Source organism: Pseudophryne corroboree, chromosome 1, assembly GCF_028390025.1.
Source record: "Pseudophryne corroboree isolate aPseCor3 chromosome 1, aPseCor3.hap2, whole genome shotgun sequence".
NCBI lineage: Eukaryota > Metazoa > Chordata > Amphibia > Anura > Myobatrachidae > Pseudophryne > Pseudophryne corroboree.
The window spans coordinates 470,787,585-471,364,300 of NC_086444.1; the positions used below are offsets into that span (position 1 = coordinate 470,787,585).

The 576,716-nt window shown below is 44.3% G+C and overlaps 1 protein-coding gene across 2 annotated transcripts; it reads left to right on the top strand.

Moving 5' to 3' along the window:
• The first annotated feature begins 7,818 nt into the window (after window positions 1-7,818).
• On the top strand, window positions 7,819-274,453 carry LOC134906045 (protein FAM240B-like). 2 transcript variants are annotated; one of them, XM_063914683.1, is made up of 4 exons: window positions 7,819-7,903; window positions 113,631-113,723; window positions 127,161-127,303; window positions 274,175-274,453. In XM_063914683.1, exons 3-4 carry the CDS (start codon window positions 127,164-127,166, stop codon window positions 274,257-274,259), a joined length of 225 nt encoding a protein of 74 aa, XP_063770753.1. In that variant the 5' UTR covers window positions 7,819-7,903; window positions 113,631-113,723; window positions 127,161-127,163; the 3' UTR covers window positions 274,260-274,453. The 2 variants fall into 2 exon arrangements, with proteins under 2 accessions (XP_063770753.1, XP_063770762.1); XM_063914692.1 differs by lacking the exon at window positions 7,819-7,903 and adding an exon at window positions 113,362-113,419.
• Window positions 274,454-576,716: the final 302,263 nt, after the last annotated feature.

The following is a 576,716-nucleotide window of genomic DNA, read 5'->3' on the forward strand; positions in this document are numbered from 1 at the left end:
ATATGATTTTTACTCTTAATACCAGGCACGGATACAGTTAATACACACATTATATTGTGGATAAAGAAGTTAAACTCTTTAGTATCTGTATTCCATATGTTTTTGTTTAACTATGCCTTTTCAAGAAAGCAAGAGGTCACACAAATGTGTATTGTTTGAGGGTTGTGGTTCCCCAGTTAGTGCATAGGGGTTGGTTTTAATGAACTTGCATGCAGGGTAAATGATTAGATTTGTTAGGCTCACCCCTTGGTTCATTATGGTAGTGTAATTGTTGGCTGCCCTATCTAAGAAGTAGAGATGAGTGGGTTCAGATCCCTGAGATCCGAACCTCCCTACCCGAGTCCGGATCCGAGTTAGGCTGGGGTTTTCCCGCCTGACTCGGAAACCAGAACGAGGCAAAACGTCATCATCCCGCTGTCGGATTCTCGTGGGGTTTGGATACCATATAAGGAAGGACCCGCGCATCACCGCAATTTTCACTCCAGTCTCGGAGAGTGTAGTGAGAGGACATGTCTCCGTCCTCAGTGTCTTTGTGGGTGGGGAAAGTGGGGTGGCGATTCCAGTGCGGTCTTGTGCTGCTCATCCAGTGTAGTGTCTCATGCTGCATCAGTCCAGTCACAGTGGTGGTGTCCTCTGCTGCTATATGTCCCCAGTGCTGCTGTATAAGTCCCTTGCAGTTTTGTTGCATCAGACCAGGGGTAGTGTCTTGTGCAGCATCAGTCCAGTGACCAGTCACAGTGGTGGTGTCCTCTGCTGCTATATGTCTCCAGTGCTGCTGTATAAGTTCCTTGCAGTTTTGCTGTGTTGTCTTGCATCAGACCAGGGGTAGTGTCTCTCTTGTGCAGCATCAGTCCAGTGACCAGTCACAGTGGTGGTGTCCTCTGCTGCTATATATCCAGTGATACTGGCGTATAATTCCAGTGGTACTGGTGTATAAGTCCAGGCCAGTGATACTGAGATATATATATATATATATACCCTGTTGCAAAGCAGATTACTGAGGCCATAACAACTATGCTGGTGTTAGACGTGCATCCGGTATCCGCCATTAGTGCAGTGGGACTGCAGTGCCAACCCTAGATGGGCCAGGTGTTTGTGCCGCACACTTGTGTTGCTTAGCTTAGTCATACAGCTACCTCATTGCCCTCTTTTACTTGTTGGCATGATGTGCTGTTTGGGTACTATTTTTTTTTTGTTTTTTTTAAGTGCCCTCCTGTCTGACACCGCAATGCCACTCCTAGATGGGCCAATTGTTTGTGTCGCTTAGCTTAGTCATACAGCTACCTCATTGCACCTCTTTTTCATCATTTACATCGTGTTGTTTGGGGCATGGTTTTTTAAAGTGCCATCCTGTCTAACACTGCTGTATAAGTCCAGGGGTACTGCTGTATTAGTCCAGGGGTACTGCCGTATAAGTCCACCAATTGCAGAATTTTTGAAAAATGACAGGGGCGTGCAGGAGATGCTGTCAGTGGACTGAAAAATTGTGGGCCCCTTTCCAGATCAGCCACTGCATGCCACTACTAGATGGGCCAGGTGGTTGTGTTGCTTAGCTTAGTCATACAGCAACCTTGGAGCACTTTTTTTTCTTCTTTGCATCATGTGCTGTTTGGGGCCTATTTTTTAAATCTGCCATCCTGTCTGACACTGCAGTGCCACTCCTAGATGGGCCAGGTGTTTGTGCCGCACACTAGTGTCGCTTAGCTTAGTCATACAGCAACCTCGGTGTAACCTTTTGGCATAAAAACGATATTGTGAGGTATTAAGAATACACTGGAAATTAGTGGAACTTAATGTTATTGAGGTTAATAATGCTGTAGGATCAAAATTACCCCCAAATTCTGTGATTTTAGCTGTTTTTATGTTTTTAAAAAAAAAAAAAATCATCCAAAACCAAAACATGAAAGGGTGGTTTTGGCAAAACCAACCCAAAACCAAAACACGAGCGGGGAATTAGGACCAAAACACGAAAAGTGCCCGCCGCACATCTAAGAAGTAGGGTTTGGGATGCTTGAGATATTTCCTAAATGGACACTGTAAATAAAAAAATAGTTTTATATTCACCACTAACTATATTGAAGATGGGTAAGGTGAGAATAAGGTGGGTATCCAATTACCCAATTTCCAGCATCCACAGCAGCGCCAGGCAACCAATACGGAAGGAGAGGGGGATGCTGCAGCGGCGCTTACTACCAATCAAATAGCGCTGCTGCGGCTCCCTGCTCCCCCTCCCTCCTCCTGCCCGGTGCTGCTCTCTCCTCTAGCGCGGCAGCGGCGCACGGCGCAGAGACTTCAGAGGCGGCATGTAATGAGTCAATTTGACTCATTACATGCCGCTGGCCGTGCGCCCCCAGGGCAACTGCGCTGTGTGCCAAGCCCCCTTGGCACACACGTAGTTACGGCCCTGGTGATGGGCAACGATGCACCTGCGAAGTGGGGATGTCACGCATGTGCATTCCAGACCTATTCGCACCGCAGCGACAAACAGCTGCGTGCGAATGGGTCGGAATGACCCCCTATGTGTGTTCACATGAAAAAAGGACATTTATGGTAGACTTACCATTGTGAAATCTTTCTGCAAGGTACACTGGGTTCCACAGGGAATACATCAGGGTGTAGAGATGGATCTTGATCCAGGCACCAACAGGTTAAAGCTTCAGCTGTCCCAGGATGCATTGAGGCCTCCTCTATAACCCCACCTTCAGGCACTAAGAGCTCAGTTTCGTTAACCAGTCCAACGCAGGAGCAGGTAAAAGAGAAGGCAGATGTTAGTCACATAGAACCACATTCTAACGACAGGAGAAGGGACCAGTGGCTAATGCCATACAAATCTATAGAAGCTAGGTGCGTCAGGGTGGGCGCCCTCTGGAACCCAGTGTACCTTGCAGAAAGAGATTTAACAATGGTAAGTCTACCATAAATCTCCTTTTCTGCAGCAGGGTACTCCTGTGTTCCACAGGGAATACATTGGGGATGTCCTAAAGCAGTTCCTCAAGGGAGGGGGCATGCCTTAGCGGCTATGAGAAGCAGGCGTCCAAAGGAAGCATCCTGGGAGGTGACGGTATCAAAGGCATAGAACCTAATGAACATGTTCACTGAGGACCACGTAGCTGGCTTGCACATTTATTCTGCAGACGCTCCACGGCAGGCTGCCCAAGAAAGTCCAACACCCTGGGGTTTATTTACTAAAGTTCCGATTTTTGTCCGATTTTTTTTTTTTCTAAATGGCAACACAGGAATTTACTAAGCACAAATCTCGGCAGTGTTTGGGCTATTCGTAATGGTTTTGACGGCAAAGTTCAGAAATACGAATGAATAGACCATCGGTCAAACGCGGCTGTTTGTTCATACAACACAGGAATTTACTATTCATTTGTATTTGGGTGTTAGTCTCTGAATGCTCAATTGCAGGTGTATTTTTTTGCGATTCATTAAAAAAAGCAGCAAAAAAATAGACCTGCTTTTTCCTGGCGAGTTTGGTTAATCATGTACGAATCGGTGAGATATGTGCATGGTTATCTGTGGGAAAGGGTCTGTTTAGTGTAAAAACATTTTTGCGTGGGGTCCCAACTCCTAAGCATAACCAGCCTCGGGCTCTTTGAGCAGGTCCTGGTTGTAAAAATACAGGGGAAAAAACTGACTGGGATTCCCCCATATTTAAACAACCAGCACTGGGCTCTGCGCCTGGGCCTGGTGCCAAAAATACGGGGGATAAAAAAAACGTAGGGGTCCCCCATATTTTTACCACCAGCACCGGGTTCCACTAGTCAGAGAGATAATGCCACAGCCGGGGGACACTTTTATATTGGTCCCTGTGGCCCTGGCAATAAATCCCCAACTAGTCACCCCTGGCCGGGGAACCCTGGAGGAGTGGGGACCCCTTAAATCAAGGGGTCCCCCCCCTCCAGCCACCCAAGGACCAGGGGTGAAACCCGAGGCTGTCCCATCCGTGGGCGGTGGATGGGAGGCTGATAGCCTTTTGTGTAAAAAAAGAATATATATTTTTTTTTAGCAGAACTACAAGTCCCAGCAAGCCTCCCCCGCAAGCTGATACTTGGAGAACCACAAGTACCAGCATGCGGGGTGAAAACGGGCCCACTGGTACCTGTAGTTCTACTACAAAAAATACCCAAATAAAAACAAAACACACACACACCGTGACAGTAAAACTTTAATGTACATACATGCACACTTACATACATACATACATACATACTTACCTATGTTGACCCCAAGCACTCGGTCCTCTTGTCCAGTAGAATCCAGGGGTACCTGTAAATAAAAATATACTTACAAAGAATCCGGTGTAGATCAGTCCTCTTCTTAAAAGTTATAATCCACGTACTTGGCAAAAAAAAAAAAAAACGCTCGCCCGACCCACGAACTGAAAGGGGATCCATGTTTACACATGGATCCCCTTTCCCCGAATGTCTGGACCCCCTGTGACTCCTGTCAAAGAGGGTCCATTCAGCCAATCAGGGAGCGCCACATCATGGCACTCTCCTGATTGGCTGTGCGCTCCTGCACTGTCAGTCAGGCGGAGCACTGTGGATACAATGTAGCGTAGCGCAGCTGCATTATATCCAATGGTGGAAACTTTGCGGTCTGCGGTAGACCACGAGGTTAAGTGGGGCCACCCACAAGAGTGACCCCACTTAACCTCGCGGTCTACCGCAGACCGCAAAGTTCCCACCATTGGATATAATGTAGCTGCGCTACAAGGAGGGATAGGGGACACCATGGGAGGTGCTGCAGAGAGTGAGAGGATACAGTGAGGATGCAGACACCAGGGAGACAATAGGAAGAGGATGCAGGGAGGGATAATGGACACTGGGGGAGAGGATGCTGGGAGGGACAGGAGACATTGGGGAGAGGTGACAGTGGGGGAGAGGATGCCGGGTGGGAGAGAAGGCATGAGGGAACAGACATCCTGGGGGGTGGGGGTGGGGGTGGGAATGAGGTGTGGGAGAAGAGACACCAGGAAAGTGATGTTGGGAGGGAGCTGAAACCGTAGTGAGAGGAGACACCATGGGACGGGATACAGAGAAGGAGAGGATACAGGAAGGAAGCAGACACCAGGGAGATAATGGGAAGAGGATGCAGAGACGGAAAATGGACAGTGGGGGAGAGGATGCTGGGAGGGACAGGTGACAGTGGGGGAGAGGATGCAGGGAGGGAGAGGAGACACTGAGGAAGAAGATGCAGGTAGTGAGCAAACACTGGGGGAAAGGAAGAGGAGTCCCAGGAGGTGAAGATCTAGGAATGGAGAGGAGACACTGGATGAGAGGATGCAGGGAGGAGAGGAAACAGTGGGTATAGAGGATGCAGAGAAGGAGATGAGACACCGGGGGAGAGGATGCGGGGAGGGAGAGAAGACACCGGTGGGGTTATCATTGTCATCTGCAGCCAGGGTATAAGCAGCATCAAGGAATACTTCCTCTGCATACGGGGGACAGATACCCACACTCAGCACTGGCTCACTGTGACGGAGCTCTGGAGATGCAAAGGAAGTACAATATCTCAAACTGTCTCTGCTTTTCGGAAGTGATAATTAAGTTAAAAGGAGACACGACGAACCTCTTACCACATACAGGGCCTAATTCAGCATTAGTTGTAGTTTTGCAAAAATTGCAAAACTACAACTCTATAGATTGTAATATGACGAGCAGGGCCTTCCTATCTCTGTCTGTCTGTTGTTCCCCAGTTTTGTTTTATTACTACTGTTCTAATTGTAAAGCACAACGGAATATGCTGCGCTATATAAGAAACTGTTAATAAATAATAAATAAATAACTCCTACCACTAGCCAGCCCATGCTGGATTACACACACCCACCATCACTAAAATGCGAGCACTTTGCTAAACAGCCGTTGTCCGGACCACACCCCCAACACCCAAAAAACACTGCAATGCCACCCTGTCCCTGCCCCCTACCGGCACTTAGACTGCAAGTCATCGTACATGCACCCAGCGCCAGTTAGCGAACTTCACAGATCCACGCCCACAGTTTGAGTATTTAGCCTTCAAATAACCAGATACTGTAGTAAATTCAGAAGTCTGGATCTGAAAACTGCATGTGACATGATGCGTGTTAGTTTGCAATCCACATACAAAACCACTGCTTAGTATATGATTGATGTATTGCATATAGAATAGCTTCAGACAGATCACAGTAACCCATTTTTTGTGCTATATGAATTCGGCAAATTAGAGCTTCAGGCTGTATTGTGATTTTCCATATTTTTTCCAGATCTTGTGTGTGAATACCAATTTCTGCTTCAATGAAATTGTACTTAAGATTCACTTTTAGATGTCTGCTTTGATCAATTTATCTTTTGTCTAGGTAGACCAAGAATCTGAGTATAAAATGGATACTTCAGCGATATACCCTCCAACACTGTGTCAAAAATAGGTACAAATTAGAAAATGGGGCGTAGCCATGGAGAAAGGGGGAGTGGCCCAGTGGCACTCCCATAGGAATCAATAGGATTGGGAGATGCCGAAACCCGGTACAAAATCCTTTGTGGTTGGTACAGACTATAAAAAAGGTACTGTACCTCCCAAAAAGGTACAGTTAGAGGGTATAACATTCACATATACTTCCGAACACCCACTATTGTGGAAAAATCCTTCCTGCATAGTTTTTGTACTTTGTGAGCAGGCTTTCGTCAGCCTTAATGACTGGTTGATCTGTGCTTATTTTTTATGTGACAGGTTCATCACCACTGTGATACAAACTTCCCATAGGTATCCAGTCTATGGCATACAGTATATTTCAGCTAAATTGAGTTGACATTGACATCACTTAGTTGACATCCGTTCCCCACACAAACAGTAAATGAACCTCACAGAGATCCAGTCAAGATCCTGGTGGTTGGGATCCCAGCAGTCGAAATCCTGATGCCGGGATCCTAACACTACTTGGAATGCCGACACCAGCATCCCAAATAGGATCACATGCCTTGCGCCAGAATCCTAACCATGGGTATCCGGATCGACCAAGTGCCAGGACCCTAGAGAGGTATACTGCACTGCCTGCTCTTTCACTGTTACAGGAACCGAGTGCTGCACTTAATGTTACACCCGGCTCCTGTCACTGAGGAGGAGGCGTCATTTTGGTGTCACTCCTCAGAAAACTTAGCACCTAAATAAAAGGTCGCAAAATGGCCATTTTTATACTGGCTTTCAGTCGCCAAAATATCTTTCTTCTGGAATAAAAGCAATAGCTTCGCATTGCCTGCAAGGATGATAATATGCATTAGAGTGTGATTGTGTGTATATATTATGCATTATAGTGTGAGAGTGTGTGTATATTATGTATGAGAGGCATAGGCGTGCGCACGGGGGGTGCCTGGTGCGCACAGGCACCCCCTAATGTCCGGCTCCCCCCACACGTTATGCCTGCAGCACAGTGACCACCGAGCGCTCCAGCTCATTCCTTTGACCCCCAGCTGCGCCCGCCGCCCGGTCAGGATGGACTGATATGATATATGTGTGGGTGTATTATTTACTTACTGGCCGGCGTCCGCACTGGTTGCACTTATGTTAATACATGTTCCCGGCTCCGCCTCACGATGTGACATGATGTCACGCCGTGTGTCCTCCCTCCTGGCCCGCCTGTGCTCAGTCTCTCCTGACCGCTCTCTGTCTCTCCTTGTGTGCCACCACAGAGTTCCTCTCAGGTGGACTCAGAGGACTAATTCAGCAGACGGAGACAATACAGCAGAGACTGAGACAGTAAGTCACCCACCGCTCAGTCAGCTCCGCCCACACCTACTGCCTAATACTTGATTGGTTAGGAAGGTGGATGTGGGGGGAGACGAATCAGGAAATGCTGCTAGCTAGTACATGGACGCTGCTTGTCACAGTCCTGGAACTAGAGTACACCAGCAGCAGCAGGCAGGTAACCGTGTATGGCGCTCTGTGTACGGTCAGCACCGTGTCAGCGGTTCCACTCCTGTAACGCTGGCAGAGCGAGCTCTGTACTGTATGTAGTGCATACACTGCCGCTGCGAGTGTGTCCGGCAGGGCTGATCTCCATAGGGAGCAGCTACTCGCAGCCTCGTTCTGTTCACTTCATATGTAGCTTCATATTCTCCTGTAGCTGCTGCTACTGTGACACTGAGGGCTGGGGTGGGTCACAGCATCCTGTGGAGCTGGTGCTGACGTGCAATAGCAGCACTCCATATTGCAGCAAAATCAGTAATGGCAACCAAACAATACAGAGTCATTTTTAGCTCTGGTACAGTAGTCATACAGAGATTACTGCCCCACATTGTGCATCACGATTCACTAGTACTATGCACATCACCCGCTGCATTATACTGCATATGTGTCTAGTACAGCGGGCAGTGATTGTACCTTCTGCTATAAAACATGATATGCGTTTAACATACCGACCTTCTGGATCCAGGCGGTCTCAATACCGACGCTGGAATCCCGATGGAGGTACAATGCCGCTGCCAGAAAACTGGCGATGTAGGTAATTCTCCCTATGTGGGTGTCCGCGACAGCCATAGAGGGAGAATAGAACCTGTGGCGAGCCACTGCGCCCGCATTGCGGTGATCGCAGCGAGCCTGCAAGGGACTACGTAGACTGCAGTGCTGCAGCTGGGGGGGTCAGCCATGGGGAATATACGGTACTGTATATATACAGTATATACATGAAGTCAACCCCCCCCCCAAAAAAAAAAAAAAAAGATCTGTAGGTGCACTCAGAAAATTTATTTAAAAAGAATAGAGAAGAATGGTTACATAAATATATTAGCTGAGCCAAGCATTCAGTAGTTTCCTGAGTGCACCTACAGACCTCATTCTTTTCTTATTTGTAAGTTACTGTATTTATATATAATGAGATTGGTAGCGCCACCTCTCTTTCAGTATTAGCATATAGAAATATAGCTGGGTTAGGGTGTGGCGTAACGTGAATTTCGGCTCATACTGTGTGGGGTAATGTGAATTTCGGCTCATACTGTGTGGGGTAATGTTAATTTGGCTCATACTGTGACTGGTCATTTTAAGTTTGGCTCATACTGTGTGGAGTAATTTTCATTTCAGCTCATACAGTGTGGGGTCACTTGAATTTCGTCTTATACTGTGTGCCGTAATGTGAATTTTGGCTCATACTGTGTGGCGTAATGTGAATTTCGGCTCATACTGTGTGGGGTAATGTGCATTTCGGCTCATACTGTGTGGGGTAACTGAAGTTTGGGTCATATTGTGTCGCGTAATGTGAATTTGGCTCATACTATGTGGGGTCATTTGAATTTTGGCTAATACTCAGTACCGGCCGGTGATCTCACCATTATGTTTCATTTTATTTCTCTGGAGTGTATGATATATACTTTATTATTAGGAACTAGAGAGAATTTAGATTAAGCCATGTGATTTTATTGAGAGAATGTAAACTAGTGGTAGACATGTCCCTGGGCGGTGCTAAACACACCCAAAAGGCGGTGCTAGAAATTCCCCTCCAGTAGTGCACCCCCTAATAAAATTAGCTGCGCACGCCTATGATGAGAGGGTGACAATGTGTGTGTATTATAGGCCTACCATACTATCCCTATTACATATGAGAGTGTGACAGTGTGTGGCCCTGATGAGGTTCAAACCAAGGCAAAAACATAATCCTGGTCAAACTTCACCACCATCCAAGATGTGTTGGAGCTGGGTACAAACCTCTGGCCATGCATAAAGGACAAACATACACACTTTGCAGTTTATTATATACTGTAGATGTAGCACTTATTCTTATGTTATCACTGCCCATTTCCTTAGATTGTAAGCTTGCGAGCAGGGCCCTTTTACCTCAGTATTCAATTAGTGTCAGATCCTCTCTGACGGAGAGGATCCGACACTCCAATATTCAATTTGCAGGCGTTTTCGACATGCTTAGCCTGTTTTTGACAATGCCTTTCCGACATATTTAAAGTCGAATCAGCATTGTCGAAAACAGGCCAAAAACCTGTCAAAAATGGCAGCAAATTCAACAAAATATGGGGATCTGCGGCTAATCCGCCGATCAACGTATTTTCTGACAAGTCGGAAAAACGGCAACGGACTTGAATAGGTCGAATCCATTTTTCCGACTTTTTCCTTTGTCTTTTATTACCCAGTCTTGTTTTATTTACAATTTTGTTCACAATTGTAACGCTCAACAGAATATGTTGGCACTACATAAATAACTGTTAATAAATATATATATTTATAAGGTAGAAGAAACAGTTGGCAGTTTACCCCAAGGCGGTAGTCCCTTTAATACGTAAGTATCATAGTTTCTTTTACATCTACGAATACCATGTTTCTCTGCATAGGGTACTATGATCAAAGCTTTTCTTTGATTAACATTTGATTTCTTTTTTTAAACCTTTTATTTCACGTACAAGTAATCCAAACCTGTGGTGACATATTTTTTTTCCTACTCATAATATTACCTCAGGCTATCCTATTTCCTTGCATTTCTGGCATATATTTTTCATGATGTTGATTTATAGTTTGAGTACTTTAAATATCTATCATGCTTGCAGTGAATTTCAAATAATTTCAGCTTACAGGTCATTACAAGATTGTTAGTTACATTTTTATCATTTCAAATGCTCAAGGGAGACATACAAGCTAACACATTATGAAATTAAACTTGAAGAGGCGAGCTGCTGTAATCTCATTAACCTAGTGTCATAGTTGTGTTTTTGTATTCATTTACAGATAAATCCCTTTAGAAATGTGTGATTGCATTTTCTGATTATTTTGCAATATAGTATTGAATGAATTTTAAAGGAACTCGGCAGACCCATATGAGAGCACACTGTTTCACTGCTCTTTATAATGTGGGAACAGAGCAAAGAGAAAGTAAGAAACAGATGCATGACAGTTACCCTTATGCAATTAAAACTCAATGTAATGCCCTTATTTATTAATGAGTGATAAATTTCACTGTGAGTGAGAAATTGCACCAGCCAATCCGCTCCTAAAGGTGCCCATACACCTAAAGATTTATCTTCCAATCTGGCTGGTTGGAAAGAAAATCTGGTAATGGATGGGAGCAAATGACATGGATGGGAGCAAATGACAGTTGACCATTTCAAATGGTCAACTGTCATTTGCTACCATACATTACTAGATTTTCGTTCCAACCAGCCAGATTGGAAGATAACTCTTTAGGTGAATGGGCACCTTAACTGTCATTTTTCAAACAGTCTGTAACATGGCAGTTAGGAGCTGATTGGCTGGTGCAATTTATCACTCATTGATAAGTACTGATCTCCTCTTTGCAGTTGTACGTAAATAATATGTTGGGACCATAGCCATGTGTGCCGAGCCCAAAGGCACACCCTAGCGCCAATCCCCATCCTCTGTGCTTGTCAGAAATATAATTGGTGCTGCCAACATTCTGATGAATTGACAGTGTTAATAAGTGCGACACTCAGTTCTCAGAAGTCATATCAGCACCCTCTCCTTCACTTGACGCACTAATTGTCCCAGAGACAAAAAGCTGGGAAAGAGCAGTGCAGTGAGTTGAACATGTATTATACAACACACACCATTGTGGGGTAGTTTTCTTTGGGAAATTATGGTAACTGTTATGATCCCTTCTTCCAGGATAAGATAGCTGCAGAAAATGCACAGTATAAATAGGAAAAGAGTTCCAGGTCATGGAGAGATTGGGGAACACAATGATATAGAGAAATAGATGACATAAAAATACTGATAGACACGAGCCATGAGTGGTGCTTGACATAGAGAGCTTTTAAAGTCTTGATGGCTGGGGTAGAGTCTGATTATCCCCGAAAACTTGCAATAACAACTCTCTGACTTTGCTTCCACTCTTGCCAAGTTTAACAAGAAATTTAATGTTCATTCAGTGCTTCAATTCAAGCTCCTACATTCTTGCAACCGCAAACCAAAATGCACACAGACAATAATAGATGTAACTCAGGAAGAGGCTGTCATAGATCAACAACAACACAGCTGTGAAATGCTGATATGCCAATGTCATCAAATCATAAGGAGGTTTTTGTCCAGTGCAGCACCGGCAAACACACGGTGGCAATTTTGCGAACTTGTTACACCTCGTATTTACTGACTGACATAGAGTAATTTAATTGAAAATTGTCAATCAAAGTGGTAATGTATTACCCAAGTGTCTCAGGATGGTGATAAGAGATTAAAGATATTGAAACAATGTATTCTTATAGAACTAGCTGAAGTATTGTTGTTGGCTATGATATGCTGGCATTCAGGATGCCGGATGTCATAATACCGTCCACGGCATCCCAATGGTTGCGATCTCGATAGGGAAAAGTTAAGCATACTTACCTTTCCCCAAATTCCCTCTAACCCTAAACCTGTCTAATTGCAGCTTAAACCTAACCCTGGTGTTGCCTAAACCTAACCCCCCCCCCCCCCCCACCACCACCACCTCCCAACAGCTTAAATCTAACCCTCTTTCCCCCACAGACTAACCCTCCCCGGGGTGCATAACCCTAATGCAGCTAACCTTTCCTGCATCAGGATTGTCTCTGTCTGTTCTAGCATTGGCATTTTGACTGTCGGGATCCTGATAACCAGGATCCTAACCGGATCCAGAAGTATTGTACCCGGCATTTAAGAACATGTTTAAATGTTTCTTAAATGTTCTTAAATTAAGTTGTAACTGTCAGCATTTTGAAAATAATTAGCTTGGCAGCTCTTCCAACACACCCATGAGGTGGCTGCCCAGTGTCTTTTTTTTTTGTTGGGGGTGTTGCCAGTAGCCCTAATTCCCAGTTTTCCTTTATGTTCAGTTTTATAATGACTTTTGCATTGCAAGATGTGTTTAAAGTTTTACTTCTGTTATCAATGTTGCTATTCTATGGCTGGGTGGTATTCATGTGACTGCCGGTCAGCTGACCGACAGTCACATGACCTCCTCCACGAGCCCGACGGCTCACTATCCCGATGGTCAGCATGCCGACCAACAGGGACTATTTCCACTCGTGGGTGTCCACGACACCCATAGAGTGGGAATAGAACCTGTGGTGAGCGCAGGTCGCCACCGAGCCCGCAGCGTGGCGAGCGCAGCGAGCCTGCAAGGGGCTTGCTGCACTCGCCCCTCCCCGCCGGGATCCCGGTGTCGGTATGCTGCCGGGATCCCGGCGTTGGTAAGCTGAATGGCGGTCAGGAGACCGCCGGTCACCAGTACTACACCCCTATGGCTTTTGGATATACAATATTTTTTGTCTTTCCACCAGGTGCCAAGACATATAAGTTTTTACCTGTGCCAATTCTGTAAGATGCAACATACAGCTGGCCATGAGAGAAGCAGGCACTTATTTATGCCAGCAACTTTTAATGATTGTCCTTGTGCCTAATTTATGGGCATGGCAAAAGCAAGCCAAATTGGGAATTGTAGTTACTTAAAGTCAAAAGGCATATCTGTTGGAATAATAGGAATGTGAGGTATAAACACATCTGCACCCTTGGCACAGCCAGCCAATAATGTTGCCTCAATGACATTGGTCATTAGTCTTTTGACACAATGCCTTGTGCCATTGCAGAGCATTGGAACATCAAGATCTCTTATCAGGATTAAAGGTGCTCCATCTTTCAGAAAAGGGTGATGTGGAGGCATTCCTGAATGTTCCAAAGAGTTCAGAAACTCCGTTGGATAATTTACAGCTTGGTCTTGCTTAAGAACTGTATCCATGGACTTGTAAAGTGAATAATTACATGGAAGCAGAGGTGTAACTAGGGTCTTTGGCACCAAAAGCAAAATGAAAAAAGGAGCCCCCCGTACACAAAAAAATCCCTGCCTGTGTGCCCGAAAAAGGGGTGTGGCCGACTGGTGAGGGGCATCAATTCACTGAGTAATGGTGAAAAAGAGACCAGGGACTGAGAGACGGAGAGAGACCAATGGCACAGAGAGAGGGAGTCATGGGGGGGGGGGGGGGCAGACAATGAAACCAGGGGCTGAGACAGGAAGACATGGGGGAGAGAGAGAGAGAAAGACGAGGAGCAGAGATAAAGAGACATGGGAGAGAGAGAGAGAAGGGGCAGATAAATAGGGAGTCATGGGAGAGAGAGAGACCAGGAACAGAGAGGCGGGGAGACATGGGAGAGAGTGAAAGGAGTAGAGAGAGAGGGAGAGATCAGGGGCAGAGAGAGAAATAGATCAGGGGCATAGAGAGAGGGAGACATGGGAGAGAGAGACAGAGATACCAGTGGCAGAGAGAGAGGGAGACATGGGAAAGATGGAGAGACCAGTTGCAGAGAGAGAGACAGTGACTAGTGGCAAAAACAGAGGGAGACGTGGGAGAGATAGACTAGGGGCAGAAGAGAGAGAGACAGAAAGAGACCAAGGGCAGAGAGAGGGAGGGAAACATGGGGGATGGGGGAGAGACAGAGAGACCAGTGGAAAATACAGAGGGAGACATGGGAGAGAGAAAGAGAGAGAGAGACCAGGGGCGGGGACAGAGAGGGAGACATGAGAGATAGATAGAAAGACCAGGGGCAGACAGAAAGGGAGACATGGGGGATAGAGACACAGGGCAAAGAGAGGGGGAGAAATGGGGGAGAGAGAGAGACTGGGAGAGAGACATGGAAGAGAGAGACCAGGGGCAGTGAGAGAGGGAGTCATGGTAGAGAGCGAAAGAATGACCAGAAGAAGGGATTTATTAGAGAGAGATCAGGGGCAGAGAGAAAAGGAGACATGGGGAAGAAAAAGAGTGCAACCAGTGGTAGAGAAAGAGGTAGACATGGGAGAGAGGGAGACATGGGAGAGCGAGAAACCGGGAATGGAGACAGAGAGGGAGACATGGGAGAGAGAGAAAGAGACAGAGAGAGGGAGAAATGGGGGTGAGAGAGAGAAAGAGAGGGAGACACGGGGGAGAGAGAGGGAGACATGGAGAAATAGAAATACCAGGGACAGAGACATGGGGGGATGGGAGAGAAAGAGAGAGACTGGAGGAGAGAGAGACAGCGAGAGGGCCAGGGCAGCTAGAGAGGGACTCTTGGGAGAGAGCAAGAGAAAGACCAGGGGCAGAGAGAAAGGGATTCATTAGAGAGATAGATCAGAGGCAGAGAGAAAGAGAGATGTGGAGGAGTGGAGAGAGAGAGAGACATGCACAGAGAGACCAGAGGCAGAGAGAGAGATGGAGATATGGAGACCAGTGGCAGAGAAAGAGGGTGACATGGAGAGTGAGAGATACAGAGAGAGACCAGGGGCAGAGAGAGGGAGACAGAGGTACAAAGAGAGACCAGGGGCAGAGAGAGAGAGGGGGAGACATGGCAAGATACAGAGAGAGACCAGTGGCAGAGGGAGAACGAGACATGGGAAAGAGAGGAAGACAGATAGAAAACAGAGGCAGATAGAGAGGAAGACATGGGAGAGAGACAGAGAGGAGAGAGAATAAACAGGGGTATAGAGAGAAGGAGTCATGGGAGAGAGAGAGACCAGGGGCAGAGAAAGGGGGAGACATGAGAGGTGGATAGAGCCCTGGGGCAAAGAGAGGGGGGATATAGGGGAGAGAAAGAAAGACCAGGGGCATAGAGAGAGAGCGACATGGAAGAGGAAGAGAGAGAGAGGGAGGCATTAGAGAGGCAAGGGCATAGAGAGGGAGACATGGGAGAGAGAGAGACCAGTGGCAGAGGGAGACATGGATGTGAGAGACAGAGAGATGAGGGGCAGAGGGAGAACGAAGACATGGGGGAGAGAGAAAGACAGCCCAGGAGCAGAGAGAGAGGGAGTAATGGGAGAGATAGAGAGAAAGACCAGGGGCAGAGAGGGCAACATGGGTGAGAGACCAGGGCCGAGAGAAAGGGTAGCATGGGAGAGAAAGATAAATAAAGAGACATGGGGCGAAGAGAGAAAGAGGCATGGGGGAGAGAGGGAGACATGGAAGAGAGACCAAGGGCAAAAAGAGAGGGAGACATGGGAAAGCGAGGAAGACAGATAGAGACCAGAGGCAGAGAGAGAGGAAGACATGGGAGAGAGACAGAGAGGAGAGAGAATGAACAGGGGTATAGAGAGAAGGAGTCATGGGAGAGAGAGAGACTAGGGGCATAGAAAGGGAGAGACATGAGAGGTGGATAGAGCCCTGGGGCAAAGAGAGGGGGGATATAGGGGAGAGAAAGAAAGACCAGGGGCATAGAGAGAGAGAGAGAGACATGGAAGAGGAAGAGAGAGAGGGAGGCATTAGAGAGGCAAGGGCATAGAGAGGGAGACATGGGAGAGAGAGAGACCAGTGGCAGAGGGATAGGGAGACATGGATGTGAGAGACAGAGAGACGAGGGGCAGAGGGAGAACGAAGACATGGGGGAGAGAGAAAGACAGCCCAGGAGCAGAGAGAGAGGGAGTAATGGGAGAGATAGAGAGAAAGACCAGGGGCAGAGAGGGCAACATGGGTGAGAGACCAGGGCCGAGAGAAAGGGTAGCATGGGAGAGAAAGATAAATAAAGAGACATGGGGCGAAGAGAGAAAGAGGCATGGGGGAGAGAGGGAGACATGGAAGAGAGACCAAGGGCAAAAAGAGAGGGAGACATGGGAAAGCGAGGAAGACAGATAGAGACCAGAGGCAGAGAGAGATGAAGACATGGGAGAGAGACAGAGAGAAGAGAGAATGAACAGGAGTAAAGAGAGAAGGAATCATGGGAGAGAGAGAGAGAGACCAGGGACAGAGAAAGCGGGAGACATGGGGGGGTGGATAGAGACCTGAGGCAGAGAGAGTGGGAGACATAGGGGAGAAAAAGATAGACCAGGGGCAGAGAGAGAGAGAGGCAGAAAGAGAGGGAGACATGAGAGAGAGAGAGAGAGAGAGAGAGAGAGACATGAGGGGCCAGCGGCAGAGAGAGGGAGACATGGGAGAGTGAGGGAGGCCATGGACAGAGAGAGGGAGACATGGGGGAAAGAGAGGGAGACATAGAAGAGAGACTGAGTGACCAGGGGCAGTGAGTGAGGGAGACATGGGGGAGAGAGAGGAGGACATTTTCATCTGTTCTACTTACCTGCTCCTGTGGTGGTCATGCCTAGTGCAGTGTCCCTGCCAGTCTCCAACTGGTCAGTAAATGGTGTGCTGTTGCAGGTGCCTCACCGCTTCCCCTCCGCACCCTTCGCCTCAAGCATCAGTCTGGACACACACTAGTCGTGATACTGGCATCAAGACTCGCTAGGGAATGGAAACGGTGTGGTTATACAATAGAGGAGACCAAGGGATGAGGGTGACAGGGAGAGGTAAATAGGGAGAGACCAAGGGTTATGGTTAGGCTAAGGGTGATGGAGAAGGTCACAAGAAGAGAGTGTGGTCCACAGCGAGAAAGTGGGTGACTGAGAAGGCAAGGGTGACATGGAGTTAGTGGGTGACTGGGGAGGCAGGCTGACACAAGGCCATGGGTGCACCACAAGGTCATGCCCCATTCCTGTGAGCCCCCCCCCCCCATTATAATATGGAAAATATTGGGAAGAAACATAGAATTTGACGGTAGATAAGAACCACTTGGCCCATCTAGTCTGCCCATTTACATGTACACACTTACACACTAGGGATTTTTATCGGGAGCCAATTAACCTACCAGTACATGTCTCGAGTGTGGGAGGAAACTGGAGTACCAGGAGGTAACCGACCCAAGCATGGGGCGAATATACAAACTCCACAAAGTTAGGAACATGGTGGGAATCAAACCCAGGACCTCAGTGCTATGAAGCAGTAATGCTACCCATCACACTATCATACTATGTCAGTGTATGCAAACTGTATGTGTCATTGTATATAGAGGGGTCATCATGTGTATGATGGTGTATGTATAGGTGTCAGTGTGTGTATGTCAGTGTATGTGCAAGTGTCAGCATGTGTATGTTGGCATAAGCATTTGTATGTCGGTGTATGTACAGGTGGTAGTGTGTGTATGTCAGTGTATGTATAGGTGTCAGCGTGTGTATGTACAGGTGTCAGCATGTATATGTCGGTATACGTACAAATGTCAGAGTGTGTATGTCGGTTTATGTTAAGGGGGCAGCGTATGTATGTCTTACTCTTTGCATGTATAGGTGTCAGTGTGTGTATGTCGTTGTATGTACAGGTCTCAGCGTATATATATTGGTGTATGTATATGTGACAGCACGTGTATGTCAGTGTATGTATAGGTGTCAGCTGGTGTATGTGATGCTTTGTTACATGTGTGTGTATGACATATTCAGTATAGTAAACACAGGGAGCCACAGAGATGCCTACAGTGCAGAGGACAGATAACTGCATCCTCTACATGATACATACATCACACGCAGTACATGATAGGGTGGTCTTCAGTATGCCGAATGTCGGGATCCCGGCGCACATTATACCGGCGCCGGAATCCCGACACCCGGCATACCGACAGCTATTCTCCCTCATGGGGGTCCACGACCCCCCTGGAGGGAGAATAAAATAGTGTGGCGTGCGTAGGGGCTCCTTAGCGCTCGCCACGCTGTCGGTATGCCAGCGGTCGGGCTCCCGTCGCCGGTATGCTGGTCACCGGGAGCCCGAGCGCCGGCATACCGTACTACACCCTACATCAGTGATTTTCAACCTTTTTCAACTCGCGGCACACCGACAAGACTTTAAAATTGCCAAGGCACACCATCAGTGCCCCACGGGGGAAAAAACATACAAAAAAACACACATATATTGGCCCCACAGTAATTAAACAAACAACTGGCCCCCACAGTAATACAAACACATTGACCTCCAGTACTTTCACCTCCAACTTAACCTGGTCAGTATTTACTCCTTATATACAGTTTCACTCACTGCCCCCCCATAGTAATTATAGTAATTCTACACACCCAATAGTAATGCCACACACCTGCCCCCCATAGTGATTCCACACGCCTGCCCCCATAGTGATTCCACACTCCTGCCCCCCCCCCATAGTTATTACATACACATGCCTCCATAGTAATTCCACATACCTGCCCCTACCAACTGTAATTACACTTCTTAATAATGGGTGTTCTTTTTTTGTATACCTGAAAATAATCTTTCCCTCTCAGGCTCTCAGTGAGGAGAAGTGAGCACTGAGACGTGATCAGGCAGCACGGAGCAGCAGTGGGCGGGTACTGCAGGCGGGAATGGGACGTGCGGTCCGTGACCTATGAGTCATCATAGGTCACTGGAGGGCTCTCGCAGAAGTACAGGGCTGCCCGAGCTGGTCACCGCTGGCGGCGCCAGCTGGGCAGGCATCCCTGGCTGATGGCGGCGGGTCTCTTTGGTGGGTGGCAGCGCATCTCTGGCTGGCGACGGCGGCACACCTGGCAGCTGCTTGCGGCACACTAGTGTGCCGCGGCACACAGGTTGAAAAACGCTGCCCTACATGATACATATATGACACACAGAGTATATGATACATATATGACACACACACACATACATGATACATACATGACACACTCACACACAATACATACATGACACACTCACACACAATACATACATGACACACACATATACGTGATACACACATACATGATACACACATGACACACACATGAGGCACAGACCTGGGCTGGTGATAGGGCTGCTGGCCCCCAGGGAGTGCCTCAGGAGTCCTCTCTAGATGTCCACCTCCAGCTTGAACAGCCTGAACCAGGCCTCCAAGAAGCGGAGCTCATTCCCCAGCAGCAGGTCTACCATGTCCCCTGGGGAAAGCACCACTGCAGCCTAGGAGCTCTGCTCACCATGTCTAGCAGCTTGTAGTACGGGCGGCTGCGGAGCTGTAGCAGCAAGAGGCAAGAGGCATGGGAGAGAATGCACCTTCCCTATCCTGCGCCGCACACACCACTTCAGCTGGGAGGCCAGCAGCACCGCAGGCCGCAAGTTCTCAGCAGCAGCCGCAGGGGCACCCTGGTCCACAGCAGCAAGTGGTGGCTATGGTCCACATCATGATCTCCGTGCCCAGGCAAGAGGGCGCCACTAAGTAAGATGCCCAGTAACTGTTTGGGGGCGGGATCCTTCAGCGGCTGGGCTTATAAATAAAAACACTTGGGTGGATACGCTCCCCTCCTCTGCACGGTCTTCCATGGCACCCAGGGCAAGCACCCTGCTCGCCCCACCCTAGTTACGCCACTGCATGGAAGACTGTCCTGGATTTGTCAGTTGATCTCATTACACATTATCATTTTAAGGGGCGAGAATTGCTCTCTCACACAGGGGATGACATGAGTACGTCATTATGTATGTGTGGCTTGCGTTGAGTGAATAATAACGCCAAAACAGGCAATTGGATCAACATTTGGATTGCACTTCCAGTGTGTAGAATTGAATAAACTACAAAAATACGAAAGCCCTCACTCGCTGACTGACTGACTCATCAATAATTCTCTTACTTCCCGATATGTTAAGATGATACAATGTAACATAGGTATTCTGCAGATGGGAAATAGGAAAACTATGTAATAGAATTTTAATAAGCCTCCCCTAAGGGGATGAAAAGGGGGTTGACATAATGACATCACCGATGCGTGGCTTGCATTGCCTGAACAATAACGCCCAAATGGACAAAAAGATCAAAATTTGGATTGCACCTCCAGTGTGTAGAATTTAATAAACGACAAAAATGGTTCTGTCACTTTTTACCGTATCTACTACGGGTGCTTCTCAGGTAACACCAAGAACCATGGATTAATATTTACTTATATTAAGACATCTCAAATTGACATCTCTATAGATTTACCATATTTTTGACACATTTATATTTATAACCATGAAAATCAGAAACTCCCGTGCGAAGAACGGGTAGAACAGCTAGTAAAAGTTAAAGCAGTTTTCCAATATTTAATGATTGCTACATCTGACAGGTTGGCACATCTGACATGTAGTATATTATTAGATGGGAAATCCTGCTGACGATAGCTGAGAACATGCAATCGTGGGTACACACTATGATATGTGGCCTGTATATCATTACGATCCATGGCAGGGTGATATATATTTGCCAATATGTCGTGTAATGTGTACCCAGCCTAAGGGTCGCTCCGCTGCCCTGTCAATATTTTTTAGATGACTGATGGCAATAACCAACTTGTGCCTTGATGACTGATGTTGGGAAACACTGGCCTATACCACCTACATCACAGGTTCTCAAACTCGGTCCTCAGGACCCCACACGGTGCATGTTTTGCAGGTCTCCTCACAGAATCACTAGTGACATAATTAGCTCCACCTGTGGACCTTTTAAAATGTGTCAGTGAGTAATTAATACACCTATGCACTTGCTGGGTTACCTGCAAAACATGCACCGTGTGGGGTCCTGAGGACCGAGTTTGAGAACCACTGATCTACATCATCTATAGCACAGGTTCTCAAACTCGGTCCTCAGGACCCCACACAGTGCATGTTTTGCAGGTCTCCTCACAGAATCACAAGTGAAACAATTAGCTCCACCTGTGGACCTTTTAAAATGGGTCAGTGAGTAATTAATACACCTGTGCACTTGCTGGGTTACCTGCAAAACATGCACTGTGTGGGGTCCTGAGGACCGAGTTTGAGAACCCCTGATCTATAGTGTTAATTACATAGGCGTGCGCACGGGGGGTGCCTGGTGCGCACAGGCACCCCCTAATGGCCGGCACCCCCCGCACGTCTCGCGCCTGTGATCCGTTGTGCTGCTGATGTGAAGCCGCCAGCGGCTCTGCAGTCGCACATCTGAGCAGAGCCGCCTGCGGTAGCGCCGGAGCGGGTGCACTGCGGGCTGCGGCGCGGGCACTGTAGTCAGCGTATGTATGATAGCCCCTAAGAAATATGGAGGCCGCTCCGGGAGGAGGGCTGCTGCGCATGCCCGGCTGCAGCAGCTCCTCCTCACATGGTCCTTTGCGGAGTCAGTGAGACTCCAGGCACTGCACCACCACTGAGCCCGGACCCTGCTACCCTCCACCACAAAATGCAGGGGCGGACCAGCGCATGATGACGGCTATTTTTGATAAAAGTAAGGCAGCTTACATGTATTCAAAAGTGTCTGTGTGTGTGTGTGTATATTATATATATACATATACACACTCAGTGTGTGTGTATATATATATATATATATATATATATATATATATTTATATTTATGTATAGATGCTAAGTGGATGGTGGCACTTACAGGACTTTAAAGCATGCTGTGTTCCTCTGCTGAGTTGTCAACATTTCAATTTATTCAATACATTTTCGTCAGGACAATAATTTTCATTATGAATAAATTGAAACGTTGACAACTCATACTTTAAAGTCCTGCAAGTGCCGCCATCCACTTAGCATCTATTGTTTCTACCAGAGGGCAGCAAGGCCAGGTGTGAATAGGGAGGCCAATCCCAAGATTGGGAGTGGGATCTGCGGGATCCCGGCCCAAAAACACCAGGGTTTGAATCCTGGGATTAGCGCTTCCAATCACGGGATTATACTGCGTATGCGCAGTTCCCTGCTCCACTTCCCCCAGCAGCTTCTTTTCCGAGTGTGTGTAACCCTTTTTTTTTTTTTATATATATGTGTATACTAGCCCATTAGGCGGTGCTAGACACGCCCAGTAGGTGGTGCTAGGCACGCCCAGTAGGCGGTGCTAGGCACGCCACTCCAGTCGTGCACCCCCTAATAAAATGTGCTGCGCACGCCTATGGTTAATTATTAATACTGTATTCCTTAGACTATCCAGTGTATAAAAAGACCAGCAAGTATGTATGTATAATATATATATATATATATATATATACATACAGTCTATCTATATATCTATCTATCTATCTATCTATCTATCTATCTATCTATCTATCTATCTATCTATCTATCTATCTATCTATCTATCTATCTATCTATCTATCTATCTATTCTATCTATCTATTCTATCTATCCAGGGTAGGTATTAGGTTATTCTACCGCTCCCCCTGACTTGCTCCAGTGTTTTCTGCACAGCATGAGATTGTTGTCTGCATTTGGAAACACCCCTCTGGAAAACTTGTGTTTGCTTCTGATATGAATTAGTCAACAAACACAATGGGGGGAATTCAAATGTTTGAAAAGTTAGTTGGGTGTCTGTTTTTTTTCTATCTAATAGACAGTAAAAAACAGACATCCAACCGACTTTTCAAACATTTGAATTCCCCCCAGTAAATGAAGCCACAATTTTCAAATGTTTAGATATGCACAACCTGAGGAAGCACTATGGGGGGAATTCAATTGCAGTTGATTACCCGTTTTCACTTTTCATGAAAAGTGATTATCACCCAATAGAATTTAACAAAATGTTTATTTTTAAGCCACCTCCTCAGCAGGTAGGCGAGCAGAGAATGCTGCCCGGCTGCTCTGATTATGAATTACACACAATCAGAGCAGTCAGGCATTCTGTACCTGCTTCCCAGCATGCCAGACAGTGATTGCTTATCAGCATAATGATTGGTGGATGGCTGGAGCTGACATGCAGGGCAGACCTGGGGTCAGTGTAAATGGGGTGAAGTTAACATGCGAAAATTCACCATAGGATTTAACACAATTTTATTTTCACCACCTCACAACAGCCGTAAGCCCGGCGCACAGGGGCTATTCCCAATTGTGGGTGTCCACGACACCCATAGAGTGAGAACAGAACCTGTGGCAAGCACAGCGAGCCCACAAGGGGACTTTTTGTGCTCGCCCCACTGCCGGCATACTGGCAGCCGGGATTCTGTTGTCGGAAAACTGACGGCTGGCATCCTGGCCACCGATAAATCATACAGATCCCCTCCTGAGCAGGTGAAAAGTTGGGGAAAATCCATATTGTAAGGTAAAAATGTCGAGACTTGGATCAGATCCACTGGGACACCCTCCATAATGATTAATTAGCCACTTACAGTTTTTACATTTTCTTATTTGGACAATAATGAAATGCTATTTTTGGGGTGAAAATGTGCAAAATGCAGGAAAATTGTTTAACTTGATGTGGGACATTTGATACAGTTAATTGATGTGGGACAGGTTTTTTGGGGTGCTGTATAAATGGGACAAGTGTTTTTAAGATTACAAGTGGGTGTTAAGGTGTTTTTTTTAAAGATTTCTTAAAGGTGTCTTAAAATTACACAAATAAATACTCACAGGCATTTGTATGTAACCCTAATTTAAGTAGAACATTTATTTTGCATAAAAGCACTTGCTTCTTATCTTTTTCTTCTTCTTCACTTGTTTAGAAAAATGCTTATGACAGCCATTTGACACTAACAGGCTTGTATACTGTTATTCAATGTTAGTTTGTCTTTTTTTGGGTACAGACAGATTTCCCCATTTTCACCTAGACTTAACACATGGAAAACCAGCAACAATTATCGGGTGAAACACTTAACACCCATTTTCTAATTGGATTGCACGATAAGTTAATACCCGATAACAGGCGATAAGTGAAATTATCGGGTGATAGGTCTGTTAAATTAATATTCGAAAACTTAACACTTTATTGCATCTAATTGAATTCCCACTTATATGTCAAAACATCCTGTATAGAGTACATGTGACTTGCAGTATGGCATTTGCAACTAATATGCAGTGGCCCTCATTCCGAGTTGTTCGCTTGCTAGCTGCTTTTAGCAGCATTGCACACGCAAAGCCGCCGCCTACTGGGAGTGAATCTTAGCTTAGCAGAATTGCGAACGAAAGATTAGCAGATTTTCGAATAGAAAATTCTTAGCAGTTTCTGAGTAGCTCCAGACTTACTCAGCCATTGCGATCAGTTCAGTCAGTTTCGTTCCTGGTTTGACGTCACAAACACACCCAGCGTTCGCCCAGACACTCCCCCGTTTCTTCAGACACTCCTGCATTTTTCCCAGAAACGCCAGCGTTTTTTCGCACACTCCCATAAAACGGTCAGTTTCCGCCCAGAAACACCCACTTCCTGTCAATCACACTCCGATCACCAGAACGATGAAAAATCCTCGTTATGCCATGAGTAAAATACCTAACTTTTGAGTAAAATAACTAAGCGCATGCGCTCTGCGAACCTTGCGCATGCGCAGTAAGCGACTAATCGCAATATAGCAAAACTCGGCAACGAGCGAACAACTCGGAATGAGGGCCAGTGTTCTTATTTTCACTAAAGATTTTCACTAATGATTCCTAGTGGGTGGAGGCAACACAAGCATCTGTATCTGTGATCAGAATCAATGCTCAAGTTTTAGTATACTAGAAAGCCAGTTATCAGCAATTTTTATGATCTGTATATATTGTTATATATTGTTCCTTCCAAGAGATGTCTCCATTCCTTTAGTGCCAGATAGTTAACAGTTTTCTATCTCCTGAATCATCTAGCTCTGTTAGAGATAACTTCTTAGAGGAGTAGGCACCAGGGTGTAATGATTGTTTATTACTTTGTCTTTGTGTGGTTATAGCCCAAGTAGGAGATTTAGAAGCATCAACCTCTACAACCACAAAAGTCTGAGTGGGATCTGAATGTGCCAGAACAGAAGCTGTTTGAAAATCCTTTTTAAGATAACTGAAATCTTCTAAAGCAAATGTGTTCCATTGGAAGGAAACCCCTTTATGAGTAAGAGTGGAAATTAGTCCAACAATCTTTGAAAATTTTAATGTATTTCTATCTAGTGGAAATTGTTGAAACCTAAGAAGTACTGTATTTTATTGCCTTCAAGTCTCTAGGCACCAGACAGTCTTTAAAAGATATTTACAAGGTGCATTTCAAAACAAAATGTATTCTTATGGGATTGAACCTTTATTATGTCAGTCCCAGCCCATCTCATCAAGCACTCCATATTGGCAATCTACAGAGTAAAATTGGGTGTTTCACATAGTCAAAACCGAAAGCAGTTTTGGGATATGTAAATTGCCACAGATCCAATGCAGTCTTAAAATTCAGCCTCCAAACCACAGTACAATAAAACCTGCAATTTTGATCTGAAAATGCATCCAAACTGTGGTTGTTTGCAACCCAAACTACTGTATTAATCTCAGTTTTGTAAATCTCTCCCTTAGGGATAAACTTCCATAGTGAAAGTTTTGCTGGTTGTTTGAATCTGACTGGATGCTCTGCGAATTGATGACAGATTCATGGCTATCAATTGCATTATTTCTGAAGGTTCCTTTCTACTTCTAAAATGAAGCACCATCGAACCTCAATAGGTTCAAAATGCCAAAACCATCCCAAACCCACCACAAAAATGTGGCCACCTGGTTGAGTTTTACTTTTCAGAAATATTTTAAAAGAATGTGTTCTGCCTTCTCCCCCCCCAAAAAATGTTTTTTTTATCGAGCACTGGGTCTATAATCCTAGGCTGGCAGTGGGAAAATCAGAGGGAAAGACCTTGGGGTCCCCCCAGAAATTACCACTACCAGCATTAGGCTTTACCATCCAGGGCTGGTGCCACTATAGTATAGGACCAGTAGCGGCTCTTGCCACGGGCAAGCAGGACTTTTGCCTAGGGCGCCACTGTCCCAAGGCCGCCGCCGCCGCTGCAAGAGCCGCTAATGTGTCCAGACAGGGATGGCGGCTGTGGTTAGGAAAAGGTCCTCTCCGCAAAGGGAAACTAGACATGCAGTGAGGTAGTGTTTAGTTTCCCTTCGTGGAGAGGACCTTTCCCTGCTACTGGAGCCTGCCGTGCGGTGCGCCTGACGTCATAGCGCACCGCACAGCAGTTTAGGACAGTCATAGACACTAGGGGTCATAATTGACCTCTAGTGTCTATGCGTGCCTATGGATCCGAGGAGCGGCGCCGGCGGCGTAAGATGGACGGCAGCAGTGGTCGGGAAACAGGAACGGGGCTGGTGAGTATTCTTGATTTTTTATTTTACTAGGGGCACAGCCACTGGTGGGCAGAGAGAGTAATGGTTGAAAAACTAATGGGGGCACAACAGCTACTGGGGGCAAAACTAATGAGGGCGCAGTACTGGGGGCACAGCTGCAGGGAGCCCAACAACTAATGGGGGCACAACTAATGAGGGTGTAGTACTGGGGGCAAAACTACTGGGGGCACAGCTGCAGGGGACACAACAGCTACTGGGGGCACAACTAATGGGGGCACAACTACTGAGGGCGCAGTACTGGGCGCACAGCTGCTACTGGAGTCACAACAGCTACTGGGGACACAACTACTAAGGGTGCAGTACTGGGGGCACAACAGCTATTGGGGCACAACAGCTACTCGGGGCAAAACTACAGGGAGCAAAATTGACCACGCCCCTTCCCTATCAAGCCACGCCCCTATTTTTGTCACGCGCCTGCAGCGCGCACTAACTCTATTTCACCAGTGGGGGGGTGGGTGCCAAAAGAAACTTTCGCCCTGGGAGCCACAAGGTCTAGAACCGACCCTGTATAGGACACACCCAGCATGGGATTCTCCCACCTTATTGCCACCATCCCAAGGCTGGTCAGCATGGGTCTGCATTCCCTAAGGGAATTTAAAAAAAAATGCAACCTCTCCCCTCCTAGGAAAAAAGAGCCCCGTACTGATAGTACTGAACTATAACTCTTCCTTTGGGTGCTAATATTAGAATTTCTATTTTAATTTACTGGCACATTACAGGTCCCAGCATGCCCTGTCATGTCCATTTTTATTGGCTGTCTGGGCATGCTAGCATTTGTAGAACCAGGACAGCACCATCAAATGGAAAAGTATGTAACTGAAAAAGGAAACCCCACAAGACCCTCATTTTACCATTTATTACTAAGACCCAATGGGAGGCCCTCTTCAGTACAAGTAGCATAGGCGCCCTGGATTGATAAAAAAAACCCTTCTTTTTCCATTTGTATTGTTTCCACAAATAGGAAACAATATACATTTTGAACCTTATCTGCTTTATTCTCTATTAAATCTAGTGATGTGCACCGGACATTTTTCGGGTTTTGTGTTTTGGTTTTGGATTCGTTTCCGCGGCCGTGTTTTGGATTCGGACGCGTTTTGGCAAAACCTCAGCGAAAATTTTTTGTCGGATTCGGGTGTGTTTTGGATTCGGGTGTTTTTTACAAAAAACCCTAAAAAACAGCTTAAATCATAGAATTTGGGGGTCATTTTGATCCCATAGTTTTATTAACCTCAATAACCATAATTTCCACTCATTTCCAGTCTATTCTGAACACCTCACACCTCACAATATTATTTTTAGTCCTAAAATTTGCACCGAGGTCGCTGGATGACTAAGCTAAGCGACACAAGTGGCCGAGACAAACACCTGGCCCATCTAGGAGTGGCACTGCAGTGTCAGGCAGGATGGCACTTCAAAAAAATAGTCCCCAAACAGCACATGATGCAAAGAAAAAAAGAGGCGCACCAAGGTTGCTGTGTGACTAAGCTAAGCGACACAAGTGGCCGACACAAACACCTGGCCCATCTAGGAGTGGCACTGCAGTGTCAGGCAGGATGGCACTTCAAAAAAATTGTCCCCAAACAGCACATGATGTAAAGAAAAAAAGAGGCGCACCAAGGTCGCTGTGTGACTAAGCTAAGCGACCCAAGTGGCCGACACAAACACCTGGCCCATCTAGGAGTGGCACTGCAGTGTCAGGCAGGATGGCACTTCAAAAAAATTGTCCCCAAACAGCACATGATGCAAAGAAAAATTAAAGAAAAAAGAGGTGCAAGATGGAATTGTCCTTGGGCCCTCCCACCCACCCTTATGTTGTATAAACAGGACATGCACACTTTAACGAACCCATCATTTCAGCGACAGGGTCTGCCACATGACTGTGACTGAAATGACTGGTTGGTTTGGGCCACCACCAAAAAAAGAAGCAATCAATCTCTCCTTGCACAAACTGGCTCTACAGAGGCAAGATGTCCACCTCATCATCATCCTCCGATTCCTCACCCCTTTCACTGTGTACATCCCCCTCCTCACAGATTATTAATTCGTCCCCACTGGAATCCACCATCTCAGGTCCCCGTGTACTTTCTGGAGGCAATTGCTGCTGGTGAATGTCTCCACGGAGGAATTGATTATAATTCATTTTAATGAACATCATCTTCTCCACATTTTCTGGAAGTAACCTCGTACGCCGATTGCTGACAAGGTGAGCGTCTGCACTAAACACTCTTTCGGAGTACACACTAGAGCAGGCTTTCCCAACCACGGTCCTCAAGGCACACCAACAGTGCAGGTTTTAGTGATATCCAGGCTTCAGCACAGGTGACTTAATTAGTAGCTTAGTTATTTTGATTTAACTGTCTGTGCTGCAGCCTGGATATCACTAAAACCTGCACTGTTGGTGTGCCTTGAGGACCGTGGTTGGGAATGACTGCACTAGAGGGAGGGCAACTTAGGTAGAATAAAGCCAGTTTGTGCAAGGGCCTTCAAAATTGCCTCTTTTTCCTGCCAGTATACGTACGGACTGTCTGACGTGCCTACTTGGATGCGGTCACTCATATAATCCTCCACCATTCTTTCAATGGTGAGAGAATCATATGAAGTGACAGTAGACGACATGTCAGTAATCGTTGGCAGGTCCTTCAGTCCGGACCAGATGTCAGCACTCGCTCCAGACTGCCCTGCATCACCGCCAGCGGGTGGGCTCGGAATTCTTAGCCTTTTCCTCGCACCCCCAGTTGCGGGAGAATGTGAAGGAGGAGATGTTGACGGGTCACGTTCCGCTTGACTTGACAATTTTCTCACCAGCAGGTCTTTGAACCTCTGCAGACTTGTGTCTGCCGGAAAGAGAGATACAACGTAGGTTTTAAATCTAGGATCGAGCATGGTGGCCAAAATGTAGTGCTCTGATTTCAACAGATTGACCACCCGTGAATCCTGGTTAAGCGAATTAAGGGCTCCATCCACAAGTCCCACATGCCTAGCGGAATCGCTCTGTTTTAGCTCCTCCTTCAATGTCTCCAGCTTCTTCTGCAAAAGCCTGATGAGGGGAATGACCTGACTCAGGCTGGCAGTGTCTGAACTGACTTCACGTGTGGCAAGTTCAAAGGGTTGCAGAACCTTGCACAACATTGAAATCATTCTCCACTGCGCTTGAGTCAGGTGCATTCCCCCTCCTTTGCCTATATCGTGGGCAGATGTATAGGCTTGAATGGCCTTTTGCTGCTCCTACATCCTCTGAAGCATATAGAGGGTTGAATTCCACCTCGTTACCACCTCTTGCTTCAGATGATGGCAGGGCAGGTTCAGGAATGTTTGGTGGTGCTCCAGTCTTCTGTACGCGGTGGCTGAATGCCGAAAGTGGCCCGCAATTCTTTGGGCCACCGACAGCATCTCTTGCACGCCTCTGTCGTTTTTTAAATAATTCTGCACCACCAAATTCAATGTATGTGCAAAACATGGGACGTGCTGGAATTTGCCCAGATGTAATGCACGCACAATATTGCTGGCGTTGTCCGATGTCACAAATCCCCAGGAGAGTCCAATTGGGGTAAGCCATTCTGCGATGATGTTCCTCAGTTTCCGTAAGAGGTTGTCAGCTGTGTGCCTCTTCTGGAAAGCGGTGATACAAAGCGTAGCCTGCCTAGGAACGAGATGGCGTTTGCGAGATGCTGCTACTGGTGCCGCCACTGCTGTTCTTGCTGCGGGAGGCAATACATCTACCCAGTGGGCTGTCACAGTCATATAGTCCTGAGTCTGCCCTGCTCCACTTGTCCACATGTCCATGGTTAAGTGGACATTGGGTACAACTGCATTTTTTAGGACACTGGTGAGTCTTTTTCTGAGGACTGTGTACATTTTCGGTATCGCCTGCCTAGAGAAATGGAACCTAGATGGTATTTGGTACCGGGGACACAGTACCTCAATTAAGTCTCTAGTTGCCTCTGAATTAACGGTGGATACCGGAACCACGTTTCTCACCACCCAGGCTGCCAAGGCCTGAGTTATCTGCTTTGCAGCAGGATGACTGCTGTGATATTTCATCTTCCTCGCAAAGGACTGTTGGATAGTCAATTGCTTACTGGAAGTAGTACAAGTGGTCTTCCGACTTCCCCTCTGGGATGACGATCGACTCCCAGCAGCTACAACAGCAGCGCCAGCAGCAGTAGGCGTTACACTCAAGGATGCATCGGAGGAATCCCAGGCAGGAGAGGACTCGTCAGACTTGCCAGTGACATGGCCTGCAGGACTATTGGCTTTCCTGGGTAAGGAGGAAATTGACACTGAGGGAGTTGTTGGTGTGGTTTGTATGAGCTTGGTTACAAGAGGAAGGGATTTAGTGGTCAGTGGACTGCTTCCGCTGTCACCCAAAGTTTTTGAACTTGTCACTGACTTATGATGAATGCGCTGCAGGTGACGTATAAGGGAGGATGTTCCGAGGTGGTAAACGTCCTTACCCCTACTTATTACAGCTTGACAAAGGCAACACACGGCTTGACACCTGTTGTCCGCATTTGTGTTGAAATAATTCCACACCGAAGAGCTGATTTTTTTTGTATTTTGACCAGGCATGTTAATGGCCATAATCGTCCCACGGACAACAGGTATCGCCCCGGGTGCCTGACTTAAACAAACCACCTCACCATCAGAATCCTCCTTGTCTATTTCCTCCCCAGTGCCAGCAACACCCATATCCTCATCCTGGTGTACTTCAACAGTGACATCTTCAATTTGACTATCAGGAACTGGACTGCAGGTGCTCCTTCCAGCACTTGCAGGGGGCGTGCAAATGGTGGAAGGCGCAAGCTCTTCCCGTCCAGTGTTGGGAAGGTCAGGCATCGCAACCGACACAATTGGACTCTCTTTGGGGATTTGTGATTTAGAAGAATGCACAGTTCTTTGCTGTGCTTTTGCCAGCTTAAGTCTTTTCATTTTTCTAGCGAGAGGATGAGTGCTTCAATCCTCATGTGAAGCTGAACCACTAGCCATGAACATAGGCCAGGGCCTCAGCCGTTCCTTGCCACTCCGTGTCGTAAATGGCATATTGGCAAGTTTACGCTTCTCCTCAGACGCTTTTAATTTAGATTTTTGGGTCATTTTACTGAACTTTTGTTTTTTGGATTTTACATACTCTCTACTATGACATTGGGCATCGGCCTTGGCAGACGACGTTGATGGCATTTCATCGTCTCGGCCATGACTAGTGGCAGCAGCTTCAGCACGAGGTGGAGAGTGGATCTTGATCTTTCCCTATTTTAACTTCCACATTTTTGTTCTCCATTTTTTAATGTGTGGAATTATATGCCAGTAACTATCAATAGCAATGGCCTACTACTATATATACTGCGCACAACTGAAATGCACCACAGGTATGGATGGATAGTATACTTGATGACACAGAGGTAGGTAGAGCAGTGGCCTTCCGTACCGTACTGCTATAAATACTGGTGGTCACTGTCAGCAATCTGCAAAACTAAAATGCACCACAGGTATAGAATGTAGATGGATAGTATACTTAATGACGACACAGAGGTAGGTACAGCAGTGGCCTTCCGTACTGCTATATATAGTATACTGGTGGTCACTGTGTCAGAAAACTGCAAAACTAAAATGCACCACAGGTATAGAATGTAGATGGATAGTATACTTAATGACGACACAGAGGTAGGTACAGCAGTGGCCTTCCGTACCGTACTGCTATGTATACTGGTGGTCACTGTGTCAGCAAACTGCACAACTGAAATGCACCACAGGTATAGAATCTAGATGGACAGTATACTTAATGACGACACAGAGGTAGGTACAGCAGTGGCCTACTGTACCGTAATGCTATATATTATATACTGGTGGTCACTGGTCAGCAAAACTCTGCACTGTACTCCTCCTATATAATATTATACTGGTGGTCCCCAGTCCCCACAATAAAGCAGCACACTGAGCACAGATATGGAGTGTTTTTCAGGCAGACAACGTATACTGGTGGTCACTGTCAGCAAAACTCTGCACTATACTCCTGCTATATAATACAGCTGCTCCCCAGTCCCCACAATTAAGCAGTGTGAGCACAGATATATGCAGCACACTGAGCACAGATATGGAGCGTTTTTTTCAGACAGAGAACGGATAACTGGTGGTCACTGATCAGCAAAACTCTGCACTCTACTCCTCCTATATTATACAGCTGCTCCCCAGCCCTCCCCACAATTAAGCAATAGTGCACAATCAAGTTCAACAATAACGGAGAGTACGCCAGCCACGTCCTCTCCCTAACATTTCCAATGCACGAGTGAAAATGGCGGCGACGCGTGGCTGCTTATATAGAATCCGACAGCGGGATGATGACGTTCGGGCGCGCTCAAGTTAACCGAGCCTTACGGGAGAATCCGAGTACGCCTCGGACCCGTGTAAAATGGGTGAAGTTCGGGGGGCTTCGGTTTCCGAGAAACCGAACCCGCTCATCACTAATTAAATCCTTTGTCTGTTGCATAATATACAGTAAAAATCTTTTTTTTTTTAAATGGGGCTTTACTGTATTTTTGAGAAGAAAAACAATGAGTTCCTTTAAGTGCGTAAATAGCAGCCTATGGAATGGTACCCAAACCAAAATAGGTAATCTGCTTTACCTTATAATACCACAAATTACAAAAGTTACTGTGTTACAGTGTTTTTAATATATTGCATTTATTAGTGACATAATATTAAAGAGAAAGTATGCCTTTTTTTGCATATGACACAAAAGTATGCCACATGGTAGACATACCAGGAAGGTTAAAAAAATTGATTGATGATCTAGGTAGACTAGAGGAATGGTCAAGAGCATGGCAATTACAGTTTAATGCCATAAAATGCAAAATCATGCACTTGGGTCTTCAAAATCCAAAGGCTAAATATATTATTAATGCCACTATACTGGAAACTACTGAGGAGGAAAGGGCTCTAGGAGTCTATATTTCGGGAGACTTAAAAGCAGGTAAGCAACGTCTATAGATTGGAAGCTTGCGAGCAGGGCTTTCCTAAAGGGGGGGTACACATGGAGAGATCCATGCTTAATTTCTAAGAAATCTGACTAGATTAGAAATGAAGCATGGATCTTTCCATCTGTATGCTCATAGCGATAGCAATGCACGCCCCCACGAGTCGCTATCGCCGGCTCTAGATTGTGACTGCACTCACTTCACCACTGTGAGAAGTGACCAGCCCACCCACCCCCTATGCTCAGCACACATCGCGCTGAGTGCTGAGCGGGGGGAGAGATGTCTGCTGAACGGTCTGTGATAGATCGCTCAGCACACATCTCTACGTGTGTACCCCCTTAACTCTATCTCTGTCTATTATTGTCACTGTTTTATCACTGTCTGTCTTATCACTGTTGTTTCCAACTGTAAAGCACAATGGAATATGCTGCGCTATATGAGAAATTGTAAATAAATGAGAGATAAATGGGCTCAGTTCCCAGAGAACCAACTCCCCCCCCCCCCCCCCCGGACTTCACGCTCTGAGCCCGGATCCGAGTCCGGCTCTAGACTTCCCGCCAGACCCGAAATCAGAACAAGGCAAAATGGCATCATCCCGCTGTCGTATTCACACGGGTTTTGGATTCCATATAAACAGTCACGTGTCACTGCCGTTTTCATTCCAGACTTGGAGAGTGAGGGAGACAGACATCTGTCTCTCTGTGGATGGTGGCGTCAGGTGGGATCAGTGTGTGCTCTGTAGGAGTGCTGTTCCTGTCAGTGTGGTCTACCTGTACTGTTATGGGTGCTGTCCTGGCTGTCACTGGTGTTTCATGTGCTGTTAGGGGTGCAGCAGCTGTACATGGGTGTTGCTGTCCTGGCTTTCACTGTGTTGTACAGGGGGCAGGGGCACTGTTCTCCTGTATGCTGTAAAAATACAGGGGTGTTGTTGTTAAAATAAAAGAACACTGGTTCTGTATGCTGTGATAATACAGGGGTGCTGTTATTAAAATAAAATCAGACTGGTCCTGTATGCTGTAAAAATGCAGGGGTGCTGTTGTTAAAATAAAAGTACGCTTGCCCTTTATGTTTTAAAAATTCAGGGGTGCTGTTGTTAAAATAAAAAGCACACTGGTCCTGTATACTGTGAAAATACAGGGTTGCTGGCCCTGTCCTGTATGCTGTAAAACTTAAGGGGTGCTGCTGTTGTTAAAATAAAAGCACACTACTCCTGTATGCTGTAAAAATTCAGAGGTGCTGTTGTTAAAATAAAAGCACACTGGTCCTGTGTCCACAGGACCAGTGTGCTTTTATTTTAACAACAGCACCCTGAATTATTCAGCACACAGGGCCAGTGTGCCTTCATTTTAACAACAGCAACCCTGAATTTTTATAACATACAGGACCAGTGTGCTTTTATTGTAACAACAGCACCCCTGAATTTTTATAGCATATAAGACCAGTGTGCTATTATTTTAACAACTGCACCCCTGCATTTTTATAGGATACAGGACCAGTGTGCTTCTATTTTAACAACAGCAACCCTGAATATTTACAGCATGCAGGGCCAGTGTGCTTTTATTTTAACAACAGCACCCCTGTATTTTTACAGCATACAGGACCAGTGTACTTTTATTTTAACAACTGCAACACTATATTCTTATAGCATACAGGACCAGTGTACTTTTATTTTAACTACAGCACCCCAGAATTTTTACAGCATACAGGGCCACTTGGCTTTTATTTTAACAACAGGAGCACCCCTTAATTTTTACAGCACAAAAGACAGGGCCAGCACCCCCGTATTCTTACAGCATACAGGACCAGTGTCCTTTTATTTTAACAAAAGCACTCCTGAATTTATACAGCATACATGACCAGTGTGCATTTATTTTAACAGCAGCACCCCTTACTTTTTACAGCATACACAGAACCAGTGTGCTTTTATTTTAACAACAGCACCCCTTAATATTTCAGCACACAGGGCCAGTGTGCTTTCATTTTAACAACAGCACCCCTGAATTTTTACAGCATACAGGACCAGTGTGCTTTTATTGTAACAACAGCACCCCTGAATTTTTATAGCATATAGGACCAGTGTGCTTTTATTTTAACAACTGCACCCCTGAATTTTTATAGGATACAGGACCAGTGTGCTTTTATTTTAACAACAGCAACCCTGTATATTTACAGCATGCAGGGCCAGTGTGCTTTTATTTTAACAACAGCACCCTGTATTTTTTTTACAGCATACAGGACCAGTGTACTTTTATTTTAACAACAGCAATCCTGTATTCTTACAGCATACAGGACCAGTGTACGTTTATTTTAACTACAGCACCCCAGAATTTTTACAGCATACAGGGCCACTGGGCTTTTATTTTAACAACAGGAGCACCCCTGAATTTTTACAGCACAAAAGACACGGCCAGCACCCCTGTATTCTTACAGCATACAGGCCTAGTGTCCTTTTATTTTAACAACAGCACTCCTGAATTTATACAGCATACATGACCAGTGTCCATTTATTTTAACAGCAGCACCCCTGAATTTTTACAGCATACAAGACAGGACCAGCACCCCTGTAAATTTTATTGTTAAAATAAAAGTACACTGGCCCTGTATGCTATAAAAATTCAGGGGTGCTGTTGTTAAAATGAAAGCACACTGGTCCTGTATACTGTGAAAATACAAGTGTGCTGGCCCTGTCTTGTATGATGTAAAAATTCAGAGGTGCTGCTGTTGTTAAAATAAAAGCACACTGGTCCTGTATACTTCAAGAATACAGGGGTGCTGGCCCTGTCTTTTGTGCTGTAAAAATTCCAGGGTGCTACTTTTGTTAAAATAAAAGCACACTGGCCCTGTACGCTGTAAAAATACAGGAGTGCAGTAGTTAAAATATAAGTACACTGGTCCTGTATGCTGTAAGAATACAGGGTTGCTGTAGTTAAAACAAAAGTACACTGGTCCTGTAAAAATACAGGGGTGCTGTTGTTAAAATAAAAGTACACTGGCCCTGTATGCTGTAAAAATACAGGGGTGCTGTTGGTAAAATAAAAGTACATGGGCCCTGTATACTGTAAAAATACAGGGTTGCTGTTGTTAAAATAAAAGCACACTGGTCATGTATGCTGTAAAAATACAGGGGTGCTGTTGTTAAAATGAAAGCACACTGGTCCTATATGCTGTAAAATTCAGGGGTGCTGCTGTTTAAATAAAAGCACACTGGTCCTGTATGCTGTGAAAATAGAGGGTTGCTGGCCCTGTCTTGTATGCTGTAAAAATTCAGGGGTGCTGCTGTTGTTAAAATAAAAGCACACTGCTCCTGTATACTGTAAGAGTTGCTGTTGTTAAAATAAAAGCACACTGCTCCTGTATACTGTAAGAATTGCTGTTGTTAAAATAAAAGCACACTGGTCCTGTATGCAGTAAAAAAAATCAGGGGTGCTGCTGTTGTTAAAATAAAAGGACACTGGTCCTGTATGCTGTAAAAATTAAGGGGTGCTGTTATTAAAATACAAGCACACTGGTCCTGTATGCTGTGAATTTACAGGGGTGCTGCTGTTAAAATAAAAGCACACTGGTCATATATGCTATATAAATTCAAGGATGCTGCTGTTAAAATAAAAGTAAACTGGTCCTGTATGCTGTAAGAATACGGGGGTGCTGGCCTTGTCATTTGTGCTGTAAAAATTCAAGGGTGCTCCTGTTGTTAAAATAAAATCACACTGGCCCTGTATACTGTAAAAATTCAGGGGTGCTGTAGTTAAAATAAAGTACACTGGTCCTGTATGCTGTAAGGTTACAGGGGTGCTGTTGTTAAAATAAAAGTACACTTGTCCTGTATGCTGTAAAAATACAGGGGTGCAGTTGTTAAAATAAAAGCACACCAGCCCTGTATGCTGTAAAAATACAGGGGTGCTGTTGTTAAAATAAAAGCACACTTGTCCTGTATGCTATAAAAATTAAAGGGTGCTGTTGTTACAATAAAATCACACTGGTCCTGTATCCTGTAAAAATTCAGGGGTGCTGGCCCTGTCTTGTATGCTGTAAAAATTCAGGGGTGCTGCTGTTTTTACAATAAAAGTACACTGGCCCTGTATGCTGTAAAAATTCAGGGGTGCTATTGTTAAAATAAAAGTACCCTGGTCCTGTATGCTGTAAGAATACAGGGGTGCTGTGAAAGTAAAGGGGCACGTGTGCTGTAATAATAAAGGGGTGCTGTCCTGTGAAATAGAGAACAAAATTTGGAGGAAAAAATAGTGGAAGATCAGGAACCACTTCCAGTTCCTAGTACTAGTGCTGAAACTGCTGCTTCCACCAGTCATGACATTGATGAAGCAATTCCATCAACGTCGTCTGCTAAGGCCGATGCCCAATGTCAAAGAGAGCATGTAAAATCCAAGAAACAAAAATTAATAATCAGGAAAAAAAGAAATTATCTGATGAGATACGTAGAACTGACAATATGCCATTCACGACACGAAGTGGCAAGGAAAGGCTAAGGCCTTGGCCTATGTTTACGACTGGTGGCTCAGCTTCTCATGAGAATGGAAGCCCTCCTCCCTCTCGAAAAATTTTAAAAATTAAGCTTGTTAAAGCACAGGAAAAAACAACTGGGCATTCAGAGAAATCACAAATCCCCAAGGAGAGTCCTGACCTTCCCAAGACTGTATGGAAAGAGGAGGCTCCTACAACCATTTGCACGCCTTCTGCAAGTGCTGGGAGGAGCACCACCAATCCAATTGCTAATAATTGTCTAGTTGCTGATAATGATTGAGGATGTCACTGTAGATGTACAACAGGATAAGGAAGATATTGGTGTAGCTGACGCGGAGGAGGAAGTTGACAATGAGGATTCTGATGGTGATGTGGTTTGAATAAGACACCAGAGGAGACAGTTGTTGTTCATGGGATGAGAAAGCCCATTGTCATGCCTGCGTAAAATATCAAAAAAGCCACCTCTTCGGTGTGGAATTTTTTCTACACAAACCCGGACAACAGGTGTCAAGCCATGTGTTGCCTTTGTCAATCCATAATAAATAGGGGTAAGGACATTAACCACCTAGGAACATCCTCCGTTATACATCACCTGCAGTGCATTCATCAGAAGTTATTGTCAAGTTCTGAAACTTTCGGTAAGAGCATAAGCAGTCCACTGATACCTAAATCCATTCGTCCTGTTGTACCCAAGTTCCTGCAAGCCACACCATCAACTCCCTCAACATCAACTTCCTATTCATTTTGGAACATAAGTAGTCCTGCGGGCCATGTCACTGGCATGACTGATGAGTCCTCTCCTAACCGGGATTCCTCCGGAGGATTCTTGAGTGGTAAGCCTACTGCCGCTGCTGTTGTTGCTGCTGGGAGTCGATTGTCATCCCAGAGAGGAATTCGGTAGACCACTTGTACTACTTTAACTAAGCAATTAGCTGTCCAACAGTCCTTTGCGAGGAAGATTAAATATGACAGCAGTCACCCTGTTGCAAAGCAGATTACTGAGGCCATAACAACTATGCTGGTGTTAGATGTGCATCCGGTATCCGCCATTAGTGCAGTGGAATTTAGACAGTTGATGGAGGTAATGTGTCCCCAGTACCAAATCCCATCTAGATTTAACTTCACTAGGCAAGCGATTTTCGGACTGTACAGGGACATTAAGAAAAGTGTCCTCAGTGTCTCAAAAATGTGGTTGTACCCAGTGTCCACTTAACCACGGACATGTGGACAAGTGGAGCAGGGCAAACTAAGGACTACATTACTGTGACAGCCCACTGGGTAGATGTATTGCCTCCCGCAGCAACAACAGCAGCAGCACCAGTAGCAGCATCTCACAAACACCAACTCATTTATAGGCAGGCTATGCTGTGTATCACCGGTTTCCATAAGAGGCACACCGCTAACAACCACTTACTGAAACTGAGGGACATTATCACACAATGGCTTACCCCACTTAGACTCTCCTGCGGATTTGTGATATCTGACAATGCCACCAATATTGGGGGTCATTCCGACCCGATCGCACACTGCACTTCTTCACAGCTGTGCAATTGGGTTGGAAAGGAGAGGAAAGCAGCCGCAGCGGCGGCCACAAGAAGATTGACAGGAGGAAGGCGTGTCGGAGCGGCTACTGACCGTTTTCCGTGAGTTGTCCAGCGAACACAGGCGTGTCCAGGCGTTTTGAGGACTGATGTCTGACATCAAATCTGGGTCCTGCATCGCTGGATCTGTTGCAAATGGTAAGTAGGTCTAGTGCTGGTTTTGTATTACGTGAAACTTTTTTAGCATAGCAGGGCTGCACAAGTGTTCACAGCCCTGCTATGCTAAAATACACTCCCCCATAGATGGCGTCAGGTTGATCGCACGAGCGGCAAAAAGTTTCTACATGCGATCAACTCGGAATGACCCCAATTGTGCGTGCATTACATCTGGGCAAATTCCAGCATGTCCCATGTTTTGCACATACAATTCATTTGGTTTTGCAGATTTTTTTGAAAAATGACAGGGGCGTGCAGGAGATGCTGTCGGTGGCCCGAATAATTGCGGGCCACTTTTGACATTCAGTGATTACATCTCGAAGACTGGAGCACCAGCAAACACTCCTGAACCTGCCCTGCCATCACCTGAAGCAAGAGGTGGTAATAACGAGGTGAAATTCAACATTCTATATGCTTCAGAGGATGGAGGAGCAGCAAAAGGCCATTCAAGCATATACATTCACGTACGAAATAAGCAAAGGAGCGGGAATGCACCTGATTCAAGTGCAGTGGAGAATGATTTCCGTGTTGTGCAAGGTTCTCCAACCCTTCGAACTTGCCACACGTGAAGTCAGTTCAGACACTGCAAGATTGAGTCAGGTCATTCTCCTCATCAGGCTTTTGCATAAGGGAGGAGCTAAGACAGAGCGATTTCGCTAAGTATGTGGGACTTGTGGATGGAGCCCTTCATTCGCTTTGCCAGGATTCAAGGGTGGCCAATCTGTTGAAATCAGAGCAATACATTTTGGCCACCGTGCTCGATCCTAGGTTTAAAGCCTACATTGTATCTCTCTTTCCAGCAGACACAGTTCTGCAGAGGTGCAAAGACCTGCTGGTGAGAAAATTGTCAACTCAAGTGGAACGTGAGCCATCAACAGCTCCTCCTTAATTTTCTCCTGCAACTGGGGCTGCGAGGAAAAGGATAAAATTTCCTAGCCCACCCGCTGGCGGTGATACAGGGCAGTCAGGAGCAAGTGTTGACATCTGGTCCAGACTGAAGGACCTGCCAACAATTACTGACATGTCTACTGTCACTGCATATGATGCTGTCACCATTGAAAGAATGGTGGACGATTATATGAGTGACAGCATCCAAGTAGGCATGTCAGACAGTTTGTATGTATACTGGCAGGAAAAAGAGGCAATTTGGATGCTCTTGCACAAACTGGCTTTATTTTACCTAAATTGCCTCCCCCCCCCTCCAGTGTGTATTCCGAAAGAGTGTTTAGGGCAGCCGGTAACGTTGTCAGCGGTCGGCGCAGGAGTTTACTTCCACAAAATGTGGAAAAGATAATGTTAATCAAAATGAATTATAAATTCCTCCAGGTAGACCTTTACCAGCAATTGCCTCCAGAAAGTACACAGGGACCTGTGATGGTGCATCCATCGATACTGGTGCAACTTTTGGCCTAAAAACAATATTGTGAGGTGTGAGGTAGTCAGAATAGACTGGAAATGAGTGGAAATGAATGATATTTAGGTTAATAATACTGTAGGATCAAAATTACCCCCAAATTCTGTAATTTTAGCAATTTTTATGGTTTTTTCTCTCCAAAAATCATCCAGATCCAAAACCAAAACCCGAAAGGGTGGTTTTGGCAAAACCAATCCAGATCTAAAACACGAGCGGAGATCCTGATCCAAAACCAAAACACAAAACCCGAAAAGTGTCTGCCACACATCTCTAAAATAAATAAATAAATAAATAAATAACAAAGCAATGTGGAAGACAAGTCAGTTGCTTGGTTGCATATGGAGAGGAATCAGCAGCAGAAAGAAATAAGTAATAATGCCACTGTGTAGGTCATTGGTGCGGCCTCATCTGGAATACTGTGCTCAATTCTGGAGCTCATATCTTCAGAAGGATATAAATACATTAGAGACTGTACAAAGAAGGGGATGTAAAATAGTGAATGGCCAACAGGATCTTAATATGTATAGTTTGGTGCAGAGAAGAGAAAGGGAGACATGATAGAAATATTAAATACATCAAGAGTTTTAATAAGGTCCAAGATTAAGACATTTTTCAAAGGAAGAGAAGGATTAGAACATGGACATGCACTGAAACTGAAGGGAGATAGGTTCATGGAAAACTCGAGGAAGAGGTGGTGGAGTCCAAGACAGTAGAGCAATTTAAACATACATGGAATAGACATAAGGATATCCTTACAAAGAAATAAGATCAAATAGGGTTTCAGGTAACAATATAGTTAAAAAGGGGTAGACTACTGTAGATGGGCCAAGTGGTTCTTATCTGCTGTCAATTCTACAGGTGCATACACACTTAGCAATATAGTAAACAATATCACTCATTTTCCCCCTCCTGAGCGATATAGTTTACTATATTGACCAGTGTATATGCAGCCAATGCCGAGCGATGTGCTGCCCTGCGATTCTTTAACGACCCTCTGTCTCAGCCAGGCATGCAGGTCAATTTGGACTCATCGTTCAAAGCTTCATGCTCCGTCCAGCCACGGCATGATATCACTGTGTAATATCGCTAGCAATATCACACAGTGGGGTAAATTTACTAAGATTCGTAATTTCCGAAAAAAGGTCAAAGTTCAATCACGAATGACATCGACAGTGTAAAACTGCAACTTTTTGAATTGATTACGATGGATTTACTAAGCTGTCGTATTCGGGTTTTTCTTTTCTTCCGATGTCGATGTCATTCGTGTTTTTTTACCTAATTTTACGGCAGTGATTAGCAAAACACTGCCGTTTTTTTTTACAATCAATCTCGGCCGGATCTGTGTGATCCGTGCTGGGGTTATTTTTTTTTTTTTTATTTAATTAAACAATGTAAAATAAAAAAAAAAAATGCGTGGGGTCCCCCCTCCTAAGCATAACCAGCCTCGGGCTCTTTGAGCCGATCCTGGTTGCAAAAATATGGGGAAAAAAATGACAGGGGTTCCCCCATATTTAAGCAACCAGCATCGGGCTCTGCGCCTGGTCCTGGTCCCAAAAATACGGGGGACAAAAAGAGTAGGGGTCCCCCGTATTTTTAAAACCAGCACCGGGCTCCACTAGCTGGACAGATAATGCCACAGCCGGGGGTCACTTTTATATAGTGCCCTGCGGCCGTGGCATCAAAAATCCAACTAGTCACCCCTGGCCGGGGTACCCTGGGGGAGTGGGGACCCCTTCAATCAAGGGGTCCCCCCCCCCAGCCACCCAAGGGCCAGGGGTGAAGCCCGAGACTGTCCCCCCCCATCCAATGGGCTGCGGATGGGAGGGCTGATAGCCTTTGTTGTAAAATAAAAGATATTGTTTTTAGTAGCAGTACTACAAGTCCCAGCAAGCCTCCCCCGCATACTGGTACTTGGAGAACCACAAGTACCAGCATGCGGCGGAAAAACGGGCCCGCTGGTACCTGTAGTACTACTACTAAAAAAATACCCAAAAAAAGACAAGACACACACACCGTGAAAGTAAAGATTTATTACATACATACACACATACATACATACTTACCTATGGCCCCACGCAGGTCGGTCCTCTTGTCCAGTAGAATCCAAGGGTACCTGTTGAATAAATTATACTCACGAGATCCAGGGGTCCAGGCTCCTCGGCAAATCCAGGGTTAATCCACGTACTTGTTAAAAATAAAAAAACGGTATCCCGACCACGAACTGAAAGGGGACCCATGTTTGCACATGGGTCACCTTCCCACGAATGCCAGAAACCCACTTTGACTTCTGTCTAAGTGGGTTTCTTCAGCCAATCAGGGAGTGCCACGTTGTAGCACTCTCCTGATCAGCTGTGTGCTCTTGTCCTCACTGACAGGCAGCACACGGCAGTGTTACAATGTAGCGCCTATGCGCTACATTGTAACCAATGCTGGGAACTTTCTGCTCAGCGGTGACGTCACTTTAGGTCAACCGCAGGGCAGAAAGTTCCCAGCATTGGTTACAATGTAGCGCATAGGCGCTACATTGTAACACTGCCGTGTGCTGCCTGTCAGTGAGGACAAGAGCACACAGCTGATCAGGAGAGTGCTACAACGTGGCACTCCCTGATTGGCTGAAGAAACCCACTTAGACAGAAGTCAAAGTGGGTTTCTGGCATTCGTGGGAAGGTGACCCATGTGCAAACATGGGTCCCCTTTCAGTTCGTGGTCGGGATACCGTTTTTTTCTTTTTAACAAGTACGTGGATTAACCCTGGATTTGCCGAGGAGCCTGGACCCCTGGATCTCGTGAGTATAATTTATTCAACAGGTACCCTTGGATTCTACTGGACAAGAGGACCGACCTGCGTGGGGCCATAGGTAAGTATGTATGTATGTGTGTATGTATGTAATAAATCTTTACTTTCACGGTGTGTGTGTCTTGTCTTTTTTTGGGTATTTTTTTAGTAGTAGTACTACAGGTACCAGCGGGCCCGTTTTTCCGCCGCATGCTGGTACTTGTGGTTCTCCAAGTACCAGCATGCGGGGGAGGCTTGCTGGGACTTGTAGTACTGCTACTAAAAACAATATCTTTTATTTTACAACAAAGGCTATCAGCCCTCCCATCCGCAGCCCATTGGATGGGGGGGGACAGCCTCGGGCTTCACTCCTGGCCCTTGGGTGGCTGGGGGGGGGGGACCCCTTGATTGAAGGGGTCCCCACTCCCCCAGGGTACCCCGGCCAGGGGTGACTAGTTGGATTTTTGATGCCACGGCCGCAGGGCACTATATAACAGTGACCCCCGGCTGTGGCATTATCTGTCCAGCTAGTGGAGCCCGGTGCTGGTTTTAAAAATACGGGGGACCCCTACTCTTTTTGTCCCCCGTATTTTTGGGACCAGGACCAGGCGCAGAGCCCGATGCTGGTTGCTTAAATATGGGGGAACCCCTGTCATTTTTTTTCCCATATTTCTGCAACCAGGATCGGCTCAAAGAGCCCGAGGCTGGTTATGCTTAGGAGGGGGGACCCCACGCAATTTTTTTAGCAAAAATAAGCACTTTCACACCCCTTCCCACTGATATACATGCACGGATCTCATGGATCCCTGCATGCATCTCAAATCACGGATAAAAAAAGCAGGTCTGTTTTTTTTTTAGGACTTTTTTACGAGTTGTAATTTTTCACGGCAGTGTTTTGTGTTTTTTTGCTTTGCACTTCTTAGTAAATGACCGAGATTCATACTTAAACAGCCGCGTTTTGACCGATGGTGTATTCATTCGTAATTTTTTACCTAAACTAGCAAAAAATTACGAATGCCCTCATCACTGCCGTGATTAGTGTTTAGTAAATGACCGAGATTTACCGAGATGACACTTTGATGAAAAAACGGCATCTCGGTCAAAATCGGGAGCTTAGTAAATATACCCCAGTGTGTATGCCCGCCGTGGGGCGTCCCGACCCGGATGGAGAAATACTAGGCGATGTCGATCACCTAGCACATCGCCTAGTGTGTACCCACCTTATGTATATATGTTTCTATTTTATCTACATGACGTCATCGCGCACAGCACAGCATTGTGCGACTGACACAGACGCTAGGGGTCATAATTGACCTCTAGTGTCTGTCTATGCCAGATCCGAGGAGAGGAGCGGCGCCGGCAGAGGTCTGCAGCGGTCGGGAGCTGGGATAGTAAGTATTAATTTTTTTTTCCTTTTACAGCGCCGCTACTCTACTGTACAGGGGGCGTAACTGACCACGCCCCCTGTATGAAGCCATGCCCATATTTCCCACCCGGGGCACCAAAAGGGCAAGAACCGGCCCTGACGACATCCATAGAGTGTGAATAGAACCTGTGGCGAGCCATCAAGCCCGCAGCGATCCCGCAGCAAGCCCGCAAAGGGGCTTTGTTGTACTCGCCCCCCCTTGCCGGGCATCTAATTTCCGGGGTCCCGCTGTCGGTATTATGACCGGCTGTCTCCTGACCGCCTGTCACACATACCCAACCCCTCTGATCTATGAAGACGAATGCTAGTAAAGCTATTGTTATTTGTAAAATTATAATATAAAATCAACACACAATTGTAAAGTGAAGCAAATGCTTAAACTGGCACTTCCTATGTATATTGTTTAAAGTGTAAAAGTCTGTGTTACATGTCTGTCACATATTGATAAAATCATAGCATCGTGTTTATAGCTTTTGACATTTAATGATATGGTATGCTAAACTTCCTCAGGACTATAGTTCTTTCATATTTATATTATAATGCCATCATCAACTGATATTTGAAATCAAATTTGTATAGAGAAATTGGTGTCACAGGGGAAGCTAATTAATTAGTGCTTCAATTATGACATTCCCTGAAATGCAAGGAAGCAATTGTACTGTATCTGTGCAGTTATAGAGTATATAGAGTTATACTGTAGTTTTCATGCAACTTGGCCTCATGTTGAGAGAAGCTGGGATGGCATTGCCTTGTAACTACTGAGAGCCTGCAAGCTGAGAGGAATACTTAATTAAGATGAATATCTTTAAACTTTACTGGAACAGTAATTAAAATAAATTCTCTTCTGTCAATGATACTTAATTAATTTTACCACAATAAAGCAGCAAACCAATTAAAATGATATTATACAGAAAGCATTGCTTACTTTGGAAATAATACATCTGAGAGTTCTAGGTCATTTGTTGTTGAGCGAAACAAGTCTTAAATATGCATTGTTGCAAGCATTATAAGCTGTTTACATTCAGTTTGCCAGAGGAGGTTGGCAGTCATATATTGAAATCATCTAGCAAAGTAATCACTGTGGTATCTTCCATTAATACAATTAAAGAGCTTGAGTCAACTACACACAAGGGAGGATGTTGTGGCCTGAACCAATATTCATAAGTATGCAATATATCCATTTAATAGGAACTCTCATGAATATAAGACATGCTTCAAGAATACTGCTCATTATGTGTCTCAGTGATGTCACTAGTTCTTTAGGAGCATATGTATCAATTTAAAGCTTGGAGTGATACAAAGTGGAGACAGATATTGTACAAACCAATCAGCTCCTAACTGTCAGCTTAAAGGCTGTGTTTGAAAAATGACACTTTAGGAGCTGATTGGTTGGTACTTTTTCTCTCTCCACTTTATCTCACTCCAATTTTTGATACATATGCCCCTTTGTGTTTTTATTGGCTGCATTATTTTGATTATTGGTTTAACCAATAAGATTGCTATATTAACTTTGGGAAGGAGACAGGTGCTTTATAAAAGGAAGAAGAGGCACTCTGCTGTGTAAGGGTCATTGTGGTCTAGGTACCATGGGGGTCTATTCATGAAGCAGTGAAGAGAGTGGAGAAGTGAGCCTGTGGAGAAGTTGCCCATGGCAACCAATCAGCTAGTCCGTACAATTGTATAGTATGCAAATTATAGATGTTACTTCAATGCTGATTGGTTGCCATGGGCAACTTCTCCACTGGCTCACTTCTCCACACTTTTCACTGCTTCATGAATAGACCCCTAAGCCTTGGATGGAGGTAAAGTGGATGGCGATAAAATACCAGCCAGTCAGCCCATGTCATTTTTCAAACAAAGCCTGTAACATGACAATTAGGAGCTGATTGACTGGTACTTTTTCTCTATCCACAAAACCTCCATTCAAGGCTTATTATGTTGAATGTTTATAGAAAATAAGCAATGTTTGCAAACAGGGAGATCTTTGATTGTTAATAACTGAAATATTTATTATGACCATGGTAAACAGGCATCATTTCATACTAGTGATCTTATCTCTTCAAAGTGGTACATTTCTGTAACTTTTTTTGTTAATTTTATAGTATTTGATTTACTGTTTGCAGTGTTTGCCGCAAATAGAAATGGAAGCAAGTGCAATGAATCAAACAACACAAAACTTCCAAATAATCTGACACCGCAGACAAAAAAAAAGAAAATTTCTTAGTCCAATGAAGAAAAAATAGGCAACTACTCTAAAGTGCTCACTGTGTCAGTTTTTATTTTGTACCACTCCAAAAGTAAAACGCTTACCCACTCATCGTGGATTAAAGTGAAAAACGATCTTTATAAGTACTCACTTTTCAGGATCATCAATAAAAAGTTTGAAGTAAAATATCTAACTTATTTTGCAGCTACGTAAAATGCAATAAAATTGCTCTCAGGTGTACTGTATAACGCAACTGACAGATTACATAAGGTGTTATAGTGTTATGTGCTTTAGTCTGCAAAGGAAAGACTACATAGAATGGGCCAATGCCCAACACTGGAGGCCATGACGGTGGCTAGTATAATAGGATGAGTATAATAAGGCTATGTTTATACACCTGTTATAAGATGTATCTCTTGCATCTGTTAGAAGATGAATTGTTGGAAACCAGGAAAAGATGTACCTAACTTGAGATGTTTATGGCTCTGCACATGGGTTAAGATATGACGGAAAAAAAAATTGCCCTTTTTTTCTCTTGGATTATCTGCCATCAGCCTCATAATGTGTAGTAGGTGGAGGTTTATTTGCATATCGCACAGGTGCCAAAGAAATAAATTGGCATATGCGCAAACCCCAGATTAGGTATAAGCACAGGAATGGAGTTTGGTAGTGTGTACGGGTTGAGTTGCCTATCAACAGAGCACACTGGGGGTGTTGTTGGCAAACCAAAAAAGTTAGCAATAGGGCAAAACCATGTGCACTGCAGGAAGGGCAGGTGTAACATGCGCAGAGAGATTAGATTTGAGTGGGGTGTGTTCAAAATGAAATCTAAATTGCAGTGTCAAAATAAAGGAGCCAGTATTTACACTGCACAGAAACAAAATAACCCACCCAAATCTAACTCTCTCTGCACATGTTGCATGTGCTTCCCATGCAGTGCAGCATGGTTTTGCCAAATTGCTAACTTTTTTGGTTTGCTAACAATTCTGAATAAGCCCCATTACCTGTAAAATGTGTATTTCTCGGTAGTAATGAAGTGAATGCATGGCACTGTTTGGTCTTGTGTCATGGAAGTGTCATGGGCATGTATGTTGGCTTTCTTGCTTCATTGTAGCTTGCAGACGCCTGCTTCAGAGGGATCTTTTGCACCCAGCGCACTGTGTAGGTACAAGTCCAGATACCAATTATAACTAGAGATGAGCGCAGGAGCGGTCCTTGGTGCGGGCAAGCAGTGCCTTTGCCCGGGGCGCTGCGGCCTGGGGGCGCGGCCGCAGTCACCCCGCAGACACCGCCGCCTGCCCGCACTCCGCTCCCTGCTCCACGGCTGCAGCAGACGCCGTGGGCTGTTTGGGCGTCCGCTGCAGCCGGCTCCAGGCACAAACACTAGAGGTCGTTATTGACCTCTAGTGTCTGTGCGGCGCTATGGGAGAGACGTCATTGACGTCTCTCCCATAGAGAGGAGCGGGCGGCCAGACTGACGGAGCAGCAGCAGCAGCAGCAGAAGAAGCAGGAGCGGGGCAGTGGTAAGTATTGTTTTTATTATTTTGTGTGTGTGTGTGTTTGTAAGCGGGGGGGCACAGCGACAGGTGGCAAATAAAGAGGGGGCACAACAACTGGGGGCAAATAAAGAGGAGGCACAAATACTGGGGGCACATAAAGAGGGGGCACAACTACAGGGGGCAAATAAAGAGGGGGCACAACAACTGGGGGCAAATAAAGAGGAGGCACAAATACTGGGGGAACATAAAGAGGGGGCACAACTACTGGGGGCAAAATAAAGAGGAGGCGCAAATAAAGAGAGGGCACAACAACTGGGGGCAAATAAAGAGGAGGCACAAATACTGGGGGCACATAAAGAGGGGGCACAACTACTGGGGGCAAAATAAAGAGGAGGCGCAAATAAAGAGGGGGCACAACTACTGGGGGCAAATAAAGAGGAGGCACAAATACTGGGAGCAAATAAAGAGGGGGCACAACTACTGGGGGCATATCTACAGGGGCAAATCAACTGGGGGGCACAGCTACTGTGAGCATAACTGGCCACGCCCCTCCCCTATGAAGCCACGCCCCCGCACACTAACTGTTTTGCCACGGGGGGTGGGGCGCCAGTGGTAACTCTCGCACTGGGCACCACAAGGGGTAGAACCGGCCCTGGATGAGCGGGTTGGGTTCCCTGAGACCCGAAACCCCCCAAACTTCATACTCCAAGCCTGGATCTGAGTCTGACTCGGGACTTCCCGCCAGACTCGGAAACCAGAATGAGGCAATACATCATCATCCTGCTGTCGGAATCTCACGGGTTTTGGATTCCATATAAACAGCCGTGCGTCGCTGCCAGACCTCTGTCTCTCTCTGGAGTGAGGGAGACAGACTTCTGTCTCTCTCTGTGGGTGGTGGCATCCAGTGGGGTTAATGTGTGTCTGTAGGGGCGCTGCTGCAGTCACTGTGGTGTACCTGTGCTGTATTAGGGGTGCTGTCCTGGCTATCCTGGCTGTCACTGGCTGTCACTGTTTCATGTGCTGCAGCTGTACATGGGTATTGCTGTCCTGGCTGTTACTGTGTTGTACAGGGTGCAGGGGCACTGTCCTCCTGTATGCTGGAAAATATAGGGGTGCTGCTGGCCCTGTATGTTGTAAAAATTCAGAGGTGCAGTTGTTAAAAATTAAAATCACACTGCTCCTGTATGCTGTAAAATATTGGGGTGCTGCTGGCCCTGTAAGTTGTAAAAATGCAGGGGTGCAGTTAAAAATTAAAAGCACACTGTTGTAAGCTGTAATATATAGGGGTGCTGCTGGCCCTGTATGTTGTAAAAATTCAGGGGTGCAGTTGTTAAAAATTAAAAGCACACTGCTCCTTTATGCTGTAAAATATAGGGGTGCTGCTGGCCCTGTATGTTGTAAAAATTCAGAGGTGCAGTTGTTAAAAATTAAACGCATACTGCTCCTGTATGCTTTAAAATATTGGGGTGCTGCTGCCCCTGTATGTTGTAAAAATTCAGGGGTGCTGGTAAAAATTAAAAGCACACTGCTGTATGCTGTACAATATAGGGGTATTGCTATTCAAATAACATTAGACTGGCCCTGTATGCTATAAAAATTCAGGGGTGCAGTTGTTAAAAATTAAAATCACACTGCTCCTGCAGCCTGTAAAATATTGGGGTGCTGCTGGCCCTGTATGTTGTAATAATTCAGGGGTGCAGTTAAAAATGAAAAACACACTGCTGTATGCTGTAAAATATTGGGGTGCTGCTGGCCCTGTATGTTGTAATAATTCAGGGGTGCAGTTAAAAATTAAAAGCACACTGCTGTATGCTGTAAAATATAGGGGTGCTGCTGGCCCTGTATGTTGTAAAAATTCAGAGGTGCAGTTGTTAAAAATTAAAAGCATACTGCTCCTGTATGCTGTAAAATATTGGGGTGCTGCTGGCCCTGTATGTTGTAAAAATTAAAAGCACACTGCTCTATGATGTACAATATAGGAGTGTTGCTATTCAAATAACATTACACTGGCCCTGTATGCTATAAAAATTCAGGGGTGCAGTTGTTAAAAATTAAAATCACACTGCTCCTCTATGCTGTAAAATATTGGGGTGCTGCTGGCCCTGTATGTTGTAATAATTCAGGGGTGCAGTTAAAAATTAAAAACACACTGCTGTATGCTGTAAAATATAGGGATGCTGCTGGCCCTGTATGATGTACAAATTTAGAGGTGCAATGTTAAAAATTAAAAGCACACTGCTGTATGCTGTAAAATATAGGGGTGCTGCTGGCTCTGAATGTTGTAAAAATTCAGGGGTGCAGTTAAAAATTAAAAGTACACTTCTGTATGCTGTAAAATAATTGGTGTTGCTATTCAAATAACATTACACTGACCCTGTATGCTATAAAAACTCAGGGGTGCAGTTGTTAAAAATTAAAAGCACACTGCTGTATGCTGTAAAATATAGAGATGTTGCTGTTCAAATAACATTACACTGGCCCTGTATGTTGTGAAAATTCAGGGGTGCAGTGAAAATCAATGTACAATGGCCCTGTCTTGTATGCTGTAATAATTCTGGGGTGCAGTGAAACTCAATGTACACTGGCCCTGTCTTGTATGCTGCAATAATTCTAGGGTGCAGTGAAAATCAATATACACTGACCCTGTCTTGTATGCTGTAATTATTCTAGGGTACAGAGAAAATCAATATACACTGGACCTGTCTTGTATGCTGTAATTATTCTAGGATGCGGTGAAAATCAATGTACACAAGCCCTGTCTTGTATGTTGTAAAATTACAGGGGTGTTGTGAAAATACAGGGGTGCTGACACTGTCTGCGGTTGCGATGTCTAGGTCTGACTTTTACAAAACTGTATGGGAAGAGGAGGCTCCTACCACCATTTGCATGCCAAGTGCTGGAAGGAGCACCGCCAGTCCGGTTGCTGATATTGAGATTTAGTATGTCACTGTAGAAGTACCCCAGGATGAGGAGGATATGGGTGAAGATGGCACTGTGGAGGAAGTTGACTATGAGGATTCTGATGGTGATGTGGTTTGTTTGAATAAGGCACCAGTGGAGACAGTTGTTGGCCATAGGATGAAAAAGCCCATTGTCATGCCTGGGCAAAATACAAAAAAAAAGCCACCTCTACAGTGTGGAATTATTTCTCCACATATCCGGACAACAGGTGTCAAGCCATCTGTTGCCTTTGTCAATCCAGAAAAAGTAGGAGTAAGGACATTAACCACCTAGGAACATCCTGCCTTAAATGTCACCTGCAGTGCATTCATCATAAGTCATTGTCAAGTTCAGAAACTTTAGGTAATAGCTTAAGCAGTCCACTGACACCTAAATGATGTGGTTTTGTTTGAAAATTATTTCTCTGTGAGGATGTAAACACTGAGGGAGGAGGTCTGAGGATGAGGACGACATGTGACGACATGTTGCCACTGTAGAGCCAGTTTGTGCAAGGAGAGAATAATTGCTTCTTTTTTGGTGGGTGTCCAAACAAACCAATCATTTCAGCCACAGTCGTGTCGCTGAAATGATTGGTTTGTTAAAGTGTACATGTCCTGTTTAAACAACATAAGAGCACATAATGCAAAGAAAAAAAAAAGAGGAGCAAGATGGAATTGTCCAAGGACAATTCCATCTTGCACCTCTTTTTTTCTTTGCATTATAAGCTCTTTGGGTCCTAGTTTCTAAAACTGCCATCCTGTCTGCCACTGCGGTGCCACTCCTAGATGGGCCAGGTGTTTGTGCCACATACTTGTGTCGCTTAGCTTAGTCATCTAACTACCTCGCTGCACATCTTTTTTTTGTCTTTTCATTATGTGCTCTTTGGGGCCTAGTTTTTAAAACTGCCATCCTGTCTGCCACTGCAGTGCCACTCCTAGATGGGCCAGGTGTTTGTGCCACCCACTTGTGTCGCTTAGCTTAGTCATCCATCTACCTCATTGCACCTCTTTTTTTTTGCATTATGTGCTCTTTGGGGCCTAGTTTTTAAAACTGCCATCCTGTCTGCCACTGCAGTGCCGCTCCTAGATGGGCCAGGTGTTTGTGCCACATACTTGTGTCGCTTAGCTTAGTCATCCAACTACCTCGTTGCACCTCTTTTTTTTTTTTTTCATTATGTGCTCTTTGGGGCCTAGTTTTTGAATACTGCCATCCTGTCTGCCACTGCAGTGCAACTCCTAGATGGGCCAGGTGTTTGTGCCGCCCACTTATGTCACTTAGCTTAGTCATCCAGCTACCTCATTGCACCTCTTTTTTTCCCTTTGCATTATGTGCTCTTTGGGGCCTAGTTTTTAAAACTGCCATCTTGTCTGCCACTCCTAGATGGGCCAGGTGTTTTTGCCGCCCACTTGTGTCACTTAGCTTAGTCATCCAGCTATCTCGTTACACCTCTTTTTGTCTTTGTATTATGTGCTCTTTGGTTTTTAAAACTGCCATCCTGTCTGACACTGCAGTTCCATTCCTAGATGGGCCAGGTGTTTGTGCTGGCTACTTGTGTTGCTTAGCTTAGTCATCCATCTACCTCGTTGCACCTCTTTTTCTTTCTTTGCATTATGTGTTCCTTGGGGCCTAGTTTTTAAAACTGCCATGCTGTCTGACACTGCAGTGCCACTACTAGATGGGTCAGGTGTTTGTGGCGCCCACTTGTGTTGCTTAGCTTAGTCATCCAGCTACCTCTTTGCAACCTTTTGGCCTAAAAACAATATTGTGAGGTGTGAGGTGTTCAGAATAGACTGAAAATTAGTGGAAATGAATGTTATTGAGATTAATAATACTGTAGGATCAAAATTACCCCCAAATTCTGTGATTTTAGCTGTTTTTGTTTTTTTTTCAAAAATCATCCAGATCCAAAACCAAAACCCGAAAGGGTGGTTTTGGCAAAACCAATCAAGATCCAAAACACGAACAAGGATCAAGATCCAATGCAAAAACACAAATCCTGTAAAGTGTCCGCCACACATCTCTAATTATAACCAATGATAACTGCTGCAGATATAAAAACAGTGGTTGGGTAGTCATCATCATCATATACATAAGAGCATATCTTGCTGTAGATGTCTAATTTTTAATCAATTATTTAAATTATGAGATGCATCTGTCTGATGATATATGTATTTAAAATATCAAAATATGCATGTGATGCTCTAACTGAACCCTTAAAATAGCAGCTTGCTCTAAATCTCAGTCCCCACCACTTATTATCATCCCCTATTTGTATGGCGCAACATGGGCTCTGCAGCGCCAAATTACAGAGTAAACAAATATGCAAAACATGAAGACAGTGATTTAAATTCAGTACAATATAGGACAAGTACAGGGTATATAAACATAGCTGCGTCAGTAAACAGCACTGAAATAAGTATCAGGTCGACAGAAAACCAGACATTTGGTGATATCGAAGGGAGTATTGAAAAGAAGATTAAGTAAGAGATGCAAAAGCACACCAGGTAAGAGGGCCCTGCTTGTGAAAGCATAATTCTAAAGGGGGTGACACAGATGGGGCAGAAAGTGAGCGTGGGCCACAGAGGGCATAGGATGAAAGACGGCTGGGTTTGGTGAAGAAGTGTCTTGAGAGCCTGTTTGAAGTTTTGTAGAGAGGTAGAGAGTGTGAGTGAGAGAGGTAGAGATTTCCAGAGAAAGGGAGCAGCATGTGCAAAATCTTGTGTCATGACTGTGGTTTTTGTGAACCCGGCGTGTATGTGAAGTCCGTGTGGGTAACTGGAAAACTATCTATATATATGGCTGGTCTGTAGGAATCAGGGAGATGGAAGTAGTAAGAAGCAATCCCTGGCCGAGGGTCAAACCAGGGCCTCGGCAGAGGGAGCCATATCCTGACCACTGGATCACCAGGGACTTGGTGTTGATAGCAGGATGGTGAATGTATTGGTGAGAACAAACTAGATACAGGTTGAGTATCCCTTATCCAAAATGCTTGGGACCAGAGGTATTTTGGATATCGGATTTTTCCGTATTTTGGAATAATTGCATACCATAATGAGATATAATGGTGATGGGACCTAAATCTTAGCACAGAATGCATTTATATTACATATACACCTTATACACACAGCCTGAAGGTCATTTTAGACAATATTTTTTTATAACTTTGTGCATTAAACAAAGTGTGTGTACATTCACACAATTCATTTAGGTTTCATATACACCTTATACACACAGCCTGAAGGTCATTTAATACAATATTTTTTATAACTTTGTGTATTAAACAAAGTTTGTGTACATTGAGCCATCAAAAAACAAAGGTTTCACTATCTCACTCTCACTCAAAAAAGCCCGTATTTCGGAATATTCCGTATTTCGGAATATTTGGATATGGGATACTCAACCTGTATACTGTCACAGGAGTAGGCATTTGTGTACTCAAAGTTACTATGAAATAGGTTCTCTGGAGTTGCGCAGAACTGGGAGGAGAGCTGAAGACTTTGAACTGGACTGGTAACCAGTGAGACTAAGAACCGGGCTGGTTACCAGTGAGACTGAGAACTGCACTGTGTACCGGTATAACTGGAACGCAACTGTAATCCGGGCTGGTACCGAATATAACTGGAAACACAACTGTATGTAGAACAATGACTGTGGCTGTTACTTTAGGACAAGGCTGAAGAAGAACTGAAGACTGTAGCTGTGACTTTAAGATGAGGCTGAAGAACTGTAGACTGTAGCTGTAACTTTAAGACGAGACTGAAGAAAACTGGATATAACTGGTACCACAACTGTAATCCAGACTGGGTAGCAAAAGAGCAGAGTTTTGCAGGAACTAAGGTAAAAGTGTTATCTCTGACGGAGCTCAGCTACTAAGCTCACACTGAGCTGTGTGACACAAGGAACTGGCACAAGTCTCTTTACTTATACTTCCTGGTCCTTGGTGATAGGTGAATGGAGTCAGGTGATTCAGAGAGTCTCAGGATGGCACAGGATTGGATAGCTCCAGGTCAGGTGATCAGACCCTGTCATGTCAGTACTCCTGGTTAGGCACTGATGTGGAGTGAGGCCTAGCAGGCCGAAAAAACACTGAAGCCTGAATTTCTAAAAATAAACAGAGGATGCTGACTTTTAGGCCTAAACTCCAGATTGCTGAACACAGTGAAGAATCAAAATGCTGCGCACAGCTGACAGATTGCTTAGAGGAATTCATACTCAGGTGGCTAATCAAGGTAAGCAAACACAGATTTGCAGTCTTCCTGCTGAGCTGAACAGATGCAAATTACAGGATATACTAAGGTAAGCCCCAGAATATTAGAAATACAGTCAGGATCATGACAGTACCCCCCTCTTCAAGGGTGGACCCCAGACACCTATCTTGAATCTTAGGGGAACTTGAAAAATTCATACAGAAGAACTTAAGACCTTCGTCGATGCCTCTTCTTCTTATGGGAACATCTGGATTTGACCAGGGAAAGAGGAAGTTCCTATAAAGGAAAAACTTCCACATTGGGAACTTGATTAACTGGAGAATCCTTGAAGTTGTTATGATTCCAGCACTCTGGTCTGAGGAGATCTTATTGCAAGGACCGGAGCACTGGAACGTAATGCTGGGAAAGGGAAATGGAAAGGGAATAGCCCCTGGCGCCCTATCTCCGTTGTCTCGCCCGTGCTGTCAGTACACTCTTGCGAGACTATGGTTGCTTGAGCCCATGGCAGCCGCGTTTGAAGTGCGGATTACGTCTGCCCAACTTCAATGCCCCCTCAGGTCTTAATGAGAGACAAAGAGTGTACCGAGACAGGGTGATAACAAGGGGCCCTCTTACTGAAACAACCAAAACCCAGGGGCTACTAACTAGCCTAAAACTAAATGTATGTGCGGTTTGCCGCCAAAGGAAAAGAACAACAAAGGAAATGCTGACCACACGCCCACACAATACTTTTGTGTACCGGCGGTGACAGCATAAGCAGAACCCTCTGCAAAACACCAGTGACAGAAATAATAATGGAATACAGCGGCCTAGGCCGACGGACGCGGCAGAGCCGCTACTCACGGAACCGGTACGAATACTGGCAAACGGACAGGAACTCCCAATGCTGCTGACACAGACTCTTAGAACTGGAGGACAGGCAGAATCCCAAACGAAAGACCGGTGGACACCAAGAAGCCAGAAACTTGACCAGGCATAGGCAAAGGCACTGGACCTCAGGACAGGAACGCCTCACGGCAGGACACGGGATCAGACATAGGAATCGACACAGGGACTGACACAGGAATCAACACAGGAAACTCAGGAACTAGCAGGAACCAAGCTCAGAACTCAAGCAGACCAGATACCCAGAAATATCACCAGCGTCTGTGAATTGCAGTCAGCCAGCATATAACAGAGAGGCCTAATTAATAATCTCATGCAGCTGCCCTGTTGCATGACTCCAAACTGACAAGATGCAATTAGCAGCGAGGTGAGGCTGAACACATGGGAACAAGCTGCAATTACACAGACTCACCAGCGGCAGCAGACAAGAGTATTCTAAAACAGAGCAACAGGAAATCCTGGCATGCAAGACAACTTTATAAACATAAAATAGGAATGAACCATTACCTGTGGTTCATAACAGTATCCCCTCCTTAAGGGTGAGCTCCGAGAACCCCATGACACCCACGGGGAACATGAACAGAAGTATAACATAAAATACATAACCAAAATGCAAAAATGGAAATGAGCCACAGCCGTGGCTCATAACAGAAGTAACATGAAGCAGAAAGTTCAGAATACTTGGTAGATACGCAGTTTGGAGATGACAAGGAAGTGCACTGGAGTTTTAAATTCTATGGCGGAGAACTTGAATTTTTTCTGGAGCATGATTTCTTAGTATAGTTGGATTCCGAGGGTTTAGGACTAATTTCTTTAATCACTGCATTAGTAAAAGTCTGTAAATCATGAAGCACAGGATCAATACTTTCAAAAAGTGTGTTAGCCCACTCCAAAGCTCTTCCACTGAATGCCAGGAACAAATATAGAGTAATGTTGGAAGCAGTTACTGTTCCTAAAGGATCTGACTCCATCAGAGTGAGAAATAGATCAACTAGAGCAACATATTGTAGTAAATCTTCATCAAAGCAAATAGGTGATAAAGCATCGGATGAAAACCTAGAGGCTGAAGATGATCGCACACTATTAAAAGCTGAAACTGAAAAAGACTGACCAGGTAGAACCTGGAGTATTGCTGAACCAGCTGGGACCCGAGAAATCCCTGGATGGAACCAGATTGAATACAGAGAAATTAGAATCAGTTGGGACTGAAGGAGGCAGATTCCGGCTAGAACCAGAGTAAGTAGAATCAGATGGTCCATCCTGGACCTGAACCATGCTGGATGCCAACAGGGTGGTGCTCTCTGAAGATGGCAAACAGGAGTTCATAACTGCATCTGTAGCACAAAGATTTCCATCTGGGAACTTGGCTCTGGATACTTCCCTTGGGGCTGAAACTCTGGTGACCACTCCTGAAGTTGACAAATCAGACACCTCTGTCAGGGTTGTTATTTCCAGCACCCCTCCTGGGGTTGACAGATCAGAAACTCCTATTTGAGAAGAAGACTCATATGCCCCTACTAGAGCTTGAACTTTGGATACCCCTCCTGGAGTCAGCAAAGCAAATGCCTCCTCATTGGCTGCAAAGTCTAGTCTTTTCTGGAGCTGAAAGTTCAGATAACCCACCTTGGGATGAGGACACAGATGCCCCTCCTTGGGTTGCAGAAACAGATGCCCTTCCTTGGGCTGCAGAAACAGACACCTCTCCTTGGGCTGCAGAGACAGACACCCCTCCGTGGGCTGCAGAGACAGACGCCCTTCCTTGGGCTACAGAGACAGATGCCTTTCCTTGGGCTGCAGAGACATATACCCCTCCTTGGGCTGCAGAGACAGATGCCACTCCTTGGGCTGCAGAAACAGATGCCCCTCCTTGAGCTGCAGTGACAGACCCTTCTCCTTGAGCTGCAGAGACAGACCCCTCTCCTTGAGCTGCAGAGACAGATGCCCCTCCTTGGGCTGCAGAGACAGATGTCCCTCCTTGGGCTGCAGAAACAGATGCCCCTCCTTGAGCTTCAGAGACAGATGCCCCTCCTTGAGCTGCAGAGACAGACCCCTCTCCTTGAGCTGCAGAGAAAGATGCCCCTCCGTGAGCTGCAGAGACAGATGCCCCTCCTTGGGCTGCAGAGACAGATGCCCCTCCTTGAGCAGCAGAGACAGACCCCTCTCCTTGAGCTGCAGAGAAAGATGCCCCTCTGTGAGCTGCAGAGACAGATGCCCCTCCTTGGGCTGCAGAGACAGATGCCCCTCCTTGGGCTGCAGAGGCAGATGCCCCTCCTTGAGCTGCAGAGACAGACGCTCCTCCTTGGGCTGCAGAGACAGACCTCTCTGTGACTTTAAATGGATTGAACATTCTTTTCTGGACACCCAACTTGGAATAGGGTCTTTTAATCACAGGACCCCAGTCATAAATTTGAGCCTCTTATTGAGGAGCCTTCTTGACACCCCTGTCAGCAGTAGCAGGATCAGCTACTAGAGATGACTTGTAGACATGAGCGCTATGATACTGAGATTTGTCACCATTTCCTGGCTTGCGAAGAATACAATCCTTAACAAAATGACAGGCATTTCCACAGTAAAGACAGAGGTGTAGTTCCCTACGCCGCTGATGTTCAGCTTCAAAGAGCTTGGGCCGTGGATAGTTCTGATGAATAACTTTTCCTTGCATAGAGGAAGAGACTTTAGTAACTGGATGGAACAAAACAGGATCAACAACGTTGGTGGTATTCCTGAGGAGTACAGGCATCACAGAAAGAATACTAGTCAAAAGTTCTTGTAACTGTATTAACATCTGGTAGAAAATCCCCAGTTGGTCAGGAGTCTGAGTACAGAGAGTCTGAGAATCTCTAGAGGAGTTCCACTGCAGACACTGCCAACTGATGCTGAGTCGACTCCAAACTCTCCAAGCGTCCTGCAATATTGCTTAGGAGGTCTTGCGTCAGACAAACACTTTCGTCTGGGTCCATGTGGCCATGTCACGGTCTTGCCTCAAAAGGAGAGCCAGGACTTACCAGTCTGGGCGCTCTGGCGGGGTCCCTCCAGTGGGGGTGTGGGCAGCTAGCGTTGGGCGAGGTGCACAGGCAGGCATGCTAAGGCCTGTGTGAGGAAGCAGTGTAGAGACAGGCATGCTGAGGCCTGTGTGAGGAAGCAGGAGAGAGGCAGGCTGGATGTAGTGTCATCAGTGCGTGCTCCTGTCGTCGCCATCTTGGATTCTGGCAAAGGTGTGTTTTGCCCTTCCTTCTCTCAGGAAGAGGATCTGGCTGCACCAACCAATGGGATCCATGCCACAGGTATAAATCTGGGAGACCAGGAAGCAGAATTTGCCAGTGGAACGTCCTCCACTGCCTAGGCTGTGGCAACAGTTCTCTGTGATCTGCAGCAGCATCCATGCAGCACTTGTCTGAAACCAGCTCCCAGCTTTCGGCTGCATCATATCCAGAGTCGGTCTTGCTAAATCCTATTGCAGCCTCGGTACCCGCCAGTACTCTGCAGCCTACCCTGTCTCTGAGCCTCAGTACACAGTTACCTAAAACCCCGGAGTCCTCTGTCAGCCTCGGATTACGGGAGCCAGGTTTTTCCCACCTCCAGCAGCCATATTGAACTTTCCATGTTGAATTGGGACAATGCTCTAATCTGGAACTACTGTTCATTGCTCCATTAATAATTAACATCCATGCGAAAGTCCTTCATTTGTCCTGCATGTTTTTTGCTCAAAGAACCTGGGACTCCAGAGTCTCCTGAGCTTAATCCGGATCCACAAATTTCCAAGAACGTGATAGTTTGCACTGGCCACATGGATTCGGAAAGTGATCAGGACTCGGGTCCAGAACTTCTGCACAGTATTACCAGATGATTGGAGGGCTTGATAGGCTTGCAGCAGCAACTAGCTCGGTGTCTGCTGGAGATGTCAGCTTGTCAAGATTCTATTCAAGCCTCCATGGTGAGTTTGGCTGCCAGCCGTTGAACGGAATCTTCTGTCCCACAAGCAGCACCAGCTCAAGCTGCTACTTCACCTTTGTCCCTATGATTGCCCACTCCAAACAAGTATGATAGGAATCCAAAATTATGTTGCAGATTCTTGAATCTGTGCGACATTCACTTTACTCTACAGCCGTCCCATTTCCCGATGTTATGATCCCAGCACTCTGGTCTGAGGAGATCTTATTGCAAGGACCGGAGCACTGGAATGTAATGCTGGGGAAGGGTGCGGGAATGGAAAATAGCCCCTTGCGCCCTAACTCCGTTGTCTCGCCCGTGCTGTCAGAAATCCCCTGCGAGACTATGGTTGCTTGAGCCCATGGCAGCCGCGTTTGAAGGGCGGATTATGTCTGCCCAACTCCGATGCCCCCTCAGGTCTTAATGGGAGACAAAGGGAAATCCGAGACAGGGTGATAACAAGGGGCCCTCTGACTAAACAACCAGGCCAGGGGCTACAAGCTAACTGTAAACTAGAATATGTGCGGAAAAACCGCCAGGGAAAAGGACAACCAAAATATCCACTTGTCCACCCTCCTACCCAGCACCGCCGAGTTCCGGAGAGGACTTGTGGAAGCGGAACCCTCCGCAAATGCTCCGAAACAGAATATAAAGATAAAGCGGCTGAGCCGCAACACACGGCAGAGCCGCAACTCACAACACCACTCGATATTCTCTGGTGATCGATGAGGACTACAGGGGACCAAACGACTTCTTGGGATGAGATGACAACTCCAAGATACAGGACTTCTGAGGACAGGAATGACCGGACACAGCAGGACTGGAACAGACGTTCAGCAAACCAAAACAGCATGCAGGAAGCTATTACCGGCGTCTGTGTGAAGCACTGAGAAGCATTTAACAAAGAGTCCTCCAATCAGATGCCCCCAGTCTAATTGCCCCAAATGCTGTGCAGCTGCCCTGCTGCACGCCCACAAGACCAGTGTGTATGTTGAAATCTGACCCTGCAACGGGGAACGCGGTCCGTCCATGGCGTCCCCGTTGCCAGGGTCCAGGCGGCTCAGCCGCTCGGCGTCCCTGTGTTGCTAGGGAGCCGGCGGCTACGTACGCACGGCGTCCCTAGTTGCTAACACCCGACGCAGAAGGCGAAAGTGGCGTATATCGTGTCTCTGTATACAGGTTGTGCCTTGGAATGGGTTTCCCCACTCTGGGAAAGAGAGGATGCTCTTCTAAATAATTACTCAGGGTTTTTTGCCACATTCAGGAAAATATTTGATGAGCCTGGTTGTTTATACTCTGCCTCGATAGAAATTATGCGTCTTCGACAGGGTAACAAGCCTTTAGGCCAATACATAATTCAGTTCCAGACCGTGGCTTTTGGGAGAGACAGGCTGAGAAGAATAGAGGAGATCGCTACTGACTCTGACCTCCACCTCAAACCCCCTTAGCTCCTCCCTCTATGGATCCATCGGAAGAACCCATGCAGATAAATCGGGCACGGCTTACACCTGAGGAACGCCAAAGGCGGTGACAGGATAATTTGTGTTTGTACTGCGGAGCACCAGTGCAAAGGGTGGCGACTTGTACTCAACGTCCAGGAAACTACCGCTCCTAAGCAGACCTGGAGACATCAGGTTGGGAGTGTTATATCAGTCTCCAAAAACAATTGAACCGACCCTGACATTTTTGTTAGAATTACCTCAGGGTTCTAAGACTGTTCTTTCTCTTTTAGATTCGGGGGCCGCAGGGAATTTAATCACAGCGGATTTGGCTCTGCAATTACAGCTTCTTTCCCGAACCATTTCACTGTCTGCAGTAGATGGGAGTTGTATTCCCAGTGGAATTGACACTCAGCGAACTTTCCCTCTTTCTGTTCGTATTGGAGCTCTTCATACAGAGCAATTAGAATTTGTTATACCTCAGGCATCACATCAAATAGTGCTAGGTTATCCTTGGTTGGTTCAGCTTAATCCACATGTGGACTGCAGTCCATGCAAATTTTGTCCTGGGGAAAGTCTTGTTTTTCTTCATGCTTGCAAAGTATCAAGCCTCTTAATAAAGTTTTTGTTTCTTCTTCCCTGCATGTACTGTCTCAATATGCTTCTTATTTGGACGTCTTGATGTTTTACCACCTCATAGGAGTTGGGATTGTCCTATCGACTTGCTCCCCGGGGAAAATCCACCTAGAGGCCGAACATATTTCTCTCACTTCCGGAAATTAAAGCTATGTCAGAGTATATCCAGGAAAACCTATCTAAAGGGTTCATTCAACCATCAACTTCACCAGCCAGAGCTGAGTTCTTTTTTGTACAAAAGAAAGATGGAGGATTGAGGCCCTGTATAGACTACAGGGGCCTAAATGATATTACAATTAAAAACCGCTTTCCGCTTCCTCTCATAACTGATCTATTCGACCGGGTTAAAGGAGCTTCAGTTTTCACCAAATTGGATCTAAGGGGAGCCTATCATTTGATTTGAATCCGAGCCAGGGATGAATGGAAGACCACATTCAACACTAGGGATGGTCACTTTGAGTATCTAGTCATGCCATTCGGTCTCAGTAATGCTCCTGCTGTATTTCAGAATTTTGTTAATGACATTTTTTCGAGACCTCCTGTATAATTCGTTGTCTATTTGGATGACATCCTGATCTTTTCGCCCAGTTTGGAGTCCCATTGGCAACATGTCCTAGAGGTGTTACGAAGGCTACGAGAGAATCATCTGTATTGCAAAATCGAGAAATGTGTTTTTGAACAAACATCAATGCAGTTTCTGGGGTATGTAATTTCTGGCTCCAGGCTAAAGATGGATCCTGAGAAAGTACAGGTTGTGCTAAATTGGTCCAGACCCACGTCACTTAAAGCAATACAATGGTTCTTACGCTTCTCCAACTGTTACTTAAGGGAAATTTATTAAGGGATTCTCCACCTTAGTCACTCCTATTACTGCTCTCACTAAGAAAGGAGCCAACCCAACTCAATGGTCACCTGAAGCAGAATCCGCCTTCCACTTGTTGAAGCAAGCTTTTCTTTTCACTCCAGTGTTAAAACAACCTGATATCAGAAAGCTATTTTTTCTTGAAGTAGATGCTTCCTCCGAAGCGGAAAGAGCCATTCTCTCTCAGAAACGTGAAAACCTCAGACTTCATCCCTGTGGTTATTTTTCTAAGAAATTTTTGTCCACTGAGAAAAACTATACTATTGGGGAACAAGAACTCTTGTCTGTCAAATTAGTGCTGCAGGATTGGTGCTATCTCCTGGAGGAAGGAAATCATCCCATCACAATCTACACTGATCATCGAAATTTGATTTTCTTAAGAATATTCAATGTCTCAGTCCTCGTTTAGCCCGATGGGCCATGTTCTTCACCCATTTTAATTGTATTCTTACTTTTCGACCATGCTCTCAAAACTAAAAGGCAGATGCTTTGTCTCGTTCACTTTCCTCTACAGAATCAGAAGACACTCTTTGAGTTAAACCAATCCTAAAACCTAAAGTATTTGCTTCCACTCATTTACAACCTCTTGTGGGCAAGTCTTTTGTATCTCCTCACCTTCGGAAAAAACTCATTGCCTGGGCACATGCTTCTTGGTTTGCCAGACATATCAGAATCCACAAAAAAGTAGAGTTCTTACAAAGATCTTACTGGTGGCCAATGTTAAAAACGGATGTCTCAGCTTTCATCTCTTCTTGTACCAAGTGCACTCAACATAAAGTTTCTCGGCAACATCCAGTAGGGTAAATAATGCCCCTTTTCATTCCACAATGACCATGGACCCATTTATCAATGGACTTTATAACTGACTTGCCACCTTCACAAGGCTTCACCACAATCTGGGTTATTGTTGATAGATTTTCCAAAATGGTTCACTTTGTTCCACTGAAAAAGTTACCCTCTACATCTGAGTTATCACAGCATTTTATTTTATTTTAGAAGCTTTCAGATTTCATGGACTTGCTTCAGAAATCATCTCTGATCAACGTGTTCAGTTCATAGCAAAGTTTTGGAGAGCTCTCTGTTCTGTATTAAGAGTTAAGTTACAGTTTTCCACAGCATGCCATCCACAAACCAATGGGTCTACAGAGTGAGTTAACCAAGACCTGGAGACGTTCTTACACATTCATCTGTCCTGCCCCGGTCGCCTCGGCCCGCCCTCCCCCAGCGGTCCGGGCATGCCTGCGTTGCCTGGACCGCAACCCCTAAACGGTGGCCAAACGCCACAGGCCTGCCCCCTCCCGCCCAGCTACCGCCTCTGCCTGTCAATCAGGCAGAGGCGATTGCAGGGCTAAGACAGCCATCGGCTGTCTGCCATACGCCGGAGCACTTCAGACCTGATCGCTGCTGTGCAAACACATGATCAGGTCTGAATTAGCCCCCTAGTGTTTTAAATTCTGCAATAAGCACATTTATTAAAAAGGATCAATTTTACAAAAGGGATCAGTAGGACTGTTCTGTTATCTGAAGGCTAAAAAGCAGACACCATGTATAATTGCAGAGTAGTCGCTTTGACTTCACTGATTTTGAAAAAAAAATATATATATATATATATATATATATCAGTGTGTTAACTCAAGTGCGAGTTCAAATGATAGAATAAACCCTTGTATCCCTATTTTGAAACATGGACAAGGTCAAGCAAAATTACTTGGGGAAAGTAAATTAAAAATGTGCAATTTTCTGAATAAATGGAGTTGCCTGAAACATCTCCAAAGTTATCACTGACTAATTGGATGTATTTACTTGACATCTTCCATTCAAGTCAAGGTCAGTTTTTACAACATAATAAGAGCTGTGACACTGACATCTAGTGGTAAAGATTCACAAATGCAACTTGTGATTTACACTAAACATGCATCAAGAACAATACTGTATATACAAATTCAGATGACATTAATGTACACTAGACACCTACACATACAATGAGAAGACAAGTAGGGCCTTATTTTGAGTTGGACGCAGTGCAGATATGGACACATGCGGCTGATGTTTTTACTACTGCGAATGCATCTGAGTCTCAGACCGGATGCGTACCGATTCTTTGCATGCAGTACAGATTTGGTTGCATAGTTTGAGAACTATAGTGGTAGTTCCTGAGAGGTAATAGAGGAGTGGAAAAACAGATGCTTGCTACTATTGCATCCTATGAGAGTATTGTAAGCATGTTGCAGATGCTACGTTGAAAGTGGCTGCACACAGAGACGTACATCTGCTCAAATAGGAGGCAATGCTCAAACTGCACCTGCCATAGAGCTAGTGCAGGTTTGGATGGAGCATCTAATGGTATACCCATGGGGAGTCTATACAGTAATGCAGCATCTATAGATGCAGCGTGGGCCTCCATCCTCATTCGGACACACGCTTTTACACAGGGGAAGGAATTTGACCGCCTAATTGGATGTATTTACTTGACATCTTCCATTCAAGTCAAGGTCAGTTTTTACAACATAATAAGAGCTGTGACACTGACATCTAGTGGTAAAGATTCACAAATGCAACTTGTGATTTACACTAAACATGCCTTAAGAACAATACTGTATATACAAATTCAGATGACATTAATGTACACTAGACACCTACACATACAATGAGAAGACAAGTAGGGCCTTATTTTGAGTTGGACGCAGTGCAGATATGGACACATGCGGCTGATGTTTTTACTACTGCGCATGCATCTGAGTCTCAGACCGGATGCGTACCGATTCTTTGCATGCAGTACAGATTTGGTTGCATAGTTTGAGAACTATAGTGGTAGTTCCTGAGAGGTAATAGAGGAGTGGAAAAACAGATGCTTGCTACTATTGCATCCTATGAGAGTATTGTAAGCATATTGCAGACGCTACGTTGAAAGTGGCTGCACACAGAGACGCACATCTGCTCAAATAGGAGGCAATGCTCAAACTGCACCTGCCATAGAGCTAGTGCAGGTTTGGATGGAGCATCTAATGGTATACCCATGGGGAGTCTATACAGTAATGCAGCATCTACAGATGCAGCGAGTGGGCCTCCATCCTCATTCGGACACACGCTTTTACACAGGGGAAGGAATTTGACCGTCATTAGCATAAAGACATAGGCCCCTAATATTCACAACATGCAGCCTTTCAATTTATTAGGAAGTAATTCACCCATGAATGCAGTTGATGACTTTACTCTATCGCATGCCTCTGTCATATCAATTGTTACTAGTCAGATGCTACATGCTCCAAAATATTGTCTCATTTTACAAAATCGCTGCCTCCTCAGTGCACTTTAGTACTAGTAAATATGCACAACTAAATATACTTTGTAATTAGCTCAAGTACATTACACCTATTAACACATTTCCTGTGGTTTTAAATCTGGTCTGGATTAAGTTTTGGAAAACTCATTATCAGAATCATACTCCATGGAGAAAGGCGCTTTCAACAAAGGCTTAAGACTATAGAAACATTTTTAAACTGAATATATACAATAGGTCCTCATTTAAAGTTGTACATAATGATTCGGCCAGGGACATATGGTAAATGCATCTGTTAATCTGTAATTTGAGTTACCTGTATTTTAGGGTATGTGTCTGGAATAAAAATGTGCAAGCAGGGCCATACTAAGGTATGGGCACACTGGGAGTCTGCCCAGGGCCTCATGATTCTAGGGACCTTTGAGCAGGGGCCGGCTGTGTCAGGGGCCATCTGTTCCCCAGGCTTCTTGATAGGCAAGTAGAGAATGCTGCCCGGCTGCCCTGATTATGAATTACACACAATCAGAGCAATCAGGCATTCTCAATCTCTACCTGCCTTCCAGTCTGCCAGACAGTGAATGTCTATCAGCATGCTGATTGGTGGATGGCTGGAGCTGACATGCAGGGCAGAACTGGGGTCAATGTACAGATGGAGCCTCCCTTATCTTTGCCGTTTCTCTGCCTAAATGAAGGTTTAGTCGTACCTAGGCGATAGAGTTTATGCACGGACAGGCACGACTAGATACTCAACATGCAATACACATCTCCATTACTGGGTGGCTAATGCTCAACTAATCCAGTACTTTAAAGCGAATAGTGGCGGAATTATCTACAAGCTCTGGCAAATGGTCAGTGATGACTGTAATGTACAGTACTGTATGCTGTACACGCAGACCAATGGTCAGACGGAGAGAGGCAATAAAAAAAAAGTTTATACAGATGCAAAAGAATGTGTTAAAACACTTGTTCATTGCCGTGTTACTGAATGTGAGCGTCCAAGCCCCATAGACAAAGCAATAGATTAAAATAGTGTATACAGATGCAACTGATGTGTTAAACTTGCAGGGTTAGCCAACCTTGGTCCTCGAGAGCTACCAACAGTTCACGTTTTCCAGGTCTCCTCACAGAATCACAAGTGAAGTAATTAGCTCCAACTGTGGAGCTTTTAAAATGTGTCAGTTAGTAATGACTACACCTGTGCACCTGCTAGGTGAGCTGGAAAACGTGAACTGTTGGTAGCTCTCAAGGACCAGGGTTGGCTACCACTGTTTTAAAGCAATAATGTAGTTCATTGACGTTAATGTATGTACAGTATACTGTATGTTTTGTACGCTATGAGCGTCCAAGTCCCGTAACGGCATAAACAAACACCAATGGGAAGGGATCACTGCTTACAGTACATTTACACATGAGCTTGTGTATCTTCCATGAAGGGTCGTGGGCAAGACATGAAGTCTTCTGCATCCCATGCTTAGAGTCCCGGTTCAATTCCCAAAGTGCGAGTGCATGTTTATTTTTCTGACAATTTGGTATTATTATTTTTTTATCTATTGTAATATACCTTCACATTCAATAGAAGTGTGCACACAGGTTTTACCTAAATTAGGGTAAATCTGCAGGAGCGTCTCATTCTGCTATCTAAAATACACAGTGGCAATGAGGTCCCGTAGACATATCAATAAATATAATTAGTGTATCCTGACATAATTAACTGTTCAAGCAACACAGTACTGTAGTTCATCGATGTTAGATAATCTGTGTTGTACTGTATGAGAAGGGATCACTGCTACCACTTACACAAGAGATTGTGGCCCTCATTCCGAGTTGTTCGCTCGCAAGCTGCTTTTAGCAGCATTGCACACGCTAAGCCGCCGCCTACTTGGAGTAAATCTTAGCTTAGCAGAATTGCGAACGAAAGATTCTCTAAATTGCGAATAGAAATTTCTTAGCAGTTTCTGAGTAGCTCGACACTTACTCTGCCACTGCGATCAGTTCAGTCAGTTTCGTTCCTGGTTTGACGTCACAAACACACCCAGCGTTCGCCCAGACACTCCCCCGTTTCTCCAGCCACTCCCGCGTTTTTCCCAGAAACAGGAGTGTTTTTTCACACACACCCATAAAACGGCCAGTTTCCGCCCAGAAACACCCACTTCCTGTCAATCACACTCCGATCACCAGAACGAAGAAAAAACCTCGTAATGCCGTGAGTAAAATACCAAACTTCTTAGCAAATTTACTTGACGCAGCCACAGTGCGAACATTGCGCATGCGCAGTTAGCGGAAAATCGCACCAATGCGAAGATAAATAACGAGCGAACAACTCGGAATGAGGGCCTGTGTCTCTATCAAAGCGACTGCAGTTCTCTATCTGAACTTAATTTACATACAGTTGTCAATTTATTGTAACCTGACCTCCCTCCCTGTCTGTGAAATGAACAGGCTCCCAGGGGAAGGGAAAGGGGGAACGTGGGAGGTTGCGGCTAAATACTGTGTTCAAAGCCAATACAGTATCTGTAGTGTCTTTGAACCACCCCCCTTCCCCTGGGAGCCTGCTCATTTCACAGACAGGGAGTACTGTATTATTCAAATCATGTTAGAGCAACAGCTATAGAACGTGTTACAAACTATGGTCCACTGACGTTAGGGTTACACTGTACTGTATTGTAGAGTATGAGCATCCAAATCCCATAGCCGTTATGGCATAATCAAAACCAACAGGAAGTTTAAATATGATTATGCGCACTGGAAAACAGCAGTTTCCATAACTACTGTAACTGTCTGCCATTGCACACAATACTATACAGTATAAACCAGTTCATTTGTATCGCTTCATCGTTCCATAGCTGAGGGCTTCCAAGAGGCAAGAGGTCATGGGCGGTAGCCATTTTGTCAACTTGCTATGTGATCGAGTCTGGTGTATCATAATGTGCATAGAGCTCACCTATTCCTATCTCCCCTGTGTATTTTAGCTAGGGTATTGAGACGCTCCTTCAGCATTGCCCTGTAACTTGCAAAATATATGCTGTCGCTCTCTCCATAGCTGAAGGCTTCCAAGAGGCAAGGGGTCACAGGTAGCAGCCATTTTGTCAACTTGCTATGTGATCGAGTCTGGTGTATCATAATGTGCATAGAGCTCACTTATCCCTATTGCTTCTGTGTAATATAACTAGGGCTGGCATGTCCAAACTGCGGCCCTCCAGCTGTTGTGAAACTACATAACCCAGCATGCTCTGACACAGTTTTGCTGTCAGAGGATGCTAAAACTGTGTCAGGGCATGCTGGGATGTGAAGTTTCTCAACAGCTGGAGGGCCGCAGTTTGGACATGCCTGAACTAGGGTATTGAGACGCTCCTTCAGCATTGCCCAGATTTTTGCAAAACAGGTGTCATCCCTCGCTCCATAGCTGAGGGCTTCCAAGAGGTGTAGGGTCATGAGTGGTAGCCATGTCAATTGAGTCTGTCCTGCTACAGTATTGTACAATATGTGTACCGTATGGTGCATAATGTAGAGCTCGCTTATCCTCATAGCTGCTGTGTATTTTAGATATGCTTCTGCAGCTTTGCTCTGCTTTATGTAAAACTTGTGTGCACACTTCTATTGAATGTGAAGGTATATTACAATAGATACAAAAATAAAAAATGAATAAAGTGTCAGGAAAAAAATAACATGCATTCACACTTTGGGAATCGAACCCGGGACTCTAAGCATGGGAAGCGGCACACTTCACCACTCGGACACGTCGCCGCATGACAAATACAGTACATTGGTTTTGATTATGCCATAATGGCTATTGGATTTGGACACTCACATATCCCTAACATCAATAGACCATACCTGTAACACGTTCATTTGTGTCTGTATACACTATATAATGCACATAATTGCACTGATACCGCTTCTCCCCCATAACGGTGGATCATATATTTCCCCCATTATTGGGCAATAGATCTAGTAAGTTACACTAGCACTCAAAAATGCAACACTTAACCACATCTAATTGAATTCCCTCCACAGAGTATCCAGAGGGTAAGATAAACCATGTAAATGGCAATTCTGAAACCAGAAAGATATATAATATGAGCATATGAAATCCTTAGCTGAGCTCAGAGGTTATCAAAGGATTCTTGGGAGTGCCTGACAACTGGTCATTGCATGCTAACAGACATTGGCTATGCTTCAAACACCCCAAATGGAGTCTCCCTAGGAGTTCCATCTTTACTGTCCAATCATTCCCCAGTACACTCTTGCTCTGACCATTTTATACCACTATTGAATTTGTTTTCTCAACACAAGATCAATGTGAGGAAAATCACCATTAATGCTTGGAAATAGTGTGATAACTACTGTCATAAGGCTGACAAAGGAACGAAGGACCGGTAGAACTAGCTCATCCCCTCCAGATGCCCATACTCTGCTATTTTGAGCATGTATGGCCTGGTACGAAGTAAATCCCCATTTATGTTTTCACTTCTCGAAATGAGCCTCACAGTTTGTGGCTCTTTCCATCTTTATGTGCATTATAGACTATACAAAACTTTCCTCCTGTGACATAATAGAAGTTTTTTAAATGTTTGGTGGTGCGGATGTTATCCTCACCCCATATGACTGATTAACATGATGGATAGAAATGGTTAATGCTGTAGCTGCAGTAGAAATATCCTTTTGACAATAATCATGTGGTTCCAATTTAATTATGTTATATTGCCACTCTAATATACTCACAATATAAACAGGAGCAGATTTCTTATCTAAATTCAATTTAATTTCTAAAATAATTGTGTCCAAAGCAAAACTCATAATTTTTTTAAACTTTTGAGCAGTCTTCGGTCATATTACATTTTTTCACACTTTTGTGCACAACATGCTTCTCCATAATATAAGATAAGATGCTCAGTCTTTCTTGTAAGCGCACTCATCTCATGCTACCTTGATTGCTTTAGCCTTCTGCTGCACTGCTTCACTGCTTGACATATTTCCCTTGCAATCTATATATAATAATGCAACAGTGACAATCATCTCTTAACTTCACCTTCCCTGAATCTCTCTACTGGCAGCTTGTCAAATCTTATTTATTTTTTATGGTTCTCTTTCCCTCTGTTAGGACAGTGGCATTCAATCTTAAATGTATTTCCTCACTTCATTGAACCTCAGATTATTTATGCCACAGGGGATGTGTAAACTCCAAATTTACCCTACTGGTACTTACAGAGTGTATAATCCAATGTATCCCAATAAACAAAGCTGGGACAAGCAGAGTTGATGGCATATTGTGTAATCCAATGAGACAGACACCGTTGGATCTAGGATGTGCACATGTTAAAATATGAGGGTGGTTCAATAAATAAGGTAACAAGACCTCTCATTGCATAAATGTATCTAATTCGTACATATACGTATAATCAGTAGTATGGCCTTTGTACAGATTATTTTTCTACATAGTCCCCATACTTATCTAAGCATTTTTGCTAACAGTACACCAAGGCATCTATCCCAGCATAGAAGAAATCATTGGCACCTGTAGCCAGGACATGGCGGCTTGCTGAACTTCTGTCAGGTTGCGAGCTGCCTTCCAACCAGGTGCTTCTTCAATGGTCCAAAGTGATGGAAATCACTCAGTGTCAGTTCAGACCTTCAGTGCGGCACAAATTGTCATCTGTGGAGAATGGGCTTGGCCGGCCAGATCGCTGCTTATCTGACATTGGTGCAGTTTGGTTGCTGGAGATAGCCCCCCAACCTGCGGTTGGACTCCGGGGTGGGGCACTGTGAGAGGGAATACTGTGGCACATGCTTATTTATGCTCTGGGGCACATAAAGCAGAACCTAGAGCAATTGAGGTAGTCAGCGTACCCACTTCAGGGTTGGTGTCTGGGGGTAACCGCCTTCCATTGTCTCCATTTATGCCCCTGATACTACACACTTCAATATTTGACCATGTTTCCGCCAGCTGATATTGGTACAGTATGACTGATATGAGGTGCTATCTAAAGGCTGTAAGGGGAAGCAGTGGTCTACCTGCTCTAGGCTGGGGGGAAATTAGAATGAAATAGAGAACATTACACACATGAGTGGTCTTGTTACTTTACTTATTGAACCACCTTAATATATAATCTATAAATTAAACTAAATCATTTATACTTAATTTAAAACACAATCCCATATGCAAACACATAACATGAGAAAGATAGTAAAGTAATAATAATAAAAACAAGCACCAAGGAAAAATTTACTAAATGTTATTTTTGGATTTTTGGTCACTTTTCTATCGGTTTTGTACACCAAAGACAAAACTGACAGCAAAACAACCAAGAACCCAACTTTAGAATACTTTAGAACAGTGGTTCTCAAACTTGGTCCTCAGAACTAGGGCAGTAGAGAGCCTGGCTGAGTCCAGGTACTTTTCAAGGGGCATGGTGTAATCACAGAAGGCGTGGCCATGCACCGTTGGAAGAAAATACAGAAAATAATAGTATTTAAGTATCTCTCTGACCCCACTGCAGCCTAGAGGAGAAGAGATGCAGCTGATTTTTCCAGGTAAGAGGAGGGGGGCCTGGGCCCCCCCATCAGACCTGGTCCAGGAAAATTAGTACGCTCTCCACCCACCCTCTCGGCTCAGAACCCCAAAAAGTTCACGTTTTCCAGGTCTTCTCACAGAATCACTTTAGAATCAAGTGAAATAATTAGCTCCACCTGTGAATCTTGTAAAATTTTTAATTGAGTAATGAACACATCTGTGCAACTGCTAGGTAACTCCGACCGAGTTTGAGAACCACTGCTTTAGAACATAAGAATGAATATCAGTATTTTCACAGACAAGTATAGGAAATGCAGATTTTCTAATGGTCGGTTTGTCAACCAATGAAAAACTCCACCCAAACAACACCTGTGGCAGGTGAGTTTGGACAGAGCCCTGCACAGATCACTATTATCTGTGCAGGCTTCATTATGTAAATAAATGCTAAAAAGTTGAAAATTAAAAAGCATGGGGTCCCCCCACCAAAACCAATAATTAGTCCTGGACCTCCCGTATTTTTCAATGATCACTGTGTAAACAAAAAAAAGAAAAATAATCATACTCACCTACCCAGGGACCAGTGGTCAGTGCCCCAGCGTGGGCTGCCAGTCATCAGGGCTCCCTGCTACTCCTGTGACCCCCGTTGCAGTAAAGTGATGTTGCAAAGCGGCAGCTCACTTTACATCACTAGAGGTCACAGCAGCAGGGAACCACGATGACCAGCAGCCCTCCAGGAGCACTGTTCACCGATCCCTGGGTTGGTGAGTATGATCAGCGGCTGATAATGCTGCAGAGTGGCATCGCAGGGAGAGCTTTCGTGCAAGTTCTGTCCCTTTATGTGATAATTGATACATCCATGCAATGTAGTCAATTATTGCAGTGCAGATTGGGTCGATTTTACCACATCCCATCTGCATCCTTTATCTCCAGAGAGCTAGTTAATTGAGTTATTACTTTCAGCTACTATCGCTATCGAAACATTTATGTTTATGGAACATAATATGTATATTTTTAACCAATAAAATTATTTATTACTTAACGAGAGCCTCATTGCTCATTGGGGCAGACTTTAATTATTTATTCATTCATTAATTTATTTTTATTTGTAATTTACTCAGCTCAGTGTTCTGTTTGTCTTTGTTGTTTTTACTATTTGGAAGATTTTGCACTTACAGTACTTCCATCAAACTAGCTGCTAGTAAATTAAGTCACTATTTTAAGTCACTATTTACCAAGCACCAAGGGTTATATGCTGTTTTGTATTATCCACTATCTTTTTCCAGTATAACTAGACAACTGCTTTTCCACTAGTTATTTGACTCTCCCTGACAACCAATGACTGATATTGGAATTGAGATATCAGCCCCAGCATTCCTTGGGAAGAATCTAGAAGAGGGGTAAAATTTCTGGAAATTATGTGTGCAGGTGTTGATATTGCAGTTATATTGGCACACACCAGCGAATAACTCAAACGATGAACAGCCCAGTTACTTAACCAGTAGAGTTGGTTTATTTATAGATAGCAGCTACAGCCGTACTCACTGTTACATGCACATTGTTGAGGGAACATAGCTTAAGTGGAGTTTCATACAGCTCACCAGCCAGTAAGTGTATACTGAAAATGGGTAGCAGTGCATGGATGCTAGAATACATTGTGAATTGCAGGTAATCACAGGTCTCTCTGGAGCTGAGTAGAAGAATTATGTCTACCACCATGTCACACTAAACAATCTCACATATGTCTCTATACAAGATGGCCCCAGCACATGCTTAGTAGAGATCTCAGTGACCATCTTGTGATAGGGCATGAAGCTTTCCTGGGGAAAAGGGAGAATGGAGTTTGCGCATTCGTGCATTCCTTGTTCAACAAAATGACCTTTAGGTCACTACATGTGTTGCACTAATCCCTGGAATGCAGGTTGGACAACTGTAGGGTGAAAAGGCAGTTTGAGCCCACATTGTATCACCTAACAAAAACAGGCGACACTGGAAAAGAGATGCCTCCTACCAGTAGTGTGTATTGACATCACAGTCCTATGCACCTCAGACACCCTTTTTCATCAAGAAGCATGCACATGGAACAAAGCCTGAGACCACAAATAAACCGACATCTGTTGAGTGACTTTTTTGTGTTAGAGTGGTGCTAAATCCTTTGAGAATGATACAGATGTTCACGGACTCCTCGCAACATTGCAAGCAACTGCTACTGGCATCATGTTATGGTATAAAGCCGTATTAAGTGACGCTATATTATTGGTTACATTTTTTGTCCACTTCCTGTATATGGCTGAATGATACCTAAAAATCAATATGGAAATACTAAGCATGTCTCACAAGCCCCCATTTTTATATCCACTTATATTGTACATCTAGCAAACTACCCCACTCTATCTGGCTTTTAAAGCCTACCAAAGCTCATCTATATTCCACATTAATAAACGCATGTATTTAGCGCATCTCATTATTTCTTTTCCCTTGAAAATCCTAGCTCCTCAATATACCTATCTTCTTCCTTCAATTCTTCAAAGCCATTCTCTAACAGCAATTATTTAGAGAGTTTTAAAACGATCTCCTAAATGTCATGTTTATGTTTTATTTTTACTTGAAAGTTGAATCCATCATCAAACTAAACATCCAACAAAGGTCTGAAATATAAATTTTCCATTTGATGTGTTTATTTTTAGAAGCATGTAAGGTAAAATACAATTTACAATTTCATCTTGTGTGAAGGGAACATTTACATGTTACAAGATACCTTTTCAATCTAGCTCAGTTTATATTTTGGGTTTAGTTGTCCTTTATTAAGGTTACAAAAAGTCCCTAGCGCTCATGTATAATTTCTATGCCAAAGACTATTTATTTCTGATAAGCATCTGTTAATTCCATTCATGTAACTCAGCTGTTGCCCGTTTTTTCCACAACAATACCAGTTCTTGGCTTGTTCTGTTCCCTGTTAAATGCTATTTATTCTTATCTATTGGGTCTTTGTTGAAGATTCATAATAGTGGATTAGGCTCTGGCCAGCTGTATGGACATACAGAAAAATACTAATGAAGATCTATGGGCTGGAATACAAATAAAAAGCGCAATTGGCAGAATATCCCCAGTGTCAAACTATTATGATGACACCTGACCTTCAGGCATATTTGGTGTGCGATGAAGTACTTCTCTGGCCCTATGTTTACTCTTATGAAGCACTTAACATATTGTGAACACTACCAACGAACATAATATTATTGTTCATTTATTTCTCCCTTGACATATACTGAAAAATTGTATGATCTTTTGGGATTTTATACCAGCAAGTGAGTCAACGAGTTTGTACCCAATGCATCCTCTGTGTATATCTGTTGCTAGGCAACATTGATAAGTCAAGCACACATTGTTCCCTTTCAAAGGAAATCATATAATACTCTGGTATCTGACGTCTCTTGAAGTTACAAATTTGTTAAATTAAGTTTATCATCATAAAAGGCTGCTTATTAAAACGCAAGACAAGTTGACTTTTAAGGTGCCAAGGAAAAACCTTGTTACACAAATGCATGAATAATTAAATTAATGTCCAATTAGATTGTACAGTTGTGTGTACAGCTTGAAAAGAAATGTTATAAAATTATGTATCAGTTGATAGTTCATGAAAAGTTCACCGAGCAGTTGCTAAATAGTAAAGAGCATTGGTAATGCTGTCTGTTTCATTTCCTTTAGTGGTTGGTTAATTAAACAATATTCCTGTAACTGTACTATTTACATAACTGTATTAATACATTTTAAATTATGTGAATGTTATTTATGCGAGAGAAATAAAAAATCCCTTAATGATGTGCCTGCAGCTTTGTATCCATCAGCTGTTCTTCTTTTCGCCATGAAAAGAGATTGGTCCTATCAGGTTGGATAGATTTGTGGACATAGGTATCATTTAGGAGAAAATCTATCTAAAGGGTGTAATTTACCCTGGACCAATATGTTGTCATGCACGGTAGGCAAACGCTATTTTCATTTCTTGTGCATGTACAGAAAATACTGAATGTCTTCGCATGAAACTCACACATAAACTGGGCAGCCTTATTTCACCCGGTAATTTATAACCGTATAATGTGTCCTCAGCCAATTGTAAATTTACTCTCCACCTTCCCCTCTCTTGTTGGATTGCCAAGGTACAAAATTACATCTTCTTGCTGGATTTGCTTCTGACTCTTAGAGTGGTATTCAATTCTTTTCAACCCCTTCCACACCCATTCGGTTTCTGCTGACGTGCATTGTATCATCATACCAGCTCGCTACCCTATACGCAGCTAAACCTGATTACTATGGGCAGAATATGCGCGATAATGCGGATCACTTTAGAAAGGAGATTGGGCGTGATATATAATTTAAATACCACCCTTATAGTTTAAAGTGGAGGATTGAAAGACTGACCTACTGATTATTCCATTTGAAGTGGTAGGAGGCATGCAATTTGACAGATTAAATTAAACTCTGCCCTATCCAATAACCTGCAATTAATTTACATTGTAGTTTATTAATCCCCTGCCCCATTATGGCCCATCTGAGCACTATTACTCATTACATTGTTTACATAGCACACAATACACTGGCATGTGCTTGTAACTGCGGGCATATTGTGTGACTATATGTATGTCCATAAGCAGGATAGCATACAAGTGAAAAGGACAGACTCTTTTTAGTACAATTCAATTTACAATTTCATTGTATTTATATTGGTGTTTGGGAACTGTAGGGGAAGTGGGTCACAGTCAGATAACATGGAAATGTATCATTCCGCACCAGTCCCAAGTGTTCAAACAATTCTATGAACCAGAATTATATCCATATAAAAGAATAATCCCTGATAGAAGTACCTGGTGGTGCACCCAGAGTCAGAAGGAGAGCTAAAGACAAATTGTTTACAGAAGACTCTTGTGTGGGTGCACTCTTGTATTCTATTCTATTAAGTAGAGTAAATTTTAAAACATAACGTTTATTATTAGAAGTTTAAGATTAGTCCATACTCCACTGATCCACCAGAAAAATTAGACAAGAACATTGACAAATACACAAGTTATATGTTACAAAAAATAGAAATATAGATAAAATGTTCTGGTTAGTCTATAACAATAGACTGCTAGGGAGATGTAGACACTATAGTTCTACAACTGTCCCCTACCAAACCAGCACAAGTAATGCTTGTTTTAATAGGACCTCATGAGATCATCATTAAGCGGACCATTTATAACAGGAGTACAAATCATAATAGTTCAAGAAATATGCATGTACATAATTAACATCTAAACTCTCAATATTACTTCGTAGTTTATAAGGGGCCTCTGTGAACTAGTTACAGTGCCGTTGAAAAGAAATATTGGAAGATTTATAGAGAAAAAAAAAGAAAAAATTGGTGATCCTGCTGTTGGTGTGTAGTCGAGATAGGTCAAAAATTATAACACCAGGTATTCTCTGAGGGTCCCCCCTTCAGGTACTTACCCGGACCACCACTGCTTCGCTTCCAAGATCGGACAAGATTGGGCTTTGTCGGTGTGGTATGGTAGTACTGTAAGTTATTAGATGCAAATTGATTCACTCACCAATAAGAGTGCACCTAATGTAGATATTAAGAGGGAGAGAAAGTTAGGGAACTGCTGTCTATGTTGGACACAGGGTTACCCCTATGAATCATGGTTGAGAGTCCCCCGAAAACAAATAGGAAGTCAGAAAGTGAAAAGAATTGATCTGTATTTTGTAAGTACAGATCAACTTTTAGATAGAAGAGTAGAATTGAGTAAAACCAGAAAAAATATGAATATCACTATTTGATACCTTTATCCATGTTCGTAAGCCACATTACATATATTGCTCTTTTATACACAATGGCCTGGATACCGGTCAACTAGGCAAAAGTATTTTTGTAGCAATCAGTCAAAATTCCATAACTGTAATGAGTACTGGAAAGAATGATGCACCATATTCACTGAACATATGACATCATACTGAAACAGATGATATTACAACTATTGGTTGAGAGAGTCCAGACAGACAACAATTATAGTGGGGCACTGTAATAATGCGCTATGTTCAGCAAAAAAAGACCACACTCCAAAACGTAATGTAGGCTTTGAAAATTTGCGGGAGAGACAATGTAAGTCCTTACACCATCGCTGATTTTAACAAAATCTACCAGATCGTACTCCAAAATATAATACAGACTTTGGAGATTCACTGGAAAGACAAGCCAATATCTATATCTGTGGCATCACAAAAGTGTAAATAATCTCAGAAAAGCTCAAACAAAAATGCACTATGGCCATGCTGAACAATACTTAGATCATATGCAATCAAATAAATAGTATTGAGAATGTGCAGCAGATAAACAACTCTTATGAGATCAATTCTGATATAGATGCCACTTCTCGATCTCAGAAGTGGCATCTATATTGGTGGGATCTATTAGGTACTCCTGGTGTCCTGGGTCCTCATTGGCACCTGGGTCCTCAGTGGAAAATGCGTTTAACCCATCCTGTGGGCTTGCTCACTTCCAAGTGCGGGCTTGCTCACTCCATTGGAAGTGAGCAAGCCCGCAGTATGGGTGAAATGCGTTTTCCACTGAGGATCCAGGTGCCAATGAGGACCCAGGACACCAGGAGTACCTAACAGATCCCACCAATCCACGGACTGACCCATGGACCTGGGCAGTAACCGGTATCTTTTACATTTAAACTGTCACCTACACCACTATCTATATTACCTATATGCTAATTCATATTCCGCACTGAGGACTGGGGATACCTAGGAGTACCTAATAGATCCCGAAAACTGATGAACTGACCCAGGGCTCTGGGCAGCAACTGGTATCTCCAGTGTATTTTACACAGAAATTATTACCCATTCATATTAGTAGATCTACACAATCCACACTAGTAGACAGACCTTTTCTTCAGCAATTTTGATTGGACTGACACCTAATTAGATGATAGCAGACACTAACCAAAACATTTAGAGTAAGGTGATTAATCTCAGGTCATTACCTGAGATCGAGAAGTGGCATCTATATTAGCATTGATCTCATAGGGATTTGTTTATCTGCTGCACATTCTTAATGCTATTTATTTGATTGCATATGATCTAAGCATTGTTCAGCATGGCCACAGTGCATTTTTGTTTGAACTTTTCTGAGATTATTTACACTTTTGTGATGCCACAGATATAGATATTGGCGTATCTTTCCAGTGAATCTCCAAAGTCTGTATTATATTTTGGTGCGATCTGGTAGATTTTGTTAAAATCAGAGATGGTGTAAGCACTTACCTTCTCTCTCCCGCAAATTTTCATAGCCTGCATTACGTTTTAGAGTGTGGTCTTTTTTTGCTGAACATAGCGCATTATTGCAGTGCCACACTATAATTGTTGTCTGTCTGGACTCTCTCAACCAATGGATATAGTATCATCTGTTTGAGTATGATGTCATATGTTCAGTGAATATGGTGCATCATTCTTTCCAGTACTCATTACAGTTATGGAATTTTTACTGATTGCTACAAACATACTTTTGCCTTGTTGACCGGTATCCAGGCCATTGTGTATAAAAGAGCAATATATGTAATGTGGCTTACGAACATGGATAAAGGTATCAACTAGTGATATTCATATTTTTTCTGGTTTTTCTCAATTCTACTCTTCTATCTAATCAGTAGATCTGTACTTACAAAATACAGATCAATTCTTTTCACTTTCTGACTTCCTATTTGTTTTCTGGGGACTCTCATCCATGATTCATAGGGGTAACCCTGTGTCTAACATAGACAGCAGTTTCCTAACTTTCTCTCCATCGTAATATCTACATTAGGTGCACTCTTATTGGTGAGTGAATCAATTTGCGTCTAATAACTTACTACCATACCATACCGACAAAGCCCAATCTTGTCCGATCTTGGAAGCGAAGCAGTGGTGGTCCGGGTCAATACCTGAAGGGGGGACCCTCAGAGAATACCTGGTGTTGTAATTTTTGATCTATCTCGACTACACACCAACAGCAGGATCACCAATTTTTTATTTTTTATTCTCTATAAATCTTCCAATATTTCTTTTCTACAGCACTGTAACTAGTTCACAGAGGCCCCTTATAAACTACGAAGTAATATTGAGAGTTTAGATGTTAATTATGCATATTTCTTGAACTATTATGATTTGTACTCCTGTTATAAATGGTCCGCTTAATGATGACCTCATGAGGTCCTATTAAAACAAGCATTACTTGTGCTGGTTTGGTAGGGGACAGTTGTAGAACTATAGTGTCTACATCTCCCTAGCAGTCTATTGTTATAGACTAACCAGAACATTTTATCTATATTTCTATTTTTTATAACATATAACGTGTGTATTTGTCAATGTTCTTGTCTAATTTTTCCAGTGGATCAGTGGAGTATGGACTAATATTAAACTTCTAACAATAAATGTTATGTTTTAAAATTTACTCTACTTAATAGAATAGAATACAAGAGTGCACCCACACAAGAGTCTTCTGCAAACAATTCAGATTGTAAGGTGTGGCACATCCATCAGCATTTATATGCTTAGGAATCAAGGCACGTGTAACCCCACACAGGATCGTATTGTCCACAGTTAAGATGTCACACCATCACTGAACTATGCCTACATGATAACGCCCCCTTGCAGTCAATTTAGAAAGACAGAGAGGCTTGTTCAGACAGGGAATGGTAGAAAGTCTTGGCATACAGAAAAGGGCAAAGAGGCTGGAGCAGACAGAGAGGTTTGTGCAAGCAGAGAAGGGCAGAGAGAGACTGGTACAGAAAGGAGAAAGAGAGAAGGAGACACAGACAAGACAAGGAGAGAGGCTGGCGTAATCAGGGAAAGAGCGGATACACGCATAGCACAGATACTGTAGAAAAAATGTAGAGATGTTAGTGCAGAGTTTAGCAGAGAGTCTGGGTCAGATAGGAGAAGGGCAAAGTGACTGGTGTACAGAGAGGGATTGTTGTAGACAGTGTAAGCGACAACAGAATCAGACAGAGAGTGATGGGAAAGGGAAGAGTAGAGAAACTGAAGCAGATAGAAGGAGAGAAACTGGTGGTGAAGCTTGCGGTGAAAGGGAGAAAAACTGTCACAGACAGTGGAAGAAGAAAGGCTAATGTAGATGTTGAAAGGATAGAAGCTGGTGCAGACAGGGACTAAGAGATAGTCTGGGGCAGATAAGGGAAAAATACAAAGGTTGGGACAGTGAGGTGAGCTTAAAAGGGGCACACAGACCTTTTTTTTATTAAGCTTTTGGACCAGATTTTACTACACTTTTTCAAATCCATTGTTGGAAGAATATACCCTTTCTTACTCAACATACCAAAACTCTTACCTATCTTATCATTATAATATCTGGCCTCATCAATTGAAACCTGTTCCCATATGGGATTCCTGCTCAACAAACTTTAGCCAATCTTAAATTCTGCAACAAGTCTTTATTTCTTGTCATTCCACATCTGCAGCACCACTTTGCAAATCCATTTACTGTCTTTCCATTTCCTAAAAATCCATCAGAAATTATGGATATTTCCTACATGAAGAACAACACAGAAACAGACAAAATCAGCTGCGCAAAGTATCAGCGAAAGGACAGTACAATTTTAGGAGAACCGATGTATGTATATAAATTGATTTATTAATGAAAAAGCATAAAATAGCAGTAAAAGATGACATAAAATTGTTGGATATAAAAAGGCACACCTTGACTAAGTTTATCCGTTTAAACAGACACCAAATTGTGTCGGTTCTCTATATGGAAGTCCACAAAAGGAAATAAAGTCCAGCTGTTTGTTGGAAAGCAATAGATGGTAATAGCCGTAATGTTATTACTGGAAGTGAATGATCAGTGCAGTAGACATCCCATAATAATAAATTGGGGGAGTGATCCAGTGTTATTTATTGTTCAATTACCTCTCCTTAGGTGGGCTGGTCCAAAGCCGAGCGTCCTCGGCGATGTGTCCTGCAATGCCCACTGTGCGAATGCCGCAGGGGAGAGGGAGCCGTGGATTCACTGTAAAGTGTATCTCTGTGGAGATGAAGGACGGCTTGCGGGGAGAACAAACCCGCTAATGCTTTCAAATCGGATACCTCGGCAGGTGTGCAGACAGGAGGCGTGGCCTAACTAGTTTCGTCACGTGACCCGTGACTTTCTCAAAGGAATATTCCTTTGAGAAAGTCACGGGTCACGTGACGAAACTAGTTAGGCCACGCCTCCTGTCTGCACACCTGCCGAGGTATCCGATTTGAAAGCATTAGCGGGTTTGTTCTCCCCGCAAGCCGTCCTTCATCTCCACAGAGATCCCAGAATAGCCGCGGATCTGAATTCTCGAGCCGCCCGTATCAACATACGGCTCCCCGTCAGCCGGATAAACCAGCACACGGCATACACTTTACAGTGAATCCACGGCTCCCTCTCCCCTGCGGCATTCGCACAGTGGGCATTGCAGGACACATCGCCGAGGACGCTCGGCTTTGGACCAGCCCACCTAAGGAGAGGTAATTGAACAATAAATAACACTGGATCACTCCCCCAATTTATTATTATGGGATGTCTACTGCACTGATCATTCACTTCCAGTAATAACATTACGGCTATTACCATCTATTGCTTTCCAACAAACAGCTGGACTTTATTTCCTTTTGTGGACTTCCATATAGAGAACCGACACAATTTGGTGTCTGTTTAAACGGATAAACTTAGTCAAGGTGTGCCTTTTTATATCCAACAATTTTATGTCATCTTTTACTGCTATTTTATGCTTTTTCATTAATAAATCAATTTATATACATACATCGGTTCTCCTAAAATTGTACTGTCCTTTCCCTGATACTTTGCGCAGCTGATTTTGTCTGTTTCTATATTCTCCAACCAAACACCCACATAGTGTTTTTCAGCCGCGCATGTATCAGGGTAATTTGATTATTAGCCTCCTGCAATTGAGGCGCTGTAGAAGCAGTCTTCTGTTTTTTCTCATGAAGAACAACACCCCTTTCTTTGGCACCTGGGTCTCACCTCACATCTAGTAAACACATTTAACTCATATATATATATATATATATATATAGGACTTCTCCCATGCCACTACCCACCTATTGAATTCCCTGCCACACCCAATAAGCGCCCCCCCCCCCCCCCCCCCCACACACACACACACACACAAACACTTTCCATAAATCTTAATCTCTCCTGAAAACCCATGTCTTTATTACAATTTACCCCCCCCTCCCCCCCATATGGATTCGGTATGTTTTACCGGCAGATGGGATGCCGGCTGTCAGTATACTGACAGCGGTATCCCGTTTGTCGGAATCTCCGGCAGCAAGGCAGCGAGTCCCCTCCTGGGCCCGCTGTGCTTGCCACGCTTTGAACACATGGCTCGCTTCGCTCGCCACAGGTTGTATTCCCAGTCGGTTGGTGGTGTTGACGAGCGGGAATAACCTGTGGATATTGGAATTACCCCAGCCATTTCAGCAGCTGTCGGGATTCCGACGCTGGTTTCCTGAACGCCAGGATCCTGACAGCTGGCATTTTTTAACTGCATACCCCCTATACTACCCACACTAATGCTCCCTCACTATTGTCCTAATCTCCACTTTGGGCCCCACTTATTCCTCATGTATCAGCTATGCTCTCATCCAATTAAAATGTAAAAGCTCTAATCAGCAGGGTCCTCTTTGCCCTTTCTTTTCATGTCTGCATTTATTCTGTCCACTTTGCATGTCCCATCTCCCCCTCTTCCCTCCGGCATATATGATTACTGTTGTGCTTTAAAAGACAATGATGATGATGATGATGATGATGATAATAATACTAATAAATTATATGCTGGTTACTAACAATCCCTAGTGGGCATAGCCAGAACTTTGTGGTCCCCACAGCAATATTTTGAAGGGACTCTTGTGCCAATGCTTGTAGAGTGACAATAATAGTGCCAGGTTCCAGATGATAGGCCGACTGCATATGATTGACATCAATTAGGTCAACAGATACAAAAGATCGACATGGTCAATAGGTCAACATGTAACATGTAACGTAAAAGGTCGACAGTGCTCAAGGTTGACAGTTACAAAAGGTTGACAGGTTCAAATCGTTAACATGACACATACTTCATTGTGAACACAAGTTTTGGGTTTTTTTTAAACTCTTTCATCATTTACCATCCACGTGGGTTATGACTGGTAATAGTAACCTGTGCTGAGTGCAGTGGTAAAAGAGCAAGGCACCTTGCCCGAAGTGGGGTACACTAATTGACGTCACTTGTGCAGGGTGTACGTCTCACCTTCCACACTCCCGCACTTATAGGGTATAAGAATTTGCCCACTAAAATATATGCAGCCATTTTTTTTTATTGAAAACCACAGGTATCTGGAGTATGCATAACCACACTAATTCAAAATTGGACACAAGGTCCACATTGTTTTTACGGGAAAAATCTCACACCTAATTGAATATGCCCCACAGTGTTCCCAGTTCATATTGTGCCACATTCCAGTGCCCTCCATCTCAAATGATGCTATATTGCAGTATCCCCAGTTCATATTATATAACATTATAATGCTCTCCAGTTCATATAATACCAAATAACAATGAGCAGGCCATATTATGCTACATTACAACGCCCAACTGTCCAGGTTAAGCAACATTACACTTGCCAGATTCAGGGACTGGAGCTCTAATACAGCCTTGGCATATTACTCTGCATGTGCACGTCAAGGGAGTCTGGTAACAGCTCACATAGGTGTGCGATAAGTCACGGGTGCCTGGCCTAGCAGCACGCCTCATCTCTCTCTATGCTGGGCAGACAAGTAGAGCATTGGAGGGTGAAGTTGCTTGACCAGCCACTATCTCAGTGTGTCGGCAGCCGAGCAAAGCGCTGGGAGGCTGAGCTGTGTGGCCAGACTCTCTGTGTGGCTGGACTGGCACATCAGGCCATTGACCCTTCTGGCATTTGCCAGAAGCGCTAGATGGGCAGTCTGGACCTGCCCAGAAAAGTTTATTTCACATTACAGTGCCCCCTTACCATTATAACATCCACTACACACACCTCTCACTGAAAATGGAATGTCACCCTGGGCAACAGGTAGGACCCAATGGCTTTGCAAGCAAATATGGGAAGTAGGTATGCAACTACAGTATATAACATACGTTCAGGGCCCTCTAAGCCTCTGGACACAATAGCAAAGGCACCCCCAGTATCCACTATAGCAATTCCCAAACTCCCTACCCTTAAATTTGCACATAGTTTCAGCATCATAATCTCAGATAATTCCACTATGGAATTGACATAAAAAGGTATAGGCATATTTATAATGGGTGTATTGTCTGCAGGGCACACGGGCCCCTGCATCCGGGGGGGGTCCACACCGCACACCCTGCACCCATGTTAATTCACTTACTTCTCCGGAGTCCTGCATCGGCGCTGCTACAACAGGAGAAATCACTTAGAAAATGGAGCGGCTGCTATTTTCCTGGTGATCCACTGAATTGTCTCTGAGAACATGGCAGGTGCCAAGTTTTTGGAGACACACTAGAGATTAGTCTCTGGGGATATGGTGGGAGCCATTATTCCAGAGACCTGCACATGTGCAGAGTCTATGGCGCTACAGAGAGAGAGGACCCACACAGAGTTGCACAAGGGCCCTCTCTTCTCTTAAAATTCTCATGTAAAAAGGATTACACAAGGGAATTCTATCTGATTTTGCAGTGGCGCACGCAGGGGGGGTTTCCGAGTACCCAGAAACCCCCCTCACTAAAAAAAAAAAATTTTTTTTTTTTTAGTTTTTTTTCTGCATGACTATTATTATGCCTGCTGTCTTCCTGGTGGTACTTATAAGTGCTTAATAAAGGTTTACTTTATTTTAATTATAGTACATATATATCCATGTGCATACATTATATACACATGTATATACATACATATTAACACACACACACATATGATATATATAAACATGGGTGTATATATATATATATATATATATATATATGTACTGTATATACGTATATGCATGTTCAATATGCTATGTATGTATATATATACATATATATATGTGTGTGTGTGTGTGTGTGTGTGTGTGTGTGTATATATATATACATATATATATATATATATATATATATAGAGGTGTATATACAGTATATATATGTGTGTGTGTAGATAAGTATATATATATATATATATGCATATATATATATATATACACACACACACTAGTTTTACGGACCCATCATATACTGGGTCACCTCAATCCCCACCCCCGTGCTTGGCTCCACCCAGTTCTGGAAACCCCCCCATGCAAATCCTGCGTTTGCCACTGTTTTGGCACATTCTCTCTCAGCCATCTGAAAATTTTTCAAAACTATGGGGCTGATTCTAAGTTAGGAGTAAAGTAAAACAAGCAAGTACAGTAACTTTGTACATTGGCAAAACTATGTTGATCTGCAGATAGTGCAGGTGTATTGTGTGAAGAGAGATTAAGATTTGAGAGGGGCGTGTCCAAACTCAGAGCGTAGTTGTAGTGCAAAAATAAAGCTGCCCAATATTTGTGAGCTACGTGCAAAAGCAGCCAGTGTTTATCCTGCATGCAATAAATAAATGTATTTGTTCCTCTTGCATTGCAGCATGAATACTTTTATTTAACTCTGCCCCCAACTCACAATCATCCCCCATATGTGCAACAAATGACAATGACATGTAGTTGATAAAATTGAATATTGGGAGAATCTGATGCTATTTTGGAATCCATTCAAGTCATTAATCTTGGGCCATAATCTTATATTAAGACTAAAACACTAAAGAATACAAAGAAAAATACACAAATCTATATAATAAAAAGATACTAGCATTATAGGTCCTCATAAATAGTGCCTATGTATCTAGCAATAGAAAGATTTTCTATAGTTGCTTATGCCACTTATCACAGCAATAGAAAATATTTTTTGGGGCCCAATTATGAAAAAAAACCCTCATTGGCCAGAAGTAACATCATACTGTACCACTTTGCCAGCCAGACCAGGTCCCATATGTGCATCTGTGAACAATCTTACATGGTAATAGATGCACATACACCGGAAGCTCAAACATCTGAAAATATATAAACTACTAGTAAATTGAAAAAAAAAAAAACATATTTATTTTCATAGGAAAGTCCTCAGAACTTTTTTGACTATTGGTTCAGCACACAAAATGGCTGCCTCCATTATATGTTTCCTACACCACTCCCAACATTATATAAAAACTAAATAAAACATTTGGCAATGGGGCAACTTGTTCTCTTCCACAACAATTGTCATGCAAACTACTGTAACACCTCCATTATTTTTTTTTACATAGTCCCACTTTTATAGACTTATTGACAGTGCATACATTTTAAATCCCCTCAGAAATCTGAATAAAAATACTCATGCTGACTGAGGTAAAGTTTTATGCTCCTGAGGAAGCTATATTGTACTTGTGCCAGTGAAACGCGTTGAGCTCATCCTACATCTATCTGGACTCCACTTTCTAAATAGACCTACAGAATTCCTGTCATCCCCTGGCAAAAATTGGACTTTTTCTCCCATCACTGGATAAATTGCATCTAACCGGTTTGGCCCACATCTGCAGCTTCAAATGGACTTGTCCTAATGCTGATGCCCATCAATTTGTGGATCCGGTAACTATTTACAAAATACAGTGAATGCATCTTGGGAGATTGTCCTAGCCCTAAGGACTTGACACTGGTAATATAGGAAAGTGGAAAATTGCACAATCAGTCTATCCAGATAAAACAAATTAATCTTCATTGCCATCTAGTGGTACTAGGAATTTATTCCCTTTTTTTAATTGTTTCCAATTTTATACATGAAGCAAACCATCTTTGTATCAATTTGTTAGCCAGCGCTGGTATACATTCTTTTATACTCTAGTTTATATTTGAGGATTTGACCTTCCTCATACCTGCTGCTGTTGGTTGCGCACTTGCATATCTTTCTATTTGGTAATACTATGCATCCATACCTGTGCTGCATTTTAGTTGTGCGCAGTATATAGTAGGAGGGGACAGTGCAGAATGTTGCTGTGACCACCAGTATATATATAGCAGTATGGTACAGTAGTCCACTGCTCTACCTCTGTGTCGTCAAGTATGCTATGCATCCATACCTGTGCTGCATTTTAGTTGTGCGCAGCATATAGTAGGAGGGGACAGTGCAGAATGTTGCTGTGACCACCAGTATATATATAGCAGTACGGTACAGTAGTCCACTGCTCTACCTCTGTGTTGTCAAGTATACTACAAAAGTTCAGTAAAATTACCCAAAAATCTAAATGAAAAGCATCTGATGAGAAGCATAAACTTGACAATATGCCATTTACGACACGGAGTGGCAAGGAACGGCTGAGGCCCTGGCCTATGTTCATGGCTAGTGGTTCAGATTCACATGAGGATGGAAGCACTCATCCTCTCGCTAGAAAACTGCAGTGCCACTCCTAGATGGGCCAGGTGTTTGTGTCGGCCACTTGTGTCGCTTAGCTTAGTCACACAGCTACCTCATTGCACCTCTTTTTTTCTTTGCATCATGTGCTGTTTCGGGACTATTTTTTAAATCTGCCATCCTGTCTGACACTGCAGTGCCACTCCTAGATGGGCCAGGTGTTTGTGTCGGCCACTTGGGTCGCTTAGCTTAGCCATCCAGCGACCTCAGTGCAAATTTTAGGACTAAAAATAATATTGTGAGGTGTGAGGTGTTCAGAATAGACTGGAAATGAGTGGAATTTATGGTTATTGAGGTTAATAATACTATGGGATCAAAATGACCCCCAAATTCTATGATTTAAGCTGTTTTTGAGGGTTTTTTGTAAAACAACACCCGAATCCAAAACACACCCGAATCCGACAAAAATTTTTCAGGGAGGTTTTGCCAAAACGTGTCCGAATCCAAAACACGGCCGCGGAACCGAATCCAAAACCAAAACACAAAACCCGAAAAATTTCCGGTGCACATCACTAGTTTTAGCCCATGCCTATTCAACAAAAACAAAAAACAACAATGAAAAGGCATGGACGAAATGGATTAAAAAATGGCCCACTATTGAATACACACAGGTCGAATTAGTGCTAATTTTCCGACTGTCGAAAAATTCGGCTCTAACTGAATATACCCCTATGCATATACCAACACTGTACGTGCATACTGCATACTGAATATGTATCAGTAGTTAGTAGTTTGACTAAGTGCCAATTTAGACTATGCGATTTCCCTTGAACTCCCCCGAGCCCAGAACCACCAATTTTGACTATATTTACTTGTGATTTTGACTATGTGTTATTTTGACTATATACAGTTTTAACTATACTATAAACTAGATTGTACACAATATAATCAAAATTGTCTTGCCTGCAAAGCCTATTTTTTCTTGCGATACCGACACCACGGCAGTGCACATCGGTATCGCAAGCTGTGTACACACGGTGCGATATGTGCTAACTTTTCTTACTATTTTGACTATATAGTCAAAATCATAAGCACACATCGCACTGTGTGTATGCACTTTTAAAATTGTTGCATTCTGTAGACTTGGGCCTCCTAATTTCTCAGGCAGTGGTTGCCAAACTGGGTGTCACAGGCCGCTTGCAGGGGTGCCATGGGTTGATGGTCTAGGCCTAAATCAAATTATTTATGGTGACAGTGGCTGCCAATAATAAAGTGTGGACAAACAGAAGCACAATCCTATCTACCGCATTACCTAAGGAAGACAGGTGAGCACAATTTACTTAATTTACTTAATTTAATATTTTTTTCTGAATTTATAATAAGAAACTTTGACTAGGAGTGTTATAAAAACAATGCTGTTACTCTAGGGCAGAGTGACAGGATTGCGTTTTTTCTGGTTATTAGTCCCAACAGATGATTTCACCATGGGGAAATAGGGCTTTCCAGATCACCAGTCAAGCTGACTGGTTAGTGGATGTGTCTAATTCTGTCTGTTTCACTGCTTCCTTGTAGCGGTCACTGGGTTATGTCACCTCCTGGGATCAACACGGAATGTCCTCTCAAACACATTGACTGTTGAAGACTGTTGACTTTAATAAAGCTCCCATAATAAGAGTGGACTGCGTTAGGGAGACTTGCTATGTTAATCCCTGGAGGCTACATATCCCAGTGACAGCTACAAGGAAGCAGTAACATGGACTAAATTGGATACAGCCAGTAACCGCTAATCAGTAGGCTTGCCCAGAGATCCAGAAAGCTATGTTTCCCCGTGGTGAAAATCAACTTGTAGGCAACTATAAAAAAAAAAAAAAAACAGACTGCGGTTGGGAGGTATGGGCTCTCCCATTACTGTAAACGGGTCCCAGGTCAGATGACCTGGGCTACCTGTTTACACTGCCCCTCAACACGGGTTCTACCTGCGTTCAACTCCCACTTAGTAATAATCACATCAATGTGCCTTAAATTTGGCACTGTACCTGGTCCTGCTAGTTGTCGGGGGTTGTTTCATGCTGCTGCTGCTGCTGCTACTAGCCAGGCCTGCACAATCCTCTGTGCCGTTTCCTTCCCCAAACCTCTGGGCTCCATCTAAATGTCCCTCCAAAAAGGGCCATCGCCTCCTCTAGTATCCATGAACACTGTCCTCTCTCAGGCAGTGGCCATTTTGGGAGGGACATTTTTACAGTATTCTATGCGGCCAGCCAGACAGCATAGAATACTGCACACAATAGCCGTGGGCCGGCACCTAGGGCGTAATTCAGAGTTGATCACAGCAGCAAATTTATTAGCAGTTGTGCAAAACCATGGGCCTAATTCAGAGTTGATCGCAGCAGTAAATTTGTGGCCAAAACCATGTGCACTACAGGGGGGGCAGATATAACATGTGCAGAGAGAGCTATATTTGGGTGGGGTGTGTTCAAACTGAAATCTAAATTGCAGTGTAAAAATAAAGCAGCCAGTATTTACCGTGCACAGAAACAATATTATATAACCCACCCAAATCTAACTCTGCAAATGTTATATCTGCGCCACTTGCAGTGCACATGATTTTGCCCAACTGCTGACAAATTTGCTCCTGCGATCAACTCTGAATTACCCCCCAAGTGCACTGCAGGTGTAGCAGATATAACATTTGCACAGAGAGTTAGATTTGGGTGGGTTATTTTGTTTCTGTGCAGGGTAAATACTGGCTGGTTAATTTTTTTGCACTGCAATTTAGATTTCAGTTCGAACACACCCCACCCAAATCTAACTCTCTCTGCACATGTTATATCTGCCCCCCCTGCAGTACACATGGTTTTGCCCAACTGCTAACAAATTTGCTGCTGCGATCAACTCTGAATTAGGCCCCTTGTGCGATTGCACGGTTGGCCCGGTCCTAAAAACAGCACTGGTCCCTGACATTAACTTTTTCAGCAAGTTTTATGTACAGTGCATACTTGGACATATTGGGCCTGATTCTGAGGTGGGAGTATAACAAAAAAGAGCAAGTACGTGCATCTGGACAAACCATGTTGCAACGCGAGGGGTGCAAATAGTGTACATTCATTTTGCATACAGGATAAATACAGTCTGCTTTTGCTGCATGCAGTCCACAAATACTGAGCAGCTTTATTTGTATACTAATTTTTTTAGATCTGAGTTAGTACCCCACCCCAGAGCTGGCCCTAACCAATATGATGCCCTAGGCAAAATTTTGGCTGGTGCCCCCTAGCCAGCACCATCACTCCTCACCCATAGCTATCCTCATTTTGGTGCTCCTACCACCTATATTTTAAATAGGAAGTGTACACATTCGGCGCACAGTCCAAAAAGGGGCGTGTTCTTGCTGGGAAGGTGCATGGCCAAACAACAGTACCCGTAATTGGAATTATGCCACACATTAATGCAACTTTATTTACATTTTATCATGCGATAGTGTCCCTTATTCACATTACATCACACAGTAGTACCACTTTACCTTATATACGTTACTTCTCACAGTAGTGCTCCTTATTAACATTACATCACACTGAATTGCTCCTTATTCACATTACACCACACCATATTGCTCTTTATTCACATTAGACCACACAGTAGAGCACCTTATACACATAATGCCACACATTAGTAATGCATTTATACACTTAATAACACACAGTAATGCCCTTAGACATATGACAAACATTACTAATGTCCTTACAAACATAATGCACCTTACACATTATGCCAAACTTTATTAATGCCCTTATACACATAATGTCCCTTACACATACTGTATGCCGCACATTATTAATGCCCTTATACACATGACACACACAGTGCCCCTTACAGATATGCCACACATTATTCATGCATTTATACATGACACACATAATGCCCCTTACACATATGCCGAACACTACTACACAATCAACCACCCGCACGCAGCACTAACATGGCCACTAACACTGTGATAACACTAACATTGCTTGGATACAGATGTGTCCTCATGCATCTTTCCTCAATACGCCATGCAGCAGGAGATGCCTGGCATGAGTCAGCTGGCAATTCTGCTAACGTCGGATGCCTTTCTTGACGAAAATGCATCTTATTTGCATTACTATGTAGTTAGGATGCACAAGCAGCTTCTGCTGATTAAAATGATATGCGGCATGCCTATATTCTGTGTGCGACTGTGGATATCTCTGCATACGAAATTCTACATTACAGAGATGTCCAGGAATACACTGTAACATAGCATTTCATATGCAGATACAGCTGCAGTCACACACAAAATATAGGCATGCCGCATATCATTTTAATCAGCAGAAGCTGCTTGTGCCCCTAGGCATATCAAATGCCCTAGGTATTTGCCTAGTTTGCCTATGCCTAAGGCCGGCTATGCCCCACCCCCCAATCTAAATCTCTCTGTAAACCCTACACCTGCCCTACCTACAGTGCAACTTGGTTTTGCCAATATGGGCAGTTTGCTCTTTTTTGCTTTACTCACACTTCAGAATATGGCCCACTGTCCTGATTTCTGCAGTCATTTGACAGCATGTACAGATTAAAATCAAGATCTGCATTGACATTGTAATACTATAACCTATAGTAGATTACCTACAGTTCTTTGTTGCCAATGCAGGAAGGCATGCTGGAGACTGAAGATGTGTGAGTCTCCTCTGATTCCATTTGTTTTGATGATACATAAAGTTGGGCCATTTGTTTAGATAATTAACAAATTAATTCACAAGCTTTTTAAATGGTTTATGCAAAACAGTGATTTATAAATTTAGAAACTTATTATGTCCATATGTTCTGTTCATTCCTTGTTTTCACTTTAATAGAACTTTTTCTGAACGCTATGCTTATATGCAAGCAGAATTTGTGAACCAGTATTTAAGAAATACTGTTACAGAGAAACTAAAACATAGCTGTAACATTTTACCGATCTATGCTAGACATGTCACTATACTGGCTGGGTAAACTAACTTTACAGGTATTCAGAAGCATATCCGTACACTGAGTTGACTAGCGCTGGGAACAGCAATTTTGTACATGTCAAGGAAACGCTATCAGATCAAGAAACAAAACAGATTACCAGATTTAAATGTTATGAATTTTATATGCATATCTACATACATACATACATAGCTCCTCAATAAATATATACCTACTGTGTCACGATCCGGGTATCTGGACGCCATTACTTGCCTTTTAGATGCCTTCTGAAGCTGGCTCAGCGTTCCAAGGCCGGATCTCATCTGTGTTACTGATGTCCACACTCTGCATATCCCTCCTGTCACTCTGAGACGCTGTCACAGCGGCGCCATGTTTGAATCTAGTGTGGCGTCTCCTGTCCTCCGCGGCCTCCGCCGCCGCTCCTGTGTTCCAGTATGCAGGTTGTCAGAGTGGTGCCCCATGCCTGCCGCGGCCTCCGCTGTCATCCATGTGTCTCAGTGTGCAGTTGTCAGTTTGGCGTCTCCTGTCCTCCGTGGCCGGCGCCGCCATTGCTGCTATGTTTCCACATGGTTTTCCAAACCAACTTTCCCTCCAGTACTAACATGGGCGCAGACATGTTTGTTCCAGTCACATGTTCAATCTCCACCAATCCGCTGCACTGTGAATCTGCATGACTGACCAGCCAATGCCTGCCCTGCAGCAGGTATAAGTATCCTGTGCCTGAACCAGGAAATGGTCAGTGCTTTGATTGTCAAACCTAGTTCCAGTCTCTCTCTCCTGTGGTTGTTTCTCCAGGTTCCAGCTCCTGTTTCCAGCATCCACTAAGAGATCCGCACCTGCCTTCCATCCTGCGGTGCAGCCTGACTCTGCAGTCCTCCGTGGCTATTCCAGCTTCCAGCTATTAACCCATCTGCTTCCAGCGGTCAGCTTCCAGCAGTATCCAGTTTCTTTAAAGTGCCGGTGTTGTTCCAGCGGATCCCTACTTACCAGCAGTATCCACTACCACCGGTAACCTCTTTTCAACTCTTCTGTTTCCACGCTCCCTAGTATCTTACAGTATCCACTCCGTGTCTTCATCACCAGACTGGTCCATCCAGCATCCACTCCGTGTCTTCATCACCTGACTGGTTCCATCCAGCATCCACTCCGTGTCTTCACCACCTGGCTGATTCCATTCAGCATCCACTCCATGTCTCTACCACCTGGCTGGTTCCATCCAGTATCTACAACAGTCTGTTCAAGTTACCAACTTCATCTAATACTACTACTGGCGTGTTCCTCGGCTATCTTCACTACTACAGCCAGGCCTGGTAAGGTTATTCCATCAAAGGACTTTAACATCTGTTCATCAACCTACCAGTGCTCTGTGATACCTTCTATGGTTATAGTGATCCAGGAACTGTATTATTTGGCACTGCTTATTATCAACTGTGAATACTGTTGTTTCAACACGGAGTTTGTTAATAAAGCTTTTATTGACTTTTAACCTGGTTGTCATGGTCACACCTTCGGGTAATCCTTCTACACTTACATGTCCAGGGGTCTGATTAAACCTCCCAAGTTTAATTTCATTTCAGCCCCTACAACTGAGGCTTCCTCCTGTCAGCCTAAACCCTCAGTTGTGACAGTAAGCACTGACCCTATGAATCCAGTCGGAGACCAGGATCAAGTGGCCAGGCCGATGCAAGAACTGGCAGCCAGACTCGAACATCAGGAGGCTGCACAAGGCCACATCATCTGCTGTCTCCAGGATCTCTCTACCCGACTGGATGGGATTCAAACGACCCTCTGTGGACCTGGCACGTCCGGTGCGTCCACCACAGTGACATCAGCTGTAACCCCACCCACCTTACCCATTTGTACTCCACGTCTTCATCTTCCAACGCCAGCAAAATTTGACGGATCTCCAAGATTCTGCAGGGGATTTCTCAACCAATGTGAAATCCATTTTGAGCTACAACCTGGCAATTACCCCAGTGACCGTACTAAAATTGCCTATATTATTTCCCTTCTCAGTGGCTCAGCCCTTGACTGGGCATCACCTTTATGGGAGAAGTCTGATACCCTGCTGTCTTCCTATACTGACTTTGTAGCTACATTCAGGCGCATCTTCGACGAGCCAGGCCGGGTAACCTCTGCTTCATCTGAGATTCTCCGTTTACGCCAGGGAACACGTACTGTGGGACAGTATGTTATACAGTTCAAAATCCTGGCATCCGAACTGGCATGGAGCGACGAAGCCCTGTATGCTGCATTCTGGCATGGCTAATCTGAACGCATCAAGGATGAATTAGCTACCAGAGACTTGCCTTCTAAGTTGGATGAGCTAATTTCACTATGCACAAAGGTTGATCTACGTTTCAGAGAAAGAGCAACTGAGCGAGGAAGATCATCTATTCCAAAATCTTCTGCTCCTCCTCCTCGTCAACCGTCTCCATCCAAAGATGAGCCCATGCAAATTGGTCGTTCCCGTCTATCTCCCGCTGAGCACCGAAGACGTCTCTCTGAGTCTCTCTGTCTCTACTGTGCAGCTCCGTCTCACGCTATCTATGCCTGTCCCAAACGTCCGGGAAACTCCAAATCCTAGCTCGGCAAGGAGAGGGCCGGCTAGGAGTAATGAACTCCTCTCCATCTCCTCATGATTGTAATCTCCCAGTCTCGCTTCAAATTGCTCAACGTTATAGGAACGTCATTGCCCTCCTTGATTCCGGAGCAGCTGGGAATTTCATAACCGAAGCTTATGTTAAACGGTGGTCCCTACCCACCGAGAGACTTCCTTCGTCTATTTCCTTGACTGCCGTGGATGGCAGTAAGATTTTTGACGCAGTTATTTCTTTAAGGACTCTACCAGTTCGTCTGAGAGTAGGAGTTCTTCATTCAGAATTTATTTCCTTTCTAGTGATTCCAAGAACCACACATCCAGTGGTTTTGGGCCTTCCATGGCTCCGTCTCCACAATCCATCGATTGACTTGACGACTACGCAGATACTAGCATGGGGTCCCTCCTGTGCTGAGACCTGTTTGTCCAAAGTGCTTCCTGTTTGTTCTTCCTCCCCCAGGTCATCTGATGTTCCACCTCCTCCATATCAAGACTACACAGATGTGTTCAGCAAAGCCTCCGCTGATATCCCTTCTCCTCATAGAGAATGGGACTGTCCAATTGATCTCATCCCAGGGAAGGTTCCACCTCGAGGCCGAACTTATCCATTGTCCCTTCCAGAGATGCATTCCATGGAGGAGTACATCAAGGAGAACCTGGCGAAGGGTTTTATTCGACCTTCCTCTTCTCCAGCTGGCGCAGGCTTCTTTTTCGTTAAGAAGAAAGACGGTGGCCTGCGGCCGTGCATCGACTACAGAGGTTTGAACGACATTACCGTTAAGAACCGTTATCCTTTACCCTTGATTACAGAGCTCTTCGATAGAGTTAGCGGAGCAACCATCTTTACAAAGTTGGATTTGAGGGGTGCCTACAATCTCATCCGGATCCGTGAGGGTGACGAGTGGAAGACCGCCTTTAACACCCGGGATGGACATTATGAGTACCTCGTCATGCCCTTCGGATTGAGCAACGCTCCAGCTGTTTTCCAGCATTTCGTGAATTAAATCTTCAGAGACATCCTGTACCGCCATGTCGTGGTTTATCTAGATGATATCCTTATCTTTGCCAATAATCTAGAGGAACATCGCTTCTGGGTAAAGGAGGTTCTGTCCCGTCTCCGTGTCAATCATCTCTATTGCAAATTAGAGAAATGTGTTTTTGAAGTCAAATCCATTCCGTTTCTAGGTTACATTGTGTCCGGTTCCGGACTAGAGATGGATCCTGAGAAACTACAAGCAATCCAGAATTGGCCGATACCCCTAACCCTCAAAGGGGTCCAGAGGTTCTTAGGGTTCGCCAATTACTACAGAAAGTTTATACGAGACTTTTCCACCATTGTGGCGCCTATCACTGCATTTACCAAGAAGGGTGCTAATCCGTCCAAGTGGTCTGAAGAAGCTACGCAAGCTTTTCATCTACTAAAGCAACGGTTCATCTCTGCACCAGTTCTGAAACAGCCTGACATCGACTCTCCTTTCATCCTTGAGGTGGATGCCTCCTCCGTTGGAGTAGGAGCGGTGTTATCCCAGAGGGCTAAAGATGGTCATCTACATCCTTGCAGTTTCTTCTCCCGGAAGTTCTCCCCAGCTGAGCGCAACTATGCCATTGGCGACCAGGAGTTGCAAGCCATCAAGCTCGCTCTAGAAGAGTGGAGATATCTGTTGGAGGGAGCTTCCCATTCAGTCACTATACTTACCGACCACAAGAATCTTTTATATCTGAAAAGCGCACAATGTCTAAACCCCCGTCAAGCCAGATGGGCACTTTTCTTTTCCAGGTTCGACTTTAAACTCCAGTTCTGTCCGGGATCTCAGAATCGCAAGGCCGATGCCCTTTCCCGCTCATGGGAGCAAGAAAATGAGTCAGAGTCTTCGGACAAGCATCCTATTATTAATCCGTTGGCATTCTCCACGGTAGGGATGGACTCTACGCATCCACCAGGGAAAAGTTTTGTAAAGCCGGTGTTAAGGAAGAAGCTCATGCACTTGGCCCATGCTTCCCGTTTTGCCGGACATACAGGCATCCAGAAAACCCTTGAGTTTATCTCTAGGTCCTATTGGTGGCCAACTCTGAAGAAGGACGTCATAAAGTTTATTGCCTCTTGCCCAAAGTGTGCCCAACACAAAGTCTCCCACCAGTCGCCTGCGGGGCAACTGGTTCCATTATCTGTTCCCCGTCGACCGTGGACCCATTTGTCGATGGACTTCGTTACAGACCTGCCTATGTGCAACAAGTTTAATACCATCTGGGTGGTAGTTGACCGGTTCACCAAGATGGCACATTTCATACCTCTCAACGGTCTTCCGTCAGCTTCCAAGCTGGCTCAAGTGTTTATTCAAGAGATCTTACGACTCCACGGCCTTCCTGAAGAGATCATCTCTGATCGTGGAGTACAATTTGTAGCAAAGTTTTGGCGAAGTTTATGTCAAGCCCTCCAAGTCAAGTTGAAGTTTTCTACAGCTTACCATCCTCAGACCAATGGTCAAACCGAGAGGGTGAATCAGGACTTGGAGGCCTTCCACCGCATTTATGTGTCTTCCTCTCAAGATGACTGGGTTCAACTCCTTCCTTGGGCCGAGTTCAGCCACAACAATCAATACCATTCCTCATCTTCTTCAACACCATTCTTCATCAACTATGGATTCCACCCTAAAGTTCCAGAATTCCAACCGCTTCCAGCAACTTCTGTTCCAGCAGTGGATGTCACCTTGCATCAGTTTTCTAACAACTGGAAGAGTGTGCGAGCGGCCCTGCTCAAAGCCTCGTTCAGGTACAAGAAGTTTGCTGATAGGAAGCGAAGAGCGGTTCCTGCTCTCAAAGTGGGTGATCGTGTGTGGTTGTCCACGAAGAATTTGAGGTTGAGAGTTCCCAGCATGAAGTTTGCACCTCGTTACATCGGTCCTTTCAAAATTGAACAAGTCATCAATCCTGTTGCCTACAAACTCCAGTTACCTCCCTTCCTGAAGATACCCAGGACATTCCATGTTTCCCTGTTGAAACCGCTTATCCTGAATCGGTTTCATTCTGCACTTCCTCCGGCTCCGAAAGTCCAAACTCAACGGGGAGTTGAGTATGAAGTTGCCAAGATTCTGGATTCACGTTTCCGTTATGGTCAATTGCAGTATCTTATTGACTGGAAGGGCTATGGTCCTGAAGAACGCTCTTGGATCAATGCGTCAGATGTCCATGCTCCTGCCTTGGTCCGGAATTTCCACTCTAAGTTTCCTCAAAAGCCGAAGAAGTGTCCTGGGGCCACTCCTAAAGGGGGGGTGCTGTCACGATCCGGGTTTCTGGACACCATTACTTGCCTTTTAGATGCCTTCTGAAGCTGGCTCAGCGTTCCAGGGCCGGATCTCATCTGTGTTACTGATGTCCACACTCTGCATATCCCTCCTGTCACTCTGAGACGCTGTCACAGCGGCGCCATGTTTGAATCTAGTGTGGCGTCTCCCGTCCTCCACGGCCTCCGCCGCCGCTCCTGTGTTCCATTATGCAGGTTGTCAGAGTGGTGCCCCATGCCTGCCGTGGCCTCCATTGTCATCCATGTGTCTCAGTGTGCAGTTGTCAGTTTGGCGTCTCCTGTCCTCCGCGGCCGGCGCCACCATTGCTGCTATATTTCCACATGGTTTTCCAAACCAACTTTCCCTCCAGTACTAACATGGGCGCAGCCATGTTTGTTCCAGTCACATGTTCAATCTCCACAAATCCGCTGCACTGTGAATCTGCATGACTGACCAGCCAATGCCTGCCCTGCAGCAGGTGTAAGTATCCTGTGCCTGAACCAGGAAATGGTCAGTGCTTTGATTGTCAAACCTAGTTCCAGTCTCTCTCTCCTGTGGTTGTTTCTCCAGGTTCCAGCTCCTGTCTCCAGCATCCACTAAGAGATCCGCACCTGCCTTCCATCCTGCGGTGCAGCCTGACTCTGCAGTCCTCCGTGGCTATTCCAGCTTCCAGCTATTAACCCATCTGCTTCCAGCGGTCAGCTTCCAGCAGTATCCAGTTTCTTTAAAGTGCCGGTGTTGTTCCAGCGGATCCCTACTTACCAGCAGTATCCACTACCACATGTAACCTCTTTTCAACTCTTCTGTTTCCACGCTCCCTAGCATCTTACAGTATCCACTCCATGTCTTCATCACCTGACTGGTTCCATCCAGCATCCACTCCGTGTCTTCATCACCTGACTGGTTCCATCCAGCATCCACTCCGTGTCTTCACCACCTGGCTGATTCCATTCAGCATCCACTCCGTGTCTCTACCACCTGGCTGGTTCCATCCAGTATCTACAACAGTCTGTTCAAGTTACCAACTTCATCTAATACTACTACTGGCGTGTTCCTCTGCTATCTTCACTACTACAGCCAGGCCTGGTAAGGTTATTCCATCAAAGGACTTTAACATCTGTTCATCAACCTACCAGTGTTCTGTGATACCTTCTATGGTTATAGTGATCCAGGAACTGTATTATTTGCCACTACTTATTATCAACTGTGAATACTGTTGTTTCAACACAGAGTTTGTTAATAAAGCTTTTATTGACTTTTAACCTGGTTGTCATGGTCACACCTTCGGGTAATCCTTCTACACTTACATGTCCAGAGGTCTGATTAAACCTCCCAAATTTAATTTCATTTCAGCCCCTACAACTGAGGCTTCCTCCTGTCAGCCTAAACCCTCAGTTGTGACATACTGTATGTGACATACAGTAAGTTTGAGTCTGAACCAATATACTGTATGAGTAAAGATTAGTGTACTGCCATAAGGGATGATGTGTTATGCTAGGTACATATTACATACTTCCCAGCCATTCCAATTTTTCACAGCACAGTCCCGCTTTTCTGGGACTGTCCCGTTGTCCCACCCATGGGCTGCTGTGTCCCATAGTGGTGGGAAATCTATCAATGCCAGCAGAGAGGGACTGGGGACATGACAGCAGCACCCAAAGCGCTGGGCATGCCCTCACAATGACGGAAACGGGGCAGGACTCACAGTTGGGCATTCCCACAAAGCCACACACCCTTTTGCAGAGGCCAGACTTCTTTTTGGGCACCCGGAAAAGGCGCACTGGAGTCCCAAGTCCAGTGCATTAAATGTTGGGAGGTATTATATTATGCAATAAATGGATCGATCATTCGATTTTCGACTGCTCAGTCCAATAGTCTCAGAGTGTGTACACAGCATCAAGAGACAATTATCATTTCAAAAGCAGTCGGATCAGATGATTGGATCTGACTTACCGTGCACCATTTACACAAAATGATGTGCAGATGTTGTGCACATTTTGTAGTGTGTGTAAACTTCTGTCCCACATTTCTGTTCATTGTTTGCTGCTGTGTTACTCGTTCAATCCCAAGATCTCAGAAATCAACAAAACTTAGTAAAACCAGCCTACTGTCCATACTGTTAGTATATGGTGCACTCTGTTCTTGTCTCCTTCTGTGTACTAGTCTATGGCTGCATCCCCTAGTGTCAGACCTCTAGTGCCAGGAGTCACTCGGAGGCGGAGTCATATGATGCAACTTCCTGTTCTGCCATCTCAGAGAGAGTGTGAGGAGACTGTGACACACAGAGACTGAGAGACCTGGTATACAAGTGTGCAGAGTTGAGACTGGGAGCAGATCTTAGCTACAGAGACTCACAGTGTTCCAGTGAATGCATCATCTTCTCTACAGTGGGAGTCAGACTGCATGGCTGTGCAGTCCACCATGCTTTATAACGACAGACATCTCCACTACCTAATGCTGTTATCTTGTGTGATATATGGGCTCCTGATTATAGATATCAGTGTTACATCTGAGTCACCTGTGTTCACGAAATAAACCTGCATTACTGTTTAAGTCAGCTAAGTGTGTGGACTGATGTCATTGCACCAGATAGCCCAGTACACTCTGACAACAGGTTATGGGCCCAGTCCCACACCCAAACCTGCGTGTACTTGAAGATTAACCTCCTGAGTGCTTTTGAATAATCACAGTGACACAGTTTAAAGTGACATTTTATACAAGTGCAGAAAGGATGTATAATACAGGACACAGCATGAACTCTGCTAAGCTGAAAGGTTCAGAGAACTATGCTACATGGAAGTTTGCCATAGAGATGCAGTTTAAGCGGGAAAAATTGTGGAAGGTTACTATAGACCCGGGAGCAGGTCCAAACCCAGATGATGTAGACAGAGCAATTGGGATGATAGGTTTAGCTGTGAAGCATGTCTATTCAATAGTCAGTGGGAAAGTGTCAGCTAAGGACATGTGAACAGCCCTGCAAAATGCATATCCAGATAAAAGTCTAATGAGAAGGATAAGTTTAAGACGCATGCTATATGGAACGAAACTGAGTGCCTGCAAGGACATGAAGGATTACATTGATAAGTTATTGTCAATAGCTCAGCAGTTGGCATCTGTGGGGGCACTGATGGATGAGGAAGAAGTCGCAATGGCTATGTTACAGACTCTAACGCCAGAATTTGATTTTTTTGGTGGTTGCGTTAGAGTCAAACGACACTAAACTGACAACAGAGATTGTAAGAGCCAAGTTGCTACAGTTCTAAGAACGTATTCCTGTCAAGACCATAGCTGAGGGTTCTGCCTTGATCACAAAGGACACAGAGTCCAGAAAGCACAAATTCAAGTGTTTTGCATGTCACAAGATAGGACATGCAGCTTCAGATTGCAGAATGAGAAATTACAGTGTTGCGCAGAAGCAGCGTGACAAGCCAAACGAGTCAGCATTGAATGTAGCAGACAGTCACAGGAAGGATTGCTGGTACATGTACTCGGGGGCCACTAGACATTTCAGTCGCAATAAGCATTGGTTCAATTCTTTAACACAGTGTGTTCCCACTACAGTTACAGGGATTGGAAAGAAGGTCCTTACTGCATTACAAGCTGGGACAATCACAGTACATTTAAGAATTGGAGGTGAGACCGTTGTTACAGATATCCAAGATGTGTTGTACGTGCCTGATTTAGGCAGTAATCTCATTGTTATCAGTGCCCTAGAGAAAAAAGGCTACAAAGTCCAATTTCAGAAGAGCAAGTGTATAGTGCAGAATAAAAGAGGGACTGTTACTGATTCAGCAACCCGGTGCAACCGAACACTACCGGACTTCACACTCCGAACCCAGATCAGAGTCAGGCTCGGGTTTTCCCGCCTGACTCGGAAACCAAAATGAGGCAAAACGTCACCATCCTGCTGTCGGATTCTCGCGGGGTTTGCATTCCATATAAGGAGCCGCACGTCACCGCCATTTTCACTCCGGCATTGGAGAGTGTACAGAGAGGATGTGTCTCCATTCTCTCAGTGTCCTCAGTGTCCGTGTCTTGTGCTGCATTTGTCCAGTCACAGTGGTTGTGTCCTCTGCTGCCATATGTCCAGTGTTGCTGTTGTCCTGCATCAGACCAGTGGTAGTGTCCTGTGCATCAGTCAGTCCAGTGACCAGTCACAGTGGTGTCCTCTGCTGCCATATGTCCAGTGGTCCTGTGCCACATATTATGTTATAAAACTCCAGAAAAATAATGGAGAACAAAAATTTGGAGGATAGAATAGGGAAAGAACAAGAACAACTTCCTCCTAGTGCTGAAGCTACTGCCACTAGTCATGACATAGACAATGAAATGCCATCAACGTTGTCTGCCAAGGCTGATGCCCAATGTGATAGTAGAGGGCATGTAAAATCCAAAAAGCCAAAGTTCAGTAAAAAGAACCAAAAAAAGAAATTTAAATCATCTGAGGAGAAACGTAAACTTGCCAATATGCCATTTACAACATGGAGTGGCAAGGAACGGCTAAGGCCCTGGCCTATGTACATGACTAGTGGTTCAGCTTCACATGACAATGGAAGCCCTCATCCTCCCGCTAGAAAAATGAAAAGTAGAACTGTGCGTTCTAATATGGTATCACAAATCACCAAGGAGAATCCAAGTGTGTCGGCGGTTGCAATGCCTGACCTTCCCAACACTGGATGGAAAGAGGTGGCTCCTTCCACCATTTGCACGCCCCCTGCAAGTGCTGGAAGGAGCACCCACAGTCCAGTTTCTGATATTCAAATTGAAGATGTCACTGTTGAAGTACACCAGGATGAGGATATGGGTGTTGCTGACACTGAAGAGGAAGTTGACGATGAGGATTCTGATGGTGATGTGGTTTGTTTAAATAAGGCACCGGGGGAGACACCTGTTGTCTCTGAGATGAAGGTAGCTAGCTGAAGTGAAACAGCAGGCTACTGGCTGGAGTGACACATAAGGTAGCTGGCTGGGCTGGAGTGACACATGGGGGAGCTGAAATATATTATGTGAATCTGGCTTTTTCAATATATTTGATGTGGATCTTTCTTTCTCAATTGTTTTATGTGGAAGTGGCTTTTTAAATGTATTTTATGTTGGATCTGGCTTTAAAAATGTATTATATGTGGATTTGGTTTTTGAAATGTATTTTATACCAGAGGCGTGGCCTAGCAGGCACAAGGCCACATCCCATTTTTGCATGTGCACCTGAGGCTTGATGTCGGCTCTTTGACGTGCCTAACAAAATTTTTGGCTCTTTGTTTCTGACTGGTTGGCCACACCTGCTCTATATGCTTCAGAGGATGGCGGAGCAGCAAAAGGCCATTCAAGCTATACATCCACCTAGAATATAGGCAAAGGAGGGGGAATGCACCTGACTCAAGCGCAGTGGAGAATGATTTCCATCTTGTGCAAGGTTTTCCAACCCTTTGAACTTGCCACACGTGAAGTCAGTTCAGACACTGCCAGATTGAGTCAGGCTATTCCCCTCATCAGGCTTTTGCAGAAGCAGCTGGAGAAATTAAAGGAGGAGCTAAGATGGAGTGATTTCGCTAAGTATGTGGGACTAGTGGATGGAGCCCTTCATTTGCTTTGCCAGGATTCAAGGGTGGTCAATCTGTTGAAATGAGAGCACTACATTTTGGCCACCGTGCTCGATCCTAGGCTTAAAGCCTATGTTGTATCTCTCTTTACAGCAGACACAAGTGTGCAGAGGTGCAAAGACCTGCTGGTGAGTAAATTGTCAACTGAATGTGACCCGTCAACAGCTCCTCCTTCAATTTCTCCAACCACTGGGGCTGCAAGGAAAAGGATAAGATTTCCTAGCCCACCCGCTGCTGGTGATGCAGGGAAGTCAGGAGCAAATGCTGACATCTGATCCGGACTGAAGGACCTACCAATGATTACTGACATGTCTACAAGCCCCCCCTCCAGTGTGTACTCCGAAAGAGTGTTTAGTGCAGCCGGTAACCTTGTCAGCGATCGGCGTAGGAGGTTACTTCCACTAAATGTGGAGAAGATGATGTTCATCAAAATTAATTATAAATTCCTCCAGGAAGACCTTGAACAGCAATTATCTCCGGAAAAGTACACAGGGACCTGTGATGGTGGATTCCAGTGGAGACAAATTAATACTCTGTGTGGAGGGGGATGTACACAATGAAAGAGGTGAGGAATTGGAGGATGAGGATGAGGTGGACATATTGCCTCTGTAGAGCCAGTTTGTGCAAGGAAATATTGATTGCTTCTTTTTTGGTGGGGGCCCAAACAAACCAGTCATTTCAGCCACAGTCGTGTGGCAGACCCTGTCGCTGAAATGATTGCTTTGTTAAAGTGCGCATGTCCCGTCTATACAACATAAGGGTGGGTGGGAGGGCCGGAGAACAATTCCATCTTGCACCTCTTTTTCTTCTTTGCATCATGTGCTGTTTGGGAACTATTTTTTTAAAGTGCCATCCTGTCTGACACTTCCGTATAAGTCCAGTGGTACTGCCATATAATTCCAGTGATACTGCTGTATATGTCCATTGGTACTGCCATATCATTCCAGTGATATTGCTGTATAATTCAAGTGGTGATTGTTTGTGTCGCTTGGCTTAGTCATACAGCTACCTCATTGCACCTCTTCTACATCTTTGCATGAGGTGGTGTTTTGGGCCTTTTTTTATATCTGCCCTCCTGTCTGCCACTGCAGTGCCATTCCTAGATGAGCCAATTGTTTGTGTCACTTGGCTAAGTCATACAGCTACCTCATTGCACCTCTTCTACATCTTTGCATGAGGTGCTGTTTTGGGCCTTTTTTATATCTGCCCTCCTGTTTGACACTGCAGTGCCACTCCTGGATTGGCCAGGTGTTTGTGCTGTCCACTTGTGTCGCTTAGCTTAATCATCCAGCAACCTCGGTGCAACCTTTTGGCCTAAAAACAATATTGTGAGGTGTTCAGAATACATTGGAAATGAGTGGAAACGAATGTTATTGAGGTTAATAATACCGTAGGATCAAAATTACCCCCAAATTCTGTTATTAGAGCCGTTTTTATGTTTTTTTTTTTAAATCATCCAGATCCAAAACCAAAACACGAAACGGTGGTTTTGGCAAAACCAAGCCAAAACCAAGACACGAAAGTGGAATAAGAACCAAAACACAAAACACGAAAAGTGCCAGCGGCACATCTGTAGTAAATACTGGCTGCTTTATTTTTACACTGCAATTTAGATTTCAGTTTGAACACACCCCACCCAAATCCTTTTGTTTTTGTTATACAGAAATAGCAATGTGCTAAGTGACTTATTGGTTCTCGGCAGACTATTGGAAATACAAAAGCCATATTACTCTTGTTCCCCTTCATCCGTTTCAACCAATTTACATAGCATGTTATACATCACATATGTGGTGCCCAAGTTTTATCTTGATCACCCATATGGCCAAAATAAAAATAATTTGTTTGCATTAGCTACTGCATGAGTGACCTATATTGTTACTTCACTGTAAATAGTCCACAAATATAGCAAAAACTATGGTGAATTTTTATACACACGCAACATTTTCACAAAATTTTTTAAATTTTTCTCAAAACAAATACCACACTCTAGACAATTGCCATTGCAGCTTATAAACCAAAACTATCTCCTGAAGCAAGGCTGTTTCTAGCCAATTTGGCTCCCAGTGCGAGCATTATAAAAATGCGCCCACCCCCTACAGACATTCAAAAATGCCCCCCATAGACATAAAAAACCCTATTTTGAACATGCGCTCCCGGCAAGGGGGACAATAGTAACAAATTGGGAATGCAGAAAAAACTGTATACTATTATGGGTTGAAATACCTCCCCATTAAGAGGTGGAATACCGCCCTATTATGGGTTGTAATGCAGAGTGTATTCAGCGTCTCACATCCCTGGATTCTTCTTCCCGTTGTGCAAGATCTGGAGATTAACCAAGATTGTACAACTCCCATGTGGCTACTCAAATGCCGTTCCGCTGTCTTCTCAGCCCAATCTGATGGCTGGGCTAGTAAATCTGGGTATACACTAGACGATGTGTGTACCCAGCAGATCTGGCAAGGGCATACACACTTGCTGATGCCGGCAGCGAGGTAAGGACAGTGGGGTCCATGCTGCATTAGACAGCATGGCCCTCTCTGGGGATGTCATCCGTCTGACCTACATGCAGGTCCAATGGAGGATATTGCTGATGAGCGTGCATCATCAGCAAAATAGTGAGTGCACACTGGACAATTTGAACAGTGTGTCGTTGCGATCCATCAGAATTGGGCACATTGTTCAAATTATCGTCTGATGTGTGTACCCGGTATAAGGTTGTAAAGCACAACAATCTGGTGCCACAAAAATCTGGTGAGCACAGAATCGCCAATGCCACCATAAAAACTGGCTAGTTTGCACCACTCACCAGCTTCCGTCTTCCGATTTTAGATCTGCATTTCAACTGAGTGTCACCTGATGTGCAGGAATTCAGCTGACACATATATATGCCCTATGACACGATGGTTTAATCAGAGAAGTCTTGTTTGTAATTGCTATGTTTTCACATACAGTATAAACCACAAAGATAGTGCCAATTGTTATAAACAAATAAATTCAACATGGAAAGGGACTCAGTTTGATTCCAGATGGCATTGTAAATATTTAAGCATTTTCCATCATTTTTTAAGATATATCAAAATCTTGTTGACTAGTAATTTGGATTAGAATGTGTAGACTTCAAATGTAAGTATTGTTTAAACTTGTACAGTTGGACAAATTTAAGTGGAAACATTCAGGTGCATACTGTATCTACTGTAGTTTTATTTTCAGTATTCTTGTTTCAGCAGAGACGACTATCTATAACTATGCTCTGTACATGGGTGATTAGGATTCTTATTTACAGAAGGTTTCTTAGCTCTGGTAGTTATATGGGAGGACAATGTCTTCAGGTGGTTACAGGTGAGTACCAATTTCATCTGATGACAGTTCTTGTCACTTGGGACTTAAATGGTCTACATATTGGTCTACCAGATGTTATGAAACTACTATCTCCAACATGTTCTGACAGCTGTCCATGATATAAATTACTCAACTGATTAATTATCTAAATAAAGTTTTCAGTAATATATTGCTAGAAAATAGAGCATTTGTTATGATTTGTATGGCCTATAGTTATTTTCTGGAAATGCAGGAAAAAGAGAGAGAGAGAGAGCAAAAGAGTGAGCTATACTGTGAGATAGAGACAGCGGAGAGAAACTGAGAGACCAATTACTAAATACAGCTTGTCTGGTTGCTAGAGTAAGAAATTAACAGACACAGTTTGATAAATTCACATCACCCACAGGACTTGTGAAATCAATACATAGGTTTAATGTGAGACCATTAAGCCCATGTATTGATTGCAAAAGTCCTGTGAGTCGTGTGTCCTTATATCAAAGTGAATATTGTAACACACTTGTTCCTGAGGTAATCCCAAGATCTAATAACTCTAGATAACTGTATGAGCATTAAAGTATCTTTGCATCAATTTACATGTAATGTTTGTGTGTCATGAATGCTGTATACTGTAATGTGTGCTGGAAGGTTTCTCTAATAATCATATTATTGTATATGGATTATTCTCTATATTCATGATGATAATGAGTAAAGGATAGTTTACCTGTGAAAATCTGAATGAACTGCAAGTAAAAATTTACTTGCAGCTCATTTAGAATATAAATAAACTCAGAACTGGTGTGTCGCTAATATATTTACATTCCATATTTGCCTACTCTCCCAAAACATCCAGGAAACTTCCAAATCTTGGGTGTCTCTCAGTTTCCCGGAAAAGTAGGCAAGACTCCCAGGGTACCCCTGTGGCTTGATGATGCAATTTGCGCCAATTCATGTCCTTGTGGCTCTACCTCTGCTCCAAAATGCTATCGGGAGGGGGGGGGGAACGACTGCATGGACTGGAGTCTTGGGCACAGACAGGGAAGGGAACCCGCCCATGGCTCAAACCACCAGTACTTGGAGAGCTGCACTAGGCTGCGCATCAACAGCAGTCTGATGTGCAGAGATAATGTCTTAAAAACAAGCCTTTCCTGCATATCGGACCTCTGTGATTTGTTCCCGCAGGTCCACAGCTCTGAATCTATACTTGACGTCACAATGTGTGATGGGGGTGGGCCCTGCCTATTTTGTCAGTCTAGAGCCACACAATGTCTAATGGCAGTACTGATGAGCTGAGCTGGATAAGAGCAGAATGTGGCTTAACTTGTATAGAAGTTTGAAAGGAGCTAAAATATGCTTCATTATTTACACAAAATTCCTCAAAAATGTTTTCTGTTGTAGGAGAGGATATGGAATGATGGATCCAATATATAATACCGGCAGACGGGATGTCAGCTGCCAGTATACCGGCAGCGGCAACTTGTCTGCCGGAATACCGGCAGCGAGGCAGCGAGTCCCTTCGCAAGGCTTGCTGTGCTCACCACGCATCGGGACAGGGACAGGTTCTATTCCTACTTGGTTGGTGGCATGTACCCACCAACTGAGGGGAATTACGAATGGGTGTTGGTATTCTGCCTGTTGGTAAAATGCCGGCATTTTTTCTGCATCCTGGAATGACTAATATGTTCATGTTCATCAGCCTAGCAATATAATTCAACATGGTACTCACATAAACAGATTGCATTTGTTTTCTAAACTACTTACAATTAAAAGGGGTTCCAACATGGACTAAAGACCCTATTCAGTATCAATTGTAAATTCTGCTAAATTCAGCAGAATTTACAATCCTTTGTCTCGCATGCTGGGATCTGCCCATCGCAGGGCAAGGCCGCCCAGCATGCTAACCGCCGCCCACCCTGCGATCACACACTAATTGTGATCGCACCACAATTTAGTGTGCAGTCACATAAAGTTGGGAAGCCTCCTGCCGGCGCAGCCTGTCTGCAATGGTGGGAGGGCCACCGCCATCTTTTTGATCGGAGCCCATGCCACGATCATGATCACACCCCCATTCAGATGCTGCCACCCCTGTTTCCCTGTTTCCACTCCCGCAACACTCTGTCTCCGACTTGGAAATTAAGCGATGCCGACCCTCCTGCCACATGAATGCCTCTGCCTGATTGACAGGCAGAGGCATTCGCATTTACTGCAGGTCAACCGCAGTAAATGTGGGCGCATGCACTACGGATGGCCATCGACCATTGATGATTCCTAATCATCAATGGTTCATGGCCGATGTCAAATGTTTTTGCCATTGATGGGAGAGAACCTGATGGTTTCCCTCCAGCGATGGCACAGCATAAACAAATATTTAAAAAAAATCAAGGTGCAAGGGCTCGGAGCATAGCACCACCCCCAACACCCATGAAGCCACACCCCTGGACTGTGACTGGCCCACGGGTCATTCCCAGAAATAACAGGGATGACCACCGATGGGTGAAACCATCGATGGTCTCCCATGGCATATTTGGTGACCACCAATGGCCACTCACAGTTTTGCGATCCAACCTTAATTAGGCCCTAAAACCATACTTAATACTAATACTAAATCTAATTGTCTTAATTATTTATATCTTGTGAGAAAATAATATTCATTCACAATCAAATAAATTAAATGTTTGCATATACAGAAAATTCTAGAATTTATCTGTTTGATTAATTAGATCATTATAATTACTTTGTAATCAAAGCAGCAAAACAACATTGTTTCGATGACTTGAAAATAGTCTGCTCTCTAAAATACAAAACTAATGACCCTGTCCATACAATGTAATTGCTATGGATAAAGAAAAACCCCTTTGCTTATATTTTGTTGGTTTTGTTAGTATTGGGCATAAAACTTCCTAGGCTTATTAAACATTCCAGATAACAACACTTCTGTTAATTAAATCATTGTCAATCTCACTCAAGCAAAAATATTTTGACACAGGTCATTAACATTACTGTTTCCTGTGGACAGGACTGTTTGTTGTGCGATAATGAAGAATGCGTCTCTAGATTAACAGTTCTAAAGAACAACATATTTTCTGATGTCACGTGAAATACAATAGCCAACTGTGTTCGGACAACATTCCAGGCTCACATTGCAAAATATATAATCCACAGTGCAAAATGGAGTCAAACGCCTATGCTATGTTTTTAAGAATACTTCTCGGCTTATACTAAGTGCTGGTAAATGTGTCTCATTAAAGCATACTAGTCCTGTGTTTACACAGTGCATGCATTATAAAAAAACAAAAAGTGTTTGCAAAAAGGTCCTCAGCCAGCTTTGAGCAGTGTTGGAGTAACCTTAACGACATGGAATAAAAAGATCATGCAGATATTTGTTATGTGATTCCAAGTCCTGCCATGATATCTTCAATTACTATATAACTTCCAACAGGTCCATGGGACTGAGCCTCCTACTAAGGCAGGACAGACAACTAGCAGGAACATTGGAGCAATTCTGGGGTTTTTCTAGGTTCTAATTTCTAAGGTAAGAGCATTCTATTCCATGCTTCAATTAATTATTGTATTCTTTTAAATTATACAAAATATTCAAAATATACTTTAGACAATTTATTTGAATATTTTTATAAATTTTTCATTTGTCTAGTTTGTTACCAGTAATTATAACTAATTTAGCAAACTAAATGTCAACTTTACATAATTTCATTTAATGGAAACTGATTTGAAATCATATTATTTTGAACTCAGTGTTGTTCATTCATTCTGCTGCATACAAATAATTTACTGTCCAGGTGCCTAAAAATCTCTGTAGCCTATTAAACCTGAATAACTTTGTGACCAATTTCTTCAAAAGCAATGCAATCCAAATCAATTATTACTGAGTTAGAAAAACACATTATTATATAGTTATATGTTTTTGTGAAATGCGTTCTTACACTATTTGCTTTATGTGAAGTGGTAGCATTTTGTGTTTTACATGGCACCCAAGTATCTGTAGCCATTCATATCGTTATTCAGGCTATAGGTCGACCATGAAAAGGTTGACAGTCATTCGGTCGACCACCAATGGTCGACATGGTCATTATGTCAACATATACAAGGTCAACAGTACTTCCTGTCAACCCTTTTCAAAGGTCGGCAGGTTCAAATAGTCGACAGACATATGGTAGACACATACAGTCAACAGCTTTTTTTTTAGCATATTATTGAACTGTTTCATACTTTACCATCCACATGGACTACGATTGGGAATAGTAACCCGAAGCATGGCGAGTGAAGCGGTACACTAATTTGGGCTCTACGTGCTTTGATGGTGAAAACAACACCAAAAAAAAAGTAAAAATGTTGTTTCAACCTTTTTTTGTGTTGACCTTTTGATCCTGTCGACCTTCAATACTGTCTACCTTTTGCCATGTTGACCTTTTCATTTGTCACTTTTGACACTGTCAACCATTATTGGTCGACCTAATTACTGTAGACCTTTTTCATGCAGATCTGATGCTCCACACCCATTCATATTAGTTAGGCCACATTTAAAACACATTTCTGCATAGCTACATAAAATGACAACATTCATAGTTTTATAGTCATTAATCGATTTATTTTCAAACATTTTCAAAAAGTTGTCTGAAGGTATACTAGCAATGTGTTTAAATGTGGTATTACACCTTTTGCTGCATATGTCTCTGTCTCTCATCTCTTATGCTCCTAGAATATTTTAGCAGTTATACAAAGACTTTTTGTGCTTTCACCGTCCTGCCTATGCTAGTTTGAAGATGAGCAGATTAGGAAATATGTGCATCTGATTTACTTCTCAGGACTGCTCTGTTTGAGTTGATGTTTTAATCAAAAATTATAATTAGCTTCAATGCTTAAAGCATATTTCTTTGAGCAAAATCAATTGCCAGTGAACTCGGTTTTGATTTTATGCATACAGAAAGTGAAAATTCATCAAAAATATTGAGTAGTTAGTATTGGATTACTGACTCAGTGCTAAACTATACTGTGACTTTGGGTGATAATGAAACTTTACACATTAGAAGGTATGATAATGTCCTGTCAGCTTTTCTCTGTTTAAAATGGATAATATCTTCTAGACAAAGATCATTATTTAATTGGTAATGATCACCTAACAACGTTTTTATTTACTAGACTTTTGTAACTCTTCCATTCCCCAATACTGTATACATAATACAATACAAATTGCACATGCAGGTATACTCGTATGTGTGCGTACAGATAGATACTGGTGGTTATACACTGCAGTACTATAAACCCTGTAAACTCATTCCTACTGTAGGTCACAGTTTCATCAAACCAAAGTTCCCAGCAAGCACAAGGGTTTCCTCATTCTCATGGTAACTTACGCTAACAATTTCTTCATTTATAGTGAAAAGTTTTCACTCAATAAAGTCTTGTTCCACATGTTTAAGGTATTAGAGCTATTAACCAAATGGTTAATGTACGAGATATTGCAGATTTCAACTGCAGTGTGTTATTTTACCACAAATAAAGTCCCCTTGTTCTGAATGGGGACAGCAGTGTTGAGTTATTTATCAAGCTCCGAAAAGCTTAGCTTTTCTGAGCTTGTCCCCCATAGATGACACCATCAGAGGATGGCATTAGCATTTATATATATATATATATATATATATATACACACAATTGATCTTTGTTTCCTACCCCAGGAGGCTGGCTTTTGTGTAAGCACTGACAAATGGCCATGCATGCGAACTAAAGGCAATAATTAGCTATTTTAATTACTTATAAATATGGTCCAAGCACTTAAAATGTGCACTACCATCTGTAGTCTGGATTGTACATTGTACTTTCAGCCAGTGTAGTGTAGATTTACATTGGTTTTCTATTTTCAAGAAACCAGCTTATCACAGTGTCCATTAAAGGACATCATTAAATGCCATACTCTAGTAGACCATCAGAGTCATATTAGTTTATGACTGGATTACATTAATACTTAACTTCATCTTTCATTATTGTCAATTGTCATTTTCACTTCCATTGACACCTAAAGGTGACACCTGACTTTTATTAGTTCACCTAGCTATGTTATCACTGATTAAGGTCATATTTATTTTTCATTCTATATAGCCCTGGGGAGCAGGGGGAGAAGGGGTCAAGTTGCAACTGAATGTCTGTTGGTAGGTCTTTAAATGTTGTTTCCTCTCACTTGTGTAGCAGAATCTAGATTCAATACTACAGTAGTTATTAAGTCCAGAAGGTTTGATAATGTCTTCTATGTAACAGATAATATGATGGCTGAGCAATCTGCAGCACTCCTGCATGACTCCAGTCACCCCAAGCATTAATAAAAAAGAATACAGCACAGAGCTGTTATTGAATGACATATGCCACAGAGTCTCTAAACTATGCTTACAGTCCAGCACTGTGGTATTTTCATAATTCCATAAACTCAATGCTTGTCAATCCCAATTATAGGTTAAAACTCTGTCTTTCAAATACAAAACAGAGACAGACAGCTCTGGCTATCAATTTTTCTACGTTGAAATAAAATTCATTAAAGGACTTGTTTATACAGTATATGGATGCAATAAACAAAAACCTGTCTATTCAACACATGGGAGAGCCTTTTAAAAAGTTTTTACTAGCACATATGGTAACTAATAAGGTGACTCAATGAATTCATGCTCACTATTCACAATGTGCCTTTAGATTTACAGTGTAGCTGTAGGTTTTTCAGTATAAAATTTTACAGTCAATTTACTTTAATCATGTCAGTGTTAGCTGTAATGAGTTGTACACCATCCTGCTGCTGAAATATTTATTGGCTGATGTGAGCATATGATCTGGGCCCGGTGTGTGCAGTGATGTATTTTCCCAATGAATGCACCAAGGACAACATCAGTTTGACTAATGATGAACTGTACACAGCTCTGCACTTGTTCCTGAGAGAAATCACAATGTCACAACCAGAGAAAAAACATATAGCTTTCTGTAACAATTGAAAAAGAAAAACGGAGAAAACCATTTAAAGAACTTCGGTAAGAGTCTTGTGATAAGTTTTCTAAGTTCTTTATATACTGTGTGCATCAAGTGAGTGGGAGACTTGTCAGATAAATTCAAGGGGAGAACAACTACAGGTCAGGATGTACGGGTTTACCCATAGTGCTACTGATTGGAGAATGAACGTCCTTACATGCCCAATATGGCAATACAGGGAATAACATGCTATATTGGGGTCACTTATTGTTGTTAATGTGCCATAATTATATTGCAGCCTTATATTATTATTTATCATCAATAACATTCTAAATCAGTGGTTCTCAAACTGTGTGCCTAGGTATCCTGGACCAATTCAAATTATTTATGGTCAATGTAAAAGTCAAAACCAGTGCTGGTGGCTGTGAATCATAAAATATGTGGACTAACAGAAGCAAATCTTGTCCCTCATCATACAATTGAACCTGAGGATAACATTCTAAACACAATTTACTTAATTTAATATTTTTTTAAAAAATTTTTTTAATAAGAAACGTTTGATCTGGGGGTGCCATGAAAAAATTCTGAAGCTCTAGGGCGCCATGATTCAAAAAAGCCTGGGATCCACTGTCCGACTCCTAAATCATATGTGATTTTTTTTTACTGTAGTATAAAATAAATGGTATATGTAAATTTAATATGTATATTTTGCAATATAACATTTACCCAATCAAATCCTTTAATAGATTTCTGTTTTCACAGACTTTACATACTGTAGTATTACACAGTATTACTCTCTAGTTATTGTCATTTCTATAGCTGCAGGCCTCTCAGCTCCTGTGCAAGTAAGGAACGCCATAATTTACCCACCTACCTTTAATAAGACCCATTAACATTTTATGCATTTAATATATATTTTAAAGCCTTATTTAGCTATATTTTCTATAGGAGAAATTAACATGTAGTATTATACACCACTAATGAAATACAGTGTGAACAGTCCCCAATAGTCAGAAATTAGGACAGATCAACATTTCCTATTGCAAAACCTATGGTAATGTAATATGTAAAAGGCAAAAACATTAAACATTTGGAACTATAATATTTTTCTATATTCAAATATGATATCTACTGAGGTATAGACACCTTTATCTAAAGAAACCTTTCAACACCCAATCAATAAAGAAATATAGAATGAGAATTCACAAAATGATGAGAAACTGTCTCAGAACAAATTAAACATCATAATGGCTCTTCATTCCTGATTCTTTTAGCATTACTCAGCAGGAGTGTGATTGCTGTCAGATACACTAGAAGAGAGAGATGTCACATTGCACAGTAATCAGGCTTGATGACCTACCAACATAATCATGTTAAGTTTTACTCATGCTGATCTGCCTATGGAAATCATTCTTCAAGTACAGGGAAGCTAAAAACTTAATAGTGCATCCTTCCTGTCTGTGAATAAAGCACTGATTATTTAAATATGGAAAGCTCTTATTTTGTATTATTTTTTTCAGTGCATAAGTGTCCTGACTAAATTTATTAGCATAAAGACCACTGAAAGTCCAAATTGCAATAGAGAAGGATTGTGCAAATTGAAGCAACTTTACAAGGCTGCATCTAATAGGGTGTATGGGGATAATTGGCCCTGTATTCACAAAAATTGTTCAATGCTCTTTGCAGACAGGCATTTTTCCTGAACCAAAAGAAGCAATTGTTAGACCTCTTCTTAAAAACCTAACTTAGACCTCGACTGAATGACCAACTACAGACCAGTATCATACCTTCCTTTTCTATGAAAGGTTGTTGAGACCTCAACAAATTTGTCCCATCGGATCCCTCCCAGCATGCCCCGCAGCCGACCTGTCACTCTGCACATGCCCAGAACGACTCCCTGGTCATAAACCTGGAAGTCCAGGGCCACCTGGAGATCACAAAGGACAGCTCTTATCGAAAGAGCTGTCCTTCTTAATAGTAACTGCATACCTAAGTGCATATGCAATTAGCATCGCTGCGATGGGCGGTGATGGGCAGCAATATCAATTAGTACATTATCTGGATTTAGTGAATTCCAGATCATTTCTGACTCAGTGTCCCTATTGTCAGGACTTGTGACTATGACATCTGCCTATGATATTGCATGCTCATATATTATTCACCAGGTTCTGGTTGATTCAAAAGAATAAAGATGTAAAAAAAAGAATCATTAAAGTAAAAAATTGAAAAAGTCCACATATTTGACATTCTCATGATTGTTAGAACATGACAGCCTTAAATTAATTTTAAAAAAGCATTCTGTTTATGGACGCCTTCATCCCGCTCCCTCAAAATCCCGACAGTCGGCATGCCCCGAGCCCGCAAGGCCCTCATTGCACTCGCCCCCTCCTTCTGCTGGCATTCTAATCCCCAGGATCCCGGCGTCGGTATGGTGACCAGAAGGACCCCAATCGCCGGTCACCCATTCTCAACCCCAACAGATTTGTACCTGGACAAACTATGGGGCTTTTTCAATTAGCTCACCACTCGCGAATCGGCGCGAGTAAATGTTGCCACACCTACGGTAGCTCCGGGCTTGCTGATTTTTGTTAGCAGCCCCAAACGTCGGTGATACTACGTCAGCACCCATGATTCCCCAAGGAGAGTATTGTAAAATATTGAGTAATCTCCTATATAAATGTCCTTGAGTGGAATGTGGCCATGGACATAATTTAGTAACTACATTAAAATACAGTAAAAAGGAACATAATCCACTAAACTGCAAAGCTCCCATATGCATCTGTCTTTATTATATAAATGCACTCTTCACAGCAATTACGTGACAATTATGTAACTTGTTGACATTAATATATTGAAATACAAGGGTGTTAATTAGACACTGGGCAAGTAAAATGGGCTATGATACTGTACTAGTACTGTAATCCCTGACGACAGCTGGACAAGTTCTAATCACATTAGTGTTTGAATGAATATTTACCTAAGAGACATATATATTGAGGAGTCATGTTTTAAAACTACAGACATCCTTGTAAAAGATCCCATTTAAAAGTGCTATCCATAACTAGCCATATGCAGAAATGACATTATGCTAAATATTAAATCGTCATATGTGTAACCTAATTCACAAATATTGCTCAGGATTGCTTTAGAAGAATACTGACACTCAGATGCAGTTGTCCTTTGCACATAGCCACCTTAATTTAGTTATTTCCCTCGAGTGTGCTACACATTACACAGCAGTGACATATCTTTATTCTGAACATCACCGACTAGTGTGTTGGCAGTGGGGTGCATATTGCTCTGACTGTCTCTTCTGTTCAGTGCTCCATGGGTTCCAAAATGTTTAAGTGCAGTCTATTTGTTTTTATTAACATTATAGTGAAGACTCATTTATTTAATTAGCTGAAGCTGCCTTAAGGTATAGTATCGGCAGTGGTGTGTGAAGGTAGCTGCTTTGGAGATTGGAAACAAAGATACTGCAATATTGCAAACATTATCGTATGCAAGTATAGCACAATCATACAGTAAACACAGCGGTGTCACTTGGGGGGTGTCACCTAGTGTGCCGTAATTATCTCAGCACCCCCATCATACATACCCCAGCACCCTGCACACATTCAGCCAGGAAGTCACACCCCTTGATCCATGAAATTTTCAGGGTGTGACCTGCAAGTCACGCCTCCAATCTTGTCTATGACTGCGGGAGCTGCTGGGCAACCACCAGCCTCTAACACTACACGGACACAATGTGAATGTACACATCATTCATCATAGCAGCTCGGTGACACTATCCGAGGTGACACCAAAGCAGCAGAGCAGCTTTGTTATTGTGGTGTCACCCCCTCAAATTGTGTCATCTGATGCGGCCCACACACCTCTAGGGATGCTACTGATTAAAAAAGTAAGATTTGATAACAGAAAAGAACTGTCCATCTAGATTTCCATTTTTTGTGTATTTCAGTTTTTTTCTTGGGGGGGTTAGGACAGGGCCACGATTACACAATTTACTGAGAGATGTGTCATCACTACCCCCATCCCACTAATTTCACCCCAAGGGAAGGGTGACCTGCTCTCCTAGGAGTCCATGGGGACACCCTAAAATTCAGGAGTCTCCTGAACATTCCTGAAGAGGGTACAAATATATTTACACTATATCCCATTTATACTCTTCAGTTAATTTGAATAAGTGCGGGGAGGCTATTACATTTCCTTATATTACATTTCATTCTCCCTCCAACTTCAAAGTATATCCAGACTCCCCTTTATCGAGATATTTTTTTAAAACTGCCTTTCAGAACCACAAACACTTTTGATATTTTTAAATATTTCTATCATATTACCTGTGTCCTTTGTCTGTTCTTATTCTGCTTGTCAAGTTTATCCTGATAAGTTATGTTATGCAGCTCATGCATCATTTTAGTAGCCATTCTCTAAAATTATTCTATTTTATCAATGTCTGCTTGGAGATAGGGCCTCCACAGTTTTACAGAGTATTCTTTCTATACAGCCAAGTATTCTAGAGGGTTTTCCCACTGCTTGTTCACTCTGCTTGCTTACTGTACATGTCAACTGCATCTATTGCTGTTGATGATGCTGACCACATTGTATGCTAAAAAATAGAATGTAAAAGTAGTGTACAAAACACATACAGTATGTTATTGTTAAAGCCTTGGATTTTGCCGCAAATTATGTAGTGCATTTTGATCATGTGGTTCCAAAGCACAAAGAGCTATTTATTCCATAATATAAAACATAAGTATCGCCAATTACATACGCATGCGCGTGAACAGCACTGCTCGAAGCTTCAATACAGAATGCATTCAAATAGTCCTTGTGGAATAAAGTCATTGGGTACAGGCAGGGATCTGTGTATACTCGGGTTGGGTTCATCTGATACTGACCCCGGCATCCCGACTGATCTCAATCCCGACAGGGACTACATACTAAATGAACACTAATCCTAACCCTACCCTTAACCCTCCCCTCTTACAGCCTAACCCTAACCCTCCCCTCTTGCAGCCTAATTCTAACCCTTCTCCCGCAGCCTAACCCTAACCATCCCCCTGCAGCCTAACCCTAACCCTTCTCCCGCAGCCTAACCCTAACCCTCCCCCTGTAGCCTAATTCTAACCCTTCTCCCGCAGCCTAACCCTAACCCTCCCTCCCCGCAGTCTAAACCTAACCCTTCTCCCGCAACCTAACCCTAACCTTCCCCCTGCAGCCTAACCCTAACCCTACCTGGCATACTTCCGTTTGGCATCCTGGAGGTCGGGATTCCAGTGCTGGCATTCCGTCAGGTGTCGGGATTCTGGTGCCAGCATCATGACCGCGGGGGTCGCGAGTGCCAGCTTGGTGACTACATCCCGTATACTCGATGTCAGATAGGTCAGGATCTTTTCTGTTGTCTGTATAGCTGGATAAAGCCTGCAGGTCCCACTGTAGAGTGTCTCATCATGGAAAGTGCTTTGTCTTGAAGCATCATGGAAGAATATTGAGTTTCATGGGTGCAGTGGATATTTGGTATTTACATAAAACAAAGCGTATTTTCTTATGCCAATTAAAACAAGTCTTCACATGAGCATATAGTTATGCAAACATATAAATAGGCAAAAACTACATTTTTAATGGAAAAACCTTGTATTGATCAAATTTAATAGCTGCATTATGCGACCACTTCTGCAAGACCACCAGAGTTTATCCTATCGAGATACAGACCAGAATAAGTCCAAACAGTACATAGTTTGCGTACTGTGGACCTCATTCAGCTTGGATCGCTATTGAGACAGACATTGCGATTTTCCCAATCCTGCTTCTGCTAATAACCACATGTGAAGAGCCGCCCAGAAAGTAAAAAGATGCCCACAGATGCAATTGCAAAATTGCTTATGCAATCTCAGAATTGTGATGCATATGCAGAAATCGAGAACCATCGACAATTGCGGTTTACCCAGGGCTATTCAGAATAATGGGAATGCAGTCGCACTGGTGCCATGTTTTTAGTCGCAATCCATTGCAATAGACGTTAGATACACACCCCGAAAACGGCCATGATCAGCCTGCATTTTTCCAACTACTCCCCACAAACAGTCACTACCTGTCTATTAAATTGCTATCGCATTTTACTAAATTGCGATGGCAATTTAGCCTTTGCACACGCGCAATGCATTTGCAGTACATGTGCAGTCTGCAGATTTGCGATTTTCCAATTATGTAACTGAAGCTGAATAAGGCTCTGTGTACACAAATCACTTTTATCCAGATAGTACATAGTGTGTACTAAAGTGTCGTTATTACTTTAAGTTGCATATCTCTTTTAAATGTAACATTGTTATCTATATATATAAATGTGAAAGCTCTCACTAACTCACTGACTAACTGACTGATCACTAATTTGTCTCTTACTTCCCGATATGTAAGGAAGCTGAAATTTAACATAGGTATTCTTCAGGTGTGAAATAGGAAAACTACGTAATTGAATTTTAATAAACCTCCCCTAAGGCTATGAACGGTGGTTGACATAATTACTTGGTTGCGTGAACGATAACGCCCAAACGGCCAATCAGAACAAAATTTGGATTGCACCTCCAGTGTGTAGAATTTAATAAACTATGGTTCTGTCACTTTTTACTGTATCTGCTACGGGTGCTCATCGGGTAACGCCAAGAACAATGGATTAACATTTACTTACATTGATACGTCTCAAGTTTACTGCTCTATAGATTTACCAAATTTTTTACACTCATTTATATTTACAACCGTGAAATCAGAAACTCCAGTGTGAAGAACGGGTAGAACAGCTAGTATACTATATTTCCAAGTCATAACCTCAACCATTATAGATTTTAATAAAACTTCCGACCTATATTAAACATGCAAATAAGTTGCAAATCCATGTGAATCTATTGCATGCACCAAATTGCACACAATCAAACTTAGTGATTTGTGACCTACATTAAGAAATGCCTTCATTCAATTTCTTTGACTCTGATACCATATTACGTAATTTTAATAACTAATCTAAGCATACCTCCCAACATCAAGAGACGGGGAAGCGGGGCTCTCCGCCGTGCTGCTGCCAGATGGGGAGTGGCTTCACGGGAGTGCCGCACTCGAGAGCCACGCCCCCATTTTCCATCACTGTGGGTGCATGGCAAGTGCTCTGTGAGCTGCTGGCCATGCCCCCAGGCCCCCTGTTCCTTGTGAATAGATGCTGCAGTGTCTATTCACTGCTGCTCAGCTAGGCAGTGTAGAGTGACAGGAGCCTCCCAACTGCCCCCACCCCCACCCCCACTCCCACCCGCGACACTGCAGCCCACAGGTGGGACAGCGGGACAGTCCCCCAATAAATGGGACTGTCCTGACAAAATCGGTACAGTTTGGAGGTATGGTATAAGGGTCCCATTATTAATAATTGCATATGTAATTAAGGGGTCTTTACTAAGCCTTGGATGGAGATAAAGTAGACGGAGATAAAGTACCAGCCAACCAGCTTCTTACTGTCATTTTGTCATAAAACTCATGGAGATTGCGGCTGCTGGCGGGAATGGAGGGATCACTGTGGATATCGTAGATAGCTGCTGTTGTCCCTCAGTAATATATTAGAGAGAGACTAAATATTTGCGGTTAACCCCTGAAAATGTTTTTTTTTTCTTTTTCTGGAGATTAAGCTGCAAATATCCAATGCTAAATGGGCCCCTAAGAGAGATCCAGTGGGGCATCACATAAGGGGGGGTCATGTTTGTTAAGTTGCAACAAACATGTCATCCCGGCTCTACCCACCCACTTCACTAGGTAAGTCACATTTGGCACTCTCCCAGACATAACAGGAGAGTATGCATGTAGCTATATGCTGGGGAGTACGTATTACAAGTTGCAGCCAGCTCTGCATTAGAATCATAAGCATCAGGCAAAATTCATACACATATTTACACTTACACAGTCAGGTACAAGTAAAGTTATTTAACATTTGCATTAATAGATTTTAATTAACTTAAAAACCTCCATAGCGCAGCCGATATAGGGTTTGATCAGAAGTGGATGCAATAATTGTTGTGATTGTGACACATTCCAGATTAGTGACTTCTATAATATACAAAATGCTTGTTTAAGTTTTCCCCTTGTGTATTAGCATGCACCTTACTGTGCAAGCCCTGAGGTGCTCACTTTCAATGCCGATGGACAGTGTAACTGATCAACACTTGCACAATCCTTTGACATATGCAGGCTGCCCTTCGGAAATTCCTCTAAACATAGACTCTGTGACTGGGGATCTGCTTTGGGTACACGCAGCCACACCCCTGGCACTCCCATAAAATGCCCATGAGATGGCCTTATTTTGCATTCACCTCAGGCCACCTCCCAGTCACTGCCCAGGAACACCTTGTTAGGTGCCGCGGTCCACGGCGCCGCTCGGTCTGTTTCCGAGCGATGCTCACGGCCGCCGCACCTCCTTCCCTGCCCGCCCGGCGCCTAGCAACACTGGTACGCCGTGCGCGCTGAGCCGCCGGGTCCCTAGCAATGCTAGGACGCCATGCGCGCTGAGCCGCCGGGTCCCTAGCAACGCTAGGACGCCGTGCGCGCTTAGCCGCCGGACCCTTAGCAACGGGGACGCCACTGACTTCCGCGTTCCCCGTTGCTTCCTGCTAATCATTACACCTGTTAACTCTGGTCGTGCAGCTGCACGACATTACTAATCAGGCTTCGCTGCAGCTATTGGAGGGTTCCCTGTTAAATTCTCCCTCACTACCTGGCACAGACGCCGGTGATAGCTTCCTGTATGCTGTTCCTGCCTGGTAACGTCTGTTCCTGGTTTAGCTGTATCTGGTCGATCCTGCTCCCTGTGCTCCCGTGTCCTGGAGTTCTGAAGCCGGTCCTGGGAATCCTTCCTGTCCAAAACGAACCTGTTGCAGTCATCCGTGGGATCTCGTTACTTGGGGTTCTCTCCCGGTTTGTGAGTAGCGGCTTCTGCCGCGAGTTGCAGCCTAGGCCGCTTAATTCTTGTATTACCTTTGTGTTGGTGGCTTTTGCGGAGGTTTCCGCTTTTCACTGTCCTCCCCAGAACTCGGCGGTGCCGTGTGGGGGAACGGACAGTGGTATCTTTTGTTGTTCTTTTCCTTTTGGCGGCGTGCCGCACATATATTTAGTTTCAGGGTAGTTAGTAGCCCCTAGCTTCTGTTTGTTTTAGTTAGAGGTCCCCTTGTTATTATCCTGTCTCGGTTCACGCTTTGTCTCACGCTAAGACCTGGGGGCATCGGAGTTGGGCAGACCTAATCCGCCCTTCAAACGCGGCTGCCGTGGGCCCAAGAAACCATAGTCACTCAGGCGTGAATTGACCACACGGGTAAGACAACGGAGGTAGGGTGCTAGGGGCTATTCTCGTACCACTCCTTAGTTCAGCGTTGCGTCCTGGTGCTCTGAACTCACCTCGCAACATCTCTCCAGTTCTGAGCATCAGGAACGTAACACACCTGGGCCCCTTCCTCTTTGGCAGCAAGCAGACTGTAGGTTTATGCTGTAGTCTACTGTTTATTTGCAGGTCTCCAGAAACATGGTGACACATCTGTTGCTTGATATGGCCATTTTCCAGGTGATTTATGTCTGCAGCATCGGTTGCCGCCGAGGAACTCTGAGGGACAAGTATAATATATATGGGTGCAGGGTGTGCAGTGTGGGCCCCCCTCGACCCATGGGCCTATGGGCCCCATGCATCTTGCACCCACTATAAATACGCCTTTGGTATGTAATGTATGAGGTAAACCAGGCGCATGTGCAACTGGTGCAGGTCTACACACTTCTTGCCATGGGCACACCTCAGCATATGTATTTAAAATAAGCTGTTTTTCTAAGTGTCTTTTTTGTTTCGGTTTATCATACATTACATCCAACTCAGTGACAGTCCTTATGTCTTTAAAGAAAGGTTAGTATATCAGCCATTTAAAAGAAAAAGGTAATTTACGATTGGTCTGAGTGTGTAGATTTTCACACTGACGTATTGATTTACCAACAGAACATGAACAACCAGTACATACGTGTAGAGATTTTTGCTCTGGAAACTTGTGAACTGAAAAATGCTTGGGAAGAGAGAATTCAAAAACAAAATGAAGAACGGCAAATTGAAGCAGCTAGGCAGCAAAGGAGCGCCCTGAAGCGGTAAGTAACCCCCTGCTCACACAGTGTGGCAATGTACTGTCTACACACAAGTGCTAAATATTACTTTTCAGCAGTAATGTATTAAAATAAGAGTAGCCAATAATCTTTGCAAGCTGCACCTGTGATACGTTGGCCTGCACTATATTGAAACATAGTACATGCAACCAGGGCCGTAACTAGGTGTGTGCGGAGGGGGCACCGCACATAGCGATGCAGGGTAGGGGGTGCTGTTGGCAGCACTTGTCAATTATCTGTTTTAATTACTTTCACTTGCAGATTCCCCTGTTTTTGAAGCCCAGCATCTCCTGACCATCCCTGTCTCCTATCCTGACCCCTTCTGTTGCTAATTCCTATACAACATTCATGAACTCAAACTGATATTTCTTTGTTATTCAGTCACACTGTCCTTTATTACATTTCAAGATGCTGACATACCTGGTATTCGAACCCATTGCTTGTGGCAGTACAGTCAGATAATCTATTCATTGAGATATCTGTGGGAAGGGGAATGATACCATGAGCTTCTCTGGGCTCAATCTTGTCATGCCCCTTCCCCACAAGGCATGCACCTTATGTTTCTAATTAAAAAAAATGGGGGGGAGGGGGCCAATTCTCCCTCTGGCACAGGGCACCAAAAAGTCTAGATACGGCTCTGCATGCAGCTGGACCTAGGATGTTGAAACCAATTGGGAATGCATTGGCTATACTATTATTATTATTATTATTATTATTATTATTATTATTATTATTACTAGAGCAAATCCATCGGATTCGACGGTTACAGTCGTTTTTTTTTAAAGAATAAAGTCATATCAAGCAACAAATGTAAACTTGCTCATGCACGTTTATCCCATAGACTTTATATGGGAACTTACCCACCCCGCGATGCCCAAACCATTGCCTCAATTTAATTGAAGACCTTTATTTTGATGCCTCAACGATATTTTTACATTTAGCCATTCTCTCAAAATAGGTCTCACAGTAAAAATCTTATAGAATTAATATATAGATTATTATTATTATTATTATTATTGTTATTATTATCATTATCACTACTACTATTTTAAATGAACAACAGGTGAAAAATCATTAATTGTAACAATGGCAACAGTTATTATGTCACATGTAGAGATCAAAGCAATCTACACTTACATTAGTTCTAGATGTATTCAATAAGTTGAAGTGCCATTTTTTGGCTTTCAATTAAATTGTTATAAATATACCTAAACCAAATTCCACTGGCATGTATCGACCCTTGCACATTCTATGTTTGTAATATAACATCTCTGTAAAGGACCTACTTATTAATATTAGCATTTACAGTAGGTGCACAATTTCATAAAGATTATAGCAACCATACAAACACTTGATTTTTATTTAATATTGTTTATTAGGAACATTAAATACAGGATATGCAGACACACAGTGACAGATGACATACTATATTACATATCAGTTGCAACAAAAACATAACTGCTAATACTTAGTGAATCATCCAGGATAACCAAAACAGCAGGTGGATAATATCTTTTCACAACTGCCTCAAAAAAAACCAGACAGATACTGCAATACTGTTTCTTTAGAGGATACTAAAGAACTTGCCCACACAAAAGCCTCTCCTTTGAACCTCATCAACATATTGGCTATCATCTCTTCTTGGGTAGTTAACTCAAAAGGCTGGTGAAAAAATGACTGAAGCTGTGAAATATTTCCATCAAAATATAAAGACTGATCCTTCCAGAGGCGGTCTTCAATCTATTGTACCTCAGGCAAGGCAAGCATCGGCTGGACCTCAGGGCAAGGCAGGCATCAGCTGGACCTCGGGCAAGGCAGACCCCTCTTGGACTTCCGGCATGGTAGAGCTCATTGAGCCCTCCAGCACGGCAGAGCTTGCTTGGATTCAGAGCCGGCCCTAGGCATAGGCAAACTAGGCAATTGCCTAGTGCATTTGGTATGCCTAGGGGCACCAGCAGCTTTTGCTGATTAAAATGATATGCAGCATGCCTATATTCTGTGTGTAGCATTTTGTATGCAGATACAGCTACAGTCGCACACAGAATATAGACATGCTGCATTTTAATTAGCAGAAGCTGCTTGTGCATCCTAACCACACAGTAATACAGATAAAATGCATTTTCATAAAAAAAGACGCCCAACATAAGCAGAGCTGCCAGCTGACTCACGCCAGGCATCTCCTGCTGCATGGCGTATTGAGGCAAGATGTATGAGGACACATCTGTATCCAAGCAGAGGCAGAGATCAAAGTGTTAGCGGCTGTGTGAATGCTGCGTGCGGGTTGGTTGGTTGTGCAGTAGTGTTTGGCATATGTGTAAGGGGCATTAAGTGTGTCATGTGTTTAAATGCATTAATAATGTGCAGCAAAGGTGTGTGGGGCACTATGTGTGTCATCATGTGTATAAGGGCATTAATAATGTGCGGTATATGTGTGTAAAGGGCACTATGTGTGTCATTATGTGCATAAGGGCATTAAAAATGTGCGCCATACAGTATGTGTAAGGGGAACTACGTGAGTCATTATGTGTAAAAGGGCATTAATAAAGGTTGGCATAATTTGCAAGGTGTATTATGTTTATAAGGACATCAATAATGTGTGTCATATGTGTAAGGGGCATTACTGTGTGGTATTATGTGTATAAATGCATTACTAATGTGTGGAATTATGTGTATAAGGTGCTCTACTGTGTGGCGTTATGTATAGAAAGGGCACTACTGTGTGGTCTAATGTGAATAAAGAGCAATATGGTATGGTGTAATGTGAATAAGGGTCAACTCAGTGTGATGTAATGTGAATAATGGGCACTACTGTGAGGAGTAACGTATATGAGGTAAAGTGATACTACTGTGCGATGTAATGTGAATAAGGGACACTATTGCATTATAAAATGTGATAAAGTTGCACTACTGTGTGGAGTAATTTGAATTGGTAGTACTATTGTGTGGCCATGCCTCATGCCAGCAAAAACACACCCCTTTTTGGGCTGTGCGCCAAATGTGCACACTGTTTCTATTTAAAAAATAGGGGGTAGTAACACCAAAATAAGGACTGCTATGGGTGAGGGGTGATGGTGCTGGGAAAGGGGTACAGGGTCAGAGGTGGAACTAGCGGTGGTGCTAGAAGGCACCAGCCAAAATCTTGCCTAGGGCATCATATTGGTTAGGGCCGGCTCTGCTTGGATTATAGGCAAACTGGTAGTCTTAGATGAGCAGGGTATCCTGAAAGACAGCATCTGGAATGACAGCCGACATGGCTACTCTCCCTTCATGCCCAAAGGCCAGGGCAGAAACATCCTCAGGCTGCAAGGCCAGGGCAGAAAAGTCCTCATACCATGAGGCTAGGACAGAAACAGCCTCAGGCCACAAGGACAGGGCAATGGGGAGAATCCAGTTGGGCCACTCTCTGTGGAGATTCCAGCTGGGCAGCTCTCTGGGGAGACTCCAGCTGGGCAGCTCGGACCTCATGCCCAAAGGCAATGGCAGATTGGACCTCATGCCCAAAGGCTAGGGCAGATTGAAACTTATTCCTGAAGGCAAGGGCCCTCATTCCGAGTTGTTCGCTCGCTAGCTGCTTTTATCAGCCGTGCAAACACTAAGCCGCTGCCCTCTGGGTGTGTATTTTAGCTTAGCAGAAGTGCGAACGAAAGGATCGCAGAGCGGCTACAAAATAAAATTGTGCAGTGTCAGAGTAGCTCCAGACCTACTCAGCGCTAGCGATCACTTCAGACTATTCAGTTCCTGTTTTGACATCAAGAACACGCCCTGCGTTCAGCCAGCCACGCATGCGTTTCCCCAACCACGCCTGCGTTTTTATCTGGCACGCCTGCGTTTTTCCACACACTCCCTGAAAATGGTCAGTTGACACCCAGAAACGCCCACTTCCTGTCAATCACTATGCGGCAAGCAGTGCGACTGAAAAGCATCGCTAGACCCTGTGTGAAACTACATCGTTCGTTGTAATAGTACGATGCGCGTGCGCATTGCGGCACATACGCATGCGCAGAAGTGCCTTTTTTTGCCTGATCGCTGCGCTGTGACCGAAATCTGCTAGCGAACAATTCAGAATGAACCCCAAGAGCAGTAATGCCCTCATGCCCAGAGGCAAGGGCAATAGCAGATTCCCCTCTTGAGGCCAGTACAGCAGACTCCCCTCCAGGGCTCTAGTACTCTAGACTCCTCCTGGGGCTTTGGCACTTGAGAACCCTCCTGGGACTTTGGCACTCGAGAACCTTCCACATGGCATCTCTGGGAAAAGACCTTCCTCAGGACCAGCAGACAAGACACAAGGTCCCTCCTCTGGGACCAACAAGACAAAGTCCATCATGTGGGACCAACAAGGCAGAAAGTGCCTCCTTAAAACCAACTGTGCACAAAGTCGCTCCTTGGGACCAACTGGGCACAAAGTCCCTTCTTGGGACTGGCAGGCAAAACATGAAGTCTCTCTGTGGGAGTGGCAGGCAAAACATGACATTCCCCTGTGGAACAGTCAGGCATGAATCATGAATCCCTTTTCAGGGGTCGCACACACAAAACTCCTCCACATGGGGTCATCTGTGAATTATCGTAATTGATAAGCCTCTTTGAGGTGCAGGGGTATAATTCTCTGCCAACTGCTTAGAAACACTGGAAGACAAATTAACTTGAAGGAATGCAGAAATCTTTGTGAGAAGTTCAGACAAAATGGTTAGAATCTGTGGTAAATGGGGACGCAGCAATATAATGTCTGTTTGCAGAGTATGAAGTGAAACTTTTCCACAGAGTGGAATGGTATGATTAGAAACCACAGGGATTTTGGCAATTAGGAGTTTGATTAGAGAATCTAAAGTGATTAGTTCTTCAGCATTCTGGTGTTTGCCATTGCTGGTCATTTTGTTAGAAATTGACCTTTAGCGTTTTAGCTGAAACACTAACAAACAATGTAGCAATAAACTGTAAGTATTTAATAAATGAAATACATGAACAAACAAGGAATTTCTGGCTGGTAATCAAGCAAAAGTAGAGAGTGATTGAAATAGCAGGAACACTTGATGAACAGCAGTAAATGACAAAAACAGTATGTCTTGAATGTTGTTTGCAGGTACTGGATGTAAAATTACCAGGATGTAGGGCTGGATTAAGGCTGGTGGGGCCCAGGGCAATGGATGGATGGCAGCACCCCTCCTCCCCCACGCGCAACCCCTCCGTGCCACACACACAAACACACCCGCTCCACGAGATTGTCTGTGCACAGAGGAGCTCCTCAGCAGCTGCTGTCACTAAACAGCTGAGCCGCAGGAGGGAGCCTCCTCCAATTCAATACGCAGTTTGTAAGGGCCCTGTCGGCACTCCCTTAATCTGGCAGAGTCGGATGTTATATGACAGAGAACAAAATGATAAATGATAATAGAACAGAGTCCAGAACATATCAAACAGTAATATAAGAGTCCAGAGATTCACAAGTAATGGAGGCAGATAATAGAAAGTTTCAGATGCTAGGAGTCAGGCTAAACATAACGCATACCATTAAACAAGGACAGCAGTACAGACAGGAATATAGTATAGAAGTCAGGACAGGACCAAAGCAAATGAGCTAGGAAACATAGTTCAACGACTAGCAATGCTTATTAGTCCCAGGCAGCTTAAATAGGCAAATATCAGGCGTTATACTTGTTGATTAATTAGCAGACACCTAACAACACCCCAGAGTTAGGAGGCCTAGTGGCAGGGAAACATATTGCAAAAGAACATAACAAATCAGGACAGATACACATATAACAACTTGGTCCTACGTCGGAGATCCGAGACCTCTTCCCACCCCTTAAACAGCGGTAACATGCCTTCATTTTCACAAACAGAGGCTGTTGCCTCCCCCACTCTCCCCTCAAATGACAGCAGACTGTCAATTACTGACAATCTACTGCTGTCCTGCTTCCAACATTGCAGGACCAGTTCGTGCACGCGCAGAGCAGGTTCTGCTCACAGAGCGGGTTCTTCACATACGCAAAGTACCAAACATCAGTACTTTGCGCATTATAGCAAACATACAACTGCACCTGAATGACCACCCAGATGCAATCACACCAGGCAAGTGGTTAAATAGCATAAATGGCCGAAAAAGATGTCAGAATTCAGGTGAACTTCTCTAAAAGCTAAATAATGGAATAAGGGGTCTATTCAGACCCGAACGTAGCCGCGCATTCCTACACAGCAGCTTGCCTTAGTGCGCGTGCGCAACCCTTTGCACTGCAACTGCATCCTTGGAGGATGCGGCCGCATTATGATTGACAGATCAGGCTGTTTAGGGGGCAGGCGGGGGAGGTAACCAAGTGTTGCCTGGGCGGGCTGCACAAAACGAGTGTGGGACAGGACCATTTTCGGGGCGGCTGATGTCACATGCTGCCAGGGGTCAACCTATGTTCCCATGTGTCCACAATTAGATTGCGGACACATTGGAAGACGGCCCCACACATGCTGGGTGGCCTTGCCCTGTCCTGGCGGCCCTCAGCATGTGCAGAGATGAACGTAAATCTGGTTGCGTACGCAGCGATCTATGTTCATCACTGAAAAACCCCCTAAATTATGTGCAACAGGTACATGGAGGTGTTATATTTATGTGGCCCAAAATGCTGGAAAGACTTTAACTTGATGTAAAACGCTTGCTAGAATTTTTCACCATTAATAACAAATTAATAACAAATGAAAAAATCATCAATTTGATACCTTTTAAAAGCCTCCAATACTTACTGTACGGCCACTTTTATATGGTGATGCAATCTCAGTTATCACTTTGTTGGGGTCCACGATGGTTTCCTCACTTTTTCTTGCACTTTTCCCTGTTCGCTATTTGTAGTAAAAATGGTGCAACCTCACTGCAACTACCACAGATTAGCATTTCAAATTGGATTCTGCATTTCTCTGGTGCGCAAATCCAGGCAATGTACATATGTGTCCATATACAACTTGCCTATATTTTGCCATGTATGGCATTACTTGACATGCCATAGACTCAGAGATTTAGCGATGCTGTATGCAAGTTTCATGAAACAAACTCATATTTATTTATTTATTTATTAGCAGTTTCTTATATAGCGAAGCATATTCCGTTGCGCTTTACAATTAGAACAGCAGTTATAGAACAAAACTGGGCAAAGACAGACATAGAGGTAGGAAGGCCCTGCTCGCAAGTTTACAATCTATAGGGAAATAGGCATGTATACGCAAGGATAGATGCTACCTGTTACATAATGGTTCCCCAGATTGCTAGGTTCTTAATGGGTTGTATATGATATGATCACCCAGCAATGTTGGAAGACAAAATGTGAGTTTATGTGGACTGTACAGAGGGGATGTAACTGGATAGGGAAGCATTGAAGGTTGTGTGTGTGGGTCTGGAATTTGGTAGGCTTCTCTGAAGAGGTGAGTTTTCAGGGAACGTTTAAAGGTTTGGAGACTAGTGGAGAGTCTTATTGTGCTTGGGAGGGCATTCCACAGAGTGGGTGAAGCCCTGGTAAAGTCCTGTAATTTTGAGTGGGAACAGGTAATACATGTGAATGAGAGACGCAGATCTTGTGCAGAGCAGAGAGGTCTGGAAGGGAAATATTTTGAGATGAGTGAGGAGATGTATGATGGTGCAGTTTGGTTAACAGCCTTGTATGTAAGTAAAAGTATTTTATATTTGACACGGTAGAATACCGATAACCAATGGAGGGACTGACAGAGCTGATCAGCAGATGAAGAACGTCTGGCAAGGAAGATTAGCCTCACAGCTGCATTTAAAATGGATTGAAGTGGTGAGAGCCTATGTTTGGGATGGACCAGTAAGGAGACTATTATAATAATCAATGTGGGATATGATGAGTGCATGGATTAGAGTTTTTGCAGTGTCTTGTGTAAGAAAAGGGCATATTTTGGATATGTTTTTAAGGTGCATGTAACATGATTTAGAGACAGATTGAATGTGTGGAACAAAGGACAGTTCAGAGTCAAGGGTGACACCTAGGCAACGAGCTTGTGGGGTAGGGTGGATAGTTGCATTGTCAACAGTTATGGAGATATCAGGTTGGCAACTACTCTTAGCTGGTGGGAAAATAATTAATTCTGTTTTGGAAATGTTGAGTTTGAGGTGGCGAGATGACATCTAAGATGAAATGGCAGACAGGCATCCAGTGACACGAGCCAATACAGATGGTGACAAATCTGGGGAGGATAGGTAGATTTGAGTATCATCAGCGTACAAATGATACTGAAATCCGAAGGAGCTGATTAGTTAACCAAGAGAGGAGGTATAGATCGAGAAAAGCAGAGGACCTAACACTGAGCCTTGTGGTACTCCAACTGAAAGAGGTAGAGAGGTAGAGAAGAGGGGGTAGAATCAGAGAAGTGAACACTGAAAGAGCGATTAGATAGGTAGCATGAGAACCAAGTAAGGGCTGTGTCCTGAAGACCTAGGGATTGTAGTGTTTGTATGAGAAGAGAGTGGTCAACAGTGTCAAAAGCAGCAGAGAGATCTAAAAGAATAAGTAGTGTGTAATGGCCTTTTGATCTAGCAGTGACTAGATCATTCACTACTTTGGTCAGTGCCGTCTCTGTGGAGTGGTGGGCACGAAAGTTGTGGGAGTTAGGGTGGTGTGTAAGGTGAGTGTAGACAAGTCTCTCAAGTAGCTTGGAGGGACTGGGTAGCTGAGAAATGGGACGGTAGTTAGAGAGTGTGTTTGGGTCAGAGTTGTGTTTTTTTAGAATGGGAGTAATCACTGCATGTTTAAACAGAGAGGGAAAGATACCAGTAGAGAGAGAGAGATTACAGATTTTAGTTAAGGTTGGGATAAGCACAGGAGACAAAGTTTTACTGACCTGTGAGGGTATAGGATCAAGAGGAGAGGTAGTGGAGTAGGAGGATGAAAAGAGTGTTGATACTTCATCTTCACTTGTGGGATCAAATAAAGAGAAAGTGCCAGAGGGTTCAGGTAGGGAATTGAGCAAATCACTTGCTGAGTTAGAGCATACCATTTCATCTCGGATTTTATCAATCTTTTCCTTGAAGTAGGATGCAAGTTCTTGTGCACTGAAAGTAGCTAGTGGGGGAGGTGAGGGAGGGTAAAGAAGTGATTTAAATGTATTAAAAAGTCGCTTGGGGTTGGTGGCATGATAAGAGATGAGAGATTGGAAATATGTTTGTTTGGCAGTGTCCAGGGCCTGACGATAGGAGTGGTAGGTAGTCTTATATGTGAGAAAGTCACTTGGATTCTGAGATTTCTGCCACTGATGTTCTACTTTACGTGACAGTTTTTGTAGGTGTCTTGGTGATTTAGAGTGCCATGGTTGGCATCTAAGCCTACGTGGAGTGCGATGGGTACTTGGAGCCACTTCATCAAGGGCACTCTCTAGGGTCTGGTGCAGGTGGGATACAGCAGTGTCAGGTGTGGTGAATGTAGAGATTGGTGAGAGTAGTTGTTGCAAAGAAGTGGAAAGTTTTTGAAAATTTATATTATTAGTATTTCTGCGGGTTAGCGGAGGCTTGCTTGGATTTAGTGTCCTAGAATTTAAATTAATAGAAGAGATTGTGAAGGTGATCAGGTTGTGATCAGAGAGAGGGAAAGGAGTGTTAATGAATTCGGAAACTGAGCAGAGCCTGGTGAACACAAGATCAAGACAGTGGCCCTCCTGGTGAGTAGAGGAGTCAGACCATTGGGTTAGGCTAAGAGAGGAGGTTAGAGAGAGGAGTTAGGATGCATGAACAGATTGTGGACTGTCAACAGCTATATTGAAATCACCCATTTGCAAACTTGCATCTAATTGGATTGACCCCATTGTGTCAGAGAATCACAATTTAATTTATTTGCTAGTACTAAGATTACCATTATTCTATTTAGGTATTATTTTATGTATAATAAAAAAGTGATTACTGCGCTTGTGGATGCTTATTACTTATATCACATCAAAAAATATATACATATACAGTGCCTTGCTAAAGTATTCACCCCCCTTGGCTTTTTACCTATTTTGTTACATTACAACCTGTAATTTATTTATTTTTTTATCTGAATTTTGTGATGGATCTGCACAAAATAGTCTAAGTTGGTGAAGTGAAATGAGAAAGATTCATATAAAAAATAATTTTTATAAATAAAAAATTGAAAATTGGCATGTGCATATGTATTTATCCCCTTTGATATGAAGCCCCTCAAAAGATCTGGTGCAACCAATTACCTTCAGAAGTCACATAATTAGTGAAATGAAGTCCACCTGTGTGCAATCTAAGTGTCACATGATCTGTCAGTATAAACACACCTTTTCTGAAAGGCCCCAGGGACTGCAATACCCCTAAGCAAGAGGCATCACACCATGAAGACCAAGGGTTGGGTTATAAAAAAAATCCATATCTTTGATGATCCCCCAGAGCGCCATTAAATCCATCATCTTTAAATGGAAAGAACATGGTACCACAACAAATCTGCCAAGAGAGGGCCGGCCACCAAAACTCACAGACCGGGCAAGGAGAGCATTAATCAGAGAGGCAGCACAGAGACCAAAGGTAACCCTGAAGGAGCTGCAGAGTTCCACAGCAAAGACTGGTGTATCTGCGCATGTGACCACAATAAGCCATACACGCAATAGAGCTGGGCTTTATGGAAGAGTGGCCAGAGGAAAGCCATTACTTAGTGTTAAAAATAAGAAGGCACATTTTGAGTTTGCCAAAACTACCTAAATGTATGGAGGAAGGTGCTCTGGTCAGGTGAGACTAAAATTTTACTTTTCGGCCACCAAGGAAAATGCTATGTCTGGCGCAAACCCAACACATCCCATCACCACATGAATACCATTCCCACAGTAAACATGGTGGTGGTGGTAGCATCATGCCGTGGAGATGTTTTTCAGCAGCAGGGACTGGGAAACTGTTTTGAGTCGAGGGAAAGATGGATGGTGCTAAATACATGTATATTCTTGAGCAAAACCTGTTTCAGTCTGCCTGTGATTTGAGACTGGGACGGAGGTCCACCTTCCAGAAGGACAATGACCCGAAGCATACTGCTAAAGCAACACTCGAGTGGTTTACTTTAAGGGGAAACATTTAAATGTGTTGGAATGGCCTAGTCAAAGTCCAGACCTCAATCCAATTGAGAATCTGTGGTCAGACTTGAAGATTGCTTTTCACAAGCGGAAACAATCCAACATGAAGGAGCTGGAACAGTTTTGCCTTGAGGAATGGGCAAAAATCCCAGTGGCAAGATGTGGCAAGCTCATAGAGACTTATCCAAAGTGACTTGCAGCTGTAATTGCTGCAAAAGGTGGCTCTGCAAAGTACTGACTTTAGGGGGATGAATTGTTATGCATGCTGAAGTTTTCTGTTATTTTGTCCTATTTGTTGTTTGCTTCACAATAAAAAAAAAAATCTTCAAAGTTGTAGACATGTTCTGTGAATGAAATGATGCAAACCTTCAAACAATCCATTTTAATTCCAGGTTGTGAGGCAACGAAACATGAAAAATGCAAAGCGGGGTGAATACTTTAGCAAGGCACTGTATATTCCATTTTTTTTTTTTGTGTAACCATTGGTCCACAGAAATGAGTAGGTATTAAGAATTAATATTACGAAGGCCCGTAATTATAATATCACATTTATTGTGTAATCACAATCAGAAATATACATCAAAAATATACATCAATAAACAATAAAATTATAAAATTCCAAGGAGCGTGATAATATCAATTATTTGTTCTCTCCTTCATATACATACACTAAAACAAGTAATTTGTAACAATGGTGTTCACAGTGTCTTTTTGTTTCCAAATAATACTGTATCAATATCAATATTAGCTGGGACTTTCTCAAGACTTTTTCAAGACTCAGACAGTCTTGAGAAAGTCCCAGTGCATTGTGGGACAAAGGGGGTAATTCCAAGTTCATCGCAGCAGGATTTTTGATAGCAATTGGGCAAAACCATGTGCACTGCAGGGAAGGCAGATATAACATGTGCAGAGAGAGTTAGATTTGGGTGGGGTGTGTTCAATCTGCAATCTAATTTGCAGTGTAAAAATAAAGCAGCCAGTATTTACTAGAGATGAGCGCCTGAAATTTTTCGGGTTTTGTGTTTTGGTTTTGGGTTCGGTTCCGCGGCCGTGTTTTGGGTTCGAACGCGTTTTGGCAAAACCTCACCGAATTTTTTTTGTCGGATTCGGGTGTGTTTTGGATTCGGGTGTTTTTTTCAAAAACACTAAAAAACAGCTTAAATCATAGAATTTGGGGGTCATTTTGATCCCAAAGTATTATTAACCTCAAAAACCATAATTTACACTCATTTTCAGTCTATTCTGAATACCTCACACCTCACAATATTATTTTTAGTCCTAAAATTTGCACCGAGGTCGCTGTGTGAGTAAGATAAGCGACCCTAGTGGCCGACACAAACACCGGGCCCATCTAGGAGTGGCACTGCAGTGTCACGCAGGATGTCCCTTCCAAAAAACCCTCCCCAAACAGCACATGACGCAAAGAAAAAAAGAGGCGCAATGAGGTAGCTGTGTGAGTAAGATTAGCGACCCTAGTGGCCGACACAAACACCGGGCCCATCTAGGAGTGGCACTGCAGTGTCACGCAGGATGGCCCTTCCAAAAAACCCTCCCCAAACAGCACATGACGCAAAGAAAAAAAGAGGCGCAACGAGGTAGCTGACTGTGTGAGTAAGATTAGCGACCCTAGTGGCCGACACAAACACCGGGCCCATCTAGGAGTGGCACTGCAGTGTCACGCAGGATGTCCCTTCCAAAAAAAACCTCCCCAATCAGCACATGATGCAAAGAAAAAGAAAAGAAAAAAGAGGTGCAAGATGAAATTGTCCTTGGGCCCTCCCACCCACCCTTATGTTGTATAAACAAAACAGGACATGCACACTTTAACCAACCCATCATTTCAGTGACAGGGTCTGCCACACGACTGTGACTGATATGACGGGTTGGTTTGGACCCCCCCCAAAAAAGAAGCAATTAATCTCTCCTTGCACAAACTGGCTCTACAGAGGCAAGATGTCCACCTCATCTTCACCCTCCGATATATCACCGTGTACATCCCCCTCCTCACAGATTATCAATTCGTCCCCACTGGAATCCACCATCTCAGCTCCCTGTGTACTTTGTGGAGGCAATTGCTGCTGGTCAATGTCTCCGCGGAGGAATTGATTATAATTCATTTTAATGAACATCATCTTCTCCACATTTTCTGGATGTAACCTCGTACGCCGATTGCTGACAAGGTGAGCGGCGGCACTAAACACTCTTTCGGAGTACACACTTGTGGGAGGGCAACTTAGGTAGAATAAAGCCAGTTTGTGCAAGGGCCTCCAAATTGCCTCTTTTTCATGCCAGTATAAGTACGGACTGTGTGACGTGCCTACTTGGATGCGGTCACTCATATAATCCTCCACCATTCTATCAATGTTGAGAGAATCATATGCAGTGACAGTAGACGACATGTCCGTAATCGTTGTCAGGTCCTTCAGTCCGGACCAGATGTCAGCATCAGCAGTCGCTCCAGACTGCCCTGCATCACCGCCAGCGGGTGGGCTCGGAATTCTGAGCCTTTTCCTCGCACCCCCAGTTGCGGGAGAATGTGAAGGAGGAGATGTTGACAGGTCGCGTTCCGCTTGACTTGACAATTTTGTCACCAGCAGGTCTTTCAACCCCAGCAGACCTGTGTCTGCCGGAAAGAGAGATCCAAGGTAGGCTTTAAATCTAGGATCGAGCACGGTGGCCAAAATGTAGTGCTCTGATTTCAACAGATTGACCACCCATGAATCCTTGTTAAGCGAATTAAGGGCTGCATCCACAAGTCCCACATGCCTAGCGGAATCGCTCCCTTTTAGCTCCTTCTTCAATGCCTCCAGCTTCTTCTGCAAAAGCCTGATGAGGGGAATGACCTGACTCAGGCTGGCAGTGTCTGAACTGACTTCACGTGTGGCAAGTTCAAAGGGCATCAGAACCTTGCACAACGTTGAAATCATTCTCCACTGCGCTTGAGACAGGTGCATTCCATCTCCTATATCGTGCTCAATTGTATAGGCTTGAATGGCCTTTTGCTGCTCCTCCAACCTCTGAAGCATATAGAGGGTTGAATTCCACCTCGTTACCACTTCTTGCTTCAGATGATGGCAGGGCAGGTTCAGTAGTTTTTGGTGGTGCTCCAGTCTTCTGTACGTGGTGCCTGTACGCCGAAAGTGTCCCGCAATTTTTCTGGCCACCGACAGCATCTCTTGCACGCCCCTGTCGTTTTTTAAAAATTCTGCACCACCAAATTCAAGGTATGTGCAAAACATGGGACGTGCTGGAATTTGCCCATATTTAATGCACACACAATATTGCTGGTGTTGTCCGATGCCACAAATCCACAGGAGAGTCCAATTGGGGTAAGCCATTCCGCGATGATCTTCCTCAGTTGCCGTAAGAGGTTTTCAGCTGTGTGCGTATTCTGGAAAGCGGTGATACAAAGCGTAGCCTGCCTAGGAAAGAGTTGGCGTTTGCGAGATGCTGCTACTGGTGCCGCCGCTGCTGTTCTTGCGGCGGGAGTCCATACATCTACCCAGTGGGCTGTCACAGTCATATAGTCCTGACCCTGCCCTGCTCCACTTGTCCACATGTCCGTGGTTAAGTGGACATTGGGTACAACTGCATTTTTTAGGACACTGGTGAGTCTTTTTCTGACGTCCGTGTACATTCTCGGTATCGCCTGCCTACAGAAGTGGAACCTAGATGGTATTTGGTAACGGGGGCACACTGCCTCAATAAATTGTCTAGTTCCCTGTGAACTAACGGCGGATACCGGACGCACGTCTAACACCAACATAGTAGTCAAGGACTCAGTTATCCGCTTTGCAGTAGGATGACTGCTGTGATATTTCATCTTCCTCGCAAAGGACTGTTGAACAGTCAATTGCTTACTGGAAGTAGTACAAATGGGCTTACGACTACCCCTCTGGGATGACCATCGACTCCCAGCGGCAACAACAGCAGCGCCAGCAGCAGTAGGCGTTACACGCAAGGATGCATCGGAGGAATCCCAGGCAGGAGAGGACTCGTCAGACTTGCCAGTGACATGGCCTGCAGGACTATTGGCATTCCTGGGGAAGGAGGAAATTGACACTGAGGGAGTTGGTGGGGTGGTTTGCGTGAGCTTGGTTACAAGAGGAAGGGATTTACTGGTCAGTGGACTGCTTCCGCTGTCACCCAAAGTTTTTGAACTTGTCACTGACTTATTATGAATGCGCTGCAGGTGACGTATAAGGGAGGATGTTCTGAGGTGGTTAACGTCCTTACCCCTACTTATTACAGCTTGACAAAGGGAACACACGGCTTGACACCTGTTGTCCGCATTTCTGGTGAAATACCTCCACACCGAAGAGCTGATTTTTTTGGTATTTTCACCTGGCATGTCAACGGCCATATTCCTCCCACGGACAACAGGTGTCTCCCCGGGTGCCTGACTTAAACAAACCACCTCACCATCAGAATCCTCCTGGTCAATTTCCTCCCCAGCGCCAGCAACACCCATATCCTCCTCATCCTGGTGTACTTCAACACTGACATCTTCAATCTGACTATCAGGAACTGGACTGCGGGTGCTCCTTCCAGCACTTGCAGGGGGCGTGCAAATGGTGGAAGGCGCATGCTCTTCACGTCCAGTGTTGGGAAGGTCAGGCATCGCAACCGACACAATTGGACTCTCCTTGTGGATTTGGGATTTCAAAGAACGCACAGTTCTTTGCGGTGCTTTTGCCAGCTTGAGTCTTTTCAGTTTTCTAGCGAGAGGCTGAGTGCTTCCATCCTCATGTGAAGCTGAACCACTAGCCATGAACATAGGCCAGGGCCTCAGCCGTTCCTTGCCACTCCGTGTGGTAAATGGCATATTGGCAAGTTTACGCTTCTCCTCCGACAATTTTATTTTAGGTTTTGGAGTCCTTTTTTTACTGATATTTGGTGTTTTGGTTTTGACATGCTCTGTACTATGCCATTGGGCATCGGCCTTGGCAGACGACGTTGCTGGCATTTCATCGTCTCGGCCATGACTAGTGGCAGCAGCTTCAGCACGAGGTGGAAGTGGATCTTGATCTTTCCCTAATTTTGGAACCTCAACATTTTTGTTCTCCATATTTTAATAGGCACAACTAAAAGGCACCTCAGGTAAACAATGGAGATGGATGGATTGGATACTAGTATACAATTATGGACGGGCTGCCGAGTGCCGACACAGAGGTAGCCACAGCCGTGAACTACCGCACTGTACTGTGTCTGCTGCTAATATATAGACTGGTTGATAAAGAGATAGTATACTCGTAACTAGTATGTATGTATAAAGAAAGAAAAAAAAACCACGGTTAGGTGGTATATACAATTATGGACGGGCTGCCGAGTGCCGACACAGAGGTAGCCACAGCCGTGAACTACCGCACTGTACTGTGTCTGCTGCTAATATATAGACTGGTTGATAAAGAGATAGTATACTCGTAACTAGTATGTATGTATAAAGAAAGAAAAAAAAACCACGGTTAGGTGGTATATACAATTATGGACGGGCTGCCGAGTGCCGACACAGAGGTAGCCACAGCCGTGAACTACCGCACTGTACTGTGTCTGCTGCTAATATATAGACTGGTTGATAAAGAGATAGTATACTCGTAACTAGTATGTATGTATAAAGAAAGAAAAAAAAACCACGGTTAGGTCACTGGTATATACAATTATGGACGGGCTGCCGAGTGCCGACACAGAGGTAGCCACAGCCGTGAACTACCGCACTGTACTGTGTCTGCTGCTAATATATAGACTGGTTGATAAAGAGATAGTATACTCGTAACTAGTATGTATGTATAAAGAAAGAAAAAAAAACCACGGTTAGGTGGTATATACAATTATGGACGGGCTGCCGAGTGCCGACACAGAGGTAGCCACAGCCGTGAACTACCGCACTGTACTGTGTCTGCTGCTAATATATAGACTGGTTGATAAAGAGATAGTATACTCGTAACTAGTATGTATGTATAAAGAAAGAAAAAAAAACCACGGTTAGGTCACTGGTATATACAATTATGGACGGGCTGCCGAGTGCCGACACAGAGGTAGCCACAGCCGTGAACTACCGCACTGTACTGTGTCTGCTGCTAATATATAGACTGGTTGATAAAGAGATAGTATACTCGTAACTAGTATGTATGTATAAAGAAAGAAAAAAAAACCACGGTTAGGTGGTATATACAATTATGGACGGGCTGCCGAGTGCCGACACAGAGGTAGCCACAGCCGTGAACTACCGCACTGTACTGTGTCTGCTGCTAATATATAGACTGGTTGATAAAGAGATAGTATACTCGTAACTAGTATGTATGTATAAAGAAAGAAAAAAAAACCACGGTTAGGTGGTATATACAATTATGGACGGGCTGCCGAGTGCCGACACAGAGGTAGCCACAGCCGTGAACTACCGCACTGTACTGTGTCTGCTGCTAATATAGACTGGTTGATAAAGAGATAGTATACTACTAATATTATATATACTGGTGGTCAGGTCACTGGTCACTAGTCACACTGGCAGTGGCACTCCTGCAGCAAAAGTGTGCACTGTTTAATTTTAATATAATATTATGTACTCCTGGCTCCTGCTATAACCTATAACTGGCACTGCAGTAGTGCTCCCCAGTCTCCCCCACAATTATAAGCTGTGTGAGCTGAGCAGTCAGACAGATATATAATATATATAGATGATGCAGCACACTGGCCTGAGCCTGAGCAGTGCACACAGATATGGTATGTGACTGACTGAGTCACTGTGTGTATCGCTTTTTTCAGGCAGAGAACGGATATATTAAATAAACTGCACTGTGTGTCTGGTGGTCACTCACTATATAATATATTATGTACTCCTGGCTCCTGCTATAACCTATAACTGGCACTGCAGTAGTGCTCCCCAGTCTCCCCCACAATTATAAGCTGTGTGAGCTGAGCAGTCAGACAGATATATAATATTATATATAGATAATAGATGATGCAGCACACTGGCCTGAGCCTGAGCAGTGCACACAGATATGGTATGTGACTGAGTCACTGTGTGCTGTGTATCGCTTTTTTCAGGCAGAGAACGGATTATAAATAAAAGTGGTGGTCAGTCACTGGTCACTATCAGCAAAACTCTGCACTGTACACTACTGAGTACTCCTAATGCTCCCCAAAATTAGTAAATCAAGTGTCTAAACGGAGAGGACGCCAGCCACGTCCTCTCCCTATCAATCTCAATGCACGTGTGAAAATGGCGGCGACGCGCGGCTCCTTATATAGAATCCGAGTCTCGCGATAGAATCCGAGCCTCGCGAGAATCCGACAGCGTCATGATGACGTTCGGGCGCGCTCGGGTTAACCGAGCAAGGCGGGAAGATCCGAGTCGCTCGGACCCGTGAAAAAAAACATGAAGTTCTGGCGGGTTCGGATTCAGAGAAACCGAACCCGCTCATCTCTAGTTTTTACCCTGCACAGAAATAAAATAACCCACCCAAATCTAATTCTCTCTGCAAATGTTATATCTGCCCCCCCTGCAGTGCACATGGTTTTGCTCAATTGCTATCAAAAATCCTGCTGCAATCAACTTGGATTTACCCCCAAAAGGAATTGACCAAAGCAGCATTTGATATCCTCCAGACCTCCTCCTACCACCTATTGAGCCCACCACAGCTCTTATACATAGATCCTGCCGCTGGACTAAGTCTGTACAGCCGGTCCAGCTCCCGCAGCAGCTATCACTACTACCACTGGGAAAGCCATAGCGAGCAGGTGCTTGTGAGCGGACAGCGGCACCTGGCGCTATTGGGAAACACCATACGGAGGCACCTGTGACCAGCCAGAAGTCCCGCCAGCGGTGAGTGCATTACCATTGGGAGAAAGGGCCGTGCAGTGGAGATACACACGGCTGATTGATTAGAGGCACCAGGAAGGGTAATTATACCAGTGTATAGTGCTTGGATAAACAAACTGATTAGCCGGGACGCTGGCAATTGCAGCACTATTATATACATCCAGCTCCTAGGTGCATATTAGCTAATATTGATATTATTTGGATACAAACAGCCACAGTGAACACCAATACAATAGGGAAGATTCAAATGTTTGAAAAGTCAGTTGGGAGTTTGTTTTTTCCTATCTAATAGACAGGGGAAACAAGACACCCAACCGACTTTTCAAACATTGAATCTCCCCCACTGTCTTCATTCTTTGGAGAAGGATACAGTCTGGGAGTTTGCCAAATAGTTATTACAGTATTTCCAAACTATTTAATACTACCATAGGAATCAAATTACTTGTTTTAATGTATGTATATGAAGGAGAGAACAAATAATTGATATCATCACTCTCCTTGGAATTTTATCATTTTATTGTTGTTAATTGATGTATATTTTTTATGTTTATCTCTGATTGTGATTACACAATAAATGTGATATTATAATTACGTGCCTTCCTAATATTAATTCTTAATGCTTACTCATTTCTGAGGACAAGAAGGAAAAGAAGAAATAAGGCTGTATTGTCGATGCACAGAAGGGGAAATTACCTAATTATCACATCCACCTATATAATAATAAAATTTTACTTTTATTATTGTTCAATTAAAATAGTGTGACGTTGACTAACACAGATTTCGAGTATAAGCGAAACATAGAGGTTAAAATTATGACAAATACGACACATACAAGAAGTGCAATGAGAATATAGATGTGAATAAAGATTAAAAATGTGTCAGTGTGTTTATTCTAATACCCAATTAAATATAATTTTGTTCTTATTTTAAACCAATATAGTTTTAGTCAAATTGTCAGCGACTCGTTTCTAGTCTGTATCTTCTCAGCCACTTATAAATATATCAAGTGCCGTGATTGTCTCACTTTTATGATAGTATTAGTGACTGATAATATAATTCAGCTTATATAACCATTGTTAATGCTTCAAGTGTCATATCTCCAGCCCTCATATACTAATACTGATGTCACTAATAGTATAGTCTGCAAATACCCACACTGTGTGTGCTATATATTGTCAATGGTATTGATCTCTTTCTTATCCCCAATAATCATTCATCATAATTCAATATGCAAATGATTCGTACTTGCCTATGCAAGGCTTTTATGTAGGTATTAGATGAATAACACTAAATTTGACCTACTTCAGTATGAGTAGATGATAATAATCGGGGGATAGTGTCATTTGGGGAAAATTCTCATATATCAATTTTCCTGTCTGACCCAATTCTGGGTAACACAGATAAATGGACAGATTAGATGCTTCTGCCTGGAAGAGTATCACATCAATTATAGTAGTCAGTAGGTATATATTTGTTGTAACTATAATTGATGCCAGGCAATTGTGTTAGTACATCTCAGAGATATTAATTATTTTACATATAGTCTTTGTATATTTTCCTGCAGTTATATGGAGCTTATCAAAACAAGTGGCGTTACCGTCCCCTGATACGGCCGCCCTCAAGGAACCAGCTGATAGAAAGCTGGAAAATATCCTTAAAAGTATATACACACATACTGGTATTATACTGCGACCAGCAATCGCCTCAGCCTGGATGTGCAGTGCTGGGGTGGCTTGGTCGGATTCCCTGACTGAAAATATTGATATCCTGGACAGGGACAATATATTATTGACTATAGAGCATTTAAAGGATGCATTTCTATATATGCGAGATGCACAGATATTTGCACTCTGGCATCAAGAGTAAGTGCGATGTCCATTTCTGCCAGAAGAGGATTATGGACGCGACAGTGGTCAGGGGATGCGGATTCCAAACGGCATATGGAAGTATTGCCGTATAAAGGGGAGGAGTTATTTGGGGTCGGTCTATCGGACCTGGTGGCCACGGCAACAGCTGGAAAATCCACCTTTTTACCCCAAGTCACCTCGCAGCAGAAAAAGATACCGTCTTTTCAGGCTCAGTCCTTTCGTCCCCATAAGGGCAAGCGGGCAAAAGGCCACTCATATCTGCCCCGGGGCAGAGGAAGGGGAAAAAGACTGCAGCAGACAGCCTCTTCCCACGAACAGAAGCCCTCCCCCGCTTCTGCCAAGTCCTCAGCATGACGCTGGGGCCTTACAAGCGGACTCAGGCACAGTGGGGGCCTGTCTCAAGAATTTCAGCGCGCAGTGGGCTCACTCGCAAGTGGACCCCTGGATCCTGCAGGTAGTATCTCAGGGGTACAAATTGGAATTCGAGACGTCTCCCCCTCGCCGGTTCTTGAAGTCTGCTTTACCAACGTCTCCCCCCGACAGGGAGGCGGTATTGGAAGCCATTCACAAGCTGTATTCCCAGCAGGTGATAATCAAGGTACCCCTCCTACAACAGGGAAAGGGGTATTATTCCACGCTGTTTGTGGTACCGAAGCCGGACAGCTCGGTGAGACCCATTTTAAATCTGAAATCCTTGAACACTTACATAAAAAGGTTCAAGTTCAAGATGGAGTCACTCAGAGCAGTGATAGCGAACCTGGAAGAAGGGGACTATATGGTGTCTCTGGACATCAAGGATGCTTACCTCCATGTCCCAATTTGCCCTTCTCACCAAGGGTACCTCAGGTTTGTGGTACAGAACTGTCACTATCAGTTTCAGACGCTGCCGTTTGGATTGTCCACGGCGCCCCGGGTCTTTACCAAGGTAATGGCCGAAATGATGATTCTTCTTCGAAGAAAAGGCGTCTTAATTATCCCTTACTTGGACGATCTCCTGATAAGGGCAAGGTCCAGAGAACAGTTAGAGGTCGGAGTAGCACTATCTCAAGTAGTACTACGACAGCACGGATGGATTCTAAATATTCCAAAATCGCAGCTGATTCCGACGACACGTCTGCTGTTCCTAGGGATGATTCTGGACACAGTACAGAAAAAGGTGTTTCTCCCGGAGGAGAAGGCCAAGGAGTTATCCGACCTAGTCAGGAACCTCCTAAGACCAGGCCAAGTGTCAGTACATCAATGCACAAGGGTCCTGGGAAAGATGGTGGCTTCTTACGAAGCGATTCCATTCGGCAGATTCCACGCAAGAACTTTTCAGTGGGATCTGCTGGACAAATGGTCCGGATCGCATCTTCAAATGCATCAGCGGATAACCCTGTCTCCAAGGACAAGGGTGTCTCTCCTGTGGTGGTTACAGAGTGCTCATCTCCTAGAGGGCCGCAGATTCGGCATTCAGGTTTGGGTCCTGGTGACCACGGATGCCAGCCTGAGAGGCTGGGGAGCAGTCACACAGGGAAGAAATTTCCAGGGCTTGTGGTCAAGCATGGAAACGTCACTTCACATAAATATCCTGGAACTAAGGGCCATTTACAATGCCCTAAGTCAGGCAAGACCTCTGCTTCAGGGTCAGCCGGTGTTGATCCAGTCGGACAACATCACGGCAGTCGCCCACGTAAACAGACAGGGCGGCACAAGAAGCAGGAGGGCATTGATGGAAGTGGCAAGGATTCTTCGCTGGGCGGAGAATCATGTGATAGCACTGTCAGCAGTGTTCATTCCGGGAGTGGACAACTGGGAAGCAGACTTCCTCAGCAGACACGATCTTCACCCGGGGGAGTGGGGACTTCACCCAGAAGTCTTCCACATGATTGTGAACCGTTGGGAAAAACCAAAGGTGGACATGATGGCGTCCCGCCTCAACAAAAAACTGGACAGATATTGCGCCAGGTCAAGGGACCCTCAGGCAATAGCTGTGGACGCTCTGGTAACACCGTGGGTGTACCAGTCAGTGTATGTGTTCCCTCCTCTTCCTCTCATACCAAAAGTACTGAGAATCATAAGAAGGAGAGGAGTAAAGACTATACTCGTGGCTCCGGATTGGCCAAGAAGGACTTGGTACCCGGAAATTCAAGAGATGCTCACGGAAGACCCGTGGCCTCTACCTCTAAGAAAGGACCTGCTCCAGCAGGGACCATGTCTGTTCCAAGACTTACCGCGGCTGCGTTTGACGGCATGGCGGTTGAACGCCGGATCCTGAAGGAAAAAGGCATTCCGGATGAAGTCATCCCTGCCCTGATCAAAGCCAGGAAGGATGTAACCGTACAACATTATCACCGTATTTGGCGAAAATATGTTGCGTGGTGCGAGGCCAGGAAGGCCCCTACAGAGGAATTTCAACTGGGTCGTTTCCTGCATTTCCTGCAAACAGGACTGTCTATGGGCCTCAAATTGGGGTCCATTAAGGTTCAAATTTCGGCCCTGTCTATATTCTTCCAAAAAGAACTGGCTTCTGTTCCTGAAGTTCAGACGTTTGTCAAGGGAGTACTGCATATACAGCCTCCTTTTGTGCCTCCAGTGGCACCTTGGGATCTCAATGTGGTTTTGGGATTCCTAAAATCACATTGGTCTGAACCACTCACCACTGTGGACTTAAAATATCTCACATGGAAAGTGGTAATGCTGTTAGCCCTGGCTTCAGCCAGGCGTGTCTCAGAATTGGCGGCTTTATCCTATAAAAGCCCTTACCTAATTTTCAGCTTTTCACTTAAACCAGCCTATTGTGGTGCCTGCGGCTACTAGGGACTTGGAGGATTCCAAGTTGCTGGACGTAGTCAGGGCCCTGAAAATATATGTTTCCAGGACGGCTGGAGTCAGAAAATCTGATTCGCTGTTTATCCTGTATGCACCCAACAAGCTGGGTGCTCCTGCTTCTAAGCAGACGATTGCTCGTTGGATTTGTAGTACAATTCAGCTTGCACATTCTGTGGCAGGCCTGCCACAGCCAAAATCTGTAAAAGCCCATTCCACACGGAAAGTGGGCTCATCTTGGGCGGCTGCCCGAGGGGTCTCGGCTTTACAACTTTGCCGAGCAGCTACTTGGTCAGGGGCAAACACGTTTGCTAAATTCTACAAATTTGATACCCTGGCTGAGGAGGACCTGGAGTTCTCTCATTCGGTGCTGCAGAGTCATCCGCACTCTCCCACCCGTTTGGGAGCTTTGGTATAATCCCCATGGTCCTTTCGGAGTCCCCAGCATCCACTAGGAATTTACTTACCGATAATTCTATTTCTCATAGTCCGTAGTGGATGCTGGGCGCCCATCCCAAGTGCGGATTGTCTGCATTACTTGTACATAGTTATTGTTACAAAAATCGGGTTATTGTTGTTGTGAGCCATCTTTTCAGAGGCTCCTTCTGTTATCATGCTGTTAACTGGGTTCAGATCACAAGTTGTACGGTGTGATTGGTGTGGCTGGTATGAGTCTTACCCGGGATTCAAAATCCTTCCTTATTGTGTACGCTCGTCCGGGCACAGTATCCTAACTGAGGCTTGGAGGAGGGTCATAGGGGGAGGAGCCAGTGCACACCAGGTAGTCCTAAAGCTTTTTACTTTTGTGCCCAGTCTCCTGCGGAGCCGCTATTCCCCATGGTCCTTTCGGAGTCCCCAGCATCCACTACGGACTATGAGAAATAGAATTATCGGTAAGTAAATTCTTATTTTCAATACTGTCAAAATTAATTATTACAGACTAGTTGTTTTATTCCCAATAGCATCAGTATATCTGTTATGTAAACTACATAAATTGATACTAAAGCACTTGTTGCATTTGTAGTTGTCAGATTGTATCATATATGTATCTATGTAGCCACTAAGTGGTTGGGAGGATTAGCCTTAGAACAATTGTAACATTTGTATCTATTGCTTTACATCACCAATGTCTCATGCCACTCATAAGCCACCAACATATATATTCAGCACACGCATGCTGGATTAATACAATTGCTACCTTACTATTAGATTCTGCTAGAGCATCTGACACATGATATATAGCTAGTTATGTTCTCACTGGATTGTTATCTGTGGTGCAGGAGTAAGATTCCTGTATCTATTATGGTCACCGCCTGCTATTCAGTGTATATAGTTGTCAAATTAACTACACATATCTAATAAAACTGGTTATACATTGGATTTTTGATTAGAACATGGGTATAGAGGACACGCGGACACACGCTGCCCACATGCGTGTTCCACCGTTACTCTGACAGCTTCGTCAGGGCTGAACCCGATTGCCTCTCCTGGCATGAAATTTAAACTCCCTTGACTATCCAATCGGTGTGGATTAGTACGTCACGTGTAGTTGCCAGCCAACCGCTGTGCTGCTTTCATGATCACGTGATCCGTATAGCCAATCACGAAGTGTTACAGTTTCCATGGCAATGGCTGCTTATAGCGCCGTACTCCCGGACACCGCTGAATATTCGTGCCCCTTCCTCTGTATATATATATATATATAATCATATTCCTTTGTTCCATACATTCTATTTATTCTGACAGTCAGTCCTTCGGTGCCCATGTTTTAATTTCTCATATATATACAGGGAAGTCAGATTTTACTCATTTTACATATTAGATATAGGTTATTGCCGATGGTGTTGTTGTAAGAATACATGATCGGTGTCAGTATCACCCTGTATCTTGAATGGTGCATACATCCCTTGAATACATGCTATGTTGTCATCATCCTTTTATAACTTAGAAGCAAAGTTATTCAAATTAAAAGGAATGAAATAAGTATTTATGATTTTTGAACATTTTTAACTGACTCAATTGCGACAGGTAGGTACATCTAAATTCTGTGGATAAATATAAAGACAATTATGGACTGTATAAATAAATATACAGCTGATTACAAAGATTCATCAGTATCTCCAAGTATTATATGTTCTGATCATTCATCAAATCAATCATATCAGGTAAGTATATATATAATTGATATGAGAAACATAAGAACAAATTCATCAAAGTTATAACGAGTTGATTGGGAATCCATTGTGAATAAAAATTTGTCACATAATTATTTGGCTATTAATATCTAGTCAGTCCAACTGATAAAAAGATATAGGGTTGATAATACCCTGTAATGAATCCTCAGATGATATTGTATGGAGACAAAACTATTACTGTAATTGTACATACCTATATATGGAAATGACTTTGTGTGTAAGAATGACATATCATTAGATGAGAAGTGTGTCTAGGTGGTGAAATAGGGAAAAGTGAAAGGAATAAGGACCCCTTGGTTGAAAAATAATAATTAATTTTTTTATATATACGAAAGGGAAAAGGAAAATATTAGTGCATGTGCTTAAATATAAAGTGCCAAAAAAAAAAAAAAAGAAAGAGTGCCAAATCTAAGGTGCATGATTGGAAAACATGGAAAAGAAAGGGGACGGAGAATAATGTGAGTCAATCTCCAGTGCTAGTGTGAGAACATAATATTAAAAAAGTGAAAGCCATGTTTAGCTTTAATTTCATAGGTGACAGGTGCCATGCTGGATGTTTCTAAACAATATAGATACATTAAGTTCAATCCTTATGGTTGCAAGTTAGTATTAGAAAAAATGAATCAGCTAAGGGGTAAAGATACTGAATATAAATTATCAACAAAGCTTCAGCCAAATTAGATAGTCCTAGGTTGTCATAAAGATGAATTGATTTCAGGATAGTATCTGTATTTGTCATAGCAAATTTCAAAGATGGAAACCATATGATACTTCAGTCATGTACTAAATATTTTAAATTGGTGTAAATATATTGAGTTTAATATCCTGAGTTGAGAGTTGGTAATTGGAGAAGAAAACTCGACTCCAAACCAATGACAGTAAATGGATGCTGTCCACAATGATTAGGTAGTATTAAATTACCATAAAGATAGATCAGTTTCAGGAGAAAATAATACATGACTAATATCAGTAGTTATTTAGGCTGATTAGAAGTACTTAAATCATCATAAAAGTTCATGTCAAAAAGGGTGTATAGTTATTGGATTCATTTAGTCCATTAGGGTATAAACTGTCCAAAAGAAAAATAATTTTGTTCTCAAATCAAAGTAATTCCTGATCCAGATCGCCGCCGCGTATCCCCAACTGTATGTGCCTCAGACCAAAGGCTTTGAGTCCCTTTGGGTCACTGTTGTGATAGTTGAGAAAATGTCTCGCTACAGGTTGTAGGGTTTTAAAATTAGAGGCATCCTTTTTGGCATTGCGTATGCTTCCAATATGCTCTAATATTCTGACTTTCAATGGTCTGATAGTTTTCCATACATATTTTTTCAGGCATGAACATTCTAACTGGTAAACAGTTCCCACAGTTGTGCATGTAATCTTCGGGGAGATTGACCATTTTTTGCCAACCATGTAGGTACAGGCTTTGCAATTGCTGCAAGATGATGAGCCTATTGATTTGGACTTGCTGTCTGGAAGTTTGGTCAGATGACTGTGTACATGTTTGAAGTATAGGCCAGTGTTTCTGTAGGCTATTCAGAATCCCCTTCCATTGGGCATTGAAAGTGCAGACGAATCTTATCGGTTCTTCCCGGAGGATTTTTTGTTTAGGTTTTAATAGGGTATCCCGTTCACATGTACTCACTTCTCTAATTGTACGGTTGAGAAGTCTCTTACTATACCCTCTCATCTGGAGGCGTTCACTGAGCTCATTCTGCCTAATATGAAAAGCATCGTCACTGGAACAGTTCCTTTTTGTCCTCAGTAATTCTCCCTTGGGTATTGCTTGAATAGTGGCTGGGAGATGAGAGCTTTCTGAATGTAGGACACTATTTGTCGCCGTAGGTTTCCTATACATATTGGTTGAGAAGTTACCTTCATCATTGATATGTATAGAAATGTCGAGGAAATTAATAGAAGTCTGACTGTCCTCTAGGGTTAATTCTAGATTAAGATCATTAATGTTGAGGATGCCAATAAATTCCTTCAGTTCTCTCAGTGCCCTTCCCACAATATCAATATATCGTCGCTATACCTGAGGTATATCAGTATATTAAGGTGTATAATGGTGTATCTGGGGCGCCCCCTTTCTGTGGTTACATGGGAAGACCAAAGCAATGGTTTCTTTATAGTACAGATGGATATAGGATCCCGATAATGGGTATGAGAACAGTTAATAGCAAGAAACTTCAATATAAAAGCAAAATATTCTACAAATTTAATATACAATGACATACATATAACAACTTCATAAAAGCGTACCAATGAGGTAGCTATGGAGCCGCAGGTGTTATATCAGGCAGGGTGGTCCAAGCTTCACCCTGCTCTGGCTCCCAAGCTTAACAACAGGTCAATATCCAATGAATAAATGGTGGTATTCGCAAAGGTGTTCAATAATAAAGCAACTCAAAATTTACTTTTTAAAAGGTAAAAGGAAAGCATACCGGAGAGGTAGCTAAGGAGCCGCAGGTGTTATAAATGGCAGGGTGGTCCAGACTTCACCCTGCCCTGGCTCCCAAGCTTACTAATAGGTCGGTCTCCAGTTGATGAATGATGGTGATTCCAAATAGGTCCAATAGCAACGCGTTTCGAGATCTATAATCTCTTCCTCAGGGCTTGATCAATCGAGATCAATAATCTCTTCCTCAGGGATTTTTCCTACTACTCCCAGAAAGCGGTCAGTTGACACCCATAAACGCCCTCTTCTTGTCAATCTCCTTGCGATCGGCTGTGCAAATGGAATCATCGCTAGAAGCATTGCACAGCAGCTGTTTGTACCCGTACGACGCACGTGCGCATTGCAGTGCATATGCATGCGCAGTTTTGCCATTTTTTTACCTGATCGCTGCGCTGCGAAAATTGTCAGCGAGCGATCAACTCGGAATTACACCCTTGGACTGTGGTTGGTATTGCAAGAAAAGATGTCTGTGCTTGCGATACCGATTTTGGCTAAGTGCCAATTTTGACTTTTACATGAGATAGTCAAAATTGACTTGCCTGCACAGTCTAGTTTAGCCTGCGATGCAGATTCCGCGGGACCGCGCATCGGCATCGCAAGGTGTGTACACACAGTGCAATATGCACTAACTTTCCTTACGATTTTGACTATACAGCCAAAATCGTAAGAAAAGTTAAGTGCATATCACACCGTGTGTACACACCTTTAGAGTGTGAATATTTATATCCATCTATATTTTGTAGTATTATTTATCACAGCGTCAGTAGTGTCAGTGTTGGGGCTGCCTGTCCTGAAATATATATTATTTTATGTATTACTTGAATATATTTCACACTATGGGATCAATCTAATTAGGTACAAAGGTTGCGATGTGCCATTGCCACAGCGTTTCAATGCCAGCAATGCACCTGATCTCGTCCCCTTCGTGAGCTCGTTTCAGTCCTATGGGGTGGAGAGCACTTTTGTGCAAGTTCAGGGCACCGTAAAGTGAGGCTACTGCCGCAATGACTTGCACCCGTGAGATAATCGCAAATAATTGGATGGACCCCTACGTTTGGTGTCCCCTGCTTTATAACCATTAGATACTGTATATACATAATTACATAATCGCAGTGCTCAGGTGACTTTATATAGAGAAATCAGAAGGTCCAGCTTGTGAGAGGTTGCAAATTAGAAGGGGTATGGGTGGACACAAGGAGGATAAGGGGAGCACAAAATGGGGGTGGTGAATTTATGCAGCACATACTCTGTTCACTACACAGATTAAAACTAATTGTATATTTGTTATCATGGTTGAGTATAAAGTTGCACCTAAAAGCAATGTCGATATGCTAAGTAAGTTAGTAAGGTAGTCATTTAAAAAAAAAACAGCATTTCTTTCACAAGATAGGATTACATACTGATGCAGCTTTCAGATAATCAAAAGATGGACTGATGGTTTTTTTGTTTGTTTTTTGTCTAATTGGCTGAAAGTTGCATCTGAATTTCTGTCAATCACTGAAGTACAAAAGGAAATGCTTTCCTTAGTGTCTAACACTTCATGAGTCTGAGATTGATGAAGACAGCCATATAGACATTCTACCTCACACAGTATATGTACTGTAGGCAACCTGAATTGAAAAGCTAATGTGTTCTGTTCCTCAGATATAAACATAAAAGCAAAGAAATGTCTGCAAAATGACACATAAAAGATCAAAAAGCACTTATCCAGAAAAGTAATAGGAGAATATTAATTTTATTTATCAAAGTCATTCAGCTCTAAAATGTTTTCATATAAATTGCTTGTTGATGTTGTTGCCTAGACTAAATACATGGCATTTGCCACAGTAGATTTCCGTTTACATGTGGTAGAGTTCAAGATGTTTCTCTTTATCTGCGCATTTTTAGACTTATGCCAAGATGGTGATGGAGTGAAACTTTTTGGATTACCACATAATGAATATTGCTATTTGAAAGAGCTATTGTATCAGTCTGTGTAACACTGTCACGGATCGGGGTTAGGGACATGGGGAGTGCCGATCCTTACCCCTCCGGGGGTGGTGCGGGCTGCTGGTGGTGGGCAGTGACTGTGGGCAAAAGTCCGGGGAGTAATGTCTGGCTGCAGAGGCCTCTGGCTCAGAGCGCCACCATCTTGGAAAGTCAGGTGATCGCAGGAGCCAATAGCATCTCACTGGCAGGGAAATTATCAGGAGCCAATCAGCAGCTGCCTTCAGGTATATAGCAGGCAAGATTTTTAGGAGAAGTTGCCAGTGCAACATCTTACACCCAGCTACTGGGTGCTTTAGTTCTCTGTGCTCCGCAGCCTTGACTATCTAGCAACCAGCTACTTCTCTGGCTACTACTACTACGATCCTCACTGTCCGCAAAATGGTTTAGCCTCCCACAGCCTAATCCCAGTCATTCCTCAGCTACTGCAGTTACCAAACCCACAAGAGGCAACTGCAAGTCCGGGTCATGGTAACCTGTATTGCCCCTGTTTCCAGTCCCACAGTCACGTCTGACTCATCCCTCCGACTGCCATTTATGAAAAGAACTTTCATTCGGCCGGCCCGGTTCATTCTCAATAACTCAGTGCATCCCGATCCTCTGGCTCCAGTTCTGGATTCACAACCAACGACCAGCATGACACACACATTGGGGTCCATGTCCAGCGTTGTCAATTTGCTACCATTTATGTCCCCGCTGTCCACCGGCAGCATCCCTATGACTTGTAATCACTCGTTTGTATGCATGGCTGGCATCCCACTCCTAATGGTTCCTGCCTTTCTGAACCATGGGCACTGCCATTTGGATGTGGACACATGACCTGTTCTACCAACCAGTTTCCAACAACTACAGTCACATGTTCCACTCAGCTTATCAGCACTTACACCATCGTATTTAAACCAGGAACTGATGCCAGTACAACTTCTCTTCCTAGAGATCAGTACCTTGCCTCTGGTTCTGTTTTGTAATCCTGCATTATGTTCCAGTTACCAGCTTCAGTATTTGCTTAACAGTATTTGCATGCTTTCCAGTTACCAGCTCCTATACTTACCGTATATACTCGAGTATAAGCTGAGTTTTTCAGCACATTTTTTGTGCTGAAAAAGCCCCCCCCCCCCTCGGTTTATACTCGAGTGATGCTCCGCCACTGATTTCTGCTGCCTGGGAAGTACCCATTCGTGAGCTCTGATTGGCTCACGAACCGGCACTTCATTTAACAGACCCGCCGCTGCCACCGGAGACGCAGGAGGGACACAGGAGAGGCGCACGCTGTGCCCTCCATGTCCCTCCTTCACAAAACAGCAGGGGAGCGGGGAGGGGAAGTTGTACCTGGCACTGGGGGAGCATATTTGGCACTTGGGGGGGGGGGCATATGTAGCACTGAGGGGGCATATGTGGCACTGGGGGAGCATATTGGCACTGGGGGGTATATGTGTACCTGGCACTGGGGGGGCATATTTGGCACTGGGGGCATGTGTGTACCTGGCACTGTGGGGGAATATCTGGCACTGGGAGCACGGCCCTAAAAACAAGCTTGAAACCCAGCATTTCCCACCCTAGGCTTATACTCGAGTCAATAAGTTTTCCCAGGTTTTTGTGGTAAAATTATGTGCCTCGGCTTATATTCGGGTCGACTTATACTCGAGTATATACGGAACTCAACAGCAGAATTTAGGGGCTGATTTATCATAGGACAAAAAGGGCAAGAGAAAATGGGTATTATTGTCAGTAAAAGGGCTTGTTTTCCTGTATACAGTATTCCTTCTAATGGAATGCAGTTAAAATGGCGGTTGTCGAGATACCGGCAGTCAGAATACCATAATCAGAATCCCGACACCCATCAGAATGCCGACATTAGAATCTTGACAGGGTCAAGAGGCCAATGCTAAAATCCCGTATGTATAAGGGGCATGTTAGGGACAGCGGGGTAGGTTTAGCCACCACTTAAGGGGGGTTATTGTTAGGCTGCAGGTGGGGGTTTAGGGTTAGGCAGTGGAGAGGCCAGGGTTAGGGTAAAGCACCACCGGGAGAAGGTTAGGTTATACACTAAGGGGGGAGGGTTAAGGTAAAGCTGCGGGGCAGGAGGGTTTAGGCACCACTGGGGGGAAGGTTAGGGTCAGGCTGTGGGAATGGAGGGTAAGGATTAGAGGATAAGGAACAGGGTGACAATACTTACCTATCCCTTGTTGGGATTTCAAATACAGGTTGAGTATCCCATATCCAAATATTCCGAAATACGGAATATTCCGAAATACGGACTTTTTTGAGTGAGAGTGAGATAGTGAAACCTTTGTTTTTTGATGGCTCAATGTACACAAACTTTGTTTAATACACAAAGTTATTAAAAATATTGTATTCAATGACCTTAAGGCTGTGTGTATAAGGTGTATATGAAACATAAATGAATTGTGTGAATGTAGACATACTTTGTTTAATGCACAAAGTTATAAAAAATATTGGCTACAATGACCTTCAGGCTGTGTGTATAAGGTGTATATGTAACATAAATGCATTCTGTGCTTAGATTTAGGTCCCATCACCATGATATCTCATTATGGTATGCAATTATTCCAAAATACGGAAAAATCCCATATCCAAATTCCTCTGGTCCCAAGCATTTTGGATAAGGGATACTCAACCTGTATCAGGTTGCCAGCGTCGGTATTATGACCACTGGCATCCCGACCACTGAGAAATCCTTCTGAACCCCCTTTAACATTTTACAGCTAAAAAAAGGTACACTTTAATCACCAGAAGAGGTGTGTCTTTGCCACCCAGGGGCATGTCAGGTAAAGGAGGCATGTCTTGCCCCAGCCATGGGTTGTGTTGTTCCCTACTCTCATTTCCCACATTTTCTTAAATGTAATTATTTATTATAAATTACATGGTAATATGTGTAAGCTTTCAGTGTTAGGTTTTGCGCTGTGCCTCATATTTCTAGGCAATGTCTGTTTATCATTAGCTGGACATGTACATTTCCAACACAATTTGGGAACGGTTCTAGAAATTACTGTGATAACGATTGGTACATTCTGCAGGATTCTCCCAAAGAGGCTCTGAGAACTTCTCAGCCATCCCTGTACAATAGCATCCAGAAGAATGGTATGCAGGACAGATCTGCTGCAGCTGTAACTCATAGCACCCAGGAGCATTTTCTCCTGGATATCCAACACCTGTGTTAGGGAACAGCACCATAGGCACATTACAGTGGCTGCTGCATGTGTCACAGATATACAAAGGGGGAATTCAATTAATGTCAGGAAATTGGGTTTCTCCTGCTGCCGTGAGGTTTTACAATTCCATATGAGGACTGAAAATGGGATGTTGTGATTTCTATAGAAATCACTGCGCCTTTTTTTCTCACACTGCCAGACATTAGGAGAAATCACCGGCACTAATTAAGCAATTGGAAGTTTCCAACTAGCTGAATTAGTCTGTAATTACTCACCTTCCAAAGCGGTGTCTTCTACTCCAGGTCTTCTGCAGTAGCAGTGAGTATGAGGTCGACAAAGAATAGGTAGACAGTAGAAAAGGTTGACTGGGTGAAAAGGTCAACATGGAAAAAGGTAGACACATTTTTCTTTTTGGGGAGGAGGGGGTGTTTTGTCACTTTTCTGCCACAAGCCCCATTAGTGTACCACGTCCCCTCACATGCTTCAGGCAAGGTTACTATTCCCAATCATAGTCCACGGGGATGGTAAAGTATGAAAAAGTAGAAGGAAAAAAACCTTGTGTTTATCATGTGTCAACCATTGTTATGTCGACCTTTTGACCCTGTCGACCTTCTGAACGGTCTACTTTTTACATGTCGACCTTTTGACCCTGTTGACCTAATGTATGTCTTCCATTAGTGGTTGACCTATTAACTGTAGACCTTTTTAGTGTAGATCCATAGTCCGGATGCCCCTATATTCTTAGGAGTCGTACACAAAGTGACTGTATTTGTGGGAAGTTTAGGAAGACAGATTTACTACCTTATGCTATACTAGATTCCATTCAACAAATGCAAGGGTCCATGCATTTGTAAGTGGAAAGCTGGGCAGCCCATTGGTTTTAGGCCTGCCGCCACAACCATCACCATTAGTAATAGCACTCACACCAGCTCCAAGCTAGGAGCAAGGGATCCATTATAAAAAGACTTCCCTTTCTCATACACATGGTTTCCGATCACACAGAAGTTTTTATACATGCCCATGATACGCCTGTGACATAAGACGGTGCCATTCCATGTGCTTGAATTGTCGCTGCCCAGTACCCACCTCAGAATACACAACTTCATAGATAGACAGATGCAACAATCTTCTGAGCGACTCAGTATAGGACAAACAAATGTAAAAATACATTAAATCCCCAAATGTTGTGATTCGCCGGTCCACAGGGAGGGGTGGGGTAATTAAGGCGAGTTTCCATAACTTAGCCCTGCCCCCTCCATACAGCACCACAATTCCCTTTATGAGCTCCTCATCCTGCCTGCTTCACTAGGCAGCAGGTGGGATGCGAGATACCTGGCCACTCTTTCATGGGTGCAGGGGACTAGCCTAAATAGAGAGTCAATGCCCATCTCAATTCGACTTTAAAAAGTCGAATTGAGATGAGGGGGGGGGGGAACATCCGCGGGCAGACGGGGGAGAGCCGCGGGCAGACTGCAGCGCTGCAAGAGAATGTGGCACAGCCGCCAGACCTCATGGCAGCGTCCACCTGGCTCCAGCAAGCGGGACCTCACTTGCTGGAGCCGGATGGATGCTGCCTTGAGCGGCAGCTATGACTCATCCTCCTGCAGCGCTGTGCTGTAGCACTGCTGTCCCCTGTCTGCCCGCGTCTCTCCCCCGTCTGCCCGCGGCTCTCCCCCCTCTCCTCCTCTCAGGTCCCTCATATCAGTCCGACTTTTTTTTAAGTCGAACTGAGATGGCCGGAAATGGGGCCAAAACCTGTTGAATTTGGCCCTGTTTCCCTCAGAAGTATGCAAATCGGCAGCTATACCTCCAATTCACGTAATATTTGACAAGTCGAATTCCCCGACTGGTCAAATAAAAATGCTTGGGACTGGATAGGTTGGAACCCCTTCCGACCTGAAAAAGTTGAAAACTGCTGTCTTTTCAACAAGATGGCAGTTTCGACCTTAATTGAATATACCCCATAATGTATATAACTGAGAACCCACACATACATGTAAGGCACCTGAATATTCCTCCACACTGAGTTCAAATCTCATGGCCACATCTACAGTACATTTTCAAATAGGAAATGTCCACATGAAAGAAATTTATTACATCATTTATATTTGAGAAAGTCTCTGTATACACTTATAATCAAGAAAAAATAACTCCTGTACATCTAATACATACAACAAAATGGTCTAACTGGCAGGGAAACAGAATAAAGTATTGTCCCAAATAATCAATATTGTATACTGATGTTTCATGCTTATGCTTCAGTAAATTTATATTCTGTTGATTGCATGTATTATTTAGACAGCACAGTGCAGTGATTAGCATTGCTGTGCTTTGGCGGACTGAGGCATGAAGAACTCTTGGTGGAATGCAATAATAGAAACAATAGCACATACAAGAGCCATAGCAATATATTATGCATACATTAATAATATGCATATTTAATGCGAATATATACATGGAGGATTCCAAACAGTCACTATTTTAATATCTGTGAAGGAGTTATGTGTCTACATTGCAACATGTACAAGCATTATGCAGTATAATGTGTTATCCCATCCAAAACAGTCAAAGCTGTTATGATCACAAGTAATATATGGACAATAATAGAGAGACCATACTATTTGGCCCCAATATGTTTATATGGCCCAATAATACCTCCACAATAAAGATCTTCTCTATTCCAAATAACAAATCCACTGCAAGAAATGGGTTTTGATATAAAATCCCGGCATTTTAGTGTTCTGTATCTTTATTCCAATTTTGTGGATGTGTGGATAACACCTGCAGCCCAGGTGGGGTGAGGCAGAGCCTTTCCTGTCATACTAACGTATACACCAGAGGTTTGACTATATAAAGTATATGAAAAATATAAAGAACATATTAGGAATATCTACTTTTTATTATTCTGTTCATTTTTATAGTCAAAACTCTGGAGTAAAACGTCTATGGCCTTTGGTTCATATATTGTGTGTAAATCTGTCTTTGGTACTAGCCAGTGTCTCCTGGTCAAGTTACTTCACAGCATATGGGATCACACCATCACACACACACACACCCGCCAGGATACTTCATTACACAAGAGGGACAGTGGGACAGTGCCCAAAAAGCGGGACTGTCTCGCTAAAATTGGGACAGTTGGAAGGCATGATATACAGTGCACTGCTTTTCTCAGTAACATTATAGAGAGCTGGCGGTGTTCAAGAAATGTATTTAAAATCTCCTTATGGATTGTATGACAGTTTAATAGTATGCTACAAGTTATTTTAAAATAAAAAAGAAACATAGACAGAATCAAGTTACACAACTTCTGATCTGTTGCAAGAAGATGCAGAAGTATTTACAAACTAACCTCCAGCAATAAACAATTAGTAAGGTTTTTCAAATTCAGTCATCCAAAAACACCAACAAGTCATGTTTTCAGGATTTATGTAGTTATATACAAGTGAGTTAATCTACAGTGTTTTTGGTCAATAATTATCCCACCTGTTTTGACAGATATAAATTCTGAAAAAAATTGCCTGTTGGTTGTACTTGAGGATTGGAGTTGAAAACCTCTGTTGTAAGGTATTGCCATATTCGCGAAGGCCAATCTTTACACAGTTCTGCATCCTCTTGCTACAGTACTATTCAGTGGCAAATGCAATATTTCTAGAGGGGGTTTCCAAATGCAGTCACAATCTCCCGCTCTGCGGAATATTGGAGCAAATGCTGGAGTCCGAGGGAGCGGTAGAAGAACCTAGTAATGACCCTGGACATTAATGTAAACATTGGTCTTTTTATACACTGGATACTGTATGGAATACAATATAAAAGATTTTGAGGTACATCTGTGCGCTAATGTGTTGCAGCCTGAACAATAAGTGGATATGGAATCACAACAGTTCCACACAAACAAATATGCCAAAAAAAACAAAAACAAATACTGAGCCCAGGCGCTCACATTACACATATGCACTTCCCTTAGGTTTTTTTGGTGCAGTAGATCTGGGGGTTCTTCCTTTCAATTTTCAAGATGTATTCATATAAATGAAAAAGAACACAAACATACATCCAGATCCTTGTGTATTATTGTAAGGTGATGTTGGTAATCACTCTATAACTATTTCCATAGAACAATATGAAAGTAACGGGGAATTCCCCCTTCCAAAACACTTACAGTAGTGCAAAGGGAACGTGAATATAAATATAGACTCTTTGTGGATAATCTTCCGTCACCACGTGAATGAAAGATATCGGGGTTGCCCCCTAAATATGGCACTCTCAGTTTTGCTGATACACAATATGCATGTAAATTTGGTCTTTCTTTTCCACTCCTTATTTAAAGGTCACGCGCATTTTCTCCAAAAGAAATATATCGGAGAAGATGTTGAAGTATAAAAAGTTATTTTTTATTAACAAACAAACATCAAATAAAAGCAATGGTGATCATACCCAAGTGGATAAAGGTGATTGGATGTTGTGCACAATAAACAGGGCCCCGTTATTCTGATCTCCTTAATTTTCCACAAGGGTGCATATGTCAGTCAGTGCAGGCCTCCCCACAACGCGTTTTGACCCGTGCCAGGGTCTTTGTCAAGGTGTGAGAGATGCCTGCATTGTAATCCTTATTAACCCCCCTAATAACAAATTAGTTACAGGTGTATTCCCCTAAAGAGAATTCCCCTGGGATCTGTATAAGTGATAACCTCATCTACAAGCAATGGATCTTACTTTTCCCTATACATTGTCCCGGGTGGCGAGTGACTTCCATTCTTCCGATACGGAACTTCTTCAACTCTCTCCAAGTCCCGTTCTGGTGTCCATGGTATTATCTTCTTTCCCCGCCGCGAAAGTGGCGTCATCGTGTCGCATAAGGTTCGTCCACAAGTCTCCTCGGTCATCCTCGCCTCTCCCAAGATGGCTGTCCCGCGACTTCTGCCTGTTCGATGCCCCACTTCCTGTCCATTCCTTCTGGCTGATCGTATGGGTTTCATTGCCCGGCTTTTTGGTTCCATTATCTAATGTTGTTCTCTCATTGCATCTACAACAAAGATGATTATAAACCATATATCCAAGCTATACAAACATGTATGGATGGGCATATAACAAAAATTCTGACTATAACAGAAATTACACATTAAAATAGTTCTAAAAAAATAAAATCAGAAGAACCACTTTATCTCGAAGTCTTGATTTAACCCTATCGGTGCCAAAGTTTTGAATGTATGTATAAGTTTCATTTCTGACTTTGCTAAACGAATAATCTCTTTCTGTAGGTTTGATATGTTTAATCCCAAAAAAAACCTTTTATATAACCTGCAGAGCAGTTGTGTATTGTTTTAAAGTGTACAGACAGACAGTGCCTCTCGAGACCATTTTTAATGTTCCTCAAATGTTCTCCCAGTCTGACCTTCAGAGGTCTAGTAGTCCGCCCAATGTAGAATTTGTCACAGTCACAGACTATAACATAAATCACATTGGCGGTGTTACATGTGATAAATTCTGTTATTTTGAATTCATGTGCATTAATCAAAATTGTTTCATATTTTGATGTTGTACCTCTGCTGATGTTATGACACCCTATGCAATTACTGCACCTATAAAAGCGCTTTGATCTATTGTAGCCAGGTCTTTTGGCTTCCGAATGTATACTTTTTACCAATTGTGTCTTAATGTTAGCTGCCTTCCTATAGATATGCACTGGTTTCTTGGGCAGATGAGGTCCTATGACCGGATCTAATTTTAATGTGGTCCAGTGTTTTCTGAAGACTTTTTCGATTTCTCTATAATGGGCTTTATAGTCCGTAATAAATGCCCATTGGAACTCACTATTTTCTTTCTTTAATCTTCTTATCTGTACATAATAAATCTTTGCTATTTGTAGTTGATGCTATTTCTAGACTTTTCTCCACTTTGTTTTTATCATTACCACATGACAGAAAAGATTTTTTCATATTTTCTGCCTGAAATTCAAAGACCGAATCCTCAGTGCAAATGCACCTTAACCTCTTAAATTGGCCTCCTGGGATAGAGACTAGCCAATTTCTGTGGTGGCAACTGCCAGCATAAATATATGATGAACAATTAGTGGGTTTTTGATAAGTTTGTGTACATATATTATTATCTTTGATATAAATAGTTATATCAAGGAAATTGAGTTTCTCTATTTCAATTTCAAATGTTAATTTAATATTGATATCATTTGTATTCAAATATGTACAGAATTCATCCAACATATTCCTACTCCCCTTCCATATAAAAAATATGTCATCTATATAGCGTGACCACAGAACCAGGTCCGCCCCATAGTCGCTATGCCATACAGACTCCTCCTCCCAGAGTCCCAGGAATAAATTAGCATAGCTTGGGTAGAACCTGGTACCCATGGCCATGCCTGTAAGTTGAATGAAAAATTCTCCTTTAAACAGAAAGAAATTGTGTTCCAATATGAACTGAATTCCCTTTAATAGAAATTCTTGTAGTGTGGAATCTATATCTGATGCTGTTAGGGCACTTTTCACTGCTCTAATCCCTTTACTGTGCTCAATGACAGTGTATAGGGAACTTATATCTACACTAACCAAATAGTACCCTTCTTCCCATTTTATATTCTGTAATTTATTAAGGATGTCCCGGGTATCCTTGAGATGGGATTAATTTAGATATACTAACGGTTGGAGATATGAATCTATAAAACCGGAAAGGTTGGCAGTAATAGATTCTATCTCCAACACTATTAGTCTCCCAGGGGGTTTTTGGGGATCTTTGTGTATTTTAGGCAATACATAGATAACAGGTATTTTAGGATTATCATTAATAAGGAATTTACATGTAACATGGAAGTTAGGAGCTGATTGGCTGGTACTTTATCACCTTCCATTTTATCACTTCTCCAGGCTTAATAAATCTGTCCCTCAATCACAAGTTAAGTGATAAGCTCCACCTGTGGATCTTTTAAAATGTGACAGTAATAACTGCATATGTGCACCTGCGAGGTGAGCTGGAAAATGTGAACTGTTGGTAGCTCTCAAGAACCAGGGTTAGCTACCACTGCTCCAGGGAGTTCATGCAATGAGAGAGGACTGCATTACAGAATGGTCCCTCATCGGCTTTGGTACAACTATAATTCCCATCATACTCTACCAGTCAATTAGGGCATCCTGGGTGTGCAGCTTTGCAGTAAAGGTTTTGTGTGATTATATATTGTTTCACAGACCTTATATGTATATTATTTGTTGGGCTTTAAGCTCTGCAATAGATCATTACTGCTACTGGGAGTGCAGGAAACTGCATCCACAATGCACATTCTTACATTCAATGTACAGTCCCTGCTGCCCCATAACCACAGATAATGTATAGTACACAGTCCCTGCTGCTCCATCACCACAGTTAATCTACAGCAGTGGTTCTCAAACTCGGTCCTCAGGACTCCACACAGTTCATGTTTTCCAGGTCACCCAGCAGCTGCACTGTGTGTCACCGACTGGCACATTTTAAAAATCCACCAGTGACCTGAAAACATGAACTGTGTGGGGTCCTGAGGACCGAGTTTGAGAACCTGTGATCTACAGTATACAGTCACTGCTGCCCAGGGTTGGACTGACCTAAAGAGGTACAGGGGAAACCCCTGTTGGGCCCCACTGCCTGGGGAAAAAAGAGGGGCCCACCTCCCTCTCTAGGGATAAGATTCCAGACTGTGCACTTGAATTATACTTTATATATATCCTACCTTATACTGCACAGGACTATGGTGTAATTTCTAAAGGGCATTGTTGTTATTAATCTGGTACTTTATCATGCATGCACTATCAGTATTTGTTATATATTTATAAAGGTGCCTAGACCATGGTCTCCAGTGGTTAGCCAAACCTATGTGGTGGCTGGCCACACCCCTTCTAGAGACTGCCATACCCTTAAACATGGGCCCCTACCACTGCATTTCCCCGGTAGGCCCTGAATACCACAGTCAACACTGCAGCTCCCTCCCATCACCAGAGATAATGTACAGTAAACAGTCCCTGTTGTTCCCTATCACCAGAGATAATGTACAGTATACAACACAACTCATACTATTTGTGAGAATTCAAACTCTACAAAGTGACCAGTTGACAAAACAGTTGGAATGTAATATGTACATTTTTTATTTATTATTAAATGTGCCTACCAATAGGAAAATTGTTAAGCAATCAGGTGCTGGGGAGGGGGGGGGGGCAAGGTAGTCAATAGGACAAAGCTATGCCTAGGTTGCCCAGAAAGCTGGCCAGGGGATAACTCATTGCTGGTCTGGGCAGCAGTGCCGTAACTAGACATTTTATATAGGGGCATGGCTTCATGGGGAAGGGGCGTGGCCACAAAATAATACCAATTCATACTACGGTGCACAGTAGTCTCCATTATTCAAATTACGCTGCACAGTAGCACCACTACACCAGGTAGAGCCCCTTTTACACATTACAGCAGACAGTCCCCTTTTTACACATTACGGCAGACAGCCTCTCCTTTTTACACATCACGGCAGACAGCGTCTCCTATTTACACATTACGGCAGACAGCGTCCCCCTTTTTACACATTACGTAAGACAGCGTCCCCTTTTTACACATTACGGCAGACAGTGTCCCCTTTTTTACACATAACGGCAGACAGCATCCCCTTTTTTACACATTACGGCATCAGCGTCCCCCTTTTTACACATAACGGCAGACCGTTTTATGTTTAAAAACTTCCAGAGGACAGTCTTCACTCGTGAATAGTCAGTATCCTATGTATCCGTCTGCAGTACGGAATACAATAATTGAAAAATATCACAGATGTGGACGAACCTACGTTCAGGAATAAAGACAGTCACATTTTTCCACTTATTAATAGGTGGGAGGCAAGTAGGGATTTTCATGAATATGTGGAATAATGCCTCATTATTCTTATGGTAAGCGGTACTGTACTGTAATAAACTGAGCTGGTTTTTAGAAAGGTTATAAGACCAGCCTGAATAGAAGAGACCCATTGTAGACCCTCCAGAGCAGAGCACTGGGAGGGACGTGATAGCGGGGAAGTGCCTATCTCACTGCTTCCAGGGCATCGTGGTCCCCAGGTAGTGGCAGCGCAGATCGCGCTGTACCAGCTGCCGAGTTGCGGGTAGCAGGAATGAGTTAGTGTGGCGGCTGCGGCATGGATGAGGTGCGCGGGTGCCGGCACTATGGAGGGGAAGGAAGGGGGACTCGGTCTAGCTTCAGATTGTGCATGTGCCGCGGTAAGCCCGGAGCCCGACGACGGGGAGTGGGATGGGGTGGTGAGATGCCTTGGTGAAGTGCCGGAATAAAGGTCGTGGTTCATGGTTCACTGCAGAGCTACACCGGGTCCTTGTGCCTGCCGGCTGCAGCCATAAAGTGTCAGACACCGCAGAGCGCATGTCTGACAGGAGTCGGATCATCAGGGGAGGTAGCTGACACTACTGGCGGGAGGTACTGGTGTAACTTGCGCCCCCAGGGCAACTGCGCTGTGTGCCAGGCACACCTGGCACACACGTAGTTATGGCCCTGCTGGGCATCAATGGGGTAAATTTACTAAGCTCCCGATTTTGACCGAGATGCCGTTTTTTCATCAAAGTGTCATCTCGGTAATTTACTAAGCAATAATCACGGCAGTGATGAGGGCATTCGTAATTTTTTGCAAGTCCAAGAAAAAAATTACGAATGAATACACCATCGGTCAAAACGCGGCTGTTTAAGTATGAATCTCGGTAATTTACTAAGAAGTGCAAAGCAAAAAAAAAACAAACACTGCCGTGAAAAATTACAACTCGTAAAAAAGTGCTAAAAAAAAACAGACCTGCTTTTTTTTTCGGTGACGTCACTTTAGGACAACCGCAGGGCAGAAAGTTCCCACCATTGGTTACAATGGAGCGCATAGGCGCTACATTGTAACACTGCCGTGTGCCGCCTGTCACTCAGTACAGGAGCACACAGCCGATCAGGAGAGTGCTACAACGTAGCACTCCCTGATTGGCTGAAGAAACCCACTTAGACATCAGTCAGAGTGGGTTTCTGGCATTCGGGGAAAGGAGTCCCATGTGAAAACATGGGGCCCCTTTCAGTTCGTGGCTCGGCTTTCCGTTTTCTTATTTTATGCAAGTACGTGGATTACAAATGGATGCCCCGAGGACCCTGGGACCCGCGATCTGGTGAGTAGAATTTATTCAACAGGTACCCCTTGGATTCTACTGGAGAAGAGGACCGACCTGCGTGTGAACATAAGGTAAGTATGTATGTATGTTTGTGTGCATGTATGTAATAAATCTTTACTTTCACGGTGTGTGTGTGTGTCTTGTCTTTTTTTGGGTATTTTTTTAGTAGTAGTACTACAGGTACCAGCGGGCCCGTTTTTCCGTCGCATGCTGGTACTTGTGGTTCTCCAAGTACCAGCATGCGGGGGAGGCTTGCTGGGCCTTGTAGTACTGCTACTAAAAACAATATCTTTTCATTATCACAAAAGGCTATCAGCCTCCCCATCCGCAGCCCATTGGATGGGGGGGGGACAGCCTCGGGCTTCACCCCTGGCCCTTGGGTGGCTGGGGGGGGGACCCCTTGATTGAAGGGGTCCCCACTCCCCCAGGGTACCCCGGCCAGGGGTGACTATTTGGATTTTTGATGCCACTGCCGCAGGGCACTATATCAAAGTGACCCCCGGCTGTGGCATTATCTGTCCAGCTAGTGGAGCCCGGTGCTGGTTTTAAAAATACGGGGGACCCCTACTCTTTTTGTCCCCCGTATTTTTGGAACCAGGACCAGGCGCAGAGCCCGATGCTGGTTGCTTAAATATGGGGGAACCCCTGTCAATTTTTTCCCCATATTTCTGCAACCAGGATCGGCTCAAAGAGCCCGAGGCTGGTTATGCTTAGGAGAGGGGACCCCACGCAATTTTTTTTTTGGATTTTACAGTGTTTAATTTAAAAAAAAAAAAAAAAAATGAACCCCAGCACGGATCACACAGATCCGGCCGAGATTCATTGTAAAAAAGTCGGCAGTGTTTTGCTAATCACTGCCGTAAAAAACTGAAGAAAAAAAAACGAATGACATCGACATCGGAAAACCCGAAAAGGCAAAATACGGCAGCTTAGTAAATCCATCGTAACAAATTCAAAAAGTTGCAGTTTTACACTTTCGATGTCATTCGTGATTATTCTCCCACCAAATCGGGAGAATTACGAATATTAGTAAATTTACCCCAATGTCTTCAGGGGCCCTGTTGCTATGCACCTGCTGCACCAAAGGAAATTCAGTCTCTGGGTGGAGGTACTGCCAATAATCAAACAGACAAACTGCCCTACCTATAGGAGTGTACAAAAAAGGTGGTTCATAAGTACTATGAATTAGTTGAGGTAGTATCACTATATTCTTATATGTAACAGGAATGCAACAGTTACAGAATATTTGTCAGGTGCAGTGGTAGGAAACCTGTGGCTCTCCAGCTGCTATGGAACTACACATACCAGCATGCCTTACCACCATTGATGGGATAGGAATTAAGGTTCAAAATGTTGTGTGCCTGCAAGCTCCAATTATTTAAATCCAGCCCTATTTTTCCTACTAGTAGCAACATTGTTGTTATAGCCTCATCTGTGAAATATTTAAGAAAGTACACTCTTCTTACAATATATATTACACGCACAGTAATTAGGCTAAACAACAGATTCTTTTGAGCATTTTTTATGAATGTCACCGTGTAAATTCAATGCCATGCAGCTAATCCTCATTTTAAAGTTGGATGTGAGATTTAGTAGAGTGCATTAATGGGACTAAAGCTCAATGAGATCACTGGGTATTAATTACACCCAGTGTAAATCATCCCAAGAATGCAGATGATCAAAGGCACTCAGTTATAATAACTGAAAGTTCATTCTGTGCTTTCCCTAGAGGAAAAACAAGTCACTGTTTGTTTCATGAAGGAGTCAGCAGAAATATAAGGTATACTATAGGGTAGAGATGTGTGGCTGGCACTTTTCATGTTTTGGGTTTTGGTTTTGGTTCTAATTCCACTTTCGTGTTTTGGTTTTGGTTGTGGATCTGGATGATTTTTGAAAAAAACCATAAAAAGCTAAAATCACAGAATTTTGGGGTGATTTTGCTTCTACGGTATTATTAACCTCAATAACATCCATTTCCACTCATTTCCAGTCTATTCTGACTACCTCACACCTCACAATATTGTTTTTAGGCCTAAAAGTTGCACCAAGGTGGCTGGATGGCCAAGCTAAGCGACACAAGTGTGCGGCACAAACACCTGGCCATCTAGGAGTGGCACTGCAGTTACAGACAGGATGGCACCTAAAAAAACTAGTCCCTAGACAGCACATGACAGGGTCTGCCACACGACTGTGGCTGAAATGACTGGTTTGTTTGGGCCCCCACCAAAAAAGAAGCAATCAATCTCTCCTTGCACAAACTGGCTCTACAGAGGCAAGATGTTGACCTCATACTCATCCTACGATTCCTCACCCCTTTCACTGTGTACATCCTCCTCACAGAGTATCAATTTGTCCCCACTGGAATCCACCATCACAGGTCCCTGTATACTTTCTGGAGGCAATTGCTGGTAAAGGTCTTCCCGGAGGAATTTATAATTCATTTTAATGAACATCATCTTCTCCACATTTAGTGGAAGTAACCTCCTTCACCGATCGCTGACAAGGTTACCGGCTGCACTAAACACACTTTCGGAGTACACACTGGAGGGGAACAACTTAGGCAAAATAAAGCCAGTTTGTGCAAGGGCCTCCAAATTGCCTCTTTTTCCTGCCAGTATACGTACAGACTGTCTGACATGCCTACTTGGATGCTGTCACTCATATAATCCTTCACCATTCTTTCAATGGTGACAGAATCATATGCAGTGACAGTAGACATGTCAGTAATCGTTGGCAGGTCCTTCAGTCCGGACCAGATGTCAGCTTTTGATTCTGACTGCCCTGCATCACCGCCAGCGGGTGGGCTAGGAAATATTATCCTTTTCCTTGCAGCCCCAGTGGCGGGAGAAATTGAAGGAGGAGCTGTTGACGGATCACGTTCCACTTGAGTTGACAATTTACTAACCAGCAGATCTTTGCACCTCTGCACACTTGTGTCTGCTGGAAAGAGAGATACAACGTAGGCTTTAAACCTAGGATCGAGCACGGTGGCCAAAATGTAGTGCTCTGATTTCAACAGATTGACCACCCTTGAATCCTGGCAAAGCGAATGAAGGGCTCCATCCACAAGTCCCACATACTTTGTGGAATCGCTCCGTCTTAGCTCCTTCTTCAATTTATCCAGCTGCTTCTGCAAAAGCCTGATGAGGGGAAGGACTTGACTCAAGCTGGCAGTATCTGAACTGACTTCACGTGTGGCAAGTTCGAAGGGTTGGAGAACCTTGCACAAGACAGAAATCATTCTCCACTGTGCTTGAGTCAGGTGCATTACCCCTCCTTTGCCTATATCGTAGGTGGATGTATAGGCTTTAATGGCCTTTTGCTGCTCCTCCATCCTCTGAAGCATATGGAGTGTTGAATTCCACCTCCTTACCACCTCTTGCTTCAGTTGATGGCGGGACAGGTTCAGGAGTGTTTGCCTGCACTCCAGTCTGCGGTACACAGTGGCAGAATGCCGAAAATGGCCCGCAATTTTTCGGGCCACCGACAGCACCTCCTGCACACCCCTGTCATTTTTCAAAAAATTCTTCACCACCAAATTAATTGTATGTGCAAAACATGGACATGCTGGAATTTGCCCAGATGTAATGCACGCACAATATTGGTGGCGTTGTCCGATATCACAAATCCCCAGGAGAGTCCATTTGGGGTAAGCCATTCTGCGATGATGTTCCTCAGTTTCCATAAGAGGTTGTCAGCTGTGTGACTCTTATGGAAAGTGGTGATACATAGCCTAGCCTGCCTAGGAACGAGTTAGCGTTTGCGAGATGCTGCTACTGGGGCCACTGCTGTTATTGCTGCGGGAGGCCATACATCTACCCAGTGGGCTGTTACAGTCATATTGTCCTTAGTCTGCCCTGTTCCACTTGTTCATATGTCTGTGGTAAAGTGGACATTGGATACACCACATTTTGTAGGACACTGGTGACTCTTTTTCTGACGTCTATGTACATTCTCGGTATCACCTGCCTAGAGAAGTGGAACCTAGATAGGATTTGATACCGGGGACACAGTACCTCAAACATTTCTCTAAGTCCCACTGAACTAATGGTGGATACCGGATGCACCTCTAACACCAACATAGCTGTCAAGGCCTCAGTTATCCGCTTTGCAAAAGGATGACTGCTGTCATATTTCATCTTCCTCACAAAGGACTGTTGGACAGTCAATTGCTTACTGGAAGTAGTACAAGTGGTCTTCCGACTTCCCCTCTGGGATGACGATCGACTCCCAGCAGCAACAACAGCAGTTGCAGCAACAGCAGGCGTACCACTCAAGGATCCTATGGAGGAATCCCGATTAGGAGAGGACTCCTCAGTCTTGACAGTGACATGGCCTGCAGGACTACGAACGTTCCTGACTGAGGAGGAAGTTGACGTTGAGGGAGTTGGTGGTGTGGCTTGCAAGAGCTTGGGTACAGGAGGAAGAATGGATTTAGGTGTCTTACCCAAAGTTTCACAACTTGACACTGACTTCTGATGAATGCGCAGCAGGTGACATATAAGGGAGGATGTTCCTAGGTGGTTAACATCCTTACGCCTACTTATTACTGATTGACAGAGGCAACAGATGGCTTGACACCTGTTGTCCGGATTTGAAGAGAAATAATTCCACACCAAAGAAGTGGCTTTTTTGGTAGTTTGCCCAGGCATCACAATGGGCTTCTTCATCCCAAGGACAACAGGTGTCTCCCCCGGTGCCTGACTTAATTAAACCACGTCACCATCAGAATACTCATCATCAACTTCCTCCTCAGCGCCAGCAACACCCATATCCTCATCCTCGTGTACTTCAACAGTGAAATCTTGAATTTAAATATCAGGAACTGGACTGTGGGTGCGCCTTTCAGCACTTGCAGGGGGTGTGCAAATGGTGGAAGGAGCCACCTCTTCCCATCCAGTGTTGGGAAGGTCAGGCATCGCAACCGCCGACACACTTGGACTCTCCTTGGGGATTTGTGATACCATCTCAGAATGCACAATTCTTTTCTGTGCTCTTTCCAGCTTAACTCTTACATTTTCTAGCTGGAGGATGAGGGCTTCCATCATCATGTTAAGCTGAACCACTAGCCATGAACATAGGCCAGGGCCTCAGCCGTTCCTTGCCACTCCGTGTCGTAAATGGCATATTGGCAAGTTTACGTTTCTCTTCAGACGATTGAAATTTCTTTTTTTGGTTCTTTTTACTGAACTTTGGCTTTTTGGATTTTACATGCCCTCTACAATCACATTGGGCATCGGCCTTGGTAGAGGACGCTGATGGCATTTCATTGTCTATGTCATGGCTAGTGGCAGCAGCTTCAGCACTAGGAGGAAGTGGTTCTTCTTGATCTTTCCCTATTTTATACTCAACATTTTTGTTCTCCATTAATTTTTGGAAGTAGTATGAGACAATATGTGGCACAGGAATGACTGGAATGACTGATGAGACAGGACACTACCACTGGTCTGATGCAGCACAACACAACAATACTGTAAGGGACTTGTGGTTGTTGTTATTATTATTATATGGCAGCAGTGGACATATACAGTAGCAGCAGCGTATATTGTCACTGGAAGGACTGATGAGACAGGACACTACCACTGGTCTGATGCAGCACAACACAACAATACTGTAAGAGACTTGTGGTTGTTGTGGTTGTTATTATTATTATTATTATTATTATTATTATTCTTATACGGCAGCAGTGGACATATAGCAGCAGCGTATATCATCACTGGAATGACTGTTGAGGCAGGACACTACCACTGGTTTGATGCAGCACAATACAACAACACTTTATACAGGTACACTGGATATATGGCAGCAGAGAACATCAACACTGTGACTGGCTGGACTGATGCAGCACAATACACTGACTACACTGGACTGAACAGCACAACACAGCACCACTTTATACAGCTACACTGGCAGGAGAGGACACCAACACTGTGACTGCCTGGACTGATGCAGCACAATACACTGTAGCTACACTGGACTGGACTGAGCAGCACAACACAGCACAAGACTTGCAACCCCACTTTTCCGCCCCCACACAGACACTGGAGGACGAAGACACGTCCTCTCACTACACTCTACGAGACTGGAGTGAAAATGGCCGCGACGTGCGGCTCCTTATATCCAAATCCCGCGAGAATCCGACAGCGGGATGATGACGTTTTGCCGCATTCGAGTATCCGAATCAGGCGGGAAAACCCGAGCCTGACTCGGAACCGAGCTCAGAGCGTGAAGTCCAGTAGGGTTCAGTTCTCTGAGAACCGAACCCGCTCATCTCTACTATAGGGGCATAGTTATCAGAATGTGCATTATCAATGGGACTATAATGAAAAATTTTTTTGCTCTAACTCACATTGTGGTAATCAAATGTGCCACCAGAATTTATCAGAGTTTAGATGCCTGGACAGAGCTTGCAAAAAGCCCTGACCCAGCGAATAAATACCTCTTACGCAATTGTAGGGTTATTTTTGTAGATCTAAAAGGCTATTGAAATAACATATTTCATGACCAGCGGTGGATTTTGCTCTGGCAATTCATGGACAGCCTGGCAATGGCAGTGTCTTCCCAGTTGAAAACCTATCTGCTAATCACATACTGGGCAGTCTCAGGGGGAGGTGCTTTCTTTAGGAAGAAAAGGAGAATGAAAGAATAATGCTGGGTGAAGGGATTCAAATAGACTTATTGCAGTAGGAAAAGGGCTTGTATGTAGCCTCAGACTTTTACATTCAGAGATATTAAATTCCTTGTGCAGTAAATCCACAGGTAACATGCTTTAACCTATAGAATCTGAGATCAGTGTCTAGAGCTTTGGGTTAACATGAATTTCTACTAGTGGAGCCTCAGGAAGGGGTGAATAGAAATCCACATTTAGTGCAGCCCTTGGGTTATCGTGGGCTGTAATTGCACACCCTCCAACATGACCCGCCCCATTTGGTACAAAATGCTCTGTTTCTGGACTTCCTTCTTAATTTATTATTGCCATCACCTCTGAAGAAACAGCTTTTTTATCATTCAACTAGTTCAACACAGGTGATGAAAATCATAAATTAAGAGGGAAGTCCAGAAACAGAGCATTTTGTACCTAGTGGGGTGGGTCATGTTGGAGGGTCTGTAATTGTATAGCTCTGGGCACTGCTTCGAGGATATTTGAAGCTTTGATTCTAATTGAATCCAGACCTACAGTAAGTCCCTCTATCTCCCCAACCCCAGCACATATGGGGGCACATCATTTGAAAGAGGGAAGCTACCTCTTTGAAACTATGTGCCCCTCAAAGATGTTATCGCTGTGGTCACCAGGCAAAACCACCTGCTCCATACTTGCCTACCTGACCCTCTCCATGAGGGAGAAAATGCTCTGTTCCTGGACTTTCCTGGTAATGTATGATTGCCATTACCTGTGGTGAGCTAGTTAATTGATAAGAAAGGTGTTTCACCACAGGTGATGGCAATCATACATTACCAGGAAAGTCCAGGAACAGAGCATTTTCTCCCTCATGGAGAGGGTCAGGTAGGCAAGTATGACCTGCTCTATAGCAAAATCATGGCATCCATAATATCAGGGGCACCCATTTTAGAAAGAGGTGGTCCCCTCTTTCAAATGCTGCATCCTCTTAATACTTATTGTCTGGTGATCAAAAATGACAACTTTACCCTGTCCCACAGAAAATAGATGTTTCCCATATATTAGTGGGAGGGCATACCTGCCAACATGACCCTCTCCAGGAGGGATACAAAACTCTGCTTCTGGACTTTTCTCTTCATTTATGATTGCCGGCACCTGTGTTGAACAGGTTAATGGATAAGAAAGGTGTTTCAGCACAGGTGCCGGCAATCCTAAATTATGAGGGAAGTCCAGGAGCAGAGCATTCTGTCCCTCCTGGAGAGGGTCATGTTGGGAGGTATGGGAGGGCACTATCTCCCCTATCACGCCCATAATTACACTTGTAAATGTGAGGTTACTCTCATATGAAAGAAAGGATTCCCATCTTTCAAATCATGTTGCCCCTTAACAGTTATTATCTGGTGATCATCAGATCACCATTCAATATTTCCAGCGCTATGGGAATAAATATTTTTTTTTTCCATAAATGGGGGAAGGGCATAAAAAAAAAAAAAGAAACCTACACAAAGACTCCTGCTTTGTACATTTTAATAAAGGTGGATTTTTGGCAAAACAAGTATTTAGTTGTGATGTTTATAAGATGAAAACAACAAAATCACATTTGCATTTGGGTCACTTTCTTGAAGGTTCATTAAAAACACTTTTTTAACAATTTGGGTTTAAAAAAATTGTCTTGTTAAAAGTAGTAAAAAGACTAATGGTGTTTTCTGAATATACAAAGTCTACTGAAAAAAAAAGCTATAATCTGGGGATGGAGTTATGTGACCAGCGGTCAGGAGACCGCCGGTCACAATATCGGCACCTACACCCCGGACCCTCACTATTTCAATGGTCGGCATGCCGACCAACAGGGACTACCGTATTCCCCATCATGGGAACAGAACCTGTGGCGGGCGCAGCGAGCCCACAAGGGGCTTCATTGCACTCACACACACCCCTCCCCCGCCGGGCATCTTAATGCCGGTATCCAGCCATTGGTATTGTGACCGGTGGTCTCCTGATTGCCAGTCACACTTACCCAGAGGCGTAACTAGGGTTTTTGGAGCCCAGGGCAAGATCAATAATGGCGCCCGCCCCCCCCCCCCCCCCCCCCCCCGAATTTTTTTTTTTAAATAAAAATAATAAATAAATAAAATGATAATAAAAAAAAAAATACAAAAGGAAAGTATGTGCAGACGCCACCGGTGACACTGCATATAAAGATGTCAGGGTGTGTATGTACAGATGTAGGTGAAGTGGTCGAAGTTGAATTTTTGAAGGCGGAATGAAAGAGTGCAGATAGCAATTATGCGCGCGCCTTTGGCGCGCGCGCTCCGGAAAAGGGGCGCGGTCACTCAAAAGGGGCGTGTCCTTCAGTGTAGTAGGACCCCTTATACTATCTAGTACTGGTGCCCCTTTCACATTATAGCACACGGTATGAGCCGAAATTCACATTATAGCACACAGTATGAGCCGAAATTCACATTACCCCACACAGCATGAGCCGAAATTCACATTATAGCACACAGTATGAGCCGAAATTCACATTACCCCACATGGTATGAGCCGAAATTCACATTATAGCACATGGTATGAGCCGAAATTCACATTATAGCACACGTTATGAGCCGAAATTCACATTACTCCACATGGTATGAGCCAAAATTCACATTACCCCACATGGTATGAGACGAAATTCACATTACAGCACACGGTATGAGCCGAAATTCACATTACAGCACACGGAATGAGCCAAAATTCACATTACCCCACATAGTATGAGCCAAAATACACGTTACAGCACATGATATGAGCCAAAATTCCCATTATAGAGTTAGGGGATCCTACCCCTAGAATTAACATGGCCTGTGGGGCACTATGATGAGGGGAGCCCACCCCCTTAATAGACTAATTGCAGTTTAGCAGCGGAAGGGCTGCAGCGGTTTCTCACCCCTAGCTGCGGCGCTTCTGCCACCTCCGACACTCCACATCTTCGGCACCACCCGGGATGCAGAGCACCGCACCGGGTATGCACCCTTTTCAGTGTGTTCTGCTGCGCTCCGAAGGGGTTCTTGTTTCATGCTGCAGGATCCCGATGTACGCCTTCCTCCCCGCTGTTACTGTCATGGTAAGCATTAGTATCGTTTACCGCAGAGGCCCTTTTCTGAGGCATATGTGTTAAATCTCAGGAACTGAGATGCCCTTCTCACCATACAGCTGTGTGGCCGAGCCGGGCGGGGGGACAGCCAGCAGCAGCATGCCGGATATCAGCAGCAGAGGGTGCGGGCTGTACATACTTGAGGCAGCTGGATATTCAACAGTGCTGAAAGCCTCCGGAGCCCGCACCCCTGGAGCTGCAGTACACCGGCAGAGGACACCCATCCCCCGAACCCTGCGTAGCCCAAAGCCGGAGATCAGCAGCATGTTGAACGCGGAAGCAGAAGCTGCTTATTGCCGGTCAACATGTTGCTGATCTCCGGCTTTGGGCTCCGCACGTGCCTTACAGCCCCCACCCTCGGCTGCTGATATCCGGCATGCTGCCCCTGCTGCTGGCTTTCCACCCGCCCGGCTCGCCCACCCAGCTGGATGGTGAGTGAGAAGGGCATCTCAGTGCCCGTGGTTTAATACATATCTCTCTTCGGTAAATGGCCATTAGTACATCCCACACACACTGATTACACACACACAGACTGGCCACCCCCAAATCCTACACACACCCACTCAGACTACACACACATTCTCATACTTTCCCCCACACACACACTGGACTGCAAAAATTTACACACACTGACACTGTTCCACACACACACAATTAACACACACTCACACTGTCCCACACACACAATTAACACACACGCACACTGTCCCACACACCAGTGGCGTGCGGTGAGGTCAGTGGCGTGCGGTGAGGCACTACAGCCATAATGTCTGCCGAATCCTGCCGATGACCCCTACCGCCACCGAGCCAATGCCCGCCACTGCCTCTGAGCCGATGCCCGCTGCCACCACCAATGGCTTACAAACTCGCCCACCATCAACTGACCCAGCCCTCCGCCACTAATTTGCAACTCAGTCCAAAGCCGCCAATGCCCGCTGCATGCCTGCTCCTAAGTATAACCAGCCTCGGGCTCTTTGAGCCGGTCCTGGTTGTTTAAATACTGGGAAAAAATTGGACAGGGGTTCCCCGTATTTAGACAACCAGCATCGGGCTCTTAGTCCGGTCCTGGTTCCAAAAATACGGGGGACAAAAGATGTAGGGGTCCCCCCGTATTTTTAAAACCAGCACCGGGCTCCACTAGCCAGGGACATAATGCCACAGCCGGGGGACACATTTATGTAGGTCCCTGCGGCCGTGGCATTACCCCCCCCAACTAGTCACCACTGGCCGGGGTTCCCTGGAGGAGTGGGGACCCCTTAAATCAAGGGGTCACCCCCCCTCCAGGCACCCAAGGGCCAGGGGTGAAGCCCGAGGCTGTCCCCCCCATCCGTGGGCTGTGGATGGGAGGCTGATAGCCATGTAAGTAAAAAAAGAATATTGTTTTTTGTTGTGGAACTACAAGGCCCAGAAAGCCTCCCCCGCTTGCTGGTACTTGAGAACCTCAAGGACCAACACGCAGGGAAATAACGGGCCCGTCGGTACCTGTAGTTCTACAACAGAAAAAATACCCAAATAAAAACACAACTCACACACCGTGACAGTAAAAATTTATTAAAACACACTGACACACTCACACATACTTACCTACATCCCACGCCGGTCACGTCCACTTGTCCAGTAGAATCCAAAAGGGATAGCTGTAAAAATGAGAGACACATTACTTACCTACATCCCACGCCGGTCACGTCCACTTGTCCAGTAGAATCCAATAGGGGAATCTGTAAAAAATAAGAATTTACTCACCGGTAATTCTATTTCTCGTAGTCCTTAGTGGATGCTGGGGACTCCGTAAGGACCATGGGGAATAGACGGCTCCGCAGGAGACTGGGCACATCTAAAGAAAGATTAGGACTATCTGGTGTGCACTGGCTCCTCCCCCTATGACCCTCCTCCAAGCCTCAGTTAGGAACTGTGCCCGGAAGAGCTGACACAATAAGGAAGGATTTTTGAATCCCGGGTAAGACTCATACCAGCCACACCAATCACACCATATAACACGTGATAGAAACCCCGGTTAACAGTATGATAACAAATGGAGCCTCTGAAGAGATGGCTCACAACAAAACCCGATTTTTGTAACAATAACTATGTACAGGTATTGCAGACAATCCGCACTTGGAATGGGCACCCAGCATCCACTACGGACTACGAGAAATAGAATTACCGGTGAGTAAATTCTTATTTTCTCTGACGTCCTAGTGGATGCTGGGGACTCCGTAAGGACCATTGGGGATTATACCAAAGCTCCCAAACGGGCGGGAGAGTGCGGATGACTCTGCAGCACCGAATGAGAGAATTCCAGGTCCTCCTCAGCCAGGGTATCAAATTTGTAGAATTTTGCAAACGTGTTTGCCCCCGACCAAGTAGCTGCTCGGCAAAGTTGTAAAGCCAAGACCCCTCGGGCAGCTGCCCAAGATGAGCCCACCTTCCGTGTGGAATGGGCTTTTACAGATTTAGGCTGCGGTAAGCCTACCGCAGAATGCGCCAGCTGAATAGTGCTACAAATCCAGCGCGCAATAGACTGCTTAGAAGCAGGAGCACCCAGCTTGGTGGGTGCATACAGGATAAACAGCGAGTCAGTCTTTCTGACTCCAGCCGTCCTGGAAATATAAATTTTTAGGGCCCTGACTACGTCCAGCAACTTGGAATCCTCCAAGTCCCTAGTAGCCGCAGGCACCACAATAGGTTGGTTCAAGTGAAAAGCTGAGACCATCTTAGGGAGAAACTGAGGACGAGTCCTCAATTCTGCCCTATTCATATGGAAAATCAGATAAGGGCTTTTACAAGACAAAGCCGCCAATTCTGAAACCCGCCTGGCCGACGCCAAGGCCAACAGCATGACCACTTTCCACGTGAGATATTTTAATTCCACAGTCTTAAGTGGTTCGAACCAATGTGATTTCAGGAATGCCAAAACCACATTGAGATCCCAAGGTGCCACTGGGGGCACAAAAGGAGGCTGAATATGCAGTACTCCTTTGACAAAAGTCTGAACTTCGGGCAGTGAAGCCAGTTCTTTTTGGAAGAAAATCGACAGAGCCAAAATCTGGACCTTTATGGACCCCAATTTGAGGCCCAACGTCACCCCTGCTGGCAGGAAGTGCAGGAATCGACCCAGTTGAAATTCCTCCGTCGGGGCCTTCATGGCCTCACACCAAGCAACATATTTTCGCCAAATGCGGTGATAATGTCTTGCGGTGACATCCTTCCTGGCTTTGATCAGGGTAGGGATGACTTCCTCCGGAATACCCTTTTCCTTCAGGATCCGGTGTTCAACCGCCATGCCGTCAAACACAGCCGCGGTAAGTCTTGGAACAGACAGGGTCCCTGCTGCAGCAGGTCTTGTCTGAGCGGCAGAGGCCAAGGGTCCTCTATAAGCATCTCTTGAAGTTCCGGGTACCAAGCTCTTCTTGGCCAATCCGGAACCATGAGTATGGTTTTCACTCCTCGCCTTCTTATTATTCTCAGTACCTTGGGTATGAGAGGTAGAGGAGGAAACACATAAACCGACTGGTACACCCATGGTGTCACTAGAGCGTCCACCGCTATCGCCTGAGGGTCTCTTGACCGGGCGCAATATCTTTTCAACTTCTTGTTGAGGCGGGACGCCATCATGTCTACCTGTGGTTTTTCCCACCGGTTGACCAGCATTTGGAAGACTTCTGGATGAAGTCCCCATTCTCCCGGGTGGAGGTCGTGCCTGCTGAGAAAGTCTGCTTCCCAGTTGTCCACTCCCAGAATGAACACTGCCGTCAGTGCTAACACATGATTCTCTGCCCATCTGAGAATCCTTGTGGCTTCTGCCATCGCCATCCTGCTTCTCGTGCCACCCTGTCTGTTTACATGGGCGACCGCCGTGATGTTGTCTGACTGGATCAGTACCGGCTGGTGTTGAAGCAGGGGTCTTGCCTGGCTTAGGGCATTGTAAATGGCCCTTAGCTCCAGGATATTTATGTGAAGAGAAATCTTCTGATTTGACCACAGTCCTTGGAAATTTCTTCCCTTTGTGACTGCCCCCCAGCCCCGAAGGCTGGCATCCGTGGTCACCAGGACCCAGTCCTGTATTCCGAATCTGCGGCCCTCTAGTAGATGAGCCCTCTGCAGCCACCACAGCAGCGACACCCTGGTTCTGGCCGTTAGGGTTATCCGCTGTTGCATCTGGAGATGGGACCCGGACCATTTGTCCAACAGGTCCCACTGGAACGTCCTTGCGTGGAACCTTCCGAATGGAATTGCTTCGTACGAAGCTACCATTTTTCCCAGGACTCGTGTGCATTGATGTACCGACACCTTTCCTGGTTTTAGGATGTCTCTGACCAGAGATGACAATTCCTCTGCTTTTTCCAGTGGAAGAAACACTCTTTTCTGGTCTGTGTCCAGAATCATTCCCAGGAACAGAAGACGTGTCGTCGGGACCAGCTGTGACTTTGGAATGTTTAGAATCCAGCCGTGCTGTTGTAGCACTTCCTGAGAAAGTGCCACCCCCACTATCAACTGTTCTTTGGACCTCGCCTTTATCAGGAGATCGTCCAAGTACGGGATAATTAAAACTCCCTTCTTGCGAAGGAGTATCATCATTTCGGCCATTACCTTGGTAAAGACCCTCGGTGCCGTGGATAACCCAAACGTCAGCGTCTGGAACTGATAGTGACAGTCCTGTACCACAAATCTGAGGTACTCCTGGTGCGGAGGGTAAATGGGGACATGCAGGTACGCATCCTTGATGTCCAGGGATACCATGTAATCCCCCTCCTCCAGGCTCGCAATAACCGCCCTGAGCGATTCCATCTTGAACTTGAACCTTTTGATATAAGTGTTCAAGGCTTTTAAATTTAAGATGGGTCTCACCGAACCTTCCGGTTTCGGTACCACAAACATTGTGGAGTAGTAACCCTGTCCTTGCTGAAGGAGGGGTACCTTGACGATCACTTTCTGTAAATACAGTTTTTGAACAGCCACCAACACTGCCTCCCTGGCAGAGGGAGTTGCCGGCAAGGCAGATTTTAGGAAACGGCATGGGGGAGACGTCTCGAATTCCAGCCTGTACCCCTGAGATACTACTTGAAGGACCCAGGGATCCACTTGTGAGAGAGCCCACTGTGTGCTGAAAAACCTGAGACGTGCCCCCACCGTTCCCGATTCCGCCTGAGCAGCCCCAGCGTCATGCTGTGGACTTACCGGACGCAGGGGAGGACTTCTGCTCCTGGGAACTAGCTGTGTGCTGCAGCTTTTTCCCCCTTCCTCTGCCCCTTGGCAGAAAGGATGAGCCTCTAGCCCGCTTATTTTTCTGGGGCCGAAAGGACTGTACCTGATAATACGGTGCTTTCTTTTGCTGTGGGGTAGCCTGTGGCAAAAAAGTCGATTTCCCAGCAGTAGCTGTGGAAACGAGGTCTGAAAGACCTTCCCCAAAAAGTTCCACCCCTTTATAGGGTAAAACTTCCATGTGCCGCTTGGAGTCGGCATCACCTGACCATTGCCTAGTACATAACCCCCGTCTGGCGGCAATGGACATAGCGCTTATTTTTGATGCCAGCCGGCAAATATCCCTCTGTGCATCACGCATGTATAAGACCGCGTCTTTTATATGGTCAATCGTTAGCAAAGTATTGTCCCTATCCATGGTATCAATGTTTTCCGACAGGGAGTCTGACCACGCAGCAGCAGCACTGCACATCCAAGCTGATGCAATAGCGGGTCTCAATATAATGCCAGTGTGTGTGTATATAGCTTTTAGGGTACTTTCCAGCTTTCTATCAGCAGGTTCTTTTAGGGCGGCCGTATCCGGAGACGGTAGTGCCACCTTCTTTGATAAGCGTGTCAGCGCTTTATCTACCCTAGGGGGTGTTTCCCAGCGTGACCTATCCTCTGGCGGGAAAGGGTACGCAGCCATTAACCGTTTAGAAATGATCAGTTTCTTATCTGGGGAAGTCCACGCTTCCTCACACACCTCATTTAATTCGTCAGATGCAGGAAAAACTACTGGTAGTTTTTTCTCACCAAACATAATACCCTTTTTTGTGGTACCTGGGGTATCATCAGAAATGTGTAATACATTTTTCATAGCCTCAATCATATAACGGGTGGATCTATTGGAGGGTACACTCGTCTCATCATCGTCGACACTGGAGTCGGTATCCGTGTCAACATCTGTATCTGTCATCTGAGGTAGCGGGCGTTTTATAGCCCCTGATGACATTTGAGACGCTTGGACAGGCACAAGCTGAGTAGCCGGCTGTCCTATGTCGTCAAACCTTTTATGTAAGGAGCTGACACTGTCACGTAATTCCTTCCATAAGTCCATCCACACTGGTGTCGACCCCGCAGGGGGTGACATCACATTCACAGGCATTTGCTCCGCCTCCACATCATTATCCTCATCATACATGTCGACACAGCAGTACCGACACACAGCAGACACACAGGGAATGCTCTTACAGAGGACAGGACCCCACAAAGCCCTTTGGGGAGACAGAGGGAGAGTATGCCAGCACACACCAGGGCGCTATATAACACAGGGATATCACTATACAGAGTGTTTTCCCCTATAGCTGCCTATAATATATATATACTGCGCCTAAATTGTGCCCCCCCTCTCTTTTTTACCCTTTCTGTAGTGCAGGACTGCAGGGGAGAGCCAGGGAGCTTCCTTCCAGCGAAGCTGTGAGGGAATAATGGCGCCAGTGTGCTGAGGGAGTTGGCTCCGCCCCTTTTTCGGCGGGCTTTCTCCCGCTATTTTATCGTTTCTGGCAGGGGTTAATATACACCTATATAGCCTCTGGGGCTATATATGGTGTTAGTTTTGCCAGCCAAGGTGTTATTATTGCTGCTCAGGGCGCGCCCCCCCCCAGCGCCCTGCACCCATCAGTGACCGCAGTGTGTGGTGTGCATGAGGAGCAATGGCGCACAGCTGCAGTGCTGTGCGCTACCTTGGAGAAGACAGAAGTCTTCAGCCGCCGATTTTCCGGACCACCTTCTTGTTTCTGGCTCTGTAAGGGGGACGGCGGCGCGGCTCTGGGAACAGACGACGAGGTCGGGTCCTGTGTTCGATCCCTCTGGAGCTAATGGTGTCCAGTAGCCTAAGAAGCCCAAGCTACCACCACTTAGGTAGGTTCGCTTCTTCTCCCCTTAGTCCCTCGTTGCAGTGAGCCTGTTGCCAGCAGGTCTCACTGAAAATAAAAAACCTAAACTATACTTTCTTCTAGGAGCTCAGGAGAGCCCCTAGTGTGCATCCAGCTCAGCCGGGCACAGAAATCTAACTGAGGCTTGGAGGAGGGTCATAGGGGGAGGAGCCAGTGCACACCAGATAGTCCTAAATCTTTCTTTAGATGTGCCCAGTCTCCTGCGGAGCCGTCTATTCCCCATGGTCCTTACGGAGTCCCCAGCATCCACTAGGACGTCAGAGAAATGAGAGACAGATTACTTACCTAAATCCCACGCCGGTCACGTCCACTTGTCCAGTAGAATCCAGTAGGGGTACCTGTAAAAATGAGAGACAGATTACTTACCTACATCCCACGCCGATCACGTCCACTTGTCCAGTAGAATCCAGTAGGGGTACCTGTAAAAATGAGAGACAGATTACTTACCTACATCCCACGCCGGTAACATCCACTTGTCCAGTAGAATCCAGTAGGGGTACCTGTAGAAATGAGAGACAGATTACTTACCTACATCCCACGCCGGTCACGTCCACTTGTCCAGTAGAATCCAATAGGGGTACCTGTAAAAATGAGAGACAGATTACTTACCTACATCCCACGCGGGTCACGTCCACTTGTCCAGTAGAATCCAATAGGGGTACCTGTAAAAATTAAAAAGGAGGAGGAGGAGGAGGAGAGACTAACCTGCTGCTGCTGGGGAGACCGGCACACACTGCAGGGCCACGACGGGAGGACGGAGCCAGCGGAGGAGGGGGAGAGCCGCACACCGCCGCTCCTGTCAGCGGCAGCGGAGGAGGACGGGGCGCACACTACAGACGCCAATAACCGCCGGGACAATTAACACACACACACACAATTAACACACACGCACACTGTCCCACACACACACAATTAACACACACGCACACTGTCCCACACACACACACACAATTAACACATGCACACTGTCCCACACACACAAATAACACACACGCACACTGTCCCACACACACACAATTAACACACACTCATACTGTCCCACACACACACACACACACACACACACACACACACACAATTAACACACCCACACAATTAACACACATTTACACACACAATTAACACACTCACACTGTCCCACACACACAATTAACACACTCACACAATTAACACACACACTGTCCCACACACACACAATTAACACACCCACACAATTAACACACATTCACACTGTCCCACACACACACAATTAACACACATTCACACTGTCCCACACACACACAATTAACACACTCACACACTCACACAATTAACACACACTCACACACAATTAACACACACACACTGTCCCGCACCCCCCTCTCCCGACAGAAAAAAAATATTAACATAATTTGAAAGCCCGCTCACCTGTTAAGGCCCGCGCACCTCCGAAGTCGCGGTCGCGCGCACCTCCGAGGTCACGGTCGCGCGCACGCGCGATCGTGTTCAGTACAATGTGCAGGGAGGAGGGGGGGTGAGGGGAGGCTCCTGGCTGCCGCTGCCTGTCCAGTGTGACAGGCACAGCAGCCGGGGAGACAGGGAGAGCGCCGCAGGTAGCGCCGGCGGAATCCCTGTCGCATGGGGTGAGCGGGCCGTGCCGGTGGCGCCCCCTCTCTGTTGGGGCTTCCACGGCGCCCAGGGCACGTGCCCTGCTCGCCCCGTGCTAGATACGCCTCTGCACTTACCTAACCTATAATGTGTTACTGCATTAAAATATCAGTGATATTGATGTTGGAATGTGACGCATGATAATGTCAGAAATGGCTTTAGTACAGTGGTTCTCAAACTTGGTCCTCAGGACCCCACACAGTGCATGTTTTGCAGGTAACCCAGCAAGTGCACAGGTGTATTAATTACTCACTGAAACATTTCAAAAGGTCCACAGGTGAAGATAATAATTTCACTTGTGATTCTGTGAGGAGACCTGCAAAACATGCACTGTGTGGGGTCCTGAGGACCAAGTTTGAGAACCTGTGCCTTAGTATAAGGTTGAGAAAACTCTCAGCAACTAAGGGGTTAAAGGCAAGTACAAAGACTCAAAAATACATGTAAGTGCATCCACAGCACTTAGGAGGAGTTGTACTAAGCAGTGATAAAAGTGGAGAAGTGAGCCAGTGGAGAAGTTGCCCATGGAAACCAATCAGCTGCTCTGTATACTTTTATAGTATGCAAATTATAAATGTTGATTTGAATCTGTCTCTAGATATGTGCAGCTCAGTGTAGTGCGACTGATTGCAATTGCCTTCAAGCACCTTTTAGAGATGAGCGCCGGAAATTTTTCGGGTTTTGTGTTTTGGTTTTGGGTTCGGTTCCGCGGCCGTGTTTTGGGTTCGACCGCGTTTTGGCAAAACCTCACCGAATTTTTTTTGTCGGATTAGGGTGTGTTTTGGTTTCGTGTGTTTTTTTCCAAAAAACCTAAAAAACAGCTTAAATCATAGAATTTGGGGGTCATTTTGATCCCAAAGTATTATTAACCTCAAAAACCATAATTTCCACTCATTTTCAGTCTATTCTGAATACCTCACACCTCACAATATTATTTTTAGTCCTAAAATTTGCACCGAGGTCGCTGGATGACTAAGCTAAGCGACCCTAGTGGCCAACACAAACACCTGGCCCATCTAGGAGTGGCACTGCAGTGTCACGCAAAATGGCCCTTCCAAAAAACACTCCCCAAACAGCACATGACGCAAAGAAAAAAAGAGGCGCAATGAGGTAGCTGTGTGAGTAAGATAAGCGACCCTAGTGGCCGACACAAACACCGGGCCCATCTAGGAGTGGCACTGCAGTGTCACGCAGGATGGCCCTTCCAAAAAACACTCCCCAAACAGCACATGACGCAAAGAAAAAAAGAGGCGCAATGAGGTAGCTGTGTGAGTAAGATAAGCGACCCTAGTGGCCGACACAAACACCGGGCCCATCTAGGAGTGGCACTGCAGTGTCACGCAGGATGGCCCTTCCAAAAAACACTCCACAAACAGCACATGACGCAAAGAAAAAAAGAGGCGCAATGAGGTAGCTGTGTGAGTAAGATAAGCGACCCTAGTGGCCGACACAAACACCGGGCCCATCTAGGAGTGGCACTGCAGTGTCACGCAGGATGGCCCTTCCAAAAAACACTCCCCAAACAGCACATGACGCAAAGAAAAAAAGAGGCGCAATGAGGTAGCTGTGTGAGTAAGATAAGCGACCCTAGTGGCCGACACAAACACCGGGCCCATCTAGGAGTGGCACTGCAGTGTCACGCAGGATGGCCCTTCCAAAAAACACTCCCCAAACAGCACATGACGCAAAGAAAAAAAGAGGCGCAATGAGGTAGCTGTGTGAGTAAGATAAGCGACCCTAGTGGCCGACACAAACACCGGGCCCATCTAGGAGTGGCACTGCAGTGTCACGCAGGATGGCCCTTCCAAAAAACACTCCCCAAACAGCACATGACGCAAAGAAAAAAAGAGGCGCACTGAGGTAGCTGTGTGAGTAAGATAAGCGACCCTAGTGGCCGACACAAACACCGGGCCCATCTAGGAGTGTCACTGCAGTGTCACGCAGGATGGCCCTTCCAAAAAACACTCCACAAACAGCACATGACGCAAAGAAAAAAAGAGGCACAATGAGGTAGCTGTGTGAGTAAGATAAGCGACCCTAGTGGCCGACACAAACACCGGGCCCATCTAGGAGTGGCACTGCAGTGTCACGCAGGATGGCCCTTCCAAAAAACACTCCCCAAACAGCACATGACGCAAAGAAAAAAAGAGGCGCAATGAGGTAGCTGTGTGAGTAAGATAAGCGACCCTAGTGGCCGACACAAACACCGGGCCCATCTAGGAGTGGCACTGCAGTGTCACGCAGGATGGCCCTTCCAAAAAACACTCCACAAACAGCACATGACGCAAAGAAAAATTAAAGAAAAAAGAGGTGCAAGATGGAATTGTCCTTGGGCCCTCCCACCCGCCCTTATGTTGTATAAACAGGACATGCACACTTTAACCAACCCATCATTTCAGTGACAGGGTCTGCCACACGACTGTGACTGAAATGACGGGATGGTTTGGACCCCCACCAAAAAAGAAGCAATTAATCTCTCCTTGCACAAACTGGCTCTACAGAGGCAAGATGTCCACCTCATCATCATCCTCCGATATATCACCGTGTACATCCCCCTCCTCACAGATTATCAATTCGTCCCCACTGGAATCCACCATCTCAGCTCCCTGTGTACTTTGTGGAGGCAATTGCTGCTGGTCAATGTCTCCACGGAGGAATTGATTATAATTCATTTTAATGAACATCATCTTCTCCACATTTTCTGGATGTAACCTCGTACGCCGATTGCTGACAAGGTTAGCGGCGGCACTAAACACTCTTTCGGAGTACACACTTGTGGGAGGGCAACTTAGGTAAAATAAAGCCAGTTTGTGCAAGGGCCTCCAAATTGCCTCTTTTTCCTGCCAGTATAAGTACGGACTGTGTGACGTGCCTACTTGGATGCGGTCACTCATATAATCCTCCACCATTCTTTCAATGGGGAGAGAATCATATGCAGTGACAGTAGACGACATGTCCGTAATCGTTGTCAGGTCCTTCAGTCCGGACCAGATGTCAGCATCAGCAGTCGCTCCAGACTGCCCTGCATCACCGCCAGCGGGTGGGCTCGGAATTCTGAGCCTTTTCCTCGCACCCCCAGTTGCGGGAGAATGTGAAGGAGGAGATGTTGACAGGTCGCGTTCCGCTTGACTTGACAATTTTCTCACCAGCAGGTCTTTCAACCCCAGCAGACTTGTGTCTGCCGGAAAGAGAGATCCAAGGTAGGCTTTAAATCTAGGATCGAGCACGGTGGCCAAAATGTAGTGCTCTGATTTCAACAGATTCACCACCCGTGAATCCTTGTTAAGCGAATTAAGGGCTCCATCCACAAGTCCCACATGCCTAGCGGAATCGCTCCGTGTTAGCTCCTCCTTCAATGTCTCCAGCTTCTTCTGCAAAAGCCTGATGAGGGGAATGACCTGACTCAGGCTGGCAGTGTCTGAACTGACTTCACGTGTGGCAAGTTCAAAGGGCAGCAGAACCTTGCACAACGTTGAAATCATTCTCCACTGCGCTTCAGACAGGTGCATTCCACCTCCTATATCGTGCTCAATTGTATAGGCTTGAATGGCCTTTTGCTGCTCCTCCAACCTCTGAAGCATATAGAGGGTTGAATTCCACCTCGTTACCACTTCTTGCTTCAGATGATGGCAGGGCAGGTTCAGTTGTTTTTGGTGGTGCTCCAGTCTTCTGTACTTGGTGCCTGTACGCCGAAAGTGTCCCGCAATTCTTCTGGCCACCGACAGCATCTCTTGCACGCCCCTGTCGTTTTTTAAAAAATTCTGCACCACCAAATTCAAGGTATGTGCAAAACATGGGACGTGCTGGAATTTGCCCATATTTAATGCACACACAATATTGCTGGCGTTGTCTGATGCCACAAATCCACAGGAGAGTCCAATTGGGGTAAGCCATTCCGCGATGATCTTCCTCAGTTGCCGTAAGAGGTTTTCAGCTGTGTGCGTATTCTGGAAACCGGTGATACAAAGCGTAGCCTGCCTAGGAAAGAGTTGGCGTTTGCGAGATGCTGCTACTGGTGCCGCCGCTGCTGTTCTTGCGGCGGGAGTCCATACATCTACCCAGTGGGCTGTCACAGTCATATAGTCCTGACCCTGCCCTGCTCCACTTGTCCACATGTCCGTGGTTAAGTGGACATTGGGTACAGCTGCATTTTTTAGGACACTGGTGACTCTTTTTCTGAGGTCTGTGTACATTTTCGGTATCGCCTGCCTAGAGAAATGGAACCTAGATGGTATTTGGTACCGGGGACACAGTACCTCCAACAAGTCTCTAGTTGGCTCTGCAGTAATGATGGATACCGGAACCACGTTTCTCACCACCCAGGATGCCAAGGCCTCAGTTATCCGCTTTGCAGTAGGATGACTGCTGTGATATTTCATCTTCCTCGCAAAGGACTGTTGGACAGTCAATTGCTTGGTGGAAGTAGTAAAAGTGGTCTTACGACTTCCCCTCTGGGATGACCATCGACTCCCAGCAGCAACAACAGCAGCGCCAGCAGCAGTAGGCGTTACACGCAAGGATGCATCGGAGGAATCCCCGGCAGGAGAGGAATCGTCAGAATTGCCAGTGACATGGCCTGCAGGACTATTGGCATTACTGGGGAAGGAGGAAATTGACACTGAGGGAGTTGGTGGGGTGGTTTGCGTGAGCTTGGTTACAAGAGGAAGGTATTTACTGGTCAGTGGACTGCTTCCGCTGTCACCCAAAGTTTTTGAACTTGTCACTGACTTATTATGAATGCGCTGCAGGTGACGTATAAGGGAGGATGTTCCGAGGTGGTTAACGTCCTTACCCCTACTTATTACAGCTTGACAAAGGCAACACACGGCTTGACACCTGTTGTCCGCATTTCTGTTGAAATACTTCCACACCGAAGAGCTGATTTTTTTGGTATTTTCACCAGGCATGTCAGTGGCCATATTCCTCCCATGGACAACAGGTGTCTCCCCGGGTGCCTGACTTAAACAAACCACCTCACCATCAGAATCCTCCTGGTCAATTTTCTCCCCAGCGCCAGCAACACCCATATCCTCCTCATCCTGGTGTACTTCAACACTGACATCTTCAATCTGACTATCAGGAACTGGACTGCGGGTGCTCCTTCCAGCACTTGCAGGGGGCGTGCAAATGGTGGAAGGCGCATGCTCTTCACGTCCAGTGTTGGGAAGGTCAGGCATCGCAACCAACACAATTGGAGTCGGACTCTCCTTGTGGATTTGGGATTTCGAAGAACGCACAGTTCTTTGCGGTGCTACTGCTTTTGCCAGCTTGAGTCTTTTCATTTTTCTAGCGAGAGGCTGAGTGCTTCCATCCTCATGTGAAGCTGAACCACTAGCCATGAACATAGGCCAGAGCCTCAGCCGTTCCTTGCCACTTCGTGTGGTAAATGGCATATTGGCAAGTTTACGCTTCTCCTCCGACAATTTTATTTTAGGTTTTGGAGTCCTTTTTTTACTGATATTTGGTGTTTTGGATTTGACATGCTCTGTACTATGACATTGGGCATCGGCCTTGGCAGACGACGTTGCTGGCATTTCATCGTCTCGGCCATGATTAGTGGCAGCAGCTTCAGCACGAGGTGGAAGTGGATCTTGATCTTTCCCTAATTTTGGAACCTCAACATTTTTGTTCTCCATATTTTAATAGGCACAACTAAAAGGCACCTCAGGTAAACAATGGAGATGGATGGATACTAGTATACTTATGGATGGACTGCCGAGTGCCGACACAGAGGTAGCTACAGCCGTGGACTACCGTACTGTGTCTGCTGCTAATATAGACTGGATGATAATGATATGAAATCAATATATATATGTATATATAATATCACTAGTACTGCAGCCGGACAGGTAGATATATATTTATTAGGTAATGATGACTGATGACGGACCTGCTGGACACTGTCAGCTCAGCAGCACCGCAGACTGCTACAGTAAGCTACTATAGTAGTATGTATCAAGAAGAAAAAAAAAAAAAAAACCACGGGTAGGTGGTATACAATTATGGATGGACTGCCGAGTGCCGACACAGAGGTAGCTACAGCCGTGGACTACCGTACTGTGTCTGCTGCTAATATAGACTGGATGATAATGATATGAAATCAATATATATATATATGTATATATAATATCACTAGTACTGCAGCCGGACAGGTAGATATATATTTATTAGGTAATGATGACTGATGACGGACCTGCTGGACACTGTCAGCTCAGCAGCACCGCAGACTGCTACAGTAAGCTACTATAGTAGTATGTATCAAGAAGAAAGAAAAAAAAAAAACCACGGGTAGGTGGTATACAATTATGGATGGACTGCCGAGTGCCGACACAGAGGTAGCTACAGCCGTGGACTACCGTACTGTGTCTGCTGCTAATATAGACTGGATGATAATGATATGAAATCAATATATATATGTATATATAATATCACTAGTACTGCAGCCGGACAGGTATATATATTTATTATGTAATGACTGATGACGGACCTGCTGGACACTGTCAGCTCAGCAGCACCGCAGACTGCTACAGTAAGCTACTATAGTAGTATGTATAAAGAAGAAAGAAAAAAAAAACACGGGTAGGTGGTATACAATTATAATATTATATATATATTAATCATATACAATTATATATATATATATATATATATATATATATATATATATTAATTAAACTGGTGGTGATTATTAAACTGGTGGTCAGGTCACTGGTCACACTATCAGCAACTTGCAAGTAGTACTCCTAAGCATACAATCACAATATATATTATACTGGTGTGGCACTCTGGCAGCAAAAGTGTGCACTGTACGTTATATGTAGTATATGTACTCCTGAGTTCTGAGTCCTGCTCTCAGACTCTAACTGCTCCCCACTGTCAGTGTCTCCCCCACAAGTCAGATAATACAATACAGTCACACTATCTATCACTTCACTTCAGCAAGTACTAGTAGTAGTAGTACAGTACTCCTCCTAATGCTCCCCAAAATTACTACTGTGTCTCTCTCTAGTGAGACTGTCTCACTCTCTTCTCGAATCTCTATAAACGGAGAGGACGCCAGTCACGTCCTCTCCCTATGAATCTCAATGCACGTGTGAAAAATGGCGGCGACGCGCGGCTCCTTATATAGAATCCGAGCCTCGCGAGAATCCGACAGCGTGATGATGACGTTCGGGCGCGCTCGGGTTAACCGAGCAAGGCGGGAGGATCCGAGCCTGCTCGGCCCCGTGTAAAAAACCCTGAAGTTCGGGCGGGTTCGGATTCCGAGGAACCGAACCCGCTCATCTCTACTTGTCATTCAACTTAAAACATGCTACGCTAACTATACTCTATACAAGTTCCACATATAGCACAGCATAAATGCATTCAATTTGTAACATACTGTACATGCCAAAATCATCCTCCCATCAACATGCCTGTCATCCACTGTTTCCGAGGGTGAAATACTCTCACCATAATATATATATACACACACACACAGTGCTGCTGCACATACAGTATACATGATGATAGCACCAGATGTACTGTATTTTCTATTGTGAGACATTTCAATGTGTTGAATAATGTTTGTAGGTGTAAAAACAATAGCTGCAGAATGCACATTAGCACCTTATATCAGTGTCTCTCTTGGATGAAATTGATTATTAGCCTTCCCATCTTTTGAAGGCAAACTGAATTTTTATTTGTTTGAAGTAAAATCTTGAAGCATAGTTATCGTGTCAATCATAAATAACATATGTGTATTTACATTAACTTCCAGTTAAGCATAGGTGTCAACAAAATAAGAGGTATACAGAGCAAAAATCTAAATAAAAATGATTTGATATTTTATTGAGCTGCAAGAGGATATGTTCAGCTGAAGCAATTAAATAGTCTGCAAGGACTCCTCATCTGCAGTGTCGCAGCTGTATTACATTACAATCAAATGTTCATAGTAATACAACCCTTCTCTGTATCAGCATTATAATGATGTCTGTTATTACAGTTTGCTAATGTTTAATTACTGCATTTGTTGTTATTGTTTATTAATATTTAATTGTTTTTTTCTAAGAAGTTCTGTAACCTCTAATTCCTCATCTGGAAAACATACAAATGACCACTACACCATTAAAAAGGATTATCTAAACATAGATTCAATTTTGTATGCTCATGTTTCAACTTTCAATATTTCAGTATTTATCTGTAGTAACCAACTACTTCTAGATCTATAAAATTTAAAGGCCAGTATTCAATTAACTGGTGTAATTTAGCGCAGTTAATGGATTCGTATGAATACGTATAAGCCCCAATATGCAGCACATATCAGGGATTATGTTTAGGGTGTCTCAGGCTCCCGAAGCATAATCTGCGATAAGCATCCATCAGACCCGCGGTTAACACATGGGATGGGGAATTTATCCCATATCCCAAGTGTTATCGCACGATCATGGGTCCTTTTTTAGGAGATAAAAATGGGCTATAATTGGATAGCGCAATAATGGGTTCTGGTATGAATGGTCAACCATGTTAAGGTCGACATTCATTAGGTTGACTAATAGTCAACACATGTAAATGGTCAGCATGGGACAGGTCGACACATGAAAAGGTCGAAATGGATTTTTTAACTGTTTTTGGTGTAATTTTTTCTGTAACATGACCAAGAACCCCAGTTAGTGCACCGCATCCCCTTGCATGGCTCGCTTCACCCGCCATGCTGCGGGCAAGGTGCCTCGCTCCGCTGCCACTGCGCTCGGCACAGGTTACCATTCCCAATCATTGTCCACTTGGATCGTAAAGTATGAAAAAGTTAAAAATCTATTTTTATATTTTTGTTTTAAAAAAGCAATGTCGACCTTTTCATGTGTCGACCTGTCCAGTGTGCACCATTTTCATGTGTCAACCACATGTCCATGTCGACAATGTCAGTGTCGACCAATAGTGGTCGACCTAATGACTGTCGACCTTAACATGATCGACCATCCAAACGGATACCCAATAATGACCATTGGTTAAAATAAGGCTGTTTTTATTGGTCAAGAAAAGATCGCAGCTAATAGGGTACAGACCAAAGTATTTAACACTCCCATTTTATCCAAACCCTTTAAAATACATGGTCGTGTCACATAATTATGACCACCTCCTACATTTGACGGTAATTCAGATTGCTCTGTAGCAATCTTTCATGAAAATATATATTTTCTAAACCAAAGTGCTGGTTTAGCCATTATAGAAATTGGTGCTTTAGCAGCAAAAATCTATGATTTTGTTAATATGCAGCTCATTAAATATACCCAAAAAATTATCAACAGGTTATAGAACAAAAACCTATATACATTTTTCTCTAAATTATTAATAAAAAAACAACAACAAACAACACCTAAATTGATTTATTCTAGAATTACTTTATCCAGTAATAGTAGTAAATAATAATAATAATTATTATTATTATTATTATTATTATTATTATTATTATTATTATTATAGATGAGCGGGTTCGGTACCTCGAGATCCGAACCCCCCCGAACTTCACCCATTTTACACGGTTCCGAGGCAGCCACCCACTTTGCTCGGTTAACCCGAGCGCGCCCGAACATCATCATCCCGCTGTCGTGTTCTCGCGAGATTCGTATTTTATATAAGGAGCCGCGTGTCGCCGCCATTTTCACTCGTGCTTTGGAGATGATAGCGAGAGGACGTGGCTGCGTTCTCACAGTTTCTGTGTTCACTGTTCAGTATGCTGCAAATATCTGTGCTTAGTGTGCTGCAAATATCTGTGCTCAGTGTGCTGCAAATATCTACGTTCTCTGCCTGAAAACGCTCCATATCTGTGCTGCATTGTAGGAGGACAGTGCAGAATTATGCTGACCACCAGTATATACATATAACAGTACGGTACAGTAGTCCATTGCTCTACCTCTATGTCGTCAAAATTTCTATCCATATCTGTGCTGCATTGTAGTTGTGCGCAGTATATAGTAGGAGGACAGTACAGAATTTTTCTGACCACCACTATATATATATATATATATATATATATATATAGCAGTACGGTACAGTAGTCCATTGCTCTACCTCTGTGTCGTCAAGTATACTATCCATTTCTGTGCTGCATTGTAGTTGTGCGCAGTATATAGTAGGAGGACAGTGCAGAATTTTGCTGACCACCAGTATATATATATATATATATATATATATATATATATAGCAGTACGGTACAGTAGTCCATTGTTCTACCTCTGTGTCATCAAGTATACTATCCATATCTGTGCTGCATTGTAGTTGTGCGCAGTATATAGTAGGACAGTGCAGAATTTTGCTTACCACCAGTATATATATATATATATATATATATATATATATAGCAGTACGGTACAGAAGTCCATTGCTCTAACCCTGTGTCGTCAAGTATACTATCCAGATCTGTGCTGCATTGTAGATGTGCGCAGTATATAGTAGGAGGACAGTGCAGAATTTTGCTGACCACCAGTATATATATATATATATATATAGCAGTACGGTACAGTAGTTCATTGCTCTACCTCTGTGTCGGCAAGTATACTATCCGTATCTGTGCTGCATTGTAGTTGTGCGCAGTATATAGTAGGAGGACAGTGCAGAATTTTGTTGACCACCACTATATATATATATATAGCAGTACAGTACAGTAGTCCATTGCTCTACCTCTGTGTCATCAAGTATACTATCCATATCTGTGCTGCATTGTAGTTGTGCGCAGTATATAGTAGGAGGACAGTGCAGAATTTTGCTGACCACCAGTATATATATATATATATATATATATATATATATAGCAGTACGGTACAGTAGTCCATTGCTCTACCTCTGTGTCGTCAAGTATACTATCCATACCTGTGCTGCATTGTAGTTGTGCGCAGTATATAATAGGAGGACAGTGCAGTATTTTGCTGAACACCAGTATATATATATATATATAGCAGTACGGTACAGTAGTCCACTGCTCTACCTCTGTGTCGTCAAGTATACTATCCATATATGTGCTGCATTTTAGTTGTGCGCAGTATATAGAAGGAGGACAGTGCAGAATTTTGCTGACCACCAGTATATATATATATATATATAAAGCAGTACGGTACAGTAGTCCATTGCTCTACCTCTGTGTCGTCAAGTATACTATTCATGTCTGTGCTGCATTGTAGTTGTGTGCAGTATATAGTAGGAGGACAGTGCAGAATTTTGCTGACCAACAGTATGTATATATATATATATATATATATATATATAGCAGTACGGTACAGTAGTCCATTGCTCTACCTCTGTGTCATCAAGTATACTATCCCTATCTGTGCTGCATTGTAGTTGTGCGCATTATATAGTAGGAGGACAGTGCAGAATTTTGCTGACCACCAGTATATATAAATAGCAGTACGGTACAGTAGTCCATTGCTCTACCTCTGTGTCATCAAGCCTATCCATATCTGTGCTGCATTGTAGTTGTGCGCAGTATATAGTAGGAGGACAGTGCAGAATTTTGCTGACGACCAGTATATTTATTAAGCAGTACGGTACAGTAGTCCATTGCTCTACCTCTGTTTCATCAAGTATACTATCCATATCTGTGCTGCATTGTAGTTGTGTGCAGTATATAGTAGGAGGACAGTGCCGAATTTTGCTGACCACCAGTTTATATATATAGCAGTATGGTACAGTAGTAAATTGCTCTACCTCTGTGTCGTCAAGTATACTATCCATATCTGTGATGCATTGTAGTTGTGCACAGTATATAGTAGGAGGACAGTGCAGAATTTTTCTGACCACCAGTATATATATATAATTATATATATCAGTTTGGTACAGTAGTCCATTGCTCTACCTCTGTGTCAACAAGTATACTATCCATATCTATGCTGCATTGTAGTTGTGCGCAGTATACAGTAGGAGGACAGTGCAGAATTTTGCTGACCACCAGTACATATATATATAGCAGTACGGTACAGTAGTCCATTGCTCTACCTCTGTGTCAACAAGTATACTATCCATATCTATGCTGCATTGTAGTTGTGCGCAGTATACAGTAGGAGGACAGTGCAGAATTTTGCTGACCACCAGTACATATATATATAGCAGTACGGTACAGTAGTCCATTGCTCTACCTCTGTGTCGTCAAGTATAATATCCATACCTATGCTGCATTGTAGTGGTGCGCAGTATATAATAGGAGGATAGTGCAGAATTTTGCGGACCAACAGTATATATATATATAATATATATAGCAGTACGGTACAGTAGTCCATTGCTCTACCTCTATGTCATCAAGTATACTATCCATATCTGTGCTGCATTGTACTTGAGCGCAGTATATAGTAGGAGGACAGTGCAAAATTTTGCTGACGACCAGAATATATATATATATATATATAGCAGTACGGTACAGTAGTCCATTGCTCTACCTCTGTGTCGTCAAGTATACTATACATATCTGTGCTGCATTGTAGTTGTGTGCAGTATACAGTAGGAGGACAGTGCAAAATTTTGCTGACCACCAGTATATATATATATATATATATACAAAATAGAGAATTCAGCACTCACCATAGCAAGCTCACTTGTCCTCACAACATCAATAAATAAATGATGGGGGTTTAGTTGGTGGATTGGCCAATGCACGGAAGCCTGCATACCGATTTTCAAGGTACCCCACCTTCATGCAGGTCCTACACTATCACAAAGCCTAAAGAATTAAAACCTGGCAACTGTATCACATATAATATAACTGCAAATATGCCCACTAGGTTTAATGTATGCCTGCCACATATCTAGTGGCTTTTAAAGGCATACTAGTCACCTGACACAGCTGATAAATTACTAAGGAGCAGCTGACACAGGTTTAGAACAATTAAGATTACACAGGGGTGCATGAAAAGGCCTGTGACCATGGTTAATAAGAGTTAACCAAAGATTAACCCCAAAATATACAAACAAATATAGAAAACCACAGCACTCGCCACCCCAGAAGCGGGGTGCAGTGTCTGCACTCACCACTCATAGGGTGGGGTGCATGCAGCCCATGGCCACCTACCCAAATACATACAAAATAGAGAATTCAGCACTCACCATAGCAAGCTCACTTGTCCTCACAACATCAATAAATAAATGATGGGGGTTTAGTTGGTGGATTGGCCAATGCACGGAAGCCTGCATACCGATTTTCAAGGTACCCCACCTTCATGCAGGTCCTACACTATCACAAAGCCTAAAGAATTAAAACCTGGCAACTGTATCACATATAATATAACTGCAAATATGCCCACTAGGTTTAATGTATGCCTGCCACATATCTAGTGGCTTTTAAAGGCATACTAGTCACCTGACACAGCTGATAAATTACTAAGGAGCAGCTGACACAGGTTTAGAACAATTAAGATTACACAGGGGTGCATGAAAAGGCCTGTGACCATGGTTAATAAGAGTTAACCAAAGATTAACCCCAAAATATACAAACAAATATAGAAAACCACAGCACTCGCCACCCCAGAAGCGGGGTGCAGTGTCTGCACTCACCACTCATAGGGTGGGGTGCATGCAGCCCATGGCCACCTACCCAAATACATACAAAATAGAGAATTCAGCACTCACCATAGCAAGCTCACTTGTCCTCACAACATCAATAAATAAATGATGGGGGTTTAGTTGGTGGATTGGCCAATGCACGGAAGCCTGCATACCGATTTTCAAGGTACCCCACCTTCATGCAGGTCCTACACTATCACAAAGCCTAAAGAATTAAAACCTGGCAACTGTATCACATATAATATAACTGCAAATATGCCCACTAGGTTTAATGTATGCCTGCCACATATCTAGTGGCTTTTAAAGGCATACTAGTCACCTGACACAGCTGATAAATTACTAAGGAGCAGCTGACACAGGTTTAGAACAATTAAGATTACACAGGGGTGCATGAAAAGGCCTGTGACCATGGTTAATAAGAGTTAACCAAAGATTAACCCCAAAATATACAAACAAATATAGAAAACCACAGCACACGCCACCCCAGAAGCGGGGTGCAGTGTCTGCACTCACCACTCATAGGGTGGGGTGCATGCAGCCCATGGCCACCTACCCAAATACATACAAAATAGAGAATTCAGCACTCACCATAGCAAGCTCACTTGTCCTCACAACATCAATAAATAAATTATGGGGGTTTAGTTGGTGGATTGGCCAATGCACGGAAGCCTGCATACCGATTTTCAAGGTACCCCACCTTCATGCAGGTCCTACACTATCACAAAGCCTAAAGAATTAAAACCTGGCAACTGTATCACATATAATATAACTGCAAATATAGTATACTTGACGACACAGAGGTAGATATGTGGCAGGCATACATTAAACCTAGTGGGCATATTTGCAGTTATATTATATGTGATACAGTTGCCAGGTTTTAATTCTTTAGGCTTTGTGATAGTGTAGGACCTGCATGAAGGTGGGGTACCTTGAAAATCGGTATGCAGGCTTCCGTGCATTGGCCAATCCACCAACTAAACCCCCATCATTTATTTATTGATGTTGTGAGGACAAGTGAGCTTGCTATGGTGAGTGCTGAATTCTCTATTTTGTATGTATTTGGGTAGGTGGCCATGGGCTGCATGCACCCCACCCTATGAGTGGTGAGTGCAGACACTGCACCCCGCTTCTGGGGTGGCGAGTGCTGTGGTTTTCTATATTTGTTTGTATATTTTGGGGTTAATCTTTGGTTAACTCTTATTAACCATGGTCACAGGCCTTTTCATGCACCCCTGTGTAATCTTAATTGTTCTAAACCTGTGTCAGCTGCTCCTTAGTAATTTATCAGCTGTGTCAGGTGACTAGTATGCCTTTAAAAGCCACTAGATATGTGGCAGGCATACATTAAACCTAGTGGGCATATTTGCAGTTATATTATATGTGATACAGTTGCCAGGTTTTAATTCTTTAGGCTTTGTGATAGTGTAGGACCTGCATGAAGGTGGGGTACCTTGAAAATCGGTATGCAGGCTTCCGTGCATTGGCCAATCCACCAACTAAACCCCCATCATTTATTTATTGATGTTGTGAGGACAAGTGAGCTTGCTATGGTGAGTGCTGAATTCTCTATTTTGTATGTATTTGGGTAGGTGGCCATGGGCTGCATGCACCCCACCCTATGAGTGGTGAGTGCAGACACTGCACCCCGCTTCTGGGGTGGCGAGTGCTGTGGTTTTCTATATTTGTTTGTATATATATATATATATATATATATATATAGCAGTACGGTACAGTAGTCCATTGCTCTACCTCTGTGTCGTCAAGTATACTATCCATATCTGTGCTGCATTGTAGTTGTGCACAGTATATAGTAGGAGGACAGTGGAGAATTTTGCTGTCCACCAGTATATATATTTAGCGGTACGGTGCAGTAGTCCATTGCTCTACCTCTGTGTCGTCAAGTATACTATCCATATCTGTGCTGCATTGTAGTTGTGTGCAGTATACAGTAGGAGGACAGTGCAGAATTTTGCTGACCACCGGTGTATGTATATATATATATATATATATATATATATATATATACAGCGGTACGGAATAGTACTCCATTGCTCTACCTCTGTGTCGTCAAGTATACTATCCATAAAAATAGTAAAATTCTGCACTCTCCTCCTACTACATACTGTGCACAACTACAATGCAGCACAGATATGAATAGTATACTTGATGACACAGAGGTAGAGCAATGGACTACTGTACCGTACTGCTATATATATATATATATATATATATATACTGGTGGTCAGCAAAATTCTGCACTGTCCTCCTAATATGTACTGCGCACAACTACAATGCAGCACAGAAATGGATAGTAAACTTGACGACACAGAGGTAGAGCAATGGACTACTGTACCGTACTGCTATATATATATACTGGTGGTCTGCAAAATTCTGCACTGTCCTCCTACTATATACTGCGCACAACTACAATGCAGCATAGATATGGATAGTATACTTGACGACACAGAGGTAGAGCAATGGTCTACTGTACCGTACTGCTATATATATATACCGGTGGTCAGCAAAATTCTGCACTGTCCTCCTACTATATACTAGAGATAAGCGGGTTCGGTTCCTCGGGATCCGAACCCCCCCCCGAACTTCACCTATTTTACACGGTTCTGAGGCAGCCTCGGATCTTCTCGCCTTGCTCGGTTAACCAGAACGCGCCCGAACGTCATCATTCTGTTGTCGGATTCTCGCGAGATTCGTATTCTATATAAGGAGCCGCACGTCTCCGTCATTTTCACTCGTGCTTTGGAGATAATAGCGAGAGGACGTGGCTGCCTTCTCTCAGTTTCTGTGTTCAGTGTGCTGCAAATATCTGTGCTCAGTGTGCTGCAAATATCTGTGCTCAGTGTGCTGCAAATATCTGTGTGCAGTGTGCTGAAAATATCTACGTTATCTGCCTGAAAAACGCTCCATATCTGTGCTGCATTGTAGTATATAGTAGGAGGAAAGTGCAGAATTTTGCTGACCACCAGTATATATATAGCAGTCCGGTACAGTAGTCCACTGCTCTACCTCTGTGTTGTCAAGTATACTATCCATATCTGTGCTGCATTTTAGTTGTGCGCAGTATATAGTAGGAGGACAGTGCATAATTTTGCTGACCACCATAATATATATATATAGCAGTACGGTACAGTAGTCCATTGCTCTACCTCTGTGTTGTCAAGTATACTATCCATATCTGTGCTGCATTGTAGTTGTGCAAAGTATATAGTAGGAGGACAGTGCAGAATTTTGCAGACCACCAGTATATATATATAGCAGTACGGTACAGTAGTCCATTGCTCTACCTCTGTGTCGTCAAGTTTACTATCAATATCTGTGCTGCATTGTAGTTGTGCGCAGTATATAGTAGGAGGACAGTGCGTAATTTTGCTGACCACCAGTATATATATATATATATATATATATATGTAGCAGTACGGTACAGTAGTCCATTGCTCTACCTTTGTGTCGTCAAGTATACTATCCATATCTGTGCTGCATTGTAGTTGTGCGCAGTATATAGTAGGAGGACAGTGCAGAATTTTGCTGACCACCACAATATATATATATAGCAGTACGGTACAGTAGTCCATTGCTCTACCTCTGTGTCGTCAAGTGTACTATCCATATCTGTGCTGCATTGTAGTTGTGCGCAGTATATTGTAGGAGGACAGTGCAGAATTTTGCTGACCACCAGTATATATATATATATATATATAGCAGTACGGTACAGTAGTCCATTGCTCTACCTCTGTGTCATCAAGTATACTATCCATACCTGTGCTGCATTGTAGTTGTGCGCAGTATATAATAGGAGGACAGTGCAGAATTTTGCGGACCAGCAGTATATATATATATATATATAGCAGTATGGTACAGTAGTCCATTGCTCTACCTCTGTGTCGTCAAGTATACTATCCATATCTGTGCTGCATTGTAGTTGTGCGCAGTATATAGTAGGAGGACAGTGCAGAATTTTGCTGACCACCAGTATATATATATATATAGCAGTACGGTACAGTAGTCCATTGCTCTACCTCTGTGTCGTCAAGTAAACTATCCATATCTATGATGCATTGTAGTTGTGCACAGTATATAGTAGGAGTACAGTGCAGAATTTTGCTGACCACCAGTATATATATATATAGCAGTACGTTACAGTAGTCCATTGCTCTACCTCTGTGTCGTCAAGTATACTATCCATATCTGTGCTGCATTGTAGTTGTGCGCAGTATATAGTAGGAGGACAGTGCAGAATTTTGCTGACCACCAGTATATATATATATATATATATATATAGCAGTACGGTACAGTATTCCATTGCTCTACCTCTGTGTCGTCAAGTATACTATCCATATTTGTGCTGCATTGTAGTTGTACGCAGTATATAGTAGAAGGACAGTGCATAATTTTGCTGACCACTATAATATATATATATATAGCAGTACGGTAGAGTAGTCCATTGCTCTACCTCTGTGTTGTCAAGTATACTATCCATATCTGTGCTGCATTGTAGTTGTGCAAAGTATATAGAAGGAGGACAGTGCAGAATTTTGCAGACCACCAGTATATATATATAGCAGTACGGTACAGTAGTCCATTGCTCTACCTTTGTGTCGTCAAGTATACTATCCATATCTGTGCTGCATTGTAGTTGTGCGCAGTATATAGTAGGAGGACAGTGCAGAATTTTGCTGACCACCAGAATATATATATATAGCAGTACAGTACAGTAGTCCATTGCTCTACCTCTGTATCGTCAAGTATACTGTCCATATCTGTGCTGCATTGTAGTTGTGCACAGTATATAGTAGGAGGACAGTGCAGAATTTTGCAGACCACCAGTGTATATATATATAGCAGTACGGTACAGTATTCCATTGCTCTACCTCTGTGTCGTCAAGTTTACTATCCATAGCTGTGCTGCATTGTAGTTGTGAGCAGTATATAGAAGGAGGACAGTGCAGAATTTTGCTGACCACCAGTATTTATATTTAGCGTTACGGTACAGTAGTCCATTGCTCTACCTCTGTGTCGTAAAGTATACTATCCATATCTGTGTGCCATTGTAGTTGTGCGCAGTTTATAGTAGGAGGACAGTGCAGAATTTTGCTGACCACCAGTGTATATATATATATATATACAGCGGTACGGAATAGTACTCCATTGCTCTACCTTTGTGTCGTCAAGTATAATATCCATACCTGTGCTGCATTGTAATTGTGCGCAGTATATTATAGGAGGACAGTGCAGAATTTTGCTGACCAACAATAAATATATACATAGCAGTACGGTACAGTAGTCCATTGCTCTACCTCTGTGTCGTCAAGTTTACTATCCATATCTGTGCTGCATTGTAGTTGTGCGCAGTATATAGTAGGAGGACAGTGCAGAATTTTGCTGACCACCAGTATATATATATATATATATATATATATATATAGAGCAGTACGGTACAGTAGTCCATTGCTCTACCTCTGTGTCGTCAAGTTTACTATCCATTTCTGTGCTGCATTGTAGTTGTGCGTAGTATGTAGAAGGAGGACAGTGCATAATTTTGCTGACCACCAGTATATATATATATAGCAGTACGGTACAGTAGTCCATTGCTCTACCTCTGTGTCGTCAAGTATACTATCCATATCTGTGCTGCAGTGTAGTTGTGCACAGTATGTAGTAGGAGGACAGTGCAGAATTTTGCAGACCACCAGTATATATATATATTACAGTACGGTACAGTAGTCCATTGCTCTACCTCTGTGTCGTCAAGTATACTATCCATATCTGTGCTGCATTGTAGTTGTGCGCAGTATATAGTAGTGATGTGCACTGGAAATTTTTCGGGTTTTGTGTTTTGGTTTTGGATTCGGTTCCACGGCCGTGTTTTGGATTCGGACGCGTTTTGGCAAAACCTCCCTGAAAATTTTTTGTCGGATTCGGGTGGGTTTTTTTTTTACAAAAAACCCTCAAAAACAGCTTAAATCATAGAATTTGGGGGTCATTTTGATCCCATGGTATTATTAACCTCAATAACCGTAATTTCCACTAATTTCCAGTCTATTCTGAACACCTCACACCTCACAATATTATTTTTAGTCCTAAAATTTGCACCGAGGTCGCTGGATGACTAAGCTAAGCGACCCAAGTGGCCGACACAAACACCTGGCCCATCTAGGAGTGGCACTGCAGTGTCAGACAGGATGGCAGATTTTAAAAATAGTCCCCAAACAGCACATGATGCAAAGAAAAAAAGAGGTGCACTAAGGTCGCTGGATGGCTAAGCTAAGCGACCCAAGTGGCCGACACAAACACCTGGCCCATCTAGGAGTGGCACTGCAGCGTCAGACAGGATGGCATATTTAAAAAATAGTCCCCAAACAGCACATGATGCAAAGAAAAAAAAAGGTGCACCAAGGTCGCTGGATGGCTAAGCTAAGCGACCCAAGTGGCCGACACAAACTCCTGGCCCATCTAGGAGTGGTACTGCAGTGTCTGACAGGATGGCAGATTTAAAAAATAGTCCCCAAACAGCACATGATGCAAAGAAAAAAAGAAGTGCAATGAGGTAGCTGTGTGACTAAGCTAAGCGACCCAAGTGGCAAACACAAACACCTGGCCCATCTAGGAGTGGCACTGCAGTGTCACACAGGATGGCACTTCAAAAAATAGTCCCGAAACAGCACATGCAGCACACATATGGATAGTATACTTGACTACACAGAGTTTGAGCAATGGACTACTGTACCGTACTGCTATATATATACTGGTGGTCAGCAAAATTCTGCACTGTCCTCCTACTATATACTGCGCACAACTACAATGCAGCACAGATATGGATGGTATACTTGACAACACAGAGGTAGAGCAGTGGACTACTGTACCATACTGCTATATATATACGGGGGGTCAGCAAAATTCTGCACTGTCCTCCTACTATATACTGCGCACAACTAAAATGCAGCACAGCTATAGATGGATAGTATACTTGACGACACAGAGGTAGAGCAATGGACTACTGTACCGTACTGCTATACATATACTGGTGGTCAGCAAAATTCTGCACTGTCTTCCTACTATATACTGCGCACAACTAAAATGCAACACAGGTATGGATGGTTAGTATACTTGACGACACAGAGGTAGAGCAATGGACTACTGTACCGGACTGCTATATATATACTGGTGGTCAGCAAAATTCTGCACTTTCCTCCTACTATATACTACAATGCAGCACAGATATGGAGCGTTTTTCAGGCAGATAACGTAGATATTTTCAGCACACTGCACACAGATATTTGCAGCACACTGAGCACAGATATTTGCAGCACACTGAGCACAGATATTTGCAGCACACTGAACACAGAAACTGAGAGAAGGCAGCCACGTCCTCTCGCTATCATCTCCAAAGCACGAGTGAAAATGACGGAGACGTGCGGCTCCTTATATAGAATACGAATCTCGCGAGAATCCGACAACAGAATGATGACGTTCGGGCGCGTTCTGGTTAACCGAGCAAGGCGAGAAGATCCGAGGCTGCCTCAGAACCGTGTAAAATAGGTGAAGTTCGGGGGGGGTTCGGATCCCGAGGAACCGAACCCGCTCATCTCTAGTATATAGTAGGAGGACAGTGCAGAATTTTGCTGACCACCGGTATATATATATAGCAGTACGGTACAGTAGTCCATTGCTCTACCTCTGTGTCGTCAAGTATACTATCCATATCTATGCTGCATTGTAGTTGTGCGCAGTATATAGTAGGAGGACAGTGCAGAATTTTGCAGACCACCAGTATATATATATAGCAGTACGGTACAGTAGTCCATTGCTCTACCTCTGTGTCGTCAAGTTTACTATCCATTTCTGTGCTGCATTGTAGTTGTGCGCAGTACATATTAGGAGGACAGTGCAGAATTTTGCTGACCACCAGTATATATATATATAGCAGTACGGTACAGTAGTCCATTGCTCTACCTCTGTGTCATCAAGTATACTATCCATATCTGTGCTGCATTGTAGTTGTGCACAGTATGTAGTAGGAGGACAGTGCAGAATTTTACTGACCACCAGTATATATATATATAGCAGTACTGTGCAGTAGTCCATTGCTCTACCTCTGTGTCGTCAAGTATACTATCCATATCTGTGCTGCATTGTAGTTGTGCGCAGTATATAGTAGTGATGTGCACCGGAAATTTTTCGGGTTTTGTGTTATGGTTTTGGATTTGGTTCCACGGCCGTGTTTTGGATTCGGACGCGTTTTGGCAAAACCTCCCTGAAATTTTTTTGTCGGATTCGGGTGTGTTTTGGATTCGGGTGGTTTTTTTTTACAAAAAACCCTCAAAAACAGCTTAAATCATAGAATTTGGGGGTCATTTTGATCCCATGGTATTATTAACCTCAATAACCGTAATTTCCACTCATTTCCAGTCTATTCTGAACACCTCACAATATTATTTTTCATCCTAAAATTTGCACTGAGGTCGCTGGATGACTAAGCTAAGCGACCCGAGTGGGCGACACAAACTCCTGGCCCATCTAGGAGTGGCACTGCAGTATCAGACAGGATAGCAGATTAAAAAAATAGTCCCCAAACAGCACATGATGCAAAGAAAAAATGAGGTGCAATGAGGTAGCTGTGTGACTAAGCTATGCGACCCAAGTGGCAGACACAAACACCTGCCCATCTAGGAGTGGCACTGCAGTGTCAGACAGGATGGCACTTCAAAAAATAGTCCCCAAACAGCACATGATGCAAAGAAAAAAAGAGGTGCACCAAGGTCACTGGATGGCTATGCTAAGCGACCCAAGTGGCCGACACAAACACCTGGCCCATCTAGGAGTGGCACTGCAGTGTCAGACAGGATGGCAGATTTAAAAAATAGTCCCCAAACAGCACATGATGCAAAGAAAAAAAGAGGTGAACCAAGGTCGCTAGATGGCTAAGCTAAGCGACCCAAGTGGCCGACACAAAGACCTGGCCCATCTAGGAGTGGCACTGCAGTGTCAGACAGGATGGCAGATTTAAAATATAGTCCCCAAACAGCACATGATGCAAAGAAAAAAAGAGGTGCACCAAGGTCGCTGGATGGCTAAGCTAAGCGACCCATGTGGCCGGCACAAACAACTGGTCCATCTAGGAGTGGCACTGCAGTGTCAGACAGGATGGAACTTAAAAAAAAAATAGTCCCCAAACAGCACATGCAGCACACATATGGATAGTATACTTGACTACACAGAGGTTGAGCAATGGACTACTGTACCGTACTGCTATATATATACTGGTGGTCAGCAAAATTCTGCACTGTCCTCCTACTATATACTGCGCACAACTAAAATGCAGCACAGGTATGGATGGATAGTATACTTGATGACACAGAGGTAGATCAGTGGACTACTGTACCGTACTACTATATATATACTGGTGGTCAGCAAAATTCTGCACTGTACTCCTACTATATACTGCGCACAACTACAATGCAGCACAGGTATGGATAGTATACTTGATGACACAGAGGTAGAGCAGTAGACTACTGTACCGTACTGCTATATATATACTGGTGATCAGCAAAATTCTGCACTGTCCTCCTACTATATACTGCGCACAACTAAAATGCAGCACAGGTATGGATGGATTGTATACTTGACGACACATAGGTAGAGCAATTGACTACTGTACCGTACTGCTATATATATACTGGTGGTCAGCAAAATTCTGCACTGTCCTCTTACTATAAACTGCACACAACTAAAATGCAGCACAGGTATGGATGGATAGTATACTTGACAACACAGAGGTAGAGCAGTGGACTACTGTACCATACTGCTATTTATATACTGGTGGTCAGCAAAATTCTGCACTGTCCTACTACTATATACTGCGCACAACCACAGTGCAGCACAAATATGCATAGTATACTTGACGACACAGAGGTAAAGCAATAGACTACTGTACCGTCCTTCTATATATATATATATATATATATATATATATACGGGGGGTCAGCAAAATTCTGCACTGTCCTCCTACTATATACTGCGCACAACTAAAATGCAGCACAGCTATAGATGGATAGTATACTTGACAACACAGAGGTAGAGCAATGGACTACTGTACCGTACTGCTATACATATACTGGTGGTCAGCAAAAGTCTGCACTGTCCTCCTGCTATATACTGCGCACAACTAAAATGCAGCACAGGTATGGATGGTTAGTATACTTGATGACACAGAGGTAGAGCAATGGACTACTGTACCATACTGCTATATATATACTGGTGGTCAGCAAAATTCTGCACTGTCCTCCTTCTATATACTACAATGCAGCACAGATATGGAGCGTTTTTCAGGCAGATAACGTAGATATTTTCAGCACACTGAGCACAGATATTTTCAGCACACTGAGCACAGATATTTGCAGCACACTGAGCACAGATATTTGCAGCATACTGAACACAGAAACTGAGAGAAGGCAGCCACGTCCTCTCGCTATCATCTCCAAAGCACGAGTGAAAATGGCGGAGACGTGCGGCTCCTTATATAGAATACGAATCTCGCGAGAATCCGTCAACAGGATGATAACGTTCGGGCGCGTTCTGGTTAACCGAGCAAGGCGGGAAGATCCGAGGCTGCCACGGAACCGTGTAAAATAGGTGAAGTTTGGGGGGGTTCGGATCCCGAGGAACCGAACCCGCTCATCTCTAGTATATAGTAGGAGGACAGTGCCGAATTTTGCTGACCACCAGTATATATATATATATATAGCAGTACGGTACAGTAGTCCATTGCTCTACCTCTGTGTCGTCAAGTATACTATCCATATCTGTGCTGCATTGTAGTTGTGCGCAGTATATAGTAGGAGGACAGTGCAGAATTTTGCTGACCACCAGTATATATATATATATATATATATATATATAGCAGTACGGTACAGTAGTCGGAAAATGACAAGAAAAAAGGTTTTGCGCTGACCTCCTGGTGGAGAAATTTCTCCTAATTATTTCCTTTCTTAGGGGTATATCTAAAATGATACCACTGCTACTACCCAAAATGAAGGGTATTTGCGCCCCTGCATTAGATAAAAAAAAAGAAAAAGAACAAAGTGGGAGCGCTGTTGGTATCACTTAAAGACAGACCTTAGTAATTAATAATTAATACTCATCACCGATGTAGACTAAATAAAATTATAATTTTTAATTTGCCACATAAAAGACAAAAAACACAATAGTAATATTAAAATGCTAATGAGGTATTGTTAAGATGGAATAACAATAAAAAAACAGCGGGGAGATGTTTTGTCTAATTCCCTTTTCCCAAATAAATCCTTTCAAGCTCCAATATAGATATTGAACATAGTTCCTATTTGTTATCAAAAGTCTCCTGGAATGATCCAGATATCAAATTGTGCTGGCCAGATAGAGATATTGCATCGTTTTTGCACATAGAATTGTAATTTGTAGATCTGTATCGTTTTCTTGATAAAATTCATCCACACTTGCCACAGTATAACAAAATAAGGCCAGCTGATTGCAATGTCCTTTTGTGAGTATTAGAAACAAAGGATCCTTTAACACACAGACCTTTTATAAATGGTTTACCTGGGTCCCACGGCACTGATCTATACTGATGCTGCCTCTTGAATGACTCCTGTTGGACCCGCCAGCGTTTTACAACATAGGAGGAGGAGGATTAGAGTCCGTGCATTTCATGTGGTCCCGTTTACTTTGCTGACGTCAGTACTGTGTTGGATTCTTGTTTAAAATAGTGAGCACAACGGCACTCCATTGAGCTGTCATGTTACGCGTTTCTCCGCCTATTTCCTCGGCGGCTTCCTTAGACCACATGAAATGCACGGACTCTAATCCTCCTCCTCCTATGTTGTAAAATGCTGGCGGGTCCAGCAGGAGTCATTCAAGAGGCAGCATCAGTATAGATCAGTGCCGTGGGACCCAGGTAAACCATTTATAAAAGGTCTGTGTGTTAAAGGATCCTTTGTTTCTAATACTCACAAAAGGACATTGCAATCAGCTGGCCTTATTTTGTTACACTGTGGCATGTGTGGATGAATTTTATCCAGAAAACGATACAGATCTACAAATTACAATTCTATGTGCAAAAACGATACAATATCGCTATCTGGCCAGCACAATTTGATATCTGGATCATTCCAGGAGACTTTTGATAACAAATAGGAACTATGTGCAATATCTATATTGGAGTTTCAAAGGATTTATTTGGGAAAAGGGAATTAGACAAAACATCCCCCCGCTGTTTTTAATTGTTATTCCATCTTAACAATACCTCATTAGCATTTTAATATTACTATTGTGTTTTTTGTCTTTTATGTGGCAAATTAAAAATTATCATTTTATTTAGTCTACATTGGTGATGAGTATTAATTATTAATTACTAAGGTCTGTCTTTAAGTGAAACCAACAGCGCTCCCATTTTGTTCTTTTTCCGGTACAGTAGTCCATTGCTCTACCTCTGTGTCGTCAAGTATACTATCCATATCTGTGCTGCATTGTAGTTGTGCACAGTATATACCGTGTTTCCCCGATAATAAGACACTGTCTTATTATTTTTTTTGGACAGAAAAACACCAGAGGGCTTATTTTCAGGGGAGGGCTTATTTTAATGAACATTGACAGCAATTTTAATAAACAGGTAAATTATGCCCCTTTTATTCTCCATCATGCCCCTTTTATCCTCCATCATGCCCCCTCACTCCCGCTTACATACCGGGTTTTTATGTTGTCCTGCCTCAGCTCTCCTCCGCGGCACTGCTCTCAATGGCGCCAGCAAGTAAATCACTGGGGAAGAACAGGATGACGCGCTCACTGCTGCAGCTCTGATTGGATGCAGCTCGGAGCGCGGCGTGCGTTTCACCCGGGGGGGGGGGGGGACGGTGCATACAGAGGGTACCGTAATGTCGCGTGTAGCGCAGGGGATCACCTTCACTACAGTAGCAATCTCAATAGGGCTTATTTTCGGGGGAGGGCTTATTTTAGAGGAATCTTACACAGTAAGGGGAGGGCTTATTTTCGGGATAGGTCTTATTATCGGGGAAACACGGTAGTAGGAGGACAGTGCAGAATTTTGCTGACCACCAGTATATATATATAGCAGTACGGTACAGTAGTCCATTGCTCTACCTCTGTGTCGTCAAGTATACTATCCATATCTGTGCTGCATTGTAGTTGTGCGCAGTATATAGTAGTGATGTGCACCGGAAATTTTTCGGGTTTTGGTTTTGGATTCGGTTCCGCGGCCGTGTTTTGGATTCGGACGCATTTTGGCAAAACCTCCTTGAAATTTTTTTGTCAGATTCGGGTGTGTTTTTGATTTGGGTGTTTTTTTTACAAAGAACCCTCAAAAACAGCTTAAATCATAGAATGTGGGGGTCATTTTGATCCCATGGTATTATTAACCTCAATAACCGTAATTTGCACTTATTTCCAGTCTATTCGGAACACCTCACACCTCACAATATTATTTTTAGTCCTAAAATTTGCACCGAGGTTGCTGGATGACTAAGCTAAGCGACCCAAGTAGCCGACACAAACACCTGGCCCATCTAGGAGTGGCACTGCAGTGTCAGACAGGATGGCAGATTAAAAAAATAGTCCCCAAACAGAACATGATGCAAAGAAAAAAAGAGGTGCAATGAGGTAGCTGTGTGCCTAAGCTAAGCGACCCAAGTGGCCGACACAAACACCTGGCCCATCTAGGAGTGGCACTGCAGTGCCAGACAGGATGGCACTTCAAAAAATAGTCCCCAAACAGCACATGATGCAAAGAAAAAAAGAGGTGCACCAAGGTCGCTGAATGGCTAAGCTAAGCGACCCAAGTGGCAGACACAAACACCTGGCCCATCTAGGAGTTGCACTGCAGTGTCAGACAGGATGGCAGATTTAAAAAATAGTCCCCAAACAGCACATTATGCAAAGAAAAAAAGAGGTGCACCAAGGTCGCTGGATGGCTAAGCTAAGCAACCCAAGTGGCCGACACAAACACCTGGCCCATCTAGGAGTGGCACTGCAGTGTCAGACAGGTTGGCAGATTTAAAAAATAGTCCCCAAACAGCACATGATGCAAAGAAAAAAAGAGGTGCACCAAGGTCGCTGGATAGCTAAGCTAAGCGACCCAAGTGGCCGACACAAACACCTGGCCCATCTAGGAGTGGCACTGCAGTGTCAGACAGGATGGCAGATTTAAAATATAGTCCCCAAACAGCACATGATGCAAAGAAAAAAAGAGGTGCACCAAGGTCGCTGGATGGCTAAGCTAAGCGACCCAAGTGGCCGACACAAACAACTGGTCCATCTAGGAGTGGCACTGCAGTGTCAGACAGGATGGCACTTAAAAAATAGTCCCCAAACAGCACATTCAGCACACATATGGATAGTATACTAGACTACACAGAGGTTGAGCAATGGACTACTGTACCGTACTGCTATATATATACTGGTGGTCAGAAAAATTCTGTACTGTCCTCCTACTATATACTACAATGCAGCACAGATGTGGAGCGTTTTTCAGGCAGAGAACGTAGATATTTGCAGCACACTGAGCACAGATATTTGCAGCACACTGAGCACAGATATTTACAGCACACTGAGCACAGATATTTGCAGCACACTGAACACAGAAACTGAGAGAAGGCAGCCACGTCCTCTCGCTATCATCTCCAAAGCACGAGTGAAAATGGCGGCAAAGCGCGGCTCCTTATATAGAATACAAATCTCGCGAGAATCCGACAACAGGATGATGACGTTCGGGCGCGTTCTGGTTAACCGAGCAAGGCAGGAAGATCCGAGGCTGCCTCGGAACCGTGTAAAATAGGCGAAGTTCGGGGGGGTTCGGATCCCGAGGAACCGAACCTGCTCATCTCTAGTATATAGTAGGAGGACAGTGCAGAATTTTGCTGACCACCAGTATATATATATAGCAGTACGGTACAGTAGTCCATTGCTCTACCTCTGTGTCGTCAAGTATACTATCCATATCTGTGCTGCATTGTAGTTGTGCGCAGTATATAGTAGGAGGACAGTGCAGAATTTTGCTGACCACCAGTATATGTATATATAGCAGTACGGTACAGAAGGCCATTGCTATTGATATATTACTGGCATATAAATGTGGAGGGTAAAATAGGGAAAGATCAAGATCCACTTCCACCTCGTGCTGAAGCTGCTACCACTAGTCATGGCCGAGACGATAAAATGCGATCAACGTCATCTGCCAAGGCCGATGCCCAATGTCATAGTAGAGAGCATGTAAAATCAAAAAACAAAACTCCAGTAAAATGACCCAAAAATCAAAATTAAAATCGTCTGAGGAGAAGCGTAAACTTGCCAATATGCCATTTACGACACAGAGTGGCAAGGAACGGCTTAGGCCCACTCCTATGTTGCTCATGACTAGTGGGTCAGCTTCACATGAGGATGGAAGCACTCATCCTCCCACTAGAAAAAGGAAAAGACTTAAGCTGGCAAAAGCACAGCAAAGAACTATGCGTTCTTCTAAATCACAAATCCCCAAGGAGAGTCCAATTGTGTCGGTTGCGATGCCTGACCTTCCCAACACTGGACGGGAAGAGGTGGCGCCTTCCACTATTTGCACGCCCCCTGCAAGTGCTGGAAGGAGCTCCCACAGTACAGTTCCTGACAGTCAAATTGAAGATGTCACTGTTGAATTACACCAGGATGAGGATATGGGTGTTGCTGGCGCTGAGGAGGAAATTGACAAGGAGGATTCTGATGGTGAGGTGGTTTGTTTAAGTCAGGCACCCGAGGAGACACCTGTTGTCCGTGGGACGAATATGGCCTTTGACATGCCTGGTCAAATTACAAAAAAAATCACCTCTTCGGTGTGGAATTATTTTAACAGAAATGCGGACAACAGGTGTCAAGCCGTGTGTTGCCTTTGTGAAGCTGTAATAAGTAGGGGTAAGGACGTTAACCACCTAGGAACATCCTCCCTTATACGTCACCTGGAGCGCATTCATCAGAAGTCATTGACAAGTTCAAAAACTTTGGGTGACAGCGGAAGCAGTCCACTGACCACTAAATCCCTTCCTCTTGTAACCAAGCTCCTGCAAACCACACCACCAACTCCCTCAGTGTCAATTTCCTCCTTAGACAGGACAGCCAATAGTCCTGTAGGCCATGTCACTGGCAAGTCTGACGAGTTCTCACCTGCCTTGGATTCCTCCAATGCATCTTTGAGTGTAACGCCTACTGCTGCTGGCGCTGCTGTTGTTGCTGCTGGGAATCGATCGTCATCCCAGAGGGAAGTCGCAAGACCACTTGTTCTACTTCCAGTAAGCAGTTGACTGTCCAACAGTACTTTGCGAGGAAGATGAAATATCACAGGAGTAATCCTGCTGCAAAGCGGATAACTCAGGTCTTGGCAGCTTCAGTGGTGTTAAACGTGTGTCCGGTATCCACCATTAATTCACAGGGAACTAGAGAATTGCTTGAGGTACTGTGTCCCCGGTACCAAATACCATCTAGGTTCCATTTCTCTAGGCAGGCGATACCGAGAATGTTCACTGATGTCAGAAAAAGAGTCACCAGTGTCCTAAAAAATGCAGTTTACCCAATGTCCACTTAACCACGGACGTGTGGACAAGTGGAGCAGGGCAGACTAAGGACTATATGACTGTGACAGCCCACTGGATAGATGTATTGCCCTGCCGCAGCAAGAACAGCAGCGACGGCACCAATAGCAGCATCTCGCAAACACCAACTCGTTCCTAGGCAGGCTACGCTTTATATCACCGCTTTCCATAAGAGGCACACAGCTGACAACCTCTTATGGAAACTGAGGAACATCATCGCAGAATGGCTTACCCCAATTGGACTCTCCTGGGGATTTGTGACATCGGACAACGCCAGCAATATTGTGCGTGCATTACATGTGGGAAAATTCCAGCACGTCCCATGTTTTGCACATACATTGAATTTGGTGGTACAGAATTATTTAAAAAACGACAGGGGCGTGCAAGAGATGCTGTCGGTGGCCCGAAGAATTGCGGGCCACTTTCGGCATTCAGCCACCGCGTGCCGAAGACTGGAGCACCAGCAAACACTCCTGAACCTGCCCCGCCATCATCTGAAGCAAGAGGTGGTAACGAGGTGGAATTCAACCCTCTATATGCTTCAGAGGATGGAGGAGCAGCAAAAGGCCATTCAAGCCAATACAGCTACCTACGATATAGGCAAAGGAGGGGGAATGCACCTGACTCAAGCTCAGTGGAGAATGATTTCAACGTTGTGCAAGGTTCTGCAACCCTTTGAACTTGCCACACGTGAAGTCAGTTCAGACACTGCCAGCCTGAGTCAGGTCATTCCCCTCATCAGGCTTTTGCAGAAGAAGCTGGAGACATTGAAGGAGGAGCTTAAATGGAGCGATTCCGCTAGGTATGTGGGACTTGTGGATGGAGCTCTTAATTTGCCTAACCAGGATTTACGGGTGGTCAATCTGTTGAAATCAGAGCACTACATTTTGGCCACCGTGCTCGATCCTAGATTTAAAACCTATGTTGTATCTCTCTTTCCGGCAGACACAAGTCTGCAGAGGTTCAAAGACCTGCTGGTGAGAAAATTGTCAAGTCAAGCGGAACGTGACTTTTCAACATCTCCTCCTTCACATTCTCCCGCAACTGGGGCTGCGAGGAAAAGGCTAAGAATTCCTAGCCCACCCGCTGGCGGTGATGCAGGGCAGTCTGGAGCGAGTGCTGACATATGGTCCGGACTGAAGGACCTGCCAGCGATTACTGATATGTTGTCTACTGTCACTGCATATGATTCTGTCACCATTGAAAGAATGGTGGAGGATTATATGTGTGACCGCATCCAAGTAGGCACTTCAGACAGTCCGTACGTATAATGGCAGGAAAAAGGCAATTTGGAGGCCCTTGCACAAACTTGCTTTATTTTACCTAAGTTGCCCCCCCTCCAGTGTGTACTCTGGAAGAGTGTTTAGTGCAGCCGGTCACCTTGTCAGCAATCGGCGTACGAGGTTGCTTCCAGAAAATGTGGAGAAGATGATGTTCATCAAAATGAATTATAATCAATTCCTCCATGGAGACATTCACAAGCAATTGCCTCCAGAAAGTACACAGGGACCTGAGGTGGTGTATTCCAGTGGGGACGAATTAATAATCTGTGAGGAGGGGGATGTACACAGTGAAAGGGGTGAGGAATCGGACGATGAGGAGGAGGTGGACATCTTGCCTCTGTAGAGCCAGTTAGTGCAAGGAGAGATTGATTGCTTCTTTTTTGGTGGGGGCCCAAACCAACCAGTCATTTCAGCCACAGTCGTGTGGCAGACCCTGTCGCTGAAATGATGGGTTTGTTAAAGTGTGCATGTCCTGTTTATACAACATAAGGGTGGGTGGGAGGGCCCAAGGACAATTCCATCTTGCACCTCTTTTTTCTTTAATTTATCTTTGCATCATGTGATGTTTGGGGCCAATTTTTTTAAGTGCCATCCTGTATGACACTGCAGTGCCACTCCTAGATGGGCCAGGTGTTTGTGCCGGCCATTTGGGTCACTTAGCTTAGTCATCCAGCGACCTCGGTGCAAATTTTAGGACAAAAAATAATATTTTGAGGTGTGAGGTGTTCAGAATAGACTGGAAATGAGTGGAAATTATGGTTATTGAGGTTAATAATACTATGGGATCAAAATGACCCCCAAATTCTATGATTTAAGCTGTTTTTGAGGGTGTTTTAAAAAAAAAAAAAAACCTGAATCCAAAACACACCCGAATCAGACAAAAAAATTTCAGGGAGATTTTGCCAAAACGCATCCGGATCCTAAACACGGCTGCGGAACCAAATCCAAAACCAAAACACAAACCTCGAAAAATTTCCGGTGCACATCTCTAATTATTATTATACAATTGTAATTATTTGCATACTAGGTTTTCCAGAAAAACACAAAACACAACACAAACGAAAAACAGTTACGTGGCCAATTCAGAGTTGCACTCAAGTTGGACACAATTACTCTTGCACTGCATGCACAGAACTAAATGCAAAAATTGTCCTATATGTCAAGTTGTATGTGTGTGTATATATATATATATATATATATATATATATATATATATATATATATAGCAATAACACAATTCCCAAGTGCGCGAAATTTAATGTATACAATTTGCAAGAATTCTTCCAGGGAGACCCAAATGGATGTACTCTGTACACTGGAGAATGGTATTTCCTGGGGACCTGAAACTAATAGCCCCTCACCAGAAAGTCACCCAAACAAGAGGCCCAAGGCCAATTAGAAAAAAATAATGATTACACTCAGTTCCAGACGAGTGCCGGGAGTTTTGCAAGTATATATATATATATAAATAATCCAGAGTGATGGTGTCTTAAATCCTTGGGTAAAGTCATCGCTGAGTGCCGCTACTGCAAACTATATACAATCTATCCCTGAAGGGATTAGATGGCACCGGGAAGCTATATATATATATATATATATATATATATTAGTGATGAGCGGGTTCGGTTTCTCAGAAACCAAACCCCCCCGAACTTCACCTTGTTTACACTAGTGATGAGCAGGTTCGGTTTCTCGGAAACCGAACCCCCCCGAACTTCACCTTGTTTACACGGGTCCGAGGCAGGTTCAAACCTTCCCGCCTTGCTCGGCTAACCCGAGCGCGCCCGAACGTCATCATCCCGCTGTCGGATTCTCGCGAGATTCAGATTCTATATAAGCAGCCGCGCGTCGCCGCCATTTTCACTCGTGCATTGAAGATGATAGGGAGAGGACGTGGCTGGCGTCCTCTCCGTTTATTGTAGAAGACAGAACTTGATTCATTGGTTGTTTATTGCTTAATTGTGGGGAGGATTGGGGAGCAGCTGTTAGGAGTACAGTGCAGAGTTTTGCTGATAAGTGAACACCAGTTTTTATCCGTTCTCTGCCTGAAAAAAATGCTCCATACCATATCTGTGCTCAGTGTGCTGCATAATATATCTGTGCTGAGTGCTCACACTGCTTAATTGTGGGGACTGGGGAGCAGCTATAGCAGGAGTACAGTGCAGAGTTTTGCTGACAGTGACCACCAGTATACGTTGTCTGCCTGAAAAACACTCCATATCTGTGCTCAGTGTGCTGCTTTATTGTGGGGACTGGGAGAGGGGACCACCAGTATAATTAATATTATATAGGAGGAGTACAGTGCAGAGTGCACTGCTGTACCTACCTCTGTGTCGTCACTCGTCATCCATTAAGTATACTATCCATCTACATTCTATACCTGTGGTGCATTTTAGACAGTTTTGCAGTTTGCTGACAGTGTCCACCAATTTATTATATATATACTTATAGCAGTACGGTAGGCCACTGCTGTACCTACCTCTGTGTCGTCACTCGTCATCCATTAAGTATACTATCCATCTACATTCTATACCTGTGGTGCATTTTAGACAGTTTTGCAGTTTGCTGACAGTGTCCACCAGTTTATTATATATATATAAGCAGTACGGTAGGCCACTGCTGTACCTACCTCTGTGTCGTCACTCGTCATCCATTAAGTATACTATCCATCTACATTCTATACCTGTGGTGCATTTTAGACAGTTTTGCAGTTTGCTGACAGTGTCCACCAGTATACTATATATATACTTATAGCAGTACGGTAGGCCACTGCTGTACCTACCTCTGTGTCGTCACTCGTCATCCATTAAGTATACTATCCATCTACATTCTATACCTGTGGTGCATTTTAGACAGTTTTGCAGTTTGCTGACAGTGTCCACCAGTTTATTATATATATACTTATAGCAGTACGGTAGGCCACTGCTGTACCTACCTCTGTGTCGTCACTCGTCATACATTAAGTATACTATCCATCTACATTCTATACCTGTGGTGCATTTTAGACAGTTTTGCAGTTTGCTGACAGTGTCCACCAGTATACTATATATATACTTATAGCAGTACGGTAGGCCACTGCTGTACCTACCTCTGTGTCGTCACTCGTCATCCATTAAGTATACTATCCATCTACATTCTATACCTGTGGTGCATTTTAGACAGTTTTGCAGTTTGCTGACAGTGTCCACCAGTTTATTATATATATACTTATAGCAGTACGGTAGGCCACTGCTGTACCTACCTCTGTGTCGTCACTCATCATCCATTAAGTATACTATCCATCTACATTCTATACCTGTGGTGCATTTTAGACAGTTTTGCACAGTAAATATAGTAGTAGGCCATTGCTATTGATACTGGCATATAATTCCACACATTAAAAAATGGAGAACAAAAATGTGGAGGTTAAAGGGAAAGATCAAGATCCACTTCCACCTCGTGCTGAAGCTGCTGCCACTAGTCATGGCCGAGACGATGAAATGCCATCAACGTCATCTGCCAAGGCCGATGCCCAATATCATAGTAGAGAGCATGTAAAATCCAAAACACAAAAGTTCAGTAAAATGACCCAAAAATCAAAATTAAAAGCGTCTGAGGAGAAGCGTAAACTTGCCAATATGCCATTTACGACACGGAGTGGCAAGGAACGGCTGAGGCCCTGGCCTATGTTCATGGCTAGTGGTTCAGCTTCACATGAGGATGGAACCACTCATCCTCTCGCTAGAAAAAATAAAAGACTTAAGCTGGCAAAAGCACAGCAAAGAACTGTGCGTTCTTCAAAATCACAAATCCCCAAGGAGAGTCCAATTGTGTCGGTTGCGATGCCTGACCTTCCCAACACTGGACGGGAAGAGCTTGCGCCTTCCACCATTTGCACGCCCCCTGCAAGTGCTGTAAGGAGCACCCGCAGTCCAGTTCCTGATAGTCAAATTGAAGATGTCACTGTTGAAGTACACCAGGATGAGGATATGGGTGTTGCTGGCGCTGGGGAGGAAATTGACAAGGAGGATTCTGATGGTAAGGTGGTTTGTTTAAGTCAGGCACCCGGGGAGACAGCTGTTGTCCGTGGGAAGAATATGGTCATTGACATGCCTGGTCAAAATACAAAAATAATCAGCTCTTCGGTGTGGAATTATTTCAACACAAATGCGGACAACAGGTGTCAAGCCGTGTGTTGCCTTTGTCAAGCTGTAATAAGTAGGGGTAAGGACGTTAACCACCTCGGAACATCCTCCCTTATACGTCACCTGCAGCGCATTCATCATAAGTCAGTGACAAGTTCAAAAACTTTGGGTGACAGCGGAAGCAGTCCACTGACCACTAAATCCCTTCCTCTTGTAACCAAGCTCCTGCAAACCACACCACCAACTCCCTCAGTGTCCTGCAGGCCATGTCACTGTCAAGTCTGGCGAGTCCTCTCCTGCCTGTGATTCCTCCGATGCATCCTTGAGTGTAACGCCTACTGCTACTGGCGCTGCTGTTGTTGCTGCTGGGAGTCGATCGTCATCCAAGAGGGGAAGTCGGAAGACCACTTGTTCTACTTCCAGTAAGCAATTGACTGTCCAACAGTCCTTTGCGAGGAAGATGAAATATCACAGCAGTCATCCTGCTGCAAACCAGATAACTCAGGCCTTGGCAGCCTGGGCGGTGAGAAACGTGGTTCCGGTATCCATCGTTAATTCAGAGGCAACTATAGACTTGATTGAGGTACTGTGTCCCCGGTACCAAATACCATCTAGGTTCCATTTCTCTAGGCAGGCGATACCGAAAATGTACACAGACCTCAGAAAAAGAGTCACCAGTGTCCTAAAAAATGCAGTTGTACCCAATGTCCACTTAACCACGGACATGTGGACAAGTGGAGCAGGGCAGACTCAGGACTATATGACTGTGACAGCCCACTGGGTAGATGTATTGCCTCCCGCAGCAAGAACAGCAGCGGCGGCACCAGTAGCAGCATCTCGCAAACGCCAACTCGTTCCTAGGCAGGCTACACTTTGTATCACCGCTTTCCAGAATAGGCACACAGCTGACAACCTCTTACCGCAACTGAGGAAGATATTCGCAGAATGGCTTACCCCAATTGGACTCTCCTGGGGATTTGTGACATCGGACAACGCCAGCAATATTGTGCGTGAATTACATCTGGGCAAATTCCAGCACGTCCCATGTTTTGCACATACATTGAATTTGGTGGTGCAGAATTATTTAAAAAACGACAGGGGCGTGTAACGATGCTGTCGGTGGCCCGAAGAATTGCGGGCCACTTTCGGCATTCAGGCACCGCGTACAGAAGACTGGAGCACCACCAAACATTCCTGAACCTGCCCTGCCATCATCTGAAGCAAGAGGTGGTAACGAGGTGGAATTCAACCCTCTATATGCTTCAGAGGATGGAGGAGCAGTAAAAGGCCATTCAAGCCTATACATCTGCCCACGATATAGGCAAATGAGGGGGAATGCACCTGACTCAAGTGCAGTGGAGAATGATTTCAACATTGTGCAAGGTTCTGCAACCCTTTGAACTTGCCACACGTGAAGTCAGTTCAGACACTGCCAGCCTGGGTCAGGTCATTCCCCTCATCAGGCTTTTGCAGAAGAAGCTGGAGACATTGAAGGAGGAGCTAAAACAGAGCGATTCCGCTAGGCATGTGAGACTTGTGGATGGAGCCCTTAATTCGCTTAACCAGGATTCACGGGTGGTCAATCTGTTGAAATCAGAGCACTACATTTTGGCCACCGTGCTCGATCCTAGATTTAAAACCTACATTGTATCTCTCTTTCCGGCAGACACAAGTCTGCAGAGGTTCAAAGACCTGCTGGTGAGAAAATTGTCAAGTCAAGCGGAATGTGACCCGTCAACATCTCCTCCTTCACATTCTCACGTGATAAGGCTAACTATTTATCTTATAACATTCACAATAAATGGGTAAGAGACTCAGTACGCAATTGGCGTATGGGGTACCGTAAGGGTACGCACTTAGCGTAGAATACGCTCAGCCGTGATCGAGACGCACATGCGACACGCTCGCTCACAGCTTAATGCGTGGTGTCGAGCACGCTATAGGCGGGCGACTACCGTAATGCTACGCTACCAGCGTAGTGGACGCTCGAGTCCACGAGGAGAACACGAGCGGCGCCGACGCTCACGGGATGACAATCAGTAAACCTTGAATGTAACACACAGAAAGGATACTCTTATACTGTAAACCTTGTACTGAAATACTGTAGCGATGTAACGCTGCTTAACCTTGTTAATGCTAAAGCTGCTTGAGCGTTTGAGACGCTCCTATTACCTTCTGCAATATAATAAACACACAATACCTTGCTAAGGTTCCAACACCTTTACTAACAAGCTTTTAGTTATATCGAAAAGGGGAAACAGTTTACAAGTCATACACTACAAGCTAACATATAATTCTAACAGAATATCTAGACAGAAATATACAATTGCGTCACAATCTTTTACAATAACGGAGAGAGAGAGAGTATGGCCAATACAAACAGGGAACAAGTTGATTACAGAGAATTACTTACACACACTGGGAACGATCGCTGCGCTAGTCCTGGTACCAGCTCCAAGTTAGTCAATATGAAAATCGTTTGTGGAGAGTGAGTGAGCTGCCCAGGCTGGCTGATCTTATATACACTGAGTACAGTACACTACAAAGGGGCCTATAATCTCATTGTTCATTGGACACAGGAATGTCTCCCTGCATCATAACAAAAGGTCATAGGTTAGTTTGAACAGGTGGGCTGTGACTATATCAAACTGCTCAGGTGGGAGGGAATCTGAAGATTCCTGCCGCATGGGTAATGAATCGCAAATATAGTAAATGTCCAGAAAATACTAATGGCCATAACTATACGCAGGAGCGATTAATCTTTACCTAACCAGCACCGGATTGTTTCTAATAAAATGTTCTTTAGTTAGGTACCAGACACAGCTGCTCAAACCCTGTCTGACCCTTCTTACCATACAAAGAGGAATTCCTCTGTCCAGCGACCATTTACATTAAACAAACTTACAGTCATTATTAAGGGGGACATTATCTATAAAACATACTATTTGGTTTTATTATTTAACGATTGAGTCGCCCTCTAGACGCACACAAACTCTACCGTAAATGCACATACCACGTGCTCGAGTGCATGGCCGAGGCGCCATCACGCGGCTGCGAGTATCCGCACGCACGGGAGAGAATGTGCACGTGCAGCAGGCACGCGCATGGGGTGGATATATGGCAACGTGTAGCATGATATTTTTCCAACTTTGACAGTCCACTCTTTGGCAGTCATCAATAACTGCCACTTCCTAAAACAGTTCAAAAAAGAAAAATATATGTCATAGAGTAAATACCATCTTATGATTGGGTAAAGGGAGGAGAGGATCAGGTGGGAAAAAGGTATGACCTAGTGAGATAGTAAAAGCATGTGTGTATGAATCCATGTTTGAGGGGTCATGTATCATCGTGCCGTACGTGTTTTAGATCAAGCTTCGAGGTATTGCGAAGTATACATTTGAATTCCTTCTTATCCCGTATTACGGGTCTGTGGATGGGCTGTCAAACTTTACCGAGCTCTTTTCGGCTTTTAGTTGTAACAAAATGGGGGAGCACATTTTAGTTGATGATACATGAATGGGGGGATATGTGAGTGCTGATATCTGTGCCTATATTCCCTATTGACTATGTGTGTCATTACCTGAAGGTTGTAGGAATGAAGGTAAGAAGCAATTATGGTAAATGCAGTCATAAACTATGTGAGTTTAATATACATTTGCTGATTGAGGTCTTGTCTTGTGTCTTGTCTCGATGTACATGTTGACTGTAGTCTCCTGATGCTTTTGCTATAAATGACGGCAAAAGTTTTTCCATTGTCCAGAAAGTTAGTCACTAAAATAGTTGGGCTATCGTAAAGTTTAAAGTCACTAGGGAAAATGGGGCTTGTAGCATAGTTCATTAATGCTCTGTATAAAAGAGGTTGTCAAATTCTTCTTCCAAGCGGATGTCTTTGTACCTTGGAGGAAAACAAAGGAGAAACGGGTGAAAGAAACGGACCGTGGAATCACATTTTCATCACAACATTGTCTCTATCGTTGGGTCATACATCAAATTAGTTGTTGTTAGTACAGTGTCTTCGCTCCTTAGACTCATCACCCTGGTATTACTTTTACGCTTCGCTAAAACCCGAACGCATCTAAATATCAGGCCAACCAATATGACGACTCCCAGAATACACAAAAGAAATTTCCCTACGTCCATAATAATACCTTGGGCCCATTCTCCTAAGCCCGAGAACCAATTTCGTGGGTTCAACCATGACACCCAACTGGTCAGCTCATTACCCACAGCAGTGAGTGTGAGATTGTGTTTCCTTCGAAACTCTCACTTTAATTGTAAAATGTCATCCATCTTTTGGTCTATGACCTCGGCTGGGTCCTCCGTGCTGTTTGTAATGTACGTGCAGCACTTTATTCCATATTGAGTTGCCAGGGTAACACAATACCCGCCTGTCACAGCTGTGAGGTAATTGAGAATCATCCTATGCTGAACCAGTTCTGTTTTGTAGGCTTGTAACTCTTTCCCAGTGTACCTGAATGTGTCGTCATACATTTCAGTGATATTGTCTAATAAATTTGCAAGCGCAGATATATATTTATAATTTATCACTCCTCTGGCGGTACGAGTGATATCTAACGTGAGTAGGAATTGAATCCCGGTGGATTCACAGATCAGATCAGAGGCTGAATGCTCTGTCCTCTCTATCAGGTGCCGTTTAACGACGTGCTCGTAATGAGTGTGAGTATAAGGAGCTTGGGCACTGCGGTGAATATCTTTCATTTTGTTATGGGTTACAGTCATTACTTCAGGCAGTACTTTTCCAATATAGCACAATCCCTCTGAGTTTGGGGCAAGCCACTTATACGCCTTCCTCCCGCATATGAAATATGCATCATCGGGAAGAACATATGGGACGGAGTATGACATTATCATGTTACAAATTTTCCATGTGAAATCTCCTAACCCTAATTCTCCCATCTGTTTAGTACACGTATCAGTTTGTACGATCTGTGCACAGTATCCTGGTGATACTTCTCCAACTCGCATGGTCCTACTTCCTAAGGTGTACCTATACCGGAAATATTTTCCATGGTCGGCTATTTGGCGTATAAGTTCTGTGTCTATGGGCATTCTGTCGGGTCTGTATGAAAAGGTCATGGTTTGATTACTCCATGACACTTCCCAATTTCCCGGCTTTCGGGGATTGGAAATGTTAAAGCATACTAAGGACCTATCCACATGATATTGGTGGAGCTTCAAACTAGGAGGACTAGAGATATTAAACCTCTTGTCCACCGGCCTCCCACCACTTAGCTCAAGTACCTCTCCTACAGTTAAAGGGAATGGTACTAGTCCTGATTTGCTATGGCCTTGAGGTACTTGAGAGCATACCCAACAGTCTGTCTGATTTAACACTTTACCCACTAAGGAGTGATAGTCACTCAATGGATGCCGGTCCATGTGGACATTAAAACTGGACTGACATTTCTTGATGCACCCATCCTCAACTATATTGTCACAATGCCCACAGATGCAGTTCTCTTTAGCTAACAATCCTTCACAATGTCTACAAATAACATGGCTGCTAGATCGTTTTCTGGTACTCTCCTTTGCTTGGTGATTGTGTTGCTATTGGAAATTTACGCCTCCGTCTCAGTCATCAGAAACCCATTCCGGATCCTTTCTCGACCTCACTGGTACTCTCACCAAAACAGACTGCTCTGGTCAACATCATGGTCAACAGGAAAACACGGACTGCAGTCTCTTGGGGCGAGTCCATCTTACAGGAGGAGAAAGAGAAATTTGTAATGGGGGCACAAAAAATACTTTGAGGGGAAAGAAAAAATGTTATGATGCTTTTGTCCTTTAGTCTTGTTGTTCTTCTTGCTCTGCTGTCATTTCAAAGGGGCTGTCTCTCGGTCTTCCAAACGAACATTCTGGTAATACAATGGCCCTCATTCCGAGTTGTTTGCTCGCAAGGCGATTTTAGCAGTATTGCACATGCTAAGCCGCCGCCTACTGGGAGTGAATCTTAGCTTCTTAAAATTGCGAACGAAAGATTTGCAATATTGCGATTACACATCTCGTAGCAGTTTTAGAGTAGCTTCAGACTTACTCGGCATCTGCGATCAGTTCAGTGCTTATCGTTCCTGGTTTGACATCACAAACACACCCAGCGTTCGCCCAGACACTCCTCCGTTTCTCCAGCCACTCCCGCGTTTTTTCCGGAAACGGTAGCGTTTTTTCCCACACGCCCATAAAACGGCCTGTTTCCGCCCAGTAACACCCATTTCCTGTCAATCACACTACGATCGCCTGAGCGAAGAAAAAGCCGTGAGTAAAAATCCAAACTTCATAGCAAATTTACTTGGCGCAGTCGCAGTGCGGACATTGCGCATGCGCACTAAGCGGAAAATCGCTGCGATGCGAAGAAATTTTCCAAGCGAACGACTCGGAATGACCTCCAATATTCCTTCCAAATCTGCGATCTTTCTGTAAGGAGCAAAAATCTTGCATTACCATTTGTCCAACTGATGTGTGACATACCATCTTTAAATCATGAGAAAAAAGAGAAGAGAGAAAAACAAACGAGAGAGAGAACAATTCATCACATTTTGCATTAAACAACAACAAAAAAAACATTGTCAGATCTTCCGTTCACCATCAGGATGTCACACCAACACATCCACTGGTGTCCTTGCGAAGTCCCCTCCCCACCAGTATTTCCACACCCCACCGTTTTGCACCTGGCCAGGACACATCGATGTCGGTAGGTCACACTGGGGTTTGGTAGACTTCTGCAAGGACCAAATAGCTGTGATGTTTGAGTTCTGCCGATGAACATCAGAGATGGGGAAAAAGAACATTTACAGATAAATTACAACGTTTACCCGGCCGTTCTTGTGCCTTCAAGGAACTGACCTCCCAATATCATTAACTGTAACCTCAGGTTTACTATCAGTCCTAATGATCACCTTTCCTAACTGCATATTATGGGTGTAGCTCAATATTTTACATATGTGGTACCTGATTACGATTCTGTGTATCATGACTCTGTTCATGTTCTTGTCTAGGGGGTCTGACTTTATGTGGGCTGTTACAGTTGCTGGCATAATGCCCTTCTCTTTTACAAAGATAACAAACCCTGGGCTTTCTCCAAGTGCCAGTGACCTGAGGTCTTGGTTGATTTGATGCCTCCTCAAACGCTTGGATGCTCATCACCATCAACCCCTTTCCCTGTCCTTTCCTGATTCCTTGGATACCGTGGTTATGTTGTTGTCTAGGGGGTTGATATACCTTCTGTAAATTTCTTGATCTACAATCTCTTGCATAATGACCTTCCTTCTGGCAATTATAGCACCTTATCACCTTTGACTTACCCACAGGGATCTGAGGCTTCTTACTTCTCTGTGTTTCCCTGTGCTTGATGATGTTTTGCTCATGCCCAACAGCGGACTTTCTTAATGCAGTCACTGAGTTATTTCTCCAGTATGGATTGGTGGTCTGTATCCTTGCTCTCAACACTTCCTTGAAACCATCCATTAACACAAATACTGCTACTTCTCTATGCGGTGCACTTGTTTCAATGTTTTCTATACCTGTATACCTAGTCATGTCCTGCAATGCCCGATGGAAATAATTAGAAGTACTTTCCCCTTCGTTTTGTCTTATGGAGAAGATTTCGTTCCACTCGACAACGGCTGGGAAATATACTCCTAACTGTCGGTTGATCTGCTTAATACAATCCTGATTGTGTTCCTCCGTTTGAGGTACTTCTGTGTCTAATTTACAATCAGCAATAAATTTCGCAGGGTCAACACTGGAGGGCAAACCTGCCCTCAGCACTGTCCGCCAATCTTTGTTGGTGGGTTCTGTGGAGTTTCCTAGTTCTTTAATAAACCTTTGACATGCAACTAGATCTTTCCTAGGATCAGGAAATTCAGACATAATTGACCTTAATTCCGTCCGAGACCAGGGACGGCGCATTGCACTGTCCTTGACGGGAATGATTCCCTGAGCGTCAGTCTTCCCATTAGGGACTGTGATCACCCTGACAGGATTAAACTCAATTACATCATCTTGTGTTGGTTCTACAATATGAGGTACATTTGTTTGTGCGTGATATATAACACTGTACGTACCTGTGGACACGACCTCACCTGACCCTCCGTTAGGGGGTTTGATTATTGCCTTTACCGAATTGGTCGCGTCCACCTGGATGTCTTGTGTGATGGCTGCTGGAAAAGGTGCCGACATCGTGCTGGGCTCACTTTCTTGCTGGTAATCCTGAGGGAAGTTTAACATGGGGTGCGACTTGCACAGGTTAACAGTTGTACATTTAACAGTTTTACTTTTATCATTGTTACATTTGTTACACTTATCCTTATCATCTATAATACAGTTGCTAAGTGCATTTTTATCATACACCAGTGTGCCATTCTCTGTAACCACCTTCTCCCCTGTTGCCATATTTTTTCTACCACAGTGAGAGTCAGCTGTGTAAGCTAACTCTCCTTGTATTTCACCTTCCTGTTGCCATAACTGTAAATAATCATAATGTTTGATCCGTCTCTTTGCAGATTTAATGAGACATATCCTTCTCCTTAAATTTTGTAACACCTCTGGACCAAAACTGCCTACCCGTGGGAACTTTTCCCCGTCATGCACAGTCATTCTTTCCCATTCATTGCACAATACCTTTGTGTGTGATCCATTTCGGACTTCCCGGTCTGTATCACACGTTATCCTTGCCGACTCTATTGGCCGGTTTACTAAGTCAACCCGAACCGAGGTTGATCGCCCTCTACCTGAACAACTGGCCCCCATCTTTGCAGGTGTTGCTTTCACTACCTCTGACCTTCAAATCAGGGTCTTCAGCGAACCCTTACAAAAACCAAGATGTCCGGGGTAGGCCGGCGGCGGAAGTTTACCGAGTACTCCACTCACTCGCCCACGTCGACCAATACGCCCACACACTGCCCTAGCACTGGCGTACTCGACCTAGGGCCCCTGCGACCTGAACCTCTATTTACTGGAACATGTGGGTGTGATCCGAAGAGCACTTAACCCTTTCCAGTAACTATTGGTTGTTGGATAGTTCCCAAGTGACCAGCGAACTTCCCTTAAAATAAAAAAATTACACAAATCACGTTAGAATGTACAAATAGCGTTTATGACCCCTCCAGCGTACGCAAATGGTACTGGGTCAAGTTACTAACTAATGCACACAATTACGTGCGGTACAATCGTTCTGCACATAAGCAACTAATCTTATGTGCGGAGCGACCAGTGGAATCGAAAATTGTGGCTGCGAATTCCTTCAGCCTGAGCTTAATGGCCTATATGGGTACCGCACCAACCCTTTCTGGTGTTGTGCTCTTTTACTCTTTATCTATAGCGGACTTCTTAGTCTGCTGTACCTGGACCTCCTGGTCTGTCTGGACCTCCTGGTCTGTGCTACAGTAGACCTCCTGGTCTGCTATACTCTAATGCTCTTTTTTAAATGTTTAACAAGGGATGCCTCCCAAGCCACCGTGCAGTCACTTACACGTATGTACCTCACGAGAACTCGATGATTTCCTGTGGTTCAACCCCAAAAATTAGAAACTTATATATATATATATATATACACACTCTTTCACCTCATATACTCTTTACTTTCGTTTCTGCGCAGAAATCCCTTTCATTCAGTATCGCAGGCTTATCCCGAGGAGTTACAACTAGAGAAGGATCTATTAGCTTAAAATTTTGGACACTGAGATCGATTTGCGCTATTATCGCGTTGCCTCCTTATCGCCTAACTAAAACAATACTATCGTGTGATTTGTATTATGTGGGCGTACCCAGACGCTCCGTTGCGTAATATACGCTCCTTGCGTCGCGTACACTAGTCCCGCCCTTTGTTAGAGACACGTGTACGCCAGCCAGGTATATCCACAGAAATACAATTAACACGTTTATATCAATGTAGATGATCTTTAACTGTAATCATCTACCGAACACCACACCAAACTTCCTTGTATCTTAGGCAAGCCGTGCGCTTGTATTACAAATTACTCCTTAACGTATTAATATTACTTTTAACTACCAATAGCAACACATCTTTCTCAGCACGTTATCAATTGTGAAATGGCAAACAGGAAAGTGATATGTGAAAATACACAAATGAAAAGAAATACAGGTGTGTGCGTGCGTGCGTACGCAAAACAGAAATAAACAGTTTTAAAAGACACTAGCGTATTGTTCTTACCTCCGGTTCCGGATTCCACCAGCACTCCTTCAACGTAGTGAAACAGACGCTTATCTAGCCAGCACTACTGTATCCCGATACGAAGGGATACTGCCTTCCCGCCCTTGCTGACAGATAAAGTCTGTGTTCGCTAGTGCGGATATGTGGAGGACGGACGAGCCGCCAATTGATAAGGCTAACTATTTATCTTATAACATTCACAATAAATGGGTAAGAGACTCAGTACGCAATTGGCGTATGGGGTACCGTAAGGGTACGCACTTAGCGTAGCATACGCTCAGCCGTGATCGAGACGCACATGCGACACGCTCGCTCACAGCTTAATGCGTGGTGTCGAGCACGCTATAGGCGGGCGACTACCGTAATGCTACGCTACCAGCGTAGTGGACGCTCGAGTCCACGAGGAGAACACGAGCGGCGCCGACGCTCACGGGATGACAATCAGTAAACCTTGAATGTAACACACAGAAAGGATACTCTTATACTGTAAACCTTGTACTGAAATACTGTAGCGATGTAACGCTGCTTAACCTTGTTAATGCTGATTCCTTTGAGAAAGTCACGTGACCGTGATGAAACGCGTTAGGCTCCTCCCATCATTTCTCTGATCGCTGACCCATCCACTTTTGGCATTGCACATATTCATCACGGACGGATCCGGCCAGCGCTTCTTACCGAACGGCTCCATCACGGACGGTTTCGGCCAGCGTTTCTCACTGAGCAGTTCTATTCTGCTGCCAGCGGCGGCTGCCGCCTACGGACATCCCAGTCTCAGTGAGATAAAACTTACCTTATTACATCTGGAAACTCTGGACAGCGCTGATGCACGAGAAACACTGCAACTCTGCTAACAGCATTTAACGGCACTGGACGGCTTACTCCTCACTGCACGTAAGTGGGTATATTAAAGGATTTTCACCAGCCCACGGGAGATCATAGCAAAATAGCCGTCCAACATAGAGATATTTCCCATCACATGGGAACAACTTTCATCAGAGCAATTTGCTTAAAACATTTATTCACAGAAAGGGCTTTATTGGACCACACCGGGGACGCCCGGTATTAATAGCCCAGGAGAGGTAATTAAATCATTCTCCTCAATCAAATCATCTGTTGCCGGGACTATTCCACTTCTTGGAGTACATGCTGCCTCTGTACTCTCAGTTAGTATATAGTCCAAACACTCCTGTCCATGATATAATTTAGTAAATAGCCACATGATCGCTACATATATGATATTATAACTCTCTTTTTCAATGCCATTCCAAATCAATTACTTATTGTGCTAATACTGTTAATTTGCTGCATGATATTTATGGGTCAACTCAGAGTATATTTGTATATACAAATCTTTTAAAGGTATTGTGTTTATAACCTTATTGGTATACTAACATTTTAAATAAAAAATGTTTTTATCATTATTGTATTTGTCAGCTCTCCATCAATTAGGTCATATCCTAACACATCACGAGCGCAGCCAATCGTTTTTCTCCTGTTTCTAGCAATTTATAAAGCACATACACAGTGCTTTTTTGGCAGCGCTCATGATGTTGTCTTAAATATTATCAGATTAGGCGCTTTTTGCAGATCTTGTTTAGCTTTTGTTAATGCTAAAGCTGCTTGAGCGTTTGAGACGCTCCTATTACCTTCTGCAATATAATAAACACACGATACCTTGCTAAGGTTCCAACACCTTTACTAACAAGCTTTTAGTTATATCGAAAAGGGGAAACAGTTTACAAGTCATACACTACAAGCTAACATATAATTCTAACAGAATATCTAGACAGAAATATACAATTGCGTCACAATCTTTTACAATAACGGAGAGAGAGAGAGTATGGCCAATACAAACAGGGAACAAGTTGATTACAGAGAATTACTTACACACACTGGGAACGATCGCTGCGCTAGTCCTGGTACCAGCTCCAAGTTAGTCAATATGAAAACCGTTTGTGGAGAGTGAGTGAGCTGCCCAGGCTGGCTGATCTTATATACACTGAGTACAGTACACTACATAGGGGCCTATAATCTCATTGTTCATTGGACACAGGAATGTCTCCCTGCATCATAACAAAAGGTCATAGGTTAGTTTGAACACGTGGGCTGTGACTATATCAAACTGCTCAGGTGGGAGGGAATCTGAAGATTCCCGCCGCATGGGTAATGAATCGCAAATATAGTAAATGTCCAGAAAATACTAATGGCCATAACTATACGCAGGAGCGATTAATCTTTACCTAACCAGCACCGGATTGTTTCTAATAAAATGTTCTTTAGTTAGGTACCAGACACAGCTGCTCAAACCCTGTCTGACCCTTCTTACCATACAAAGAGGAATTCCTCTGTCCAGCGACCACTTACATTAAACAAAATTACAGTCATTATTAAGGGGGACATTATCTATAAAACATACTATTTGGTTTTATTATTTAACGATTGAGTCGCCCGCTAGACGCACACAAACTCTACCGTAAATGCGCATGGCCGAGGCGCCATCACGCGGCTGCGAGTATCCGCATGCACGGGAGAGAATGTGCACGTGCAGCAGGCACGCGCATGGGGTGGATATATGGCAACGTGTAGCATGATATTTTTCCGACTTCGACACCCGCTACTGGGGGTGCGAGGAAAAGGCTAAGAATTCCTAGCCCACCCGCTGGCGGTGATGCAGGGCAGTCTGGAGCGAGTGCTGACATCTGGTCCGGACTGAAGGACCTGCCAATGATTACTGACATGTCGTCTACTGTCACTGCATATGATTCTCTCACCATGGAAAGAATGGTGGAGGATTATATGAGTGACCGCATCCATGTAGGCACGTCAGACAGTCCGTACGTATACTGGCAGGAAAAAGAGGCAATTTGGAGGCCCTTGCACAAACTGGCTTTATTCTACCTAAGTTGCCCTCCCTCCAGTGTGTACTCCGAAAGAGTGTTTAGTGCAGCCGCTCACCTTGTCAGCAATCGGCGTACAAGGTTACTTCCAGAAAATGTGGAGAAAATGATGTTCATCAAAATTAATTATAATCAATTCCTCCGTGGAGACATTCACCAGCAGCAATTGCCTCCAGAAAGTACACGGGGACCTGAGATGGTGGATTCCAGTGGGGACGAATTAATAATCTGTGAGGAGGGGAATGTACACAGTGAAAGGGGTGAGGAATCGGAGGATGATGATGAGGTGGACATCTTGCCTCTGTAGAGCCAGTTTGTGCAAGGAGAGATTGATTGCTTCTTTTTGGTGGGGGCACAAACCAACCAGTCATTTCAGTCACAGTCGTGTGGCAGACCCTGTCGCTGAAATGATGGGTTCGTTAAAGTGTGCATGTCCTGTTTATACAACATAAGGGTGGGTGGGAGGGCCCAAGGACAATTACATCTTGCACCTCTTTTTTTCTTTCATTTCTCTTTGCATCATGTGCTGTTTGGGGACAATTTTTTTTGAAGGGCCATCCTGCCTGACACTGCAGTGCCACTCCTAGATGGGCCAGGTGTTTGTGTCGGCCACTTGTGTCGCTTAGCTTAGTCACACAGCCAACTTGGTGCGCCTCTTTTTTTCTTTGCATTATGTGCTGTTTGGGGACAATTTTTTGGAAGGGCCATCCTGTCTTGATTGACACTGCAGTGCCACTCCTAGATGGGCCAGGTGTTTGTGTTGGCCACTTGTGTCGCTTAGCTTAGTCACACAGCCACCTTGGTGCGCCTCTTTTTTTCTTTGCATCATGTGCTGTTTGGGGACAATTTTTTGGAAGTGCCATCCTGTCTTGATTGACACTGCAGTGCCACTCCTAGATGGGCCAGGTGTTTGTGTCGGCCACTTGTGTCGCTTAGCTTAGTCACACAGCCACCTTGGTGCGCCTCTTTTTTTCTTTGCATCATGTGCTGTTTGGGGACAATTTTTTGGAAGTGCCATCCTGTCTTGATTGACACTGCAGTGCCACTCCTAGATGGGCCAGGTGTTTGTATCGGCCACTTGTGTCGCTTAGCTTAGTCACACAGCCACCTTTTTGCGCCTCTTTTTTTCTTTGCTTCATGTGCTGTTTGGGGACAATTTTTTTGAAGGGCCATCCTGCCTGACACTGCAGTGCCACTCCTAGATGGGCCAGGTGTTTGTGTCGGCCACTTGTGTCGCTTAGCTTAGCCATCCAGCGACCTCGGTGCAAATTTTAGGACTAAAAATAATATTGTGAGGTGTGAGGTGTTCAGAATAGACTGGAAATTAGTGGAAATTATGGTTATTGAGGTTAATAATACTATGGGATCAAAATGACCCCCAAATTCTATGATGTAAGCTGTTTTTTAGGGTTTTTTGAAAAAAACACCCGAATCCAAAACACACCCGAATCCAACTAAAAAATTTCGGTGAGGTTTTGCCAAAACGTGTCCGAATCCAAAACACGGCCGCGGAACCGAACCCAAAACCAAAACACAAAACGCGAAAAAATTTCCGGTGCACATCACTAATATATATACACACTGCTCAAAAAAATAAAGGGAACACTAAAATAACACATCCTAGATCTGAATTAATGAAATATTCTTATTAAATACTTTGTTCTTTACATAGTTGAATGTGCTGACAACAAAATCACACAAAAATTATCAATGGAAATCAAATTTATTAACCCATGGAGGTCTGGATTTGGAGTCACACTCAAAATTAAAGTGGAAAAACACACTACAGGCTGATCCAACTTTGATGTAATGTCCTTAAAACAAGTCAAAATGAGGCTCAGTAGTGTGTGTGACCTCCACGTGACTGTATGACCTCCCTACAACTCACACAAGTGGCTCAGGTAGTGCAGCTCATCCAGGATGGCACATCAATGCGAGCTGTGGCAAGAAGGTTTGCTGTGTCTGTCAGCGTAGTGTCCAGAGCTTGGAGGCGCTACCAGGAGACAGGCCAGTACATCAGGAGACGTGTAGGAGGCCGTAGGAGGGCAACAACCCAGCAGCAGGACTGCTACCTCTGCCTTTGTGCAAGGAGGAACAGGAGGAGCACTGCCAGAGACCTGCAAAATGACCTCCAGCAAGCCGCAAATGTGCATGTGTCTACTCAAACGATTAGAAACAAACTCCATGAGGGTGGTATGAGGGCCCGATGTCCACAGGTGGGGGTTGTGCTTACAGCCCAACACCGTGCAGGACGTTTGGCATTTGCCAGAGAACACCAAGATTGGCAAATTTGCCACTGGCGCCCTGTGCTCTTCACAGATAAAAGCAGGTTCTCACTGAGCACATGTGACAGAGTCTGGAGACGCCAAGGAGAATGTTCTGCTGCCTGCAATATCCTCCAGCGTGACCGGTTTGGCAGTGGGTCAGTAATGGTGTGGGGTGGCATTTCTTTGGGGGGGCCGCACAGCCCTCCATGTGCTCACCAGAGGTAGCCTGACTGCCATTAGGTACTGAGATGAGATCCTCAGACCCCTTGTGAGACCATATGCTGGTGCGGTTGGCCCTGGGTTCCTCCTAATGCAAGACAATGCTAGACCTCATGTGGCTGGAGTATGTCAGCAGTTCCTGCAAGACGAAGGCATTGATGCTATGGACTGGCCCGCCTGTTCCCCAGACCTGATTCCAATTGAGCACTTCTGGGACATCATGTCTCGCTCCATCCACCAATGCCACGTTGCACCACAGACTGTCCAGGAGTTGGCGGATGCTTTAGTCCAGGTCTGGGAGGAGATCCCTCAGGAGACCATCCGCCACCTCATCAGGAGCATGCCCAGGCATTGTAGGCAGGTCATACAGGCACGTGGAGGCCACACACACTACTGAGCCTCATTTTGACTTGTTTTAAGGACATTACATCAAAGCTGGATCAGCCTGTAGTGCGTTTTTCCACTTTAATTTCGAGTGTGACTCCAAATCCAGACCTCCATGGGTTAATAAATTTGATTTCCTTTGATAATTTTTGTGTGATTTTGTTGTCAGCACATTCAACTATGTAAAGAACAAAGTATTTAATAAGAATATTTCATTCATTCAGATCTAGGATGTGTTATTTTAGTGTTCCCTTTATTTTTTTGAGCAGTGTATATATATATATATATATATATATATATATATATATATACAGGTTGAGTATCCCATATCCAAATATTCCGAAATACGGAATATTCCGAAATACGGACTTTTTTGAGTGAGAGTGAGATAGTGAAACCTTTGTTTTTTGATGGCTCAATGTACACAAACTTTGTTTAATACACAAAGTTATTAAAAATATTGTATTAAATGTCCTTCAGGCTGTGTGTATAAGGTGTATATGGAACATAAATGAATTGTGTGAATGTAGACACACTTTGTTTAATGCACCAAGTTATAAAAAATATTGGCTAAAATGACCTTCAGGCTGTGTGTATAAAGTGTATATGTAACATAAATGCATTCTGTGCTTAGATTTAGGTCCCATCACCATGATATCTCATTATGGAATGCAATTATTCCAAAATACGGAAAAATCCCATATCCAAAATACCTCTGGTCCCAAGCATTTTGGATAAGGGAGACTCAACCTGTATATGTATGTATGTGTACCAGAGAAGCTATTAGCGCCACAGATACAGTATCCACAATCACAAGACTAGTACCATAACCATGTAATATAATGACTGTAGTTGCCTAGTAGACACTCCCTATGGTATATCAGGGCGTCAGCTTACCACCTCAAATGTATTAGACACGTGTATAGGTGCCTAAGTATAGGACTTGGAAACAGAGAATGAGGTATTTAAAAGCGACCAACGTTGTCCAAAAAACTATGGGACTAGACAGTTATAAATTTAAAAGTACAAAAATTTATTACAGACCGTAGCACTAAAAAACGGAGTGTCACTGGATAAAAACAGCTATAGTAAAGTAACATACGTACAAAACATGGAAATGTAAAATATAAAAAACACAAAAAATACGTAAAACATAAAAGATAAAAGGCTAAAACTGATGCAAAAGAGGAGAGAAAATTAGCTTAACTTCAGAGGGTGAGGTTAAATCAAGTGGCACCCAACACGTTTCGTCCCATCTGGACTTCATCAAGGGGTGATATGTATGTGTATGTATATATATATATATATATATATATATATATATATATATAGGTGGGTATGGAAAGTAGATGGTCTCTAGGTCGACAGGGTCTTTAGGTCGACAGGGTCTAGGTCAACTGGTCAAAAGCTTGACATGAGTTTTTTATGGTTTCTATGGTGTTATTTTCTTTGTAGAGTGACCGGGAACCCCAATTAGTGCACCGTGTTCGCTCGCCATGCTTTGGGCAAGGTGCCCTGCTCCGCTACCACTTCGCTCGGCAAAGGTTACCATTCCAATCGTAGTCAACGTGGACCATTAAGTATGAAAAGGTTCAAGAAGAAAAGAAAACAAACGTGAAAAACGCATGTCGACCTTTTGACATATTGACCTAGAACCTGTCGACCTAGAGACCCTGTCGACCTAGAAACCCTGTTGACCTAGTTACTGTCGACCTAGAGACCGGATCCCATATATATATATATATATATGTGTGTGTGTTGCCTCTTTCAAAAGATGTCTGAGATAAGCTGGCATTCCGCACCTCCAGAAAACTCAGACGGGCAGCGGGATATCGCTATAAACTACACTGTTAGTGTGTCTTGAGTACCGAGGATGGGAATGCCTGACTTATATAGTATAATTGCCATTTGAACTAGTGATCATTAATGTCTATTGAAGACACAGATAAACACAGCATTCAGAGCTATCTAGGTCAGGTGCCGCAGACCATTTCTTGTTCACAAATTGGTATAGGCAGGTAATAGGAATGTTGCCACTTGTTTACCATTTTGGATGGTTAGTTTTCCTAGACAAATTCTGTTCCCTCTCCCATCCATGGTACTACTACTCCTCTTATTTCATCTGACAGAATTGTTAGGATGTTGATGCAGCGGGATAGTGGTAATATAATAGAAGTCATCTTGTTATATTTTTTTTAAAGTACTGTTCAATGTCATTACTGCTGAAAAATATGTGTGTACAAGTAGATGATGTGGGAGAGTAACTGTGCACACCAGCAGATGCCTTGAGACAACAGGAGTGGTTCGCTGTACTCACTATTATACACACTGGATCTCATGGAGCGGAGAATTGTGTGCAGGTAATCACAGATCTCTGAGTAGCTAAGTGGAAGACCTGCATTTCTCACTGTGGCACGCTAATCCAGTGAAGAAGATAGCGGCATGCATGCGCAGTTATAACCCTATCTTGGTAAATGAAATGAGGCCTCCTTGATGGAGCAATATGGAACGCAGCAACAACAAGTTCTGAGGAGTAGACTGTCATGAAAGGCAGGGCCGTAACTAGATGTGTGCGAAAGGGGCACCGCACATAGCGCTGCAGGGTAGGGGGCGCTGTTGGCAGCACTTGTTAATTATCTGTTTTAATTACTTTTACTTGCAGCTTTACCCCTCTTTGAAGCCTAGTATCTCCTGACCGCCGCTGTCTCCTACTCTGACCCCTTCTGTCGCTAATACCTATACAACATTCGTGAACTCAAGTTGAGATTTCATATTTATTCAGTCACACTGTCCTTTATTGCATTTCAAGATGCTGATATACCCGGGATTCAAACCCATTGCCTGTGGCATTGCAGTCAGACAATCTATTCATTGAGCTATGTGCCCTTGCATAGAAAGGTAGATAATTCTAAGATAGACAATTCTATTTGTAGCTTACCTTGTACTTTGTGAAAAAATAATCAGCATTGTGGCTGAGAAGATCTATGTAGTGTGCGGCTAGAAGGGATTGTATGTGCGGCTGCACACTACATAGATCTGATCAATTGTAATGCAGATTATTAATTTACAAAGTACCAGTAGCTTAGGAAGGGGCCTTATAGCATGGGTATTCTCTGGGATCAATCTTGTCATGTCCCTTCCCCGCGAAAAAATGTGAAGGGGGGGGGGGGGGTACCAATGCTCTCTTTTTGCACAGGGCACCAAAAAGTCTAGTTACAGCTCTGATGAAAGGCCATTGCTGTGTTACTGCTTCCCTGCTACCCTTTCCACTAAGTGAAAAGTACACCGTGTGTCGGTTGTCTGGATTGATTGCTGTGTAGAAGACAAAAAACATAAAAAATATGTTTATTATTACACGACTGAGATTGTCAGGACCAATGGCGCCGAGATGGGGGGAGGGGTCAGGAACTCTTTACCCGGGCCCAGGCCTGTTTGAGGAGTCCAGTGGGGACCTGACCCTGACTCCTGTCCACCCTCTACCCTCTCCACTTCCATGTCAGGCTGCGGTGCGGTACTTTGGATAGGGAGAAATTGACAGCTGTTACAGCAACCTCTTTCCCACGCCCAGCACACGCTTCTGTGTTCTGGTCTGGGGAGAAAGGCGGCTGCAGCAGCAGCAGTCAGTCCTCTCTCTCCCTGCGCAGTGAGCGGTGGCGGATTGAGGAGCAATCGCACTTAACACCCCACTACCCCCCACAGTGACGTGCGGTGAGGTGAGGCAGAGCCTTTCCTGTCATACTAACAAGGCAAGGCTTCCTTCCTCTGGTATTGGCACTCCTCCCATTCACCCTCAGGTGTTTTAATTAGCTGGGTTCCTGCATTTCAGATCACACATTGATAAGGCCCTATTTAGAAGTAAGTCCTGTATAAATTTATAGAATGTGATAATATTAGGGATGTTAGGGACCCATGTGATGAAGTCACCTGGCCGCGGTACATGGGCCCGCATATTTGCGCAAATGTGTGCTAAGAACTTCAATTATACTCCATGTTAATTGTGAGGGTTTATTTAAATTATTTTTATTATCAGTGTTCTTAGTGCTAAGAGTGTGCATCTGCATCTCTCTTCCCCCAGCATACTAACATATAAGCCAGAGTTTTGACTAAATAAAGTATATGAAAAATTAAAAGAATATATTAGAAATATCTTCTTTGTATTGTTCTAATCATTTTTATAGTCAAATTTCTTTTTTTTTGTATAATCTGTTTTTATTGAAACAAACACTGACTCATAACAGCTTATAAACATGTATGAATGTCAATCATCTGCGTAATAAAGCGATAAAGTTGAACATAGACAAATTGATAGCCGAATTTTCAGTATGGTCAAAGTCTGTGTTAACATTTTAAAACTGAGAAGAAGGAAAAAAAAAACAAAAACAACAAAAAAAAAAAAAAAAAAAACATGGCAGAGCATAGGTATAGAACAAGAAAAGGAAAACAACAAAGGAGAGAGGTGAACTGAACCGAGCGTGCTGAGAGAAGGAGGGTAGAATATGTGTAGTGGATTGATAGATTTAAACATGCTGGTCTAGGACCTATATCAAATATCGAACTACGAAGTGGCCCCCATCACCCGCTTCATTTTGCGGAGGAGATGTAAGTCTTATACGACTCAGAAGTCTTGTATTCTATCCAAGGCAACCACATCGCAATAAATTCGGAGCGTCTGTCTCCAGCGCTCAATAATACATCTTCTATATTCATGTAATAGTCTAGTCTGGAGAACCAGGTACAACGTGAAGGAGGACTAGTGGACCTCCACAAAGTGGGAATTACTGCCCGTGCAGCGTTGCCAAGGTGTCGTAGTAAAGATGACTTATAAGTAGAGATTGGGGTAGTGGAGTGGTTTAGTAACCAAAAAGCCGGGTCAGATGGTACAGGAGCATGTAGGATATCACCGGAAGTGGAAATTACAGCATCCCAGAAACTTTTAATGAGGGGACAGGTCCACCAGATGTGTAATAGAGAACCCAGGTCCCCGTGGCACCTCCAGCAGGCAGGTGAGACAGATGGGGAAATTACGTGTAAGAGGGTAGGGTGTCTATACCATCTCATCAAGATCTTGTATTGTGTTTCTCTGACCTGTATACATATGGAGCTCTTATGGGCTTTAAGAAAAATAGAGTCCCATTCCCTATCTGAGAGTGAGATGTTCAGATCCTTCTCCCATTTTTGGGTGAAGAGGGGAGGGGTCGGGGAGTCAGACGTATTTAGGAGTCTATACAGGGAGGACACAGTATGTAAGGGATTTATGGGGGCCACACACATTTTTTCAAACGCGGTCAGCTCCCTTGACGCCTGACGGTACATATTATCTGTGTATAGAAAGTGTCGGACCTGCAGGAACTTCCAGAAGTCCGCCTGTGGGATCTCCCATTTCTCTCGTATTTCCGAGAACTGTTTAATCCCAGACGGGTGAACTAGTTGACCCACTCTAAAAAGTCCCTCTAACGCCCAATTGTGATAATACCCCAGTGAGAGGCCTGGTGGGAAGGTCGGGTTGCTCAAAAAGGAGGTGAGGGGGCCAAAAACAGAGGAGATGTACGATCTTCGCCGTATCCCTTTCCAAAAAGAAAGTGTAGGAGAGACCGTCGGGTGAGGGTGTGGCAGTTTGGGCAAGGTCGGGAGCCAGGGGAAAATTTCTGGGAATAGCTGCAAACATAAACCCTCCAAGACCACCCATTGTTTACTCTCCCGGCTCCTGGTCCAATCCAAGACTCTATTTAAGAGGATTGCCTGGTAATAGGTTTTGATATCTGGGAGTTGAAACCCACCTTTTTGAGGCGGGCGAGTCAGGATGGATCTACTAATTCTGGGTCTCTTACGACGCCAAATAAATTGTTGGATCAAAGATCCCACAGTCCGGAACCAGGAGTCAGGGATCTGAATTGGTAAGGTCTGGAGGAGATATAGCAGTTTGGGTAATGTGTTCATCTTCACAACGTTGATTCTGCCTAGCCAGGAGAGATTTTGGTATTGCCATCTGCAATAATCATTTCTAATGGCTTGGAGAATAGGGTGAAAGTTCAAGGACAGCAGACGTGAAGGGTCGCCGGATAGCTGGACTCCCAGGTATGTGATGTGGGAGTCCCGCCATTGGAAAGGGAACTTGGCTTTCAAACCAGTCAAGACCGCTTGGGGGGTTGAAATATGAAGGGCATAGGATTTAGATGTGTTGATTTTAAAACCTGAGAGTGAGCCAAAAACATCCAATTCACCCATCAGGTGGGGAAGTGAGAGCGCAGGGTGTGTGACCGTCGTCAGTAGATCGTCTGCAAATAGAGCAAGTTTATAGTCTATGTTACCTATTTGTAGCCCCGTAATCTCATTATTCGCTCTAATAGCCCTGGCCAGGGCTTCAATACAAAGAACAAAAATCAGGGGGGACAAGGGGCAACCCTGTCTCGTTCCGTTACTTATAAGGAAGTTGTCAGAAAGGGTCCCGTTAACCCGCACTTTGGCCGATGGTTGTATGTACAGTGATAATATTCTATGGAGGGCTCGTGGGCCCAACCCAATATGCTCCAGCACCGCCCTCATGAAATCCCAATCTACCCTGTCAAAAGCCTTTTCGGCATCTGTAGACAGCAACACAGTGGATGTCTTGCTGCTAGAGGCCAAATGGATAAGGCTTAGGAGTTTTGTCGTATTATCTTTTGCCTCACGACCGGGGACAAACCCCACCTGGTCGTTGTGGATGAGTGATGGGAGAAATTCGTTTAATCTAAGCGCCATTAATTTCGCAAAAAATTTAAGATCCAAATTGAGCAGGGAGATTGGCCTGTAACTGGAGCATACTGAGGGGTCCTTTCCTTGTTTAGGGATCACAGTAATGTGGGCCTCAAGTGATCGTCTGGTAAAGTGGGTTTCAGCGGAGATGGAGTTAAAGGCCTGCAGTAGTTTAGGAGCGAGAGCTTCCCTAAACGTCTTATAATAAGTGGCTGTGAAGCCATCTGGGCCTGGACTTTTACGTAGAGGTGCGGTAGAGATAACGTGTTCCACCTCAGTCAAAGTGAAAGGTGCTTCTAGAGAGTCTCGATCAGACATTGACAACTGAGGGAATGCCACGTCAGCTAAATATTTCCTGGATCTCAACATATTTGAAAGGGGATCATGAGCTTGGGAAGGGTCACCTAGGTTGTATAAGGTATTGTAATAATTTTTAAAGCATGCTGCTATCTCTGGGGACTTAAAACATAGGGAACCCGCACTGTTTTTCATTGAGGGAATAAAAGAAGCCAGTCTCTGGGATCTGAGTGCCTGAGCCAGCAGGCGTCCCGGTTTATTTCCCCACTTATAATATTTGCTATTACATTTACGCAAGGAGGCTTGGGTTTTATTATTGAGGGTCAACCGGAGTTGTGTCCGGGCTTCAGACAGTTCCACCAAGTCCGATGGGGACAGGGAGGATTTGTGGCGGGACTCTAAGGAGTGAATTTTATGCAGTAGTGTGGTGATTAAGGCCTGGCTATTCTTCTTTACAAAGGAGCCTAGTTGGATCAGTTTACCACGTATAACACATTTGTGGGCCTCCCAAATCATAATTTCGGATAGTTCCCCTGTATCGTTGATGTCAAAATAATCAGACAATGCCTTATCTAATTCTGACTTGCAATATTCATCATACAGAAGGGATTCATTGAGACGCCAGGTCCAAGGGCCAGGTGTTCGGGAGGGGGCCAAGAGGGTCAGGAATACAGGGGCATGATCTGACCAAGTAATGGAACCAATAGAGGCCTCCGCTATTAAGGGGAGGTGTTTATGGCTCAAGAACAAATAATCTAGTCGTGAGTAAACCTGATGTGGGTGCGAGAAAAATGAAAAGTCTCTGTCAGTGGGATGTGTGATCCGCCAAGAGTCAGCTAGTTGAAATTCGTGGAAGACCTTCCTAACCTGTCTATATTTGTGTTCAGAGAAGTTAGGGGCTGGTGGGGAGGTGTCAATGGAGGGGTCCATGGACCAATTTAGATCACCTCCCAGAACTACTATACCCGTCAAAAGGGCCTCAAGTCGGGGAAGGTGGGATCGAAAAAAGGGCAATTGGCCCTGATTTGGAGCATAAAGGGCTATGAGGGTGTATGTCTGGGAGAATATATTGCATTGGACTACTAGTAGTCTCCCTGGAACTAATTTATGGACAGAGACATTAGTCACTTGGAGGGCTTTGGAAAAAATTATCGCGACCCCTTTAGATTTACTTTCAGGATTGTTGGAGTAGAAAGCAAGGGGAAATCTTTGATTTACTAAGGAGGGTCCACGAGCAGAAATCTTAAAATGTGTCTCCTGAATCAGAGCCACATCCACTCTGTCAGACCGCAGCGTCCGAAGTAAATGGGACCTTTTCTCAGGGGTGTTAAGCCCTCTTGCATTAATCGAGGTGAATTTAAGTATACCTGGGAAAGACATCACATCATATCAAAACATAGGGAAGCATAACGTTCGGACAGTTCACCAAAGAAAAAAAAGAAAACGAGAACGAAGAGAAGAATGAAGAAGAGAAGAGAAAAAAAAAAATCATAGAGAATAGAAACATCATGAACATAGAAACATCCGCAATGGGGAAGCAGGTAAGTATATTTACCAGCATCTCCATGTGGCACAACGGCCGTGTGCGGGACTGGGGTAAGGGAGTCACCCCTGCAGGCACCACTTCGTAGCATAACCATTGTAAGAAACCGATATAAACTATAGAAAAATAATAATGGTCAACAGTATTAACCGGTAGTAACAAGTAACTATCTTCTAGCAAAGTCACATCACTGGACTCCAGGGCTGAAGGAGAAACCGGAGGGGATACAGCAAGACGAGGCAGAGGTGGTATAAAGCCACATAAAACTCGCCTCACCCGTCATATCACGGTTAGAGTGTTCAGTCCTTCTGAAGAAAACGAAAAGGATCAATTGGCAGAGTATTGAGGAACAGTACCTTCAGATAGGTGAGGAATCCTGGCGTGCAGTGAGGGGCCCCGAGGTTTTTTTTTTTTGAGAACTGCCGACCACTTGCCATGCCGTTCCACTCCCCGCAGGTCGTGGCGGGTGCAGATCCGGGAGGATGATGTCCCAATCCGGGACCTTCAAGGGTGGGAGACCGAGATCGGAGCAGAAGGTGGGGATGTCAGATGGGGTATGGAGAGTGTATATCTTTCCTGAAGATGATACCTGTAGGCTGAAGGGGAAACCCCATCTGTACTTCAGCTGACGCTTGCGGAGTTCTTCCGTGAGGGGGCGGAGGATCTTTCTTTGTTGAAGGGTATGCCAGGAGAGATCCTGAAAGATGGAAATTGGGTCGTCATTGAAGACCAGGTCATCTATGTGACGTGCTTTATTCATAATTTCTTCCTTCTGAGAGTAATAATGTAGTCGACATATGACGTCTCGGGGTCGATCGGAAGAAAGCCCCCTCGGCTTGAGAGCACGGTGGGCTCTGTCGAACGTGATGACGGCAGCTGGGTCGTTGCCCAGGACTGTGTTGAATATTTTCGTCAAGGCATCTACTAAGCCTGTCTGGGGAACCTCCTCAGGGATACCTCTCACTCGGATGTTATTTCTCCTACCTCTGTTGTCCAAATCCAATACTCGGGTCCGTAGTGAGCGGATTTCGTCTGATTGGGTTTTAATAACATCTGTTAAGGATCCCATAAAGGTATCGGTAGAATCACGATGAGCTTCCAGCGTGTCCACCCTATCAGAAAGCTGCGAGATATCCTGTTTGATGGATGCCAGCTCTCTTCGTATGGTGTCTTGGAGATCCTGCTTAGTTGGGAGTGTTTTCATAAATTGCAGGATATCCTGAAGAGCGGTATCGCTGTGTGAGTGTGAGGTAGATTGCTCCATCCTTAACGGGGAGGCAGAGGAAGCAGAATGACAGGAAGACGGGCTTGAGGGGGAGAGGTCTCCAGAAAGCTTTGCAGGAGTAGGTTGTAGGAATGATCTCATTCCCGGTTGGGTCGCGGTCTCCTTAGGTAGTGTAGTATTACCTTTCTTTTTCCCGGATCTGACCATGTTTAAAAGAAGTTAGGTAGGTAAGTGATAGCAAGAGACGGCATGAGCACAATCCCGGTGTTGCTCGTTACGCTGTGAAGTGCCTACAGCATGGTGACTCCCCGTGGAATGGCATTAACACGACATCAATCAGTTTCCGCCATTAATAGATCGGGCTCATCGTAGGCATTGGATCCCGTCTCCCCGGTAATGTGGAGGGAGGTGTAGGACCACTGTATCACCGGCTCTCCGAGGGCGGCCCACGGCTCTTTGCAAAATCTGGCAGGTAAGTGTAAGGGCACTTGAATCGCATATAAACTATGTATATGGGTGAGCCACTAGGGGGAGCTCCAACCCAGGATATGTAATCCAAAGGGCACCTCCACTGTAAAATAGAAGATAGGCCTGCTGCACAGAGATAATGCAAAAATGTAAAGGATATGGCCACTTGTCAGGCCTGCGGTAGGTGGAAGGGGGTTCATATATATACAGAGCAGGTGTTTGCGGGTTTGTGCTCGGGGCCCGCTGTGTCGGCCTGAACCCCTCTCAACTGTAGTCCCCGGTTTCCAGGTGGATGATGCCGAGGCCTCGGCCGTCGGTGTCACGCTGGGAGCGGCCGTGGATGGGTGTTAATGGGGGGAGAGGCGTCACACGGCAGGACACTCACCCACCAGAGTAGATTCAGCTCTGGTGTCCTCTGCAGCAGTCCCCCGTCCTCTTCCGTGAGCCTCCGGATCCGTGCGCCGGCCGAGAGCTCGCTCCAAGATGGCCGCCGGGCCCCCGCGGCTCCGTCACTCCCTGGTGCCTCCAGCGATTCCGGACACCCGTCGCAGCCGGCGGCAACAGGAGACGCTCCTCCAGCAGGTCTAGCGGTGAGTAGGGCTCCAGTAGGCAGGGGAGAGGTGCGCGGCACCCTCCCGCGGTTCCGGAAGTGCGTGCCGGCTTGAAAGAAAAATCCAGGTCCCGGTCCGGCGGCCGTCTGTAGGCCGCAACCCGCGGGAGCTCCACGAGCTGCTCCCCGATTCCGCAGCTACTACAGGGCTCGCCCAAGGGGTCAGGTCAGCCAGGGGGGACTCCTTGGCACTATAAAAGCAGGCTGGTGCAGGGTAATAAGGGGTTTATAAGCCCCAAATCTCCGGAGCTTTCACTACGTGCTGCTTCCTCCTTCAGCAGCCAGACCACGCCCCCGTCAAATTTCTTAAGTAAAAAGTCTATGGTAGGTAAGGCAGTACCTCATCTACCTATCTTTTCCACACATCTCTGATCAATGCTCACCAAATTTCCAGCAATATATACTGCTGCACCTGTATATAATGCCCACATGTACCCTTGGGCTTATATATTGTGTATAAATTAGAGATGAGCGGGTTCGGTTTCTTTGAATCCGAACCCGCACGAACTTCACTTTTTTTTTCACGGGTCCGAGCGACTCGGATCTTCCCGCCTTGCTCGGTTAACCCGAGCGCGCCCGAACGTCATCATGACGCTGTCGGATTCTCGCGAGACTCGGATTCTATATAAGGAGCCGCGCGTCGCCGCCATTTTCACACGTGCATTGAGATTGATAGGGAGAGGACGTGGCTGGCGTCCTCTCCATTTAGATTAGATTTAGAAGAGAGAGAGAGAGAGAGATTGCTGTGATACTGTAGATTAGAAGAGAGTGCAGAGTGCAGACAGAGTTTAGTGACTGACGACCACAGTGACCAGTGACCACCAGAGACAGTGCAGTTGTTTGTTTTATTTAATATATCCGTTCTCTGCCTGAAAAAAATGATACACAGTCACACAGTGACTCAGTCTGTGTGCACTGCTCAGCCCAGTGTGCTGCACATCAATGTATTGTATATAAAGCTTATAATTGTGGGGGAGACTGGGGAGCACTGCAGGTTGTTATAGCAGGAGCCAGGAGTACATGATAAATAATATTATATTAAAATTAAACAGTGCACACTTTTGCTGCAGGAGTGCCACTGCCAGTGTGACTAGTGGTGACCAGTGCCTGACCACCAGTATATTAGTAGTATTGTATACTATCTCTTTATCAACCAGTCTATATTAGCAGCAGACACAGTACAGTGCGGTAGTTCACGGCTGTGGCTACCTCTGTGTCGGCACTCGGCAGGCAGTCCGTCCATCCATAATTGTATTATATACCACCTAACCGTGGTTTTTTTTTTCTTTCTTTATACCGTCGTCATAGTCATACTAGTTGTTACGAGTATACTACTATCTCTTTATCAACCAGTGTACAGTGCGGTAGTTCGCGGCTGTGGCTACCTCTGTGTCGGAACTCGGCAGGCAGTCCGTCCATCCATAATTGTATTATAATATATACCACCTAACCGTGGTTTTTTTTTCGTTCTTTATACCGTCGTCATACTAGTTGTTACGAGTATACTACTATCTCTTTATCAACCAGTGTACAGTGCGGTAGTTCACGGCTGTGGCTACCTCTGTGTCGGAACTCGGCAGGCAGTCCGTCCATCCATAATTGTATTATAATATATACCACCTAACCGTGTTTTTTTTTCCGTTCTTTATACCGTCGTCATACTAGTTGTTACGAGTATACTACTATCTCTTTATCAACCAGTGTACAGTGCGGTAGTTCACGGCTGTGGCTACCTCTGTGTCGGCACTCGGCAGGCAGTCCGTCCAACCATAATTGTATTATATACCACCTAACCGTGGTTTTTTTTTCATTCTTTATACCGTCGTCATACTAGTTGTTACGAGTATACTACTATCTCTTTATCAACCAGTGTACAGTGCGGTAGTTCACGGCTGTGGCTACCTCTGTGTCGGCACTCGGCAGGCAGTCCGTCCAACCATAATTGTATTATATACCACCTAACCGTGGTTTTTTTTTTCATTCTTTATACCGTCGTCATACTAGTTGTTACGAGTATACTACTATCTCTTTATCAACCAGTGTACAGTGCGGTAGTTCACGGCTGTGGCTACCTCTGTGTCGGCACTCGGCAGCCCGTCCATAATTGTATATACCAGTGACCTAACCGTGGTTTTTTTTTCTTTCTTTATACATACATACTAGTTACGAGTATACTATCTCTTTATCAACCAGTCTATATATTAGCAGCAGACACAGTACAGTGCGGTAGTTCACGGCTGTGGCTACCTCTGTGTCGGCACTCGGCAGCCCGTCCATAATTGTATATACCACCTAACCGTGGTTTTTTTTTCTTTCTTTATACATACATACTAGTTACGAGTATACTATCTCTTTATCAACCAGTCTATATATTAGCAGCAGACACAGTACAGTGCGGTAGTTCACGGCTGTGGCTACCTCTGTGTCGGCACTCCGCAGCCCGTCCATAATTGTATATACCAGTGACCTAACCGTGGTTTTTTTTTCTTTCTTTATACATACATACTAGTTACGAGTATACTATCTCTTTATCAACCAGTCTATATATTAGCAGCAGACACAGTACAGTGCGGTAGTTCACGGCTGTGGCTACCTCTGTGTCGGCACTCGGCAGCCCGTCCATAATTGTATATACCAGTGACCTAACCGTGGTTTTTTTTTCTTTCTTTATACATACATACTAGTTACGAGTATACTATCTCTTTATCAACCAGTCTATATATTAGCAGCAGACACAGTACAGTGCGGTAGTTCACGGCTGTGGCTACCTCTGTGTCGGCACTCGGCAGCCCGTCCATAATTGTATATACCACCTAACCGTGGTTTTTTTTTCTTTCTTTATACATACATACTAGTTACGAGTATACTATCTCTTTATCAACCAGTCTATATATTAGCAGCAGACACAGTACAGTGCGGTAGTTCACGGCTGTGGCTACCTCTGTGTCGGCACTCGGCAGCCCGTCCATAATTGTATATACCAGTGACCTAACCGTGGTTTTTTTTTCTTTCTTTATACATACATACTAGTTACGAGTATACTATCTCTTTATCAACCAGTCTATATATTAGCAGCAGACACAGTACAGTGCGGTAGTTCACGGCTGTGGCTACCTCTGTGTCGGCACTCGGCAGCCCGTCCATAATTGTATATACCACCTAACCGTGGTTTTTTTTTCTTTCTTTATACATACATACTAGTTACGAGTATACTATCTCTTTATCAACCAGTCTATATATTAGCAGCAGACACAGTACAGTGCGGTAGTTCACGGCTGTGGCTACCTCTGTGTCGGCACTCCGCAGCCCGTCCATAATTGTATATACCAGTGACCTAACCGTGGTTTTTTTTTCTTTCTTTATACATACATACTAGTTACGAGTATACTATCTCTTTATCAACCAGTCTATATATTAGCAGCAGACACAGTACAGTGCGGTAGTTCACGGCTGTGGCTACCTCTGTGTCGGCACTCGGCAGCCCGTCCATAATTGTATATACCACCTAACCGTGGTTTTTTTTTCTTTCTTTATACATACATACTAGTTACGAGTATACTATCTCTTTATCAACCAGTCTATATTAGCAGCAGACACAGTACAGTGCGGTAGTTCACGGCTGTGGCTACCTCTGTGTCGGCACTCGGCAGCCCGTCCATAATTGTATATACCACCTAACCGTGGTTTTTTTTTCTTTCTTTATACATACATACTAGTTACGAGTATACTATCTCTTTATCAACCAGTCTATATATTAGCAGCAGACACAGTACAGTGCGGTAGTTCACGGCTGTGGCTACCTCTGTGTCGGCACTCGGCAGCCCGTCCATAATTGTATGTACACTGCAGTGCCACTCCTAGATGGGCCCGGTGTTTGTGTCGGCCACTAGGGTCGCTAATCTTACTCACACAGCTACCTCATTGCGCCTCTTTTTTTCTTTGCGTCATGTGCTGTTTGGGGAGGGTTTTTTGGAAGGGCCATCCTGCGTGACACTGCAGTGCCACTCCTAGATGGGCCCGGTGTTTGTGTCGGCCACTAGGGTCGCTAATCTTACTCACACAGCTACCTCATTGCGCCTCTTTTTTTCTTTGCGTCATGTGCTGTTTGGGGAGGGTTTTTTGGAAGGGACATCCTGCGTGACACTGCAGTGCCACTCCTAGATGGGCCCGGTGTTTGTGTCGGCCACTAGGGCCGCTTATCTTACTCACACAGCGACCTCGGTGCAAATTTTAGGACTAAAAATAATATTGTGAGGTGTGAGGTATTCAGAATAGACTGAAAATGAGTGTAAATTATGGTTTTTGAGGTTAATAATACTTTGGGATCAAAATGACCCCCAAATTCTATGATTTAAGCTGTTTTTTAGTGTTTTTTGAAAAAAACACCCGAATCCAAAACACACCCGAGTCCGACAAAAAAAATTCGGTGAGGTTTTGCCAAAACGCGTTCGAACCCAAAACACGGCCGCGGAACCGAACCCAAAACCAAAACACAAAACCCGAAAAATTTCAGGCGCTCATCTCTAGTATAAATCTGGCTCTGGTACTAGCCAGTGTCTCCTGAGCCATTTATTTCACCGCATGTCTCTGACCCCCCATCTGTCCCTGGCTGACCACGAACCGGAGCAAACCCTGTGTTGGCACAAACATGCAGTAGTCTATTTTTTTACATACATCTCACAGAGGGGGCCTGACCACACCTTCCAGTATTGGTCACGCCCCCTCACAGTATCTGGGCCCGGCAAAGCTGTCAGCAGGCCTGGGCAGGACCAGATTAATAATGGGGTAGATGGAACTACAGCTTCAAGCCTTCACTTAAAAAATAGGCCCAACATTTTTATGGCACACATTTGCCATAAATCATACAGTACATTTTAAAATTGTATTTCTAGTTTTCTCACAAATTCTGCACATTTTCTGTTTTTAGGCATTTAAGGAGAGAGAGGAGCTGATAGTGTAGGGATGGCCCGGCCATCCTGTGGCTTGCCAGCTGTTGTGAAACTACACTTCCCAGCAAGACCTTCCACAGTTTTAGCATTCCCTAATAGTAAAACTGTGGCAGGACATGCTGGGACTTGTAGTTTCACAACTGATGGATAGCCACAGGTTGGAAAGGCCTGGTGTAGGGGATGTACACACCCACATAGCACTGGCCACAGCGTCTCCGCTTCTCAGCATAGGCCCTTGAACATTTTTATCCCCTGGCCCATGTGGCCCTTAATTTGGCCCTGGAGATTGGGAGAAGAATTACAGTGGTTAGCATACCTCCCAACTTTTAATGCTTACAAAGAGGTACACACGCGCGGTGAAGCCGCGTGCGCTCCTAAAAAAGAGGTGTGGCCTACGAAACGGGGCGTGGCTTCGCAGGAGGAGCTGCTGGCATGTTCTCTCTCTCTCTGTCTGCACTGTCTGTCTGCACTGTCTGTCTGTGCACAGCGTCTATTCACCGCTGCTCTGCTAAGCAGGGCAGCGAGAGACAGAGCCTCCCAACTGCCCACTCCCACCACGGGACACTGCGGTCCGCGGGTGGGACAGCGGGACAGTCCCTAAAAAACGGGACTGTCCTGCAAAAATCGGGACAGTTGGGAGGTAGTTAGTAGCTATAAAACAATAACCATGGTTAGGCTTTGTGAAAATCAAGGTAAAAAACATTGGCTATTAGTTATTTGTTACTTTTAGAACTAAAAGATCTTGTGCAATGATATATAAAGCTAAATAGGATCTATAAACTAGATCTATACATAATAATGAAAGACATTTTTAACACAGCTCAGCACAAAATAAAAATAGCAGTTTGCCTAATGAGACTGGGTAGTCTCCGACTCCACAGGATATATAATTGTGAGCAGGATAACTTTAGTTACACTTATTCTTCTCTCTGTGTCAGGTGTGAACATGAATAAATTAATTATAAAACATACATATCTCAGAATTATAGTAAATTAGTCATTTAATATAGATTCATTTAAATATTATAACTTGCCCTGCAGAGACATTCACATTATAGCATAATGTCTGAAGTTGTAATGAATCAAACTAAAATGTGAGCATATCGTAGATGGCAACCAATAATTCACACAGCATTTTGGAAATAATTAGATTCTGTTTATGGATTCAGAGTTCAAATAGAAAGAGTGAAAACTGCCCTGACCCCCTGGTTAGTAATTAACGGCCTAATTCAGACCTGATCGCAGCAGCAACATTTTTCTCTAATGGGCAAAACCATGGGGCTAATTCATACTGGATCGTTGTGCTGAGCGTCCCCTGCACATCTACAATCAGATCTGAATCACTCCCCCATGTGCACTGCAGGGAGGGGGGGGGGGGGGGGGGGGCAGATGTAACATATGCAGAGAGAGTTATATTTGGGTGGGGTGTGTTCAAACTGAAACTGCAGTGTAAAAAGCCAGTATTTACCCTGCACAGAAACGATATAACCCACCCAAATCTAACTTTCTCTGCACATGCTATATCTGCCCCCCCCTCCACCCCCCCCCATTCCCCCTACAGTGCAACATGATTTTGCCCATTAGAGAAAGATTTTGCTTTTACGATCAGGTCTGAATTAGGCCCTAAACTCACTACTCCAACAGAAAGATAAATCCCACTCCGCCTTTGCTGCAGTCCCCACAATACTTGTCTTCCTCTGTTGTAAACCTTACAGCTCACTCTGTAAATTATTTGATTAATGTCACAGAGCATAAATACCTTTTTATTGTAACTGTTTCAGTGACACATCATGCCATATTAACAATAGGCAGCCAGGGCTGCCGCCTAGGAACTGTGGCATAACCCGAACTGGGGCTCTGTGTGGCATAAATAGCTGCACCACAGTTTTTTTCTACTCATTTGTCATGCATGGAGTGTTACACACCATACTTTTAACAACATCATCAGTATATGATTTCAACATTTTATTTGTAAGGACCCCAACAAGTTAGTTGCCCAAGTGCCCCCCGCACCACACACACAGACACACACACACACAGACACACACACACACACACCGTAATACTGCTCTGATGACATCAGAACTTTAAGAAATATAAAGAGGCTTCCTCTTTATGTCTACTGAATTTGAACTATTTTCACTAGGTTTGGCACTAATGCAGATTGATTTGCAAGGTAGCATTGGGCCTATCCTGAAATGCCATATATTTGCTCTGGAAGATGTATGGATTCAGATCTGGGCATTTTGTAAGCTGAACTACGGCTGGCTCCAGGCCTACTAGCACTCAGAGTGAGAATTTTTGAAATAGTGCCAGATACACATATTACCCCCAGTAGTGCTGCTTACACAAACTGTCCCCAATAGTGCTCACCACCACTGCTGCTCTGTTGGTGCTGCTGCTGGCCTTTGTGTCCCATCTCCAGCAGGCATCTGAAATATGGCACAAGTTCGTGAGACAAGCAAAACTGCCAGTCTGCGAATTCTAATTGGCTGACGGCTGGCTCCACATTTAAAATTGCAACGTGCCCTTAAAAACCCAACACCCATTTTGACTGCTCCTGTCGAATGTGCCTAAAGCCGGCCATGAGCAGAACAATCTGCCTGTTATAGTACACAAGGCAAGTGGCGGCACCGGGGTCAGTGACACCAGCTGCACTAAATAGTATAAAGGTGTATGGGGCCGGAAAAGGGCCATGACCTCATATAAAGGGCCATAGCCCATGCGAGAGTCCCCCACCATCATCATGGAGGGGGCGTGGCTAGGGTTGCCACATCATCCCTTTAATTCTGGACACATTAATTACACAGGTTCTGTGGATGGCTGACTTCAAGACTCCATTTCACCTGGTTTTAATCAGCCACAGAACCTGTGTAATTAATATGTATCCAGAATTAAAAGGATGAGGTGGCAATCCTAGACGTGGCCTAGTGGGGAACCTCCCATCCCCGGTTGCATCACTCTGGGGGCTACTCCCAGAGAGTTGTGCCTGCATTGCAGGATCCTTCTTAGTGACTGGTGCCGCTTTCGGCAGGATAATGTCACACTGCAGCACTTCGCTCCTGTTGCTGCAAAGGAGCCGATATTTTGGTGTCACCCTTTCCGAGAATGACACCTAGAAGTGGCCAGCACCCTCCTTGTGATGCCTGTGCAAGAGATGGGTGGTATTAGGTGCTATTAACTGCACAGTGGGAAAATATTTGTTTCTCTTATGTCCTAGAGGATGCTGGGGTCCACATTAGTACCATGGGGTATAGACGGGTCCACCAGGAGCCATTGGCACTTTAAGAGTTTGAGAGTGTGGGCTGGCTCCTCCCTCTATGCCCCTCCTACCAGACTCAGTTTGGAAAATGTGCCCGGAGGAGCCGGTCACAGCTAGGGGAGCTCTACTGAGCTTTTCTAGTTAAAGTTAGTTTAGAGTTTATTTTTTTACAGGAGGCTGTTGACAACAGCCTGCCTGCAGCGTGGGACTAAGGGGGGAGCAGTGTCTGCCCTGCAGGGTCTGAGCCACTGACTCCGCTGACTGGACACTGAGCTCCAGAGGGGACCGCTCGCCCCAGCAACATGCCGCCAACCCCTTACAGAGTTGAAGAGTGGTGAGTGAGACCCCGACCGCCCTAGCAAGCGGGGCCAGTGTGAAGATGGCGGCACAGGAGAGGGAGTGCAGTATTAACTGCGCTCCTATGAAGGTCCAGAGGCACATGGAGCGGCGCTGTGAGGGGCACCCTGGGCCAGCGCTTACCCCCACACTGGTCAGCAAGTCTGTCGGGGTCCGCGGATCTCAGCCAGCACATTTCTCCTCAGGCCAGTATAATCTGTGAAGAGCAGGAATTAATGGCGCCTGTGAAGCGCCATAAAGGGGGCAGAGCTTCTCCTCAGAGCGGACCCAGCAGTGTTCCAGCGCCATTTTCCTGCCTGCACAATGCTGGATGGAAGAACAGGTCCCTCCACAGCAACTCCAGCTATCAGTACACGGTACCAGGGGGTTGTAAAAGGGAGGGGAGGCTGTAAAACAATTGTGTCTCCTATTAAGGGACACAGTCTGCGCTGGTAAGGGGTCTCCCTTTACTGAAAGCGATGTGGTGTGGGTTGGTTCCGATCTCTGTGTCTCTCTTGCCATTCTTGGGGGGAAACTCTGTCTGCCCCCACCTGTGTGTGTGTGGAGTGTTTGGTGGTCTCCTTTAGCTATGTTCAGAGACACTGTGTCATATGCTGCAGAGGATTTATCCTCCCAGGATGATCCCATTCCATGTAGTCAGAATAGCACTGGTTTAGCACAGATACCAGCAAGGGAACCAGAGTGGTTTTCCTCTATCAAATCTTAGATTTCTCAGATTTCTGACAGGGTTTCAAGTAATGAATCTGCGACCCAGGTACTACAGAGTTCTATGGCAGTATGGCCTGTTTCTGGTACCTCAGGACGCCCCGCTATATACCCCCACAAACGTGCGCTTGTTCATGTCACACAAGACGACACGGATACCGATTCTGACACTGCAGATGGTGATGGGGATGTGTTGCGGGGGTCCGCATCTTTTTCAAAGGGGGTGCAATTGTTGATAGAGGCTATCAGGGATGTGTTAAATGTTAATGATACCACACCTGAGCAGGTTGAGGAGGCTTTTTTCACTGAAAATAAAAAAGCCTCTCTAACCTTCCCTGCGTCAAAGGAATTGAATGCTATAGTTGAAAAAGCATGGGTAAACCCTGAGAAAAAATTCCAGGTCCCTAAAAGGGTCCAGATGGCATTTCCTTTCCCTGAGGAGGATAGGAAAAAATGGGAAAACCCGCTGATTGTTGACGCATCTGTGTCCAGACTCTCAAAGAAGGTGGTTTTACCTGTTCCAGGATCTACCGCCTTAAAGGAGCCGGCAGATAGGAAAATTGATAACAAGCGTAAATCAATGTATACTGCTTCAGGGGCCATATTACGTCCCACTATTGCTACTGCATGGATTGCAAAGGCACTAGTAAAGTGGTCGGCTACCTTACTTGAGGATTTGGATACTATGGATAGGGATGACGTTGCTTTGTATTTATGCAACATACATGATTCTGTAGGTTTTATGGTAGAATCCATGAAAGACCTGGGTTCCATGGCTGCGGGAATATCTTCCATGTCTGTTTCAGCTCGTCGGGGATTGTGGCTGCGCCAGTGGTAGGCCGACGCGGAATCCAGAAGAAGTGTGGAGTCTCTACCCTATACAGGTCAGGCTCTCTTTGGGGAAGCTCTAGATGCGTGGATATCCCCCGCTACAGCGGATAAGTCTCTGTTTCTTCCCTCAGCAGCACCTGCTCTGAAGAAATCCTTCTCTTCTGCTGCAACGCAGTCCTTTCGGCCTAACAAGCCTAGAAAGGCCAGACCTTCCAACACCTTCTTTAGGGGAGGTCGGATTAATGTCCAAGAAACCTGCCGCTGCAGGTTCCCAGGAACAAAAGCCTACTTTGGGTACGCCAAAGTCCTCCACATGATGGTGGACTGCTTGCCCCGATGGTGGGGCTAGTGGGAGCGAGACTAAGATGCTTCAGTCATGTCTGGGTATCGTCCAGCCTGGATCCCTGGGTGATAGATATTGTGTCTCAGGGATACAGGCTGGAATTTCAAAGTCTCCCTCCTCATCGCTTTTTCAAGTCAGGCTTACCAACTCTGTTGGAGGACAGCACTGTACTACAGGACGCTGTCCAAAAACTGGTGGAGGCACAGGTCATTGTACCAGTGCCACCTCACATGCTGTCCAAAGGTTACTATTCAAACCTTTTCGTGGTACCAAAGCCGGATGGTTCAGTCAGGCCCATTCTGAACCTAATATCTTTGAACCCCTTTCTAAAGGAGTTCAAGTTCAAGATGGAGTCTCTCAGGGTGGTGATATCAGGTCTGGAAGAAGGGGAATTCCTGGTATCACTGGATATCAAGGATACATACCTCCACATTCCGATCTGGCTGCCGCATCAAGTTTATCTCCGCTTTGCATTGCTGGACTGTCATTTCCAGTTCCAGGCCCTGTCATTCGGCCTCTCCAGAGCACCAAGGGTGTTTACCAAGGTGATGGCGGAAATTATGATTCTCCTCCGCAAGCAAGGTGTGAACATCATTCCATATCTGGACGATCTGCTCATAAAGGGATCGTCCAAGGAGAAGCTACTTCAGTCCATTGTTCTCACAACATGACTGCTCCAGAGTAACGGTTGAATTCTGATCCTTCCAAAGTCGCATTTGGAACCAACCCAGAGGTTGTCTTTTCTGGGAATGATCCTGGATACGGAAGTGCAGAGGGTGTTTCTTCCACAGGAAAAGGCGTTGGTGATACAGGCTATGGTCCGGGATGTCCTGAAGCCACCCCGGGTGTCGGTTCATCAATGCATTCACCTATTGGGAAAAATGGTGGCCTCTTACGAGGCTTTCCAGTATGGGAGGTTCCACGCTCAGACCTTCCAACTGGATATCCTGGACAAGTGGTCGGGATCTCACCTCCACATGCACCAGAAAATTCGTCTGTTACCAAAGGTTTTTACTCCTCTGGTGGCTCCAATTACCTCACCTTCTGGAAGGACGCAGGTTCGGGATTCAGGACTGGGTCCTTTTAACCACGGATGCGAGCCTTCGGGGCTAGGGAGCAGTCACTCAAGGAGTAACCTTCCAAGGGCGGTTGTCAAGCCTGGAAGCCGGCCTGCCCATCAACATCCTGGAACTAAGAGCCGTCTACAACGGTCTTCTTAAGGCGGCCCCTCTTCTGAGAAATCGGGCCATTCAAGTACAGTCGGACAACGTAACAACAGTGGCTTACATAAACCGACAAGGCGGAACGAAGAGCAGAGCGGCAATGTCAGAGGTGACAAGAATACTCCTCTGGACAGAAAAATATGTGTTAGCGCTGTCAGCCATCTTCATTTCGGGAGTAGACAACTGGGAAGCAGACTTCCTCAGCAGACACGATCTCCATCCAGGAGAGTGGGGACTCCATCCGGAGGTGTTCGTGGAAATAACAGATCTTTGGGGCTTACCCCAGATAGACATGATGGCCTCTCATCTCAACAAGAAGCTTCAACGTTATTGTTCCAGGTCAAGGAACCCACAGGCAGTGGCAGTGGACGCCCTGGTGTCTCCGTGGGTGTTCCAGTCAGTCTATATGTTTCCACCACTGCCACTCATCCCAAGAATCCTAAAGCTCATAAGGTGAACAAGGGTTCAAGCGATCCTCATTGCCCCAGACTGGCCAAGAAGGGCTTGGTACGCGGAACTTCTGAATCTACTCCAAGAAGAGCCGAGGCCTCTTCTTCTTTGGGAGGACCTGCTGTGGCAGGGGGCGTTCGCCTATCAAGACTTACCGCGGCTACGTTTGTCGGCATGGTAGTTGAGCGCCTGATTCTTGCTCGGAAAGGCATTCCGAAGAAGGTTATTCCTACCCTCATACAGGCTAGGAAAGGGGTAACGTCTAAACATTACCATCGTATATGGAAGAAATATGTCTCTCGGTGTGTGAGTCCAAGAAGTTTCCTACGGTGGAGTTTCAACTGGGACGTTTCCTCCTCTTCCTGCAAGCAGGAGTGCATATAGGTCTGAGGTTGGGATCTGTGAAGGTCCAGATTTCAGCCCTATCCATTTTCTTTTAGTAACAATTGGCTGCCCATCCTGAGAGGTCAAATTTCTTACATGGAAGGCAGTCACTTTGTTAGCCTTAGCTTCTGCTAGACGTGTGTCCGAGCTGGGGGCTTTATCCTGTAAAAGCCCTTATTTGATCTTCCACGAAGATAGAGCTGAGCTCCAGAAACACTAGCAGTTTCTTCCGAAGGTTGTGTCTGCATTTCATGTCAACCAACCTATTGTGGTGCTAGTGGCTACTGACTCCTCAATTACATCAAAGTCCTTGGATGTCATAAGGGCTCTGATGTTATATGTGAAGAGAACTTCTCGTCACAGAAAGTCGGACCCTCTGTTTGTCCTATATGATCCCAAGAAAATTGGGTGTCCTGCTTCTATGCAGACGATCTCTCGCTGAATCAGGTTCACTATCCAGCACGCTTATTCTACGGCAGGACTATTGTGTCCAAAAACTGTTAAGGCCCACTCTACTCGTATGGTGGGGTCTTCCTGGGCGGCTGCCCGGGGTGTCTTGACAATGCAACTTTGCCGAGCCGCAACTTGGTCTGTGTCGAACACGTTTGCAAAGTTTACAAGTTTGCTACTTTGGCCTCTGATGACCTGAAGTTCAGTCAATCAGTTCTGCAGGAGCCTCTGCGCTCTCCCTCCCGTTCTGCGAGCTTTGGTACATCCCCGTGGTACTAATGTGGACCCCAGCATCCTCTAGGACGTAAGAGAAAATAGGATTTTGGTTACCTACCGGTAAATCCTTTTCTCGTAGTCCGTAGAGGATGCTGGGCACCCTCCCAGCGCTTCGTTATCCTGCAAATGTTATTTGGTTCAGTACCACTTCGTTTTAGTTGAGTACTGCATTGTTACTTGGTAGGTAATGTTTCAGCAGTTGCTGAATGTTCAAGCTACGTTGGCTTGACGTGCCTTGTATGTGTGAGCTGGTATGAATCTCACCACTATCTGTGTATAATAATCTTTCTCTCGAAGTATGTCGTCTCCTCGGGCACAGTTTCTAGACTGAGTCTGGTAGGAAGGGCACAGAGGGAGGAGCCAGCCCACACTTTCAAACTCTTAAAGTGCCAATGGCTCCTGGTGGACCTGTCTATACCCCATGGTACTAATGTGGACCCCAACATCCTCTATGGACTACGAGAAAAGGATTTACTGGTAGGTAACCAAAATCCTTTTATCTGTCGCAAAGTTTCAAATTAAACAGGAAATGTAAATGTATTTTGAGGGAATAAAAAATAGTATGCAGAGATCTAAATCAGATACAACCAGAGGTACTGTACTGTAAGATCAACAAGTGATGCCTAATTGATGATAAATCCCCTTCTAATTTTATTGTGTCTGAGGCTCCAATCTTAGGGCATGATTCTGAGTCTTTGGTATGGCTTTTTGGTATGGCCGTTGCAGCCTGCATACTAGTTAATGCTAATGGAAGAATCGCATAAAAATCTGTGAGACTGCATGTGGAAGCCTACCCCGCCCACTGTTCTTACATCCGCAACTTTTATTATTAGGATTGGTACTCAAAACAGCCTCATGCTGGGTGTAAAAGATCCGGCTGAAACACACATCCTATCTCTATCTGTACACTATGACAACACTCCCATGCCACTCCCAGACAGAAGAGTTACATGTTATGTCATGGTCGCTGCACAGTTACCATCCAAATGCAAACAGTGTCCTTTCTGTTGCAGGATTCCAGAATTGAATAGTCAGTACCACTACTTCTTAATACATAGTTTATTGAAGATTGCTAGTATGGCATCAGTACAAATTTATTTTAATCATCTGGTACAACATGTGATAAACTGCATAAATTTAGTTACGCGTTTCATGGGACTGCTGCCCACTCTTCAGAAGGTTTATGCTTATTTTTCTCTGATGAGTCTGTTGCTAGATTCAGAATAAACATTATTTTTATCCTTGCAGAGTACTAGTGTCTAGCTTGTTCTGTGCTGGTACTGTGGTACTGACTATTCAGTAGGAGAACCTGCACCAGAAAGGCCATATTTGCATTTGGATTCTGTTGGAGAATCTCTGGAATTTCTGACATTTCTTCCCCTTTCAAGACAGCAAAAACCATCAATTGTTTGGACCTAATTCCCCAAGCAGTTAGGTCACTGTTCCGTACATTTCCATACAGTTATCACCCAGAAATGTCCATTTCACAGAAAATGTGGTCCGTCAACAGATAAATCAATCCATGCACATGGGCAATCTCCGACCATGCGTGGATTCCTTGGCGCATGCACAGTATTCTGAAATCCACAAGATACGTGTGTATTGTGACTTACGTGTAACTCAGAATAAGCCCTTCTGTTATCAGAGTTTAGTCATTTTTAAAAATGACCATTTTGACATTTGACATTTAATTGAAATATTCATAAAGCAACTCACTGATTTGTCAATATACTATACAAACATTATTGTGTAATAAATAATACTAATTAAATACAAGAATATGTCATATATATGGGAGAGCCAAGAAGTTTTCTTGTTTAACATTTGATTGTAAAACGCTATATACAGATTACAGTTGATGTTTTAGTCAGGATATAACAAGCTGACATAATTAATACCAAAAAGACCAGCCCCTTTGAAGTTTTCTGGGTCAACGTCATCAGATGCTCCAGGCAATCTTACTTTGCTGTATGTCCTGAGTAATTTTAAATGTGATGCTGTATTTGTGGCAAGTTTAATGTAGAAAAAAAAATATATCTTTCCCAAGGTGCCTTCACAATGAAGACTTGCTGCGTATAATACTGTTCCTAGGCCTGTGGTGAGATTGTACGTATTCAATACTGCACTGTCACTGTTAATTAAAGCACCAATTATTTCCAACTATTCCATGTGTCTCAGAGTCCAATAGTGTTTCTAATGATAGAACCCACAGACCTGAAAATAGTTCTACAAGCAAAAGAATATATATTAACCATATTTTTCCACTGTCCTTAACATTACCGTAATTAGGCAATTTCTCTTGACAGGTGCTTGCTCTCGGCTAAAAGAATGATCAGTGGGGAGATATCGGTAGAATTATGAAATACATTTTCAAACTTAACACAACCTTTTGACTTGCAAAACTCTGGTGCATCCAAATTATTATTTTCTGGAGTAAATGTACACCTATTGATAGAGCGAATATGAACAATCATGTACTTGTGGTATAGTCATTTTTATTAATAAGACCATGCATGATCCAAGTAGAATAGGCATACCCATATTGTAATTGGCTACAACACAAAAATGGGCCCAGATCGGAAAGCCATTCAGTACTCAGAGCAAATATTAAATAGGATAAGCCCTCTCTCTTGAGCAAGCCAAACATCTTGGTAAAAGTAACATTATATGGGAATATTGCCTGTCTGTGGGGGTGTGATACAGGATCCCGGTGGTTGGCATGCCAGCGGTCACATGACCGACACCGGCATCCCAACAATTAGAATGCCAACAGGGGATGGGGCAGTTATTTTACCCCTTTCTTGTCCCCTACCCTAACCCGCCTGGGATGGTGGCTAAGGCTAAGACACCGGGGGTGGCGGCTAGGGCTAAGATAGTGGTAGTGGCGGCTAGTGCTAAGCCTCGGGGGTGGAGGCTACGGCTCTCTCTTCTAGTGCCTATACTTAACCCCCCTCCCGGGTCCTAACCCTAACAGCAGGGCCAGCAACAGAAATCTTGGGGCCCAGTACAGTGATATCTCTGGGGCCCCCTCAGATTATATATATATATATATTTTTTTTATTTTTTATTTTTTTTATTTATCTATTTATTTTGGAGCACAACTTATTTGCTGTGCAATATAAGAAATAATTAATAAATAAATAAATCAATATATATATTTCTATATATCATCCCCCGCACACACCACAGTCTGTGTCTCGCTCTCTCCCTTCTCCCACACACCCCACAGTCTGTCTCTCCCCAATGACTCCATGCTGCATTCCCAGCTCCCCCACCCCATCTCAAAGCCCTCTAGCCCTTCACCAATCCACTCTTACCCCGGTGAGAGACTCACCTGCGCTGCACTCCCAGTATCCAGACCTGTACACCGCACAGCAGACCCCACCAGAAGAGGCTGGCGCAGGGCACGGGAATCCTGGTCAGCAGAGCTGCTGCTATGTCCCATAACTGCCTGCAATAGAGCAGAACCTGGAAAAGCGGGCGCACACTCTCGCCGCACAGTCACTGTGTGTGAGAGGCTCCTGTCACTCTGAGGCTGCGCCCACATCGCCTACAGCTTGCTGCCCTTTTTGGACAAGATGGCTCAAATCCCTGCTAGGCAATAAGTGGCGTATTCTTGGGGCCCCTCTGATCCTTGTGGCCCGGTACAGGTGTCCCCTTTGACCACCCCTGTCGCCGGCCCTGCCTAACAGTGGTCCCAATACTTAATCTCATGATTCCAAGTGGTGTCGGAATTCTGGCATCGGTCACATGACCACCAGCATCTGGACTGCCGGGATGCTAACCGCATTCCGTCTGTGTACCTGTTGGTCTTTTGCTCACCTTCATCACATGCCACAAGATTTAACTCTACACATTTCTATCCAGATTCCATTCCTTAGCACTGCTTCCTCTGAATGATGAAAACAAAAACCCCTGATAAACCTTAGTTGCATACAACCCTGCATCATCTCCGCTATAACTATATAGTGGTCAGGGCTGGTTCTAGACCTTGTGGCGCCCAGGGCGAAAGTTTCCTTTGGTGCCCCCCCTAAGAGGCGAAATAGGGTTAGTGCTTCATAGGGAAGGGGTGTGGTCAGTTTTGCCCCGTATAGAGTTGTGCCCCCAGTAGCTGTTGTGTCCCCAGTAGTTGTGCCCCCATTACTGTGCCCACTAGTAGCTATACCCCTAGTAAAAAAATAAAGAATACTCACCAGCCCCGTTCCTGTTTCCCGACTGCTGCTGCCCTCCGTCTTCGGTGCCGCTCCTCGGATCTATGGGAGAGACGTCTCTTCCATAGGAGCGCACAGACACTAGAGGTCAATTATGACCTCTAGCATCTATGGCTGTTCTAAACTGCCGTGCGGTGGGCGAGGACGTCAGGCGCACCGCACGGCAGGCACCAGTAGCGGGGAAAGGTCCTCTCCGCGAAGGGAAACTAGACGCTAACTCACTGCGCATCTAGTTTCCCTTTGTGGAGAGGACCTTTTCCTAACCACCGCCACCCCCAGTTAGTAGCGGCTCTTGCCACGGCATGCTGTTTTGTCTCTTTATCAGTTAAGGACATGGGGTCACTGTTGCCAATTTAATTGAATTTCCAGTTGCCCCACATACCTTCCTCAACCAGCATCTCTTCCAAACAAGATAAAGCAATAGCAATTTCTCCCTCTTTCACACTCACCGTAAGAATTTTCCACAGCTGGATTTTAACTATTGGTAAAGTTATATTGTAACAGTACTCACATAACTTGTTGTTTATTACTTTGTATTACAACGTATGTACTCAGAGTTTCCCCTTGGCTATAATGTGTAACAAAGGGAGTGATTCAAAGCTTTGGAATACTGCAGTTTTACGGCTGAAACAAAACCAATATTGCTCCCAGGTGATACAAACCTAAGAAGTGGTAACTTCCAAATACACATAGAACAGGAAGTGAGAGTTAGCTTTTTATTTTACAGTAATATTTTCATACCACTGGTAAAACAAACAAATGCATAAACTGTGCAGTTTATGGTATGTTACAATAATGTTGATTGATAGGCACAGGGGATATTTGTAGGAAAATAATACTTCACTAAGTTATCAAGATGAATTTCAACTTTTTATACATTTTTACTTTAGAACTAACCACAATCATTTTGTTGATTGTATTTTTGACAGCAACATTACCTCTAGGAAGTTATCTAGTAGACCGTCATATGTGCATCTATTCACATAAGAATAGGATAAGCAGAACTAGTGAATCAGATCAGAATCACATATTTCTTAAATAATGTTAGTTCACACAACCTGAACACATTCACACAGTAAGTGGTAAGGAAACCTTGCATCTTGACAAGAGCCCTATTGCTTTATACTGTATTAGATATCTGTAATAAGAACTTGATAGCGTGAATCTGGGAAGACTGTTATCTGAAGACTGCCTCGAGAGCAATGATTGAGGTATCAATCTTTTAAAAATTGGATTTTTTTTTATCACGTATTTTAGCTGCAATTTACCATTAGAATCTTGGTGTGGCTTCCCTATTTGAATCTCGGATTGCGCAAGCACTTCCAATTAGATCTCCAGGCACCTTTGAAATGTAACAGGAGCTGATTGGTTGGTACTTTGTCTCTCTCCAGTAATTAGTACATCTGCACCTCTGTTTTCCATTCCCAACTGAGGCACCTGTGTCAGAGCAACCTCAGACTGTGACATATACCCAGCTGAGGCACCTGTGTTAGAGTGACCTCTCCAGTGTTCTATAAGCAGCTGAGGCACCTGTGTTAGAGCCACCTCAGCATGTGTTCCATACAAAGCTGAGGCACCTGTGTCAGTGCCACATCTGCCTGTGTTCCATCTGTGTCACCAATGTCTGTCTGCCCCTTCCCTTTAGAATGTAAGCTCTCATGAGCAGGGCCCTCTTCTCTTATGTGCTTTTCTTTCTCTTACCATTTTGTACGCCATACTGCCTTTGACAGAATCAAATCCCTAGGTTTTCTGCCACGCTGATACTTATTTCAGTGTCATCTGCAGATGCAGCTGTGTTTATATACCCTGTACTTGTCCTATATTGCCTTGAACTGTAAGTCCCTTTTTCTTGTTTTGCTTATTTGTTTATGTACTCTGTAATTGGTTGCTGCAGATCCCTTGTGGCTCCATATAAACAAAGTATAAAAATAATAATAATAATAATAATAATAATAGTCCTTTCAGATAGTCCTTTCAGATACAGGTTGAGTATCCCTTATCCAAAATGCTTGGGACCAGAGGTATTTTGGATATCGGATTTTTCCGTATTTTGGAATAATTAGATACCATAATGAGATATCATGGTGATGGGACCTAAATCTAAGCACAGAATGCATTTATGTTACATATACACCTTATACACACAGCCTGAAAGTAATTTTAGCCAATATTTTTTATAACTTTGTGCATTAAACAAAGTGTGTCTACATTCACACAATTCATTTATGTTTCATATAAACCTTATATACACAGCCAGAAGGTCATTTAATACAATATTATTAATAACTTTGTGTATTAAACAAAGTTTGTGTACATTGAGCCATCAAAAAACAAAGGTTTCACTATCTCACTCTCACTCAAAAAAGTCCGTATTTCGGAATATTCCGTATTTCGGAATATTTGGATATGGGATACTCAACCTGTACCATGTTGCAAATCAATCTTTACAATATATGAAATGTCTTAAGAACAGGGGTTTTGCATTGTAAATGATTGCCACTTTAAATATATATGGGCAAACTCACATAAGGTCCCGCACCTCCGGCAGCTCTCAGGCTATTGCATTGAGCCCCATATTCTGGCCCCACAAGATTAGTCAATTACAGTCCTGCACGTGTGTATTTAGCTGGCTATAGACTGTAGTATTTTATTAACACAGTAGATCTCGTCGCTTCAATAGTGTTATTAGTGAACAACTTACTATTTAAGGCAAACTCTATTGGTGGCCCATTCTATATACGGGACTGGCTCAGAGTAAAAGTATGTATCACAGGGGATAGAGCAGATGCCCAATCCAATAGTTAATAATAATAATACAGGTTGAGTATCCCTTATCCAAAATGCTTGGGACCAGAGGTATTTTGGATATGGAATTTTTCCGTATTTTGGAATAATTGCATACCATAATGAGATATCATGGTGATGGGACCTAAATCTAAGCACAGAATGCATTTATGCTACATATACACCTTATACACACAGCCTGAAGATAATTTTAGCCAATATATTTATAACTTTGTGCATTAAACAAAGTGTGTCTACATTCACGCAATTCATTTATGTTTCATATACACCTTATACAGACAGCCTGAAGGTCATTTAATACAATATTATTAATAACTTTGTGTATTAAACAAAGTTTGTGTACATTGAGCCATCAAAAAACAAAGGTTTCACTTTCTCACTCTCACTCAAAAAAGACCGTATTTCGGAATATTCCGTATTTCGGAATATTTGGATATGGGATACTCAACCTGTAATTATTATTACATAGCACTTTTCTCCTAATAGGACTCAAAGTGCTTTACAATTGTCTTTACAGCTCAAAATACAGACAAGCTTAACAGTAGATATTAGTGAAATGCTTGAGTAAATAGGGAAGTCTTTAGTCTATTTTTGAAGGATTCTACAGCGGAGGCTTCTCACACTGAGCGGGGAATAGGGTTCCATAGAATCGGAGCCACAAAGTTGAAAGTTCGACGCCCAGATGAATTCAGTGAGATTCTAGGTACTGTTAGTAGTCCATCTACAGATCAGAGTAATCAAGTGGGACAGTAAGGAATCAGAAGCTGCTTCATGTACCTTGGGCCCTGGTCATGTAGTGCTTTGAAAGTGTGTAAGCCAATCTTGAAAATGAGTCACCATTTTACAGGGAGCCAGTGAAGGGAGTAGAGAATGGGTTTTATGTGGCTGGAACAGGGCTGATTGGTTAATAGTCTGGCAGCTGCATTTTGCACCATTTGTAAGCGGTGCAATTCTTTTGCTAGGAGATGAAGGTAGAGGGCATTGCTGTAGTCTAGGCATGATGATACAAATGCATGTATGACTTTAGGCAGGTCTTCTGAGGGAATTAAGTGTTTGATTCTGACTATGATCCTCAGATGAAAGAACAAGGATTTGATTGTGACTGTCCCCTGATGTTTAAGTGTTAGGCCACTATCCAAGACAAAACCAAGATTACGCACATGTCCGGTGTTTTGTAGTTCTGAACCTCCAAGTGTAAGTCCTGTCAGTTGGCTATGCTGCAGTCTTGTCCTGTGACCTATCATCAGGACTTCTGTTTTATCGGGGTTCAGTCTCAGTCAACTGGCACTCATCCACTCATGGAGCTCAGCTAGGCAGCCAGTTAGGGTTGTTATTGGGTTATCAGTACCTAGAGCAATGGACAGGTACAGCTGTACAGTTGTGTATCATCTGCATAGCAGTGGTAGACCAGGCTATGACATCAGATGCTCAATTAGAATCCCATGGTCCACTGTGTCAAATACTGCAGAGAGATCCAGAAGGATTAAGATTGAACAGTCACCTCTGTCTCTTGCCATTAGTAGATCATTAAGCACATATAACAGGGCTGTTTCGGTGCTATGTTTTCTCCTGAATCCTGACTGGAATGGATAATAATGTCATGGGTTGACAGGCTGGTTTCTAGTTGACTTTCATCCACTTTCTCAATAACCTTTCCTAGAAAAGGAAGGTTTAATACTGGCCTGTTTTTGGTCATGCAGTCGGGGTCTAAATTAGATTTTTTAAGAAATGGTCTGAAGTGGTTATCAGGTGTCCGAGTCAGTACTCAGGCCCCCAGCTGGAATCAGCTTACAGATAGCATTCTCCATGTCCGGATTTCCCTTTATCAATGTCTCGAGTCTGGTGCTGGGTCTCCACTCAAACAGCGTCTATCAGCAGTGCCAATTGTATGTGCAGTCACTGGCGAAGGACTTCCATTAGCAATACCTTATCCTATGTTAAGCAGGTATCACAGTATCCAGAGTCACTGAATGCAAACACTAATGCGTTTCTCTGTCAGTACGTGCAGTATGGTTTCATCAGAATATTGGTATTGTGAGCTGATTGTGTGCAGCTCTAAATTAGGCTCTTAGTTGCAACAGAAAAACAGTTTGCTATTTCCAGTAGTACTTCTACAATTCTGCAGTACGTATATATCTATTTTTTATTGTTTTTTTTTTATCTTTTAATTTTTAGGCTTCGAAATGAATGGATGGATAGGCTGGAGAAAAGGATTGAAATGATGAGAAGTCAGAATCAAAACAATAAGGACAATGTGTGAAAATTCCTCCGTCCCCATCTTCACCTTGTATGTAGATTTATGTAGGGGACACATTATAGTTGGCAAGTATAGTATACAGTACATGCAATTTCTATTCACCTGCTTTTTGTATTCTAACATAGAGTATATAACTAAGCAGAATGATGTGTTTTAAGTCAGTTTACTAAACTGCTAATAAAAATTAGAGAAATTCACTATGCTTGCTAGTTTCCTTCTCTCAATGCATAGATATATATTTTTACAATGCATTTCATAGGACTTATTCGCTATGATATATGATCTGAACACTCAACACTATTTTTATTTCTAAACTGATGGATAATTTAAATTTTATTAAAAGCTGTTATGTACTTAAACGATGAATAAGAAACATTTGGTGGGTGTAAAATCATAGTATGCCTCTTTGTGTAGATGATGGAATGCTGTAGCTCTCTGTTTGTGTATACACGCTCTCACAGTTACTGTGTGCTGGGTTTGTTAAAAAAAAATGACATTTTGCTTTATACATCTCCCCCTTGATTTTTCCTTTCATAAATCATGTATAATAAGGCTCAGGACAGCATATTATTTGCTGTAAGACTAGCAATGGGAATTGTGCAGGTCGACTGAGTCAGGGCAAAGCCTTGCATGCAAGGAGGTCACCCAACAGCCCTTATGACACATAAAACACAGAGCAAGGAATATATTTATTGCACACATCTTAATAAGCTTAATGGACAGAAATGAATGGTACATAAATACTGTCACTTAATGCACACAGTTAAACCTGCTTGTGATCTCGTTAGCAGAATTAAGTGGATACTTAGTATAACTATTAAGTAACTACATATGACATAGTAAAATAAAAGTTTAGATTTAGAGTTTTCACTTTAATTATTCATTTCTTAACCCAAAGCACTTTTAGATGAGTATAAACTACACGAGGAGTTACTTTTTATTTTTATTTATTAACAGTTTCTTATATAGTGCAACAAATTCTGTTGCATTTTGCAATTGGAAACAACAGCGATAACACAAAACTGGGTAATAACAGACAGTCATAGAGGTAGGAAGGCCCTGCCCGCAAGCTTATAGATATAGTAATAGTAATACTGCATCACAAGCTAATAACTCAGCTACTGCTAAAATGCAGGATAGGACCATAGGCGTGCGCACGGGGGGTGCCTGGTGCGCACAGGCACCCCCTAATGTCCAGCACCCCCCCCCCCCGCGATCCGATCATCACTGTCTGTGTGCTGCTGTTGTAACAGTCCTACTACAGCAGCACACTGATAGCGATAATAGGATTACCTCCTGCATCGCTGCCCGGGCTGTTACAGTCATCACCTCCCACTGCGCCGGTCAGACTAACAGTTGAACTGAGCATCAGCTTTATTGTGGGTGGGTGGCCCGGCCCACCTGCCATCATGGTCCAACTGCCTCATGGTGTGACATGAGCACGTCACAACGTGCGCCCTTCCTTTCCGCCCACCCTGCACTGTCCTCCCGGCTCCTGCCTGTGCTCAGTTTCTAGTGGCGGTGGGAGTCACTGCAGTGGGAGTCACTCGTGTGGCCTGCCCTGCCATTTTCGACAGCACACACCACGCCAGGACTGTCTGGAGACCCTAGGACCGCTGGAGGATGACAGCGGTGGTCTCTCTGGAAACAGGCAGCTGAGCCTTCCTGCCTGAGCCTGCAGAATGTGAGTGAGAGTCAAGACTTAAATGACTCACTCACTCACTGTATGCACCAGGGGAAAGAGAGGGGTTCAAGAAGCCAGGCAGGGGGGTGGGGGGATAAAATTCTGTATAGAAAAATAAATGGTTATTATTACCTTTTGATAATATATATATATATATATATATATATATATGTGTGTGTGTGTGTGTGTGTGTGTGTGTGTGTGTGTGTGTGTGTGTGTGTGTGTGTGTGTGTGTGTCACACTCACATCCTCAGGAGAAATCAGCAGCTATATACATATAGTAACAGTCCAATAGGGGGGTACTCTCCAGACTTGTTACGTTCTCTGTTCTTGGAACCCAGGATATAGGGTGGCAGCAGAAGAGTTCCAAGTACAGATGCGTGAAGCTGTGACAGAACTGGGATACGCAGCAATACTCAATGGGAATCCTGACTCTGTTGTCTCTCCCGAGTGGTCGGTCAACGCCTGCGAGACTATGGTTTCTTGGGCCCATGGCAGCCGCGTTTGACGGGCGGATTAGGTCTGCCCGACTCCGATGTCCCCCGGTCTTAGTAGGTGATAAGGCGTTAACCGAGAAAGAGAGGGAACAAGAGGAAAACTAAGACAGACAAACAAGAAAATAGGGGGAAACCACTAAAGAACAATAAACTAGTATATGTGCGGCGCGACCGCCAACAAAACTGTAACCAAGGTAACGCTGCCCGAACACCAAACATGACACCGTCGTAATTCGGCGAGGACAGCAATAGCGGAAACCTCCGCAGAGAAACACAAATGCCAAAAAGTAAGAACAAATACGGCCACAGTCATAAGGTGCGGCAGAGCCGCTACTCATGACACCGGTATAGGTGCACGCAGAAGGAACAGGAACCTCAAGGCTGCAGATACAGGATAACAGGACTGGAAGGCTGGATAAAATTCCAAAGATCAGGCTCCAGACACCAGGACTCAGGATACAGGATAAACTGGCTGCACAGGAACAATCCAGGGGCAGGACACAGCTCCACAGGAAGCTATCACCGGCGGGGCTGTCCTAATCTGGCTCCCATAAAAATCCCCTGTAGCCCAATCAGCAGGCAGCCCAGCCCCAGATCCTAATTATCCAGCTGTTAGCTGGCGCGCAGCACGCGGCGTCCCGGCTGCTTAGTAACAGCCGGGACTGCAGTGCCGGGCGGCTGCCCAGTGCCTTTGATTGCAAGGCAACTGGCTGGGAGCAGAGAGTTAGCGGCGGAAGTGACGCGCCGGGAGCCGGCACGACCCGCCTCTAAAATATATATAATGAAGAATAATACATTTATTGAACATGCTCAACTTGCACAGGTTATTTCCCAAACAAAAGGTCCTGTGTGGACCGAAAACGTTTGGGAAATAACCTGTGCAAGTTGAGGATGTTTAATAAATTTATTATTCTTCATTATTTATAGAAATCTGGAGAGCGCCCCCTGTTGGACTGTATATATATGTGTGTGTGTGTGTGTGTGTGTGTGTGTGTGTGTGTGTGTGTATATACTGTATAAAAATAAATAATCCAACCAAGGTCTGACACTCCCAGTAAAAGTATAAACAACTGCGCAGTTGCCTTCATAAGAAATGTCAATAAAAAGATGTAGGATTTTCCTGATAACAATTTGAACCGATAAATTGAAATGTTAAAAATCAGGATTTTGTCTGAGCATTATTGTGAGTATACAGCTTGAGAGCCACACCTACAGCTTTATATGTAAATATCAGTGAAAGGCTTCGGCACTCACAGATCTTGTAATCTGTAAGCAGGTTATATACTTGTCCACCTCACTTTAGCAGGACACTCCAGTCCATATACAGGGCAACGTTTCATTTTATTGCATTACATTTTTTTTCAGGACATAAGAAATTTTATGTAATAAAATGAAACGCTGCCCTGTATATGGATTGGAGTGTCCTTCTAAGGTGAGCTGAACAAGTATATAACCTGCTTACAGATTACAAGATATGTGAGTGCTGCAGCCTTTCACTGACTATATATCTCTATATTACTGAAGAAACCCAGGCATCTTTAATGGTGTGGAATTTGGAGTCCCATTCATTCTCTGTTTGTGTGTGTATGTATATATGTATATGCCCTCACTGTACACTCTATTTAATCAAATTACCTATATTATTTAGTTTGCATTGACTGCTAATATATGGTGCTAGCCACGCCCTGTAGTCTGTGCTAGCCACGTCCAGTAGGCGGTGCTAGGCATGCCACTGCAGTCGTGCACCCCCTAATAAAATGTGCTGCGTACGCCTATGGACAGGATTAAAGATGATCTTTACTCTGTGTCATATTTGAAATCATTTCTAGTAAATAAAATATAAGCTAAGCATCCAGTTTACTGTTGTGGGGCTCATTCAGAGCAAATTTGCTCCTTAGCAAAACCATGTTGCACTGCAGGTAAGGCAGATTTAAATGTGCAGAGATATTTGGAAGGGCATGCAGGGGCATAGGGAGGCTGGCTCCGGTGGAGCTCATGCTCCGGGCGCCTAAAATATTGGAAGGCGCGACGTAGCCCGACTCCGCCAGAACCTCAAACCCGCAGTTCGCAGCTCACAGCTCACAGCTCAATCATTAACATCTTGAGCTGCTTCCTCCCTCCGCGCTCCCGAGTCCCAAGTTGTGTGTGTGACATCATGATGTCACAGGGCACATGCGACGGGTGGAAACGCTGAAGAGGAGAGGAGACCTGGAGAGAGGAGCTAGGTGTCTGGACTGATGCATCGAGCATTAAAAGATTTTTTTTTTTTTAAAGAGGTGCGTTCTGGCTGTGCCTGTCGGCCTTCTGCTATTTAGTATAATATAAGTTTTATAAAATATATAAAATATTTATTATGCATATATAATATATAATATATATATATATATACTGTATATCTATATAAATATATATATATATATATATCTATATATATAGATACACACAAAGAATCCCGCCACTCCTCATGCAATCTGTTTAAGGTGCTGCGGTGCCCTCCCAGAGATAAATACCTCAGTGAATACGATGGAGAATGAGGGCGGCACTCACGCAGGCTGTTACAGGTGTAGAAAAATCAGTTTTATTGATCCGACATGTTTCGGGGACTAGCCCCGTCCTCAGGGCCTTAACAACTCAAACTGAACATGAGACAAACATATATACCCTACCCAAACCATACAATCATGATAAAATGCCACTCACCTGCTCCACGGCGCCATGCTGACTTCCAGACGCCGAACAACGCTGTCACGTCGCTCACCCCTGGCGTCATCCAGCAGCGCCGCGTCTCCATCTCCCAGGTAACCAGACGCTACGCTCGCTGGGCGCCGGGGGATACTCTGTTGTACCGTGCTGACGACCCGTGATGTCATCTTGCGGCGCTAGTAGTGCGGTTACCGTGGCAACCAAACAAAGCTAGGTGATAAAAACAAAACAAAGACATACAGAAGATATAAGAGATATAATGCATCACTGCCCTACCACCTAGATGATAATGGATTATTGACACATAACAACATGTTATAAGAACTATACTAAGCTATAAAAAGCTATAGGGTTCTGATGCTGGCCTATATAGCAATCTAAAGATCTCTAAAGACTAAACCACAGATTACAGAGATAGAGGCTGATACTTTTGCCAAATAATATATAATATATAGTATGTAAGCCATTTCTTGCCCCTACACTATGGCATAATTACTAAACATTTGGTGTATAGAGAATTTTGTCCTTACAAAAAACTCTGAAGGCCAAGATTTTCATTCAGGCCTCGAGGGGATAGGGTTCCCAGTTTATAGATCCATCTGGACTCATGTTGTAATAGGGCTCGATCCCTATCTCCCCCTCTAAGTGTCTTGGGGACATGGTCTATCAGGATGGCCCTAATGCTAGCCACCCCATGTTTAAATTCCAAACAGTGGCGAGCAAAAGGTTGGTCACTCTGACCCTTTTCTAATGCTTTTTTAATTGCACTCCTATGTAGGGCCATACGTTCACGGAACTGGCGTATGGTCTTGCCCACATAGGCAAGACCACATGGGCATGTCAAAAGGTACACCACATGTGTGGAAGTACATGTAAGGCGATGTTTAATAGGGATCTTCTTACCAGTTAGGGGATGGTTAAATGTGTTTCCCGTCATTAGCATGTTACAGGTAGCGCAACCCAAACACCTGAAGCACCCCAATTTAGTTCTCAAAAAATGGGTTTCCTGTGCGCTGGTGAGTTGGGTAACGTCTAATTTAACTATGTGGTCACTGATGTTCCGGCCCCTGGTGTAACTAGGCAACAAAGAGGTATGGGCCAATGATGACAAAGCACCATCCGTCTGTATGATGGGCCATAATGCTTTAGCCTTTTTAATGTTCCTATTCGTGGCCGTGGTGAATTTGGTGACCCAAGGGAGTTTGGGATTATTATTCCTTCTGGATTTAGCTGCGGGGCATAATGCTTGTTCTCGTGGAACACTAAGGGCTTTAGATTTTGCTTTTTCTAGTTCCCCTAAAGGATAACCCCGTTGTGCAAACTTAAGCAGCATGCTATCCATGGCTGACTCAGTGTCATTTGGATCTGATGTGATGCGTCTAACCCTCATAAATTGAGAAAAGGGTAAACCCCTTTTCAATGAACCAGGGTGAAAACTGCGATAGTCTAGTAGCATGTTTCTATCAGTCGCCTTAACAAATAAAGATGTTGACAGTTTGCCCTGATTGATGGTAATGGCCACATCAAGGTAATTAACCGTGGTACCATCAATGATATACGTAAATTGTACAGGGTGCTGGGTCGCATTATGGACCTCCCACAAGTTAATCAACTCCTCTCTAGACCCCTGCCATAATACTATTAAATCATCGATGTACCTTCTAAAATAAACCACCTTAGGCTCAATGATAGGGTCCAGGTAGAACATTTGGGTTTCCACCTGATACATAAATGCATTTGCGTACGATGGGGCCACTGCGGACCCCATCGCACACCCCGCAAGTTGCAAGAAAAATCGGCCATTGAAGACAAAATAATTCCGTCTTAAAACCTTATCCAACAATGACAGAAAGAATGGTATGTCTGGACCTTGGTAGATGGCATTATCTTGAATAAGGGCTCTCACAGCTTCAATACCCGCCTCATGCGGTATACATGTGTATAAGCTGGTGACATCCGAGCTGCAAAGCAACACCCCCTCAGGTAAATCACCCAGGGCTTGTAGCTGTAGCAGAAGGGATGTGGTATCTTTTAAATAAGAAGGGAGAGATTGAATACATGGGTTCAAAAAGGCATCTAAGTATACAGAAATAGGATGGTATAACGACCCTCTAGCAGACACAATAGGCCTGCCAGGCGGGTCCACCAAAGTTTTATGAACCTTGGGCACCGTATAAAACAGCGGGGCCTTAGGATGTTCAATAGTGAGAGCCCTTACTACTTCATCTACGATTATGCCCTGTTCCTTAGCTGTTAACAGAAATGTATCTAATTCCCTTTTAAATTCTTTGGTCAGGTCCATCGTGAGCCTCTTATAAACCTTGGTATCTTTAAGTTGACGCTCACATTCTTTAATGTATTCATCAAGGTTTTGTATCACGATAGACCCGCCCTTATCAGCCTTACGAACTACTATGTCCGTTCGAAGGGACAAGTTCCGCAGGGTGATCATCTCAGATCTAGTAAGGTTAAGATGAACCTGATCCGACTTTGAACTAGTGTCCTCAGTCTCCAACATCTGCAAAAATGTCCTAATTGAAGGATTCAGGCTGGGGGGGGTCAAAGTTAGATCGCGGGGCTATCCGACGTAACTGAGTGGGGACCTCAGACTCTGAATAATTATCGGACCGTGAGTTGAAGTATTCCTGCCGCCTCAGAGTTCTTCCTAATCTATGTAATTCCACTTTCTTTTCCAAAGGATCCGGGAGAACAGTGGGCACAAAAGACAGTCCTTTCGCTAATAAATGATATTCTTGGTCTGTTAATGGTGCCGAAGATAGATTAAAAACCAATTCTTTTAAGCTCTCGGCGGTTTTTGTGCGAATGATCCTTTGATTTTGTTTCGCCCTCCGCGTCCTCTCCCTCTTCCTGGTTGGGGGGTAAGATTGGACCGGGTGCGAATTCCCTGTGCTCCATGGCCTAAAGGGAAGGCTCCTTCAGACTGGGATGTACTGCCAGATGGTCCTTCTGAGTCGCTTGCTGAGGTACTGGCCCCCGTGCGTTGTTCCCTCCGCCGACGTGAGTTTGATCGCCAGTTGGGTTGTTTATAATCCTGTGATGACCGGGTACCACCCAACCAGGGATAGACTTGCCTTTGTTGGTAGTCTCTCTGTACTGTAACAAGTTTATCCTTTTTGAAACGCACTAGGTCTTATCGATATTGTTCAATTTGGGTACCTAGTTTTGTAACCCAATCAGTCTGGGTATCCAGCTGTAGTGCGGGCTTATGTTCACTCTCAAACTGTACCAGTTGTTCTCTTACGAGGTTAAGCTCCCTGGTGGACTCTTCCACAACCAGCAGCAATAGGTCCATGGAGCATTTGTTCAAGATCGCAACCCACCGCCGGCAAAAAGCTGTATTAAACCGTCCTATAGTGGGTGAGTTGCGAATCCTGAAACCACGTGGAATAAGATTATTGCGGTAATAGTCGGATAGGGAAATTCCATGATAAAGGAAGTCCACTTCCCTCTGTTTCAACCTCAACCATTTCTTATATAATTCGTCACAGGTGCTCTTAACTGGATCATCATCCAACCGTCTCTCTACTAATATGGCACTAGCCTCTATATCAGAGAAGCTTAGTCGTTCGCTAGCATCCTTGTGTATAAGCTCCAATGTAGATTCCATTTCTGCATTGTTATCCATGTTGATTCACTGTATAGGTGTCTACCAATTACCTCACACTGCGGTAAGGACGTATGCAAAAACGGAGACACTCCAAGTGAAAGATTTAAAATAAAAAAGGCAGAAAGCTGAAAATAAAAGTCCTGAGTAAAGGGCCACAAGAAAAACAGATGGTGCCTTGGCCTGGATAAGTGCCCTTGGTAGATATAGAATCCAACCGACAGTTATCCAATGTTATACATACAAAGAATCCCGGCACTGCTCATGCAATCTGTTTAAGGTGCTGCGGTGCCCTCCCAGAGATAAATACCTCAGTGAATACGATGGAGAATGAGGGCGGCACTCACGCAGGCTGTTACAGGTATAAAAAAAATCAGTTTTATTGATCCGACATGTTTCGGGGACTAGCCCCGTCCTCAGGGCCTTATGTTTGTCTCATGTTCAGTTTGGGTTGTTAAGGCCCTGAGGACGGGGCTAGTCCCCGAAACATGTCGGATCAATAAAACTGATTTTTCTACACCTGTAACAGCCTGCGTGAGTGCCGCCCTCATTCTCCATCGTATTCACTGAAGTATTTATCTCTGGGAGGGCACCGCAGCACCTTAAACAGATTGCATGAGAAGTGCCGGGATTCTTTGTATGTATAACATTGAATAACTGCGGTTGGATTCCATATCTACCAAGGGCACTTATCCAGGCCAAGGCACCATCTGTTTTTCTTGTGGCCCTTTACTCAGGACTTTTATTTTCATGAAAAGCTTTCTGCCTTTTTGATTTTAAATCTTTCACTTGGAGTGTCTCCGTTTTTGCATACGTCCTTACCGCAGTGTGAGGTAATTGGTAGACACCTATACAGTGAATCAACATGGATAACAATGCAGAAATGGAATCTTCATTGGAGCTTATACACAAGGATGCTAGCGAACGACTAAGCTTCTCTGATATAGAGGCTAGTGCCATATTAGTAGAGAGACGGTTGGATGATGATCCAGTTAAGAGCACCTGTGACGAATTATATAAGAAATGGTTGAGGTTGAAACAGAGGGAAGTGGAATTCCTTTATCATGGAATTTCCCTATCCGACTATTACCGCAATAATCTTATTCCACGTGGTTTCAGGATTCGCAACTCACCCACTATAGGACGGTTTAATACAGCTTTTTGCCGGCGGTGGGTTGCGATCTTGAACAAATGCTCCATGGACCTATTGCTGCTGGTTGTGGAAGAGTCCACCAGGGAGCTTAACCTTGTAAGAGAACAACTGGTACAGTTTGAGAGTGAACATAAGCCCGCACTACAGCTGGATACCCAGACTGATTGGGTTACAAAACTAGGTACCCAAATTGAACAATATCGACAAGACCTAGTGCGTTTCAAAAAGGATAAACTTGTTACAGTACAGAGAGACTACCAACAAAGGCAAGTCTATCCCTGGTTGGGTGGTACCCGGTCATCACAGGATTATAAACAACCCAACTGGCAATCAAACTCACGTCGGCGGAGGGAACAACGCACGGGGGCCAGTACCTCAGCAAGCGACTCAGAAGGACCATCTGGCAGTACATCCCAGTCTGAAGGAGCCTTCCCTTTAGGCCATGGAGCACATGGAATTCGCACCCGGTCCAATCTTACCCTTCAACCAGGAAGAGGGAGAGGACGCGGAGGGCGAAACAAAATCAAAGGATCATTCGCACAAAAACCGCCGAGAGCTTAAAAGAATTGGTTTTTAATCTATCTTCGGCACCATTAACAGACCAAGAATATCATTTATTAGCGAAAGGACTGTCTTTTGTGCCCACTGTTCTCCCGGATCCTTTGGAAAAGAAAGTGGAATTACATAGATTAGGAAGAACTCTGAGGCGGCAGGAATACTTCAACTCACGGTCCGATAATTATTCAGAGTCTGAGGTCCCCACTCAGTTACGTCGGATAGCCCCGCGATCTAACTTTGACCCCCCCCAGCCTGAATCCTTCAATTAGGACATTTTTGCAGATGTTGGAGACTGAGGACACTAGTTCAAAGTCGGATCAGGTTCATCTTAACCTTACTAGATCTGAGATGATCACCCTGCGGAACTTGTCCCTTCGAACGGACATAGTAGTTCGTAAGGCTGATAAGGGCGGGTCTATCGTGATACAAAACCTTGATGAATACATTAAAGAATGTGAGCGTCAACTTAAAGATACCAAGGTTTGTAAGAGGCTCACGATGGACCCGACCAAAGAATTTAAAAGGGAATTAGATACATTTCTGTTAACAGCTAAGGAACAGGGCATAATCGTAGATGAAGTAGTAAGGGCTCTCACTATTGAACATCCTAAGGCCCCGCTGTTTTATACAGTGCCCAAGGTTCATAAAACTTTGGTGGACCCGCCTGGCAGGCCTATTGTGTCTGCTAGAGGGTCGTTATACCATCCTATTTCTGTATACTTAGATGCCTTTTTGAACCCATGTATTCAATCTCTCCCTTCTTATTTAAAAGATACCAGATCCCTTCTGCTACAGCTACAAGCCCTGGGTGATTTACCTGAGGGGGTGTTGCTTTGCAGCTCGGATGTCACCAGCTTATACACATGTATACCGCATGAGGCGGGTATTGAAGCTGTGAGAGCCCTTATTCAAGATAATGCCATCTACCAAGGTCCAGACATACCATTCTTTCTGTCATTGTTGGATAAGGTTTTAAGACGGAATTATTTTGTCTTCAATGGCCAATTTTTCTTGCAACTTGCGGGGTGTGCGATGGGGTCCGCAGTGGCCCCATCGTACGCAAACGCATTTATGTATCAGGTGGAAACCCAAATGTTCTACCTGGACCCTATCATTGAGCCTAAGGTGGTTTATTTTAGAAGGTACATCGATGATTTAATAGTATTATGGCAGGGGTCTAGAGAGGAGTTGATTAACTTGTGGGAGGTCCATAATGCGACCCAGCACCCTGTACAATTTACGTATATCATTGATGGTACCACGGTTAATTACCTTGATGTGGCCATTACCATCAATCAGGGCAAACTGTCAACATCTTTATTTGTTAAGACGACTGATAGAAACATGCTACTAGACTATCGCAGTTTTCACCCTGGTTCATTGAAAAGGGGTTTACCCTTTTCTCAATTTATGAGGGTTAGACGCATCACATCAGATCCAAATGACACTGAGTCAGCCATGGATAGCATGCTGCTTAAGTTTGCACAACGGGGTTATCCTTTAGGGGAACTAGAAAAAGCAAAATCTAAAGCCCTTAGTGTTCCACGAGAACAAGCATTATGCCCCGCAGCTAAATCCAGAAGGAATAATAATCCCAAACTCCCTTGGGTCACCAAATTCACCACGTCCACGAATAGGAACATTAAAAAGGCTAAAGCATTATGGCCCATCATACAGACGGATGGTGCTTTGTCATCATTGGCCCATACCTCTTTGTTGCCTAGTTACACCAGGGGCCGGAACATCAGTGACCACATAGTTAAATTAGACGTTACCCAACTCACCAGCGCACAGGAAACCCATTTTTTGAGAACTAAATTGGGGTGCTTCAGGTGTTTGGGTTGCGCTACCTGTAACACGCTAATGACGGGAAACACATTTAACCATCCCCTAACTGGTAAGAAGATCCCTATTAAACATCGCCTTACATGTACTTCCACACATGTGGTGTACCTTTTGACATGCCCATGTGGTCTTGCCTATGTGGGCAAGACCATACGCCAGTTCCGTGAACGTATGGCCCTACATAGGAGTGCAATTAAAAAAGCATTAGAAAAGGGTCAGAGTGACCAACCTTTTGCTCGCCACTGTTTGGAATTTAAACATGGGGTGGCTAGCATTAGGGCCATCCTGATAGACCATGTCCCCAAGACACTTAGAGGGGGAGATAGGGATCGAGCCCTATTACAACATGAGTTGTAACCTGTAACACGCTAATGACGGGAAACACATTTAACCATCCCCTAACTGGTAAGAAGATCCCTATTAAACATCGCCTTACATGTACTTCCACACATGTGGTGTACCTTTTGACATGCCCATGTGGTCTTGCCTATGTGGGCAAGACCATACGCCAGTTCCGTGAACGTATGGCCCTACATAGGAGTGCAATTAAAAAAGCATTAGAAAAGGGTCAGAGTGACCAACCTTTTGCTCGCCACTGTTTGGAATTTAAACATGGGGTGGCTAGCATTAGGGCCATCCTGATAGACCATGTCCCCAAGACACTTAGAGGGGGAGATAGGGATCGAGCCCTATTACAACATGAGTCCAGATGGATCTATAAACTGGGAACCCTATCCCCTCGAGGCCTGAATGAAAATCTTGGCCTTCAGAGTTTTTTGTAAGGACAAAATTCTCTATACACCAAATGTTTAGTAATTATGCCATAGTGTAGGGGCAAGAAATGGCTTACATACTATATATTATATATTATTTGGCAAAAGTATCAGCCTCTATCTCTGTAATCTGTGGTTTAGTCTTTAGAGATCTTTAGATTGCTATATAGGCCAGCATCAGAACCTTATAGCTTTTTATAGCTTAGTATAGTTCTTATAACATGTTGTTATGTGTCAATAATCCATTATCATCTAGGTGGTAGGGCAGTGATGCATTATATTTCTTATATCTTCTGTATGTCTTTGTTTTGTTTTTATCACCTAGCTTTGTTTGGTTGCCACGGTAACCGCACTACTAGCGCCGCAAGATGACATCACGGGTCGTCAGCACGGTACAACAGAGTATCCCCCGGCGCCCAGCGAGCGTAGCGTCTGGTTACCTGGGAGATGGAGACGCGGCGCTGCTGGATGACGCCAGGGGTGAGCGACGTGACAGCGCTGTTCGGCGTCTGGAAGTCAGCATGGCGCCGTGGAGCAGGTGAGTGGCATTTTATCATGATTGTATGGTTTGGGTAGGGTATATATGTTTGTCTCATGTTCAGTTTGGGTTGTTAAGGCCCTGAGGACGGGGCTAGTCCCCGAAACATGTCGGATCAATAAAACTGATTTTTCTACACCTGTAACAGCCCCTGTAACAGCCTGCGTGAGTGCCGCCCTCATTCTCCATCGTATATATATATAGATATATATAGATATAGATAGATAGATAGATACAGTCATAAAAGGCAGCACACCAGTAGCTAAATTTATCATTACCTGGTGCCCTCCTAGATATTCTTGGTCAGTTCCCAACATAGAATGCAATGAAGGCAGCACTTGGGATTGAAGACGCATACACAGGCAGATCTTATCAACATTTCGAGACTTTAATGTCTTGTCATCAGTACCCTGAGTCTTAAAAACGTTGATAAGATCTGCCTGTGTCTGCGTCTTCAATACCTAGTGCCGCCTTCATTGCATTGTGTGTATATATATATATCTACACATACATCTGCCATCTGTCTGTTGTATTTTGAGTGCTTCACCATTGTCTTTATATCGTTCCATCATTTGTGAGGTCACCCAGACAGGTATACACCGCATAAGTGGCTGTGCCGGACCTACCCATTTATATATATATATATATATATATATATATATATATATATATATACTAGGCTTCAATAGTCCGGCACTCCACGTACTGAAATAATAGCTGCCCCGGTGCCCTCAGTACAAATGAGGCACCTACAGAAAAGATGCTGCGGCACTCGAGGACTTATAGTGAAAAAAATATATATTTCAAAACAGTGTCACATGAAAAATGGCAACGTTTCGGGGCCCGTGGTGCCTTTAGTTCACACCTTGCCAAAGAGGCTATGGGCCCCAAAACGTTGGCATTTTTCATGTGACACTACTTTGAAATATATATTTTTTTCACTATAAAATGTATATATATATATATACAATGTGGGTGTCTGCAGTGTCGGGAAACACAGTCCACTGCCCCCTTTACCACAGAATCAGGCGGCACTCCACGGATTTGGTGTAACAGGTGAAACTTTATAAAACAGACAGCATGAGAGTCCAACGTTTCAACACCGTGGCGGGTGTTTTTGTCAAGGACACATGGTGAAGCAAACAGTGTGAACATAGTTCTTACCTTAAATACCTTGCACATGTCAGCACAGTCAGACGGGTGCGGAGGGCGGGAGAGTCACCAGCGGCTCCAGCGTCCGGCCGCAAGAGATGACGTCACCGTTGCTAGGCTACCGGGAAACATCACCACCCGGCGCATCCCACTGCTGCGCTGTAATGCAAAGACATTACTGAATACAAAGTGTAGAAAGTGAAACAATAAAAACAATAAGAGGAAACAAAATAAAGTTTCCAACAGTGTAAGTGATAAATTAAAAATAGCTGTACATTTATGAGACTGGGAAACAATGTAGACATATTCAGATAAATATCAACATGCATGAAAATAAAATAACTTTCAACTATAAAACATGATGGTAGATGGCCCAGGAGATAATGCTGATGCAAATTACACCATTCACATACACTAATAATTGATGGTAAATGCAATGGACTAGCCAACACCGCAATTAAGTGACATTAGAGAAATACACTCCATGCTAATTTTTCATTGAGTCCCTGTGGTTCTACAGAGTTCAACAGGGAAATCCATCGCACTTCTCGTTGCGACAAAAGTTTCTGTATGTCACCGCCTCTGGTAGAAATAGGGACATGATCCACTATCTGATATTTCAAACTTGAAAGTGGATGTCTGCAAAGCTTGAAATGGCGGGCGACTGGCTGATCGTTGTCCTTACCCTCTATGGCGGCTTTAATGGCCGACCGATGGAGGGCCATGCGCTCTTTAAATGTCCTGATGGTTTGACCAACATACAGTAGTCCGCAAGGACAAATAATGACGTAAATGACATACTGAGAGCTACAGGTTAGAAAGTGGTGTATAGTGTACTTCTTGCCCGTAGATGGATGTTGAAAAAATGAGCCAGCAATAAGATAATTACATGTGGTACATAAAGGGCATTTATAACACCCTTTGCGTGTAGATATTACAGACTTCGGAGAAACATCTGTATGTACCAGTAGATCACGTAAATTAGGTCCGCACCTGTAGCTGGGCATGACTGATTTATTGTGGAAACACAGAAGCGTATTATCACTTTTCACAATCGGCCAGAGCGCACTGATTGCCCTAGGGATGACTGAACTAGCCGTGGTGAACTCTGTAACTAGCAGGATTTTCTCAGATGGCATCTCACCACTTTTAAGCTGTAATAGCGTTGCCCGAGGCTTTTTTGAAACTTCAAATTTCTGTTGCTGGAGCTTGTTGTATGGGTAACCCCTGACTCTAAATCTATCCACCACCTATGTTAACGCTTTGTCCAACTCATCCGGGGTGCTGGTGATACGAGCCACCCTGGTCATCTGGGACTTGGGTAGTTCTGCTTTCAAAGCTGGCGGGTGGAAACTTGAATAATCAAGGACTGTATTTCGATCTGTCGGTTTGTGATAGACAGCCGTATGTATGTGACAATCTTTGATAGTAATTGAGACGTCCAGATAATGAATCACTTCTTTGCTGTATTGATGAGTGAACCGGATAGGTGAGTCTACCAAATTGATGGATTGAAGAAGTTGTTTCAGGCTATCCTCGTCTCCAGTTCAAAACAGAATCAAATCATCAATGTACCTTTTGTACAGAAGAATGTTGGAGCTAATTGAAGGATCTAAAAAGAACAGTTCATGTTCTTTAGCGAACATGTATACATTAGCTAGCGATGGTGCGATGCAAGAACCCATTGCACAGCCTGTTGTTTGTTCATAATATTTCCCATTATGTAGGAAATAGTTACGCTGGAGTGTCAGTTTCAACAGAGGGATAAAAAGATCAATGTTGATCAGTCGAAAATCATTGCGCTCCAGGAAGGCTTTCATGATGGCCAACCCTTCAATGTGCGGAATCACGGAATATAAGTTCTTCACATCCATAGTGCTCATAATGGTGTTAGCAGGAAGAGTATCAATAGCTGTTAAAATGTTCAACAGATCTGTAGTATCTCGTAAGTGTGTAGGTTGCTTTATAACCAAGGGTTGCACCATAAGATCAAGGAATTTAAAGATCAGATAGTATAAGGAGTCCCTTGCTGAAATGATTGGTCTAATGGGCGGTCTAATGGCATCCTTATGGATCTTTGGCAAGGAATAAATCACAGGCACTTTGGGATATTTTTGAATCAATCCCAATCTGCTTTTTTCATCAATTTTTCCTTGATTCTGGGCTGAAGACAAGATTTTATCCACTTCCAATTTATAACGAGCGGTGGGATTGCCAGGTAACTTCCTATAGGTAGTATTATAGGATAGAAGTTCATCAAGATCTTTGATGTATTGTATCCTATCTTGAATAATAATTGCACCACCTTTGTCGGCTTGGCGGACAATGATGGAAGAGTCCTGAAATAAAGATTTTAAAGCAGCTTTTTTTCGGATGTCCTAATGAAAATGCTGCAGAATTAAAGAGGCATTGGAATATTGACTCCTATAGCTGTTTTTTTTATATTTTTCTTTTCAAGTGTAACATGAGAGGGGGGCACGGAAACATACCCATGCTCCAGGCACCATGACATGTAGTTAAACCTCTGGGGGCATGTCTTAACTGTAAATGTAAGTATTAAAAAAAAGCCGTACATACAGCCAGAGGAGTAACTAGAAGCTTGGAGGCTCCCAGCAAACTCTCAAGGTTGACCTCCTATTTGACCTGTGGAATCAGCAGCACTGTGTTCACAGCAACTGCTGCACTCGGGATGCAGCACTCAGCTTCAGGCATCCTTTCTATATACGCCCACCTAGAGCCAGATTAAGGGGGGGCTCCGGGGGTAAGTACCCCGGGCCCCCCAATCTAAAAGGACCCCCCGCCGCCAGCCACAGATCGGATCTCTGTTACAGATCTGATCCATAGCACTGAGCTCCTCCCCGCTGTCTGCCATCACAGCCGCCGGCACTGCAGAGCTCAGCTGTCCAATGGAATGTGCAGCTGCAGCTTGTGGCTCGGTGACTGGCCAGATCGCAGGCTGCAGGGATGAAAGAGGAAGGATTCCTAGCGTGCCCGTGCCATTCATACAGCCACAGCATGCGGAGGTGTCTGTGCTCGTTAAGAGAGAACTTCAAACTTTCATTCTCCTTTCTGCGTGATTTGACTTCTGGCTGCATTGAATTTTTTTTGGGTTATGGTTCTGGGTCCCAAATAGTTTTTTTTGGTACTGGGTCCCAAATAAAGTAATATATATTTATATATATATATATATATATATATATATATATATATATATATATGTGTGTGTAAAAATAGAGAAAAGGGCGCCTTCTAGTGTCTGAATAAGTATTTATAGTGTATACCCAGTGTGAATAGGAAATGGACACTACTTATCTGGAGCATATATTTTCCTTCGGTCGCAAGACCAATATTGGCACATAAAAGAGATAAAGGAAATATAACATAGCGCGTACCGTTTTCATACCATAAGTCAGCAAAAAGACAGTTGTATATAAAAAACCTTACAGGGATGGACAAATCCCATAATTTAAAATCTGCAGCCAGGGATAGTTAAAGGATTTTACAAATGTTAATACAACACATAAAAACAAATGGTAGAAGTGTGAGCGTGGGGGAAGAGAGAAGTGTGAGCGTACAAGATATAAAATTCAATCAGGATTATCTGTCCACATGGAAAAACCGGTACATTAAACTTTTCATAAATATCCGGAGAAATAGTAACAATGCAAACGTACAAGAAATGAGTATATAAAAAGCTTATCTATCCATATGGGAGGTTCAGGTGCAGCAGTTCCAACGCGTTTCGTCAATAGTCAGACTTCATCATGGGGATAAGGTCAGTGAGCAAGGGAGATCAATTTATACCTACAGAGAAAATAGGAGCCTAACACATGGCCAAGTGATTGATGACATCACTTCCTGTGAGGAAAAATTCAATATAAGCAATCTGGCTAATAAATCAATGGCAAGTGCTTAATATTTGCTGTCTTAGTTAAAGCTAAAAGGTGCTTTTGTCCTTTATTTTTCTTTTTAAACCAAGTTGTATATCCAGGAAGCGCCGTAATGCGCGCTGGAACACACGCTGGAACGTCACTACTTCCTGGTGTGCTCTGGCGCGCGACGTCACTTCCGGTTTCACGAACAGCGCTTCCGCCGGCTTGTGGAGCGCATTGTGGATCGCATCGTCATCTTAATGACGATGCACATGCAAATGAAGCTGGTGGAGCGCACAATAGAGAAATATGTAAGGAGCACAAGAAGGGGGGATATATGTCCTGTATCACGCCCTCATTGCAGGGATCTTAGAGGACCTAAATTTTAATACAATTGTCAGTTGTGAATAGATCAGTTGTAAAAAATTTATAAAATAAAATTGATAAATATTACCAAGATGCATAGTATAAATTGCACCATAAATATTGGAGAATCTATACAACAATATAAACGAATTATGTATAGTTATTTTGAGCACTTGGTGTCAAAGGTTAATGCTGGAGTCCATAGGCAAGCAGTGAGAGTGATCTATAGTCCCAAAAATTTTTGGGATGTAGGATTCTTCAAAGTTCATAAAAATTCATGGATATTGTATCTTGAAACTAAGATGTCCATATAAGCTGGATGGAGATCTTGTAACGCCGAGTTGCTGAAATCAGGACATAATGAAGAGTAATTAAGATTAATAATAAAAAATTATAGTGTAATCACTATCACATCTGTGTGTATGCCCATAATCCAATAAGTGAAGTGGAAGAGTGCTGTACTACTTAGTGTAGAGTCATACTCATGCAGGACTAAGCGTGGAATATAAAATAAGACAATAAAATAATATTTTTACTATTATTTATTTATTACTACAGTGGACCATAGTGCCTTAAATTATAAGGTATTGTATTTATGAATAAAGTGCAAGAAGTGGTGATTAAAAGTGCTTAGATGTGTGGTAGAGATAAGATATATGGCAAAAAATTTTTTAAATATACATAAAAAATATATATAAAAAATATATAGAAAAAAAGGGATTATACATATATATCTGTGCAAAATCTCTTATAAAAATGGAGCAATTTGAAATGACTCATTGAATCCCAGGGGCACCATTGTTTGAAGCTCAAAAATCCAGAACAATTTCTCTTCTGGAAAGTTTGTTCAGTATGTCTCCTCCTCTTTCGCCCGATTTCACTTGTTCAATAGCCTTAAATGTCAGGTCCTCGGGATTGGAATTATGTTTTTCTTTGAAGTGTTTTGACACGGTGTGGTTTTCAACCTTGTTTTTTATGTTATGGACGTGATCCTGTAGTCGAATTTTAAGAACTCGTTTGGTTTTACCCACATACTTTAGGCCGCAGGTGCACTCCAAAAGATATATGACCATAGTTGAATTGCAGTTCATAAAGTCCTTTATTGAGTACTCCTTGGAATTATTAAAGTTGGAGAAGGATCTTCTGACGGGATGTACAAACCTGCATATGTTGCAGTTTCCACATTTATTACTTCCTTTACACTTCGGCATGCTTATTTTGTTTGTAGGTTCTTCTTTTCTGAGGAGACTTGGAGCTAGAATGTCTTTGAGGCTTCTGGTCTTTCTGAAGACAATCTTTGGGTGCGGTGGGATGATTTCTTTAAGGACAGGATCGAGTAGTAGAAGGTTCTACTGTCATGTCACAGGCTGTGTTTGAAAAATAACAGTTGGGAGCTGACTGGCTGGTGCTTTGTCACCGTGCAATTTATCACTTTTCAAGGCTTAGTACATCTGGCCCAATAGGAGTACTTGATTGAAAAGAGAGGTTCAAGATTTGCCCAGCAGTAAAACTAGACCAGTATATGTAGGGATATTTGCTTGTAACTGGGAATATTGTGTATTATGCCACTTCAATGGAACGTTGGCATTCTTAGTCCATTACACAGTCTTTTTGTATTCAATTAAGCGTGTGAATAAACAAAGCTTTAAAAACACTGTGAAAGCTACTTGATGAACAGTGATATGTCCAATTTTATCAGTCTGGTTAAATCTGACTATTGGGTCACCACATCAAATGGTCCCAAAATGTATGTGCAATCTTTATTAGTAGGAGCTTAACTATCTAACAGTAGCTTTAGGGTGATATATGAAGTGGTTCGTATTGGGGATGTGATTTGAATTTATTGGGACTAGAGACTTCACATAAAGCTAGCCCCGTCATATGCATCTTTATGTGGTAGACACAACTTAACTGCCCACAAACTGTCCACAGTATGTATGGAGTAATGTTTAGCATTACTGCTTCACAGCACTGATGTTGTGGTATCGATTCCCACCACTACCCTAACTGTGTGGAGTTTGTATATTCTCCATGTGCTTGCGTGGGTTTCCGCCGTGTACTCTGGTTTGCTTTCACAATCCCAAAATATACTGGTAGGTTAATTGGCTCCCGAAAAAAATTAACCATAGCGTGAAGGTGTGCGTGTACATGGGCAGACTAGATGGGCCAAGTGGTTCTTTTCTGCCGCCAAGTTCTATAGCTCTATATATTAGAGATGAGCGGGTTCGGTTCGCTGAGAACTGAACCCCCCCGAACTTCACGTGGTTTACACGGGTCCAAGGCAGCCTTGGTTCTTCCTGCCTTACTCGCAAAACCCGAACGCGGGAAAACGTCATCATCCCGCTCGTCGGATTCTCGCCCGATTCGGATTCCATATAAAGAGCCGCGCGTCGCGTTCATTTTCACTCGTGCATTGTAGACTGAGCGGAGAGGACGTGGCTACGTTCTCTGAGTGAAAAGCTCAATTTCAGCTCAATATCGGCTCAATATCTGTGCTCAGTATCAGTGCTGCATTGTGGTGACCAGTATACTACAGTACAATAGTCCAGTGCTGTTCTCGCTGCCCAGTGTCAGTTCTAGTATCCTCATCAGTGCTCAGGATCAGTGCTCATTGTCTTGCTGCTGCATTGTGGTGACCAGTATACAATAGTACAATAGTCCAGTGCTGTTCTCGCTGCCCAGTGTCAGTTGCAGTATCCTCATCAGTGCTCCGGATCAGTGCTCATTGTCTTGCTGCTGCATTGTGGTGACCAGTATACTACAGTACAATAGTCCAGTGCTGTTCTCGCTGCCCAGTGTCAGTTCTAGTATCCTCATCCGTGCTCAGGATCAGTGCTCATTGTCTTGCTGCTGCATTGTGGTGACCAGTATACTACAGTACAATAGTCCAGTGCTGTTCTCACTGCCCAGTGTCAGTTCTAGTATCCTCATCAGTGCTCAGGATCAGTGCTCATTGTCTTGCTGCTGCATTGTGGTGACCAGTATACTACAGTACAATAGTACAGTGCTGTTATCGCTGCCCAGTGTCAGTTCTAGTATCCTCATCAGTACTCAGTATCACTACTCATTGTCTTGCTGCTGCATTGTGGTGACCAGTATACTACAGTACAATAGTCCAGTGCTGTTCTTGCTGCCCGGTGTCAGTTCTAGTATCCTCATCCGTGCTCAGGATCAGTGCTCATTGTCTTGCTGCTGCATTATGGTGACCAGTATACTACAGTACAATAGTCCAGTGCTGTTCTCGCTGCCCAGCGTCAGTTCTAGTATCCTCATCAGTGCTCAGTATCACTACTCATTGTCTTATGCTGCATTGTGGTGACCAGTATACTACAGTACAATAGTCCAGTGCTGTTCTTGCTGCCCAGTGTCAGTTCTAGTATCCTCATCAGTGCTCAGTATCACTACTCATTGTCTTGTGGTGCATTGTGGTGACCAGTATACTACAGTACAATAGTCCAGTGCTGTTCTCGCTGCCCAGTGTCAGTTCTAGTATCCTCACCAGTGCTCAGTATCACTACTCATTGTCTTGCTGCTGCATTGTGGTGACCAGTATACTATAGTACAATAGTCCAGTGCTGTTCTCGCTGCCCAGTGTCAGTTCTAGTATCCTCATCAGTGCTCAGGATCAGTGCTCATTGTCTTGCTGCTGCATTGTGGTGACCAGTATATTACAGTACAACAGTCCAGTGCTGTTCTCGCTGCCCAGTGTCAGTTCTAGTGTCCTCATCAGTGCTCAGTATCACTACTCATTGTCTTGTGCTGCATTGTGGTGACCAGTATACTACAGTACAATAGTCCAGTGCTGTTCTCGCTGCCCAGTGTCAGTTCTAGTATCCTCATCAGTGCTCAGTATCACTACTCATTGTCTTGTGCTGCATTGTGGTGACCAGTATACTACAGTACAATAGTCCAGTGCTGTTCTCGCTGCCCAGTGTCAGTTCTAGTATCCTCATCAGTTCTCAGTATCACTACTCATTGTCTTGTGCTGCATTGTGGTGACCATTATACTACAGTACATTACTAAAAGTCCAGTGTCTTGTGCTGCATCTTGCTGCTGTAGGGTGCTGTGGTAGTGTTCTGTCACTGTGCATAGGTCATCATCATTCCAGTCACAGTGGTATCTGGTATCGATCTACTGGTATCTAATTCCAGACATTACTGCTGTCTAATTCCAGATATATTACTGGCAATATAATTCCACACATTAAAAAATGGAGAACAAAATTTGGAGGGTAAAATAGGGAAAGATCAAGATCCACTTCCACCTAGTGCTGAAGCTGCTGCCACTAGTCATGGCAGAGACGATTCAATGCCATCAACGTCGTCTGCCAAGGCCGATGCCCAATGTCATAGTAGAGAGCATGTAAAATCCAACAAACAAAAATTCAGTAAAATGAACCAAAAATCTAAATTAAAAGCATCTGAGGAGAAGCGTAAACTTGCCAATATGCCATTTATGACACGGAGTGGCAAGGAACGGCTGAGGCCCTGGCTTATGTTCATGGCTAGTGGTTCAGCTTCACATGAGGATGGAAGCACTCATCCTCCTGCTAGAAAAATGAAAAGAGTTAAGCTGGCAAAAGCACAGCAAAGAACTGGGCATTCTTCTAAATCACAAATCCCCAAGGAGAGTCCAATTGTGTCAGTTGCAATGCATGACCTTCCCAACACTGGACGGGATGAGGTGGCTCCTTCCACCATTTGCACGCCCCCCTGCAAGTGCTGGAAGGAGCACCCACAGTCCAGTTCCTGATAGTCAAATTGAAGGTGTCACTGTTGAAGTACACCAGGATGAGGATATGGGTGTTGCTGGTGCTGAGGAGGAAATTGACAAGGAGGATTCTGATGGTGAGGTGGTTTGTTTAAGTCAGGCACCCGGGGAGACACCTGTTGTCCGTGGGATGAATAAGGCCATTGACATGCCTGGTCAAAATACAAAAAAAATCATCTCTTCGGTGTCTAATTATTTCAACAGAAATGCGGACAACTGGTATCAAGCCATGTGTTGCCTTTGTCAAGCTGTAATAAGTAGGGGTAAGGATGTTAACCACCTAGGAACATCCTCCCTTATACGTCACCTGGAGCACATTCATCAGAAGTCATTGACAAGTTCAAAAACTTTGGGTGACAGCGGAAGCAGTCCACTGACAACTAAATCCCTTCTTCCTCTTGTACTCAAGCTCCTGCAAACCACACCACCAACTCCCTCAATGTCAATTTCCTCCTTAGACAGGAACGCCAATAGTCCTGCAGGCCATGGCACTGGCAAGTCTGACGAGTCCTCTCCTAACTGGGATTCCTCCAATGGATCCTTGAGTGTAACGCCTACTGCTGCTGGTGCTGCTGTTGTTGCTGCTGGGAGTCGATCGTCATCCCAGAGGGGAAGTCGGAAGACCACATGTACTACTTCCAGTAAGCAATTGACTGTCCAACAGTCCTTTGCGAGGAAGATGAAATATCACAGCAGTCTTCCTGTTGCAAAGCGGATAACTCAGGCCTTGACAACTATGTTGGTGTTAGACGTGCGTCCAGTATCCGCCATTAGTTCATAGGGACTTAGAGAATTGCTTGAGGTAGTGTGACCCCGGTACCAAATACCATCTAGGTTCCTCTTCTCTAGGCAGGCGATACCGAGAATGTACACAGACATCAGAAAAAGAGTCAAAAAGAGAAAAAATGCAGTTGTAGCCACTGTCCACTTAACCACGGACATGTGGACAAGTGGAGCAGGCAGACTAAGGACTATATGACTGTGACAGCCCACTGGGTAGATGTATTGCCTCACGCAGCAAGAACAGCAGTGGCGGCACCAGTAGCAGCATCTAGCAAACGCCAACTCATTCCTAGGCAGGCTACGCTTTGTATCACCGCTTTCCATAAGAGGAACATAGCTGACAACCTCTTATGGAAACTGAGGAACATGATCGCAGATTGGCTTACCCCAATTGCACTCTCCTGGGGATTTGTGACATCGGACAACACCACCCATATTGTGCGTGCATTACATGTGGGCAAATTCCAGCACGTCCCATGTTTTGCACATACAGTGAATTTGGTGGTGGAGAATTTTTGAAAAAATGACAGGGGCGTGCAGGAGATGCTGTCGGTGGTCCGAAGAATTGCGGGCCACTTTCGGCATTCAGCCACCGCGTGCCGAAGACTGGAGCACCAGCAAACACTCCTGAACATGCCCTGCCATCAGCTGAAGCAAGAGGTGGTTATGAGGTGGAATTCAACCCTCTATATGCTTCAGAGGATGGAGGAGCAGCAAAAGGCCATTCAAGCCTGTACATCTGCCTACGATATAGGCAAAGGAGGGGTAATGCATCTGACTCAAGCGCAGTGGAGAATGATTTTAACATTGTGCAAGGTTCTCCAACCCTTTGAACTTGCCACACGTGAAGTCAGTTCAGACACTGTCTGCAGATGTTCAAAGACCTGCTGGTGAGACAATTGTCAAGTCAAGCGGAACGTGACCCGCTAACAGCTCCTCCTTCATTTTCTCCCACCACTGGAGCTGCCAAGAAAAGGATAACATTTCCAAAACTACCCACTGGCGGTGATGCAGGGTAGTCAGGAGCGATAGCTGACATCTGGTCCGGACTGAAGGACCTGCCAATGATTACTGACATGTCGTCTACTGTCACTGCATATGATTCTGTCACCATTGAAAGAATGGTGGAGGATTATATGAGTGACAGCATCCAAGTAGGCATGTCAAACAGTCCGTACGTATACTGGCAGGAAAAAGATGCAATTTGGAGGCCCTTGCACAAACTGGCTTTATTTTAACTAAGTTGCCCCCACTCCAGTGTGTACTCTGAAAGAGTGTTTAGTGCAGCCGGTAACCTTGTCAGCGATCGGCGTAGGAGGTTACTTCCAGAAAATGTGGAGAAGATGATGTTCATCAAAATGAATTATAATCAATTCCTCCGTGGAGACATTTACCAGCAATTGCCTCCAGAAAGTACACAGGGACCTGTGATGGTGGATTCCAGTGGGGACGAATGAATACTCTGTTAGGAGGGGGATGTACACAGTGAAAGGGGTGAGGAATTGGAGGATGAGGAGGAGGTGGACATCTTGCCTCTGTAGAGCCAGTTTGTGCAAGGAGAGATTGATTGCTTCTTTTTTGGTGGGGGCCCAAACCAACCAATCATTTCAGCCACAGTTGTGTGGCAGACCCTGTCGCTGAAATGATGGGTTTGTTAAAGTGTGCATGTCCTGTTTAAACAACATAAGGGTGGGTGGGAGGGCCCAAGGACAATTCCATCTTGCACCTCTTTTTTTTTTTTTATCTTTGCATCATGTGCTGTTTGGGGACTCTTTTTTAAGTGCCCTCCTGTCTGACACTGCAGTGCCACTCCTAGATGGGCCTGGTGTTTGTGCCGCCAACTTGGGTCGCTTAGCTTAGTCATCCAGCGACCTCGGTGCAAATTTTAGGACTAAAAATAATATTGTGAGGTGTGAGGTGTTCAGAATAGACTGGAAATGAGTGGAAATTATGGTTAATGAGGTTAATAATACTATAGGATCAAAATTACCCCAAAATTCTATGATTTAAGCTGTTTTTGAGGGGGTTTTGAAAATAACACCCGAATAAAAAACTCACCCGAATCCATCAAAAATTCTTAGGGGAGGTTTTTCCAAAACACGTCCGAATCCGAAACACGACCGCGGAACCGAATCCAAAACCAAAACACAAAACCCGAAAAATGCCCGCAGCACATCTCTAATATATATATATATATATATATATATATATAGGGGGTAATTCCAAGTTGATCGCAGCAGGAAATTTTTTAGCAGTTGGGCAAAACCATGTGCACTGCAGGGGGGGCAGATATAACATGTGCAGAGAGAGTTAGATTTGGGTGGGTTATTCTATTTCTGTGCAGGGTAAATACTGGCTGCTTTACTTTTACACTGCAATTTAGATTGCAGATTGAACTCACCACACCCAAATCTCTCTCTCTCTCTGCATATGTTATATCTGCCTCCCCTGCAGTGCACATGGTTTTGCCCAACTGCTAAAAAATTTCCTGCTGCGATCAACTTGGAATTACCCCCATAGAGAGAGAGAGAGAGAGAGACTTTGAACAAATGCACACTCTCCAGCAATTCTCAAATGGTGCTCCCTTAAGTCCATTCCTTCGCAGGTACAGGATATTTAAATTTTGTAGTCAAAGGGCACTCAAACTTCTTAATTAATATATGAAAGTTTATTATTTCCAAAAAAGACACTTTTTTAAAAAACCATATCAAATGGCAATGGGGAAGGAAAAATGCTTATATATCCATAAATTCTTAAGCAAAAAAAGCAAAAACGCTTCTCTCCAATCCAAGAGATTTTCAACATCAATGCAGCACTTTAGAAATATATGATAGAAAGTCAAACTTATCCTTTGTCGACCTCGGTCATTTAATGACCGTCAAATACTCCTGCATCCAAGCACAGATCACCCCGTTGCCACTGCCATCCACACACCTCTCTCTGGGAACAAGTCCTATATACCATATGAACAAAGGTAATTCAATTACCATAATTCACAACTGCCCATCTCACAGGTGCTCCGAACATGCCCCTCGTCAAGCCAGCGTGCGTTCCAGCACATTGCGCATGCGCCGATCCCGGCCAAACAAATCACTTCCTGTACCAGCGTCTCCTAGTTGTAAACAAACCGCTCACCCGTCCTTCCTACGTGAGTCATCGCCTACCTCACGTCAGGGGGCGGTACTGGCTCCTGCTGCTGAATATTCATATAGCGGTTACCATGGTAACCCGTTGTAAGTGAACCACCGGTACAATCCCGTGGCTCACAAACAGGGGAACCATACCACTATCAGTGCCCAGCATATATCATCTCAGTTACAAATAACATTCATATTCCAGCAGGTCTTCAGGATATTTCATTCTGAACACTCATCAGTAATACATGGCATATTCATGTTGTTATTATCCACAGCTATCACTGTGTGCTTGCTCCAGGTACAATCCTGATGCTCACATCACAGCAAGCTATGCTAACACTGGTAGACGCTTATCATTGAAATACAACATGTAGACCGGGTCGGCACACCGTTCCGCTGTCAGCACCACTGGATAACGAGTAAAGCATATTTCATAGAGCCTCCAATGTATACCACAATGAATCAATCAAATGCTCTAAAGAACACTGTTTGTAAATGATGCTTCAAGCATCATTATATTCCTATATCCCTGAGTGTGTGTGGCGTGCATTGTGACAACAATTATTTAAAAAAAAATTTTTACCCAATGTAACAAATGTCATACCATTCTATATAAAAACTGTTAATATACAAATATCCTAGGACTGACACATACAAAAGTATAATATGTTTTTCCCTAGTTACTTAGTAATCCCTGTTTTAATCTAATTTTGTGCATGTGATGCATATGCAAACTGTCCGTATCATCAATTAAATGTTCACAAAAAACAACGAAAATTAATGTTGTCATTAAGGCCACGTGGTATACTTGTATCAAGTCTATACATTCATTTGGCCTCCCTTTGTAAGAGTAAACGTCCACGGTCACCTCCCCGACTTGATTTAGGGATATGGTCTATAATCATACTTTTCAAAGAAGCAACTTGATGACCATTCTCCAAAAAATGTCTTGCTACCGGCTTGTCGCTTTGCTTGTTTATCAAGGCTTGTCTAATGGACAGACGGTGATTAGCCATTCTCTCACGGAATGTTGTAGTAGTCTTCCCTACATAATAAAACCCACAAGGGCATATTAAGATGTAAATTATATGGGTAGTCAAACACGTCACATAATGCTTAATGGGTATTTTCTTCCCATTGTGGGGATGAGCAAAAGTCCTTCCTGTCAACATGCCATTGTACGTCGTGCAACCGTGGCAACGATAACAGCCTTGTTTGTTTACATTAAGCCAAGTCCGTTGTGCATTGATGTCAAAGTGTTTAGTAGGTTGCATTAATAACTGCTTTAAATTAGGTCCTCTAGAGTAGGAAATCAGTGGCTTGTTGCTAATCTGTTTAAATGCTTGATCTGTGCCCACAATCGGCCAATTTTTCTTGACTGCCCTTGCAAAAGCCGGTGCATTCACATCGTACTGGGTCGTGACCACCATTCGGTTAGTAATTTTTTACGTTTTCTCCTTTTGTCCCTGAGAAAAAATGTGTCTCGCTCTTTTGAGTGCCCTTTTAATTATCCCAGGTGCATATCCTCTCTGTTCAAATTTCACAGCCATTTCACTCAATTGTGTCTCTGCCAGTTCACTTTGGGTATTATTTCTGAGAACCCTGGGGAACTGAGAAATAGGGAGTCCATCCTTCAAGGATTTCGGGTGATGACTTGTAGAATACAATAAGGTATTTCTATCGGTATCTTTTCGATAGAGTGTTGTGCCTAGTTTATTATTCTGACGAAATATAGATACATCAAGAAATTCAATCTGGTCGGACTGGATATTATACGTGAAACGAATAGGAGTATCAAGGCAGTTCAGTGCATTTACCATATCAATGAAACTGTCCATAGTACCTCCCCAAATGATGAAAATGTCATCTATAAATCTGTAATAGTGCAGAATGCTGGGACCGTAGACAGGATAGATATATCTTTCTTCATATTGCGTCATAAAAATATTTGCATACGCCGGCGCCAAATTAGAACCCATCGCGGTCCCAGCATTCTGCACATAAAATGACTCTCCATATTGGAAATGATTCAAAGTGAGGACAGTCATGATCATCTCACATAGGAACTCAATCGGTGGACCAACAAAATCAGCATCCAATACTGCTCGTCTTATTGCATCCACCCCTGCCTCATGTGGTATCACATTGTACAGAGATGAAACATCCATTGTTGCAAATACACAGTGCTGCGTGGATAGATCTATTTCCCTAAGTCTGCTGAGAAAATCCCCTGTGTCCTGAATATAGCTCCTGCTGCCCACAACAATAGGTTGAAGTAAAAAATCTATATACTTTGCCAGTGGTTGTAAAACTGATCCCTCAGCTGAAACTATCGGCCGACCCAGGGGTCTCTCAACAGACTTATGAATCTTGGGAATGCAGTATAAGATGGGACATACCGGATTTTCTACCATCAATAATGAGACCAACCTCTCATCCAGCCAATTATTTGTTAAACCCAAATTTAACAGTTCATCAATCTTTTTCTGGATATCACTTATAGGATTATGTGTCATTTTCCTATAGGTTTTACTATCCGCCAATTGGGACCTCACGTCATCATCATAATACTGAAAGTCCAGAACAACAACACCCCCTCCTTTATCCGCATTGCGGATCACTATTTCTTGATTGGCCTGTAGTGATTTAATGGCCTTCTGTTGCTCTGGACTAATATTACGATAATGTCGCGACGATTTTGTCATCTTTACAAAATCACTTTCCACCATTCTCAAAAATATTTTTATGCTCGGATTTGTACTTGATGGGTCAAAATTGCTTGGGTTAGACAATCCAAAAGAATTGCCCTCTATAGCCGTAGACTGTGCGTCTTTAAAAAATTCCTTCAACTGCAATTTGCGACCCATTTTGTACAAATCAACCTGTACATCAAATGCTTCACGTGTAAATGTGGGAACAAACGACAAACCTAATGCCAACAATGATGATTCAGCCCCCGTCAACTCATACTGAGACAGATTGAAAACATTGCTAACCATTACTTCTTTCTTGTCCTTCTTCCTGTGCCCCCTCCTTGTGCGCCCCTTCTTTGTTTCTTGCCCCCTGTATCTGTAGGGTCCACTGCTGCCCCTAAAAAAGCTTGCCCACTTGGTGGCAATGATCCATTGCTTTCAACTTCTGAAGAGGAATATGAGGAATCTACTGAAAAAGGCACCCTGTCCCTACGATAGTGCATACGCTGTCTGGGGGCTCTATTGGATTCACCAGTTAACCACCTATAAACTGTATGATTCTTATAATCATTTTGTACTGTTTCCAATTTATTCTTTTTAAAGGTGATTAGTTCCCTTTTATACTTGTCAATTTGTGCTGTTAATTTATCTAACCATTTTTCATTTTTATCACCAATGAGTTTAGTCTGAGACTGTTCTCTAAACGTCTCCAGGTCAGTTATATAATCCAAACTGCACAGTACTGTCCTAGTTCAAATGACACAGCATGTATCATACACTGTATATATATGTTTGTATTATGGTTTTCATTTTAGACCTGAGGGCCCCCCTGCCTTAAGTACCCCAGGCCCCCCCGAAGTCATAATCTAGATCTGCGCCCACCCCAGACTCCCATTGGCAAGTTACCCAGGAGTCTCGGGGTGGGGTTATACAGGAAGGAGAAGCTGAGTGCTGCTGCGTCCTGAATGCAGCGGCAGCTGTGAAACATACTGCAGTCTATAGTATTTAGTAATTGATTTCAGGGTGGGCCACCTTCACCTTGTGGACCCCTAGACATTTGTCAGTCTAGCCACCCTGTAGTTAAGCCCAGATGCATCGCTCTGCCCCTTTACACCCGGTGCGGTGGGTTAAAAAAGGGGCTTGGCTTTGTGGACCAGGGGCGTGGTTTTGCATATGTGGGCGTGGCTTCATGGGATGTGGGCGTGGCTAGCCATCCCGACCCCCGTTTTCTTCACACCGAGGGTCCTGGAGGAGCGTGCTGCCCCGGTGAGTGTTCTTGCTGCAGTGCAGGCTTCTGCTCAGTGACAGTAGCCGGGTTGCTGCACTGTAACTTGGTCTACTTGTCTAATTATTGCAGACCATTGCTCCTTTTTTAGTAAAGATCTAATTGGTAATTATTGCAGACCATTGCTCCTTTTTTTAGTAAAGATCTACTTGGTAATTATTGCAGACCATTGCTCCTTTTTTTAGTAAAGATCTACTTGGTAATTATTGCAGACCATTGCTCCTTTTTTAGTAAAGATCTACTTGGTAATTATTGCAGACCATTGCTCCTTTTTTAGTAAAGATCTACTTGGTAATTATTGCAGACCATTGCTCCTTTTTTAGTAAAGATCTACTTGGTAATTATTGCAGACCATTGCTCCTTTTTTAGTAAAGATCTACTTGGTAATTATTGCAGACCATTGCTCCTTTTTTAGTAAAGATCTACTTGGTAATTATTGCAGACCATTGCTCCTTTTTTAGTAAAGATCTACTTGGTAATTATTGCAGAAAATTGCTCCTTTTTTAGTAAAGATCTACTTGGTAATTATTGCAGACCATTGCTCCTTTTTTAGTAAAGATCTACTTGGTAATTATTGCAGACCATTGCTCCTTTTTTAGTAAAGATCTACTTGGTAATTATTGCAGACCATTGCTCCTTTTTTAGTAAAGATCTACTTGGTAATTATTGCAGACCATTGCACATTACATTGCATGTTTTTTTTTTTTTTTTTAATTTAACAATTTTTATTAGTGGTATATTTCCAAATTACAACATTTGTATACAATAAGACATGGAGCATAGGTTACACAGATGTTGAAAAATGTAAGTTAGTCTTATCTAGTCATCTTTGGATCGAGTATGTGCCTGGTAGCACTGCATGGTGGAGGAACAGTTCAGTATATGTTATACTGAGGAAATATCCATATAGCAAAAAAGGCATCATAACATCTACCACTTGAACCCGTTTAACAATATTGAGTAACAAAAGATAAACTATAACGGTGTTAAGAACTATTCAGTTATCTTTGTCGATAGCTATCATGCCTGAATAAAGTCGTCTATTCCTGTAAAAGAGCTAGTGGTATATTGGAGTAGAAGGAGATAATCGCCATACCATAGATGATGATATTTGTATATCACATTAGCCATACGATGTTGCTCCACGATATTAAATAAGGAATAGTATACCGAAATATAGGGTAAGAGAGAGGAAAGAATAGTTATAAAGAGATAGAAAGTGGGATAAGAAAGAATGAACCTCAGAAGATGAGCCCAGAGAGAGGCTAAGAAAGGATAGAAATAGAGAAAGGAAGTAAAGAGGACAAAAGGAGTGGTTTGGAAAGATGAAGAGAGAAAAAAGAATACAGCTCTACCATAATGTAATTGTGAAAAAGGCGATATTTGATGATAACACATTATTAGCGTAACCTATATATCTATTTCTGTCAAGACAAATATTTCAAAGAATAGTATGGGGGGGTAAGTGAGAGAAAAAAAAGAAGTGTAAAAAGAAGAAAGGTGGAGTGGGGAGTGGGTGGACTCTCCGAACCTGGGCGGCACGTTAGAGGGGTGAGGAGTGATACTATGAAGAGGGTGTGGAGCCCTCCAGTATGTAATGGAGCCTGGCAGATGAAAGTATATATGAATAAGAAAAATACATTAGTGAAGAGACCAACGAGCGATGTCAAACATTTTGGTTAGCGAGAGTCTCTCTTCGTCTGGTAGGGACAGTAGGTAGTAGTGCCATTTGTTCAGAAATTTAGATAGGATCTCTCCTCTGGCCAGAATCAAAGATCTTCTGTCAAAGAGGAATATCTGTCTAAGCTTCTGCAGTACCTCATTGAGGGATGGTGCAGATTTGGTGGTCCAATGAATTAGGATTATCTTTTTTGCAATCGTCACTATAATGGTAAGTAGTGGATGGATCTGAGGTGAGAACGGACCAATTTTCCAGTTTGTGAAATTTGCGCATAAGCATGCTAAGATGTCAGGTTGTATCCTAGCTTGAAATAGTCTATTAATGTAGGCTATAACTTTGTGCCAGAATTTTTTGATCTTCCCACATGACCAAAAGGAATGTAGGAATCTGGCCATGTGTGCTGAGCATTTTGGGCAATTTCCTGATTCCTCCAAGACCATATGGCTTCTCTGTGCTGGAGAGATGTATGCTCTATGGATAGTTCTGAAGTGGACCTCTTGTAGATAAGAGGAGTTAAGCCAACTCATGGATTGACTAAAAGTAGGACACAGATCAGAGATTTCGACTACTGTGGGTATATCTTGTGACCATTTCGAGGGATTGGCTGGTGTAGAGGTAGGATGTCTGGCTAACATAAGTTTAGAGTATAAAAGACTAGTCTTGTATGGTCTGCGTGTTAGGGATTGGAGTAGTATTAGTATTAGATCTTGTGTGTCCGGATGGAAATTATGTGTATGTATAGATGTTGCGAAATGGCGGGCTTGTAGAAACATGAAGAATTGGTTATTAGGGAGTTGGTAGGTCTGTTGAAGGGCGGAGAAAGGGAGAGGTATTCCCCCTGGGTCAAAAACTTTTGATGTTGTCGATAGTCCTTTAGCCTTCCAGTCAAGGTATTGGCGATTGGTTAACGAGGGTGGGAATCGTGGGTTGCCCCAAAGCGGGATGTGTATGGATGAAGTGTAATCTCGGTGTAGGATTTTGTTGATGGAGATCCATGATTTGTATGTATCTGTGAAGATGATGTTATTATAGATATGTGGGGGGATGTCTTGCTTCCTGGCGTGGAGCAATGCACATGGGGAGTATGGAGCAAACATGGCTGTATCAAGATTTACATCTGTGTAGGTGGAGGATTCTAAAATCCAGTCAGAAATGTATCGGAACATAACAGAGTGAGTATACATACGAAGGTTGGGGGCTTTGAGGCCTCCGTGCTTAATGGGATTTTGCAGTTTGTTTAGCGAAATTCTGGATTTTTTATGTTTCCATAGAAATCTAGAGGTTAGTTTGTCAAAGGTAACGAAGTCAGAGGTTTTCAAAGAGAGTGGCAACATTTGAATGAGGTAGAAGATTTTGGGGAATATAATACTCTTTATAGCGGCAAGGCGGCCCAATAGTGACAGTGGGAGATCTTTCCAGTTATCATACAGTGTAGCTATTTTTGTTAGTAGGGGGGTATAATTAAGTTTATAGATGTTAGCGGTGGATGGTGGAATTTTGATCCCTAAGTATTTTATACCTTCCCTGGCTATATGAAAAGTGGAAAGGGATGGGGTGATTTGAGTGATGGGGGGAGGGCCATTAATGGGTAGGATTTCGGATTTAGATATGTTTATTTTAAGACCTGCAGTTTGGCCAAACGCTGAGATGAGGGACATAACTTGAGGAACCGAGGAGGAAGGGTCAGAAAGGAAAAGAATCATGTCGTCTGCAAATAAAGAAATTTTTAATTCCAGTGGACCTAAAGCGATTCCAGGTATATTGGTCGAATTGCGAATAGCTATAGCGAGAGGTTCAATGGCTATGTTGAATAATAATGGTGATAATGGACACCCTTGTCTAGTGCCTCTAGCTATAGGGAAGGGGGGGGGGGGAGAGACCCATTACAGGAAATTTGGGATGTGGATTTGGAGTATAAGGCTGTAATTATATCAATAAATGATTTAGGGAATCCAAATTTGGAAAGTGTGTGATATAAGTGGGGCCATAGCACTAAGTCGAAGGCCTTCTCGGCGTCCAATGATAAGATAATGGCTGGTTTGGCGGGAGGAGAGATGTTCATACTTTGGACGACCGAGAAGACCTTCCTCAGGTTTATCACCGAGTGACGGCCAGAAATGAAGCCTGTCTGGTCTTGATGAATTATGTGGGGCAATATCGGTTTGAGACAATTGGATAGAATTTTTGTCAGAATTTTGTAGTCAAGGTTGAGTAGAGATATGGGCCTATATGAGCTGGGGAGGGACAAGTCACGGTTTGGTTTGGGTAAAGTTTTTATTATTGCTGAGGTGAAGTAGAGTGGGGGATTGAGATTTATAAGGAGGTGGTTGTATAATAAAACTAAGGTGTCTATAATTTTGGGGGATAGTAATTTGTAGAATTCGCCTGAGAATCCGTCAGGACCTGGGGCTTTGTCTCGATGAAGATGTTGGATAACTGAAAGGATCTCCTTGGCTGTGATGGGAGCCGTTAGAGAGTCAGAGAGGTGTTGCGGGATGGTAGGAAGAGAGGGATATTCCCAAATAGGGGTGGAAGAGAGTGTATTCTGTGATGGGGTGTTTGTAGGGGGGGGGGGGAGAAGGTGCAGAGTATAGTGATTCGTAGAATGATTTCATCACCTCTGAGACTTGTTGATTAGAGGTTGTCATGTTACCATCAGGTGTTTTTAGAGGGTGTATAAAGGAAGGAGGGCGGGAACCATGAAGTAAGTTGGTCAAGAGCTTGCCTGTCTTGTTGCCAAATTTGTGATATTTAAAATTTATGTTAAAGAGATGTCTATCGCCTAGAGATTGGAGATATATTTCAAAGTTATTTTTTGCCTTGGTGTATAAATCTTTGTTTTCAGGTGAGGGTGATGTTTTGAATTGTTGGAATGATGATGTTAGTTCTGATTGCAATTGTAAGTAGGTTGAGGCCAGTTGCTTTTTAGATTTAGAGGTGTATGAGATGGTCATGCCTCTTAAAACTGATTTGGCTGTTTGCCAGAATATTGGGGGGTTGGAGGTGAGGTAAGATATATTGTTAGAGGCAAATTCATCCCATTTCGCTATTAGAGCTTCACAAAACAATTGTGAGCGTGATAAATGAGTTGGGAATCTCCAAATTTTCGTGACAGAAGGGTCATGTGAGAGTTTGAGATCAAACCAGATGAGGGCATGGTCCGAGAGAGAGATGGTTTCTATAGTGGTAGAAATAATATCGGGGATTAGAATATGAGAAATTAAAAAATAATCTATTCGGGATAGGGTGCCATGAGCGGCAGAGAGGCATGTGTATTCTCTGTCGATGGGATTGAAGGCTCTCCAGACATCAGTGGTTTGGAGAGAGGAGGCGAGGTGAGGAATACCAAATTTTGGTAAAGAGGTAGGTTTAGAGGAAGTGTTGGAGCGATCAAGAAGTGGGGAGGAGATTAGATTGAGGTCACCTCCAGTGATTAGTCTTTCTTGGAGGAAGGGGGTTAATTTAGCTATTAGTGTGGAGAAAAAAGATTTATTGTAGTTATTGGGTGCGTATATGTTACACAATACATATGAAATGTCTTGTAAGGTAATGTGTGCTATGATGAATCTACCATTAGGGTCGGGTGTAGTCCTAGACACTTTAAATGGTAGAGAGGATCTAGCCAATATAATTACTCCACGGGCCTTGGAGGAAAAAGGAGCCGCCGCTACAACTGTCCAGCCTAGGGTTCCTAATTTTTTTGATTCTAGATCCGTTAAGTGAGTTTCTTGTAGATATGCTAAGTCTAAGTGTTGTTTATTTAGGTATTGCAGGATTCTACGACGTTTGGCTGGGGAATTTATGCCGCCCACGTTCAGAGAGCCAACCTTAAGGTGAGAGAGTGTCATATGTGGTATTTACCATGTGAGGAGGGGACAGAGATAGGGCATTGTGTAGGCCATATTTTGAGTATGTTGAGATGGAAAGGTAGAAGGAGGAAAGGAAGAATTGATAGAGGAAAGATAGCATTGAGAAGATAAACAAAACATAATGCAAAAAAGTCCTAGTTAGGACAACACTAGGAAACAACCTAGTTGATCTGCGGCATGGCCAGCATACCAACTTTCGATTCATCGGAGTAAAGGAAAGTATAGCCTCAAGGGAGCCTTAGCTGCCCGGGACTAACCCACCAGGCTGAAACATATCGAAGGGAGTGAACCCATGGGGGGTGGGGGAGGGGGGTGGGGAGGGTGGGGGGAGGGGAGGGGGGGTGGGAGGTTGGGATGAGCAGGTGGGTGTATGTCATAGCTGCAGGCTGCGTGTCCTTAATGACCACAAGGGGCATCACATCAACCCATATACTATCTAGTTACATATATAATAATGTCATAAAATCAAAGGGTTTATCCTTAATAGTATTTGGTGTAGTATCGGAGATAGGCCAATTAGCCCTGCTTATAAGTGAAAAACAATCATGACAATAAACAGTGGTACGTGTCTACATAGCTGTCTTTCAGTGATTGCGCTGGAGAGGTGAATAGCCCATCACGAAGGTTATCTAGGATGTTATGCAGTGTCAGAAATGTCCTCATGATGTCCTTGCGCTTCTTCTTTGAGGAATGCATCTGCGTCTCCAGGGGTGTTAAAGTCGTAAAATGTGTCTCCTGTGAATATGCGTAGTTTAGCTGGATATTGGAGGGCAAATTTCCTTTTCATCTGTATCAACTGAGCACAGATAGGTGAAAAAGCCTTTCTGGCCCGTGTGAGTTCAGGAGAGAAGTCTTGGAAGATAAGTAATTTATTTTTTTCCCATATCAGTGGGCGTACTTGTCTGGAAGCAATCCAAAGGGCTTGCTTGTGAAGGTAATTTAAGCAGCGGAAAATGACCACTCTGGGACGGGTATCTGCAGGACGTAGGTTGGGGCCAATTCTATGTACCCTTTCTATGACAATGTCTTTACAAGCGTCAGTGATATGCAGCAGCTGTGGTAGTGTGTGACTCACAAAGCGTTCCAGGGCTGCATCTTTCACTGATTCAGGGATGCCAATTATTCTCAAGTTGTTTCTCCTGGATCTATTTTCAATATTATCCAGCTTATTTAAAAGATGATAGTTTTCCTTTTGAAGGCGGATGATGTCGTGCTGTGCATCTGCCATGTCATGAGCTATCTTCCCTATTTGTGTCTCGGTTGTGGTCATCCTATGAGTGAGATTTTTGAGCTGTGTGGAAATGTCAGTGACAGCCTGTGTCAATAGGGGCCCCATCGTGGCCGTTATAGCTTGGGCCAAATCAGCGTGTGTGATGGGAGAATCAGGGTGTCTCTGTGAGACAAACTTATCTGTTTCCGAAGCAGCTTTCTTGTGTGCCGGAGACGCTGGCGGCGAGTCTGTACCGGGCGCCATCTTTGGATCTGCTCGTCGCTTCTCCTGCCGAAACAGCTGTGTGCGGGCGGAGGTATTCGGAGCCAGAAATTTCTCCATACACTGGGGGGAAGGAGGGGAGGTTCGTCCCTTCTTGTTGGAGGCTCCGGGGAGCCGTAAAAAGCTTGTTCGTGGTGAGTGAGTCCCGGGAGCTGCACGGACACGCTGCTCACAGCATGAACCCGGAACCGGAAGTCCCATTACATTGCATGTTTAGAAAATTGTTATAAGTGGATTAATATCTGTAGTGTGCAAAAACTTATAGTGATTGACTGGGGTTTACAAACCTCACATTTGGTAGTGGATTAACACCATTTGGTGGGCGGGTTGCTGTGTGGGGGAGGGGTTGTAATCAGAAAGGACATGTGTTTGTAGACTTATTTAGTTAGTATAGCATAGGACGCCAGGCCTATTAGGACGCTGCAGTGGCTATTTTATGAAGTGGCTAGTTATCAAGTGGCAGCTCAAAACAAAAGCAGTGTTATACCTGTGTTAAACCGAAGGAAAACAGAAGGCAAACACACTTACAAATTAACAGAAGGACTGCATTACAACCACAAAACTCTGGAACTTTATGTGGCCTCTCCTCGCCTCAAACATGAGAACACCAAGACCAGGCTTACCACCTCTCTGGCTGAGAACATCAAGTCTGCCCCTGGGCCTAACCATCAAGATGAACAGGGTACTGTGGGGGCACAGCACCAGGACCAGGCTCAGCAGGGACATCCCCATTGCTTCTGAGTATGCCCCCCACATTCTCCTACCCACCCGTACTAAGATCTGATCAAAATGTTATCCCAATCCTACTTCTGCCACTAGTTACCTGCTATTGTGTCTTTTTTTTTCACTCTTCATTGCTCGCTTCCACCCCACCATGTGTTTTTCCTGTAATGTTTACCTCCGCTGATTGCACACCTTTCCATTGTGCCCTACATGCAGGGTACATCATACTACTACATAAGCATCAGTCTTCCCATATATGAACTTGGCCCTTTTATGGCTCACCTCCCACAGTGTAACCTTCAAAGTGCGCCCAACATGGCTGCCCCATATGGTACACTTGTGGATGGGATAAAAAAATACATAGGCCTGATGGTTTTGATGGAACCTTACTCTGAACTTTAGGACTCTGAAATCACCCCCATTTTGTGTCATCTCTTCTAAGGCTGGACTATTCCACCCTGGGTAATCCTACGCTGAGCGCCCAAGATGGCTGCCGCACCTGGTACCTTGTGAGTACACAACCCTTGGAAGTTATTACCCAAAATGCCTATACCAATCCTGCATTATGCTTTCTGTGTGCTTAAGGTTTTCTTTTATGTCTGTGTTGCTTGTCTATTGTTGTATTACTCAAATCCTCTGTATCATGTGCATTGTTTTTGATATCTGTAAAGCGCCTTGAGTCCTGTTGGAGAAAGAGCGCTATATAAATAAAATTATTATTATTATTTAATTATTATTATTATTATTATTATTATTATATTATTATAATGTTACAGTGCAGCAACTGGCTCCTGTCACTGAGCAGGAGCCGTACCTTTGGTGCAGTGACGTGCGGTGGGGTGAGGCAGGTGAGGCAGAGCCTTTACTGTCATACTTACGTTTAAACCAGAGTTTTGACTGAATAAAATATATGAAAAATACTAATAATTTGTTTGAAATTTCTTCTTTGCATTATTCTAATAATTTTTATAGCCGAAACTCTGGAGTGAAAAGTCTATGGCAGGTGAGGCAGTGCCTCACCTGGCTATCTTTTCCGCACATCTCTATTCAAAACTCACTAGATTTCCAGGAGTTTATACTGCTGCACCTGTGTATAATGCCCAGATGTACCCTTTGGCGCATATATTGCATGTAAATCTGTCTCTGGGTTTAGCCAGTGCCTCCTGAGCCATTTTGCTCACCGCACGTCCCTGCAGTTTGGTGTCACCCCTCGGCAGATGACACCCACTTGCGGCCCGCATCCCCCGCACCCCTCTTCTGATGCCGGTGGTTATGCCACTGCTTACAGCATTTGTGGGCTACAGGTAAAAGCACACAGTATTTATACTGTAAGCAAAAATAAAAATACTGTACTCTATTTGCATCCATTGTATTACAGATGCAAAGTTGTTCCTTTTTGTTGCTTTGCTACCACCTGAGATCAGACCCTTATATATATATATATATATATATACATATATATATATATATATATATATATATACAGAGCTTTTTTACTGTATGACATCAATGGACCTACAGCAAATCTCACATCTGTGCACTCTGTTACCTTTATAAGAAGGGGAAATTACTGTACAGCTTCAACTCTTGTTAGGGCTAAAGTTAACGAATAGGTAGGCTGACTTTTAAAAAATGTCAGATTTAAGAATAAAACAATTCTGTGAAGGTTAGAACAAGTAACTCTCTATGAAACAGAGCTGCCGTCTCAAAGCAAAGGTCTCTGATATGCCATTTACACATCATGGGGATGATATGAACAATTTAGATTATTAGGCAATCCACAGGACAAATGTTTATTTTAAATCTGGCCTGCATGGCAAAGAATTGTACTGAATACCATAATGTGCAGCATACAGATGCTTGATGAATAGTTGGGTGGATTGGCTATAGGGCTCACCAGGAAGATTCCTGGTAGGCCAACGTGTCTGTGTGTCCTGTTTTGTGTGTTGTCATGTGGTCCCACCCCCCACATGGCAGGCAGCCCACCACACACAGTACACTGCATTGTCCCCATTCATTCTGTTATTCCATCTCTGCAGTACGGCAACTCTGCCATCCAGTGATGCAGCCATGGCTAAACGGTATGTTATACTTCTTGTGCTGCCCATGTTGGGCCACTTCTATGAAATTTTACACAGCCACTTTTAGTTTCCATTCTGCCACTGGTCTCAAACACGATTGCAGCAAAAGACGCAAAGAAGGCCACAATTGCATACAGTCAGGCCCTCTGGGGAGGGATCCGTCCCCACTCAACAGACCCAGGCCTCCCCATAAAAAAAGGCCCATAACTAGGACAGTATGATGATGACCAACCACAAGCTGGTCAATCAGACAGCCATAAGTCATAGCTATTAAAATTACATTTTATTTTCCTCACAAATTGATGCAATTTTTATACTTTTACATATTAATGGAGACATTGAGGTTGAATGTGTATAGGGCATGCATGTCTATGCATCCCAGTCCCTGCAAGATTCCCTCAGACTCAGGGCCGTTTCTTGGGGCAAGCGAGCAGTGCAACCGCACTGGGCGCCCGCCGCGGCACTAACTGTGGCTCCCTGCTTCCCCCTCCTATTTCTCCCCGAGTAACCCGCTCAGGGGGCGGAGTTTCACGGAATGACGCGGTTGCGTCGTTACGTCACGACGCAACCCCGTCACTCCGCGAAACCCTCCCCACCCACCCTGCGAGCGGATTACAGAGGTGGATCCAAGTTAGGAAGAGGGAAAGACCGGCGCGAGGAGCGACTGGTGAGGCGGGCCGAAGAGCGGTAATCGCCTCTGTAAGTATTCTCTCTCTCTCTCAATGTGTAAAATGAGGACACCTGCCGTAATATGTGAAATGGGGACTCTTGCCTGCCGTAGTGTGGGGATTTAATGTATCAAGGGCATTGCGGTGTGTGGCATAATATGGTGCAGGGGGCATTACTGTGTGAGGCTTAATATGGGTCAAAAACTGGATTGTGAGGAAGACTTTTCAGACGAGGCCACACCCACCTAGATAAGGCCACGCCCCCTTGCCGGGTGCGCGCACAAGTTTTTTTTTTATCTAGGTGTGTGTAGGGGGGGGGGGCACATTTTTTTATGTCATGGGGGGGCACATTTATAAATCTCGCACTGGGAGCCAAATTGGCTAGAAACAGCCCTGCTCAGACTATTCAAGATTCTGATAACACAGGGTTAATGGAACAAGAGGGGCACTAGGACCCAGGGAAGGCAGACTCAGCTCCGTAAAGCAGGAAGAGAAGAAGCCCGCTTTGTTGATATTTCTTGACCTGAGTGAAGAGAGTGTGCTGAGCGCAGCGGGAAGGAGCAGCAGCTGCAGTGTGGAGAGCACACAGGAGAGCCAGTGTGTGGAAACACGTGGCGCGGACCAGGAGTGACGCGGCAGCGGTGTTCCCGGAGCGGGACAAGGGGTCAGAGCTGAGTGTGGCAATGCATAGCACCCACACTAGCGTGACCCAGGATTGGAGACAGCCAGGCAGCGATCGCTTCCACAGAGGCCTACTATGCACAGGCAGCTGCTGTGCGGGCGCGTCTAGACGAGACTACAGTGACCAAGGAATACTGTGTGAGCCAGGGACTGCAACATCCAGCTAGAGCTGGCAACTGGGGAAGGTACTAGGCACGCTCACAACTACCACAGGTTTGAGCCAGGCACACTGGGCATCAGCACATCCATCGCAGATTTGAACCAGGGCTATTGGGTACCCTCTCAGCCACTGCAGAACTGAGCCAGGGCTATTACAAAGACATGTGACTCCCCTTCTCTCCTTCCATACCTCATATTAACACTGGGTTACCTGCCCAAAGGCAGTTTCTGCTACCCAGCAACAGGGAATGGGACAGTGACTGTGGGTGTAAACCCTATTGACAGAAATAGAGACTTAAATCCCTGTGCACAGGTCGGGTTTTGTTTACCACACACTTGCAAGTGTTAGTAATAAAAGGTATCCTAAAATAGTGAGTGGGACAAAGTAATATGAATCGCACTGTTGTGATATGTTATATAAACTATAAAGTTACTCACTTACTGTTGATACAACCACTGTACTAAACATGTTGTGTTTGTTACAAGTGCAGAAGCATTATTGAAGTGACCTGTTTATTATCCAGATGTCTGACAGCATATAGAAATTCAGGGGTTCTCGTCCCAGTGACGTAGTACACAGGCAGATTGTAACATTTGTGGAATAATAAAAGACCCTGATTGCATAGCCCTAGTGTTACTTGCATCTTGAGTCCCCAGCAGGTGTCTCTGAACTGCCGGATAACAAGAACTGGGGTATTCCCTGCACCGATAAGGTAATTACATCTACACTCAGGTCGTGTGCACCACATCTACATGGCATTGGCCACACTTCACTAGTCACACCTTTTCCCACTTCTCGTAATAGGCCCCTGAACATTTTCAGCCCCAGGCCCATGTAGACCTTAATCCAGCAATCCCTGTTGGCTCTAGAGTATAAAGGGAAAGCAGCACTTCCCTGCTAGCCCCATTCTCCACACTGATATCAGTATACTGTGCTGATTTTTTACCATTGTTGTTGAGATAACGAGTATACTGATTGGCCAGTAAACTGTATATGCAGCCTCTACTCTGCAAACAGGGGTTGCAAAGCCATTTGCTACTGGATTTGAATCACCTATAAGTGAACCTGTAACTCTTTGTTAAAGGACAGAAGCATAGCTCTATGACCTCAGTATTTATGGCAATATTAGTGTGTTATTTCAGGTTCCCAAAATGTGTGCCTAGGCACCCTCTACCAAATCAAATTATTTATGGCCAAAGTGATAGGCAAAACCAGTACTAGTGGCTGCAAATCATAAAGCATGTGGACAATCAGAAGCACAACCCTGTCCTCCATCACATTATTGGCCCTAAGGATGTCAGATAGGAACAACTTAATTCTATTTTCATAATTTATCAGTAAAAAACTATTATCCTAGGGGTACTGTAAAAAAATGCTGATACTCTAGGGCACCATGATTAAAGAAAGTTTGGGAACCACTGCACTAGTAAGATGAGGAAATCACTAATTGGAATCTAACCCCTGTTTTTCTTACAGCTAGATACATTTTTTTTATTGGAGATGAGCGGTTCAGATTACCTTGAATACGAGCCCGCCCCTCGAATTTCAGAGTCAATCTGAGCCCAGGTTCAGGTTTTCCCACCATGCTCGGATTCCAGATTGAGGCAAAACATCATCTTCCCTGCATCAGATTCTTGCAGGTTTTTGGATTCTATATAAAGACCACACTGCAGTGATTTGGTGCCATTTCACTCCAATGATGCTGTTGTGTGCTACGCTGTGCTTTGCTGTAGTGTGCTGTGTCCATCCACAAGTGGCTGTGCTTTGTCCATCTAAATGTGGCTGTGCTGTGTCCATCTACACGTGGCTGTGCTGTGTCCATCTAAATGTGGCTGTGCTGTGTCCATCTACATGTGGCTGTGCTGTGTCCATCCACAAGTGGCTGTGCTTTGTCTATCTATATGTGGCTGTGCTGTATCCATCCACAAGTTGCTGTGCTGTGTCCATTAAGTGACTGTACTGTGTCTATCCACAAGTGACAGTGCTGTGTCTATCCACAAGTGCTGTGTCCATCCCCAAGTGTTGTGCTATGTCCATCTACAAGCTTTGTCCAGTCCCCTTAGTCTAATTCTGCACACAGTGGTGCTACACTGACTCCGCAGGCGATAGCCCACCCACTGTGTTCGCATATAAGTTATGTGACTTTGTATTGTCAGTTGCAAAAAAAGTAAAAAACAAAATACAAAAAGTTAAAAAGCAAAACAAATGTAAAAAAGATGCAGTGTGAGTGAGCTGCGAGTTAAAGCAAAGAATTTTAAATAGTTGTTGTATAATTTGTTTGCACTGTTCTGTGCATTGTACCCCAGTGAGCTGTACTTCAGTGCATTTTGTTCACTTCACGTACATAGAAAAGCAGTCTGAGTCCACGCAGTGTGAGCCAAACTGTGAGTTTAAAAACAAATAAAAAAATATATTGTACAATTTGTTTATACTGTTCTGTGCTTTGTAAACCAGTGTGCTTTGTTCACTTCATGTACATATAAAAGTGGTCTGACCCTATGCAGTGTGAGTCAAGCTGTGAGTTAAACAAAGAAAAATAATTTAAAAATTTTTTTGTATAATTTGTTTGTACTCTTCTGTGTACTGCACCCCATTGCACTTTGTTCACTTCACGTACATATAAAAGTGGGCTGACTCGATTTTGAGCCGAGATGCAAGATAAAAAAAAAATGTATATTGTTGAATAATTTGTTTATACTGTTCTGTGCGCTGTACCACAGTGCTCCTTTGTCCACGTATAAAGCCCTTTCAATCACCACAGTGTGAGCTGAGCTGCGAATTGAAAAAAATCTATGGGGGTAATTCCCAGTTGATCGCAGCAGGAATTTAGTTAGCAACTGGGCAAAACCATGTGCACTGCAGGGGAGGCAGATATAACATGTGCAGAGAGAGTTAGATTTGGGTCGGGTGTGTTCAATCTGCAATCTAATTTGCAGTGTAAAAATAAAGCAGCCAGTATTTACCCTGCACAGAAACAAAATAAACCACCCAAATCTAACTCTTTCTGCACATGTTATATCTGCCCCCCCTGCAGTGCACATGGTTTTGCCCAGTTGCTAACTAAATTCCTGCTGCGATCAACTTGGAATTACCCCCCATATACATTGTTCTATTGTTTGTACAGATCCAAAACCAAAGCCAAAATCAGTGAGGCGGTTTTGGCAAAAACAAAACTCAACAACAAATTAGAACAAAAAACAGCAAAAATGGGCCGGCGCACATATCTCATTTTTATGAGATTGCAAATGTAGATGAACTATCTTCTCCAACAATACAGAGTTGTTTTCAGATTTAAATACTGTAACTACAGGTACTAAACAAAAATGTCAGGTGAATTTACAATCAGAGCAACCACATTGCATAGTACAAATAATGCATTTTGCACTAATATTAAAATGTATCACCCTAGTATAATTTATGCAAGGTGACATTCAAATACTTGAGCATCATTTTGTTGTAGCCGTTATTTGCTACACATAAACCAAAGTAATATTTTGCTTAGACTAATGGCCCTTCTAGTTCATGAGAAGCAGCTGACAACTGTGAGAAATGAATATGTCACAAAGCAAATACACAGCAACACACTTTCTGTATATGGAATATTTTAATACTGTTTTTGTTACAGTTGCTGGCACAGTACTCCAAATAGATTAATTCAATAGGTTTCTGCACTAGACATACCAAAGCAAAGTTGACAGCAGCAGTTACGCAGTTTTGCTCATATCAATACAGTGATGTACAAACACACCTATATTTTGTAGAGCACAATTCAGGCAGTTTACGAAAGCAACTTCCTCAGTTGATGTCAATTTGACCCTGCTAATTCATTAACCACTTAACTGACAAATTTATGTTTTCTAAAAACTGCTCAGAAATTGTTGAGTGTTTTTAATGAGTGAATTGGGTCAAGAACATGTATTTAAACTTATCCAAATGATTATACTGTATATATAAAATAAAGAAAAATAATGTTTTTTTTGAATGTTTGTCAAATTATTGTTTTTTTAACATCAAATAGCAACCATCGGAACATTGGGAACACCGCAATGGGGACCTACCAAAACCTTTTTGGCATCAACAAACCTTCCAGGATTTGCCAGGCTGCCATACTATGCGCATATGCAGACGGCCATCGCGCATGCAAAGTAGTCAGTAACCCTTCAATAGCAGCGTTAGAGTGCCTGGAAGTCAGCACAGGTCACCACAGAGGAGGAGGACATCGCAAGACCTTGCCAGACAGATAAAATATAGTAAATAACAGTGGCATATTCATTAGTATCACTGTGATACTAAACAAAATATGTTGCCAGAAATGAATATAATTATTAAATGGAGGCCAAATAGTTCAGTTCTTATGTTAATCATATATAGATTTAGATAGACTACATTTGGGAAAAGGTATCATTAGCAATACAGTACAGATGAAGTAAGTTGAGGCAGGGCCACAAACCAACCGTTATTTTCAGTCGGTTAATTTTTTTGTCTCTGTTACTGTATAAAAAAAATATGGAATCAATTTATTTGGATTCGTTTTATTTTCCCATAATTGAAAATCTGAAAAGAGAGGTACAGTATATTCCTCTTCATTACTTTTGGTAGTGCTGTTGATAATGTTATATCATCTAACTGTTGTCATTTCCTTAGCTTAGTACATGTGGTAATAAATCTATGCACAAAAGGCATACGCCCAAATGTATTAAGCCTTAAAAAGCAATTAACTGGAGATTGATGAAGAGTGATAAAGTGCCAGGCAAACAGCTCTTAAGTGTCATTTTTTCAAACACAGCCTGTTACATGCAGTTAGGAAGCTGATTGGCTCGTCATGTATCACTTTTTTTCCATCTCCACTGTATCAATTTTGAAGGCTTAATACATTTAGGCCATAGTCACTGCAAATACTAAACATAGACATCGCCTTTTACTGCCCATTTAAAGAAAACTAAACTTTGAACATGAGCTCACCACTGTTTTTCAACACAGTATGAAACAACCAAAAAAGAGGGGATTTTCCAGATTTGTGACACCAATGACATTTCTCGTATTCTTAATAACTAGTTACATCTTAACCTCCCGGTAATCCAGCTCCCAAGATCTTAATGTCAGGGAGCAGCATTTGAAAAGCTTTGGAGATTTTGTACAGCTGTCTAAGACATTTGGTCTGGGTGATTCCCTGAAGAGAAGAAGTGCCATTCGTATATTCAGCTTGCACAAAAAACTTTTGTCAGGGAACTGTTAGAGCGTATGAAAGGAAAATTGCAATGATAGATCATTTTTTTCTGACAAAGGATGAATTGGCATCATTAGGTGGTAAATGAAGTATTGAAAGAAAAGACCATTCTGACATTATTAAACCAAAAAGAAAAATTTTACAGACTCATGGCCTTATCACGGATTGCTATATTTCTTTGTCTACAGTTTGATCTCTCTAAACAGTTATTTAGCAATAAAAGCAAAGTGCCCTCATTTTAGCTGTCCATATCATCAGAAAAATGCACATTTATGGAAGAAAAGACAGATTGAGCTGATGAGATTCCGAAAAATAGATTTTATATAATAGTTATCTATAAATCATAAAGCCTACTGCAATTTGAGAAAGGCATATCTCCTTTCTACCAACTAAAATGTGTGTTGAAGTTTTAGCTTGTTTTTATGTGATATTCCATTGTAATTAATAATCACTTGGATGTACTGTAAGCAATAATTTAGTTTACAGCAAGGTTAACAACTTAAATATGGAAAAGATAACATATAGTAGAATTATAAGGCAAATTCAGTAATGTATCAGTTATATATTTTTCTTTGGTTGGTGCAAAATTGGATTTGTAGCACTTATATACTGTACTGTATATTTAAATGTAAACTGGAAACTCAGAAACAGGCTATTACTGTCCTCTGTTGTAAAGTAGGAAAGTCAGGAAGCTGGGAATCCAAGACATACTGTACTTAGAGGGACATTTCCTAAGCAGTGATAAGAGCGGAGAAGTGAGCCAGTGGAGAAATTGCCCCATCAACCAATCAGCAGCTCTGTATAATTTTATAGTATGCAAATTATAGCTGTTACTTCAGTACTGATAGGTTGCCTTGGGCAACTTCTCCACTGGCTCACTTCTCCGCTTTTATAACTGCTTAGTAAATGCCCCCCTTAGATTGAGCTGGAGGTGCATGCCCCAATCCCCTCTCTCTCTCATACTGGCCCCTCTCTGGATAAGATTTTTTAGCCCCTCCATTCTCCCCCATTCTACTACTCCTCATCCTGTTGCTTACATTGGTCAGACCATCTATCATCACACAGAACTTCAGTCAATGTGAGTAATAGGTGGAATGTACAAGGGCATTCAGAATTTCCCCATGCGTGCTTCCTTACACTTTACCACATGTGCCACTTCCCCTTACAAAATGGACAAGTTGTGGTTCTATAAGTTTTCTTAGTTCCTTGTATTAAAGTAGACTGAGAACCATATTTATTCAGGTACATTAAATTTACAAGAAAAGTTTATTTTATTAATCACTATTTTAATGGTATTCAGATGGAAAGTGAAAACCAATTAAAGGCTTGACAACAAATAAGTACTATGTATCCATAGTATATTATTATTTATAGGTATTAAATTCTAGAGACCATTTACTAATACCATGTTTGGACAGATTTAGTCCCTAGCCACGGCTTTATTGGCTATGTGCCCTATTAACATTTTTGCTGCAATAAAACTAAGTTATGTCCTTACCCTTGTAACCTTTTCACTGGCTGTCCATAAATTTCAGATTGGCTGCTACTTGCTCTTCCTGCCTCTCTTGAAGATTAAACTAATTTCAGTAATGTGTTTAGAAAAATTTACTTGTCATGAATTGATAATAGTTAATCTAGATGTGGACGGCTGCAGTGGTAACAAGTGGAAAGCACCCAATCTGCTCACTGTCACATAATTCATTGGCAATTCAGCACGACATTGCTGCACTTCAACGATGAAGAGGAACTTCTAATTTGCCGACTTTATTTAAATCTTCTTTTCCAAGAGTAAGTTTCTTCTGCAGAATTAATTTACAACTGTTATTAACACAGAAAACGTTTCAGACATCGGACTTCATACTTGCTCAAATGAAAATATACAATGACAAAAATGTCTAAATTCTGTAATATTAACTTCTAGTACCTAAACTCACAGAAATCTGTATGTATTGATCTTAACAAGATCTCAATGTAGCATTTTAAATTTTGCAATGTTACATGTTACAGGTAAACTAAAAACTAAAATACTGCAGCAAAGAATTTCAAGGATTGTTGTTATGGGGTTAAACAAGGCAAATTTAAAGTCCAAAGCCAAATATTCAGTACATGGATGAGCAAACAGAAATTCAAAGCAGGGTACCGAATGGAAAACCAGAGTCAGGAAATGAGACCATATACGAGGAGGTAGTCAAGCAAACAAAGGTCAAAAGTCCAGAAAATCCAAAAGTGCAAGCGGGACCTGGGCGCAGCTGGATTAATGCAAGCATAATAATCAGGATATGGCTGAGCTTCACTACTTGCCTTATATCTAGGGTTGCCATAATATCCCTTTAATCTGAGACGCATGTATTACACAGTTTTTGTGGCTGTCTCAATTCAAGCCTGCATTTCACCTGGTTTTAATCAGCCAGAGAACCTGTGTAAATCATATTAAAGGATTAAAGGGATATTATGGCAACCCTACTTATACCCTCACAATCAGCATTGGATTGGCTGAGCCAGGAAGTAGTCAGATGGAAAACATAGTGCAGAAAATTCAGACACAGACAGAAGCCTGAACAAACCACAATTGCTTTGGCTTAGTTGGTTTGAGCAAAGTCCACAGTGCATGAGATCAGAGTTCAAGTGCAACAGGGAGCTTCAGTATCTTCTCTTACATGTTGGTGACTTGAAATATCCTCACCCTCTCCCTCCAATTATGAAATCTTGTGTGTCACCCATGTTTTTAGGAAAAGCATACCACTTTTAGGAGCTGATGTATCAAAAGAGTGGACGGGTGGAGGAGTTTAATGATAGGCAGACGCTGACTGAATGCAATTGGTAACTTATCCATTCTTTAGAAGGTTTCATACATCTCCCATTTAGTGCCTTCAGACCTACGATGCTCAATGGCTTGCAGCCTGGAGATTCAAAGTGGGGTTATCCAGTCAGTCAACACAAATCATTTGCACAAGTTACAAATCATTTGTTACTTCAAACTCCAGGATCTGAGCCTTAAAACATCAGTGAATTTCAGGCACCTGTAGGACTTTCTATCAAAGAGTATTGTATGCTGGGGAATGGGTTTATAGTAGAAATATACATTTTATATGTATTTAAGTACTACAAAAGTCCGACTATGAGTCATAGATAATTTTAAATACTCTATCACTTGCTTATTATGAATATTTTAGCTGTTGAAAGCACTTACTGTATATAGGGATATAAAAAAAACGAATTCCATTCTTTCTAGCTGTCCACACAATTGACTACAAAAAATGTATCTGTCACACTTCTTACCAAGGGTAGCAGTCTGCCTCCTTTTAAAATTCCTCCTCATGTACACATTATGTTAGACAATGTCAATGACTGTCAATGTGAATGCACCAAAATTGTAATAGACACAAATGTTGCAAATGACAATTAAGCATACATCAATGCTGTAAAGCAAATAATTATGCAACAAAAAATATTCACGCATCTAAACTAGCATGCAAAATTATGCAAATACCTATTTGCTTTTCTACAGTATATTACTTAGCTTCTGAGATTTGCTGGTTATTTTTACTAGTATTTCTACTGTCCAGAGCTGGATAACTCACAGGCAGATCATTAACTGGGTAATAATTGGTAAAAATAGGAATACCCTTACTGAGAGGAGGTATTTTACTGTATATCATTATGATCAGAGAACACTTAAAATCATTATGAGGAGCAAGTGCAAGGAGGAGTTTAAACACATAGCCTATAGGCAGTGTAGATTGAGTAGGAGTGCAGAGAACTACAGGGTTAACTTGTCAGTATTTGTTAGCCAACCCGTGTGTTGCTAAAAAGTGTGTTTTTTGGGTATGGGGAAATAGTCATTTAAACAGAGGCAGGCTCTGCCTTTTTTCTAAGATCTATAGAGCAGGGAAGTACTGTTTTGAGCTCTGCATAAGGTGTGATCCCTTCCCTCTGTTCTTCTAACATGTCTGGTACTGGGCCCTGCAGATTCACACCATTGCCCACTCTGTATTTGGATGCTGCAGGACTCCTGGTGCTGGACTCATCTGCGGCCTCTCACTCTCTTTCTTCTTGGCAAACTCGAAGACTGCCCAAGTGTCTATTAGACTTGCTGACCAGCGAGGTCTGCTCCACACCACTAATAGGCCCAGATGCACTGTCCCCAGCTCTACCAGTGTTTCTAGTGTTTGGCAGGCATGGAAGCTGGTGTGATAGATGCCAGAGGGTCCTCCCAATCTCTCTGAATTAGGCATGATACATGATCTAGTTCTCTCCTCTATTCAAATGATAATCAGGGGCTAGTCCACAATGTCACACTGGGGTACATGGATTGGGAGCCCTCCACCATGTGCAGATTACAATGCCTCATTTTACAGGGGGCTGGACTTGTCCGGTTCCCTACAATGTGTGTGCAGTTGGTCGAGGGACGGGGGGTCCTTACTTCGTTACACACATGCCAAGCAGTTCTTGGGATGAGCCATCAGACAGTGGCACTGCCCCCTTACGTGTTGGTGCAGACATGTGTACTCAGTTGGTGTCCCTTGTAGCTCATCTGAAGGATAATTCTGGGTTTGCACCTGCTGTTGCTTTTCCTGCCTGTCCTTTCAGCTCTGATACTGCAGATATTGTGCCTACTCCTCCTCTTCCTCCATCATCTCTGTGTCATGGTGCTGCTGTGTCTTCTCTGTCCTCTTCTTCTCTTTGAAATTTGGATGGTGGTTGTATTAGAGAGGTGGATTATGCTGTATGACTCTTATTGGTACCACTCCCTTATTCATCTGATGGGGAGTCTTCTGGTGAGGTTGATGAAGTCTGGGATATGGCTTTTCATCTAACTTCCTCAGCTACATCTAGTGCTAACTTGGGGTTTTTTCGAGGCAATGCAAGGTTAAAAAGTGAAGGCATTCTCCTTGCTTGTTGGGTCAGCGGTGACAAAGTCATTGGTCTCGTAATAGCAATGATTGTCTTAAGAGGGATCCTTTTGATGTTATTCACTGCATTAATACCGCAGTTTGCTGGGGTATTCGGCCATGCATGCGTGCCAGGATTGATAAGTGAAAAATAAGTTGATGTGACGGCATTGGTGAGGACAGTCCCCAATCTTATGTAAACTGGATGAAAGGATTTAATATTTTCACTATGTGTTGCTTGGAGATGCATCCTTTGGAGGCCATAAATTTGATCTGCTATTTGCATTTTCTTCATGGCCTGTTCCGTTCATCTTGGGGTATGGTGCGGAGGCGTTATGACAAGGAGATTTGCTGTAAGCAGTATGGCTTGTGGATTATGAACTTTGGCTGTAAAGGTGTTGGAATAAAAAGGGGGGTTGGGGTACTGCGCTCGGTGAGAAAAGTAAGGATTTTTAACCTAGGTTGCTGCTTGGAGTGGTGGAATCACTACCTATTCCAGGATACTTAAAAGGGGGATGTACACCTAGTGCTACCATGGGTAAACACACAATACTTGTTTTAAAAGAGGGTTTATTTATTGTACACAATCACAAAACAGATTAAAATGACATGGCATTGTGGAATTTCTAAGGTCTATTCTAAGGCAAGTAAATGATGTGAGCCTAGACCAGACTGTTGTTATTATTACTTGTCTTAAAATATGAATTTCTTGGGTATAATTGCTATTTGCGGGGAGTGTTCATAGTACCGGTAGACAGACTAATCCACAAACAAAAACAAATACATATATATAGAAAGGTAAAGTAAATTTCAGTAAAAAAGATACTTTGGAGGTCTGGATGGCTGTTATTGAAAGAACAAAGTTTTCCTTACTCCAGAGCTTGACCTCTAGTGCACAGAAATTAAAGTCAATTAAGGGGTAAATTTACTAACATTCGTATTTTCCCGTTTCAGGTCAAAGTTCAATCACGAATGACATCGAAAGTGCAAAACTGCAACTTTTTGAATTTGTTACGACGGATTTACTAAGCTGCCGTATTCGGGTTTTTCTTTTGTTCCGATGTCGATGTCATTCGTGTTTTATTTTTTATTTTTACGGCAGTGATTAGCAAAACACTGCCGACTTTTTTACAATGAATCTCGGCCGGATCTGTGTGATCCGTGCTGGGGTTCATTTTTTTTTTTTTTTTTTTTAATTAAACACTGTAAAATCCATAAAAAAAATTGCGTGGGGTCCCCCCTCCTAAGCATAACCAGCCTCGGGCTCTTTGAGCCGATCCTGGTTGCAGAAATATGGGGAAAAAAATGACAGGGGTTCCCCCATATTTAAGCAACCAGCATCGGGCTCTGCGCCTGGTCCTGGTTCCAAAAATACGGGGGACAAAAAGAGTAGGGGTCCCCCGTATTTTTAAAATCAGCACCGGGCTCCACTAGCTGGACAGATAATGCCACAGCCGGGGGTCACTTTGATATAGTGCCCTGCGGCCGTGGCATCAAAAATCCAACTAGTCACCCCTGGCCGGGGTACCCTGGGGGAGTGGGGACCCCTTCAATCAAGGGGTCCCCCCCCCCAGCCACCCAAGGGCCAGGGGTGAAGCCCGAGGCTGTCCCCCCCCATCCAATGGGCTGCGGATGGGGAGGCTGATAGCCTTTTGTGATAATGAAAAGATATTGTTTTTAGTAGCAGTACTACAAGGCCCAGCAAGCCTCCCCCGCATGCTGGTACTTGGAGAACCACAAGTACCAGCATGCGACGGAAAAACGGGCCCGCTGGTACCTGTAGTACTACTACTAAAAAAATACCCAAAAAAAGACAAGACACACACACCGTGAAAGTAAAGATTTATTACATACATGCACACAAACATACATACATACATACTTACCTTATGTTCACACGCAGGTCGGTCCTCTTCTCCAGTAGAATCCAAGGGGTACCTGTTGAATAAATTCTACTCACCAGATCGCGGGTCCCAGGGTCCTCGGGGCATCCATTTGTAATCCACGTACTTGCATAAAATAAGAAAACGGAAAGCCGAGCCACGAACTGAAAGGGGCCCCATGTTTTCACATGGGACTCCTTTCCCCGAATGCCAGAAACCCACTCTGACTGATGTCTAAGTGGGTTTCTTCAGCCAATCAGGGAGTGCCACGTTGTAGCACTCTCCAGATCGGCTGTGTGCTCCTGTACTGTATGACAGGCGGCACACGGCAGTGTTACAATGTAGCGCCTATGCGCTCCATTGTAACCAATGGTGGGAACTTTCTGCCCTGCGGTTGACCTAAAGTGACGTCACCGCTGAGCAGAAAGTTCCCACCATTGGTTACAATGGAGCGCATAGGCGCTACATTGTAACACTGCCGTGTGCCGCCTGTCATACAGTACAGGAGCACACAGACGATCAGGAGAGTGCTACAACGTGGCACTCCCTGATTGGCTGAAGAAACCCACTTAGACATCAGTCAGAGTGGGTTTCTGGCATTCGGGGAAAGGAGTCCCATGTGAAAACATGGGGCCCCTTTCAGTTCGTGGCTCGGCTTTCCGTTTTCTTATTTTATGCAAGTACGTGGATTACAAATGGATGCCCCGAGGACCCTGGGACCCGCGATCTGGTGAGTAGAATTTATTCAACAGGTACCCCTTGGATTCTACTGGAGAAGAGGACCGACCTGCGTGTGAACATAAGGTAAGTATGTATGTATGTTTGTGTGCATGTATGTAATAAATCTTTACTTTCACGGTGTGTGTGTCTTGTCTTTTTTTGGGTATTTTTTTAGTAGTAGTACTACAGGTACCAGCGGGCCCGTTTTTCCGTCGCATGCTGGTACTTGTGGTTCTCCAAGTACCAGCATGCGGGGGAGGCTTGCTGGGCCTTGTAGTACTGCTACTAAAAACAATATCTTTTCATTATCACAAAAGGCTATCAGCCTCCCCATCCGCAGCCCATTGGATGGGGGGGGACAGCCTCGGGCTTCACCCCTGGCCCTTGGGTGGCTGGAGGGGGGGACCCCTTGATTGAAGGGGTCCCCACTCCCCCAGGGTACCCCGGCCAGGGGTGACTAGTTGGATTTTTGATGCCACGGCCGCAGGGCACTATATCAAAGTGACCCCCGGCTGTGGCATTATCTGTCCAGCTAGTGGAGCCCGGTGCTGGTTTTAAAAATACGGGGGACCCCTACTCTTTTTGTCCCCCGTATTTTTGGAACCAGGACCAGGCGCAGAGCCCGATGCTGGTTGCTTAAATATGGGGGAACCCCTGTCAATTTTTTCCCCATATTTCTGCAACCAGGATCGGCTCAAAGAGCCCGAGGCTGGTTATGCTTAGGAGGGGGGACCCCACGCAATTTTTTTTAATAAAATAACAACTTTCCCACCCCTTCCCACTGATATACATGCACGGATCTCATGGATCCCTGCATGCCTATCCAATCACGGAAAAAAAAAGCAGGTCTGTTTTTTTTAAGCACTTTTTTACGAGTTGTAATTTTTCACGGCAGTGTTTGTTTTTTTTTTGCTTTGCACTTCTTAGTAAATTACCGAGATTCATACTTAAACAGCCGCGTTTTGACCGATGGTGTATTCATTCGTAATTTTTTTCTTGGACTTGCAAAAAATTACGAATGCCCTCATCACTGCCGTGATTATTGCTTAGTAAATTACCGAGATGACACTTTGATGAAAAAACGGCATCTCGGTCAAAATCGGGACCTTAGTAAATTTACCCCTAAGTGTGATCACTTGAGGTGGATCAGAACAAACATCAGTTCAAAGTCATTAAGGTACATATGTGAGGGTGATGCACTGTTTGTGTCTTACCCACTCTGTCACTTTGTGTAATAGTAACATTATTTGTAAGTTTCTTGGTTGTAGTTAGTTGCCCCAAAGCCTATTAAGTGGTTGGTGTGCGTTTCTCTGCAATGTCAGACCATTATTATTATTATTATTATTATTATTATTATTATCATTTATTTATATGGTGCCACAAGGATGATGCTGCAGAGCCCATTAACAGTATGGGTTAAGAGTTGACTGGTTTTGATAAAGAAGTGGGGGGCAGATGTATTAACCTAGAGAAGGCATAAAGAAGTGATAAACCAGTGATATGTGCAAGGTGATAAAGGCACCAGCCAATCATATCCTAACTGTTAATTTACATATTGGAGCTGATTGGCTGGTGCCTTTATCACCTTGCACATATCACTGGTTTATCACTTCCTTATGCCTTCTACAGGTTAATACATCTGCCCCTGGGTCTTGAGAGCCTGTTTAAAGTTTTGTAGAGAGGTGGAGAGTCTGATAGCGAGAGGTAGAGAATTTAGAGGTAGTGAGCACCACAGCCAAAATACGATGAATGGAGGAAGTAATCAGCTGGTAGTAGAGGCGGCATGAATTTGTGGCGTAAAGAGGGTGGGTGGGAGTACAGTGGTAAGTGTCCCCCAAGAAGCTTGCATGTAGCGTTAGCAGCTACAGTAACACAGAAACTCAAAAATGGTGCCTTGCTTACTGTACACATGGAACACAAGAGCTAGACTAAGGCAAACTGTAGCAAAACTAAAAGACACTGAATTGCACTTTGTATACAAGATTACTAACAAGACGCAATAGTAAAACTTTGGAAGTACTGTGGATACAGCACAATACTATTGATATTTTAGTGAAGAATTTCTTCTCTACAAGATTGTTTTCAGTCCTGAATTCTCATGCTACCAGCCTGCAGGGCTAGACCAACCCTATTGAAGGCAAGACAGCTTCCTCGTGAAGCCCTCTGATGGCTGGCACTTTATGTGACAGGGTAGTTAGAGTATAGGTTTGCCAGCAAAGGGTCTCTGTGAACTCCCCTCTATTGTATGTTAATGAGCATACAAGTTCCTAACACTCTTTTAACTGTTGAATTTTTGATTTCTTTCTTTTTTTTTGACTGGCTACAAGTTCTGACAATAGGGAACTGAGTTGTAATGATGAGTGTTTAACATTTTCAGTTTTCTGTTGGTTTGCAGCTTGATGGAAAGTCAATGTTTTTACAGTTTTACAGGCTATTAAATTCTGTCCTTCACCTGTGTCTGAGTGTTATTAAAAAAAAATCAGAGTTTCATTTAGAATATAAAATGTAATTTAAAACACAGATGCAAATACACGATACAAGAACTAAAGTTGAAAAAAATCCAAACATCTGTTGTCTTCACTCTAAAAAAATCAAACTGGAATCCTGTTTCCTGCCGCAGGCCTAATGCAATTATCAATTAAATAAAGATCACAAACTGCAGCAATCACAGTAATGATTTATTTAGTATGAGTGGGATCAAGACACACTCAGCCAATCAGGATTAGCTGCTGCTCATCATCAGAGCATATATTGCACAACAGGTCCAGTACCCACAACCCACAGGACATACGGTACATATTCTAACAGGCACATACAGAATGCAGTTGTGAAGTGGTCTGGCTGATTTGTATTTGCACAAACTATACTTAGCCTATGCTTGCACGGGTTCACTACGATCTGCCGGCGGTCGGGCTCCCGGCGACCAGCATACCGGCGCCGGGAGCCCGACCGCTGGCTTACCGACAGCGTGGCAAGTGCAAATGAGCCCCTTGCAGGCTCACTGTGCTCGCCGCGCTACGCGTGCCACGCTGTTTTATTCTTCCTCCAGGGGGGTCGTGGACCCCCACGAGGGAGAATAAGTGTCGGTATGCCGGCTGTCGGGATCCCGGCGCCGGTATACTGTGCGCCGGGATCCCGTCAGTCGGCATACTGAATACCACCCGCTTGCACACCCTCTCCCTTCCTCTAGCTGTCTCTCTAAGTATATGGAGAAGTAAGCGCAAGATGTGACCAAATCTACATATGAATCTACTTTTTTTTTTAATTTTTATTAACACATCCTTAGCATGCAAATGAATGTTTATAATAAATAAATAAAAAATGACACATACATCCCACCTGCTTTAGATGTTTGGCATACACATTTAAACACTCTCTTAAAATGTACCTATTTGCTAGAGACTTCCCTCATATACTACTCCCATTGGTACAAACTTGCTGCTGCCATATTTGCACTAAGAGCCCCATTTACTAATTATACGAGTTTTGACCCGATAATTATAATTTAGTGCCATCGCTATACATGGCAATAAGAAATTTTGGGGGTAATTCAGAGTTGATCGCAGCAGCAAATTTGTTAGCAGTTGGGCAAAACCATGGCCCTCATTCCGAGTTGTTCGCTCGGTATTTTTCATCGCATCGCAGTGAAAATCCGCTTAGTACGCATGCGCAATGTTCGCACTGCGACTGCGCCAAGTAACTTTACTATGAAGAAAGTATTTTTACTCACGGCTTTTTCTTCGCTCCGGCGATCGTAATGTGATTGACAGGAAATGGGTGTTACTGGGCGGATACACGGCGTTTCAGGGGCGTGTGGCTGAAAACGCTACCGTTTCCGGAAAAAACGCAGGAGTGGCCGGGGAAACGGTGGGAGTGCCTGGGCGAACGCTGGGTGTGTTTGTGACGTCAACCAGGAACGACAAGCACTGAAATGATCGCACAGGCAGAGTAAGTCTGGAGCTACTCTGAAACTGCTAACTCGTTTGTAATCGCAATATTGCGCGTACGTCGGTCGCAATTTTAAGAAGCTAAGATTCACTCCCAGTAGGCGGCGGCTTAGCGTGTGTAACTCTGCTACATTCGCCTTGCGAGCGAACAACTCGGAATGAGGGCCCATGTGCACTGCAGGGGGGGGCAGAAATAACATTTGCAGAGAGAGTTAGATTTGGGTGGGTTATTTTATTTCTGTGCAGGGTAAATACTGGCTGATTTATTTTTACACTGCAATTTAGATTTCAGTTTGAACACACCCCACCGAAATCTAACTCTCTCTGCACATGTTATATCTGCCTTCCCCGCAGTGCACATGGGGGGTCATTCCGAGTTGTTCGCTCGCAAGTGAATTTTAGCAGATTTGCTCATGCTAAGCCGCCGCCTACTGGGAGTGAATCTTAGCATCTTAAAATTGCGAACGATGTATTCGCAATATTGCGATTACACACCTCGTAGCAGTTTCTGAGTAGCTTCAGACTTACTCAGCATCTGCGATCATTTCACTGCTTGTCGTTCCTGGTTTGACGTCACAAACACACCCAGCGTTCGCCCAGACACTCCCACGTTTCTCCAGCCACTCCTGCGTTTTTTCCGGAAACGGTAGCGTTTTTCCCACACGCCCATAAAACGGCCTGTTTCCGCCCAGTAACACCCATTTCCTGTCAATCACATTACGATCGCCAGAACGATGAAAATGCCGTGAGTAAAATTCCTAAGTGCATAGCAAATTTACTTGGCGCAGTCGCAGTGCGGACATTGCGCATGCGCATTAAGCGGAAAATCGCTGCGATGCGAAGATTTTTACCGAGCGAACAACTCGGAATGACCCCCATGGTTTTGACCAACTGCTAACAAATTTGCTGCTGCAATCAACTCTGAATTAGGCCCCAAGTACAGCCAGCATGTATAATTTTCACATGCAGGGACAGGGGTTCTGATAGGAGCCCATCCAAGCGATAAGTAAAAGTAAAGTTATCACATTAGCAATCACTGTGCTTTTGTGGTAACAAATGGGGAACCAAATGTATCTACCCCATGGATACTTTTGGGGGAAACGTAATATTTGAGGTTACCCACCTGAAAATGAGTGTTTATGTGGGATACATATATATGACTCATATGTCACTTTCCACTTTCATTTTCCCCTCCCCCACAATTGATCATCAGTTTCCCTGCTGATCTTTGCACCTGGAGTACAGAGATTAGCAATAGTGTTCTGATGCGAACTTCAGTTACGTTATTTACAAAGGACTTTAAGTTTATTGTCTGCATGGACTCTACAAATTTGTCAATCACATCACTACCATAGATGCTGGAGAAAGAAGAGATCCCTTTTGCACATGCATATACAGTATTTCCTATGTAAACACCAGGGGATGGGTAGAAGATACATATGTACAGTATACTGTAGTGCTTGAATATATTATCAATGCTATCAGTCTGTGACTTTTATCCAGGCAATATAGTAATCTCCAGCTTGGTGCATTATAACTGTAAACACTTCTATAATATTGCAGGTAAATCAGATCATTAAAGTAACCACTGGTCTCTGTAATTGCATTTCTTTCAATTGCACTAATAACTTCCATGTCACCCTGTAGTGACCTGGCCACTCAAAATTGAGCCACTGACCTTGAACACATAGGGCTTTATGTACAGAGCAGGAAAAAAAGAAAAGAAAAGGCACAAAATGGGAGCTATCAGTTCCTGGAAATAACATGTAGCAATGCATGGGGTGGAAATGCATGTAGATTTGTAGTCACTCTGAAATGTACAATTAAGCTAGGGCAAAGGGGGTAATTCTGAGTTGATAGCAGGAATTTTGTTAGTAGTTGGGCAAAACCATGTGCACTGCAGGGGGGGCAGATATAACGTGCAGAGAGAGTTAGATTTGGGTGTGGTGTGTTCAATCTGCAATCTTAATTGCAGTGTAAAAATAAAGCAGACAGTATTTACCATGCACAGAAACAAAATAACCCACCCAAATCTAACTCTCTCTGCACATGTTACATCTGCCACACCTGCAGTGCACATGGTTTTGCCCAACTGCTAACAAAATTCCTGCTGCGATCAACTCAGAATTACCCCCAAAGTGCATTGAAGGCCAGTCTCTGCACCTGTGAGTTTTGTTTAGTATCGGCTGGCGCAGGGGCGCACTGTTGATGAGGACTACAGAGATCCAGCATACATGTATGAGGCAGGTGCACCTCAACATGCGTTCAACTCTGTATAGAAGAAAATATATGTGTTTATTTCCATACACACCATCATGGAACAAATACTGTACAGCCGATTTCTGCACAACTTTGCATCAGGTCCATATTTTAAGCTAGTGATCGATGTCATTTGGGTTGAGCTTTGGTATTGGGATACACCATCCTGGGTTTTCATTGCAATCAAAAACACTAAGGGCCTTAATCAGGTTGGATCGCGAATCGCGATCCAACCGCAGTTTCTCCGACGCCCCTCACTATGCACATGCAGGTCCCATCCTGCGCGTGCATGTGCAGTTAATGTTAATGGTTAGCATTAACTGCGAACGCCTCTGCCTGATTGACAGGCAGAGGCATTTGCAGGGCGGGCAGGTGTGGGCGGCTGGTCCTTTGCGAGGGTGGCGCAGGGTAAACGGGGGCGTGGTGGCATGAACAGGGGGCGTGTTATCTGCATTTTTCGGGGCGGCTACTTGTCGCCACATGCAGCCGCTCCAAACTAAAAAATGGTGGCAAGTCTCCTGCCATCGCAGCCAGGTTGCACCAGCAGGATGCATCCACAATTTCAGCAATCATTCTGAAATTGTGGCGCAATCACAATCTCAGCATAATCGCAGTGGTTGGGCGGTTGGCTGCAGGTTGGGCAGCCTTGCCCTGTGATGGGCGGCCCCCAGGATGCGATTCAAAAGATTGCAAATTCTGCAATCCTTACTGAATAAAGGGCCTAATTCAGACCTGATTGCAACAACAAACTTTTTCTCTAATGGGCAAAACCATGTGCAGTGCAGGTGGGACAGATATAACATGTGCAGAGAGAGTTAGATTTGGGTGGGGTGTGTTCAAACTGAAATCTAAATTGCAGTGTAAAAATAAAGCAGCCAGCATTAACTCTGCACAGAAACAATATAACCCACCCAAATCTAACTCTCTCTGCACGTTATATCTGCCCAGTGCTGAAAGTAGGGTGGTATGGAGTAACATTAAGAAATATGCGTACCACCAGCCCACCGCTGGAGCATAATTTATAAGGGGCATTTTTGTAAAATGGTATCAGCGGCATAACTGTGTGGCACAATATGTAATAGGCATTATGGTGTGTGGTATAATATGTAATAGGCATTACAGTGTGTGACATAATGTGTAATGGGCATTACAGTGTTTGGCATAATGTGTAAGAGGCATTACGGAGTGTAGCATAATGTGGCCATGCTTCTATTGTCATGTAGCAACTCCCCTAGTTTTGTGTGACCATGCCCCTTAATAACACGTGACCACACCCATTTTTACTATCAGTACCACTAAGAAAAAAATTCTACTTGCATCTGCAGTGCACATGGGCCCTCATTCCGAGTTGATCGCTCGCAAGGCGATTTTAGCAGAGTTACACACGCTAAGCCGCCGCCTACTGGGAGTGAATCTTAGCTTCTTAAAATTGCGAACGATGTAATCGCAATATTGCGATTACAAACTACTTAGCAGTTTCAGAGTAGCTTCAGACTTACTCGGCATCTGCGATCAGTTCAGTGCTTGTCGTTCCTGGTTTGACGTCACAAACACACCCAGCGTTCGCCCAGACACTCCCCCGTTTCTCCGGCCACTCCTGCGTTTTTTCCGGAAACGGTAGCGTTTTTATCCACACGCCCATAAAACGCCGTGTTTCCGCCCAGTAACACCCATTTCCTGTCAATCACACTACGATCGCCGGAGCGAAGAAAAAGCCGTGAGTAAAAATACTATCTTCATTGTTAAATTACTTGGCGCAGTCGCAGTGCGAATATTGCGCATGCGTACTAAGCGGAATTTCACTGCGATGCGATGAAAATTACCGAGCGAACGACTCGGAATGAGGGCCATGGTTTTGCCCATTAGAGAAAGATATTTCTTTTGCAATCAGGTCTGAATTAGGCCCAAGGTCCTAAATGCTACATGAATATGTGTAAGTTTGCACCAACATGTTACATACATTTTAAAACAACACTTGATGTTAATCACTGTTTCTGCAGCGGGGTACACTGGTATTCCGTGCACAGGAGCTCAGTTTGTAAGTTGGTGCCTGCAGTGCAGGCAGCTAACAGGCAGGCAAAAAGAGAAAGTTACCAGCGCTGGCTGATCATATATGAAATAAGAGAATGAGGTCTAAAAAATCCGAAGGGCTTGTAAAACTACCTCATATTTGCAATATATCGGTTTATGCCAAATAACTGATTAGTGATGGACATTTCCGGTGACTACAGTCAGCTCTGAGTGTCTTTCAGCCAATATTGTGGAAATCGCAATTATGATATCATATTCAGGCATATTGTGGCATATTTTAATCCCCTTATTCATTACATGTGTATATTTTAATATGTGTTAGTAATAAATGTGTTAATTTTTACAAGCCCTTCGGATTTTTTAGACCTCATTCTATTATTTCATATATGATTGGCCAGCGCTGGTAAATTTCTCTTTTTGCTATATACTATATATATATATTTAGGGAAATTTACCATTCCCTTACCAGCTGCTATTGATAGCGCATCCTCTTTTCTGTTTGAAGCTAACAGGCAGGGCTGCTCCAGCAGCCCTAAGAAGAGCTATTTTAAAGAAGATATAAGACTTCAAGGGCTGCCTCAGAGGCACTCTAGTGCTAGATATCATTCTGATATCTCCTGCTGCAGCTCCATCACTTTCCCCAGCGGCGCTGTATACTCCCGTTCCTGGTTGCCGGGTACTTACAGCAGTGTCTCCGGTTCTTCACCCAGGGCACACACACTAACCGAAGTTCTCCGGGATCGCGTGGCCGCACTCAGGGAGGAGGTAAGAGGGTCCCCCAGACGGGACCCACTGGAAATCGCGATCCGGCGCACCCATTAGCAGGCGGGCCGTGCGCGCTGGCGTGGACACTGTGGCAGTACAGGGACCCCACTGGACCACCAGGGCAAGGGCACAGGTCGAATTAGGCTATAATTCATTTTATTAAGGCTCGCAGCACCCAGTGGTGAAGTCCAGCAAGGGAATAAGGCTTTGGCTTGTAGCCCCTCCCCCAGCCCCTGGGCGCCATTTAGAGTAAATTTCCCCGCCCTGGAGCTGCATCTCTCTGTCTCCCTCACTCCCTGTCAGCATTTGGGCGCCATTACACACAGTTGCGCTGATTCTGGGACTGCTGGGTGATGACTCCTCTGTAAAGCCACCTGCATCATCAGTGCTGTGCATTTACAGGACACTTAAGTATTCTACATGTCGTTTAGACAGTGTTAGTTAAGAACAAGTACATACTTCATGGTTATTTAGTACAAGTACCCTGTGATATTCATCCAGTGTTTACTGTGCATTGATAATATCTGTGTATATACATAGCCTTACTCGGTAATAGTATTGCTAGTCCAGTGCAGTTTTATTGTTTGTCATAATTCCTGCATTGTACATGTGACCAGAGGTGTAACTCTGGGAGGCAATGGAGTCATCTGCCGCCCGGCTCCTGCTCTGAAGGGGTGCACCTCTCCTCCCATTCTGTGACACCATTGAATTAAGTTAATTGATAGCTGCTGCTATCTCTTCAGCAGTCGACTTCCTCACTGGTTCCTGCACCTTATAAATCACACCCTTTTTATTATACTGTAGATACACTTATTATAAGTGTCATACCCAGGATTAAAAACCATGACCTAGTACACTGGAAGCAGACACCTTACTGATGAAGCTGTTTGCTCCTGTATAGGAAATATGAGAATTCTAACTATATGAAGCTACTTCTCTGACAATTACAATTTATTATACTGTAGATACACTTATTATAAGTGTCATACCCAGGATTAAAAACCATGACCTAGTACACTGGAAGCAGACACCTTACTGATGAAGCTGTTTGCTCCTGTATAGGAAATATGAGAATTCTAACTATATGAAGCTACTTCTCTGACAATTACAAGTAACTTCATATAGTTAGAATTCTCATTCTTCCTGTACAGGAGCAAATATCTCCATCAGTAAAGTGTCTGCTGTCAGTGTAACAGGTAATGGGCTCTAATCCTGGGTATGACTGCTAAGAAATGTGTGCTTTAAAATAAAAGACAATGAAATGTGTGTATATATATATATATATATACAAAGGGGGGGGGGGTTAGCGACCACTGGTGTCTAAAATGATAAAAACTCACACTATTAGTAAATAAGTAAAAATATAAAATACAGTTTATTCACAAACAATTTTAAAACAACAAATCTTTTTCTAAAAAATGGGATAAAAAGTATACACATAAAATAAAATATAATACCAGTTAAAATATATAAATAATGAATTTTTCCTTAACTTGGTATGCAGTCACTGCCAGGTTGTCCAACGCGTTTCGTCATTCAGATGACGAAGTTTTGGATTCGGACGCGTTTTGGCAAAACCTCCCTGAAAATGTTTTGTCGGATTCGGGTGTGTTTTGGATTCGGGTTTTTTTTTACAAAAACCCCTCAAAAACAGCTTAAATCATAGAATTTGGGGGTCATTTTGATCCCATAGTAATATTAACCTCAATAACCATAATTTCCACTCATTTTCAGTCTATTCTGAACACCTCACACCTCACAAAATTATTTTTAATCCTAAAATTTGCACCGAGGTCGCTGGATGACTAAGCTAAGCGACCCAAGTGGCCGACACAAACACCTGGCCCATCTAGGAGTGGCACTGCAGTGTCAGACAGGATGGCACTTCAAAAAAATAGTCCCCAAACAGCACATGATGCAAAGAAAAAAAGAGGCGCAATGAGGTAGCTGTGTGACTAAGCTAAGCGAACCAAGTGGCCGACACAAACACCTGGCCCATCTAGGAGTGACACTGCAGTGTCAGACAGGATGGCACTTCAAAAAAAATAAGATTTTACTTACCGATAAATCTATTTCTCGTAGTCCGTAGTGGATGCTGGGGACTCCGTAAGGACCATGGGGATATAGCGGCTCCGCAGGAGACAGGGCACAATAATAAAAGCTTTAGGATCAGGTGGTGTGCACTGGCTCCTCCCCCTATGACCCTCCTCCAAGCCTCAGTTAGGATACTGTGCCCGGACGAGCGTGCATAATAAGGAAGGATATTGAATCCCGGGTAAGACTCATACCAGCCACACCAATTACACCGTACAACCTGTGATCTGAACCCAGTTAACAGTATGATAACAACGAAGGAGCCTCTGACAAGATGGCTCACAACAAGAATAACCCGATTTCTGTAACAATAACTATGTACAAGTATTGCAGACAATCCGCACTTGGGATGGGCGCCCAGCATCCACTACGGACTACGAGAAATAGATTTATCGGTAAGTAAAATCTTATTTTCTCTGACGTCCTAGTGGATGCTGGGGACTCCGTAAGGACCATGGGGATTATACCAAAGCTCCCAAACGGGCGGGAGAGTGCGGATGACCCTGCAGCACCGAATGAGAGACTCCATGTCCTCCTCAGCCAGGGTATCAAATTTGTAGAATTTAGCAAACGTGTTTGCCCCTGACCAAGTAACTGCTCGGCAAAGTTGTAAAGCCGAGACCCCTCGGGCAGTCGCCCAAGATGAGCCCCCTTCCTTTTGGAATGGGCTTTTACAGATTTTGGCTGTGGCAGGCCTGCCACAGAATGTGTAAACTGAATTGTATTACAAATCCAGCGAGCAATCGTCTGCTTAGAAGCAGGAGCACCCATCTTGTTGGGTGCATACAGGCTAAACAGCGAGTCAGATTTTCTGACTCCAGCCGTCCTGGAAACATATTTTTCAGGGCCCTGACAACGTCAAGTAACTTGGAGTCCTCCAAGTCCCTAGTACCCGCAGGTACCACAATAGGTTGGTTCATGTGAAAAACAGAAAACACCTTAAGGAGAAATTGAGGACGAGTCCTCAATTCTGCCCTGTCAGAATGAAAAATTAAGTAAGGGCTTTATATATGATAAAGCCGCTAATTCTGACACACGCCTGGCTGAAGCCAGGGCTAATAGCATCGTCACCTTCCATGTGAGATATTTTAAGTCCACAGTGGTGAGTGGTTCAAACCAATGTGACTTTAGGAAACTCAAAACAACATTGAGATCCCAAGGTGCCACTGGGGCACAAAATGAGGCTGTATATGCAGTACCCCTTTTACAAACATCTGAACGTCAGGCACTAAAGCCAGTTCTTTCTGGAAGAAATTCGACAGGGCCGAAATTTGAACCTTAATGGACCCTAATTTTAGGCCCATAGACAGTCCTGTTTTCAGGAAATGTAGGAAACGACCCAGTTGGAATTCCTCTGTAGGGGCCTTCTTGGCCTCACACCACGCAACATATCTTCACCAAATGCGGTGAAAATGTTTTGCGGTTACATCCTTCCTGTCTTTGACCAGGGTAGGGATGACTTCATCTGGAATGCCCTTTCAGGATCCGGCGTTCAACCGCCATGCCGTCAAACGCGGCCGCGGTAAGTCTTGGAACAGACAAGGCCCCTGCTGGAGCAGGTCCTTTCTTAAAGGTAGAGGCCACGGGTCTTCCGTGAACATCTCTTGCAGTTTCGGGTACCAAGTCCTTCTTGGCCAATCCGGAACCACGAGTATCGTTCTTACTCATCTCCCTCTTATGATTCTCAGTACTTTTGGTATGAGAGGCATAGGAGGGAACACATACTCTGACTGGTACACCCACAGTGTTACCAGAGCGTCCACCGCTATTGCCTGAGGGTCCCTTGACCTGGCGCAATATCTGTCTAGTTTTTTGTTCAGGCGGGACGCCATCATGTCCACCTTTGGTTTTTCCCAACGGTTTACAATCATGTGGAAGACTTCCCGATGAAGTCCCCACTCTCCCGGGTAGAGGTCATGCCTGCTGAGGAAGTCTGCTTCCCAGTTTTCCACTCCCGGAATGAACACTGCTGAGAGTGTTATCACATGATTTTTCGCCCAGCGAAGAATCCTTGTAGTTTCTGCTATTTCCCTCCTGCTTCTTGTGCCGCCCTGTTTACGTGGGCGACTGCCGTGATGTTGTCCCACTGGATCAATACCGGCTGACCTTGAAGCAGAGGTCTTGCTAAGCTTAGAGCATTGTAAATTGCCCTTAGCTCCAGTATATTTATGTGGAGAGAAGTCTCCAGACTTGATCACACTCTCTGGAAATTTTTTCCTTGTGTGACTGCTCCCCAGCCACTCAGGCTGGCATCCGTGGTCACCAGGACCCAGTCCTGAATGCCGAATCTGCGGCCCTTTCATAGATGAGCACTCTGCAGCCACCGCAGAAGAAACACCCTTGTCCTTGGAGACAGGGTTATCCGCTGATGCATCTGAAGATGCGATCCGGACCATTTTTCCAGCAGATCCCACGGAAAGGTTCTTGCGTGAAATCTACCGAATGGGATCGCTTTGTAAGAAACCACCATTTTTCACAGGATCCTTGTGCAATGATGCACTGATACTTTTCCTGGTTTTAGGAGGTTCCTGACTAGCTCGGATAACTCCCTGGCTTTCTTCTCCGGGAGAAATCATCCTTTTCTGGACTGTGTCCAGAATCATCCCTAGGAACAGTAGACGTGTCGTCGGAAAAAACTGCGATTTTGGAATATTTAGAATCCACTCGTGCTGTCGTAGAACTACTTAAGATAGTGCTACTCCGACCTCCAACTGTTCTCTGGACCTTGCCTTTATCAGGAAAGCGTCCATATTTCTTTTAAGAAGAATCATCATTTCGGCCATTACCTTGGTAAAGACCCGGGGTGCCGTGGACAATCCAAACGGCAGCGTCTGAACTGATAGTGACAGTTCTGTACCACGAACCTGAGGTACCCTTGGTGAGAAGGCAAATTTGGACATGTAGGTAAGCGTCCCTGATATCCAGTGACACCATATCGTCCCCTTCTTCCTGGTTCGCTATCACTACTCTGAGTGACTCCATCTTGATTTGAACGCTTGTATGTAAGTGTTCAAATATTTCAGATCTCACCGAGCCGTCTGGCTTCAGTACCACAATATAGTGTGGAATAATACCCCTTCCCTTGTTGTAGAAGGGGTACTTTGATTATCACCTGCTGGGAATACAGCCTGTGAATTGTTCCCAATACTGCCTCCCTGTCGGAGGGAGACGTTGGTAAAGCAGACTTCAGGAACTTGTGAGGGGGAGACGTCTCGAATTTCCAATGTACACCTGGGATACTACGTGTAGGATCCAGGAGTCCACTTGTGAGTGAGCCCCCTGCGTGCTGAAACTCTTGAGATGACCCCCTACCGCACCTGAGTCCGCTTGTACTGCCCCAGCGTCATGCTGCGGACTTGGCAGAAGCTGTGGAGGGCTTCTGTTCCTGGGAATGGGCTGCCTGCTGCAGTCTTCTTCCCTTTCCTCTACCCCTGGGCAGATATGACTGGCCCTTTTGCCCGCCTGCCCTTATGGAGACGAAAGGACTGAGACTGAAAAGACTGTGTCCTTTTCTGCTGAGATGTGACTTGGGGTAACAAAAGGTGGATTTTTCAGCTGTTGCCATGGCCACCAGGTCCGATGGACCGCCCCTTTATACGGCAATACTTCCATGTGCCGTCTGGAATCTGCATCACCTGACCACTGTCGTGTCTTCGTCTGGCAGATATGGACATCACATTTACTCTTGATGCCAGAATGCAAATATCCCTCTGCGCATCTCGCATATATAGAAATGCATCTATAGTCAATAAAATCTTGTCCCTGTCAAGGGTATCAATATTTTCAGTCAGGAAATCCGACCAAGCCCCCTCAGCGCTGCACATCCAGGCTGAGGCGATTGCTGGTCGTAGTATAACACCAGTATGTGTGTATATACTTTTAGGATATTTTTCAGCTTCCTATCAGCTGGCTCCTTGAGGGCTGCCGTATCTGGAGACGGTAACGCCCCTTGTTTTTATAAGCGTGTGAGCGCCTTATCCACCCTAAGGTGTGTTTCCCAACTCGCCCTAACTTCTGGCGGGAAAGGGTATACCGCCAATAATTTTCTATCGGAGGAAACCCACGTATCATCACACACTTCATTTAATTTATCTGATTCAGGAAAAACTACAACTAGTTTATTCACACCCTACATAATACCCTTATTTGTGGTACTTGTAGTATCAGAAATATGTAACACCTCCTTCATTGCCCTTAACATGAAACGTGTGGCCCTAAAGGAAAATACGTTTGTTTATTCACCGTCGACACTGGAGTCAGTGTCCGTGTCTGTGTCTGTGTCAACCGACTGAGGTAAATGGGCGTTTTTACAAGCCCCTGACGGTGTCTGAGACGCCTGGACAGGTACTAATTTGTTTGCCGGCCGTCTCATGTCGTCAACCGACCTTGCAGCGTGTTGACATTATCACGTAATTCCTAAATAAGCCATCCATTCCAGTGTCGACTCCCTAGAGAGTGACATCACCAATACAGGCAATTTGCTCCGCCTCCTCACCAACATCGTCCTCCTACATGTCGACACACACGTACCGACACACAGCACACACACAGGGAATGCTCTGATAGAGGACAGGACCCCACTAGCCCTTTGGGGAGACAGAGGGAGAGTTTGCCAGCACACACCAAAAACGCTATAATTATACAGGGACAACCCCTTATACAAGTGTTTTCCCTTATAGCATTTTTATATATGTAATCATATCGCCAAATAAGTGCCCCCCCTCTCTGTTTTAACCCTGTTTCTGTAGTGCAGTGCAGGGGAGAGCCTGGGAGCCTTCCTCACAGCAGAGCTGAGCAGGAAAATGGCGCCGTGTGCTGAGGAGAATAGGCCCCGCCCCCTTTTCGGCGGGCTCTTCTCCCGGAGTTTGTGAGATCTGGCAGGGGTTAAATACATCCATATAGCCTCAAGGGCTATATGTGATGTATTTTAGCCATAAAAAATCTTCTGCCGCCTGTTTCTGGACCTCTGGACCTCTTCAACTTCGGCATCTGCAAGGGGGGTCGGCGGCACGGCTCCGGGACGAACCCCAGGGTGAGACCTGTGTTCCGACTCCCTCTGGAGCTAATGGTGTCCAGTAGCCTAAGAAGCAAATCCATCCTGCACGCAGGTGAGTTTACTTCTCTCCCCTAAGTCCCTCGTAGCAGTGAGCCTGTTGCCAGCAGGTCTCACTGAAAGAAAAAAACCTAACTTAAACTTTTATTCTAAGCAGCTCAGGAGAGCCACCTAGATTGCACCCTTCTCGGCCGGGCACAAAAATCTAACTGAGGCTTGGAGGAGGGTCATAGGGGGAGGAGCCAGTGCACACCACCTGATCCTAAAGCTTTTATTATTGTGCCCTGTCTCCTGCGGAGCCGCTATATCCCCATGGTCCTTACGGAGTCCCCTGCATCCACTAGGACGTCAGAGAAATAGTCCCCAAACAGCACATGATGCAAAGAAAAAAAGAGGCGCAATGAGGTAGCTGTGTGACTAAGCTAAGCGACCCAAGTGGCCGACACAAACACCTGGCCCATCTAGGAGTGGCACTGCAGTTTTCTAGCGAGAGGATGAGTGCTTCCATCCTCATGTGAAGCTGAACCACTAGCTACGAACATAGGCCAAGGCCTCAGCCGTTCCTTGCCACTCCGTGTCGTAAATGGCATATTGGCAAGTTTACGCTTCTCCTCAGACGCTTTTAATTTAGATTTTTGGGTCATTTTACTGAACTTTTAGTGTTTTGGATTTTACATGCTCTCTACTATGACATTGGGCATCGGCCTTGGCAGACGACGTTGATGGCATTTCATCGTCTCGGCCATGACTAATGGCAGCAGCTTCAGCATGAGGGGGAAGTGGATCTTGATCTTTCCCTATTTTAACCTCCACGTTTTTGTTCTCCATTTTTTAATGTGTGGAATTATATGCCAGTATCAATAGCAATGGCCTACTACTATGTATACTGTGCAAAACTGAAATGCACCACAGGTATGGATGGACAGTATACTTGACGACACAGAGGTAGGTAGAGCAGTGGCCTACTGTACCGTACTGCTATATATTATATACTGGTGGTCAGCAAACTGTGCAAAACTAAAATGCACCACAGGTATGGATGGATAGTATACTTGACGACACAGAGGTAGGTAGAGCAGTGGCCTACTGTACCGTACTGCTATATATTATATACTGGTGGTCAGCAAACTGGGCAAAACTGAAATGCACCACAGGTATGGATGGATAGTATACTTGACGACACAGAGGTAGGTAGAGCAGTGGCCTACTGTACCGTACTGCTATATATTATATACTGGTGGTCAGCAAACTGTGCAAAACTGAAATGCACCACAGGTATGGATGGATAGTATACTTGATGACACAGAGGTAGGTAGAGCAGTGGCCTTCTGTTCCGTACTCCTATATATTATATACTGGTGGTCAGCAAAATTATGCACTGTACTCCTACTATATACTACAATGCAGCACAGATATGGAGCATTTTTCAGGCAGAGAACGTATAATACTGGTGGTCACTGGTCAGCAAAACTCTCCACTGTACTCCTCCTATATAATACTGCTGGTCCCCAGTCCCCACAATAAAGCAGTGTGAGCACAGATATATGCAGCACACTGAGCACAGATATGGAGCGTTTTTCAGGCAGAGAACGTATAATACTGGTGGTCACTGGTCAGCAAAAATCTGCACTGTACTCCTCCTATAATACTGCTGGTCCCCAGAATAAAGATATTTGCAGCCCCCTGAAAGTTCTGAAACAAAGTGAGAGGACGCCAGCCACGTCCTCTCACTATCATTTCCAATGCACGAGTGAAAAATGGCGGCGACACGCGGCTCCTTATATAGAATCCGAATCTCGCGAGAATCCGACAGCGGGATGATGACGTTCGGGCGCGCTCGGTTTAACCGAGCAAGGGGGGAAGATTCGAATCTGCCTCGGACCCGTGTAAAATGGGTGAAGTTCGGGGGGGTTCGGATTCCGAGGAACCGAACCCGCTCATCACTAATATATATATATATATATATATATATATATATATGTATATATGCACACATAAATACATATACTTATCTAAATATAGCGGTGGGCAGCAATCTTTTTCTTACCTCCGGGCAACTGGGACAAACTTACGCCACTGCATGTGAGTGTGTGTGTGTGTGTGTGTGTGTGTGTGTGTGTGTGTGTGTGTGTGTGTATAGCTGCTGGGTGATCTCTACTCCATGTATCTCACTCCTACTGCTATCCCTATATTCTGTAACCTGAGGGGGCTCCGTGCGTCAGGGTTATTTAGATAATATAGTATTTCACAGGATATACGTATTTTGTAATTTTCTCTGTGTTTTTCAGTTACATTTTACCTCAGAAATTCTCTGTTTGTGCTGTCACACTGCACGGGGGGTTTGTGTTAGGTATTCTATCTCCTGATTTAGGCCCTCATTCCGAGTTGATCGCTTGCTAGCTGCTTTTAGCAGCAGTGCACACACTAGGCCGCCGCCCTCTGGGAGTGTATCTTAGCTTAGCAGAAGTGCGAACGAAAGGTTAGCAGAACTGCTCAAAAAATTTTTCATGCAGTTTCTGAGCAGCTCAAAACCTACTCCTACCTTGCGATCACTGCAGACAGTTCAGTTCCTGTTTTGACGTCACAAACACGCCCTCCGTTCGACCAGCCAATCCCCCGTTTCCCCAGGCATGCCTGCGTTTTTACCTGTCATGCCTGCGTTTTTAAGCAGACTCCCTGAAAACGGCCAGTTACCACCCAGAAACACTCACTTACTGTCAATCACTCACCGATCAACAGAGCGACAGAAAAGTGTCGCTCGCCCCTTGTGTAAAACTGCATAGTTTTGTGTGAAAGTACTTTGCGCGTGCGTACTGCGGCCCATACGCATGCGCAGAAATGACGCTTTTTCAACTAATCGCCGCGCTGCGACCGAAAGCAGCTAGCGATCAACTCGGAATGAGGGCCATTGTACTGTGTCGCCCGTGGTTTATGCTTTCATATTATGTCAGCTACAGGGGGCGATGGGTCTGGGGCTGATTCCGCCGTGCGCGGTTATGATGTCCCAGATGTATTTGAGGATAACATGGCTGCGGAGGGTTCAGGTTTTGGGGGTTCTGTACCCCCCAGTCAGTTTGTAACAACGGGGGCACATCAGGGCCGGCCCTTGGCTGCCTTTTCTAATTTACTGACTACGCTGGTAACTAGACTTGCGCCCCCTATGGGACCTCCTGTGCCTTATCAGCTTATATGGTCCCTGCGGCTATTCCGCCATGGACAGATGCTCTGGTCACTCAATTACAGCACTTGAATAACTTTTTGGATAAATGTATTCCTTACCCTCGCCCCCCTAAGACTAAACCTAAGGAGTCCTCTAAGCGGGCTGTTACTTCCTCTCAATCCACACATGTTCCGGATACCTCTTCCGATGAAGATGGCGTGTAAACTGACCCCACTGACTCTGATCATGACGTTTCTGATGGGGAATCTGTTTCACAGGTGGATGTTCCTGATCTCTTAGAGGCTATCAGGCTCATTCTTCAGATTGATGATGATCCTGAGCCTGCTACTACATCTAAGAAATCGGACAGGTTCAAACGTCAGAAGGTTACTAAATTGGTTTTACCTAATTCTGACCACTTGGTTGACATATGTCAGGAATCCTGGGAGAACCCAGGAAAGAAATTCACACCGCACAAGAAGTTGATAGCCTGCTATCCCCTTGCGGCAGAATTGAGTAAAAATTGGGAAACGCCACCGCCGGTGGACCCGCAAATCGCTCGGCTGGTGGTGTCATCTGCTCTGCCTGTCACTAAAGTCACTTCTATCAAGGAGCCGACGGATAAGCGTCTGGAGGGCTGCTTAAAAAGCTATCTATACCCTTGCAGGGGCCGTGCATAGGACCACCATTGCGGCTACTTGGGTCGCGGAAGCTATTGAGGCGTGGGCTCAGGAAATGGAGGCTGAGTTTCCGTCCAATTTTCCTGAACATGCCAGACAATGTCTCTCTTATATTGTCATAGCATCTCATTACATTAAAGAAGCAGCTTCAGATGCAGGTGTTCTGGAGGCCAAGGCTGCTACGACATCCATTTTGGCTCGCCGTATTCTCTGGTTACGGTCCTGGTCAGTGGACTCTAAGAAAACCCTGGAGGTGCTCCCGTTTAAAGGAAACATCCTCTTTGGTGAGGATCTCAACAAGATTGTCGCTGACTTGGCGCCTGCTAAGACTGCATGGCTACCTAGTACTACTCCTTCGGCCCTGAAGGCTAAGAGTACTTCCTTTCATTCCTTTCGCCCTCCGGGTAAAGCAAAGGGTCAGGCGTACCCGAAACAGTCTCGCACTTCCAAAACTACCAAGCCCAAGCCTAAATGTGCCTGGGCTGCCCGTCAGCCTGCTTCTAAATCTGCCAAGCCTGCAGCATGATGGAGTGGGCCTCCCCCTGGGAGATCCCAGGGTGGGAGGCTGACTTCTACAGTTCACCCAGGTATGGTTAAGACCACTTCAGATGCTTAGGTACGGGAAGTCGTCACTCACGGGTACTCTATATCCTTCAAGAAGCACCCCCCTCATCGCGGTTGCCTGACGGACATCCCTTTGGATCAGGTGAAGGCAACAACTCTCCATTTAGTGGTACAATCCCTCCTGGACACCGGAGTGGTAGTGCCGGTGCCTCTGGCTCAGAGGGTCAGGGAGTACTATTCAACGCTGTTCATAGTCCCCATACCAAATATTTCCTCCTGGCCCATTCTCAACCTCAAATCTTTGAACAAGTTTGTGAGGGTCTCCAGGTTTTATATGGAGACCCTTAGCTCTATTGTCCTAGCTTTGGAACCAGGGGACTATATGGTATCCCTGGATATACATGATGCTTACCTGCATATCCCTATGGCCATGTCACATCAGCAATACCTGCGGTTTGCTATTGGCAATCTCCATTACCAATTCCGGGGCTTAATGTTTGGTCTGACCATGGCTCCGCAAATTTTCACCAAGGTCAGGGTAGTTATGACGGCTTCACTCCAACGTCGGGGCATCAGGATCCTGCCGTATCTGGACGACCTGCTGATCCTGTCCAATTCCCCAGAAGTTCTCATCCGTCATTTGGATCTGATGGTCCAGTTTCTGCAAGCCCACGTTTGGCTCATCAGCTGGAAGAAATCATCCCTGGTCCCTGCCCAGAGCATGGTGCATATGGGAGAGTTGTTGGACACACACATCCAGAGGTTGTTTTTGTCACAAGAGAAAGTCCTGAAGCTTCAGGACAGGATATGTTGCTTTTTCTCTAGTCCGCATGTGTCGATACACTAGGCGATGCAAGTACTAGGCCTCATGGTTTCGGCTTTTGACATGGTGGAGTATGCTCAATTTAATTCCCGCCCTCTGCAGAAACATGAATCTGGAGCAACACTCTCTTCAGGGTCGGTGGACCAGGGAGTGGTCTCTCCTCCCGATAAACATTATGGAATTGCGGCTAGTGTTCAATGCTCTAAAACTGGCCCAGCATCTGGTACTAAACAGGCCTGTTCAAGTGCAGTCAGACAACGCCACCACAGTGGCATACATAAATCATCAAGGCAGCACTCGATGCCGTATGGCAATAATGAAAGTGTCTAAGATTCTTCAATGGGCGGAACGCCATCTGCTATCCATATCGGCAGTGTTCATTCCTCAACTGGGAAGCGGACTTCCTCAGTTGTCAGGACGTACACGCTGGAGAGTGGAGCCTTCATCCAGAAGTATTTCAACTCCTAGTGGACAAGTGGGGCCTACCAGATCTAGACCTGATAACGTCTCGACACAATCACAAGGTTCCGGTCTTCGGAGCAAGAACAAGGGATCCTCAAGCGGCGTTCGTGGATGCACTGGCAATTTCATGGAACTTTCGGCTGCCGTACGTGTTCCCTCCGGTGTCACTCCTGCCCAGAGTAGTAAGGAAGTTCAAGCAAGAAGGAGGAATGCTTCTCCTAATAGCTCCAGCGTAGCCCAGACGGCATTGCTTCTCAGACCTACAGGGTCTCTCGCTAGAGCATCCTTTTCTACTTCCGCAACGACCAGACCTCCTCGTTCAGGGCCCTTGTGTTTACCAGAATTTGACCCAACTGGCTTTGACGGCGTGGCTCTTGAAGCTTCCGTACAGAGGGCCAAAGGATTTTCTGAGGTGGTCATTCAAACTATGTTGAAACTTTGGGCCTTCCTACAACAGGGCCTGGACTTGGGCCTTCGGTTGGCCTCCCTCAAGGTTCATATTTCTGCCTTGTCAGTATGGTTTCAGAGAGAAATTGCGACTCTGCCTGATGTTCATACATTCACTCAGGGTGTTTTATGGATTCAACCTCCCTATATCCCGCACCTGTGGCTCCTTGGGATTTATTGGTTGTTCTGTAGGCTTTGCAAGAGTCTCCGTTTGATCCTCTTGAATCTGCGGACCTTAAGTGGCTTTCCCTCAAGGTCTTGTTTCTGCTGGCTATTGCCTCTGCTAGATTGGCATCAGATTTGGGTGCCTTGTCTTGTAGGTCCGCCTATCTGATTTTTCACCATGACCGGCCGGTTCTTCGGACGCACCCTGGTTATCTACCTAAGGTGGTGTCTTCTTTCCACCTTAACCAGGAAATTGTGGTTCCTACCTTTGTCTCTCTGGATTTATCCTCCAAAGAGCGGTCTTTGGATGTGGCACGGGCTCTCCTTATCTATGTGAAGAGGACAGCCTCCATTTGTACTGTTTGGTTTTCACAAACGTGGCTGGCCTGCTAACAAGCAGACCTTGGCCAGATGGATTAGAATGGTGATTGCACATGCTTATGTACAGGCTGGCCTTCCAGCTCCTGCTACCATCAAAGCCCATTATACTCGGTCTGTTGGACCTTCTTGGGCGGCCCGCCGTTGTGCGACCCTTGAACAGTTGTGCAAGGCGGCTATGTGGTCCTCAGTGAACACGTTCATAAGGTTCTATGCCTCCCAGGATGCTTCCTTTGGACGCCGGGTTCTTGTGCCGGCTAGAGTGCGTCCCCTCCCATAAGGAACTGCTTTAGGACATACCCGATGTTATTCCCTGTGGAATAGCAGTGTACCCCGCTGCAGAAAAGGAGATTTATAGTAAGAATTTACCTTTATTAAATCTCTTTCTGCGAGGTACACTGGATTCCACAGGGCGCCCACCCTGACGCACTTAGCTTCTTTGGGTTGGTATGGCATTAGCCGCTGATACCTTCTCCTGTCGTGAGAATGTGGTGTCTGTGGCTACTAACTGTTGTCATCTCTTTTACCTGCTACTGCATTGGACTGGTTAACAAAACTGAGCTCCTGTGCACGGAGGCGGGGTTATAGAGGAGGCAGCGCTGAGCATCTTGGGAACAGTCAAAGCTTTTAGCCTGTTGGTGCCTCGGATCAAGATCCTACTCTACACCCCCGATGTTATTCCCAGTGGAATCCAGTGTACCTCGCAGAAAGAGATTTAACAAAGGTAAGTTCTTACCATAAATCTCCTTTTTGCTGCAAATAGTTGAATTTCATTGTAATATATTTATTGTCTATGTAATTAGTGCTATAAAATTATTTCAGTGAAACTCTAGATTATGTAGATCAGGGATAGGTGATCCACTATTCATGTTTTGAGCAGCAGAATGTGAAAATGAACAAAGGTCGGAAGACTGCTACAAGACACTATAATCATTTCCCCTCATTATTTACTGTTACAAAACAATTACATGTCAGTTTGACCAAGTTTTTTAGTACAAGCCATATAAAAACAGACACAGCAATAAACAAGTTGACCCTTAGAATATGTTAAGTGAGTTATTCAAAAGAAACAATATATACTGCAGATATTATGTGCTAATGCCTCTGATTTCAGTGTCTCGCTAATGGACTTGCCATAACAAGCTATCATTCTAGCCTCATTAGGTCAGAAATTCTCATTATCTTTCTCTGTTGCACAGGAAAAAGCCATCCTTTCAGAATCAGTTACACTAGCTGTTTCAACATTCTTTCCTACATTATTTTAAACTGCAGGATCCACATAAAATTTCAAGGTATCTACATATAATCTGTTGATTAGAATAGACATTACAGTGGTGCATGGCTGCATTATGGCACCAAGTTATGTCAGATGTCAAGGTAACATTGAGCCTGAAATATAGGGGGGTATTCAATTGTTTGAAAATTTGGTTGGGTGTCTGTTTTTTTCTGTCTATTAGATAGGACAAACGGACACCCAACTGACTTTTCAAACAATTGAATACCCCCCATAGAGTAGTATATAGGAGTCGACCATTAAACTACCTGTAAATGCCTAGGAAAAACTGAGCTATGAATTCAGTATAAGATGATGGCAAGTCTAGCCAACTATTTGCTATGACTGTGTACTATGGAATACAGTATATTTTGGTCAACTCCAGTTATTCCCTGGTGATAATCCAGGAACGTGTCATAAGAACAATAAAACATATGGGTTTAGCAGCGGGGGTTGCAGTGATTACAATTGCAAGCAGCCCCCAGTTAGTGTATGTGCAAGAAGGGCTGTGCATAAAGGTGATTTGCCATTAGACGACCCCACATGCCTCTCAAATTCACATCCGACTGCCCGACATGCCTTTTATATGCCCTTCTGATTTTCCCACATGCTTAATGATAGCTGTGATCTGTCTTTAGGTCCCTGTCGAGCTTCAATAACCAGAAGCATTCACATTTAAAAAATAGACATCAACCTAATCTACAGTAACATTTTTAGCCCTCTGAATAATGAATAATTATTTCTGACATTACATTATTAGTGTAGCAAGTATTCTCTTTTACTAAATTGCTACAACAAATCTGTATTTCCCCTCCTTAGTGCCGCCACCCAAGCCTAGGTATCCCCTTTTATAACTACAGTATTGAGTGTTCTTGTGAACACTCATTTCAGAGTAATATAAATTAAGTACTTAACAGACTAAAATTCTCTCTAACAATGTTAGTAAAAGCATTTACAATGCAACCGTTATAATCTATCACTGTGATATTTATCACTTTTCAAGGCTTAGTACATCTGGCACCTTACGAAAACACTTTAAAGCTTTAAAGTTGGTGGGATATTAGTTGGGGAACTGTTAACTGCATTGCAGGGCGTAAACTGCTTATTATAAGGACATATACTAAAGGTGATTGTTATTCTGTATGTATACATTGTTTATAAAACTAAATTTAATTCATCCTCAACAGAAAGATGATGCAGAAAAAATAAAAATGTTTAATCTTTTTTGTTTGCATTATTGAGTGTACAGTATATACAGTTGTAAATGTGAACTTTGCAAAGTACCAGCCAATCGGCTCCTACCTGTCATTTTTAAAACACAGCCAGTGACGTGGCAGTTGCGAGCTGATTGGCTGGCACTTTATCACAGTGAAATGTATCACTTTTCAGGATTAGTACATCTTCACTGTCCCTTTAGAAGTCTATGCGCATCGCCATGCTCGTCAATGCACATACTATAGGATTATCCTTATGAAACAATAAGCAATGGCATCCCGATTTTGAAAGGAATTTTTAAAGACATCAGTCTGAGTGGTCCTGTGGGCGCATTTGGCTGACGTTTGGGATGTAAAAATTTTTGTGCAGCGGTGCTTACAAGTATTTTTTTACTATATTTCAATTTTTTCTGATGAATTAGGACTTCAAGTAGAAAGAGAGATGCTCCCCCTGCAGTCTTTACCTACAGCATATCCTATCTGAACCTATGTGCAATTTGATGCTTACTGTGTATTTGTTGGTTTACAGCATTACAAAAGGCACTTCCAGACCTGTCAGCAGGATTTCAGCTGCCTCCTCCACCATTAGCCTGTCACAGCTGCCGGTCTCTGGACTCCTCCTGGGGGCTGTACTTCTTCTCTATGGCTGGCTGAGCCCCTCTCTACTCCTCCTATGGGCAAGACTATACAATCTAGATACTCCCTCAAGTCTGATAGCATCACCCAATCTTTACCCTCAATCTCCCTCACACAGGTCACTGCTGAATCTCTTACATGGTGGCGATAAGGTGTGAAGTCTGGAGCCAATACTGCAGCCACTCTGGTGACAGTTACCTTACCAACTTCTAACTGCCACGTTGCTACTGCTTTTATATCCTCCTTGGTTACATGTCCCTCTCTGCTCTCCTGCTCTGGCTGTGAGCAACTTCTAGCCCCAGCTTGTGGTGCGTCCAGCACCTTCTTTAGCTCGTGGGCTTACTGATAATTTTAATTTCACACTAAACAAGTCCTTTATGTTACAGTGTCTATAACATCATTAGTAGTATGTAACTTGCACAGTTTAAGCCAAGTCAAACAAGTATATGTAATAAGAATATTCAAATACATCCTACACATACATATATGAGTAAAGTTACACACTACTATACTGCATAACCCTTAATGTTGATGGGGTTATATTAGCAACCTGCCCTCTTCTCCCTTCTTCGTCTGCCCCCTTTACTTCATCCCTTTTCATCTCCTCTAGTCCATCCCCTTGACGCATGCTCCCACATTGCCCATCTGGCCAAGTTAGTACTTAAGCTCATCCACTAAGTACACCCTGATCTCCCTCATTCTTAAGAAACTCTCACATGACCCTCTCTCTCTCACTAACTACTGTCAGAGGGTCATTGTATGTGATTTGTCTGGACTCTAAGTAGAGCCCAAGGTTTAAATATGGCTGGAGGCCATATGATGGAAACTTGGAGGCTTAAAGGTTTCTCCTTATAAATTGTAAAATGGAACTTATTTACTGACCACTTTTGGAAAACAGATGCACAGGGCACAATGTACACTGAAATGTATAAATATGATGAGAGAGACTAAAATTAGCAAAATAAACATAGAACAAAGCAGCCTCCTTACCTACAAAATGGAAGAAACACACACTTCAAAACATAGGTAACTAATTCTCGTAAACTGGGTATGGTTGGTGCTAAAATCTTGGGAAAATGTTCACAGATGTACAATAAATAGAAAACAAACATATCTCACATAAGTGAATAATCAAGAATATTCCCCTTGCCTCTCACCCTTTTTGGTGTTGCGGTTGGCTATGCTTATTATAGCAAGATAGTCCCTGGCAAACAGCTTGGCACCACTGAAATTCACATGAAAAACTAGGTCTGATCGTCAGGTAATGATACCCCCTAAGTCCACAACATGACTTCCATGCAACGCATTTCACATCAAATGAAATTCTTCTTCAGGTACAGGCTGCTCTCATGCTGTGAAATGTATGCCCTATTTCCAGATATTGGCCTAGTAATTTCAAACAACCACTGTCTGGAGATGGCATTTTGTAATCCAAGCAGTGCTTCCAGTTACTGAGTTTGCATTCTGCACTCATCTAGCATTGGCTTCCAGGTATCTCTGTCCAGAAGTGAAGCTTGCATTACAGCAAGAATTTCCGATAGTGAGGTTTGTGTTGCATAGTCCTCTAGTGTCGGTTTAAAAGAACCTTATGCGTTCCACGTGGTGGCCATACTCATTGTTTGCATTCCACCATTAATTCTGACCATCTTTCTGTGTTTCATGTGGAAAAATGGATATTAATCTTTCTTTTCCATCAGTCCAATGGTACTATCCACCTTCCACATAAACTGCTGCTGTACTGTATATTCCAGCACAGTCCATCCCTTTCTTGGAAGGGGAGTTGCCATAGAACTGATGATATATTCCTGATTGTTCCTCCAAGGGATATGGGGCCTAATTCAGATCTGTTCGCTCGCTAGCTATTTTTTGCAGCACTGTGAACAGATAGACGCCGCCTATGGTGGAGTGTATTTAAGCTTTGCAATTGTGCGAACGCATGTGCAGCCGCCCTGTACAAAAACAGCTTGCGCAGTTTCTGAGTAGCTCTGACCTTACTCAGCCGCTGCCATCACTTCAGCCTATTGAATTGACGTCAGACAAGCGCCCTGCAAACGCTTTGACACGCCTGCGTTTTTCCAACCACTCCCAGAAAACGGTCAGTTGCCTCCCACAAATGCCCTCTTCCTGTCAATCTCCTTGCGAACAGCTGTGCGAATGGTTTCTTCACTAGAACTAGTACACAACAACAATCCGCTTTGTAACCGTGCGGCGTGCCTGCGCATTGCGGTGCATATGCATGTGCAGTAGTTACCTGATAGCTGTGCAGCGAAAAACACTAGCGAGCGAACAGATCTGAATTAGGCCCATGGATTCATAAAAATATAAAATGAAAAGCAACAACTAATACATACTATTAAAACAATGAAAATACATGTTTTTATTCTAAAACCTATTTAAATTCAAAATCAGCATTTAAACTTTAAGCATACCTCCCAACATTACCCTCTCCAGGAGGGACACAATGCTCTGCTTCTGGACTTTTCTCTTAATTTAGGATTGCCAGCACCTGTGTTGAACAGGTTAATGGATAAGAAAGGTGTTTCAGCACAGGTGATGGCAATCATAAATTAAGAGAAAAGTCCAGAAGAGCAGAGCATTCTGTCCCTCCTGGAGAGGGTCATGTTGGGAGGTATGCTTTAAGGCAGAGGTTCTCAAACTTGGTCCTCGTGGGCCCACACAGTGCATGTTTTGCAGGTCTCCTCACAGAATCGCAAGTGAAATAATTAGCTCCACCTGTGGACCTTTTAAAATGTGTCAGTGAGTAATTAATACACCTGTGCACCTGCTGGGTTACCTGCAAAACATGCACTGTGTGGGCCCACGAGGACCGAGTTTGAGAACCTCTGCTTTAAGGCATCATAGTTTCTAGAGAATAAATCCACCTCATCTCACATTGGGCTAATCTTTTCTTTATACTGTATGTCTAATCCTTTACAACATGTTTCCAGCATTACAAAAAGGTCTTTTAACACACACCCTTTTGAAATATTTCAAGAATAAACATGACAAATGTGAGAAACATATAAAGAGATTTTTTGGCTTCCAACAAATAAAGGAAAATTGGAGGGTGAGAGATATAGAAAAAAGATTAGCCCAATAATGTGTAGGGTACAACTGCTTCACCTTCTCCTCCTCTCCAGTCAGGCTCTTGGTCTCTAAGCAATACCAAAACTTCCCTTACCAAGGTCACTGATGACATCTTCACAGAAAAATTCAAAAGCCAATTCTGTACCTCTCCTACTTTCTCCCTCTCTGTTGATAATGTCCCAATCATTTGTTCCCCAAGTGTGATGTCAGGCTTTCACTCTGTCACCTTTTCTACTAAATTGCATTAATTTCCTTTCTCATTCCTGCAATTTCCAAATCTGCAATATTTCTCATAATCAGTTCCTGTAAGCTACAAAAACAATTATTCACATGCTTACCATTCCTCACCTAGATAACTTTCATTTATTCCTTTCTAACCTTCACAACTAGTTCATTTTGTGGCTGCTACCATAGGCCATTAGCACTTTGCCGCTTGATTGTTGTTTTCAGATCTTCCCCTTGTGAACTACAGTGGTGCTGCTAAGTATATTTAAGTAAAGAAATCATTAAAAAAAATGTAAATGCTAGTTCATTAGAAAATAAATGTTGGTCTGTGCATGTAAAAACATCTGATGATGCATTAAGAAAAGGAAGTATCACCTCAGTGCTAGAAGCATAGGCTGCTGGTAACCCAGTTAATACAAACACATAAACAAAAAAATCTAAAAACAACTATTTTCTCCAGTAAAATAATTTTTTGTTCTCTGAGAGAGCAGCCTCTGTTCTATACCTAAAATCACCTGATGGAACAATGTTGTGTACATGCCACCCAGGCTAAAACATTTTCAGCCAACCTATGAGCATATGCCCGATATGGGCAGCACACAGTGTAGCCATGGCAGCATCACTGGATGGCAGAGTTGCTGTACTGCAGAGATGGAATAACAGAATGAATATAGACAATGCAGTGTACTGAGTGTGGTGGGCTGCCTGCCATGTGTGGGGCCACATGACAACACACAAAATAGGACCACAGACACGTCAGCCTACCTAGAATCCCCCTCATAAACCCTATGGCCAATCCGGCCCTGATGACCATTTGTTTGCATCTTGGCTGCCATTAAACCGGAAAATAGACATACTATAGATAGAGGCAGAGAAACGAGTTAAATTGCCACTCTGTGTGAGACATGGTCACCTGGTGTTTTACCCTGGACTTCCGCAAGGACTTGGCTGTATGTAGGTAACTGGATAGCTCTTAATGCAAATTTCAGTTACAGTTGTGAGCAGTGATACAATGTTCCAGGAAGCTTTATCTAAAGTCTCTCCCTCTGCCAATATCTGGACAGCTACATATATCAGGAGAGTTTCTGTGGGCTTTCGGGTATTATAAGGAATGGAATGTGTATTTTGAATGATGGAATGCGCATTGTTATACTAACTTTAACACTCTCCCTTGCTGTTATATCAATTTTGACTGGATGCTACTAACAAGCTGCTTGGGACACTGTGATTGCTATCTGGATAAAATCTAATATTCCACCTAACAAATGTTGCCTGATAAAATCTGGATATATGCTCTCTGTTGTTTCTGCTCATTAAGGAGAACCAGTTAAACAACCTTCTGGATTGCATTATACCGTACTAATAAACTGTTTTGGGACAGTAACATATATGCTTGGATCGAGCTAATTAATAGCATCTGTTCCTGGCTGCTTGGATATAGCTAATACTGGCTTATTTACTGTAGCTACATATTAACAATTGATATTTTGTTTAAATACAATGTTACATATTGACATAATGCTAAAAGTTGCTTATTTTAATCATTTTGATATTCTTTTTCAGTCCTTTGAATATATACTGTATATATGTATGTATATGGATCACTAACACTGGCCGTGTTATTTATGTATCGCTGTTTTAGTATTTAATGTTTTAATAATAATTTAAGTGCTGACAGTGCTTCTATTATTATTTTTCATGTTTATCCATTTGGGGTTCCAGTTTTCCCCTTAGTCTTAGAAGCAGCAGTCAGTTATTCTTGCCTATAAATTATATGTGATTGTTCTAATATATTGGCTTACATCAGGGCCGTTTCTTGGGGTGCCTGCCGTGGCACTAACTGTGGCTCCCTGCTTCCCCCTCCTCTGTCTCTCTGAGTACCCCGCTCAGGGGGCGGAGTTTCATGGAATGACGCAATTGCGTTGTGACGTCACGACGCAACCGCGTCATTCTGCGAAACTCCGCCCCCCGAGTGGAGTACAGAGGAGCAGAAGGAACCAAGTTAGGAAGAGGGAGAGGCGGCCGGCACGAGGAGCGACTGGTGAGGCGGGCCGAAGAGTGGGAATTGCCTCTGTAAGTATACTCTCTCTTTCTCTCTCTCTCTCTCTCTCTCTCTCTCTCTCTCTCTCTCTATCTCTCTCACTCTGACTGCCATTATGTGTAAAATGGGGACACCTGCCATAATGTGTTAAATGGGGACACCTGCCATAATGTGGAAAATGGGGACTCTTGCCTGTCGTAATGTGTAAAATGGGGACGCTATCTGCTGTAATGTGTAAAAAGGGGACGCTGTCTGCCGTAATGTATAAAAAGGGGGACTGTCTGCCGTAATGTGTAAAAAGGGGACGCTGTCTGCCGTAATGTGTAAAAAGGGGATGCTGTCTGCCGTAATGTGTAAAATGGGGACGCTGTCTGCCGTACTGTGGAAAATGGGGACACTTGCCCGCCGTACTGTGGAAAATGGGGACTCTTGCTTGCCGTAATGTGTAAAATGGGGACACTTGCCTGCCGTAATGTGTAAAACGGGGACACTTCCATGCCGTACTGTGGAAAATGGGGACACTTGCCTGCCGTACTATGGAAAATGGGAACTCTTGCCTGCCGAACTGTGGAAAATGAGGACTCTTGCCTGCCGTACTGTGGAAAATGGGGACTCTTGCCTGCCATAATGTGTAAAATAGGGACACTTGCCTGCCGTAATGTGTAAAATAGGGACACTTGCCTGCCGTAATGTGTAAAATGGGGACTCTTGCCTGCCGTAATGTGGAAAATGGGGACTCTTGCCTGCCGTAATGTGGAAAATGGAGACACTTGCCTGTCACAATGTGGGGATTTAATGTATCAAGGGCATTGCGGTGTGTGGCATAATATGGTGCAGGGGGCATTACTGTGTGGGGCTTAATATGGTAGAATTTTTTTTACTATGGTGGCCATGATCTGTTGGTGCAGGGTCAAAGACTGGATTGTGAGGTAGTCTTTTCAGACAAGGCCATGCTCATTTAAATGAGGCCACGCCCATTTAAATGAGGCCATGCCCCCTCACCGGGAGCATGCGCGCCTACGGCACGCGCAAGTTTTTACAAAAAAAAAATCTAGGTGTGGGTGCACATTTTTTTATGTCATGGTGGGGGGCGCATTTTTAAATCTCGCACTGGGAGCCAAATTGGCTAGAAACGGCCCTGGCTTACATAGATGGTTAGCACTGGATTTTACTTTTTCTTGCCACTAAACCACCTTTTCCCTTTCCTGTTCTGCCTCTTTAGTCATACAGAACTATAACTGTCATATAAGTAGCATACCCCCCTGATATCCCCCAACACACTATAAAATTACCTGTGACCATACCTGAACCTATCTGGTAATAGAATTTCAGAGAATTAGTCACACGTGCTTGCAAAGACATGTTTAGCTGCTGAGCCGCGCCAAGGCTTCTCTGATATCAGCAGTCCTAACACTACATAATAGCAGTGCCCACATATGGCCATGTGATTTGTCTACAGTAAGGCATCATAATAAAGGCTTATTCTAAAACACATCCAGACAGAGAGCTAACTTACCAGGGAGCCACCCCCAGGATCTCCCATTAGCACTACAAGGAACAGCATGCCTTCCAAATACTGGTCCCATTCAATGCCTTTCTCACACATGCAGACAAACAGTGGCAATTGCTCTATCGTTCCTGGAGATAATTATATATCAGGTGCTAGAAAGGAGGAGGGGTCACAGGCAAACAACAGACAGAGAGGGGGGGGGGGGCTTTTTCCCCCTGGTATCCCCCAAACACACTAAAAAATTACCTCTAACCATACTTGAACCTATCTGGTAATAGAATTTCAGATAATTGGTCACACGTGTTTGCAAAGACATGTTTAGCTGCTGAGCCGCGCCAAGGCTTCTCCGATATCAGCAGTCCTAACACTACATAATGGCAGTGCCCACATAGGGCCATGTGATTTTTCTACAGGAAGGCCTCGTGATAAAGGCTCATACTAAAACACATCCATACAGAGAGCTAACTTACCGGGGAGCCACCCCCAGGACCTCCCATTAGCACTACAATGAACAGCATGCCTTCCAAATACTGCTCCCATTCATGCCTTTTTCACACATGCAGACAAACAGTGGCAGTTGCTCTATCATTCCTGGAGATAATTATATATCAGGTGCTAGAAAGGGGGAGGATTCACAGACAAACAGCAGACATCGTTTTTAATGTGCTGGGGGTATACCAGGGTGGGGAAAGCACCCCTTCTCGCTGTCTGCTGTTTGTCTGTGACCCCACCACCTTTCTAGCACCTGATATATAATTATCTCTAGGAATGATAGAGGAACTGCCACTGTTTGACTGTCATATAAGTGTAAATCTGCATTAGTGCATGTGAATGCGGACACCCTCTGAGCATGTATAAAGTGAAATCATGCAAGATATGTTATGCAAACTGGTGAAGTAATAATTCTCCATCAGCTCTTTTGTTAACATAGACAGGACTATAGAGAGGGCTATACAGTTGGTTGTGATGTCCAGAGCATGATGCTCTGAGGGCAGAATGGCTGCTATAAGGGGCACCACAATGTTTTTACATTGAGGTGGCCAAGATTATAATTTAATTTTGGCACACCTACAGTAGTGGCTAAAATTGTGTAAACCTTATGGAAAATTTGCATTTTTGATGTTTTACAGCTTATAGTACTAATATATTTTAGAGTTATATCAAAAAGCATACATCATTACAACGGCAGTATAATTTAGAATATAATACAACATAATACAATTAACTTTATAACACAATTTTACATTATACATACTGAACTGTGGGAATGTACATTTCTTAGTTTTGCACAATATTCATTAGTACTTTTTTGGAAAGCCTTACGTTGCAATTATATACCTCCCAACATTGGTGGCCAGTGGGTCGTGACTTTTGGCATGCCCAAGTCAGAAAAGGGTGGAGTCTAGGGATAAGGGTGGAGGCTCAAGTCACTTCCGTTTCTGGCACTGTGGGGGTGTGCCCAGCACTCTGCAAGATGCAGGGCTGCCCTCAAGCTCCCATGCACACATTATCTATTCACCCGCTGCCTACCGACTGCTCTGCCTAGTTAGTGCTCCTTCCAACTGCCCCCCCCCCCCCAACTACAGGACACTGATGTATTTGCTGCTATTTAAAGTGCCATTGGTCACACACATTCATCCCACACCCTTTGCTGTCATACAACCCCATAGTATAACACTAACTGGATGCTTCACAGTAGTTGTTGTGCACTCAGGTAGCAAATCTTCTCCAATTCTTCTGTGGACATATTTGATTCCATCACTACCAAATATGGATATTCTGGTTTCATCACTCCAGATGACACTGTTTCATTGACCTTCTGACCAATTAATATGCTTTTTAGACCATTCTAATCTTTTCTGTCTTTGTTTAAGAGATAAAGGTGACTTTTTCCTTTGAATTCTGGCGTTTAAAATAAAATATTGAAGTCTGCGTTGAACAGTCCTGTGACTGATGTTTACACCACATTGACGTAAATCATTTTGAATTGCCTCAGACAATTTTTTTCTGTCCATCAAGCATAGTTTTTTCATTTTTTTATGGTGTTGTGGATCTTTTCTTACCTTTACCAGTTTGGTTTTATGGACCAAGTCTGTTGATACTTATTCCACAGTTATGAAGTTCCTCCTTTAGGGGCCCATTTATTAACATTATTTCTACTAAAATAATGTTCACATTTTTTTTAGTAGAATCACTTAAATGTATTAAAGGGCTTTTACAGCAGTTTTCATGAAACACTGCTCCAAACCCTTTAATTGTATTTTTTTTTTCAGTAACCCACATTGTATTCCCCATACTTATAATGGGAAATGCGATCTGGCCCAAATTTACTAAACAAAAATGTAAAAAAAAAAAAAAAATACTGCAGTGAACCCTGTGATAATTTTGCCAGCTCAGGCTGGCAAGATCACAGGCAGCACTGCGATGTGCACCCTTTTGCCCAGCTTTCTCTGCCCCTGGCAGAGAAAGCTGTCCGGGGATCCGGCAGTGTGATCAGCTATGTGTGTCCAATGGACACACAATCTGATCACAGTGTTAAAAAAAAAGAAGTAAAAAACAAACATAAAAATCATACTCAGGAGCCGGTGTCTGATGCTTCGGTGGGCGCTGCCGGGCATCGGGTCCCCCATATGCTGCGCTGTGACCCTGGTGCAGTAAAGTGATGCTGCAAAGAGGCAGCGCATTTTACAGCACTGGAGGTCACAGCGCAGAAGAAGGACCAGGCGCCCGGCAGCTTCCTGAAGCAGCAGACACCGGCTCATGGACTGGTAAGTATAAAATCTGGGGTGGGGGGGATCTTTTGCGTTCAGGGGTAGTCGTGACGAGGAGATCCTGGTGGCGGCGGTAGCGACAGGCGGTGCCGCATATGCAACAGGACATCAGGGTATTTTTTTAATTAAAATACCCCGATGATGCTGCGGAAAGGCATGCGATAATTGATACATCCAGGCAATGTACTCAATTATCGCAGTGCGAGTTGGGTCGAGTTTATCACCTGTTATCCGCATCTTCATATGTGGATGGTGATAAATAGGTCCCTTAGTTATGTTGCCCTCTACTTTACTTATTGTCCACTGTGCCACTCAATCCAACTCCGTAAAGGTACTATGTAAAGAAACGGAGAGCGCACACTTCAGTATATACTCTGAACACTTTTATAAAAAAAGGGTACATATCCACATACATTAAGGTTTAAAACCAGCTGTTTTGGCAATGCTCTGCCCAAGACAAGACCGTCACTCCTATGATAACACGGACACGACTTCTCTCACCGGCTCCGGACCCGGCGGGTGACGTCACAGCTTCCACGTTATCTAGCCACGCCCAGCGCGCTTCATCCAATGAGGGACTTCGTCAGGGGATGTATATCTCCTATATAATAGCCCAGATCTGTGACTCTGTGCCTGTGTGTATAACACTGGGCGTGGCTAGGAGATATCATTATTATCATCCAGTCCACAGCTGATTGGGCGAGAAACGCCCTCCCACACAGGTTGCATCCAATTGGAGGCTCTGCTCTATGGCTGCTGTGTGTTACCAGAGCGGGATTAACAGTGGGGCTGATGGAGCTGCAGCTCCAGGTCCACACCCCAAAATAGGCCCACTGCATCTGAAACATTACCCGCCCCTCCCCCGCTACCTCTGAGCCACATCCACGGCACCCCCACACATCCCCCTCCACCACCCACGGTGGCTCCAAACCTCCTCCCCCACCCACGGCACCTCCACCCCTCCTCCACCCGCGGCACCACCGCACCCACCCCTCCCCCACCGGCGGCACCACTGCACCCACTCCTCCCCCACCCGCAGTGGCTCCGGACCCCTCCCTTCACCAGTGGCACCACCGCACCAGCCCCTCCCCCACACTTAACACCCACTGCAACTGCCTCTCCCCCACCCGCACCTCCCCTGGACCCCCTCCCCATCTGCGTCTCCCCCACACCTGCCACTCTCCCAACCACAGAACCTACTAGGTGATACATCAGGCCCTGCGTGCGCTGTTCACGCCGTTGTAAGGGGCTATGACCCCTTAACCATCGCAAGACCTTTGTCCGTGCAATATTTAACCACTCACACCATTATGATTGGAGCTAATACTCCATATAATAAAAATATTGCACGCCACAAGAGCGTGCAAGGGTTAAGGGGGCATAGCCCCTTATAACGGTGTGAAGAGCGCCCGTAGGGCGCGATGAATCACCTAGTATATATATATATATATATATTTTGGGAAAAAGGTATTTTTTGCAAAGCCTTATCAACATAATAAATGTTATATAGACTATTCATTTATTCACACATTATTTCATGTAGTAAATGTAATTCAATAGACCCTTAAGTGTTTCCTTGCATACATATTTTCATATACTTAATTTAGTTGGTTTTAACTGGCATGGAAAAATACAAATTTTTAGGTGAAGAGAATAGTATACAAATGCATTATTATTCAAAGAATAACAACATTTACATTGTAATTCAATCTGACAGCCTTATTTAAAAATAGAAAAACAATTACTTTTATATTGTTTTTTAGAGACAATTGAATCTCCACTTAACCAAACCCCAGCAGATATACATACATATTAATTCTACTAACGGGCATATTTATTGAATAATATTTGCGGGAGTTGTTTTTCTTATTTTTTATTTTTTTTAGGGGGGGGGGGGGGCACAAATTTTAAGGATCACCTGAATATATCAAGGAGGGACCGATATCTGCAGCATTTCCTCCATTTCCGACAGAAGTAGCATCCCTCATAGGTTTCTATGGGGCTGCTAGCTGTCGGATTTACCAAGCGTTAGCTGATGTAGCCTATGGGATTACAGATTACCAATATTACTATGAAATTGCCAATGGCCGCTGCAGTTGCGCAGTAGCACCGCAGTGTCCTGTAGTGATCACTTCACTTCTTAAACATCACAGGGACAGACTCCTTTCTGAGCATCTGTCCCTGCATGTGTATTTTAATACATTTGGGCAATACATAATTTCTTATTGCCACAAGTAGTAGAGATAAGAAATTATTATTACTGTCTAAAACCTGATAAGTGATAAACATGTTCCTAAGTATAAATTCCCAATATGAAGGGAACAGCTTAGTGACTACTAGGTATCGGATTCTAAATGGTTCTAAATGGTCTGTGCTGCCAACATGACCCCTTATTCCTGGTAAAACAACACACTGCACCTGAACCACCCAACTAATTTATTATTATTGCCGTTACTTATTAAATGCCACATAATTAGTGAGTCGCAGTCACTGCAATAATAAAAGAAGTGGAGCAGAGCATTGTGAAACTGGTGGAAGGGATCATTATGAAAAGACCGCTAGGGTAATCTGCATGGCACAAACTAGATATAAAGTCTACATATGAACTTCGAAGAACACTGTATATTGGTTCTGCCGTGATCTTTGATGGCTGTAAAGCTGGATTATATTGCTGGCTATTGTATAGGTGTGTATGCAGGAGCGTTGCAGGAGCAGTAGCCACAACAGTGAAAATATGCTGCAGAAAAGGAGAGGAAGTGGTGAAGATCCCGCTGCACGGGATCCCGGCAATCGCAATGCTGACGCCAGGATCCCACTCAGCGCTACAATGCGGGCGCCAGAAACCCTGCGCCACAGGCTTTTCTCCCTCTATGGGTGTCCACGACACCCACAGAGGGAGCTCGCAAGGGACTTACTAGCACTCGTCCCGTTGACGGCAACCTTTGTTGGCGGGATGCCACTGTCGGTATACTGACGGCCGGTATCCCAACCATCGGTATTCCATACTGAATCCAAAAAGAGGGTAGGAGCAGGAAGATTTCACATAAAGAGGCCCAACTCCTCTCATGTTAGCAAGGTGCCATTCCAGGCGGGTGTAGTATGTTATGCCGGCGCTTTGGATACCGGCGCCCAGCATACCGGTGCCAGGATCTTGACCACCGGCATGCAGACAGTGGGGGGAGCCCAAAAGAGCCCCTTGCGGGAACAGTGGTGCGCTACGCGTGCCACGCTATTTATTCTCCCTCCAGGAGTGTTGTCAACACCCCAAAAGGGAGAATAGTTGTTGGTATGCTGTCGGTCAGGATTCCGGCATCGGCATGGTGAGCGCCGGGATCCCGACTGTCGGCATATCAGTTGCCTCCCATTCCAGGCACCTCACTACCTGGAGACAAGTACTTCCTGGACAGCAAAAGTGACACACTCTCAGCCTTGTGCTCTGTGCTGCAGCATTGTATGCACCTCCCTCGTTATGGCCTTGTACGGACTATAGTAAGAAGTGCACATTGGAGTCATCAAAAACCCTGGGAGTCTGACAAATGAAACATCTATTGTATTTCTATTTTCTATGTCAAGAGCAAAGCAAAGAAGAACACTAAAGTTTTACACTTTCCACACTTGCAAATTCTGTATACTTTTCAGTGCTTAAAGTGGTCTTAGAGAGATGGTGGAACTCATCAGTGCCGCAACTAGATATTTTAGCGCTGTGTGCAAGAAACAGCATCAGCGCCCCCCCCCCCCCTTATTTAAAATAGGGCCAGTGCGCTACAAAATAATACCAATTCATATTACGCTGCACAGTAGTCACCATTATTCAAATTTTGCCACACAGTAGCGCCACTACACCAGGTGGAGCCCCTTTTCCACATTACGCCAGGTAGAGTCCCCCTTTTACACATAACGTCAGGTAGAGTCCCCTTTTACATATTATGGCAGACAGAGTACACTTATAAAATAAAAAAATGGCGCTCCTTAACTTGTCATTAAAAATTCTGGCTGAATTCGCATGCACACACATACACTGACACTATACAGGGGTCCATACACACACATACAGTACACTGACACTATACAGGGGGTCTGTACACACACATACAGTACACTGACACTATACAGGGGGTCCGTACACACACATACAGTACACTGACACTATACAGGGGTCCATACACACACATACAGTACACTGACACTATACAGGGGGTCCGTACACACACAAACAGTACACTGACACTATACAGGGGTCCATACACACACATACAGTACACTGACACTATACAGGGGGTCCATACACACACATACAGTACACTGACACTATACAGGAGTCCATACACACACATACAGTACACTGACACTACACAGGGGTCCATACGCACACATACAGTACACTGACACTATACAGGGGGTCCATACGCATACATACAGTACACTGACACTACACAGGGGGTCCATACGCACACATACAGTACACTGACACTACACAGGGGTCCATACGCACACATACAGTACACTGACAATACACAGGGGGTCCATACGCACACATACAGTACACTGACACTACACAGGGGTCCATATACGCACACAAACAGTACACTGACACTACACAGGGGTCCATACGCACACATACAGTACACTGACACTATACAGGGGTCCATACGCACACATACAGTACACTGACACTATACAGGGGGTCCATACACATATACAGTACACTGACGCTATACAGGGGGTCCATATGCACACATACAGTACACTGACACTATTCAGTGGTCCATACACACACACATACAGTACACTGACACTACACAGGGGTCCATACGCACATATACAGTACACTGACAGTATACAGGGGGTCCATACACACACAAACAGTACACTGACACTATACAGGGGGTCCATACACACACACATACAGTACACTGACACTATACAGGGGTCCATATACGCACACATACAGTACACTGACACTATACAGGGGGTCCATACACACACATACAGTACACTGACACTATACAGGGGATCTATACGCACACATACAGTACACTGACACTACACAGGGGTCCATATACGCACACATACAGTACACTGACACTATACAGGGGTCCATATACGCACACATACAGTACACTGACACTATACAGGGGGTCCATACGCACACATACAGTACACTGACACTATACAGGGGGTCCATACACACACATGCAGTACACTGACACTATACAGGGGGTCCATACGCACACATACAGTACACTGACACTATACAGGGGGTCCATACACACACATACAGTACACTGACACTATACAGGGATCCATACGCACACATACAGTACACTGACACTATACAGGGATCCATACACACATACAGTACACTGACGCTATACAGGGGGTCCATACGCACACATACAGTACACTGACTCTATACAGGGGTCCATACGCACACATACAGTACACTGACACTACACAGGGGTCCATACGCACATATACAGTACACTGACACTATACAGGGGGTCTATACGCACACATGCAGTACCCTGACACTATACAGGGGGTCCATACACACACATACAGTACACTGACACTATACAGGGGTCCATATATGCACACATACAGTACACTGACACTACACAGGGGTCCATGCGCACACATACAGTACACTGACACTATACAGGGGGTCCATACGCACACATACAGTACACTGACACTATACAGGGGTCCATACACACACATACAGTACACTGACACTATACAGGGGGTCCATACGCATACATACAGTACACTGACACTACACAGGGGTCCATACGCACACATACAGTACACTGACACTATACAGGGGTCCATACGCACACATACAGTACACTGACACTATACAGGGGTCCATACACACATACAGTACACTGACGCTATACAGGGGGTCCATACGCACACATACAGTACACTGACACTATACAGGGGGTCCATACACACATACAGTACACTGACGCTATACAGGGGGTCCATATGGACACATACAGTACACTGACACTATACAGTGGTCCATACGCACACATACAGTACACTGACACTACACAGGGGTCCATACGCACATATACAGTACACTGACACTATACAGGGGGTCCATATATGCAAACATACAGTACACTGACACTATACAGGGGGTCCATACACACACATACAGTACACTGACACTATACAGGGGTCCATATACGCACACATACAGTACACTGACACTACACAGGGGTCCATACGCACACATACAGTACACTGACATTATACAGGGGGTCCATACACACACATACAGTACACTGACACTATACAGGGGGTCTATACGCACACATACAGTGCACTGACACTATACAGGGGGTCTATACACAACCATACAGTACACTAACACTATACAGGGGGTCCATACGCACACATACAGAACACTGACACTATACAGGGGGTCCTTATTAACACATACAGTACACTGACACTATAAAAGGAGGTCCATATGCACACATACCGTACACTGACACTATACAGTGGTCCATACGCACACATACAGTACACTGACACTACACAGGGGTCCATACGCACATATACAGTACACTTGTGATACCCAGGAATAGAGACGTCACTGACTACCTGTATCAGGGTATCACTTAGAGATATGGACCCGACTTCGGGTAACACCCGTAAGGAGGTCGAGAGCTGACTAGTATTATAGAGTGACTGGATTATATAATTTCCTATGGTTACATAGAGTGCTTGGTCAGAACTGGTGAACTTTGACCTATTACAGAGAGAACGGATGCAAGGCAAACTGAAAGATCACGAGCGCTCGGCGGGAGACATACGGGCACTCTGGGGAGAGATATAAAAGACCAGAGGGCTCGAGCGGAAAGTGGTTGGCGTCATCAGAAGAGACCTGAGGGAGAGAGGAGTCACTACTCGGCAGACTTCCGAAACGGGGAGCGGAAAGCGGCGTCAGCGAAGGTGATAGTAAGCCGTCACTTACCGAAAGAGGGCCACAGGGTGGCAGCAGAGTAGAGGCTGGAGCAAAGTGGAGCGTCGGTGATCTTTATCTGAGAAGAGTGACAGAAGGAGAGGAGGAGACGGCTCGTTAGTACGGGAGTGGCTGGTGAGCGATACTGGATAGTGACGGCACCTGAATCTGTAAGTGACACTGAGCTGAGACGAAGGCCGCATGCTTAGAGTGCATTAAATAGTGTCCAAGCTAGAACAGATATAAAAACCAGGGCCGAACCCGACTCCCTATTCTTCTCACAGGACACTGCATAATCAGATTCCTTATTCTTCTCACCGGACGCTGTATAGTCAGAATCCCTATTCCTCTCACAGGACACCGCATAGACAGACTCCCCACTCCTCTCACAGGACACTGCATAGACAGACTCCCTACTCCTCTCACAGGTCGCTGTATAGTCAGACTCCCTACTCTTCTCACAGATCGCTGCCTAGTTTAAGTATACTTCGTTGCATGAATAGCAACAGGTAGTGAGTAAAGCACCTTCAGGAGAGCACTCGACTACAGTTATCACAGAATAGAAGAGAGAGAAAGAGAGTAAACATCTATGTAAGAGAAAGTCAGAGGCAATACAATAGTTACCACCTGCCTGTTAACTGCTTATGGTGTAATGATAGCGATGCCAGATATCTCTAAACACAGTCTGGAAGGGAGTATAGATCCAGCTTCGATAGATCTCAGTAGAGACTTATAATAAAAGACTAGTAAGCAACAGTCAGCGGATAGGACAGGAGTCACTCGGCCAGCAAAAGATTGACAGATTTATTTTAGTGACACATTAATTAATACTAATATCCATAGTCAAGAGAGGTAACGACCTCGGGTATAATAAAAATCGGATTATACAAGTGGCATCGTTGATAAATCTGGAATTAAAGCACCAAGTGATCTTTAGTGATCCATCTTGAGCTCCTTAGAAGACCACAGAGGAACACCTACAGGGTTATCCGTTCACAAATGTGCACCAACGTACGAATAGTCAGCTGAACTTTAGGGTTATTTAAAGTAAGGTCTGGGAATTTCAGTACTGAAACAGGGGGAAAACATTATCGTTAATTGTTATAATGAAATTTGCAAGGTACATTGTTTAAAATATTATTCCAATGTATATGTTATACTAACCTTTTCAACAGAACAGAAGATTGATCCCATACAGTATTCACTGAACGTGATTTTCCGGTATAATAAATAATTTCGTTTCCATGTGTGTCTGTTACTGACTTATGGATAAAAAGATCAATCATCACTGTAGTTGTTTGTTCCGTAAAGAGTATTAAAATTGGTACTCTTATTCCAAGTCATCTGGCAATTTTCTCTCTGGGGTTGAATCAACCTGCGGGAACAGAAAATTGAAAAGTAAATCCTACACATTCCTTATAACTCATCTGATATTTACGTTGACTAGACACTACAGATATCCAAGAGGGAACTAGTAGCAAAACTAGAGTATCACAGTGCAAATTTATTTGGCGTCACGAACAGGATACCTAAACCAACACGGGGCAGTTTTTACTCTAAAGACATGTCCAAGGAACAGGAGAAGTCCACTCCCTCCGCTAGTGGAGAATCCAGCCAGTCCACCTCGGGAATCCCTAGTATGGCTCAAATAAATCCAATAACGTTACCCTACTATTTCGGGGCCCCGTGGCTTCCCACCTACTATGGAGATAGACTTAATTCCGAAGGGAATACATTGACTGATTTCAAGAATAAGATGAAGTCCATGTTTCGTCTCTATCCCTTAAACAAACAACAAAAGGTTAAGATTCTCATCAGACAATTGAAAGGATCCGCACAGCGTGAGGTTATTTCATGGCCCGCTGGGGAGAGGAAGACCATTGAACAGATACTACAGCGATTAGCTACTACATTCGAGCTGCATACCATTTCAGAACTAAAGATGAGATTTTATGCTAGGAAACAGCGCCTGGGTGAAACACTTCGAGATTTTGCGTTAAGCTTGCAGGAAGCCTTAAAAGCAGTCCGAACAGTGGATGAGAGTGAAATGGAAAATAGTGATGAGACTCTAGTATCCCAATTGATTGAAGGGGCAAATAGAGAAGGCGTAAGAGCTCAACTCAGACTACTCAGAATGCAGAAACCTGATCAGTCCTTCTTAGATATTAAAGAGGCCGCGATCAAAGTAGTTGGGACCGACGTAACCCAAGAGGTCAGTTTTCCGGAGATGCCAGGTTATCTGGAAGGTCAGATGCCCGATGAAGACGGCTCTCTTCATCCTGTACGGAACAAGAGAGCCACTGACATTGGCAGTCAGAATTTCCAGACACCTACAATGGACCCAATCCGAACTCTACAGAGCCAAATGAAAGAGCTCGTAATGGGCACGACCGAGATGAGTAAAGAAATTCAGAATGTCACTAGGAAACAGGCCTCCATTCCAAATGAAATTCGGTGGTCCAGGGAACGCCGGAAAACCAGGAGCGATTGGTGGACTCCGCCACCAATAAGCGGCAGAAGAAGTACCGATCAGTTTGATCCTCAAGGACGTCCGATTTGTCGGCGATGTCAACGACCGGGACATATCGAATGAAACTGTGAACCGACGGAGGCTTTAAACTCCAATGTCCCGAGGTTGGGGGCCGAGCCTCGGGGGGAGACACCCGAATAGGTCCAAAGTCTGAAGAATGGTGGGCCCAGTACGTGGGACAATGTCCGCATATCCGGATTTCTATCAATGGAATAGAGATTACGGCTATGGTGGATACCGGTTCACAAATAACCACCATTCAACATTCCACCTTCATTCAATACTGGGGAGAACAGCAAATGGTGTCCCCTCCACCAGCCTGGTTACAGTTAATAGCCAGTAACGGATCAAGCATCTCGTGTGTGGGCTATTGGGAGGCTAATGTAAAAATCGGAGACACGGAATTACCTCGGCAAGAATGTCTGATTACCCATACTAGTGACCCTAACGCGATCCCAATAATCTTAGGGATGAATATTCTGCAAAGTTGCCCGGATGAGCTAATTGCGATCCTTAAGCGGTCCCTAGCTGATCAGTTGTCCCCTGATCGGAATATTATACAAAAGACCATCAAGACCCTGCAAAGTCAACGGGCATTTATACAGTGTGGAGGTTCCTTGGGTAAAGTAAGGATTACTGATGGTAAGCCCATCAAGTTGCCTCCCAATTCAGAAGTAATAGTTTGGGGCAAGGCTCGCTGTGGCCCGAGGGGAAAAAGTTATGAGGCCCTGGTTGAACCTTGTGAAGGGAATGAAGAAGACGGAATTGTGGTGGCCCATTGTTTAGTGCATATTAAGAACGGACGAGTGCCAATTCGGATCATGAACCCTCACAACCACCGGATTAAATTGTATCGTCAAAGACCGATTGCCAAACTCACGTGGGTCACTTTTCAGGATGTACTGCATGCCCAGACCCGGGTTCATCGACCAAGTGATGATGTTACCAGCACGGAAGAGGATATAAAGAACGAATGGTGGAAGGGTATCAAAATTGGAAGTGAGGACACCCCTTTAGAACAAAAAGAGGGAGTGTTACAAGTGGTAAAGGGGAATCCACAGACTTTTAGCCAAAGCCCATTGGATTTTGGCACAGTTACGACCGTAAAACATCATATCGTAACAGGGAATGCAATACCTATACGAGAAAAACATCGCCCTGTAGCCCCGGCTCTATATCAGCCAGTACGACAAATGTTAGAGGATATGAAGGTCACTGGTGTCATCCAGGAAAGCCATAGCCCCTGGGCTGCCCCGATGGTACTAGTCAAAAAGAAAAACGGTCAGTTACAGTTTTGCGTTGATTATAGGAAGCTAAATCAGATCACTCACCGGGACGCTTATCCACTTCCCAGAATAGAAGAGTCGTTAGCGGCCTTGAAATCAGCTAAATATTTCTCCACACTAGATCTAACGAGTGGATACTGGCAGATTATGGTGGCACCTGCAGACCAAGAAAAAACGGCTTTTACCACACCCATGGGACTCTATGAATTTAAACGAATGCCCTTTGGATTATGTAATGCCCCGGCAACTTTCCAAAGGATGATGGAACATTGTTTGGGGCATAAGAACTTTGAAATGATCCTATTATATTTAGACGATATCATTATCTTTTCTAAGTCTTATTCAGAGCATTTACAACATCTACAAGAAGTTCTGCAACAACTAGCCCATTACGGACTGAAAGTAAATCCAGTCAAGTGTCACTTATTAAAACTACAGGTTCATTACTTGGGACATTTAGTGAGTTCCGAGGGAGTAGCTCCAGATCCCGAAAAGATTAGAGTCGTCCAAGAATGGCCAATACCCCAGACGGTCAAGGATGTAAGAAGGTTCCTGGGATTCGTGGGTTATTATAGGCGTTTTGTGAAAAATTTTGCTAAAATAGCTGCTCCATTACATGAGTTACTTCGGGACGTACCGCAAGTCAGCCAGAGCAAACGTCTACCGATTGCATGGACTTCAAGGCAACAAGTCGCTTTTGAACATCTAAAGGAACTCTTGACCCAATCACCACTCCTAGCGTACCCAGATTACAGTAAACCTTTTATCCTGCAAACTGACGTTAGTCAACAAGGGCTCGGTGCCGTACTTGCCCAATTACAAGATGGTAAAGAAAAAGTCATAGCATATGCCAGCCGAGGCCTGCGGAAAACGGAACGTAATGATGCTAATTATAGCGCTTTTAAATTAGAGTTTCTGGCATTAGTGTGGGCCATCACAGAGAAATTCCGAGATTATTTAACGGCTACTCCGTTTGTAGTTTACACTGATTGTAATCCATTAGCCCACTTGGCTACCGCTAAACTGGGAGCGTTGGAGCAACGATGGTATGCACGATTATCTAACTATCAATTCACCATCCAATATCGGCCAGGACAAAATAACAAGAATGCTGATGCATTATCCCGCCTTCCCGATCAAGAGGAATCCGAAGTGGAAGATCAAGCGGAATTGATAGAATTGCCGCCTTTTCAAGGAGACCAGAAACTAGTGTTACAACACAATACTATCTCTAAGAGAAATAAATCGGAAACTACGGCAGAAGGAATTGATTTGAGCGAATGGCGGCAATGGCAGGAAGAATACCCACCTTTTTGTCAATTGAAAAGTTTACTACTGAAAAAAGAGGTCTTAACAAAGACAGAAAGACAAGTAGCAGCATTTGAAGTAGTCAAGTTATGGAGACAGCGAGATCGTTTAGAACTACACCAGAATGTTATAGTCCGGAAAAGTATCCATCCGAAGACCCATCTAACGGTCATCCAAGTACTGATTCCTCTTAACAAAGTATCTATATTATTGAATGCCTACCATAATCGATCAGGACACTTCGGAATTCAGAAAACTGAAACAAACATCAGACAACGATTTTATTGGGTTGGAATCCGCCAAAGTGTAGAAGAATGGTGCCAGAATTGTTCTGAATGTACTCTCCGGAGGACACCCCTTCCGACGGAAAGGGCCCCGCTCCATCCAATAACCAGCTGCCAACCACTAGAACTAGTTACCATCGATCATCTCAAACTGGAGAAGAGTAAACTAGGGTATGAATACGCAATCATGATCGTGGATCATTATACCAAGTTTGCAGTAGCTCTGCCAGTCAAGGATATGACAGCAAAAACCACAGCAGACATCTTTTGGAGGGCCTTTGTGAGACCATATGGATTCCCAGATAAAATTTTAACGGATCAAGGGCCGGCATTTACATCTAACCTCTTCCAAGAACTATGTTCTTTATACGGATGTAGAAAGATTAAAACCACCCCATATCATCCCCAAGGAAATGGGCTCTGCGAAAGAACTAACCAAACGCTAATACAAATGCTACGGACCCTTCCAGAACAGCAACGACAAGAATGGCCATTGTTGTTGACAGAATTCATGTTTATCTATAATAATACTACGCACAGTTCGACCGGATATACTCCCTACTATTTGCTCTTTGGCCGACAAGGGAGGCTACCAGTAGATATGAGTTTCAATAGAAAAATCACACCTGAGCCGTTTCTGAAAACTGATTGGGTAACCGAACATCAACGGCGCATGAGGGTAGCACAAGAATTAGTTAACCAACGTAGGGAGACTGTACACGAACGGCAAGAGTTATATTACAATTTGAACGCTCAAGCGGAACCCTTGCCAATAGGATGCAAGGTATTACGAAAAAACAATCGACGGCAAAGTAAATTGGATCATAGGTGGGAACCACTTCCATATAGAGTCATAGAAAAAACGAATCCAAACATCGTAGTGTACCTCATTAGGTTAGAGGATGGAACGCGACAAAGTTTAGTACATCGAGATCAGTTAAAACTATGTCCTAACTGGCCAGAACCGAAAGATGGAACAGTCTCATCTCCAGAAATGACGTCAGAAATAAATACGTATCCAGACGAGATGATGAATCTTTGCTGGTCAATATTGACCACGTTCGGAAAACTCCCTTACCTAGGGGGTAATGAAAGTATAACTACAACCGTTATCGATTCCGAACGGCCTGAGAGTATGATATTGAGGCGTTCGGAGAGAAGCACAAGAGGGAAATTGCCTACTCGTTATCAGAATTAAAAGTAATGCAATAGAAAGTTTAAAGAGGTATAAGAAGCAAACTGTTATTAGGTATAATGGTTGAATAGAAAAATTAGAGAAGTAAATGACTTGTACTGAATGTATGAATTGTTGTACTTTTAGCAATAGTAAATTAAAAATGTTTGTTGCAACGTTAATATGTATTAAATAGATGTGTAAGGATACACATCCGATTACCGGGGAGTATGTGATACCCAGGAATAGAGACGTCACTGACTACCTGTATCAGGGTATCACTTAGAGATATGGACCCGACTTCGGGTAACACCCGTAAGGAGGTCGAGAGCTGACTAGTATTATAGAGTGACTGGATTATATAATTTCCTATGGTTACATAGAGTGCTCGGGCAGAACTGGTGAACTTTGACCTATTACAGAGAGAACGGATGCAAGGCAAACTGAAAGATCACGAGCGCTCGGCGGGAGACATACGGGCACTCTGGGGAGAGATATAAAAGACCAGAGGGCTCGAGCGGAAAGTGGTTGGCGTCGTCAGAAGAGACCTGAGGGAGAGAGGAGTCACTACTCGGCAGACTTCCGAGACGGGGAGCGGAAAGCGGCGTCAGCGAAGGTGATAGTAAGCCGTGACTTACCGAAAGAGGACCACAGGGTGGCAGCAGAGTAGAGGCTGGAGCAAAGTGGAGCGTCGGTGATCTTTATCTGAGAAGAGTGACAGAAGGAGAGGAGGAGACGGCTCGTTAGTACGGGAGTGGCTGGTGAGCGATACTGGATAGTGACGGCACCTGAATCTGTAAGTGACACTGAGCTGAGACGAAGGCCGCATGCTTAGAGTGCATTAAATAGTGTCCAAGCTAGAACAGATATAAAAACCAGGGCCGAACCCGACTCCCTATTCTTCTCACAGGACACTGCATAATCAGATTCCTTATTCTTCTCACCGGACGCTGTATAGTCAGAATCCCTATTCCTCTCACAGGACACCGCATAGACAGACTCCCCACTCCTCTCACAGGACACTGCATAGACAGACTCCCTACTCCTCTCACAGGTCGCTGTATAGTCAGACTCCCTACTCTTCTCACAGATCGCTGCCTAGTTTAAGTATACTTCGTTGCATGAATAGCAACAGGTAGTGAGTAAAGCACCTTCAGGAGAGCACTCGACTACAGTTATCACAGAATAGAAGAGAGAGAAAGAGAGTAAACATCTATGTAAGAGAAAGTCAGAGGCAATACAATAGTTACCACCTGTCTGTTAACTGCTTATGGTGTAATGATAGCGACGCCAGATATCTCTAAACACAGTCTGGAAGGGAGTATAGATCCAGCCTCGATAGATCTCAGTAGAGACTTATAATAAAAGACTAGTAAGCAACAGTCAGCGGATAGGACAGGAGTCACTCGGCCAGCAAAAGATTGACAGATTTATTTTAGTGACACATTAATTAATACTAATATCCATAGACAAGAGAGGTAACGACCTCGGGTATAATAAAAATCGGATTATACAAGTGGCATCGTTGATAAATCTGGAATTAAAGCACCAGGTGATCTTTAGTGATCCATCTTGAGCTCCTTAGAAGACCACAGAGGAACACCTACAGGGTTATCCGTTCACAAATGTGCACCAACGTACGAATAGTCAGCTGAACTTTAGGGTTATTTAAAGTAAGGTCTGGGAATTTCAGTACTGAAACAGGGGGAAAACATTATCGTTAATTGTTATAATGAAATTTGCAAGGTACATTGTTTAAAATATTATTCCAATGTATATGTTATACTAACCTTTTCAACAGAACAGAAGATTGATCCCATACAGTATTCACTGAACGTGATTTTCCGGTATACAGTAATAAATAATTTCGTTTCCATGTGTGTCTGTTACTGACTTATGGATAAAAAGATCAATCATCACTGTAGTTGTTTGTTCCGTAAAGAGTATTAAAATTGATACTCTTATTCCAAGTCATCTGGCAATTCTCTCTCTGGGGTTAAATCAACCTGCGGGAACAGAAAATTGAAAAGTAAATCCTACACATTCCTTATTACTCATCTGATATTTACGTTGACTAGACACTACAGATATCCAAGGGGGAACTAGTAGCAAAACTAGAGTATCACACACTGACACTATACAGGGGGTCCATACGCACACATACAGTACACTGACACTACACAGGGGTCCATACGCACACATACAGTACACTGACACTATACAGGGTCCATACGCACACATACAGTACACTGACACTATACAGGGGTCCATATACACATACAGTACACTGACGCTATACAGGGGGTCCATACGCACACATACAGTACACTGACACTATACAGGGGGTCCATATGCACACATACAGTACACTGACACTATACAGTGGTCCATACGCACACATACAGTACACTGACACTACACAGGGGTCCATACGCACATATACAGTACACTGACACTATACAGGGGGTCCATACGCACACATACAGTACACTGACACTATACAGGGGGTCCATACACACACATACAGTAGACTGACACTATACAGGGGTCCATATACGCACACATACAGTACACTGACACTACACAGGGGTCCATACGCACACATACAGTTCACTGACACTATACAGGGGGTCCATACACACACATACAGTACACTGACACTATACAGGGGGTCCATACACACACATACAGTACACTGACACTATACAGGGGTCCATATACGCACACATACAGTACACTGACAATACACAGGGGTCCATACGCACACATACAGTACACTGACACTATACAGGGGGTCCATACACACACATACAGTACACTGACACTATACAGGGGGTCCATACGCACACATACAGTACACTGACACTATACAGGGGGTCCATACACACACATACAGTGCACTGACACTATACAGGGGGTCCATACGCACACATACAATACACTGACACTATACAGTGGTCCTTACGCACACATACAGTACACTGACACTATACAGGGGTCCATACGCACATATACAGTACACTGACACTATACAGGGGGTCCATACGCACACAAACAGTACACTGACACTATACAGGGGGTCCATACACACACATATAGTACACTGACACTATACAGGGGTCCACATACGCACACATACAGTACACTGACACTACATAGGGGTCCATACGCACACATACAGTACACTAACACTATACAGGGGGTCCATACACACACATACAGTACACTGACACTATACAGGGGTCCATACGCACACATACAGCACACTGACACTATACAGGGGTCCATACACACATACAGTACACTGATGCTATACAGGGGGTCCATATGCACACATACAGTACACTGACACTATACAGGTGGTCCATATGCACACATACACTACAGTACACTGACGCAAAACAGGGGGTCCATACGCACACATTCAGTACACTGACACTATACAGGGGGTCCATATGCACACATACAGTACACTGACACTATACAGTGGTCCATACGCACACATACAGTACACTGACACTACACAGGGGTCCATACGCACATATACAGTACACTGACACTATACAGGGGGTCCATACGCACACATACAGTACACTGACTCTATACAGGGGGACCATACACACACATACAGTACACTGACACTATACAGGGGGTCCATACGCACACATACAGTACACTGACACTACACAGGGGTCCATACGCACACATACAGTACACTGACACTATACAGGGTCCATACGCACACATACAGTACACTGACACTATACAGGGGTCCATACACACATACAGTACACTGACGCTATACAGGGGGTCCATACGCACACATACAGTACACTGACACTATATAGGGGGTCCATATGCACACATACAGTACACTGACACTATACAGTGGTCCATACGCACACATACAGTACACTGACACTACACAGGGGTCCATACGCACATATACAGTACACTGACACTATACAGGGGGTCCATACGCACACATACAGTACACTGACACTATACAGGGGGTCCATACACACACATACAGTACACTGACACTATACAGGGGTCCATATACGCACACATACAGTACACTGACACTACACAGGGGTCCATACGCACACATACAGTTAACTGACACTATACAGGGGGTCCATGCACACACATACAGTACACTGACACTATACAGGGGGTCCATACACACACATACAGTACACTGACACTATACAGGGGTCCATATACGCACACATACAGTACACTGACACTACACAGGGGTCCATACGCACACATACAGTACACTGACACTATACTGGGGGTCCATACGCACACATACAGTACACTGACACTATACAGGGGGTCCATACGCACACATACAGTACACTGACACTATACAGGGGGTCCATACACACACATACAGTGCACTGACACTATACAGGGGGTCCATACGCACACATACAATACACTGACACTATACAGTGGTCCTTACGCACACATACAGTACACTGACACTATACAGGGGTCCATACGCACATATACAGTACACTGACACTATACAGGGGGTCCATACGCACACAAACAGTACACTGACACTATACAGGGGGTCCATACACACACATATAGTACACTGACACTATACAGGGGTCCACATACGCACACATACAGTACACTGACACTACACAGGGGTCCATACGCACACATACAGTACACTAACACTATACAGGGGTCCATACGCACACATACAGTACACTGACACTATACAGGGGTCCATACGCACACATACAGTACACTGACACTATACAGGGGTCCATACACACATACAGTACACTGATGCTATACAGGGGGTCCATATGCACACATACAGTACACTGACACTATACAGGTGGTCCATATGCACACATACACTACAGTACACTGACGCAAAACAGGGGGTCCATACGCACACATTCAGTACACTGACACTATACAGGGGGTCCATATGCACACATACAGTACACTGACACTATACAGTGGTCCATACGCACACATACAGTACACTGACACTACACAGGGGACCATACGCACATATACAGTACACTGACACTATACAGGGGGTCCATACGCACACATACAGTACACTGACTCTATACAGGGGGACCATACACACACATACAGTACACTGACACTATACAGGGGGTCCATACGCACACATACAGTACACTGACACTACACAGGGGTCCATACGCACACATACAGTACACTGACACTATACAGGGTCCATACGCACACATACAGTACACTGACACTATACAGGGGTACATACACACATACAGTACACTGACGCTATACAGTGGGTCCATACGCACACATACAGTACACTGACACTATACAGGGGGTCCATATGCACACATACAGTACACTGACACTATACAGTGGTCCATACGCACACATACAGTACACTGACACTACACAGGGGTCCATACGCACATATACAGTACACTGACACTATACAGGGGGTCCATACGCACACATACAGTACACTGACACTATACAGGGGGTCCATACACACACATACAGTACACTGACACTATACAGGGGTCCATATACGCACACATACAGTACACTGACACTACACAGGGGTCCATACGCACACATACAGTTCACTGACACTATACAGGGGGTCCATACACACACATACAGTACACTGACACTATACAGGGGGTCCATACACACACATACAGTACACTGACACTATACAGGGGTCCATATACGCACACATACAGTACACTGACACTACACAGGGGTCCATACGCACACATACAGTACACTGACACTATACAGGGGGTCCATACACACACATACAGTACACTGACACTATACAGGGGGTCCATACGCACACATACAGTACACTGACACTATACAGGGGGTCCATACACACACATACAGTGCACTGACACTATACAGGGGGTCCATACGCACACATACAATACACTGACACTATACAGTGGTCCTTACGCACACATACAGTACACTGACACTATACAGGGGTCCATACGCACATATACAGTACACTGACACTATACAGGGGGTCCATACGCACACAAACAGTACACTGACACTATACAGGGGGTCCATACACACACATATAGTACACTGACACTATACAGGAGTCCACATACGCACACATACAGTACACTGACACTACATAGGGGTCCATACGCACACATACAGTACACTAACACTATACAGGGGGTCCATACACACACATACAGTACACTGACACTATACAGGGGTCCATACGCACACATACAGTACACTGACACTATACAGGGGTCCATACACACATACAGTACACTGATGCTATACAGGGGGTCCATATGCACACATACAGTACACTGACACTATACAGGTGGTCCATATGCACACATACACTACAGTACACTGACGCAAAACAGGGGGTCCATACGCACACATTCAGTACACTGACACTATACAGGGGGTCCATATGCACACATACAGTACACTGACACTATACAGTGGTCCATACGCACACATACAGTACACTGACACTACACAGGGGTCCATACGCACATATACAGTACACTGACACTATACAGGGGGTCCATACGCACACATACAGTACACTGACACTATACAGGTGGTCCATAAACACACATACAGTACACTGACACTACACAGGGGTCCATACGCACACATACAGTACACTGACACTATACAGGGGGTCCATACACACACATACAGTACACTGACACTATACAGGGGGTCCATACGCACACATACAGTACACTGACACTATACAGGGGGTCCATACGCACACATACAGTACACTGACACTAAACAGGGGTCCATATATGCACACATACAGTACACTGACACTATACAGGGGTCCGTACACACACACATACAGTACACTGACACTATACAGGGGGTCCATACGCACACATACAGTACTCTGACACTATACAGGGGGTCCATACACACACATACAGTACACTGACACTATACAGGGGGTCCATACGCACACATACAGTACACTGACACTATACAGGGGGTCCATACACACACATACAGTACACTGACACTATACAGGGGGTCCATACGCACACATACAGTACGCTGACACTACACAGGGGTCCATACGCACAAACACAGTACACTGACACTATACAGGGGGTCCATACACACACATACAGTACACTGACACTACACAGGGGTCCATATACGCACACATACAGTACACTGACACTACACAGGGGTCCATACGCACACATACAGTACACTGACACTGTACAGGGGGTCCATACGCACACATACAGTACACTGACACTACACAGGGGTCCATACGCACACATACAGTACACTGACACTACACAGGGGTCCATACGCACACATACAGTACACTGACACTATACAGGGGTCCATACGCACACATACAGTACACTGACACTATACAGGGGGTCCATACGCACACATACAGTACACTGACACTACACAGGGGTCCATACGCACATATACAGTACACTGACACTACACAGGGGTCCATATGCACATATACAGTACACTGACACTACACAGGGGTCCATATGCACACATACAGTACACTGACACTATACAGGGGTCCATACGCACACATACAGTACACTGACACTTTACAGGGGGTCCATACGCACACATACAGTACACTGACACTACACAGGGGTCCATACGCACACATACAGTACACTGACACTACACAGGGGTCCATATGCACACATACAGTACACTGACACTATACAGGGGGTCCATACACACACATACAGTACACTGACACGACACAGGGATTTATAAGCGATCGCGGGGGTGGGGCAAGGGGGGGATACATGTAATGTAATTAGGCAGGATGGTTGTTATACTGAACATATTGATTGACAGCACTGGAGTGAGAGAAAGACTTACCAGCATTAACAGATCAGCAGCACTGGTCCTAATGATCCTCGTCCAGCTCTGCGCTGCCTCCATTGCTGCAATCTTTGACTGGCAAATGTCCCTCCGCTACAGGCCTGTTGCGGGTGCTGGCGCACGCACGGGGGGGGGGGGGGAGTGGTTGGGGCATCTGTGCGGTTCCAGCGGGAGCGTTGGCCGGTGATGGCGCGTGGACGGCGGACGGTGGCGGCGGACGGACAGTACCCGCCTCTTCAGCCTGCCCTGCCGGCTCTGCAGCTGCGGCTCCAGAGTCTTCCTCCCTCCTCCCCTGCCCCCGGACTGCATCTCTGCTCCTCTCCTCGCTCCGGCCAGGGCAGCGGCAGCGGACAGTACAGGTGGCTTGTAATGAGTCATTCTGACTCATTACAATGCCGCAGACTTTTGGGTCCCTTGATGGCTTAAATGCGGATGAGGGCAATTGCGCCTCCCGGGCGGCTGCGCTGTGTGCCAGGCATCGCTGGCACACTCGTAGTTACGGCCCTGGAACTCATTACCCCTTCCCCATGCTTGTGCAATAAAGGGATTGCTGCAAAAGTGGTGTGGTAGTATTTGTGCCCCTTATGTCCCCAGGAGTGATGCCCCTTATTAAGTGCCCTCATTAGTAGTGCCCCCAGTAGTAATGCCCCATAATTGTGCCCCCTGTAGTTATGCCCCCCAGTAGATATGCCCCAGTAGATATGCCCCCAGCAGTCAAGCCCAAAGTAGTTATGCCCCCCAGTTGATGTGCCCCTTGTAGTTATGCCCCAGTAGTAATGCCCCACAGGAGCAAACGCAGGATTTCAAAAGGGTTTCCAGATACAGTATGTGGTGTATATATATATATATAAATATATATATATACAAACAGAAAGTTCAACACTCACCATAGCAAGCTCACTTATCCTCACAACATCAATAAATAAATGATAGGGGTTTAGTTAGTGAATTGGCCAATGCACGGAAGCCTGCATACCGCTCGCCAAGGTACCCCACCTTCATGCAGGTCCTACACTATCACAAAGTCTCAAAAATTAAAACCTGGCAACTGTATCACACATAATATACTGCACACATGCCCACTAGGTTTAATGTGTATCTTCCATGCATCGTATGGCTTTTAAAGGTACACTAGTCACCTGCCACTTGCTGATAAATTACTAAGGAGCAGCTGACACAGGTTTAGAACAAGTGAGATTACACAGGGGTGCATGAAAAGGCCTGTGACCACGGTTAATAAGAGTTAACCAAAGATTAACCCCGTAATATACAAACAAATCTAGAAAACCACAGCACTCGCCACCCTAGAAGCGGGGCGCAATATCTGCACTCACCACTCATAGGGTGGGGTGCATGCAGCCCATGGCCACCAACCCAAATATATACAAACAGAAAGTTCAGCACTCACCATAGCAAGCTCACTTATCCTCACAACATCAATAAATAAATGATGGGGGTTTAGTTAGTGAATTGGCCAATGCACGGAAGCCTGCATACCGCTCGCCAAGGTACCCCACCTTCATGCAGGTCCTACACTATCACAAAGTCTCAAAAATTAAAACCTGGCAACTGTATCACACATAATATACTGCAGACATGCCCACTAGGTTTAATGTGTATCTGCCATGCATCGTATGGCTTTTAAAGGTACACTAGTCACCTGACACTGGCTGATAAATTACTAAGGAGCAGCTGACACAGGTTTAGAACAAGTGAGATTACACAGGGGAGCATGAAAAGGCCTGTGACCACGGTTAATAAGAGTTAACCAAAGATTAACCCCGTAATATACAAACAAATCTAGAAAACCACAGCACTCGCCACCCCAGAAGCGGGGCACAATATCTGCACTCACCACTCATAGGGTGGGGTGCATGCAGCCCATGGCCACCAACCCAAATATATACAAACAGAAAGTTCAGCACTCACCATAGCAAGCTCACTTATCCTCACAACATCAATAAATAAATTATGGGGGTTTAGTTAGTGAATTGGCCAATGCACGGAAGCCTGCATACCGCTTGCCATGGTATATATATATATATATATATATATAGTGCAGTATAGCTCATCTTACATACATAAAGATAAATGCACATTTTAGCCTCTCTCGTTGCTTGCCTCCCTGGCCACTTCCACCACTCCCACAGACCCGCTGCTGCGGATGACTGCCTGCCCTGCAGTTCCCACCGCTGCCTGTGACTATCTCTCCCACCACTGCCGTGGTCCCACAGCTCCTACCGCTGCCGGCGACAGCCTCTTCTGCTGCTACTGAGGTCCTACTGCTCCCGCCTCTGACAGTGGCTGCCTCCAATGCCGCCACCACTGCCGCCGCCACTGCCTAGAGATCCCGACAGTAACTAGGTTGACAGGGTTTCTAGGTCAACAGGGTCTTTAGGTCGACATGAGTTTTTCACAATTTTTTTCTTTTTAAAATGTTTTAATACTTAACAATCCACGTGGACTACGAGGGGACACGGTGCACTAATTGGGGTTCCCGGTCACTGTACAACGAAAACGACACAAACCCCCTGAAAACCTCATGTCGATCTTTTGACATGTCGACCTAGAAACCCTGTCGACATAGAATCCCTGTCGACCTAGTTACTGTCAACCAATAGTGGTCGACCTAGACACTGTCGACCTAAGTGTGGTCAACCCTCCATACCACACCCAAATTTCTACCACCTTTTAGAAGGAGATTTTGAAGGGGTAAATTTGGCCTGTTATTACCTCCAAACATGCAGACGCCACTCTTTCAAGGGCATTTATATGATGTTATGTCAGGTAGCACAAACAAAATGTTTGCATGTAATTGAAGAGTGAGAAGCTTTTCTGCTCTAGACCCACTACATTTCCGCCCCAGTGGCACTGAAGAGCCTGGCTGGGCTCAGGTACTTTTCTGGGGGCGTGGCCTAAGCACAGAAGGCGTGGCCATGCACCCTTGAAAAAAAAATACAGAAAAAATGTACTTTAAGCACCTCCTTGTCCACACTGCAGCTGGGGAGAAAAGCTGCAGTTGTTGCTACCAGGTAAGGAGGAGGGGACCTGGGCCCCCCACTGGGCTCCTCCATCAGACCTGGGCCGAGGTAATAAGTACTCTCTCTCCCCCCTCCCCCCTCAGCGCCACTGTTATTCACATCTGTGAGAGGTCTTACATAACAACCTGCAGAGACGCAGCACCCAGCCACAGCTCTCCCCATAAGCACCAGTACTTAGAAGAAAAAAAAACTAAAAATAGCACTTTGCTGCATTTTGCTACATTAACAACTTTATAAAATGGCATTGATTTAATTGGCCGAATTAATAAACTAACCTTCAAAAAAATACAAATCTGTTATTTTTTATAGACATGCAAAATTAATAAATAAATAAAAGAATTAATAAATAAAAAATGCTTAATTTGTTTGTAGGTAATCCTTGGGCATTGGTGAATTTCTATTCACAGTTGCTGTACGGTTTTTAATTAGGAAAGAGGAGAAGAGAGGGCACATAGGGAAAAGTCACATAACTTAGAGAAAAACAGTGGAAATGGTCTATTGTTCAGCGATAAACTCTCTGTTCTTCAGAATAATACACATTATTGAAATACTGCTCTACACAAAGTACAGGTTATATTATTATAAGCTTTGTACCACAGGTACTTATAGTCTTTGTTTCACATGCTGTTGATTTTATTGTAGAATTTTAAGCTATATCAAAAGTCAACACTAGAAAAATGCTTTAAATAATTAGTAAATTGTTTATTAAACATACATTTACTATTCAAAATTTCAAAGGCATGAAGTATTTTACTGGATTTACTTACTTTTAAAACAGTAACTGAAATCTATGACATTTCATGGACACTCACTTAGGAATGTATGCAATAATTAGAGATGAGCGGGTTCGGTTCTCCGAGATCCGAACCCCTCTGAACTTCACCTATTTTACACGGTTCCAAGGCAGCCTCGGATCTTCCCGCCTTGCTCGGTTAACCCGAACGAGGCCGAATGTCATCATCCCGCTGTCGGATTCTCGCGAGATTCGTATTCTATATAATGAGCCGCGCGTCGCCGCCATTTTCACTCGTGCATTGGAGATTGAACGGAGAGGACGTGGCTGCGCTCTCTCCCTGACAAGCTCCGTAATCTGTGCTCAGTGTGCCGCAAATATCTGTGCTCAGTGTGCTGCAAATATCTGTGCTCAGTGTGCTTAGAATATCTACGTTCTCTGCCTGAAAACACTCCATATCTGTGCTCAGTGTGCTGCGAATATCTGTGCTCAGTGTGCTGAAAATATCTACGTTCTCTGCCTGAAAACGCTCCATATCTGTGCTCAGTGTGCTGCAAATATCTGTGCTCAGTGTGCTTTATTGTGGGGACTGGGGACCACCAGTATATAATTATAGTAGTACAGTACAGTAGGCCATTGCTGTATCTTGCAGCTCTGTGTCACTGCAAGTATCCATATCTGTGCTGCATTTTTGTGAGCAGTATATATAGTATTACAGTGCAGCATTTTGGTGACCAATGTTTGTGTAATGTTAATCTAACCTAGTGTTGCCATGTGAGTTATATAGATGTCGCTGATTGTGATGGGGGTGTGACTTCCTGTCCAACCTGCCTTGTTCAACATGACTACTTGGAACTAGCATGCAGTGTTTGTCTTCATTTAATACATCTGAAACATGGTGTCAGAAGTTCCTGAGCCCACAAATGATGCTGATTATTGGCAGAGCAGCAGCTCAAGCTTAAGAGAAGACCTGCAGTGACAAGAAAAGGATAAGGATTGCATAGATATCAAGTGGATTGAATCACCATTGTGTTAAACGTGTCTGCCTTCTCTGGAGTGGGAGTACACCAACATGGCAACTAGCAACAATATTCCTCCACCTGATGGGATGCAGATGAGTGGCAATTTGTGCATCAACTGGGAGAACTTTAGAGCTGAGTTTAAAGATTTTTCTTTAGCTACAGGCCTGAATGATAAATCAGCTGAGGTGCAAGCAGCCACACTGAGGAGAGTGATGGGCAGTGAATGTCGTCATGTTTATAAGAACAGCCTGAGTCTTTCTGCGCAGCAACAAACAGATGTAAAAGCAAACCTGGATGCATTGGAGGCATACTTTAAGCCTGCAAAAAACGTAATTTATGAAAAGTATATTTTTGGCTGCAGTAAACAAGAGGAAGGTGAATCCATTGATAAATTTATTACCCGGCTGAGAGAAAAGGCAGCAACCTGTGAGTATGGCACATTGAAAGATGAACTTATACGAGATAAATTAGTATTGGGCATAAATTGTGAAGCTGTCAGCAGCTATTGAAATGTGTCGCACAGCAGAGCTCACTGACCAGAGAATCAGAGCAATAGACAGACAGATTGATAATGTCAATGTTACAGACAGACAAAAGCACAGCAGGGGTGATTTGCTGGATAGCCCAAAGTGTACAAATCGGCAGCAGAACGCACCAGCAGCCAAATATATGGCCTGTAAATACTGTGGTAATAGGCACAGGCTAGGGAAAGAGCAGTGCCCAGCATTTGGGAAAACCTGTAGATCATGTGGTATTACCAATCACTTTGCTAAAATGTGCTTATCAAACAAGAGCTGGAATAAAGCAGGGAAAGTACACATAGTAGATGAAACACCTGGAGCTGATACCCATAGCGCTGAGGTGATTTATTCAACAGAATGTATTGGTACTATAAGATCAGAAGGCCAAAAGTGGTTTGCACATCTGACTTTGAATAATAAGAGGCAACCATGTCAATTAGACTCAGGGGCAACATGTGATGTTATGAGTCTGGAAGATAAGATGAAATTGGCGCCTAGAGTTCCATTACTGCCAAGTGACACTAAACTGAAGCTGTTTTCTGGAGAGCTGATGAAATCATTGGGACGGTTCAAAACAGAATGCGTTGTTAGTGGACATACCCACGTGCTTACTTTTGAAATTGTAGAGGCCCACCAGAAACCATTATTGTCAGGTTCCACATGTGAGCGTTTGGGGTTCATGCAATTTACTATTCCTTCTGAGCTACATAAGATGGAACATGATTTGTCTGGACCATTAAGGAAAGAGAAAATAATAGAGGCCTATGATGATGTGTTCAAGTGGCCAGTGAAGTCTGTTCCTGGGGAAGTACATTTTGAACTTGATCCAAGTGTTCCGCCATTCCAGTGTGCTCCACGCAATGTGCCTATAGCCCTCAAGCCGAAAGTGAAAGCTTTGCTTGATCAGTATGAAGCAGATGGGCATATTGCACCTGTGACTGAACCAACTGACTGGATTAGCAATATGGTCATTGTGGCAAAGCCTGACAAGTTAAGAATCTGTATTGATCCTAAATTTGTAAATCAAGCACTGCGAAGATCTCATTATATTATGCCGACATTGGTGGATGTTTTATATAAGCTGCCCAAAGCAAAAGTCTTTACACTGGTTGATGCACGTGATGCATTTCTTCAATGTAAGCTGGATGATAAAAGCAGCTATATGACAACCTTTTGGACCCCTTGGGGTAGGAAAAGATGGCTTAAACTTCCTTTTGGAGTTTCCGTAGCACCTGAGGTTTACCAGCGAAAACAACACGAATTGCTGATTGGACTTAGCAGCATTGAGCCGATAGCAGATGATATTCTTGTGGTTGGCTGTGGCGAGACAGTAAAGGAAGCGGAGGCTGATCATGACCGCAAGTTGCTAGCGCTATTGGATCGTTGCAGACAAGTGAAATTAAGACTTAGTGTGAAGAAACTGCAATTTAAGTTGAAAGAGGTTCATTTTCATGGTCATATCATGTCCTCTGAAGGTTTGAAAGTTGACCCTGAAAAAGTTAGAGCTGTCTTGGAAATGCCAAAGCCCACTGATGTAAAGTCCGTGCAACGTTTGATTGGGTTTGTGACATATTTGGCCAAATTTATGCCTCGCCTCTCAGAGGTATGTGAACCCCTGCGCAGGCTTCTGGACAGAGATTCAATATGGCACTGGCTTCCAAAGCATGATAAGGCTGTGGAGGAAATAAAGCATTTGGTCAGTAACACCTGTGCTGAAGTATTATGATGTTTCCAAGCCAGTCACTGTACAACGTGATTCGAGTAAAACCGGACTGGGATGTTGCTTGATGCAAGAAGGACAACCAGTTGCATTTGCTTCAAGAGCATTGACTCCAACTGAGCAGAATTATGCACAAATTGAAAAGGAGTGCTATAGCATTGTCTTTGCTTGTTCCCGTTTTCATTATTTTCTATACGGCCGGGACGTGATCACAGTGGAGACTGATCATAAACCGCTAATTGCCATCTTTAAAAAGCCTCTTCTGTGTGCACCTAAAAGACTTCAAAGTATGATGTTAACATTACAGCATTACAATCTCTGTGTCACCTACAAGCCAGGCCCTGAGATGTATATCAGTGACACTCTTAGTAGAGCAATAGCTATGGATGGGGGTTCTGGAGCAGCTCAGAGTTATCACACAATGTGCACCATGCATCCGGTAATGACTGACTTTGCAAAGATTAACCAGGCAGATTATCTGAATGTCACTGATCAGCGACTGCAGCAGGTTCAGCAGCACACCATGACTGATGAGAGCCTGCAGATTTTGAAGTCTATTGTACTGGCTGGATGGCCGGACTCAAAAGAATAGACACCAATCATAGTGAGGGACTATTGGTCATTTAGAGATGAGATAAGCGTACAGAATGGCATTTTGTACAAGGGGCCAAGAGTCATCATACCAACATCTTTGAGATCCGAGATGCTGGCACGCATACATTCCAGCCATCTTGGAGGTGATGCATGCTACAGACAAGCAAGAGATACATTGTACTGGCCTAACATGCAAAGTGAGATTAAGAACTATGGCCCTCATTCCGAGTTGTTCGCTCGGTAATTTTCTTCGCATCGCATCGATTTTCCGCTAATTGCGCATGCGCAATGTTCGCACTGCGACTGCGCCAAGTAAATTTGCTAAGAAGTTTGGTATTTTACTCACGGCATTACGAGGTTATTTCTTCGTTCTGGTGATCGGAGTGTGATTGACAGGAAGTGGGTGTTTCTGGGCGGAAACTGGCCGTTTTATGGGTGTGTGTGAAAAAACGCTGCTTTTTCTGGGAAAAACGCGGGAGTGGCTGGAGAAACGGGGGAGTGTCTGGGCGAACGCTGGGTGTGTTTGTGACGTCAAACCAGGAACAAAACTGACTGAACTGATCGCAGTGGCAGAGTAAGTCTCGAGCTACTCAGAAACTGCTTAGAAATTTCTATTCGCAATTTTGAGAATCTTTTGTTCGCAATTTTGCTAAGTTAAGATTCACTCCCAGTAGGCGGCGGCTTAGCGTGTGCAATGCTGCTAAAAGCAGCTTGCGAGCGAACAACTCGGAATGAGGGCCTATGTTGGTAACTGCTCGGCGTGCAATGAATATGCTCATGCACAACAGAAAGAACCTATGATGTCACATGAGATACCAGTGCGTCCATGGCAGATTGTCAGCATGGATTTATTTACTTATGCAGGCAAAGACTTTCTGTTAATAGTGGACCATTATTCTGATTTTTGGGAAATTGAGCTTCTCCCAGACTTATCATCCGAGACTACAATAAAGCACTGCAAGGCACAATTTGCACGTTATGGCCAGCCTGAAAGAGTGATCTCGGACAATGGACCGCAGTTTGCATGTGAACAATTTAGACGATTTGCCTCTGAATGAGAGTTTGAGCATGTTACTTCATCCCCACGTTATCCAAAATCGAATGGTAAAGCTGAGTCTGCAGTTAAGATAGCTTAGAATTCGTGCAAAAAAGCTAGCAGTGATAATACAGACCAATGGAAGGCCATATTACATTGGAGAAATACACCCACCGAGGGCATCGGGACTAGTCCTGCACAGCGTCTGATGTCAAGGAGACTTAAGACAACTTTACCAGTAGCCAGCACTTTGCTCTATCCGAGTGTAGTCCAAGGTGTGCCTAAATTGCTACAGCAGAGGAAGCAGATTTCTAAGCTGGGGTATGATAAATCTTCTAAGGAGTTGCATGAACTTGCTATTGGTGAGCCAATTCGCATGAAGCCCCTTCCTGGAGATCGCACAGGCTGTTGGAGACTTGGTACCTGCATGCACAAGGTTGCACCACGCTCATATCTTGTGGATGTGGAAGGTAATTTGTACAGACGCAATCGTGTGGATTTACGAGTAGCTGAAGGGACAATACTACATGAGAATGTTGGGCATTCCGTTCCTGGCTTGATTATGGAGCCGGTTGCGCCAATGGTGAATCAGGAATTTGAAAAGCCACAGATTGTTATACCTGAATATGGAGAAAATGAGAACATGGAACATGCAGACATTCCGGATGGCAGTCCATCATTATCACCCGCTAGAGTTATACAGACTCCTGCCCAACGAAATTCATCTCCGACTCAACTTCCTGTTTTTGCTCGTAGTGGTCGTCATTCACGGCCACCTGACAGACTTGATTTATAGTTTCAAAATAAACAAAGTAATGGAGGACATTGTTAGCATTGTTAGTTATGTTATACCTGCAGCATACAAAAAAAAAGGAAGATGTTTGTGTAATGTTAATCTAACCTAGTGTTGCCATGTGAGTTTTATAGACGTAGCTGATTGTGATGGGGGTGTGACTTCCTGTCCAACCTGCCTTTTTCAACATGACTACTTGGAACTAGCATGCAGTGTTTGCCTTCATTTAATACATCTGAAACAACCAACAGTATATAGTAGTACAGTAGGCCACTGCTGTATCTTGCAGCTCTGTGTCACTGCAAGTATCCATTCCATATCTGTGCTGCATTTTTGTGAGCAGTATATATAGTATTACAGTGCAGCATTTTGGTGACCAACAGTATGTAGTTGTACAGTAGGCCATTGCTGTATCTTGCAGCTCTGTGTCACTGCAAGTATCCATTCCATATCTGTGCTGCATTTTTGTGAGCAATATATATAGTATTACAGTGCAGCATTTTGGTGACCAACAGTATACATATATAGTACAGTACAGTAGGCCATTGCTATTGATATATTACTGGCATATAATTCCACACATTAAAAAATGGAGAACAAAAATATGGAGGGTAAAATAGGGAAAGATCAAGATCCACTTCCACCTCGTGCTGAAGCTGTGCCACTAGTAATGGCCAAGATGATGAAATGCCATCAACGTCGTCTGCCAAGGCCGATGCCCAATGTCATAGTAGAGAGCATGTACAATTCAAAAAACTAAAGTTCAGTAAAATGACCCAAAAATCTAAATTAAAAGCGTTTGAGGAGAAGCGTAAACTTGCCAATATGCCATTTACGACACGGAGTGGCAAAGAACGGCTGAGGCCCAGACCTATGTTCATGGCTAGTGGTTCAGCTTCATATGAGGATGGAAGCACTCATCCTCCCGCTAGAAAACTGAAAAGAGTTAAGTTGGCAAAAGCACAGCAAAGAACTGTGCGTTCTTCTAAATCACAAATCCCCAAGGAGAGTCCAATTGTGTCGGTTGCGATGCCTGACCTTCCCAACACTGGACGGGAAAAGGTGGCGCCTTCCACCATTTGCACGCCCCCTGCAAGTGCTGGAAGGAGCACCCACAGTCCAGTTCCTGATAGTCAAATTGAAGATGTCACTGTTGAAGTACACCAGGATGAGGCGCTGAGGAGGAAATTGACAAGGAGGATTCTGATGGTGAGGTGGTTTGTTTAAGTCAGGCACCCGGGAGACACCTGTTGTCTGTGGGAGGAATATGGCCATTGACATGCCTGGACAAATTACAGAAAAAATCACCTCTTCGGTGTGGAATTATTTTAACAGAAATGCGGACAACAGGTGTCAAGCTGTGTATTGCCTTTGTCAAGCTGTAATAAGTAGGGGTAAGGACGTTAACCACGTAGGAACATCCTCCCTTATATGTCACCTGCAGCGCATTCATCAGAAGTCATTGACAAGTTCAAAAACTTTGGGTGACAGCGGAGGCAGTTCACTGACAACTAAATCCCTTCCTTTTCTACCCAAGCTCCTGCAAACCACACCACCAACTCCCTCAGTGTCAATTTCCTCATTAGAAAGGAACGCCAATAGTCCTGCAGGCCATGTCACTGGCAAGTCTGACAAGTCCTCTCCTAATTGGGATTCCTCCGATGGATCCTTGAGTGTAACGCCTACTGCTGCTGGCGCTGCTGTTGTTGCTGCTGGGAGTCGATTGTCATCCCAGAGGGGAAGTCGGAAGACCACTTGTACTACTTCCAGTAAGCAATTGACTGTCCAACAGTCCTTTGCGAGGAAGATGAAATATCACAGCAGTCATCCTGCTGCAAAGCGGATAACTCAGGTCTTGGCAGCGGTGTTAGTGTTAAACGTGTGTCCGGTATCCACTGTTAATTCACAGGGAATTAGAGAATTGCTTGAGGTACTGTGTCCCCGGTACCAAATACCATCTAGGTTCCATTTCTCTAGGCAGGCGATACCGAGAATGTACACAGACGTCAGAAAAAGAGTCACCAGTGTCCTAAAAAATGCAGTTGTACTCAATGTCCACTTAACCACGGACATGTGGACAAGTGGAGCAGGGCAGACTCAGGACTATATGACTGTGACAGCCCACTGTGTAGATGTATTGCCTCCCGCAGCAAGAACAGCAGCGGCGGCACCAGTAGCAGCATCTCGCAATTGCCACCTCGTTCCTAGGCAGGCTACGCTTTGTATCACTGCTTTTCATAAGAGGCACACAGCTGACAACCTCTTACGGAAACTGAGGAACATCATCGCAGAATGGCTTACCCCAATTGGACTCTGCTGGGGATTTGTGACATCGGCAACGCCACCAATATTGTGCGTGCATTACATGTGGGCAAATTTCAGCACGTCACATGATTTGCACATACATTGAATTTGGTGGTGCAGAATTTTTAAAAAAACGACAGGGGCATGCAAGAGATGCTGTCGGTGGCCCTAAGAATTGCGGGCCACTTTCGGCATTCAGCCACCGCGTGCCGAAGACTGGAGCACCAGCAAACACTCCTGAACCTGCCCTGCCATCATCTGAAGCAAGAGGTGGTAACGAGGTGGAATTCAACCCTCTATATGCTTCAGAGGATGGAGGAGCAGCAAAAGGCCATTCAAGCCTATACATCTGCCTATGATATAGGCAAAGGAGGGGGAATGCACCTGACTCAAGTGCAGTGGAAAATGATTTCAACGTTGTGCAAGGTTCTGCAACCCTTTGAACTTGCCACACGTGAAGTCAGTTCAGACACTGCCAGCCTGAGTCAGGTCATTCCCCTCATCAGGCTTTTGCAGAAGAAGCTGGAGAGATTGAAGGAGGAACTAAAACAGAGCGATTCCGCTAGGCATGTGGGACTTGTGGATGGAGCCCTTAATTCGCTTAACCAGGATTCACGGGTGGTCAATCTGTTGAAATCAGAGCACTACATTTTGGCCACTGTGCTCGATCCTAGGTTTAAAGCCTATGTTGTATCTCTCTTTCCGGCAGACACAAGTCTGCACATGTTCAAAGACCTGCTGGTGAGTGATAAAGCTGATTATTTACCTTAGAACACAAGCTATTTATTAATATCGTGAAACCGTAATGGCCGCTGTCCCTCGTGCACGTGCTACGCACTTTGTACGCTATTTGCGTACAAAGACCTCGCACGTGGTACGCTAGTTACGTACACACGCTGCGCTGAGAGTACGGAATACACACAGCGAGCGTACACACAAATAACCTTTTAAACCTTACACAGAGTATGCTTATACTGTAAATCTTAGTGTTGAGATACTGCAATGATATAATGCTATTTAACCTTGATCTGTAAGCTAGCTGTTTGAGCGATTGAGATGCTCCGATTACCCTCAGCAATGTAATAAACACACAATACCTTGCTAAGGTTCCAACACCTTTACTAACAATATTTAGCTAAGTAAAAGGGAAAAGAAAACAGTGAACAGTTCATACACTACAGGCTAACATTAAAACCTAACAGAATAACTAAACAAAAATATACACAATAGCGAACGATCGCAAACACAAATACATCGACTAAGAATGAATGGCTAACATTAAAACGGGTAACAAAGTGGCCACAGAGAAACATACCATACGGGGAACACTCGCAAGCGCAACCGGAATCCAGTCCTCCAATTATCAGAGATAAATGTTGAAGAGAGAGAGTACTGGCCGGTCTGGGGACAGTGACCCTTATATACACAACATACAGTGTACTACAAAGGGCCCTACAATCTTATTGTTCATTGGACACAGGAATGTCTCCTCGCATTATAACAAAAGGTCATAGGTTAGTTTGAACAGGTGGGCTGTGACTATATCAAACTGCTCAGGTGGGAGGGAATCTCAGAATTCCCGCCGCATGGATAATGAACTGCAAATATAGGAAATGTCCAGAAACTACTAATGGCCATAACTATACGCAGGAGCGATTAATCTTTACCCAACCAGCACCGGATTGTTCCTAATAAAATGTTCTTTAGTTAGGTACCAAACACCACTGCTCAAACCCTGTCTGACCCTTCATATCATGCAATGAGGAATTCCTCTGTCCAGCGACCAGTTACATTAAACAAACTTACAGTCATTATTAAGGGGAACATAGGCCCTCATTCCGAGTTGATCGGTCGCAAGGCGAATTTAGCAGAGTTACACACGCTAAGCCGCCGCCTACTGGGAGTGAATCTTAGCTTCTTAAAATTGCGAACGATGTATTCGCAATATTGCGATTACTAACTACTTAGCAGTTTCAGAGTAGCTCCAGACTTACTCTGCCTGTGCGATCAGTTCAGTGCTTGTCGTTCCTGGTTGACGTCACAAACACACCCAGCGTTCGCCCAGGCACTCCCACCGTTTCTCCGGCCACTCCTGCGTTTTTTCCGGAAACGGTAGCGTTTTCAGCCACACGCCCCTGAAACGCCGTGTTTCCGCCCAGTAACACCCATTTCCTGTCAATCACATTACGATCGCCGGAGCGAAGAAAAAGCCGTGAGTAAAAATACTTTCTTCATAGTAAAGTTACTTGGCGCAGTCGCAGTGCGAACATTGCGCATGCGTACTAAGCGGATTTTCACTGCGATGCGATGAAAAAGAACGAGCGAACAACTCGGAATGAGGGCCATTATCTATAAAACATACTATTTGGTTTTATTATTTAACTATTGAGTCGCCCGCTAGACGCACACAAACTCTACCGTAAATGCACATACCACGCGCTCGAGCGCATAGCCGAGGGGGGCGCCATCACGCAGCTGCGAGTATCCGCACGCACGGGAGAGAATGTGCACGTGCAGCGGGCAAGCGCATGAGGTGAATATATGGCAACGTGTAGCATGATATTTTTCCGACTTTGACAGTCCACCCTTTGGCAGTCACCAATAACTGCCACTTCCTAAAACAGTTCAAAAAGAGAAAAATATATGTCATATGTAAATACATTTCTATGATTGGGTAAGGGAGAAGAGAGGAAGGTGGGAAAAAGGTATGACCTTGTGAGATAGTAAAAGCATGTGTGTATGAATCCATGTTTGAGGGGTCATGTATCATCGTGCCGTACGTGTTTTAAATCAAGCTTCGAGGTATTGCGAAGTATACATTTGAATTCCTTCTTATCCCGTATTACGGTTCTGTGGATGGGCTGTCAAACTTTACCGAGCTCTTTTCGGCTTTTTGTTGCAACAAATGGGGGAGCACATTTAGTTGATGATACATGAATGGGGGAATATGTGAGTGCTGATATCTATATCTATATTCCCTATCGACTATGTGTGTCATTACCTGAAGGTTGTAGAAATGAAGATAAGAAGCAATTATGGTAAATGCAGTCATAAACTATGTGAGTTTAATATACATTTGCTGATTGAGGTCTTGTCTTGCGTCTTGTCTCGATGTACATGTTGACTGTAGTCTACTGATGCTTTTGCTATAAATGACGGCAAAAGTTTTTCCATTGTCCAGAAAGTTAGTCACTAAAATATTTGGGCTATCGTAAAATTTAAAGTCACTAGGGAAAATGGGGCTTGTAGCATAGTTCATCAATGGTCTGTATAAAAGAGGTTGTCAAATTCTTCTTCCAAGCGGATGTCTTTGTACCTTGGAGGAAAACAAAGGAGAAACGGGTGAAAGAAACGGACCGTGGAATCACATTTTCATCACAACATTGTCTCTATCGTTGGGTCATAAATCAAATTAGTTGTAGTTATTACAGTGTCCTCGCTCCTTAAGCTCATCACCCTGGTATTGCTTTTACTCTTCGTTAAAACCCGAACGCATCTAAATATCAAGCCAACCAATATGACGACCCCCAGAATACACAAAAGAAATTTCCCTACATCCATAATTATATCTTGGGCCCATTCTCCTAAACCCGAGAACCAATTTCATGGGTTCAACCATGACACCCAACTGGTCAGCTCATTACCCACAGCAGCGAGTGTGAGATTGTGTTTCCTTCGAAACTCCCATTTTAATTGTAAAATGTCATCCATCTTTTGGTCTATGACCTCGGCTGGGTCCTCCGTGCTGTTTGTAATGTACGTGCAGCACTTTATTCCATATTGAGTTGCAAGGGTAACACAATACCCACCTGTCACTGCTGTGAGATAATTGAGAATCATCCTATGCTGAACCAGTTCTGTTTTGTAGGCTTGTAACTCTTTCCCAGTGTACCTGAATGTGTCGTCATACATTTCGGTGATATTGTCTAATAAATTTGCAAGCGCAGATATATATTTGTAATTTATCACTCCTCTGGCTGTACGAGTGATATCTAACGCGAGTAGGAATTGAATCCCGGTGGATTCATGGATCAGATCAGAGGCTGAATGCTCTGTCCTCTCTATCAGGTGCCGTTTAACGACGTGCTCGTAATGAGTGTGAGTATAAGGAGCTTGGGCACTGCGGTGAATATCTTTCATTTTGTTATGGGTTACAGTCATTACTTCAGGCAGTACTTTTCCAATATAGCACAATCCCTCTGAGTTTGGGGCAAGCCACTTATACGCCTTCCTCCCGCATATGAAATATGCATCATCGGGGAGAACAAATGGGACGGAGTATGACATTATCATGTTACAAATTTTCCATGCGAAATCTCCTAACCCTAACTCTCCCATCTGTTTAGTACACATATCTGTTTGTACGATATGTGCACAGTATCCTGGTGATACTTCTCCAACTCGCATGGTCTTACTTCCTAGAGTGTACCTATACCGGAAAAATCTTCCATGGTCGGCTATCTGGCGTATAAGTTCTGTGTCTATGGGCATTCTGTCGGGTCTGTATGAAAAGGTCATGGTTTGATTACTCCATGACACTTCCCAATTTCCCGGCTTTCGGGGATTGGAAATGTTAAAGCACACTAAGGACCTATCCACATGATATTGGTGGAGCTTCAAACTAGGAGGACTAGAGATATTAAACCTCTTGTCCACTGGCCTCCCACCACTTAGCTCAAGTACCTCTCTTACAGTTAAAGGGAATTGTACTAGTCCTGATTTGCTATGACCTTGAGGTACTTGAGAGCATACCCAACAGTCTGTCTGATTTAACACTTTACCCACTAGGGAGTGATAGTCACTCAATGGATGCCGGTCCATGTGGACATTAAAACTGGACTGACATTTCTTGATGCACCCATCCTCAACTATATTGTCACAGTGCCTACAGATGCAGTTCTCTTCAGCTAACAATCCTTCACAATTTCTTCTATTGTCAATGCTACCAGATCGTTTTCTGATACTCGCCTTTGCTCTGAGATTATGTTGCTCTTGGAAATTTACGCCTGCATCCTGGTCATCAGAACCCATTCCAGATCCTTTCTCGACCTCCATGGTACTCTCACCGAAACAGACTGCTCTGGTCAACATCATGGTCAACAGGAAAATCCGGATCACAGTCTCTTGGGGCAAGTCCATCTTAGAGGAGTAAAAGGAGAAAAATAAGAAGGGGGAAAGGAAATAGGAGGGAGGTGGGAACTGGAGAAAATAACAAATGGGAAAAAGAAATCTGGCTCGACAAGCTTCTGGTCTTATTATTCTCAGCGCTCAGGTGTCGTCTCAATCCTCCCTGTACAGACACTTTAGTGATACAACCTCTACCGTCTGTTCTTTATCACGGGACCTCTCTGGGTCAGTGACCTTTTTTACAATGAGACGAATGAACCCAAGTCTCTCTCTCGGCAACCTTCAATGCTGTTGTGCTGGTCAATAAGACTTGATATGGTCCTTCCCATCTGTCAATAAGGCAACCTGAGCGTAGAAAATTCCGTATCATTACATAATCCCCAGGTTCAATGTCATGACAATTACTGTCTGGCAGATCAGGAGTCACCAACTTTAGATTATCATTCTGATTCCTCAATTGCTTACTCATCTTAACCAAGTACTTTACAGTTACTTTATTGTTACATTTCAAATCATCCTGGGGGTTAATCATAACATGGGGTTGTCGACCAAACAGAATTTCAAAGGGAGACAGGTTAAGAGGGGACCTGGGGGTGGTTCTGATGCTGTATAATACAATTGGCAAAGCTTCGGGCCATAACAGTCCTGTTTCAGTCATTACCTTGCTCAATTTATTTTTAATAGTGCTGTTCACTCTTTCCACCTTCGCACTCGCCTGGGGGCGGTACGGAGTGTGCAGCTTACTATTAATTCCCATCAACTTACACATTGTTTGAAAGACTTCACCTGTAAAATGGGTACCCCTATCACTCTCAATGATTATAGGGATACCGTACCTACACACAAATTCCTGCACAATTTTCTTTGCAGTAAATACAGCGGTATTTGTGGCCGCGGGAAATGCTTCGACCCAATTTGAGAATACATCAATACAGACCAAAACATACTTTAAATTTCTACAAGGTGGTAATTGTATGAAATCAATCTGTATTACCTGGAAAGGGCCATCTGTCGGAGGGATATGGGATGGCTCTGTCGGTATTGCCTTTCCGATATTCTTCCTCAAGCAGGTGAGACATGTCATTGCTCTTTTACCCGCATGGGAAGAAAATCCTGGGGCGCACCAATAAGCTCTTACTAGCTTACACATTCCTTCTTTGCCTAGATGAGTCAGCCCATGTGCCGCTTCCGCTAGACTTGGAAGGTATGCTCTGGGTGCCACTGGTTTACCATGTCCATCTGTCCAGAGTCCTGAGGACTCCTGGCCATATCCTTTTGACCTCCAAACCTCCTTTTCCTGTGGGGAACACAAATTTTGCATTTCACACAATTTCTGTGTGTTTACAGTATTAAATACCATTAGTTGTGTACTGTCTGTATGGGGTTACCGGCTGCTGATTTAGCAGCTTCGTCTGCTCGGCTGTTACCAAGTGATACCGGGTCTTGGCTATATGTGTAATCTTTACACTTGATAACAGCCACTCTGTTGGGTTCCTGTATCGCTGTTAGAAGTCTTTTGATGTGGGCTGCATGCGCTACGGGTGTGCCAGCTGCAGTCATGAAATTTCTGAGGCGCCATAGGGCTCCGAAATCATGGACTACTCCAAAGGCGTACCTAGAATCTGTGTAAATATTGTCTGACTTGCCCTTAGCCAATTCACATGCTCTGGTTAGGGCAACCAGTTCAGCAACTTGTGCTGAGTGTGGTGGGCCTAGCGGTTCTGCTTCTATGGTACTTTGGTCATCTACGACTGCGTATCCAGTACACAAGTCTCCCGAGTCCGTCTGTCTGTGACAACTACCGTCAGTGTAGAAGGTAAAATCTACATCTTCCAGTGGGTTGTCACTGATGTCAGGCCTTGCCGTGAAATTTTGGGTCAAATATTCCATACAATCATGCGTGTCATCCCCTGTATTAAATCCTCCTTCACCATCACTCTCATCCTCCACCCTTTGTGCCTGTCCAGGCACACCTGGGAGATACGTTGCAGGATTTAATGCGCTGCATCTCCTTATGGTGATGTTTACAGGGGCCATCAATGCCAATTCCCATCTTGTAAACCGCGCTGATGAGACGTGTCTGGTTTGGGCAGAATTCAGTAAGGCTGACACTGCATGTGGTGTATAAATTGTGAGGTTGTGTCCTAGCACTACATCTTCGCTTTTTGTGACTAGCAATGCTATTGCTGCAACACTTCGCAAGCATGTGGGGAGGGATCGCGCTACCGTATCTAGCTGAGCGCTATAGTAGGCTACCGGCCTGCTGGCATCACCATGCTTCTGGGTTAAGACACCTGCTGCGCACCCAGCACTCTCTGTTCCGTACAGCTCAAAGGGTTTCCCATAGTCAGGCATACCTAATGCTGGTGCCTGCGTTAGGCACTGTTTAAGTCTCTCAAATGCCATCTCAGATTCGTCTGTGTGCGAAATCCGATCAGGTTTGCTTGATGAGACCATCTCCTGCAAAGGTAAGGCCAGTATGAAAAAACCTGGGATCCAGTTACGGCAATACCCACACATTCCAAAAAACGTTCTAATCTGTTGCTGGGTTTGTGGCAAGGTCATGTCACGAATTGCTTGAATTCTATCAGCGGTAAGGTGTCTCAGTCCTTGTGTTAGACAGTGTCCCAAATACTTCACACGGGTCTGGCATAATTGTAACTTATCTTTGGAAACCTTGTGTCCTGTGTCTGAAAGATGAAACAGGAGCTGTTTCGTATCTCTCAGGGATGCTTCCAGTGAATCTGAACACAGTAGTAAATCATCCACATACTGTATCAATATTGATCCACTCTCTGGTTGGAAAGACTGTAAACAATCATGCAGAGCTTGTGAGAAAATACTTGGACTGTCTATGAAACCTTGTGGTAATCGAGTCCAAGTGTACTGAACTCCTCTGTATGTGAATGCGAATAAGTATTGACTGTCAGGGTGCAGAGGTACCGAGAAGAAAGCGGAGCAGAGGTCAATCACAGTGAAAAATTTGGCAGTGGGAGGGATTTGCATAAGGATGACAGCTGGATTTGGCACTACGGGGAATTGACTCTCAACTATTTTATTGATCCCTCTTAGATCCTGCACTAATCGGTAACCCCTCCACCCACTCTTTTTAACAGGGAAGATGGGACTATTGGCAGTGCTGGACGTTTTTACCAGAATGCCCTGTTGCAGCAAGCGCTCTATTACAGGGAAGACTCCTAACTCCACCTCTGGCTTCAGAGGATATTGTGGGATTTTTGGAGCTATCCTACCATCTATTACTTGCACAACTACTGGGGCTACGTTTGCCATCAATCCAGTGTCTTGTCCATCCTTGGTCCAAAGTGATTCCGGTATCTGGGAAATCATTTCCTCTACCTTGGACGGACACCTATTTACAACAACAGTGTGTGACATTAATCTTGTTGGGGAGTCTAGCATATCCTGCGCTTCCTGAGCGTGGTTTTCGGGTATGTCCAAGAACACACCTTCAGGAGTACAGTATATGACGCATCCCATTTTGCACAGTAAATCTCTCCCTAGGAGATTAGTCGGAGCCGATGCAGCCAGCAGAAAAGAATGCTTGGTATGCAAAGGCCCTATCGTAATCTCTGCTGGTTTGCTTAAAGGGTATTGTCGCACTACTCCTGTTACTCCCATGGCTGGAATGGTTTTACCAGTGGTTCTCATGCCCACTGTCGAATTTATCACTGACTTGGCCACCCCCGTATCTACAAGGAAATTTAGAGATTTACCAGCTACATCAATTGTGACCTCAGGTTCATTTCCAAGGCTCGCAATTAATTTCACTGGCTGCAGACTACAGGTGTGGCCCCACCCCTATGGTGCGTGGTGAACTCCCTGCATTGCGCTGGCAGCTATTACCTGTGAAGGAGGTAAACGGGAACTATCAGAGACTTGCCAGTCTCTTCTTGGGGGATACCTTCTTGTTTCCCCTGCGTGTGGCTCATAACTCCGTCTCTGCGGTCCTTGATCCCAATCTCGTATGTCATGTCGTTGTCTAGGGTTTTTATATGAATTGTGTGGATTACTGGTGCAGTTACGTGCAAAATGAACTTCCCTATTACAATTGTAACATTTTACCACATGCGGCTTACCACCAGGGGTCTGAGATTTAGACTGAGGCGGCCTTGTTGTAAGGGCTTGGATACTTATAGCCATCAGTCTATCACTCTGTGACTCCCTGCGTCTTGTGATGTTCCTGTCGTGCCCAACAGCAGTCTCTCTTAAGGCGGCCACCGACATACCTCTCCAGTTAGGTTGAGTGGTTTGCACCCTATTCCTTAATACCTCCTTTAAACCGTCCATCAAGACGGACACCGCTACCTCTCTATGGTGTACATTTGCCTCAATTTCCACGATCCCAGTATATTTAGCCATTTCCTCCAGTGCCCGGTGGAAATATTCAGAGGCAGTTTCTCCTTCCGTTTGTTTGATGGAGAAAATTTTGTTCCATTTTACCACAGCTGGGAAGTATATTCCTAGCTGAAGATTGATTCTGGTTACATTATCTTGATTATACTCATCTGTAAGGGGTACTTCTTCATCTAATTTACAGTCAGCTATAAATTTCACAAGGTCAATACTAGAGGGCAGACATGCCCTCAGTAGTGTCCTCCAATCTTTGTTGTTGGGTTCAGCGGAGTTACCCAGGTCCTTAATGAACCTTTGACATGCGGCTAAATCTTTTCTGGGATCAGGAAATTCAGACAAAATTGTTCTTAATTCTGCTCGGGACCAGGGACAATGCATTGCAATATTCCTGATGGGTGTGACCCCATTTGTGTCGGTCTTCCCATTGGGGACCGCTATCACTCTAACAGGATTAATATTAATTACTTCACTCTGGGTTGATTCTACAGTGGGTGGTGCAACAGTTTCAGCATATTGTACAGTGCCGTACTTACCTCTAGATACAACCTCACCTGTCCCTGAACTATGTGCCTTTGATACCACTCTTACTGGTTGGGCGATGCCCACTGAAGTATCGTTTATGGTGGCTGCTAGAGAGAGAGCTGAAATCGTAGTGGGCTCATCTTCCTGGTCGTATTCCTGGGGGAAGTTTAAAATGGGATACAACTTGCATGGGTTAGCGTTAGTATCAACATTTGCATTAACTTTCATTTTATTCTTATCATTACTACATTGGTTAAGTGCACCCTTATCGTACACCCGCATGTCATTCTCTGCAGCCACTTTGTCCCCTATCATATACGGTGGTGGTGCCGTTGCTATCAGACTCCTACCAGGATTTGAATTTGCTTTCTGAGCTAATTCCTGTTGTATTTCACTTTCCTGTTGCCATACCTGTAAACAATCATAATGTCTAATCCTCTGCTTTGCAGATTTTATTAGACCTATCCTTTTTCTTAGATTCTGCAATACCTCAGGGTTCAAACTGCCTACCCGGGGAAACTGCTCCCCATCATCCTCTGTCATTCATTCCCATTCTTTGCAAAATACCTGTGTGTGTGATCCGTATTTTTCACACATTATATACCGTGCTGACCCTTTGGGCCAACAACTACCAACGTGAACCCTTGTTGGACGTCCCTTCTTTGAACAACTGGCCCCCATTGTTTGCAGATATTGCTGTCTCAGCAAATTCTTACAAAACAAACCAAGTTGCCCGCGGTAAGGCGACGGTGAAAGTTCAACTAGTGCCTTCACTCACTTTACGCCCCAATTGGCCAGTACGAATTCCAGCAATGTGCCCACCACTGGACGTACCCAATCCGCGGGATCTTTTTGTAACCTCTATTTACTGGGGCGTGTGGGAGTATGCTACCCTCCCCAGTAAGTATTGGTTGTTGGAGATTTCCTGAGTGAACAGCGAAACTCCCTTAAAATAACAAAAACCTACACAAATCACGTTAAAATGTACAAATAGCGTTTATGATCCCACAGTAAATTTTAATGGATATCAAGGTAACAAACGAATGCACACAATTACGTGCAGTCCAGTCGCACTGCGCATAAGTAACTTAATATTTATACGCTGTACGACCAACGGAATCAGTTGTTTAGGCTGTGAAACCTTCAGCCGGAGCTCAATCTATATGGGTAATACGCAAAACCCCCCGGGCTGCGCTTAAACCTTCGCAGTCCTTTTGTCTGCGGATACTACTTGCTCCTTTTACCTTGTATAATGTTAACGCGGGCAAGCCAGTCCCACGCCACCAAGTGTCCACTCACCTGATGTGGTCTCCGACGGGATCCCGATTTGTGGGTTCACAAAAATAATACCTTTATTTCCACACTCACTCCTACTCACTCATATACACAGATCTTTCTGTACAGAAATTCCTTTCATACAGGCAGTAGTTCAATCCCTGAGTATTGCAATAGAAAAAGGTTCTCTTTTAACTAAGCTTTTTGGAAACTGAACAAACCTGTGCTATTTTCAGGTGGCTGTACTATACCGCCCCCACTAAAACAATGTTATCGTGTGATTTGAGTTTCGGTGGGCATATCCGTACGCTCCGTTGCGTAAACACGCCACGTGCGTATGCCTTTGTGTTGCGTACGTAATCTCGCACGTTGCCCGAGACACATATGCACAAAGTCCAGATATGCCCACAGCAACGCAACTAACACGCTTCTATAAATGTAAACGATGTTCAACTGTAATCGCTTACCGTACACCACACAGTATTTGCTATGCTGTGTGCGTGTCCTTTACAATTATTCCCTTAAAAATGATCCTTTATAATCTCAACTAAATGGCACCAGATTTCCTCAGCACGTGTCTAATAATCGGTTCTAATGGCAACAAGAGAGTGAGTCGCAACAATGTAGATATGTGCGTGCGTGTGTGTGTGCGTACGCAAAACAGAAATAAACAGTTTTAAAAAGATAATAGCGTTTTGTTCTTACCTTCCTACCTTCCGGTTTCGGATTCCACCCCAGCACTCCTACAGCGTAGCGTAACAGACGCTTATCTAGTCAGCACCACTGTATCCCTCACCACCAATACGGATACGAAGGGATACTGCGTTCCCGCCCTTTGCTGACAGATAAAGTCTGTTCTTGCTAGTGGCGGATATGTGGAGGACGGACGAGCCCCCAATTGATAAAGCGGATTATTTACCTTAGAACACAAGCTATTTATTAATATCGTGAAACCGTAATGGCCGCTGTCCCTCGTGCACGTGCTACGCACTTTGTACGCTATTTGCATACAAAGACCTCGCACATGGTACGCTAGTTACGTACACATGCTGCGCTGTGAGTACGGAATACACACAGCGAGCGTACACACAGATAATAACCTTTTAAACCTTACACAGAGTATGCTTATACTGTAAATCTTAGTGTTGAGATACTGCAATGATATAATGCTATTTAACCTTGATCTGTAAGCTAGCTGTTTGAGCGATTGAGATGCTCCGATTACCCTCAGCAATCTAATAAACACACAATACCTTGCTAAGGTTCTAACACCTTTACTAACAATATTTAGCTAAGTAAAAGGGAAAAGAAAACAGTGAACAGTTCATACACTACAGGCTAACATTAAAACCTAACAGAATAACTAAACAAAAATATACACAATAGCGAACGATCGCAAACACAAATACATCGACTAAGAATGAATGGCTAACATTAAAACGGGTAACAAAGTGGCCACAGAGAAACATACCATACGGGGAACACTCGCAAGCGCAACCGGAATCCAGTCCTCCAATTATCAGAGATAAATGTTGAAGAGAGAGAGTACTGGCCGGTCTGGGGACAGTGACCCTTATATACACAACATACAGTGTACTACAAAGGGCCCTACAATCTTATTGTTCATTGGACACAGGAATGTCTCCTCGCATTATAACAAAAGGTCATAGGTTAGTTTGAACAGGTGGGCTGTGACTATATCAAACTGCTCAGGTGGGAGGGAATCTCAGAATTCCCGCTGCATGGATAATGAACTGCAAATATAGGAAATGTCCAGAAACTACTAATGGCCATAACTATACGCAGGAGCAATTAATCTTTACCCAACCAGCACCGGATTGTTCCTAATAAAATGTTCTTTAGTTAGGTACCAAACAACACTGCTCAAACCCAGTCTGAGCCTTCATATCATGCAATGAGGAATTCCTCTGTCCAGCGACCAGTTACATTAAACAAACTTACAGTCATTATTAAGGGGAACATTATCTATAAAACATATTATTTGGTTTTATTATTTAACTATTGAGTCGCCCGCTAGACGCACACAAACTCTACCGTAAATGCACATACCACGCGCTCGAGCGCATAGCCGAGGGGGGCGCCATCACGCAGCTGCGAGTATCCGCACGCACGGGAGAGAATGTGCACGTGCAGCGGGCAAGCACATGAGGTGAATATATGGCAACGTGTAGCATGATATTTTTCCAACTTTGACATGAGACACTTGTCAAGTCAAGCTCCTCCTTCACATTCTCCCGCAACTGGGGCTGCGAGGAAAAGGCAAAGAATTCCGAGCCCACCCGCTGGCGGTGATACAGGGCAGTCTGGAGCGAGTGCTGACATCTGGTCCGGACTGAAGGACCTGCCAACGATTACTGACATGTTGTCAACTGTCACTGCATATGATTCTGTCACCATTGAAAGAATGGTGGAGGATTATATGAGTGACCGCATCCAAGTAGGCACGTCAGACAGTCCGTACGTATACTGGCAGGAAAAAGAGGCAATTTGGAGGCCCTTGCACAAACTGGCTTTATTTTACCTAAGTTGCCCCACCCCCCCTCCAGTGTGTACTCCAAAAGAGTTTTTAGTGCAGCCGGTCACCTTGTCAGCAATCGGCATATGAGGTTACTTCCAGAAAATGTGGAGAAGATGATGTTCATCAAAATGAATTATAATCAATTCCTCCGTGGAGACATTCACCAGCAACTGCCTCCAGAAAGTATACAGGGACCTGAGATGGTGGATTCCAGTGGGGACAAATTAATACTCTGTGAGGAGGGGGATGTACACAGTGAAAGGAGTGATGAATCGGACGATGAGGAGGAGGTGGACATCTTGCCTTTGTAGAGCCAGTTTGTGCAAGGAGAGATTGATTGCTTCTTTTTTGGTGGGGGCCCAAACCAACCAGTCATTTCAGCCACAGTCGTGTCGCAGACCCTGTGGCTGAAATGATGGGTTTGTTAAAGTGTGCATGTCCTGTTTATACAACATAAGGGTGGGTGGGAGGGCCCAAGGACAATTACATCTTGCACATCTTTTTTTTTTAAATCTATCTCTGAATCATGTGATGTTTGGGGCTAATTTTTTTAAGTGCCATCCTGTCTGACACTGCAGTGCCACTCCTAGATGGGCCAGGTGTTTCTGCTGGCCACTTGGGTCGCTTAGCTTAGTCATCCAGCGACCGCAGTGCAAATTTTAGGACTAAAAATAATATTGTGAGGTGTGAGGTGTTCAGAATAGACTGGAAATGAGTGGAAATTATGGTTATTGAGGTTAATAATACTATGGGATCAAAATGACCCCCAAATTCTATGATTTAAGCTATTTTTGAGTTGTTTTTTTGTTAAAAAAACACCCGAATCCAAAACACACCCGAATCCGACAAAAAATTTTCAGGGAGGTTTTGCCAAAACGCGTCCGAATCCAAAACACGGCCGCGGAACCGAATACAAAACCAAAACACAAAACCCGAAAAATTTCCGGTGCACATCTCTAGCAATAATACAATAAAACCAATGTTTATGTAAGAATGCAGTTTCTGGATGCACAAAAAGTATTTCATTTACAAACAAAGTGAACATAATATTTTTTCAAAGTATTCGCCATAGGAGTCTATACAAAGTTACATGCGCTCAAACCACTTGGTGAAGCAACTGGACCAGTCCAAAGCAGGTATGTTTTGTATATGTTGGGTGAAGGTCCCCACTGCAGCATCTGGTGACTCAAAATGAATCACACACATTTTTTGCTTGATTTGTGAGCACACTAGAATCGTAGTGGTTAAGGTCTGGACTGTACAGTGGATGACCAAGCTCCTGGATGCGTTCATGGGTCAGAAAATCCACCACTTTCCTGGACTTGTGGGCAGGGGCATTGTGGTGATGAAGAAGGGCACCATGAGCACAAGTTCTTGGACAGCGCCTGGAAACAGCTTCCAGCAGTAACGGCAGGCATTGGTTGCACAAGTGGTACAGTAGATACATGACCAGTCTTGGCCACAAAAACGGCCTCCATCTGCTTGGCCACACTGCAATCACACCCTCCTCCACCTCCCATGGTACCTGCTCATTGTCAGAGGTTCTGCTCTTTGACAGGGGACCCCTCCCCCCCGGTTGCTGCCGCCACTGGTCTGCGGCCCAGGCGGAGGCCGCTGTTTGCTCCTGCCCCCTTCATACTATTAAAAACGTCTCCCGCAAAATGTTTGCCGCTATCTCTAGTATCGTTAATAACTATCTCCTCTGAGGTGGCATGAGGAGGGACATCTCTCCCGGGATGCTGCTCCTCAAGCAGACAGCTCCTCTCTACTGCACTGACAGCAGCATGGTGGCCCGGGACAGTTGTCCCCACAGTACCCCCAGCATCCACAAGCCACCCAGCGCCTCCAAGCTACTGCAGGCTCTGCGGGGACTGTTGCTATGCCTCTGGGCTTAGGCATGCTGATTTGGCCTTGCTTTACTTTCAAAAGAGCATAATTCTGACCTGTTTGACTATGTGAGGTCTGGCTTAAAAAAGGTTTTCTGTCTGCTCTGAGAGCAAAAGAAAGGGCTTGTAGGATTACAGTAGGGTCTCCAATGACCAACACCACTTCCCACAAGGCCTTTGTTCTGCTTTCAGAGCAGAAAGGAGTTTGACATTGTTGGTCCCCCTCACCTCCTGGGCCTGTACTGGCTGCACCCTATGGACCCAATGTAGTTTTGGCCAGGGGTCCACTACTGTTTTCCAACGGCCCCTTGTACCTTGGCAGGATGGGGGCTGTAAATATGCTCATGTAGGGGATCTTGATCCATCACATGCCCACAAACCTCACAGTCTACTGGTCTCTCCAGGGTACACCGCAATCCTCCAAGGCAATGCTTCTTCTCCCCGCCTGAAATAAGACAGTGGTAAATGTAGAAGCAGTTTCATTCTGTATCAATACTGTACGTCACAGTGGCACAGATATTTGCTTGAGATTATTGGCATAGGGAGTTATTCAGGCCTTGACACAGCTGCGTGTTTGCATTCAACAGCCGCAGGCAGCGGCCGCATCCAAGTGGTCTGCGCGCACACACCGGGCATTGTGCGTGACCTTAAACATTGCGGCCACATCCAGGGGGGTGGGTGTCCCCACCCACCCCCCGGACCGTTTTCGGGCCTGCTGCGTAATGTCACATGCAGCCGCTCCGCAAAAAATGTCGGCAGGCTACCTGACAGCGTAGCCAGCCAGCGCTGCCAGGGGCCAATCTCTTTGTTCAGATGTGTCCGCAATCTAATTGCAGATGCATCGGGAGGCGGCCTCACACATGCTGGGTGGCCTGCCCTGTGCTGGGCGGCCCTCAGCATGTGAGGAGATGAACACAGATCTGGTTGCATATGCAGTGATCTGCGTTCATCTCTGAATAAGGTCCATAGTCAGATGAACATATGTGAAACATGGGGGTATATTTACTAAGATTCGTATTTTCCCGTTTGAGGTCAAAGTTCAATCACGAATGACATCGAAAGTGTAAATATGCAACTTTTTGAATTGATTACGACTAATTTACTAAGCTGCCGTATTCTGCATTTTCGGGTTTTCCGATGTCGATGTCATTCGTTTTTTTTGGCGGGAACTTTGAGGTCAGCGGTTGACCGAAAGTGACCTCACCGCTGACCACAAAGTTCCCACAATTGGTTACAATGGAGCGCATAGGCGCTATATTGTAACACTGCCGTGTGCCGCCTGTCAGACAGTACAGGAGCACACAGCCGATCAGGAGGGTGCCACAACGTGGCGCTCCCTGATTGGCTGAAGAAACCCACTTAGACATCAGTCAGAGGGGGTTTCTGGCATTCGGGGAAAGGGGTCCCATGTGAAAACATGGGTCCCCTTTCAGTTCGTGGTCGGGTGTCCCGTTTTTTTATTTTTACAAGTACGTGGATTACAAATGGATTATCCGAGGAGCCCTCTACACTGGATTTGGTGAGAAGGATTTTTTCAACAGGTACACCATGGATTCTACTGGAGAAGAGGACCGACCCTCGTGTGAACATAAGGTAAGTATGTGTATTTGGTGGTGTGTATGTATGCATTAAAGTTATACTTTCAAGGTGTGTGTGTAATGTCTTTATTGGGGTATTTTTTTAGTAGTAGTACTACAGGTACCAGCGGGCCCGGTTTTCCTCCGCATGCTGGTACTTGTGGTTCTCCAAGTACCAGCTTGCGGGGGAGGCTTGCTGGGACTTGTAGTACTGCTACTAAAAACAATATTCATTACTTTCAACAAAGGCTATCAGCCCCCCATCCGCAGCCCATTGGATGGGGGGGGAAAGCCTTGGGCTTCACCCCTGGCCCTTGGGTGGCTGGGGGGGGACCCCTTGATTGAAGGGGTCCCCACTCCCCCAGGGTACCCCGGCCAGGGGTCACTAGTTGGATATTTGATGCCACAGCCGCAAGGCACTGTATAAAAGTGACCCCCGGCTGTGGCATTATCTGTCCAGCTAGTGGAGCCCGGTGCTGGTTTCAAAAATACGGGGGACCCCTACGCTTTTTGTCCCCCGTATTTTTGGAACAAGGACCAGGCGCAGAGCCTGATGCTGGTTGTTTAAATATGGGGGAACCCCTGTCCATTTTTTCCCCATATTTCTGCAACCAGGATCGGCTCAAAGAGCCCGAGGCTAGTTTACCTTAGGAGGGGGGACCCCACGCAATTTAAAAAAAAAAAAATAACATTTCCCACCCCTTCCCACTGAAAAACATGCACAGATCTCATGGATCCGTGCATGCCTATCCAAACACGGGATAAAAAAGCAGGTCTGTTTTTTTTAGCACTTTTTCACGATTTGTATTTCATCATGGCAGTGTTTGGCTATTGTCGGCAGTGTTTGTGTTTTGCACTTTTTAGTAAATGACCGATTTCTACCAAATTGCAGGCGTATTTGACCGATGGTGTATTGATTCGTGATTTTTTTCCTAGAACTTCCAAAATATTACGAATGCCCTCATCACTGCCGTGATTTTTGCTTAGTAAATTACCGAGATGACACTTTGAAGAAAAAACGGCATCTCGGTCAAAATCGTGACCTTAGTAAATATACCCCATGGCTTTCAAAGTAGAACCCAGAATAACCGTAATTAAAACCCCAATTTACTGCATGGATGTAGAAATAATATCTTATTTTGTCAGACATGTTCTAATGATTTCTTGAGGCTTAACACTTGAAAGTGATGGTGTACATTATTTAAAAAAGACTTCAAAAAGAGTAAAAATGTTCACTTGTAACACTTGAAAAAAAAGCTGCCCTGAGGACCCTGATTGTCATTAATTATATAATACATAACTGAAGCTCAAATTAGCAACCCTCTAGCAGACATGCCACTTCTGTCACAATCAACAATATGTCAATGTACACTGTTAAATACAACCACTGTATATCCAGCAGGTGTCACTGTTTGTTTTCCAACAACTAAACGCCTTTTTAAGAAATCCAGTAGGTAAGGGTGTGGTGGTGTTAACATGAGTACAGTAGTGACTCTGTGTTACATAGCTTTGTACAGGAGAAATAAATCTAGTTTAATGTATGCTCATGAATTAAGCTGATTTAACCTCAAAAGGGAATCTATCATTGTTTCACTAATTTTTGTGGAAATCTGTAAAGTCTGTAGGGATTTTCTTTACATCAATTACTATTTGGACCACTGTTATAACATTTGGAAAAACTATGTTATGGAAATGGACAACCTCTCAATCTATTTATACCTATCTTGTCCTTATTTCCTGCTACATATTGTCATTGAAAAAAAGCACAATTGTTGTGGACCAACCAGTACAAGAAGTGAATCATCTAAACACTTTGTAAGTATTTTAATGGTTAAAAAGTACTGGTTTTACTCCCTAATGTAGTTGTTTGATATATTATTGAGCACATTTACCATCTGTTCTAATAACACTGACCACTGTATAACATATGTGCTGTAAATTGTGTTTTCCTCATGGGGCTGGTTGTTTTTTTTCCAGTTGCTTAAAATCTGTTTTTGGAGAAATTCCAACAAACCTGTGCAAACCTTGTTCAAACAGCCTCTTGAAGTTTACGTTATGCTATACAATAGCCATCTGTTTCCAGTTTGCAGTTAGAAAAGTTACATTTTCTAATGTTCTAGTCTATAGTCACTTATTTTTCAGGAATAATTAAGAGACTATTTAATCAATCATAGCTACCATTCAAAATTGGTCTTTCCAGGGATGAGCAGGGGGGAACATATGGGTTTCAGTATAAAGCTTTTCTGAATTAAAATATAAAAACCTGTGAAACAAAGGAAAGCTTTTATATTCCTGGAACATTAAGTAAATTTAGTGCTCCCACCACAGCAGCAGGTTAGGCATTTGTTTATGCTTTAAAAAAAATGTGAGAATGAGGGGTCATCAGTAGAAGGGCTGCATAAGCAGTGTGGGGTTTTTACTGTCTCAGAACTGTGGAGTTATGATTGACAAGTGAATATATTATGATTAATATTGATTCCAATCAGGAAGAGTTTAGCGGTTCAGTTAAGTTTATATTTCAGTGCTTATAGTAATTCATCCTCTCTCCATTTTGGATTCCACGACCCACCCTTCCCTTGTTTTGTTCTGTCTTGTATTGTTGTGTTGTTTGTTGTGTGTTCACTAACATTGTTCTTTCGGGGGAGGCACAACTCAGTTGGAGGGCAACGCTTATTGGTGCCCAAACAGGGCACAAGAGTGGCCTTTGCCATTTTCCCTTTGATATCAACAAGAATGCCATTCAGTTAGGGATGGTGGGCCAAGTCTCTGATTTAGGATTGGGGACGTACTGGTCAATTAAGGGAAGATAGTGCTTAGTTGTCCTGGTTGCATCAGGGGCAGGGCTAGGCACCATCATTCAATCGTACATTAATTTTATCCTAGCTGATGACAGCTGGTAGTGCCTTCTCACCACACTAAAATTCATTAAGAATAAAATTATCTAAATCTGTGGCCTCATTTACTCCAAAATTGTTGTCCAAGCAGTGGGCTTGCTGTAGAGCCAGGCAAGGGCCTTGGTCCGCCCCCCTCCCCCAGAGAATACTTACGTTAATTTGGAAAGCGGGTCCCTCCTCCACGGCCAGTGCCATCTTCCCAGCTGTATATTGAAAGCAAAGGCTCTGCGCCAGAGTCTTTGCTCGCTAGTGCACATGTGCTATCTTCTGGGAAGATGGCGTCGGGTGAGTAAGGAGGGACCCGCTTTCCACAGCAAGCATGGTAATATGCAGTGCTCCTCTGCACCCTCATTGCATCCCACCCCCACCCCCACCAGATTTGAATGGCGCCCCCTTGTGATTTTTTTTGTTATATGAAAATAAATTGTGGGAGACATAAACACACCCCCTGTTTAGGCTAAGCCCCCATCAGTATCTTGACTTGGTGCTGCTCTCTATGGCCCTGGGTTGGAGTCATTATTTCAGGTTCAGCTATTACGAGAGTCACTGCACAGCCTTTTTGGAGGTGGGTGCAAAATCAGCATATGTCCCCTTCTACAGGCTGACAGCCCTGTGCTAAAAAGCACTGGGTCTTCCTCATTTCTAGTCTGTGGAAATTTGGATAATTAGCAAGACCATGATCTTGCCACCAGAATGCTTCCACTATAAAGAACTGGCCTACATGCTCATTGTGCTGAGAGTGTAAAAATCAGCACATATACTGACTTTTGAGATGGTGGAGAATTATAGTACTTATAGTGCAGTGAAGCACATGCTGGTCATAGAAACGTACACAACTTGATCTACTGTATATCCTTCCCTCCTTTTCATTCTTCTACAATACTTTCACTGTACAAAAATATAGTCTCACTTTAGAACTGATTCAAATAACACCAATGGGCATTACTGGGCACACCTTCCCTCTTTCCAACTCCTTCCCTCAACCAGCCTGAACAAAATTCTTCTCCTCCAAAGACATGGCAATTGTGCTATGCCAATCTATGCGATTTGGCCAAAATACAGGCACATTTGTTGGCCTATATCAGTTTTGTCCTTGATAAATTTCCTCCTGTGTACTATTTCAAAAAGGCAATCAATCACACAGTAAGAAAAGTTAATATCCTGTGTGTGCTTTAAAGATAACAATTATTTAACATTATTTTTACAACATATATTGCACAACCATAATCTAACTGATCACAGTCCATGGACTGTAAAACTTGCGGAAGGGGGGGAATAAACAACATTCAAAGAAGAATGCAATGTTTTTTTCTGCTATCCATTTAATGCAAAATGATGAATAACTCCTGCATAACACTTCCTAAATTATGAGCAAACTCACAAAATAGTATTCATTGTAAATAATGGATAAAATGTTATTTTTCACTTGGCTGGTGTTTATATTGAAACTAGACAGTTTGTGAATGTATTCAGAGAAAAGTAAAAGTTACAAAAATATAGAGTACATATGAATCATTACAGAAAAGTTACTTTACCTAAATATGTAGAAACTGTATGTATATATATATATATATATATATATATATATGTATATATATATATATATATATACTGTGTAGAATTTCCAGATGACTGATTTCTACTGCACAACACATAAATGTTCTTGCATATGTATTGAATGCTAAATTGATATGAAAACAATACAATAATATATTTTCCCACACATGTCTATTTAAGACACACAGCTGGCAAACTAGAATTTAATAGAATAATATATAAATTACATGCCTAATATGTAGTTCTGTCTTATACTTCAGTTGAGTTTGGTCTTCTTATGATGTATGAGTTATGTGTGACGTATGATGAATCAATATCATTAATTCTTATCGTATAGTAGCAAAATCATTTTTGGGACAGCCTTAATTCCTGGATCCTAAAAGGCGTATGGGTTAGAAAGAAGTGGTTGTGTTTCCTTAAGAATACAGATATGGTTGGTGGATTTCAGTGGGGATTGGAGGTGATTGTCTTTGTGGGTCATTCAGCAGACTAGGCTTTTCTTGTCCTGACTAAAGGCCTGTACACACTAGGCTATATTGTAAACAATATTGCAGATTTTTACCCTCCTGAGCGATATTGTTTACAATATCACCTAGTGTATATGCTGCGCACGATAAACGATGCGTGGTCACGCAAATTGTTATAGCCTCCCTCCCTCATCTGTGCATGCAGCTCAATTTAGATTATCACCCAAAAGCTGCATGTACAGCCCGGCCGCAGCATGACATTACTGTGTGATATTGCTAGCGGTATGCACACGGTCGGAGATCCGAGCCAGGAGGGGAAACACTAGGCAATATATCGCAATATATCGCTCCTGGAGCAAAACGCCTAGCGTGTACGGGCCTTTACAGTAGCATTTTAAAATGTTGTAGAACATATCACATACAGATGTAGCCACCTTTATCTTGACTGGCTGAGGCGTTTGTCCCGATCGAGCATACGCAGCGTAGGGAGGCGCGCCTAGTCACAGAGAGGCGTACCTAATCGCACGGAGGCAGACAGAGCGTTTGGCGTTACCTTTACGTGTAATACCTGCGATCATCCACCAGATGTCGCCTTTTACAATCACCACTGCGCATGCATGTGGTCTCCCGTAAAATACAATACTGAAATATATAATAAGGACTACTTTACTAAGCGTCTCATTACGCTGCATACAGTAAATACTCATTACGCTGCATTATTTAATACAGTAAATACTCATTATGCTGCATTATTTAATACAGTATATACTGTACAGACGCAAATAGTACAGCATACAGTATATGATCCATCTACAGTACTTTATGAATATGTGAGCGTCCAAGTCCCGCAGACAAAACAACATAAAACCAGTAGTTTACACTGTCGCAAATGGACGTGTTAGAAGTTCACTATTGCCTCTTGAGATTAGGAATTTTGTACAGTATGTTAGCGTCCTAATCCCATAGCCATTACAGCATAATCAAAACCAATGGATTTATTCATCTGTCTGCGGCGAAGTGGTGAAGTGTTCCGCTTCCTATACTCAGAGTCCCGAGTTAGATTTCTAAAGTACGAATGCATGTTAGTTTTTTCCAGACACTTTATTATTTTTTTATTCACATAAACCAGGGCAAAGCTGCAGGATCGGTTCTGTTAAGGTTCTATGCACCGTACAGTACACATACAATTCTGTAGCAGGGCAGACTCAATTGAAATGGCTACCACCTATGACTCCTTGCTCCACGGAGGCCCTAGGCTATGGAGCAAGTAACAGTCCAGATTGTGCAGGCTATGGGGCAATGCTGAAGGAGCGTCACAATCCCCTAGCTAAAATACACAGGGGCGATAGGACTAAGCGAGGTATATGCACATAACGATACACTGCAAAGTTCCCCATGGTTTTAATTATGCCTTTTCTTTGAACACAGTATTTTCGACTGCCTCGCCCTACACCCATCCCACTTTCCCCTTCCCCCCTGGGAGCCTGCAATGTACATGCAGTAGACAGGGAGGGAGTTCCGATCAGGTTACAAGACGTGCAACAGTATACTACTGTATGTAGGAAAATCCCCCGCCCACTCTGATTTATGTGAAACCTGTGTGCACCCTTCCATTGAATGTATAACAAAGAAAAAAAATAATAATAAAGTGAATGTTACAGGAACACATTAAAAAAAGGTTGGCACTTCCTTCCCATTGGTGTTGGTTTATGCCTTAGGGGACTCGGACGCAAATACTTGTATTTGAAAAGCACGTATTTTCCACTGCCTCTCCCTACCCCCATTGCCCTTCCCCCCTGGGAGCCTGCACAGGTCATGCAGTGGACAGGGAGGGAGTTCAGGTCAGGTACAATACACAAATGCCGACAATCTACAGTACTGTGTTGCTCAGTTAGTTGCGTCGGAATACACTAGTTTATACTCATTACCGCTGTGTATTTGTATATAGCGGAATGAATCGCTGCTGCAGATTTACTTTGATTTATGTGAAACCTGTGTGCACCCTTTCATTGAATGTATAACAAAGAAAAACAATAATAAAGTGAATGTCACGGGAACATATAAAAAAAAAAGGTTGGCACTTTGGGACTCAAAGCTGGGACTCTCAGTGTGGGATGTAAGAGCCTTCATCGCTAGGTTGGTATGGAAGAGGAGACAATTAGCTACCAGAGGGTACCAACTCCAAGTTTCTGTGACCCCCACAAGGCTCATGGCAAGCGTCGGAACCCATGGTGGGTCTGAATTAACGGGCCCATTATAGTCTATGGGAAAATGAGTCCACTTTGCGTACTGATATCTCTGGTTCTGGGTGTCCCAGAGACTCGGTACTGGTACCATTTAAAAGAGGAGACTCTTGGCTTTCAGGGCAGACCAACGACTAGTTTATGTGACACTGGAAAGGGAAACAGTAAGCAACCGTATATCGGGTCCCCTCCAGTTGTCCGCCTAGCTTGCACAGGATGCAGGGTTTCTGGCTAGCTAGGAAATACTGTACAGAAATGCTAAGCATGGTAATTTGACATCCAGGAACATAGGGAGGAGTTTATCTCTCTCCATTATACTTAGAAAAATTACACTTGCCACTGTACGTTACAAGCTGTTCGTGCTAATTAGTACAATAGTAGAACATACTGTACAGAGATACTAAGTACAGTGATTTGGCATCCACAAACTTAGGGAGGAGCTTTAATCTCTCTCCATTGTAATCTTTCTAAGCATAATGGAGAGAGATAAAAGCTCCTCCCTAAATTCCAGGATGTTAAATTGCCATCCAGAGTATCGCTGTACTCTATGTTCTACTAGTGTACTAATTAGCACGAACAGCTTGTAACATACAGTGGCAAGTTTAATATTTCTATGTATAATGGAGAGAGATAAAAGCTCCCCAGTAAGTTCCTGGATGCCACATCACTGTACTTAGTATCTCTGTACAGTATTTTCTGTTAGGGTACTAATTAGCTGTACTAATTAACATACTGTACAGAGATACTACAGACAGTGATTTGGCATCCAGGAACTTAGGGAGGAGCTTTTATCTCTCTCCAATATACTTAGAAAGATTATAGCGGAGAGAGATAAAAGCTCCTCCCTAAGGTTCCTGGATGCCAAATCACTGTCTGTAGTATATCTATACAGTATGTTCTACTAGTGTACTAATTAGCACGAGCAGCTTGTAACGTACAGTGGCAGTTTTGATCTTTCTATGTATAATGTAGAGAGATAAAAGCTCCTCCCTCAGTTCCTGGTTGCCAAATCACCATCCTTAGTCTCTCTGTATAGTATTTTCTATTAGGGTACTAATTAGCACGAACAGCTAATTAGTACCCTAATAGAAAATACTGTACAGAGATACTAAGTACAGTGATGTGGCATCCAGGAACTTACTGAGGAGCTTTTATCTCTCTCCATTATACATAGAAAGATTAATCTTGCCACTGTACGTTACAAGCTGTTCGTGCTAATTAGTACACTAGTAGAACATACTGTACAGAGATACTACATACAGTGATTTGGCATCCAGGAACCTTAGGGAGGAGCTTTTATCTCTCTCCATTATGCTTAGAAAGATTACAATGGAGAGAGAATAAAGCTCCTCCCTAAGTTCGTGGATGCCAAATCACTGTACTTAGTATCTCTGTACAGTATGTTCTACTAGTGTACTAATTAGCACGAACAGCTTGTAACGTACAGTGGCAAGTTTAATCTTTCTATGTATAATATAGAGAGATAAAAGCTCCTCCCTAGGTTCCTGGTTGCCAAATCACCGTCCTTAGTATCTCTGTATAGTATTTTCTATTAGGGTACTAATTAGCACGAACAGCTAATTAGTACCCTAATAGAAAATACTGTACAGAGATACTAAGTATAGTGATGTGGCATCCAGGAACTTACTGAGGAGCTATTATCTCTCTCCATTATACATAGAAAGATTAATCTTGCCACTGTAGGTTACAAGCTGTTCGTGCTATTTAGTACACTAGTAGAACATAGAGTACAGCGATACTCTGGACAGCAATTTGGCATCCAGGAATTTAGGGAGGAGCTTTTATCTCTCTCCATTATACTTAGATAGATTACATTGGAGAGATTAAAGCTCCTCCCTAAGTTCGTGGATGCCAAATCACTGTACTTAGTATCTCTGTACAGTATGTTCTACTAGTGTACTAATTAGCACGAACAGCTTGTAACGTACAGTGGCAGTTTTGATCTTTCTGTGTATAATGTAGAGAGATAAAAGCTCCTCCCTCAGTTCCTGGTTGCCAAATCACCATCCTTAGTTTCTCTGTATAGTATTTTCTATTAGGGTACTAATTAGCATGAACAGCTAATTAGTACCCTAATAGAAAATACTTTACAGAGATACTAAGTACAGTGATGTGGCATCCAGGAACTTACTGAGGAGCTTTTATCTCTCTCCATTATACATAGAAAGATTAATCTTGCCACTGTACGTTACAAGCTGTCCGTGCTAATTAGTACACTAGTAGAACATACTGTACAGAGATACTACATACAGTGATTTGGCATCCAGGAACCTTAGGGAGGAGCTATTATCTCTCTCCATTATGCTTAGAAAGATTACGATGGAGAGAGAATAAAGCTCCTCCCTAAGTTTGTGGATGCCAAATCACTGTACTTAGTATCTCTGTACAGTATGTTCTACTAGTGTACTAATTAGCACGAACAGCTTGTAACGTACAGTGGCAAGTTTAATCTTTCTATGTATAATATAGAGAGATAAAAGCTCCTCCCTAGGTTCCTGGTTGCCAAATCACCGTCCTTAGTATCTCTGTATAGTATTTTCTATTAGGGTACTAATTAGCACGAACAGCTAATTAGTACCCTAGTAGAAAATACTGTACAGAGATACTAAGTATAGTGATGTGGCATCCAGGAACTTACTGAGGAGCTATTATCTCTCTCCATTATACATAGAAAGATTAATCTTGCCACTGTAGGTTACAAGCTGTTCGTGCTATTTAGTACACTAGTAGAACATAGAGTACAGCGATACTCTGGACAGCAATTTGGCATCCTGGAATTTAGGGAGGAGCTTTTATCTCTCTCCATTATACTTAGATAGATTACATTGGAGAGATTAAAGCTCCTCCCTAAATTCGTGGATGCCAAATCACTGTACTTAGTATCTCTGTACAGTATGTTCTACTAGTGTACTAATTAGCACGAACAGCTTGTAACGTACAGTGGCAGTTTTGATCTTTCTATGTATAATGTAGAGAGATAAAAGCTCCTCCCTCAGTTCCTGGTTGCCAAATCACCATCCTTAGTTTCTCTGTATAGTATTTTCTATTAGGGTACTAATTAGCATGAACAGCTAATTAGTACCCTAATAGAAAATACTTTACAGAGATACTACTAAGTACAGTGATGTGGCATCCAGGAACTTACTGAGGAGCTATTATCTCTCTCCATTATACATAGAAAGATTAATCTTGCCACTGTACGTTACAAGCTGTTCGTGCTAATTAGTACACTAGTAGAACATACTGTACAGAGATACTACATACAGTGATTTGGCATCCAGGAACCTTAGGGAGGAGCTTTTATCTCTCTCCATTATGCTTAGAAAGATTACAATGGAGAGAGAATAAAGCTCCTCCCTAAGTTCGTGGATGCCAAATCACTGTACTTAGTATCTCTGTACAGTATGTTCTACTAGTGTACTAATTAGCACGAACAGCTTGTAACGTACAGTGGCAAGTTTAATCTTTCTATGTATAATATAGAGAGATAAAAGCTCCTCCCTAGGTTCCTGGTTGCCAAATCACCGTCCTTAGTATCTCTGTATAGTATTTTCTATTAGGGTACTAATTAGCACGAACAGCTAATTAGTACCCTAATAGAAAATACTGTACAGAGATACTAAGTATAGTGATGTGGCATCCAGGAACTTACTGAGGAGCTTTTATCTCTCTCCATTATACATAGAAAGATTAATCTTGCCACTGTACGTTACAAGCTGTTCGTGCTATTTAGTACACTAGTAGAACATAGAGTACAGCGATACTCTGGACAGCAATTTGGCATCCAGGAATTTAGGGAGGAGCTTTTATCTCTCTCCATTATACTTAGATAGATTACAATGGAGAGATTAAAGCTCCTCCCTAAGTTCGTGGATGCCAAATCACTGTACTTAGTATCTCTGTACAGTATGTTCTACTAGTGTACTAATTAGCACGAACAGCTTGTAACGTACAGTGGCAATTTTAATCTTTCTATGTATAATATAGAGAGATAAAAGCTCCTCCCTAAGTTCCTGGTTGCCAAATCACCATCCTTAGTATCTTTGCATAGTATTTTCTATTAGGGTACTAATTAGCACGAACAGCTTGTAACGTACAGTGGCAATTTTAATCTTACTATGTATAATATAGAGAGATAAAAGCTCCTCCCTAAGTTCCTGGTTGCCAAATCACCATCATTAGTATCTCTGCATAGTATTTTCTATTAGGGTACTAATTAGCACAAACAGCTAATTGGTACCCTAATAGAACATACTGTACAGAGATACTAAGTATGGTGATTTTGTATCCAGGAACTTATTGAGGAGCTTTTATCTCTCTCCATTATACATAGAAAGATTAAACTTGCCGCTGTACGTTACAAGCTGTTTGTGCTAATTAGTACCCTAATAGAACATACTGTACAGAGATACGAAGTATGGTGATTTGGCATCCAGTTAAAAGCTGTTCGTGCTAATTAGTATACTAGTAGAACATACTGTACAGAGATACTAAGAATGGTGATTTGGCATCTGGGAACTTCCAGAGGAGCTTTTATCTCTCTCCATTTTACATAGAAAGATTAAACTTTCCGCTGTACTTTACAAGCTGTCCGTGCTAATTAGTACCCTAATTGAAAATACTATACAGAGATACTAAAGACGGTTATTTGGCACCCAGGAATTTAGGGAGGAGCTTTTATCTCTCTCCATTATACTTAGAAAGATTACAATGGAGAGAGATAAAAGCTCCTCCCTAAGTTCGTGGATGCCAAATCACTGTCCTTAGTATCTCTGTACAGTATGTTCTACTAGTGTACTAATTAGCACAAACAGCTTGTAACGTACAGTGGCAAGTGTAATTTTTCTAAGTATAATGGAGTGAGATAAAAACTCCTCCCTATGTTCCTGGATGTCAAATTGCCATGCTTAGCATTTCTGTACAGTATTTCCTATCTAGCCAGAAACCCTGTATCCTGTGCAAGCTAGGCGGACAACTGGAGGGGACCCGAAACACGGTTGCTTCCCGTTTCCTTTTCCAGTGTCACATAAACTAGTGGTTGGTCTGCCCCGAAAGCCAAGAGTCTCCTCTTTTAAATGGTACCAGTCCTGAGTCTCTGGGACACCCAGAACCAGAGATATCAGTACGCAAAGTGGACCCATTTTCCCATAGACTATAATGGGACCGTTAATTCAGACCCACCATAGGTTCCGACGCTTGCCATGAGCCTTGTGGGGGTCACAGAAACTTGGGGTTGGTACCCTCCGGTAGCTAATTGTCTCCCCTTCCATACCAACCTAGTGATGAAGGCTCCCACCTCCCATGCTGAGAGTCACAAAGTGCCAACCTTTTTTTTTCTATGTTCCCGTGACATTCACTTTATTATTTTTTTTCTTTGTTGTACATTCAATGAAAGGGTGCACACAGGTTTCACATAAATCAAAGTAAATCTGCAGCAGCGATTCATTCCGCTATATACAAATACACAGCGGTAATGAGTATAAATTAGTGTATTCCAACGCAACTAACTGAGCAACACAGTACTGTAGATCGTCAGCATTTGTGTATTGTACCTGATCTGAACTCCCTCCCTGTCCACTGCATGACCTGTGCAGGCTCCCAGGGGGGAAGGGCGATGGGGGTAGGGAGAGGCGGTGGAAAACACTGTGCTTTTGAAATACAAGTATTAACGTCCGAGTCCCCTAAGGCATAAACCAACACCAATGGGAAGGAAGTGCCAACCTTTTTTTAATGTGTTCCTGTAACATTCACTTTATTATTATTATTTTTCTTTGTTATACATTCAATGGAAGGGTGCACACAGGTTTCACATAAATCAGAGTGGGCGGTGGATTTTCCTACATACAGTAGTATACTGTTGCACATGTCTTGTAACCTGATCGGAACTCCCTCCCTGTCTACTGCATGTACTTTGCAGGCTCCCAGGGGGGGAAGGGGAAAGTGGGATGGGGGTAGGGTGAGGCAGTGGAAAATACCGTGTTCAAAGAAAAGGCATAATCAAAACCATGGGGAACTTTGCGGTGTATCGTTATGCGCAAAGACCTCAGTTATCCCTATCACCCCTGTGTATTTTAGCTAGGGGATTCTGACGCTCCTTCAGCATTGCCCCGTGACCTACCAAATCTGTGCTGTTACTTGCTCCATAGCCGAGGGCCTCCATTGGGCGAGGAGACACAGGCGGTAGCCATTTCAATTGAGTCTGCCCTGCTATAGAATTGTATGTATACCATATGGTGCATAGACCCTAAACAGTACAACTGCTCCTGCAGCTATGCCCTAGTTTACGTGAATAACTCCCTCCCTGTCTACTGCATGACCTGTGCAGGATCCCAGGGGGGAAGGGCGATGGGCAAGCGGGAGGCGGTGGAAAATACTGTGCTTTTGAAATGCAAATACTGTATGAGTCTGAGTCCCCAGTAGCCTCCTGCTAGCCTATTGCCCTTCCCCCCTGGGAGCCTGCACAGATCATGCAGTAGACAGGGAGGGAATTCAGGTCATGTGCAATACACAAACGCCGAATATCTACTGTATAGTACTGTTTTGCTCACTTAGTAGCGTCAGTATACACTCATTTCTACTCATTGCCGTTGTGCAGTTGCATTTAGCGTAAAGAATCGCTCCTGCAGATGTACTTTGATTTATGTGAAACCTGTGTGCATCCTTCCATTGGATGTATTAGAGAGAAAAAATTTTTTTTTTAAATGAATGTCACGGGAACACATAAAAAAAATGGTTGGCATTTCCTTCCCATTGGTGTTGGTTTACAGTATGCCATAGTGGACTCGGACGCTCATGTAATTGCATTTCAAAGGCACAGTACAGTATTTCCCATCGTCTCCCCCTACCCCCATCGCCCTTCCCCCCTGGGAGCCTGCACAGGGAGGGAATTCAGGTCATGTGCAATACACAAACGCTGAAGATCTACAGTACTGTTTTGCTCAGTTAGTAGCGTCAGAATACCCTCATTTCATTCCCGCTATTTAGTTGCATTTAGCGTAAAGAATCGCTCCTGCAGATGTACTCTGATTTATATGTAACTTGTGTGCACCTTTCCATTGACTGTCTTACAATGTAGATAAAATAATACAGTGTATTATTACAATAAAAAAAAAAAAAGAAGGCACATCACGTCTCGAACCCAGGACCCCCAGCGTGGGAGGTGGGAGCCTTCACCCCTAGCCCACGACGCCTCATGAGAGACTCCCAATTTCATGTGTGAAAGTACTGCAAACAGCGCCCGGCCCCCACCCCATTGGTGTTGGTTTATGCCTTAGAGGACTCGGACGCTCGCATTTGTAAAGCACGGTATTTTCCACCGCCTCCTGCTAGCTACTGTAGCCCTCCATTCCCAGACGCTCATGTATTTTAAAAGCACGGTGTTTATACATTGTCCTGTACATTCTTCCTTTTACACAATTACTGTAGTTGCGTCTCCATACACATACAGTACTCCATACTTTTTCCACCGCCTCCCGTTACGCCTACAGTATTGCCAGAGCTGTAGATCAATCCGCCGCTATACTGTACGATCGAAAGTACTGGATTAGTGGAGCATTAGCCACACAGTGGTGGAGATGTGTAATGCATGATGAGTATCTAGATCGCCTCAACGCGCCTACCTGTGATTAAACTCAGCTATCGCCTTAGCGTGACTAAACGCCCGTCTCGGCGGAGAAACAGTCAAGATAAAGGTGGCTACATCTGTATTGGGATTGTGATATTATGTAACTATGGGGTAGATGTATTAACCGTAGAAGGCATAAGGAAGTGATAAACCAGTGTTAAGTGCAAGGTGATAATGCACCAGCCAATCAGCTGCTAACTGTTAATTTACATATGGGAGCTGATTGGCTGGTGTGTTTATCACCTTGCATTTATCACTGGTTTATCACTTCCTTATGCCTTCTCCAGGTTAATATATCTGCCCCTCAGTGAAGTGGTGATAAGTGCAATGTGATACAGTGTTTTAGGTGCCCCCTCAAACCTGGCACCTTATGCCTTGAATTGCCTATTGGTAGTGCTCGCTCTGACCACATTGCATGTATTTTACTGTTGTCCATATGAGTTAAATGGACACCAAACTACACTTTATGTATAACATTTTCTTAATTAAATACAACTTTTTGAGCCAATTAATTTGGTAGTTTTCTTTTAACAGCAGGCTACCTCTTACAGGAACATTGCCCAGAAAATGTGTGCCTGCATTCACTCTCCTCTAAGTTTGTGGCTGATGCTCATTACTGTGCCAACGTCTGTGCTTAGCATCTGTCCCTTTTGCATACTCTAATCGTCTTTATTTTTGTCATTGCTTTCTGAGTATATATATTTTCTTAGCTTTTATGTCTATGTTATGTTTTTCTTTTTACACTTCTGATAAGCATTTTTCTTCTTACCCTTTTTTAGTTGGAATTCTCTTAGTCCTGCTGTACAGCATTCCTTTGCATTTCCATTGTATGCATATTCTTGTTACTTATTACCTCTATTTCCCCAATTTGGGGTCTATTCATGGAGAAGTGAACCAGTGGAGAAGTTGCCATTGGCAACCAATCAGCATTGAAGTAACATTTATAATTTCCATACTATACAATTTTACGGAGCATCTGATTGGTTGCCATAGGCAACTTCTCCACAGGCTCACTTCTCCACTCTTTTCACTGCTTCATGAATAAACCCCTTCTCCTGTTCTCAACACAACTGTCTTCTGCTCCTCCTCTCTTTAATGTTATTTCTATCAGTATTATCTGATTAATGTAGACAATAAACAGGGAAAATGGCATCTGGTGTCCACAGACATAGACAATGCACCACATTTCCACCAAACACAAGATGTAAACATAACGTCAGCAGATACTGGAGGATTTGTTGATTCAGCTGCAACATGGGACACCAGCTGAATATTGTGCATGAATTATGGGGCTTCACCCAAAACTGAATTTTCTACATAGACGTGTACCTACAGTATACAAAACACACACTGAGAATTACCTTCAGCATACAGAGCAAGAGAAGTAATACTGTACCTATAGTACACTAAGAATTTTATTCAAAATGCAGAATAAATGTAACAGTGTATATGAGAAAGGTTTTGTAAGGTAAACGTACAGAAATACAGAATGAGAAAATATCCCAGAAAGTGGAGTTAATTGGGAATTTGTATAAAAAAGAATAATCTACAATAGCTACACAAATTCATAAACAACATCAAACTGTCTTTATAATAAAAACATATTCAATTAATTTACATTCAGCTTCCTACTTGTTGTGAACAATTTATATTACTTCACATCATGACTTGAGTCACTGAATGCTTCTTTGTGGATAGTTATTGTCTAAAATTCAGGTTTACCATCACCTGTTAATATAGTATGCACAAGCAGCAGTAATTTGTAGTCCATTGGGTGTATTCAGTAGGGAATATTAGACAGATTTCCCTGTTCCGAGTAATTTTTGCCTTAGTAAGTCAACTGTTTTACAATCTAACTCTATACAGCACAGTCATGCATTTCACAACTCCACAATAGTGTTCAATATGAATCAAAAGGGGCAGTATGGATGGTGTAATGGTTAGTATTACTGCCTCACAGCACTGAGGTCATGGGCTCGATTCCCACCATAGCCCTAACTGTGTGGAGTTTGTATATTCTCCCTGTACTTGCGTGGGTTTCCTCCGGGTTCTCCGGTTTCCTCCCACAATCCAAAAATATACTGGTAGGTTAATTGGATCCCAACAAAAATGAACACTAGCGTGAATGTGTCTATGTGTACATGTGATTGGGAATATAGATTGTAACTTCCACTGGGGCAGGGACTGATGTGAATAGCCAAATATTCTCTGCAAAGCGCTGCGGAATATGTGTGCGCTATATAAATAGCTGGTAATAATAATAATAATAATAATAATAATAATAAAAAAACAAGGTAGACGTCTACTCTTCAAGCCACTGATTTATCAACCACCTCCACCTGGTCCCTTACAGTAAGCACATCCAGGGCAAGCGCATTATAAATGGGTTGGCAACCTGTGTATTCTCCTCATCTTACATCTCCTCTCTCCTACTATATGAAATAAGCAGAGAGAACACAAAGACAGTGTTAGCCCTTGTCATCTGTTCACAATCTCCAATGGAATTTCTTTTTCAAATGCGAACACATGAAATTAAATAAATAAAATATATAGTGTCAAAATTTCTGTGGACTGGATGGCACAGTCCTTAGCTGGTTTAAATAATTTCACACCTAGCAGGTCACAGAGAGTTTCATCTGGTGTATACTCATCGTCACCAGTGCCACTGCATGTGGTATTCCACAAGGTTCTATACTATCCCCCATGCTTTTTGCAGTATACATGCTACCATTGGGTGAAATAATCAGGTGCCATGGCCTGGTCTACCACTGCTATGCAGTGGAAACATCGCTGCTGAAAGTAAGGTGCCCAGTGCTGAAAGTAGGGTGGTATGGGGTGGTACGGAGTACCATTAAGAAACATGGTGGTGGTACTCAGTAATGGTTGACATCAACCATTTGTGGAATCCTGTGAATGGTCCCTTCAGTGTCTCAATATATCACAATGAAATTGGAATCAAGCAAAAAGAAATTGCAAATTAGTGAAAATTATACTTTTTTTTAACCCTTTTTAATACACTGAAAATATCTTTAGTACAAACATAGTGATAAATTAAAAGATTCCTTAAAAAGTGAGTAACATCTTCCTCAGGTAGGAAGTTATTAAAGGTGCCTTTAATACAGTCTTGTGTGGAAAAGTCAGGGCATGCAGGGTACATTGGAGAATGCTGAATCTTCTGGCAGGGCAAACATGATAGATCACTACTCTACTACGCGTTTCAACTACTATGGTCTTATTCTTAATTAAGTTCTTGATATGACCAAAGTAATAAACTCTCTGACACTGTACTGGCTCAAACCTGTCTGTTTTAGACCATCTAGCCCAGGCTCAGGTGCACTGTTTCTAAACACTGTATTCAACTCAATACACATGAACATCACAGATCATGATCTCATTGGGAATATGCAAAGTGTGCATATTCTTTGTTATTTTATTCATATTTTAAGGACTGTTGCAGCCTTTGTTTGGGTGGTCTTCAGTATGCCGACTGTCGGGATCCCGGCGCACAGTATACCGGCGCCGGAATCCCGACAGCCGACATACCGACACTTTTTCTCCCTCGTGGGGGTCCGCGACCCCCCTGGAGGGAGAATAAAATAGCGTGGCGCGTGTAGCGCGCCACCGTGCCTGCAGCGTGGCGAGCGCAGCGAGCCCGCAAGGGGCTCATTTGCGCTCGCCACACTGTCGGTATGCCGGCGGTTGGGCTGCCGGCGCCGGTATGCTGGTCACCGGGAGCCCGGCCACCGGCATACCATACTACACCCCTTTGTTTATGCATTTAATTTTATACAGTGCACTGTACTCAGGGACTGTTTTAAAAGAATAGGATCATACCCAATCTTCAACAGTTTTGTCCCAGATTAGAATCCGTGTCCTTTTGAGGATAGAAAATGGCTGAACAAAGTGTCCTCTGCATCCTTTTTTCCTTTTCAATAATGTTACACTGCACAGTGATATAGCGGCCTTTCACTGTTAAAGGAGTTGAATCTCTGTTCCTCTTCCTACTTACAATGGTGCTCCTTCAGTATTTACAACTTTGCCTAACTCTCAAAGGACACAGAAATTATTTTTGAATCGTTGGAGGAGCTGCTTCTTGCCTCTGTCCACCAGCTGCATGCATAGCTCATCTGTTTGTATGACTCAGTGCCCCAAGGCTATTCACACAGCTTAGAGTGGTGTAGCTGTGTTGACTCACATCTTAATATGGCTTAGATATGGTTGTGGATGGGTAGTGGCCCCATCAGCCAACATTGTAGTTTCCCTACTATGCATCTAAGCCTCTAAGAAAGCCCAGACACTTTGGACCTGCCCTATCTTCCACTTGAACCTGTGCTCTTCAGTTCTGCTTGTGCAAACTAGTACTTCCCTGCAAATACTGTCATCTTACTTACAAACTGGAGTGCTCAGCAGCAATCTATGCACCAAGTAGGGTAATAGGGTAATGGCGCTATACTTATTTTGCACCAGTCATTGGTTCTAACTAGGGATGACCGGGTTCGGTTCTCAGAGAACCGAACCGTACCAAACTTCACCATTCGAGTCCGGATCCGAGCCAGGCTCGGGTTTTCCCGCCTGACTCGGAAACCAGGATGAGGCAAAACGTCATCATCCCGCTGTCGGATTCTCACGGAGTTTCCACCATTTTCACTCCATCATTGGAGAGTGTAGAGAGAGGACGTGTCTCCGTTCTCTCAGTGTCCGTGTCTTGTGCTGAATCTGTCCAGTCACAGTACTTGTGTCTTCTGCTGCCATATGTCCAGTGCTGTCCAGTGGTGCTGTGTTGTGCTGCATCAGTTCAGTGATGGTGTATTGTGCTGCATCAGTCACAGTGGTGGTGTCCTCTGATGCCATATGTCCAGTGCTGTCCAGTGGTGCTGTGTTGTGCTGCATCAGTTCAGTGATGGTGTGTTGTGCTGCATCAGTCACAGTGGTGGTGTCCTCTGATGCCATATGTCCAGTGCTGTCCAGTGGTGCCGTGTTGTTCTGAATTAGTTCAGTGGTGGTGTGTTGTGCTGCATCAGTCACAGTGGTGGTGTCCTCTGCTCCCATATGTCCAGTGCTGCTGTATAAATGGTCCCTTACAGTGTTGCTGTGTTGTGCTGCATCAGTAGTGGTGGTGTGTTGTGCTGCATCAGTTCAGTGGTGGTGTGTTGTGCTGCATCAGTCACAGTGGTGGTGTCCTCTGCTCCCATATGTCCAGTGCTGCTGTATAATAAGTCCCTTACAGTGTTGCTGTGTTGTGCTGCATCAGACCAGTGGTAGTGTCCTGGCCATCAGTCATTCCAGTGACCAGGCAATCACAGTGGTATACGCTGCTGCTATATGTCCGCTGATGCCGTATTATAATAATAATAACAACAACAACAACAACAAGTCCCTTACAGTGTTGCTGTGTTGTGATGCATGAGACCAGTGGTAGTGTCCTTGTCATCAGTCATTCCAGTGACCAGGCAGTCACAGTGGTATACGCTGCTGCTATATGTCCACTGCTGCCGTATTATTATTAGAATAATAATAACAACAACAACAAGTCCCTCACAGTGTTGCTGTGTTGTGCTGCATCAGACCAGTGGTAGTGTCCTGGCCATCAGCCATCAGTTATTCCTGTGCCACATGTGTTATATAACTCCAAAAAAATAATGGAGAACAAAAATTTGGAGGATAAAATAGGAAAGATCAAGAACCACTTCCTCCTAGTGCTGAAGCTGCTGCCACTAGCTATGACATAGACAATGAAATGCCATCAACGTCGTCTGCCAAGGCCGATACCCATTGTGATAGCAGAGGGCATGTAAAATCCAAAAAGCCAAAGTACAGTAAAAAGACCCAAAAAAAGAAATTTAAATGGTCTGAGTAGAAACGTAAACTTGCCAATATGCCAGTTACGACACGGAGTGGCAAGGAACGGCTGAGGCCCTGGCCTGTGTTCATGACTAGTGGTTCAGCTTCACATGACGATGGAAGCCCTCACAACTGAGGTCTTGACACTTATGTTGGTGTTAGACATTCGTCCGGTATCTGCCATTAGTGCAGTGGGATTCAGACAATTGATGGAGGTATTGTGTCCCCGGTACCAAATCCCATCTAGATTCCACTTCACTAGATACAGAGATTTTGACATTTAATTCCAGTGATTTGGACGTAAAATTCCAGTGATTTTACCATTTAATTCCAGTGATTTCGCCATATAATTCCAGTGATTTTGCCATTTAATTCCAGTGATTTGGATGTATAATTCCAGTGATTTGGACATTTAATTACTAGTGATGAGCGGGTTCGGTTCCTCGGAATCCGAACCAGCCCGAACTTCACCATTTTTTGCACGGGTCCGAGCAGACTCGGATCCTCCCGCCTTGCTCGGTTAACCCGAGCGCGCCCGAACGTCATTATCCCGCTGTCGGATTCTCGCGAGACTCGGATTCTATATAAGGAGCCGCGCGTCGCCGCCATTTTCACACGTGCATTGAGATTGATAGGGAGAGGACGTGGCTGGCGTCCTCTCCGTTATAGTAGAACTTAGTTAGTTATAAATTGTGGGGAGGATTGGGGACGGGGAGCAGCTGTTAGGGAGTACAGTGCAGGGTTTTGAGTTTAATCCGTTGTTTCTCTGCCTGAAAATAAACGCTCCACCAATCCATATCTGTGCTCACTCAGTGTGCTGCACTGCTGCATGATATATCTGTGCTGAGTGCACTGCTCACACTGCCTAATTTTGGGGACTGGGGAGCAGTTATAGCAGGAGTACAGTCAGTGCACACTGCACAGTTTTGCTGACAGTGACCACCAGTCCAGTATACGTTTGTCTGCCTGAAAAACACTGTGGTGTTTTTTTTTTCTTTCTTCATACTAGTTTACTCGTCACTCGTCGTCCATAAGTATAAGTAATACTATCAATCCATCTACATTGTATACCTGTGGTGTTTTTTTTTTCTTTCTTCATACTAGTTTAGCAGTCTGCTGCTGACACTGTCCACCAGGTCCGTTATACAGTATATTATATTTATATATAAGCACTAAGCAGCAGTACGGTAGGCCACGGCTGTACCTACCTCTGTGTCGTCACTCGTCGTCCATAAGTATAAGTAATACTATACTATCCATCCATCTACATTGTATACCTGTGGTGGCTTTCAGTTGTGCGCAAAATATGGAGAACAAAAATGTGGAGGTTAAAAAAATAGGGAAAGATCAAGATCCACTTCCACCTCGTGCTGAAGCTGCTGCCACTAGTCATGGCCGAGACGATGAAATGCCATCAACGTCGTCTGCCAAGGCCGATGCCCAATGTCATAGTACAGAGCATGTAAAATCCAAAACACAAAAGATCAGTAAAAAAATGACCCAAAAAGCAAAATTAAAAGCGTCTGAGGAGAAGCGTAAACTTGCCAATATGCCATTTACGACACGGAGTGGCCTATGTTCATGGCTAGTGGTTCAGCTTCACATGAGGATGGAAGCACTCATCCTCTCGCTAGAAAAAATAAAAGACTTGCGGCAAAAGCACAGCAAAGAACTGTGCGTTCTTCGAAATCCCAAATCCCAAAGGAGAGTCCAATTGTGTCGGTTGCGATGCCTGACCTTCCCAACACTGGACGGGAAGAGCTTGCGCCTTCCACCATTTGCACGCCCCCTGCAAGTGTTGAAAGGAGCACCCGCAGTCCAGTTCCTGATAGTGGAATTGAAGATGTCAGTGTTGAAGTACACCAGGATGAGGATATGGGTGTTGCTTGGGCTGGGGAGGAAATTGACAAGGAGGATTCTGATGGTGAGGTGGTTTGTTTAAGTCAGGCACCCAGGGAGACACCTGTTGTCCATGGGAGGAATATGGCCATTGACATGCCTGGTGAAAATACCAAAAAAATCAGCTCTTCAGTGTGGAAGTATTTCAACAGAAATGCGGACAACAGGTGTCAAGCCATGTGTTGCCTTTGTCAAGCTGTAATAAGTAGGGGTAAGGACGTTAACCACCTCGGAACATCCTCCCTTATACGTCACCTGCAGCGCATTCATAATAAGTCAGTGACAAGTTCAAAAACTTTGGGCGACAGCGGAAGCAGTCCACTGACCAGTAAATACCTTCCTCTTGTAACCAAGCTCGCGCAAACCACACCATCAACTCCCTCAGTGTCAATTTCCTCCTTACCCAGGAAAGCCAATAGTCCTGCAGGCCATGTCACTGGCAAGTCTGACGAGTCCTCTCCTGCCTGGGATTCCTCCGATGCATCCTTGAGTGTAACACCTACTGCTGCTGGCGCTGCTGTTGTTGCTGCTGGGAGTCGATCGTCATCCCAGAGGGGAAGTCGGAAGACCACTTGTACTACTTCCAGTAAGCAATTGACTGTCCAACAGTCCTTTGCGAGAAGATGAAATATCACAGCAGTCATCCTGCTGCAAAGCGGATAACTGAGGCCTTGACAACTATGTTGGTGTTAGACGTGCGTCCGGTATCCGCCATTAGTTCACAGGGAACTAGACAATTTATTGAGGCAGAGTACCCCCGTTACCAAATACCATATAGGTTCCACTTCTCTAGGCAGGCGATACCGAGAATGTACACGGACGTCAGAAAAAGACTCATCAGTGTCCTAAAAAATGCAGTTGTACCCAATGTCCACTTAACCACGGACATGTGGACAAGTGGAGCAGGGCAGACTCAGGACTACATGACTGTGACAGCCCACTGGGTAGATGTATTGCCTCCCGCTGCAAGAACAGCAGCGGCGGCACCAGTAGCAGGATCTCGCAAACGCCAACTCGTTCCTAGGCAGGCTACGCTTTGTATCACCGCTTTCCAGAATACGCACACAGCTGAAAACCTCTTACGGCAACTGAGGAAGATCATCGCAGAATGGTTTACCCCAATTGGACTCTCCTGGGGATTTGTGGCATCGGACAACGCCAGCAATATTGTGCGCGCATTAAATCTGGGCAAATTCCAGCACGTCCCATGTTTTGCACATACCTTGAATTTGGTGGTGCAGAATTATTTAAAAAGCGAAAGGGGCGTGCAAGAGATGCTGTCGGTGGCCAGAAGAATTGCGGGCCACTTTCGGCGTGCAGGCACCGCGTACAGAAGACTGGAGCACCACCAAAAAAACCTGAACCTGCCCTGCCATCATCTGAAGCAAGAGGTGGTAACGAGGTGGAATTCAACCCTCTATATGCTTCAGAGGATGGAGGAGCAGCAAAAGGCCATTCAAGCCTATACATCTGCCCACGATATAGGCAAAGGAGGGGGAATGCACCTGACTCAAGCGCAGTGGAGAATGATTTCAACGTTGTGCAAGGTTCTGCTGCCCTTTGAACTTGCCACACGCAGGGCCGTCTTTTCGTATGGGCTCAATGGGCTCTTGCCCAAGGGCCCCAAGAGAATAAGGGCCCTAGGCTGATAGCTGAGGGTCTCCTCTTTCCAGGGGTACCAGATTTTTGAAAATCGGCCCTGGGGAACTGGAGATATTTGACTTGAAAGCAGTGGTCCCCATCCAAGCCTGTAAATTGCTCTTCCCAGCCTGATATCTCGGGTTCTGTCTGACTTAGAGTATTTCTGAGGGTATAAACCAAAGGCTGTGGCTCTCCCCTTTTGGTGGACACTGGAAGCTTGTCTCTGCTATGCCCAGAACCAGAGATACCAGCCTTCAAGCAGCTGGTCCCTGCTCCAGCTCCACACTCCTGGTATGCAGTTTTATATTTTCGTTGGTAAATTGCTCTGGCTCCTGAACTCTGATCCCCTAGTCCCCAGAACCTTCTGAAAGGTGGGACTCTCTAGTTTTTTATCCCAATAAAAGCTAAGAAATATATTTTCAGGAACTTGAGATATCTGCAGTCAAGCAAGCTGCCCTCCCACCAGAAAATGATAAATATTAAGCCCACTCCACTAGCTACCCCTCCCCAATGTATTAAACACCCCCTACCACCCTGGAAGTCATGTACCAGGACTTCTTCATTCAGCCCAATGCCCCATTATACAGTTTAGCCCCATCTGTGCAGTAAAGGAGTAATTAGAGAAATTACTGCTCCAAGTCCTACATGCTGAGCGGAAGATAGAACAGCCCCTACCGCCCGCAGGACGTCAACGCTGCTGCTGATAGCACCCCCACCCCTACTGCTGGAGGATGGGTAGGGGGCCCAGTGCATTGTTGTGCCCAGGGGCCTACACTGCTGTTAAGACGGCTCTGGCCACACGTGAAGTCAGTTCAGACACTGCCAGCCTGAGTCAGGTCATTCCCCTCATCAGGCTTTTGCAGAAGAAGCTGGAGGCATTGAAGGAGGAGCTAAAACAGAGCGATTACGCTAGGCATGTGGGACTTGTGGATGGAGCCCTTCATTCGCTTAACCAGGATTCACGTGTGGTCAATCTGTTGAAATCAGAGCACAACATTTTGGCCACCGTGCTCGATCCTAGATTTAAAACCTACGTTGGATCTCTCTTTCCGGCAGACACAAGTCTGCAGGGGTTCAAAGAACTGCTGGTGAGAAAATTGTCAAGTCAAGCGGAACGTGACCTGTCAACATCTCCTCCTTCACATTCTCCCGCAACTGGGGGTGCGAGGAAAAGGCTACGAATTCCGAGCCCACCCGCTGGCGGTGATGCAGGGCAGTCTGGAGCGACTGCTGATGCTGACATCTGGTCCGGACTGAAGGACCTGCCAACGATTACTGACATGTCGTCTACTGTCACTGCATATGATTCTCTCACCATTGAAAGAATGGTGGAGGATTATATGAGTGACCGCATCCAAGTAGGCACGTCAGACAGTCCGTACGTATACTGGCAGGGAAAAGAGGCAATTTGGAGGCCCTTGCACAAACTGGCTTTATTCTACCTAAGTTGCCCTCCCTCCAGTGTGTACTCCGAAAGAGTGTTTAGTGCCGCCGCTCACCTTGTCAGCAATCGGCGTACGAGGTTACTTCCAGAAAATGTGGAGAAGATGATGTTCATTAAAATGAATTATAATCAATTACCTCATGGAGACATTCACCAGCAGCAATTGCCTCCAGAAAGTACACGGGGATCTGAGATGGTGGATTCCAGTGGGGACGAATCAATAATCTGTGAGGAGGGGGATGTACACAGTGAAAGGGGTGATGAATCGGACGATGATGATGAGGTGGACATCTTGCCTCTGTAGAGCCAGTTTGTGCAAGGAGAGATTGCTTCTTTTTTGGTGGGGGCCCAAACCAACCAGTCATTTTAGTCACAGTCGTGTGGCAGACCCTGTCGCTGAAATGATGGGTTGGTTAAAGTGTGCATGTCCTGTTTATACAACATAAGGGTGGGTAGGAGGGCCCAAGGACAATTCCATCTTGCACCTCTTTTTTCTTTTTTTCTTCTTTGCGTCATGTGCTGTTTGGGGAGTATTTTTTGGAAGGGCCATCCTGCCTGACACTGCAGTGCCACTCCTCGATGGGCCAGGTGTTTGTGTCGGCCACTAGGGTCGCTTAGCTTACTCACACAGCTACCTCATTGCGCCTCTTTTTTTCTTTGCGTCATGTGCTGTTTGGGGAGGGTTTTTTGGAAGGGCCATCCTGCCTGACACTGCAGTGCCACTCCTAGATGGGCCAGGTGTTTGTGTCGGCCACTAGGGTCGCTTAGCTTACTCACACAGCTACCTCATTGCGCCTCTTTTTTTCTTTGCGTCATGTGCTGTTTGGGGAGTATTTTTTGGAAGGGCCATCCTGCCTGACACTGCAGTGCCACTCCTAGATGGTCCAGGTGTTTGTGTCGGCCACTAGGGTCGCTTAGCTTACTCACACAGCTACCTCATTGCGCCTCTTTTTTTCTTTGCGTCATGTGCTGTTTGGGGAGTATTTTTTGGAAGGGCCATCCTGCCTGACACTGCAGTGCCACTCCTAGATGGTCCAGGTGTTTGTGTCGGCCACTAGGGTCGCTTAGCTTACTCACACAGCTACCTCATTGCGCCTCTTTTTTTCTTTGCGTCATGTGCTGTTTGGGGAGTATTTTTTGGAAGGGCCATCCTGCCTGACACTGCAGTGCCACTCCTAGATGGGCCAGGTGTTTGTGTCGGCCACTTGGGTCGCTTAGCTTAGCCATACAGCGACCTCGGTGCAAATTTTAGGACTAAAAATAATATTGTGAGGTGTGAGGTGTTCAGAATAGACTGAAAATGAGTGGAAATTATGGTTATTGAGGTTAATAATACTATGGGATCAAAATGACCCCCAAATTCTATGATTTAAGCTGTTTTTTAGGGTTTTTTGAAAAAAACACCCGAATCCAAAACACACCCGAATCCGACAAAAAAAATTCGGTGAGGTTTTGCCAAAACGCGTTCGAACCCAAAACACGGCCACGGAACCGAACCCAAAACCAAAACACAAAACCCGAAAAATTTCAAGTGCACATCCCTAATAATTACAGTGATTTTGCAGTATTATTACAATGATTTTGCAGTTTAATTCCAGTGATTTTGCCATTTAATTCCAGTGATTTGGACGTATAATTCCAGTGATTTTGCCATTTAAATCCAGTAATTTGGACGTATGATGCCAGTGATTTTGCCATTTAATTCCAGTGATTTGGACATATAATTCCAGTGGGAATTTTTGTGTCGCTTGGCTTAGTCATACAGCTACCTCATTGCACCTCTTCGACATCTTGCATGAGGTGCTGTTTGGGGCCTAGTTTTTGAAAAGTGCCATCCTGTCTGACACTGCCGTAGGAGTCCAGGGGTACTGCTGTATTAGTCCTGGGGTACTGCCGTATAAGTCCACCAATTGAAGATTTTTTTTTTAAATGACAGGGGCGTGCTGGAGATGCTGTCAGTGGACCGAACAATTGCAGGCCCACTCTCAACATTCAGCCACTGCATGACACTACTAGATGGGCCAGGTGGTTGTGTCGCTTAGCTTAGTCATACAGCAACCTCGGTGCACCTTTTTATCTTCTTTGCATCATGTGCTGTTCGGGGACTATTTTTTTAAAGTGCCATCCTGTCTGACACTTCCGTATATGTTCAGTGGTACTGCCGTTTAATTCCAGTGATTTGGACATATAGGTGGTCATTCCGAGTTGTTCGCTCGTTGCCGATTTTTGCTATATTGCGATTAGTCACTTACTGCGCATACGCAAGGTTCGCAGAGCGCATGCGCTTAGTTATTTTACTCAAAAGTTAGGTATTTTACTCACGGCATAACGAGGATTTTTCATCGTTCTGGTGATCGTACTGTGATTGACAGGAAGTGGGTGTTTCTGGGCGGAAACTGGTCGTTTTCTGGGCGTGTGCGAAAAAACGCTTGCGTTTCTGGGAAAAACGCGGGTGTGTCTGTAGAAATGGGGGAGTGTCTGGGCGAACGCTGGGTGTGTTTGTGACATCAAACCAGGAACGAAACTGACTGAACTGATCGCAGTGTAGGAGTAAGTCTGGAGCTACTCAGAAACTGCTAAGAAATTTCTATTCGCAATTGTGCTAATCTTTAGTTCGCAATTCTGCTAAGCTAAGATACACTCCCAGAGGGCGGCGGCTTAGCGCGTGCAATGCTGCTAAAAGCAGCAAGTGAGTGAACAACTCAGAATGAGGGCCATAATTCCAGTGATTTGGTCGTATAATTCCAGTGATTTGGCCGTATAATTAGAGATGAGCGGGTTCGGTTTCTCTGAATCCGAACCCGCCAGAACTTCATGTTTTTTTTCACGGGTCCGAGCGACTCGGATCTTCCCGCCTTGCTCGGTTAACCCGAGCGCGCCCGAACGTCATCATGACGCTGTCGGATTCTCGCGAGGCTCGGATTCTATCGCGAGACTCGGATTCTATATAAGGAGCCGCGCGTCGCCGCCATTTTCACACGTGCATTGAGATTGATAGGGAGAGGACGTGGCTGGCGTCCTCTCCATTTAGATTATAAGAGACTGAGAGAGATTTACTGGAGCTGACTAGGAGGAGTACTGTTACTGTAGAAGTGTAGAGACTGAGTGGAGAGAGTTTACTAGTGAGGACAGTGCAGTTTACTTTATAATCCGTTCTCTGCCTGAAAAAAGCGATACACAGCACACAGTGACTCAGTCACATACCATATCTGTGTGCACTGCTCAGGCTCAGGCCAGTGTGCTGCATCATCTATTATCTATATATAATATTATATATATCTGTCTGACTGCTCAGCTCACACAGCTTATAATTGTGGGGGAGACTGGGGAGCACTACTGCAGTGCCAGTTATAGGTTATAGCAGGAGCCAGGAGTACATAATATATTATATAGTGAGTGACCACCAGACACACAGTGCAGTTTATTTAATATATCCGTTCTCTGCCTGAAAAAAGCGATACACACAGTGACTCAGTCAGTCACATACCATATCTGTGTGCACTGCTCAGGCTCAGGCCAGTGTGCTGCATCATCTATTATCTATATATAATATTATATATATCTGTCTGACTGCTCAGCTCACACAGCTTATAATTGTGGGGGAGACTGGGGAGCACTACTGCAGTGCCAGTTATAGGTTATAGCAGGAGCCAGGAGTACATAATATATTATATAGTGAGTGACCACCAGACACACAGTGCAGTTTATTTAATATATCCGTTCTCTGCCTGAAAAAAGCGATACACACAGTGACTCAGTCAGTCACATACCATATCTGTGTGCACTGCTCAGGCTCAGGCCAGTGTGCTGCATCATCTATTATCTATATATAATATTATATATATCTGTCTGACTGCTCAGCTCACACAGCTTATAATTGTGGGGGAGACTGGGGAGCACTACTGCAGTGCCAGTTATAGGTTATAGCAGGAGCACATAATATATTATATAGTGAGTGACCACCAGACACACAGTGCAGTTTATTTAATATATCCGTTCTCTGCCTGAAAAAAGCGATACACACAGTGACTCAGTCAGTCACATACCATATCTGTGTGCACTGCTCAGGCTCAGGCCAGTGTGCTGCATCATCTATATATATTATATATCTGTCTGACTGCTCAGCTCACACAGCTTATAATTGTGGGGGAGACTGGGGAGCACTACTGCAGTGCCAGTTATAGGTTATAGCAGGAGCCAGGAGTACATATTATATTAAAATTAAACAGTGCACACTTTTGCTGCAGGAGTGCCACTGCCAGTGTGACTGACCAGTGACCTGACCACACTGACCACCAGTATAGTTAGTAGTATACTTATATTGTGATTGCCTGAAAAAGTTAAACACTCGTCGTGTGACTTCACTTGTGTGTTTTTTTTTTTTTTATTCTATAAAAATAAAACTCATTCTGCTGACAGACAGTGTCCAGCAGGTCCGTCATTATATAATATATAATATATACCTGTCCGGCTGCAGTAGTGATATATATATATTTTTTATATCATTTATTATCCAGTCGCAGCAGACACAGTACGGTAGTTCACGGCTGTGGCTACCTCTGTGTCTCTGCACTCGGCAGGCAGTCCGTCCATAATTGTAATACCACCTAACCGTGGATTTTTTTCATTCTTCTTTATACATACATAGTTACATAGACATCTTCTCTTTATCAACCAGTCTATATTAGCTGCAGACACAGTACAGTACGGTAGTTCACGGCTGTGGCTACCTCTGTGTCTGCACTCGGCAGGCAGTCCGTCCATAATTGTATACCACCTAACCGTGGATTTTTTTCAGTCTTCTTTATACATACATAGTTACATAGACATCTTCTCTTTATCAACCAGTCTATATTAGCTGCAGACACAGTACAGTACGGTAGTTCACGGCTGTGGCTACCTCTGTGTCTGCAGTCGGCAGGCAGTCCATAATTGTATACTAGTATCCATCTCCATTGTTTACCTGAGGTGCCTTTTAGTTGTGCCTATTAAAATATGGAGAACAAAAATGTTGAGGTTCCAAAATTAGGGAAAGATCAAGATCCACTTCCACCTCGTGCTGAAGCTGCTGCCACTAGTCATGGCCGAGACGATGAAATGCCAGCAACGTCGTCTGCCAAGGCCGATGCCCAATGTCATAGTACAGAGCATGTCAAATCCAAAACACCAAATATCAGAAAAAAAAGGACTCCAAAACCTAAAATAAAATTGTCGGAGGAGAAGCGTAAACTTGCCAATATGCCATTTACCACACGGAGTGGCAAGGAACGGCTGAGGCCCTGGCCTATGTTCATGGCTAGTGGTTCAGCTTCACATGAGGATGGAAGCACTCAGCCTCTCGCTAGAAAAATGAAAAGACTCAAGCTGGCAAAAGCAGCACAGCAAAGAACTGTGCATTCTTCGAAATCCCAAATCCACAAGGAGAGTCCAATTGTGTCGGTTGCGATGCCTGACCTTCCCAACACTGGACGTGAAGAGCATGCGCCTTCCACCATTTGCACGCCCCCTGCAAGTGCTGGAAGGAGCACCCGCAGTCCAGTTCCTGATAGTCAGATTGAAGATGTCAGTGTTGAAGTACACCAGGATGAGGAGGATATGGGTGTTGCTGGCGCTGGGGAGGAAATTGACCAGGAGGATTCTGATGGTGAGGTGGTTTGTTTAAGTCAGGCACCCGGGGAGACACCTGTTGTCCGTGGGAGGAATATGGCCGTTGACATGCCAGGTGAAAATACCAAAAAAATCAGCTCTTCGGTGTGGAGGTATTTCACCAGAAATGCGGACAACAGGTGTCAAGCCGTGTGTTCCCTTTGTCAAGCTGTAATAAGTAGGGGTAAGGACGTTAACCACCTCGGAACATCCTCCCTTATACGTCACCTGCAGCGCATTCATAATAAGTCAGTGACAAGTTCAAAAACTTTGGGTGACAGCGGAAGCAGTCCACTGACCAGTAAATCCCTTCCTCTTGTAACCAAGCTCACGTAAACCACCCCACCAACTCCCTCAGTGTCAATTTCCTCCTTCCCCAGGAATGCCAATAGTCCTGCAGGCCATGTCACTGGCAATTCTGACGAGTCCTCTCCTGCCTGGGATTCCTCCGATGCATCCTTGCGTGTAACGCCTACTGCTGCTGGCGCTGCTGTTGTTGCCGCTGGGAGTCGATGGTCATCCCAGAGGGGAAGTCGTAAGCCCACTTGTACTACTTCCAGTAAGCAATTGACTGTTCAACAGTCCTTTGCGAGGAAGATGAAATATCACAGCAGTCATCCTACTGCAAAGCGGATAACTGAGGCCTTGACAACTATGTTGGTGTTAGACGTGCGTCCGGTATCCGCCGTTAGTTCACAGGGAACTAGACAATTTATTGAGGCAGTGTGCCCCCGTTACCAAATACCATCTAGGTTCCACTTCTCTAGGCAGGCGATACCGAGAATGTACACGGACGTCAGAAAAAGACTCACCAGTGTCCTAAAAAATGCAGTTGTACCCAATGTCCACTTAACCACGGACATGTGGACAAGTGGAGCAGGGCAGGGTCAGGACTATATGACTGTGACAGCCCACTGGGTAGATGTATGGACTCCCGCCGCAAGAACAGCAGCGGCGGCACCAGTAGCAGCATCTCGCAAACGCCAACTCTTTCCTAGGCAGGCTACGCTTTGTATCACCGCTTTCCAGAATACGCACACAGCTGAAAACCTCTTACGGCAACTGAGGAAGATCATCGCGGAATGGCTTACCCCAATTGGACTCTCCTGTGGATTTGTGGCATCGGACAACGCCAGCAATATTGTGTGTGCATTAAATATGGGCAAATTCCAGCACGTCCCATGTTTTGCACATACCTTGAATTTGGTGGTGCAGAATTTTTTAAAAAACGACAGGGGCGTGCAAGAGATGCTGTCGGTGGCCAGAAGAATTGCGGGACACTTTCGGCGTACAGGCACCACGTACAGAAGACTGGAGCACCACCAAAAACTACTGAACCTGCCCTGCCATCATCTGAAGCAAGAAGTGGTAACGAGGTGGAATTCAACCCTCTATATGCTTCAGAGGTTGGAGGAGCAGCAAAAGGCCATTCAAGCCTATACAATTGAGCACGATATAGGAGGTGGAATGCACCTGTCTCAAGTGCAGTGGAGAATGATTTCAACGTTGTGCAAGGTTCTGATGCCCTTTGAACTTGCCACACGTGAAGTCAGTTCAGACACTGCCAGCCTGAGTCAGGTCATTCCCCTCATCAGGCTTTTGCAGAAGAAGCTGGAGGCATTGAAGAAGGAGCTAAAAGGGAGCGATTCCGCTAGGCATGTGGGACTTGTGGATGCAGCCCTTAATTCGCTTAACAAGGATTCACGGGTGGTCAATCTGTTGAAATCAGAGCACTACATTTTGGCCACCGTGCTCGATCCTAGATTTAAAGCCTACCTTGGATCTCTCTTTCCGGCAGACACAAGTCTGCTGGGGTTGAAAGACCTGCTGGTGACAAAATTGTCAAGTCAAGCGGAACGCGACCTGTCAACATCTCCTCCTTCACATTCTCCCGCAACTGGGGGTGCGAGGAAAAGGCTCAGAATTCCGAGCCCACCCGCTGGCGGTGATGCAGGGCAGTCTGGAGCGACTGCTGATGCTGACATCTGGTCCGGACTGAAGGACCTGACAACGATTACGGACATGTCGTCTACTGTCACTGCATATGATTCTCTCAACATTGATAGAATGGTGGAGGATTATATGAGTGACCGCATCCAAGTAGGCACGTCACACAGTCCGTACTTATACTGGCAGGAAAAAGAGGCAATTTGGAGGCCCTTGCACAAACTGGCTTTATTCTACCTAAGTTGCCCTCCCACAAGTGTGTACTCCGAAAGAGTGTTTAGTGCCGCCGCTCACCTTGTCAGCAATCGGCGTACGAGGTTACATCCAGAAAATGTGGAGAAGATGATGTTCATTAAAATGAATTATAATCAATTCCTCCGCGGAGACATTGACCAGCAGCAATTGCCTCCACAAAGTACACAGGGAGCTGAGATGGTGGATTCCAGTGGGGACGAATTGATAATCTGTGAGGAGGGGGATGTACACGGTGATATATCGGAGGGTGAAGATGAGGTGGACATCTTGCCTCTGTAGAGCCAGTTTGTGCAAGGAGAGATTAATTGCTTCTTTTTTGGGGGGGGTCCAAACCAACCCGTCATATCAGTCACAGTCGTGTGGCAGACCCTGTCACTGAAATGATGGGTTGGTTAAAGTGTGCATGTCCTGTTTTGTTTATACAACATAAGGGTGGGTGGGAGGGCCCAAGGACAATTCCATCTTGCACCTCTTTTTTCTTTTCTTTTTCTTTGCATCATGTGCTGATTGGGGAGGGTTTTTTGGAAGGGACATCCTGCGTGACACTGCAGTGCCACTCCTAGATGGGCCCGGTGTTTGTGTCGGCCACTAGGGTCGCTAATCTTACTCACACAGTCAGCTACCTCATTGCGCCTCTTTTTTTCTTTGCGTCATGTGCTGTTTGGGGAGGGTTTTTTGGAAGGGACATCCTGCGTGACACTGCAGTGCCACTCCTAGATGGGCCCGGTGTTTGTGTCGGCCACTAGGGTCGCTAATCTTACTCACACAGCTACCTCGTTGCGCCTCTTTATTTCTTTGCGTCATGTGCTGTTTGGGGAGGGTTTTTTGGAAGGGACATCCTGCGTGACACTGCAGTGCCACTCCTAGATGGGCCCGGTGTTTGTGTCGGCCACTAGGGTCGCTAATCTTACTCACACAGCTACCTCATTGCGCCTCTTTTTTTCTTTGCGTCATGTGCTGTTTGGGGAGGGTTTTTTGGAAGGGCCATCCTGCGTGACACTGCAGTGCCACTCCTAGATGGGCCCGGTGTTTGTGTCGGCCACTAGGGTCGCTAATCTTACTCACACAGCTACCTCATTGCGCCTCTTTTTTTCTTTGCGTCATGTGCTGTTTGGGGAGGGTTTTTTGGAAGGGACATCCTGCGTGACACTGCAGTGCCACTCCTAGATGGGCCCGGTGTTTGTGTCGGCCACTATGGTCGCTTATCTTACTCACACAGCGACCTCGGTGCAAATTTTAGGACTAAAAATAATATTGTGAGGTGTGAGGTATTCAGAATAGACTGAAAATGAGTGTAAATTATGGTTTTTGAGGTTAATAATACTTTGGGATCAAAATGACCCCCAAATTCTATGATTTAAGCTGTTTTTTAGTGTTTTTTGAAAAAAACACCCGAATCCAAAACACACCCGAATCCGACAAAAAAAATTCGGTGAGGTTTTGCCAAAACGCGTTCGAACCCAAAACACGGCCGCGGAACCGAACCCAAAACCAAAACACAAAACCCGAAAAATTTCAGGCGCTCATCTCTACGTATAATTCCAGTGATTTGGACGTATAATTCCAGTGATTTGGACGCATAATTACAGTGATTTTGCCGTATAATTACACTGATTTGGACGTATAATTCCAGTGATTTGGATGTATAATTCCAGTGATTTGGACATATAATTCCAGTGATTTGGACATATAATTCCAGTGGGAATTCTTTGTGTCGCTGGTCTTAGTCATATAGCTACCTCATTGCACCTCTTCTACATCTTTGCATGAGGTGCTGTTTGGGGCCTACTGTAGTTTTTGAAACGTGCCATCCTGTCTGACACTGCAGTGCCACTCCTAGATGGGCCAGGTGGTTGTGCTGCACACTTGTGTCGCTTAGCTTGCTCATACTGCCACCTCGGTGCAACTTTTAGGCCTAAAAACAATATTGTGAGGTTTGAGATGTTCAGAATAGACTGGAAATGAGTGGAAATGAATGTTATTGAGGTTGATAATACCGTAGGAGCAAAATTACCCCCAAATTCTGTGATTTTAGCTGTTTTTACGTTTTTTGAAAAATCGTCCAGATCCAAAACCAAAACACGAAAGGGTGGTTTGGCAAAACCAAGCCAAAACCAAAACACGAAAGTGGAATAAGAACCAAAACCAAAACACAAAACACGAAAAGTGCCAGCCGCACATCTCTAGTTCTAACAAATTCATTTATATCTGCCACTTGTGGACTAAGACACAGATGTTGGAGGCACATCGACCAATAACAGAGCTTCTGAGTAATCTTATGGTCCTGGCTATTGGAGATAAGATACCAGAGCCATGTTTAGTGCATACGGGATCACTATCACAAGCTGTGACACACCCCTGTAATGGTTTAGACGTGCCTGCGCTTGAGTCACCACTCCCCCGTTATCTCCCACAAATGCTGCCTATCTGTAAATCACTTTGTGAATAAATCCTCACTGTGACTGCCATTGCAAGACCATTGCAGCACATGCGCAGTGCAACTTATAGGCATGCACAGTGGCAAAATATCTATACACTGCATACATCACCATTGCGTTCATCTATGAGTCAGGACCTATAGTATGTACCTTAATACTTAGATTTGTAATTGTGCTAATAACAAGTACCTGTGTTATTTTTTTTTAAAGTATTGTAATAAGTGATTTTGGGGCAGATGTACTAAGCCTTGGAGAGAGATAAAGTGGATGGAAAAAAAGTGCCAGCCAATCAGCTCCTAACTGTCTTGTCACAGGCTGTGTTTGAAAAATGACAGAATCTGATTGGTTGATACTTTATATCTCTCTCCATTGTATCACTCTCCAAGGCTTAGTGCAGTACATCAGCTCCACAGCCTGTAAAATGACAGGAATTGGTTGGTTGGTTATCTCTCGCCAAGACTTGGTACATCTCCCCCAATATCATGTGATAATTCAAACAGTCAGATCTTTTTATCCAGCCAGGTACCAAAGTTAGCATGCACATGAATATACAGCTATCACAAAGAGCAGCCGCAGACATATATTAACAGTGCAATGATGGCATTATTCTAATTCATGTACTGTGATTGACTTGATTTTCGAGTGAATGTTCTTTATCTGCAAAATGTTTGGCACATTGGGATTTTAGCAAATTAATTAACCAGCAATAAATATGTTTACAATTTAACCATCTGTATGCAAAAAATATAACTTTGTCTTCTTCCTTTAAATATTTTATTTACAGGACACTGCCAAGCTGAAAATTACAATTTATGGAAAATGTCAAAATGATTTAATGAAAATGAGTGTAACATGATGAAATCGCGATTACTGGGGAGAGACATCTGCCAAAGACATTACCATACCATATAGTATGACGATCTAGATGCATTAGTGACTGCTTTTTCCCCAACTCAATGTTAGACAGTATGTAACATAATTCCGAAGAGCCTTGTCAAACTATTAATGTATTTTATGAGAAACATAATCTTTATGGTGAGTGTTACATAACATTTCATTGTTGCATATAGAAGGATGAGGCTGAACCTTTTACTTAAGAGGATCTAAAAGAAATAATGAACATATTCTTAACAATACATATATTTGTAGAGAAACGTTAACCTTTGAAATATAAAAATCTAGGCCTGGTTCCTTCTTTTAAATATATGAAACTGACTCTTTCTTTTATTCTATTCATAGCGCCAATACTGTATGTAGCAGAGCTTGTATTATGTGATTCATATATTGTAGCTAACTTTCACTTTCCATTACCTGTTAAGGCATTGTTAAAGGTTTTGGTGCACTCAGACTACATTGGGTTTATTTCATATACTGTATGTGGATATTAATATTTGCTATCTGCTGTAAAATGTAATACTCTTCTGGGTTCTTTGGGCCAGAGTTGTTGACTTGACTAATTATACCACTTCCACATCGCAATGCCGGGTCCCACCCAGGAATTGGAAACAAGTCCTTCTCGGGTGGGACCCGGCCTTGGACCCTACACAGTGCCACCACAACCCAGCAATATGCCATGTCAGGTTGACATCCGGGGGCGGGGATGGAGCGGGCATCGAGGGTAGGTGCGGACGCAGCACTGGGAGATGACATCATCTCCACGCCACCTCTCCCTATGCAGTGAATGTGTCCCGGGTTGTATCGACCCAGCAACCCGTTCACACTGCACCTGGCCCGGTATTTAACCTAGGAATAAACCTTCTTTATTCCTGGGTTGAATTACCGGCTCACTAGACCCAGGAATTCGTCCATGGCCCCTTTCACACTGCACAGCGACCCATGTCAACTCGGCAATATACCGGGTCGTTACCGGGTTATTTCTGCGGTGTGAAAGGGGTATTACGGTCAATGTTTTTGACAATACTGAGTGGAATATCTTTAGGACAGGTTACACATCTCTAACATTAACTGAGTTCTTTCTGGAGGTGATACATAGAGACTTGGGGTACTGAGCTGTTTACTGAGCCTTGGGGTGCAGGACTGAGGACAGGGTGATACTCTGTAAGAGAACAGAGGAGTTATGGCAGCAGGCTTTAGTGATTTTTTTTTAAGGACTCTTCCCTACAGAGCCGTTAACTGGAGTGGCAGAAGGTTTAGAACTTTTCAGACTGATGATTTGTTTTCCTCTTAGAATGATCAATTTCAGAAAATAAAGCAGTCACAAAATCTGTAGAGAAGTGCAGGTAAAAAATAACTGGGCACTTAAATAATGTTTGAACTAGATATGTGTGGTTCAGTTCTTCAGAAATCCGAATCCACCTGAATTTTGTGGATCCGAACTGAACAAAACCCGGTCCGTGTCACCCAATCTGAACAAACTCCCAATTTAGATATTTTCTACTGAATTGGTTGTGCCTTAGAGATATGTCTTTATTTTGTTTATGAAAAATCTGCAGAGATTATTTTAAGACAACACGCATCCCTGCAATGTATTTTATTCACCTGGAGATCTTTAAATGGAAATAAGCCTCCTATGTCAGTGGTTGAGCATCTGTGTACGCTACCTACAGTATTTCACCAACACACCTGTAACACTCCCATTACACACCTATAAAATGGACCATCTTTGTGTGCACAGTAAGACACCTCCCTGACACCGCTCAGGGTACACATTACATATACACTATATGCATGCGCCTGGTATCTCTGAACAATGGGCAGGCTAGCAGCTAAATCTCACTGGATATGGCCATTTTCAGTGGACATGGCCTGGCTCAAAGCCTGACAGTAAATTTAGCTGTGGCTTGAACCCCATGAGGGAGTGTGGCAGAGCAATAGTATAGTTTACTGTCAGGCTGAAACCCATAAAAGAGCTGTGGTTTTCCATACTTGGAGTAAGGAATTGAGTTCTGGGCCCAAGCAAAAAGTTATAGCTCAAGACTGAAGGATTCGGTACTCCAGGCACTCCATGTAGGGCAATATAAGACTAGTACAGAGCCTACTGAATGTTGATGTGTGGAGAGCCACCATACAGCTAGAATATTTTAGAGATAAACAGCCCGATGAGCGGATAGGAGAGCTTACAGGCCTGGGTGCTATATGTGTCTAGGCTCATTTTTGGGACAAACAATTCTATTACAATGCTGGTTTACTCTACAAAATACAGTATCCTTACATAGTTGTTATTGCGAGAATAGTTAGGATAATTTAGGATCATATATTTCTAAGAGTCATACAGAGCGCAGAACCATCATCCACCTAGACACCAACTTGACACTGACTCCATAAATCTATTTACATTTTTACTGCCAACTGGTACTTTGCCTGTCATTTAAAGCAAATGATCCTTTAATATGTTCGGCAGCTGCTGATCAGGAAAGGTTCACAATAAATGCACATACTACTTGGCAATTCCTGTTTTTGTCTGGATCCTAAAGTCATTCTTTTTATAAGGCACGTGATAGCTATTTCGATAATGTGCACAGTACTTACTGATTGCATATTTGCTTGGCACCTTTTACTTACATGTAATTGCTTTCACAAATGCCATTTTGATTGCATTTTAGTAAAACTCAGTGTAGTATATGCTGATAAAGTTTGCTGTCTCAGAAAAAATCCTATTCAGCATTATAGCCATGTTAATTTCTTATGCTTAAAGTCAGCATTTGGGATTGTTATACTCGTAGATGTGGTGTTCCAGCACATTTTACCCACTACTGACTAGCTCCAAAGTTTCCAAATGTGAGACTACAGATCTGCTTAATTGTCATGCCATATGTTTGTCCTATTACATCTGTTACTTTTCCTGAACTTTGATTCAAACACACAACCGAATGTACATCTAAACCAGACATTTTCTTGCTCCATTTAAATTCGATTTCATTTTCATTGCTATGCCATTACGCTTAATGTGGAACATGAGGTTAGAAATATCATCCTGCATGCCCCCTGGCAACTTGTATATATGCCTACAGCCAGCAACATTCAGACATCTTACACTGTAATCTTTGCATCCGATCTCAGAAATACCATTCAGAGGATATTCCGGAAAATGACACATTGATTTTCTAGCAAATTCCAAATGCATAAACATAGTCACATTTTTACTTAGGATATAGCTATATTTCATAAAATAAATTTATGGTGCTGGGTTTCTAAAACTTTTTGCCCATTGGCTAAAGGTACAAGTTATCAATGTGAACGAAACCAGTATAAATGTTTAGAATTTTGCCAACCAAGCTAAACGAGATCAATAAAGGATGAACGAAGAAGACAAAAAGAGAGGTGAAACAGAAAAGGTAATCAGTATTCAGCAAAATGTTTTCTGAATGTGAGCGCAATGAAGCTGAAAGCTAATTGAACAAAAGGTTAACCATCAAAATGGCTTAAAGTGGAAATAATGGGATGCTTCTTAAGCACAAATATATCCTTTGGGGCAAGAAAAATATTAGCACTTAGAAAAATAAAATAACCTTTTCAAAAATTCCATAGAGGGAGCACACACATTAATTGTAGACAAAGGCACAGATCCAAATGGGGGACTTACCACTGTTTACTTCTGAATATAATAGGTCATGCATTAAAACTGTTCGCTGCTGTGTAAAATCTTACCCTATAGTCTGTATAGTCTGTATAAACACTTGTCTTGCGCAATGGGAACTCCCAAGCTTTCGAACAAGGACCTGGCCACTGACAGAATATCGCCACAGACCGAACTTCCCCCTGGGCCCATAAAGAGAAAATCGTCCAGGTAATGGGCCACCCCGGGTTGCCCGGAGGCGGTTTGGACGCACCAGTGCAAAAACGTGCTAAATCTCTCAAAATAGGCGCAGGAGACCGAACAGCCCATGGGGAGACACCGATCCAGACACCGATCCACGTAAAACTCGTCCCCCAATTTGAAACCCAGGAACCGCAGGGAATCCGGGTGGAGGGGAAGGAGCCGAAAAGCCGATTCCACGTCTAATTTCACCAACAGGCCCCCCGGACCACAGTCCCGTACCAAGCGCAGAGCGTCATCAAAAGACTGATAACGCACTCTGCACACGGCCTCGGGAATGGAGTCATTAACCGAAATGCCAGGAGGATGCGACAAGTGCTGTATCAGGCGGAACTTACCCGGGGCCTTCTTGGGCACCACCCCCACGGGGGAGATGCACAAGGAGGGCATAGGGGGAAAAGCGTAGGGCCCACACATGCGCCCCAAGCCGATCTCCGCGTCCACTTTCCGCCGGACCTCATGCGGAAATTCGCGAGCCGACTTCAAATTGTGGCGCGCCACCACGTGCACCGAATCCGAAATGGGCAGGCGAAAACCATTCTGAAAACCCTCCAAAATGTACAACGCTGCCGACTTGTCGGGGTATAAACTAAGCCAGCGCCGTAATTCGGGAACTCGAATAGGGGAGGGGGCCTTACTTACCAACTCCACCGGCCTCGGCTGGAGCGGAGGGCTTACCGCTCGCCGCCGAGGTGCAGTCTCTGGCCGGGTGGCCGGGCCCGCACAACTTACATAAGTGGCAAAAACGACAATTTACGCCCCTAGTGCATTTCCCTTCGTTGTAGGCAAAACACTTGCCTTTCCCCGATGACCGGGAACCCGACACACTGGCCGCCGCGGGCTTCTTGACAGCGGCGTCCGGAGCGGGCTTGACCTGCTGTGTGACTTCCAACCACACCTCGACATCCTTAAACCCCGCGGGTAGAATGGGGTTACCATCCTGATTACGACAAAATTTCTCGTCGCAATCCCGCCAAGTGGAACCCTTGGATTTTAAGTACATGTCATGCACCAAAAACAGATATTTGACCAAATTGGGATACTCTGCGGGCCGCGATTCGGTGTAGCAAGCCGTAAAAACCAAGAAACCCCGCAACCACTGGTGAAAATTACGGAAAGCACTCTCACCAATGCCCCCCGGATTCTTAGCTGCCTCAAAAGCCTGCCGCATCTCATCCGTAAGGGTGAAGATGTCAACATATTTCCCCTTCCTGATTTTTTCCCGCATCCGCTTGCTCACCCCCCGAGAAACGGCCGTGTTGGCGCAATGCACCATCTCCGTATAACGGGGGGGTCAGATGGAACCGCCGACGCCGGCCCTGTCGCCTTTCGCGATTCCTTAGCCACGCGCCGCGCGATAATTCTAGCCAGTTTACGCGGGCGCCGCGGAGAACCTGAAGAAACACTGCTAGAAGAGGTGGAAGAAGTGCTAGAAGAACAGTGGGAAATAATAGCGTGCTCACCAGTGCCTAAGGAACCCGGAACAGCATCGTCCGTTGCACCCGAATCCAGCGGCAGCGGAACAGCAGCCCGCCGGTGCCGCGGCCGCGGCCCTCTCCGACCTCCGGCCCCCTCCGCGACGAAGACCCGGAACCAGCCAGCACCTGAGAGGAGGAAACAGAAGGGACAACAGGCGCCGGAGAAACCAGCGCATCAATGGAAATGGGGGTAACAGGCGGGAGAGGGGGCAAAGCGCAGTCGCTCGACGGAGGGCCAGCGGGAAGTAGCGGGAGAGGACCCCCAACGGAGGGGGACGAAACGGAGAGGGGGAAGGCAGACCCGACCCCCGACGCGCCACCAACGGTGTAGGCAGGACGCCACACGGGAGGTGGAAGGTAACCGACCGCCCCAGGAAATCCCGACGACACAGGATGGAATGGAGTAGGTGCGGGGGGCGGCTGCCAAAAGTGGGCCAACGGGTTCGCCCCAGCCGGGGAGGACCCGGCCATCGAGCCCGCAAAGGCCGGGGGGGGCACCGTAACCCGGGGGCCGCTGACCGACCACATGGGTTGGACCCCAACGGCCGAGCCAGCAAAGTACGGTGAAAAATGTGGCGAGGACGGAACCGTGAGGCCTAGGAAAGGCGCTCCGGATGACGTGGGTAATGCCTGCGCAAGCGGCCAGGGAAGGCCGCCGGGGAAAAACTGACCCCCGGCAAAACCATGAGGCCCGGCAAACGTCAGAGGAGGGCCAGGCAGGTGGAAAGCCGCAGCAATTGACGACTGTGTCGCCACCAGCTGCACCGCCCCCACTGGGCCGGGGGGAGGAGCCTGGAGCCCGACGCCCAGGGAAGCCGCCGTGGGAAGATGCGGAACGGGTGACGGGGAGCCAAGCAACAAGGCTCCCGCTGCAGGATCCCCAGCAGGGGATACTAGCCCCGAAACTGCATGAGGGGTTGGCACCGCGAAAGCCCCAGCAACACCCAACACCCCAGAGCCAGTCCCCACCACCCCATCCCCAATCCTATATGCGGGCGAAAACGGCCCCCCGCAGGGAGGGGCCACTCCGCATCCGCCCCGGCCTGGTTATCAGAGGGCCCAGGAGCGCCCTGCAGCCCCACACCGATCCCAACCCTCTGCATGATATGCCCCCCCTCCCCCGCCTGGCCGCAGACGCCGGGCACCACGTGGGCGCCCACGCCGCCGTTTGGAGCCGCCGGTGGGGAGAGAAGGGGAGATGCGGCGCCGACCAACGCGCTGGGCGAGGGAGCCGCCCGGCGCACAGAGGCTGCCGGGGACGCCCGCGACCGCGGCCCGGCCGTGCCGCGCACCTCAGCGGCACGAGCAGAGCGGCTGCCGGCCGCACGATCCCCGCTGACAGGAGCGCGGGCCGCAGCGGCCCGACCCTGCTGCCGCGGGAAGCAACCTCTGGGGGGCCGCACTACGGGAGCGGGAGCGAGGGGTGCCCATGGCCTCCATGAGGCAGCGGGAGGGGGGGGGGCGGAGCGGCGTGGACGCGGCATAGCAGGGAGCAGAGCAACCACAAGGACCCAACAAACTGTGAGGAAGGTAGGGAAAACGAGGGGGGGGGCAGCAAATAAAATAATATATACAGACAAAGCAAACAATATAATATCAAAATTGAGGCAGTATACTCAGCCTTCCTGGGCCATACAATAAATGGCAAGAGGAAGTCTGAGGCACATGACCCTGCCCTATATACTATCCTGAGACCAACCCCTTAAAGCTTGACGGACAACCCTCTGATCCTATAGGAAAAAAACACCGGAAACATGATCTACCTAGCAACTGCTTAGTCATAAAACAACCAATCACCAAAAGTTGGGCTCTTATATGGCCTCAGTCTTATGCAGCCTTCAGCTAATCTAATGGTACCTTGAACAAAGCTATTTGTTATTGGCTCCCAGAGCACACATCATTTCCCTTTCCTGGTCATCTAACTAATGTTTTTGTAGCATTTTAGTCCATGTTTTGATAGCGACGTCTACTTATCATCTTTACTTACTACATATTAGTTTTGTGCCCATGTATAACCCTGATGACTCTGTTCCCAGGTATAATTTGATCCCCATGGTCATACAAACAGGATGCTATTTATATAGCAAGGCGCCATGGAAGCTAGGGAATTATAATAAAGAATTCACATAAAACCAGACGACAGCGAGAAGATGTTTGAAGCACTGTTAAATAGACCGCTCATGAATGTCCCAGTAATCTACAATGCTAAACGTTGCTTTTTTTTCTAAAACTGCCTCTTTCAAGTATCTCTGAATTCTCTCCTGTTTCTGTAGTTTTATTTTGAAATTGCATATTCATGTGCATATTTTACACATAAAATAAGTATTCTGTGTGCCTCTTTTCAAATGTATTTCATCAGCATAGAAACAAAGAGTGTCTGTAGCAAGGCCAGAGATGTGCCGTGTTTGCAGAATGGGTAAAGACAAGAGCTAGGAGCCTCTGAGGATTCATAATTCCTTGTGTCAGAGAGTATGGTATTAACCCCTTCCCATTTCTGTACAGGCTGCCAAGATTGTTTATGTACTGGGCATTATTTATGTAGGAAACGGTACAGCTACTGTAGGCATAATCTTAATTAGCTCTGAGCAAAACTCTTATGAGACATTATGTCATTCAAACTGAAAAAATATGTTCTATACCATTCAAATGTATCTAAAATGTCAAACATCCAAGCTGGTTGGACTTTGCCATATAATGGAAATACTGACTTCAACAAAGCCTACATCAGAGGTTCCCAAACTCATTCCTCAAGACATCCTAATGGTCACGGCTTTAAGGATAACCATGCTGACACACAGGTTACTTAGGGGTCTATTTACTAACACTTGGATGGAGATAAAAGTGGACGGAGATAAAGATCCAGCCAATCAGCTCATAACTGTCATGTTACAGGCTGTGTTTGAAAAATGACAGTCAGGATCTGGTTGGTTGGGACTTTATCTCTGTCCACTTTATCAACATCCAAAGCTTAGTAAATAGACCACTTAATTAGTAGCTTGGTCAATTTGCTTTAACCAACTGTGCTCAGCCATGGATATCCTTAAAACCTGGACTGTTAGGGTGCCTTGAGGACCAAGTTTGGGAACCAGTGGCCTACATTATAGTGTGTATTTCAGACATTTTTAGTGATTTGCTTCTTTAAGTGGAATTTTAAAGGGATGATATTACCGAAAAGGTTTGTATGTGTGTCATCTATACTTTGCATATGTAGATAAAATAAAAAAAATTAAATACATTGAAATTAAAGAGTACCTACATACTTTCCCTTTACATAAATGTAATCATAAATGTAATCATAGATTTATGTACGTACATTAAGTCATATATCCCAGACTCTCCTGCAAACTATTATAATCTAATCTGAAAAACATAAGAACAACTGTACTGGATACATATAAGTAACAGCAATGTTATAAAGAAAACATACTCGGAATACTGTTTAGCAGTATGTGCTGATTTTATTTTTATCAGATTTTTTTTCTGAAATTGCATTATTTTAAGAGATTATCCAATCCAAAAAAGTCTGCACAAGTTTTAGGTCATCATCAATCAAAATATATAAATGGAATATACTGTACCAGCATTATAAAATGCTAAAAAGATCAACAAAAAAGCAAATGTCCTGACATTTTACATATCAAACATCATTAAATATTAAAATCCTTGTATATTTAATGATTTACTTGACAGTCCAAAATTTCTCAAGAATGTATATTTCAAGACAGGTTAAAAAGTATATGCACGAATATTAATTTGTAGGAGTTATATATATATATATATATATATATATTAAATTTCACTGACAGATGTGCCTTCATACATTGTGGCATCAGATGCACCAAACAGACCATTGTGACACATCAAAGGGGTAATTCAGAGTTGATCGCAGCAGCAAATTTGTTAGCAGTTGAGCAAAACCATGGGGGTCATTCCGACCTGATCGCACGCTAGCGATGTTTTGCAGCGCTGCGATCAGGTCAAAACTCGGAAAAACTGTGCATGTGTATGCACCGCAATGCGCAGGCGCATCGTACTGGTGCAAAGAGGATCGGTGCTGGGTGATGGATCCATTTGCACAGCTGATTGCAAGCAGATAGACAGGAAGAGGGCATTTATGGGTGTCAACTGACTATTTTTAGGGAGTGGTTGGAAAAATGCAGGCGTGTCCAAGCATTTGCAGGGCGGGTGTCTGACGTCAATTCCGGAACCGGAAAGGCTGAAGTGATCGCAGCGGCTGAGTAAGTTCAGACCTACTCAGAAACTGCACAAACTGTTTTTGTACCGCTCGGCTGCACAAGCGTTCGCACACTTGCAAAGCGAAAATACACTCCCCCATAGGCGACGACTATCTGATTGCAGCGCTGCAAAAAATAGCTAGCAAGCGATCAACTTGGAATGACCCCCTATGTGCACTGCAGAGGGGGCAGATATAACATGTGCAGAGAGAGTTAGATTTGGGTGGGGTGTGTTCAAACTGAAATCTAAATTGCAGTGTAAAAATAATGCAGCCAGTATTTACCCTGCACAGAAACAAAGTAACACACCCAAGTCTAACTCTGCAGTGCACCTGGTTTTGCCCAACTGCTAACAAATTTGCTGCTGCAATTAACTCTGAATTACCCCCCAAGTCTCATGCAACTCGATCACAATGTGTGTCTTTTCGACTCAAAATGTGCATCTAATTCACACATATATAAACCAACTGGAACTGATAAAATGACTGTGCTAGATTACACTGATAAATTTGATGTACAATATTTGTCTGCAAATGAGTCTGTATCTGTACATGAAATGCAACAATGCAGTGCTTGCAAAAAAAATTCTTGCCATAATTTGTTGTTCTTTATCTGCTACTTCGTACTTTTTTTAAAGCTAATTCCTGTGGGGTTAATGTCTCTAGTACACTATGAGTGGTGTTTCACTGCCTTTTGCAAATTGAAAGACGCTATGCTGGACTGCCTCGCCATCGTTTCAGAATTTCCTGTTATGCCACAGTGTTTCTCTCTTCTCTTATATTTTCTTACTGTAACCCTATCTGTATGTTATATCTCTACTGTTTGTACACCTCCATTGGCCTATTCATACAGGGTATATCATGCTACACGTGTCAGTTGCTTCTATATATGCCTAGGGTACTTGTATGGCTTATCTTACACAGTGTAACCTTTATAATGCGCCTAACATGGTTGCCTTACCTGGTACATTCGTGGATGGGTTGAAAAATACACGGAGCTGACGGTTGTAGTGGGACCCTACTCCCAGTGTTAGGATGCTACAAACACCCAGTCTTCTAGATGTGACCTATTCCTGGTGTGGATCATTAGATCGACAGTGTCTAGGTCGACAATGTTTAGGTCGACCACTATAGGTCGACAGTTACTAGGTTGACAGGGTCAGAAAGTCGACATATTCTAGGTCGACAGGTCAAAAGGTTGACATGAGTTTTTCATGTTTTTTTGGTGTCGTTTTCTTCGTAGAGTGACCGGGAAACCCAATTAGTGCACCGTGTCCCCTCGCATGGCTCGCTTCACTTGCCATGCTTCAGGCAAGGTGCCTCACTCCGCTGCCGCTTTGCTCGGCACAGATTACCGTTCCAATCGTAGTCCACATGGATCGTTAAGTATGAAAAAGTTAAAATATTTTTTTAAACTCATGTCGACCTTTTGACCTGTCGACCTAGAACATGTCGACCTTCTGATCCTGTCGACCTTCTGACCCTGTCGACCTATAGTGATCAACCTAAACATTGTCGACCTAGACACTGTCTATCTTCAGACCGGATCCCACCTATTCCACCCAGAGTAATCCTACATAGTGTGCCCAACACAGCTGCTTCACCTTCATCTTTCGTGAACACAGCTGCTTCACCTTTTCATGAGTGGAATGTATAACCCGTTGAATTTATTACCCAAAATGCGGCCCTGCTTTATGCCTACTATCTAAAAAAAAATTCTGTTTCATTTCTTTTCTGCTTGGTGTAAAACTAAATTGTTTGATGCCTGTAAAGTTTTTGATGCCTGTAAAGTGTCTTGAATCCTATAGGAGGAAGAGCGCTACGTATATAAATAAAATTCCAATATTATAATAATTATTATTATTATTATTATTACTACATTTCTCAGAGCTAAAAACTTGAATAATTTGTCAATTCAGAAATTGTTTTCTTGCAAATATCCCGGTTTCTTGGTATTTATCAGCTTTGTAGATGACATATGCTTTTTCAACTGTGTACTGTAAGCTTGATGTCTAATTTATTATTCTACACAGAATAGAAGAGACAGCATTTATTTCAGTAAATGAAGCACCATAGCCAGTGCTTAAATGTACTTTATTGGAATATGTAATGGAGTCTGATTTTGGTGTTGAGTTCAAACACATTAACAATTTTGGCCTCCAAACAGCTTGATATAATACCCATAGTTTGGAGGGATAAAATGCAAATTGCTGTTGTTATATTTTTATTTGCTATCTGACCAGAATATAATAAAGAGGTACATTAGTAATATGTGTTATCACTAATTAATACTTACTTAAGGGGTCTAAACAATTAATAAATATATTTATATTTGTATAACTATTTAATTAATTTATTAATGGGGGATACATTTTTAATAATTCATAATACTGCAATAGTAACATTTTAAATATAGTATTAAAGGAATACTAAGAGCCAAGAGGATAATAGTATTAATATATAAAATAATGGAGGCAATATTGTATGTATATGGCTCTCCTGCTACTCTTAAGGGCAGGATAAGCCACCCATTGTGGTGGTGATGCTGAGGGAATCCTTATAGCTCATTGTTTATTTTATGCTTGCACCTCTTACCTCCATGTATTGCTTATTAGCACATAGTAACCAATGTAGTGTGTCCAACATGGCTGCCTCATCTAGTATTCTGTGTAATATGAAAAATTCATAGCTATGGCGAACTTGTAAGGATCTTGCATTGAATTTTGATCTCTCCAATAATGTGTCGTTGATTCCAGGCATTGCCTATTCTGTCCAGTGTTATCCTATGTAGTGCACCTAAAATGGCTGCCTCACCTGAGAGGATTAATTTTCCTACAACTGATGCCCCAAAACATGTTACTGTATATTATGTTCTTAATTTCTGTTTTGAAACTTTAAATCACTGTGTGATGTTTTTTCTACATATTAAGTGCCTTGAGTCCTATTTGAAAAAAAGAGTGCCATATACTGTACATACTTACATCTTTGCTTTTTTACCAATTTGGCAAAACATGCAAAACACGGCTAAGCTGTTTTTTATGAGTAGCGAGTGGATGAATTTAAAAATTTTGGTTTGCCATAGTAGAATATGTATAAAGTAACATTATAAAGAAGAAAATTAAGACAAATCACAAGGCATGGCTAAATCTCATAGTCCATGGCATGCAAAACTGTGCCATACATGGCGGGATATAGCAAAGATGTATGTGGACACATCTGTACATACAGGTACTCATTTTGATCAGATTACAGCAGCAATAAGATGCTGCATGGAGTCCATGAGCTCTCTGAAGTACTATGTGGACAATGTGCACAATGCCTCCTGAATAATGGGCCACAATTCCTTATTACAGTAGTAATAATACAATATGAACAGTAACTATGGTATAAGGCAATATGGTCATGAGAACAATGAGGCAAATGTATTAAGCCTGGATAAGTGATAAAGCTGTGATAAGTGGAGGGTCTTAACGCACAAGCCAATCATTACGGGTTTGAAAAATGACAATTAGGAGCTGATTGGCTGGTGCATTATCACCTTCCACTTATCACTGCTTTATCACTTCTCCAGACTTAATACATCTGCCCCAATGTGCCGTAAACAGTGCAGAGTATCATTTCCAACATATTACTGAATGATTCAAGTTGAATAAAAGTAAAAAAAATTACTAGAAGGCTCAGAACATAGTCATAGGGAGTTTATCTATGGATCACTTAGTTTTGCAAAAAGAGCAGAAGGGGGTGGGTAATGGTGGGATGGAGACAGGTGGGGAAGGGGTTAAGAATGGAATATGAATGTGATGGTTAAGAGAAATGGTACAGACAGGCCCGTCACTAGCCGTTCAGGAAAGGGATGCAGTGCAGGGAGGCGCCAGGCTGGAGAGGTGCTCTCCCTGCTCTGAATCCCTGGGCTGAGCTGATGTCCCTGCTGCTGCGCCAGTCACCGACAGCATGAAGTCTCCTCTCCAAGTTCTCCTCCTCCCCTGTGACAGCCAGTGTGCGGACCTAAAAGGGGGCAGAGCTACATGGGGTAAAGGGGCGGAGCTACATGTGACCAGACTGCTGCAGGAGGATGAGCTGCTACAGCTCTTGCCTTAGGTAAGTGTCTGGATAGAGAGTGAGTGAGTGAGTGAAAGTGTGTGTGTATACAGTATCTGTGTATATGTATGTGTGTGTGTATACAGTATCTGTGTATATGTATCTGTGTATGTGTGTAATGTATGTACAGTATGTATGTGTATGTGGTGTGTGTATCTGTGTGTGTGTGTGTGTGTGTGTGTGTGTGTATGTGTGACTGTGTGGCATAATGTGTGTAAGCGTCCCTGGCACTGGAGGCATTACGTGTGTAAGCATCACTGGTACAGGGGGGCGTTACGTGTGTAAGCGTCATTGGTACAGGGGGCGTTACGTGTGTAAGCATCACTGGTACAGGGGGCGTTACATGTGTAAGCATCATTGGTACAGGGGGCGTTACGTGTGTAAGTGTCACTGGCACAGGGGGCGTTACGTGTGTAAGCATCACTGGTACAGGGGGCGTTACGTGTGTAAGCATCACTGGTACAGGGCGTGTTACGTGTGTAACTGTCACTGGTACAAGGGGTGTTACATGTCTAAGCATCATTGCTGCAAGGGGTATTATGTGAGTAAGCGTCACTGCTAAATGGGGCGTTACATGTGTAAGCGTCACTGCTACAGGGGGCGTTATGTGTGTAAGCGTCACTGGAACAGGGAGCATTATGCGTGTAGGCGTCACTGGTACAGGGGGCATTACGTGTGTAAGCGTCACTGGTACAGGGGCGTTACGTGTAAGCATCACTGGTACAAGGGGCGTTACGTGTGTAAGCATCACTTCTACAGGGAGCTTTTTGTGTATAAGTGTCACTGCTACAGGGGGCATTATGTGCACTGTCTCTTTGTAAAGTATGGGAGGGCGCAAATTTATAGTTTGCAGGGGGGCGCCAAACACCTTAGCACCGGCCCTGGCTGCAAAGAAAGGGATGAATAAAGCTGAGGATTGGGGAAAAAAACAAAAGTCCCATAGAGATGTGCACTTGAAATTTTTCGGGTTTTGTGTTTTGGTTTTGGGTTCGGTTCCGCGGCCGTGTTTTGGGTTCGACCGCGTTTTGGCAAAACCTCACCGAATTTTTTTTGTCGGATTCGGGTGTGTTTTGGATTCGGGTGTTTTTTTCAAAAAACACTAAAAAACAGCTTAAATCATAGAATTTGGGGGTCATTTTGATCCCAAAGTATTATTAACCTCAAAAAACATAATTTCCACTCATTTTCAGTCTATTCTGAACACCTTACACCTCACAATATTATTTTTAGTCCTAAAATTTGCACCGAGGTCGCTGGATGACTAAGCTAAGCGACCCTAGTGGCCGACACAAACACCTGGCCCATCTAGGAGTGGCACTGCAGTGTCACGCAGGATGGCCCTTCCAAAAAACACTCCCCAAACAGCACATGACGCAAAGAAAAAAAGAGGCGCAATGAGGTAGCTGTGTGAGTAAGATAAGCGACCCTAGTGGCCGACACAAACACCTGGCCCATCTAGGAGTGGCACTGCAGTGTCACGCAGGATGGCCCTTCCAAAAAACACTCCCCAAACAGCACATGACGCAAAGAAAAAAAGAGGCGCAATGAGGTAGCTGTGTGAGTAAGATAAGCGACCCTAGTGACCGACACAAACACCTGGCCCATCTAGGAGTGGCACTGCAGTGTCACGCAGGATGGCCCTTCCAAAAAATACTCCCCAAACAGCACATGACGCAAAGAAAAATGAAAGAAAAAAGAGGTGCAAGATGGAATTGTCCTTGGGCCCTCCCACCCACCCTTATGTTGTATAAACAGGACATGCACACTTTAACCAACCCATCATTTCAGTGACAGGGTCTGCCACACGACTGTGACTGAAATGACGGGTTGGTTTGGACCCCCACCAAAAAAGAAGCAATTAATCTCTGAAGCTGAACCACTAGCCATGAACATAGGCCAGGGCCTCAGCCGTTCCTTGCCACTCCGTGTGGTAAATGGCATATTGGCAAGTTTACGCTTCTCCTCCGACAATTTTATTTTAGATTTTTGAGTCCTTTTTTTACTGATATTTGGTGTTTTGGATTTTACATGCTCTGTACTATGACATTGGGCATCGGCCTTGGCAGACGACGTTGCTGGCATTTCATCATCTCGGCCATGACTAGTGGCAGCAGCTTCAGCACGAGGTGGAAGTCGATCTTGATCTTTCCCTATTTTTGGAACCTCAACATTTTTGTTCTCCATATTTTAATAGGCACAACTAAAAGGCACCTCAGGTAAACAATGGAGATGGATGGATACTAGTATACTTATGGATGACGAGCGACTGCTGACACAGAGGTAGCTACAGCCGTGGACTACCGTACTGTGTCTGCTGCTAATATAGACTGGATGATAATGAGATAAAATTAAAATATATATATATATATATATATATATATATATATCACACTAGTACTGCAGCCGGAGAGGTATATATTATGTAATGACGGACCTGCTGGACACTGTGTCAGACTCAGCACTGCAGACTCCTAAAGTAAGCTACTAGTATCAAGAAGATAGAAAAAAAAAAAAACACGGGTAGGTGGTATACAATTATGGATGGACGAGCGACTGCCGACACAGAGGTAGCTACAGCCGTGGACTACCGTACTGTGTCTGCTGCTAATATAGACTGGATGATAATGAGATAAAATTAAAATATATATATATATCACACTAGTACTGCAGCCGGACAGGTATATATTATGTAATGACGGACCTGCTGGACACTGTCTGTCAGACTCAGCACTGCAGACTCCTAAAGTAAGCTACTAGTATCAAGAAGATAGAAAAAAAAAAAACCACGGGTAGGTGGTATACAATTATGGATGGACGAGCGACTGCCGACACAGAGGTAGCTACAGCCGTGGACTACCGTACTGTGTCTGCTGCTAATATAGACTGGATGATAATGAGATAAAATTAAAATATATATATATATATATATATATCACACTAGTACTGCAGCCGGACAGGTATATATTATGTAATGACGGACCTGCTGGACACTGTCTGCAGAATGCGTTTATAAAAACACCACACGACGAGTGTTTAACTTTTTCAGGCAGACAATCACAATATACTGGTGGTCAGCAGACAATCACAATACTGGTGGTCAGTGGTCACTGGTCAGTCACACTGGCAGTGGCACTCTGGCAGCAAAAGTGTGCACTGTACTTAAAATATGTACTCCTGCTATAACTGCTCCCCAGTCTCCCCCACAATTAAGCTGTGTGAGCAGTGAGCACTCAGCACAGTCAGATAATGATATACAGTATTACATATGATGCAGCACACTGGGCTGAGCACAGATATGGTATGTGACTGTGTCACACTGTGTATCGTTTTTTATCAGGCAGAGAACGGATTAATTAAACTGGTGGTCACTGGTCACACTATCAGCAGCAAGTAGTACTCCTCCTAATAATATGCTCCCCAAAATTTGTGTCTCTCTCTAGTACTCTAGTCTAAACGGAGAGGACGCCAGCCACGTCCTCTCCCTATCAATCTCAATGCACGTGTTAAAATGGCGGCGACACGCGGCTCCTTATATAGAATCCGAGTCTCGCGATAGAATCCGAGCCTCGCGAGAATCCGACAGCGGGATGATGACGTTCGGGTGCGCTCGGGTTAACCGAGCAAGGAGGGAAGATCCGAGTCGCTCGGCCCCGTGTAAAAAAACCTGAAGTTCGGGCGGGTTCGGATTCCGAGGAACCGAACCCGCTCATCTCTAATATCAATAGGCTGGTGAGGGCAGGTGCGATTATGGGGAGTTTTATTTAAGATGGTATGTTGCCCAAAAAATCAGATTCTAGGTATTATCTTCTAATCTAGAAGGTGCTAGATAAATGGGAAGTAACATTTTATTGGTTGCTATGGCCAACATCCTATCTTAAATAGAACTCCCATTTTAGTAGATTTACCCCTATGAGCAGGGCCGGATTAACAATGGGGCGGATGGAGCTGCAGCTCCAGGCCCCCTATTGAAAATAGGCCCACAGATCCCCTGCAGTGCAGGCAGTGGAGACAGGGGGAAAAAATCCTGTCATCATTAGCAGCTTACTCACCATGCGGTTGCTCAGTTACCTTGAGCCCGAACTGGCTGGCCGAAGTCCCGAGACTCCCGACCACTCCAGGGACTGACCAAAGCTGGCTGCCCCAGCATGATGAATCTGTCCGAGGCTCCGCCCCCATACAGCCAAAGCTCCGCCCCCATCATCCGAGGAGTCACACTGGCAGCACGATAAGCCTTGCTTGCACCATTTACCCTGGCTGTTGTGGGGCTGCACATGAGAAATCTAACAGGACAGCAGAAGAGCAAGGTGGGTGGTGGGGTGGTGTAATAACTTCACTACATACACCGTATATTATGCAAGAGAACAGGAGGCAAAAGTCAATTAATTAATTATATTATAAAAGGGAATACATGATGCACAAGTTGTATAAATAGATAAAGGGGATATAGTGGGGGATAAGTTAAATAAACATATAAGGAGAAAAAAGGCCACAAGTTTAATATAAAGAATGTCAGGAGGCACAACTTAAATATAAAAGGAGGGGATCTTGGTACAATGCAAATAAATATATATAATGGGGCAAGTGACAATATAATTAAATATGTAAGGGAGCATGTAGAATAAATTAATAAAAGTATACATTAATATATTATTTAAGATGATATAGCGGCATGCGTTATATATATATATAAGGGCGGGCGGCCACAAGGTAAATTAATATGTAAGAGGGACAGGGGGCACAACTTAAATATAAATGAGTGGGGGTGCAGGTGGCAGAGCAATATATTCTAAGGTAGGGACAGGGGCATAAGTTAACCATATAAGGGAGAATTGGAAGCACAAGATAATAAATAAAGGGTGGACAGGGGACACATTTTAAATATAAGGGGAGACCGGGGGTACAGCTTAAATATACAGTATATAAATATGTAAGCAGAGGGCATGTGACATAAATAAAGTACACATTAATTACACATAAAAGGGTACAGGTTGCACAAATTAATTAGATATTATATAAGGAGTGAAGGCAGGTGGCATATAAGAATTAAATACTGTATAAATATTTATTTACAGAGAAATTACACAAAAATTAAATTGGTTCAGTTGTTTAACCCCAGGTATTGGCACAGTTTTAGTATGCCCTGGCGGTCTATGGGGCTAACTGCATGGTCAGACATTATGGGCCGGATTTAAATGTTCCCCCCCTGCTCCCTGCGATTCCGCTCAGTTATTCTAATGTTGCTGCGGACGGGCGCCTCAAGTTCATTTCAGCTTGCTACCCCCGGCAGGAGCGATCTGAAATGCGCGATCGTGCCCATTAGTTTAGCCGGGTTTAGGTGCTTTGCGCACCTAAGCCCAACTGCTCTGGGCGCGATAGGGGCGATAACGGGGGCCATTTGAATATCGCCCTTTAGACGGGAGATAGGGGGTGCGTTAATATTTTAATTCTTCACTACGTGTTTCTTACTCAAGTTTTATGGTGATTTTCTTTAAACCAGGCTGTTGTTGCTGTTGGTTAATGTACAGTAGTTGATATTGCTTTCATATCATAGAAAGAAACTCGTGGCTAATCTGTGTATTATAGAGAGATGGAGTTTTCTCCAATTAAAGGTCATTTTTGTGTCATAAAGTTATAGATGTGTCCATTTATTCACACCACTGAGGTTGTGGGTTTGATTTCCACCCTGGCCCTAATTGTGTGGAGTTTGTATATTCTCCCCGTACTTGTGTGGGTTCCCTCCAGATGCTCCACTTTCCTCCTACAGGTTAACTGGCTCCCAACATAAATTAACTCTATTGTGTAAGCGTGTGCGTATACATGTGGTAGGAAACGGGCCTAATTCAGTAAAGATTGCACTTGCAAAGCTGCTCGGAGCAGCTTTGCAAATGCAAGCCTTAGCAATGCAAATGCAGGAGGAGGTGCATAGCACCTCCTGCCTCCATACCACCTCCTCCCTGCACAGCCCTTCCTTCCTGCATTTGCGATCTCTAAACTGCAATGCGATCGCAGTTCTGTGACTGCAGACTGAGTAAGCCTCAGCTTACTCAGACTAGCAGTCGCTGTGCGGCTTACGAGGCCAAGGAAACTGAGTCTGGGACGCAGTCCTTGGCCTCGCCACTTTCCATGAATGCCGAGCGTCCGCTCCCCTCCTTCCGAATGCCTCTGTTTGCTCTTAGCAATAACAGTAAGGTGAGTGTGACATATATTAATAATACAATGTAGAACCATTGTTATTGTTGAAGGTCAGTGATAGGTAGCAATAGCCCCACTTTAACTAACGCTGCTGCTTGTCACGTTTTCTTCACCATATGGTATTGGCCTCCTCCCTGCCAGGACTAAAGCACCATAGTATGGAGGGCACAGCCCTGAGCCCCCAGCCGTGGGCTGAACATCTGTTCTGGGCTGTGCTGGACTCATCTTCTAGCTGGGGGGCAGCCTGGGATTCCCCCAGACACTCCTCTCACTCTCCTGTCTCCTCCTTCTCTGCATTGAGCAGGAAACTACACCACAGTGTGATGAGTGTGTGCTGTGTATGATGGCGGGGAGCACATGATATGGATTGATAGCTACCCCCCCACAAACACTCTTGTAGCTCAAATAGTCATAAACTGCACACCTGTACGGTGCCTGGGCGTAGACAAAAGTGAATTACCAGAGAGAGACCAATGTTATTGTATTTACAGTACTTAATTTGTGTTTCCAGAGTTGGCTTATTTTATAACCAGTATTAGCATTCCGGCAGACTTTGAAAGAATAGTTTTCAAGGAGCATCATTTTCTTATTTCCCTTATGTTTCACACTGGCTGCGCAGCCTGCAGGGGTAGAGGGGGCAGGCATGGAAACATGTAAGGAGCGGCTGCAATACTGCAGACCTGCTCTCTCTGACATTTACTGAGCACTGCAGTTGTAAAGTAAGGCGGGTAATGGAAGAGAGGATGGGCCAGAATGTGAGGGATGGAGCAGAGTGATGGAGGAGAGGAGGGGGCCGGATGTGTGAGGGATGGAGCAGAGTGATGGAGGAGAGGAGGGGCTGGAGTGTGAGGGATGGAGCAGAGTGATGAAGGAGAGGAGGGGCCGGAGCATGAGGTATGGAGGGGGGCAGAATATGAGGGATGGAGCAGAGTGATGAAAGAGGACGGGCCGGAGTGTGAGGGATGGAGCAGAGTGATAGTGGAGAGGAGGGGATCAGAGTGGGGGGGGTGCTTGTGATGGAGGAGAGGAGGGGCCAGAGTGTGAGGGATGGAGCAGAGTGATGGAGGAGAGGAGGGGCCAGAGTGTGAGGGATGGAGCAGAGTGATGGAGGAGAGGAGAGTGATGGAGGAGAGGAGGGGCCGTAGTGTGAGGGATGGAGCAGAGTGATGGAGGAGAGGAGAGGCCAGAGTGTGAGGGATGGAGCAGAGTGATGGAGGAGAGGAGGGGCCAGAGTGTGAGGGATGGAGCAGAGTGATGGAGGAGAGGAGGGGCCAGAGTGTAAGGGATGGAGCAGAGTGATGGAGGAGAGGAGGGGGCCGGATGTGTGAGGGGTGGAGGAGAAAAGGGGCCAGAGTGTGAGGGATGGAGCAGAGTGATGGAGGAGAGGAGGGGCCGTAGTGTGAGGGATGGAGCAGAGTGATGGAGGAGAGGAGGGGCCGTAGTGTGAGGGATGGAGCAGAGTGATGGAGGAGAGGAGGGGCCGTAGTGTGAGGGATGGAGCAGAGTGATGGAGGAGAGGAGGGGCCGTAGTGTGAGGGATGGAGCAGAGTGATGGAGGAGAGGAGGGGCCGTAGTGTGAGGGATGGAGCAGAGTGATGGAGGAGAGGAGGGGCCAGAGTGTGAGGGATGGAGCAGAGTGATGGAGGAGAGGAGAGGCCGGAGTGTGAGGGATGGAGCAGAGTGATGGAGGAGAGGAGGGGCCGTAGTGTGAGGGATGGAGCAGAGTGATGGAGGAGAGGAGGGGGCCGGATGTGTGAGGGATGGAGCAGAGTGATGAAGGAGAGGAGGGGCCGGAGCATGAGGGATGGAGGGGGGGCAGAATATGAGGGATGGAGCAGAGTGATGAAAGAGGACGGGCCGGAGTGTGAGGGATGGAGCAGAGTGATGGAGGAGAGGAGGGGGCCGGATGTGTGAGGGATGGAGCAGAGTGATGAAGGAGAGGGGGGGCCGGAGCATGAGGGATGGAGGGGGGGCAGAATATGAGGGATGGAGCAGAGTGATGAAAGAGGACGGGCCGGAGTGTGAGGGATGGAGCAGAGTGGGGTAGTATGTGGGTAACTAGTCTCCTCTCCAATATTTATTCATTAAGTGGTGTCTGTCTCAGTAAATGGAATCTGTATTAGTAAGTGGTGTCTGTTGTATGTGTCAGTAAGGGGTATCTGTCAGTAAGGGGTATCTGTGTCAATAAGTGTGACTGTCAGTATGTTTGTCAGTAAGTGGAATCTGTGTCAAGTAAGGGGTGTCTGTGTTAGTAAGCGGTATCTGTAAGGGTTGTCTGTGTCAGTAAATGTGTCTGTCAGTAAGTGGTATCTGTCATTAAGGGCTGTATGTGTCAGTAAATGTGGTTGTGTCAGTAAGTGTGTGTCAGTGTGTATGTGCTAGTAAGTGTGTCTGTATCAGTGATTTTGTGTCAGTAAGTGGATTTTTTTTTAGTAAGGAGTGTCTGAGTCAGTAAGGGGTATCTGTCGGTAAGGTGTGTTTGTGTCAGTAAGTTGTATCTGTGTCAGTAAGGGGTGTCTGTCATTAAGTATGTATGTGCCAATAAGTGATCTCTGTGTCTGTAATGGGTATCTGTCAGTAAGTGGTGTCTGTGTCAATAAATGTGTTTCAGTAAGGTGTGTCTGTATGTGTCAGTGGTGTGTGTCAGTAAGTGGAATCTGTGTCAGTAGGGGGGTATGTATCGTATGTGGTGTCTGTCAGTAAGTGGTGCCTGTGTCGGTAAGTGTGTCCCAGGAGCCCTCAGTTCCCTGTCTGCTCTATATTGACCCCATATTTTCTAATATCTCAACATCTGCTCTGTTTTGCCTCATCATTGCTCCCCTTTCTACTTCTGTGCATGTTGATACAGCTCTCTGTATTAAATGGTGGTCAATGCGATGCTCCCTGCATGATATGGCTGTTACTGATGCTCTATATTATATGGTGGTCACAAACTTTTTCTTGTTATAGTTAACTATTAATTGGTTGAAGGTAGGCCCTAGCTATGATCTTCATGGAGATAGCACACTCATAGCACAGGCCACACCCCCTATTTAGACCATACCACACATATCACGTAGTCATACCACCGCAGCGCTTCTCACACCTCCTTCCGACGCACATAATAGGCCCTTCATAAATTTCAGCTCCAGGCCCATGTGAACCTTAATCTGGCACTGCCTATGAGTGTAGGTAAGAAGGTTGTAGCCAGGTCTGCAACTTGGCGCTGTGTCAGTGTAGTTTAAAGTAGTGATCTGCACCGGAAATTTTTCGGGTTTTGTGTTTTGGTTTTGGATTCGGTTCCGCGGCCGTGTTTTGGATTCGGACGCGTTTTGGCAAAACCTCCCTGAAAATTTTTTGTCGGATTCGGGTGTGTTTTGGATTCGTTTTTTTTTTTTTACAAAAAACCCTCAAAAACAGCTTAAATCATAGAATTTGGGGGTCATTTTGATCCCATAGTATTATTAACCTCAATAACCATAATTTCCACTCATTTCCAGTCTATTCTGAACACCTCACAATATTATTTTTAGTCCTAAAATTTGCACCGAGGTCGCTGGATGACTAAGCTAAGCGACCCAAGTGGCCGACACAAACACCTGGCCCATCTAGGAGTGGCACGGCAGTGTCAGACAGGATGGCACTTCAAAAAAATAGTCCCCAAACAGCACATGATGCAAAGAAAAAAAGAGGCGCAATGAGGTAGCTGTGTGACTAAGCTAAGCGACACAAGTGGCCGACACAAACACCTGGCCCATCTAGGAGTGGCACTGCAGTGTCAGGCATGATGGCACTTCAAAAAAATAGTCCCCAAACAGCACATGATGCAAAGTAAAAAAGAGGCGCACCAAGGTCGCTGTGTGACTAAGCTAAGCGACACAAGTGGCCGACACAAACACCTGGCCCATCTAGGAGTGGCACTGCAGTTTTCTAGCGAGAGGATGAGTGCATCCATCCTCATGTGAAGCTGAACCACTAGCCATGAACATAGACCAGGGCCTCAGCCGTTCCTTGCCACTCCGTGTCGTAAATGGCATATTGGCAAGTTTACACTTCTCCTCAGACGCTTTTAATTTTGATTTTTGGGTCATTTTACTGAACTTTTGTTTTTTGGATTTTACATGCTCTCTACTATGACATTGGGCATCGGCCTTGGCAGACGACATTGATGGCATTTCATCATCTCGGCCATGACTAGTGGCAGCAGCTTCAGCACGAGGTGGAAGTGGATCTTGATCTTTCCCTATTTTACCCTCCACATTTTTGTTCTCCATTTTTTAATGTGTGGAATTATCTGCCAGTATCAATAGCAATGGCCACTACTATATATACTGCGCACAACTGAAATGCACCACAGGTATGGATGGATAGTATACTTGACGACACAGAGGTAGGTAGAGCAGTGGCCTTCCGTACCGTACTGCTATATATACTGGTGGTCACTGTCAGCAAACTGCAAAACTAAAATGAACCACAGGTATAGAATCTAGATGGATAGTATACTTGAGGACACAGAGGTAGGTAGAGCAGTGGCCTTCCGTACCGTACTGCTATATATACTGGTGGTCACTGTCAGCAAACTGCAAAACTAAAATGAACCACAGGTATAGAATCTAGATGGATAGTATACTTGACGACACAGGGGTAGGTAGAGCAGTGGCCTTCCGTACCATACTGCTATATATACTGGTGGTCACTGGTCAGCAAAACTCTGCACTGTACTCCTCCTATATAATATACTGGTGGTCCCCAATCCCCACAATAAAGCAGTGGGAGCACAGATATATGCAGCACACTGAGCACAGATATGGAGTGTTTTTCAGGCAGACAACGTATACTGGTGGTCACTGGTCAGCAAAACTCTGCACTGTACTCCTCCTATATATATACTGGTGGTCCCCAGTCCCCACAATAAAGCAGTGTGAGCACAGATATATGCAGCACACTGAGCACAGATATGGAGTGTTTTTCAGGCAGACAACGTATACTGGTGGTCACGGGTCAGCAAAACTCTGCACTGCACTCCTCCTATATAATACAGCTGCTCCCCAGTCCCCACAATTAAGCAGTGTGAGCACAGATATATGCAGCACACTGAGCACAGATATGGAGTGTTTTTCAGGCAGACAACGTATACCGGTGGTCACTGGTCAGCAAAACTCTGCACTGTACTCCTCCTATATAATACAGCTGCTCCCCAGTCCCCACAATTAAGCAATAAGCAGTAGCACAAATATTATTAATAAACGGAGAGGACGCCAGCCACGTCCTCTCCCTAACATTTCCAATGCACGAGTGAAAATGGCAGCGACGCGCGGCTGCTTATATAGAATCCGAATCTCGCGAGAATCCGACAGCGGGATGATGACGTTCGGGCGCGATCGGATTAACAGAGCCATACGGGAGAATCCGAGTGTGCCTCGGACCCGTGATGGCATTTCATCATCTCGGCCATGACTAGTGGCAGCAGCTTCAGCATGAGGTTGAAGTGGATCTTGATCTTTCCCTATTTTACCCTCCACATTTTTGTTCTCCATTTTTTAATGTGTGGAATTATATGCCAGTATCAATAGCAATGGCCACTACTATATATACTGCGCACAACTGAAATGCACCACAGGTATGGATGGATAGTATACTTGACGACACAGAGGTAGGTAGAGCAGTGGCCTTCCGTACCGTACTGCTATATATACTGGAGGTCACTGTCAGCAAACTGCAAAACTAAAATGAACCACAGGTATAGAATCTAGATGGATAGTATACTTGACGACACAGAGGTAGGTAGAGCAGTGGCCTTCCGTACCGTACTGCTATATATACTGGTGGTCACTGTCAGCAAACTGCAAAACTAAAATGCACCACAGGTATGGAATCTAGATGGATAGTATACTTGACGACACAGAGGTAGGTAGAGCAGTGGCCTTCCGTACCATACTGCTATATATACTGGTGGTCACTGGTCAGCAAAACTCTGCACTGTACTCCTCCTATATAATATACTGGTGGTCCCCAGTCCCCACAATAAAGCAGTGGGAGCACAGATATATGCAGCACACTGAGCACAGATATGGAGTGTTTTTCAGGCAGACAACGTATACTGGTGGTCACTGGTCAGCAAAACTCTGCACTGTACTCCTCCTATATATATATATACTGGTGGTCCCCAGTCCCCACAATAAAGCAGTGTGAGCACAGATATATGCAGTACACTGAGCACAGATATGGAGTGTTTTTCAGGCAGACAACGTATACTGGTGGTCACTGGTCAGCAAAACTCTGCACTGTACTCCTCCTATATAATACAGCTGCTCCCCAGTCCCCACAATTAAGCAGTGTGAGCACAGATATATGCAGCACACTGAGCACAGATTTGGAGTGTTTTTCAGGCAGACAACGTATACTGGTGGTCACTGGTCAGCAAAACTCTGCACTGTACTCCTCCTATATATATACTGGTGGTCCCCAGTCCCCACAATAAAGCAGTGTGAGCACAGATATATGCAGCACACTGAGCACAGACATGGAGTGTTTTTCAGGCAGACAACGTATACTGGTGGTCACTGGTCAGCAAAACTCTGCACTGTACTCCTCCTATATAATACAGCTGCTCCCCAGTCCCCACAATTAAGCAGTGTGAGCACAGATATATGCAGCACACTGAGCACAGATTTGGAGTGTTTTTCAGGCAGACAACGTATACTGGTGGTCACTGGTCAGCAAAACTCTGCACTGTACTCCTCCTATATAATACAGCTGCTCCCCAGTCCCCACAATTAAGCAATAAGCAGTAGCACAAATATTATTAATAAACGGAGAGGACGCCAGCCACGTCCTCTCCCTAACATTTCCAATGCACGAGTGAAAATGGCGGCGACGCGCGGCTGCTTATATAGAATCCGAATCTCGCGAGAATCCGACAGCGGGATGATGACGTTCGGGCGCGCTCGGATTAACCGAGCCATACGGGAGAATCCGAGTGTGCCTCGGACCCGTGTAAAATGGGTGAAGTTCGGGGGGTTCGGTTTCCGAGGAACCGAACCCGCTCATCACTGGTTGAAAGTGCATCTGTATGTGAGGATTTGTGTTGGAAAAGTTAGTCATGAGCCTGGATATGTGTGAATGCCACTTTTTGCTAATTACAGGTCAGATGCACAGTGGCCCTCATTCCGAGTTGTTCGCTCGCTAGCTGCTTTTAGGAGAATTGCACACGCTAAGCCGCCGCCCTCTGGGAGTGTATCTTAGCATAGCAGAATTGCGAACAAAAGATTAGCAGATTTGCGAATAGAAATTTCTTAGCAGTTTCTGAGTAGCTCGAGACTTACTCAGCCATTGCGATCAGTTCAGTCAGTTTCGTTCCTGGTTTGACATCACAAACACACCCAGCGTTCGCCCAGACACTCCCCCGTTTCTTCAGACACTCCCGCGTTTTTCCCAGAAATGCCAGCGTTTTTTCGCACACGCCCAGAAAACGGCAAGTTTCCGCCCAGAAACACCCACTTCCTGTCAATCACAGTACGATCACCAGAACGATGAAAAAACCTCGTTATGCCGTGAGTAAAATACCTAACTTTTGTGTAAAATAACTAAGCGCATGCGCTCTGCGAACCTTGCGCATGCGCATTAAGCGACTAATCGCAATATAGCGAAAATCGGCAACGAACGAACAACTCGGAATGACCACCAGTGCTCCTGAATTAACAAAGATCAAATACAAATAGATGGTAAGACCTGATGAGTGTCAGGGGAGATCCTGATGGTGCATCCTTTTGAACAATGGTTGCTATAAACAGGATTAAATTATAAAAAGTTGCTGGTTATCTGGCATGTAAATTGGTTGGCCCCTTTAAGGGGGGTACTCACGGAGCGATATTCTAAGCAATCTGACTAGATTGCTTAGAATATCGGCAGGATCGCTCCGTGTGTAGCCCCCTCGGCGATAGCGATGCGCGGCCCCGCACATCGCTATCGCCGCTGCTAGATTGGCCTGCATGCAGGCCAATCTAGCGGGTCGCTCACTTCACCCGCTGGGTGAAGTGAGCGGCCCCCCCGTCTCCCCCCGCACGCTCAGCACAGATCGCGCTGTGCTGAGCGGCAGGAGAGATGTGTGCTGAGCGGTTCGCTCAGCACGCATCTCTCCTTGATCGGCCCGTGGGTACTGGGCTTTAGAGTACACAGACAAGGTGCAATACTAGTTACTGCTGGCAGAAGTGTTTCTTCACAGATAGGATCTCCTCTGCACCTAGGTGCACCATGGCTTAATAGCTACTTTTTGAAGCCATGCAAACGCATAGTTGCCGCCCACAGAGGAGTGTATTTTTGCTTTGCAAGTGTGCGAACGCGTGTGCAGCCGAGCAGGACGAAAATGTTTTTTGCCGTTTCTGAGCAGCTCTGGACTTACTCAGCCCTTGCGATCACTTCAGTCTTTTTGGTCCCGGAATTGACGTCAGAGACCTGCCCTGCAAATGCTTGGACACACCTGCGTTTTTCCAAACACTCCCTGAAAACGGTCAGTTGACACCCACGAACGCCCTATTCCTGTCAATCTCCTTGCGATCGGCTGTGCGAATGGATTCTTCATTAAATCCATCGGCCAGCAACGATTCGCTTTGTACCCATACAACGCACGTGCGCATTGCGGTGCATATGCATGCGCAGTAGTAAACTGTTCGCTGCAATGCGAAAAACGGCAGCGAGCGATCAACTCGGAATGACCCCCATGAGCCTTTCATCTATTGTTCTCAGCTGCAATACAATACAGAGAACAATACAGCAGGGGATTAAGTAATTACAGCAGGGGATTAAGGTGGTCATTCCGAGTTGATCGCTCGCTAGCAGTTTTTAGCAGCCGTGCAAACGCTATGCCGCCACCCACTGGGAGTGTATTTTAACTTAGCAGAAGTGTGAACGAAAGGATCGCCGAGCGGCTACAAAGTTTTTTTGTGCAGTTTCAGAGTAGCTCAAAACCTACTCAGCGCTTGCGATCACTTCAGACTGTTCAGTTCCTGTTTTGACGTCACAAACCCGCCCAGCGTTCGCCCAGCCACGCATTTTTCCTGGCATGCCTGCGTTTTTCTGAACACTCCCTGAAAACGGTCAGTTGACACCCAGAAACGCCCACTTCATGTCAATCACACTACGGCCACCAGTGCGACTGAAATGCTTCGCTGGACCCTGTGCAAAACGACATTGTTTGTTGTGCTCGTACAACGCATGTGCACATTGCGCCGTGCATGCATGTGCAGAACAGCCTGATCGCTGTGCTGCGAACAACTGCAGCTAGCGATCAACTCAGAATGACCCCCTAAATCCGACTGCCCTGGCTCAATTAATCCTATTAAAGGCATAGATGAGCATGGTTCCATCTGTACATACTCAATCAGTAGGCACACACTGGGAAGCTCTTGTTGCATAACTTAATTACTGTATAATGAAACTTTATGGATCATAATACAAACTAACATGCTGAACAAGACGTATACAGTATATAAACAGCCATTAGTGCATGCTTCTTCTCTCTACTCCTTCTGGAAGATTCCTGTAATAACCAAGTTCTCGGGGAACCAAACACACCGAACATTGAGATCAGAGGCGGGATCCAAGTCCGGCATCAGACTTTACCACCTTACTTGGATTCCGGTGATTGGCGCCATCTTCATGGGTACTGGACAGTAGAGATGAGCGCCGGAAATTTTTCGGGTTTTGTGTTTTGGTTTTGGGTTCGGTTCCGCGGCCGTGTTTTGGGTTCGACCGCGTTTTGGCAAAACCTCACCGAATTTTTTTTGTCGGATTCGGGTGTGTTTTGGATTCGGGTGTTTTTTTCAAAAAACACTAAAAAACAGCTTAAATCATAGAATTTGGGGGTCATTTTGATCCCAAAGTATTATTAACCTCAAAAACCATAATTTACACTCATTTTCAGTCTATTCTGAATACCTCACACCTCACAATATTATTTTTAGTCCTAAAATTTGCACCTAGGTCGCTGGATGACTAAGCTAAGCGACCCTAGTGGCCGACACAAACACCGGGCCCATCTAGGAGTGTCACTGCAGTGTCACGCAGGATGGCCCTTCCAAAAAACACTCCCCAAACAGCACATGACGCAAAGAAAAAAAGAGGCGCAATGAGGTAGCTGTGTGAGTAAGATAAGCGACCCTAGTGGCCGACACAAACACCGGGCCCATCTAGGAGTGTCACTGCAGTGTCACGCAGGATGTCCCTTCCAAAAAACCCTCCCCAAACAGCACATGACGCAAAGAAAAAAAGAGGCGCAATGAGGTAGCTGTGTGAGTAAGATAAGCGACCCTAGTGGCCGACACAAACACCGGGCCCATCTAGGAGTGGCACTGCAGTGTCACGCAGGATGTCCCTTCCAAAAACCCTCCCCAAACAGCACATGACGCAAAGAAAAAAAGAGGCGCAATGAGGTAGCTGTGTGAGTAAGATAAGCGACCCTAGTGGCCGACACAAACACCGGGCCCATCTAGGAGTGTCACTGCAGTGTCACGCAGGATGTCCCTTCCAAAAAACCCTCCCCAAACAGCACATGACGCATAGAAAAAAAGAGGCGCAATGAGGTAGTTGTGTGAGTAAGATAAGCGACCCTAGTGGCCGACACAAACACCGGGCCCATCTAGGAGTGGCACTGCAGTGTCACGCAGGATGTCCCTTCCAAAAAACCCTCCCCAAACAGCACATGACGCAAAGAAAAAAAGAGGCGCAATGAGGTAGCTGTGTGAGTAAGATAAGCGACCCTAGTGGCCGACACAAACACCGGGCCCATCTAGGAGTGGCACTGCAGTGTCACGCAGGATGTCCCTTCCAAAAAACCCTCCCCAAACAGCACATGACGCAAAGAAAAAAAGAGGCGCAATGAGGTAGCTGTGTGAGTAAGATAAGCGACCCTAGTGGCCGACACAAACACCGGGCCCATCTAGGAGTGGCACTGCAGTGTCACGCAGGATGTCCCTTCCAAAAAACCCTCCCCAAAATGGATGGACGAGCGACTGCCGACACAGAGGTAGCTACAGCCGTGGACTACCGTACTGTGTCTGCTGCTAATATAGACTGGATGATTGATAATGAGATGAAATCAATATATATATGTATGTATATATAATATCACTAGTACTGCAGCCGGACAGGTAGATAATATATTTATTAGGTATTGGTAATGATGACTGATGACGGACCTGCTGGACACTGTCAGCTCAGCAGCACCGCAGACTGCTACAGTAAGCTACTATACTATAGTAGTATGTACAAAGAAGAAAGAAAAAAAAAAACCACGGGTAGGTGGTATACAATATTATATATATATATATATATTATATACAATTATATATATATTAAACTGGTGGTGATTGATTATTAAACTGGTGGTCAGGTCACGTTGCAACTTGCAACTAGTACTCCGAGTCCTAAGCAGACAATCACAAAATATATTATTATACTGGTGGTCAGTGTGGTCACAACAATGGCAGTGTGGCACTGACTCTGGCAGCAAAAGTGTGCACTGTACGTTATATGTACTCCTGAGTCCTGCTCTCAGACTCTAACTGCTCCCCACTGTCAGTGTCTCCCCCACAAGTCAGATAATACACTTACAGTCACACTATCTAATCTATAAATATCACTTCAGCAAGTAGTATAGTAGTATACAGTATAGTAGTACTCCTCCTAATAATGCTCCCCAAAATACTGTGTCTCTCTCTTCTCTAAACGGAGAGGACGCCAGCCACGTCCTCTCCCTATGACTCTATAAATATCACTTCAGCAAGTAGTAGAGTAGTATACAGTATAGTAGTACTCCTCCTAATAATGCTCCCCAAAATAGTATACTGTGTCTCTCTCTTCTCTAAACGGAGAGGACGCCAGCCACGTCCTCTCCCTATGACTCTATAAATATCACTTCAGCAAGTAGTATAGTAGTATACAGTATAGTAGTACTCCTCCTAATAATGCTCCCCAAAATACTGTGTCTCTCTCTTCTCTAAACGGAGAGGACGCCAGCCACGTCCTCTCCCTATGACTCTATAAATATCACTTCAGCAAGTAGTGGAGTAGTATACAGTATAGTAGTACTCCTCCTAATAATGCTCCCCAAAATACTGTGTCTGAGTAGTATACAGTATAGTAGTACTCCTCCTAATAATGCTCCCCAAAATACTGTGTCTCTCTCTTCTCTAAATGGAGAGGACGCCAGCCACGTCCTCTCCCTATGACTCTATAAATATCACTTCAGCAAGTAGTAGAGTAGTATACAGTATAGTAGTACTCCTCCTAATAATGCTCCCCAAAATACTGTGTCTGAGTAGTATACAGTATAGTAGTACTCCTCCTAATAATGCTCCCCAAAATACTGTGTCTCTCTCTTCTCTAAACGGAGAGGACGCCAGCCACGTCCTCTCCCTATGACTCTATAAATATCACTTCAGCAAGTAGTAGAGTAGTATACAGTATAGTAGTACTCCTCCTAATAATGCTCCCCAAAATACTGTGTCTCTCTCTTCTCTAAACGGAGAGGACGCCAGCCACGTCCTCTCCCTATGACTCTATAAATATCACTTCAGCAAGTAGTAGAGTAGTATACAGTATAGTAGTACTCCTCCTAATAATGCTCCCCAAAATAGTATACTGTGTCTCTCTCTTCTCTAAACGGAGAGGACGCCAGCCACGTCCTCTCCCTATGACTCTATAAATATCACTTCAGCAAGTAGTAGAGTAGTATACAGTATAGTAGTACTCCTCCTAATAATGCTCCCCAAAATACTGTGTCTCTCTCTTCTCTAAACGGAGAGGACGCCAGCCACGTCCTCTCCCTATGACTCTCAATGCACGTGTGAAAATGGCGGCGACGCGCGGCTCCTTATATAGAATCCGAGTCTCGTGAGAATCCGACAGCGGGATGATGACGTTCGGGCGTGCTCGGGTTAACCGAGCAAGGCGGGAGGATCCGAGCCTGCTCGGACCCGTGGAAAAAAGCTGAAGTTCGGGCGGGTTCGGATTCAGAGGAACCGAACCCGCTCATCACTACTGGACAGACGTGTCCGTCTCAGTACTGTGTTGTCTGGCGTGGGGTGAGTGCGCCCTCTCTGTCTGCTGTATCTGACAAAGGGGTGCTCTCTCTGTCTGCTGTATCTGAAAAAGGGGTGCTCTCTCTGTCTGCTGTATCTGAGAAGGGGTGCTCTCTCTGTCTGCTGTATCTGAGAAAGGGGTGCTCTCTCTGTCTGCTGTATCTGAGAAAGGGGTGCTCTCTCTGTCTGCTGTATCTGAGAAAGGGGTGCTCTCTCTGTCTGCTGTATCTGAAAAAGGGGTGCTCTCTCTGTCTACTGTTTCTGAAAGGGGTGATCTGTCCATCCATCCAGGGGCTCCGCTCCAGTGTAAAATTAAAATAATAAAAGATAAAAAAACAAAAAGCAAAAAATTCTAATTATAAAAATATTTTTTTTGTATGTGCTGTACCCCAGTGTACTATACAATTTTTATTTTATTTTTATAAGTACTGTGACACTGCCGATCAAACTGCAGAATATTATTTCCTACTCATACACGTATTGTGCAACGCTGTTGGTGAAGCTAAACCGCAGTGTGTAATAATATATATTTCTGACTCAATTGTGCGACACTGTAACCGCCGTGGTGTGATATAAAAAAATAATATATATATATATATATTGTTATTTAAATTAATACTTTGTGCTGTGTCATCCCAGTATACATCCAGAGACTGCAGCTGCTCCGTCCATCTAGGGGTGATCTGTCAGTCCACCCAAAATAAAGGACATCTATTTTTTTTCATATTTTGTGCTGTATCCTCCCAGTATACAGTACATCTAGGCGTGCTCCGTACATTTCAGGGTGCTGTGTCCGTAGCTCATATTCTTTTTTTTTTTTTTTTTGAGAAAACGTTTTATTGATTATATAAGCATAAAAACAGACAAGTAAACCGTTGTAAACAGTAAAAGGCAAATAAGAAAATAATGGGATATTATGATAGGGAGGGGGGCGCTCAATAGATGTATCAATTAGCAGATATCAAACAAGCCTCCATGTAAACAGGTTACATAAACTGTTACAAATATCAATTAAAGTAAAGAAGGGAGAAAAAAAAAAAAGAAACAAAGTACAAAATGGTGAAAGATACAGAGTAGGGAAGAGAGAACAATGAAAGGAGGGGATTATAGAGAACAGGGGAAGGGAAGGGAAGAGAGAGAGAGAGGTCGGCCAGTCAGAGCCATGTATAATAGTAAACTTGTGGCATAAATATAGTACAGATTAAATATTAAATATTAAATAGTTGTCAATGGTGGTTCAGCATTAAAGTGTAGGGTCCAAGGTGTCCATGTCTCAGTAAAGGATACTGGGGAGTCTCGGAGGGCAGCAGTAATTTGCTCTAGCTTATATGTGAACCAAATTGCGTTAATAGTAGCGGTCAAAGTGGGAGGGGTCGTGGATTTCCAATTAGACGCAATTTGACATTTAGCCGTATTCAAGATGTGCTTGATTAGGGTTCATTGGTGGCGTGAGGTGTCAGGAATGGGACGGGAAAGTAGCGAATAAAGAGGCGAGTCAGGGACGGTTATATGTGTAACCTCTAAAACCAATTTATGGATTTGTCTCCAATATTGGCGGATCGATGGACAAGACCACCAAACATGCAGCAGGGTCCCCCGGCACCCACATAATCTCCAGCACTCAGCCGAGCACGTGGGATAGATAGTTTGTAATCTAGTAGGAACCAGATACCAGCGGTAGTACAGTTTATATGAATTTTCAGCAATTCGAACTGAGATAGAGCTTTTGGTAATCTCTTGTCTAATATCCTCCCAGTCCTCAACGGTTAAGGACTCTCCCACCTCTTTCTCCCAGGCCAGTTCGTGACTCTCCTTAGGGGGGACATTGTGTGTCAGTAACACCCTGTAAATACGAGAGAGCAGTCCCTTCGTAGAATGAGATCCACGACACCATATCTCCAGGGGGGTAGCAATGACAGGATGGGTGGGTTTAGTGAGAGTTCCATAGAGATGTCTAATTTGCAAAAACTGATAGAAAACCGAATGGGGGAGCGAAAAGCGGGATTGTAGATTTGCAAAAGATGGAAATGAGGAGAGAGGAGCTACGTCCTGTAGAAAAAGAATATTGTGCGCGGTCCAATGGTGGAATGCAGAGTGATTATTGCCTGGAGGGAATTGTGCATTGTTCCATAGAGGAGTTAAGTAAGGGTTGTGAGAACGGAGTCGATAGAAGCGAGTACAAAAATCCCATATCGACAAGGAAAAGCGCACTGTTGGTAAGAGAAGAGTAGAGTTGGGTCGGGAGCGGGATGGGCACCATAGCAGGATTGAGGGTGAGAACATATGGAGAGAATGCGCCTCAAGAAAAGTCCACGTTCTCTGTGCCGGGGGTGAGTGCCAGAGAACACAAGAGGCCAAATGCGTGGCACGGTAGTAGCGAATAAGGTCTGGTACACCAAGGCCGCCCTCTGAGCGGTGCTGTTGGAGCAGCCGCATTTTGACTCTGGGTTTTTTCCCAGCCCAGATGAAGTTAGATATATCTCGCTGAAGATTCTTCAATATCTTAACGGGGATGTGAATAGGCAGGGTTTGCCATAAGTATAATAACCGCGGCAATAGGTTCATTTTGACTGCCGCGATGCGACCAAACCAAGAAATAAAAAATTTATTCCATGCGGTGAGATCGGATTTCAGTGAAGATATTAAAAGTGGAAAATTGGCAGCATATAACGATGAATAGGATTTGGTTAGGTAAATGCCTAAATATTTGAGTTTAGTACTTTGCCATTTAAAGGAATGGGAGGAGCGTAAACGACTAAGATCCCGTGGAGTAATATGTAGATCTAGAACCTCTGTTTTGTCGGCATTAAGTTTATAGTTCGAGAGGGAGCTATATGTTTGGATCTCCTCAAAGAGATGTTGTAGGAAAGTGTGCGGGTCAGTCAGAGTCAAAATGACATCATCTGCATATAGTGCAATTTTATATTCATGGTTGCCTACCAAGATACCTGAGATGTTGGAGTTCAATCGGATTCTCGCCGCCAACGGTTCCATTACCAGGGCAAAAAGTAGGGGGGAAAGTGGACATCCCTGTCGGGTGCCATTTCTAATAGGTAGTGGCGGGGAGGAAAGACCATTAACCAGGATAGACGCTGAAGGGTTAAAATAAAGCGATGTGATGGCATTATAGAATGGACCATGAATTCCTATAGCCTGTAGGGCTTGCTGTATGAAGGGCCAGGCTACCCTATCAAAGGCCTTTTCTGCATCAAGAGCCACCACCAGAGTCGGAATGGAGTCCCGATGGGAGAGGTGTATGAGATCAATAAGACGCCGTGTATTGTCTGCCGCTTGACGGTTGGGGATGAAGCCCACTTGGTCCGGGTGAATTAACGTGGGGAGGTAAGGGGTGAGCCAGTTTGCAAGGATTTTAGCGAATAACTTTAGATCTGTGTTTAACAATGAGATGGGCCTATAGTTTTTCATTTCCAGTGGGTCACGATCTGGTTTGGCAATAACTATAATATTGGCTCTGGTGGTGGCTGCATCAAGGGAGCTCCCTTCCATCAATGAATTGAAGAGTGAGTGCAACATAGGAAGAAGGGCATGGGAGAATTTTTTATAATATATGGCAGTGTACCCATCAGGACCCGGGGCGGAAGAACGTCGAAGTTGCCCAACTGTAGTAAGGATTTCCTCGTGAGTAATAGGAGCGTTGAGTGTCTTAAGATCTGCTGCAGAGAGTGTCGGTAAATGACAAGAGGAAAGGTACTGTTGGATAGCTGACATATGGTGTGGAGCGGTAGAGACCTCAGAGGGGAGGTTATAGAGGGAAGCATAATAATCTTGGCGGTGGGAAGCCATCAGTTTAGGGTCACACGTTGTGGATCCATCAGGGCATCTCAAAGCCAGTATCCGATTGAGCGTGCATTTCTCGCGCAGTCGACGGGCTAACAAGGTATCTGCCTTGTTTGACTTTTCGTAAAATTTCTGGCGGATCCACAAGAGTGACTTGATCGTTTTCTTAGTTAGGATTTGTGACAATTGCCCTTTCAGGGCAAGTATCTTTAGGTATAGTTTGCGTTTGGGGAAACGCTGATGGCGAAGAGTCAATGAAGCCAAGTCAGCCTCTAAGTCCGTGATCCGTTTAGACTCAACCTTCCTCTGGATAGACGTAAGGCTAATGAGGAGACCTCGCAGTGTTACCTTATGTGCTTCCCATAGTATTGCTGGTGAGATGTCGGGGGAGACGTTTATCAACAAGGTAGTGATGAATCGCGGCCTCTATTTGAGACACGTTAGAAGATTTAAGAAGCAGGGACTCATTAAGGCGCCACTTGCGGGAAGTCGAGGGTTTATGAGGAGAAGCGAGATCAAGCAATATCGCATAATGGTCAGACCAGGTGATCGGAACTACTTGGGCGCCCAAAAGGGTTTGAGTGGAGTCCCTATCTACAAAAACGTAATCGATACGAGTATATATATCGTGTTGTAGGGAATAGTGCGTGTAGCCCTTAGCGGACGGGTAAAGTGTTTTCTAACTATCATATAAATTGTGTGCTGTGATGCATGACTGAAGGAGTTTAGATAGTTTTGTATGGGGAGAGGGCCCCACGCATGGACGGGATCTGTCAACATGGGGGTCTAATGTAGCATTACAATCACCGGCCACAATAACCCAGGGATTCGAAAATTTAGAAAGATGGTCAGAGAACGTCTTAAAGAAGGAACCCTGCTGCATGTTCGGAGCGTAGACCGACGCCAAGGTGATGGGGGTTTAATTAAGGGAGCCGGAGAGAATTACAAATCTGCCATGGTCATCGAGAACCGTGTCCTGGACGACCAGGGGAAGGTCACGATGGACCAGGATGGCAGTGCCTCTGCGCTTAGCTGACATTGTGGAATAAAAGGCATGAGGATAACGTTTGGAGCTTAAAGAGGGGTGAGGGGCCCTAAAATGGGTCTCCTGCAAGAATATGATATCCGCTTTTTGTCTGGTAAAAAACTGAAATGCCATGGAGCGCTTGGTCGGGGAATTGAGGCCATTGACGTTAATGGACAAGACTTTTAGAGTCATGGAGGATGAAAAACAGCATAGCTCAGTAGAAAGAATAACCCTTGACATGGCCGACCAGCGGACATTAAAGAGGGAAGAAAAAGACAAAAGAAACAGGTGAGAGAGATCGTAAGTACGAACTTAAGGGATAGACCCTTTCCTAGAAACGGGTTGGGTCCAGGAATGAAGGGGCGGGTCCCAGGTGGGCAGCCCCTTCGGTGTGGGGGGTAGCGACATTAATAACAAACAACAAGGAAAAAGAGGAACATACAGAAAAAAGGGGAAGATACATTCTGCGAGCCAGGGTAAGGGGTGTGGGAGAATCAGGTCAGGGAGTAAAGAGGAGCAGGAAGAGAAGAGAAGACATTGCTAACAATATCTATGTTAATAATAAGAGTACCTTAAGATGTGAATTCAACCAAGGCATCCTAAATAAAACATCAATTAGTCCTACAACAATGCCTAGGTGAATCAGTGGTGGTTTGCGAAAACAACAGCAACCAAAACAATCACGTTCAAATTCTAGGCCAGGGTGATCCCTTAAGGATTGAGCGGTAGATTAACCTTACCAATTCAAGGCACGAGACCAACACAAAGAAAAGGGACCACCCAGGACTGATGTGTAGGAGGTCCAGACAACATGTAGACCATCCAGCCACCAAAATCAAATGTGTAAAACAATGTGATAGGGAGAAGGAGAAACTAGCATGGTATAATAAACATAGCAAGAGGATATTTAAATGCGAAATAGCTAACTCCTCAAAAGAAAAGGCGACAGTAGGCAGGTATACATTGAGAATTATAGAAACTATTGGCAACATGTAAAGAACCTAACATTTGGAACGAATAAACTGTTTGTAGAAGACTATGTCGTCCCCTGGTGCGGAGCGGCACAGCAGCTGGCCCACCCCAGGGCACGCAGCCATCATAGAGATGGGGTCACCATGTGGCATTATGCAGGAGTCAGGAAGAACACACAGTCCACTAAATCATAAAAGTCAAACATGCAAAACAATATACCATAAGAATAATATGATAATAAAGGGGGGGGAACTAATGTGCAATGTCAATTATAATTAGTGATACGGAGAGGGGATTCCAACCGCTCATTTAGTAGACAATTCAGGGGTAGGAGCCACGGGTCTTCTAGGGGAGGTGATAGTGAAATGATTCCGGATCTCATCAGGAAGAGACTCAAAGATGCCCAGGGACCTGAGGAGGTCATAGCCCTGGGCGGGCGTTTTAATCGAATGGTGAGAGCCATCTTTTGAAACATGAAGTTGGAACGGGAAGCCCCACTTGTACTTGATGGAGTTGTCCCGAAGGACTTTGGTGATAGCGGTAAGGTCTCTGCGTTTTCGAAGTGTGGAGGGGCCCAAGTCCTGGAAGATTTGCAGCTGGGCCACAGAGTAAATAACTGATTGATGTTCCCGGGCCGCCATCATAAATTTCTCTTTTGTTTTGTAATAATGGAACCACAGGATGACATCCCGCGGGGGTTGAGTGGGTGGAGGACGTGGGCGCAGCGCTCTATGCGCTCTATAGAGAAGGAGGAAATCTTTAGAGACCTCAGGAATCATAGTCAGCAGCAAGCCCTCCAGAAAACCCGGGAGGCCCTCCATAGAAACACTCTCCGGTATGTTGCGGATCCGGATATTGTTCCGGCGATTCCGGTTGTCCATATCCTCCAAGTGGTCTTCCTGTTGGGCCATATCCGCGCGAATCTCCGATAGCTCCTGTTCGACCACTACCTGATATTGGCAGACTTCATCCACTTTACGTTCCAGGGAGTCTGTGCGGGTGCCAAGATCAGCGAGTTCAGTTCTGAATTCAGCTAGGACCGACCTCATTTCCGTCTGAATGGTCTTAGTAACAATAGCAATTACATCTTGGGTCGTGAGACCTGTCTTCGGAGAAGGAGCATCATCGGTATCCGACATGGGGTCCACGTGGGGGAGTTGCGAGGTGTAACGCCTGCTTTTTCCCATGCCCAGAGGATACTAGGCTTAGCCTGAGCAGGAGTTTTGCGGTTCCTCTGTGACATGGTGGAATGAGAGAGGTAGATGGGTAGCAGCTGAAGCTATCGGTTCAGCGGAACAGATGGTACAAGTGTGAAATGGGTTGATGCCGGCTCCCATAGACCTTATAAGTAGTATCAAGATGAGCCCCTTAGCGCTATCTGGCCGCAGAATGATTTAGCATAAAACAGGCATCATGTGATCCTCACATCGTAGAAGACGAGATAAGTAGTAATCCAGTGTGGTGTAAACCAGTGATGCAGAGCATGGTAAGTAGCCTCCACAAGTGTCGATTACGGTGGCCAGGCGGTGGGGTAGAGCACGCCAGCACGGCCACGGACCAGCTAGCGACCGGCGGCAGTGCAACAGGGCTGAGTAGAGATATATGCGGCTTATCTGCTTTCTTGCACCACGGTATCCCAGTGATGGCAGGGAGCTAATCCCAGTCAGCCGAGCCCAGGAGGGGGGGGAAATGAGCTGGGCCACTGCCCGGTGCAGCCGGAGTGAGCCTTCCGGCCCATGCGGTTATGGAGCCCCAAGGAGAGCGGCCACCTACGCAGCCGGCAGCGGGCAGCGAGGGCCGTGGCGAGCCGCCCCCACCCAGGGAGCTCCTGAGACAACCACCCAAGGGCAGGAGGAGGAGACCGGCCGGCGGCAGTAACGGCCGCGGGAGCCCAGCAGTACTGTTTAAAGCGGCACCAGAGCCCAGCCGATGTAACAGTGGGGGGAGTAGTAGTCAGAGGGGGGGCAGCAGCTCACCCGGCCGATGTCCCGTCGTCCCGCGAGCTCCACAGCTGAAGGCAATATGGCCGCCGCTCGATCCCCCGTCCCGGCGGGCCGCTTCCTCTCCTCCATTGCCCGTGCTCTGGGGTCGCAGTGCGGCAGGTGGGGGGTTGAAGAAGCTGTCTGGCTGCCTGCGAGATGCCCACCGGGGACACGGAAGGCACCGTAGAGTCAGCAGCGCGGCTGCGGCTACACAGCCCGGCCTCGATCTCAACTCCAGGCCCCGGCTTCACGCTGAGGGGAAGGCCGCAATCCGCAGGAGGGCTGAAAAGCGCTCCCCGACTCCGCGGGACCCCCCCAGCGATTGCAGCAGGGTGAGAGGGGCTGCTGGAGGCACTCCAAGACTCCCAGGGAGGGAGCAGGTAGGTGTTAGGAGAGTTAATATAAGGTGTCCTCAGGAGCAGCCATAGAGCATGTCCTCTCAGTATGAAAGCCAGGCCACACCCCCCGTAGCTCATATTCTTATGTTAGAATTTATTGTCCTATTTTCATAATTCTTCTTATCACCACATTGTGATTAATTCAATTCATATTATTAATAGAGATGAGCGGGTTCGGTTTCTCTGAATCCGAACCCGCCAGAACTTCATGTTTTTTTTCACGGGTCCGAGCGACTCGGATCTTCCCGCCTTGCTCGGTTAACCCGAGCGCGCCCGAACGTCATCATGACGCTGTCGGATTCTCGCGAGGCTCGGATTCTATCGCGAGACTCGGATTCTATATAAGGAGCCGCGCGTCGCCGCCATTTTCACACGTGCATTGAGATTGATAGGGAGAGGACGTGGCTGGCGTCCTCTCCGTTTAGAATAGATTAGAGAGACACTTGATTTACTAATTTTGGGGAGCATTAGGAGTACTCAGTACAGTGCAGAGTTTTGCTGATAGTGACCAGTGACCACCAGTTTTATTTATAATCCGTTCTCTGCCTGAAAAAAGCGATACACAGCACACAGTGACTCAGTCACATACCATATCTGTGTGCACTGCTCAGGCTCAGGCCAGTGTGCTGCATCATCTATTATCTATATATAATATTATATATATCTGTCTGACTGCTCAGCTCACACAGCTTATAATTGTGGGGGAGACTGGGGAGCACTACTGCAGTGCCAGTTATAGGTTATAGCAGGAGCCAGGAGTACATAATATATTATATAGTGAGTGACCACCAGACACACAGTGCAGTTTATTTAATATATCCGTTCTCTGCCTGAAAAAAGCGATACACACAGTGACTCAGTCAGTCACATACCATATCTGTGTGCACTGCTCAGGCTCAGGCCAGTGTGCTGCATCATCTATATATATTATATATCTGTCTGACTGCTCAGCTCACACAGCTTATAATTGTGGGGGAGACTGGGGAGCACTACTGCAGTGCCAGTTATAGGTTATAGCAGGAGCCAGGAGTACATAATATTATATTAAAATTAAACAGTGCACACTTTTGCTGCAGGAGTGCCACTGCCAGTGTGACTAGTGACCAGTGACCTGACCACCAGTATATATAATATTAGTAGTATACTATCTCTTTATCAACCAGTCTATATTAGCAGCAGACACAGTACAGTGCGGTAGTTCACGGCTGTGGCTACCTCTGTGTCGGCACTCGGCAGCCCGTCCATAATTGTATATACCACCTAACCGTGGTTTTTTTTTCTTTCTTTATACATACATACTAGTTACGAGTATACTATCTCTTTATCAACCAGTCTATATATTAGCAGCAGACACAGTACAGTGCGGTAGTTCACGGCTGTGGCTACCTCTGTGTCGGCACTCGGCAGCCCGTCCATAATTGTATATACCACCTAACCGTGGTTTTTTTTTCTTTCTTTATACATACATACTAGTTACGAGTATACTATCTCTTTATCAACCAGTCTATATATTAGCAGCAGACACAGTACAGTGCGGTAGTTCACGGCTGTGGCTACCTCTGTGTCGGCACTCGGCAGCCCGTCCATAATTGTATATACCACCTAACCGTGGTTTTTTTTTTTTTCTTTATACATACATACTAGTTACGAGTATACTATCTCTTTATCAACCAGTCTATATATTAGCAGCAGACACAGTACAGTGCGGTAGTTCACGGCTGTGGCTACCTCTGTGTCGGCACTCGGCAGCCCGTCCATAATTGTATACTAGTATCCAATCCATCCATCTCCATTGTTTACCTGAGGTGCCTTTTAGTTGTGCCTATTAAAATATGGAGAACAAAAATGTTGAGGTTCCAAAATTAGGGAAAGATCAAGATCCACTTCCACCTCGTGCTGAAGCTGCTGCCACTAGTCATGGCCGAGACGATGAAATGCCAGCAACGTCGTCTGCCAAGGCCGATGCCCAATGTCATAGTACAGAGCATGTCAAATCCAAAACACCAAATATCAGTAAAAAAAGGACTCCAAAACCTAAAATAAAAATGTCGGAGGAGAAGCGTAAACTTGCCAATATGCCATTTACCACACGGAGTGGCAAGGAACGGCTGAGGCCCTGGCCTATGTTCATGGCTAGTGGTTCAGCTTCACATGAGGATGGAAGCACTCAGCCTCTCGCTAGAAAAATGAAAAGACTCAAGCTGGCAAAAGCAGCACAGCAAAGAACTGTGCATTCTTCGAAATCCCAAATCCACAAGGAGAGTCCAATTGTGTCGGTTGCGATGCCTGACCTTCCCAACACTGGACGTGAAGAGCATGCGCCTTCCACCATTTGCACGCCCCCTGCAAGTGCTGGAAGGAGCACCCGCAGTCCAGTTCCTGATAGTCAGATTGAAGATGTCAGTGTTGAAGTACACCAGGATGAGGAGGATATGGGTGTTGCTGGCGCTGGGGAGGAAATTGACCAGGAGGATTCTGATGGTGAGGTGGTTTGTTTAAGTCAGGCACCCGGGGAGACACCTGTTGTCCGTGGGAGGAATATGGCCGTTGACATGCCAGGTGAAAATACCAAAAAAATCAGCTCTTCGGTGTGGAGGTATTTCACCAGAAATGCGGACAACAGGTGTCAAGCCGTGTGTTCCCTTTGTCAAGCTGTAATAAGTAGGGGTAAGGACGTTAACCACCTCGGAACATCCTCCCTTATACGTCACCTGCAGCGCATTCATAATAAGTCAGTGACAAGTTCAAAAACTTTGGGTGACAGCGGAAGCAGTCCACTGACCAGTAAATCCCTTCCTCTTGTAACCAAGCTCACGCAAACCACCCCACCAACTCCCTCAGTGTCAATTTCCTCCTTCCCCAGGAATGCCAATAGTCCTGCAGGCCATGTCACTGGCAATTCTGACGAGTCCTCTCCTGCCTGGGATTCCTCCGATGCATCCTTGCGTGTAACGCCTACTGCTGCTGGCGCTGCTGTTGTTGCCGCTGGGAGTCGATGGTCATCCCAGAGGGGAAGTCGTAAGCCCACTTGTACTACTTCCAGTAAGCAATTGACTGTTCAACAGTCCTTTGCGAGGAAGATGAAATATCACAGCAGTCATCCTACTGCAAAGCGGATAACTGAGTCCTTGACAACTATGTTGGTGTTAGACGTGCGTCCGGTATCCGCCGTTAGTTCACAGGGAACTAGACAATTTATTGAGGCAGTGTGCCCCCATTACCAAATACCATCTAGGTTCCACTTCTCTAGGCAGGCGATACCGAGAATGTACACGGACGTCAGAAAAAGACTCACCAGTGTCCTAAAAAATGCAGTTGTACCCAATGTCCACTTAACCACGGACATGTGGACAAGTGGAGCAGGGCAGGGTCAGGACTATATGACTGTGACAGCCCACTGGGTAGATGTATGGACTCCCGCCGCAAGAACAGCAGCGGCGGCACCAGTAGCAGCATCTCGCAAACGCCAACTCTTTCCTAGGCAGGCTACGCTTTGTATCACCGCTTTCCAGAATACGCACACAACTGAAAACCTCTTACGGCAACTGAGGAAGATCATCGCGGAATGGCTTACCCCAATTGGACTCTCCTGTGGATTTGTGGCATCGGACAACGCCAGCAATATTGTGTGTGCATTAAATATGGGCAAATTCCAGCACGTCCCATGTTTTGCACATACCTTGAATTTGGTGGTGCAGAATTTTTTAAAAAACGACAGGGGCGTGCAAGAGATGCTGTCGGTGGCCAGAAAAATTGCGGGACACTTTCGGCGTACAGGCACCACGTACAGAAGACTGGAGCACCACCAAAAACTACTGAACCTGCCCTGCCATCATCTGAAGCAAGAAGTGGTAACGAGGTGGAATTCAACCCTCTATATGCTTCAGAGGTTGGAGGAGCAGCAAAAGGCCATTCAAGCCTATACAATTGAGCACGATATAGTAGGTGGAATGCACCTGTCTCAAGTGCAGTGGAGAATGATTTCAACGTTGTGCAAGGTTCTGATGCCCTTTGAACTTGCCACACGTGAAGTCAGTTCAGACACTGCCAGCCTGAGTCAGGTCATTCCCCTCATCAGGCTTTTGCAGAAGAAGCTGGAGGCATTGAAGAAGGAGCTAAAAGGGAGCGATTCCGCTAGGCATGTGGGACTTGTGGATGGAGCCCTTAATTCGCTTAACAAGGATTCACGGGTGGTCAATCTGTTGAAATCAGAGCACTACATTTTGGCCACCGTGCTCGATCCTAGATTTAAAGCCTACCTTGGATCTCTCTTTCCGGCAGACACAGGTCTGCTGGGGTTGAAAGACCTGCTGGTGACAAAATTGTCAAGTCAAGCGGAACGCGACCTGTCAACATCTCCTCCTTCACATTCTCCCGCAACTGGGGGTGCGAGGAAAAGGCTCAGAATTCCGAGCCCACCCGCTGGCGGTGATGCAGGGCAGTCTGGAGCGACTGCTGATGCTGACATCTGGTCCGGACTGAAGGACCTGACAACGATTACGGACATGTCGTCTACTGTCACTGCATATGATTCTCTCAACATTGATAGAATGGTGGAGGATTATATGAGTGACCGCATCCAAGTAGGCACGTCACACAGTCCGTACTTATACTGGCAGGAAAATGAGGCAATTTGGAGGCCCTTGCACAAACTGGCTTTATTCTACCTAAGTTGCCCTCCCACAAGTGTGTACTCCGAAAGAGTGTTTAGTGCCGCCGCTCACCTTGTCAGCAATCGGCGTACGAGGTTACATCCAGAAAATGTGGAGAAGATGATGTTCATTAAAATGAATTATAATCAATTCCTCCGCGGAGACATTGACCAGCAGCAATTGCCTCCACAAAGTACACAGGGAGCTGAGATGGTGGATTCCAGTGGGGACGAATTGATAATCTGTGAGGAGGGGGATGTACACGGTGATATATCGGAGGGTGAAGATGAGGTGGACATCTTGCCTCTGTAGAGCCAGTTTGTGCAAGGAGAGATTAATTGCTTCTTTTTTGGGGGGGGTCCAAACCAACCCGTCATATCAGTCACAGTCGTGTGGCAGACCCTGTCACTGAAATGATGGGTTGGTTAAAGTGTGCATGTCCTGTTTTGTTTATACAACATAAGGGTGGGTGGGAGGGCCCAAGGACAATTCCATCTTGCACCTCTTTTTTCTTTTCTTTTTCTTTGCATCATGTGCTGATTGGGGAGGGTTTTTTGGAAGGGACATCCTGCGTGACACTGCAGTGCCACTCCTAGATGGGCCCGGTGTTTGTGTCGGCCACTAGGGTCGCTAATCTTACTCACACAGTCAGCTACCTCATTGCGCCTCTTTTTTTCTTTGCGTCATGTGCTGTTTGGGGAGGGTTTTTTGGAAGGGACATCCTGCGTGACACTGCAGTGCCACTCCTAGATGGGCCCGGTGTTTGTGTCGGCCACTAGGGTCGCTAATCTTACTCACACAGCTACCTCATTGCGCCTCTTTTTTTCTTTGCGTCATGTGCTGTTTGGGGAGGGTTTTTTGGAAGGGACATCCTGCGTGACACTGCAGTGCCACTCCTAGATGGGCCCGGTGTTTGTGTCGGCCACTAGGGTCGCTAATCTTACTCACACAGCTACCTCATTGCGCCTCTTTTTTTCTTTGCGTCATGTGCTGTTTGGGGAGGGTTTTTTGGAAGGGCCATCCTGCGTGACACTGCAGTGCCACTCCTAGATGGGCCCGGTGTTTGTGTCGGCCACTAGGGTCGCTAATCTTACTCACACAGCTACCTCATTGCGCCTCTTTTTTTCTTTGCGTCATGTGCTGTTTGGGGAGGGTTTTTTGGAAGGGACATCCTGCGTGACACTGCAGTGCCACTCCTAGATGGGCCCGGTGTTTGTGTCGGCCACTAGGGTCGCTTATCTTACTCACACAGCGACCTCGGTGCAAATTTTAGGACTAAAAATAATATTGTGAGGTGTGAGGTATTCAGAATAGACTGAAAATGAGTGTAAATTATGGTTTTTGAGGTTAATAATACTTTGGGATCAAAATGACCCCCAAATTCTATGATTTAAGCTGTTTTTTAGTGTTTTTTGAAAAAAACACCCGAATCCAAAACACACCCGAATCCGACAAAAAAAATTCGGTGAGGTTTTGCCAAAACGCGTTCGAACCCAAAACACGGCCGCGGAACCGAACCCAAAACCAAAACACAAAACCCGAAAAATTTCAGGCGCTCATCTCTAATTATTAATAATAATTATAAATTAGCTACATTTAAATTAAATTAATATAACCTACCTTCTGCATGTCAAAGCTATCTTTGAGGAACAGAAGAACTTGATCCTAATTTTAAAATAATTTTAACAGATGATTACAGCATTTAAAAATATATTGTTAACTGGCACGTGTTTGCTGCCCTTTTGTCGCTTTGCTTAGTCATCCAGCTACCTCGGTGAAAACTAAACTGGATAAAAACAATGGGTCTAATTCATCTAATTCAGACCGGATAGCTTGCTAGGGTTTTTTTGCACTGCTACGAACAGATAGTCGCCACCCATAGGGGAGTGTATTTTCGCTTTGCAAGTGTGCAAATGCATGTGTAGCAGAGCTGTACAAACAGATTTTGTGCAGTTTCTGCGCAGTCCAGGACTTACTCAGCTGCTACGATCACTTCAGCCTGTCTGGGACCGGAATTGACGTCAGGAACCCTCCCTGCAAACGCTTGGACATGACTGTGTTTTTCCAACCACTCCTTGAAAATGGTCAGTTACCACCCACAAACGCTAAATGATAATTACTTAGTTCAATTAATCGAGGAACCAACTAGGTACAATGCAATCTTAGACCTGGTATTAACTAACAATGGGGAATTGGTATCAAATATTGAAGTAGGAGAGCCCGTAGGTAACAGCGACCACAATATGGTCACATTCAATATCAGTTTTAATAAGCAATCCTATACTGGCTCAACTAGGACTCTAAACTTTAGCAAAGCCAACTTTGACATGATGAAGGAAGCGTTAAGGGACATTGAATGGGAAATTCTGCTTCAAGGAAAAAATACTATAGAGAAATGGGATGTATTAAAATCACTGCTAATTAATAATACTCATAAATTTATTCCCACCAGCAGCAAAAAAAGGAATAAAAATCCAAAACCAATGTGGTATAACAAAAATATAAAGGAATTAATGGACAAAAAAGGATGAGCATTTAAAAAATACAAATCTGAGGGGGATGCAGAGTCATTTCAGCACTATAAGGACTGTAACAAAATATGCAAAAAAGGAATAAGAGCAGCTAAAGTAGAAACTGGAAAACTAGTAGCAAAGGAAAGCAAAGCGAATCCCCAATTTTTTTTTAAGTACATCAACAGCAAGAGACTAAAGAAGGAGAGTATAGGCCCTTTAAAGGACAAGAGGGGTGTCTTAATAAAAAATGATAAAGCAAACAAACTAAACAAGTTTTTTTCAACGGTATTTACCAGAGAGGACTAAATGCTGGGTCTAACACAAAATTTCAACAAAGATAATGTCCCACTGCTAAATGCTTATTTATGTGAGGAGGTAGTCTGTGACTGATTAAAAAAGTTAAAGATTAATAAGTCACCTGGTCCCGATGGAATTCACCTGAGGGTGCTTATGGAGCTGCATGCTGAACTAGCAAGACCTCTATTTTTGATCTTCATGAATTCGGTTAAATCGGGTATGGTTCCCAAAGACTGGCGTATAGCGGAGGTAGTGCCGATATTCAAAAAGGGGAGCAAAGCTGAATCACGTAATTATAGACCAGTTAGTCTTACATGTATAGTGGGGAAAGTATTGGAAGGTATTCTAAGGGACAGTATTCAAAAGTTCCTTGAAGCAAATAAGGTCATTAAAAGGAACCAACATGGGTTTGTGAAGGACAGATCATGTCAGACCAACTTACTTGGCTTTTATGAAACAGCAAGTGTGAACCTTGATCAGGGTAAGGTGGTGGATGTAATCTTTTTAGACTTTGCCAAAGCTTTCGACATTGTACCACAAATGCGTCTTATCTATAAGCTACAAGAAATAGGGCTAGGGAGCGCAATATGCACTTGGGTCAGTAATTGGTTAGATAATAGGGAGCAGCACGTTGTGGTCAATGGATCATTTTCAAATTGGACTAAAGTACTAAGTGGTGTGCCACAAGGGTCTGTACTCGGACCATTTTTGTTCAACATTTTCATCTACGACCTAACAGTGGGTCTAGAGAGCATGGTGTCAATTTTCGCAGCTATACCAAATTGTGTAAGGTTATAAATACGAAGGGGGATGCTGAGTCTCTTCATAACGACTTAACTAAACTGGAAGCATGGGCAGCAAAATGGAGAATGAGATTCAACACAGACAAGTGTAAGGTAATGCACTGTGGGGGCAAGACCAAAAATAACACCTACATACTAAATGGGGTAATATTAGGGGATTCTGTACTGGAATAAGACTTAGGGGTTCACCTATATAACAAATTAAGCAGCAGTACCCAAAGTAGGAGTGCAGCAAAGAAGGCTAATAAGATATTAGCATGCATAAACCGGGCAAATTGATGCAAGGGACGAGAGTATTATACTCCCATTATGTAAATCACTAGTGAGGCCACATCTTGAATACTGTGTGCAATTTTGGGCACCATATTACAAAAAGGATATCCTGGAGCTAGAAAAGGTTCAGAGGCGGGCAACCAAACTAATCAAGGGCATGGAGACGCTGGAATACGAGGAAAGGCTTGCAAGGCTAGGCATGTTTACATTGGAAAAGAGGAGACTAAGAGGGGACACAATCAACATCTACAAATTTATAAGGGGTCAATACACAGAGATTGGGAGGGACCTGTTTTCTATAAGATCAGCACAGAGGACACGTGGTCACTCGCTTAGGTTAGAGGAGAGAAGTTTCTGCACATTGAGGCGAAAAGGTTTTTTCACAGTAAGGACAATACGTGTCTGGAATTCCCTGCCTGAGAGAGTAGTAATGGCGGACTCAGTCAACACCCTTAAGAATGGGTTAGATAAATTCCTATTGGATAAAGATATTCAGGGTTATGGTGCGTAGGCACGCATTATAGTTAATATAACTAGTCCTAATATAAAAATAACTAGTCCTATAATAAGACTGCATAGGAGACCACAAATAGGTTGAACTCGATGGACAACTGTCTTTTTTCAACCTTAGTTACTATGTTACTATATGCTTCCTTCATCCTGTCAATCTCCTTGCGATCGCCCGTGCAAATGGATTCTTCGCACAAACCCATCGCTGAGCGGCGACCCGCTTTGTACCTGTGCGACGTGCCTGCGCATTGCAGTGAATATGCATGCACAGTTCTGACCTGACTGCAGTGCTGCAAAAAATGCTAGCGAGCGATCAGATCTGAATTACCCCCCATATTGTGAGCTGTGAGGTGTTCAGAATAGACTGGAAATTAGTGGAAATGAATGAATGTTATTGAGGTTAATAATACTGTAGGAACAAAAACACCCTCAAATTCTGTTATTTTAGCGGTTATGATTTTTTAAAAAAAAATCCAGTAACAAAACCAAACCCCACAAGGGCGGTTTTGGCAAAACCAATACAGATCCAAAACACGACGGAACTCCAGATCCAAAACCAAAACACAAAACCCGAAAAATGGCCCGGCGCTCACCCTTAGTAATAAGTAGCTTACTGGTGTGTAGTTCTAGCTAGGAGGCGGAGCAGCCCACTATGCTGTGTAACCAATGCTGCGAGTGCCGCAGCTACCCAGCCAGCGCTAGGCTCTTCAGCTGTGTCACAGTCCTGATTGATCTGCTCTGTTTATCCATTTCCAATACCAGCCACCGTGGAGCTCTATATGGGAGTTGCATTCTGCATTTCTACCACCAGTGGCACGGGATTCCTAACAGTCAGAATGCCAGAGGTCAGAATACCATCAGTGGCATCCCAATACCGACACATTTAGCCAAGTAAGATAACTCTCATCCTTACCCTACCCCTAACCCTCCCTACCTGCTGCCTAATTCTAACCCTCCCTTGCCACAACCTAACCCTAAACCTCCCCAGCATACTTACATTTAAGATGCTGAAAGTCACGATTCCAGGATGATGATTCTGAGCAGTGTCGGGAATCTAGCACCAGTCTTCTGACCTACAGCATCTAGAGCACCGGGATACCAACTACATCCCATTTCGGAGACCTTCTCTGTAATTGCTTTTCCAGCTGCAGCTTTAGGAGCTAAGCAATCTCCATTACTGCTATTCTGGTTTCTTGCATCCTGTCTTATGGACTCTATGGGGTAAATTTACTAAGGTGGGAGGGTTTTTTTAGAACTGGTGATGTTGCCCATAGCAACCAATCAGATTCTATTTATTATTTTCTAGGAGCAGCTAGATAAATGTTAAGTAGAATCTGATTGGTTGCATAGGGGTAAATTTACCCCTATGCATCAAACCTTTTCACTCCAGGAAAATCTGCTTGTTGATACTGGGTATTTTCTGCTTCCACAAACCAGCTCCCTGACCTATGGAAATCCTGTTGCTGGCAAGTCTGATAAACTAAAGTCTCTGCACTAAGTATCTGGTAAGTAGTAGTTGCGTTATGGACTCTGAGGCATTTCTCAGTAATCTACTACTAGCATTATTACATGTGTTTATGGACTTGGCATTATTGTTCAGTTTCAGTATTGCCTTTGTTGGCCTTAATTATTCCTCGTACTGTCCCCATTGTGATCCCTATGTTTAATATTGTTATACATCCACCATGTTTCCGCATGGTTATAATAAAGACCCTGTTTCACCACATCCATTGATTTCTGTTCTGTTACTTTGGTCTTACAAGCATTTCTGTGACAAGCTGACTAACACTGGCCTGCAGGGCCCTCATTTCATATGGGCACAATGGCCAGTTTCCCAAGGCCCTTAGGAGTATAAGGGCCCTGGGCTGATAGCCGAGGGTTTCATTTTTCCAGGGGTACCAGATTTTTTTTTAATTGGTTCTGGGGAACCAGAGATATACAACTTCAAAGCAGTGATCCCCATCCGAGCCTGTTTATTGCTCTTCCCAGATATCTTGGGTTCTGTCTGACTGATGGCGTGTACACACAATGAGATTTTTTCTTCCGATTTTGACTATATAGTCAAAATCGTAAGAAAAGTTAGGGGGTAATTCTGAGTTGATCACAGCAGGAACTTTGTTAGTAGTTGGGCAAAACCATGTGCACTGTAGGTGGGGCAGATGTAACATGTGCAGAGAGAGATAGATTTGGGTGTGATGAGTTCAATCTGCAATCTAAATTGCAGTGTAAAAATAAAGCAGCCAGTATTTACCCTGCACAGAAACAAAATAACCCACCCAAATCTAACTCTCTCTGCACATGTTATATCTGCCTCCCCTGCAGTGCACATGGTTTTGCCCAACTGCTAAAAAATTTCCTGCTGCGATCAACTTGGAATTACCCCCTTAGTGCAGATCGCAAGGTGAAAGTCACTTTGCGATCCCGATTCGATGCCGATGCGCAGTCGGCATCGCAAGAATAGATAGACTGTGCAGGCAAGTCAATTTTGACTATCTCTATAGAAGAGACAGTCAAAATTGACACTTAGCCAAAAATCACACATAGTCAGTATCGCAAGCACATACTGAGTGTGCTTGCAATACTTACTATGTGCCGACCTGGCCCCTGTCGCATAGTGAGAATCGGGATAGCCCGAATCTCACCATGTGTATGGGCCATTAGACAGCTGGGACTTTCCCCTTTTGGTGGACACTGGAAGCTGGTCTCTACTATGCCCAGAACCAGAGATATCAGCCTTCGAGCAGCTGGTCTCTGCTCCAGCTCCACTCGTCTGGTATGAAGTTTTATATTTTTGTCAGTGGATTGCTCTGGCTCCTGAACTCTAATCCCCAATCCCCAGTACCTCCTGAAAGGTTGGACTCTCTAGATTTTTATCCCATTGAAAGCTAATAAATCTATTTTCAGGAACTGGAGATGTTTGCAGTCAAGCAAGCTGCCCTCTCACTGGAAAATTATGAATATTAAGCCCACTCCACTATTAAAGTATGTACCAGCCCAATAAATCCTTCTACGGTTTAATGTTCTTCCTCCTGCCCCATCTCCCATCATCTGTGCAGTAAAGGAATAATTGTCAGAAATGACTGCTCCAGGTCCTACATGCTAAATGAAAGATAGAACACCACCTACCGCCCGTGGGATATCAAAGCTGCCGCTGATAACACCCCATGCCCCTACTGCTGGAGGATGGGTAGGGGCCCCAGTGCAGTGCATTGCTTTGCCCAGGGGTATACACTGCTGTTAAGATGGCCCTGCTGCCCTGTCCTGCCTCTTTCTCTTTATGAGTGGGCAGTGTGACAACTCATACTATAGACTACTACTCTTACCAGATACTTAATGCAGAGACTTTAGTTTATCAGACTTGCCAGCAACAGGATTTCCATAGGTCAGGGAACTCATGCTATAGACTGAGTCTGGGCAGCATTGTCACTGTTCTGAATGTCCATGATTGATTACCCCACTTTTGATTCCTCCAGCAGTGACCGAACTTAACAGGACTCCTCCACTGGCATCCCCCTCAGTCTCCCCCTTAGTTGCAGTTCTGGGTGACAGGGACTGACCTACTGTAGATTGCAGAAGTGCCGTGATATAGGATTCAATATCTCAAATACATCTCTGATAGTGTATTGTACAAGTTTTGTACCATTATATATTGCTCTGTAATAACTTTAATTCTCCAACAGAGTTTTGCACCAGTATACTTGGGTGAAGTCTCTTGTAATGATACTAAGCAGTGGGGAATTTGTGTCTCTGGCACCAGGAGGTGGTAAAACAACTAGTGTGTGACACGCTGGTCTGTACCTGTGCTACCTGGTATTATCAACTGGTCTTCATACTGCGAACTGAGACCAGGCATCTGATGCTGTACACAGGCAGTGTCTCCCTTCTGGCCCTCGGGGCATTGCTAACATCAGGCGGATATGGGCCAGGGTCATGATAAGAGTGCTGCTTTCGCCCAGCTTATGGCATCCGGAAGTGCCCACTAGCCGGAACAGTTGACAGCTTCTAGGTTGCATTCTACAGTGTTACACAAATACTGGAAGAGCTGCAGCAGGCCTAGCAGACAGTGTAAGCACTGTGAGCGGGCCCAGCAGATCAGAGAATGGGACCAGCACAGCTGGAACTTTTTCAATTTTCACTGGCCCAATCCACCGCTGTCTGACCTCAAAGTTTTTACTGTTATATTAAGACTTTGCCGGAATAGTTGTCCTGGCAAGATTTTGATGAAGCACACCTTTATAACTTTTTGTGTCCATGCAAAAAACTATAAACCAAAAGCCAATTCTCTGAATTAGTGCCCCTTTTTAGACATAACCATTATTGGAATGACGTAATGAATAGAAGTTATCATTTTATTTATATAGTACACACATATTATGTAACGCTCATTCACATCAGGCCCTTCTCCAGTGGTGCTTGCAATCTCTATTCCTTATCACATGGACAAATCAGGGTGACATTTTATTACCAGCCAAATGACCTACAGTATGTTTTGGGGTGTGTGAAGAAATCGGAGCACATGGAGGAAATCCATGCAAACACAGGCATAACATACAAAATCAACAGCAATTTGTCCATAAATTGGACTCCTGACCTTGTTTCTGTAAGGCAGAAATACTAACTGCTATGCCAACCATGCTGCCTAATAATGGTCACTCCCTCAAAACCTCTGAAGGATTTTAAGTTCATGAGTTGAGCTGTCTGCAATAACTTGATTCCTTTCTGGATCCATGTGTAATATCTCTGAATTTGGGACTACATATACATGAACTGGGACTAGTTTCAGAAGCATATTCCCTAGTTTAGCATGCAATCAATTTTCTATTAGCTTGGCCAACAGTAAATTAAATAAAGTAATAGAGAATATCAAAAGATTACAAATTGGATGGCTTTAAATGGTTTAAAAGATTGCCTGAAAATGTATTTGACAAAACCAGAAACATTTTAAAGGCAATTTAAACCATCACCCATTACCAAACAATTGGAGAATTATGTTTATTCTACCAAGGAAGACCTCTTACTAACTGACAATTAAATTAAATCAAGAAAAATATTGTTGCCATGTCTAAACTACCAATGGCCATGCAAATCTCAGGAGTTGCACAAGAATTCATTTAATCCTTCAAAAGTCTACAATCTATGGTAAACTTTGAAAAGACTTCTTTAATAGGCATACTTTAACTGGCATAAAGTAAACTCAATCTATTCCTGCAGAAACCTAGTATAAGGATGCTGAAACATTGGCTTAATATAATTCAATGGAATTTAACAACTATACAACTATATATTCTATCAAATTTTGGTTAAATGATGTGGGCCAAAATGTAATAGCCTACAATTTGTGGGAAATGACACATCTTTGGTGATCTAGCCATTAGATTGAAAACAGCAATTGATTTTAAGGCAAAAACAACCTAGTTTTACCATACAAACTACTTTAAATCTAGTGGCTATTATTAAATTGCAGACTATTACTTTTGGATGTGGTAATATTTCAGTTCCAACTAGACATTTTCCTGTTTACTACAGCAGACAAACATAAATCTGATGACTTTGTTCACCATTGTAAACGCATAAGTTTTTTTTCCCCAATCACAAATTTTTATTGAAAAGATAATGTCAATGACAGGTAGAGAACATAGGGGGTCATTCCGAGTTGATCGCTCGCTAGCAGTTTTTAGCAGCTGTGCAAACGCTAAGCCACCACCCTCTGGGAGTGTATCTTAGCTACAGTCAGAGTGCAGTAAGGATAGGTACATATTAACGCAATTTGAAACCTAGGTGTGAACAATCATTTGTACTTTGAATTGTATAGGCTAGAAAATCATACACTGAGTTTCCAGCAGAAAGCAAACAAAATATAGAAAAAGTACATCCCCAAGGGCCAACCAGTGGAACCCCCCGGAGAACTTGAAGAAAGATATAAAAAACAGGTGAAGAAAAGAGAGAGAGGGGGGTTGAGGAAAGGAAGCGAGAGTAGGGAGGGAAAGAGGGAAAGATAAGAAGAAAGAGTAGGAGATAGAAAAGAATAAAGCAGAGAGCGAGTCGGGGGGAAAGAAAAAATGAGTGAAAGGGTAGGGAGAATTAGCGGAGGCCCGGAAGAGCCACTTGAAATTTAGCATACCAGGGTGTCCAAATGCTGTGAAATTTGTCCACTGTGTTGTTCATCAGGGAGGAAAGGTACTCTATCTTTGCTACAAACAAGATTCGGTTCATAAATTCATGATGGGATGGGGGGGGGGGGGATAGTGGATGGTTTCCAAGACTTAGCAATTTGAAGGTTAGCTGCATAGGTTATATGAAGAGCCAATTTGTTTTCAGACTTAGATAGCTGGCAGGCAGGAGCACACAAGAGAAGTGTCTCAGGGGGGAGTGGGGGGCAGTCAGGTATGATTGACTTAATGAGAGTTCGAACCAAGGACCAAAAGGGAACGATCTTAGGGAAACTCCACCAAATATTAAAATAAGAGCCTATTTGGCCACAATGGCGCCACCAGAGGTTAGACGTTTTGGGATATATTTGGTGTAAGTGTTCAGGGACGAGATACCAGCGCGTGTAGTTTTTGTAGGAGTAACAGAGACGCTGATAGAACATTTAGAGATATTTAGTCATATAGTGTCCCACGCGTCGTCTTCAAGGGAAGTCCCCAGGTCAGTTTCCCACGCAAGTTCATGCAAAGCTCGGGGGGGAGAGTCTGGCGACAAAGTGGACTGGTATAGGATAGAAATAATGCCTCAATCCATGGAACGGTATATACAAAGGTGTTCCATTGGGGCCGGGACAGTAGGAAGAGATGCTTTCCTTGTAGAGGACAAGGCAAAAATTTTAATCTGAAGGTACTGGTAGAACGAGGACATGGGGAGGGAGTGTTTTGTTTTGATGTCTGTAAAGGAATATGGTATGTTTTTATGTAGTATATGGTAAAAGCAAGTGACACCTGCCTTAGACCAAATGGAGGTCATGTGAGAAGAACAACCCGGGGCGAAGGAGGGGAATGTGTGGAGGGAAATCTTAGCATGTTGTGAGTCCCAAACCGATAGCGTTAGGGATACCGTTGGCACTGACTGAATAGTTTTAGACCTGTGGGCTCAAGGGAGCCACGTGAGACAAGAAATAGAATCAACCTGAGCTAGGTCACTCTCCAAGTCAACCCATCGTCTCAGGTACCTTGGGGAATGCCAAGCAACCAACTGGATAAGAGCTGAGGCATAATAATATCTCAAGATGGAGGGGAGGCCCAGACCTCCACATGTAGAGCTCCTCTGGAGAGTTTCCCTAAGTAGCTTTGGCTTTTTATCATTCCAGATGAATTTACCAAATTGAGTCTGGAGGGATGTCAAAATCCGGAGAGGAACAGGGATAGGAAGAGTCTGGAAAAGATGTGGGGGTAATTCCAAGTTGATCGCAGCAGGAAAAATTTTAGCAGTTGGGCAAAACCATGTGCACTGCAGGGGAGGCAGATATAACATGTGCAGAGAGAGTTAGATTTGGGTGGGTAATTTTGTTTCTGTGCAGGGTAAATACTGGCTGCTTTATTTTTACACTGCAATTTAGATTGCAGATTGAACACACCACACCCAAATCTAACTCTCTCTGCACATGTTATATCTGCCTCCCCTGCAGTGTACATGGTTTTGCCCAACTGCTAAAAAATTTCCTGCTGCAATCAACTTGGAATTACCCCCATAGTATCTTGGGAAGAACATTCATCTTAATAGCATTAATTCTACCTATCCAGGAAATAAAATATTTCTTCCAAGAAAGAACACTTTGAGATATCTCTTTAAATAAAGGAGGTTAATTCGTTTCATATAGAGTGATAAGATTTGGTAATATGGACACCTAAGTATTTAATGGAGGTATGGCGCCAAGTGAAAGCAAAGTTGGATTTAAGAAGAGTCAGTGTGTCAGTTGGGATATGTAGGGGGAGAGCCTCTGATTTGTCGTTGTTAACCTTATAGCCGGAGAAATCTCCATAGAGAGCTAGTTCTTTGAACAGATTAGGCAGGGACATTAACGGGTTAGTAAGAGTAAGGATGATGTCATCAGCAAAAAGGGAAAGCTTGTACCGCGATTCTTTAATAGTGAAACACGAAATATCCGGATTAAGACGAATACGACAGGCCAGGGGTTCAATTATTAAAGCAAATATAAGAGGTGATAGGGGACATCCTTCGTGTGTGCCGTTGATGATAGAAAAAGAGTCCAAAAGAATTCCGCTCATTAGGACTGAAGTAGAGGGGTTATGATGATAAAGTGCTGTGATGGCTTGTAGGAATTGCCCTTGAAAACCAAAGCCTCGGGGAGTTTGATTGAGAAAAGCCCAAGAGACCCTATCAAAGGCTTTCTCCACATCCAAGGCCAGCAGCAGGGAGGGAAGTTTATTGGTGTTGGCATGGTGAATCAGATTAATGGTGCGTCTGGTGTTATCCAGAGCTTGACGGGAAGGGACGAATCCGACTTGGTCGTGGTGTATGAGAGACGGGAGAAGTGGCTTCAGATGTAAGGCCAGTATTTTTGCAAAGAGTTTTAAGTCTGTATTTAAGAGAGAAATAGGGCAGCAGTTGGAAACTAGTTGTTGGTCTTTGCCCGGTTTGGGAACAACAGTAATCAACGCTTTAGTAGTTTCGTTACGGAAGAAGTTGCCTGTAAGAACATTGTTAAAAGTAGATGACAGATGGGGTATGAGAGTACATTCGAATGTTTTATAGTAGGCAAAGGGAAGGCCATCCGGACCTGGGGCCTTAGATGGTTTTTGTAATTTAAGGGCAGCAGATACCTCCTCATCCGATATAGGTTGGCATAATGCCACAGATAAAAATAAGGAGATCTAGTCCCCAGTGGTATGCCAATCCCACTCTCCTGGCGCTGGTATTAGAGAAATATACATAAGAAAATAAAAATAAATATAAAAATAAAAATATAAATATATTAATAAACAGCAGCTTATGTTTTGAGACTTGGTTAGGGTCTCTAGCATAAACAAAATAGAAAAAAATCTTTATAACATTGCGCTATATGTTGGTTGAATATAAACTGCATAAAATTCAGTCCAACTGAGGCAGTGAACACAAGGCTAAATATTCTGGGATTTGCATGTGTGGGTCTGAGAGGGTGGGTTTAGTGTCTGGAGAGTTGTATAGGCAAGTGTATTCCTTAAAAATGGAGTTGTTGTCGGAGGGATTGTAGTGAGTAGTACCAGTAGAGTCTTTGATTGAGGCTATGGAAGAAAGGGCTTTGCGTGCTTTTAATCTGTTTGCAAGTAGAGTATCAGCTTTATTGCTCTTCTCATAAAATCACTGATTGAGCCATTGGAGAGATTTCTCTATTTTTTCCGTTAAGAGTGCATTGAGAGCTGCTCTAGCTGCGATATGCTGTGTATAGTTCGAATCCGTGGGATTACGCTTATGGAGAGAGTCTAGAGTGTGAACCTGGTCAGTGAGGGATCTGAGGAGAGATTTGTGTTCCCTGTTGCGGTGAGATGCGAAACTAATGACACGACCCCTGAGGACAGCTTTGTGGGCTTCCCAGACTAGATGAGAACAGCCCGAGTCAGGGTTATTGAGAGATAAGTAGTCAGTAAGTATTCCACCAATCTTAGCCTTGAAAGATGGAATCTTAAGAAGGGTTTCCTTCAAGCGCTGAGAGGGGCGGGAATTTGGCATGTCTAGCAGATCAAATGTGGACATGACTGAGGAATGATCCGACCAAACATTAGGGACAATGGATGAAGATAGAATGTGTTTAGAAGCCGGGGGACCGCAGAACAAGTAGTCAAGTCTAGAGTAGGAATGATGGGGTGTGGAAAAAAAGTGTAGTCCTTCGAGGACGGGTTGAGGGCGCACCATGTGTCAAAAAGAGAAGCATCTTTAATCTGTTTAGAAAAAGCAATGGATATAGGACAGGTACGGGAACATTTCTGGGGAGCGGATCTATCCAGAAGAGGATCAAGTACTGCATTAAAGTCACCTCCTAAGAATAAATTTCCTGCTCTATGTTTGTGAAGAGCGGTGAAAAAGGACTTAAAGAAGTGCTGTTGGCCCGTGTTGGGTGCATAAATATTAGCTATTGTCACTTACAGGTGACCCAGCCTGCCAACCAAAATAATATATCTCCCATCCACGTCAGTATGAACCGAGGTTTGAACGAAAGGGAGTTTGTTGCTAACCCAGATAGCGACTCCATTATGCTTAGATTTGCTTGAGGAGTACAACACAGTGGAGAAACGTTTGGAAGCCAGAGTTGGGTGCCCTGGGTCCCTGAAATGTGTTTCCTGAAGCAGGACTATGTCTGCTCATAAGGTGCAGATTGTACGGAACAGGTGAGAGCGTTTCTGGGGAGTGTTAAGGCCCTGGACATTCATAAAGGCAATAGTAAAGGGCATGATGCATAGTGAGGGAGGGAGAAAGGGGAGAAACAGAGAGAGAAGATGTAGTAGAAAGGTCGACCCATTCAGTGACGAGAGTTAAAGGAAAAGGGGTAGAGTACTCAACCTTGGTTGAGCAAGATACAGGAGAGTAGTGGAAAAGAAGAATAAGTTACTCAACACAGAAAAGGGGCAGGTACTCGATAATTAGGACATAGAGGTCCAAATGGGCGAGGGAAAATATATCCTAGTCGCCACCAGGAAATAAGTGTAAAAGTGAGGGGGGTGGGGGTAGAGTAAGAATTAGATTAACAATGTAGCAGGAGGAAAAATGGTGAGCTAAATAAATCGGGCACAAGTATACAGAAGTCAAGAGAGGGGATGGTTTCCCCTGGGAGAGTGAGGAGGGAGAGAAAGAAAGAAAGAAAGAAAGAAAGAAAGAAAGAAAGAAAGAAAGAAAGAAAGAAAGAAAGAAAGAAAGAAAGAAAGAAAGAAAGAAAGAAAGAAAGAAAGAAAGAAAGAAAGAAAGAAAGAAGGAAGAACAAAAAGGTCATTCAAAGCGTACAAAAAGTACAAACATATCGGAGAGGGTATGACCGATAAGCACAGAGGGTCCACACCAGGGACTGCATCATCGCAGCCGAGCAAACAATATAAGTGGGAGGGAGCCCAGGCAAAAGCCGCTAAGGCTTCGGCGGCCTCCGTGCTTATGGACCCAGTTATAGCAAGAAACCTGTAAAACATTTCAAAGGTATGTCAGCAGAAAAACCTAACAATGCAAGAAGCAGTGAGTATAACTACAGAAACCAAACCATAGCAATAATCTCCCGAGCTGGAAGGAGATTGTTAACGAGTAAAGGTGCAACGGCAAGTGGAACTGACACAAAACTAGGCAGCAGTAAATGTACATTAGCAGGGTTGTCTGGTGGAAACTGGTTCCTGGCCAACCAGAAAAGAATAAACATAGCCAATGTAATCTTTTGAATAGAGTGACCAAAATAAGCCCAGTGGGGGAACAAACATAAAAACATTAAAAAAAGGGGAGGTGGTTAATGAGCAAAAATCTGAGGTTCACACATTGTCGCAATAAGGGAGATATCACACGTAGTAATGAGTCAATTGTGGTCATACGAGAATGCGAGGAGATTGAGAGTCACAGAGAGGAAAAAAAAAATTACAAAAATTATTACAAATTAGGGGGTGTCAAGAGGGCGTCCTTCCCAGTGAAGAAGTGCGGTGTCAAGTTGAATGATCAGCATCAGAGGGGGGGTCCAGATTTCTCTATGTGCGACAACAAGTCTTTGCTTTCACGGAGATCCCTTATGATGACAGTTTTCCTCTGGAGGTCTACGATCAGCTTGACGGGGAACCCCCACCGGCACCAGATGTTTCTATCACGTAGAGCCTAGGTGAGGTCACGGAGTTCCTTCCGTTTAGCAATGGTTAGAGGGACCAGATCTTGGAAAAACTGAAGTTTTGTTGAATTGAAAAGAATATGAGGCTTTCCACGGGTAGAAAACAGGATCCTCTCCTTATCTTTGAACTTGAGAATACGTAAAACCACATTTCGGGGGGGGGGGGGGGGTTCACCATCCCTCGGATTAGGACGAAGGGCACCGCGGGCCCTTTCAAGTGGAAGCTGTGTGTCCCCTAGATCAGGTAACAGAAAGGAGAATAGAGTACAGAGGTAAGGTTCCAGATTATCCGCGCTGATGGATTCGGGAATATTGCGGATGCGGAGATTACATCTGCGCTCACAAGTTTCAAGATCCTCATTTTTAGTGCGAAGTTCAGATAATTCTGAGATAATCTGTTATAGATCACGACCCGTGTCATTTAAAGCTTTCTGGAAGTTGTCCTGACCGGTTTCCATTTTGGTGGCTCTAGAGGCGAGGGAGGAAATATCCATCTTAATGGAGGCCACTGCTTTATCCAGTTTGGACTCCAGAGATTCCTTAAAGTCCGTGATGAGGGAACAGAGAGCTAAAATATCATACTTAGTGGAAAGCGCAGAGGGCGATTTTGCAGAGTTACCCATAGGAAAGTGAGGAGGGGAGCGGGTGACTCCTACTTTGGGTGTTTTTGGTGCCCCTAGTAAAGTGTTGAGAGATATCAGCACCCCCTTGTTTAGGAGTCTTGGTCAAGGATTTCTGCATGTGGACCAAACTAGTGTCAGATATTGTAAGACTATGTATGATTCTTCAGGGGAAATCGGAAGTTCAGAGAGGGAAGGAGTTGGGAGGAGGATAAATAAAACACCCAGGGGAGACCGCTCTATCCTGACTTCAGGCGAGCATTAGGGTAGCCACAGAACTAAACAAGGTAACCCCAGTATTCAGAGGAGCCCAGGTAGCAGAGTCTCAGACAGTAAAAGTCTACCTTCCAGGTAGGGGGGTGAAAAAGGCCTAAATGAAAATAACCAATGAGGAGAGGTGTCCCAAAAGGAGCAGCACTAATCTACTAGAATATTGGGGAGCCGGGAGTTGGTGTACAGCCAAGGTGCTGGCAGGTATATAGGGAGGACTCTCCACCTCAGCAGTGTGATATAGCAAGCTCCAGAGTCAGAGATGGTAAGGACAGCAGAGAGGAGGGGCAAGCACCCAATCAGCTGCGCTCACTTGTATGTAGTTAGGTGCCCAACTAACCTGGATGAGCAGGTAGGAGAGTCAGGTCTGCCGCACAGGGAGCACAGCGCCAGGGTGATAGTCAGGATGCACCCGCAGCTGGAACCCATCACAGTCCGTGGCCACAGGAGCATCAGATCTTCAGTGGCCGGGGAGAATTAGTCAGCGCCCCCACTAGCGGTAGGTCAGGTCACGTGGTCATGCGGCCAGTTGCAGAGACCACGTCACACAGGGGACCGCACCTGTCAGCAACTCACAGAGGAGTCTGGGTGAGGAATGAGCCCACTGAAAGTCTGTAGGTGCACTGAAAGTGGTTAGTAAAGGCGGGACGTGGAGGTGCTGTACCAACCTGCGGGTTGTTGCTTCCCCCGACAGGCCACGGCCTCCTCGTTTTATTATTTTTATTTATTTTCTTGCAATTGGTTTCATTGTTTGTATGCATGGAATCCAGTGTCGTCTGCGCTGGGGATGCCCAGTGATGCCTGGAAATCTTACAGAGCAGAGGGCTTGAACAAAGTGCAGGGACCGTGAGTGAAGGAGCTGCGTGAATGGGGGAGCAGCGTGTGTGAGGGAGCAGCGGTCTCCAGGCAGTCCGGCTTACCTGGGTGTCACCGCGGCTAGACGGAGCACAGGGAGTCCAAGGAGGCAGGCGTCACTTCCGGGAGGCAGGTAATCAGCGGCTCCAGCCGGGCACCACAACGGGTGGAAGAGGCCCTGCGCTTGGAGACTGGAAACGGGAAGCAGGGTACAATGTGAGCCAGGTCCCGTCCCGTGTGTGCGGCACCGAGAACACAAGCCAGCCAGCAGGAGAAATCAGGGCCTCAGCCCGGGGGTTTCAGGTAGGCCGCAATCTGCGGAAGCTTCGCAGCTCGCTCCCATATTCCACAGCTCTTACCAAACCACGCCAGGGGGGTCAGGGGAGGCAGGTAAGGTAGCAGGAGTAGGAGAAGTGCCCAAGGAGTGAGGGTTTTAAGGGAATAAGGCCAGAAGCAGCAGGAGCCCACATCAAACATGGCTGCTTACACCAACAGCCAGACCACGCCCCTCAGAGAGCACATAGGCATAAGTTTTGATAACTGTCACACTCTGTAATATGTTCAGTGGTGTCTCAGTATTCCTCTAAGGTTCAGTGGCATGTAACTTATTAAATTGAACAGACGCTATATAGATCTCAGTTGTTTAGCGCCAATGCTCGTAGCTGGGGATGGATAATTATTTTGTGGCATTGTGGTCTCCAGTGTCAAAAAGTTGACAGCCATCTGAACTTAGAATCACGCCCCTTATTACCATGACTTTGGAACTTACCTGTCACTCAGTGCTTAATGATTATAACTTGAAACTGTTTCTGATTCTTGACTTTCCATTGGGTATCCCTGTGTCGGTTATACTAACTTGTGGATTTCTTGTGTACCAATCTTGCTCTGTTATCTGGACTTCTGCTATTCTAACTTCTGGAGTGCCTGTGTACCAACCCATATCTGGTATCTGGACCTCTACTGTTCTAACTTGTATATTTAATTTGTACCAACTTGGCTTCTTTATCTGGATTTGTCTATTGCCGTATCTTGTTGTTCAAAACGGACTGTCAAGAGTACCACTAGAGCAAAATTATAAAAAGTGAGAAAGGCCATCCAAAGCATTTACTCACAATGACTTTGTCAGGGGTCACATTGGTTGGCCTCCCTTGCTTTTAAGTCTGGTGGTTTTGCTGCTGTGATCTGTATCTTGATGTTTCCATATTGGTCCAGTGGTCTACATCTGAGTGATCTGGTACCTTGGATATTCAGATAAGCCTTTTATCATGAGCTCGATTTTGAGCATATTTTATGCTGTTTGTAATATTTTTTTTATTTTAACAGTTTTACACTAATTGTTAATTTTATATTATAATGGGGTATAACAGAGAGGCCCCCAATGTCAAGTCTAATAGTGGTTTTTTTTTTTGACCACTTGTTTAAAAGGATATTTGACCCAAATATACATTTGATTTAAGACCGCTACAGTGTGGTTGGTGTTAAGATCTAGAGCTGTTAAATCTCATCTTATCCTTAAGCTTTTTTTTTTTCCTTTTCTTTTTTTATAAAAATTCTTTATTTTTAATTTTGCAAATAATACTGTTTCCATGCATCTCAATTAAAAACAATTTTATCCTGAAGCTTTTTATAATAGACAAAACTATTGTTACTGTCACACGCCAGGGGCAGCGGCCACCGCGCTTACCCCTGCGTGGCTGCTGGTCCGTTTGGCGGTCCTCGTCTCCGGCTGTCCTCGGGTCCCGGCGTCTGGCTGGCGCGGCTCCCGGCGGTTCCCCGGAGCGTGGGCGCCGCCATGACAGCCGGCGTCACGTGGGCGGGGAGCAGGTGATGTCACGGACCCGCTTCACCAATCCAATAGAGGCGGGAGATTCAAAACCGGACGCCGGGCAGAGCCTCGGCGCCTGAGTATCGTCTCTTTTCTGAAGTGGATGCCAGAGCTCCCGTACGCAGTGTGTTTCCCAGCAGCTATACTCCAGTGCATCTAGCATTCTGGGTGCCTTCCTGCAGCACAGTCTCCAGTAATCTGAGCAACTAGTGTGTTCCTCTGCAGTGCAGTTGCCAGCGCTCCCTGGACTCAGCAAGGCCTGCGGGCCGAACCAACTTTAGTGTTTCCAGCGTTCAGTGTCATTCACCATCGCTCACAAGTTCCTCATTCATCAGTGTCCTTATACATCGCTCACCAATTCTTCAGTGTCATTCACCATCGCTCACAAGTTCCTCATTCATCAGTGTCCTTAAACATCGCTCACCAATTCTTCAGTGTCATTCACCATCGATCACAAGTTCTTCATTCATCAGTGTCCTTAAACATCGCTCACCAATTCTTCAGTGTCATTCACCATCGATCACAAGTTCTTCATTCATCAGTGTCTTTAAACATCGCTCACAAATTCTTCAGTGTCTTTCATCATCGCTCACAAGTTCTTCATTCATCAGTGTCTTTAAACATCGCTCACAAATTCTTCAGTGTCATCTACTATCGCTCACAAGTTCTTCATTCATCAGTGTCTCTAAACATCGCTCACAAATTCTTCATTCATCAGTTGAACATTGCTCACAAATTCTCCAGTAACTTTTTGACATTGCCTACAAGTTCACTTCCATTCATGTGCCGCTGTATTGCTCCCTTCCCTTAATAAAGTTCCTCAGCATTCTTTCACCAAGCCTAACTATCAGAGTCTTGTATGAGGAAATCCTATATCTGACCATCCCTGCTCCGACCCACCTGTGGTTCCTTTTTCCGACCATCGGAAGAACCCCCGAGTCCACAACATCCCCAACCCAGGTCAGTGACAGTTACGAGTTTGTTTCTCCAGACCAAGGTGCTGAAAACATTTAAGCCATTGAATGGTTTAGAGATGAACTATGAATAATTAACTAGCCTATGTGTATGGTTGAGGGGCATAATAGTGAATAAGAACAAAATTAACTGACCCATTTTGTGTAAACAGGCTTTTAGCAGCATTTATGGCAAGTAATTAAGCTGGATCCTGGGCAAGATTGGAGTGATATAGCATATTAAAAATATGCCTAATATTATCTGGAGATAGCCTGCTGGGTATAAAGCCTAATTGGTCTGTAGAGTTACGCAGGTTGGCAAGAAGGGATGCATTGATTTTTACATCACTGTTAGGTTACAGTATTGAAGTTAGAGTGAAGATTTGTTTCTTTGTTGTTAGTTTTGATCATGGATTTTAACAGTTCTTAGGGGAAAAAAAGAATACTGTATGTGTTCGAGCAATTATTGAATAAGGCTAAAAGATTATCACATAGTATTTTTGAAAGTTTTATAGTAGAGGATAACAGATTCACTGGATCCATGGGCCTTGTCTAGTTTTGGGTTTAATGAGCGGGATCGGTTCCCTGAGAACCAATTCCCCCCCCCCCCCCCCCCCCCCGATCTTCATGTCCTGAGCCCGGCTCGGGACATCCCGCCAGACTCAGAAACAAGAACGAGGCAAAACGTCAACATCCTGCTATCGGATTCTCGCGAGATTTGGATTCCATATAAGGAGCCACGCGTCACCACCATTTTCACTCCGGAATTGGAGAGTGTAGCGAGAGGATGTGTCTCCGTCCTCAGTGTCTGTGCGGGAGGGAAAGTGGGGTGGCAATTCCAGCGCTGTCTTGTGCTGCTCAGTCCAGTGTAGTGTCTTATGCTGCATCAGTCCAGTCACAGTGGTGGTGTCCTCTGCTGCCATATGTCCAGTGTAGCTGTATAAGTCCAGTGCAGTGGTGCTGTGTTGTCCTGCATCAGTACAGTGGTAGTACTGCTGTATAAGTCTTGGGGTACTGCCGTATAAGTCCAGTACAGTGGTGCAGCTGTATAAGTCTTGGGGTACTGCCATATAAGTCCAGTACAGTGGTGCAGCTGTGTAAGTCTAGGGGTACTGCTGTATAAGCCCAGGGGTACTGCCGTATAAGTCCAGTACAGTAGTGCAACTGTATAAGTTCAGGGGTACTGCCATATAAGCTCAGGGGTACTGCCGTATAAGTCTAAGGGTACTGCCGTATAAGTCCAGTCCAGTGGTGCAGCTGTATAAGTCTTGGGGTACTGCCGTACAAGTCCAGTCCAGTGGTGAAGCTATGTAAGTCTAGGTGTACTGCTGTATAAGTCTAGGGGTACTGCCGTATAAGCCATGGGGTACTGCCGTATAAGCCATGGGGTACTGCAGTATAAGTCCAGTACAGTGGTGCAGCTGTATAAGTCTTGGGGTACTGCTGTATAAGTCCAGTATAGTGATGCAGCTGTATAAGTTCAGGGGTACTGCCGTATAAGCCCAGTTGTACTGCCGTATAAAGTCAGTACAGTGGTGCAGCTGTATAAGTCAAGAGGGTACTGCCGTATAAGTCTAGCGGTACTGCCGCATAACTCTAGGGGTACTGTCGTGTATGTCCAGTGGTACTGCCGTATATGTCCAGTCGTACCGTCATATAAATCCAGTGGTACTGCCGTATATATGTCCAGTGGTACTGCCGTATAAATCCAGTGGTACTGCTGTATAAATCCAGCCCCGTGATACGGCCGAATAAGTCCGGTGATACTGCAATATAAATCCAGTCCAGTGGTACTGCCATATAATTCCAATGATGCTGCCGTATATGTCCAGTTGTACTGCCATATATGTCCTGTGGTACTGCCGTATACAGTAAGTCCAGTGATACTGCTGTATAAATCCAGTCCAGTGCTACTGCCGTATAAGTCCAGTGGTACTGCCATATAATTCCAGTGATACTTCCATATAAGTCCAGTGGTACTGTCCTGTGCTGTATATTATTTACTCCAAATAAAGGGGTTATTAATATTTAATCCAAATCATTTTTACAGGGTTTGCCCTGTGTGGTGTAGGGGTACGCTCTCCTGTGCTGCATATTGTGTTATCTATCTCCAGAAAAATAATGGAGAACAAAAATTTGGAGGATAAAATAGGGAAAGATCAAAAACCACTTCCTCCTAGTGCTGAAGCTGCTGCCACTAGTCATGACATAGATGATAAAATGCCATCAATGTTGTCTGCAAAGGCTGATGCCCAATGCGATAATAGAGGGCATGTAAAATAAAAAAAGCCAAAAGTTCAGTAAAAAGACCCAAAAAAAGAAATTTAAATGGTCTGAGAAGAAACATAAACTTGCCAATATGCCATTTACAACACGGAGTGGCAAGGAACGGCTAAGGCCCTGGCCTATGTTCATGACTAGTGGTTCAGCTTCACATGACGATGGAAGCCCTCATCCTCCCATTAGAAATATGATAAGAGTTAAGCTGGCAAAAGCACAGAAAAGAACTGTGCGTTCTAAGATGGTATCACAAATCCCCAAGGAGAGTCCAAGTGTGTCGGCGGTTGCAATGCCTGACCTTCCCAACACTGGATGGGAAAAGGTGGCTCCTTCCACCATTTGCACGCCCTCTGCAAGTGCTGGAAGGAGCACCCACAGTCCAGTTTCTGATATTCAAATTGAAGATGTCACTGTTGAAGTACACCAGGATGAGGATATGGGTGTTGCTGGCGCTGAGGAGGAAGTTGATGAGGAGGATTCTGATGGTGATGTGGTTTGTTTAAATCAGGCACCGGGGGAGAAAGTTGTTGTCCATGGGATGAATAAGCCCATTGTCATGCCTGGGCAAAATACCAAAAAAGCCACCTCTTCAGTGTGGAATTATTTCTCCACAAATCCGGACAATAGGTGTCAAGCCGTGTGTTGCCTTCGTCAATCCGTAATAAGTAGGGGTAAGGATGTTAACAACCTAGGACCATCCTCCCTTATACGTCACCTGTAGTGCATTCATCAGAAGTCATTGTTATATTCAGTAACTTTGGGTAAGAGCGTAAGCAGTCCACTGACACTTAAATCCCTTCTTCCACTTGTACCCAAGCTCCTGCAAGCCACACCACCAACTCCCTCAACGTCAATTTCCCCCTCAATCAGGAACGTCAGTAGTTCTGCAGGCCATGTCACTGGCATGACTGGTGAGTTCTCTCCTAACCGGGATTCCTCTGGAGGATCCTTGAGTGGTATGCTTACTACTGCTACTGCCACTGCTGTTGTTGCTGCTGGTAGTCGATCGTCATTCCAGAGGGGAAGTCAGAAGACCACTTGTACTACTTCAGCTAAGCCATTGACTGTCCAACAGTCTTTTGCGAGGAAGATGAAATGTGACAGCAGTCATCCTGATGCAAAGCGGATAACTGAGGCCTTGACAGCTATGTTGGTGTTAGACGTGCATCTGGTATCCGCCATTGGTACAGTGGGATTTAGACAATTGATGGAGGTAGTGTTTTGTCAGCGTCCGGAGTCTTACCGGTACGCTGGGGCCGCGGGGCTGGCTTCCTTGGCGATTTGTGGGCAGTGGCGGAGGTGGGCTGCTGCACCGGATCCGTGGGCAGCAGTAGCGGCGGTGAGGGGGTCCGCTCGTGGCGGCAGGATGCTGCTACAGCGGGTCACTTTTGCTGAGCCGTTGCTAGGAGACCAGGGGCAGTGAGCATTGTGGCTTTGCAAAAAGGTCTGCATTACTGGGCGCTGCCATGTTGGAGACCATGTTTTAAGCATAGTTACTGTTTCCAGTTTCTTCCAGCCAATCCAGGGGAAGCTCTCCCTATAAAAGGGGGCTGGTTTAGGACAGGGATGCCAGTGCTTCAAGTTACAACCCTGTTGTAGGTGCTTTAGCCTGTGCTCCCAGGATTCCTGCTGTATTCTGGTTCCTCCTGATCCTGCTTGGTCAGTTCTCTGTTGCTGCTGCAGCCCTGCCGTTTATAGCCTGTTACTGCCTGTGGAAGCGCTCCTGGAAAACCCGGTCCAGTAAGACTCTTTGGGCACAGTCGGCCCCGGGTCTTCTGCCTCGTCTTTCAAGCCACACTCCACAGATCTCCTACACCAGCCATGCCTTTGTACCACCGACCACAGCCTGCAGATTATTATCTTCAGCCTCGGTTAACAAACCACAGTCCACAGTCCTTGTCTCCAGCCACGTCTTCAACCACCATCCACAGTTCATCTACAGTCTCGTCTTTCAAATTACAGTCCACAGTTCTTTGCCCTCTGCCACGTCTTTAACCATCGTGCTCCAGCCTCGGTCCTCTACCTCAGCCCTGTACATAATAAATACTTTCCATTGACTCTCAAACCCCGCCTACATTCTTCATTGATCCGTGTCCCATGCGAAGGAACTATATCCAGCCCCCTCATCTGGTTCATTCACAGCCTGCTACCTCCTCGGGCAAATCTCAGCTGCCGGATCCTCAAACTTTGCTAGACGTGACATGTGTCCCCGGTACCAAATTCCATCTAGATTCCCCTTCACTAGGAAAGCGATTCCCGGACTGTACAGGGAGTTTAAGAAAAGTGTCCTCATTGTCCTGAAAAATGCGGTTGTACTCAGTGTCCACTTAATCACTGACATGTGGACAACTGGAGCAGGGCAAACTAAGGACTACATGACTGTGACAGCCCACTGGGTAGATGTATGGCCTCCCACAGCAACAACAGCAGCGGCACCAGTAGCAGCATCTTGCAAATGCCAGCTTGTTCCTAGGCAGGCTATGCTGTGTATCACAGCTTTCCGGAAGAGGCACACCACTGACAACCTCTTACAGAAACTAAGGTACATCATCGCACTAAGACTCTCCTGGTGATCTGTGATATCGGACAATGCCACCAATATTGTGTGTGCATTACATCTAGGCAAATTCCAGCACGTCCCATGTTTTGCACATACAATTAATTCAGTGGTGCAGAATTCTTTTTAAAAATGACAGGGGCGTGCAGGAGATGCTGTCGGTGGCATGAAAAATTGCGGGCCACTTTCGGCATTCAGCCACTGTGTGCCGATGACTGGAGTGCCAGCAAATACTCCTGAACCTGCCCTGCTATCACCTAAAGCAAAAGGTGGTAACTAAGTGGAATTCAACACTCTATATGCTTCAGAGGATAGAGGAGCAGTAAAAGGCCATCCAAGCCTATACATCCACCTACGATATAGGCAAAGGAGAGGGAATGCACCTGACTCAAGTGGAGAATGATTTCTGTATAGTGCAAGTTTCTCCAACCCTTCGAACTTGCCACACGTGAAGTCTGTTCAGACACTGCCAGCTTGAGTCGGGTCATTCCCCTCATCAGGCTTTTGCAGAAGCAGCTGGAGAAATTGAAGGAGAAGCTAAGATGGAGTGATTCCGCTAAGTATGTAGGACTTGTAGATGGAGCCCTTCATTTGCTTTGCCAGGATTCAAGGGTGGTCAATCTTATGAAATCAGAGCACTACATTTTAGCCACCGTGCTCGATCCTAGGTTTAAAGCCTACGTTGAATCTCTCTTTCCAGCAGACACAAGTCTGCAGAGGTTCAAAGACCTGCTGTTGAGACAATTGTCAACTCAAGCGGAATGTGACCAGTCAACACCTCATCCTTTATTTTCTCTCGCAACTGGGGTTGCGAGGAAAAGGATAAAATTTCCGATCCCACCCACTGGCGGTGATACAGGGCAGTCAGGAGCAAGTGCGGACATCTAATCCGGACTGAAGGACCTGCCAACAATTACTGACATGTCTACTGTCACTGCATATGATGCAGTCACCATTGAAAGAATTGTGGAGGATTATATGGGTGACAGCATCCAAGTAGGCATGTCAGACAGTTCGTATGTACTGGCAGGAAAAAGAGGCAATTTGGATGCCCTTGCACAAACTGGCTTTATTTTACTTACGTTGCCTCCCCTCCAGTATGTACTCCAAAAAAATGTTTAGTGCAGCTGGTAACCTTGTCAGCGATCTGCGTAGGAGATTACTTCCAGAAAATGTGGAGAATATGATGTTCATCAAAATTAATTATAAATTCCTCCAGAAAAACATTTACCAGCAATTGCCTCCAGATAGTACACAGGGACCCGTGATGGTGGATTCCACTGGGGATGAATTAATAATCTGTGAGGAAGAGGAGGATGTACACTCTGAAAGGAGTGAGGAATCAGAGGATGAGGATGAGGAGAGATGAATTGCTTCTTTTTGATGGGGGGATTAATTGCTTCTCTTTTTTGTAGGGGCCCAAACAAACCAATCATTTCAACCACAGTCATGTAGCAGACCCTGTCCCTAAAATGATTGGTTTGTTAAAGTGTGCATGTCCTGTTTATACAACATAAGGGTGGAAGGGAGGGTCCAAGGACAATTCCATCTTGCACCTCTTTTTCTTCTTTGCATTATGTGCTGTTTGGCGCCTAGTTTTTAAAAGGGCCATCCTGTCTGACACTGCAGTGCCACACCTAGATGGGCCAGGTGTTCGTGCCACACACCTGTGCTGCATTTTAGTTGTGCGCAGTATATAGTAGGAGGACAGTGCAGAATTTTGCTGACCACCAGTATATATATAGCAGTATGGTACAGTAGTCCACTGCTCTACCTCTGTGTCGTCAAGTATACTACAAAAGTTCAGTAAAATGACCCAAAAATCAAAATTAAAAAAGTGACTGATGAGAAGCGTAAACTTGCCAATATGCCATTTACGACATGGAGTAGCAAGGAACGGCTGAGGCCCTGGCCTATGTTCATGGCTAGTGGTTCAGATTCACATGAGGATGGAAGCACTCATCCTCTCGCTAGAAAACTGCAGTGCCACTCCTAGATGGGCCAGGTGTTTGTGTCGGCCACTTGGGTCGCTTAGCTTAGCCATCCAGTGACCTAGGTGCAAATTTTAGGGCTAAAAATAATATTGTGAGGTGTTCAGAATAGACTGGAAATGCAAATGAGTGGAAATTATGGTTATTGAGGTTAATAATACTATGGGATCAAAATGACCCCCAAATTCTATGATTTAAGCTGTTTTTGAGGGTTTTTTGTTAAAAAAAACCACCCAAATCCAAAACACACCCGAATCCGACAAAATATTTTCAGGGAGGTTTTGCCAAAACGCGTCCGAATCCAAAACACGGCCGCGGAACCGAATCCAAAACCCGAAAAATTTCTGGTGCACATCACTACTTTCAACTACACCGACACAGCGCCAAGTTGCAGCCCTTGCTACAACCTTCTTACCTACACTCATAGGCAGTGCCAGATTAAGGTTCACATGAGCCTGGAGCTGAAATTTATGAAGGGCCTATTATATGCGTCGGAAGGAGGTGTGAGAAGCGCTGCGGTGGTATGACTACATGTGATATGTGTGGTATGGTCTAAATAGGGGGTGTGGCCTGTGCTGAGTGTGCTATCGCCATGAAGATCATAGCTAGGGCCTACCTTCAACCAATTAATAGTTAACTATCACTACTTAGTATACCAAGGGGGGTCTTCTGAGGACCCCAGAATGTTATTTTTTGTGATCCTGCAGTATCTATAACAACTATTTTACTCCTGATTTTTCTATGTGTCCCACATCGGATTAAGATAAATACTATGCAATTAGGCTTATAAAATGTTCTTTAAAAAAAACGTAAATAGAAAACACAATTGGGGTCCCACCGGGAACCCGCTTATTATACTACGTTACAAATGCAGAACATTGTTCTCCTTGTTGTTTACAGATTCTGAAGGTTGTACATTTTGAAAAATTGCCTGCCGACTACAGTCAAAAGATGAAATTCTTCAGATTCTGGATGACTGTGATGTGAGTGACCCGGAAGATGTCTTGAAACAAATCTGATGACGAATGTATTCCACAAGAAGATGCATCAGAATTGGAAGACAATCTTAAAGTGAATTCTGATGAAAAAGTGACATTGCCAGCGCATTATCTGATGTGGACTCGGATGAAGATGAGTTCATTGCAAAATCAGGAAGAGTGTGGAGAAGTTCCGTGCCCGCGGTTACTCGCAGTTGCCAGTGTAACATTGTCAGAGGAACTTCGGGGCCAACGCACTCAACTGATGGTGCGACATAGTATACAACTTTTCAACATGTTTCTTGATGAAGAAATTGTTGAAACTGATACAAGAATATACAGTATCCAATCAGATGTAAAAATGTACACAATGTAATAAAGAAGGATATATTGCTTTTATTAGCTAACTACTCTTGAAATAAATAAACAAAATATTTTATGCTAAACTGTCATACCCTTACAAGAATGTATCCCTTCAGAAACCCCAAAAAACATCATTTTAATAATTTACAGCATCAAAGAGTTGAGAATTTTGAGAAGTTCAGATTATTTCTAATAAATATTTAAAATGCCAGCGTTAATATATGCTGCGGACGCACGGCGCATCTTATTACCATATACGTTAAAATGTGCGCTGTACGTCGCAAACACTACATCCCGTAAGAGAAAGCAAGCACTCGCACACATTGAGGTATATTTACTAAGCTGCCGATTTTGACCGATTCGGTGTTTTTTGTTCAAAGTGTCATCTCGGGAATTTACTTATATCAAATCTCGGCAGTGATGAGGGCATTCGTATTTTTTTTACGGCTGTGTAGTAAAAATACGAATGAATACACCATCGGTCAAACGCGGCTGTTTAGGTATAGAACTCGGTCATTTACTAAGCATTCGTATTTGAAATCTCTACCGTGAAAATGCATGTGCGGCCGTGAAAAAATACAAATCATAAAAAAAGCCTAAAAAAAAGTAGACCTGCTTTTGAGAAGCATGTTTACATGTGTTTCCAATTATACATTACTCACACCTGAATTTTTTGACCTTTAACAGGGACCCAAGAACATTTTTCACATCTCTCACTCTGAAATGGCTGCTGCCGTGTGTAGTACTGATTTCTTGTTTGCTGGGGGATACCTGAGACTGCTCCATGAGGCAACAATAAACCAGGGCCAGGAAAGTGAACATGGTCAGTAGGTTGTACAGGTTCCGCGGAGGCTGCGTAGGCCTCGTTTTTTTAGGGGGCGTTTAAACTTGAACGCATTGGCCAATGACCAGGTTATACAGATGTTCCGGCTAAATAGAAACAACATTTTCCGTCTGTATGACCTTGTCAAACTGGACCTAGACCCTGAGACAACTAGTGATGTGCACCGGAAATTTTTTGGGTTTTGTGTTTTGGTTTTGGGTTCGGTTCCGCGGCCGTGTTTTGGATTCGGACGCGTTTTGGCAAAACCTCACCGAAATTTTTTTGTCAGATTCGGGTGTGTTTTGGATTCGGGTGTTTTTTTCAAAAACCCCTAAAAAAACAGCTTAAATCATAGAATTCGGGGGTCATTTTGATCCCATAGTATTATTAACCTCAATTACCATAATTTCCACTCATTTCCAGTCTATTCTGAACACCTCACAATATTATTTTTAGTCCTAAAATTTGCACCGAGGTCGCTGGATGACTAAGCTAAGCGACCCAAGTGGCCGACACAAACACTTGGCCCATCTAGGAGTGGCACTGCAGTGTCAGACCGGATGGACGATTTAAAAAATAGTCCCCAAACAGCACATGATGCAAAGAAAAAAAGAGGCGCACCAAGGTGGCTGTTTGACTAAGCTAAGCGACACAAGTGGCCGACACAAACACCTGGCCCATCTAGGAGTGGCACTGCAGTGTCAATCAAGACAGGATGGCACTTCAAAAAAATTGTCCCCAAACAGCACATGATGCAAAGAAAAAAAGAGGCGCACCAAGGTGGCTGTGTGACTAAGCTAAGCGACACAAGTGGCCGACACAAACACCTGGCCCATCTAGGAGTGGCACTGCAGTTTCAATCAAGACAGGATGGCACTTCCAAAAAATTGTCCCCAAACAGCACATGATGCAAAGAAAAAAAGAGGTGCACCAAGGTGGCTGTGTGACTAAGCTAAGCGACACAAGTGGCCGACACAAACACCTGGCCCATCTAGGAGTGGCACTGCAGTGTCAATCAAGACAGGATGGCACTTCCAAAAAATTGTCCCCAAACAGCACATGATGCAAAGAAAAATGAAAGAAAAAAAGAGGTGCAAGATGGAATTGTCCTTGGGCCCTCCCACCTACCCTTATGTTGTATAAACAGGACATGCACACTTTAACGAACCCATCATTTCAGCGACAGGGTCTGCCACACGACTGTGACTGAAATGACTGGTTGGTTTGTGCCCCCACCAAAAAAGAAGCAATCAATCACTCCTTGCACAAACTGGCTCTACAGAGGCAAGATGTCCACCTCATCATCATCCTCCGATTCCTCACCCCTTTCACTGTGTACATCCCGCTCCTCACAGATTATTAATTCGTACCCACTGGAATCCACCATCTCAGGTCCCCGTGTACTTTCTGGAGGCAATTGCTGCTGGTGAATGTCTCCACGGAGGAATTGATTATAATTCATTTTGATGAACATCATCTTCTCCACATTTTCTGGAAGTAACCTCGTACGCCGATTGCTGACAAGGTGAGCGGCTGCACTAAACACTCTTTCGGAGTACACACTGGAGGGAGGGCAACTTGGGTAGAATAAAGCCAGTTTGTGCAAGGGCCTCCAAATTGCCACTTTTTCCTGCCAGTATACGTACGGACTGTCTGACGTGCCTACTTGGATGCGGTCACTTATATAATCCTCCACCATTCTTTCCATGGTGAGAGAATCATATGCAGTGACAGTAGACGACATGTCAGTAATCATTGGCAGGTCCTTCAGTCCGGACCAGATGTCAGCACTCGCTCCAGACTGCCCTGCATCCCCGCCAGCGGGTGGGCTAGGAATTCTTAGCCTTTTCCTCGTACCCCCAGTTGCGGGAGAATGTGAAGGAGGAGATGTTGACGGGTCACGTTCTGCTTGACTTGACAATTTTCTCACTAGCAGGTCTTTGAACCTCTGCAGACTTGTGTCTGCCGGAAAGAGAGATACAACGTAGGTTTTAAATCTAGGATCGAGCACGGTGGCCAAAATGTAGTGCTCTGATTTCAACAGATTGACCACCCGTGAATCCTGGTTAAGCGAATTAAGAGCTCCATCCACAAGTCCCACATGCCTAGCGGAATCGCTCTGTTTTAGCTCCTCCTTCAATGTCTACAGCTTCTTCTGCAAAAGCCTGATGAGAGGAATGACCTGACTCAGGCTGGCAGTGTCTGAACTGACTTCACGTGTGGCAAGTTCAAAGGGTTGCAGAACCTTGCACAACGTTGAAATCATTCTCCACTGCGCTTGAGTCAGTTGCATTCCCCCTCCTTTGCCTATATCGTGGGCAGATGTATAGGCTTGAATGGCCTTTTGCTGCTCCTCCATCCTCTGAAGCATATAGAGGGTTGAATTCCACCTCGTTACCACCTCTTGCTTCAGATGATGGCCGGGCAGGTTCAGGAATGTTTGGTGGTGCTCCAGTCTTCTGTACGCAGTGCCTGAATGCCGAAAGTGGCCCGCAATTCTATGGGCCACCGACAGCATCTCTTGCACGCCCCTGTCGTTTTTTAAATAATTCTGCACCACCAAATTCAATGTATGTGCAAAACATAGGACGTGCTGGAATTTGCCCAGATGTAATGTACGCACAATATTGCTGGCGTTGTCCGATGTCACAATTCCCCAAGAGAGTTCAATTGGGGTAAGCCATTCTGCGATGATCTTCCTCAGTTGCCGTAAGAGGTTGTCAGCTGTGTGCCTATTCTGGAAAGCGGTGATACAAAGCGTAGCCTACCTAGGAACGAGTTGGCGTTTGCGAGATGCTGCTACTGGTGCCGCCGCTGCTGTTCTTGCTGCGGGAGGCAATACATCTACCCAGTGGGCTATCACAGTCATATAGTCCTGAGTCTGCCCTGCTCCACTTGTCCACATATCCGTGGTTAAGTGGACATTGGGTACAACTGCATTTTTTAGGACACTGGTGAGTCTTTTTCTGAGGTCTGTGTACATTTTCGGTATCGCCTGCCTAGAGAAATGGAACCTAGATGGTATTTGGTACCGGGGACACAGTACCTCAATCAAGTCTATAGTTGCCTCTGAATTAACGGTGGATACCGGAACCACGTTTCTCACCGCCCAGGCTGCCAAGGCCTGAGTTATCTGCTTTGCAGCAGGATGACTGCTGTGATATTTCATCTTCCTCGCAAAGGACTGTTGGACAGTCAATTGCTTACTGGAAGTAGTACAAGTGGTCTTTCAACTTCCCCTCTTGGATGACGATCGACTCCCAGCAGCAACAACAGTAGCGCCAGCAGCAGTAGGCGTTACACTCAAGGATGCATCGGAGGAATCCCAGGCAGGAGAGGACTCGTCAGACTTGACAGTGACATGGCCTGCAGGACTATTGGCTTTCCTGGGTAAGGAGGAAATTGACACTGAGGGAGTTGGTGGTGTGGTTTGCAGGAGCTTGGTTACAAGAGGAAGGGATTTAGTGGTCAGTGGACTGCTTCCGCTGTCACCCAAAGTTTTTGAACTTGTCACTGACTTATGATGAATGCGCTGCAGGTGACGTATAAGGGAGGATGTTCCGAGGTGGTTAACGTCCTTACCCCTACTTATTACAGCTTGACAAAGGCAACACACGGCTTGACACCTGTTGTCCGCATTTGTATTGAAATAATTCCACACCGAAGAGCTGATTTTTTTTGTATTTTGACCAGGCATGTCAATGGCCATATTCCTCCCACGGACAACAGGTGTCTCCCCGGGTGCCTGACTTAAACAAACCACCTCACCATCAGAATCCTCCTGGTCAATTTCCTCCCCAGCGCCAGCAACACCAATATCCTCATCCTGGTGTACTTCAACAGTGACATCTTCAATTTGACTATCAGGAACTGGACTGCGGGTGCTCCTTCCAGCACTTGCAGGGGGCGTGCAAATGGTGGAAGGCGCAAGCTCTTCCCGTCCAGTGTTGGGAAGGTCAGGCATCACAACCGACACAATTGGACTCTCCTTGGGGATTTGTGATTTTGAAGAACGCACAGTTCTTTGCTGTGCTTTTGCCAGCTTAAGTCTTTTCTTTTTTCTAGCGAGAGGATGAGTGCTTCCATCCTCATGTGAAGCTGAACCACTAGCCATGAACATAGGCCAGGGCCTCAGCCGTTCCTTGCCACTCCGTTTCGTAAATGGCATATTGGCAAGTTTATGATTCTCCTCAGACGCTTTTAATTTTGATTTTTGGGTCATTTTACTGAACTTTTGTGTTTTGGATTTAACATGATCTCTACTATGACATTGGGCATCGGCCTTGGCAGACGACGTTGATGGCATTTCATCGTCTCGGCCATGACTAGTGGCAGCAGCTTCAGCACGAGGTGGAAGTGGATCTTGATCTTTCCCTTTAACCTCCACATTTTTGTTCTCCATTTTTTAATGTGTGGAATTATATGCCAGTATCAATAGCAATGGCCTACTACTATATTTACTGCGCAAAACTAAAATGCACTACAGGTATAGAATGTAGATGGATAGTATACTTAATGGATGACGAGTGACGACACAGAGGTAGGTACAGTAGTGGCCTACCGTACTGCTATAAGTATATATATATAGTATACTGGTGGACACTGTCAGCAAACTGCAAAACTGTCTAAAATGCACCACAGGTATAGAATGTAGATGGATAGTATACTTAATGGATGACGAGTGATGACACAGAGGTAGGTACAGCAGTGGCCTACCGTACTGCTATAAGTATATATATATAGTATACTGGTGGACACTGTCAGCAAACTGCAAAACTGTCTAAAATGCACCACAGGTATAGAATGTAGATGGATAGTATACTTAATGGATGACGAGTGACGACACAGAGGTAGGTACAGCAGTGGCCTACCGTACTGCTATAAGTATATATATAGTATACTGGTGGACACTGTCAGCAAACTGCAAAACTGTCTAAAATGCACCACAGGTATAGAATGTAGATGGATAGTATACTTAATGGATGACGAGTGATGACACAGAGGTAGGTACAGCAGTGGCCTACCGTACTGCTATAAGTATATATATAGTATACTGGTGGACACTGTCAGCAAACTGCAAAACTGTCTAAAATGCACCATAGGTATAGAATGTAGATGGATAGTATACTTAATGGATGATGAGTGACGACACAGAGGTAGGTACAGTAGTGGCCTACCGTACTGCTATAAGTATATATATATAATAAACTGGAGGACACTGTCAGCAAACTGCAAAACTGTCTAAAATGCACCACAGGTATAGAATGTAGATGGATAGTATACTTAATGGATGATGAGTGACGACACAGAGGTAGGTACAGCAGTGGCCAACCGTACTGCTATAAGTATATATATAGTATACTGGTGGACACTGTCAGCAAACTGCAAAACTGTCTAAAATGCACCACAGGTATAGAATGTAGATGGATAGTATACTTAATGGATGACGAGTGATGACACAGAGGTAGGTACAGCAGTGGCCTACCGTACTGCTATAAGTATATATATAGTATACTGGTGGACACTGTCAGCAAACTGCAAAACTGTCTAAAATGCACCATAGGTATAGAATGTAGATGGATAGTATACTTAATGGATGATGAGTGACGACACAGAGGTAGGTACAGTAGTGGCCTACCGTACTGCTATAAGTATATATATATAATAAACTGGAGGACACTGTCAGCAAACTGCAAAACTGTCTAAAATGCACCACAGGTATAGAATGTAGATGGATAGTATACTTAATGGATGATGAGTGACGACACAGAGGTAGGTACAGCAGTGGCCAACCGTACTGCTATAAGTATATATATAGTATACTGGTGGACACTGTCAGCAAACTGCAAAACTGTCTAAAATGCACCACAGGTATAGAATGTAGATGGATAGTATACTTAATGGATGACGAGTGACGACACAGAGGTAGGTACAGCAGTGGCCTACCGTACTGCTATAGTATATATAGTATACTGGTGGACACTGTCAGCAAACTGCAAAACTTTCTGAAATGCACCACAGGTATAGAATGTAGATGGATAGTATACTTAATGGATGACGAGTCGACGACACAGAGGAAGGTACAGCAGTGCACTCTGCACTGTACTTCTCCTATATAATATTAATTATACTGGTGGTCCCCAGTCCCCACACAATAAAGCAGCACACTGAGCACAGATATGGAGTGTTTTTCAGGCAGACCACGTATACTGGTGGTTACTGTCAGCAAAACTCTGCACTGTACTCCTGCTATAGCTGCTCCCCAGTCCCCACAATTAAGCAGTGTGAGCACTCAGCACAGATATATTATGCAGCACACTGAGCACAGATATGGTATGGAGCGTTTTTTTCAGGCAGAGAACGGATAAAAACTGGTGGTCACTTATCAGCAAAACTCTGCACTGTACTCCTCCTAACAGCTGCTCCCCAATCCTCCCCACAAATAAGAAATAAAGTAAACCAATCAACTTCTACAATAAACGGAGAGGACGCCAGCCACGTTCTCTCCCTATCATCTCCAATGCACGAGTGAAAATGGCGGCGACGCGCGGCTGCTTATATAGAATCCGAATCTCGCGAGAATCCGACAGCGGGATGATGACGTTCGGGCGCGCTCGGGTTAGCCGAGCAAGGCGGGAAGGTTCTAACCTGCCTCGGACCCGTGTGAAAAAGGTGAAGTTCGGGGGGGTTCGGTTTCGGAGAAACCGAACCCGCTCATCACTAGAGACAACACGCTCTCGCTCTGTCTCAGGCCTGCACAAACTCCTGGCTGTGTTGCACTTTATGCCTGGCAGCTTCCAGGCTGTGACTGGCGATGTAATTGGTATCTCACAGCCCACCTTTTCAAAATATTTAATTCAGGTGAGTTAAAACATACATACACGTCTATGTCTAAGTGGTGCTTCTGTTATGTAATATAACACAGTATAGTATTGATTACAGGTCATGACACTCACCTTATATTTTGTAATGTCCACTCAGGTTTTGGATGTCTTGGATGCCCACATAGATGCCTCTATCTGCTTCCCTACCCAGGAGTCGCAGTGGCATGCAATCAGGGTAGCTTTCTAGGAGTTTGCTGGCATGCCCAATGTGCTGGGTGCCATAGATTGCACACAAGTTGAGCTGAGCCCACCTAGGGGCAGGCAATATATTTATACCAATAGACATCTGGGCCAATCCACTAATGTCCAGGTGGTTTGTGATGCAAATCTAAAAATTATGAGTGTTGTTGCGGGTTACCCTGGCAGCTGCCATGACTCCTTCATCCTCAGTCAGTCATCCCTCTTTGATAAGTTTGAGGCTGGACAAATGCCTGATGGCTGGCTGCTGGGTATGTTCCAAGTGTGTTGTGTGTATGTGTGGTAACTTCCACCTCCTTATTTTTTTATTTTATTTCCCATAAACCACATGTCCTAATTTTGCCTATATCTGTCTTTCAGGTGATGGTGGTTATGGCTGCTACTCTTGGCTCCTTACTCCATTGTCCGAACCTGATTCTCCTGCTGAACACAATTATAATAATGCACATAAGTCCACACGGAATGTGATAGAAAGAGGTTTTGGGGTGCTGAAATCTAGGTTTCGGTGTCTGGATAAGTCTGCAGGGCTTTTGTTGTATAGTCCTTCAAAGGTGACTAGGATTGTGTTCTGCTGCTGTTTTCTTCATAACATGTGTTTGCGCCAACATCTGCCATATGTTGTTGATGAAGAAAACAGTCAGCAAGTAGGTGATTTAGAAACATCTGGCGACAGTGTGAGTACAGATGTAGGAAGGAAGGTAAGGCAAGAAGTGATTCTGCATTTTTTTTAATGGTAAGTATTATTTAGTCATAAATAACCTTGCCTAACCACTATTATAAAATGTTTTATAGGTCTTAATTATGTTTGTGTTGCGTTATTGTTTGTTATTTCTCATGTTGTTTAGAGTTAGGCAATAAAATGTATAACTTACACTGTCACTCATTAGCAAATTAAACAATGCACATATTGCGTGTGAATAATTTATTACCTTGAACACAGGCATTTTTAGTGAAACAATTCCCAAAACATTATTTTTAAAGAACTATTTGCTGCAGCCTTCATCATTTTTTTTTGGTGTGTGCTGGGTGCAGAGGATTGGCCTGGTTCGTTGGTCCGTGTTCTGCTGGAGCGTCTAACTAGGGTGGTAACTGGGGTCTGGCTTGGTGTGGTTGTTCCCGAGCTTGAGCTTACTTGGTGTGATGCCAACACATTAAGGCTTTGGCTCAGGTTGTTTAGGCTTGCAGTGAGTTGTGTATTAGCGGCAGTGTTGTTGGCAATAATTCAGGAGAGGTTTTCGTTTATCAGTTGGTTGTGTTGAATAATTTGAATGAGGGCTTGTTGCTGCCACTGTTGGTCATCCATGATTCTTTGCAAATTGGCTTGCATTTGGCTGTTGTCTGCCCTCATCTGCTCCATTGAATTGGCAATTCTGCCAACATGAACTATCAGTCTGCCTGAGTTCCGACTGAGTCTAGGCAGATGATGGGTCAGACTGGCAAGGTATTGTGTGTGGGTGTTCAGGCAGGCATAGTGTTGCACCTGTTGTGTGGCCCAACTGCTCCAAAACTCTGGGGCCATTGTTGCTGGGGTGGTGTTGGGCTCAATTGGGGTCTGTGGGATGTTTGGCGTGGTTGGGTTATGTCCTGCGGCGTGGTTGGCTGGGTAGGATCTATCGCTTGCAGGTGTAGTGTGTACGTATCCTGCAAGTCAGATTCCTGCTGGCCATCCTCGGGCATGATGGTTGGTTCTGTATGGGGTTGAAGACAGCCACTATTTAGTCAATATTTTGCATTGGTCTTTTTATAGCTTTACGTCAACATGCATTACTTCTTAATATTCATGTTGGAAATGATAAATAGATTGTGGCCTAAACTTAACTATGTAGCTCACCTTTTTGTAGAAATATGTGGCTTCTAACGTTTCCTACTCAGTTGAAAAATGTTTGAGGGAATTGTTGGACTCTGAGCCATAATTAATGTGCGAACACGAAGAACTCTAACAATTACAAATTACTACATTTACATATTGTGTATGAAGCTTCCTTTTGTAAAACACACACAATACAATAAATGTGTTGAGCAATACACTCATACATTGTTCAAGGCAGTCAGTGGTCTGGCCAAAACTTTAACAAATATAGCTGCAAAAAAATGAAAACTTTAAAAATGTTTGAAAATGTCTTAAGGTGGCCTATGTTTAGAACTGGTGATGTTGGGCATGCAAAACAATTGGATTAGACTTAACATTTATGTAGCAGTTTCTAGCAAATAAAAAAAAATTGGTTGCTATGGCCAACATCACATCTGAAAATTAAACAAAAAAAATAACGTTACCCCCATGTGCTTGCTGTTGGTGATTATTACAAGGATGACTTTTTATTTGTAACACATTTTTTTGGGCTGTGCACAAACAGTGGTGCAGATGAATTAACCTGGAGAAGGCATAAGGAAGTGATAAACCAGTGATACAGTATGTGCAAGGTGTTAAAGGCACCAGCCAAACAGATCCTATCACTTCCTTATGCCTTCTCCAGGTTAATACATCTACCACACTGTTTTTTAACTTATTTAAAATTATTTTTTATGTTTACTCACCAGACAGCTGAGGGGATTGTGGATCCTCGCTTTGTGGACTGGCCAAAATGGCTTGTGGTGGCAGGGACGACACTGTGGAGATGCGCCGTTGTGGTGGTGAGGATGCTGCTGGAGATTCAGCCTCAAGATGGCGTCTCTTGGTAGGCATCCTATGGAGAGTATCTGAGCCCTGTGATGGGCGCTTTAGTGGAGGGGGGTTTGATGAAGAAGGATCTATGTGATAAGATAAACATTAACATTCTGCTTTTCTATGTGTTTTCTAAATATGTGTATAGACTACATTCTTACCTGCATTGCCAGCATCTGCATCTCTTGGCAGTGTGGGCTGTGGCCTGGCTGTGCTGCGTCTCTTTCGTACTGTAGAAATATGAAGAATGTCCTTATGAACATACTATTATGTTTATATGTTTATGCAAAATCCTTATTGTGATGTAAACATATGAGGAACCTGATGAGAAGTGAACCAAACTATGCTTATGCTTTTCTGCCTGACTTCATTGGGTGTGTATAGTTCAATTATGAAACAATTACACCAACCAATCCATACACAAAAGGTGCAGAATTCACAATATTATACTACTTAAAACCCAACCGTGGTAGCTTAACACAACCAGAATATTGCTCTGTATTTTACATTTTTTTGCTGCTAACAACCAAACACTACCCCCAAATATATGCGCACAATTGTAAGCATCAAAAACAAATATGCATGAAAAATCACATCAACCACACAAAGGACAACCCAGAACAACACACAATAACCATAAGTCCATTGAAAATATTTTAGAAAACTAAATTTGCAAAAACACATGACTCACACTTCTTTTAAAGACACCAACAACAATTTACTTTTGTATTAAAACACCAGAAAAAGCCCAAGGCCACCTGCTAAATTGACAATACAAAGGATAAAAACATAACTATTTTTGATTAAAACTACATCACCAACACATTAGAAGAATGAACCAACTTACAATCACAATTAGCTAGAAGACATTTCAGACAACTAAGGACAAAGCACAGATGTTTTAATTATAAATAACCAAAAAAAATAACTCACCATCCTGCCTTGGGCGATCCGAATCCCGGACATGAGTAGCACCAACCACTTCTGGCGGAATAAGAGTACGCACAGGCTCCTCCCAATCCCGATATGACGCTCGTAAGGGGTGTCCACCCCGTTTGGCGGGCTGATTTAGCCTCCTTAGACATCTTAGCCTTGACACGGCGCTTGATGTCGTAGAATCGCTTATGACACGTGTCCTCGGTCCTCCTCCCCACACCCTCACTATTAACTGGCGCAACGACCTTCCCCCACAGAACACTCTTCCTGCGTGAAGAAACCTTTGCAGCATCATGGCCAAACAGCTGTTGATGATGCCTCATCAGCTCCCGCACCAATGCCATATTCTCTGCGTAGCTGAATTTGACATTGCGACCCGTCTTTGTAGTGGTGCTTGGCTGCGGAGCCAGAGCACCATCACTGTCACTATCAGTCGAGGCCGCAGCAGCAACCTCCCCCTCCTCCTCACTAACCTCCTCCACCTCACTCACCTCCTCCACCACACTCACCTCCTCCACCACACTCACCTCCTCCACCACACTCACCTCTGACTGGGACATATTCAGGACAAACAACAAATAACACTGAGAAAAAAAACCAGTAAACACACTCCTCCACTACACACCAAACACACACACACACACACACACACACACACTCTAACAATAGACGTTAAAAAGAAACAAAGATTAAAAACTAGACAGACTTTTAAATAACTACACAACAAGTATGACTAGACTACTTACACACACACACACACAGTACAGCACTCAACAATCGCAAAGAACCTCCTCAAAACCACCAAAAACTCCTACCAACGCACCAACTCCAAACACACCTTCCTCTCACCTCTCCACTAGCTAAACCCACGAGGTGCGGACGGTTTGGGGCGGTTTTATAGTAATGAGCACAGACACTCCTCCATCATGAATCAAACCAATCACGAACGAGTGACAAAAACGAAATTTAGAAAAAAAACGCGGCCAGGAACGGGAAAACACTGCCGTAACTGAAAAATGGCGCATTCGTAAAAAAACCTGAGAACACGGCCGCAAAACCACAAAATCGGCCGCATTCTACCTTGGAATAATACGAATGACATCGACATCGAAAAATGGTAAAAATCAAAACACGACAGCATAGTAAATGAGGCGTAATAAATTTGAAAAGTTGCAAATTCACACATTCGATGTCATTCATGATTACACTTTAACCTCATTCAGAAAAATACAATTTTTAGTAAATATACCCCATTGTCTGAGTTCCAATGCTCATAGATGCATATATTTGATATTAACATGGTATGCATACAATATATCACATGTACAGTATATATCATTCAGTTATAATGTTACAATTACACAAGAAGCAGATAGTTACAAAAGAATCCATTACAGCCAGCATACATACATTACCCTTTCCCATAGAACATTTTCTACATTTCCTCACAGCAAGCAAAAGCAACTAACCCTCTAAGTTCTAGAACCTGCCTATATCAAAACAGTGAGAGTTAACAGGTTGTTGGTTTCAGGCTCCTTCCATTGGTACAGGAGAGGGAGGTCTCTCATTCATGATGTGTCATTGGTCAGTTCATATGCAAGCAAAGTCCAGCCTTGAATCAGACATCATAGGGGTTGGCCACTGGGATCCTGCCCACATGCTTTCTTTGGAATGTATTTTTGTTCTCATTAGAATTGTGGCTTCATATTTCTACACTTGGTCATAACTCATCATTGCAATGTGCTACAATCTAACCACAGCTATCAAATAAACACACTCATTCCCCTGATTATTTTGACACCAAGCATGACATGTTTATCTTGTTCCGTTCCATTAATACATATATATGATGTTATAACTCTTTTATATAATTTAATACATTATAATGTCTGGTGCTTGACATGTTTAATTTATGTGTTGTATGAAATATGTGTCCATGTGCGTCTTTATGGTGTTTCTCAGTGATTGCGCATTTTCCTTACGCTACCACCGAGAAGCGCCAATCTGTGTGTAGTTTGTATGGTCTTCTTTTTCCGACTTCGACAATTTCGACAAATAAATGTGGGGTCCTCTGAAGATCCCAGCTTGGTAAAGTGTGTTGACGAGGTAGGCTTGGCATATTAAGGGTTAAGAGGAATTCCTCCATGCTGTAGTTGAGTGATCTGTCACAGTCTGTAATTAAAAAAGCGGGCTAAAATCTTTACACATTGAAATTAAATGAATACAAAAATGATCTCCTAGTTTTTTTAGTTACCATGGAGACCAAAGAGATTTTTTAGATTTGAAGGAGATAAGGTTGTATATGTTTCCACGAGTTTGCTTCATTTGTTTGATAGGATGAGTGCGCCGATTAAAGTTTATTAATTTGTATGATAACATTTGTTGTTTACCTTATTCAGTGCAAATTTGGTGTTCAGTACCTGCGTTGAACACGTTCTATGGATAAAGTCCAAGGTTTCTTGAACACGGCATCAATGCTCTGAAGAATTTGAGAAAACACTTTGCCTAAGTATGTATCTTAGTATCAACATGGGGTTCTCCAAAGTATTTCCATGAAAGTAATTGACCAATTCAAAATTACAAAGGATGAGAGGGGATTGTATAGGTTTTATATTCTTGTGCGCAAAAGAAGCCTCCTGGATCTTTAAGCTATGTACTTTTACTCCACAAAATTTTAGTGATGTGCACCGGCAATTTTTCGGGTTTTGTGTTTTGGTTTTGGGTTCGGTTCCACGGCCGTGTTTTGGGTTCGAACGCGTTTTGGCAAAACCTCACCGAAATTTTTTTGTCGGATTCGGGTGTGTTTTGGATTCGGGTGTTTTTTTCAAAAAACCCTAAAAAACAGCTTAAATCATAGAATTTGGGGGTCATTTTGATCCCATAGTATTATTAACCTCAATAACCATAATTTCCACTCATTTTCAGTCTATTCTGAACACCTCACACCTCACAATATTATTTTTAGTCCTAAAATTTGCACCGAGGTCGCTGGATGACTAAGCTAAGCGACCCAAGTGGCCGACACAAACACCTGGCCCATCTAGGAGTGGCACTGCAGTGTCACGCAGGATGGCCCTTCAAAAAAATACTCCCCAAACAGCACATGACGCAAAGAAAAAAAAGAGGCGCAATGAGGTAGCTGTGTGACTAAGCTAAGCGACCCTAGTGGCCAACACAAACACCTGGCCCATCTAGGAGTGGCACTGCAGTGTCACGCAGGATGGCCCTTCAAAAAAATACTCCCCAAACAGCACATGACGCAAAGAAAAAAAGAGGCGCAATGAGGTAGCTGTGTGACTAAGATAAGCGACCCAAGTGGCCGACACAAACACCTGGCCCATCTAGGAGTGGCACTGCAGTGTCACGCAGGATGGCCCTTCAAAAAAATACTCCCCAAACAGCACATGACGCAAAGAAAAATGAAAGAAAAAAGAGGTGCAAGATGGAATTGTCCTTGGGCCCTCCCACCCACCCTTATGTTGTATAAACAGGACATGCACACTTTAACGAACCCATCATTTCAGCGACAGGGTCTGCCACACGACTGTGACTGAAATGACAGGTTGGTTTGGGCCCCCACCAAAAAAGAAGCAATCAATCTCTCCTTGCACAAACTGGCTCTACGGAGGCAAGATGTCCACCTCATCATCATCGTCCGATTCATCACCCCTTTCACGGTGTACATCCCCCTCCTCACAGATTATTAATTCATTCCCACTGGAATCCACCATCTCAGGTCCCCGTGTACTTTCTGGAGGCAATTGCTGCTGGTGAATGTCTCCACGGAGGAATTGATTATAATTCATTTTTATTAACATCATCTTCTCCACATTTTCTGGAAGTAACCTCGTACGCCGATTGCTGACAAGGTGAGCGGCGGCACTAAACACTCTTTCGGAGTACACACTGGAGGGAGGGCAACTTAGGTAGAATAAAGCCAGTTTCTGCAAGGGCCTCCATATTGCCTCTTTTCCTGCCAGTATACGTACGGACTGTCTGACGTGCCTACTTGGATGCGGTCACTCATATAATCCTCCACCATTCTTTCAATGGTGACAGAATCATATGCAGTGACAGTAGACGACATGTCAGTAATCGTTGGCAGGTTCTTCAGTCCGGACCAGATGTCAGCACTCGCTCCAGACTGCCCTGCATCACCGCCAGCGGGTGGGCTCGGAATTCTTAGCCTTTTCCTCGCACCCCCAGTTGCAGGAGAATGTGAAGGAGGAGCTGTTGACGGGTCGCGTTCCGCTTGACTTGACAATTTTCTCACCAGCAGGTCTTTGAACCTCTGCAGACTTGTGTCTGCCGGAAAGAGAGATACAACGTAGGTTTTAAATCTAGGATCGAGCACGGTGGCCAAAATGTAGTGCTCGGATTTCAACAGATTGACCACCCGTGAATCCTGGTTAAGCAAATGAAGGGCTCCATCCACAAGTCCCACATGCCTAGCGGAATCGCTCTGTTCTAGCTCCTCCTTCAATGCCTCCAGCTTCTTCTGCAAAAGCCTGATGAGGGGAATGACCTGACTCAGGCTGGCAGTGTCTGAACTGACTTCATGTGTGGCAAGTTCAAAAGGTTGCAGAACCTTGCACAACGTTGAAATCATTCTCCACTGCGCTTGAGACAGGTGCATTCCACCTCCTTTGCCTATATCGTAGGTAGATGTATAGGCTTGAATGGCCTTTTGCAGATCCTCCATCCTCTGAAGCATATAGAGGGATGAATTCTACCTCGTTACCACCTCTTGCTTCAGATGATGGCAGGGCAGGTTCAGGTGTTTTTGGTGGTGCTCCAGTCTTCTGTACGCGGTGCCTGTACGCCGAAAGTGGCCCGCAATTCTTCTGGCCACCGACAGCATCTCTTGCACGCCCCTGTCGTTTTTTTAAATAATTCTGCACCACCAAATTCAAGGTATGTGCAAAACATGGGACGTGCTGGAATTTGCCCAGATGTAATGCACGCACAATATTGCTGGCGTTGTCCGATGCCACAAATCCCCAGGAGAGTCCAATTGGGGTAAGCCATTCTGCGATGATCTTGCTCAGTTGCCGTAAGAGGTTTTCAGCTGTGTGCGTATCCTGGAAAGCGGTGATACAAAGCGTAGCCTGCCTAGGAACGAGTTGGCGTTTGCGAGATGCTGCTACTGGTGCCGCCGCTGCTGTTCTTGCAGCGGGAGGCAAACATCTACCCAGTGGGCTGTCACAGTCATGTAGTCCTGAGTCTGCCCTGCTCCACTTGTCCACATGTCCGTGGTTAAGTGGACATTGGGTACAACTGCATTTTTTAGGACACTGGTGACTCTTTTTCTGACATCTGTGTACATTCTCGGTATCGCCTGCCTAGAGAAATGGAACCTAGATGGTATTTGGTACCGGGGACACAGTACCTCAATCAAGTCTATAGTTGGCTCTGAAGTAACGATGGATACCGGAACCACGTTTCTTACCGCCCAGGCTGCCAAGGCCTCAGTTATCCGCTTTGCAGCAGGATGACTGCTGTGATATTTCATCTTCCTCGCAAAGGACTGTTGGACAGTCAATTGCTTACTGGAAGTAGTACAAGTGGTCTTCCGACTTCCCCTCTGGAATGACCATCGACTCCCAGCAGCAACAACAGCAGCGCCAGCAGCAGTAGGCGTTACACTCAAGGATGCATCGGAGGAATCCCAGGCAGGAGAGGACTCGTCAGACTTGCCAGTGACATGGCCTGCAGGACTATTGGCTTTCCTGGGTAAGGAGGAAATTGACACTGAGGGAGTTGGTGGTGTGGTTTGGGTGAGCTTGGTTACAAGAGGAAGGGATTTACTGGTCAGTGGACTGCTTCCGCTGTCGCCCAAAGTTTTTGAACTTGTCACTGATTTATGATGAATGCGCTGCAGGTGATGTATAAGGGAGGATGTTCCGAGGTGGTTAACGTCTTTACCCCTACTTATTACAGCTTGACAAAGGCAACACATGGCTTGACACCTGTTATCCGCATTTGTGTTGAAAAAATTCCACACCGAAGAGCTGATTTTTTTTGTATTTTGACCAGGCATGTCAATGGCCATATTCCTCCCATGGACAACAGGTGTCTCCCCGGGTGCCTGACTTAAACAGACCACCTCACCATCAGAATCCTCCTTGTCAATTTCCTCCCCAGCGCCAGCAACACCCATATCCTCATCCTGGTGTACTTCAACACTGACATCTTCAATTCGACTATCAGGAACTGGACTGCGGGTGCTCCTTCCAGCACTTGCAGGGGGCGTGCAAATGGTGGAAGGCGCAAGCTCTTCCCGTCCAGTGTTGGGAAGGTCAGGCATCGCAACCTACACAATTGGACTCTCCTTGGGGATTTGTGATTTCGAAGAACGCACAGTTCTTTGCTGTGCTTTTGCCAGCTTAAGTCTTTTCATTTTTCTAGCGAGAGGCTGAGTGCTTCCATCCTCATGTGAAGCTGAACCACTAGCCATAAACATAGGTATGGGCCTCAGCCGTTCCTTGCCACTCCGTGTCGTAAATGGCATATTGGCAAGTTTACGCTTCTCCTCAGACGCTTTTAATTTTGATTTTTGGGTCATTTTACTGATCTTTTGTGTTTTGGATTTTACATGCTCTGTACTATGACATTGGGCATCGGCCTTGGCAGACGACGTTGATGGCATTTCATCGTCTCGGCCATGACTAGTGGCAGCAGCTTCAGCACGAGGTGGAAGTGGATCTTGATCTTTCCCTATTTTTTTAACCTCCACATTTTTGTTCTCCATATTTTGCGCACAACTAAAAGCCACCACAGGTATACAATGTAGATGGATGGATAGTATAGTATAGTATTATTACTTATGGACCACGAGTGACGACACAGAGGTAGGTACAGCCGTGGCCTACCGTACTGCTATATATATATAATATATACAGAATAATAATAACGGACCTGGTGGACACTGTCAGCAGACTGCTAAACTAGTATGAAGAAAAAAAAGTCACCACAGGTATACAATGTAGATGGATGGATTATATAGTATTATTACTTATGGACGACGAGTGACGACACAGAGGTAGGTACAGCCGTGGCCTACCGTACTGTGCTATATATATAACATATACAGAATAATAATAACGGACCTGGTGGACACTGTCAGCAGACTGCTAAACTAGTATGAAGAAAAAAAAGCCCCCACAGGTATACAATGTAGATGGATGGATAGTATACTATTATTACTTATGGACGACGAGTGACGACACAGAGGTAGGTACAGCCGTGGCCTACCGTACTGCTGTATATATAATATATACAGAATAATAATAACGGACCTGGTGGACACTGTCAGCAGACTGCTAAACTAGTATGAAGAAAAAAAAGCCACCACAGGTATACAATGTAGATGGATGGATAGTATACTATTATTACTTATGGACGACGAGTGACGACACAGAGGTAGGTACAGCCGTGGCCTACCGTACTACTATATATATAATATACTGTATAATAAATGGACCTGGTGGACACTGTCAGCAGACTGCTAAACTACTAGTATAAAGAAAAAAAGCCACCACAGGAGTGTTTTTCAGGCAGACAAACGTATACTGGACTGGTGGTCACTGTCAGCAAAACTGTGCACTGTACTCCTGCTATAACTGCTCCCCAGTCCCCACAATTAGGCAGTGTGAGCAGTGCACTCAGCACAGATATATCATGCAGCACACTGAGCACAGATATGGTATGGAGCGTTTTTTTCAGGCAGAGAACGGATTAAACTGGTGGTCACACTCACTACTATCAGCAAAACCCTGCACTGTACTCCTAACAGCTGCTCCCCGTCCCCAATCCTCCCCACAATTATAACAATGTCACTCTTAGTCTTTTCTATTATGACTATAACGGAGAGGACGCCAGCCACGTCCTCTCCCTATCAATCTCAATGCACGTGTGAGAAAATGGCGGCGACGCGCGGCTGCTTATATAGAATCCGAATCTCGCGAGAATCCGACAGCGGGATGACGACGTTCGGGTGCGCTCGGTTTACCCGAGCCACACGGGAGAATCCGAGCACGGCTCGGACCCGTGTAAAAAGGCTGAAGTTCGGGGGGGTTCGGTTTCCGAGAAACCGAACCCGCTCATCACTACAAAATTTGAACAACACTGTGGAATTAAACAATATCTGATTATTATTTTTTTGCAGAAATCTTTTCTTTTTTCTTTTTGCTTACTCTGCCAAATATCATAATATTGTCCACTATATGATAAGGTATATTATTAATTGTTGTTTATTTTTACATCATTTTGAACAAGAATAATTATGATTCTGCAAGGAACTGATGAAGCAGTGATATAGCAGAGAAATGCATTAGAGAGTCTATATTTTGCTGAGCTCGTAAATCAGCTTCAGTTGTCACTTGCAAATATATTCTGTCCAATGTTAAATCTTGTGCATACCTATACTTGGCTACATATTATAACTTCTGGAGAAAGTATGTGTCAGGGACTGTGAGTTTACATAAGAAGGTAACTTTATGGAAATTTGCACACAATGATATTCATTCTTGGAATAGGTATACAGACACAAAGAAAATACTAAGGGGGATATCCAATTGTTTGAAAAGTAAGTTGGGTGTCTGTTTTTTCCTGTCTATTAGATAGGAAAAAACAGGCACCCAACTGACTTTTCAAACAATTGAATACCGCCCTAAGAGACCAAATATATACACAAGGAAAAATACCATGAGCCCAGAATACATACAAATCAAACAGAGGTAACTGCATTGAATGTAATCAGAGTTCAGAGTCATCACAATAGCAAACCTGATGAGTAGTAAGACTTCCTTCTGGGCACTGGCAGGCACAAGAAACACAAGAGAACACAGGAACAAAAGTATCCAAAAACAATTGATGATCCAGTAATAAGTGCTGGATAAGACAGACTTAAATACCCAGGTGTCAGGTGCAGTGGCGCAATTAGGCCTAGAGGCCCCTAGCAAACTCCTGATCTCCTTTTTGACCCCTGAGATAAGCAGCACTGTGTGTTTCACATCCATGGTTGCACTTAGGATGCAGCACTCAGCTTCAGTTCTCATTCTTGTATAAGCCCGCCCCCAGACTCCAATTGGCTAGTTACCCAGGAGTCTGTGGAGTCAGGAAGGAGAAGCTGAGTGCTGTTGTGTCCGAGTTCAGTGGCGGCTATGAAACACACAGCACTCCAGTCTACAGTACTTAGGGGTCTATTTACCAAGCCTTGGATGGAGATAAAGTATCAGCCAACCAGCTACTAACTGACATTTTTCAAACCCTGTGAAATGGCAGTTAGGAGCTGATTGGCTGGTCATTTATCTCCGTCCACTTTATCTCCATCCAAGGATTAGTAAATAGACCACTATGTGACCGATTTCATTGTGGGACCCTTCAACTTGCGGGCACTTGAACATTTTCCAATCTAGCCACCCTGTAGTTACACCACTGGTCAGATGATGAATAGGCAATTACGGATGTGCAACAACTACTTTAAGTCCCTTTTCTCTTCCCAGCTTGTCTCTGTCTGGCTTGACCTGGTAGCAGTCTCTGGTACAACAACATCTATAGGCTTTCATTGAAGCCAGGGGTAAAATAAAATATGTTTCTTGCTCTGATTGGGAAGAGGAAGGCTGCCCATGTTTCTTTAGTGTATACTTTAAAAGTTTTATATAGGTCTTGTTTGATTTGGATTTCACAGGCTCCGAGTGATTTGGGTAATTCAGTTTCATACATTTTACTGTAATGGGACTACAAGCAGTGAGGATACATGCAGTTTCACTGCAACAACACGTTTCTGTATCCGAAGAAGTGAGCAGCGACCTGTGGAAAGCGTAATACTTTGGAAAGTGAAATTGACATAAATGTAACTCTGATTTAGGGTTTAAACAACACTTATACTGAGGTAGTTATAATATGGTGACTAATATGGAGTATAAGCATATATATTATTCATATATAAAAGTTAATGGATGTTGTAATACTGTATGCATGTTGTGAGGTAAATAATACAGTTCACAGATATGTAATTGTATGTACATTGATGTAAATGTAGTGGTGAATACAATTAAGGCTTATTTTATGGTTTCACAGTGTATCTAAAGGGTTAATGTCCTTGTGCTCCTAACTGTCAATCACCTAGTGGGGTGATTGCCAGTGGGCGGAGCATCACCTCAGAGTGGGTCATGTGACTATTAGAGAGGGGTGGAGAGGTGCTGTGAGTGTAGCTGAGAGAGAGACTGCATATCCCTTGGTGAGAGGACATAGTTTTTTGCTGCTCCGGCCGTCGCTCGCATTAGAGCTGAGCGGTATACATTGCGGCGGCCGGAGGGGGCTTAGTGTGTGTAGCCAGAACAGGGCTTCCTTACTGTAAAGGTGGTGACAGCAGCATTGAGACTCAGCACTGTTCATAGAACCCGGCATCAGGGCTAGTCAACTCACCCAGCAGTATTGGAAGGGCGCACCTATGACAGGGAAACAGAGAGGGTTCCTCCTATTACCGGCACAGACTCTGACAGCCACAACAAAGAAGCCAGGACCAGCAGCAGAGGCTCCATTCTGTGTGGCTGTAAGTGTAAGGGAGGAGTCGGGGGAGCATCCTGCTGCAGCATCACTAGATCGTAGAAGTGTGAGTGCATAATCCAGCCATTTATATTACCCCTACACTAAGCACAGCAAGCCATAGGTGACTATGGTACATAGTCAATTTCATATTGGGACTAAGGACTCCAGGGCTAGGCCGCAATAATGGCTATTAAGCAGGAGGATAGTAATGGGTCACAGTAGTCAGAGTGACCTATAATGACAGTTCCATGTATGGCTTAATCATAGTGCTAAGGAGAAGGTAGAAAGCACTGGGTATATATATGTAACAGGAGGAGTGGAGTGAAACTTGAACTGTTTAACGCTTCATAAATAGTTTTAAAGCTCCCCCATATATCAGCATCACATCAGTCAAAGGAGAGCCAGAGACATTGTTCCGCAGTTCTAAATAGAAAGTAACACCCTAAAGCTGCCACCTAATGTGTGTATTTATGCCCCTGAATTAGCAGAATTAGAGTCAAGGACATTAAAGGTAGCCATACTACAGTGACATTGGATGGATGTTAAAGCCTCTTAGCCACAAAGGATTAGAATATCATCCCGATTCAAGGACTAGCTTGTGGCACTTTAATACAACTGTGTTATATGTATATTCGTGAACCCGTAAGAAGGACTGACACGTAAGAGACTATTAGTTTTAAAGTTAAAGGATTTGAGCTCGCTGTGACTATGATAAGAGAAACCATCTCTTGCAGATATATTTAATATAGACTCATCCTAAGAGACAACAATAATTTGAGGCATACAGGAATCGAAAAGCTATATATGCTCTGAAATATAGAAAGCATCAGCTACTTCAAATGGACACAAGGACGCAGCATAACAAAGGTTTATCATACCAGCTTCTTAGGAGTTTAGTTTAATACTGGACAACTACGGAAACATTTTTACTGAGGAAAGGATACAGATTCCTTGGTAATCAACTGTTGATGTTACTATCTATGAGCTAAATAGATACTTTCTGTTATCTGCCAAGGAGGAACTATAAGTAACCTTATAGGAGAAAGTAATCGCTACCATAAGTAGACTGAGCCAAACATCTTTCTCTTTAACTGAAGGGAGAACTGATAGTGGATACTAAAACATAGCGTCAGACATTCTGTATTAACTGCTGTTATTTTTAGGAAGTTTATGGGCCCTTATAGTGCACTATCATATTAAGAGTACCCGGGTCACTCTAACACCTAAGGGTGTCTTGAAAAGAAAAAGGATTTGTTGTATTGCATGCAGGTACTGTGTATAGGCCTAATTGACAGGGGGTTAGCATGGATTAATGACTTAAAGGGGAATGTGTAATTGATGAAATGTTAATGTATACTTAATCCATTTGGTACTGGTCATTAAAGTGTTATACTTTCCATGTGTGTGTGGTCCGTCTGGAAGTTGATCTGAAGATCCTGGAAGAAAGAGACAGGTATATTAGATAATATATCTATGATATAAGGGAACCATCCCCTAAGGATAGAGATCAGGCTTACTCAAGCAAGCCTTAACGGTAGTTAAATACAACACATAGCTTGAGTGGAGGCACAGCTATTAGGTAACCATCCCTTAATAGAATACATAGACAGCTCTCGTTCAAGGTATTGAGGGTAGGGTTACATTTGGAGGCACTGCTGAGATAGAAGTTACACTCAGGCCCTGTTACACCACAGGTGTCAGCTGCCATTAATTATTATTGATAAAGTCCTCACATCCCTAAAAATAAAATACAAATATGGGAAAGAAGCAAAGGAACAGGGAGAAGGTTGGACATAAAGCCATTGCTGTATCAGTTGGGAGAGTTGAAGCCATTAGAGAATGTAAAAGTATGGACAAACAAGAGTACCATAAGGGACCAGGCTTAAAGGAAGTGGTGACATGCAAGTTTGTGGGAACTTTTGTAAATAACCTAGGTGTGGAAAATGAAAAAATATTAGATGTCCCTGTAGAGTTGGAGAAGAGAAAGAAAAAATCAAAGGACAAGAAAATCAGACTTGATCCCCACCTAAAGGATAGTGAGCAAGGTGTTAGTGACAACCTTGCTCATACTTTGGTCGCTAACATGGATTATGGAATGAAAGGAGATAAGAATGTTCTACCACTGAAAGAGAGAGTTCCAGGGGAAGTGAAGATAGATGTAGGTATACAGAAATTAGAAACTGTGCTAAAGCAAATAGCTGAGGATTATAAGAAACATGGACAATTAGTATTAGCTCTGCCAAAAGATCAACAGAAGGACCTGCTTTCCCTGTTTCCAACTTCCATTGAGGAACCAACAAGAAGAGATAGCCCAGTGGATCTACAGACCCCGATAGAGGTGATAAGACATATAGCACTGGACAGGTCTAAACATATTTATCAGTTGTTGGAGGTTCTAGATGAAACCCGATGGAAGCTAAAAGAAGAACAGATGTTTAACACCAAAATTGATGAGCGGAACGAAGAGCTTGAAAGAGAACTTTGGTTTATACAGAGAGAGATGGAAACCATGGCATCTGATGAAAGACAAACCAGAGTGGATCAGGAGCAACAAAAGTTGATAATGTACCAGCAGCAGGAAGACAATATTCATTCTCTGGAATCAAAAATAACTGAGTTGTCTGAATTATTGGAAGTGGGTAAAGAAACTGAAAAGGAGGATCATATTCGTCTGAATGAAATGAAAGAAAGACGGTCTCAGCTAGAATCTGAGAATAAAATACTCAAGGATGCCAACTTCCTAAACAACTGTCCTGAAGACCGTATCCATGAATTTTCTATGCGACCGGATACTAAGGACATAGCATTACAGACTGAGGTAGTGGATGGTATATTGCTGAGACAATCTTCTATGAATAAAGTTGATAGTAAAGGGACACAGTATATGTCTCTTAAAATGACTGGCACAGTAATATGGTTCCATGTGAAGAAAGGCTATGGCTTCATTAAAAGGCATGACACCGGAGAAGACATATTTGTACATTGGACATCCATAACGAAGAATAACCCCCTAAAACTGTTGTACAGTGTAGGAGATGGAGAGACAGTAGAATTTGAAGTGTTGGAAGGGGAAAAGGGTGTACATGCAGCAAATGTGACTGGCATTGGTGGAGTACCAGTGAAAGGGAGTCTATTTGCTCCAAACCGACGAGGATCATACAGTTATTGTTATCAACCACGAGAAAAAGCGGTTGATGAAGGAAGTGCATATTCAGAACAAAGGCAAGGGAGAGATCCAGCTCCATGTCATCCTTCTACAACCTTACATTTCCGACCTCTCTCGAGATTCAATGGTAGATTAAATCAGTCCCAGGATCAAGAAACGGAAAATTCAGATGCTAAAGACTTGATAACTTTAGAAGCTTCGTCAGAGAAAGAAACTAGTCTCAGTGACAATCATAGTGAGGTACATGATAACTTTACCCTAGCACAATCTCTTAAATCTTCCATCCGAAGTCCAGTACTAATAGAAGTCAATAAATCAGGTGTAGAAGAGCTAGGGAAACCAGCACGATCAGAGAACACTATCCCTGGGAGGCATGAAGGCTATGTAGTTCCATCCCTCCCTATTTGGCCAACAGTTAAAATGGTTGAGATGAGGTGGCTTGCTAATGGATGTGAATGAATATATACTATTTTAGCATAGTGAGTAAGGTAGATGGTGCATTGGCACCTAAAGATGTTAAACAGTGACAATGCACCAGGGGGAGAAATGTAACTCTGATTTAGGGTTTAAACAACACTTATACTGAGGTAGTTATAATATGGTGACTAATATGGAGTATAAGCATATATATTATTCATATATAAAAGTTAATGGATGTTGTAATACTGTATGCATGTTGTGAGGTAAATAATACAGTTCACAGATATGTAATTGTATGTACATTGATGTAAATGTAGTGGTGAATACAATTAAGGCTTATTTTATGGTTTCACAGTGTATCTAAAGGGTTAATGTCCTTGTGCTCCTAACTGTCAATCACCTAGTGGGGTGATTGCCAGTGGGCGGAGCATCACCTCAGAGTGGGTCATGTGACTATTAGAGAGGGGTGGAGAGGTGCTGTGAGTGTAGCTGAGAGAGAGACTGCATATCCCTTGGTGAGAGGACATAGTTTTTTGCTGCTCCGGCCGTCGCTCGCATTAGAGCTGAGCGGTATACATTGCGGCGGCCGGAGGGGGCTTAGTGTGTGTAGCCAGAACAGGGCTTCCTTACTGTAAAGGTGGTGACAGCAGCATTGAGACTCAGCACTGTTCATAGAACCCGGCATCAGGGCTAGTCAACTCACCCAGCAGTATTGGAAGGGCGCACCTATGACAGGGAAACAGAGAGGGTTCCTCCTATTACCGGCACAGACTCTGACAGCCACAACAAAGAAGCCAGGACCAGCAGCAGAGGCTCCATTCTGTGTGGCTGTAAGTGTAAGGGAGGAGTCGGGGGAGCATCCTGCTGCAGCATCACTAGATCGTAGAAGTGTGAGTGCATAATCCAGCCATTTATATTACCCCTACACTAAGCACAGCAAGCCATAGGTGACTATGGTACATAGTCAATTTCATATTGGGACTAAGGACTCCAGGGCTAGGCCGCAATAATGGCTATTAAGCAGGAGGATAGTAATGGGTCACAGTAGTCAGAGTGACCTATAATGACAGTTCCATGTATGGCTTAATCATAGTGCTAAGGAGAAGGTAGAAAGCACTGGGTATATATATGTAACAGGAGGAGTGGAGTGAAACTTGAACTGTTTAACGCTTCATAAATAGTTTTAAAGCTCCCCCATATATCAGCATCACATCAGTCAAAGGAGAGCCAGAGACATTGTTCCGCAGTTCTAAATAGAAAGTAAAGGGGGGTACTCACGGAGCGATATTCTAAGCAATCTGACTAGATTGCTTAGAATATCGGCAGGATCGCTCCGTGTGTAGCCCCCTCGGCGATAGCGATGCGCGGCCCCGCACATCGCTATCGCCGCTGCTAGATTGGCCTGCATGCAGGCCAATCTAGCGGGTCGCTCACTTCACCCGCTGGGTGAAGTGAGCGGCCCCCCCGTCTCCCCCCGCACGCTCAGCACAGATCGCGCTGTGCTGAGCGGCAGGAGAGATGTGTGCTGAGCGGTTCGCTCAGCACGCATCTCTCCTTGATCGGCCCGTGGGTACTGGGCTTTACACCCTAAAGCTGCCACCTAATGTGTGTATTTATGCCCCTGAATTAGCAGAATTAGAGTCAAGGACATTAAAGGTAGCCATACTACAGTGACATTGGATGGATGTTAAAGCCTCTTAGCCACAAAGGATTAGAATATCATCCCGATTCAAGGACTAGCTTGTGGCACTTTAATACAACTGTGTTATATGTATATTCGTGAACCCGTAAGAAGGACTGACACGTAAGAGACTATTAGTTTTAAAGTTAAAGGATTTGAGCTCGCTGTGACTATGATAAGAGAAACCATCTCTTGCAGATATATTTAATATAGACTCATCCTAAGAGACAACAATAATTTGAGGCATACAGGAATCGAAAAGCTATATATGCTCTGAAATATAGAAAGCATCAGCTACTTCAAATGGACACAAGGACGCAGCATAACAAAGGTTTATCATACCAGCTTCTTAGGAGTTTAGTTTAATACTGGACAACTACGGTAACATTTTTACTGAGGAAAGGATACAGATTCCTTGGTAATCAACTGTTGATGTTACTATCTATGAGCTAAATAGATACTTTCTGTTATCTGCCAAGGAGGAACTATAAGTAACCTTATAGGAGAAAGTAATCGCTACCATAAGTAGACTGAGCCAAACATCTTTCTCTTTAACTGAAGGGAGAACTGATAGTTGATACTAAAACATAGTGTCAGACATTCTGTATTAACTGCTGTTATTTTTAGGAAGTTTATGGGCCCTTATAGTGCACTATCATATTAAGAGTACCCGGGTCACTCTAACACCTAAGGGTGTCTTGAAAAGAAAAAGGATTTGTTGTATTGCATGCAGGTACTGTGTATAGGCCTAATTGACAGGGGGTTAGCATGGATTAATGACTTAAAGGGGAATGTGTAATTGATGAAATGTTAATGTATACTTAATCCATTTGGTACTGGTCATTAAAGTGTTATACTTTCCATGTGTGTGTGGTCCGTCTGGAAGTTGATCTGAAGATCCTGGAAGAAAGAGACAGGTATATTAGATAATATATCTATGATATAAGGGAACCATCCCCTAAGGATAGAGATCAGGCTTACTCAAGCAAGCCTTAACGGTAGTTAAATACAACACATAGCTTGAGTGGAGGCACAGCTATTAGGTAACCATCCCTTAATAGAATACATAGACAGCTCTCGTTCAAGGTATTGAGGGTAGGGTTACATATACATATGAAACATCGCCTGCTCATAATACCTTCATTTAAATAGAAAAAATTGGAAGATATATCAGACCATTCAATCTCACTTTTATTACTACTAGACTATTAGTCCTAACACAGAGAGACAGATATCAGGAACATTGGTATTCAATATACATTCATCTAGCCAACCTGCACCCAAGATTTCTTTTTATATTTTTAACCCTAGAGGAGTTTTTGAATTCCCTTGCAACTCACTGTGGCATAAAAATAGACTAGATTACCTTTATTTAGAGGAGTGGTGCAGACCTTACTGTACCTTCAGCACCAGGTGTAACAGAAGTGGTAAACATTCCCTCCTCGTGTGTTCAAAAAGGGTGTGTGTCCTCCTTAGATGGTCATGGCCTCATGGGAAGACCACATATACTACAATCGGGGAGGCTTGGTATCACAAGTAGGAGGCGTGGTCTCACAGGAAGCACCCACAGTTACATCACTCCAAGGTCATGCCCAGCATTTTTGGAGATGCTGGACTACCTCCTTTTCAGTGACAGGAGCCAGGCGCAGCATGTTAATGCCACAGTGCAGCCCCAGCTCCCGGTCACTGTGGAGGAGCCAGCATTTTGGTGTTGCAAGGGTGACATTCAGGTGCAGTCAACACCCCCTTGTGATGCCTCTGCTTAACTTCTATCATTTGCTGTAATGTGTATGAGTTGTGTATTGTATTTTTGAGAATGTGTGTACTCATAGTGAAGCCACGCCTCTTGTCTTATTCCTGGTGCATCAGCTCCTGTTACTTGCAAGGGACAGGCGCCATATGTGCCACCTATGCAGAGTTTGTCACACCCGAGCCAATCAGAATAGGTAGCATTTTTTCTCTGGATGCATTTTACATTTGTGTCCAACTCTCAATGTGGCCCACAGTGTACACTGTAATTTTGCTTTTCTTTTTCTAGCACACCTGCACTTTTGGAAAGGTGGCATCCTTTGTCAATGCCTCACTGGAAACCACTGAGTTTGTCAGTTCTGCCAAGTCTAATTCTAAATGCTGCTATTACAACAATAGCGTGGGTGTATGGTTGGTTTTATGCAACTTATTTTCAATATTGAATGCATATTATAGTTTTCAACTATATAAACAAGGGGATACAGAAGAGAAAAAAATGGAGGGAGAGGGTAGAAACACCAAGTAATGCCTACAGGCCAGTAAACATAAAAAAAATAGCATATAACAATAATTTGTCACAGGCACCATTAGATGTTGAGGCTCTTCTTGTAAAGAAAATATACTCTATAGCAATAAAAAAAGAAGAAAAGAAAGCAACCACAAACAATGCTAAAACTGCTGTAAACAAGGCATACTGTATATAAACAGTATTTTTCACAGACCGTGATCAGATAATACAATACAAATGAAATTTAGCATGGTCAATTTACTCACACCTGTAGCCCTTAGATGCCTTAAAATAAAGAAACATTGCTGTGCATTCTTCATTAAGAACATCGAGTTTGCAGAACCTAAGTACCCAAAAACCTAAATGACTCTACATTATCAACATCCAAAACTGTTAATGGACACTACGAATTCTTAGCTTCATTTAGGATCAGGTAATTTGCCCTGCTCCAGGCAACCAACTCTCCAATCTCATATATGTAGTGAGTCTCGTCATCATCACTGATCAATCCCACGACTGCTATGTTGTCAGCAAATTTAACGACTTTGACAGAGCCAGATGATGACACACAGTCTTGGGTAAACAGTGAGTACAATAAAAGACTAAGGACACAGCCTTGGGGAATGCCTGCCTTTATAAATTACTTCCCCAGACACTGTACCTACCATTTTAACCACCTGAGGTCTGCAAGATAAAAAGTCTAATACCCAAATACAAATAAAACCATTTAGACTCTAGTCAAACAACTTCGTTGTCAAAGATACTGGAATAGCGGTATTAATGGCAGAACTAAGATCTACAATAAAGAATCCTAGCATAAGAATTCTTCTGATCCGAATGGGATAAAGTAGAATGCAAGACAGGAAGCACTGCATCATCAGTACAGCAGTTGTCACTATATGTAAATTAAAAATGAAAAAGGGGTCAAACAATATTCGTAGTCTTGAAACACCCAGGGAACACACACTTAAAAAGGAATAAGTTAAATATAAAAAAGTTAGCTTCTATCCCAATTGATCTGCACACTCCCCAAGTACTTTTCCTGAAACACCATCAGGGCCAGTACATGTTAGTTTCCTGGTACTCAGAACAAGGGAGATGTTATGAAGTGAGTCCAGAGCACCGGGACGTAATGCTGGGAAAGGGGAATGGAAAGGGAATAGCCCCTGGCGCCCTATCTCCGTTGTCTCGCCCGTGCTGTCAGTACACTCTTGCGAGACTATGGTTGCTTGAGCCCATGGCAGCCGCGTTTGAAGGGCGGATTACGTCTGCCCAACTTCGATGCCCCCTCAGGTCTTAATGAGAGACAGAGTGAACCGAGACAGGGTGATAAGGATGATAACAAGGGGCCCTCTAACTAAACAACAAGGCCAGGGGCTACTAACAAACCTAAAACCAAAGTATGTGCGGCTTGCCGCCAAAGGAAAAGAACAACAAAGGAAATGCTGACCACACGCCGACACAATACTTTTGCGTACCGGCGGTGACAGCATAAGCAGAACCCTCTGCAAAACACCAGTGACAGAAATAATAACGAAATACAGCGGCCTAGGCCGACGGACGCGGCAGAGCCGCTACTCACGGAACCGGTACGAATACTGGCAAATGGACAGGAACCCCCAAAGCTGCCGACACAGACTCTCAGAACTGGAGGACAGGCAGAATCCCAAACGACAGACCGGTGAACACCAAGAAGCCAGAAACTCGACCAGGCATAGGCAAAGCCACAGGACTTCTGGACAGGAACGCTTCACAGCAGGATACGGGATCAGACACAGGAATCGACACAGGGACTGACACAGGAATCGACACAGGAAGCAGCTCGACAGACACTGCTACACAGGAGCTCAGGAACTGGCAGGAACAAGCTCAGAACTCAAGCAGACTGGAAACCTAGAAATATCACCAGCGTCTGTGAATTGCACTCAGCCAGCATATAACAGAGAGGCCTAATTAATAATGTCATGCAGCTGCCCTGTTGCATGACTCCAAACTGCAATTAGCAGCCAGGTGAGGCTGAACACATGGGAACAGACTGCAATTACACAGACTGACCACTGACAGCAAACAATAATCCTCTAAACCAGAGCAAAGGGAAATCCTGGCCTGCAAGAGAACTATAAACATAAAATAGGAATGAACCACTACCTGTGGTTCATAACAGTACATTTACTAGAATCCACTCGCAATGAACATTCCAACACGGATCACCATTCTAGCAAAAGAGGCTACTCACTTTGATGAGGAATGTGAGACTTAATGGGCATAATGTTATCCCTATCAAACCTGGAGTAGAATAGATTTAAATCCTCAACCAATACACTGCTAACCCCACTTGCATCTGGCTTCTTTGTTTTACATCCAGCGATTTCCTGAATCAACTGCCACAAGCTCCTAGGGTTCTTATTTTGATTACTTTATCCTCAATTTTAGCAGAGTAGCTTATTTTACTCCTAATACAGTGCCTCTGCGCAACCTGCCCTAGCATTTCTAAGCTCCACCGGATCCTCAGATTTAAGTGCCCCATCACATGCTTTAAGCAAAGAACGAACCTCCACATTTAGCTATGGCTTCTAATTTGGGAACACTGATGTTTTTCCTGACAATAGTGACCAGTGATGCTAACAAATCAACATCTATTTTACCGTACACCTTACTTTCATCAATAAACATGTCCCATAAAGACTATCCAAGGCATTACCCACATTTGCATGTGGGGGGGATATAGACAGCTGTAACAATCACTGCCGAGACCGCTCTAGGCAAATAGAAAGGCCTACATTTGACGATCAGATATACCATATCAATTGAACAATGAGATTGAATAACAACAGGATCACTACACCACATGCACTGCATGCAAATGCAAAGCCCAATGCCCCTCTTCTTTCCTGAAGTTGAAATTCTATCCATTCTGCAAAGAATCCTGTGTTCAAAGCAAACTGCAGAATCAAGCACCATGTCATTTAACCAAGTTTTTTTGAAAATTAAACTAGAGTAGGACTTTACGTACTCCTTATTTACAAAGTCAGCCTGTAGATTATTCAGTTTACCAGCCAGAGACTGAACATTTGATAAAAATAGGCTAGGTAAAGGGTCTGAGCCTGCTTTAATACCAGCACGTTTTCCCCGCTTTTACCTCCTCTATCTCTTTTGGTGCCTCTTCCAGCCCTGCTTTTGTCTCTAAGAATAACTAAGTCCCCAATTATGTCCATTCGCAGGATGCGGTCCACACCCATAATACCAACTTCTATTCCTACCACTATCTTGTAGCCTCAGACCACAGCTCGGGTCTGAATCATATACTATTCCAGGTAGCATATCAGGGCCCTATTCAGTATCGCATACTGATGATTTTTCGGGCCAGCACGCATGCGTAGCACTTGTTCTGTTTATGTGCGGCCGGGGAGTATATCCCCTGGAGATTCAGCTGATCTTGCGGCTGCCCGGTGTCCTGCCTGTAGTATTGCAATGCTGGAGTGGAAGTGCTGCAAGATGCCGCTTTAGATGAGATCTTGCGAAGACCTGAGAGAATTGCTCCGGGAGCTCCTGCAGCTGCTGGAACTGCAGGAGCGGTGGTGTCTGCTAGGTTCACTGCCGCCGCTGATGTTGGAAAGGCAGCGACTCCTCCCAGTACCATAGAGACTGCTGATGCAGCTGCCTTTGGCGCTGTTGCCAACACTGCCGGCCGGTAAGTGGTAACGGTTCTGGATTTGGGGTCCAAGCAGAGCGGAGTGCTCCTGAGGCGGCAGCGAAGCAAATAAAGTATGGAAGTGAACATGGACATGGGACTCTATTCAGCTTCAGTTGCAGTTTTGCTAAAATAGCAAAACTGCATCTGCTATTACTCGCCTCAGACCCATCTGCGTTCTGGATGCCCTGCCCCCACAAAGCTGAGTCACTGCCCCATGAACACCTTTGCCTGTCAATCAGGCAGAGGCGTTCACATCTCCCACCTTGATTTCCTCCTCAGTCCATGGGCTACCAATAAATTGGACGGAGTCCTTGTCCATTAAGGGAAGGTGCAGAGCATTTAAAAATAATATCAATAATCAATATACTTTACAGGAGGCTGGGGAACTTGCAGATCCTCTGCCGAATTATACAGCTTAGAGTAATACTCTGCAAAAGCATTTTCCACCAGGTCCATCACTTTAGCTCCAACAGAATTTAAAACAGCTTGAATTCTATACGTCGCTGGTTTCCCCTTCAATTTTCATTCCCAGTAAAGGTTACCATCCAAAGGAGAACATCTATGCTTAGCTTTTAGATCAACCAATCAAGTTTCCAATTCTGCTTGGCATTGAAGGCTAGCCTCCTCGTTTTTTGCATCCCTGTGATCAGGTAGTCGCCGCCTACAGGGGGAGGGGGAATTCGTTGTGCATGTGTGCGTTTGGATGTGTTAGAGAGTTGCACAAACTAATTTTGTGCAGTCTCTGTGCAGCCCAAGACTAACTCTTCCAGTGCGATGATCGGGGGCGGAGCTGACATCAAAAACCCTCCCTCCAAACACCTGGTCCCTCCTGCGTTTTTTCCGGACACTCCTCAGAAACGGTCAGTTGCCACCCACAAATGCCCTCTTCCTGTAAATCTCCTTGCGTTCGTGCCTGCGCATTGCGGTGCATACTCATTCGCAGTTCAGACCTGATCTCCTGCTGTGCGAAAACACACAGCGGCGATCAGGTCTGAATCGGCCTCATAGACAGGAACCGAGAGATAGTCTGTTTGAATTCCAAATTGTCAATAGTCACCTAACCCCATGGTCTAGCTTGGACCATATGGGACTCTATAACCCACTGCAAACTAGGGGGTGCATGGTAAAACCATGCCATAGGCAGGATAGAAACCCGTTTAATCTGTTGTAAAGTCCATTTATCCACAATAGCTAAATCAATATAAATAGTGAACATGGGAGTAAATTGTATAGCCTCAAACTGTTGAATTATTTGCCCTCAAAACATTATATATGGTTATACTCAAGTAAAACTCAACCAAAAACACATAAAGTGATCCTATGTAGAAGGTGACATTAATCAAATTGTAGGGGAGGATTTTTTCATTGTAGGATCTAGAACAATATTAAAGTCCTCCAAGAGTATACCATTTCTTTAAGGTATTACGAAATCTACTACAAAACACTACCTGTTTGGTATAAGGGGCATAGCGTATGCGTATATCATCGCTACCTTAACCACTTGGGTCTCTAGTCTCACAATCAAAATCATGTAATGGCCATCCTTATTTGTGAATTGTTGGTCTAGTATAAAATGACAAGGTTTTGAGATTAGTAAAGGCCCCCTAGCCTTTTTTGGGGGGCCTTTGGACATATAGAAGTGGGGGTAAGGAGAGTCAAAGAATCTAGGTGGGAAGGTATTAGTAAAGGGCGTTTCATGAACAGCAATAATGTGAGTACTACGTATTTTAGCAAAGTGAGTAGTCTCTTTTTCAGCCCTTCACATTTAAGGAGATCAGTCTAACCATTCTGCAGAGAAAGGGTTACGGCTAAGAAAAATAAATTGTCCAGAAAATAGTCTTTCAAATCAACAGCATTTGTACCCAAAACAGGAGGACATGGGATAAGGGACAAGAACAAAATAAAACAAAACAGGGAGAAAACGTAAAAAAGAAACCAAAATAGCTTCAAAAAAAGGGCTAGAAGAGACCACCATCCGAGGCGGCACAAGAAAATAAGTGGGGAGTAGAGGTGACCCCCACACCACTCCTACTACAACAGCAAACATACTAGCACTACCCAACATAAGAACATCAATAAACACCAGTTATAAATAACAAAAACATTATAAGTATAAACAGCATCTCCCACAGGCATCCTATTGCAAATATTATTATCCCCGAAACACATAAATAACTCCAGTTATGAAACAAACAGAGCATCTTACCAATGTCGGTGAGAGGATCAAGTGTCAAAGTAAAAAAAAGAAATCATAATAGTCACAGAAGGCACCCATAGGCAAATGCAGGTGGGGAAGGGGGGGTTCCAGTTGCCTGGAAACACCCATCCCTGTTATGAGCCACAGCAGTGGCTCATTCCTGTTTTGCATTAACGGTATTTCTTTGAAGTGGTGGGCGCCGGCTGCCCACGCCGCTTAGCTGCGGCACCGAAGGAGTAGAGGAGAGCAGAATGTATTGGTGGACTGAGCACTCGGGACGATGATCCAAACGTGAGGATCCAGACCATGAACCGCTCACTTGCAGTGATGTAGCGGGAGCCGTCAAAGACGTGCCTGTAGCGGGAGCCGTTCGGGGACGTGCTTGTAGTCTCTGGTGATAGCAAGAAGCAGGATACCAGACTGGATACTAGGAGGAATGCTTGACGCATTTCTCAGCCTCAATCCTGGGGCTGTTTCATCAGAAGTCTACAAGCACGTCCCCGAACGGCTCCCGCTACAGGCACGTCTTTGACGGCTCCCGCTACATCACTGCAAGTGAGCGGTTCATGGTCTGGATCCTCACGTTTGGATCACCGTCCCGAGTGCTCAGTCCACCAATACATTCTGCTCTCCTCTACTCCTTCGGTGCCGCAGCTAAGCGGCGTGGGCAGCCGGCGCCAACCACTTCAAAGAAATACCGTTAATTGCATTCAGCAGAGGCTGGAGTAAGCACAACACGAGACTGTCAAAATAGCGATTTAAGCTTAAATGTCATTGTGCTGTGCACTGAATTGTGCTAATTAACAGCCACCCGTTAAAAGCCTTTTATAAATATGGAATAAGTACTGAGAGCAGATATTTATAAAGTGGACAAAACAAATGTGAACTGTCTATATACTCACACTACGGATGGACTTCCAAACTTATAAAATCATCTTATGAGCCTATACGTCCAATAATCCATATGTGGAGCTTTCAGCAAGGAGCTTTATAATTACCAGTGCTGTATTACCATCTGAAGCACAGGTGGTTATATGGTTTTAGGGGAGTTGTTAACATGTTCATCATTTGTTGCTACTGATAATCATTGTTGCTTGCTATATTATATATGCTGTTATCAAATTACAGGATACCAGGTTTTAGGCTGAATAAAAGGTTTTTTTTCATAGGTCTCCCATGAAGGTACTGCTGGAGCTGTAACTAGGAAATTCTGAAGAAGCAAATGGATCGGCAGAGCCTGGTTGCCCGAGCGCGAACGCCTGGCAGGACCCCGGAGGTAGGTCGGCTGATGACTGGAATAAGCTGAGGATTTCAGGAAGCGAAGGTAACCAGAGGATCGTGACGAAATGACCCGGAAATCCGGTAAATCAGAAGAATTCCAGGAACAGGATGCTACAGGAGCAAGGCTGTGAAGCACAGGTTAACTAACACCACCAGACAGTGACATTACCCCCCCCCCTTTTAAGGATGGACACTGGACAGTCACCAGGTTTGCTGGGATTCTCTTCATGAAACTTGCGAAGCAACGCTGGAGCATGCACATCTGAACAATCCTCCCAGGAACATTCTTCGGGACCATAACCCTTCCAATCTAGAAGATATTGTAGATCTTATGTCTTATCCAGGAATCGAGGATTTTTTTAATCTCAAATTCTGCACTGCGATCCGTGACAACTTTTGGAGAATGAGGAAGGACCTTACAAAACTTATTTAATACTAAAGGCTTCAAGAGTGAGACATGGAAGGTAGGGAAAACTCGCAGATAAGGAGGTAACTTAAGTTTGTAAGTTACGGAGCTGAACACCTGTTCCACAGGGAAGGGCCCAATGTAGCGAGGAGTGAATTTCATGAATGGAACACATAACCTCAAGTTGTGAGTTGAGAGCCAGACCCGATCTCCAACTGTTAATTTAGGCACCATTCTTCTTTTTTTATCCACCCAAAACTTAACGAGCAGAAGCCTTTTGCAGATTCTGATGAACTGTCTTTCAGATTCTAGAAAGTCCCTTGAATGAATTTTGTACTGCAGGAAGATCTAGAGTGGGTAGATTCAAAAACTGAGGAACCCGGGGATGTAAAACAAATACTGTGAAGAAGGGAGTATAGCCTGTGGAAGAGTGATACGAGTTGTTGTGACCAAACTCCACCCATGGTAGTCGTTTGATCCAGTCGTCTTGAGAGGAGGAGATGTGGATTCTGAGGAACGACTCCAAGTCTTGATTGACTTTCTCTGCTTCTATTGGTTTGTGGGTGAAATGCCGAAAACTTTAATTGGATCTGTAAAGCTACACAGAGAGCCCTTCAAAATCATCCACGAACTGAACTCCGCGATCTGAAATTATTTCAGTTGGAAGACCATGGAATTTGAAAACTTCTGAGACAAAGCTGAGCTAATTCGGGTGCAGTGGGAAGACCTTTGAGGAGCACAAAACTAACAATCTTGGAAAAGTGATCGACGATTACCCAAATGGTAGTGAACCCCTTAGAAGAGGCTAAATCCATAATGAAGTCCATAGAGAGATGTGTCCAAGGCAGCTTGGGAACAGTCAGTGTCGTCAATCCCCCGGTGGGCCATTGACGAAGGGTTTTAGGTTGCGCACATTTGGTACAGGAAGCTATGAAAGTAGAGACTAGAGATGTGCACTTGAAATTTTTTGGGTTTTGTGTTTTGGTTTTGGGTTCGGTTCCGCGGCCGTGTTTTGGGTTCGACCGCGTTTTGGCAAAACCTCACCGAATTTTTTTTGTCGGATTCGGGTGTGTTTTGGATTCGGGTGTTTTTTTCAAAAAACACTAAAAAACAGCTTAAATCATAGAATTTGGGGGTCATTTTGACCCCAAAGTATTATTAACCTCAAAAACCATAATTTCCACTCATTTTCAGTCTATTCTGAATACCTCACACCTCACAATATTATTTTTAGTCCTAAAATTTGCACCGAGGTCGCTGGATGACTAAGCTAAGCGACCCTAGTGGCCGACACAAACACCTGGCCCATCTAGGAGTGGCACTGCAGTGTCACGCAGGATGGCCCTTCCAAAAAACACTCCCCAAACAGCACATGACGCAAAGAAAAAAAGAGGCGCAATGAGGTAGCTGTGTGAGTAAGATAAGCGACCCTAGTGGCCGACACAAACACCTGGCCCATCTAGGAGTGGCACTGCAGTGTCACGCAGGATGGCCCTTCCAAAAAACACTCCCCAAACAGCACATGACGCAAAGAAAAAAAGAGGCGCAATGAGGTAGCTGTGTGAGTAAGATAAGCGACCCTAGTGGCCGACACAAACACCTGGCCCATCTAGGAGTGGCACTGCAGTGTCACGCAGGATGGCCCTTCCAAAAAACACTCCCCAAACAGCACATGACGCAAAGAAAAAAAGAGGCGCAATGAGGTAGCTGTGTGAGTAAGATAAGCGACCCTAGTGGCCGACACAAACACCTGGCCCATCTAGGAGTGGCACTGCAGTGTCACGCAGGATGGCCCTTCCAAAAAACACTCCCCAAACAGCACATGACGCAAAGAAAAAAAGAGGCGCAATGAGGTAGCTGTGTGAGTAAGATAAGCGACCCTAGTGGCCGACACAAACACCTGGCCCATCTAGGAGTGGCACTGCAGTGTCACGCAGGATGGCCCTTCCAAAAAACACTCCCAAACAGCACATGACGCAAAGAAGAAAAAAAGAGGCGCAATGAGGTAGCTGTGTGAGTAAGATAAGCGACCCTAGCGGCCGACACAAACACCTGGCCCATCTAGGAGTGGCACTGCAGTGTCACGCAGGATGGCCCTTCCAAAAAACACTCCCCAAACAGCACATGACGCAAAGAAGAAAAAAAGAGGCGCAATGAGGTAGCTGTGTGAGTAAGCTAAGCGACCCTAGTGGCCGACACAAACACCTGGCCCATCTAGGAGTGGCACTGCAGTGTCACGCAGGATGGCCCTTCCAAAAAACACTCCCCAAACAGCACATTACGCAAAGAAGAAAAAAAGAGGCGCAATGAGGTAGCTGTGTGAGTAAGATAAGCGACCCTAGTGGCCGACACAAACACCTGGCCCATCTAGGAGTGGCACTGCAGTGTCACGCAGGATGGCCCTTCCAAAAAACACTCCCAAACAGCACATGACGCAAAGAAGAAAAAAAGAGGCGCAATGAGGTAGCTGTGTGAGTAAGATAAGCGACCCTAGCGGCCGACACAAACACCTGGCCCATCTAGGAGTGGCACTGCAGTGTCACGCAGGATGGCCCTTCCAAAAAACACTCCCCAAACAGCACATGACGCAAAGAAAAATTAAAGAAAAAAGAGGTGCAAGATGGAATTGTCCTTGGGCCCTCCCACCCACCCTTATGTTGTATAAACAGGACATGCACACTTTAACCAACCCATCATTTCAGTGACAGGGTCTGCCATACGACTGTGACTGAAATGACGGGTTGGTTTGGACCCCCACCGAAAAAGAAGCAATTAATCTCTCCTTGCACAAACTGGCTCTACAGAGGCAAGATGTCCACCTCATCATCATCCTCCGATATATCACCGTGTACATCCCGCTCCTCACAGATTATCAATTCGTCCCCACTGGAATCCACCATCTCAGCTCCCTGTGTACTTTGTGGAGGCAATTGCTGCTGGTCAATGTCTCCACGGAGGAATTGATTATAATTCATTTTAATGAACATCATCTTCTCCACATTTTCTGGAAGTAACCTCGTACGCCGATTGCTGACAAGGTGAGCGGCGGCACTAAACACTCTTTCGGAGTACACACTTGTGGGAGGGCAACTTAGGTAGAATAAAGCCAGTTTGTGCAAGGGCCTCCAAATTGCCTCTTTTTCCTGCCAGTATAAGTACGGACTGTCTGACGTGCCTACTTGGATGCGGTCACTCATATAATCCTCCACCATTCTTTCAATGGTGACAGAATCATATGCAGTGACAGTAGACGACATGTCCGTAATCGTTGTCAGGTCCTTCAGTCCGGACCAGATGTCAGCATCAGCAGTCGCTCCAGACTGCCCTGCATCACCGCCAGCGGGTGGGCTCGGAATTCTGAGCCTTTTCCTCGCACCCCCAGTTGCGGGAGAATGTGAAGGAGGAGATGTTGACAGGTCGCGTTCCGCTTGACTTGACAATTTTCTCACCAGCAGGTCTTTCAACCCCAGCAGACTTGTGTCTGCCGGAAAGAGAGATCCAAGGTAGGTTTTAAATCTAGGATCGAGCACGGTGGCCAAAATGTAGTGCTCTGATTTCAACAGATTGACCACCCGTGAATCCTTGTTAAGCGAATTAAGGGCTCCATCCACAAGTCCCACATGCCTAGCGGAATCGCTCCCTTTTAGCTCCTCCTTCAATGCCTCCAGCTTCTTCTGCAAAAGCCTGATGAGGGGAATGACCTGACTCAGGCTGGCAGTGTCTGAACTGACTTCACGTGTGGCAAGTTCAAAAGGTTGCAGAACCTTGCACAACGTTGAAATCATTCTCCACTGCGCTTGAGACAGGTACATTCCACCTCCTATATCGTGCTCAATTGTATAGGCTTGAATGGCCTTTTGCTGCTCCTCCAACCTCTGAAGCATATAGAGGGTTGAATTCCACCTCGTTACCACTTCTTGCTTCAGATGATGGCAGGGCAGGTTCAGGCGTTTTTGGTGGTGCTCCAGTCTTCTGTACGTGGTGCCTGTACGCCGAAAGTGTCCCGCAATTCTTCTGGCCACCGACAGCATCTCTTGCACGCCCCTGTCGTTTTTTTAAAAATTCTGCACCACCAAATTCAAGGTATGTGCAAAACATGGGACGTGCTGGAATTTGCCCATATTTAATGCACACACAATATTGCTGGCGTTGTCCGATGCCACAAATCCACAGGAGAGTCCAATTGGGGTAAGCCATTCCGCGATGATCTTCCTCAGTTGCCGTAAGAGGTTTTCAGCTGTGTGCGTATTCTGGAAACCGGTGATACAAAGCGTAGCCTGCCTAGGAAAGAGTTGGCGTTTGCGAGATGCTGCTACTGGTGCCGCCGCTGCTGTTCTTGCGGCGGGAGTCCATACATCTACCCAGTGGGCTGTCACAGTCATATAGTCCTGACCCTGCCCTGCTCCACTTGTCCACATGTACGTGGTTAAGTGGACATTGGGTACAACTGCATTTTTTAGGACACTGGTGAGTCTTTTTCGGACGTCCGTGTACATTCTCGGTATCGCCTGCCTAGAGAAGTGGAACCTAGATGGTATTTGGTAATGGGGGCACACTACCTCAAGAAATTGTCTAGTTCCCTGTGAACTAACGGCGGATACCGGACGCACGTCTAACACCAACATAGTTGTTAAGGCCTCAGTTATCCGCTTTGCAGCAGGATGACTGCTGTGATATTTCATCTTCCTCGCAAAGGCCTGTTGGACAGTCAATTGCTTGGTGGAAGTAGTAAAAGTGGTCTTACGATTTCCCCTCTGGGATGACCATCGACTCCCAGCAGCAACAACAGCAGCGCCAGCAGCAGTAGGCATTACACGCAAGGATGCATCGGAGGAATCCCAGGCAGGAGAGGAATCGTCAGAATTGCCAGTGACATGGCCTGCAGGACTATTGGCATTCCTGGGGAAGGAGGAAATTGACACTGAGGGAGTTGGTGGGGTGGTTTGCGTGAGCTTGGTTACAAGAGGAAGGGATTTACTGGTCAGTGGACTGCTTCCGCTGTCGCCCAAAGTTTTTGAACTTGTCACTGACTTATTATGAATGCGCTGCAGGTGACGTATAAGTGAGGATGTTCCGAGGTGGTTAACGTCCTTACCCCTACTTATTACAGCTTGACAAAGGCAACACACGGCTTGACAAATGTTGTCCGCATTTCTGTTGAAATACTTCCACACCGAAGAGCTGATTTTTTTGGTATTTTCACCAGGCATGTCAACGGCCATATTCCTCCCACGGACAACAGGTGTCTCCCCGGGTGCCTGACTTAAACAAACCACCTCACCATCAGAATCCTCCTTGTCAATTTCCTCCCCAGCGCCAGCAACACCCATATCCTCCTCATCCTGGTGTACTTCAACACTGACATCTTCAATCTGACTATCAGGAACTGGACTGCGGGTGCTCCTTCCAGCACTTGCAGGGGGCGTGCAAATGGTGGAAGGCGCATGCTCTTCACGTCCAGTGTTGGGAAGGTCAGGCATCGCAACCGACACAATTGGACTCTCCTTGTGGATTTGGGATTTCGAAGAACGCACAGTTCTTTGCGGTGCTTTTGCCAGCTTGAGTCTTTTCATTTTTCTAGCGAGAGGCTGAGTGCTTCCATCCTCATGTGAAGCTGAACCACTAGCCATGAACATAGGCCAGGGCCTCAGCCGTTCCTTGCCACTCCGTGTGGTAAATGGCATATTGGCAAGTTTACGCTTCTCCGACGACAATTTTATTTTAGATTTTGGAGTCCTTTTTTTACTAATATTTGGTGTTTTGGATTTTACATGCTCTGTACTATGACATTGGGCATCGGCCTTGGCAGACGACGTTGCTGGCATTTCATCGTCTCGGCCATGACTAGTGGCAGCAGCTTCAGCACGAGGTGGAAGTGGATCTTGATCTTTCCCTAATTTTGGAACCTCAACATTTTTGTTCTCCATATTTTAATAGGCACAACTAAAAGGCACCTCAGGTAAACAATGGAGATGGATGGATACTAGTATACTTATGGATGGACGAGCGACTGCCGACACAGAGGTAGCTACAGCCGTGGACTACCGTACTGTGTCTGCTGCTAATATAGACTGGATGATAATGAGATGAAATTAATATATATATATATAATATCACTAGTACTGCAGCCGGACAGGTATATATATTTATTATGTAATGACTGATGACGGACCTGCTGGACACTGTCAGCTCAGCAGCACCGCAGACTGCTACAGTAAGCTACTATAGTAGTATGTATCAAGAAGAAAGAAAAAAAAAAAAACACGGGTAGGTGGTATACAATTATGGATGGATGAGCGACTGCCGACACAGAGGTAGCTACAGCCGTGGACTACCGTACTGTGTCTGCTGCTAATATAGACTGGATGATAATGAGATGAAATTAATATATATATATATATATAATATCACTAGTACTGCAGCCGGACAGGTATATATATTTATTATGTAATGACTGATGACGGACCTGCTGGACACTGTCAGCTCAGCAGCACCGCAGACTGCTACAGTAAGCTACTATAGTAGTATGTATCAAGAAGAAAGAAAAAAAAAAAAACACGGGTAGGTGGTATACAATTATATATATATATATATTATATACAATTATATATATATATATATATATTAAACTGGTGGTGATTAATTAAACTGGTGGTCAGGTCACTGGTCACACTATCAGCAACTTGCAAGTAGTACTCCTAAGCAGACAATCACAATATATACTAGAGATGAGCGCCTGAAATTTTTCGGGTTTTGTGTTTTGGTTTTGGGTTCGGTTCCGCGGCCGTGTTTTGGGTTCGAACGCGTTTTGGCAAAACCTCACCGAATTATTTTTGTCGGATTCGGGTGTGTTTTGGATTCGGGTGTTTTTTTCAAAAAACCCTAAAAAACAGCTTAAATCATAGAATTTGGGGGTAATTTTGATCCCAAAGTATTATTAACCTCAAAAAACATAATTTACACTCATTTTCAGCCTATTCTGAACACATCACACCTCACAATATTATTTTTAGTCCTAAAATTTGCACCGAGGTCGCTGTGTGAGTAAGATAAGCGACCCTAGTGGCCGACACAAACACCGGGCCCATCTAGGAGTGGCACTGCAGTGTCACGCAGGATGTCCCTTCCAAAAAACCCTCCCCAAACAGCACATGACGCAAAGAAAAAAAGAGGCGCAATGAGGTAGCTGTGTGAGTAAGATTAGCGACCCTAGTGGCCGACACAAACACCGGGCCCATCTAGGAGTGGCACTGCAGTGTCACGCAGGATGGCCCTTCCAAAAAACCCTCCCCAAACAGCACATGACGCAAAGAAAAAAAGAGGCGCAATGAGGTAGCTGTGTGAGTAAGATTAGCGACCCTAGTGGCCGACACAAACACCGGGCCCATCTAGGAGTGGCACTGCAGTGTCACGCAGGATGGCCCTTCCAAAAAACCCTCCCCAAACAGCACATGACGCAAAGAAAAAAAGAGGCGCAATGCGGTAGCTGTGTGAGTAAGATTAGCGACCCTAGTGGCCGACACAAACACCGGGCCCATCTAGGAGTGGCACTGCAGTGTCACGCAGGATGGCCCTTCCAAAAAACCCTCCCCAAACAGCACATGACGCAAAGAAAAAAAGAGGCGCAATGAGGTAGCTGACTGTGTGAGTAAGATTAGCGACCCTAGTGGCCGACACAAACACCGGGCACATCTAGGAGTGGCACTGCAGTGTCACGCAGGATGTCCCTTCCAAAAAACCCTCCCCAAACAGCACATGACGCAAAGAAAAAAAGAGGCGCAATGAGGTAGCTGTGTGAGTAAGATTAGCGACCCTAGTGGCCGACACAAACACCGGGCCCATCTAGGAGTGGCACTGCAGTGTCACGCAGGATGTCCCTTCCAAAAAACCCTCCCCAATCAGCACATGATGCAAAGAAAAAGAAAAGAAAAAAGAGGTGCAAGATGGAATTATCCTTGGGCCCTCCCACCCACCCTTATGTTGTATAAACAAAACAGGACATGCACACTTTAACCAACCCATCATTTCAGTGACAGGGTCTGCCACACGACTGTGACTGATATGACGGGTTGGTTTGGACCCCCCCCAAAAAAGAAGCAATTAATCTCTCCTTGCACAAACTGGCTCTACAGAGGCAAGATGTCCACCTCATCTTCACCCTCCGATATATCACCGTGTACATCCCCCTCCTCACAGATTATCAATTCGTCCCCACTGGAATCCACCATCTCAGCTCCCTGTGTACTTTGTGGAGGCAATTGCTGCTGGTCAATGTCTCCGCGGAGGAATTGATTATAATTCATTTTAATGAACATCATCTTCTCCACATTTTCTGGATGTAACCTCGTACGCCGATTGCTGACAAGGTGAGCGGCGGCACTAAACACTCTTTCGGAGTACACACTTGTGGGAGGGCAACTTAGGTAGAATAAAGCCAGTTTGTGCAAGGGCCTCCAAATTGCCTCTTTTTCCTGCCAGTATAAGTACGGACTGTGTGACGTGCCTACTTGGATGCGGTCACTCATATAATCCTCCACCATTCTATCAATGTTGAGAGAATCATATGCAGTGACAGTAGACGACATGTCCGTAATCGTTGTCAGGTCCTTCAGTCCGGACCAGATGTCAGCATCAGCAGTCGCTCCAGACTGCCCTGCATCACCGCCAGCGGGTGGGCTCGGAATTCTGAGCCTTTTCCTCGCACCCCCAGTTGCGGGAGAATGTGAAGGAGGAGATGTTGACAGGTCGCGTTCCGCTTGACTTGACAATTTTGTCACCAGCAGGTCTTTCAACCCCAGCAGACCTGTGTCTGCCGGAAAGAGAGATCCAAGGTAGGCTTTAAATCTAGGATCGAGCACGGTGGCCAAAATGTAGTGCTCTGATTTCAACAGATTGACCACCCGTGAATCCTTGTTAAGCGAATTAAGGGCTGCATCCACAAGTCCCACATGCCTAGCGGAATCGCTCCGTGTTAGCTCCTTCTTCAATGCCTCCAGCTTCTTCTGCAAAAGCCTGATGAGGGGAATGACCTGACTCAGGCTGGCAGTGTCTGAACTGACTTCACGTGTGGCAAGTTCAAAGGGCATCAGAACCTTGCACAACGTTGAAATCATTCTCCACTGCACTTGAGACAGGTGCATTCCATCTCCTATATCGTGCTCAATTGTATAGGCTTGAATGGCCTTTTGCTGCTCCTCCAACCTCTGAAGCATATAGAGGGTTGAATTCCACCTCGTTACCACTTCTTGCTTCAGATGATGGCAGGGCAGGTTCAGTAGTTTTTGGTGGTGCTCCAGTCTTCTGTACGTGGTGCCTGTACGCCGAAAGTGTCCCGCAATTTTTCTGGCCACCGACAGCATCTCTTGCACGCCCCTGTCGTTTTTTAAAAAATTCTGCACCACCAAATTCAAGGTATGTGCAAAACATGGGACGTGCTGGAATTTGCCCATATTTAATGCACACACAATATTGCTGGCGTTGTCCGATGCCACAAATCCACAGGAGAGTCCAATTGGGGTAAGCCATTCCGCGATGATCTTCCTCAGTTGCCGTAAGAGGTTTTCAGCTGTGTGCGTATTCTGGAAAGCGGTGATACAAAGCGTAGCCTGCCTAGGAAAGAGTTGGCGTTTGCGAGATGCTGCTACTGGTGCCGCCGCTGCTGTTCTTGCGGCGGGAGTCCATACATCTACCCAGTGGGCTGTCACAGTCATATAGTCCTGACCCTGCCCTGCTCCACTTGTCCACATGTCCGTGGTTAAGTGGACATTGGGTACAACTGCATTTTTTAGGACACTGGTGAGTCTTTTTCTGACGTCCGTGTACATTCTCGGTATCGCCTGCCTAGAGAAGTGGAACCTAGATGGTATTTGGTAACGGGGGCACACTGCCTCAATAAATTGTCTAGTTCCCTGTGAACTAACGGCGGATACCGGACGCACGTCTAACACCAACATAGTTGTCAAGGACTCAGTTATCCGCTTTGCAGTAGGATGACTGCTGTGATATTTCATCTTCCTCGCAAAGGACTGTTGAACAGTCAATTGCTTACTGGAAGTAGTACAAGTGGGCTTACGACTTCCCCTCTGGGATGACCATCGACTCCCAGCGGCAACAACAGCAGCGCCAGCAGCAGTAGGCGTTACACGCAAGGATGCATCGGAGGAATCCCAGGCAGGAAAGGACTCGTCAGACTTGCCAGTGACATGGCCTGCAGGACTATTGGCATTCCTGGGGAAGGAGGAAATTGACACTGAGGGAGTTGGTGGGGTGGTTTGCGTGAGCTTGGTTACAAGAGGAAGGGATTTACTGGTCAGTGGACTGCTTCCGCTGTCACCCAAAGTTTTTGAACTTGTCACTGACTTATTATGAATGCGCTGCAGGTGACGTATAAGGGAGGATGTTCCGAGGTGGTTAACGTCCTTACCCCTACTTATTACAGCTTGACAAAGGGAACACACGGCTTGACACCTGTTGTCCGCATTTCTGGTGAAATACCTCCACACCGAAGAGCTGATTTTTTTGGTATTTTCACCTGGCATGTCAACGGCCATATTCCTCCCACGGACAACAGGTGTCTCCCCGGGTGCCTGACTTAAACAAACCACCTCACCATCAGAATCCTCCTGGTCAATTTCCTCCCCAGCGCCAGCAACACCCATATCCTCCTCATCCTGGTGTACTTCAACACTGACATCTTCAATCTGACTATCAGGAACTGGACTGCGGGTGCTCCTTCCAGCACTTGCAGGGGGCATGCAAATAGTGGAAGGCGCATGCTCTTCACGTCCAGTGTTGGGAAGGTCAGGCATCGCAAACGACACAATTGGACTCTCCTTGTGGATTTGGGATTTCAAAGAACGCACAGTTCTTTGCGGTGCTTTTGCCAGCTTGAGTCTTTTCAGTTTTCTAGCGAGAGGCTGAGTGCTTCCATCCTCATGTGAAGCTGAACCACTAGCCATGAACATAGGCCAGGGCCTCAGCCGTTCCTTGCCACTCCGTGTGGTAAATGGCATATTGGCAAGTTTACGCTTCTCCTCCGACAATTTTATTTTAGGTTTTGGAGTCCTTTTTTTTCTGATATTTGGTGTTTTGGATTTGACATGCTCTGTACTATGACATTGGGCATCGGCCTTGGCAGACGACGTTGCTGGCATTTCATCGTCTCGGCCATGACTAGTGGCAGCAGCTTCAGCACGAGGTGGAAGTGGATCTTGATCTTTCCCTAATTTTGGAACCTCAACTTTTTTGTTCTCCATATTTTATAGGCAGAACTAAAAGGCACCTCAGGTAAACAATGGAGATGGATGGATTGGATAGTTTACTAGTATACAATTATGGACGGACTGCCACGGTTAGGTGGTATAAAAAAACCACGGTTAGGTGGTATATATTATAATAATAATACAATTATGGATGGACGGACTGCCTGCCGACTGCCGACACAGAGGTAGCCACAGCCGTGAACTACCGCACTGTACACTGGTTGATAAAGAGATAGTAGTATACTCGTAACAACTAGTATGACACTATGACGACGGTATAAAGAATGGAAAAAAAACCACGGTTAGGTGGTATATATTATAATAATAATACAATTATGGATGGACGGACTGCCTGCCGACTGCCGACACAGAGGTAGCCACAGCCGTGAACTACCGCACTGTACACTGGTTGATAAAGAGATAGTAGTATACTCGTAACAACTAGTATGACACTATGACGACGGTATAAAGAATGCAAAAAAAACCACGGTTAGGTGGTATATATTATAATAATAATACAATTATGGATGGACGGACTGCCTGCCGACTGCCGACACAGAGGTAGCCACAGCCGTGAACTACCGCACTGTACACTGGTTGATAAAGAGATAGTAGTATACTCGTAACAACTAGTATGACACTATGACGACGGTATAAAGAATGGAAAAAAAACCACGGTTAGGTGGTATATATTATAATAATAATACAATTATGGATGGACGGACTGCCTGCCGACTGCCGACACAGAGGTAGCCACAGCCGTGAACTACCGCACTGTACACTGGTTGATAAAGAGATAGTAGTATACTCGTAACAATTAGGATGACACTATGACGGTATAAAGAATGAAAAAAAAACCACGGTTAGGTGGTAGGTATATAATAATAAATAATACAATTCTGGTCGGACGGACTGCCTGCCGTGTGCCGACACAGAGGTAGCCACAGCC

Coding starts and splice junctions, on each gene's coding strand:
- LOC134906045 (XM_063914683.1), top strand. CDS start 127,164: ATGAACAACCAGTACATACGTGTAGAGATTTTTGCTCTGGAAACTTGT. Junction 127,304..274,174: donor CAAAGGAGCGCCCTGAAGCG/GTAAGTAACCCC, acceptor TTTAATTTTTAG/GCTTCGAAATGAATGGATGG.